This window comes from Rhyacophila brunnea, unplaced genomic scaffold (genome assembly GCF_057557595.1).
Source record: "Rhyacophila brunnea isolate RB1 unplaced genomic scaffold, BYU_Rbru_1.0 scaffold_3, whole genome shotgun sequence".
Lineage (NCBI taxonomy): Eukaryota > Metazoa > Arthropoda > Insecta > Trichoptera > Rhyacophilidae > Rhyacophila > Rhyacophila brunnea.
Genome location: NW_028232965.1, coordinates 54943728 through 55431314, shown reverse-complemented (window position 1 = coordinate 55431314; position 487587 = coordinate 54943728). Strand labels below are relative to the sequence as shown.

At 33.5% G+C, this 487587-nt stretch overlaps 9 protein-coding genes across 17 annotated transcripts; 5 read left to right on the top strand and 4 right to left on the bottom strand.

Annotated features, from left to right (window-relative positions):
• Positions 1-282: 282 nt before the first annotated feature.
• On the bottom strand, positions 283-16213 carry LOC147068579 (uncharacterized). Of its 2 annotated transcripts, none has more exons than XM_085952733.1 (9): positions 15955-16213; positions 15751-15828; positions 13847-13985; positions 13537-13672; positions 10232-10364; positions 10002-10052; positions 6902-7044; positions 3090-3296; positions 283-2405 (listed from the first exon to the last, which is right to left on the bottom strand). In XM_085952733.1, the coding sequence occupies exons 1-9, from the start codon at positions 16067-16069 to the stop codon at positions 2307-2309; spliced, it is 1101 nt and encodes a 366-aa protein (XP_085808859.1). In that variant the 5' UTR covers positions 16070-16213; the 3' UTR covers positions 283-2306. The 2 variants fall into 2 exon arrangements, with proteins under 2 accessions (XP_085808859.1, XP_085808860.1); XM_085952734.1 differs by having other exon boundaries at positions 3090-3293.
• A 378-nt stretch (positions 16214-16591) lies between these two features.
• On the top strand, positions 16592-94253 carry Papss (3'-phosphoadenosine 5'-phosphosulfate synthase). 2 transcript variants are annotated; one of them, XM_085952548.1, is made up of 14 exons: positions 16592-16761; positions 64820-64997; positions 74311-74483; positions 77178-77315; positions 78209-78328; positions 82977-83117; positions 84262-84324; positions 85830-86069; positions 86725-86880; positions 88590-88695; positions 89045-89187; positions 90336-90497; positions 91101-91209; positions 92498-94253. In XM_085952548.1, exons 1-14 carry the CDS (start codon positions 16726-16728, stop codon positions 92599-92601), a joined length of 1869 nt encoding a protein of 622 aa, XP_085808674.1. In that variant the 5' UTR covers positions 16592-16725; the 3' UTR covers positions 92602-94253. The 2 variants fall into 2 exon arrangements, with proteins under 2 accessions (XP_085808674.1, XP_085808673.1); XM_085952547.1 differs by lacking the exon at positions 16592-16761 and adding an exon at positions 36788-37146.
• Positions 94254-100529: 6276 nt separating this feature from the next.
• Positions 100530-121637, top strand: LOC147068577 (isovaleryl-CoA dehydrogenase, mitochondrial). Its single transcript, XM_085952544.1, has 9 exons — positions 100530-100672; positions 102159-102285; positions 104286-104364; positions 105632-105737; positions 106491-106652; positions 115426-115584; positions 118551-118742; positions 119671-119839; positions 121420-121637. The coding sequence occupies exons 1-9, from the start codon at positions 100556-100558 to the stop codon at positions 121551-121553; spliced, it is 1245 nt and encodes a 414-aa protein (XP_085808670.1). The 5' UTR covers positions 100530-100555; the 3' UTR covers positions 121554-121637.
• Positions 121638-125836: 4199 nt separating this feature from the next.
• Positions 125837-149337, top strand: LOC147068576 (folliculin-interacting protein 1). The gene is made up of 14 exons (XM_085952541.1): positions 125837-126087; positions 131895-132150; positions 136665-136777; positions 138539-138846; positions 138933-139055; positions 139239-139387; positions 139539-139666; positions 139774-139917; positions 140617-140772; positions 141008-142843; positions 146401-146504; positions 146885-146996; positions 147304-147418; positions 148778-149337. The coding sequence occupies exons 1-14, from the start codon at positions 126011-126013 to the stop codon at positions 148982-148984; spliced, it is 3828 nt and encodes a 1275-aa protein (XP_085808667.1). The 5' UTR covers positions 125837-126010; the 3' UTR covers positions 148985-149337.
• A 4029-nt stretch (positions 149338-153366) lies between these two features.
• LOC147068575 (uncharacterized) lies at positions 153367-165152 on the bottom strand. Of its 2 annotated transcripts, XM_085952542.1 has the most exons (5): positions 164805-165152; positions 164222-164414; positions 163949-164078; positions 162715-162862; positions 159983-161159 (listed from the first exon to the last, which is right to left on the bottom strand). In XM_085952542.1, the coding sequence occupies exons 1-5, from the start codon at positions 165034-165036 to the stop codon at positions 161110-161112; spliced, it is 753 nt and encodes a 250-aa protein (XP_085808668.1). In that variant the 5' UTR covers positions 165037-165152; the 3' UTR covers positions 159983-161109. The 2 variants fall into 2 exon arrangements, with proteins under 2 accessions (XP_085808669.1, XP_085808668.1); XM_085952543.1 differs by lacking the exons at positions 159983-161159; positions 162715-162862 and adding an exon at positions 153367-153876.
• A 2094-nt stretch (positions 165153-167246) lies between these two features.
• On the bottom strand, positions 167247-420954 carry LOC147068573 (cytochrome b5 reductase 4). 4 transcript variants are annotated; one of them, XM_085952536.1, is made up of 9 exons: positions 420780-420954; positions 367335-367531; positions 188723-188869; positions 185491-185559; positions 182440-183462; positions 179246-179442; positions 177912-178012; positions 176780-176869; positions 167247-175062 (listed from the first exon to the last, which is right to left on the bottom strand). In XM_085952536.1, exons 2-9 carry the CDS (start codon positions 367519-367521, stop codon positions 174756-174758), a joined length of 2121 nt encoding a protein of 706 aa, XP_085808662.1. In that variant the 5' UTR covers positions 367522-367531; positions 420780-420954; the 3' UTR covers positions 167247-174755. The 4 variants fall into 4 exon arrangements, with proteins under 4 accessions (XP_085808662.1, XP_085808661.1, XP_085808663.1 ...); XM_085952535.1 differs by lacking the exon at positions 420780-420954 and having other exon boundaries at positions 367335-367957; XM_085952537.1 differs by lacking the exons at positions 367335-367531; positions 420780-420954 and adding an exon at positions 199111-199458.
• Positions 369609-412115, top strand: LOC147068574 (fatty-acid amide hydrolase 2-A). The gene is made up of 6 exons (XM_085952540.1): positions 369609-370238; positions 383110-383329; positions 403267-403399; positions 404743-404867; positions 409586-409720; positions 410028-412115. The coding sequence occupies exons 1-6, from the start codon at positions 370029-370031 to the stop codon at positions 410822-410824; spliced, it is 1620 nt and encodes a 539-aa protein (XP_085808666.1). The 5' UTR covers positions 369609-370028; the 3' UTR covers positions 410825-412115.
• Positions 420955-426108: 5154 nt separating the features above from the next.
• LOC147068572 (cytochrome c-2) lies at positions 426109-434401 on the top strand. 3 transcript variants are annotated; one of them, XM_085952739.1, is made up of 4 exons: positions 426109-426150; positions 428075-428176; positions 429021-429129; positions 433741-434401. In XM_085952739.1, exons 2-4 carry the CDS (start codon positions 428105-428107, stop codon positions 433884-433886), a joined length of 327 nt encoding a protein of 108 aa, XP_085808865.1. In that variant the 5' UTR covers positions 426109-426150; positions 428075-428104; the 3' UTR covers positions 433887-434401. The 3 variants fall into 3 exon arrangements, with proteins under 3 accessions (XP_085808865.1, XP_085808866.1, XP_085808867.1); XM_085952740.1 differs by having other exon boundaries at positions 426109-426649; XM_085952741.1 differs by having other exon boundaries at positions 426109-427526; positions 427905-428176.
• Positions 434402-440022: 5621 nt separating this feature from the next.
• Positions 440023-467271, bottom strand: Polr1B (RNA polymerase I subunit Rpl135). Its single transcript, XM_085952738.1, has 18 exons — positions 467103-467271; positions 464917-465249; positions 460315-460554; positions 458725-458897; positions 457238-457487; positions 455949-456104; positions 454139-454308; positions 452306-452514; positions 451325-451524; positions 449324-449477; positions 449052-449142; positions 448417-448612; positions 446506-446720; positions 445981-446119; positions 445627-445833; positions 441572-441775; positions 440499-440663; positions 440023-440257 (listed from the first exon to the last, which is right to left on the bottom strand). Exons 1-18 carry the CDS (start codon positions 467178-467180, stop codon positions 440057-440059), a joined length of 3381 nt encoding a protein of 1126 aa, XP_085808864.1. The 5' UTR covers positions 467181-467271; the 3' UTR covers positions 440023-440056.
• Positions 467272-487587: the final 20316 nt, after the last annotated feature.

Genomic DNA, 487587 nt, shown 5'->3' with positions numbered 1-487587 from the left:
TGTTTTCTTTATCATAAGTTCTTGACTAAAATGGGCTAACATTTAAGAGTGATGACTCTGAAAATCATGATGAGAAGGAATGAAGAGTGTTGGGAGACCCAAATTGTGGTGATGGTGATGACGTGGCCCAGGATGCGTAGAGCGATCGGAATCCTGGATTAGAGGAGGATTACGGGGAACAGACCTGGGGATGACAGAGGCCAGGCCTGGTTGTCGCGCCGTGAGTGATGTGATGTGGTATTTTCTTTCACGACTACATAACCAAATAAGACAGCAAACTTTGTATAAGTAATATATATTTTCAAATTAAACCAAATACATAACAATTTAGCGTAATTCATGCCATCATAATATTATTATCTAAATAAAAATCAGAATGGAGATCACAGGCAATTATTTCACTTTATTTAGCAGTGCACAGTTTAAGATACAAAATTTCAACTTCTAACTACTTAATCCGAAGATAAATAATACAAAAAACAATGATCGCGTATCACTATAAAGAATTGATTATAATATTATGTATAAGGATTTTAATATCAGCAAGACACTGTCTGGAAAATCAACTAAGAAAATTATAATAGGTAAAAGAATATTATAAACCATTTACATATTGTTCTGATATTAAATAATTACAAGATAAAAAGAACTTTTTATATACAACGTTTTTAAATTTTCTGTTGAATTATTATATGCTCAAACCTGTATTTGATACGAAGTAAATAAAAAACAAAGAAACAAATATAGAATACTGAAATGTCATTTTGACATTTCATTTTGATTTCCATAGTAACGCACGTATATATTAATAATTTAGTTGCTAGGACCACCCCCTTACCGACCAATAATAGTCTTTTACTTTTTACGGATTTTTCTGAAATAACTTTCCATACAGAACAGAATTAACTGTAAATGAATTCAATTCTGCTTAAAGATGGCTAAAAGTAAGAATGCATTGGCATCGTGTTTTGATATATTCTAAAAGTTTCAAATGTCTAGCTAGTCGGGAAGTTAGTTAAAAATCGATTGCAAGATTTGTACTGGACAAACGACCACCGACAAACAAGAATACGAGCTAATAAAAACATTGTAAAAAAGGGCTCCACACTTCACTTTATACAAAAACATTGAAATTACAAAACAAGTTATAATAAATAAGGGTACCATTTTCTACTATTTTTTCTATATGTTATGTACAGTTTATAAATAATATATTTTTACCAGCTTACTATACATACAAAGCCGAGAATGATGTAGCAGTATTCGTAAAATAATGTTAACAAACCTTTACCAAATTATATAAGAAAATAAATTTTATAATCATCATTAAACATTGTTCTGAAATCTGGAGATAAATAAACAAGTCTATTACGTATTTGCTAAAATATTCCTTCTATGTAGTTAGTTATGTTACACATGATTATTTGAAATTACTTTTGATGTTGTGGAAGTAAAATAAAATACAAATGCCTCTATGAATCTTCATGAAAAGTTATCGAAATTCAACAATCTGTTTTATCATATTTATCAATCTAAAAAGCATAATGTAAAACATTCATTATTTTTATAAAACAATAGATTAAATTAAAAAATATTGGAAAAATCTAAACATACAATTACATACACCAGAAATATATTAAAATTTTTGCTGGTGAAATAATTTGTGTAACATCTGCAATAAAACAGGAAGGATAATATGACCATAGAGGTATTAAATAATATGAGATACAAAAATGTAAGTAGGATAATGTAATTTCTTCAAGAAACTTTGACCATTTATACAGACGTTTTAGTTGAAAACTCCCGATCTTTGTATTGATGAAGTCGAATATATTTTGCTGTGTTATATATTATATGCAAAACTTGTTCATTCTAAGGTTTTAACTTGTGTACATATTAACTTATCATAATATGATTAACTTACATCAATCATCTTTCAGTATGTTTCAATTTAACATTGTTGGCAAATTCGATAATAAATAATGAACATTAAGACATTAATTACCGTTGAATGACATACAAAATTTGAAAACATTTTTCGCTGCAAAAAATATCAATTGAAAAAATATGTCACACTATGCAAACTGTCGATCAATAATTTATTTTAATGAAACTGTTACAAAAGAATATGGGCAACACTTGAGAACCGCATGATGAAATCCAATCAGATACATATTATATAGTAGGCTCCAAATATCTGCAGTAGTTTTGATCCAGTATTTATTCAAACAAATTATATCATGATGATTTTATTCGAGTGTGACGATAACGATAGGTCGCGAAGGCTTTTCGCTGGAGGGTTGCGGTCAATAGCGATGTCTGTTCGGGTAGAGATTGGGGTTTTGTACCGACGGGTTTTGCTGCCGCACCGGATAACCTGATGTGATTCCTCCTTGCTTAGCATTCTAAAACAAAAACACAGTCAATTAATACATTTTAAATTTAAAATACACTTGTATACATTGTACTGTTAAGATTTTAAAAAATAATTGTTAAAATGATAATACAAAAGATCATCCAAATGACATTTTTACTAAGTACAGACCTACTGTCCGACAAGATCTTCTTGGCTATGTGTTAAAACAGTGAACTAACAAGCTCTTCCCATTTTTAACGGCACTTCGATTAAAGCGCCTTCCGGTTAGCGACGAGTTGTCCCCATATTAAAACTGTGAACTAACAAGCTCCTCCTACTTTTAACCTAGGGACTTCCGGTTATTGCCTAGATCTTCTTGTCGGACAGTACAAACTTATCTAAAGAATGGATGGGGGAGCCACTATCGAAAACTACCCAATCAAGACTCGCAACTGGACAGAATCTGACGTTTTCAAAATGGTGTCCATATGGTAGTTTTTAGATCCATTTTTGACCGTTCTTTAGATAAGTTTGTAGGATTGTACGTAAGATTTTATGAAATTGTTTAATTAGATTTATTGAAATTGTGTTGGCCGTGAGGGTAACGTGTCAGTCTGTAATGTCATCAATCCATGTGGGAGACCCATAACGGACAGGTAAAAAAAAAATATCCTGGTAAGGTTAGTGTTCATTTGTGATTTTTAGTCTAAAAGGAGAATGATAATCATTGTACCTGTACATTATTGTGTTGCATTGCTACAGCCTGATGCATCTGCTGAGACATGAGCTGCTGCGGATGTCTCACGGAATTAACTGACGACAGTGAAAGAGAGAGAGAAGAGCCCGAAGGGAGAGAAGAAGAAGAGGCGGGTGATGCAGGATTGTATCCCCCTCCACCACCCCTTTCCTGGTGAGAGTCCCCAACACTCATCACCACCTGCTGAACAATGTAAAATATTAAGAGATATTCCCAACATTGTCAATAAATATTAATTTTTGTAAATTATTACCATCTGACATAAATCAAAACATTTTAAACTACAAGGATGCAAGTTTAAAACCTATGCAGTAAAAAAAAGCACACAGATAATTAACATCAACTTAATCTGAACTGAGTGATTTTACCTAATAAAAAGTAGGCGATCAATTAATAATATATTGCTGTACTATGGATTTATTGTCGGAAAAATATTTCTCGAACTCAACTATGAAAAATCTACGACAAAATCTTTGACAGCTGACAGAAATTGCAGTTGACTCTAACTGTTGGAAGTACCATATACATCACAATGTTGAGTCGACTGTATGCATCAGTGCAATAAGTAACACGTATTTTATAAATATCAACTAAATTATTATGTATGCACATAAAGATAATAAGATGCCTTCCTAATTCCAAAGTTGCCTAATACTTACTGTAATGAAAGACAATGATTGCTGAATGAGTAAGGATTGAACAAAGACTAGAATCATTACAGTCCAATAATTTATCAGAAATGAAATGATTATCTAAATCAGTTATTCCCAACTGGGTCCACAGAACCCCAGGGCTCAACGAGAATTCATAAAATCTTGTGAAAAAAGTACAACTTCAAACCTTTTTGGTAGTAGGGTAATCATAAGGTTTAACATTGCCTATTCTAAAACATAACAGTATTTTGAGATTTTGGGTTATATATTAATTACCCCATTGTTATTAGAGTTTTAGGTGGGAGGAATATTTTTGTAGCAAAATGTAAATAAATAAAAAATGAGGTATCAGTTGTCATATAATGATAATAAAATGAATTTCCTGGCTCGTTTTCTTCTGGGTATGCTATCAATGCAATCCCTGTCCACCCGAAGAGTGATTGCTCTTTTAAAGCATTTCTTTTTACTTCTTTATGGGTTCATTTACAATCCGTTTATACTGACAAATATTAATTTTCATGTTCCCACCAATATCACTCGTAACTCTACGGTCTTCAAGATACCTCGTCGCAGGACAGATGTTATGCTTCATGATGCTGTGTGTCGTGCGATTAACTTATTTGATGGCACCATAAAGGTTGATTTATTTTTTATTAACTATATTATGTTTGTGGACGTGTTAAATAGGTTAAATTTATAATTGAATATATTATCATGTTTCTTTAATATTTACATAAACACATGCTGTCTTTTCTACTTTCTTGTTATATTAGTTGTTATTTGTAATTCAGATATTTTTATAATTTTGTATTTATTATGTATTATGGCGCATTGGCCAATCGCTGTAATGCCGTAATACTATTTTTCTAAATAAATAAATTATTGAATAGTAGGCACTGATGATTTTGTTTGCATCAAAGCTTTTCAAGTTCGCACTTTAAGAGCCTAATGCAGAAACATTTGTCTTAACTAAGATTTCCTCAGGACAAAACACTATGCACAAACATCGTCCTTAGCTAAGATCATGTTGTCTATGGTTTAAAGCTTCAGTCGTTTTTTCTATTGAAAATAATACCATATTGAAAAATTCTCTTTCCTATAGTTTAGGTAAATTATTTTATAATTGTTAAACGATGACAAAAATATGACAACTGCACTTTATAAATGCAATAACTATAAATACATATTAATATTTAATTATAATATTCTTATGTTTCCGTTGTAAGTCATTATACGTGATTCTACAGGCACCGCAAGATATTTTTTAACATGGTAACACTCTTGTTTTTTGCGCGGTATCCGCCGAACATAAGATGAGAGGGGGAGCAAAAAAAAAAAAATAGGCCTGTCTATCCATTGAAAAAGTATCGATACATGGAATGGGTATCGTATCGAAAGAAAGTATCGTCCTTTAAGGAAAGGATGGCCCACACAACCTGAACCGGGCCCCCACTCCCCAGGCCAGGATTTTTATGTTTACTTAGGGTTAAAAGCAATGTGACGCTCAATATTAGCGTTTTCAAAATGAATGCTGTATTTTGAAAACGTTACAAGTCACTATTGTGTTTTAGTCAAAATAGTGAAAACAATCCTATAGATATAAAAATAAATAGGTAGGTAGATGTAAAATATATTATTTTATAGCAAATGTTAACCGTTGTCTTTAAAAAAAACTACTAACATTTGTGTATTTAGGTAAAATATGAAGATTTTTGCAACTTATGTCACTGTTTTTTAAAATGTGTCAAGCAACGTTTTCGAAATACAGCATTCAAACGGTGTTCGAGGTAAAATGAAGGATAATTACTGTATTTTTAGTGATTTTGTATATTTTTTTTTAATATATCTATATTAAAAGGTCAGCAGTCTCCATTCACTGCGGACCATTTAATTAATATTTAATTATCACATTTAAATAACATGCTAATTATATCTAATGTCCACCTAATGGGCAACGCACCAGTTGCGTTGGACGCAGTGAATGGGTCATGATACGACCCGGGTCGGTGTGTCAATTGTATTTACTATTGGTGAGTGTGCATAGTGCCCGAAGATGCCGAAAGGCGATACCCGCGTCGCAAAAAACGATTCAAATGGAATAGTACAAAACTTAAGAATTTATATCTATTTGAATTGCGGAGTTGTCAAGTATCGCGACATACGATAATAAAAAAATGCATCGTACTATTATTGTTAAAATGTTAAAATCGTTGAAATAAATAGTGCGCAGGCGACTTTTTTAGTATTAGAGCAAATTTGTGATGTGTGTTTATCTCACTGATCTGATTGACCCCCAGGCTAGAGCCCTGTTAGCCCCCCCGCCTTGCGGGGGACATGTTTGTAAATATCGTTGTTAAATTATGGTTGTTTGCGAAGGATTATTTATAATTTTATTATATATCCATCGTTATCGAAAGAAATTATCAATAGCAAAATATCGATGTATCTTTCATAAAGTATTGATACTTCAAAATATCGATATATTTTTGTTACAGTCCTGCACTCATGCGTAATACGGAAGGGGGCGTGTTCATAACAAAAGTAGTCTATGGTTAAGGATTCCTTAACTCTATACTCAGGATTGTCTATATTTAAGTCATCCTTTTCGGCGACTTATCCTTAGGAACGATTTCTTAGATTCTGCATTCGGCTCTGACATTACAAATACAGTAAAACATTGATGTGCTTATTGTTGTTTTTTATTAATCCCATTAGGTTTGGAAAATGTGAAAATATAATTGTTTAGGTATCCGAAGTTTAGGCAATAAATAATGTAATAAACTTTTAATATTATATTTTGAAAATTGATACATAGTTTCCTGCCTAATAATTAATACAAACAGTAAAATTCTCCATGTGTTCCTTCAGGGGGGCAGAATTTAATAGGGCACAAAATTAAGGGAGAAATGCAACTCATATAACTTTTTGCATACCATGCTAGGTATCTGTTGCTTTATTATTTTGCATACAAATTGTGAATAAATATAGTAAAAGGTAACATTTTGAGAGTATTTTGTAATTTTACTTTCTGCACAAGTCAGGAAGATTCGTGAGATGTTAGAAAATGCTCTCAAGTAAACTTTTTAAGTCAACAAAAGCATTATGTACTGCTTATTAAATATATAATACTCTAACCTGCTTTGGTGAAGTGTGATGCTGAACGTGATGTGGATGATATAGAGGTGTTCCATACATGACGGGCTGCACTCGTTGTTCAGGCTGAGGAGGTAGCGCATACAGGGATCCCCCACCACCCCCAGTACTGTACTGAGATGGCTCTGCATAAAACATAATTACATTTGTAGAAAGCTGCTATGTATCAATAATAGTGCATACATTTCTCATTACGTGTTGGTAAATCACAGTCGATCCAAGAGAGGAGTATGCAACTGATGACTGAATGGATCCGAGTGCAAAATATGTAGATAAAATATGTGTGTGTCGTGAATATATTGATAAATCTACAAACATTATTTCTCAGGGCAGCTATTTGTACGTTTGGCTTTATGTGGTAATACAGATTACATAATATATATTATGTTTTAGGATGTTTTTAAATTTCAGTAAAATGTTTCTAAATTCTCAACAAACTAAAATTTAAAAACATTCGTGATTTACCACAGAAAACCAACATTACAATTAGCTGCCCTGAGAGTTGATGTTTTTAGACTTATCAACATATTCACGCCATACACAAGTATATATTGACAGTTTCGTAAAATAATGGAGAATATTTTGCAATGCATGAAAAAATTTTTTTGGAAGTCTTATTTGGAAGACATTCTAGCCGTTCATACATTATTAATTGTGGAAATAAATTCTCAACAAACTGTTTTTAGACTTATTAACATATTCACGACATACACGAAAATATTGACTTCAAAGTTAAATAACCAATTATAAGTCCTACATAACTGTTTTCAACATTCTGTAATTATTGAGATCTGGTTTTCAAAATTTATTGTTTATTTATAAGCGACACATGCACCGTAAAATAATAATTTATAAGTATATAAATACAGTCGAACTTGGTTATTACGATCACAGAAATAGTAATGAGGAAACATTCGTTGACATTTTAGTTTTTGATTTACTCCATAAATTTATTCACATTTATTCACTTTTGTAACGAGCTACATCTCGGGTATACCGAGCAAAACTGTTAATGTGTCGATCGTTTAAAAACAACATTTTCGACCTAAGCAATAAAATCCGACCGGACAGTTAACTAGACCGATGCCGCCGGGATTGGACTACGTTTATGACACTAGTTAAGTGCCTAAGTACCTAATTGGTGTTTTCACTGATAACATTGAAAAAGTATCCACACATATGGTTGAAATTGCATGTAAAAAATCCAAGCTTTGTGAAGCCAGTCGGTACCTACTAGCGCCGGCAGATCAGCACTTCATTACAAAAAACAACTTCTTTTGTAGTTTGTGAATGCCAAGCTTGTTTCGGGGATTTTTATGGTTTTCAGATTTTTTATGTTCTATGGTTAAATAGAACGTGGCGTGCAAAATGTTATATAACGAGTAATGCTTATAACAAGCAAATTCAGTCGGTCCCATATTCCTCATAATAACTAAGTTCGACTGAATATATTTTCAGTTGTAAATGATAACGACACACATAAAGTCATAATATTAAAATGGTTAAAAAAAAGAATACAGTAATAAACTAGCAATATATTATTATCACAATTAGATAAAATAGATAATATATGTAAATAAACAAAATAAAATAAGCTATCACTTGAAATAAAATAAAATAGTAAAATAAAATAACCATTTCATTTTATTCAAAATTAAAAGATGACTTGAGTATTCGACCATTGTTGTCTTTTTTCTTTAATTTTGAAAGATCTTGCTGTCGGATAGTAATGAAGGTAAGTAAGTATCTATTATTGGTATGATGATTCAAACCACAAAAGCTGATTGCCAATATTGATGCAATTTGCGAAGTTCTTCAGTTCTTTTTGTTCAACCTAATTGCGACGAAATTAGGTAGGATGCAAGTGGGTTGATTGGTAATGCAAATTGGTGTGTATCCAATGGATGCGGGTTTGAGTTCCGCCTGGCGTTATGCTTTTTTCTAGTGAGGTGTTTTCAAATGATGTATGTACAATAAAGAATTTTACATTCCCAAATCTGAATAAAAAATATAGTTTATTTGAGGCTTCACACTTTCAATGAGATTGTTAAATATTGGTTGGTAGGACTAATTATCTATTTGCTACAGAAACGTAACTACAATCGAACTCGGTTATTACGATCACGGATATAGCGAGATCTCAGATGTAAAGAGGAAACATTCGTTGGCATTTTGGTTTATGATTTTCTCCATACATGTATTCACTTTTATAAGGAGCTACTTATCGGGTATACCAAACTAAAATATCGTCAAAAATTTTCTTAAAACTGTTAAATGTGTCGATCGTTTAAAAACATTTCGACCCTAAGCAATAAAATCCGACCGGATAGGATGCCGCCGGGATCGGATTACGTTTATGACGTACATACCTAATTGGTGTTTTCGCCGACAATATTGAAAAAGTATCCACGCGTACGGTTGAAATCGCATGTAAAAAATCCAAGGTTTGTGAAGTCAGTAGGTACCTACCTACCAGCGTTCATTACAATAAACAACTTCTTTTGTAGTTTATGAATGGCATGCTTGTTTCGGGGAAAAATTCTAATTGTGTATTTTTGTTTGAATTGCGACTTTTTGTGTTATGTGACCCGCTCATTTAAAAATACCTATTCTCTGATATAACGAGTAAAAATATTAATTTTTTAAATTATAAATTACCATTATTAGACTAGATAATTTTACTATAGCAATTAATCTTTGGGATATTTCTAACACTAAAATTATTATTTACATATTATCGGCAACAAAATCTTTTTGATATTGCCGATTCAGATCAGAGATGAAGTCTTCCTTCAGCCTCTTGAGACACATTCTATACTGTATATACTGTATACTCCTAAATTTGTTAATTTCCAACAACGGAGCATGTGGCATGTCTCCCAATGGCAGTCGGTTCCATTTATTCGTAATAACCAAGTTCGACTGTATATAACCACATAATGCACCGTAACAATAAATGCATGCGTGGTTGGTGTCAATATGATCCACCTAAGGAGCTGACATGGATAAAGAAGAGGAAAAAAGAAGAAGAAAAAGTAACGATAATATTTCTAGTTAAATAAACAAATGTTTGAATCCTTACTGTTCCAAAGAACTGCTCTTGACATTTCTCTACATCGTCCATCTTCAATTTCTGAAAAAAATTAAATTTCACATGTATTCACGATTCGCGTGTATTATGTGAGAATTTTTGGACATGAATTATATCATTCAATAACATGGTCAATATAATAATATTATGTGAGAGTTGATAAAGAAATAGCCTTTCAAACTCAATTCAACGAATGCACAATCAAAAAAAGGTTAACTTACTATGTTGGTAAGGAGTTGTGTGCTGCTGTTTGTGATGAGAGTGATGGAGATAAGGAGCAGAGTGAGGGCCAGCCACCATGGTAAGATAGCTCGGCGAAGGACTTCGACCTCGTTTGTGGCCAGCTCCACCAGACTAAAAAGAACACCATCACAGTTAAAGAAAAGGACTATTTGATACTCATACCATAATGTTTGAGACTTTCACGATTGTGTATAAAATATTATATTTTTGGGATGTCACCAGATTTTTATTCTCAAGAGATAATGTATTAAAGTGTATTGTCAGTGTACTAACATAACCATGGCCCAACACTGTGAACCGGGCCCCCCTACCTATCTCTAAAGTTAAAGGCAGTGTGACTATCTACAATTGTGTATTCAAAATAGTGTTTGAGGTAAAAATTAAGGTATTTTTTAGTGTTTTTTTTTGTATTTGTAATCCACCCACTTGAAATATGGGTTTATTGAATATTGACAAACAATAATCAAAAATTGCATCACACAACCACATAATTAAAATTTTTAATTATGGTTTAAGTTAAATAGCGCCGCGCCAAATAGCAGGTGACATTTTTTTACTATTACTGCAATTTTGTGATGTGCGTTTATCTCACTTGGCTGGTCAATTCGCCAGGCCGTGCCCTCCTTAAACCAGGGCCCCCAGACTAGAACCCTGTCAGCCTCCCCATTGTGGGGGCCATGAACATAACAGTATACTATAATACATTATCTCTTGAGAATGGCCTCTTCAATGAGCTTGAAACGTTGAGGAAGAAAGGAAGATGCGGTGAGAACCGAAAAATCTATTACTTAAACCATTAAATGATTGCAATTAATAAAAGTCTTCTATTCTAGAAAGAGGTTAGAGTGGACATATAAATTATTAAACCATTTCCAGATAAATCATAGGCAACCGCAATAGACTCAAGGCCCACCCACATTGAGGTGCATGTCACAGTGCTTGTCGCCTGCTGTCACGGGCAGCCTCTACGGGAAAAAAAGTGTGTAATGTCGTTGTTCTTGGTATTTAAAATCTTATCAGACTGATGCTCTCATCCCGTAGCACATTTTGAGCCTTTAAACGAATATTTTCAGTTGGCAAAATCTGCCGTAATCATTAAAACAAGAATGAACGCACTTCACTTTGAACTTCACTGCATCGGCACCTGCATGATTCAATGAACGACAATTGAACGTTTTAACCTTTCTAACGCGGCAACTGACTTTAGTCAGCCTATACGCGCGAGTCATCCGCGCGTCAGCTGACTAAAGTCATTTCGATTTTCGTTTGCCTAGTACTGCTTTCCGCCAGGCGCGAATAATTCGAATATTGATTTAATTTATTCAAAAATCATCCTTCTCTTGACATCTGTCAATGGATAGCCTAAACTTTTGTTCTATCTAATTTAAATAAATATTTTTCGGGAGCGTGTCTTGAATAAAAATATATCAGTCATCGGGCCAATTCAAATTTGCCGCGTATATAGTGTCTTATCGCTTCTTAGTGCATGTGCGCCGAAGACATTTGACTGACGTGTTTGTAACGATACGAGTTTGCGATATAATAAGTTATATTGTTTTTTAGTGATTGAAAAACTATTTGGTGCGTAAACTGTTAAATAGAATATTCGAAAGTTACATTGATCAAAGTGAATTTACAAAATATTTTTACAAAAGGAATGCTTTTGGAGATTGCATTCATTCGCCTATCTGCCAGTATATTATCCGCGAGTTTATAGTTTCGGAAAATAATTTGAACCAGGTGTCATTTAAATATACCTAGAAGTCCGCGATTTAATATGTCTCTTTGTTTATCATTGATTAACATTTTTAAATACTATTTTCTGGTTATAGTATTAGGTGAAACAGACAAAAATTATTTATTTACCCTAGTTATCAGCCATTTATAAAGAAAAGACACGAACACTCAGACGCCCGTTCCCGCATAAATGCGGAAATTGTCGTATTACGCAAACACCAGGTCCCGCGCTACTGAATTTTTATACACTGCGCGGCAAATCATCGTCTGCTGGTGTGAGACAGACACTTGAGAATTATTTTTTTCGTAATACTATTCAAAAGGGTTTGATTCATGACTACTATTTTTTTTATGTAGAATTCTTCTTATATTTATAGTCGAAAATAACTCGAGTTACTTACTATCACGTCATTATAATAAAATAAGAGATTACCTATTCTAGTACCAGGTTATTGAAGTAATATAATAAAAAAAAAAACAAATGAACTTGAAAATAAAATTGTGGTGACTATAAAGCATTTAGAAGTGCAAAAAGTGTTTGAAATTTAATATTTTACGAATTGTAATAGGTATTCGAAAAATAAACCATTTTGTTATATAAACTATGTGTCATTCGATTCCATTCAGTTCGGGGTCAATGGTAGGTACAAACCAGGCACTGGTGGTAAGTACATCACTCTCAAATAGCCAGTAGTTCTCAAGGATGATTTATTTATACTCGGCCTGCAGTGCTGCAATGTGTATGCGAGTTCAAACAAAAGTTACACAGTTTGAGATGTCCTGGATGCTATAAAAATGAGTTATTTATGACTGATATTTTTTCAACACACTCAACAAAAATGCTCATAAAAGTCATAAACCATATTATTATTCATTATGTGTATGACATATTTGTCGAAATGGTAGCCGGTAGACTATAAGAATACTGAACTGTTCTTACACTTGTTAATCTGTCATCGACGCATTAGTCCAGCACCATTTCGTAACTATTTGTGTATGTTTGACTGACATTTATTACGATTTATTGATGCTTGAAATCACAACGCGCACTGTTGTACTAAGTCGGGATTCGTAACGCTTAGAAAGGCTTAATCATATTCCACATGCCAACACTTTTGTCTGTCACGTCAAACTGTCAAACTGACGTTCTTTTTTGTTTTTAGCAGTTGGTACTATGTATTTTCGATGAGAATGTTGTCTATTATCTATGGTCTGCAGGCTGTGTTCTATTATCTATGAATGTCATGCCGCATGTATTTTAACGTACGCACATGTAGAAACTGTTAAAATTAATTGAAATTAGCATGAATAATTAATAATAATTCAAATTACTAATTCATTATAGTAGGCACTCTCAGTATCATTATTCAGTGAATTTACGAGATGGTGCATGTTCAAAATACTCTGTAAAATGACGAAATCAGACATTTTTATCGCCGCGAGTTTATGTAATAGTCCGCGACATGCACCTCAATGTGGATGGGCCTTTATTCAAGAAAAAGTGGACAATAAACAAACTAATAATTTGTTAATCACTGTAGCTAACCTTATTTAAGACGTGCGCTGATAATGGAGGTCTTCCCATATTTGGGTTTCCTTGAGAAACAGTTGGCGGCAGAAACAAGTGAGACTGGACCATATTATTCCCACCAGATACCATGCCATTCATAGCAAGCATTTCACTGAAAATAAAACAAAACAATTATTAACATTATAGAAAGGTATCCTCATGAAAACTATTAACCTGATTAATAAAATTGTCTTATAATAATATTAATACTATCGATCGAAGGTACTTGATGAAATTTGAATTTAAATCCATTAGAATGTCTTATAATAATTGAGCGGTGGCATACTTTGAGTCTTTGTTCTGTTGCCTTTTCCTATTGTCGTCTTCATTTAGCACTTTTTTGAGCTGCAGAAATAGTTGGTGTTTTTCATCTTTCAATTGAGTAAGTTTTTGATCCAACTGTTGTATCTGTTCCCTTGTTTCACCTAAAAAAATCATTTATTCAAATTATTATTTTGTTAAAATGACTAGGTACTAACTTACTGCTGTGAAACACAGACATACCATAATTGAGTTGCTGAGGATTGAACGAATATAAATGTACAGATGACCAAGTTGAGTATATATAATATGCACAGCAAAACATTTCAATTAAATATTACTATAAAACAACAGCCATATTTTACATCCATGGGATAAAATCCAATGTTAGGAATAAACTGCCTATAACTTAAACAGTTACATGCTGAATCCTATTTTAGACGTCATATCATCATCATTGCCCCTACAACTCTTGACGGGTGTTGGCCTCTTTCAAAAACTTCCTCCATCCTGGACGATCCAGCACCGACACTCTCCAGTTGCTTTGACCGAGCATTTTCTCTCTTAAGTCTCCCGTGATACAGTCCAGCTATCTCAATTTCGGCCATCCAGGTCTTCGGGGGTATATCCTCCGGCATTCTATGCATGTGGCCGATCCATCTTTTTGAAATTGAGTACAGCTCCTCATTATACTTTGACCTTCAAATGCCACTTTCTTGAACAGCTCCAAAGATTTTTCTCAAAGCTCTCCTCTCAAAGATATCTATATTTCTCTCATCCTGTTTGCTGAGTGCCCTGCATTCTGATCTATATGTTAGTATCGGGCGCGGGAGAGTTGTATATAAGGTTGTTTTAGTTTTCCCTGTAAGTGCCTTGTTTTTTAGAAGCTTTTGGAGATCAAAATAGCACCTGTCGGTGAGGATGATCCGGTGTTTTACATTGTCACTCGTGTTATTGGTGTTACACATCATATGGTAATGTGAAAACAAGCACCAACTCAATTTTTAACTATGTCACTTGTACTCGTTTAATCCTCAATAGTGTATTTATATATTATATATTTTTAGTGTATAAAATTTAGCATTAATTTTTTCAATCACAACAAAGTGAAATTTTGTGCGGCCACCAGACATTTCCATAGAACTGTCAATGTCAATTGTGTGGCCACAGTTAAATTTCACGTGAGAACCACTGATCTAGGCTCAACCAAATTAATAATATAACTCAAACTAAAAATCCTGCATTCACACCTGAAGTGTCGGGAAGTGCCTCATTTGACGCTTCCAGCATAATTCAATGGATGCTTCTTATGTGTTATAAATATAGCATGATAAATGTCCATAACAGTATGGAAAATACCTCCGCAGTAGACCTGCGCGTGAGTACCACTCTAAAAAAAAGTGTTAACGCTACTCAAAAACGATGCACTAATTCCTCCCAATCGGCCGCCTAACACGTCATTAAATGTGTATAAATATTACATTTTTTTGGGCTGGCACCGTGTATTCCTCCTTATTCTTAGTTCCTTGAAGTTTCAGATACTTTACAGATGCTATTTTCAAGATTTTTTACAACATTTCACTCATTACCCGAAACTTTAGTGTTACCATATTAAAAAAAACTGCAATAAAATATGACAGAGATATTACATCACACAATAATAAGATATCCATACTTTCATGACAAATATAATACTTCAACAGTACAATTATGCAAAAAAATGTGATGTGGTTGGTAAAAAGATATTGAATATAACGAATGCTTTGATAGACTTGATTAACACTGGCATGACTATTACTATTTGTATGTTGGTTTAATGGTTATCTTACAATCATTCCCAATATGGGCATAACATGTTTATAACCTGTTAATGCAATCCTATGACTAAACAAACTGGTTCAAAGGTAGAAACCAAGAATATGAAATTACCAAGTGTCATGACATCTTGCCTTTCTCTTGCTTCTCTTTCTTTCCTTAGCCTTTCTTCTTCCACTTCAGCTTCATGTTCTATAAAAATAACATCAATTAGAGATTATTTGTTAAATGTTATAGGTGAATCTTTTAACATACAAAAAACAAGGTGCTTGATTTATTCACCGATTATACTATTCTCCAATAATAATGTATACAAACCTTCTTTTTTTCTTTGGCGTTCTCTTATTATGTGTTTCTTTAGTGCAGCCCACATTTGCTGGCGCGCTATCTCAGCTTTACTCTCCTCATCAGCCGCTGATGTGACGGCAGGCATGGTTAGCCAAATCAAAGTTCACCTTGATTATCCCTATGAAAATAATATAACCCCTGAAACAGAACGAAAAAGAGATTCTTCGCCGAAAATTTCATACACAAGCATAAAATGTCACAACTTGACACGGCAAACAGAATAGACAATATTTTTCAACATTCACCAGAAACAATGATAGAACACAAAACGGTTAAAAAAGGCCTGATAAAATCCACAAAATTAAAACTAAACAGCTGTAGATGATATTATTATTGAAACACACTATTTTTAATTAAAAAACTCTATTATATAATCGCAGGGATAGAATTCCTTCTAGCTGTAGGTATAATAATTAATAGCAAGTACCTATATTGTACCTACACCGCTATATAAAGAGATATAATACGGTCATAAAAATTCCTTTTGAACAATATATTTTTATGTTTTCTTTCATATAACCAAATAACAATTTCAAATTTAATAATGCTAACTCTTTTATTGTGGGTGATCGCTAATATTTATCTATGGTAGATTTCACGCAGCTGCAGATCACAGACAAACACTTCTGCAGATTTTCTGCTGTCAAAAAGTGACAGGCTGACACCGTTCGGGAAGGTGGATCTTTCTGTCGTGATTTGATATATTTTATGAAATAAATCCTTTTGAATACGTGGTAAATCATGGACTTCAAAGAAATGTCAAAAAAACTGAAGACGGTGAGTTATTTTTGTTATTTGGAACATTAAATTCGATTAAATAAACCAAAGCAACTTTATTTTTCTAATATTTCTTGTAAAATTGTACCTACTGTTATTTTTTAAAGAACGTAGTTATATTTATTTACTTTTGTGAACTGCGAACGTTACATGACATCATTTCAATCGTATCTTCTTAAAATTATCCCATATATTTATTCCGATCTACATAGGTATTTAAAATTACCAGTTACGATATTAATTAACAGGAATATGATATGTTTATAAATATATAATAATATGTATATAAGACTATATTGACTACCTACCTATGATATATTAGTAGTACCATCGTCCTTGTTATGTGATAAATGGGTTTTTATTTGCCATAACATGTTTACTAAAATCAATTTAAAATAAGGTTAGATATTCATCAAACGACAGGCAATTCGGCGTCAACACCTTTATTTACTTTATTAAGTATTACTATAACTATAACTATTTTTTCTTTATTAAAAGCTGCGAAGTTCAGTTAAAATCCATAAATAAAATACTCGTAAGTAGGCTGCCACCTCGGGGTTATGCCATTATTTTTAACTTAAATATGTAGGACTCCAAGTTCCATCTCCAAGTTGAAGATATTACTAGTATGTTGTTTCTTTGCTTACTAATGTATATCTGTATCTAAGGCATGGGTATTTGTGATGTTGTCAACTTCATACGATATGTTACCAACCCCCCTGGAAAATTCACAACTAAACTAGCAACCAATTTTTCTTACAAATCGAAAATTGTTAAAACCCATATGCTACGTACAGGGTCGAATTTAACCTAGATATATATCGGATTGGGATTTGTCGACTTTTTCATTTTTCATGATTAAAAAATTCTCGAAATTAAGAATACATACTTACTTACTTGTTTTCTCGAGAATTCGAGATTGCTTTTTTCCAGAATTCTCGAGATTCTCGAGAAATTTAACAAATTCCATTCGCAATGAATGTGTAGCCCATTTTTTTTAACCCGAGAATTTGGAAAATGCCGTTCAGAATCAAAGTCGACAGCTTTTTTTTAAGCTCGTTTAGCAAATATAACCAAGATATCAAATTTCATGGCATTCGAGACTTGAGAGTCCTCGAAATTTAGGAAAGAGATTCGAGATTAATCTTCTCTGATTAATTCTCGAGGAATCTCGAGACGATATTTCTCGATGACAACCTCTAATTGGAACCCCAGGCTAACCACTTACCAGCTTACCAATTAATTGATCCAAAATATATAAAAATATATATAAAAAATATCATTCTTTCTTTCTTTATATTCCATGGCTCGTGTAGGTAGATACTGATAACTCTGTGCCTTTAGTCCTCTGGGCGATTTGTCAAAGCTTTTATTAACTAGGATTGGTGAATTACCATTCATTCAAAATTTCTTTGTGACCAGAAGAAAGAGAAAATAGTTATTTCGATTTAGGTCTCCACATTTTTTAAATATCTATTGACATATTTCATAGGTATAACTGTATTTAGATATTATAATTGTGTATTACAACAATGAACTAGCATAGCTAAAACAAACTCAATCATTAAATTAGTTGGTACCATGAAAAATTAAATTGAATGTATGAATATTGATTATGATCATCTTGGCATGACCGAGTCAGAAAATGAATGTATGATTCGTACCAATAAAACGTCGAGTCAGTATATTTTCATTCAATGTTAACATACCTACTCAAGTCAATTATCGCCTTTGATTATTTATAGGTCGTTTAGCGTAGTGACAGCTAAAAGTACAGTTACATTAGAATAGTTTTAAATGGTTAGCTTATAATATTTTATCTATCATACAAGAGGTTGTGATTTCATGAATTTTTTCGATTCTCAAAATTTGAGAAATTTTTTACAGAATATTTGGTTATTGAGAGTTGGAATAAGAATTTATTTATTTTGTTTTCTTAAGATTCCATCTTTCGATGTATCAAATTCATATTTTCATCTCTGAATCAAATTTGTGAAAAAATTATGTAAAACAAACGTTTTATATCCGAAATCTCGAATAAAATTTCTCCTCTCAGACTCGAGGTCTGTTTTTTACTTTTTTAAGATCCAAATTCAACACTTTAGTATGGCCACGTCATGGGTTTTAAATTTACCCATAAGCCCAAGACTTATTTGTAATTACGAATATGTCATGCCAGGTGCGATTTTTTTCTAAATTTCATAATAAAATATTCTCGAAAAATTAATATCACAATAATTCGTTATTCTCGAGAATTCTTGATCATAACCACCACCATAACCACTCAGAGTACATATAAATACAACACTGCACTTTCAACTTTTTGAAGTTTTTTTAGTATTTTTAGGCCTTTAGTTAGTCGGTCTAAGCCAATCCATATTTACTAACACCGCTAGTTTAAAATTCTATTTTCAACAGCAGTTCAATAATATCAATCGATTACAATTCTAGAAATTCTACAAAAGATGTATCGTACGTATAACTTTTTGTAGAATTGTAATACATATATTAATAATGGATTGACTATACTTACATAGATAATACTTAATCCGAGATTATGCGTGTTATAGACATAATATGCAGAAAAAATAATTTTCTAGAGTAAGCGTATGAATACCTAGTAAAATAATAACAGAATGCTATTTTTTTAAATACATTTTTCAGTGTTATGGGTTCCGTTTATTTGTAAGCAAACAGCTCAGATTAGGAAAAACGGGTCCAGGACGATTTGGCACCGGACAACTGGACGCCACGGAATAATAGACGTTAGGTACTTATCGGTACTTTTAAAAAAATATTCAATATTATTATTTATATTTCAATAATTATATAATGATTTAATAGTTGGTGAGAATGTAAATGTGCAGACGTAAACACTGATTTAATCGCGCATATGTTTAAGTTCCAACGAAAAAAGGGTTTTTTTATTTTATATAAAGCCTTAGGCATGGTAATTCTCAATCCGCGATAAAGAATACATTATGTTAAGACTGTTAAGAGTAAAATGAATTCAAAATACTAAGTAGTAGATAGAAACTGATTAAAATACTTCGTCTACACGTGTCTACGACAGTGCGGCGTCCAATTGTCACGAGGCCAGTCGTCCCATTCCCGGAAAAACTAACAGGTAATCATAATATATGTTATCAATATTCACACGTCAGGTGTTGGAAAAAGATTTTCGGCGTATATATTTCCCATACAACACTTTTTGCGAGGAATGGATAGATCTAGATCTAAACAGGCATGAAAACACACGTGAATTAAATTCATCCTGATGCAATATTCGAATACGCGAATTACATACTTAGAAACGGGCATTCTGTCTTTTGAGCAACAACTAACTTGTAGGCGTAGCTTACCGATATGTAATGTAATATTGAGATTAAAGATTAAACTATAATACATGTCGATTATAGGACGTATTGAAATAATATCTTTTCTATACATAATTTTGAAAACACTACTGAGAAAATAAATATATTATAACCAATAGAAAAAATCTTTTTTGAAAAAAGTAAGACATCCAGCAGGATCGAACCTGCATCTCTCGGGTTTCGCGCCCTGCTATAGGCGCCATACTTAATTGCGACAAATTTTAACTATTGGCTCTTAATACTCTCTGAAGCGCTTTCCAAATTGAGTTACTATTGGCGATCGGCTTTTGTATTTTAAATCAAAGTAGGTACTTATTACCGTAATTACTAACCGACGTCACGGATCACTCCAAGATTTTTTTGTTGTAACTCGAACTCGCTAATGATTCAGTCCGTGTTATATATTAGTATAATAATTTTGATCATATTATCCTCCCCTTATATGCGTAATTTTTTCGTAGTTGGAGTCCGTAGTTTTTCAAACTTTTTCAGTCTACTGACCCCTTTTAGAGCACTTATTTCCTCACCACCCACAAACAAAAAATGACACAAATGAATGTACCTGCACAAAAATTAAATGTATTAAAAAACCGTTTAAGATGTTATATTTGTTTTTATAATACAAGCAGAAATACTTAGGTGCCTATCTATGTTTTAAGAGAATTGAAAATATGCAAAATTTCACTATAGTACTTGTGAATAGCCATTTAAATTCAATGATTTTTCATATACAAGTTATAAATACCACATAAAATGACACACCCGTGAAAATTTATTTAACTGCTCTGTTTGATATTATTTTTTTCCGACCATGTCTGATCCTAATAGGATCATATGGGCCTCCACAGAGTAGAGCTTTGTATTAACAGATTTTGTTTTTTACGAGAAATGGATGTCAGCCACTTGCTCAACCTATTAGGTCCATACCCTGACTCACGCACAAATTGAAAAACAATATGTGTACTTGCCAGACCCAGGATTCGAACCTGAAACCCACGGCGTGATAGTCCAACGCTTAGGCCGCGCGGCCGCCGTGGGGGTTTGTTATTTAACATGCACGAAGCCTAGTGAATTGAAACCAATGATGTTATAGGTATACTTAAAACACATAATAATCACGTAAAACGATTCATAAGTGAAAAACTCAAGCTGCGATTTGCATTCTTTGTCCCTTTTGTATAGCCTAATTCTAATACATACTCACTTCGGGAATATTGTCTAGTCAACGACAGGTACCTAGTAGAGCAGGGGAGGGCAAACTGCGACCCGCGGGCCGCATGTGGCCCGCCGGATATTTTTTTGCGGCCCGCCATCATTATTAATTGTACTTCTAATTACGAATAACTTTTTTATATTTTTTTAAAAAATATTGACAATGGACTAAAATTTGTTTAGCAATAGTACGCGATCAATGTTCAATAGATATTGATAGTGTACCGACAGAGCTACAACTTGAGATTATTGATCTGCAGTGTGACACTGATTTAAGAGAATTGCATCGTCGTGAAGAAATCTCCAAATTTTACAATGCCCCTTAATTCAGACAGATTCGACCAACTTAAAGATTATGCAAGAAAAATGTTCGTTATTTTTGGATCAACCTATAGGTATATGTGAGAAAACATTTTCGATCATGAACCTCAATAAAAATTCTTTTTGATCAAATATCTCCGATGCCCATTTACAAGCAGTTTTGAGAATATCGACTACAAAATTAACACCTAAATTTAAAAAAAAAAAAAACAGTTTCATTCTTCCCATTAATTTTTTTGTAATGTATTTTTTTCGTGATAATAAATAGTGTATATCTAAAAATGGTATTTTATTTGCGGTCCGCCGCTCATTTTTAATTCTTGAATTTGGCCCTCCATCCAAAAAGTTTGCCCCCCTCTGTAGTAGAGTTTCCGTGAATACTTAAAATAAGTATAAGCTTAACATTTTTATTGTAAAAAATAAGCTTTTTGTAAAACTGAAAAACCACATCCGCAGTCGCCGGGACATGCACGATTGGACAGACCTTGGCGATATATTTTGCCTATCGCAGCCTTGTTTACACCTCGGCACGGTCAAGCGTGAAAAATTGAGCTTTTTTGTTGTTTCACTACTTATAAAATTACGCCTAAGGGAAAAATGGACACCACGTAATAAATAATAACAATCCAATCGATAAGTTTCCTCGGTTCGGAAGCTTACTTGTGGTGGATTTTACCAGTGACGTCCAATACAATATGCTCGCTCGCACATAGAAAATCTCGACTGGGATATATATATCTTCATCATGGCCCCCATAAGGGGGTGGGGCTGACAGGGCTCTAGCCTGGGGGCCCGGCGTGGCAAGTCGGCCAAATAAGTGAGATAAACACACGTCACAAATATATTAATTTTATCGCGTACACCATTTGGAAAACGCCACTGTAGAGAGCCACACTGCCTTTATCCTCAGCGATAAGTAGGGGGGCCCGCGAAAGATCCTAGCCTAGGGCCCCGCTTCAGGATGTGGGGGCCATGATGTCCATACATTGAAATGACCGGCAATGTTGAAATTCTCTCCCGCGCGCACATGCGAGACTAGGCCGTGAGAGTGATATCACACGGCTAGCCAAAACGAATGAAAAGGCATCAGTAGTGAGGCCTGCGAGACTGATCACAGAACAGCAGTGTTCCCTGAGACTGATCAATACAATATTATGCAGATATTTTTGTGATGTGTAATGTTTTTTTATTACCTATTTAAATTTTATTTTATTGTTTATTATTTCTCATATTTTTCTCTGTATTTATAATAATAAATACATATTCAGTATTCTTACTGTTACCTGGACAAAAATACAATGTGTAGAAATGATAAATCATAGTTCTTTTTCATCATTTTCAATTCATCTTCCTAATGCCATGTTACGAACATCTCGATTTGTGTCTTTATATTTTGCGATAGTGCACTTAAACAATAAATCGCACACACAATATACTTATAAGTTATAGCATAATACCCCGTTTACACGTGCATGGACTCACTGCTGACAGATACGTATTGTTGCGGCTATAACAAGAAAATGCACGTGTAAACACGTATTATCGTGCAAGTTGCAAGATTGCATGCATGTATCAAAAAAGTTCAGAAGCTTCCGAATTTTCAAGTAATAATCATTGGTACTTGCATGGCGGTGCGCATGCGCAGTAGAATGGTAGTGGCGAACCTGCCGGAACAAATACGAATGACACCGCACGAAATATTTTGACGTCTACCGACTATCTACGAACTTGTCCGAACCTGTCTAAATCTGTCAAATAGATCCAATAAGATGACAACATCGCGTCTCGCTTACGCTTGAAGAATGAGATTAGAGAGACAGCAGCACTTTTACGTGTAAATAGTTATTATTGCGATAGTTTAAAATACATACTATTGGTGCAAGTAAATTAATGCAGTGTACAGACGCTATTAGAATAACAATCGAAGATTAGGAACCAAATTGTAGTACATCTCCCTATCTGGGCCAGTCGTATCATATCACCATCGCCTTGAACATTGAGCTACTTACGGAGGTTGCATGGCCAAGAAAATTTCTTACGTACGCCCAGTGACGTCCCGAGACAAAATGCCGCCCCATTTTTATACAGTATTTTTCATTATCCTTTCATGACTAAAATTTCTAAGCGTCAATTACATTGAGCTTTTTTACGAGCTGATTATTGGCAAATTTATAATCTGCCTGTAAATTCGCCCAGTGTAATCATCGAACAAGCTAATAAGCAGGTTGTAAACACTCCACCGAGAAAAGTTGAAAGCCGGTCAACTTTATAAGCTACACGCCGGCTTGTGGGCGTATCGCGTCTGCGCAGTAGAGCGTGGTGGTGGAAAAACGAACTACTCATTTTGAAATTTACCTTTTTGACGTTTAATGGAAACATTATTATGGAGCGTAGCGACCTCCCGGCAAAAAAACGAACTACGTTCCGTCAAAATCGCTCGCTGGCTTGTGGCTTTATCAGCGAATGGAAAATTTTGTGTGTAATCATGAAATCGCAGTAGCTGAACCGCCCGCTTTTAAATTTGCCAATAATCAGCTCATAAAAAAGCTCAATGTAATTGACGCTTAAGATAATACATTGTACTAAATTTAAATGCTATCTCTGCTTCAATAGAAATATTGTGAGTCCACGGTTTCAGATACATTTAAAAATAAACCTGGCAACTTCCAAAATTCGCGAGTGACTGGCAAAAATATTTGGATGAATTTTAAATTAGACAAGTATGTAAGTACCTACCTACCTATAATTAAAAAAATGTGTACGTGTCATTGCTGGTCATCAAGAACGTGATCTCTAACGACAACGGAAGTAAACTAGACATCGCGAACCCAACAAAAAATACACTCCTGTTAAACCTTGTAGGTATGTTAATTAATACATTTTGTTCCCGACCAGTGAGATGATTTTTCAATGGAAAGATATATCCGTTATTACTAAGTTTAGGTAGCTATTTCTATACGTGCCTAATGATTCTCCTCGATTTGCCGCCCTTCGAGTAACTGCCGCCCCCAAGCGACGCTCAATCTGCCTACCCACACGGGACGTCACTGCGTACGCCTCTGCTACCATCCACTGTCTCTTGTATTATGAACTAGAGTAAATCACACTTATCATTGCGGAAACTATGGTAAAGGGTTGATGGTAGGTCGTCTTTAAACCCCTTCATAGATAATGTGATCAGACCACGGACCAGGATTCCTCATGTTACGCCGAGAATACTACATCTAGTTAGATAGAGGCTCATAATCACCGCACTTAGTACTGTATCACACCTAATAATCGCCATAATACTTTTATTTTTCTATGTATGGGATTGTCCCTAGGTTTTGCAATTCCGGTATCCCGCACGATTTCTTGATCCCGAATATGCGTGGTTGAAAATGTATTGAAATTTCGGAAAAATACCATTAGTATCCCGTTGATTCGTAGATTGGAAAGTGTATATAAGTAACTATATTACCACATTATCAAACTAGAATGTGCTAATAACTATTCTGAAAATTGTTGTTATGAATTAAAATAGGTATCAGACACAATTTTTATTTTTTGTATAATTCCTGAATTGAAAATTCTCTCACGTACTATAATCCCCGAATCAAATTATATTCCAATTTGTACTGCAATGTCATGATAATTTTTCCTGTTTACAAAATGGATCTTTTTTATCTTTCTTTTGTCATAGTAATAAAAGATGTTCTCTAGTAACCTCATAAGTAGAATTTATTATTCTAACAAAAACTCGCTATTTTGTTGTGGTTGATAGCCACTGATTTCTGCTTCAACCAGGATCTGTTTTTTCTTTCTGAAAACGTTTTTCTCTGTACCGCTTTGTATGTTGTTACTCAAGAGGTACTCAACCTTTTTTTTTTGCGAAAATGACAATGTCTTGTCATTATACTGTAAGGTGATCGTCCACCATGAAATCGTCATTCAATGCCGAGCCAAATCGGTTTCATAAAGCCTATACTTTTATGACTGTAATGATAAGTTATGTTTGTGGATTAGATAACGTTTACAATCAGTTTTTATTGTTTTTTCTTCTATTAGATATGCTTTTGAGGTTGTTCCAAATTATGTATGTTCTATAAAAGAAATCTTGAATACGGTTTTGGTCAACTTATAATCGAAAATAAACAATTAGATCGATAACAATGTCGCACTATCTAATGTTGTCAAACGTAAAAATGTTTTTGAAATGTCATAGTTACGTTAAACCCTATCTTTTCTATACAATAATAAACAAGAAATAATAAAATTTCAATAAAAATACCTGATGATTAGGTAGGTGTGTCCATTAGTTTAACCATGTATTACAGCTTACTACCTAGGTACCTAGTCATTTTCTGTGATAGGTAGAGTACCTATACGCTTCATAACTTTTCACTCCGGCTCTAGTAGGTTGAAAATGATGTAATATATTCTAAAAATATTTTTTTTACATATGTAGGTATATTATCTATTTATTTTCTTATTACTACATATATTAATACAAGATACCTATATCATTTGATTGTATTGATTGAATTGTATGCGAGGTAATCAGGGAAGAGGCGTATCAGTGTATTAAAAAGTGCAATGTTATAAAACGTATAAGTACTCTACTAATGATTATTATGCTAGGTACAGAAAAGATCTACAATAAACAGGCCTTAATTTTAACTTAGTGAATTCGTTGGCCGAATGTCGTGGGTCACAGGTTAGAATCCTGGGTCTGGAAAATAAACATATTGTTTTTCAATTTGTGGACCTAATAGGTTGAGCAAGTGGCTAACATCGATTTCTCGTAAAATAAAAATCTGTTTAATACAAACCTCCAGCCCGCGGAGGCTCATATCCTATTAGGATCGGACATGATTAAAAAAGAAGAAGAATTAGATACATTTTAATATTCTTTAATGATTTTTTTTATAAAATGGATGAGGTTGCGTAAATTTAATAATTTATAATATGTCAGGTCGTATGACTAAAGATCCCGGATGATTTTACCGTTAAGAAAGAGCCAACCCAGCGGCTTGGCTTCATCCCTCTCAGCATTTAACGGCACACAGAATCTGTGTCAGCAAAAACCTCGTGATATAGCGGAAGCTCTTTACCATCCCCAAGTTGACCCAGTATCAAGAGCTTTTTTCTGATTATCATCATCCCTACGCGCTATGAAACCATACAATTGGAGTCTTACGCATGGCCTCCACAAGGGGGGTCTGACAGTTAAGATTCGACCAGTTAAGTGTGGTAAACACACCACAAATTTATTATAATAGTTTTTAAAAGTTTTTACTTCAAGTGTAAAATTTTATTTTATAATTATTTTTAGTGTATTTCCTGACTAATAAAAATGGCAATTTATCCAATATGACGAAGGGTCGCATATTGCTTGACTACCGCAAAATGGGACCTTCATAATATGATGCCAAGTTGCGACAACTCAATAATACAAGATTTATTTAAAAATACAACGCTAAAAATACACGAAATACCCCCTAATTTTACCTCGCGGAACTGTAGAGTTCCACGGAATACCAGTGGAGAAGACTACTGTTGAACATTACACTACCCTTAATCTTAGCGATAGGTAACCGCCCAACATCTTGTCCTGGGGGCCTGGTTCAGGGTGTGGGGCCCATGGTCTTACGCCCGAAAGGTGAGGAGACTGTCTCGAATGTCAAGCTCGCTGACGGGAATCAGCGTTCGTTTACAGCACCACATTTCAAATCCGTCTAGTTTCTGTCTTTTCTTGTCCTTGCTATCCAAGACTACGAGATATATATTATACGAAATAGGAAGGTTATCGGTTTTACCAGACGCATTTTAGTGGGTATAATAATGTTTTTGCTATTCCAAATCGGTTCCGGCGTCAACATAGCGCTTTTTGCTATTTGTATTCTCCTTTTGATGTCGGTTTCGCATCCACCTTTATCAGAGATACAGGATCCGAAATAAATATACACGCTAATGATATTTATATTGTTTTTCAATTTCAGCAAAATAAACTGGGCTATTGCCAGGGCTCGAAATGGACCGGAGCGCACCGGAGCGCACCGGAGCGCCGTTCCGGTTCGAGGAATCTGTAAAGTTATCGCTCCGTCTCGTGGTTAAAATATTTTGACCGTCTGAGCTAGATATGCCATATAACAAAAAATCTAGTACATTTATGTTTATAAAATACTCATAAAATTTGATAACCATGTTAATATCCTCAGAAAATTTTCGAGCGCTCCGGTTCGTAAACTTTTCTATTTCGAGCGCTGGGCCTATTGCATAGTATTTTTACAATCACAGAACAGATTGATAAGTAACCGTAAACCAAGACTTTGAAGCCAGTTTTAGTTTAGGACTCAATGACGGTCAGACCATTAAACGCAATAAATACAAAGCTCGATGAATGTCCTCAAATATTACTGTTATTGAATACGCATTTCGTTTACGTAATGCATACTATGATGCAGACGTAACTATTGAAAATAACATATTAATTAACACGTGTTTGACTTTCTCCCATATTTCTCCATACTCGAGAATTTTATTTTCTTACAGCCACACCCAAAAGGCGTATAGAACAGTTCCCTTATTTTTACGTATCCGGAAATTTGTACGTGAACAGTTCACCGCAGGACACTTATTCGTGCGTCGCAGTATGTGAAACATGAGTTCGTGTAACATTTAATCAAATGACGAGTTCTTCGTTGAACATTTCACCGTGGAGTATATTTGTACGTATGCTACAACATGTGGCGAATTTTATGAGATGTCTTTACTAGGTTTGGTTAGGTTAGGTTTAATCTAATTGGAACAGTACTATTTGCATACTATCGCCGCATTTTGTAAGATACGTACAAATGTATTCCACGGTGAAATGTTCAATGAAGAACTCATCATTTGATAAAATGTTATACGATCTCATGTTGCACGTACTGCGGCGCACGAATACGTGTCCCACGATGAACTGCATACGTACAACTTACATGTAACCTATTTTTATGTTCCCTTGGATTTTCCATCTTCAATAATTCACAAATTGGCTTCAAACTGCCGATTACCACTTATGCACTATATATTCTTCTCTTCAAATAATATTAGCTATATTGTAATAAAATCCATAATATAAATTTGGCGCGAGAACATTTTTTATTAATAAAATCATTTTTACATAATCTGAGAGACATCTTTATTGTTTAACTTCATTTCTTGAGTACCTCTGAGTCTCGCCATGTTTTTAACTATTTTATCTTGTGACCAGCGCTCGAAATGGACCGGAACGCACCGGAGCGCCGTTCCTGTTCGTGAAATCGGTAAAATTATAGCTCCGTCTCGTGGAATAAATAATTTGACCATATGAGCTGGATAGGCCACATAATATAAAATCTAACACACTTATTTTTATGAAAATACTCGTAACATAAACTTTGATAACTTTACTATGTAAAATTCTTCAAAAAACTGTCGAGCGCTCCGGTTCGTAAATTTTTCCATTTCGAGCGCTGCTTGTGACAGTCATCGTGATAAAATTGTCATGCTCAAAATAGTTACAGTTACACTGACTGTACATATTTAAAAAAAAAAAACCTTGATTATCTAAATGTATTTTCTTTTATTTCTCGAACTTGGTTATTACGAGGAAGATGGGACCGACTGAATTTGCTCGTTATAAGCATTACTCGTTATATCGTTATATAACATTTTTCGCGCCACGTTCTATTTGAGCATTGAACATAAAAAATCTGAAAACCATCGTAAAAATCCCCGAAAAAAGCATGACATTGAAAAACTACAAACGAAGTTGTTTATTGTAATGGTAATGAAGTGCTGAGCCGCCGGCGCTGGTAGGTACATACTGACTTAGCTTGAATTTTTTACATGCAATTTCAAACATATGCGTGGATACTTTTTCAATGTTGTCGGCGAGATCACCAATTAGGTATTTAGACACTTAACTAGCTGCCCAGTCGGATTTTATTGCTTAGGGTGAAAAATGTTGTTTTTAATTTAAACGATCGATACATTAACAGTTTTGCTCGGTATACCCGAAAAGTAGCTCGTTATAAAAATGAATATATGTATGGGGAAAATCATAAACTTAAATGTCAACGAATGTTTCCTCATTAGTATGAGATATCGCTATTTCCGTGATCGTAATAACCAAGTTCGACTGTATTATATAATAAATGTCTATAAGTTTTATAATGAACCTACTTATAAAAAATATTTGCTATAAATGTACATTTATCCTTAGTAAGTTTTTCCCTTTTGTCGAGTGTCAGACGTCCGCCCTTGAGACATACGTACCTATTTAGATTGGTCTTATTTATGTGAAAAATGTATTTTTTATTGTTTTATTTTTCCGCTTTGATTTTATCTGTGTGTATAAAAAAACATACTCACAATAATTCATTTATGTTGGTTTACACGCCATACTATTACCTGATGAAGTAATTTACACAATAAAGATAATAGGTAGATATGCGTTGATATTATTTACTTTACTATTGTTTACCGTTTTGTAAATGCACCTACAGGGAAATCAGAAATAAGCTGTTCTGTTTGCACCTAGGTGCACTAAGCAATATTATGAAATCGGTCTATGTAAACGTTGAAAATGAAGAATAATAATTGAGGCGTCTAATTACAAAAAGCGACAAGTCCACAATTCAATATTTTCGGGAAACAACGTTTCTATGTTTCAAGCTTCAATTATTTGTTTTAACGTGAGATTATTCTTTCCGTTGTATTCTATGTCGAAATTAGAACCAAATGGCAATTTGTTTCAGCCGATAAACTCTTAAATGTAATAAATATAGGCAAAATAAAATTGGACGTAGCGCTATTTGTACTTCACTTTTTAATTTACTCCGCATAAGGCGCATATTTCCGTGGCACTGTCATGAGTTTACCAGATGCTACAGCATGGGAGACGCCCTTTTCAATATTGAACGTTCCCTTATTGGTTGACTTAAACACGCGCGAAATCAACCAAGCTTTAAATAATATGAAACACGGACTTGGCGCGTTTTGTAATGAATCGAGTAGGGTTATGTCGCGTTTTGGAATTTATAGATCAATACATATTGTGTAAAATTATACAAAAAATACGTGCGTATTTTTTTCTCGATTTTGACCAAATGTGGACTTATCGCTTTTTGGAATTAGACGCCTCAATTGTAAATATCCACTGGAGTTTAGTCAGAGTAATATGTCTTCTTTTTCTTCTTTTGTCATATCCGCCTCTTAACTGTAGCATATGGACACCACGCGGCGCCTCCAAGAATCCCTGTCGCTCGCCAGTCTTCGTGCTTCGTTCCAGGTCAAACCAGCATCCCGTAGCTCCGCCGTATACACTCTGTAGATTGTATTTAGCGGCCTTCCAGGACGCCGGAATCCGGTCGGCTTGAAGAACAGGCAAGCCAGGTTGAAATTCTCTTCTGGCATCCGCAGCACGTGGCCGAGCCAGGTCCAACGTCGCCTCTTCACTTTCGGCGTGATGAGAGGCTGCTTGGTGCGTTCTCTTATCTCCTCGTTGCTCCTAAAGTCATACCCCACCGCACACCCAGTATTCGTCGCAAACATCTGTTTTCGAAGCTCAGTATACGGTTGCTCTGAGCCTTCGTAAGGTGCCATGATTCGCTACCATAAAGCAGCACCGTCAGAATGCAAGCGTCGAATAGGCGGCATTTGGTTTTGACGAAGTACAATGGTGAGTCCCAGACATTCCGCATCGAGTTGAATGTTGCTCCAGCCATTCCCATTCGGATAGCGAGCTCTTTCTGCAAATCTCCCGTGATGTGTACCTCCAGGTACTTGAAGCTGTCGACGCTCTCGATGTTTTGTCCGTCGCTAATCAGAGGGAAATCTGGATCAGGATAGGTGCTATTACACAAGACGTTGGTTTTCTTCGCGTTGATTTTCAAACCAACGCGAGAGGAGTTGTCATGCAACCTGTCGATTGTCTCTTGAATGCCCTGGATTGAGTTGTCGAATAGGACAGCGTCATCGGCGTATTCCAGGTCGCATAGCTTCACCGTGGGGGTAACAGGTATGCCTCACAAAGCAGCAAGCCATCGGACTGTTCAACTCATGGCTCTGCTGGAGATGACATCGAAGGTTGTGGATTTGGTCTCCACACGCTCGACCAGGTAGAAACCCGGCTTGGTTTTTCCTGAGGACGTGCACTATTGGGTCCCTTATTCTCATCAAGAGGATGTTTGCCAAGATATTAATATCATTACCAGATGCTATTTGTTTCAAACTGGAGAATTATCCTAAACACAAAATATAATATGTACATCAGGGGTAGTCAACCATTTTATACATACCGCCCACTTTTGTATCTCTGTTAGTAGTAAAATTTTCTAACCGCCCACCGGTTCCACAGTAATGGTGATTTATAAAGTAGGGAAGTAACTTTGCTTTATAAAATTTATAAAGCAAAATTACAGCAAGTTAAAGCATATAATAATAATTACTAGGTATCAATAAACAGAATATTATTTTCCCCATATTTGGATACAAGAAAGGCATTTTTTTTATTTTGCCATGGGTTTTCATATCCACCACTATTGAATGTATGTTTACTTTCTTCGTCATATCTAATTTCTAACAGTTCTTCTTGACAAGTTGTATCAGCCTCTTCAATATTTGCGGTAAAAAGATTTTTCATCCAGTTATACCTTCAATTTCAAAATATCTTCAAATCGTTTTTCCATGTCCAATTTAAGTTCGTTGAGGTGGCTACTGAATCTGCCAATATCCTCTGGAGTTACATCATCTTTTATAGATGACAATTCAGGAAAGTGATGAAATTCTCTCTTCAATAGATTATAATTTCTTAAGATTCAAATAAGAGATTGTGGACGGAAATGCGTGAGCTAAGACGAGACTCTTTTGTTTGCGGTTGCACTATATCACCATTTAGTTTCCCTAACGTAACGTGAACGAAACTTATAGGCCATCCATGGATTGAAACCGTATGCGGTTTCGAATCGTGTGCCATACTAAGCTTATCTTTTCTGTTCACGGAAATATATTTTCACAAAGTATTTATTATAAGTATCTGATCGTATCCGTTTATACCATGCACTTACACTTGCAAATTTAGTGAAAATATATTTTAAAGAACAAAAATCATAAGTTTAGTACGGCACACGGATCTAAACCGCATACGGTTTCAGCCCATGGATGGCCTCTTATGCGAGGGCGATACAAATAGTATATATTCTGAATTTTAAATTGTCACGGGGAATTTTATGAAAACATAATGAAAATGTTTTTAAAACCCCTACCGCCCACCATGAAAGCATGAACCCCCACTAGTGGACGGTAGGGACAGGTTGACTACCCCTGAATTGTACATTATCAATTTATTTATTTATTTTCCGCCAACTGGCAAATGGTATATGAATAATAAATTATAATAAGATAAAAAAGGGATATTAACGTCTATTGTGTGCTCGATTTTTATGTATGTAGAGAATTGCATAAGATTAGCATAAGTACATGCTATTATTTATTTATTTTCCCATTTTCCAGTCGTATTGTAGGCTATATTATTATAAAATGAACTAATCTACATTATACTTATATAATTAGATTTTGACGTTCATGGTTTCATCTTTCGCCATCTTCAGGCTATATATTATATTTGTTTCAATAGTATGCATTAAAGTACCAAAAGGCGAAACCCAGGCGTATATAATACTTATGCAACGCTGTATTCATTAAGGATGCTTGAGTATGTACCAAAGATTTACCAAACTAATTTATTATTCCCCATCTGAAATAATAAATAGAAAATTAAAAAACAATAACAAATAATTTAATTTGTTTCGTTTTCAACAGCCTCAGAGACTTATATAAGTAAAACTATCTAGTTAGAGGACATAATATTCTAATATATGTCTTATGTTTCAGCAGGTTCAATAGTTTATAACAGGGGTGACGAACCTTTTCCTGTCCAAGGCCGCATTCATTTATCTTAAATCAAATATGGCCGCATTTAAGAAACATACATAAAAATCATGTACATTCATCCCTCAATCTACGCGGCAGATAGGTTCCAAAGATTTTTTTATGAAAAATATTTTTTTGTTTTTTCTCGACCGCGTAAAAGTGAACCGCGTAAATCGAGGAATTAGTGTACATTATTTTGTAAATGAAGGAAAACAATGAAATTTTTATTATTTACGGGTTTACCCTTTAAAATGTATAAGTACATACATTATACACGGGTATAGTAAATATTTATAATTATTGAAAACTATTTATTAATTTGACAGCTTTTAACGACTTGGTTGTGTTTGGTTTTTCTTGGAAAGCATTGGAATATTTGGTTGCAACGTAGAGTTCCGCAGTTTCACTTGATCCTCTCTAAATGGGTATCTGTCAATTGTGACCTTAATTGTGTCTTGATTGGGTAGATATAAGAATGCAGATTCACAGCAAAGCAATATAAAGTTGAAAGGCAGGAAAGCATTTTACGAGCATGTTGCCGAAAACGTGGGTATTCTACGGCATTTTTCCATATTTCAATTAGATCTTTCTTAGCATCAAATAATGACTTGAAAATATCATCTACTGAGAGCTCAATCAATTCCATATGTAGATCTTTAGGTGCCTTGATGACATCACTAGGTGAGGCTAAAATGCTAATTTCAGTGCGATTTCATGAGTCTCAAAATCGGTAAACCTTTTATTGTATTCTGCAATTAATACGTCAATAACGGCTGCGTATTCTTCAAATGACTTGAATATATAATTATTATTCTTCTCATCAATGATCTTCGCTATCTGGGGGAATTTTTCATCCGAAATTTCTCTTTGAAGTAGTGTTTTTAAAAAAGATAGCGTTAAAAAGAATATAAACGATTTATTTTGTAAAATTTGGATTCAGTTAAAAAGCCGCACTTGAGACCCTAAAAGGCCGCATGGTTCGTCACCCCTGGTCTATACTCTATCTATAGCTATACATACATACAATACATACTTGATATCCAACCAATCAGTAATAACACTAATAATACAAATATATAATCGTTAGTAACATGATCTTGAATAATTTGATAATTTTTAGCATTAAATAGGATGTCAGTTAGACTAATTATTATGTATTTACCTAATAAATAAAACAAAAATAATGTAAGTAGATACCTGTATAAATTAAATTAACAAACCATATAAGTAGGTACCTAGATAATATTTCTCACATTATTTATTTATTTATTTATTCTTATACCTTCTAGGGATTGCAATCCCGGACAGAATTTTCAATTCCGGGATTTTGTATTAATATTATTAAAAAGTCACATTTTTGTTTAAAAAATGTATATTTTTCATGATTCCTACCAAAATATACTGGAATCATTCCACAGTGGCATTAATGGTAGGTATAGTAATAACGATACGTTTTAGCATTGAAATAGGCATTGTAGAAAACAATAGACGAGAGAATCACTTTTGGTGCCATTATTAAATTATTCCAGTATACATAATATATCTATGTTATATTATTTTGATTTTTTTAAATCATGTCCGATCCTAAGATGATATTATGGACCTCCACAGAGTGGAGGTTGTATTAACAGATTTTTATTGTTTTTAAGACAGATGAATATTAGCTACATGCTCAATCTATTAGGTCTATAATCTGGATCCAAATACACATTGAAAAACAACATTTGATTTGCCAGACCCGTGATTTGAACCCAAGATCCACGATATCATCACGACTCGGCCGTCGTCAGTTTGAAATTATTATGATTACGGCGTCCATATTTACTTGGTGGAAATAGTGGATATTTTGACGATTTTTCAAAATTTTCCTGTATTTTCCGACTATCATGTTAAAAAAATCATAGTCGAAATCATTTTGTAACTCTCCTTTTCTAAAGAGCGATCCGACCTGTCTTCGTATTTGAAAAATCCATTCAGAAGCAATGTGGACAACCTTTTTTACCTCTACATTATTTTTTTTTGAAAAATATTAATTTCCTTCCGTGAACCAGTTTAGTATCTTTTTAGATTTTCTGTACCGACAGCTTTTCCTGCAAAAAAATCAAGAATACGGGTGCTTCATCATTTCTCTACAATCATGTTCGCATGTATGCAGGCCAAAGATGCCAATCTTAAGGCGATGTCTTTAACTACCAGAGGCACCTAGAGGAAAAATACGAAGCTTGCAATTTGAAACATTTTTTTGATAATTTACAATTTAACTGTGCTTCGTATTTTTCCGCTAGGTGATTCTGGTAGGTAAAGACATCGCCTTCTCGGGATCGGCAAAAATAAAGTACGATTTATAAAATAAAAGAAAGCATTGATTTTTAGAAAAAAATAAATCTAACGGACACCTGATGGATGATCATTGGTCATCATTATTATGATGTAAGGTTGTAAAATATTAATCTCTAAAACAATAATAGCTAAAAATGGCGTAAAATCTTAAAATATAATAAAGTCGCAATATATATAAATAATAAATAGGTATTTGATGCACGTAAATACGATTTAATTCACAAATATAATATAATATGACAAATAATCCCGATAACATTTTTCATAATTATTTTCAATTCCGGTACTACAAACCCTAACACTAACTGCATTGTGCTCAACAATCTGTTTTTTATGAGTCGTTCAATTATTGAAATCAGAAATAGGTACAATAGAATGATTATTTTTACTTTTTTTGAAACATGATTTAAATACATTAATTATTGAGGTTTTCTATAAAATTCTGTCGATATCTATACATATCCGCAATTTTATGGACAAAATGCCTTTTGCGAATTTATATTATATTATTTACTATTTTTTAATACAAATGACTGGCGTGTCATGTAATGATACCACTAGCAAATCCCTATTAGGTATACCTACACTTGACATTGAAAATTATAAATATTTTTTTTTTATTATGTTATTATCAGCTTTTTGTGTTTATTTTCGATACGGTCGAAGAGTTTTCGTTAGTTAATCGGGTTTTTGTCGCATTTTCATTCAAAACGGACGCTTTTTGTAATATTTTAATGATCGAGATTCAAACGTGTCCGCGATCCCCCACCATTTTGAATTTGACAGTCATATGGTGTGGGAAAGTTTAAATAAGAGTGTTGCCAGTTTCGCGGCTCACTTCACAACTGTTTACGTTTGCAGTCTCGCCGCCGTTGTGTCCGCAGTCGCAGCAAACGCTTCACTTCCGCAACGTAACAATTTACTTTCTTCTTTCTCCTTGTGGTGTCAGACTCGAGGAAGAGCTGGTAATTATGCATACGCGTGAAAACTGTCGTCCGTGTAGTAGAAAGTGAATGTTTAACTTGTCAATTGTATAAGCCAATAAGTCACTTCGAATTAATAACATCATAACAGTGTATTTGTTTGGTAAAAGTTTTCCTTGTAGTTTGTAAAAATGAGTCTTTTAAAGAGACAGCAGAAGTTAATGGAAACGATTGAACAAATTAAACAGCAAGAATGGGGACCAAAATTTAATGTAAGTACATACAGCAAAATATTCTACAATAACAAAATAATACAGATTTCTTTTATATTTTTTTCATGTCATTATTTGTGTAAACACATTCAAAAATATAGATATTACTAATATAATTTCATGACTATACTATGTAGGTTTTTAATATTTTTTTTAAATATGCAGTTTTGAATTTAGTCATCGGCTTCAACCCTGAGGTCCGTTTACCTTGATTCAATTCGTATAAAATTAGATGATGTGTTTATTTACTTGGTTGAATACATACGAGTACTATGCTGTCATAAATATCACTAGAATTCTAAACATATGTTATACCTATATTAAATTGATCACTTCACTTTTATAAACGTTATATTAAATATTCTGCAACATGTACCTAATACAGTACGTACTCTGTTTAACAATATATATTATTAATATTATTATAAACTATTGATATATATATATATATTAAGAATAGTGAAATATATTCAAAATCAAAAAGGTTGTAGAACCGGTCACCTTTTGTCTTGAATGAAATGCTTGGGGATGCATTCGTAACAATTTTGTAAATCTTGACTCTCGGTATCGCGATTGTATACAGTGCTAATACTTGATTAAATGAGACATTTAATTATTGTGGTATTGATTAATTGATGATGATAACCTATTGATTAATGAAAATGTGTTGGGAGAAGTTTTCCAATCACCACAGGTCAATTATTTATGGGTGAAACAGGTTTCAAACTTATAACTGATTTGTATGAAAAGTTCTTGTGCATTTTATTTCAATTTTTTGTTGACGCCCCATAAGATTTTGTGTATAAAATAGTGTTAATATTTTCGTACAACTTACACAATAATATTCTTTTGTCGTAATATTGGCATAACATATCCGTCTTTAAACGATAAAAATATAAATAAATATCATCTTTTATTATATAACTTTAATAAAATACAATATGTACTACTTAATCTACAGTTAACACAATTAAATAAATTAATAATTAATATTCCATTCTTTACAAACAGAATGTTGGAAACAGTTATGTTAAATTTGCAATCGGATATTTAACTGTAAAGTCCATTTACTCAATTTCATCACTAGTTCATGCATGGTGCATCTATTATTCTTTAAATTCTCAGCTCCTAATAATTAACACTTGTACTGTTGAAAAAACAAATGATAGTTCTTCGTAAACGCTTCAATTAAACTAGTCAAAGTAAAATATAGAAACACCTATACATCGCTCACTTTTAAATAATCCGCTATTCACTATTTTCATTTCAAACTTCCGTTTGTAAACAGTTTGCACGAATTTTGAAATATTTTCATTTACGAAGGCCAATAAAATAAAACACATACTAACTGTGATTGTTTATATCCAGTTTCAGCCAAACACGTGGAGGTTATATAATAGATTATCGAGCACAATTTTGATTAACTAATCATTACTCTGACATAGATTTATTTTATGTAAAAACACAATAAAAAAATATTACCTTTTATGTAAAATGGATTTTTTGTAGATTCGTGAAGTAAGTATGTAACTTGTTATTATTCAATTGATAAATTAAAAATACGTAACTAGGTATATGTTTACATTTATTTGTATAGTAATTACTTAACTAATTGCATAAGTAAAGACTTTTTAATGCATAAGAAATTTTCCTTGTGGTTAGTTACTTTGATAGTAACTAGACGCATAGATTTTAAACCAATACTAAATAATCATTCCATTATTCATATCTCTAATAATTTACAAAAAGACTGCAATTCACTTAGCAACTAGCTGTGTCCACAGATTAGTTTAAATATGTAATCGACATATTTAGAAGTAGGTACTACAAAATCGTCTGTACGAGAATTTAATTCACGTATTATGTTTGGTTTTCCTAAGGGACGAATAATGCCAAAACCGTACAGACATCATGATAAAAGTTACAACGTTTTTAATAATTAAATAATGATATGGGAGTAATCAAATATTGACAGACGAACACATTGTTAATTGTTTTTTTTAGTTAAGTACATATAATGATTAGGGAATCCAATCCCGAGCCAAAATTCTGATCCCGGGATTTCGGTATTACAATTTGACAATCCCGGGATCCCGGGACTGGTCCCGTGATTGGGATTTTTTTCCATTGTTAATATAAAATTTTTATATTTACAAATAACATTGATAAAATCGGTCAAAAATAAATCTAGTATAATTTATACTATTTAAGACATTTATTGTTAATATTGTATACGTTAAATCTTGGAAATACACAAGTTTAATGGAGTAAATAATATTGTAATATAAATAATAATGTGAATTTAATATGAGATTGCTATTTCTGATAGTAAAGACATAATGAATAGATCAGCGAGATTTAAAATAGTAAAGCAAATAATCATGGCGTACTTATGGCCTTTCCGTTTCATAAATCTAATTAGTCAGCCAAATATGAAACTGCCGTAAAACGTATGATATCATGGTGGAATTACTTTGTTAAAAGTGCGAAGCATTGTTTTTTACCAATCTTTCTCATTTTTAATAATCTATGTGAAAAAATAAAATGAATCGGCAACCTACACATCAAACTTCATTCAAACTCAGTTTATTTCTAATGTAGCTATTTTGTATTAAAAGTATTTTTTCTGTTATATTTTCCATAAAAATTGATAAAAAAATCAATCCCGAAATCCCGGGATTATGTTTATTAATCCCGGGATTCATAGGTATCGAAAATAGCTCGGGATTCGGGATCCCGGGATTGGATTCCCTAATAATGATACGTATAACCAGACAACATGAACATGACGTTTTTTAAGTTCGGGTGGGTTTCCAAGTTTTCGGTCAGTTACGAAAACGGCAGCCCATATTACACGTAGCAAATCGTTAAAATTACTTTCAAAATGTATTATTAAATTACGTAGGTATATTATAAATCGCGCATTACTATGACATCTCATCCGATTCACTGTTCTGTTCTGAAAATAATGATCATCAAGATCATCCGACTCCGCACCAATATTTATTATTAAGTTTTCCATATGTGTATCACTTGCCATTTAAGAATCTTCGATTTTTATATTGTGCTCAAAGTTTTTTTCCATTTATTTAGAGTGTAATTAAGGAATAGCCGATCAAAATATTGATATTATGTCATACCTATAGATTTTTTGGTTTCCCGCATTATTCTCTGAATGGTGCTAATAGTACGCCAGTTGCTTCGTTTGCCGATTTAACAAATATTTAAAATCATACTGTTTTTCATCACTTTTAAATATTCGATCACATTAAAAACAATAATTTCTCGTGCTTGCTAAAGGTTTTTTGTAATACCCCGATCGAGATAGGCTAATAGGGTATTCATTGCAAAACTGTAAATTTACTATTGTATCGTGTAAAACAGACTTTTCACACATAGGCGCAGCGTTTACACATACAGACGTAGCGTATACACACCTACTCTATGCGCACGAAAGTAAGTGTGGTTCTGCGCAGGTCCGTGGTTAAGTTTTTTCGCTGTAGCATATTTTTTCGTGATATTAAAATCAGCTTGAAGAGTGGAAAAATCCGTTTTGTATCGCGTCTATCGAATATACGTGTTATTTTCAGTGGTTTGTGTTTGGTTTTAGGTCTCAATAGACCATGGCCATAAAACACGATTTGGTGTAGGGTAGGGTGGTACAAGAGCGCGCAGTGTGCAAGAGTACGCATTCGATTTAAACTTACCGCATTTGACGTTAGCTGATAAATTCAGTCACTATATGCTAGCGTGAAGTTGTAATGTGTCACCGTCGCGAGCCGTGTGTAACTAGGCGATTATTTACGATTCCAGGTAACAAAATCGTTTTTTTGCTTGTTCGTTATAATATTTAACTGTTCTGGAAACTCTCTCACATGGAGGTTCATTGCAATAGAGTGTTCTTGTATTATTATTTATATTACAAATCTACTTAATTAGCAGTTACACGACAAAAGTTTGACAGTTTGCCCTAGATGGCGATAGTAGTATGTTTTTGACGAAATGTTCGCCTGCTGTGCATGAGTGCGCTGGGACGAAATGTGCAGGAGTACGCGCGCACTCTTGCACGATACGTTAATTGCTACTGTTATTATTGTTTACAGTTGAGGACTGGATTTAGTGCAAAATATGCCAAGAATAGTGGCACGAGAGATGCACTGGTTATTTGGGACTTGGAGATTATATTTGTGATCTTTGCCTCTGATTATCCCATCATATAGTGTCTGCGCACTGGTGTACACCCTCCTGCGCACTCTTGGGCTGCAGGGTGCACACGAGTGCGCACATTAAGTTTTTTTTACTTTTTTTATTATGTGTTGTAATAGGTGAGAGTTAGACGATTCATATTTTTTCTTGTAACAGATAGATAACCAAGAGTTGAAATAAACTTATTTTTGTTTTCCTAAAATGTATAGTTTTATTTGCACGAATTCTGAAACCCAAAACTGCGCGCTCTTGTACCACCCTACCCTACTGTGTCTTTACCAAAAGATATCTCTGGTGGCAGTTAATTACTATATAAGTACTGAATTGTATAGACATTAATGCTGATTAAAATTTCCATACTAATGCGATTAATAATTATTTAAATCGTGTTATGTTTTATAACAGTACAATTTATTAAGTTATTGAAATGCACCAAGGATTTTCTACAGTAAGCAAATAAATTTGATTTGCCTTATCTTACGTTTTAGGTTCTATTGATTTAGCATTTGCAATTTGCATTGTAGAATTCATTATAACTAGAGAAAATATTTTGTTGTTCTCCTTTATAAATTCTAATAAATAACTATTATCACCAGATTGCATTATCAGGCCCATATTAAATTAGCATTAAGTGGAATAAATTACACTTTATTAAAGTCTACAAAATCTATCTACATAACATGAGGTTGTTATATCGGCATTCTAAAATTGAGTACCAAGTGAAAAATAAGTTTAATGAGATTCAACTCCGTCGGTACGTGAAATATATTGTAATTTAAATCACGTATTTGCATCACTGTTATTAAATAATACTCTTGGATTAAGTTCGCTAATACCGCTAATACAGTAACTTGTCGACTCGTGTACATAACATGGCCAACATTTATGACTATTATATAATAAAATAGTAAACAAAAATCCAAGTATCAGGGCACTGTGAGTTGCTGGTATTTTCAAGATGGATGAAATCATGTGATTGGGAAGTCGAGGATTACAGGTATTAATGGAGTATTTAAGGAAGAGATACATTATGATTTTATTGATGTAATGTTTGAAATCCTACGAATCTGGCTTGCGTACTTAAAAGTCCGTAGATTTGAAGTGCGCATTTGTCTGACTTGCGTCCCAAATAGAGCAGAGGCATAGGGCACGTAAATCTTTAAACTAGGCAAAACTGACAATTACTATATGCAGTGCATTAATTAAGATACCATTTGCCTAGTAGGATTGCATTTTTCAACACTATGATCACAGACTAAATAAAAACGTATTGCGAATTATATAGAGAATTAATAAATTATATAGAAAAACAACAATAATAATAAAAAGGTAAAATAAAATAAGTGACAAAAGGTGCAAAATTAAACGATGTAAGTACATATATGTATATAAACCAAAAATTAGTAAGTATATTATAATTAGTTACTTATGTCAAACTCCATAATTTAGTCAAAACAAAAAAAAAATATTTTCGCAAAGATAATTTGGGTGTCATACCATTACCAATTTGAATTAACGATATAAATAAACGGTTAGTCCTTACTTGGACTAGGGAATTTTAGGAACATTATTTGGACAATAAACGAAAATCTGGTAGTGCATACATCGACCTTTTTAAAAATACCCGTTTGAAATGTACGCCAATGATTAAAATATTGTCGAAGCTTAATAATTTTGATTCTGACGAATTGGTATTATTTTGAACAATTTACCAACAAAAATAAATTTCTTAGTGCATAAAAACTCATCTCTGATAAACAATACAAAATCTATAATTAATGGTAAAGTTAATTATTTTAGACTGTGGCAGGAGTATTTTTGCATTCATTGTTTAAATAATAATGAAATAAAGAAGAATATCTCATCACTTTTTGCAAGTACCTAAAATAGGGACACGTCATTTTATTTGTACAGTCTTGACAATGGTGTGGCAGCCAAAATAGCTATGAAGAAAAAAACCAATTCGTGGAATTTAATATTACTATCAATATCCTGTTGGTATATTCGCACATCTAACTAGTACCTACACAGAAGAGAAATTATGTCATTATTGACTATCTATCTAAATTGGCGTTATGTATTTCATTCTATAATACTATCCGTATGAACTATGTAAACCAGAAGTGCATAACCTATTTGAAAGAAGGGCCAATTTCACGGGCCGCAGTCAATGACATTATTAATGGACAACGCACTCAGTACAGTAGCTAGCAAGTGAATTCGTACATGTATAGGTAGACGTCACGCAATTTCTATTATGCGATATCACGCATCGGGAATTTATAGCAATATCACCTTTATTGTAATGGCGTTAGAACAGTGTTTCTAGTGTCAATGTTCATTTTAGCGAACCCGTTCGAATCGAACCATTCAGCAGACCCGACAAAAAGCATCGGGAATTTATAACAATATCACCTTTATTGTAAATGGCGTTAGAACAGATTATGCCATTCGGCAGACCCAACATAAAAGTGAGTGTCATTTTTTTCCAGATGCTTCGTCCATATTATTGTCATTGGCCGCAGTAGATAAACGTGTTGAAAAGTAATGATATATAGGTACTAGACGAGACCATAAATTTTATTATTTGAAATTGAATACTTACATAATATCAGCTACTCCAATCACTCTCCACTCTGCATTACGGACATCTATATATTTGGACAATAGAACTTAGTATAATAGGAAATTAGAATTTTGTTGTATTCAATGAAAACATTGGCAATGAAGTGTTTGTCATTTTGGGCCGCGGCTTGTGGATCACTGATGTAAAGCATGGTAATACGTCAATTTTACATTTATATTCCTTCGCACGTTTTATCAGGTTTGCGCAACGATCTTGAGCAATTACGCTATTATTCATTATTTCCGTTTTGTTATTATTTTCATTCTTGTAACACTCGGAATCGGTGATTCGTAACCTTTTTTGTTTGGCGAAACTTGTTCAAAATCTTGAGAAAACTCCTACTCGATTGACTGATATCAATATATATATATATACTGTATAAACTCTGTAGCGACTCAAATTACTGCCCCATACTATTTTTTGTCTTAAATATTATCTATCATCGTGGGTCCTAGGTTCGAATCCTGGGTCTGGCAAGTACACAATATATTGTTTTTCAATTTGTGTGTGAGTCAGAGTATGGACCTAATAGATTGAGCAAGTGGCTGACATCCATTTCTCGTAAAAACAAAATCTGTCAATACAAACCTCCACTCTGTGGAGGTCCATACGATCTTATTAGGATCGGACATGGTCGGAAAAAAATATCTAAATTTAGTACGTTTGAAGGTATGTGCCTTCGTAGTCTAGTCAGTCTAGTGTAAGGCACTGACTTCTAACCCGATTGAGGTATCAATATATTTATGTAATGTTAGCAAAACCTGGATATTTGTGTAATCGTTTAATTTCTACTTACTACACTACTGTCATTAGACCACATAGCTTTTTATAGTCATAAATGAAAAAAAGATCTACGAATATTTTGCATGTTCTGATATAGGTACCTAGGTACAGGTTGTTACCTCAGCGGAATTTTATTTCCATTTCCGCAAAATCTACTCTCATTTTTTTTTTCATTTTGCTGCTACAAAATAATCCCTCCTAAGTTAAACTCTTGTTATTAAAATAATATCAGTGACGCAATATCTAACAAGACAAACTTTAAAAATACACGATTGTTTAAAAAAAATGTATTGTTTAACTTTTTATACTTGTTGGAACCGCTGACACGTCTCGCGGAACACAGGTTGGTATTCACTGATCGGAATAGATAAAAAGGTTTTCTATACTAGGATAATATCGTTTAGTTGCCAACTGCAATAAATCTTACCATGCAATATACAGAGTATCAGACGACGTGTCGAGGTTCTAGAAGAAGATCACGTTGCCATGTTTTGATCTGCGAAGATTTTCTATTGAGATCTCGCACGATTTTATACGATAAAATGTTGTGTATAAATTTGGTTTCGATTTCAATCCGATAATGAGTCATTACTTTTTATGTTCAGAATTTTGTTGAGATTTTTTATTGAGCAGTTTTGATCGTACCTAATAATTGTGAAAATTTTCTTGATTTTTTTAACTCTACTAACACTAATAATTATTATTGATGAGAGTTGAATCTTCGCTGTTTTATTTTTTCGTGGAATTTCATTTAAGCATCTAAACTACCATATGTTCACATCACTAGATCTAGTTTTAAAAAACCATGTAACGACATTATCAAAACAAAACAACAATACAAATCACGAGAAAAATTTACTTGTCTACTGTAGTGAGGAGACTACCTAGCAGGCAGCACCGTTATCGAAATAGCATTTTTTTGTTAGATCGAATATTTTCAACAACTCTTCTTGCTTGTAAAAACCGTATCACGTATATGGCGTTAAATCTAACTTTTTTTATCTCGATAAACATACTTATAATTTTTCATGAAATGCTCATTTTTGATAAATAACTTTATCGGTCATGCGTTTAAACGTGAAACGATTTTTTTGAAACCATAATTATTTTCTTTCTATTTGTTTCATTTCAACGTCAATATATTTTTTCCAAGTTCCCAAAGGGTTTTTTGAATCGTTGACGAACGATAACTGCGACATTTTTTTTAGAAAATCTACCATTTTCTCTTAACACATTTTCCGACAATAAATTTCAACTATATCGAGTGAGTTAAATATGCAATATTTTAAGTAATCCAAAAAAAAATATATACTCTAAATTGTCACTAACGTAAGTGGAATATATCGATAACTGAACCATTTTTTAACACAGCTTTTGCTCTCCAAATTTATTATGATCACCGAAGCGCGTAAATTCTAACAAGCAACTTACTAAAACTTCCGATTTCTCAGCTATCTATGATATACTTACCTATAAAAAACTAGTATATTATTTATTAATTATTCCACATTGGCTAAAGAAAGTTGTTTGATTCCTCACAATTTTCTTTTAGGTTCGAACTACATAATATGGCTGAATGTATCTTAATAATAGTATAACGAATACTCTGTTTAACTTCATAGATCCTCGCCACAGTGATATATTGTCTTACAATGCGCTAGTGGTCAATTCATAATAATTATTATCATCTTGTTTTAGCGTCAAAAATGTCAACTTACATTAAAATATTATTGACAATAATCATGAAATGAATTTGGTATTTGACAATATCTCGTTATTTTGTTGTGTGGAAGATAAAAGAGTATTTTATTTATTATTGTGGTAATCAGGTAAGTATTAATTATTTATGTTAGTATTTTATTGATTTCTAAAGTGTCTTACTTAAAAAAAAAAACTGTGTGTGCTATGCACCTGAATATATTGGCATACTTACTAAATACACGGAATACTAAATAAGATGTTATATTGCTTGCGAACAGAATCGTCGGAATCCCCATCGTCAATACATACGATTGTGTTACTTCATGTCGTCAGGGTCGGATTAAGGCATGGGCTACAGTCCAAGGGCCTCCGCCAGCTGGAGTACATCCATCATATTATGTATGAATGCCTTTGTTGCAGAATAATCGTGGTTGTTTGAGAACATAAATAACATAAGTATTATAATAGATGTAGGTATCCAAGAGTCATCAATATTTTAATGTTTAAAGTTAAAATTAGCTTTATATCATCGCGGCCATAACAATAAAATGCACGTGTAAACACGTATTATCGTGAAAGTTGGATTAATAGATCAAAACAGTTCAGAAGCTTTTTAATTTTCACACGATAGTGGCGAACCTGCCGGGAAAAGAAGAACTATACCTAGTTCCGTGCAGAGTAATTTTGACGTTTACCAATTTTCACAACCAGTCAAATAGTATCATACAATGACAACGCGTCTCGCTTAGGTACGCTTCAAGAATGAGATTGGCGAGACATTCAATCACTATCACGTGTAAACAGTAAGTTATTATCGCGATAGTTTAATTTACACACTATTAGCGCTATTGGCTTAAATTAATTCTTTGGCGCAAGAATTTGGTCAGAAACAAAACAAAATGGCGGAATATTGGTAATATTCATAAAAACATATTTGAACGTTGTTCCATTTTTTGTTTAGGATTTAACACAATAAGAAATCTGATTTTTGCGGGAATCAAATGTGTTCAGAATTTCTGGTGGTCGTGCTAATTTTAATAATGATGTTTTAAAATCACTGCTTGAGTCGGATCTGCGATTAAACGTGCAATAAATGACTGACACACTCGGGGTCAGTTGGTCGACAGTGCAAAGACATGTTCGTGAAATCAGAAAGGTATCTAGTCAACTCAGCAGATAACGCGTCGTACTAAAGAGGAAATTAAGCAGCTTTTGAACGAATTGAAATCAAATTTGATCTTAGGTATTCGTAAATTCACTCCTCAAAATTTATTATAACGTGAGACGTTCGGAAGTTAAGATCAGACATTTCCACTATGGACTGATACTGTAATATTAATGTACAAATTGACAATTCCACAAGAACTGCTAAACAGGCTTTCGTATAGTAATCGGTTTCCAAGAATTTCATTAATGTTTGAACTTTAACTATTGTTACTTACATTGGGGCCTCTTAGCAGAGTAGAGTCTTAATCCATCCCTGTTTTCGGTAATTATTATTTGCCGCCATTTTTTTTTCGAAAAGGAGCATTAATCAGGTTTCATTACAACTTTTTAAATCGAACCGTGTCCACGCTGTCTGGCAGGTTATATCGGAAACCAGTCATCTAAAAAGTATTACGCGGTGGCTGTTGCATCAGCCATAATCTCCTTCGACATCTCACTGTGACATGAGTAGCTGGTGCAACCAAATAATTTGGACCACAAGTAGAGTGATTCAAACTATTTGTAATACCGCCCTCGATTTTGATAGTTATGATGTTTTACACCTGTACATTGAATAATGGCGACTATGAACTCTTGTTTATAGCTGCCATATTATGACGTTTTATTTTAATGCACGTATGATTTTTTTGTGATTGTTCGTCTATTTTTTTTAAATGATAATAATGAAAATAATGGTTCATTGTATATTAAAAAAACGTATTTAAGGAAAATCAATGTCTACCATTTCTCTTTGTTGCTTTCTCCCATGAGAATTTTTCAGAATTAAATTCGATGAGTTCTTCAATTCTTGAGTGAGTGCTCTCAAGACATTGTCAGGACTAAAAAAAACTCTAAACGCCTCACATTAACTATGATACGTCATCGATACCGATTGTGGACTGTGGTACGAAATGAATTTGGTAGTGAGTTATAATTAAGTCCATTGCCAAAAAAAAAGTCATATATAAAATTGCAAATTATCCATGTCAAATAAATATCAGCACAAGCTTGTAATATTTGCTACAAATGAATCAGCAATGAGAAATTACTTGCAGCTTAACTTTGCTCTGTAGCTTATGGCCATGACTGTACCTTGATTTGGAGTGGCTTTGTGCTGGCCGGATTGCTTCAATCCGCTCGTGATATTTGATTCATATAGGTACCTACTTAAACTAAAAATTATTATTTTGAAATTTATTATATTTTAAACTTAATCAAAACGATATAGATATACAATATATTCCGTTTCCCTCGAACAGATTTTACAACTACAGCACTGGATATTTTTTTATTTATATTTATTGATTAATGATTACATATTATCGTATCATTATTAATTGTTTTTTTTAAATATCGATTTAATAGCCATATGAAACACATTAGTCAGTACAAAGGTCTCGAATCACGGCCATAAAAATTAATCTAACGTTGCATCAGTCGAAAACACTTTTTAAATACAACGTTGTATGCATTAATTGGCTTTCGAAGTCCTTGAAAATAACTCTTCCGAGTGTTTTATCTATAAAGAATTTACTTCTTTTTAACTTTCACCTCGACAAACAAAACTGTAAAGTTATCTCCCGAAGAAAAATAATGAGGTTAAACATTTCGAAAATTCGATGCTGCACAAGCGAGAAAGACTCGCGAAGAAGAAATTTAAATTTAATATACACAGACCCGCGATTCGAGTAAAGTAAACAATAAATTTGAATTGCTTCACTGGCCAGAGTGCAGAATACTAAAATTTCAGTTTTTTTTTTGTTGGTAAATCTTCTAAGAAAAAACTTGCATCACAGAACTTTACTAGAAGTATTTTTGTTGATTACCTACCTACCTACTGATTATGTCGGACGTAGAGCTTGTGGTTTTTCGACTTTTTTCATCTGAATTCCAATATATTTATTTTGTTTTCTCGAGAATTCGAGATTAGTTTATTGATTTCTCAAGAATCTCGAAAATTCTCTAGATATCTCGAATCGAATATATGGATTATAACGGTATACAATTTATTACTTTTTGAAATGTAAGTTTTATGTAAATTGAGAAATAATAAGTACGGTAACCATATTTTACATAAAAAAAGAGAATATTATTGACGATATTTATTATATAATATGAACGGTGCATAAACTCTCTTATATAATCATCGATTATAAAATGTATAATAATATGTAAATTGAAAAATATAGAGCGTTAAATATTCTCGATATTATGACTTTAAAAATAAACTATAAAGCGCCGACTAGACGCGCATGCTTAACCAAAAGCTTACCTGCGCAAACCGGTTTGTATTGGGAAGCCCGTGTGTATGGACGGGAAAACTGTAGCTCGCGCAAACCGAAAAGCGCTGTAAAAGTGTTCCTTATCGTTTGCACAAACTATACCGCGCATACTATAATTATTAACATTTTTTTCTATAGAAAACCAACCTGCAGGGATATCATATGTCAAAATTCTACCGATCCATAGTCACAGAAACTCTTAATTTTCTATTGCAAGGTTTGGTATTTATATTGTTAATAATTAATGCCGTAAGTATTTTGTACCCCATCGCTTATGGTGAAATTACACACAATGACGGGATCGTCAAATGCCGAAAAACCCGTTTCTTATGTTGGCGTCCTGTGTCACAGAGTGTAAATACGATGTCATAGCTTTCATATAATATGTATATATAGGCATAGATATTATGATCATATACACTAAAACGCTCTTAGCATATATGTGCCAGATCGTCATAGTGTGTAATTTCACCATTACTTTCCTCCAACAGGCACTCTTTGCCACTGACGTATCGTACATACAGTGACGCCCCTAGGCAGCGTCAAAATGTCACCCCATTATACAGTATTTTTTATTATACTTTCATGACTTCAATATCTAAGAAATACATTATTAACAAAATATATAAGTACCACAAAATTTAATTTAAATGTCATCTCTATTTCAATATACAATATTGCGAGTCCACGGTTTCAGATACAGTTAAAAATACACCTGACAACTTTCAAAACTCGCGAATGACTGGCAAAAATATTTGGATAAATTAATTAGGTACTTACCTAAGTATGTACCTACCTATAATTCAAATATAATTCGCAAATTTGCACGTGTTATTGCTGGCCATCAAGGAGTGATGTCCAAAGACAACGGAAGTAAACTAGACATCGGGAACCCGACGTAAAAAAAAAAGTACAGTCCTGTTAAACCGTTTATGCTAATTGATAGGTACATTTTGTTTCCTACCAGTGAGCTGATGTTTTTAATGGAAAGATATTTCCGTTATTACTAAGTTTAGGTACCTATTCATATATATATATATGTATTGATTCTCCTCGATATGCCGCTCTTCGAGTAACTGCCGCCCCCAAGCGACGCTCAATCTGCCTACCCCCACGGGACGTCACTGCGTACATATGATTATTATTTCACCGTTTTTTTTGGTAAAGCGCTAAAGTGAGGTATCATTATATATAAGTAGGACCATCGTGCGATTTTAAAATTGCGAAATTGAGCAATGCAGCAAAATTGCGAGTGCTCTCAGACGAATAATCTCCTTTTAATCGGGTCATTTTTTTACATATAATATGAGTATAGTGTTATGTTTATTTCTATTATTTTGTTGCGTCACATCGGGCGTTGTAATTCGCGTGTGCGAAATTAATATCATTACCATTACACAATGCGGTAGTGCGGGAAAGTGAAATGTCCACGTCCACCGTAATAATATTTCTTGTAAATAACATTATTATGTAAAACGCACAATCCACGCAATGGCTTGTTGGCCATTTTCCTTATAACATCGTCAGAAGTGTCAATCTATGGAACTTGCATGTTGTCATAATATAATATCGCGAGGTCTTCATTACGTACCAATATGGGGTTTTTATTTTATTACCACGTTTTTCTTAGCTCGTATTCTTGTTTTTCCGGTGGTTGTTTATCCAGTACAAATCTTGCAATCGATTTTTAACTAACTTCCCGACTAGCTAGACATTTGAAACTTTTAGAATATATCAGAACACGATGCCAATGCATTCTTTTAATACTTTTAGCCATCTTTAAGTAGAATTGAATTCATTTTCATTTGTATGAAAAGTTATTTCGGAAGAAATTCGTAATCCAATCCACTATTATTGGCTGCTAAGAAGGTGGTCCTAGCAACTAAATTATTAATATGTACGTGCGTTACTATGGAAATTAAAATAACATTTCAGTATTCTATATTTGTTTGTTGCAAAATAGCAAAAAAATAATTTGTTGACAATTGCCTTATTTGTCCTAAATTATTAATACATAGAATTGTCAAGTTTATATGATTCAACAGAAAATTTAAAAACGTGGTATATAAAAGTTAATTTTATCTTGTAATTATTTATAAATACTTACTAAATAATTAGTGTAGGTACCTGCTTATTACACTTTCACCCATGATAGCGTATTCGGAGAAAGTGAAGTACAGTGGATCTCTTTTGCTCGGTAGGTAAGTTCAATAATAATAGGTACCTTTTATAGAGTCAATCCACTGAGATTAGGGATTGCAATACCGGTAGGTATTAAAAATCAGACAATACCGATATATTCGGTATTAAAAGTTTAAACAAAATGTATTAATTAACATAAAAGGTCAAACAAGACTGTATTTTTTGTGGGCTTACGCGATGTCTAGTTTACTTCCGTTGCCCTTCGATATCTTTGGTGAACAGCTATGACACGTGCAAATTTGCGAAATACATTTGCGTTTTGGGTATGTTTCTAATGTTATAATGTTTCGCCAGTCGCTCGCGGGTTTTAGAGGTTGTCAGGTGTATTTTTAGACTTAAGTATCTGAAATCGCGGTAAAATATTATTTGTTTGTATAATCTTTCTTTTCGACCATGTCCGATCCTAATAGGATCATATGGCCCCCCACAGAGTGGAGGTTTGTATTAACAGATTTTATTTTTACGAGAAATGGATGTCAGTCACTTGCTCAACCTATTAGGTCCATACTCTGACTCATACATAAATTGAAAAACAATATGTGTACTTGCCAGACCCAGGATTCGAACCTGAGACCCTCGATACTATAGACCGGCGCTTAAGCCACGCGGCTATCGTGGTATAATCACAGCCCCAGTGGCGAAAATTTCTAGGCATCTGTAAACACCAAAATTTCCATCATATCTTACCTTATATTTAATATATTAATATTTTAAAGATATTTATATATATATATATATTGGTAGATACTGTTTTTTTCATATAGTTCACTTTTCCCGGTATTGGTATTTTCATTCGGTATTGCAATCCCTAACTGTGATTATAGGGATTTATGGTTAAACTGAAAGTTTGTCCTCGAGTGAAAAATCCTATAGGTATATCGTGTCTTTATAGTCTTTACCTCATTACTGGGGTTAGTGATCTCTAAAATTACAGGCGTTGCCAACAATCTCCTTCCATCTGTAGCGATCCTGCGCTGATCGCATTGCGTCAGTTATTGTTAATTCACGTGTCATGTCATGTGTATCTTAATATTATTATCTAGACAACGATTAGTTGACGACACTGTTTTAATATGACCTATATAAATTAACTTTGTCAAATTTATCAAAATTCAACACATTGTCAAGGAACATGGAAACACCTTATTTTCGGCGGATGTAGAACAGAAAAGTCTCGACAATACTGAATAATGGAGACTCCGTGAGGCGTCCAAGGGTCCAATGGGATCGGCTTACCCACAGAATAAGATGAGTTAAAACATATATCTTGTAAATTCATAAAAATAAACATGGATATTACAGCCGATTTGTGACAATTTATGAAATTAAGTTATATACACAATACCTATAATACGGGACACCTATTTAATATTCGCACTGAATAGGACTTGAACCCACAACAATCATTACAATTTGGGCGCCATGCTTTACCGTTTAAGAATCTATTGAGGCAATCATTAATCACGTTGAAAATTACTAACACTACGTAACTGAAATATTCTTTCAAATTCCGCTAAAATGTTAAAGACGTTGTTAAAGTAACAATCTTTTGTTACTTTAAATCACTACAATTTAAATAGTCCTGATTGTTAAAACATCATGTAGATAATGTACGCATTATGATATAAGTACAGTAAAAACAAAACAATGATTCGGTTGGTCGATGGTGTGCGTGCGGATGTTTACCCCTACTAGTGCTACTAATTACCTGGCAGTCGATGTACTCGCAGCGCTGACGACGGTATACGTATTCGTACGCATACAATCCACGAACCGAATCATTGTTTTGTTTTTACTGTACTTTGTTTTACTTTATAATATATTATGTACAAATAATAATTATAATAATTATTGGCGGTTCTCAACTAGGTATATATTATCAAAAATGAAGTTTCACGCGACCGAGATTGGCGATGCCCGATCATAAGTAGATGGGTACTTACGGATCTTTCTCGATGACGTCATCTCTGTATAATTTCGCCTGCATCGTTGCGTTTTATCTACCATCAACTTCCTGTCCACTTAATGAAAATAATAAATGCTTTCTAGTAAAGTAAACTCGCTTCAAGACACCTACGTACTTCATTTACCCGCACAGTAGGTATTGCAGAAATTTATTTTTATTTTCATTTGTTTTTTTAGATACACATTGATATTAATCAACTTATTATGTATTGTATTTTGGGATATTTTTAATCGACCGTTGATAGTTATGTATTTTTTTAATCGACAAATGTTTGATTATTTGAATTAAAATTCATTTTCCATCAACTATATTTTTTTAATACTATTACTATTGTAAAAAATAATGATAAGTATACTACGTAAAAAAAACTGATATAGGCATCAAAAATTAAATCAATAGGCACACATATGACGTCAATGTCGACTTAAAATCGATTTACCTTGTACACACTAGTTTTATACATTTCGATTGTCATATTGTGAACAATGGCAATATAAATAAGCCGTTGGACTTATGTTCTTAGGATCCTGGACTGCGACAAAATTGAAACACATAGTGTGCTGACTTATCAGGGGCGAAGGGTGGAGGTAGGCTGTTAAGATTCGACGTAAATAATGTGTACTAAACTTTGTCGGTCAAACGTATTTGTTTTCATTGACAATATTGTGCAGATACTATGTACATAGAGCGGAATGCACAATCTAAGATTTCGTTCCTAAGGATAAGTCGCCGAAAAGCATGACTTAACTATAGACAATCCAGAGTATAGAGTTAAGGAATCCTTAACCATAGACTACTTTTGTTATGAACACGCCCCCTTCTGTATTACCATTTACCACTGACAGCTGCTGTCAAAATAAATTCGCATGTCTATAACACAGTCCATACACTCAAATTCATTTAACAATGTATCTCAATATGGATATTGATAGTGTTAATTCGTTTGGCATGCACTTGCAGAGTATTATTTTATTTTTATACGCCAGCCCGCAGAAATACAAAATACCAGATGAAGAATGACACTTGATGCTAGTGTTACCATGTTTAAAAAAAATCTTGTGGTGCCTGTGGAATCACGTATAATGACTTATAACGGAAACATAAGAGTATTATAATTAAATATTATTATGTATTTATAGTTATTGCATTTATAAAATGCAGTTGTCATATTTTTGTCATCGTTTAACAATTATAAAATAATTTACCTAATTTACCTTACGAGAATTTTTAAATATGGTATTATTTTCAATAAAAATGATCTTAACTAAGGACAGTGTTTCTGCATAGTGTTTTCTGCTAAGGAAATTTTAGTTATGACAAATGTTTCTGCATTCCGCTCATAGTGTTTTGTTAATGACAATTAAACCCTGCATAATCCAAGCCATACTCGATAATAGACAAATAATATTCGTCTATCTATGAAATATTTAAAAATATGCCATTATTCCATGCATATTTTTTTATATTTTATTGATATAAGAATATGTTTTATCGATTATGGTTTGGTTTACATACTGAATGAATTTTAAAAAAACTAACCAACACCATAATAATATGTAATATGTATTCAAATAAACTATTTCTTTTATTCAACGAATAATTCACAAGATTTAAGAATGTACCATTCCAATTATTGAACATACATATTTTTCAAAAACACTTCTGAGAAAATATATTATAACCAATAGAAAAAATCTTTTTGAAAAAAGTAAGACACCCGGCAGGAATCGAACCTGCATCTCTTGGGTTTACGCCCCGTTCATGGCCTTTTAACACCTGCTCATCAGCGCTCCTCTAAATCAAGCTACTATGTGCAATCGGTGTTTGCCAATAGTAGCTTGATTTAGAGGAGCGCTGATGAGCAGGTATTAAAAGGCCAATAGTTAAAATTTGTTGTAATTAGTATGTCACCTCGTAGCATAGTGGATAATGCGCGGACGGGGCGTAAACCCAAGAGATGCAGGTTCGATTCCTGCCGGGTGTCTTACATTTTTCAAAAAGATTTTTTCTATTGGTTATAATATATTTTCTCAGAAGTGTTTTTCAATATTATGTATGTTCAAAAACAAATAAGTATGACTGTAAAAGTGTGCACTATTTTGTTATTATTTATTATTATTATATAAACGTACTGGGGAAATTATATTTTTCAATTTTTCTTAAGGCTATACCTCAGCTGAGGCATGGTCTAAAAAGATCGTGACTAGGCGATGCACGGATTGTGCAAATGACGCGAGCCGAACGAAATATAATTTGTTATATTACTAATAATAATAGTATATTCATTGATATGTTTTCTTTTTCAAGTACATGCGGAACGTTTTTTTAGTCATCTTTACACGATTTAAGAATACATTTCTCCGACGCCATCACAAAACAAATTGACGTGCTCACAAGTCGACTATCGCTCTCATTAAATATTTCTGAAGACCCACGAATTGCCGACCGCAGATCTACTTGTTATTTTTCATCATTTTCCACCGTTTAAATTAACTTTTATAAAACGACATTCATAAGATTAGTTTATTTTGTATTCACAACGCTTCGAATAACAACACCTTTCGCGTTCACTTTGCCTTATAAATTCTGTCAATTTTAAATGCCTTTTGCGAATACTCAAGTAGGGGCAGTTTTTCTTTTTACACCGCGGCATTGTGTTTTCCGATTTTCTAAATTGACACTTTTTGCTTTCAATATTATTTATGGACATATTTTTTGGGGGCGATAAAAGGTTTTTGATTTACGTCCTGGCCTTTTGCCCTAAATATCTAGGTAAGTATCAACCTACCTACATAGGTACACAACTCGGAAGCCAAGAGGTATTTGAAAAAAATAATATTTTCAATCGGAACAGACAATGATATTATCTCATTGCATTACGAAATACGCACAATTTTAATTGAAATGATAATATGCAGTGGGAAAAGCTCTACATTTACTATACGATTATTATACTAAATACAATTAACACGAATAGTGTTTGGTGGCGCTTTTAGCAGTGGACTGTAGGGGAGGGGTTTACACAGGATGCCAGACACTGACCTTTACGGACGATACACTTTGATGGATGATATATTATGAAGTTGATGAATGATGGTGATAAGTTCAGAGTGAATGATATAGACGCGACGGTAACTCAAACCGTAACAGACTTAGTGCAACGAAGGTCGAACAGATATGTATTGTATGAATCACTCTAGTTAACACGGCCTTGTTCGTATCGTATCAGATATAGCTCGATAGCTTTAGCAAGCCTACGTGCTCGGCTGTCTTGGAGTAACTTTTTAATCACTCTGTATAACGCGGTGCGGCAACACGCACCCGTTCACTGTATTTGGCCCAACCAGTGTTCATTTATTCGTTGCAGGTACCCGAATTTGCTCGGGTGTGATTTTTATGGTTAATACCACGAAATTTAATAATATTTGACTTATTGTGTTTTTTCAGATAACGATAATCAAGAGTTTATTCTGAAATATCGAATAATTAAAAGCTTAAACGCAATTATCTCGAAAAGTAAATTGACGACGCCCACGTTTTTGCATTCCTATTTAGAAACCGAACATGCGGAATCTATCGGTGAAGGTTTCAGACTGATAGCATCTTAATATAAAGTTAGTTTTTTTGGGAAAACAAGTTGAATGAGAATCCATGTGCCTAATACTAAAAGATGATGTCCTAAATTACTTTTACCAACGAAGTATTCTATAAGGTGTGCAAACTTCGTCAATATCGGTCTAGTAGTTTTTGAGTTATACCATTTCCAAACGGAAATGGAATCTATACTTTATGAATTCAAAATGTGATAAACCAGCCACATCTTGACTCCGTAAATTATATACTCGGGAAAGCCCGTAGAAGCTAGGAGGGAAGTATTCGAGCATTCCTCGGTTACGGCTAGGTGTCGGCTTTTTGAACTCCGTAGCGACTGGCACAGACTATGTGGCATACGCAAGTGTTCCATACAAATAGAATTGTGGATGCAGTCCGCAGCGTGTGGTTACCAATAAAGTATGTGGTTAGCGTTGTGTCTGCGAACAGCGAATATGATATGTGACATAATTTTTGATTTGATAGTTTATTTGCACGTGAAGACTGAATCTCTAAACCAGCGAAGCTATTCTATACAGAAGGCGGCTATCAACGGTAGTTTAACATATTTATCTATTGAGCCAGTTAATTGTTACAATAAGTGCTATGTTTTAACAGCACTTCTTGGCTATGTTAAGGTGATTCATCAGTGAAACGGCAAATAATTTTCAACCATAGGCGCGACGAAATTTTGCACTCGCTCCCATTCGGAGAGAGAATGTATAGCTGGAAACACGTCATTTTGCTTCGTGATGGCGACGGCCGTAATAATTCTTAAATCGTGTAAAGATGACTTAAAACGTTACCCATTTACTTTAAAAAGAAGACATGTCAATGAATATATTATTATTGTTACTGATAAAACAATAAACAGAACATTAAATGGACACATGTTGGATTTATAAGACAAATTATATTTGGTTTGACATGCCTCATTTGCACCCGCGACCCGCAATCCGCGCATCGCCTAGCAACGATCTTTTTACACCGTGTCTCAACTAAGGTATGGCCTTAACTTTTAAAGCGAGACAGTGTAGACGATGAACTTATTGTAACAGTTAACCGCCTCGATACATAAATATGATAAAGTGATAATACTGATAATATTTATCACTTTTAGCCGTCGATAGTCGCCTTGTGTATAAAATAGACCCACTGGCCAGATTAAAATAATATTTCGCGAATAAATTTTTACATTAACGTACCAATATGCACACCGTAAACAAATAAATAAGTAAATAAAACTTGAATTGGAAAAATCGTAAAAATTATCTAATCTTACAATTTTGTAGATAAATATTTTACCGCGATCGTTTTTCGGATATTGCCACTACACACATTTTTCGTTATAATAAATTCTAACACCAGCTATAATTCGACACCTGTTAACAGGTTTACGCAGTGACGTGCCGTGGGGGTAGGCAGATTGAGCGTCGCTTGGGGGCGGCAGTTACTCGAAGGGCGGCAAATGAAGAGATTCATTAATTTGGTATAGGCATATAGAAATAGCTACCTAAATTTAGTAATAACGAAAATATCTTAAATTAAAAATTTAGTTCACTAGTTGGAAACAGAATGTATTAATTAACATAAAAACATACAAGTCTGTATTTTTTGTCGCGATGTCTAGTTTACTTCCGTTGCCTTTCGACGTCCTTGGTGACCAGAAACGGCACGTGCAGATTTGCAGTTTAGTGCAGGTTTTGTGAAGAAAAAGCGACATGGATTGTCCTCAATTCATCAAGATAGAGCAAATTATATGTAAGAAACCACTGTATTACCAACGTCAAAAAATTCCCACTTTTGGGGGGAAAATATTTATAAATTAAATTTTGTATACTCAAGTATATGTACATACAACACATTTTTTAGATATTGGAGCCATGAAAGAAAGGGTGATAAAAAATACTGTATAAAAATGGGGCGGCATTTTGTCTAGAGACGTCGCTGGGTTTACGTACGAATAATTTCGTATCGAAAGTGTATGTAATTGTTAATCAATTTTATGTCCGTAATCCTAATCATTTGATGAAAGGGTATGATAACCAATAACAGTGATAGCTACACGATAAACGAAACATCTAGATCAGTCATTCTCAAAGTGGGCGATAACGCCCTCTTGTGGGCGCTGGGGGCTTTCAGGGGGGCAGTAGAAGGCTCGAAGAAAATTAGGGGGCGTTAAGGAAATCTAGAGGAGCCACGGTAGACAAATTATATCTATAAAAATCCGATAATCTAGAGAAATCGAACGTTGCTTACGGCTGTTTTAAAGTGAATTCGAGAGTGATATTAACAAACTCGTCGAAATACATCAGATTCATCCTTCACATTATATAAGTATTAAATTCAAAGCCTTCTTTTAATGTTAATAAAAATACTTCTAAATATGATTAAGTATGAGTTTTATTTCCTCTCATTGAAACATTATTTGATCTTAGAAATGGGATATGGGTCACACCCTATCTATCTTATCCATATAATAATGCATGTTTAAAAATTATATTTGCAATAACTGTTTTTAAGATACGCAACCGATGTTAATAATGTAAAAAGGTAAGTTAAAAAATATGGGGGGCACTAGATTTTTTTTAAATCTCAAAGTGGGCGGTGGTCGAAATAAGTTTTAGGACCTGTGATCTAGATAGACTTATCATTTACTTTATGTATGTATTGCATTACTGCTACTGCGAATTTTGAAGAAATAAGTTAACGTAAACATTCTCGGTTGACGTATATTGTATACTGGCACAACAACCACATGTGGTTTCTGCTTCCACCGAGGTCTGTCCACAGCGGCCTTTGACTCATCATTATATTTAATTTTATACTCGACTCTCTCACTATATTCTGTACGAAGTCGATGAGATCCTCGTTTGCCTTCTGCTGGCACCCCGAATGTCAGTTTCTTTGTCATGCGTAACTCGTCCATACTGCATATATGGCCGAACAATCTAAGGCAGTGGTTCTCAAGTGAAATTTAATTGTGGCCGCACAATTGAAATTGACAGTTCTATGGAAACGTCTGGTGGCCGCACCAAATTTCACTTTTGTTGTGATTGAAAAAATTAAAGCTAAATTTTATTTACTGAAAAATGGATCAATTTATTTATACACAAGTCCATTTAATAAAAGACATTTGAACATTTTAGTACATATGTATCAATTTATTTAAAAATAATGCAAATGGAAATTCCTCAATACTCCTTTTTTCCAATGGCTGCTTCCAAGTTCACATCTGTCAACTGGCTTCGATATTTTTTTTATGAAGTGCGTTAGACTGAATGATTTTTCACAGTATACAGTAATAGGAAAAATCGACAATATTAATAAAGCAATTATTGTTGTCAATTCTTTGAATTGTCTTGATTCTTGGTCAACGTATAACTTCGACCAAAATTTTTCAACCGTGGTAATTTTAAAATGGTTTTTAAGTACTTGGTCATAACGCATATTTAACGTTAGCCTAGTTAATTAAATTAAATACTGAAAATGATGTTGGTGGGCGCATGCGGCCACCAGGGCCGCACATGAGAACCACTGATCTTAAGTGACCCAATTTGGTGGACTGCAGATTTGATGTACAGATTCTTGTACAAGGTGTACAGCACGTTATTTTATCTCTGTATCCCAATGACATTAATATGGACGAAGTATCTGGGGAAAAAGATGACACTCACTTTTTTGTCGGGTCTGCCGAATGGCATAATCTGTTCTAACGCCATTACAATAAAGGTGATATTGCTATAAATTCCCGATGCTTTTTGTCGGTCTGCCGAATGGTTCGGTTCGAACGGGTTCGCTCAAATGAATATTGACACTAGAAACACTGTTCTAACGCCATTACAATAAAGGTGATATTGCCATAAATTCCCGATGCGTGATATCGCATAATGGAAATTGCATGACGTCTACCTATACATGTGCGAATGTCGCTATGCGCGAATTTACTTACCAGCTACTGTATTGAGTGCGTTGTCCATTAACAATGTCATTGCTGTATCCATACTAACTCTGTGTCATCGATAAGTCCAAAATTACCACACAGCATGCTCCGCTCAAATGATCCCAGTATTCTTTTCATGTTTTTAGCGTTTTTCAACGCATATAGCTTGCAAATAACGCATCTAGCATATGGCGTTTTTTATGCTACAAAAATGTATCATGTTGCATATATGCATATTAAATTTATCCGATATTTCTGTCGACTATGACTCTAAACAAAATTATAAAAATTGCCGGTAACAAATATTTCCGGTTGAGAAAGGATAAAAATGTGGAAATGGAATTTCTTAAATTTGTCGGTTATACATTTTTGACCGGAAGAAACTTGTCAGTAAGTTAATAATATTTTGACCGGAAGATCTAAAAAAATAAAAAAAATGGCAAACAGAGGTAATTTAATAATAATGTCGATTTCTCGAAAAAACCAACCTCGAATCCCCAAGAAAACATACCTACATATTTTTAATTATGAAAATTTTTGAATCTCGATAAATTAAAAAAAAACGATTAATCACAAGCTGTATGTTAGACCGAAGCGACATTATTAAAATTGTTCCTTTGCATAATTTCATTCTTTTAATTTCGATTTCTGGATTTTTCAGGTATAATACGATGTTGTGTCTCCTGGCAGTGTTTTTCTCTTCAATAAATAGCTAGTCTCAGTGTGCTGACGGTTTTCTCGAGATGCACATAATTTTAAATACCATATTAAAAATAAGGCTCGATAGTTTTGAGCGAAAGAGCTATTAGCTTAGAAAAAGCAAAACATAGGCATTATTAGGACTAAGCTATTGTGATTATTTAAAAAAAAAACAATATCGCTATTACGGATATAACTTACATTTCATTAAAAATATATTTCATTCATAAAAATAATATGATAAAAAAAACAATAATATTTAAACGACGCTACGGTTCAACGAACGCCAATTTTAAACAGGTTTGTTAAAAATTGGAAGTTTATAATGGGGTTACAAAGATCTCTTTTTTCTTATTGTATTATTAGTTGAAACACTGTCACGATGATTTTCTTCATTAAATTGTATTTAATAAATTGCATGCTTCGTAATGTCGTCAGAAGATACCTATCCATTATTTTACACTTTCCAGCAAGTAAAACTATGCCGTAATCATTTCAAGGGGTGTTTATAAACGAACTATAAATAATAACATTTTTGGATGTGGCGATATGCTTGTACTGCACCGTAAGCATCTTTCAAAGTATTATTATGAAAATTTCATATCATTTGTTTTCTTTCACGACCCGATTAAAATAAATGATTCCTTTATCGGAATGAATGAAAATGAAAATGAATGAAGTAATAACAAAATTTAATGTTCATATTTATTGCGTATATATTTCTTCGGTGTGACACGATTTTCTAATCCTAAAACAATTTTTCTTTTATCTTATAATTGATTGATTTTATTACACACGGGCTGAGGTACCTGGCTTCGCATGAGGTCGCTTCATCGATCGATATACCTACATTAATAATAATTATCGTACTTAAAAAACAATAAACAACATGCCAAAATGAAAATAATTCTGACAGACATGTCAAATAAAAGGTATTAAAATTGAAACCAAAATATGCAAAGTATATCTTGATCTGTGGTGAAAATTCAAAATCGGAATCGGCAGAAAAGGTAATTTGTATTTTTATGTATTATGTCAGTTAAGGCCAAGTAGGAAAAAGAAATCAAACAAACATAATATTTTGACTTCGTATAATATTTTTCTTTTTCTTTCGACCATGTCCGATCCTAATAGGATCGGGAATGGGACGACTGGCCTCCGGACAATTGGACGCCGCACTGTCGTAGACACGTATACAGAACGTAGACGAGGTATTTTAATCAGTTTCTATCTACTACTTAGTAGTTTGAATTCATTTTACTCTTCACATAATGTATTCTTTATCGCGGATTGAGAATTACCATGCCTAAGGCTTTATATAAAATAAAAAAACTCTTTTTTCGTTGGAACTTAAACATATGCACGAATAAATCATTGTTTACGTCTGCATATTTACATTCTCACCAACTATTAAATCATAATATAACCATTTAAATAATATTGAATATTTTACCTATAAGTACCTAACGTCTATTTATTTTCGAATTCCGTGGCGTCCAGTTGTCCGGTGCCAAATCGTCCTAGACCCATAGGATCATATTATGGGCCTCCATAGAGTGGAGGTTTGTATTAACAGATTTTATTTTTACGAGAAATGGATGTCTCAACCTATTAGGTCCATACTCTGACTCATACACAAATTGAAAAACAATATACTTGCCAGACCCAGGATTCGAACCTGGGACCCTCGACACTATAGACCGGCGTTTAAGCCACGCGGCCATCGTGGGTGCAATCTCTCGTATAATATACCTACCTATATAAAAAAATGATTTTCTTTCTCTTCATACTTAAATGGTTAATTTGTATTTTAATGATCATTGTTTTACTTCTGGCGCGTATCGAGTCGACACATTACTTTTTCGTTTATAGATATTTATACATAAGATTGTTTTTTTTAATGTTTTGAATGATTTCTTGTTTCAAAAATAATATTCTAGGCTAAAACTTCCCTTTAAAGCACCGGCTAGACGCTCATGCTTTACCACAAGCTTACCTGCGCGAACCAGTTTGCATCGGGAAGCCCGTGTGTATTGACGGGAAAACTGAAGCTCGCGCAAAACCGAAAAGCGATGTAAAGTGATACCGCGCAGGCAAGTCGCTGCCGTCTAGCCAACGCATTACATTTTAGTTTTTTTTGTAAACCTTGAACCCATACAACTAAAAGGGACCTGGGCCGCCACACGAGGATTCGTAACAGACTTGCTATTCGGCCCATGCTCTGGATCAAAACAACATGTGAATTTTGCCAGACCCGGGATTCGAACCCGAGGTTCACGACGCTATAAGTCTACACATTACCGTTCGACCATCGCAAACACAGCTTCCCAAATCGCCCAACGAAATGTCAAAAACTATGTACGCGTCAAAATTATGCGAATTTCTATAAAAGCCTATCCTGTATGCGTATATATGGTAAATGAAAGATTAATGCATTATTTCAACTCTTTGTTTTATTCCCGTTTCAGTGCGCACAAGTGGCGACGAACGTGCGCGAGCAAAAGCACACAGTGTCTCGGGCCAAGCGAGGCATCGCCCTCGGCTCCACGCGCGGCTTCCGAGGATCCACCGTCTGGTTCACTGGACTCAGCGGAGCCGGGAAGACCAGCATCGCCTTCGCCCTCGAGGCTTACCTGGTCTCCAAAGGTACATACATACTCACACATTTAGTTAATAAATATATGCTTGTATCTTTTTCGCCTGTAGTTTTATAAAATCGTTTTCTTTAATCTGGAACCCGAGAGGTACTAAACTAGGTCATTATTCTAAAAATACTGTTTATCATTATAAAAGCTAAAAACTGAGTTCCGTTGTTCTTTACGTCCACTTTATCTATTTAGCAACCTATTAATATTGGTATGCACGTAACTTGTTACGGTATAATCATAATGTGATACACATTACAATTCACATCGCATGTGTTTTAGATAAGATAATTTTGAACTGAAAAACTTGTGTTTTATGAATAACCCACATTACCTCTCGGATCCAGATATAAACATAAATGTTTTTTTTTCATTTGGCTCTACAATCCAGTATAGATCTTGGCCACCTCACGAAGAGGTTTTGTAACAGATTTTGTTTAGGTACGATAACTGGATGTTAGTCACTTGCCCAACCTTTTTGGTCCAAACACACATTGAAAAACAATATGTGAATTTTGCCAGATTTGGTATTCGAATCCGAGACCGTCGACTTACTAAGCGAATACTTTACCACTTGACCATAGTATTGGCACGGTTCATATTATTTATTGGTAGAAAAGCATTAAATCAATTAAAACGATATTATATAATATATATATATTTAACCATGTCCGATCCTAATAGGATCATTTGGGCCTCCACTGAGTGGAGGTTTGTATTAACAGATTTTTGTATTTACGAGAAATGGATGTCAGCCACTTGTTCAACCTATTAGGTCCATACTCTTACCAAATTGAAAAACGATATGTGTAATTGCCAGACCCAGGATTCGAACCTGGGACCCACGACACTATAGGCCAACGTTTAAGCCGCGCGGTCACCTTGGCATAATATATATTAATACATATTACGTAATCTACATAACAAATGATCAGGACCGGTTTCGTCTGTTATTCGGTTGAATATGTCCCTTTCAGCTGATGAAACTGATCCTAAACTTTTTTGAACCGTACAGATTACGTACCTACCTACCTATTGTGCATTTTGTTCAATAAGTACTTAGTTAATTATTCTTATTTGCCCATGTTTCAATACATTGATTTGAAATAACTTATCAAAGTGCATTATTCTAATCTTCCAAATAGTTCACGCAAAATTTACATGTAAAAACTCATATTTGTAAAAGCTGTTGAAGTCTATAATATGACAATTTCAACCATCTGTTCAATGAAAGTAGTTTACCAATCGGATGACATATCATGCACTTTTGTTTACTCTTTGATTTATATTTGTCGAATGTGCATTGAAGTAATCAGCTGTGCAAACCTAATTGAATTTTTTATTATTATACCTAGTGTTTATTGTTTCTTTCGTTGTGCTAAATTGCATTTATCGTGCAAATTCATTTTTACTGCGAATTATTCAATTATACTCGCATAAAGAAAAATCATATTAGGTATTAATAATTTGACTATTACCTACAAATTATATTAATTCCATAATTCATTATTTTTTAACTACTTAGGTATATTTTTTTTAACTTAACACCATAAATCAATCAATAAACAACTTGGACATTCCACTAAAATGCAGTGGCGAACACTTGTTACTATTTGATTATTTAATATTTAAGTACCTGAAAAATAATTGAATTACAAGTGTACAACATGTTATCCATGTGGTGTGCGCAATTAATACTGATTAAATTAGTTTTTCTATTATATATGATTAACTATAAATCGTTGCAAATAACTGAGACGTCTATAAATTGTAATATCATCGAATAAATGTCGCTTATCAAACAATTTTTGGTGAAATCTATTCATTAATCTTCTTTCTTTCGACCATGTCCGATCCTAATAGGATCATATGGGCCTCTACAAGGTGGAGATTTGTATTAACAGATTTTGTTTTTACGAGAAATGGATGTCAGCCACTTGCTCAACCTATTAGGTCCATACTCTGACTCATACACTAATTGAAAAACAATATGTGTACTTGTCAGACCCAGGATTCGAACCTGGGACCCACGACGCTATAGTCCGACGCTTAAGCCGCGCAGCCATCGTGGGAGTACATTGTGCCATTCGTTAATACTATTGTTCAATTTAATAATTAATAACTCATGCCAAAATAACATTTTTCGCGCCACGTTCTATTTAAGCATAGAACATAAAAAATCTTAAAACCATCGTAAAAATCCCCGAAACAAGCATGGCATTCATAAACTACAAAATAAGTTGTTTATTGTAATGAAGTGCTGAGCCGCCGGCGCTGGTAGGTACCAACTGACTTCACATAGCTTGGATTTTTTACATGCAATTTCAATCATATGCTTACTGAATGCTTATATGGATACTTTTTCAATGTTGTCGGCGAAAACACCAATTAGGTATACTGAGACACTTAATTGGTGTGATAAACGTAATCCGATCCCGGCGGCATCGGTCTAGTTAACTACCCGGTCGGATTTTATTGCTTAGGGTCAAAAATGTTGTTTTTAAACGATCGATCGACACATTAACAGTTTTGCTCGGTAGGTATACCCGAGAAGTAGCTCGTTATAAAAGTGAATAAATGTATGGAGTAAATCATAAACTAAAATGTCAACGAATGTTTCCTCATTAGTCATTACATCCGAGATCTCGCTGTTTCTGTGATTGTAATAACCAAGTTCGACTGTACGTGGATCATCATCATCTGCCAGTGTTGATCCACTGCTAGATAAATGCCTCCTAGCTCTCTCCACTATTCTCGATTCTAGTAAACTAGTTCTTTGCTGCCACGTACATCTATCGAACTTTTGAGTTCGTCGATCCAGCGGATTTTAGGGTGCTCCTGTGGGCTTATAGTGCCGCTTGGATTCCACTGTATGCGTATGACGGCATTTTTGTCCAGTGACTTTCCACTCCCATTGCCATTTCGTCACTCTTGTCTGCTTCCGTATTCATTGGTTTCTTATGTGATCTTTGTGCATTATGGCCAACATGCACCTTTCCATACCATGTTTTGTATTTTTTGGATTTCTCTTACATTAAAAGTGTACACATTCCACATGCATACGTGAGCGTTAGTAGCACACATTAGTTGAACATTTTACACTTTTTAAGATACTATCCAGGCGTCCAAATGCACTCCATGCCAGCTTGGTTCTGCAAGCAATCTCGTCATACATACCATCTGTATGTAGGAGTATAAATATGATGACGTAGGTTTTTACTTGTCATACAAAATAATAATATAATGCTGATATTGTCACACTATTATAAAAATATAGGTAGCTTTATAGAGTCTGTAAAAAATGTTCTATGGCAATTTTTGTTACATGCTACTTACATTAATTATATTTGGTTTTGTCTATGTTCATTGAAATGTACCCTTTTTTAGATGCGTCTATCGAGACAAGTGCATTGTTTAATAATATAATGAAGCACTGTGTGACGAGCATCTCATCAATAAGACGAAATTATTTTTCTCGTATGCTTAATAAATGAGCATACTTAAATCTCATTTCAGAAGTGTACATTCAAGAGTTCGGAAAAATTCTTAATCAATCTTGTATGTATTGTCATCAGTATGTATTCATCAATAGTAATATTATATTAGTATTGTAACACAGTGATGAGTGATGATTGTCCTAATGTGCACTACTACTTTCAGTAACTCATCGTTCAAACCTTAGACTATAGATACATGACTTTATGTTTAACACAAAAAATATCAATTTTAGCAACACGCGCTCGCAAGTTATCGACACTTAGCTATGCAACAAACTAAGATTTCGTGGCGACACCATAGCAAACCATCTCACACATCTGTAAACCTTTTATCGTACTCTAGCGCGTGTCGCAGAGATTATAAGGGTGCCGAATATTTTCTCATTCGCACTTATGCATCATTTTATTCAGGTTACTTGGTTTAAACCCCTCTCTCTAACAATAGTCTTCGCCACTGCTTTCATATTTACTTTATTTTATATATTATGTAGATTTTTGAATCTGTCAATGTCTAACCTTGATTGTTATTGACTTAACTGAAATAATCAAATATGTAATATGAAAATCGATTGGTCTGTTATATAAATGTTAAATGTGTTTTTGAATGTCATCAGCTGTCAGAGAAACCTCCATTAAATTAGAGAAATTGAAATAAATAAGTGACTTTGGGAATGATTTTAAGTGAGTGTGATTCAGTGACGTCCCTAGACAAAATGCTGCCCCTAGGCAGCGTCAAAATGCCGCCCCATTTTTTTATATCTAAGAAATGTGTTGTATCGATGCATTAATAACAAAATATATACCACTAAAACATACAAAATTAAATTTAGATATTAAAAGCGAATAAACATAATATTAGTTAGACACTTACCCAAATCACCAGAGTCTGAGATTCTATTTGTTGATATGTCTGACAAATTTGGTTTGCAGAGTACCATTTAGTAATAATACACAGATGTATTATTTTCACACTATTTTTCTATGCTATTATTGTACAACATGTAAACAAAATCATTTTCGTTATCATTCATTTAATATGAACATACTTTTAATCACAAATACACTATTGATTAATTGTCTCAACACTCAACCGTTACAATAAACAAACTTTCCTGGCCTGTTTTGTAGCAAAGTCCGTAACTATGTCATCCAAATCTAATTTATATGCCATTTCTGCTTCAATAGACAATATTGCAAGTCCATTTAGCCTTTCTTCGGTCATCCTAGATCGGAGATAATTTTTAATAATTTTCAGTTTTGAAAAACTCCTCTCTGCGCTAGCCACCGTTATTGGCATTGTCAATATTATCCTAATTGAAGTGACCGTATTTGGATAGATTTCTTTCAAATTATTATCATAAATAAATTTTAGTACGTCATGTGGCGAAGACTTTTCAGTCACAAGTCTACACAGTAATTTTAACTCCTCACAAAGCTCCACTGCATCGACATCAGATGTGCCGTTTGCAGTGAGTTTAATTTCTAAATTTTGACAATCTTCCAATAAATTTTCAGGAGTCATGTTTCTTAAGAGGCTAATATTATACATAAATTTGAAAAATCTTCCATGATATTTTAATTCCTCAAATCGATCTTCAATTGAATTTATAGCCTTATCTACTACTTGATTGAAAAACTCGACTTCAAATTTTTTTCAGGGTTATGTAGAGGCGTTTCATCACAACTCTCATACTCGAAATGTTTCGGTACTCTTCGTCGTCTGCAATCTGTTTCTTTGGGCAATTCTGCAGGTATTTCGAGGCCTTCTGCTAATTGGTGTGCGATTATTTTCATTTGTACTAAGCCATTTTTTCTATAATTACGCAAAAAATTTAAAACAGCTTCAATGGAATCAAGCGCGCTGGTTATATTAAATTCTATCATTTGCAACTGTTTACTGACTGGATTTATAGAACTCAAAATATCATACCAAACTATGAGACAATTTATAAATTTAAAGTTGCATATATTTTTTGATAATGCGATGGCATCATTTTTGGTCTGCAAACTATTTTCAGTGTGTGAATTGGCATGTTTCTCTTCAATATATAATAAGGCATCGTAAATTTCTACCAATTGGTATCTAATAGGCCTGATTGCTTCGATTCGGGACTCCCATCGCGTATCAGAAACTGCCTGTAAAAATTTTAAAAGTATATTCCATCTATCAGTAGATGGCCCAGTGGCGAAGGGCGGAGGTAAGCTGTTAAAATCCACCATAAATAGCTCAGATTAAACTTTGTCAGTTATACGAATTTGTTTTTATTGAACTAAGACTACGATTTACAGATGGTGATGTTTAGTTTTTAAAAATCAATTAAACCCTGCCTAACCACACCATAAAAGTTTTGGTATATTTTGGGCGATATGACAAAATTGTGCACTAATTTTCATTCATATTTATTTGTTTTCGTATACATATTACAAATATTGTTGGTATTTTTTAAAAATCATTAAGCCCTGCCTAAAACTAACTACAATAGATAAAGAATATTATTCTATCTATAAAATATCTATTGTTATGTATGACTTAATTGCATAATTTTCGATATTTCACAGATCGACAAGTATTTTTGGACTATTATCTATTAAGGCTTGGTTTTCGCAGGGTTTAATTGGATTTTAAAAACTAACCAACACCATCTGTAAAGTGTAGTCTCATTTCAATGAAAACAAATACAAATGACTGACAAAGTTTAGTGTCCAATATTTATGGTGGATCTAAACAGCCTACCTCCACCCTTCGCCACTGGTAGATGCCGAGAAAAAAACATAAATCTTTTGGATTAACCCAAAAAATGATATCGCATCTAAGTTGCATTTTGCAGCATCATTTACCACTAAATTTAGCGTATGTGAGTTACAAGGTACATAAAATGCACGAGGATTCATGTCTCTAATATGCTTTTGGACACCATTCTTTTTTCCCCGCATATTCGCACCATTATCATAACTTTGACCTCTCATGTTTTGTATATTTATGTTTAAATTTTCTAGTTCTTCAACAATGCGTTTTGCTATTCCTGCTCCAGTTTTATCGTCAATTTCTATAAAACCTAAAAAATGCTCACGTACTTCCTCTGAGTGTTTTCGAACAAATCGTACTATAATCGACATCTGTTCTATATGTCCTATGTCAGGTGTACAATCTAATATAAGAGAAAAATATTTTGCCTCATTTAACATATTAATAATTTCTGATTTGATTTTTTGCGACACTATGGCAATTAATTCATTTTGAATTCTTGGTCCAAGATAATGAGTAGTGCGGGGCTTACAGCTTATGGTTTTCAAATGTTCCTTAATAACATTATCAAACAGTCCAAAACATTCAATTAATTTTAAGAAATTTCCATTGTGCAGTGTGTTGATTGTGGACTTAGGTCCGCGTAAAGCCATATTCTGCACCGCCATGACTCGCAAAACTGCACATAATCGAGTTAAAATTGACCGCCACCGTATAATTTCTTCATTGAAAAGTTTTTGTTGACAACAATCAATTGTTTTATTTAGCTTTAATCTGATTAGAATATCTTGCCAGATTGAAAAGTTTTCGTGGTGATTTTTTGACTTTTCGTGGGTTTGTATAGTTTGCGACAAGTTTTTCCAATTATCATAGCCAACTGATGATCCCATTCCAGTCTCACATTTTTTTTTATTAAATATTATACAGCAAAATAAATAAATTTTACAAAATACACTAACCAAGTTCTTTCATATGTTTCGCCATTTTTCAACGTACGTTCATAATATGCATTGGAAAACTTTCTATTACACGTATTGATAGGATAATCAGCAAGTTTTTTTCTGTATAGGTCCTTTTTTTAATATCATTATCCTTGTACTCTCATCAAGAAAACTTGGCCAAAAATGTGGATCATCAAAATTATTGTCTTCTTCTTTGTCTAAATAATCAAAATTATCGTCGTCTGAATTATTATCGTTGGCATCGTAATTTACATTCTCTTCTAGCGTTGTAGCATCTGATTTTTGAATTATTATTGGTTCTTTAGTTTTAGACGATAGGTATTCTGCGCTGACTTTCTGATTTTGCTTTTCACTTTTGATAAAATAATTGTTAAGTGTACCTGTATTATTTGTAGCATTTGCCTCCTTTCATTCTCTTATCTTTTTATACGCTGCTCCTGAAAGTCGTTGTCTTGCACTCATGTTGATGATTTAAATAAACCACAAATCCACACTATTATCAGCAAAAGATATGTTTACAAAAAACAAATTAAAATAAGGTATTGTTATTCACAGCACAATAATTACTAACAAATAGTAGTAAACAGATGATATTATGATGATAGATGAGGTAGGTATCTACTAGTGTAAATTTTTATTACAATTAGCTGGTACTTAACGTAAACGTATATGCACGAATACTAGATTATGTCAAATATCAATTTTACAATAGATACATCCAGCAACTTTTAAATCTCGCGGGTGACTGGCAAAAATGTTTGGATAAATTAAAAAATACGGATGTATATACCTATAAATCTCCACCATAATTTTTATTGTTTCGTTACCTACGTTGACATATTGGTATAAAATATTATTTTGTTTCAAAAACTTCTTGGCTCATTGGCGCCATATAATTGGCTTTTGCGCAGCCACTGTTATGAAAGGAACTCTTTAATCTGAGTAAATGACATTACATTATATTATGCATAATGTATCTAGGTGGCAAAAGACTCGTAAAAATATTTTTTATTGGCATTTGTATTACGAACCCGAGCAGTTAAAAATAATAGAAAAAATCACTGGCTGAGAGTGGTGACATCATACTAAAATCGCCGCGAATACCTACTCACTACTGGGTAATAAATAATATAATTAAAAAACATCCGGAGCCGTGAAGTACTACAAATATTCGGTGCTCCGGCGCCGTTCCTGCTCCGGGTAAAACCCCATTACTGCTCTGCTCCTGCTCCGAGCTCCGCTCCAACGCTCTGGTTATAATGTAACTAAGATTAGGCACCTAGCTATTTCTATATAATACCAAATGATCCTCTTCGGTTTGCCGCCCTTCGAGTATCTGCCGCCCCCAAGCGACGCTCAATCTGCCTACCCCCACGGGACGTCACTGGTGTGATTGCATGACATATTTATGAAAATACAAAACTTTAAAGTCAATTCACAGTTTTACAAGCATGTTGATTGGTCTATCTATAAATGCATATTGCGTTCCAATTAAATTTACCCTTAAATAATTTTAGATTTATCATATGATACCATTACCGTGTTTCCATGTCGCATTATATATCTGGAATCATGCATTACCCCTGAAAGCAACATCAACCAAGAAGTTCTCCCCTACCGTGATTTGCAAAGACATGATCGAAACTCCTCTTAAAAATTAAAATAAAGTTATGTCAGGCTCATACTGACCTACAGGTTGAAGTGTTGGGCCTTATCAAAAAAGATATCTTTGAAAGGATGATACAGAGAAGAATCTTATGCGAAGAAGATATTAACCACAAACTAGACGTGTTGTACGATGATGCCCCTGTCGTCTCACACGTGAAAGTGATATGACTTCGTTGGTCAGGCCATATCTTATGAATAGAAGACACCCAACCACCAAAGAGGCTCTTCTTCAACAGGTGTAGAAAGAGACTTAGACGGTGAAGCGTAATTTTGGCAGACAGAAGGGAGCAGAAACATTTCTTAAAGGTGGCCAAGACCCACATTGGGTTGTAGTACAAATGATGATGATGAAATCATCAAGAATAAGTCTTTCCATAACTGATAGTTCACACCATCAAAAATGATTAATTTATATATTAATCGTTATATTTCTTCTGCTAGGTATCCCAGCTTATGGTCTGGATGGCGACAACATCCGCACGGGTCTCAACAAGAACCTCGGCTTCACCAAAGAGGACCGGGAAGAGAACATTCGAAGAGTGGCCGAAGTGGCCAAGCTATTCGCCGACAGCGGAGTCTTGGCACTCTGCAGCTTTGTTTCACCTTTCGCAGAGGTATGTTAAACAAGAAAAGAGGTTTGAATTCTGTTCCCACATCGTACCCTCGCAACTAAACCGCCACAAGTCCAAATTTACGTGTTTTGAGTTAATTACTTTTTTTCATTGTCTATCGTTCATAGTATATGTACCGAAAATTTCATATCTCTAAGTCATCAAATTCAAGTCAAAACTTCATTCAATATCTAAACATATTTCAAAAACACAGTACAAAAATGCGAAAGGTAAAAACTTCAAAGCTGATTTTCTCTGTTTGACGTTTTTTGGATTGTAGCAGTTTAGTTGCGATAGTGCGACATGTCAGTGATTTGACCATACCAAATTTATTTTAAAAATTCGTAGATCGGCTCATGTATGTAGGCCTATTCAGACAGTTAACTTATTGTAACAATTAACTGCCTTAATACATAAATATGATAAACTACCCTCGATAGCCGCCGATAGCAGGCTTGTGTATTGAATAGATGCGCAGAGCCAGAGAGAGTTTAGGACTTAGGCAATAACTGGAGGGGAGGGTATAATTTTTGTATACAATCGTAAAAGTTAATAATATTCTGTATAAATATGCACTTTGAAAGATGGCCACTATAAACTCTTGTTTATAAACCTCATCTTTGTCGACTTATTTTGATGTTATGTTATAATACTTAATGTAAAAATGAAATACTGTTTATTGTGATTTTTTGAGATAGTTCAATCAACACAAAACTCAGCATACACATCGGCAGTCATAGAATAACCAGTGTTGCCAAATAAGTTTTATAGAATAATATTATAGTACTTAATAAGTATATAAAAGATTTTTTTTTGACCATGTCCGATTCTAATAGGATCATATATGGGTCTCGGTTTGTGTTAACAGATTTTTTTATTTTTACGAGAAATGGATGTCAGCCACTTGCTCAACCTATTGGGTCCATACTCTGACTCTTACACAGATTGAAAAACAATATGTGTACTTGCCAGACCCAGGATTCGAACCAAAAGAAGAAATTCGAACGAAAATGTGCCAAACTACTGATAAACAATATTCTTTAAAAAGTATATTAACACCAAACTGAATAGCGAAGCAGGTGCCTTTTTTTACTTTTCTTTCTCCTATAGCACACATCAATCAGTATGCTGCGGCACACTGGTTGGAAATCACTGTACTAGAACTTACTTTTAATAAACTAGGCCAGTGCAATATTATAATATGTTGTTTGTTGATTTCGTTTGCACATTTTACTGTTATCCAAAATGATAAACATGATAACAAAAACGAAAACAACCTTTTTTTGCATAGATAATTTATTTTAAAAAAATCTTAGGATATAGGTACCTACTAGAAAATGTTTTTGAAAATTCTTTATTGGTAAAAAAAATAATCGGTAGATGCGGATTCCAGTCACAGGCCAGGCTTTTTTCTAGGTGTATTCAAAGTATGTACAATGTTCAATAATTAATAATGTTACATGTCACAAAAAATGATTATTTTGTTTGAATTGATTAGTAATTATTGATTCACTGGTGGTTTTGTGTTACATTACTTTTATCTTACTGTAATATAAAATATATTATTACATTAATTACATATGTGGGTACTTCAATAATATATTTAATCACATTGATTCTATCTAAATCAATGATTTTTTTAAATATTTGAAAGATAATCTGCTTGTGTCAAATTACGATTATATATTCTTTGATATAAACTGATATTATATTTTGTTGATTCAACATTTTTATATGAATGGAACTGTGAATTATTAGTTACTTTTTCATTCATTGTATGAATCCATATATTTACTATTATGCTGCAATCAACAATTTATCAATGATAAAAGAAGCAATGTGCTGAAAACACACAAAATGACATCAGTCAAACTTGATATAACTGTCTCATCATCAGAGTTGGAAATGAAACCAGAATCCTTCCCTGAGATCCCTTTAATTAGGTATTTTAGAACTGCACCCCTCACAAATGTCCGCATTCCATTGTTTTTAATGATCAATCACTCACGCTGGAGCAAAACAAGAATATATTAATTCCGTGTATTGCGTAAATATATTGATAACATTCGTCATTTACCACAGAAAACCGACCTTACAAATAGCTGTCCTGAGAATAATTGATGTTTATAGACTTATCAACATATTCACGCCATACACGGAATAATTAATATATTATAGAACCTGACATAATGTTTTACCAAAGTATCTTTACTAAAGTTATTGATTGGTCATAAATTGTGGTATCCATATGCTCCTAGTAAGGATATTAAACGCATACTTTTTGAGTTTTGAAATTCAAATAGATTACCCAAAATATGAGTATGTAAGTATTTTTGTTTTTTAAAGGATCGTAACTGGATCACATTTGATTTTTTCCACTGGACACGAAACTTTAGAAAATTTATTGGTTTTCATCATATTGTCACTTTATTTAATATTTATGCTCTGTTTTCTTGTTTACAATGGCAAAACTGGTAGATTTAATAATATTCAGTCCAATTAATTAGCAGTATTTGCGGTGGAGTTCTATGCTTAATTAATTTGGTAGCTACTATCAAATCCACAAAACACGCTGCCTTATCTCAGATAATATTCTTGAAAAGGTAACCATAATGCAGAATACTGTCAGACATGTCCGTGTAAAAGGACAGTGACTTAAAAACTGTTTTTACATTGTTGCTTTTTATAATTTTTCAGGATCGTGACATGGCGAGACGCGCCCACAAAGATTGCGATCTGCCATTCTTCGAAGTGTTTGTTGACACCCCACTTTCTGTCTGTGAATCAAGAGACGTCAAAGGTCTCTATAAGAAAGCACGCGACGGACAGATCAAGGTAAGATGAAGAATAAAACAATGATTTCATCTTTTTAAATAACCCCCTCAAAGTAAAATGGATTTTTGCTTTGAAAAGTGACTAACTATTTGACCACCTTAAATAATTGACTCATTCTATTTTGTTTCATTGTTTTTTCTAATTTCATGATAGTGTTCGATAATATTATAAAACAAAATGTCTATGGATCAAATATGGTAGAGATTTTATTTAAAAACACACTACTTATCTGAAAAAACGAATAATAAAAGTAGGTACTTCATTTAGTGCATTATGTTTCATGGTTTTTGAAACAAAGTTTTTTTTTGTTCATTCTACTAAGTATCTACCTACTTTATATTTGAGTTGTTTATATTAACAGCTATAACTGCTATAGTTGACTTTTCTGTAGATGGGTTCATGGTCAGAAATAACTATCAACATAAATAACTCCGATATAGTAGACAATATTTTTGAAATGCTTTCTGCAGTATTTTGGACATATTGTGTGCGGACTAGATAACTTGGAGAGACTGGTGATTTTGGATAACCTCCAAGGAAGGCGAAGGCTTGTGCGACCAAGTGGAAAAGGAAGCTTACTGGGAGAAGCCTTCACTCTGCCCTGGTTACGAGGGAACGACCAAGAAGAGAACAACAAAAAAAACTTTGCTTTAAAACCATTATAATGGAGTTCTTTCGCGGAAACACCAATTTAATTAATACATTATGTTTCAAATTGAAGTAAACATAGATATGACTCCAATTAAAATTGGTGATAAAAAAGAAATGTTGTGAGAAAAACACTTGGAGTAGTGAGTCAATTTGTATTTATAGATTATTTTGGATAATAACATAAATTTTTATGCGGTTGGCGTTTGCCTGGATTAAGTTATCTGACCTTGGTTATTTTTCAGGGCTTCACCGGAATCACTCAAGAATATGAGAGACCCGAAAATCCTGACCTGATTGTGAAAACTGAATATGAAACAATTGAACAATCAACTCTTCGTGTCGTCCAATTGCTTGAAGAAAAAGTAAGAGTAATGTTTTTGCTTTAAGGGACGTTCTACAGAATTGGCCTTGAGAATTGAAAATATGATTTTTTAACGTGTGGTCCATAATATCTGGTCTACTAGTTAATATAAAAAGGTCGCGTCTAAGTTGTTTGTGTCATCAAACTTGCTCGACGACTCGATCCACTCATATTTCATATTTATTTCATCAGGGCTGTCGTCATAATTTAAAATTTTTATTTATATTATATGTTATTTAAGTTTTGTGCATCTAATGCCGGGTCCACACTGGCAACATGTTGCTGGCAACCTCGTTAGATTTTATGATAATTATGATAATTATTGTAAAATTTCTTAAGCAATTATGGTAAGTATCGTAAAATTTAATGAGGTTGCCAGTGTGGAAATAGCTTAATGTCCACTGTGGTTCACGTAGTGGCATGGACCTGGGGTTAACTAATTCAGGAAGTCAACACACATGATAGAATTTTTTCCAGTTTTGGTTGCATTATATTCCAAAACTCTTCTGTAAAAATCGTTTCCGATTTTATAAATGGAAATTTCTCGGTGTACACAGTAAACAAACCTACGAATAAAAAAAGACAAGAAGGAACATACTGATTCATCGCAGTAAAATCTGGCAATCAAATTCGCCATTTTGAAAAGCGACGATTTTGCGTAAACAAATATCACGTGGTCTGTACGTGTGCGGCAAACTTCGAATGTGTATTTTATGTTTGTGTACACGCATTGTCGGCCATATTTTCCGGCCTTTCTGATTGCCGTGATTTGTACACATCTTCCTTCCTGTCTTTTTTTATTCGTAGAAACAAACAGTATTTTTTATTAGTTATATGAAGTTGGCCTTGAATCTGTAATAAAATAATACACAATTAAAAGATTTTGAAATAGAAAAAAACACATTTCCAAGCATTCAGCCGTGCTCACTCATGAATGTCATTCGTCATTTAGATAAGTATATACACATTTTGATGTTATCTTGCAAAGTGCGAATGTAATGTTTTCAAATAATTGATATGGATTAATTATACCATCATCTTATTTTCTTGAAATCATAAACATACTATAATAGTATTTGAGTATCAACCTATGTTCAATTTGAATTCGGTTATAATAATAATATACCCGTATATATATCAATAGTATGTTTGCTACAAAATCCACCCAAGTTATCAGTACGTACTTGCACAGGTTTGATTAAAAACTATGATGAAATTAACATTTTAAAAATATTATATTACATAATATTATTTTGACAGCCCTGTTTTCTGATCGGCGTATATCTTGCAGGTGTTTACTTTCCTTTGCAATTGAAAGCTTCGAGTTTCTAAGTCATGTTTTTGTAATTTTACTATTATACTCACAATCTATCAAACGTGTAAAAAAAATTTTATGTGGAGTCGACGTCCTGCTTCTGTGCTAGACATAGCACCACTGACGAATTTGATAGGCTTCTGATAGTCTTGGCAAATTGCAATAATTTAAGTAACAGATATCTAATTTTGAAGTGAATCAAAAAACAAAATTTCCGATACGTCTACCAGCCTATCGAGATGCGAGTTTTAAATTCTGCCTTGTTTCGTTAAAAAATTTTAATGAAAATTGATTTGAGTCGCCAAACCCGCTCTAGGATAAATAACCGGTTACTAAATCCGCTCTACATAGCCGACCAATCAGTCGTCGCGATTCAAACCATGATTTTTAGCATACGTTAAATCGCCGTACAAACGTTACCACCACTAACATCAACATTATCGTAAATGCACAAAACAGCTTTTCGTGATTTACTTGAAACTCAAAAAAACCTCCAGAGCGGATTTAGCAACTGAACGACACAATTCTAGTTTTTATTTCTTGGATTTTTCGATGTAGCCTTTCGATTATTTAGTTACTATTCATGGAAATATAATATGTACCTATCTTTCAAAGAACCATAATATTGTTTTGTTTAGGTTATTAATCATTTGTTATAAAAGTAGTGTGACAAACTCTGCCATTTTTTAATTTGTGAAGTTTCCTCGTAATGTTTATTGCCCATTTAAAATAATAATATAAATATGATAAAGAATGTCACACATTCTTAATTTTTTATGCAAATTGTATTAATATCTTTTTAGTGATAACCTATATTTTACTCATGTAACAATTTATTGCATAGAATTATTATTCAACTGATATTCATCCATTGAAGCGTTTATTTTGTTTTTATTGCGTTTTCTTTAGTTGTAGGTTCTGTTAAAGATACTCTGCACGTGTTATACAATTTATTTTGTCTAAAGAAAACATGAATAATATAAAGTAAGCCACGCTGGATATGTAATAGAATTTTTTATATTATGCCAGAAAAGTGTAATAAATAAACAAAATTATTACTGCAATTTGTTATATCAGTACTGTAAAGTTAGAGGAACTATTAAAATATTTAAAAAAAAATTCTGGGAACCCCTATCTGAATTATATTCATGTTCGTTAAGTCCTTCAATAATAATCATGCCATAATGTATGATCGCTAGAATGTTGAATACTGATGCCGTAGTTGCAGGTTTGGATCTCGCATCTGGCAAATTCACATTTTTTTTAAATGTATGTTTTAATTGGTTACGTGTAAATTATACGCAAAACACTTCACCGTAGCACAGTTTGCTGTGAGCTTTCTTATCGGAAAGAGATGAACATATCGTCTCTGTTCTGGCAGAACACACTAACTGGAGAATACTAGTTTTCAGTAATTTGACTTTGAATTTGTTAAAATGTTTGAAATGGTCTATCATGTGAGTTTATTAAGTAATCGTAAAAAGGATGACTTTAAAATAAAGACTGTTTATTTATTAAGAAGGTTTCCAGACGGTTAAGTTTGAAATAAGGAACATTTTGGTATAACTAACTCAATATCTCATTTTTTCGAATTAGTGTCTTCTGCCAGAACAGTGATGATATACTATACGTTCTCCAATTTTATTAGACTCAATATGAACATTAATTCAATTTTCATAGCTGATTTTGGAAAAATTCATAAATAACCTAACCTAAGAAATAATCCAGTATATCGGCTATTTTCAAAATTTGTTTGCTGCTGGCTTCCTGTAAACCAACAAGAACCGTGTTTTATTTAGACATGAATTTTATGTCTACTATCCGACCCAAAGAGGTTGGACGGTCTTTAATATACGGCCATATTTTACTGATACAACATTTCACAGTGAAGTGTGATACGGCGAACTGCATACGTTCAAGCTTCCGGACACGGTTCGGTTGCTTGTTCCGGTGCATGAACCGTAACGGCTCTCCGGTGCGTTCTGATCCATTTCGACCCCTGGTATTACATGATAGATAGGTATTCGTCGTAATATAAAACGTCGTGTAAAACATAATGCATTAATTACTATTTTTTGGGAACAACTAGCTGCCGCAAGTTTCCGGACACGGTTTTGATTCATAGCATGGGACCTAATAAAGTAGCTTACAAAAATTTCTCATAGCAAATTTTTCTTAAGAAACCTCTTCGGGAGGTGGCCAAAAGATTGTAGAATCAATAAAAGAAATTAAAAAAATTACCGTTGCAGAAATATGTAAACTGCTTCATTGTTTTATTAACAGAACATGAGAAAATTTGTTTTACAAAAATGGGACAGGTAGTACTTTTTTCCAAACTTTCACAAATTCTCATGGAACCTCAGGATTCCACTAAACTTTGGTTAAGAATCGCTGTGTTAAGATTATCATAATATTGTTCCATGCATGACTAATGCCACTTCACTATAATAACATTGGTATGTTTATTATACTATGTTGGAATTGACCTTTCAGTGAAATACCCACATATGCTTGTAATGACCTATAGTACAAGTAATATATAAGATAACCCTTCCAATAGATACTGCATACATCAGTAGCGAAGGGTGGAGGTAGGCTGTTAGGATACGCCATAAATAGTGCACATTAAACTATGTTAATCATTTGTATTTGTTTTTATTGAACTAATACTACAATTTACAGATGCTATCGGTTAGTTTTTAAAAATCAATTAAACCCTGCCTAAACCAAACCATAATACTTTTGGTATATTTTAGGCGATAAGACAAACTTGTGCATTTTCATTGGATTAAGAATACATATTACACATATTATTGGTTCTTTTTTTTAAAATTCATTCAGCCCTGCCTAACCAAACTGTAATAGATAAAAAATATTATTCTATCTTTAAATTATCCAAAGTTATGTATGATTTAATTGCATAATTTTAGATATTTTATAGATAGATGAGTATTTTTTGATTATTATCTATTATGGCTTAGTTTTCGCAGGGTTTAATTGAATTTTAAAAACTAACCAACACCATCTGTAAATTGTAGTCTTATTTCAATGAAAACAAATACATGTGACTGACAAAGTTTAGTGTGCAATATTTATGGTGAATCTTAACAGCCTACCTCCATCCTTCGCCACTGACATACATACAATACTCTCTTCTACATTATTAGAACACATTCACTCTGAATAACCGACATTGAAAAAACTGCATGTGAATTTGTCAGATAGAGAATTCCAATTTATGACCAAGCTTTACTTTAGACGCAGATACCCTGTTGCAGCTGTACCGCGGGGTGCTATAATAATTATCTAATTAAAATATGGTGATTTTTTTAAGGGAATCATTCCGAGACAGGCACAGACGTCCGACCTAATACCAGAGTTGTTCCTCACGGGAAACCGACTCAGTCATGCTTTAGAGGAAGCAGCCAGTCTACCCAAGTTACCTATCACTCATGTGGACCTCCAGTGGCTACAGGTAACTATATTCTTCACAAATATGTTAAGAATACCTGCTTCTGATTAGAAAAGGGTTACTAAGCCAAATTAGCTGCAAGTAATTTCGTATTGCAGATTTATTTATAGCACTTGAGCTCTGAGCGCGGGGAGAGTTTTAATAGCTTAGGCTGCCTTGCATTAGTTTAACAAGCCTAAAAGAAGTTTTTTTGATTGATGAATGAAAAATCATATAATATCACAAATAACATTATAAGCATATCATCAAAACGGTTACTAAGCCAAATTAGCTGCAAATCATTTCATATTGCAGATTTATTTCTAGCAAGCTTAACAACTGTACTCGTGAGATTTACTAACCAAAGCTGGTTCCCATTAGTTTTCTTCTTTTTTTTTAAAATTGGTAGCTAAATTTAGATAATAAATCGCCATTTGCAGCTTACATCCTTTGGACACAACGTGTATTTAGTTGTGTACAATGTTATTATGCAATAAAACATATTTTGAAAAAACTGAGGGTTATGCCCTTTTTCCTTTCTATAGTCGATATAATATCACAGATAACAATATGTATAGGTCTGTTACTGACAGTTGAGGCGACCAGAATACTCACACAGACGCATTGTTTACAAACAGGATGTTTCAAATTTTTAAATCGACTTTTAATTCTTTGTTTTGATATAGGAAAAAAAAATGAACTAATCAAGAAAGGGACAGCCTGTAAAAGAATACTGTATTCTCCAAAAATACACACAATCCTTCGTATCTGTGATCGCCTCAACTTTCGGTAATAGACCTATAAGCATATCGCCAAAGCAAGATGTCACCAGTTGGCCACCATTTTCTTTTTTTTATTTACAAACAGTGCATTCCAATACTGCCAATGCAATGTTAATTTTTCTTAGCTATGGAGCTTTGTAAAATGTGCTCCAAGGTTGTGTTCATATGAAACTTTGTTCTTAAAATCCCCAGCTACATATTATATTCGCCCCAAATACCCCATACATAGTAGTTAAATCTATCTGATTCTAAAATTCTTTTGCGAATAAATTCGGGGATTCTTAATACATATTATATGGACCAGAAAAATAAATGCTATAATAATGTCATAGATGTGTAGAATTTCGTGAACGGTTAACATAATGACATATTATTTTCTTATTCAGATCTTGGCAGAAGGATGGGCTGCTCCTTTAAAAGGCTTCATGAAGGAAAATGAGTATCTTCAGGTAAATATTAATGTCTTTAATCTTTAAATTATTGTACCGTATCTGAACACTTGTGTTAAAGGGTGATCTACTGAGACCTTGCGTTTGCCAAATGCTCTAAGCCTGGAACATGATTTGGTATAAGAAGTTAGTAAATATTGTACCACATAATTTTCCTCCACCTTGTCACCACATCCTTCCAGGTATAATACCATGACATAACAAATGAAATGCACCCTTAAAATTTTTGCTGTGAGAGTTTTCCATGACCCTGATTGAGAATAGTGTTTAAGATTGTTAGTTTGACTTCTATTATTATTACTTAGGAGACCTTCCCTATTGCCTAATGATGGTGCAAATTTCTATGGTCGGAATGTAAAAGCACCTAACTCAAAAAATCAAATTTTTCAGTAAAAGTATGTTTTGCGAACAAATCGAAAATAGCGTAAACGCCAGAATGAAACCAATGTTCTTCCAGTGACTAATAATATAATTCATCCAGTATTGCTACATTCCAACGATGTTTTTTAAATAATCACAGAGTCTAGCTTTTTTAATGTCTTTTTTCACCCTTCCTTTTAGAGGTAGATAGATAACTTACGTAATTAGGTTTGTTTGTAATATAACATTTTCCAAACAATATTTGACGTGTGTGCTTATACACAAATTGTGTTAAATCTTATTGGTTTATTGAACCTGTAATAAAACAATAAATGCAATTTAATCAGGTTATACACCTCGGCTATAGAATTATTAAAAGCTTAATAATTTCCCCTTGAAGGAACTAAATAGGTCGCAATAGCTAATCAGCCAAACTGACAATTGAACAATCTTGAATATCTTTTCCCTTTCAACCGACATATGGCGGGTCTAGGACGATTCGATGTCGGGACAACTGGGCGTAGTAGCTAAGTAGACGTTCGTGAATTATAGCTACCTTTAAAATATATATTTAATATTATTATTTATATTTATATTATTATTTAATACTTGGTGAAATACGTGGGTCCCAGGTTCGAATCCTGGGTCTGGCAAGTACACATATTGTTTTTCAATTTGTATCTGTCAGCGTATGGACCAAATAGGTTGAGCAAGTGGCTGACATCCATTTCTCGTAAAAAACAAAATCTGTTAATACAAACCTCTACTCTGTGGAGGCCCATATGACCCTATTAGGATCGGACATGGTTGAAAGAAGAAAGAAGAAAATTTAAATATGCACATGTAAATAATGATTTAATTGTGCATATGTTGCTACGAGAAGAGAGTTCTTTTATTTTTATATAAAGCTTCAGGCATGATAATTTTCAATCCGCAATAACAAACATTATGTTAAGAGCAAAATGAATTAATGCTACTAAGCAGTAGATAGAAACTGATTAAAATCCCTCATTTACTTTCTGTATAAAATCGTAATGAACGTCTATTTATTTCATTTGACAGTGCGGCGCCCAATTGTCCTGGCGCCCAACTTCCATAGGATAATAGTAAATATTGACACGTAATATTTCTTTTTATTATTGCAGACTCTTCATTTCAACAGCATCACCCTCCTGGATGGCACAGTTGTGAATCAGTCAGTGCCGATAGTATTAGCGCTTAATGCCAACAACAAAAGTAGACTGGAAAGTTGCAGCGCCATAACTCTGGAGAGAGCAGGACGAGCCGTGGCCATCTTGAGGGCACCAGAGTTCTTCCCGCACAGGAAAGAAGAGAGATGCAGCCGGCAATTCGGAATCAACAACCCTGCACATCCTTATATCAAAGTTCGTGGTTTTTTTTTTTAAATTTTGATTCACTTCATATTAATCATTGTACATGTTCGCGCTTTTTTATAGTAGACTGTAATTATAAATTTTGATGGAATGATTATGATGCTGGATGTGGATGCTGGGGGGGGGCTATTTTAGGATGCCAGGCACTGATCTTTTTATGCTGTTGATGATCTTGCTCTGTGGTCGTAGTGCTCGCGTAGTGTGCGGCATTTGATATTTAAAGGTGATTTAGGTTGTGAGTGCTTGTAAGCGCATGGTCGATGAATGACTGTAGTTTTTATATTACTAATCGGTCGACTACTGACTAACACCTGCGTTGCGCATGGCCTTGCAACAGTACTGAGGATTTGAGGTAGGAGGGAAATAACCAGTACACAAATATATATTTTTTAATATTGAATTTCATTTGAAAAATATGTCAGTAAGAAGCCTCATAGATAAAAATAAATATATTTATATCACTCTTTTTATGCTGATTGTGAAAATTTGTTTTAAACCAAATTTGTTTTTGGGAAACATCACTCAACTCACGTAAGTAAGTTTCAAGTGGGAATTCTTTCAAATTTCCTTATTAAATTGAAATGATGTCTTTTCTTTTCACATAGACTTAAAGGTTGTAATCGTGATTTCGTTTATTTTTCCTCAGATGATTGACGAAAGTGGCGATTGGCTTGTGGGCGGAACAGTGGAAGTTCTTGGACCAATCAAATGGGACGATGGCCTTGACGAGTACCGACTCACTCCCAATCAACTAAAAGAAGCCTTCCGAGAAATGGGAGCTGATGCTGTTTTTGCATTCCAGGTAACTACAACTATTGATTGCGCATCGATTCCCAATTACATATTAATGAGAATGATTCTGTGCAGAGTTTTTGATGAATTATATTCTTGTTACTTTCCTATTAAGGTTGGATATAGTTTCAGCTATCTCAGTCATAGTAGTTGTCCTCAAGAGTGGTATTATATCACAACCATTAGTATAATAAGTATCAGTGGCGGCCGGCGGTTCCTAAAAATGCTTTCAGTAGGGATACACAAAAAACTTACTTTATTCAAAAAATGATCTATATAGCGTTGTTTCTGCTTAGCGAACATCTCTACAACTTTCTTAAAAGTATAGTAAAAAAACCCTTCAATTTCCACAGATATTGGAATCATACAATTATCTTTAAATATTTGCTACACTGTGTAAACAATTACCGTATTAATTAAAACAGTTATAAAATAACTAAAGCACCATCCACGTTTTAAAAGTCACCCCTATTGCAAATTTCGTTATCCAAAAAATCATATACCGCATACATTTCTTTTATAAATCCTTATTTTCAACTAGTGCGTTAGGTCCTCAGTAAAGTGGTGTGCAATTGAATGAACAACGCTAGCTAAAGTAGTCATATAATAAAAGTTAGAGCACAGTGAAAGTTCCTCATATATTTTTATTTTGTATGTCCATCGTATTTTAACATTTTCTATGCCTCACGATATTACTATGGCAGTATCTGATAGGCAGCGGATTTTTAACGATGTACGTTGAATGTAGAGCGAAGCTCCTACTGCAATCGCTGCAATACCGATAATTTGTGTCTTAGTATTTCATAATTATTATTTAAACAGATGTCACTGTGTGTTTAATTTTTTAGATTATGCAAATCAATCGACAGTGGCTAGTAATTTGTGTTGAGATATCACGCGAAATTTGTATGTGCGGCCTGTCGATCACAGAGCGAGAATACTCGCTAAAGACCGGTTAATAGCGTTTGGTTAATCTTATGTCAACTAAAAATGTGATCCGTGCTACATTGGGTTGCGGATGTTTTCAGTGACTGGTGAATGATGATGTGTGATGTACATACTGTTCATTCAAATGTGTATGGGCAGTATATGGCAAAAATTTCAAAAGTCAATGATAACTTATGAATAATGATTACACACATTGAGTGATGTTTTAAAAATTACAAGGGGGTGCTGTGCACTTGCATGACGTTAGAGCAGCCGCCACTGATAAGGATATGATAATAATTATATCAGTATATCAGGTTTATCTATCTTCAAGTACACTATGATCTACTATTCAGCAGTATCGGTACTGGCAGTGATCTACCACACTCTTCCATTGCCATTCTTTAACTTGAACAGATGCATTATATTTGGCTGATGACATATATAGATTGATAAGGAAGAGTGACGTATCCTTCTTGCCACACAAGACAATAAAAATTCCACAGGATTACATTTTTGTCAAGTGTGACACGGGAGAGAGATTGCGCGACTCACTGAAAAAGGATCAAATACCTACTAATGACTGAAAGATGCGTCACGGGTTTCAAACTAAAATTAAATGAGTCTTGATTAGATCATGTTCACCAATTTATGGATTTATAAGCCTCTTCTATGCATTATACCTAATGATGGTGACAATAAAGATTATTACCCTTCTACAAATCTACATAAAGAGTTTCTTACCTGTGTTTTAATTTAGCTAAATCCTGACATATATCTATTTATTTCTAGTTGAGGAATCCAATTCATAATGGCCATGCTCTACTCATGACCGACACTCACAAGCAGCTTCTTCAAAGAGGTTTCAAGAAACCAGTTTTGCTGCTTCATCCTTTAGGTATAAATTTGCCTGAGAATCGATGTTTTAGACTTAACAAAATATTCACACCATACATGGATATAATATGCACGTATAATTCACCAACGCTGTTTTCATTTGTTTCTTTCATCCGCCATTGACTTCAAAATAATGTTTCTAAAATTTGAATTGCGCATAAGACGCATACTCATTTCAAGCTTCAAAATTTAAAAAATGTAAAATAATGTATAATAGTCTACAGGTTGGTTTATTGGTTGACTATCTTACTCTTGATAATCGTATAGCAACCAAAATACTTATCAATTAATAAACCAACATAACGAATTTATATTAACATTTTGTTCATGCATATTGTTACATTTTACAGGTGGTTGGACCAAGGATGATGATGTCCCTCTACCTGTGAGAATCAATCAACACTTGGCCGTATTGAAAGAAGGAATATTGCAATCTCACAACACTGTTTTGGCAATTTTCCCTTCGCCCATGATGTATGCAGGACCTACTGAGGTATGGTTGTTTAGATAATACTTTTGTACCCATAGATATATTGTGTTTAAGTCAATCCATTTACTCCCAACCATTTCTATGTAAAATTATACGGTAAAACCTCTTAGTACGAAAACGGTTAATTTGAAATTTGCCATAAAGCGAAATTTTCGAAAATTCATAAAATCTGTTTCTAAAGGGGCCCGCAAACGAGCATCAAAAATTGCAGATTGCCGATACAATTGCCAAAAAAATGCCCAGTTTCTGGGCAATAAATTACCCGACATCAGTATCGGGCAAGTGAGGCCGATGTATTTTGTGCGTACATGTGACTTGAGATAAAACAACAACGGCCGACAATGAAATTTCTGCACCATATAAATAATCACATAAACAAATCCAAAATGAAAGAAGGATTTGGATTGGGTTCTACTTAAACAAATGTGAAACAACAAGTAATATAAACCAGGAATTAGTTATTGAATACACATAGTGTGAATTGACGATTAGTAATAACACCATAATAATATTAATAATGACACGGCAAAAAATTATAACAATGTATTGTCGAATCGGCTGTCATTAATGTTTTTATTGTTGCTAGGGATGAGGTCAAACAAAGACGCACATATGGAGCAGAGCGAGAATGAAATAGATTTATCTAACAATTATTGCCGTATTTTCGATTGCGTTCGATATTCGATATATCGACCAACCATGCTGCCTGAAAGCTAAGACAATGGAAAGTTTCGGCAATGTAGACTGCTATTTTCGTATTTTAGGGAACTATTAACGGCAACACAATTGCTGTAAAAAGTTGCTCGTTTTGAACTGAATCTGAATTTTATAAAATTGGAACAAAAAAACTTTTTTTTCAAGTTTTACTGTTTTATGCAACACATTTTCAATTTTTTTCAATTTCTGTCTTGTCGATTTTAAATTAACAGGGTGTTACTGTACCAATCTTAATTATATTGCCATGCCACCACCAGTAGCATTATTATATCATATAAACAGAATATGTGACAGTTCTGTGCCTACAATTATCCATAACACAGTGAACATAAAAAAAAATGGACTAATATTTAGCTTTACATTTTATGGTTTAACGATTTTATCATACACATAATAACTTTTGTAATATGTAAATATTGATAATTTTTTTTCAGGTACAATGGCATGCCAAAGCTCGTATGAACGCAGGCGCCAATCTTTATATCGTGGGTCGTGATCCAGCTGGTATGCCGCATCCCGTTACCGGTGGAGACCTCTATGATCCTTTACATGGAGCTCAAGTTCTCAAAATGGCACCCGGCCTTGCAGATTTAGAAGTGAGAAACATAAAATTGTATATACCTATGCAATGGATTATATCGCCATTAAATTTTTTATCTCATATTACTTTTAGTAGCAATATTTTAGTTCAGTAAATTTATTAAAAGCCTCAAATGGAAATGGGCTGGATACATAGCTCGAAGAAGAGACAATCGTTGGACAAATTTAGTCAGCCAGTGGTATCTGAGAGGTACAAAACGTCCGCAAGATAGACCTAGAAGCCGCTGGTTCGATGAAATGATAAAGTTCTGCGGAGGTACGTGGCAGCGCAACGCACAAGACCAAGATAAGTGGAAGCAGCTTGAAGAGGCCTTCATCCAGCAGTGGATAGATTCAGGCTGATTTTTATGAAGAAGGATTTGGAGACTGCAGTTATAATATAGTTTAAGTTTGGAAATCATTGATTGTTTGTGTTTTTATAAAACTTTATATGTATGTACAACAGAATACAAAAATGTTGATTTCCTTTTGCGTTAGCAGAGCCCAGAATATCTGCCGTATTCATCTGTGATATTATTATCTCAATTCTATGTTATATAATTTTTTTATTCTTTTTTATCTTTTTTATTCTTTTTTAATTGTAATATTTCTCTTTTCAGATTGTACCTTTTAGGGTAGCGGCATATGACACAGCCAGTGCAAAAATGGATTTCTTCGACCCTACGAGAAAAGAAGATTTTGATTTCATATCTGGTACGCGGATGAGAGGTAATAAATTGCATTATCTATATTATTGTCTATGATATATTGAAGAGGAAAGAAAATACAATATTTGAAATTTGTTTTTTTTAACAAGACATTTTTAATCAAATTCAAATTGACATTGAAATGGAACCTTGGTTCTTTATTTAAGTTTTCAATATAGTCATAGATGATGTGCATAGTATAATACCTATTGCTTGTTTTGTTTTATATGCATTTCATAATGGCCTCAAATGATTTGAATGATCTATGTGTCTATTAATTAAGGGGGGACATGCTCAGCGTAGGTCAAAATGGAACTTTTATTGCATTTTCAAACCATGATCCTGGACATTCCTTAAACGTTGTAGATAATCTATTTATATAATTTTGAAGCCTTGTTATCCTTTATATTTATTTTAAACATTTGATGACTGAAAAAAGTATTTTTATTACATAAAATAGTGTTCTTTTAAACCTCTCGCTCTAATGTTTTAGAATATAGTCATATTTCAGTACATGAATGTGCAGCGGTGTTAAGATTTTTTACTTTTATTAATTTTTAAACGCATTTATAAAACCATTAGTATAATTTATGACGAGATAATTTTTGTAAAATATTTACGATAAAAAATTATATTGATAATCTCTGTGATCCCAAATTTGACAAGAATTAGGCATTGTATTATTCAAAAAATTGGCAAGATTAACACATTTGAAGATAATTCTAAAGATATTAATTATAAGCTATGTTTTTGACCATTCAAGTGTAATAAACATTCTACGAATAATGATTGCTTTATAATAATTATTGACCTAAGTATAAGGTAGTGTTTTTTTTAAATACGCCATTTCTTTTGTCATTCCCCAGTGGTTAAGCTACAACATACGGCCGTATCCATAAATTGACAAACTAAAATTGAAGTAGGGAGTAAGATCATGTTAATGCGTGTGTTTGAACATGTACCGTTTAAAAAAAATGTCTGTTAGGTACATGTTCAAATATGAAGTTAAATATGATAGTTAGGTACATGTAAGGGTATGATTTCCCTTGCATAATAACTCCAATGTACTCAAAATAACACTTCAGAATAGCAGTCATACCCGTACATACTCAAATATTATGTTTGAACCTAGCTTGCTCAAAAATAACCAGAATGGACTTGGTTCACTATGCTTGTGAACCACTCATATAATAATACCAATAACAAATCTGTCTAATCTAAGATTCACATCGGATTGTAGAGTCAATTAGAAAAAAAATAATTAGTTAAGTAATTGAATTTTTACATATTTTTTTTGTTTATTCAACTAGGTCTCGCGCGTATTGGAAAAGAGCCTCCCAATGGATTCATGGCCCCGTCGGCGTGGAGAGTTCTATCTGAATACTACCAGTCCTTAAAAGCTGGTGAAAACTGACAAACCGTTCATTAACTCTTCAAAATTAAATACTTTATATATTTACTACAAATTTAATGTCGCCAATGAATCTCAATATCTACTGCATTTGCATTCACTCCAATATACTGAACTGCTTTTACACGGTTTCATTAATGTGTGTTTAAAAACTGTTCCTCTTTTACTCGTGGTTCCACTGACGCCATACACTTTAATTATTTAGTACACGATTGGAAAAAATATTTAATCTATGCTTATATTTTTCCGACTACTTCTAACTAACTTTATAAAAAATATGAAAAGATTGTTTTGTAAATAATTTTATGTACATACTAATATTCAGTACAATATTACTGCAAGTAAATTAAATTAAATAAACAATTTTATTGTTTAATGATGTTATTTGTTTGGAGCAAATTTAAGGTTTGCCGAATCCATACTATACATTGACTTTAATAGTATGTCAATTGATGCGTACTATGTTACATAATACCTACTTCTGTATCTTTCCGTACATTTGTGTTAATTATCTGTTTTTTTCTGCGTATAAATTCTTGATGAAATGCTTTAAGGCAATGTTTCCTCTAACATTATGTGAGATGTGATACAAAATATTCTTGATGTGCACTAGAGGTGAGTTAGAAATACTGTCACCAGTTTGCGTACTCAAGTCTCGGCATGTACTACCCATACTCAGTACGTGTGGCCCAATAAACTTGTTCCAAGAAACTTGTTCGAAGTTTGAACGCATGCCGATGAGATCATCGCCGCAATTTGCTAGTTGGTACTGTTGGTAGACTTTTAATACTAGTGACATTAAATGCGCGCGAGGGAGATAACATAATACACGTATGTCTAGCCGTGATATACTCAACTGTCATTGCTCTCCCTTTCTCCCCAGTTGTAAAGTTGGTATAGTGATGGACAGAAATGGTGACATGTTCGTTTTATAGTAATAATATGGAGTTAATTTTAGTTCCAGTTGAGTATGAGACTTATATCGAGTTGACGTCAGTCTCAAGTCCCGGAATAGGTACTGGTGTTCGGTATCGAGTTCTGATAAGTATTTACGTGTTTATCTGGTTTCGTCACGTCGAGATTCTCGATTTTTTAGTGTTATAATTGGTACTTATAAACTGAATTCAAATTTTATGCGTGATTGTGTAAATGGATAATAATTATATAAACAATTTGTGTTAAAATGGCTTCTAAAAATTAAGTACGCCAAACGCTCTATATAATATCCCAAATACTAATAAGTATTTTGGAACAAGTTTCGATACTAAGTATTTTTTTATACTGGTGTAAGTATACTTCAAAATCGACCAGTTTTCCCACCTCTAATGTGCACTATAAAAAAAATTATGTGGTAATTTAGACAGACATAAAAAAGCCTAACTTGAGATAGTATTGTTAGATACACAAAAAGTTTCTAGAGGAGGTCTTAGATGGGACGCTGCTTAAAGGTTTTACACATGTTGACAAACAATACATATTGTACATAGTTGTGTTTTCTTTCTATGTTAATGAATTTTATTTTATACTTTTATGCAATTTTTATATTTGAGTAAATATTTAATTATTTGATTATCTAGATGTAGATGTAATGGAAGATCTCTTGTGTATTATTTAGCCGAGAGATGGTGCTTTGTAGATCAATTTTATTTCGTAGTAAAAATGTGTTAATAAATTTATATTATAAATAATTAATATTAGTCACTGAATTGTATTTTAAATAAAAAAAATGTATTTTTGTATTTCGTTGAACTTGTATTTTTAAGTTTTATCAGTGCAGTGCAATAGCGTTTGATTGATTTGCATGCTAACTTAAAACGATGGCTTTAAATTTGATTAAAAATTAGAATTGTAACTATCCTCGGTAAATTTCGACTATGGTGTCAAATTATTTTATATGGCGGTAATTTTGTCAAGGTATACTATCGGAAGGCTTTAGAAACATGAGTATTAATATTGCGATAGTTTGCTAAGATCATAATATACTGCCTCTTAAAATAATTTGACCAGACTATTAATATTTTGTATATTGAAATCATTTTTTTTCATGTTACTATGGCATCACTATAGATCTACCATCATAAATTGGCGTTTCAGGGAGGGCGCTAGTATGACATTGAGAATATTACCATAACTAACAAAAAAATGGTAATTTATAATTTTTTATTGGTAGTAGATTTCTGTACAAATATTATGCAATCCAAACATGTTGTAAAATTAAATGGCATTTGTAACAAATTTATCCTCGATAAACAATTTTAGTTTCAAATTCGACCGGCCGCCAACTTACGATGGTAGATCTATAGTATGTACCACTTTAAACCCAACTAAGAACTGTATGAATAAATGTGTTTTGGACTTACTTAAGTACATATTTAAAAAACAATGTTACTTATGCTTCAAATACATTATCATCACATTATGTGCTGTCACAGTAAGATGCCGTTACGAGAAAAAGGTGTGTAATGTCATTTTTCTTGGTATTTAAAATGTTATCAGACTGATGCTCCCATCCTGTAGCACATTTTGAACCTTTAAACAAACATTGTCAGTTAGCAAAATCTGCCGAAATCGCCAGAACAACAATGAGCTCACCTCACGCGTACCGCACTACATCATGAACCACACTAGCCTGTGAATTTTTTTTTTTTTTTTTCTGCTGTCCTATACATTTTCGACTCACATCAAAATCGCGTGATCTTTTTACGTCTATTATCTATGGTCTGCTGGTTGGGTTCTGTTCAAAATATTATCTATGGATGCAATACCGCAAGTAATTTTAACGTACGTAGAAACAATTAAAATTAATTGAAATTACCATGAATAATGAATAATAATTCAAAATACTAATAAATTTGAGTTGGCACTTTCCATAATTGAATTTATAGAGATAGTGCTCATTCAAAATATTCTGTGGAATGACGAAACCATAGACTAAATTTATCTTCGTGCCAACATGTGACAGTATGTGACGTGATCATAATGTAATCGCAGCAATATTGTGTGCTCATTTTCCCCCACTTCTTTCATTCCAAAATAACACAATCATTCCTTTTAAATAACTTTCATTCCAATCTATAATCGAATCCATACTCCACCAAAAATTATTTTATATTGTATTACATTTTGCAAATCATCATGCCAAATTATTTAATGTACTTTCAAATATTCATATAATATATTTGTCAAATTACTATTGAACCTTTTTTGTTATTTTTTGCTTTGGAAGGCTTTGATAAAAATATTTATAAGTTGTTTAAATGTATATTTTTAGTCATTGCAATATTTTGTGATATTAATAAATGGCTTTCCATCCAATTATTTTTGAATGCTAAATTTTTTTAGATTTTTCGGTGCTACATAATATTATGTAACTGTTATCATTGGTTTATTTACTATTGTATATTTCACTCATGTGGAGAAATAATTTCTAATTTATTCAAAAATATTCCACTTTCCCATCCTTTTACAATTTGAGTTTGTTTAATTACAAAAAAACTAAATATAATACATACATCTTGCCCAGTATTTTCATTAATACTTTTTCAGTGCAACACATCTCAGTGTTGCTGCATTTTTTAGTTTTATTATTGTAAAAATGCGCTACACTTTTTATAATAGTTATAAATTATTTAAATATGATTTTATTTTTTATTAAATTTAAGAAATGGATCAGCCATACGTATATAAATCAATTTAAATAATTTTATAAATAAATCTGAAAACGTATGATTATTATTATTATTATTATTGTTAATGTTTCATAGTAGATAGTATTAGAATATATTTTTAATATAATTTTGTCTTAAAGACTCAATATTATAGATTATATTATTGTTATAAGAATATTAAGAAAGCGTTATTACTTGAAGGGTTTTCAATTTATTTCACAATAATAATTGGTCTTATTCTTTGCAGTCTAGATACATAATTTGAGTTGCAAAATATTGTTATCCTTGCGTTAACTCCAAATGTAGCTAATCAAATAGGAGGATGAGAAAATTATACAATGTTCGTAATCTAGTTATTGTAATTTAGTGAGTGTTTATATATATACAATATATATAAATATAATATATATTTCATATTTGATAAATACGTATTATTTTTAAAAGTATAATATGTATAGAGTAATATCTTCTGGCCACTTGGCTTCATAGTATTATTTGTACATATTCAGTTGATCTGAGAGCACATTTTTAAATGTGTGAATATTACAAAAATCCACCGTGTCCGCTTATCAAAATATTTTTTCAATTTTAGACCTTAAAAATAATTTGGATTCCCTTTTTAAACCCCAATGTAAATAAGTACATAATTGAAAATGAATAAAATGTTGTATAAAACACATATCTTTTATTATGTCGTCAAATGGAGACATATTTATTTATAATGATATTATTATGCTTGTTAATCTATTTGATAGATTATAATCATAAATGACCGCTATGAATTATGCCTGCATGTATGTATAATATTATTATTTGTAGTGAGATATATAAAGATATTCTATGGACACAAATCGATAGCATTGTTTTATTAAAAGACTATCAGAAGCGAATTTTATCTACAAGCATTATTATTAAGTTGTATGTATTGTGACAAATGATGTTAATACTCTAAATAAAATATTATTTTTGATTATAATTAATCAAAGGTACATATTTATATTAATCACTTTGTTTGCATCCATTCCAATTACACTTAATTGACTACATACTAATATTATCTACTGCTTCTATTGTGTAAAGCGATACCTCTACCTACCAGAGGCACCTAGCAGAAAAATAGGAAACTTGAAATTTGAGACATTTTATTGATAATTTACAATTTTCCACTGTAAACTGTTAATTAATAAATATATATAAATATAAAAAATATTTTTATTTTTAATGTTTTCAGATACATATTTATTAATTAATACAGTTTAAATTGCAAATTATCAAACAAATGTCTCAAAATGAAAGCTTCGTATTTTTCCGCTAGGTACCTCTGGTAGGTAAAGACTTTACCTTGAATCCATATTTTATACTAATATTTCTTTATATCAATTAAAGGGGTTGTCCATAAATGACATGATTTTCAGTATTTTTGACATCCCCATTATTAAATCATGTCACAAAATCCATTGAATTGAGTATTTCTCATATCCGTGTATGGCAAAAAACATCAATTCTCAGGGCTGCTATTTGTAAAGTTAGTATTTTGTGGTAAATCAGGAATGTTTTTAAATTTTAGTTTGTTGAGAATTTACAAGCATTTTATTTACTAAATTTCAAAATGATCCAATAACAAATAATAACTAAGATTTGATGTTTTTAGACTAATACTTATACACGGATTTTATTCTCAGAAAAAGTGAGTTTATATTTTAATGGTTTTGTGATGTCACACTTTCTACAACACGTGCTATCCCCTTTGTCATAAATCATGACATTATATCACACCCCCTCCCCCCATTTAGGTTGTAACTTTGTATATGAACTTTAATTGAGTCATTATATTCTGAAATAATATACATTTTATTGAATTTGCAGTGACCCTGACGCTTTATAACAATACATCCTCCAGAATACAATGAAAACTAAACTTTTAATAGGTGTCCATAATATAGAATTGTGAAAGCCTAAAATTCTTTATGGCGAAAATTCTATTTGAATATAAATGTATTTTATAACACTAATTAATTATCAGAAGGTCTGGGTGCACAGTTTTTTTAAGTGATTTTATTCTTGTATCTGTCAGCATAGTCACTATAAATAGAGCCAATTCGTAATTTGGTTCAAATTATCACGAAGCAATGTAAAATTGAAAATATTCAAAATAGTACTTATTTTGTTTTTAAATTGTGCTATTCACTCATTTATTTAGAAATATATAATTTCCAAAAATAAAAGTTTTTAATTTTTCCAATCACATTAGAAATGTTTCCCAAATATATCCTACCTAGTGTTACCGACTGCCGTTGATAGAAAATGCCAGATAGGTATGGTAAGAAAATATAATAATAGGCTAAATAATGCTAGATTTTTTCAAAATTAAAACATTGTGTGGAAACTAACATCAAAAAGTCATACCTAACTACGAAGATTGTTTTCACGAGAACAAATATCACAAAATGATAATGTATTGTTTTGCAAATAAGTCATGTAACTAAAAAAAAAAAAAAAAAGAAGTTATACTTCTTTGGCGTAACAAAACAAAAACAAAACTTGTGATAAACTAGATTCTTCGACTAGCTCTTAATTATCTTGTTAAATTACACACTCAAGAAAAAGGACCGCTTATTGGAACGCCGTTGGTTTATTTCTATACACTTTAACTTATATTACTAAATTATATAATGGTTTCTCATTGTTTTTATTTTTAAAGTTCCAACTGTCACTTTGACGTTTCATTGTTTGTTTACATAAGGAATTGCACATGGCCGACAATAATAAATTCGCTGCCTAGGCAACGGAACAATTCTAAACTATAATATTACACTGTATAATCGTCACGATTGCAGTATCATACTGTGGCGTAAAGGTAGTGTGTTCGGCTGATAACCGAACAATCAGTGGTTCGAATCCAATCAAGTGCATTTTTTTTCATGTGAAAAAATAAATTATGTGTTACATGTCACACGCCAAAAATACACTCTGATCTGATTTCCCAAACGCGCCAAAAGAAGTATAACTTCAAAAATAATTTAGAGACGACATTTGTTCAAATGTTACATTTATTTTTTTGCTAAGATATAAGGTAAAACTTGGTTTTCAGATTGTATGAAAATCAAATCACGACCTTGTAAGAAAGATGAGTTTAGGGTACACAGCTTAGGTGTTTCTGTGATTGTTTCACTACAACCTATTCTACTGTTTCACTACCTACACTATTATAATAGGGCCTCGTGTCAGATATAGACAAAAAAAATATACCTGAGTTGTATGTGATTAGCATATTATACAGTTTTAATTGCGAATATACAACCTACTGATTTGTATTCATTCTACAATATACACAATGGAAGGTCATACATTAAGTTTTCAGTAATGTTGAACCTTTCAAATGGCATTTTAGATATTATTTTATCATTAAAAACATTTAATAAGATATTTATAATTTTTTTAGAAAACATGACTTGTAACAATAATATACTGAATAACTTTACTGTATTTTGATATTATCTTGTATCATAATTCTATTGCAATTTGACCCAGAATTGTTTACTCATTCAAGTACATTTGAATTTATTTTCCAAACATTAGAAAATATTGCGGCAGTGTTTGTGTTATAGTTATAGTATGATCGCTTTCGTATTTATTATTGGCAAGTGAGTTAAGTATTTGTTACGTTAAAATAATGTTAATAAATAATAATTATTGCGTTTTGCATTCACTACCGCCAATTATAGGGATACAAACAATTACTTCTAATCTTCTGGACAAAGTGGATACATAATATTTAATACATCGTATGTCATTAAAACATTTTATCTTTCGCACCGTAGTATTAGTGAAGAAATTAAAAAAAAATTATAACTTTCAATCCAAAGTTTTGTCACGTAATTTTCTTAAATTAAAGAGAAAAAATCACAGGCAATCATGGCCTGGATTCAAACAGTGTTTTGAATTATTGAAAATATCTAATTTTTGTTTAGGAGAGATGAAGTGGCAGCGATACGGTCTCATGTGCCGGTCATTGACAACCACTGTTATATTTTTAAATAAGCATTTAGTGACTTATGACACAAAAATACTTCATAGAACAAAATTCAGACTGTAAATATTGTAATAGTGTGTGTAGTCAGATGAATTTATTAATAGACACACTATATCATGCATACATACAAACACACAGCACATTCAATTTAAAATTCAATTCAGAGAGGTTGTGTTATCAACTTGTTTACAGACTGGTTTATCAAAAGATAAGTCAGCATTGGTGAAAACACTTTTTAATTCAACACACTACAGAGATGGCTGTCAAATTATTGCTTAAAGAAAGTTTTAAGAACCTCAGAGGAACAAGATGTTTATCACAATATTACCCTATTGATGAAAACATATTTGGCCTTTCTAGTGAACAAATTCAGGTAAAGTTTAATTATTTTAATGACAAATTTAATATCATAATAATATGATATCAGTTTTTTTTTGTTATAATCAAATACCTACGTAACTCAATACAAAATCCATTTACATTGGTAGTAGGAATATATTTTAAACCTTGTAAAATGTTGGCCCTATTATTGGAATTGTTCAAATTGTGTTATTAAAAAAATAATAAATTCTTTAATATTTAAAATAGATGTAGTATTCTATAATCAAATCATGATTTGACATAATTTGAATACTTACTTACAATATTGTATTGCAAGTCTACAGTTATATAGGTACCTATAGTGAACTTTGTAAATTATAAATTCAAGACATTCACAACATTACCTACATTGAAAAACATGAAAATAGTATTTATTAAACATTATAAAGAACAAAGGAATATAAAATGCAGTATTCGAAAAACTGTATAAATTATTACATTTATTAATAAGTTATTTTATTACATTACATACTATCAAAATATAAGTTGTGAAGTAGTTTGTAAAAAAACAAGACAGCTCAAGGACATTTTTACTTGCTTGTGCAGTTAAAACTACACAAAGTTGCCATCAACAATTTTTATTATTGATGGCAGAACAACTTATTCAAAGATTTTTTCTTTGATAAAGAAGCAACTGATTAAGTACAATTTAGGTCTGATTTAACAAGTATGTATAGGTGCCTATATACCCAGGGCCTTTCAGCAGTGTCGTCCCTAGGCAAAGTGCTGTCTCTAGGCAGACTTAGGGCGCTGTCCCGTTTCATTTTTAACTGTTCAAATTTATGACAAAACCTGCTAGCAAACAGTGATGGTATTGGGTGCGTGGAAGTTTATGGCACTGACAGGTTTGAAAGCACCCTTTTGAAAAAAATCTTGTCCTTTCAGAGAAAACTGAAGTCTGGGGCAACTGGTAACCCCCCCCCATTGTCCCATAATCTTTTACCATAATGTCTATTATGTCGTATTTTTAACCCCCCCCTAATTACCCTCGACGATATTGTGTTTTCAGATTCTTTTATATTTTCTGTTTACTTTTTGACATCACATTTTCACTGACCCCCTCCCCCCCCCCTTCATCATAAATCATCACATTATATCAGACCCCCTCCACCCTAGAGCGTGACGTCATATATGGACGACCCCTAAGTAGGTACCTACACTAAATGCTATTTCTCCTTCTACTCTCATAGATATTGGAAGCACACTAAGTAATTAATAATATTTGTAAAACAATGAGATTTTTATATGCATTGCATTTTTACAATTGAGGCCCCTAAAATCATGAAGCCTTGGCCAAGGTGCCCCCCTCTCAAATAGCCTGTGTATTCTTATATATTTTGTGATAAGTTAAAGATAATAACAAAGCCCATGTCTATGATTGATTAGCATCTGAACTTAAAGTAAGATAATTTTATTGTCAGTGGATAAACAGTAAATGCATTGTATCAATAATAATCTGTTTGTCAATTTCATTCCAGTTAAGAAAATCTGTTTTCGACTTTGCACAAAAAGAGCTTGCACCAAAGGCACAAGAAATCGATAGAACAAATGAATTCAAGGATATAAGATCGTTTTGGAAAAAGCTTGGTGATCTAGGTGCACTAGGTAAAAAAAAAACACTTTACTTACATATTTAACACATTCGCAGACACGTATTAGCTAATACATGTTACTGATATGACGCATTGAAATTATTATATTATGTTTTACTTTTTTTTTTTAACTTTTCGATTTAGATACCTACATATATAGAAATGAAGTCTTATGATACAACATTAATTTCTACTGGAAATATGTTTGCACTGTGACATAGGTAGACAGAGAACACACTGTCTTAATCCAAAATACGACTTCTATAAATGTCGTGTCGTATTCCGTTCCACAGTAGAGGACGCAATCAAATGGATGTACTGTCATATCACATTATCACTGGCCTTCTTCGCGCTTAGGTGGAGATGGCAGACTGTGATAATTTCATGGCCAAAGAAGCGGGGGTGGGAGACAGAAACGCACGGTGTATGCTGTTGAGGCTGGTTTATTTTATCGTAGTTAGTTATTTGCAGGGTATTTTAATATTTGGTCATGGGTAATGTCGATTTGGTGGGCTGCAGACGTGGCGTCGCTGGCTGGAAATGCTGGCTGTTCCACGTCCGAGGCAAGAGAGTCAGGGCTTGCGGCTTGGCGTGCTGCCGATGTGGTCTTTTGTTTGCTGGAGATGCTTGATGCTTGAGATGCTGCTGGCTAGTCGGCGTCCGAGGCGAGAGAGACCTTTTTCGCGCGCATCCAACTGACAGATCGGCGGCGTCCTCGCGCTGTCGGTCGCGAACCTCTGTTTTACCGATGGATTGACTAGTGGCGGCGCGAGCAGCCGTTTTCGAAAGACCGCGTCTGTGTTTTGGCGGGAGCGTGGACGAATTCGAATTTCGGATTTTGAGGAGGCGGGCTCCGCTCGGCCGAGGGTTGCGAGAACCGCGAAGAGTGGACGTAGGCTGTGGTGTTTTGGGAAAAATGATGGTTCGGTCCGTCCTTTGAGGTGGTCTCCTGTGGGAAACCTTTATACGGTATCAACATCTCACAGAAGACGACATTTATAGACGTCGTGTCCGCGAACGCTAAGGACAATAGGCCATACGCAATCACAACCGATAACTACATTCACCAATAATCGGCACTCACTAGTACTTGTATAGGAACATGTTTAACACAATCAACATCCCATACAACCAGATGATGCCTAGTCCAGACCAAAATTCACCTGTTCATGAACATATACACAGGCACACATTTGTTTTTCCCTAATGTACAATGGCGATTAGAGATAACCAAATTGACTCCTGAGCACTACACCAATAAGTTTTTGACTGGCCATGGTGGATTCGGTATCAAGCTCAAAGGAGTTTGGAATTTCCACCTGATCAACATGTCCATGTGGCGGGAAGTACAGGATGCAATCGACATCCTCTGGGAATGTCCGAGAATGTGCTTCGTGGGGAAGAGATGCTTAAGTCAGTCCAACCAGCTGTTGGGCCCATCGGGTCGTCCGACCTGGTCGCCACAAAGGCCAACTTTATAACTTTTCAAAAAATTGCGGCGTCTTATTGCGGACGTGAAAATCTCTCACATAGTTTTTGTTTTATATTTATAATTAAATTTTATGTTATGTTAGTTCTGTATGTTTTTCTCTCCCATGGCACTTTTATTAACTTAAGTCAACTCAGTCAAAGCTCAAAGTCAAAGGTGGCCGAAGACTTGGGTATCTACTCTTGAGACATTACCAGGCGTAAAAAACTGCTGATGCTTCACATCCAAACATAGGGCCTCGTGATACGCTTGATTAAGACTGAGTGTGGTGCAGGTCGGGTTGCTTTGGAGGGGTCATTGTTTGTGTTGTTCATGAACAAATGAACATTTAATAAAAACCAATTTTATTAAAAGTTGTATAAATATTTGTATAAGAGAACATGTAAAATGTTTTGATACAAATTTCAATGTTTTTGTATTCCGTTTATGTGAAATAATACTGAGAAATAAGTATGTCCGTGTATGGTGGATAATTTTGAGTGTGAGCACTGTATTTTTATTCGTTTTATTAAAAATTATTTAAGGAATAACTGCTGATCCCGATTTTGGAGGGTCCGGTGGGAAGTACTTAGACCATGTTGTCATTATGGAAGAATTATCAAGGTATGTAAAAATTGTATAGAATTACAATCATCAATTATTGAGGATATTGGTTGCAAAGTCAGTTACCTTTAGTTTTTTTTTCCATTTTTGTCAATAAATTCATTCTTCAAGTTTTTTTTCCCATGTGTTAATCCATTCAATATAAATGTAAACTATGGTGTTGTAATAATTTCATTATTGTCTATTTTAGATCATTGTATTTTGCTTTTTGCAATTTTAATTATTTAACAATATTCATGTGAAAAACAAGTAGGTATTATCCCATTTGCAATCATTATGCTTAGTTCAGACCAAAGAGATTGGAAGACTAGTCAAATCTCTTTGGTTCAGACCAAGAACTTAAGTATGTAAAAATTGTTTTCCACCTGCAGCAGAATACAAAACAACATGGACGTTTCCATTAAAAATTTTGGGTGTTCATAAATGTTAGCATAAAAATGTTCATAAATAATTTTTGTACAACTTCAAAACGGTTTTTACAAAATCTTTATATTTCCGCATAATATAATATAATTTAAATTGGTCTGAACTAGACTTCCAACTATAAGGGCTAGTATTTTTTTTTTTTTTGTAATTGACTTTGACCCTTAAGTTTCAAATCTTACTGTCTTTTTATTTGGGTGTTATAATATACTCTACTGAACAACTGTAATAATTGCAATAGAGGGCCATTCATCGCACGCAACCTTTCAAGCTTAAACCTCGTATAATAGAGCATGCTCAAGGTCATGGCATTTCTCTCGGTCGAGTGACAAATTCTACACGTCTCTCCATGTTAATCTTACAGCATGTAGATCGATCTTGTATCACCGTTGCAAGGCGTCACGAATGATTGTTCACAATGCCGAATTCTGTGCATTTTAGCTATAAGCAATTGGATTCCCCACTCTTGGCGTCATTCTAAGAACATATCAATTTTAGCTTCCAATCACTTTATATTAAATGTTATCTCTAGATTTAATTATATATACAGTGGAGCCCGATTTTAAGGAAGGTAAACATAGTCACTTCAAAGGAAAAGGAACATTCTCGAAAAGGTGAAAGAACACGCTGTTATGTGCACGAAATCAATTCATTTAATTTTTTTAATAAAAAATTTATCATTTACCAATTTACGTTTTTTCTCTATTTACATTTTTTTTGTTGTCCTTTCAAAAATGTAAAACCGGAGTTTCACTGTAGGTACATAAATTATAATATTCATTAGTGTTTTGTTTTATTTGAAAGTGTATTTTTCGAAAGAAACAATGCTGAACTTGTGTTTCAGGGCGAGTGCAGGTATTGCATTGTCCTATGGAGCCCATTCTAACTTGTGCGTAAATCAAATTAATCGAAATGGAAATGCTGAACAGAAGTCTAAATATCTTCCTAAGGTAAGTCGTAATTAACTTTATGGTAATCATTATCATCACCATCATCATCGTAATACATACAATGCGGAGTATTTGTGGTTACCTGTGCACCATCCTCACCACATGCGATCTTCCTCGCGTACGATTCTGAAAACCCTTTCCGGTCAAAAATGTCCACTCTGATCTTTTAAATTTTTCCCTTAAATTATTTTAGTAATATTTTGATCCATAGGTGGTCAATATGTGACTGATGAGGGTATTGTTTAATTTTATTTTGGTTTTCTTTGAGAGGAATCTGATCTGTCATCGTACAACATAGTAGGATTTGTTTGCCAGAGTAATTCTTCTAATTTCTTGGGAGATGTCATTTTGAGGTATAATGTGTGATCTACATATTAATTGTATTATTATTATATCAAACTATTTAAAAATATATTGTTTTTCCTATTAATAAGATGATTATGTAAAACAGTAATATTATCATAATTCTATTACTACAATATGTAATTATATAATGTCCTTAAAACTGTAAATGCAGTTGCAAATCCTGTATCTGGTATAAAATCACATGTAATTTGATCCAGAGACAGTAGGTATTGCCATTTATTAAAATATACTATATTACTATTATATTACTATTTATAAAAAAGTCCCTCACTATGCTATTATATTATTATGATATGCTGAGTAGCAAAAATGATAATTTACTTTTCACGCTCATTGGCAATAAATTATATGACCAGCGTTATTCATAAGAATATACTTTGTTTCCAGCTTTGCAGCGGAGAATATATGGGTGCCCTAGCTATGTCAGAAGCCGGATCCGGTAGTGATGTGGTTTCAATGAAATTAAGAGCAGATAAAAAGGGAGATTATTACGTACTCAATGGTAATAAATTCTGGATTACAAACGGACCGGATGCTGATGTTTTAGTGGTATGTAAACTAATAACATATTTAGCCATGTACTCACGAAAGTAATAGGTTTGGATAACCGGTTAAAGCAATTCATTGAAATGCTAGAATAGGTAACTGTACTCACAAAAATGCTGCAATAATAATATACTGTTAAAATTTTACTCTATCTCAGATTTGGTGACCAGATCATTAGCAATGTGATATTCATTAAAATGAAAATATCAGGGAACACAAAATTAATGGGAACTGGCTTACCCTACTGTGTGTGGTACAACAGGCAACGGATCTCGAGTGTGGAAAAATATGGCATAATATTAAACACGTGTTAGAATTATGTTATTTTCAATAGTTATGATAATAATATGCATAAAAATTTGTTATGTATTCCAATATTGAGTGCCGTCGGCATGCATTGTTATATTTGGGTTTTACGGTTTGCACGCCTTAAAATACCCTGTTTCAAAATATTGGTCCACGGCATTTATTAATCTGTTCTGTGGAGTATATTAAAAAAATACGAAATGAAAGAATGGTGATTTAAATAATTTATGACATGTGAAAGACTGTTAAATACAAATACAAATACAATACAAATGTCTGGTGATTTTGAAACATTAATTAATACATTTAATAATTGGAGCATCAGGAATAAATCAAATTATAGCAATCTAATATCTGTAGCAACAAGAATTGAGTATTTCAGAGGCGTTGAATCGGTTCATCCTTTTTTTATTATGATTCATTTGGAATACTAAACTCATTTTTTCAATTTTTAAGACTTACTGCCTTATTCATTACGCATCAGAATATCTTTGATGCTTAATGCATGATGTACTTAATTTAAGTGTCAACGAGCGATTTCTAATTTGTTATTGTTGAAAATTCCATAAGCACGTTAGTATCGAGTGACATGGTTGACTGGCTGATTCGAAATCAAAGCAATCCATTCTATCCACCTTATCATGTAGGTGTGTACAAAGTGTTCTTTAAAGTATTTAGAAACGCAATGACCTCCATTGACACCCAGCCACAAGAAATTCTCATCTTAGAAAAGGTACTTGGTAATGTTTTTTGTACACCGTATTAGGGCATCTGTTGAAAAATTATTATATTAAATATGTTTAGAAAGAAGTTCTCTACAGGGTTAATATAATAAATAGCGTAATAAGTACTTTATTTTAAATATTTTTTTTAATATTCAGTTTGTGACATCTGTTGATTGAATCGTTAAGTAGTCAAATATTTATTAAAACAGTTCACTGCATAGAAAATAATTAAATATTCATGTTTCCAATCAAATTTAAAATGGAATGCATATCTATGGTCACCAAGAAGATTGACCCTTTTTTTATCGGTGATGAGAATAAACACTTTGTTAAAATATTTACGAATCTTTGAAGCGATTTTAGATGCAGGATAATACAGGGAACAGTTTTATTACAAATTATCATTAATTGTATTTTGACATATCGTCGCTATAGGATTTGTTTCCCGAATATCCATTTTTGTCGAAATCGACATTTTAATGCAGTTCAATTTCTTTTATCGAACTCTACCGAAATCATTTATAAAAACAATATATTTTTATCTAGGAACAGAGATATTTTTTTAAAAAACCCGAATACACCATGTTAAGTTACAATTACTCCGTGGTGTTCTCCCGAATGTCCAACTATTCGTACCTGAATATCCAAGTTAATTTCGGTTGAAATATATCTCTCGCTGAGTGTTTATTTCCCGAATATGACTTAAGCCAATCAAACCGCGCTCACGCCGTGCATCTCGCTCCCACATTCACGCTGTCTAGCTCTAAAACAATCACGCCCACTTTTATATTTTTTGGCCGTCCGGAGACTTCTTTCAAATTTCGTCTTATTGATATTGTTTTTAACGTTACTATTGTTTTAATAGTGAATTCATCAAATTTGAAGAGATCATTTATAGCTGATACATCACCAGTTCGCCCTGAACTTAGAGTAGAGTTGTGGAAGTGAGTATTTTAACCTAAATAACTGCATTTTGTTTTGATAAATGACACAAAATCCCAACGGTTATATGAATTCTACAGTATGACCGGCAACTACTATGACGTAAAAAATAATTATTATTTCAAATTATTATTAATCAAACATTGTTTGTCTTTATTTTACTTTTAATCTAGGTAAGGCGATGCTATTATTTATTTTTGAATGCGCTGATAGTTAATTTAATTTAATATGTATGTTAGTAACTATTTATTTGGTGGATATTATATACTTAGGATATTGGTACCTACCTTATATTAGCAGCCAATGGTAATTAATTTATACATGCTATTATTTTGTGTTGTTATTCCTTACAATGGTAAATATATAATATTTATTTGGTGGTTTGTAATAAGTTTAATTGTCAATTATAGAAATATATAGATATAATAATGTACAGATATATATAAATAGTTTTTTTTTTTTTTTTTTGGAAAAAGTATTAATATAAAATTGTTAGCAAGTACGAGTCAGTACCATCATAAAATATTGGAGAAATGACCGTGACGTCGGTTAGTAATTGAAGTAGTAGATACCTTATAATATAATTATTTTCTCAGAAGTGATTTTAAAAAATTATGTAAGTATGTTCAATTATTAGAATGGTACATTCTTAAATCTTGTGAATTATTCGTTCAATAAAAAAATAGTTAATTACTTAAAAACTATTTTATTACTTAATCCGAAAAAAACCGAAAAAGTGGTTGCCGCATGTTATTATTACATACGAACTTGGTGAGATCCCCGGGGTTCCAGCGGCTAGCTCAGGTGTCCATCGAACCCCGGATTCACAAAAAAAAGTACGATATATTTGAGGGTGGAATTAAATAAAACCACGTCTGTCTCGTGTAACTTGGTATTCCTTATATTTTACACTTTCTTTACATGTTTAGGTTTTTACAATTAGTTACGCAGGTCCGTATATGTCGGAAAGGGGACGCTTACTAACTTTCTTTTTTTTTTAAATTTCGCGTACCGACGCCGTCCAGCAAAAACGACTCTCTTGATTGGCCAAATTTTATCGCATGATCTTTGATTCGGCGAATCACGAGCCTGACCCTGGCGCCGGCGCGCGAAGATTTCACGCACAATGCGCGGCAAAATTTATTATATTTAAATACTTATATTTAGTCTTAAAATTATCGCTTTCATCCATCATCATTTATACTTTTTAAATTAAATTAAATTTATCTTAATTACACCTCCGCCCAATATGCGATTTTCACACACCGGACGAAGGCCTTTACTTATGATTAAAAAATACTTACGTGGTTGAGCAAGGAATCAGATTAGATGTTTTATGAAGCCGTTTCTAGAGGTCAGGGTTACGTTTCGACTTGAGCTACTAAATGATTATTTTACACCGGGAGAAGCCCGCCTGTAACAGGGGTGTATCAATTCGCCCCATCTGGATTAAAGTCGAAAGGTACGCCCTGATCTCATCGGCCACCCATCCAATTCCTTGTTCATCCGTTAAGTACATGGCATGATAACAGTTTATAAAAAAATTCAACTACAATCTAACTATTCTAACAAAAAAAAAAAAAAAAAAACTCTACACAACTAACTTTACGTATTGTTTCTATATTTATTTTAATTACTATTTTCCTGCTCAAAGCAATGCTCCTGAATAAGTCAGAGTTTGATTTATTTTCCTTTCTTATTATCATTTGTCATAATTTATTATTATTTTATTTTTCTCCTGTAATGTCGTGCGTTTATTTTGTTTTCGTAATGTTTTTGTTATTCTTCTCGTTCTTTTATACTAGTCAGCGGAGGGGTCGTGGAGCTGCAGTCTTCGACTCTTGGGCTGTCGAGTTTTTTTGTATTCCGAGAGGCTACATTTGTAGACGTTTGGCCCTCGTTCGGAATTATTATTTCGTGTTATGTTTTTCTTCTTCTGGTGCAATAGGAGCGTACCTCGTTTGGCGTCGTCTGCCTTTGCAACCAGAGCGTGGTAGTGGCGTTACTATTGAGCCAGGCTCGTTCCGAGCAGCGGATATCTTCCTGTGGAAAGTTTTCCACTGATCTGCTGGTCTCTGGAGTATCACCTCATAGATGGACAGGTACTGTGTCTCCATCTGTTCCTATTACTGCGGGCAAGGCATCGTATAGCGGTACAACGGCCAGGCTCGTTGACGGCGGCACGGCTTTCCCACAGGTACTAGGATGGATTTTCACAATAAGTATCCTTTTCCCTTTCTTTTTTTTTTTATAGATGGTTACACTTCGGAGGTACCTCTTGATGTTTCACGATATCTTTCAGGCGTCACGTCCCTAGTCTCTCCATGAACCTGCGCGAGAAAGGAGAGTGCGCACTCTCCACACCATCAAGCTTTGGTATCATGAATTTTCGGCTACGCTGCCTTTGGATGCGCTTACTTCGAGAGGTGGCTCCCTTTGTGCTTCCAAATTGTCTTCATCTGTATTTATTCTTTCTCTTTCTTTAGTAATTTATTCGTTCATTAGACTTCCTGTACTTTAAATTTATTCGAGTTTACTTTATTAATTACTCCTACCCCATACATTAAATAGCTACTAATTTTATATAAAATCTTCCCATTGTACTTATGGTACTTACTATCACTTTTAATATTTTACCCTAATACCCATAATTATTTTGCAACATTGTATTGACTGTATAAATCACATTGATATTAAAAATTGAAATATTCCACCCTCTCATTATATTTATTTCTGAATCAGTACACTTAAAACTGTGTAATTAACTTTATTTTTAGTGAAACCCATTTTCTTTAAAAAAAAAATTGTTGTTTCGTTTTACGCGCCCGACATCCTATTCCAAAAGCGCGCCGCGCCGATTTGCGGTGCCTCTCACGTTTTATTATTATTATTTTTTTTTTCATTATTGAAACCCCGTTGAGAAATTTACGGCTTATTGACTCATTTTTTTTTTTTTTTTTTTTTATCACAAGCATACAATCTCTACTTTCATCCTCTAATACCTAATTTTAACGTATTATTAAAATTTCACTTATCAACTATAATATACACTTCGTCGAGTGATGCCGTATTATTCCCGTTCCGTTTTCGCTGTGTTAAATTTACGATTGGTAATTTGTAAAGAAATAATAGTGACGGTCGTATACTATTTTCTTCGTTTCTCTTTGGATTCAAATTATTAACACGGCGTAACTTTGAAACAGGTTTCGCGCTACTGTAGAATATCCTCTTTCCCGTTTATAAAATTGTTTGCGATTTTCAATGTTAATGTTTTCGAATTCATTCATATTTACTTTATTTGAACGGAAAGAATTGGCGTCACTCTGCGAAGCGTTATTTTTAAAACTAGAATGTACATTTTTCTTACTAATGAACTTAAGTTTACAAGGCTCAGAAAGTGGGTCCTTAATTAACTTTGTATCCGTAATTAGAAGAATTTCCGGATGTTTTATTCATATAATCTACACATTTCACTTCCAACAGGAACTCGGCGTTCACCCTTGACTCGAGGGTTGGCGACTGGTCCTGCTTCATCTCCTCGTGGTCGAGCCTGCGCCCGCACAGCTTCTTTGATTCCTCTCAGCTTGCGCGCCTTCTCAGCCCTCTTTTGAGGCTCCCTGGCCTCCCGTTTCCTTTTTTTCTCCTCACCGAATATACCGTGGTCGAATAGGGTACACAACATGTTAGTGATACCCTAGGAAAATCGGCATTTTGCTCGCCGTTTTTCGTCGCGAGTGGGCCGTGGCCTCTACGAGCCCTCCTCGCTGGATACCGTCGATGATGTGTCTGGTCTCCATAGGTGGGATTTGTGCAGCCATTCGTCGTACTGGAGACGCGCTGGTGCTACGGTCTCCAGCACGACGCTAGGCGCGGTCAGCTCCGTATGTGGACTGTCTTCGAACACCAGAGGGCTCTCCCGGTTTGATGTTGGAGACAGCACTTCTTCTTTGATAAGGGTCACGTCGGAGTCCACTTTTTAGTTAACCATTTCTTGGTTGTTCCGGCTCCTGGATCATAAACTTTTATTTAGCGTTCGCGGGCGTAAATTTTATTTCGCGGGTTCGGAAGAATTAATGCGATTCTTCACGCCCCATGTTGCCAGGCGCCATTGACATCCCCGGGGTTCCAGCGGCTAGCTCAGGTGTCCATCGAACCCCGGATTCACAAAAAAAAGTACGATATATTTGAGGGTGGAATTAAATAAAACCACGTCTGTCTCGTGTAACTTGGTATTCCTTATATTTTACACTTTCTTTACATGTTTAGGTTTTTACAATTAGTTACGCAGGTCCGTATATGTCGGAAAAGGGACGCTTACTAACTTTCTTTTTTTTTTAAATTTCGCGTACCGACGCCGTCCAGCAAAAACGACTCTCGTGATTGGCCAAATTTTATCGCATGATCTTTGATTCGGCGAATCACGAGCCTGACCCTGGCGCCGGCGCGCGAGGATTTCACGCACAATGCGCGGCAAAATTTATTATATTTAAATACTTATATTTAGTCTTAAAATTATCGCTTTCATCCATCATCATTTATACTTTTTAAATTAAATTAAATTTATCTTAATTACACCTCCGCCCAATATGCGATTTTCACACACCGGACGAAGGCCTTTACTTATGATTAAAAAATACTTACGTGGTTGAGCAAGGAATCAGATTAGATGTTTTATGAAGCCGTTTCTAGAGGTCAGGGTTACGTTTCGACTTGAGCTACTAAATGATTATTTTACACCGGGAGAAGCCCGCCTGTAACAGGGGTGTATCATTGGGTAATTACGATCATTAAGTATTTAAATAGTAGAGGTAATTATTAACAATTATCGTGTAAATAAATATAACATTTGAGGCGCGTACTTTTTGACCACTCAGTAATCTGTGGGCCGTGCAGCAATACGTTACGTTCTTAAATCCCGAACGTCCATGTTTTGTCCCGAATATCCATTATTCTGAGAGAGCGCTAAAAAATTCCCGAATATCCACAGTGTGTACTTGTAAATAAAACGCATTTTCTGTGCATTTAATGATTTATACCAGTATTATTCTTGGAATCTATTCTTAGATAATGTTGCAATCATACAGTATAGAAAGAATGATTGATACATCTACTGATATTAAAATATACGACAATGAAATTTGTTTTTCGTCTCCTGTAAAATTGACATTTGGTCTATTCGGGAAACAAATCCTATAGCGACGATATAAGAATAAGAAATCATAACTTCTCAAACATAGAAATAATTTCGTGGAGTTACACTTATTGCTCGAAATGTGAAAAGTACGGCATTTGTCAATCATTTTATCAGTTATCATACAAAAAAAGATTACACTTTATAATCAGCGGCGGCTCCTCTAATACCATCCAAGTGCTACGCACCGCCTGCATCTTTGAAGACATCGCTCAACTTTTCATTGTTATTCATATGTGTATCACTCACTTCACGAACTATGAACAATACTCCGTTCGTGCGCAAAGCGATTATGATCCAAACAGATTTTCAGTTTACACAGGGTTACAATGAGGTCATTATATACTTCTTAAACCGTGGTCGAATGTTCCCGTAATGACGTTTGTGTAGAATTTTTTACACACTTTTAGATCGGCGCACGAAATTAGGACTCTAGAAACAAAAACGCCAGTTTCTGTTTTATAACAATGTTGGCGAGTTAATTTTTAACAATTTCACATTTAAGATTTAATGAATCGCCAAACTTTTACGAAAATACAAACTACCGCATTTATTTCTAAACCACTCAAATACATTCAATAAACAAAAAAACACATCAGCGGTTATTTATTTGGCTGAAGCATTGTTTGCCCAGAGCGTAAAGTCATAAACCGTGACATTTATTTTTCTTTATTGATATTAAATCGTTTACACTGTTTAAAAACTCGTTTTAAGAAATATAATAAATAAACAATGACATATTTAATTTACCTTCTGAGAAGTTCAACGTTTCGGTCTTTTTACACTAAGATATTATCTTAGCTTATTGACACGGCAGCCTTCGGTGATTAAGGTAATCATGGAGAGACACTTTACGACCTTTACGTGGCTAGGAAATGTGTTCCTGATGCCACCAAAGAGTGTGACACTGCGTACCCTTATGGCACAGCCTCAAGGGTTCCGTTGCCATGGCCGGCCCTCCCTCACCCTGCAGCGGTGCTACAAAAGCGACCTACGTGCTGCAGGTCTGACATGGCGGGAGGCGCAAGAGTTGGCGTTGAACCGAGGGAAGTGGCGTGAACTTGTGTTTGCCCTATGCTCCAATGCTGGGTATAGAAGGTAAACCATTGCGCACTACCAGAAAATGCTATTCTGAAGACCACCGGCCGCCACTGATACAAGCAATTTTTTTTTAATCTTTAGGACGTAATTGGTTTTTTATTTAGCATTAAACTTAAAATTCTCTAGAAAAAAAGTTTGTTAACTCTTTTTATTTATTTTATTTTGAACCTCCCTATCTCAATTTAAATATTTTTTTTTTTGTCTTTTAGATCAGATTAATCATATCATTTTCTATTTAAGCGTTGGACTATAATGCCGTGGGTCCCAGATTCGAATCCTGGGTCTGGCAAGTACACATATTGTTTTTCAATTTGTGTGTGTCAGGGTATGGACCTAATAGGTTGAGCAAGTGGCTGACATCCATTTCTCGTAAAAAACAAAATCTGTCAATACAAACCTCCACTCTGTGGAGGCCCATATTGATCCTATCAGGATAGAATAATAATTATTAGTTACGCATGTTTGAATCATCTATGTTCAATCTAAATATTAGCATGTTTTATTTTTATAGGTATACGCAAAAACTGACATCGCAACCGATAAACCGCAGCACGGCATTACAGCTTTCCTTGTTGAAAAAGGATTTGATGGATTTTCTGTTGCCCAAAAGTTAGACAAGCTCGGAATGAGAGGATCGAATACATGCGAATTAGTATTCGAAGACTGCAAAGTAAGATGCTTAAAAGACTTCTTTTTATTAATCTTGGGGTTTGGCTCAACATGGCATTTTTTTTCATTGGCTCTACAATCCAATGTGAATCATGGTTGACTCACGAAGAGGTATGGATGTTAGTCACTCGCTCAATCTATTAGATCCATGCTCTGGGTCCAAATAGACATTGAAAAATATGTGAATTTGTTCAAGCCTGGATTCAAACCTGAGACCAACGACTTGTGGATTCTTCCTGTCCATCGCGAGCATAAAATGCATGTCAATCTTAATTTAACTTACTTGGAGATTGTAATTTATTGTAAGTACCTGTAGATTTCATAAACAAAGGTTCGTCTTAACTTAATAACTCTATACTTATCATAATGTTTGTTACTTTAATTGTTTTCAAACAAAGTTTTTGTTAATCATCCTACAATAATTTTGAGCTGATAGTTATTTCAGGCTATAAACCTTTATAATGGAGTTCTACCAAGTAAACAGAAATTGAATTTAGCTTGTTAGCATGTAAACATGCTCATACAAATTGAGTTTATGTTGCGATGGGCAATTAAAATTAAAATTTGCCACAGTTAATAATATAATAGATTAAAAAGTAATTGCCACATCAAAAAGTATTAATATCGTAAGCAAGCCAATTTTTCCTTTTTCTACCATCCATGAAAAAAAAATTTGGATATAATATACCTATTAAAAAGCTCAGAAGTTACACCTTCCACCAAGTTTTCGAAGGCAACATTGAATCTTATGGAGCAGAGAAGGAAAACCAAGAGCGATAGACAGGCACAAAACGATATGGAGTTTTCATCGCTTTGCAAAACCCTCCGAAGGAAGATTAGAGAAGACCTTCGTAAATTCAATGTAAACCTCATACAAGCAATTGTGAAAGCAGGCAGAAGTTTAAACAAAAACAAGCAATGCTTGTCGATAGGAAAACGTCAAATCACAGCACTAAAAGCAAAAGATGGTTCTATCGTCAGAAATTGGGAACACTTGTTAAGCCGAGTTGAACAGTTCTACAGCGATCTCTACAGTGATGACACTGACAATACGACTATAGACTTAGATCTTCAGAGAAATGGAAATTCGGAAGACCATACTCCCGAAATTACATCCTGGGAAGTAACCCATGCTTTAAATTACATGAAAAGTGGGAAAGCCCCCGGGGAAGACGGTTTAACGATAGATATCCTCAAAAAAGCAGGAAAGGATGCAAATGAAGTACTTGCACAATTGTTCACAGCCTGCATATGCAAAGAGGATGTCCCAGAGGTATGGAAAAATGCCAGCATTGTCATTCTTCACAAAAAAGGTGACAGAGAAGACCTAGCAAATTATCGTCCAATAAGTCTACTCCCTATTCTCTACAAGACGTTCACAAAAATTCTCTCAAACCGTCTGCAAAATGTACTAGACGAGAACCAACCGAGAGAACAAGCCGGATTTAGAGGAGGATACAGCACTATGGACCATATCCAAGTCGTCAGAGAAATCATAGAGCGGTACCAGGAATACAAACTGCCACTATGCATGGGTTTTATAGACTATGAGAAGGCGTTTGATTCGATAAAGAAATGTTCAATACTCGACGCACTCAGAAAACAAGGAATCCCTGGACGCTATATAAATATTTTCAATAATATATACAGTAGCGCAACAGCATCTGTAAATCTCCATAAACCATCGCGCAGATTTCCTATCAGCAAAGGAGTCCGACAAGGTGATACAATCTCACCTAAACTATTTACAGCTACCCTTGAAGACTTATTCAGGCAACTTGACTGGAATGACAAAGGGATCCCCATAAATGGAGAATACCTGAGTCATCTGCGCTTTGCCGATGACATAGTAATTTTCTCGCAAGACTCAGAAGACCTCCAAAGCAGAATGCAGGAACTCGCTGAAGTAAGCAACAAAGTAGGTTTGAAAATAAATGTAACAAAGACGAAAGTCATGTTCAACTGCTTTGCAGGCCAAAAAGAGATCCTCATCAATGGCACTCAGCTCGAACAGGTGAAAAGCTACATCTATCTGGGACAACAAGTATCTATAGATGGATGTATATTTGATGAAATTGTTCGCAGAGTAAAGCTTGGCTGGAGTGCTTTTGGCCGCCTGAATAATGTCTTCAAAAGTGACCTTCCACTGTGCCTAAAGCGCAAAGTGTTCAACCAGTGTGTGCTTCCCGTGATGACATATGCGTGTGAAACATGGACCCTAAGTAAAAGAGAGATCCAGAAACTTAGAGTAGCACAACGTGGTATGGAGAGGTGCATGCTGGGCATAACGCGAAAGGACAAAAAGAGGAATGAGTGGATAAGGAAGCAGACAATGGTTTGCGATGTAATAGAGTTTATTAAAAGCCTTAAATGGAGATGGGCTGGTCACATAGCTCGAAGAAGAGACAATCGTTGGACAAATCTAGTCATCCAGTGGTATCCAAGAAGTACAAAACGTCCACAAGGTAGACCTAGAGGCCGCTGGATCGATGAAATGATAAAGTTCTGCGGAAGTACGTGGCAACGCAATGCATAGGACCGAGAGAAGTGGAAGCAACTTGAAGAGGCCTTCATCCAGCAGTGGATAGATTCAGGCTGATGATGATGATGATACCTATTATGTGATGTTGAAACCAATAGTACCTTATGAATATAAGACCTGGAGCCTGACGGGAGAGTAGTAATAATCAATACAAGTATTTTACAATAAAATTTGTCAAAGAATACTTGGACCGGTTAAAAACGATGTGTGGTGCATCTCTACTAATGCTAACCTCTTCAAACAATTTATGCCCATGCATATATTGAGGGCATGAAGACTCATAGACGAATGGGCAGAGATGTAATAGATCAAGAGCTCTCCATAGCAATGGACAAATGATGCAGGTAGACTGGGGCAAGAATGAACTGAAGCACCAGTCAAATAACATTTCAAGATCACCACTAATTTGTATTATTTTTTGTTAGGTTCCTGCTAAGAATATTCTGGGTGCAGAGGGAAAGGGTGTTTACATTTTAATGTCCGGTCTTGATCTGGAACGCCTTGTTTTGGCTGGGGGTCCACTCGGCATTATGCAAGCGTGTGTTGATATTTCATTCGAGTACGCTCATACAAGAAAACAGTTTGGGAAAAGAATTGGCGAGTTTCAACTATTACAGGTTAATATTTTTACTTTTATTTGTATTATTAAATACAGTCATCATAGAACAAAAAAATTATAAAGTATGAAAATGCAACTATTATGACAATTCATTTCGATAATTCAATTCAATTCGATATTGTGTGGATCCTAAATAAGTTGTCAAACATTCTTCTGAATTCTGAGTTGAGTAATCTACGCAGTTTGGAAATTGATCCTTATTACAATGCAAGCAGTGTTCATTTTTCTGTCACTTTCATCTGCATTTATCTGTTTATTAAGAAATAATAAAAAAATATGAAATGATTCTGGTAGACGAGACAAACTAAAATTAAATTTTGCAGTAACTTGATTTTTCACATACTTTATGAATAATATTCAATACCTACATCAATGGTTCTACAAATAATTCATGATACTAATGCTCCATTAAATTAATATAGAATACACAGCAATAAAATGAATGTTTCCATTATAGAAATATAGAATTACAAGAATATTATTTTGATTGTATAAATAGCGAATAATAATTCATCGGAAATGTTACTCGAATATAAGTTCCCGGTCTGTTAGAATCTCAATCTTATTGTACCGAGATTCGGACCTCGGAAGATTATCATAAGTATTGTACCATAACTACTGAAACATACTATTGTACTGACCATTTCGCCGCAAATAAAACTCGCTCCTGCATCCATCTTCGACTTCTTCATCATCATCCTCAACACCAAGACCTATGACACGTCGACGACTCCCACAGTGGTAACACGCATCGAACCCCATACTATTTTAAAAAAAATAATCAGAAAATGGATAAATTTTGACCAATACTAAATTACCTAGGCCTGCACACATTTTATTGTTTTTTGTAGACCGTCAGTGCTAGCTACTATATTTTATATTCGAGCTTCAAAAATTTTTTTACAATAGATTTATTTTTATTACAGGGCAAGATGGCCGACATGTATACAACACTCAGTGCATGCAGAAGCTATCTGTATAGTGTAGCCAGAGCTTGCGATATGGGACATGCCAACAGCAAAGACTGCGCTGGTGTTGTTTTGTATTGTGCTGAGAAATCTACTCTAATGGCATTGGATGCAATTCAAATTTTAGGTAAAACTATTCAATGTATAAAAAACTAAAAAATGATACTAATGCTGAAAAAATAAAATAAAGGCACAAACAGATGCATAGAATGTCGACATTATGTTAAACTAACTAATTATGATCCCTGTGTATAGTGACATGTTATCAAAACAATTAATAACAAAGCAATATTGCTTTTCTCGATCAAAATATTTTCCATTTTTAAAATGATAATTTTACACAAATTATTTAAATATTAATTCAGATACAATCGTTAAAGTATTAAAGCCACAGAATTTTAGGTTTTCCTAGTATTTGGAGAATATTTCTTGAATTATAAGTATTGCAACACTATGTCAGCAGAGTACAATTGATAGATGTCAAGTTGGTTTCAATCATTTTAATAATATAATAAGACATGTTTAATACTATTAGTTGTATATGCGTTGATAATAAAATGGTACTTGAACCCAATGACGTTAATATGGACGAAGCATCTGGGAATAAAAATGACACTCACTTTTTGGTCGGGTCTGCCGAATGGCATAATCTGTTCGAACGCCATTATAATAAAGGTGATATTGCTATAAATTCCCGATGCTTTTTGTCGGGTCTGCCGAACGGTTCGGTTCGAACGGGTTCGCTCAAATGAACACTGACACTAGAAACACTGTTTTAACGCAATTACAATAAAGGTGATATTGCTATAAATTCCCGATGCGTGATATCGCATAATGGAAATTGCGTGACGTCTACTTATGCATGTGCAAATGTCGCTGTGCGTGAATTTACTTGCTAGCTACTGTATTGAGTGTGTTGTCCATTAATAATGTCATTGCTAGAACCAATTATTATGTAACTACTTACTATATTAAAATTTTGTTGCCATGGTCACTTTTTTCAAATTTCACCGCCAATGGAGTCTCACGATATCATTGTGAGTTATTTATTTTCCATCCAAAATCGACTGAATAACGCACAACCCGACTAATATAAATAAATATAAGGAAATTAAATTATCTAAATTAAATTTAAATAAAATATAAGTACATTCCCTATTAATATACTATATTTTTATTCATCAAATAATTCACAAGATTTGGGAATGTAACATACTTTTATTGAACATATAATTTTAAAATACGTCAAATTTATACCTACCTACTAGAAAAATATTACAACTTAAATTATAACTAAAATTTGGAGATATCATGACGTCGGTGAGTAATTAATGTAATTGATTGCCGATTATTAATCCAATTTGTTGATCACTTCAAGATGTAAAAGTTGCTAGTTAATTTCATCGTATTTAGGTAGAATGCACATGGCTAAATTGATAAAGCGTAAATCCAGCGAATCCGGTTGGGTGTCATATGTTTTCAAAAAGATTTTTTCACATGTAGGTATGTACCCAGGAATTAATATCCCTTTGTCTTTTTAGGGTACTTACACTAATTACAACACACCAAATTATAAGCTAATTATGGTGGGGTAATAAAATTTGTTAGAGTAAGTATGTAAAGTACCTACTTGTCGAGGAACATAATTTTTTTTATCATGGATATCAACAGTTTTTATGGTCTATCTCAAAAATTTTCTTCTTACAGGCGGAAATGGATACATTAATGATTACGCTACCGGAAGATTTCTACGAGATGCAAAGTTGTATGAAATCGGAGCTGGCACATCTGAGGTTCGGCGAATGCTTATCGGCCGAGCTATAAACAGTGAATTCCAATAATAATTTGTTTATTAAATAAAATCATTTTTTATATATTTATTATTGTACCTGCATTGTTATGTAAATAAATATTTAATATTTCCACTAATCTATTATTTTCTACTTCACCTTACCAATTATATTTATTAGGCATTATTTTTCCACCAAATACGAACCATTGATAATAAAAAATTTATTACAATAAGTACTTACTTAATCATACGGTTTTAATGATATTATCTATACATAAATGTTAAATTGTTTTTTATTACCTACTGAATAATTGTATCCAACGGAATGGGGTTCGATAAACACATCTACTTATCAATATTCACATGAGTGCATTTAACCAGAAAATGAAAGATGTGTGTTCAACTCCAAGGTCAGATTAATTCTATAAAAGACTTTGGTGACACAATAAAAGAACACAAAAAAAATAAAAAATAAATTAGTACAGTTTAGATAATTTAAGAAAGTTATGATTTTATTATATATTATTATGTTTGATATTCACCCAATACTTGTTATTATTATTAATTATTATAATATAACTATAATTATTAATTTTAAATATAAATATTATAATATTGAATATTAACATAATATTAATACTATCGACCAAGGGTAGGTACTTGATGGAATTTGAATTTAAATTGTAATGGATTTAAGTTTTGTAATATTTCGTTTGAGTAACTCAACTCACATGGAATAGTACAAAACTTAAATCTATTAGAATTAACGTAATATATTTTTGAGAATGGTCTCTAGAATGAGTCCAAAATATCGAGGAAAGAAAGAGGATGAACATAATATTGTGATAAATGTTAAGATTAAATAAGCATCATAATAACCACTCCATTTCAAGATCTGATAATCCTGTAATTTTCTGATATCCCAGAATATCAATGTTAAGTTGCTGAATATTCTTTCCATATCCACATAAATCTTTTACAGTGTAAATGTAACATTGCCAAAATATGTAAAATGCTGAACATATTTAAAAACACAAATAAACACCTAAGTATATAGTTCATCTGCACAATTTCCAGGTTTACACTATAAATAATAATATACCTAGTCCATGAAAAATCTGTCAATTTTTTGTGGTGCCCCTCTGATACCTACAACTGATACTGATCACATAGTAAATATTAATAAATTAGTAGCCATGAGGTTCATCATTATACGTAATTTTTTGTTTTAATAATGTTTTATTTATCTGATACTGTTGTTGACTTAAAAAATATTTTTATAGTAATCTAAGCATCGGGCCATCTTATTTACATCTTTCTCTATATCGACGGTCCCTACGTAAACTCGGACATCTACCAAAAAAGCATTTTTTACTTTTTTCTGCCAAAACACTTAAAATAAATTCCCCTTTGATATACAATTAAGGGGGGACATGCTCGTCGAAGGTCAAAATTGAGTTTTTATTGTATTTTTAAACCATGATCCTGGACACTCCTTAAACGTTGTAGATAATCTATTTATATAATTTAGAAGCCTAATTATCCTTTATATTTATTTCAAACATTTGATGACTGCATAAAGTATTTTTGTTTCATAAAATAGTATTCTTTTAAACCTCTCGCTCTAATGTTTTAGAATATAGTCATATTTCGGTACATAACTGTGCAGTGGTGTTAAAATTTTTTACATTTATTAATTTTTAAACGCATTTATAAAACCATTAGTATAATTTATTACGAGATAATTTTAGTAAAATAATTACGATAAAAAATATATTGATAATCTCTATGATCCCAAATTTGACAAGAATTAGGCATTTTATTATTCAAAAAATCGGCAAGATTAACACATTTGAAGATGATTCTAAAGATACTTGTTATAAGCTATGTCTTTGACCATTCAAGTGTGATAAACATCTTATGAATAATGATTGCTTTATAATAATTATTGACCTAAGAATAAGGTAGTGTTTTTTTGAAATACGCCATTTCTTTTGGCATTCCCCAGTGGTTAAGCTACAACATACAGCCGTAGCCATAAATTGACAAACTATAATTAAAGTAGGGAGTAAAATTATGTTAACGCGCGTGTTTGAACATGTACCTAACCAAATTTTTTTTAATTTTTTTTTAAACTGTACATGTTCAAATACGCGCGTCAATATCATTTTACTTCCTACTTCAATTATAGTTTGTCAATTTATGGCTACGCCCGTATGTTGTAGCTTAACTACTGGGGAATGACAAAAGAAATGGCGTATTTCAAAAAAACACTACCTTATTCTTAGGTCAATAATTATTATAAAGCAATCATTATTCATAAGATGTTTATCACATTTGAATGGTCAAAGACATAGCTTATAACAAGTATCTTTAGAATCATCTTCAAATGTGTTAATCTTGCCGATTTTTTGAATAATAAAATGGCTAATTCTTGTCAAATTTGGGATCACAGATATTATCAATATAATTTTTTATCGTGAATATTTTACAAAAATTATCTCTTAATAAATTATAATAATGGTTTTATAAATGCGTTTAAAAATTAATAAATGTAAAAAATCTTAACACCATTGCACAGTTATGTACCGAAATATGACTATATTCTAAAACATTAGAGCGAGAGGTTTAAAAGAATACTATTTTATGAAACAAAAATACTTTATGCAGTCATCAAATGTTTAAAATAACTATAAAGGATAATAAGGCTTCAAAATTATATAAATAGATTATCTACAACGTTTAAGGAGTGTCCAGGATCATGGTTTGAAAATAAAATAAAAACTCAATTTTGACCTACGACGAGCACGTGGGCCGTTAAGAGAGAAAAAAATCTCACTTATTAATTTCGGAAAAAAATGTACGTAAAAACGGACAAATACTGTAATTTTATTAAATGAACCGCGTAAACACGGATATGTTAATATGTCCGTATTTACATCGGACACCAGACAATCACTTCCGGTCACATAAACAGATATAATATGCCAGTTGTCTTTATGTACGTCGTGCAGGTGGTCAGTTGTCTTTATATACTCCGTGCTGGTGGCCGTTAACAAAGTACGTTAGAAAAGCATGTGTATTATTTTGACTGTTTTCGTTCGTTATATCAGAGAATAGGTATATTTAAATTGTAAAAATCCCCGAAACAAGTATGGCCTTCATAAACTACAAAAGTTGTTGTTCATTGTAATGAACACTGGTAGGTGTCTACGGACTTCACAATCCTTGGATTGTCCACGCATATGCGTGGATACTTTTTCATTATTGTCGGTGAAAACAACAATTAGGTAGATACTTAGTGTCATAAACGTAATCCGTCCCCGGTGGCATCCTGTTCGATCGGATTTTATTGCTTAGGGTCGTAATGTTGATAAAGCAGATGCACATCTACATTATTATTGATAAAAGAAGATTTTTTAAATAAAATGTTAGCTAATAGGAAGATAATATTCTTCTAAATAGTTAAAATTATGAGGATTTCAATAGTAATAAGTAAAGTTGCTAATAATTGATATGAATTCTTTCCCACATAAAGTGAGACATGTGGGAGTTGTCTCATTAACGGATGTTTTTAAGTCAGCGTAAAGTCGGACAACTACAGTTCTATCAAAAGTATATAATTTAGAAAGAATGTAATACTGAGTAAATAAACTGTGTATATTATTTATAATACTCCCTGAATTTCAGGTGCCTAGTAATAAAAACATAGAAGTTCAGTAGAAAACAAACTATTTTTACTTCAAATAGCTCTCCTGTAAAATTACGTTTTTGTAGATGTCCGAGTTTACGTAGGGACCGTCGAATTATGTTCCATAGTAAAATTAATTATAGAGAAGTAAGTATAGAAAAAGAATGAAAATTTGTCACTTCAACTTTCTGTTTGTTTCTAAAGTAAAGTTTGTTTTTTTTTTTAATAAAAACGGGGCCGTGTGTAAAATATATTTGGGAATCTCTGTGTTAGACAAACTCCCTTTTAGCCCCGCCCCGCTACTTGGTAATAATATTATAATTATTATACATTTTTTAATTTTCGCGCCAGAAAAAATATTTGTATGAAAGAGGTTTTTATAGACAATAATAATTCTAGGTTAATTTATTTATTGAAAAAAAAATATTCTAATTACAAGAATAGTTCGGATACTTACTTACTAGATAAACGAGATTATTTTCTGTCAGTGAAATCTTGGCAATCGAAAATCGAGGGCAACAGACACATTTTTGTTTTTAGTTGAAAGATTAGCCGCTCAGCCGAGTGGAGTGAGTGGAGTCACGTAGTCCCCGCCGAAAGTCGGACGACCCGTTCTGTTTTTGTTATGACCCCCTATCTATGGCGCTGTCATATGACTTTTGACGCACGTGATCATTTTATTTACAGGTTTACGTATTTTTTCCAATGGCTCGAAACATCAGCAAGCCACAATACATTCGCGCACGGATACGATCGTATGTTAAATATTTGTGAAAAATGAAGTGAAGTGACCGTGTTTTTAGGGTTTTTAAGTAATGGCCTTGTTTGAAAAATTTTTCCCGACAAGGAAGAAGGTTGACAAGAAAGAACGCAATACAAGAGAACATGCAAAGTACGTACCTACATAACGACATTACGAGATTTGTATCAATAGTAAATTCTATTTATAATATTAGAATAAGCGGACGTGCGCTTTTGCTGTGGCATACATGTCTCGAATCTCATTGGTCCCCGATGCGAAGGTGTTCCCCAATACTCTGAATGAAATTCATCCACGACAACGAATGACGCATGTTATGACAGCACTCTACGAATGTTTGGTGCAATTTTTGGCATATGACTCGGATCACGTGAAAGTGGTCTGTCTTTAATGACCCTATTGTTTATGTTGGGTTCCGACTCCCGACGTTAACCACCGTCCGCTGCCTACACTAAATCACAGACGTATTTATGAATTTCCGTGGGTTCAAGCAAACAATTATTATTGACGTATCTATGTGTTGACACATTTACGATTTCCCTTAAATACTTTTTCTCTTGTAAACAAACCTGTGAAGAATTTCTTTCAAAAGTTTCAGAATGAAGGAATGACAAGATTTTCAATATTACGATACAATCATTTTTCAGGCGGCTGAATTTTTTATACAAATAAAATAATGACACCATACATTTGAATTCTGTAAAAAACAATAGGGTAAATGTGCCGCAGATGCCATCATGAGATTTTATAACTTTCTTTTTCCAAACCAAACCTAACCTAAGAAACCCCAACCTAATATTACCCAATATAATCTTAGTTTGTGATAATGATGCATCAAATTGTATGAAAATTTCAAATTTTAAATTAACAATTATTGGATCGAATAGCCCATGCCCCGACCGAAAAATGTATTTATTATAATTGTCTAAATGGAATAAATATTGTTTTCGAAAAAAAAATATATAAAAGCTTATGACGGCATCTGCGGCACAATTACCGACAAAAGTTTGTACTCATGAAATAGCTATATTCAGAAAAAATGTTACCTATTTGTGTACGGCACCATTATTGATAGTCTAGTCCAGTGATTCCTTACCATAATTTTTATCAGAGGAAACCTTGAACAGGAAACCCCTTACACAACTGATACATAGTTATTTATTTATTTAATAACAAAACATTGTGGACATAACAAATTTACGACGTTCACGACATGAGACTCTAATCTAATACCCCGTTTACACGTGCATGGATTTACTGCTGACAGTATGTCTTATCGCGGCCATAACAAGAAAATGCACGTGTAAATATCTATTATTAAGTTACAATATTGCATGCATGGATCAAAAAAGTTCGGCAGCTTCTGAATTTTCACGTGACAGCTGGAGCTTGTGAGATATCTGTGCCTGCGCAGTTAGACGATGGTGGTTAACCTGCCGGAAAAAAATTATCTAAGTACACCGTGCAGAGCATTTTTGACGTTTACCAATATTCTATTGATCCAGATCTTGTGAGTTTGAATCCCACTAACTGGTTGAAAATCACTCACATTTTTTAGAAGTCAAAATATAGACATATTATGTTTTCTATTTATTTCCCTTCATGACCACATGGTCTACGATTAAGCCACATTGTTCCATTGTAATATAATCATAATAACTTAATATAATTATTCATCAGTAATATTACTTACGCAGTATTAAAACTTCAATCATTATCACTGTGTTTGTTTTCAAATGAATTATTTGAGCTATGAGATAAATCTTCCTTTGAACATTAAGTACTTAATTTGTCACATCTGAGAATCAGTATTTATGATTAGCACCCATTACAGCATTACACTGAGAATGCTAATTATAGCCTTACTACTGTAAGTACTAATTACTTGTACAGGTCAAATTAGATAACTAAGAACAGTTTAATCCACGTCATGTGCTTATGTAAACGCATTGGTAGGCATTTGTATTGTGCCCAGTGACCAAAGTGGTACATATCTAAGTACTTTTAGAAATATTATTATTTTCATCAATTTATCATTATGATGATGACCAAAACTCAGCGTGAAAACTAGCTCTGATAGTCAAGAATCAACCTCAACTCAATATTTGGTGAATGAGAATGTATTGTTAAAACAATATCACTGCTAGCTAACCTTTTAATTACCACATTTAAATAACACGTTAATTATATCTAATGGCCAACGACTCCAAACGCGCCAGTCACAGTGTTAGCACTAAATGAGTTAAGCAGCAAAATCGGTTAAGATCTTTATCAAACTGTTGAATAAAATAATATTGTTTTATTTTAATTGATACAATATTGTTCAATAATATTGACAGCTTAATATCATTTACCCAAGTGATTTTTGGCCATTTCAGAAAATAAATATTATATTCAACATTACTTAGTGATGTTGTAATTTTTATTAACATCATTTATTTATTAACTCGGCTACACACTAATAATTTTTTATAAGGGTATTTATTATATAAAATATATTATACAAATAATTAATATTTATTTATTATACAAATAATTAATATTCAGCAATCACAAAATATTTTGTATTTAATAATAAACGGAAAGGCAATAAAAATATTTAAATGCGAAAGATTTGTTTATCATGCCCTCATTTTCTTGTTTGGGTACACAGACACACTTTATGTTTATTTTTGTATTTTTTTCAAAACAACTTTTTATCTTAAATAAAAAATTATACAACTCCCTTTTAATCAACTTTTTCCGTAAGCCTTTTGTCATGTGATTTTTATTTTAAAAAAATCCAATTTTTAATAAATTTTGATAAATTGCCAATTTGAGCAATCACATTCTATGGGTGAATGTTACTTATCTAAAATAATATTCTGTATTATATATTACCCGAGTTCGTATGGTTATTCAATATACTTAGGTTTCCTAAAAGTACCACCTTCAGAATATGTACTAACAGTATAGCTCACCCTTGGTTTAAAAATGTTGTGTCTTCGTGATCCTATTCTCACTTCTGAGGGCTGTGACTTGTCTGAACTGTGTCACGTTAGCATGCAAAGAACTTAAGGTAACTATTCTGCCAATGTGTTTTGGCTTATTGGCTACCTATGTCGTGGGTCCCGGGTTTGAATCCCGGTTATGGCAAATTCACATGTTGTTTTTCAATGTGTGTCAGAGGATTACCATTTCTTGTAAAAACAAAAATCTGTTAATACAACCTCCACTCTGTGGAAGCCCTTATTACCAAACATGGTATTACAAAAAAATATGGTCAGATTTCAGAGTAATAATATAAAGAGAGTGGCTATTGTTCGACAAAATGAAGCCGCGTTTCTTGCGTATTACGCACAGTAGAACTTCAATTTTATTATTATTAACTTAATTATGAAACGTTATAATATCATCTGGTACTTCTCAGTATGGTTACTAATTTTAAACACAACATAGTTAACCATTTTTTCTACTAAATTAACTAAAAACTATCAAGTACATACCGCAAACTTTATATTTAACACAAAAACTTTGTGTTAAATTTTTAAATGAGTGTACTTCATCATTCAAATCAATATTTACTGGCGACGTTTACAAAAAATAAAAAAGAAATTCTATCTTACTCTAACGCATACTGTTGAGATATAAGCGTGCCGAATGCTTTCTCACTCGCACTTATCGTTTTTGAAAATACATAATTTTGAAAACCACTTTCTGAGAGAGTATATTATAACCAGTAGAAAAATCTTTTTTGAAAAAAGTCAACCACCCCGACGGGGAATCGAACCCCGTATCTCCCGGGTTTACGCCCCATCCGTCGCATTTAACCAATATGCTACGGCGTGACATACTAATTGCGACAAATTTTAACTATTGGTCAATTTTAATACTTTTTAATTGTTCTTCCAAATCCAATTTAGCCTTGGGTCAGACCATCATGCTGCATCATTTTGAGATAAAATGTAGGTCTTTCTGCATAATGCCATTCTAATGATTTGATTGATCTTATAATAGAAGTACATAGCAACAAACAGTTCTGTTATTATTGTTAAATAAACATGTTTTCTGCTTATCACCTTTTTTCATTGCTATAGTAAATAGCTTATCACTTATCAGTTAACCAGCTATAAAATTTGTGTTAGAATAAACTATTGTAAACTATTATAAAATGTTTTAATATACTCATCTAAATAGGATGCAACCATTATTCATTATGTGATAGATAGGTAACTACTTAATCGGAGTGTTTCCTGTTTTTTCTTTACATGTAATTAATAGTATAATAGAAAGGCAACATTTAAAGCAGTTGATGAAGTACTCCAAGTTTTAGTATAATATTATGCCTATATAATTAAATAAGTAGTTAGGTCTTATAACATTCATTATTTTTTAATTACTAAACTGGTTTTTTTATTCAACAAATAATTCACAAGATTTAAGAATGTAACATTCTAATTATTGGACATACATAGTTTTGAAAACACTTGAGAAAATAGAAAATCTTTTTTGAAAAAAGTAAAATGGCGCCTATAGCATAGTGGTATATGTGCATGAGCGCGAAACCCGAGAGATGCAGGTTCGATTCCTGCTGGATGTCTTACTTTTTTCAAAAAAGATATTTTATATTGGTTATAATATATTTTCTAAGTGTTTTCAAAATTATGTATGTTCATTATTTTTGTTGAATTAAGTATGTATCAATAATACTTATCTAGGTTGTGTACATCACATGGTTATCCTTAAATTTGTGTATTTAGCATGCTATACTCGATTTTTTTTATATTACCGATACAACTAAGATGTCACCTTTTCAATAAACGTATTTTATTGAAAGTCAACTCAGCACTGACTAAATCAGCGTTTCTTAAGCTATGGGTCGTAACCAAAAATTGGGTTGATTGTTATATTTAATGGGTTGCGAAATATTCTCAACAAAACAATATTCTTGCCAGCATTTATTTCTATGCAAGGCCATAACCACACTCTCATTGAATTGGCTGAAGAGATAACATGTTTCAAAGCAAAGCTAAAATTAATTATGGAGAAAAAAGGTGGAAAATATGAAACATGCCTATTTCCCAACCCTTAATCGACTTATTTGTAGACAAAAATATTAATTTCGCTGACGTTGATTTACAAAATTTTATCATCAGTCATTTAAATAAATAAATGGTAGAATTTGACCGATATGTTATATTCCCGAAGGAGATTATTTAATATACACGGGTAATGAAATCTAATTTCGAAATCGACTGCAGCCAGAAGAGAACCTAAGATGCAGCGTGTCTAATATAACACCAAACTTTGATGAGCTCTCAAAGCTTATCCAAAGCCAAGGTTCACTCTAATAGGATCAAGTGTTGTTTACCAAAACTGTATTTAGTATTATTAAAATAAAATAAATTTTTGTCAGTACGTGCCATTTTATTTTATCTTAGATCGCGAACCAAAATTATTACCCCAAATTGGGTCGCAGATCAAAAAGGTTAAGAAACGCTGGACTTAGTTAACCTTATTTCAATGAATTTTTTAGTGTATCGTGTATTTGATGGTCGTTCCTAGCCATTTCCGGTAGCAATTGCTTTTTGGATATCATCTTCATCATCATCAGCTTGTATCTATCCACTGCTGGATGAAGGCCTCTCCAAGCTTATTCCACTTCTTTTGGTCCTGTGCGTTGCCACGTACTTCCGCAGAACTTTATCATTTCATCGATCCAGCTGCCTCTAGGTCTACCTTGCGGACGTTTTGTACCTCTTGGGTACCACTGGATGACTAAATTTGTCCAACAATTGTCCCTTCTTCGAGCTATGTGTCTAGCCCATTTCCATTTGAGGCCTTTAGCGAACTCTAGAACTTCTTAGACATAACTTACCATAAATATGAAATAATGTAAAATTCTAGAATGGTGCAGATGTTTTTGTCAGTCGTATCAGTATGAGTGTTTCTGTTTTCAGATCATTCAGATTCTCCGAAGAGCAGGTGCGCGTGTTGCTGTACCGCGAGTGTGAGTGGCGAGGGCGGCGGCTGCTGTACGATTCGGCGGCCGTGGAGAAGGTGGCGGTGGCCCTCGACGACACCTTCAAAGCCCCTCCGCACGGCTCCTTTAAAAGATTTTACCACCAGAAGAAAGAGAACAAAAATGAAAAAAGGCAGGAGCAGAAGACCTGCAAAGATAAAATCGTTGAAGTTTCAGAAGGATATGGCTTTCAGGTATGTCATTTTTTATTTACCACAGTGCATATATTTTTAAGCAGTTAGGTTATTAGCTTATAGCCCTTCTAATCACAATTATTTTGTGTTTGATAAGCAAATGGCTCAAATGTATCTTATTAAAGTGAGCAACCTCCAACAACTCTCTCCACCTGTCTCCATTCTAAGTTGCTGAATTCAAGGATATACAGGAATCGTCAGTAGTTTCATAAATCCAATTTCCGAATCGGATTGATTAAGATATACCAACCCCGTTCCTGCTGCCAACTTGCAGACGTATCCCACAGAATGACTATTATGCAATAGAATACCTCAGGTTTAGTTATCCCAGTTTTTACACTAGAGTCCGTAAACTGTGAGTTAATATTTACCCGCCCTTCGTTTGATGCCGAAAAGTTTTTAAATGTATACAATGTAACTGGTCTTCATAATTGCCAACTCAGCGTACCCGAACCGTTCCAATTGACTGATGAACCGGTGTTAAGTATAAATATATAAGATACGTCTATATTTTATAAATGGATTATAGTGGATATAGCTGAAAATAATAAACGGCGTCAATAGCTATATTGACACATGAACGGAACCAATGTAATAGAGTTTACATCGGTCGTGTGAATGAATTTTTTACAACTGATGACTGATTAAAACATCATGGCTATAGAGACATAGTCCTGCACATAGCGTAATAGACAGAAGCGGTGGCCAGGATAGATATGTACGTAAAATAGTCAGAGAATTTTTAGTTTTGTATATGGCTGCTATGATGTCACAGCCACCATCTTGCGGCCCGTCCAGTCACTTACAACATCAAGCCCAGTGCATAATATATTCAGTCACATATCTCGATACATCAGTTGAGCTGCCAAAATTGACTGATTTCCTTAAAAATAACTTGACAAAAAATTAGCAATTTGATTATATTATACACTAGATAGGAATCTTTATTCGTTAATAATTAGAAAATTTCCATTTGCTTTGGATGACTTCATCTCTCTTATAAAATATGCAAAGTTATTTTGTAATTTTAAAGATATCTTCAAAATACTGAGTTGAATTTCAAATGGAGAAAATGCAGCGTCTTATGATATCATAATATATACCTAACTAAATAAAATTCTTCAACTCAGTCGTTTCATTAATATTTAAATAGAAATTTGCGTCTATCTATACATCATAGTTTTCTAAATGAATTAACAATAATAATAGATTCTCTTTATTATATAAGATGATTTTAAAACATCATTTTGAAAGCTTATTTTCTGGATTGATCTGGCTTGGTAGTAGAAACCAATTATAATGGTGAATAACCTTATTTCTTCTTCTATGATGGCACTACAACTCTTGCATCCTTCCAACTGGGCTCCCTGCAAGAACTAGTTTTGGTACCAGCCTCTGGCATGTGTTGCCCAGATTACCCGTAGCAGTTTAAGGAAGGTAGTTGGTTTCAAATATCTGTATAAGTGGTTTAACTCATTATAATATTATGACTACTCCATGGTTTAATCAAAACCAAGAATCAGAAAATAATAATTATCTTTTATTGAAAACGTTTTCAAACCTAATTTAAAAAAAACTTAAAATACCTAAAAGACAAAAGATAGGTAGTGCCCTGCTAAATAAGAACACTGTCATTTTATGTAGCAGGGCAGTATAGATATAATATCACTGCTACTCTGGAAGATCTATTTAGATAATTTGACTGGGAGAACAGACAGGAATCGTATAACGCAAATACCTTAGTCACCCGCGCTTTGCAAATTGTACGTATGACGAGATCACTCATAGAACCAAATTGTAGATAGTAGCTTCCTATTGTGCCTAAAGCATAAAGATACCACCAGAGCTAACAAATACATGTGAAACACGGACCCATAATGTTAGAGAAATCCAAAAACTACGAGTAACGTGACATGCAATGGATCATGTTGGGCATAACTTCGTAAGACCACAAAACAAGCCAACAAATAAAGAGGCAGATAAGAGTATGCGATATGATAGAGATCGCAAAGCAGATGAAATTGCAATGGGTCGAACATGTCACTCGGTGTGTAGACAATACAGTCATACGGTAGTATTCAAAGGGTACTAAACGACCGATGGCCGCGCGGTTTAAGCGGCGGCCTATAGCGCCGTGGGTCCCAGGTTCGAATCCTAGGTCTGGCAAGTACACATATTGTTTTTCAATTTGTGTATGAGTCAGAGTATGGACCTAATAGGTTGAGCAAGTGGCTGATAACCATTTCTCGTAAAAACAAAATCTGTTCGTGGATGCCCATATAAGATCTTATTATGATTGGACATGGTCGAAAAAGAAAACGACCACAAGTATGTCCTAAAACCCCACACGATCGATACACATCAAATTCAGCAGATGTATGTGTCAGTGAAGAATTACGGACTGATAAGAATGGAGGTAGATAGGAGAGGCTTTCATCCAGCAGTGGTTCAACGCCGGCTGACGATGAAAGATATACTTATACTTTTTGTGTCCCTATCTATGAGTAGGTAAATAATAAATTATTGCTTGTGGACGCTTGTAGAATAGAATATTTTGACAATACTATACAAAAGATATTTATTTATTATATTATGTAGTTAGTAATATTATTGAATTGAAAAGTTAGAGCAAAAAATAGATTAATAATAACACCGAAATAGTTGATATTTATTTTGGTACCTACTCAGGTAATTCAAGCAAGCACAATCATTCCAAACTCCAAAGTGGATAATAAATGCTACATAGGTATATCTAAAACAAATATTGTTTCATTCTTCAGTGTGATACACTGATATCCCTCATGAGAAGTGACTGATGATGATGACTCACTGTTTGTGTTGATATTATCCAGTGTCACATGATTTCAGAGTCACATGTAAATGTGATTTGCGAAATGGGTGTAGGAAAAAAAACGAGATAAACAATAATTCGAGTCATGTGATTTTGGCTGAGTAGAAGGCTATCAGGATCAATGTATTGTGTATGCTGTATGATGGTAGTAGGTGTCTCGTGCCTACCTATTATTTATAAATAATTACATTCAGGTTTTGTTTACAACTGGTTTTTATTTTTATAGAGGCATTATTGTTTAGATATGTATATCATTATCAGTGATATGAATAAAATAAGAATATAAACAATACAATGTTGTAAGTATTGTTGTTTGTTTTGGCAGTATTATTTCTATTTATTTTAATTAATTTTAATTACATTCAAAATAAATTATTATCACTACCAAACCATATTTTATTGAAATGGGGAAAGTGCTGCTCTGCTTTTGAATAGTTCTAGTCATAAATATGGACCCGATATGATTATTTATTGTAACTAAATCAGGGGTTCCCAACTGGTTTTGTTCAAGAGCACATTTACAAACAAGGGGGAGTAGCGGGCACAATTTTTTGTAATGACTTTTTATTAATTTTATGTGGGTGGTAATAATATTGATTACCCACAACTTTACGAATTAATCTTTTAATAAGATGCAAGTAATATTGCACTTCAAGCCACTTATTATCAGTATTTAGGAGATTTGGGAGAGAAATGGGCTGACTTTCTATGGAGGTTATTTTTCGGCCATTTATGGATGATATTATGTTTAATCCACTTTTGCACTCTTGTACCCATCGAAGATAAAACTTACTTAATATTGTGTTATCAAAATTGTACAGTTGAGTACAAAATTAAAATTTCTATTGTAAAAAAAGTCTTTTCGTTCATCAACATCCCAGCCTGTCTGGAAAATTATATGTATTCAGTTGACCGAGTCACAATTCACTGCGAGATGTTGTATTGGAAACTGATGCCCGTATAGCATTGAAATCAAATTTATGTCTGAATAAAATACTCAAAGATTGTGTAAAAAAAAACCTCCAGAATACAAGGGAAAGACGGAAGAAATAGAAATACAAAAATATCATATTATATATTTATATAAAATGCTGAATGATTCAAAAGTGCTCGTACCTATTAAATTAATGTTCTTATTGAATATAATAAAATCGGAACATTACTGTTTGCAATGCTCCACAAACGCGTCATTTTTTGATCTCAATGCTATACTGCCGTCTCTTTCTGATACGACAGGTCACGGTGAACTGTGATACGGTGAAATGTAATATGTACAATTAATGCTGTAAATAACCATTTTGCTGTGGGTGCACTCAATAGGGTTGGAGGCACACCTTGGAAAATCCTGTCCTACATTGAAATTAGAATTAGTTACAAAAATCCTTTATCATCATAAATAAATTCATTTAAATATGAGAAAAAATAGTCCTGTTTTTTTTTAGATTTATATGTAGGTATTAAAAATTCAATGTGAATGTTGGTTTCAGCAATTACTTAACTATGAATCTGGTAAAATATTTAATTTTTATGGAAAACATTCAAGAAATGGATTGTGATTTTTATTGGTGAAACAGTAACATCATTTAAACTCTGCTTTATTATTTGGTTTTGAATTCTATGACATTATTTGGAATCTCCTTTATTTGTTGGTATTTCTTTTCAGTGCAATACACCCAATGCAGACTCGAATATAATAGGCGAGATGATTTTCGGTTCTGTCGCTATGAACTACAAAGGAATGTCACTGAAGGTCCACATTCTCAATGCTCCACAGAGGTATGTATAATTGCTATTTAATTGAATAAAATTTTAATAGTCAGCTAATGATGTATAATATGTGATATTTGCGTCCAATTTTGATGTACGAATCGTCATCGTCTCTTTGGCGCACAAAATTATAAATAATTATTGTGTCCACTTTCGTTTCATGCTAATCTAATTTAAATTTCATTTCTACATAAATTGTGAATGAATAGTATAATTGTTATAATATAATATTGAAAACATCGTGCAAACATGTCCTTCCGTAGTAATTCTATTGAAGTTATTTTCCAACTGATGTTTTGAATACAGTCGAACTTGGTTATTACGAGCAAGATGGGACCGACTGAATTTGCTCGTTATAAGCATTACTCGTTATATAGCATTTTTTGCGCCACGTTCTATTTAAGCATAGAACATAAAAAAATCTGAAAACCATCATAAAAATCCCCGAAACAAGTATGGCATTCATAAACTACAAAAGAAGTTGTTTATTGTAATGAACGCTGGTAGGTACCTACTGACTCAACCATATGCGTGGATACTTTTTCAATGTTGTCGGCGAAAACACCAATTAGGTATACTTAGACACTTAATTGGTGTCATAAACGTAATCTGATCCCGGCGGAATCGGTCTTATTAACTGCCCCGGTCAGATTTTATTGCTTAGAGTCGAAAATGTTGTTTTTAAACGATCGACACATTGCTTCTTTTCTTGCTAGTTTTGCTCGGTATACCCGAGAAGTAGCTCGTTATAAAAGTGAATAAATGTATGGAGAAAATCATAAACAACGAATCAACGAATGTTTCCTCATTACATCCGAGATTTCGCTATTTCTGTGATCGTAACAACCGAGTTCGACTGTATATCTGAGTCCGAAAAGTAAAGTGGGTTAATTGTTGCTTTTTCAGTTAGAGCAAAAAATTCAGTGATGGTTTTTTTCTGCAATTCCTTTATTTAGTATTGCTTTTTATGGCACAACATATTGTGTTTTAAATTAGGTAATTTTTTTTTTTCTTAACTTAAAAACTTGCTTACTACGATTAAACCAGTTTACGTCTCTGATCTAGATAATATCTAATATTATTATAAATATTATTTTAACCTTTTTGCTTGTAAAGAATAACATAAATATTGTAGATTTATCACAAAAATACATTTTTATGATGTAGAAAACTACCTAGTTACTGTCGCGTTATGTAAATGTATACGCAGGGTACACAAAATTATGGGGAACTGGTTTACAAGTGCGACGACTGTAATAAAATATTGAATGCGCATTATGCTTACGTGACTAACTTTAATGCATATTATGACAAACATTACTATTGAAAATATCATATTCTTTAACACGTGTTTCAGTTTATCCCTTATTTTTCCACACTCGATATCCGTACCCCTGTTATACCACATTCGGTAGGGTAATTCCCATTAATTTTGTCTTCACCGTGTATATATCATGTTTTTGGGCATGTTGAAATAGTTTTTAGACTTTGAGATGATGTTTCATTGGTCTTTAAAAAATTACCTTGAACACTCAAACGTCATACTTGAGAAGAAAATTTTTACTATGTCGTTTTTTCGTAATAGTTCAAGTATTATTTGCGTCATGCCACAAAAAATATGACGTATTGATGTGAAATCGAATGAGTAAACAAGCATTTATTATCTTAACGCCTTGACCAAAGTCAATGTCTAATTAGTTTTCTCGATTGACATGTGACGATAGTCAGAGTTGCAATGATAACGGATGGTGGTTATTCTGAATGTTCCAGGCTCATGTACACTAAGGTGTTCTGCGTGCCGCGCCACGGGAGGTGCGGGGCTCGCGGGGGCGGACAGTCATCGGCTCGCACGAGCATCTCGAGCGGGACCAACCCCGCAGACATCGCCCCCGTCTCTCACGACCACTTGGTTAGCCTGCCGAATATGACCACTAATGTGTCGTCGTGCAACACATTCAATGAGTCCACCGCTTCTAGCTGCTGCAGTAAACTCGGAGGGACATCCCCGTCTGACAACCCTGCTTTTAATATAGACGATCACTTGTCCGCCAATTGGTCCATGAATAAAGAAGACTCAGGTACTTTCCAAAAACTGAAGTTCCGCTACTGCATACCAGTTTTTGCTAAATATACTTTATTCAACCGCATATATTATTGTTTTTAGGGTTTTATGGAGACCTCTCGTCGCATAGCAGTGTTAGCTCTAGTTGCAACTATGATTCAATTTCTTCCCTTTGGGACAGAGATGATGCACTGGATAACACAGATGATGTGTATTTTTTTGGCAGTAAGTATTTCATGATTCTGTCTTTAGTATTCTGCATTTTTTTACTACTTATTTATTGACTATGGATGTACAGTAAGATAATAATGCAATTAACGATTTATTTTCTTAAGATAAACAGTATTAATTTTATTACTTTTCATCAGTTGGAGGGTCATAATTATAATCATGACTTTCGTTTTTCAGACCCCTCTGATTTGCGTCAATCGAGTGCCAGCAGTTTGCAGTGGCGATTGAACCGACATCTGTCAACTTCTTTGGAGAAATCGTTGACCTCATCGTCCGCTAATATGTGTGCAAATTCTTCAGCCCATCCCTGCACTTCTGATTCTCAAGTAATTAATGCTTCGATAGATTATTTTAGTTTAGTTATCTTTTTGCTTGAGAATGGAAAATTTGTTGTATCGAGTTAACAGTATGAATCTGTGAAAATTACACAATTTAGGAAGTCGATATTTGATGTCAATCCCTATGCATGTTTTACAGTTTAGCAGCGGCAGTGTGGCAAGCGGGGTGTCGGAGAGCCTAACCAGCAGTGCCGGTGCATCATCAAACTTGCGGAAGACGAAAATGGGGCTCGCCATTATCATCACTCTCACTGAAAGCGTTGAATCGTATGTGCTATTTTACCCACTTTAATTCATTTATCGTATTCTACTAAATTGTTTGTGTTTAAAAAATATTATAATTTATAACATATCTATGATAAATTTTTTTTCAGGCACATGTTACGATTCCTCATGGAGCATGCTCTGTTTGTCGAAGGAGCTTTGAGTAGATTACATCTTGCGGTACGATCGGCTTGCAGAGACCCTCATTCTTTTTATAACAGTATGGCAGTCGCAACTCAGGATGCCGCAAATTGGTATTTTGTTATTTTAAATAATTTTTTTTTTAAACTTTAACCATCTTTGCAATCAGAGAAAAAGTTGTCACATGTGCGATTATTTATAATAGTTCAAGTAGATTGGTATATTTGGTTAGATGATGCAACACTTCTGATCAAAGATGTAGTAATGCTATGAATATTAATGACTGAGTTATTTATATTATACATTTAGTAAAACCGATAAAGTAATATGTAATACGCCAAATATGTTATAGACCGATAAATAGACAAGAGAGACAAGACAAAAGCGTTAGGCTGCTCGAAAGAGGCAAAGAATACAAATCGATACCTTTGAACTTCTCGTGCACGTAGCATTTTATGGTTATGGTTTTTCTCTTATGTGTTTTAAGTGATTTGTCCCACTTGTTTGTGAAGTTCCTTTTATCAAAATTAAATTTTCCATGTGTCATTTATGGCTAACCTTCAATGCGAAAGGCGAGCGCTGATGCAATATATGCTCCAAAAGTGAGCGTTAGCCATAAATAGTTCAGGAAACTCTAAATTATTGACCCATGTTCTTTTAATAGTGTTATAAATCACACTGAATTGTCCCGATTGCATACATGTTTACATTCACAAAATCAATGCCATTATAGGTTTGCGCCAAGAGAATCTTATTGCGTTTTGAATACATCAGGATTTCAGATTAATTTAGTTTATTGTGTTTGTTTGTAGGTTGGTGGACTTGTTGACCGCGCCCCGTCTCGGAGCACCTCTGTGGTTGACTTTAACTGGATCGCAAAAACACAATGCCGATAATAACATGGCCGAGTTATTTCTTCAAGATTTCTGCTCACTTCTAAAATCCATGGACACCAAAGATACATACTTGTAAGTTTACGATTACTACAACTTATGGCTGGAAATCATTATCGATTGATTCATTCCAAGGTTATATTCTCTACTTTAATTTATAGCACTCGGTGACATGATGCATAATACATAACTCGAAGATTACTTTGCCACATTTAAAAGTAGATGACTATAGAATTCGAATTTAACATTCAGAAATCTTTTAATATCATTGATATTTGCAAGTTTTGTACAACAAGGTTTTTATTTGCAGTTTCATGAGCACTTTGATCACCAGCGTGCTGACTCATCACCTCGGCTGGGTAAGCTGCGTCAGCCCCTATACCAAGCTTTCGCCGTTTCACCAGAAAGAATTGGACACATTGAACCGGAGTCACCCTTACAATCCATTGTGGGCGCAGTTGGGAGAACTGTACGGTGCCATCGGAACGCCGGCGAAAATATCAAGGACAATCATCTTCGGCCGACAGAATTCCGCTCTCGTAAAGAGAATCCTGAGGGTTCTGTCTTATTTTATAAGGTGCAGTGAAGTGAAGAGGTTCCGCACGGATCGCAACCCTCTCACTTTCGAGTCGATGGAGACGTGGATGAGAGACCGCAAGACCGAGGGCGGTTCGCCTGCGCCCGCTTCCGATAGAGTCGAATGTTCCTCCCCAGAGGGCGGCGATTATATTGAAATGAGTACTTTTTCAATCAAGCAAAAGAGCGATTCGGAGTATCTGTTTCCTTTAAAAAATCAAACAAAAAATATAGAAAAGAACCTTCAGGCGAATGTCGACATCGACAAATCTAATACTCAGTTCAGACGGACTACAAGTTGTGCTTTTAACTTGCACGATGTGACAAATAATCGTTTCGAATTCGTTTTAAATTCGAGCGAATCCAGTCTCGGTTCTGCTTCCACGTTGAGACCTGCGGAAACGGAAAACGATTCTACGGATACCTTAGTGTTTAATAATAAATTGAATGCCAGCGTCGGCAGTATTTCTAACGATTCCATCCATTATAGCGAGCCCCACACGAAGGTCAGTCGACTGTGTAGAGTGCCTACCGCCGCTCTCCTGTATCAGGCGGAAAGCGACATGGACGACCCAAATATTTCTGAAACCATCATTTCGAGGGATGACAGTGGTGGTATTTTGAAATTTGAAATCGATCCACCGTCGAATTCTAAAGTGGAATGTGAAAAACAGTATAAATCCTCCGATACGTTTTCGACAGCCTTTAATGTGGGAAATTCATCATTCGCTAACGGTGGTTTCAGGAGTAAATCTCAATCTAAAAGTGTGATCTTCGTCCTTGGTGAAGACGAGGCTCTAGTCGGACTTAAAACTAAATATTCCAACAGGCACTTACCGAAGCCGATCGAAATAATACAAGAAGAATCATCACTCTCGACCTCGCCTCCCCTGGCTGCTGATTCAATCGACTCGTCATTTACAGCAGATCCAAAGACTTCTCCCTTGGAAACTGGGGCCGACGCTTCCCCAGACAGTCCTTCCGATAATCCCCTCCAACCTCTGTGCTGCATCGAGAAACCTCAGTGTAAACATTCCAAATTTAAGAAACATTCCGGAGTTAAATTCGAGTTTGACAAATATCCTCAGATCGTCACTAACTACATGAAAAGCAAGAACTTGGAGATTCTCGACAGGCACGTCATAGGAAAGCCTGGCAATCTCAAAATTGATGGATTCGAATTCGAGCCAGGCACCAGTATAGTAGCCGTCAAGGATGACTGCGACGCTTGCCTCAGCTGCACCTTCAATGCGCAGAGCTTGCAGACTCCGTCCAACGCCTCCGAGTTGGAGTATACCAGTGACATGCCGGGACAATGTGAGATTCAATATGCAAAAGAAAAATTGGTGCCGCCTTCCATTGTTGAACCGACTCAGTCCATCAATCCATCCCCCAAAATCTATGTTCGCAGAAAGCTTCCCAAAACTTTGATTATAAATAATAGTGTTGAAAAACCTCCTAGATTATTAGAACAAGGTGATAGCTTTCGGCGAATCTCAGTGGACAGTTCAATACCTGAGTCCAGTAAGATATCCATTGATACGGAAGAAATTGAACTACCCATGGCAAAGTAAGTAAGATTTATATTTTGCTATTTCTTCTTAGTGTATGTTTTAGGTCAAAATAATAGATGTAAGCCATTTACAGACTTTGATATAAGTACTTTGGGAATATAAAAAGCATTGTTTTATTTATTTTGTTTAATTCAATGTCATAGCTAAAATATTTTAAAGTTTATCTGCCTGTTTAACTGAGTGAAAGTGAACAAAAAAGTGAAACTTCCATGCAGTGGATTTTGTACGTCGGTGTGTTGTGGTTTGTCATTTATTATTTTTTAATATATAAAAAATAATATTTGTTTGTGGGTTTGTTTGTTTGTTTGTTCGTTTTAAATGCACTGCCATACCGTTCATCCGATTGCGATAAAACTTTGTCAACTTATTGCTTGCACTTTCGCGAAGAGTATAGGCTATACTAATATATAAAAATGAATGTCTGTCTGTCTGTATGTCTGTCTGTCTGTGTGTCTGTCCCGTATGCGTTCCTATACCATTCATCCGATTGCGATGAAATTTTGGTAAGTGGTTGTATGCATACCCATGATGGTTTCTGAATTAGAAAAATCATCATCTTCTTCTTCTTCTTCATTCTATTTTCTTTTATTCGTATGGTTCCTATACCATTCATCCGATTGCAATGAAATTTTGGTAAGTGGTTGTATGCACACCCATGAAGGTTTCTAAATTAGAAAAATCATTATTTTCTTCTTCTTCTTCATTCTATCTTCTTTTATTTGTATTGTTCCTATACCATTCATTCGATTGCGATGAAACTTTCATCGGTTGTTGTGGTAACACCCGTAAAGGTTTCTGAATTAGTACAACCATCTTCTTCTTTTTCTTCATTCTATCTTCTTTTATTCGTATGGTTCCTATATCATTCATCCGATTGCTATGAAACCTTCATAAGTTGTTGTGGTAACACCCGTAAAGGTTTCTGAATTAGTACAACCATCTTCTTCTTCTTCTTCATTATATCTTCTTTTATTCGTATGTTCCCTATATCATTCATCCGATTCCGATCGTCAGTGGTTGTGCCAACACCCGCGAAGGTTTCTGAATTTGTACAACCATCTTCTTCTTCTTCTTTATTATATATGTATTCTTTTATTCGTATGGTTCCTATATCATTCATCCGATTGCGATGAAACCTTCATCAGTTTTTGTGGTAACACCCGTAAAGGTTTCTGAATTAGTACAACCATCTTCTTCTTCTTCTTCTTCTTCTTCATTATTTCTTCTTTTATTCGTATGGTCCCTATATCATTCATCCGATTGCGATGAAACTTTCGTCAGTGGTTGTGCCAACACCCGCAAAGGTTTATGAATTTGTACAAACATTTTCTTCGTCTTCTTCATTATATCTTCTTTTATTCGTATGGTTCCTATACCATTCATCCGATTGCGATGAAACCTTCGTCAGTTGTTGTGATAACACCCGCAAAGGTTTCTGAATTAGTACGACTATCTTCTTCTTCTATTCTATATTCTTCTATTTGTATGAGTTCCTATTCCATTCATCCGATTGCGATGAAACCTTTATCAGTTTTTGTGGTAACACCCGTAAAGGTTTCTGAATTAGTACAACCATATTCTTCTTCTTCTTCTTCTTCTTCATTATTTCTTCTTTTATTCGTATGGTCCCTATATCATTCATCCGATTGCGATGAAACTTTCGTCAGTAATTGTGCCAACACCCGCGAAGGTTTCTGAATTAGTACAACCATCTTCTTCTTATATTCTATCTTCTTCTATTCGTATGCGTTCCTATACCATTCATCTGATTGCAATGAAATTTTGATCAAGTGTTGTGCTCACGCCCGCAAAGGTTAATGAATTGATAAAACTATTTTCTTCATCTTTTTCTTCAATTCTATCTTCTTCTATTCGTGTGCGTTCTTATACTATTCATCCGATTGCGATGACATTTTGACCAGTTGTTGTGCGCACGCCCGTAAAGGTTTTTGAATTAGTACAACCATCTTCTTCTTCTTCTATTCGTATGCGTTCCTATACCATTCATCCGATTGCAATGAAATTTTGATCAAGTATTGTGCTCACGCCCGCCAAGGTTTCTGAATTGAGGCAACCATTTCTTCTTCTTTTTCATCTATTCTATCTTCTTCTATTCGTATGCGTTCTTATACCATTCATCTGATTGCGATGAAATTTTTGTAAGTTGTTGTGCGCACACCTGCAAAGGTTTCTAAATTAGTATTATATAAAATACAAAGTTCGTTTAATCCAATTTTGGTTTGTTAGTGCATATTAATAACATTAATAACGTTTGCGTATTTTGGATTTGATTTTAATTTAGTGTTCTTTTGTTTGACCTTTACTCCTATTAGAATTATTTTCATATTGATATATTGTATTACACAGATATTTTAATATTAAAAAAATAATCACCTCTTATTATTTTTTAAATATCTAAGATAAATATAACCACGAAGCGACCCTGTGCGAAGCCGGGTACTTCAGCTAGTACAATATAAAAATGATTAAACCTTTTTATACACTTAATATAAGTGTACCTATAGAAAATGATAATCAAATCAGAGAAAATGTGATTTTATGGTGACCATTTTATGGGCTTCCAATTACAAAATGTCAAGATTAAAACATGTCACCATAATAATGTCTATTGAAAAAAAACAACATGTTAATTGTTGCTTCTGGATATGTGTTGTTAATTGTGGATTCAAACCTAGGACCCACGAAATTATAAGCCGACACGCTACCGCTCGCTCGGTCATCATGGGCGTTTATTATAGTGATATATCTTACTTTAAATAATCTGTTTAATGATAAATAATCATTTTGATGGGTTTAAAAAGTTATAGATCATTTATGAATATTAGTGAAAAATTGCACATAGAATAATAGCACCTGTATACGTGCATGGATTTAGTGGCATCAATAGTGTGTATTTTAAACTATCGTGACAATAACTGTTTACACGTAAAAGTGCTGACTGTCTCTCTAATCTCATTCTTCAAGAGTAAGCGAGACGCGATGTTGTCATTTTATGGTACTATTTGACAGGTCGTAAAACTCGGTTAACCTCAAAATGAGTCTCTGCGCGTGCAGTTTTTTTTTCACAGGCAGGTTCACCACATCATTTGACTGCGCAGGCGCAGATCGAAAAAATCCCAACTGTCGCATGAAACTTCAGAAGCTTCCAAACTTTTTTAATTCATGCATGCAATCTTGCAACTTGGATGATAATACGTGTTTACACATGCATTTTCTTGTTATGGCCGCGATAATACGTACTGTCAGCAGTAAATCCATACACGTGCAAACGGGGTATTAGTATGTACACACATATTTTTGTTAGAAATTGACCATAAAATGTTTGATTTCTTGGTTATTGTTATTAGATGTCTCATATGACAATTTTTTACAATACTTACCTACCCACTTTCAAATTTTCATAATAACTTTATTATATATTTTGTAAATGTGTTAATCGTTCTTGATTACTTTCTGATCGATCTGGGATGCATAATATTATAATAATATGTGTAATTATATTTCATACATCTTATAAGACGTACTTTTTCAGCACTACATTGATGTCGGAAGATGACAATGTGCCGCCTCCAGGATACTGCAGTAGTTTGCTAGGTGATGTCAACGATCACTATATTCCAGATTTGGTGCTACAAGGTAAGCCGTTTAATTTACTTCTAAACTAATTCAATATTCTAATAATGTGTATGTACCTATGCACAAAGCCGGCATGCACTTTTATAGAACAGATTTATTATAGATAAGATTTATAGAACAGCCTCAACGAGAATGCTGCAAAACATCTGAGGATTGTAAAAGACATTGACGTACGACTGGTAAAAGTGGGAAATCAGAATTTGGATTCATTTATTTATTTTCGGTGAAAAACCTGATGTATTATGATTTTTTTTGGGGATAATCACTTGGATATAAAAAGAGTTTTAGGGAAGGAAGGAAAATAAAAAGGTTTTTTCCTAAGTTTTAGACAATGCTTCAATATTTTAAATAATATATTAAATAACTCTCACTTTTATTAGGTACTGTCTGTTCGAATCGTGATTGGGAATGGAAAGTGAAGAGAGATATCGTTTTGCAAGGAAGAAATGCTCCTGGCGGTGCTGCCTGCTTACTAGCTGATATTGACGACTGGTAAATTTTTTAATTCAACTTATTACACTAATTATGTCAACGACAAATCATGCACACTGCAATAAATATGCAGAATCTTTTGGATAGGCAAACCAACATGAATAAGATCAAAGATATTAAAAAAACAAAATGAACTGCCAAAACAAAAAATATCATTTCAAAAGAATGTTGCCAATCCAAAAACTAGTTTTGAATTTGGAATTGTGGTTAAAGTATAAGTAATAATATTAAAAATGAATTTATTGTGAACGTTTTTCAAATAGATGGAAACAAGGTGTGTGCTAATTTGTGATTATTTTGAATATAGGAGTGTTGGAATTTGGAGTTCAGGCGGAGGCAGCGTATGTGGAATGTCTGCTCTAGTGGCGTCCATGTTGGAATCTCTCCCTCACATGTGGAACGCCAAGCTTCCTGCGTCAGAGGTAATTAATATATCTATTGTTATTTTGCGCATCTGACACTTTGTTTTAATTTATTGTCACTATGCACTGTTTTTTTGTTAATTCTTAAATATTTGAGTTATATAATATTATTATGTTGATAGCTCTTCGTGCTTACGAGCTTTAACGTTTACATCTTTCAATTATCTAGTCATGAAAGAAGAGAGAGTGAGTTAATTTAACTTTTTGCATAACAGTAGCATAGTTTTATTTACTTTATTTATTTCAAGATTTATTTTTACAGACTTAAAATATTTTTGAGCGTTAAAACAGTTTTAAGAAAAGACTTTTAAGCCACAATAATTAAGTTATCTCTGACCTTTTTTACGGTGTGTATATTTATGTCATTGCACCTTGAGGTTAAGTTGATCACCTTTGTCACATAAATGCACAGGTATAGGACCGTGAGTTGGATTCATAATATGGCTGCTCTCTGGTACTTGGTGAATTTCTTTCCAACAAAATATCGTCGCCGTAGATGTCAAGGGAGCCAGTCCACAAAATTATAATGCTGAGAAACAGGCACTCAAAGATTTTGTGTGACAAAAAAAGTAACATTTTTTTATTGAACTTTTTGGTTTTTAAAGATATAACGGTGAAACTTTCAACATATAATATACTTTGTGGTGTTATCTGTTTATTATTTTATGCAAATAACTAAAAAAAATCAGTATCTTAGAAGTTATGTGTGTTATATCTCTTGACCACTGAATATTAAAATGTACAAAAAATGTAGTCAAAAGAGTTTTGTGGCTTAAATCCATTGACCACTGCATCTTTAATGATTTTAAAATGCTTTTGTGTACTTTACTCATTTTCGCCAAATTTGTGGCTTGGCTCCCTTGACATCTACGGCGACGATATGTGTTCTTTATACCTTGTATTAAAACTTCTGCCTGACTGAGAAACTGCTGAACAAGTACCACATTTCAGTTAACAGATATCACTTCTCTGAAGTGTATTTATATGATTTTTACTGAGAGTTCATAGGTCGCTTTTTACTTCGAATTCAACATTTTAATGATCCATCAGTTGGATTCTGTTAAAAAATGGCGTAATTCAGTGATTTTTTTTATTAAAAAAATAAATAAACAATTTCCTTTATTTTTTATATACTTGAATGAAGATTTTATGATAACGCTGTTATTCCTGCAGGGGTTCAATAATTGATTTGTAATATATTGCTATGCTTCTAATGGTTTTAAATTTTGTACTATTCCATTTCCACTCAAATGGAATAGTACAAAACTTAAACCCATTAGAATTTAAATTCAAATTCCATCAAGTACCTTTGGTCGATAATATTAATATTATTAATATATTCTTATGCCTTTGTTTTAGTGCTTGGCGTTCATTGAATCTAAACTGAGAGAGTTGTGCATCAGATCGAAAACCCTCTCGGAACTTCTTCTGGAGACGGATTTCTGCGATATGGAGTATCTCACTAAAACCCTTCACTTGGATCCCAACGATGTTCCTCTATTACTTGCCATCGCCTCCACTCACTCGCCCCAAGTTGCACTAAAATACGGTGTAAGCTTTAGGTAGCATATACAGTAAAACCTCGTTAATAAGAACACGGATAATTCGAAATTCGCTGTAATTTGAAAATTCGAAATTTGAAATTTTCGCTAAAAAAAGTCCCTTGAACATTATTTTCATATAAAACCATAGCTTTAATTCGAATTTCGTGATTTGAAATGATTTCAGAGTCCTGGCATATATTCAATAAATCGTAATGAAGTACACTATTTCATGAGTCAGTCATTGAAAATTGTGACAGACTTTTCTTAAAACATCATAAATTACTTATTTTTAATATTATTGTAATAAACATTATCTTGACATTTTATGACCCATTAACACACACAGAGGTGTCATCAGAGGCACAACTGCACTCCATTCAAAGGAAAAACAATAACTCACATGTTTCAGGGCTGTAGGTATTTAATTGTTGATTGTTTATTGGATTTTCACATAGTTTTACTAGAGAAGCAATGCCAAACAATTGTGACGACAAATTGGAAAAATACAAAATATTTCGTATTTTTTTTATAATTCTAGCTCAACACAATATGGTGGTAAATACCAACATACATTACTTGGTAACTTCAATTAATGCATTAATGACACATGTATTTGCACAGATTTTAATTTGAAAGAATTGTATCCGAAATTTGGTTGGCACATCTATGATCGTAAACAAAATTAACGAAAATCATTTTTTTTTTAAAAATTTAAAATTTTTTTCCCCCATAAAGCGTCAATTACATTGAGCTACTTTACGAGCTGTTTGTTGGCGAATTTAAAAGCGGGCGATTCAGCTACTGCAATTGTGATGATGACCCACAAAACTTTCCATTCGCTGAGAAGCCACAAGCCAGCGACTATTTTGACAGAATGTAGTTGGTTTTTTTACCGGGAGGTTGCTACTGCGCAGACGCAGTAGGCTCACGGCTTTCAACTTTTCTCTGTAGATTGTTTACAATCTGCTTGTTAGCTTGTTCAATGATTACACTGGGCGACTTTACAGGCAGATTGTAAATTCGCTAACAAACAGCTTGTAAAGTAGCTCAATGTAATTGACGCATTAGTACATTTCGTAATTCGAATTTTTTTTCGATTTTCGGTCCCGTGGAATTCATGTTAACAAGGTTATACTGTAGCGACTTGTCAATTAGTAAATATACCTGTGCAAAAATTCTTATCTTAAAGGTTCCATTCGTAGCTGTGCATGAAATATTTCAATATGATGACTGATTAGTCAAAGCTGCTGTCATGCAATAGAAGAATATTTGTGACATAATTATAATTAGTCAGAATTTTTTTTCAATCGTATTTGATTAACAATAACTAAAATATAGAAATCGTAATACTATATTGAATGATAATTATATGATATCATAAATAATTGCCTTTTAATAAGTTTGATAGACTATTTTTAAAAAAATTGAGAAAACTGTTTAATTTAGCACAACGATAACCGCTCTAGTGGATTGAAAAATAAATAAGTGGGTGATTTGGTTCCAGCCTATTTTGATTATTATAACAGACAGTAGTCTTCTAATTGCATCTCACTCTTAGCGCTATCGATTGCCTCAGCACGAGTCCTATTGCCGGCTTTCCGAATAAAGCTTTGCTTATTGAAATTGTTCCTATCTCTAATTTGTAAAATCTCAATAATAATTAATCGTTAAAAGCATTTTTCCTTTCGATCGGTGGAACGATTTGAGATTTTTAATACTCGATGATGAAACCTATCAATAATTTGATGCTTGTTTAATGATTAATCTTTAAAACTATAAGTCAATTAACGATAAATAATTGTATATTGTAATAACTTAGTGATTAATTAATTAATCAGGACTTGGAGCTTTCAATATTGTACATATTATTTACAAACGACTGTGATTACAAAATAAGGATCGCTATAATTATGAATCCATTCTTCACGAGAATTAAATTGTTATATTAATAAATTAATCGATAAGTAATTTTTTAAAGTGATATTATTGTTTATATTTAAACAATACTAGTCAAGGGGGCAGCTCATTTTTCATTATTATCAAATAATACATTTTATGTGCGTATAACATGACATAATCGTTATCAAAACTATAGATCACAAAAATACAGTTAATTGTAGTTTAAAACACATTGACTGATATGATATTATATTAAATTAAATATCGACTGCTTAATCTACAAACCAGTCAACTGCACTTTTGTCTAAAAATGAGATCTTGATGGCATTTTATTATAAAACATGTTTTCTATGCTAAAATTTCAAACTCCCAAACCTATAAAAAAATGCGTTATCCTTCTTCAAACAAAACAGCTAACTGCAGGTGTCCAATTTCCAATATCGTAAATGGAACAACTCCGCTCTTTACATATAAAAGGGAAGCTAAAAAGTAATTGAGGCGCCGAGCGCCAAAGGAGCTCAAGCACCATTTAACAAAAGTGCTACAAAATGGCCGACAAGTTTTCAGTGAATTTATTTTTTTAATTTTAAACTTGTATGTTGAAATGGACAATTATTTTCTAAGCAAAGCAAATTTAAAGAAATCAAAGTATTATTTGAAATAATATTTAATGAAAAATATCTATTAGATTCCAAAAAAAATGGTGTTTGAGCCTCTTTGGCATATAGAAAAATGAAAAAAGGTGGCACTTGATACTTTTTTTTGTTGCATAAGCTTCTGTGGCATTAACATTTTCAAACTCAAATAATGGCATTAATTTAAAAAAATAAATCATTTAACAAAAATGTTTTAATGTAAGGGTTTGGATAGCAATAAAAAAACATTTTGATATAAACAAATTTTATTATGCCAAATAAACACTGAAAAAATGGTCAAATTTGTTATGATTGTTACATGAGTTTGTTTGGCATAAAATTTGCCTTATAATATTAAATACGTTTTTGCCATTACAGCAATGATTTCAAAGCCTTTGGATTGTTTTTTTTTTTGTAATAACCGTCTATATACCCAATATTATTAATAATACTAAATCAAATCGTTACTCCAAACTGGCCAAAATAACAAAATCATTATTCAAATTTAACACCATCATTTTTTCTCAAGGATTCGGGTGATTTTTTAAATACTTTTTTTAGTGTATATCAATCGTAATTGGATATAAAACAAGTTGAAATTAGAAATAAGATTATTTTCCTTCATGGAAGTAAAAGTTTAGTGGACATAATTACTAAAATGATGTTAATAACCATATTTCAAAAGTAATCTAAAATATTTTAAACAACAGCGTATGTGAAAGAAAAACGGATAAAACATGTTAAACTTACCGCGATTTTCCTCGTTTACAGGTTTAACATACATCGAAACTATTTTTCTAATCCTTCTTGAGCTCATTTTTAGTTTTTTTCACTGTTGAGAACGTATATTCAATAAGACAAATCTGACAGCTGTTTTGGTCTCGCGCTCTCCATAGTATAATGGCGGATAAGCTTCTGTGGCGTGCCGACATAACGACAAAACAATTATGCCACAGAAAATAAATGTCTATTGTAAAATATCTATAATTATTTGAGCGATAAGACTTTGTGGCATGAGACATATCGATTTATAGAAATAACCTACATTCAAATGTCAAAAATCGTAAAAATGGCGCTTGAGCTCCTTTGGCACTCAGCGCCTCGTATGTGTGGTGTATTAATTCATAGTGCAGCTTATTTGTAAAAAAAAATATTTTCCAGGTCTACTTTTTTGAATTGTTAAATTCCACTCAACAGTAAAATTATAAAGTTTTTTTTCCTTCCTGAACAATTTGTCCAAATGCAGTTGGTTTGCACATTAAGCAGTCGATATGTCATCTATGATCTAGAAATGACGCTTTCAATTTAAATTTTTCATCAAATAATTGCTTGAATTAAAAAAATAATAATAATCAAAGTAGCATTTAAATGATTTTTAGTAAATGATTGTTAATTCTATGTGCGAAAGGAATAGGGTGATTAGTCTAAAAGCACTGTTTTCAGGAGAGCGAAAAGAGTAAGTTGTGGATTAATTTGTATGTATTACAAATTCAGAAACATTGATTCGACTTGTACCTTTTCTCATTTATGATACATTATAGTTAATTTAGCATATTCAAACAATTTTTATTTTTTCAAAATGTTTCACCTTATTTCTTTTGCACACACAATTTTTTGGTATAAAATGTTGAACGTACTTGTATTTTGGAGATTGTTTTTATCTGAAATAGGCATAAGAAACAACCTGAATTAAAAATTCCTTAGAAAAGCAGCACATTTATATTTACTTTAGTACCTACTGAGATATTTATTTCATAAACACATACTGATCAGTGTTTGGTTGTATATTTAAAATGATGTATGATAATAGTAGGGTTTTAGCACACTTTCTGCAGATTTCAAAGACTGTCATAAGAATAATAATAAATGTATGTATGTAATTGTTTATTACTTATTAAGATGACAACCCAAACCTAATATGATAGGAACACACGGTTACTTTTGATGTACAATATTTTATACTGCGAGACTTCTGAAGTTATACTTAGCTATAAGACTTACATTTTTGTACTTTTTTATTTTTTGATTAAAATATAATAAAGTTCTAAGTAATATGTATCATTCCTTCCCTTTGTAAGAAATATTTTAAGTTTGATTACGCTATTTACCAATATTGTAAATAAATAAAATAGTAGTTATTTTTATTTGAGATGTCCACCATTTATTGTTTATTTAAATAAAGTTTATAATCCTGAAATAAATGATTTTTAATTTAATCTACCCAAAATACTTGTTTCATTTCTAAACAAATTTCATAGAAAATATCACCACTTAGTCAAAAAGACACCATCAGCAGAAATGGCGATGAATGGGACCAAATAGAGCAGTGCTCCGCAACCGGTGTGCCGTGAGACGATGCTAAGTGTGCCGCGGTGCATTGCTCAAAAAAAAAAAACATATTTTTGTATATACTTATTTGTTAGCCAAATTTGCATACATACATGTCTGGTAATATATTTGAGCACCTGATGAAGTCAATAAAACAACGCAAGATCAGAATGAAAATAATATATTGACATGCTCTGATAAATTAGAAAGAGTTAAGGCAAGGATCTCTACAAATGTACCAAAGGACCTACCAGACCACCATTGAAAACAAACAATTAATTTTGGATGCGTTTCAAAAATATTTAACTTTGCTGCAAAAGAAATTTCATCATTACTTTCATACAATCAATACGACTGGTTCGAAACCCTTTTGCAACCAGAATGCCGAAAATTCTATATTACTGTATTATAGTGGAAATAGTAATATAAGTACAATGGAAATATGTCCATTTAGTTCTTCGTGGTGTGTGATGTTTGTATATTTAATTATTTATCAAATAAAACCAAACTAATGTAATTTTTTTGGTGCATAGCCCCTACAAGGGGGGAGCTGACAGGGAGCCCAGGCTCAGTGGAGGCCGGCGTGGCAGGTCAACCAGATAAGTGAGATAAACACAAATTACAAATTTGCTCTAATAGTAAAAAAGCACTATTTTACTGCACTGGTTTTGATAATTTAAAACATGCGATTTTAGGATACAATGTATTATTATGTCAATACTCGACAAATAATGAAATTATTCTTAAGCGGACAACTAACCATAATTCAGGTGGATGTATTAATAAATACAAAAAATCGCTAAACATACAATCAATACCATTATTTTTCATCGAACACCATTTGAAAAACGCTATTTAAGAGTATCACTCCCTCTTTAACCTTAGCGATAGGTAGGGGAGCCAGCCAAAGATCCTGGCCTCGGGTCCCCCATCAGGATGTGGGGTTCATGTTTTGGTGTATAAATTTTTTTACGTGTGCTGTGCCGTGGAATTCTGGGAAGACCTTTGGTGTGCCGTGGGTGAGAAAAGGTTGCGGAGCACTAAAATAGAGGATCGTCCCAACACTAGGGTTCTTGTTTATAGTGACTTGCCCGAATGGCAATGAAATATTATTTTTCAAGCTTTCAGCCAATGTTCCCTCTAAGGTGTGCGCGCGCACACCTACCAAAATATGTCCGCACACATGTTTTCATCCCCCGCACAGTCCTCACACGAAATTATTGTAAAAGTTTCAAGAAGGGATCACCATATCCGTCTTGTTCTATAGCATGCCAAAGTATACGAAAAAAAGATACGTATTTTAGTGTGTAGCCGATGACTACCTATGTGTCGGGTCCTCTACATTTCTTAGTCTTTGACATGTTTCAACTTGCAAGAAATATTGCCAGTACAGTCTCACAGTAGTCCTTATTGTGAAAACATCACAGTTCTTACAATATTTTTTTAAACGGTAAAAGTGTTAGTGCCAAAAAGCAGTGTTTTTAACTTAAAATGTTTATAATACAAAACTAATAATCAATTTTTGTAATAAATTGCTTGCACAGTTACATAATATATAGTACAATACTTATTAATTATAGAAAACTTCTCCCCTAAAAATGTCAAAAAGGAGTGCATGTGATATTTCAAATGCGATCATTAAGAAAAAATCCTGCGATAAATTTAAATTGGAATTGCTCTCTGAAATCGTCGAAATAGAAATGCTATCTTTAATGCATTCGCAAAGTCGAAATTGGTGACATTATATTTGTTTATTCGGAAACAGATAATTGTGTCAAACGCATCATATGCTCCGCAGCAAATATGCTTCAGAATTAACAATTCACGTCTGGAAAGAAGTGGATTGAATGCAGTGACGTCCCCTGGGGATAGGCAGATTGGGCGTCACTTGGGGGCGGCAGTTACCGAAAGGGCGGCAAATCGAGGAGAATCATTAGGTATATAGGTATAGAAAGCTACCTAAACTTAAAAAATAAAAGTGGTTGGAAACAAAATATACCTATTAATTAGGTACTATAAAAGTTTTAACAGGACTTGATGTTTTTGTTGGGTTTGCGATGTATAGTTTACTTCCGTTGTCATTGGATGTCACGTTCTTGGTGAACAGCAGTGACACGTGCATACCTAATTTAAAATTTATCCAAATATATTAGCCAGTCATAGTTTTGGAAGTTGTGAGGTGTATTTTTAAATGTACATATCTGAAACTGAAACCGTAGACTCGCAATATTGTCTATAGAAGCAGAGATGGCATTTAAATAAGATTTAGTGGTAAGTATATCTATATCTCGTTAGTAATGTATCCATACAACACATTTCTTAGATATTGAAGTCATAAAGGTGATAAAAAGTACTGTATAAAAAAAATGTGGCGGCATTTTGTCTTGGGACGTCACTGATTGAATGGAGGTTGTATATCAAACTTAAAGGCATTTACCTAAGTCAAAAAGTACACCGGGATGTTGTTACGAAATTGAAAAATTTGAAAAGAGGTGGATTTTTGAAGGACGAAAGAATAGGATTGAGATGGCTAAGCACAAAAAATCTGGTAGCGATTTAGTCAAAGTGTTAATCGATAATGTACTAAAAATAAAAGCTTCTATGCTTTTTGTACAATATATTCATAATCATGTGTCTAAATACACAGATATTCCCGAATATTATGCATTAAAAAAGAAATTGTGTGTGTTTATGGGGGGGGGGGGGGGGTGTAAATTTACCGCACCGGATGAGACCAACCCTGCACAGATGTGTTGATGATAAATTATTATAAATTGAATAACTCCATATTCCACCTATCCACTACGCAAAACATGAAATAAACAATAGACTGTCTACATAAGAAAAATTTCTATGAAACAATAATTTTGATGGGTATGGGATGGGGGCGAATGAAAGATCAAATACATGAACAACGCTTTATTCGTTCAAATTTGTGAAATAACATGAAAACATTATTTCAATAATGTCACAATGATTAAAACATTGATACAATCATGACATCGATTACATTTATAATAGTAATGAGTAACACGAAAATATTTCCAACGTCAACAAATAGAAGCTTGCAAACATGTTTAGCTAAATAGTTGAAAATATACTAAACATTCAGATGAAACGAAGTAAGATATAATCAAAAGATGCATTTTATTTTAACACTTACAAATACAATTTGGATGAAATGCCTTAATCCAGATAAAATTACTCAATCAAAATTGACTGGCCATAAAATCTTTAAAATATATTTTGGACAGCGTACAAATCAATAAATACTTTTAAAATGCAATATAGTCCCTAATGACTTTTACGTTTCAATTATTTTCTTACATATTCTTAAGAATAGACCCTGTAAAGTAATAATACATTTGAGACAGAAAAATCTGCCAATTACAAGTAGCTCACTGCCAGTAAAAATTAATACCCGATTGTAAAGAATAATTAGAATTCGAAACACTCATTCAATCGTAGACATTCAAAAATATCACCTTTCTCATTCTATTACATTAAAGATACATTTTAAAAATAGATACATATATTTATTGGTAGTTCAAAATATACAAAAATGAATAGAATTGGGTGATTGCGTGCTCACACGCGGGTGCGATAATTAGAATTGGCAAGTACTTTACTTATTTACTAAACTTAGATGTTTAACGGAAGGAAATGTACTTTATGTGAGTGGAAGGTCATATACTCAAATATAGAAATACATAATGAGTTTAATTTAACATTTTTTTGTTCCCCTCCCCCGACATTAAAAATATGCAATTGTAAATTCTACATAACTGTTTTTAACATTTTGTAAATGAGGCCATGTTCTCAAATGACCCATTATTACTATGTATTCCAAGGAAAAAAATGGTATTTCTTTGTTTCCTGGTGGTTTTTGGTAAAAACATTTAAATTTTGATAGGATGCTATGAAAATAAAAAATAATCTTTGATATTCTTGTGGGGTTGTTTTTCTAATGTTTTTTTTTTTTTGACCAAGAAGGATCGGAATACGCATGTTTTGATTGCCAATTGAGTACTCTAACCACTGAGTTATGAAGTAAGTGCAGTTGTCACCTGACAAATGAAATATGTGTTAGAAACCCGTTTAGCTCATGATTTTTTCCAAGATTTGTCGATTAGTATGCTTTTGAGGATTTCCAAATATCAGAGTATCCATTGACTCAAGAGACTATTGCACTTAAGTAATAAGTTTTATCTCTGATATTATTACAGGGTTGATAATTTATTAAAGAACCCATTTTTGTGCTGAGGCAACCGAAAAATTAGAAATGAAGATATAAAATCAATATTAATATAATATTTATTATAATAAAATCAATATTACTTTGCAGTTGTTTTTTGTTGACACCTGATTGTACTGATAACTATTTCAGGAAAGGTGGAATTTTTTAATAAATATTGAATAAATACAATTGACACATATAGATAAAAAGTGGAAAAGACATCATTATGTACCTATTATAATATTAAATAAGTGATAGTCTAAAATGATTTTTCTACATAGAAATTTTTCAAAAATTTAGGAATAAAAAAATAATTAGAATGAATAAGTCATAAATGCGCGCATACATATTTCTACTGGCAGGGCGAGATATTCTTTCAACTTAGCATTAATATTTTTCTTATTTTTAGCACAAAATAAATTTTATTGAGGCAAGCTATTCCGTCAAAAAAGGGGTTGACCTACACAATAGTAAAAATATTCACTTTGCATTTTATAAGGTATAATAATGAGAATGTGTGTCCAAATTATAACTTTGCCGAAGCGTACAATTACTGTACCAAGTGTGCTCTCAATCCTGCAAGCATTTCTCCCAACAAATTTTTCTGATAAATTTGTTTACATATTATGATGTACTCATTTCATTACAAAAAGTCAATGACCGGTAATTTTAAAAATAAAAACAATTTGCTATCTCTCTTTTGATAAGTTTATCATAACATATATTTTTACATCTGGTTTTCAAATGGGCCCAAGAGAAGTGGAGTATGCTACGTTTATCAATATTAATATTTCATTCACCCTCTTCCTTTGTCTATTATGTTATTTTCAATTTATTATATAAAATATTATTATAAAATTATTTAAAAATTGCACATCAAATCAATTGATTATTCAAAAAAGGCTAAGGTTCTGAGCACACTGCGGTGCAGATCGGAATATAATTATTGAATGACAGAAACGCTAATGTTTCATCATTAATAACACAAAATCATAAGTGAGTTTACATCTTAGAAGTTCTATCCCAGAGTAGTTTGGCGCCGTCCATACCAATAGACAATGTATGCTCATACGATTTTTTTTAAATACAGTCCAAAATCTTTCATAACAAACTTCATACAGTAATTTAAACGGCATTTATATATTTTTGATGATGCCGGATAGCTTATCTCACCTCTCAAAAATCCAAATGATTGATAAACCGCTTAAACTTCAAAAAGAGATATTGAGAAAAGTTTTAAAAAAAAGAGACATTTTAGAATAAACATTATTTTAAAAACCATTTCACTAAGAAACAAAACGAGTTGCACACCGTGCTGTTTTCATTGTGAATCCTAAATATCTCAATGTTTAACGATAATATTATTTAAACTTTCTTAGAAAAAAAACTTAACCAACATTAAGCAACTTATAAACTAGCCCTTTTGACATTTAAACAAAGTCAAAATATTAACAACGTAAAAGAGTGACTTTTTCACATGAAGCATTACTACACATATAGAAATATTTTAGATGTATTTATTTGGCACAAGAAATTTTTCACATACAAGAGTAAAGATCTACGGAAATTAAATCACATTAAATTTACAAAGATTCTGGTCTTGATCAGTGAGTAATATGATTCTACATACAGTATAACCTCGTTTTTACGTGCCCGGAATTCACGTTTTCCCGGCAATTGCGTGTAATTTTTTCAGTCCCGATGGATTTCAGTACATTTAATACCCGCATTTACGTTTTTCTTTCCCGCGATTTACGTCGGAAATATTCAAAATATGCGAGTTACGTGCGCTTGACAATGATTGGGTCGTGACATTCGAACGGCGTAAGGTGTTTGGAGGGAAAACTCCGTGTCTTTAGAACGGCGCACGGTGATTGGTCTTTACATAACAAATATACATGATTTTTTAAAATTTTTAATTGAATGTTGTTTTTTAATAAAACATTATTTTTTTAGAAACATGTTCTTTTTTTCAATACCCCCCTTTTACATTTTCCCTCCAATTAGGTTTTTTTTCTTCAGTCCCTTAAAAAACGTAAAATAGGGGTTATACTGTATTTTTTTAAACTTATAATTTTGTTCATAAACTAATTGAAACATCGCTATTAGAAATCATATTAAATTGATAAATTAAAGTATCGTTGAAGTAGACATTATATTAGTAGTATTCTTTTTAATGATTGCAATGAAATACAAACTATTTATTTATTTATTCAAATATGGTATGGTCCAGTTGCATAAAATATTATAATTTTGAATCAACATTTTTAATTTTAATACGAAATAGACCCTGATCAACAAAAGAATCATAATTGCTGATAATTTTCTCCTCGAAACAACATCATTTTGTCATACATAATTACGCAGTAATTTAAACAACATCAAATATATTGGGACACATCAACGCTTTTATGACTAAACCTGGCACTTTACATGTGCGTACTGTATTTTTAATGAAATCGGAAATCGTGATATCCTCCTATCAAAATCACAGATAAATTGAGAAAACCACTTAGTGGTTTGAAAGCAGGTTCAATCAACAGAATATGTAGCATTAATATGTACAAATTACACATCCAAGATAAGTAAGTCAATGACATAGATATTCATTAGTTTGTCAGATAATACAATATAATAACATTACATATTTTTATTTATCAACAACAATAATTATTTTTTATATTCACAACTGAAACTCACTAGACTTACCATCAGTACCAATTAAAAAAAAATCTTTGACAAAAAAACATATTTAAAAATACATATTTAGCAATTAAATTTCTTATAGATTTCATCTTGTGCGTATAGGTCCCGATATAGCAATAATAAATTTGAATTTAATAAATCAGAATAAATAATTTACACACTGTGAAAATAATATTGTAATCCTGGATTAGTAAGAATATTTTTGGCTGCATAATCATTGCATAACCAAACCCATGGTAAGTCTATGTTGAAGGGAGATAGTAGTTGTGAAGTACACACAAACACACATCCAAGCAATAACATTGACACACCTATTATCACCAAAATTCGATTCTTCGCTGCTCACATTTTCAACAGGTTCGATACTAAATAATTTTCGATGACGATTTGGGCTGAAACAAAAGAAGGACACGTTGAAATTATTTATCACGGCAGCCCTCGTGGATAAGTGCATAAGGCATCGGACTCTCAACCGGGTGTTTTTGTGATAGTTTCACTTCTGCACTACTATTTCACTACACTACTGTCACTAGAACTCATGGCATGTTGTAGTTTTAAAAATAATTATATTATCATGGCAGGTATAGCCGTATTAAGTAGTAGTTTTGGTACTGTTCGGTTATACGGAATACAGCGGAAAATGCATTTTGAAAATAGCCGATAAACTGGATTATTTGTTAGTTTGGGTTAGTTTAGGTTAGGTTGGGTTAGGTTAGGTTTGGTTAAGTTAACCTAACAAATAATCCAGTTTATCGGCTATTTTCAAAATGCGTTTTCCGCTGTATTCTGTCCGTATAACTGAACAGTACCGTAGTTTTTTTTCTACTACCAACATCTGATGTTAACAAAGTCAACCTGATGTTTTGAAACCTGCATCAGGACTCATTCTCAAGGGTGATATGTATGTATTGATATCCCACTACCGACATTTCTAAAAGAGTCTTCCGTTACGCTATTGGAATCCCTCTTTAGCCAGAAGGGTTTGACACAATGAAAGATGGAGAATTAAAAAAAAAATCAGAATTATACAGAAATTAGAATAAATATGTTACTTTTTATATGGCGATATTTTAAGATTAAATCGATAACATAAATATGTTTAGCTTTATGGTGAGACAGGAATGTCACTCACCACAGTTAGAGAAGGAACCCGAGTAACAGTAATTAATAAAAACCAAATACATACATGGCAATTACTAGCAAAGACAAGAATGACTTGCTGTCATGATGAGACAGTTCTAAGTATAAGTTTTGTATGATATAAACATTCCAATGGCTACAAAACATTCTATAAATTCGTAAAAGCTTGATTGTCTGATGGACGGTCGACCCCACAGTGCGGCACTGGCGATATTCTTTTGCATGTAATTGAATGGAATGTAACGCATAACACTCAGCTCGGCTTAACTCGAGCCACTATAGGAATGGAACAGCCCAAAATTTTACCCGAAAAAAAATTCGTTCGGCTTGAACGACCTGTCCATATTTCTTTAAATCAAGAAAAGAAATCTGGAAGAAGGTAGTGAAATTTACCAAATTAAATATCTCGTATCCTAAAATCTATACTTCTGCCAGTATCATCACCTCTCTTTCTACTCAGCACAAATTGAAGCCATTATAACAAGCTCCTCTTCAAATGAACTTTTCATTGCAACCGATACTTTGGATATTTCAAACGTCTGCTAGTTTTGGCTGTTTAAGTGCTGGGTTTACTACAAGCTGAGCTGCCATGCCATACGGTGCCGGACTTCATAATAGATATTATCCTGCTTTAAAACCGATTCACTGCTGACCTGATAATTACTAATTAATTACCACATTTAAATATCATGTTATTTATATCTAATGGCCAACTAATGCAAACGCGCCAGTCGCGTTGTTAGCACTAAATGAGTTAAAAGACATAGGTGATAGCCAAAACATTCATAACTTATATTTTCTTCTTACCCATTTTACTCCCATTGGATATTGCGATGCCATATGCATCTTGATCGCATTCATTACTCAGAGTTAGGTCTGCTCCTTTTACTAACAATTCGTAGCACGAATATGGATAGTCACCACCAGAAGAATACATAAGAGCTGTGTTGCCCACCTAAAATCAATATGTTTCCTCTATTATGCAAACCAAATTTATTGTTGTATTCAAATTTCGTTTAACAGAGCCAATCTATGTTATCTTTCCACCTGTATATTGGTTGAAATTGTCATGCGTAATGAATGCTAACAAACACCAAGAATAGAATATAGTAATCGACTGTTGATCATTTTTTGTTGTATAAGTACTGTAACATGATCATGGACCCCACATCCTGAAGCGGGCCCCCAGGCCAGGATCTTTGGCGGGCCCCCCTACCCATTGCTAGGTTTAAAAGCAGTGGGACGCTCTACAAAAATGTTTTCTAAAACGTGTTTCAGGTAAAATTAAGCGTATTAGGTTTATTTTTCGAGAATTTTTTGTATTGTTGAATAAATCTACATGAATTATGGAGTCCAATAGTCATAAATTGCATCACACAATTAGATATTTTTAAATGTAAATACTCTTCAAGTAAAATAGCGTCGCAGGTGACTTTTCTCCCAATTAGAGCAAATTTGTGATGTGTGTTTATCTCACTTATCAGGTTGTCCCGCCATGCCGGGCCCCCAGGCTAGAGCCCTGTCAGCCTCCCCCTTGTGGGGGCCATAATCACATCTGTATTAATGGCAACCAAATCCTATATCATTCAATGTACCATGATAGAGTCATAAGAGCCTATTTCTTAAAGTGAGGATTCAAATTCGAATCTAGTCTTTTAAAAAAAAATATATTTTTTATTCAAAGCAATGATCCAATGGATTGAGCGAATAGGTAATAATCATACCTCGTAAAACGTCTGTTAATATAACCTCAACTCCATGGAGGCCCCTATATGCTTGAAATGAGCTGGAGCAAAAATGATTTATATTAGAGAAGCGTGTTGTCTGTTACAGGTTCAAATACAGGCAACTAGCTGATGGAAAAAACAATTTTTTATTCAACAAAGAATTCATAGGATTTGACAATGTAACATTCTTTTATTGAACATACACATTGTTGGATTAAATATTGTTTAACTACCTAAACTAGATGTAAACCTTTTAACCGAATGCAAAAGAAGATGAATTATTATCAAACATAAAAATGAATGTTATTCGTTACATTGTCCTGATGATTGACATCAGCGCCTTCTTTTAAGAGAATTCTAAGAACATCATGGTGCCCGCCAGCGGCTGCCAGTAAAAGTGGCGTCTCACCCTCAAGCCCTATGCAATTAACGTTTGCACCACACCTGCAATCAAAATAAATGCATTATTAGGAAGATTTAAAATGTATGTCATGACTTTATTCAGTTAGTTTGAAATATAACGTTGAATCTAAAACGAGTCTTATGATTATTGTGAAAACGAATTAATAAAAAATGAAGTTATCCACCTGACAAGATTATTAGTGGCGGCAACTTGTCCATAAGATGCCGCCCAATGTAAACCTGTCAGGCCATTCTCATCCAAACTATCAACATCCTTTTCTAACATTATTTCGTCCTTAGTTATTTCGCCGCGACCAGCTCTGTTGTGAAAACTTGTATCCGGTAACTGCAAGTCAGGAGTTTTTGCATGTGTATTACCTAAAAATAAATATATAGTTAATTAAAAATACATTAACAATGTTTCCTTTGTCTAATTTTTTTCGCCAAGGTAACATTTAAAAAATAGGATTTATAGAAACAGGTTTGGGAATTATTTGATGTATACGTAAATGCATTAATTCTAAATAAGAGTAATAGAAAACAGATATCTCATTCATAGACATTGTTCTATTTTACTTAAAACTGTTAAGTAAACAAATAAATACATGGGTGTATTTAAAATATAAAATAAAATCGAACTTTTATAATTTAATTCGTACTGAGTGTACAATATTAGCTAGAAATACACGATAACAATGAAAATACGTCAGATTGAAGGCTTCCAAGGTTTAACAGATGTAAAGTTGGAACACAATGGAATTTACAAACCTCGTTGAAGATTAGTCAAGACCGTGCATTGAATGGGTTTATATGGCGTAAAAGCACTCTTTCTCATGCCATCATCTAAGTTTGGTGCCCATTTAGGATAGTTGTTCCCACTATTTCTGCTAGCGATACTATCTTGACTGCTCGAGTCCACTTCATTCTTTATTTGATCGACGATTTCTTGCTTTATCTCGGAATCTTTATGCTGCGAAGAATTGCTCATAAAATCATCCATTCTTCTATATTCTCATTCCATATGCGATTCTTCAACTTTTCCCTTTACAAACACATAGAATATAGTTTTTACATAGCTTTCCCTAGCACGTCACTGGCGTATCAAATTCAATACTCAAAACAAAAGATGTCAAACACAGCTGGTTATAATGTTGCAAGTAAGCACTGTACGAATGAAAATATAATATTTTTGATGTGGTAATACTAAAAAAAAGCTGTTGTGCTTACTTCATCCATATTATTTTGATATTTTTTTTATAGTTGAGAAAAATTTTATAAATGATTTTTCAAGAAAGTTTCCGAGAACTTTTTTAAAAAAATATGGCAAAATTGGTAGGTAGGCTAAACATAATATGATCATAACATGGCATACCTACAACACGATTGATATAATAAATAAATCAATGTTTTTTTATAAATCTGAAAATGATCTGATATCTTTTCTCATCAAAATGTTTCCTGGGGGTCCATTCATTCTTGACATTTGACACACAAATAGGTACCTGCTTACTTGGTCTTTTTATTATAACGACCATATTGTTATCTAGGATAGAATTAAAAAGTAGACATAGTAACAAATAGGTAACCCATTTACATTCATACTTTATAAAATTTAGTACTTAAATTTAGTACCAATAATACTTTTTAAATAAAAATCACCGTTTTCGACCATCATTCCGGTGTTTAAATTGTTCACTTCCAAGTCCCAAATGACAGACGATGTCCAACAACCAGCATACTGAGCGAGGAGAGGAATGCATCTTCTCGCTCTCGACTTGATGGGAGATGGCAGTACCTACCTATTTACTTATGTACCTACATTGCAACTTCTCTATACTACTACTCTCATTGCATACCATACAGAATATCTGCATGCAGCGCTCAAATGGCAAATGTGATAGTCAGCATCAATTCGAGGACTAACTAGGTACATATCAATTCTGTCCAGATATAGAATGTCGCTGCCATATAACCTGATTTTCTTCTGATATCTGAACTTCTCAATTTCAAAATCACAGAAAATAGTATTTTTAATAGACAGGTACCAAATTAAGTTCTCCCACCTCAAACCCTCTCTGCATTGTCCATTTGGTGATTTAAATAAAGGTTGGAATCAATTGTGCATGAAGATTTTGTTTTTTTTTCAGGTAAAAATTTCTGAAACTTCAAAAAGTTTGTGTCAGGGTCTGGAGAAAGTGTTTACCTACCTGACTTTCTATTTAAAATTTGTAATAATACAGAATACAGATCAATTAGATAATACTTTAATGTTCCTATACCATAATGTTATTTCTGTAGTAGGTAGGTGTTATTATTTTTTGGATATTATATATTCTGTGCCGTGCCGGGATATATCCTGATCTGTGCCAGGAGGATTTCTATGGCGGCAAGTTAAGAGGCCACGAATTTTTTAGCAAAAATAAAACTTATAATTTTTTTTTTTAAATATTGAAAGTTTATCATAAACACTTACCAATCATATATATGCTAAATATCTCATTATTGAATTTCTTTTATTTTTTTAACTGTCAATTAAGTAATGGTGGAACTGCATTGTATTGTTGTTTTAATTTAATAAAACACATTTTTTTTTGTAGTACTTATTCCACTTTTAATCAATAAATTATTACCAGTTTCGTCCGCCTCAGAGGGATTAGATTCAGTTGAAAATGTCCCTCTGAGGCGGACGAAACCGGTCCTAATTTATTGATAAAAAGTGAAATAAGTACTACAAAAAAAATTGCGTTTTATTAAATTAAAACAAGTCTCATTATTGGACCAGTATTCTTCCAAATTTTAAATTATTCAAAACAAACGCCAGAGACTGGCATTCTGTCTTTAAAGACAGGCGAATAAGTCCGCGTTTTTGTATGACCGGCGCTGTACGCCCGGCCATATCCGCGAACATGTTCGCTTTGACACAGAACCGGTTAATAGGTTTTGTGTAGGTAGGTATATAATATGTGTATTTAAGTGCATCATCGAGGATGCGTTATATTCTCTGGGGTGATATCCATCAACCCTATGAAAATAAAAAAAGTGAAAGTGGCCACGATTCAACAATAATAATAAATTAATGTAATCATCCATACTTTTTCTAAAATGATGATAGTATGATTTGCTAGTAGCAGAACAAGCAATCCTATAGTAAAGATGTCACTGTGTTAGATAATGTAAGGGAACTGTAAATAAAACTACGCAAATAGATAGAAAATTATATATTTCAATGTAATACACTCATTACATCAAATTTAATTTACTTTCATGGCAGATTTATGTTCACAACTAGAGCTAGATTGTTCACCATTTTAAATGTTTCCATTTTCTGTATAGTAATTACATTTTTATTTCTATTCTTTTTTCAACCAAACACCGACTATAATTTTAATAATAATAAAATAACAATTTAATAAGGAGAGTTTGTTCCAAACGCTAAAATAAATAAACACAATACCTACGTCTTATTATATTAACGGAGTGCTGATGTGATCTTCTATGATGAAATACAATTTTATTCAAAACTATTTAATACATTTAATTAGATAGACATTAGAAGTCAAAAATATAGCATATAATTATAGAGAAAACAAAATTCCCAATACACAAAATATGTGTACTACAAAGTAAAAAATTGTTGACCTTTTTAAGTCTTGGTGTTTATTCAGAATCATTTTTATTTACAAGGCAAATCCTTGTATCGATGTCCTTTTTAGACACAGACTATGATTTAGCAAATTCGAGTGACCTTAAAATAACTTTCACGCAATCCAGGGGAGTATCTAAAAGCCTTAAAATATTCTTCGATCATGTCCGATCATAATAAGATCATATTATAGGTCTCCACAGAGTGGATGTTTGTATTAAAAGATTTTGTTTTTACGATAAATGGATGTCAGCCACTTGCTCAACGTATTAGGTCCATACCCTGACTCAAACACAAATTGAAAACAATATGTGTGTTTGCCAGACCCAGGATTCGAGCCTGGGACCTATAACGCTATAGGTGGACGCTTCAGCCGCACGGCCATCGTGGGTGTAAATCCACATGACATATAATTATCTTTGTAAGTAATTAATGGTGTTTGTCTGTATTCCGTTTCCATTAAACTATATTGTGAGTGTAGTTTGATTGCTCAAGTAAAGAAAATTCTACTAATTTAAACAATGGCAACTGGATTCAACTGAATACATACTAAATCATTCTGTTTATTTAATTTAAATCACTTGTTGTGTCTAAATAGGACATCACACTTCATATCAGCATAATATCATAGCATTTTTTCTAAAAAAATATACATATGCCTATATAATCTTCAAATAGTTTCTGCTACTAAGCAAGAACTTTCACTCAGGCGCGCACATAAGGGAGGATTCTTGGGTGTGAACTTCCCCTCACCTTCAGGAAAGAACAAAAAAAATCACAAATAATATATGTGAATGGAATATTACTTATTACAGTTTTGAAACGTTTGCTTCAAATATTGCGACAAAGCGATGGAACAGCACGACATAGATGACAAAATGGTTCTAAGTTGGCTCTCACATCTAAACTCGCCTCGGGTGCCGCACAGCTATAAATTAAACCTTCTGAGAACGGCAATCCAGTGTTGCTTGTGAAGACCGCGCACATCTACCTAGCGACAGTCGCACGTAGCCTTCGAAACGTATAGATATTTGAATGCGGCGATCGGCGAGTTGGTATAGGAATGCCCAATTCGTATGCGACTTCGATTTTTCGACTCGGAGCCCGAGAAGCATGCAACTTGTAGATTGCAACAGCAGATGGTTTTTTCAAACAAAACAGTCGCATTCGACCAATCTCCATTTGGCAACGTGTGTTTTATGAATAACAATGACGGCACATTGACGTATTCGATACGTTGTAGGCGAGACGAGTTTTGATGTGAGAGCTGGCTAATAATCAGGAACAGGTCGCAACAGTTTATAGGTGAGCCAGTATCCAACAAGTGGTTATAGTTGTAGACATGGCAAGGTGTCTGACGCAACTCCACCGCCCCTGAAAATCAACAGGAAATTATTAGTTTTTTTCTTTCTTCGAAATGCACCTCCCTTTACCATATTTCTGTGTCGCGCGCGCCTGGTCACACTTATATCTTAAATATCCATTTAATAGACGATATGATATAACCATTTTTTATGAATCGATTACTTTAAAATAAAAAATATACTTAGATTGAAAATAAAATAATGATTTCTTTCATTATAATTTCCAATTTAGAATGTATATACCCTAATGATTGTAGTATCAAATAAAACATACTTTATTACCGAGGGTGCTAAGCCAAAAGAGTGTCATTGCAAAAATTAGTTATCTATAGAGTTAAGACTATTTAGAACGGCACCTTCAATATCCCAAAAGTGCATCAACACGATTTATTCCGTGACAAAGTTACAACTATTTTTTGGCAGGGTAATTATATCCACCAGTATAAGTTGTCCGCTAAGTGAGGGCGCCACATGTTAACATTTGACATATCATTCAATACTTTTTATACTGTGATGAGCTTAGTTCTAAATTCCAACACCAGCATCCTTTGGCTAAGCACTTTACATACAGGTACCTACTTTCAACATCAATATGAATAAAAATTGTGTATTGTTTTTACAAAAATAACTTCACTAGTAAACACTATGGACTAACACATTGGTGCTGTTTATAATTAAAAATATTGTTCTCACAAATTTACTTCTACAGTTTATAATTAATATTAGTTCTATCATAGCGCATACAGTTTCTGAAGAATAAATCAGAGCACATTTTGTAATATTGAGTTAGATTAGGTTATTGCAATGTAGAAAGTTTCACTTAATTAAAAACATAAGAGAATAAAATGTAGGCAAGACCACTACACTAAAGACAAGAAAACATATTTAAATCAAATGAAATAATTAATTACATACGTGTCGCTAGATTTCAAAATCAGCCAAGTCCACTTTAGGTATTTTTTACTATTTTGTGAATTGTTGAAGAAATACTGCTTTCTAACATTTCTGCATTATAAAAATGTGGAACTTATTAATTTTAAATATTCTATAATCGAAATAATATAAACTTTCACCCTTGTGACTATGTACTTGAGAAAACAAAAAGCTGTTTTTCTACTATTCATTCATTATGGACTTTTGAAATCTAGAGACACATTACTGTAAAATAACAATATATTTTAGTTACCATTGTATTTTTGTAATGTAATGTAATTATTATTTATTTAATACTGAATATATACTAGATATAATAGATACAGTAGCATTTTTCTAATTGAAAATACATAACTTGTAACATCCTCAAAAATATACTTATTAGAAATATTCTAGAAAAAATGTGGGACCGTGGAATGAAAACAAAAAACTTCATTTATCGGATTAGTGCTTTATCTATTAAGCTGTTAGTATTAAATAAATAAAAAAATCAATTTAATATAGAAATTAAACGAAAGAACATCAACAAGAAATCAGAAATACTGATAATACCTCAACACCTCCTACATAAAAGTCCGTAACTGCGTTTTTGGCTATTTGGACTTGATTGCCTCTTAATAAATAATTTTAAAGATAATAACACAATGAATATCGAAAAACAAAAACAAAAATTCAATCAATATATCAATCAACTAAAAAATTAATATTTCAGCATTAAAAATTAACGTTGTGGTGTCAATAAAATTTATTAAAATCGTACTACTGAAAAGTACCATTTTGCAGTTACGGCTTTATACGTAGAAGGTGTCGATCCACGGTTTTAAATTTTGTAATGTTTATTACCTTCATTAAAATGACGGCAATAATATTGAGTAAATTTTAAAACATGTAGGTATATTTATGTGCAAGGAAAAGGGAGATGGGTATAACATCACCAATTTTCAAGAAAGCGAAAAGATGGTTGAGGGTACTCTCTTTAACTCTTACTTACCCTGTGTAAAATGTAGTAATTCAATAACATTAATATTATGACATTTATTTGAGATTCGATAATTTTGACAGAAAACATGATAGTAAGCGGTGTACCGAGTGAAAGAATGCAATGCAATATTGTAGAGACGACGATTGCGACCGTAATAATAAACACACCAGCTTTGTCTAATTTCTACGTACTAGAAGAAATCGCATCTGCACATATACACGGTTAAATTGTTTCACTACGTTCAATTATTTTTTTTGATATATCAGATGTAACCAACTATTCTTTTCGCACAAAGATATATCATATTTACAATAGGTATATTTCTGAGACTGTCACAAGTCATGTACCAATAACCGTTGTATTGCTTAATTTCTAATACATGATACCTGACATGTTATATAATATTGTAAAACAAAATAAAATAATTTTCAACGCTACACAGTAGGTATAGTTATTTATTAGGAAAGTGAATTAAAGTACCTCTAGTATAATTTACTACAAAATAAGTAACAGCTTTTTCAAGAGACACATGGAAAAGTCAGAGAACCTTGAAAGATATTTAGATACATTTATTAATTAAATATTTTAATTAAACTGAGAATATATAGAATATTTAGTAGCACTCATCTCAGAATTAATTTATCATGAAAATTTGCAGCAATCTACAGAATGTATTGCATACGAAGGCTCAATTAGATTTGTATACATACTTACATACATAATTATTACAATGCGTAGGTACATATTGACACATACATATTTACAAAAATATCTACTGTGTACAAGTATTAATGAAAATATTATGTAACACTAAACCTATACATCTATAGGAAAATTACTTTATTAAAAATAGATGCGAAGAGTCTAACGAATAAACATGATAATCCATAGAAGAGCCCAGCATATTAATATGAGGCTAACGGTTTCAACGTCAGTTACCTCTATGAATTGCCATTTTGAGATAATTACGCATATGTATTCGCCAAGAACATGACGCAGGACTGCAAACGAATATCTTTTTACAAACATATTAGGTACGATAAGAAAAAGCACACGGCAAAATAAAATGACCTAAAACACTTTGATATTATTAGAAAACCATATTCAAATTTGGTCGAACAATATAAAAAATGGCGTCTGATGAATATAACTGAAATTGAAACTTACTAAATTAACTTGCAAAAGAGGATGTAATTTAGTCAATGAATGAACACACAATGAAAAAGTACGAAGTCTCACATCCATGGTAATGGGTTGGATGCATAGTTCAAAGAAGAGACAATCACAGGATATATCTAGTCATCCAGTTGTACCCGAGAGATAGAAAACATCCAAAAGGTAGACCTAGGTTCTAGACGCTGCTGGAGCATTGAAATAGTTAAATTTCTGCGGAAGTACATGGCAATGAAATGCACAGAACTGAGAGGAATGGAATCAGACTGGAGAGACCTTCATCCAATAATGGATAGATTCAGGTTGATGATGATACAGATGCCGGAGTGCTTTCTGTTATTAATTTTATTTAGATGTTATTTTTTGGTAAAGGTGGGATTTCTTTCAACAAGCTGGATAAACATACAAACCTGATAATTACAAACTATTACAATGCGGAATTAAGGATAATAAATTTTGACTGCACGCAAAATAACTTTGGACTGACCTGTGCGGGTTAACTTGTGAAATGTCAATATCAACAGCGTTCGAATAAATATGACTGGCAAGCATTTCTTTTCTTTATTGCAAATCAGCATTTGACAGTGCAACGTCTCATTTAATTTTGTGCCAGTGAAATTTATAGTACGGCATTACACAAAAATGTAATCAGTTGCGAAATTCTGCATTTGGGATGCAGGACAGACACTAAAAGTTAAGGTACTGTTTGGTTTGTTAATAACTATGTGAAATTTAAAATTTGTTACACGTTAAATAAATCTTATGTCTTTCTATCCACGCAAAGTTAGCTTTACATTTAAATCGAGGCACCATTCATGGTTTTCTAATATGTAATACTTGTTGTAATCTTACAATAACTGGTGCAATATCATTCTGTAAAACTTTTATTATTAATCTGATATAACTCAATTAAATCAATAATCCGCATTCCTACTAATGAGACGGTTGGCGTCGCAAGGTTTTATTTAGAATGAGTTTCCACACATACACAAGAAAGAATTTAAACAAATGAGGGTGGTATACGATCCCTTAACTGGGCTAAGTATTTTTATTATGACATACATGTCTCATGCTCTGGAAAATGGTAATGTTAATTTGCACACTTGTGTGTAGATTAAATCCTACACTTGCTATTTTATTATAACATATTGGTTTCTACCAGTTTTACATTACGTAGCATCAAGCCATCATTATGCAAATAATGATTTTATATTTGCAGTAACAAATTAAAGTTCATTGAACGATTCGGCATTAGTAGATACATACTATATTGTGCGAAGTCTATTGAAATACCTACGCACTTTGGAGATCTATGTGCTTCAAAATAAGTGAAGAGAATGGTAATTTACCTTTTACTATCGTGTTTATATAATATATATGGTTTTAAGCACTGTCTTTTCTTTTTTAATTCATTTGCTCAACGTGCTTAATGTCATTGCACATTAAGAGTTGCTTAATCTGGTATGTTCAATGGTCTACATCGAAAATGGAGTACCTACTAGAAGAACACGACTTAAGATATGCGGGGAGTGAATGACTGGAGAAGAAGAGAGAAGGAATGGGCAGAATGGAGGAGTCTGCTTGAAGTGACCAAGGTCTACTCCAAGGCTGTGGTGCCAGAGAAGAAGAAGAATAGTTGCTTTACAAAAATATGATAGCATTCGTATTTCAGTGAACGCTTTAATGAAATATTTTCTACACGCTTCTAATATATCAGGAATACCCATAAGTAATCAATGATAAACATACATATAAGTCGAATTATTTTCTATTGTGTGAAATCCTGATAAAAATGAAACAACAAGCAATGACGTATAACACATATGTCATTGCTTGTTGTTTCATTTTGGTTCACTGAAGGTTGGTGGACCGCCATTTTGTTTTGGGATAATAGAAAACTTTTTTATTCAAAACAATAAATCCACAATCTGGTTTATAGTATGACTGAAAAATATGTCTTCATAATATGAATACGTGTATTAAATAAGGCTCTAAGTACCAAAAAGTAGTATTGCCTGTAGTTAAAAAATACCGAGTTATTGCAGTAAGATTTCATGAAGCAGACCTTTTGAAAAATGTAGTTTTACAGTGTGAAGCAATCACGACAGCTTCTATAATTTTAGTTATTAAGAACTCGCAAGTGTCAACACACCATAGTCAGCTATTTTATATTGAATGCCGTTGACCACTGCAGTGCTACTTACACCATTATAAATAAAACACGCCAACGGACTTACAACGTCGACAGGTTTAATTATTTTGCTGTATTTTTTTGACTTGCTTGAGGCACTTAGACTATAGTTGAAGTTATTGGCGTTGGTATGTAGAACATTTTTCTATAAAAATGTCAGTTTTTATGTTTTTGGTACTTAGCGCCTTAATTAATATATGTCATATGACATCTTATACTATTAATTTTAATTTAAGCTAATGCATCTACATATTTACTTGTTAAAAGAGATTGACGATTTATGGATACCCTATTATCTATACAAAAATACTATAATTCTATTGCGCATAGAAGAGAACATAATACTTACATAAAATTATTTAGATTGACAAATTATTAACTTGAATGAACATCACAGCTGATAAAAACATGAAAAATATTTTTTTTATAAAGATTATCCAAAAAAGCAGTGCATCTGAGTTTCTTTACATCCTAATCCGGAGAGTAATGTTTTGGTCAGTTGAGTGAATGAAGTAGGTCCACAGATGAATGCAAACACTTCCTTCTCATGATCTCTGAAGACGTTTTCCACGTTCCTTTTCTTCATAGGGCTTGACATTTCTGTATCGTCATTTTCTGGCGCATTGATATCATCTTGAAAGACTTGGGATAAGTGATTAATCAGAAGGGCTTGGTTTACGTGACCTCTTGTTCCCAGCCACGTAAAAGAGGGCTCCGATAAAATGTTGGTCAGCTGGAATCTGAAAGTACCATAAAAAATTAATTTTAGGAACATTGAGTAAGAAAGATCTCAAATGGACTAGTATGCTACTATTAAAATGATGTACTTAGGTTATTTATTTAAGAATACAAAACATTGTGGACATAACAAATCTAAATACAAGACGTACACAACATGAGATTTACATTATAAGTCAAACATTACCCTCACAAGAGAGAAGAGAATATAGAAAAAAAAATGGTACAGTTCGGTTATGAGGAATACAGCGGCAAATACATTTTGAATATAGCCGATATACTGGATTATTTGTTAGGTTAACTTAACCAAACCTAACCTAACCTAACCCAACCTAACCTAACCTAAACTAACCCAAACTAACAAATAATCCAGTATATCGGGTATTTTCAAAATGTGTTTTCCGCTGTATTCCTCATAACCGAACAGTACCAAAAAAAATATAATAACAATAATAATAATAACAAAAAAAATCAAAACATACTTAGGTAAGTACAATTTAATACAGAAAAATATAATTTTTGAAAACAAAAAACATACAATTTTATACAGAAAATACAGTTTCAAAAACAAAATGCAAAGTACATCATTGAAAATGTCTATGTCTTTAGGGAGCGCATTTACTAATCTTGCACCCCTCGCTAATTGTGCCTGATAGGCTTGACACGAGGAAACAGTACCAATCCAGAATAAAACATGGCTGCGACCACGTAGGTAATTGACAGGCGCATGTAAATTCAAATTCATTAGGATACCAGGATTGGAAACCATCCCTCGCGATAACAGGCAAAAGTGTTTCAAGAGCAGAAGAGACTGACGAGATTCAAGAGAGTGAAAAGTAAGCATGCCTTGTAGAAAGGCAGTCGGAAAATAATTTGACGAATTATCGAAAGGAAAATAGTTAAATGTCTTAAAATACAGACATAGAAGAGATTTCTTCTGGACGCGTTCTAAAATAAGCTTATAGGAATGGTTCGATATTAATAAAATAATTAATTACGGTTTTATCTCTCTTCCATCTGCCTTCTGTCTTCAACTATTGTATTTATATGATTATTATGTTAGGAATTAAGATTTATTTTGCATGACCTCAGGTCATGTGACCTCAGGTCTACCGAAATGTATGCAATACGGTAGGCTCGAAAGGCGAAGCCTAAAACCTTTCCACATAATATTATTGTCTATGAATGCAGCTTTGACCAAAATAATTAATAAGATAATTTAAAAAAAATATTTCTATGGCATTCAATTGGTACCATATAAATATAGATTGTTTTTAAAACTAAAAATTAATTTTATCTAATGATTTTTGATGTGTATAAATGTTTAGGTAAATAGATAATTATTTAAACTCATGGCTCAATTATATTACGTCATTGTCACTAGTATGTACCTATCCATTAGTAATAATATCGTATTATTTTCCTATTTCCTGTAAGTAAACCTGACAAGTGTGCTCTTTTTATCTGATCTCCACAGACTACTTCTTTCCAGAAGTCATCCTTCGCCACTGCTTTACAGACAGATACTCTACCACAACTACACAACTGGTATGTCCTTAATAATATGTATTGGGAAAATATTTTTTTTTTGATCATGTGAAATTATACTTGCTATGTACCGAATCTACATTTCACATGATTTAAGAATACTGACTGATCATTTTTATATTAAGCAGAATTAATCATTTGCATAAATTTATTAGTAAAACAAATTCAAACCTTTCATCATTAGAGCTCAGTGCAGCGAGTTGTTCATGCCATAAGATGTCTTTTTCAGAACGATTGAAAAACAGTAAATCCACCTTTTTGCTGAAAGAATATAATTACATAAGTCGGTATTTTTATTATTGATGTGTGTACAATAATGGATACAGAAAATATATACATATTGAAATGATAACAAGGGATAAATAATGTTCAATTATTTTATATTGTTTAGGTGAAAGTATTGACAAGTAGAATAGTATTCAAAGTGTACAGCAGAGAGCACTGGGGAGAGATGATCATCTTCTTCATCACAATCTTCATTCAATGTACTGATACACAATCACAATGATACGATTTGTATGCTTTCATGACTGTTTGCTTTAAGCAATAAATAACACAGTGTTGAATTATTTTTATTTCAAAAACTCATAAATTGTCCCACTCGTATTTCGAAATTATTGTTTCATTTTTATTGAAATTTTACAAAATGTAAAAATTATAAGTTATAATTTTTATGAGAAATGGATGTTAGCCACCAAAGAGAGTCCAAACACACATTGAAAAACAACGTGTGAATTTTGCAGATACATGATTTGAAGCTGGGACCCACGACATAATAAGCTGACACTGTACTACTCAGCCATCGTCGGTTATAATTTATAAGTACCGAAATAATACTACGCATTGATTGACACAAATAAATCATCTTATGTCATGATTCTGATAGGAAAAAGATAAAGAAAAAAGGTTTCGATTTCAACAGGAAAATTTTCTAATTTCCAACACAAAAAATATTTTTTTAGGGTGGCATAATTTTTTTTATACATCCAGGGCACCGTCAAATGATAAAATTTGAAAACCACTGGACTAGCATTATGTTAAATAACTACTAGATATAAAATTCCGTGGCGTTTCGTCAATTTATAATCGGGGCAAAACTGATATTTTTATTTTTAGTTTAATTTCTCTCTGTAAACCGAGAAAAGAAATATAATGTGAAACTAACCATTAAATAATATAATCATTATTTTAGTAGATTCGATTGATCAAACTAAAAAACTCACAAAATAAAACTGTATACGTGTCTCAAAATGTGTAATTATCACAAATTGATCAAAGACCACAAAATTATTGTAATACATACCATCTAGGATTTCTTCTTTGAAGTGCGAATTGAATAATTGGCAACATTGGTGTAAGGCCAGTGCCAGCCGATATCAGGCACATCTGAGAGACATCTTGTAACTAAAAATAAAACATAAAATGTCATATTATTTTTTTCACTGTTATACTACATAAGAAACCTTTCAAAATGTAGTTGTATTTTAGTAAATAAATAAAAAAAACTATCATATTATTTTAATAAACAATTTTTTTTTATTTAACGAATAATTTACAAGATTTGAGAATGTAACATTCTTTATTGAACACACATAATTTTGAAATACTCTAAGTAATATATTATAATTATATATATAAATATATTAAGTTGTTACGATTATTATAATTATTATTAAGTTTAGATATAAATAAAAAAGGATTTCAAGTTATACACATTTATATTTTTATAAAAATCGATGTTTTTTAAAATAAATATAAAAAATATTGAAGCGATGAATTAGTCAAAAATCTACACGATGAAAAATTGAAAACTTAATAAACTAAAATTTACTAATAAATATGACCATAAAATATAATGTAATAATAAAATGTGACCCTGCAACGAATTCACATTTTCTTTCTTTTCTTTATCTTTGAATTAAAAAAAAAAAAAAATATTTTTAATGTTTTCAGATACATATTTTTTAATTAATATTTAGTTGAAATTGTAAATTATAAAAAAAAATTCTCAAATTGCAAGCTTCGTATTTTTCCGCTAGGTTTTCTGCTGGCATGCCTCTCCCCCTTAATTTGAACATAATCAGTAAACCACAGTGGCTGAAATCTGAAGATGCAGGTTCGAGTCCGGACTGGCGCCATTTTTTTTGTAGGTAATTGGTATGTTTGTGAGGTGTTTCCAAATTAATTTTCACTAACATATTATTGAGAAAAAAAATCTAAAAAGCTGTTATGGTTTGTTACTTTTTGTCTTTGGACCATGTCCGATCCTAAAAAGATTATATGGCCATCTACAGAGTGGAGGTTTGTATTACCAGATTTTTGTTTTTATGAGAAATGGATGTTAGCCACTTGCTCAACCTATTAGGTCCATACTCTGACTCAAACACACATTGAAAAATAATTTGCTAGACCCAGGATTCAAACCTGGGACCCACAACATTATAAGCTGACACGTAAGCTGCTTTAGGCATCAGACAATAAAACTAATATTAATTGGAACTAGTATAACTGAATACATGCTTTGTAATAATTAATAAAATATGTATTGCTTGAAATAAGAAATTGACTTGGGCTGAGGTGAATTAAGAAATTAATGTGCTATATAAAACCTTCAAGATGAGCATATAGGGTAATTACCGTTCGTAACGAAAAGCTGCCAAGAGGTCTGGTGATGGTAACTTCCGCTCCGCATTCCCTTGAAGTCAGCCAAGTGCTGACGGCACCCTGATCATACTTCTTTATAATGAAACAAAGGCAATGGGTTCCTTGGTTGATGGGTTTGTATTCTGGACTCATAAACATTGGCACTGGGGTATACGGCCGTGATAAAGAATCTGAAACCATTAAAAAATAAAATATAAAATTAAGCCATGAATTTCTATTATAGAATAATATTGTTTGATAATGGAAACATGATATTTTTACATGTCTAAAAATATTCGATTGCAGTCAGACCTGCCGATGAAAAAACATGCGCTATTATAAAATCGTCGGTCCCTATTAAAAAAAGTCGGATCTGAAATTTTGTCGTTTTTGGATTATTACGTAAAAGTTATTTAAACACTTTAAACATTTATACCACAATCACAGTTTTTTTTGTTTGTTTGAAAAATTTCGAGATACTCAAGTTAAAAATGACGGATCTACCGAGAGTGTCCGAATAATAATGTCGGTTCTTACCAACCGACATTGTTGGCTGGGCGTGGGTGAGCAAGATGCGTCGGATCTGACAGTTGCTGCTATGTTCACCGGACAGACAGATGTTTTTATAAACGTTTAGAAAAGTTTCTATAGCCCGTATTTTTATTCATTATGGCAAGCAATAGGTCACAAAGGATATTTGATGAAACATCTTTGATTGCTCGTACTGAAAAATAGCATTTTGCAGATCTGACTTTTTTAATAGGGACCGACGAAATGATATTTTGGAATAAAATATAATTTAGCATTTTTTGAATGAGAAAGAATAGAAGAATGAATGAGAAAAACTGTCATAAAGTATAATATTTATATTTAGGCAAATATGGAATGGAAAAAGTTGCAATTTCTCCAAAATTACGAGTCAATCACAAACTTAATTGAATAATTTACTGAACATATTTGACTATAATTTGTAACATCTAATGAAATTTGAAGAATAAATGATGCGTATGTTGACAAAATAATAATTTGAATTAGTGCTATAACCACGAACATCTATTGTAGAGTATATGCTAATCTATTTATTTATTTATTACTACATATTATATTAATAAAAGTGAATATATTTGATCTAATTTTATGCAAAGTGATCAGGCAAAGAGGCGTATCAGTGTAGTAAAAAGTGCAAAGTTATGAAGCGTCTACTCTACCAAATATAGCACATTATTCTCAATTTTCACATGATGACATTTACAACAATATGTACTATTTTATGGTATGTATTAATATATTTTATGTGGTCGTTAACTGTTAATTTCTACAATTGGAGGTAGGCTGTTAAGATCCACCATAAATAGCGCACGCTAAACTTTGTTAGTCATACATATTTGTTTTCATTGAAATAAGACTACAATTTACAGATGGTGTTGATTAGTTTTTAAAATTCAATGAAACCCTGCGAAACCAAGCCATCATGGGCGGCTGGCTGCTTGGGTCAAATAGTCAATGACCTCCCAAAAATAAATATCTTACAATCTATATACATTATACAATGTCAATTATCTCCTATATATTATTATCCTACGCCTCTTTCCGTTTTGGCGAGCGATTGTAACGTGACGCACGCTAATTTATATGTACATGTATCTAACCACCATACACACACACGTATCTCAACTCTCACAAGCGTTTCTCCGTCAATTTCATGAACGCCAAGATTCATATTTCTTAATAACATTTCTTTCTCTCTCATTTCCCATATGTGATACGGAAAGAAAGCACAAAACACGCCTTTTTTTTCATATTGTTTTATCGCTTGCATACACTAAATTTTGGTCATTGCTGAAAACGAAACAGCTATACTATTTTCAATATGTAAAATGAAACAGAATGATATAAATTTTTCCTTAAATGTTTCAAGAGTTTTGTTCTGTGGTTTCAAGGTCTCATTTGTGCAGCAAACCTTTTTATTCTTATTTGTTGTCGCTTATTATTTCAAACTGACCATTGTTGTCTGAAAGTTTCATATGTTATTAATTGTAGTTCAGTTTAAATCCAACCTTTGAGTAAAACCCATCAACTGCATTTTCTGTATTAAACCATTGTATATAAGTTACCGATTAAAATGTAATCTGCTATATTAATCATAAAGTTACCTTCTAATAAGATCAGTGGAAATATAAAAAGTGTTTATATATAAATGATCCCGCCATTCCATAACACTAGGTATTATAACGGAGTTTTTATTAAATGTGTTTGATTGTTTTAATCTTATGTTCTTAAGTAGTATTAAGTACAACAGTTATTAGGTGTATAAATAGACACACAAAGTTTGGTTTTTGACCTAATTTACAAAAAATTATAACGTGTTGGGTGCAATTTCGGTTAACGATGAGTTGACAACGTGAAAAATGGAATTTTTTTTAAGGGTAAGTAACCTATAGATATATAAAAATTTCTAGTACTTCTTCTATAATGTATAAAAAGCTAATTTGCAATACGTCTTTTAGGTATACAACGAAAAGGCAAATTAAAATAATATATTCAAAATTGACCTACCCCGTTGTCAGGCTTAAGGCCGCTATTGCAAGCCATAATAGATAATAGTCAAAAAATACTCATCTACCTACAAAATATTTTTTTTCTATTATAGTTTGGTGAGGCAGGGCTTAATGAATTAAAAAAAATGAACTAACAATATGTGTAATATATATTCTTAATCCAACAAAAACGACTGAAAAAGTGTGCACAATTTTGTCATATCGCCCAAAGTATACGAAAGCCATTATGGTTTGGTTTAAGCAGGGTTTAATTGATTTTTCAAAACTAACCAACACCATCTGTAAATTGTAGTCTTGGTTCAATAAAAACAAATACGTATGACTAACAAAGTTTAATGTGCACTATTTAAGGCGGATCTTAACAGCCTACCTCCACCCTTCGGTACTGCACTCTGGTCCTTTAGGTATAGGCATACTTGGCAGTGCTTAGGGACGAATTATTTTAGCTATTCATTATCATTTAAAAATCATGCTTGCTATGTGTAATTTTAATTTTTCGATTAATTTTTATCGATTTTTCGTCTGGGTAATTATTTTTATGTTGAGAAGTCACTGTTTTTGTCTATGGGTCTTGATCTATATTGAGACGGCCCTAAATTCGTCATACTCGTATTAAAAAAAAATACTAACCATCGAAGCTGCTGAATATTCTCGAATGAAAGCCAACAGGAAAAGAAATGAATTCGTGGTTGCTACACTTTAGTAACAAAACACTGGTATTATGATTGATCTCCCGTTTTTCTACAAGTGTACACACTAAACAATTATCTTCAATTTTCACAGATTGTTCCACGGCGTCACTTTTGTCTATGTCACCGAACGACTTCCACAGTCCCGGAGTCTCCTTCAAAACCATAATTTCAATTTTACCGGTCTCGTGATTGATGACGAGTGTGCACGGCCATTGTACCGCGTCTTCTAACGTTAATTTAAATTTATAAGTATAAAAGTCATAAGTGATAGTCACAAACAGTTCATGTTGGATATCTTTTGATATACTTATACTACACTGCGGGTTGCACAAGGATTTAGTGTAAAAAATAAACGTTATGGTGTCTGTTTTTTGTATCCAATCAAATTTAGGCGGCGCCGGTTTAATTTCTTCGACTTTACTTACAGCATCAAATGCTGTATCTGAATTTCCTGACTTGACAGAGTCCGCTTTTGTAAGTGTTACAGTTGGGTATTTAAAATTTGTGAACAATTGAGTGTTTGTCTGCTCGGAATCATCGTAGCAATCTTCACTAACAACAATACTGACGTTTACAGCTTTTAACGTACACGTATCAGCAGAAGAATTTTCACTATTTTTGGATTCATTTACGTTAAGACTACTTTCACTGGAGCTCTTATTTACAGACAAATCTCCTTCGGAAACGGAATTGCAGTTATTCAAGTCACTCGATTGAATCATAGTTGTATTTTTTAGATTCTCCATTGACTTTCTCAGGACTTCTGGAATCTTTGCCTTTGGCGTGCTTTCTTTCCTGTCGTTGAACAGAATCTGCTGCAGCTCTTCGTTCGTGATCTCTGCCGTCTTGAGGGGACCTATGAGGCACTTGGAGAGTAGTGATTCGTAGTTGACCCACGCGTGGACACTGTCGAATAATTTAGTGGCATCTTTTCCAGCTCCTCTCATCAGTTCATCAGGGCCTGGAAAATATTCATTGTGTCATTTTATCATGTGGTAGATAACTAGTAAATATTTTAACTACTGTCCAACAAGAAGATTTAGGCACAAGCCGGAAGTCGCTGTCGTCGACTAAATAGGAGGAGTCTTAGTAGTTCACAGTTGTAACACGTGGACAACTCGTCGCTAACCGGAAGGCGCTTCAATCGGAGTGCGGTTAAAAATGGTAGGAGCTTGTTAGTTCACAGTTTTAACACGTAGCCAAGAAGATCTTGTTGGACAGTAAGATATAGCTACACCATTAGACATATGCGGTGCCAGAGGATATCCAATATTTTTTAGTATTATGAATATTTTTTTGTAACAACGGAAGACTACATAAATATTTTTTATATTATTTTAAGAGAAAAATCGATTCAAATTTGATCAATTTACGCTAAAATTCAATTGGATTAAATATCTGTATTTTTTCTAAAATTGAAACAATGCATGATTTTATTGGGAAAACGCAACATTTTTCATAAATGTCATTCATAAAAATAATTTAATATAAAAACAATATATTATATAGGTAAGTATACATATATATATATATATTATTTTAATATTACAATAGACCATCTTAAGACCGGCTTAAGCGTCGGCCTATAACGTCGTGGGTCCCAGGTTCGAATCCTAGGTCTGGCATGTACATAATATATTGTTTTTTAATTTGTGTATGAGTCAGAGTATGGACTTAATAGGTTGAGCAAGTGGCTGACATCCATTTCTCGTAATAACAAAATCTGTTAATACAAACCTCCACCATGTGGAGGCCCATATTATGATCCTATTAGGATTGGACGTGGTCAAAAAAAACAAAAAATAAACAATAGACCATGAGGCCTATTGATAGTAGTGTATTTAGTAATAGAAGTAAAACAATCACAAACAGCCAGGCTTTGAGAAAATCACATATATTGTGACTTCACCAGGAATCGAACCCAGAGTCACCGGATGAAAGGCCAGCGCCTTACGCACTGGACTACGAGGGCCCAACACCGATATTCATTCCACTAACATTTGAAATAACTGTGACTGTTGACCGTCTATTGGAAAAGTTATATGCCTTATAAATTTTAATATTAAAAACACATACTACCAATTATAAGGTATTGGAAAAATAAAATAGGTAGTAAGTAGGGATTCCAATCCCGAGATCCCGAGCTATTTTCGATACCTATGAATCCTGGGATTGATTTTTTTATCAACTTTTATGGAAAATAAAATAAAAACGAAAATATAACAGAAAAAAATACTTTTAATAACGAATAACTACATTAGAAATAAACTGAGTTTGAATGAAGTTTGATTTATACCCATGTGTAAGTTGCCGATTCATTTTATTTTTTCAAATATATTAATAAAAATGAGAAAGATTGGAAAAAAACAATGCTTCGCACTATTAACAAAGTAATTCCACCATGATCTCATACGTTTTACGGCAGTTTCAGATTTGGCCGACTAATTAGATTAAATTTATGAAGCGGAAAGGCCATAAGTACACCATGATTTGCTTTACTATTTTAAATCTCGATAACCCATTCATTAAGTCTTTACTATCAGAAACAGCAATCATATTAAATTCACAATATTATTTATATTACAATATATATTATTTACTCCATTAAACTTATGTATTTCACAATATTATTTATATTACAATATATATTATTTACTCCATTAAACTTATGTATTTCACAAGATTGGACGTATACATGTACATACAATAAATGTCTTAAATAGTATAAATTATACTACATTTATTTTTGACCGATTTTATCAATGTTATTTGTAAATATAAAAATTTATATTAACAATGGAAAAAATGCTAATCCCGGGACCAGTCCCGGGATCCCGGGATCGTCAAATTGTAATCCCGTAATCCCGGGATCAGCATTTTGGCTCGGGATTGGATTCCCTAGTAGTAAGTATATTAGAAAATATTTAAAGAATGGATTGGTCAATGTTAATGATTGATATCCTTCAATTTAAGAAGTATAATACTTTACCTCCAGGATGGTATTGTAAATAATCTGTGATATTGTACACTCGACCCCGAATTGCAATCCAGGCGTTTTCTGAAAAAAAAAAATAGAAAAAATCATTTAGTTAGATCTTATTTACTAGACGTAAGGTTTCAAATACAGGTAAGATTTGAGTTACCCCATCTCCACCCGTCATATATTTAATGCAGCCGAGATTTGTGCAAGGCCGCCTTCCATGACGCTATAAACGTGTCAGAATGAAAAGATATTAGTGCGTGTCCCGAAACGAAGCTGCATGGGATTGATGTAGTAACCATGCACCTTGGTGCTTAAAGAAAGAGTTTATAAAATAAAATAAAGAATCTTGACTTGTTCTGTCGTCATTTATCTTTCGTGACATGAAGTGTCCTCTGTACCCGTGTACTGAAACTCTGCCGAAACATGAGTCAGGAGTTGAAAGTGATGAATCTAAGGAGGGATCGGAATTATTCCGTCCTCCATAATATAACGTAGAAAACTTTTCAAAAGCTTAAAAGTTGGCCTCGGTTGATATCAAGTCGGCGCGACCAATTGCAAATACGGGTAGTATGTTTGGGTACCATAATATTATAATGCGGTGGTTCAAAGCTGTAAGAGTAAGCTGTAATATGGCAAAACACGATATGTCCGTTTTTTTGACAAATTGGTTGAACAAACTTATAGATTGGGAGAAATAAGCTGTGTCAATATGTGATATGTTCATTGTTTGAATATCTGTCAAGTTTAACATTGCTATCCTGAACAATTTAGAAAAACGGACATATCGTGTTTTGCCATTTTATTACATAAATGCTAGAATGCTCGCATCTTCTCACATGGGTCCTGAGGGTTTAATAACATTAGAGATAGGTAGGGGGCCGCCAAAGATCCTAGCCTGAGGGCCCGGTTCAGGATGCGGGGGCCATGATTGTTTTACTTCCGTTTTCTACTACCTATTTATCCGAAGCGGGATTTTCTATTTATGCTGCAACGAAGTGCAGGAACAGGGTCACCCTACACCAGATATTATAATGCAACTTACCAATATTGTGCCTGATATCAAGAAGATATGCAATTCAAGGACTCAAAATTATCAAAGTCATATAATATATAAGTGCTTTATTTATTCATATTTTTATGTTTATATTATATTATAGTTGTATATTTAAAAATATGTAATTACTAAATAAATAATGTGTTTTAATAACATTTTTTTAAAAAATTTAACTAGTAGGAATCAATCTAAAAAATAAGCTAGTATTCCGTTAAAATTTCCGGGTTTGCGAAGTGTTCGTTGCAGAAAAAGTTTGGGAAACCCTGAGAATTCTGCCATTCTGGGCAGTGTTGACCTTTGTGTCCCTGATAACTATCTTAGAATAGGGAGCTTCAGTTCTTTATTCTCCCAAGGTGCAGAACCAACCTGCCACTGGCAATGCCAATTGGGAGGGCGATAACTATGTTCAATGAAATTGCTTCCGGTGTTGATATATTCCACCTACGTGAGAATGAGTTTAGGTGGACGCTGTTTTATAAATTCTTAAAATAGGGTCTCCTTAGCAACCTTGGTGTACTTCTTTGAGCTACTATAGATGTATAATCGTATTTTCACTGCGTTTGTTTGTTTATATTGTGTTCTCTTTTTTATATTTTCATTTATATTTCTTTTGTTACTTTTCTTTTTCTTTCTTCTTTATAATAATGTGTCATGTTATGTTGTGAACGTCTTAAACTTATAATTTGTAATGTCCACAATATTTAAGATACTGAATTAATTATTTTCTTGGCCATTTGAATGCACAATTCATTAAAAAAATATATTTATTTGAGTACCAATCTAACCAACTACCTCTACATATAATATTATTTAATTAAAACTGCCGTTTGACTTCTTTTAGTAAAGTTGTTTCTTTAGTGAAATTAAATTACGTTATAAAATTATGTAGGTCAGGACGCTTCAACATTGAATATATTATTTGATGGCAAAACTGTTGGTCGTAAGTCGAAAAGTTTTAAGGAAAATTTGCAAGTACAGAGTTTCGCTTCCCATAACTTCATACACGTGTTTTCCTTTTAAAGTCAAATTAAATAGACGGGGGGAAGGCAGTATGTTATTATGATGTACCTAGTAAATATGTACTAGATGCGATAGATCATAAGATATAAAATATTCTTATATCCATATATTTTACGTTAAAATCCTGTTAATTCAACATGTATTTAAATTCTAACGGATTTAAATTATGTACTATTCCATTTGAGTAATTTTTTGCGACCCGGGTTTCGCCTTTCGGCATCTTCAGGCACTATGTGCACTCACCAAAAAACCCCTACCTTATCACTAAACACTTCAACTATTCACATTTGTTTGTTATATTTTTTGTGATCCTTGACTTTAGGGGGGACATGCTCAGCGTAGGTCAAAATGGAGCTTTTGTTCTATTTTCAAAGCATGATCCTGGACATACCTTAAACGTTGTAGATAATCTATTTAAATAATTTTGAAGCCTTATTATTCTTTATATTTATTTTAAACATTTGATGACTGCATAAAGTATTTTTATTACATAAAATAGTATTCTTTTAAACCTCTCGCTCTAATGTTTTAGAATATAGTCATATTTCAGTACATAAATGTGCAGTGGTGTTAAGATTTTTGACATTTATTAATTTTTAAACGCATTTACAAAACCATCAGTATAATTTATATCGACATTATTATAGTGAAATATTTACGATAAAAAAATATATTGATAATCTCTGTGATCCCAAATTTTACAAGAATTAGGCATTTTTTGACCTAAGAATAAGGTAGTGTTTTTTTGAAATACGCCATTTTTTTTGGCATTCCCCAGTGGTTAAGCTACAACATACGGCCGTAGCCATAAACTGACAAACTATAATTGAAGTAGGGAGTAAAATGATGTTAACGCGCGTGTTTGAACATGTACCTAACGGATTTTTTTTAAACGGTTGACCCACGCTGAGCACGTCCGCCCTTAAGACTAATAAAGGTAGCATTTTATACATCCTGAACCTAAAGGAATGAATTAAATGACATAAAGAGTCGGCCAAAGGGTGAACTTATTGGTTCAAACATATCTGTAACTAAATTTTAGCTAGTTGTAGACTTGAAAGTAGCTCAATATAACACAATCGAGAAGTAATTATTGTCAACATTTCGGGACCCATAAGGGACTCGGAATAGTCGTAATGAATAGAAGGTAAATTAAGTTTTTACCAAGCTGGTTATGGGTCGCCAGTTCTTTGGGCGACACGGGACGGAAGCGGCCTCCAAATCCTGAAAGATCCTTGCCGGAATTCCCGAAGCGGATCCAGTCCATGAGACTGTGGCCTGGCTGGAGAGCGCATTTGTTCCGAGGATTGCCTGTAGACAAAGAAGAAAAAATCAGTTATTATATGAAAGTTATTTCAAAATGACATTTAGTTTTAAAATTTTAACATTATATCAAGACATCCTTTGTACATGTTAAGTAAAAATGAGTCTGTGGTTTCTTTCGATGGTTTCGATTTTAGTAGTAGCGTATTTGAATAAGAATATGCCGCAGAATTTAAAGTTAAATCTCCTAACTAAATCAATTAATCGAGAAGAATTCAACTAAGAATTTGTGGTTAATTTTCTTAAAGGATTGAAGTTAATGAATCGAAGTAGGGATTTGTACCTAATAAAAATGAAACAAAATTATGTTGCAAAAACAACGTAGTACAATTAATTTTAATTAGTTTATATAATATAACTAATAGGTTGCAGTGGCGAAGGGTGGAGGTAGGCTGTTAATATCTGCCATAAATAGTGCACACTAAACTTTGTCAATCATATCTATATGTTTTCATTCAAATAAGACTATACTTTACAGACGGAATTGGTTAGTTTTTAAAAATCAATGAAACCCTGCGAAACCAAGCCATAATAGATAATAGTCAAAAATACTCATTTTCTATAAAATCTATAAAATTATGCAATTAAATCATACATAACGTTGGGTATTGTATAGATAGAATAATATCTTTATCTAATATAGTTTGGTTTAGGCAGAGCTCACTGAATTGAAAAAAAATAAACCAACAATATGTGTAATATCAAAACCAATAATTATAAAAAAATATGCACAATTTTGTCGTATCGCCCAAAGTATACCAAAACTATTACGGTTTGATTTAGACAGCGATTAATAGATTTTTAAAAATCAACTCCATCTGTAAATTGTAGTCTTAGTTCAATAAAAACAAATACGTATGACTAACAAGGTTTAATGTGCACTTTTTATGTCGGATCTTAAGAGCCTACCTCCACCCTTCGCTACTGATAGGTTGTCACCACAGTGAAATGTTTAAAATGTTCATTATGTTAAGTAATTAAATCTAGAAAAATATAAAATTTGTGCGCAGTAAGGGGAGCAAATTTTTCTAAAATGTATTTTTAGGTTTCCCATTTGCAAACATAACAAAACGAATTTACCAACTATGTCTTCCACGCTGTCTGTAACCGGATGTTAAGTTCCCCTGGGGCGGGTTCATCTTGGTAGGGTGGAGAAACTTGATTAACTAGGACATTTTTATAATTTGAATTTTTATAATTGAAATTGTATAAAAACTCAATAATAATAAAAAACATTAAAATTAAACCGTTAAAAAACATTGGATGACCACTTTATTATATACAATTATTGATAATTATCATAAAAAAATAATCCATTTATTAAGGGTAAGAAATTATTTTATTATGAAATAACAAACACTTTATTTTTACAATTATATTTTAATATACCTACTCTCTCAGTAATCCGCCACCCCAAAAACCAGACGTGTCCAATTAGTGAAAGTGGCGGATTATAGTGCATACAATCATGGCCCCCACATCCTGAAGCGGGCCCCCCTACCTATCGCTAGGGGTAAAGTCAGTGTGACGCGTTGCAGTAGCGTTATCCAAATGGTGTATTTTAAGCGATTTTTATGACGAAAACGATTTTTTAATATGTACCTACATCCATTTGAATTATGGAGTTGTGGAGTATCGGCACAGAGTAAAAAATTGCATCGTACAGCCAAATAGTTTTATTTATATCATTAAAGTACGTTACGTGATCTGTGTTTATCTCACTTATCTGGTCGACTCGTCACAGCGGGTCCTTCCTGAGCCCGGGCCCCCAGGCAGAGCCCTGTCAGCCCTCCCTTACAATACAATACATACAATACAAAATATGGTAAAAATTAAAACAGGTATTATGTAAAAATAGTTTTTTTTAGAAATTTCCACTAGCAAATTACGGTTTTATTTATAATCAAAATCAAGTATTTACTTGATCACTTGACACAACCAGTTGTTCAGAGAGGCAGATATTCTTGAATGACTTAGGATTCCTGGCTTTCCCGATAATCAAAAGCTTTATTTTGTGTGCCCCGGTTGCATTGGGGCAGGGCATAATTATTGTGATATGCCGAGGGCACTTTTCTCCCTGGTACATTACTTTCTTCGCGATGAACGTACGTTTTACGAAGAAGTTTCCAAAATAAACCCGTCTCGTCTGCGTTGTATAATACTTGTACGCGGCGGACTACTGAATTTGACAATCGAATACCGGCGAATTATAGAGCTTAATTTTGTGCTTAGTACTAGTAAAAATAACGGCAGATTATAGTAGTTGTCGGATAATCGAGCGGCGGATTACTGAAAGTGTACTAGTTCCAAAATTCGTCGCAAATTAAGTATATACTTAAATATAAAATAATTAAATATAAGCAGTGACCCGTACTCAATCAAGACTTGTCTAATATTAATTATTATTGTGTTATTAATATTGTGGGTACAATATAGGTACCTAATATGAGAAGGAAAATATTTGGGTCCACGGGAAAATTGTGATCAAATATCACATGTTAGAGGGGTTCTCAAACCAAAATGAACCCAATAACCACTTGATAACGAACAAATTAGTTTCCGGAAATACTATTGGATATTTACTATGTTCTTTAAGTGCCGCCCCCTCTTCGAAGGTTTGCAATAAATAATCAAATAAATATTCATTTTTGACCACAGCCTGGAACTCTTTTTTCAGGAGTTCTCTCTCATATATTAAATTGGAGTAGGTAGTATTTTTCAGCACGAACCACGTGTCTATAATACTCGACGTGCGCTTTATGGTGTACAATACAATAACTCTAACTGCTTTTAAATTTGTTTAATTTACATTACTATGTGAATCTTGGCCGCCCCATGGAGAGGTTTCTTAACAGATTTGTTTTAACGAGAAGTGGATTTTAATTTTATTTATTTACTGCGAACTGTCCTTACTTTTTCGTACAAGGTGGGTCATAGAGATAATTACATATTCACATTTGGGAGAGGTTAAAATATTAAAAAAAAATGTTAGATTAGATAGAGGTTTAAGAAAAGTTTTATTGACCAGATTTAGATAGGTACTTTGTGTAGTGTTCTTGTGTAATTTTGTTGTTTAGTATTTCGTGTGGTGTTGTTAGCTAAACGCTAGAAATATTAGTCCCGCGCTCTGGGTGCAAACAATCAATAGGAAACTACAGGCGACTTCTCACAAGATACGGGGTTCCAACCCGAGACTCAAGACACGTTGCCACTCGGCCATCGCGGGAGCCATATTATTCTACAATAGCATGTAATTTCTTAATTGGTCTTTTCACTATATATTAAGCATACGTCAAAATTAATATATAGAATTCATCAGATACACAGTAATGTATATCTAACAGCCTGCGGTAAGCCTTGGTCTACTCAAGAATTCTTCAGTATTCCATTATAGATATTATATCCACTAATCTACTTATAATGGCATACATATTTAAAAACATACAAAAATTCAAATCAAATTATATCAATTGTGTGAAAACGTAACTTGATTTATAATTGAATAATGCGGTACAATTATGTGTCTTTGTTCTCTGATGCACTATAGTTTTAGAACAATATAATATTTCAACAAAAAATTACTCCAATAATATTATGAAAATTAGTTCAAAAATATATATATGTTAATGACAGAATATAGGTACATATATAATATGCATTACAAATCAACTTACTGGTTAGTAGGTGCTAGACGTACAATTTGTGTGTACCAATTTGAAAAGTATTTTAAATTATTTTAATGAGCTGCGTGACATTTGTGTAATTCAGTTAATCTCATGACGCTGGATAGATATTGTGTAGGGATTGCAATACCGGTATCCCAGTATTTTTCAATTCCGAAATACCGGTTTTGAAAATCAGACAATTCCGATATTTTCGGTATTGAAAGTGGAAACAAAATGTGTTAATTAACAAAAAAGGTTTAACAGGACTGTATTTTTTTGTCTGGTTACGCGATGTCTGGTTTACTTCCGTTCCCCTTTGACGTCCTTGGTGACCCAATCACACGTGCAGATTTGCGAAATACATTTTGCATTATAGGTATGTATCTACATCCCAAATTTTAAATTTAACCAAATATTTCCGCCAGTCACTCGCGGGTTTTAGAAGTTGGCAGATGTATTTTTAGATGTACATAAATATGAATTCGCAGTTAAGTACTGTTGTATAATGTTGTATAACTATTTCTTTTATTCAACGAATAATTCACAAGATTTAAGAATGTACCATTCTAATTATTGAACATACATAATTTTGAAAAACACTTACTTACATTATAACCAATAGAAAAAAATCTTTTTGAAAAGTTCGAGTTCAAGTAAGTTACATTATAAAATATTGGAGAGAACCGTGACGTCGGTTATTAATTAAAGTAGTAGGTACCTACTTTGATTTAATAAACAAAAACTGATTGCCAATACTAGCTTGTTTTGGAAGAGCGCTGATGAGCAGGTAAAAGGCCAATTGTTAAAATTTGTCGTAATTAGTATGTCACCTAGTAGCATAGTGGACAATGCGCGGACGGAGCGTAAGCCCAAGAGATGCAGATTCGATTACTGCCGGGTGTTTTTCAAAATTATATATGTATTTTTTTGTCAAAAATCATACCAAACTATGCCAGAATTTTTGTGATTCTAGTATTTAGTATTCTTAAATATTTGGCATTGGGGACTGTAAAACGTAATCCTGAAAGCAGAAGCAGATATTCACGAATATTTCTTATATTTCTTTTCTATTTTTTGAACTACTCATGTAATATTTAAATCAATCGACGGTATATGCAATATCAACAATCCTCGTTAAGTTTGAATAAAATAATAATAAATATAATACAAACTAAACAGAGGTCCTCAGTTGAGAATCAATGGTCTTAAGTGGCCGTCGGTTTATGGGGTTGTGAATCGTTCACCTGTAAATCCTCTTACATATTACACAATAAGGATCTGCAGATAAACACAAAGGCTCTGAAGGTACGACCACTTTGAGATTTCCTCACAGACAGCCTTTTAGTGCGCCCGTCCGCCTTGTTCTTTTGCCCAACGTTGCGCTATGACAGGGTTACCAGACGTAGCGTGTAATATATGGGATTGTCCTTTTACCAGGACATTAAATTATCCCGTACTTAAACCCGTAAGCACTATTGGTCAACCGGGGTAGATCGAAACAGGAAAGGGAATATAACTATTTTTTGCAAAAAAACTTTTTGAATGCCAAACTAAGTATAAACATAACTAGGTATTGGCTACTACACCGGGTAGAGGAAGAGAGTCGCAAATACGGCCTCTTTATTAATAGGAATAAGACCAAGTTAATGGTTGTTGATCGGGCCAACCTTCTACCAACACCAAGTACACTCCAAAACCTCGAAACAGTCGACGAGTTTGTATATCTTGGATCGACCAGCAGTGGAAAGGGCGGATGCGAAGCGGAAATAAGAAGGCGCACACAGATTGCAAAAAGTGCGATGACACGCCTTACCACTATATGGAAGGATCGGGGAATTTCGATTGCCACAAAAATGATGCTTGTGCAAACGTTAGTGTTCTCGATATTTCTATACGGAGTCGAGGCGTGGACCCTGAAGGCAAGAGAACAGAAGGCAATTGATGCCTTTGAGATGTGGTGTTGGCGCCGAATGCTTCGCATTTCTTGGACGGAGCACAGGACGAACCAGTCAATCATCCAGAGGATGAAGACTGAAGATAAAGGAACGGCTCTCGACGATATGTCTGAGAAGAATTCTGCAGTTTTTTGGACATATTGTCAGGCGCGGACCGGACAATCTGGAGAGACTGGTAGTTTTGGGTAGCCTCCAGGGAAGGCGAAGCAGAGGAAGAGCGTCTGCGCGATGGAGCGACCAAGTGAAAGAGCTGACTGGGGGCACCATCCATTCTGCCCTGAGAGAAGCGGAAGATCGAGAAGGATGGAAAGTCTTGGTCGCTCAAAGGATGGCGAAATTTAAATGTGGTCACGATCCTCAGCCATGAGTGGACGACCAAGAAGAGAGAGGTATTGACTTAGGCCGAGTAAGTTGTATTATTTTGCACACATATTTATTGTATGTATACATTGGAAGTGATAGCAATTAACACATTAAAATGCCGCTTGTCAAAAGTCTGAAGACAACACATATTTGTATTATAATTGTATTTTTTTACGCAAAGCGTAAACAAGAAACTTATTAGTGTAATTAATACCTATTTTGATTTAAACTACAAAAGCCGATTTCCAATAGTAACTTAGTTTAGAAAGCGCTTCAGAGTATTGTAAGAGCCATTAGTTAAAATTTGTCGCAATTAGATAAGATTCCTATGGTATTGTGGTCAGTGTGCGTGGGCGCAAATCCCGAGAGACGCAGGTTCAATTCCTGCTGCGTGACGTATTTAAAAAAAAAAAAGATTTTTTTCTATTGGTTACTTATATATTTTCTCAGAAGTGTTTTCAAATTATGTATGTTTAATAAAAATAGTTTTACATTCTTAAATCTTGTGAATTATTCGTTGAATAAGAAAATAGTTAATTCCAGTAAGTAATTATTATTAATTTTTTGTATATTCGTATATAAAGCTACTGTTTCAAAAATTCTACAGTGGAAAATTTTCTTTAAACCACAACCTGTCACTATTTCTTACAACAGTATGATAGATTTTTGCAAGGTAGGTACACTAGTTACTCAGTTGCAATCTTTTTATAAACTCTATGCTGGATGAAGATGCCTACTTCTCCAGAAGGTCAAGTATCCAGGATTTGGAAGATATTCCATTTTCAGTACAGATCTCCTACTATGTGTAGCTCCAACAAATACCTACACAGTGCACTTCAAATGTAAACTAACTAAATGGATGTTTACAAGGTATAATTAATTCCAACCGCAGGCATAAACTTTTGTCAAGTTTGTCAAAGGATGTCAACTTTCACGACTTTATCAACTATCACAACATTACATATTAGCAAAAGCTATGTGGAAATTTTGTAAACATTCTATAATGAAACCAGTGATTAAAATTATTAATTCTGTCAGACCAAAAGCTTTATTAAGTTTACAGATGAAATCGAGTGTCACCAGAGAGAATTACTTATACACACATATACGATGGTTAAGGCGTTTGAAAAAAAACTATTTTGGTAAGATCATGTGAGAATAATATTTCATTAACACATATGATATTATATGAACAAACTGTTGAGCCAATTAAAAAAAATGCAGTGAAGGATATTCATTATTAATTACCTATATTTTTGAAAAGACTGACACTATGATATTCAATGCCACCCTTTGCATTAAATTTATTTTTAGAAAATAAACATTTTTATGATTATAAAATTTTCTTCATAAATAAAAGATAAAAATTTAAAGCGGTCGATCACGAGGACTTAAAATAGTTCGTATGTCTGAAATGTTTGCCGACCCCTGATTATCTATTGATATATGTGTGGTTTACAATAATTATGGATCAAGTCTATCAAAATAGATCCTGAGATATTTGGACCTAAGGTTAAAACTCATTTGTAAAATTCAGGACTGTTATCACTGCAATATACTTACCATATATTTTGATAGTACGTGGATCAATTTAAAGAAATAGTCGAAACATAAAGTATATTCAGGCTTTATTAATATTAGCAAATTAATGTTAGCAAATACATCTTTATAATGCTGAAGGAACTGTCAAAATGGACATGATTCACATTCAATTTGATGTCTTGTCAATACTAGTATTGTCATATATGCGGAAAATTGTAGAGCTACGATTGTGATATTAACACACAATATAGATATCTGTTTTATCTAGCCACTGAAACAAAACAAATGGATTTTTATGAAAATTGGACTTGATCCATTATTATTGTGAACCATCCATAACATCAATAGCGGCTTAGCAGAGTTACATGGATATGCCATACTCTTCATTGCTCACACCAGATGCCATGGACATATAACTAGACCTGCCCTACTTGGCAATTCGGGAATAGAACTAGTATAAATTTGATTTTTATCAAGGCGGGACGAATCATGAACTACAATAACTGCCTGATGATCATGTATGACGTCATATCCGAGGGGAGAGGGGATCAAATGAGATTTGATGAATTTTGACGGGGGGTATAAGGGGGAGGGGTTGAAGATAATGTGAAGTTACAAAAACAACAAATTAAGGAATATAAAGTATTCCGTCAAAACATTATAGGTACTGAGTTAAATTTTTTTACGAATAGGGCGGGGGGAGGTTCAAATGTGACGTTAGACAGGGGTAGACGTAAATTTGTGTAACGATGAGGCGAGGGGTCAAAAATACTGAAAAAAAACGTGATGTAATTTCTGAATAACCCCGATCAAATTATTATTTACTTAAATTCGTCACCGTTCTGGCAGAAGACACTAATTCGAAAAAATTACATATTGAGTTAGTTATACCAAAATGTTCCTTATTTCAAACTTTACCGTCTGGACACCTTCTTAATAAATAAACAGTCTTTATTTTAAAGTCATCCTTTTTACGATTACTTAATACTCTCACATGATAGACCATTTCAAACATTTTAACAACTTCAAAGTCAAATTACTCAAAACTAGTATTCTCCAGTTAGTGTGTTCTGCCAGAACAGAGACGAAATATTATAGATTATAAAAATAAGTTTGGTCACCCTACACTGCAGTCAGAGAGCAAAAGGACGGTCTCTATTATCATATATTTTTTAAGAAAAAAGCCTACCATTATTATGAATTATCATTGTTCGTATGTAGGTACCACTGACAAAGAAAAGGCGGGTATTTTTTTCAAATCGTCTGTACAACTTTTTTTCTTAAAATAATCTTTCAACCGAATTTTATATTAAGAAGAATGAAATATATCATTTCAAATAATTGGAAAAGTTAGATAACCCATAAAAGAATTTTCATTCTCTTCTTTTTAAAGAAATCGACGCTATCTCTTTTATTCAACGAAGAAGACACAAGATGTGGGAATGTAACATTCTATAATTATATTGAACATACATAATTTGAAAACATCTTAGAAAAAAATCTTTTTAGAAAAAAATACGATACCCGACGGGACTTGAACCTATAACAGCTGGATTTGCGCAAATGTGCTTTTCCAATTAAGCTACGGGCATCCTACTTTATTACTACGATTTTAACTAATAGTTGTTACATGAAATGCTTGACAAATCTAAAAAGATTTTTTCTAGTGGATATATGCATGAGATGTTTTCAAATTATGTATGTTAAATATAAAATACATTAAAACTATAAATTATTCGAATTTATTTGTTTGTGTAGAAAATTTTTGTGTAATTTGTTTGCGGGTTTATGTATTTTAATCTGGACTACCACGAATGCAGCATGCTTAACGTGACCATTTATTATTTTCCTCAAAACGGGACATTTGCTAATTTTTAGGTAATACGTAGTACCTATGTGTATTCAAGAATAATTTTAATACAAATAATATATACCTACATAAATAAATAATTAATAAAAACAACAGGAATGAACAAGTAAAAATTAATAATTTGTGTAGTCTTATATTTTTCTGAAGAACAAAGATTTTAAATAAGAATGAAGTTCTTGGCAAAACTTTTTAAAATTTACTTAGGTAATTCTCATTGCTTTAAGAACTGCGACTTGCAACTGTGTTTTTTTCGCTCGTCTACAACTTGTTCATAAGAGAAAATACCCGCTTGCTTTTCTATCGATTTTCTTTTATTTTTAGCGCCATTTTATGAAATTGTTACCGTGGGTTGCTCTTTTTCCTGAAAACGGGACATTTTGGCGTCCCAAAGCTGTGTTTGGGGATAACGGAATAGGCTACCTACCTAAAAACGGGACGGTCCCGTTCACAGACGTATGGTCACTTTAAGTATGCTGGATAAACTTCGATAAGAATAATTATTCATAAAAGACAACCATAATAAAAAAAACACAAATAATGTTCACATTAAATGGAAAATTGTTAAAAGCTTATTATGTGTCTAATACATTTAAGACCATCCAACATTTAACATGGATTATCTGATATAAAATCTTCCTCGAGTCAACTGAAAAAAATACATGTCCATGGCACCTTAATCACAATTTTCGTTGATATTTCGAATCCGACGTTATTGTCCTAGTAATAAATTACACTTATACGGAAAAGTAAAAATCGTGTAGGGTCAATTGCCACAGGACGGCGATAAATCAATCCGAATGTAAAACCCTGCATTCAAATATCGAACAACAGTACCATTTCCGTAGTCCGGCGGTTCCGAAACTTTGATTTCCGGCGGCTTGGTCCCCTTTTCCGGCGACTGCGGAAGGCTCTCCTTATCAGCGCTTCCCAAAGAGTAGGAGCGGCGGGCCTTCCACGGCCAGCAGCACAGCGACATCGCAGCTAAAGGCACTCGCGCACTCGCTCCGAGCGATTCGCACTGACGTCATTAACACAGTCACTTTATTTATAGTTTGGTTCATTACAAATTAAAAAATACCCTTTGACTTACACTATAGTAATTAATATAATATACATTTAAATGTAGATAATAAAAAAAATCGTATTGCAGTGCTTATTTCATTCTTCCCTGTAATGAGAGTTATTTTAGTTATTAGTAGATTTATTATAGTTATCACTGTTATCAGCGCAACTATTCTATATACAAGACTGCTTTTGGCCTTTACGACAGCTAACTAGGGTAGAAAAATATCGAAATATTAACACTTATTGTAACAATTACAATAAGTTAGCCATCTGAACTGTCAAAACTGTCTATCTCACTCTAAAACTTATCACAGCCAAGAGAGGTGCAGTTAAAACATAGCACTTGTTGTAACAATTACAACTAACTTATTGTAATTGTTACAATAAGTGCTAATACTTGGATTCTTTCCTACCCTAGATAGCGGCCGAAAGCAGTCTTGTGTGTAGAATAGATGCGCAGGTATTAATTGTGTCATCATTTGCTTGGTAGAAGTCCATTTTATAAAATGATAATATAAATTACGTATATTAAATTCTACAGGATTTTTTAAAGTCGATAGCTATTTCGCTTGTAACACCTTTTTTAAGACTATAAAAATAAACGACTTGTCTACTCTTAAGTAGGTATTTATAAACCTCAGAATAAAGGCATGACCTCTCTCTCTCTCTCTCTCACCTTGCGACTATTCGTTATGTTATTAGGGTTTGCAATGCAGGGACACATGCCAGGATCCCACGCAATTTTTTTGATTCCGATATTCAGTGATTAAAAATAATGGAATTTCGGGATTAATTCCTATTGATAAAAAGACGTGTTCCCATGAAGTTAATAAGTGTGTAATGTAAAAAAAACGGTTGGTATATAACTAAAAGATATTTTTTTGGAACATACTTTTAATCTCGTATGATTATGATATTTTGATATTTATTTTATTTTATACGACACCTGGTTAGTTTATATTCTATTACTCAAGAATTAGCAAGTTTAGTTTGCAAATGACGGACGTAGCATGTAACATTAAAAAAAATGACAAAACGTTAAAAAAAACTACCACCAAATTGATAATAATCCAAAGAACAGCTGATGCTGTTTAAGTATCAGCAATACTACGTATGTAATTTCCAGACAATATTGTATGAACACGTTTTTTACATTCTTACACTAACGGCGTAGATCGTAGAATCTGCGTAGACCGTAGGTGTTTCACTTATAGTACATGAATGAAATACAAGTGCTACGGGGTATATGATCATATTATTAGTAACAGTAGTAGTACGTATGTAATTTCTAGAATTTTTGTAAGAATCACGTTTCTTACATTCTTACACTAACGGCGTAGGTCGTAGAAAAAGCGTAGACCGTAGGTGTTTCACTTATAGCACATCGATGAGATATAATCGCTACGGGATGTATACCACGGCCATGGCTCCCACATCCTGAAGTAGATCCCTACCTATAGCAAGGGTTAAGGGCAGTGTGATGCTCTACAGCAGCGTTTACCAAATGGTACTCCTCGGGCCCCTTCTCTGGAACGTACTCTTCGACGATCTCCTTAGAATTCCGCTTCCAACCGACTGTACTGTCATTGCCTACGCAGACGATGCGCTGCTGCTGGTCGAGGCCGACAGCAGGGCGAAGATTGAGAGCACCGTTGGCGAAGCTTTAGCATCAATTGAGGCTTGGGGTAGATTAACTAGACTATCATTCGCACCTTCCAAGACAGAAGCCATTGTCCTCAAAGGACCGAGACGACTTAGCTGTTCGAGACTACCCACAGTCCGATTCGGTGACACGAGAGTGAAAGTGTCGTGGATCGTCACCTATCTAGGCGTCAAAATGGACACAATGTTAAATTTCCTACACCATGCCGAAACCCAAGTCCACAAGGCTGGGGTGGCCTTCCAGAGGATCGGCCGCATGGCTGGTGAAGGATGGGGCTTAAAAGTAAGGGCGCTCAAGATCGCCTACGGCGCCATTTTTATGGGAATCGCGGCTTATGCCGCCAGTGCTTGGTGCCTGCGCATTCCCAAAAGTGTCAAACTTAGAATCTCTCTTTTAAGAGGACATCGCATCGCGCTTCTGTCCATTACCAAGGCCTACCGTACTACCTCAACTGACGCGCTCCCGGTCCTGGCCGGCATTCTCCCACTTGACCTGCATATTCAGGTCAGCGGCGCTTCAATATTGCTCCTCAAGGGCGAGGAGGCCGACGTTGGTGATTTTCACCTCGTCCCCCCCCTCGGCTAGCTGGCGAAGGAGTAGCATTATTGAGGCGCAGAATTAGACTCATGTCGCTCAACGCGGCCATTAAGACCTGGCAGCGAAAGTGGGACGAATCGACCAAGGGCCGGCACACATATACGTTTTTTCCAGACATACAGTGGCGAATGGAGATAACCAAATATCTGACTCCAGACCATTACACCAGTCAATTTGTGACTGGTCATGGTGGATTCGCTGGCAAGCTCTTCGAGCTTGGACTTGTAAGCCGTCCGACATGTCCATGCGGAGGGGAAATACAGGATGCCAACCACATCCTATGGGAGCGTCTGAGTATGTGCTCCGAACGGGAGGAAATGCTCAGGTCGGTCCAACCAGCTGTTGGACCCATCGGCCTGTCCGACCTGGTTGCTACTAAGGCCAATTATCTTGCTTTCAAAAAAATTGCGGCGTCTTACTACGGGCGTGAAGATCTCTTCACATAAATGTTGCTGCCTGTATGATTAGCTTCGTTCTTTAATTTAATAAACAAGTAAGTTCATTTTCTTTTTAGTAATTTCCATGTGCTTTTTCTCTCCCTGGCACTTTGCATTAGAGTAAACTCAGTAAACTCAGTCAGAGCTCACTTTGAGCGTAGCAATCTAAGTCTTGGGCATCTTCTCCCAGGACACTCCCAGGCCAATTCTTAGCAATAGCGCTCATAGAACGCGTCGAGCGGGCGAAGTCGGCGAATGCAGTGTTTATTCATAACCATAATCACACGTCTCTTCCCGCGCATTACCCTTCACCTATGTAATAAGCGGCCCAAGCAGCACAAAATAATTATTTTTACAGTGTCTCTCATAACAAAGCAATAAAAATATTATATTATTTCGGGGCTTGTCATTAATATTTACGACAACATTATTCAACCAGCGATAAACTGAACACGCAATAAAATTAAACAATGACTTCTCTGTAATTAAATAATTGCTTTTCGCCCGTCGATCGACGACGCTTCGCGCAGCGTGAGTTTGGTAGCCGTGTTCAATGAATGGACTTCTTTGTATTTTCATTAAATCGTATCGCCGAGAAGCGAAAAACGGTGACTCATGCGGCACGCGGGGCGCAAGGCATCGTGAAGTCCAGTGGGCGCTGGCGTATTTGATTACGTTGTATTTTTGATGATTTACGCGCCACTTGTAGAAATTTTGCGCGAGCACCGCACTCGCTGCGTCAATGGGCTTTATGCCTTAGATGCTTCACATCACCAATTAATGGGTCCCGTGATACTCTCGATTAAGACCGAGGGTGGTACGGGGCGGATTTGGTGGAGGGACTTTAACTTCAATGGTACTCGGCGGGACCCAACGGTTCCGCCAGGTAATATTAAAGGTATTCCTTGTATTTTTAGTGATTTTTTGTATTTTTAAATAAATCCACTTGAATTATTTAGTTGTCGGCACTCGGCATCATATGGAGCACTGATTGTGACACTTTTTTGTGGTAGCCAAGTAATATCCGACCCCTCACCACATTGGATAAATAGTTATTTTTATTATAATCAAGAAATACACTGCAAATAATTATAAAATAAAATTATACACGTGAATTATCTTTTAGGTATGTATATCACATCAAATTGCAGTGCACAGCCATATATTTTCAAATGTTAAGGGGGGACATGCTCGTCGAAGGTCAAAATTGAGTTTTTATTGTATTTTCAAACCATGACTCTGGACACTCCTTAAACGTTGTAGATAATCTATTTATATAATTTTGAAGCCTTATCATCCTTTATAGTTATTTTGAACATTTGATGACTGCATAAAGTATTTTTGTTACATAAAATAGTATTCTTTTAAACCTCTCGCTCTAATGTTTTGGAATATAGTTATATTTCGGTACATAACTGTGCAGCGGTGTTAAAATTTTTTACATTTATTAATTTTTAAACGCATTTATAAAACCATTAGTATAATTTATTACGAGATAATTTTTGTAAAATATTCACGATAAAAAATTATATTGATAATCTCTGTGATCCCAAATTTGACAAGAATTAGGCATTTTATTATTCAAAAAATCGGCAAGATTAACACATTTGAAGATAATTTTAAAGATACTTATTATAAGCTATGTCTTTGACCATTCAAGTGTGATAAAAATCTTATGAATAATGATTGCTTTATAATAATTATTGACCTAAGAATAAGGTAGTGTTTTTTTGAAATACGCCATTTCTTTTGTCATTCCCCAGTGGTTAAGCTACAATATACGGCCGTAGCCATAAATTGACAAACTATAATTGAAGTAGGGAGTAAAATGATATTGACGCGCGTGTTTGAACATGTAACATTTAAAAAAAATAAAAATAAATTCAGTTAGGTACATGTTCAAACACGCGCGTTTACATAATTTTACTCCCTATTTTAATGATAGTTTGTCAATTTATGACTACGGCCGTATGTTGTAGCTTAACCACTGGGGAATGACAAAAGAAATGGCGTATTTCAAAAAAACACTACCTTATTCTTAGGTCAATAATTATTATAAAGCAATCATTATTCATAAGATGTTTATCACACTTGAATGGTCAAAAACATAGCTTATAATAAATATCTTTAAAATCATCTTCAAATGTGTTAATCTTGCCGATTTTTTGAATAATATAATGCCTAATTCTTGTCAAATTTGGGATCACAGAGATTATCAATATAATTTTTTATCGTGAATATTTTACAAAAATTATCTCGTAATAAATGATACTAATGGTTTCATAAATGCGTTTAAAAATTAATAAACGTAAAAAATCTTAACACCACTGCACAGTTAAGTACCGAAATATGACTATATTCTAAAACATTAGAGCGAGAGGTTTAAAAGAATACTATTTTATGTAACAAAAATACTTTATGCAGTCATCAAATGTTCAAAATAACTATAAAGGATAATAAGGCTTCAAAATTATATAAATAGATTATCTACAACGTTTAAGGAGTGTCCAGAATCATGGTTTGAAAATACAATAAAAACTCAATTTTGACATTCGACGAGCATGTCCCCCCTTAATATATTTGAAGTAAAATAGAGCCACAGGTGACTTTTTTAAAAACTATAAGAACAAATTTCGTCACTGTTCTGGCAGAAGACACTAATTCGAAAAAATGACATATTGAGTTAGTTATACCAAAATGTTCCTTATTTCAAACTTTACCGTCTGGAAACCTTTTAAATAAATAAACAGTCTTTATTTTAAAGTCATCCTTTTTACGATTACTTAATAAACTCACATGATAGACCATTTCAAACATTTTAACAACTTCAAAGTCAAATTACTCAAAACTAGTATTCTCCAGTTAGTGTGTTCTGCCAGAACAGAGACGATTTGTGATATGCGTTTATCTCACTTAGCTAGTTGACTCACCACAACGGGCTCACAGACTAAGACCATGTCAGCCCTCCCCTTGTGCGGATCATCACCACGGTAGTATATATTTTACATACGGTGATAATTTAATGGATATCATTGTGATCGCGTAGATGCAAGATATCTTTAAAAAGCTGACTCTGGACGATTCATCAATTCGTACGAATAACATAGGAAGTGTCGCAAGAGACATATTATAAACATAATATAAACCGTCGATTTAAATTAGTACAAATAAACGCATGCGCACTGGAGCCGGCTGTTTGTGGCATATGTCATTCAGGCAATTGTAATTATTTACCTAAAGTGTCACGGAACTATGTACCATAGGTTTGCAAAATTATATTAAAGGATTTAGAGAATGACATAAGACAGTCCAACTAATTGGAGTGAATTATACGCTATAGGAAAAAAACAAATGTCTAAAACAATTTCAGAAATCACGGAACACCATCTTATTCAATTAACGAGAGTCAGCTTTGCATCACAAATCCCAGCTGAAAATCTTTTTAGGTTAATATTATTATATATGTTACGCCGAATGTGCGATATTAACAATTACATGAAATGGGCAACATTTTGCCTAAATCATGAAAAATGCAAGCCCGTTGCCTTATTCATGAATTAGGCAAAATATCTGCTGAGTGCGTGAATTCGGCAGTAAGTTTTCTGCCTAGTTCATGCATTGGGCAAATTAGATAGTAGCGCTACGGTGGTGTTTTTTGCAACTAAACCAAATGTGTCAAATCCTCATGCATTGGTCAAAATAGATGGTCGCGCTACGGTGGTGTTTTTTGCAACTAAACAAACTATCCAAATGTGTCCAATGTCATTGATTATATAAAAATATACCAATCAATAACTACAATGACGTTCATATCCATTTACTATGCCCAAAAAAAATCTAGAACTTTTATATGATAACGGAAGAATTTTATTAAAAGGTATTTTCGCGATTTGGTTCGTGCTTGGGTATCAATCGTGCAATGGTCGATTGTTTGTTTGTGATAGTATGATTTGATAGTTTGTTGACACTTGTTAGCTAACCTCAAAATGGACATTCAGTTGAATTCAGAATTACAAAACCTAACCTAATGTCACGAACACGATTAGTGTGCTCCTGAGAGGACACTCCCATAAGGAGTGGTACCATCCAATCGCTCGATCTGATCAAAATAGTAAATGTACCACCGGTTATAAAGTAATAGGCTTACGACCCCCGACAAGGCCAAGCCATATATGATGTATGAGGAAGTCCTACAGTTGCCCCAGCAGGTCCCACTGCTCCCCAGGGTGAACTGTAGATGAGATAAGTCGGTCACAAGGACCATGAGGAGTGATGGTAAGAATGTAAATAACGACGGAGTAATAATAAAGTAGTAATTAAAATCCAATTAATAAGATAACTACGCTCGTAGTACAAAGATTATGTGTCCTAATTAAGATGGTAGTAATAGGTATTTCATGTTAGTAATAGATATTTTGCCATGTAAATAAATAGTTGATAGGTATATAAATGTTAAAATAGCATACTACTGTATTGGACTTCGAGTAAATGTAATAACGTAATTAAAATGAAAATGAATCTTGTATTGTATAACTGCGATGATTAGGTATTGTCAGCGTGTGTAATTGTAAACCGACATTAGTATATAAATCTGTAGCCATAATTAGAGTACGAGGGTGGGTCAATAAGTCCTTAGAAAAGCCGACAGGTGGCGCGACTAGTACTGTAAGCGGTTTGTTTTCATGCAGCGGCACTACCGATTCAGTATGCTGCGAAGTTTCAATCAGATTGGTCGGGTTGTTGTGTGTTTCTCGTACATTTAAAAAAAAAATTTGCTTGTGGAAAATGGAAAAATGGAAAATGGAGAAAATTGAGTTTAGAGCTGTTATTAAACATTTTAATATAAAAGGGTTAACAGCAAAGGAAATAAAAAATGAGTTGGATTTAGTTCACGGCATATCTGCTCCTTCACTTGCAACTATTTATAACTGGTTAAATGAATTTAAACGTGGTCGTACATCAACAAAGGATGAACCACGCTCAGGACGTCCTGTAGAGGTGACTACACCAGAAATGATCAATAAAATCCACGATATGGTGTTAAGTGACCGAAGATTAAAGTTGAGTGATATAATTGAGGTTACAGGGATCTCAAAAGGTAGCGTCATTTCTATTTTACATGACAAATTGGGCATGAAAAATATTTCTGCAAGATGGGTGCCGCGTTTGCTCACAGTCGACAATAAACGCAATAGGTTGGTGGCCTCTAAAGCCCTGTTGTCGCTCATGCAACGCAATCCGGATGAATTTTTTCGTCGCTTTGTGACTGTAGATGAAACATGGATACACCACTATACTCCCGAGACGAAAGAACAGTCAAAGCAGTGGATTGCGAAGGCAAACCATGACCAAAGAAGGCGAAAACCGTAAAATCAGCTGGTAAGGTTATGGCTACTGTATTTTGGGATGCACGTGAAATTATTTTCGTTGACTATTTGGAAAAAGGAAAAACAATAACAAGGGATTATTATGCATCTTTATTGGACCAGCTAAAAAACAAAATTGAAGAAAAACGGCCTCATTTAAACAGGAAAAAAAATCTTCTTTCATCAGGACAATGCCCGTGTTCACACATGTTTACGATCAATGGCTAAAATTGAAGAATTGAAGTTCGAATTGGTCGACCACCCACCGTATTCGCCAGATTTAGCCCCCAGTGACTTTTTCCTTTTCCCAAACTTAAAAAAATGGCTAAGTGGACAACGTTTTTTTTCAAATGAAGAAGTCATCGATCGGACAAATGCTTATTTTGAGGACCTTCCGAAAACTTATTTTTCTGACGGTTTAAAAAAAATTGAGAAACGTCTTACCAAGTGTATTGAGCTCCAAGAAGATTATGTTGAGAAATAAAAAAAAATACAAAAATAAAAACTGTTTTAATGCTTTTTTCTAAGGAATTATTGACCCACCCTCGTATAATGTTAACATAATTAGACCCGCGAAAATAAGCTAGATAATAATTAATCAATATTTTAATTAAGTTAATTAAACGAGAATCGATCTAGACCTGGGCTCCATACATAGCATCTACATAGCATCTAAAACATTCACGAGGTACTGAATACCTCTGACTTCTAATTTTCATCACTTCCATATTAATATCATACGCGTAATCCACGCATCTCGCGCGCGATTGCCCCGCGGTTTTTATCGCGGGTCGTATGTAACATATGACCGGCTCTTGGAGCTGCGTTCGCCAGTCGGTAACCGGACAGTTGTCTCCCTCGCACAACTGGATCAATTCCCTATCCCGACCATGACTGCAGCCTCCTCGCTCATGTGTGGAGCACCGTCCCTGTTACGCAATCTGTGACAGCCGCGAGACCTCCATACAAACACATTATTAATGATAGCTAGAGCTGCGCGTGTCCGATCAACGTAAAATTTGAAATGACGTACGCGTCTACAGACCGCGGAGATTTCAGTTATTCCCTAGTACGCGTAACCATAAAGGTTCGCGAGATATAGAGCTCAGGACAAGATTAATTTTACCGCCTTAATTATAAGCTGATTAGATATAACATTTATATGTATGCATAGAGAATAAGGCCTAGTATTTTAATAATTTTAATTTTTGTCATTAATGTTTATGTAGCGCGTGGGCGGCCCACTTATGGGTCCGAACTTGTGGCTCCCGCCGCTCAGCCAGGGAGAGACTTACGTCGCAGGGTGTATACTTATATGCTAGCTTGAACGGTGACGAGCAGATTGACGTATCACACTCTTCGATGCGTTGAGTTTTCGCTTGGTCAATTAAAATCTAAAAATACAATACAAGCTAAAAAACGCACTCATTGTATGAAGAGCTAAGTGAAATCTCGCGCTCGGCGGGATACCGCGACGACGAATTTATACCAGCAGCCCGCGCCCACCGAATACAGTTGATTTCAGCTCTCTCGCGACTTGCGGTTTCGCGGGGCAATCGATTAAGTCCAAATCTCATAGTGAAAATGATATGTGGATTTTTGACCCGTGGAACGCTCGTCCTAGGGGATGAAATCTCCCGATTCAAATAAAAACCCAGGATTTTTGAATCCTGTATCCAGTTTTTCACTGCCTCCGGGACCGAGTCCACGCAGGACGTCGGCCTAACATTTCCATACAAATTCATATATTTATGCAAGTCGCACAGGAGTTTGGGACCACCCAACTCCCCCTTTCCTCCTGCGGGTAAAATACCTAAAGTTGGACTCTGTCGTTTCGGCGCGAGAAATCATTTATAAATACCTAACCCCGACTTAGAAAAATTTCACGAATAATTTTCGAATATAAATACCTATCTGGTACTTTAGTATTTTCGAACGAGAAGTATAGTTTCGTACAGTGGTTCCTCAACGGAGGCCCTAAATCTTTTCGACTTTTAACTGCTGCTCATCGGGTCGCATGAACCTGACTGTCCATCTAAGTTTTATATATGAAACTTTTCTCCGGATTAATATTTCTTTGTTACGAGTGTTAATGTACTTTATCATTTGACGGATGACCGTATACTGTGCTTCGAACATTTATGTGAATAATATTAACTTTTTGAACACTAATAATTATAATATGATGAACCATTGTGAACTTTTGTGAACTTTTGTGAACTTGAACAATATATGGAACATCTACCGACTATGAGTTTTATTCCGATTACCAACCATCTGAAGACCTTGGCCTGTGACTCCTCTTGGCATTGACAACCTCTGCTTCCAAACCCTTGGAACTAGCCGTGGCAGTAGAGGGCCCCGTCACTAACCTAATAATAATAATATTATATTATGTCCAATTATGGTAACTAATAAAACCATCCGTATTAAATTTACTTTTTCTACTGTCATGTTGACAGTTTAAGAATTCCATACCCTGGCGAATTCACGAACTCGGCAGATAATTTACCTAATTCATGAATAAGACAACGGGCTTGACTATTACATGAATTAGGCAAAATTTTGCCCATTTCATGTAATAGTCAATCTCGCACATTTGGCGTAACATATATAACATAAAACTAACAATAAATAAATACACGTGGCAGGCACGTGGGATCGTAAATTATTTTAATTGGCCAATACGATGAAATACTTTCCAATAACTGATGATAAGTGTTAACAAAAACGTTTTGTCGTACCTAACCCATATCTGGGTGATTTATTTTTATTATCATAGGAGATTTGCCAAAAACGAACAGAGCGCACGGAGAGACTTAAAACGAGATAGAAAACGCTGAGTAAAATTTGAAAAAAAAACCCAATATTTTCTAATTGATATCAACAATGGCTAGAAAACACTTCGGATTCGATAAGTTTGATTGAATTTATATTTAAGTTTGAAGCTATAAGCCGATATAATATAATTACTTAGCATTTCGTTAAGTAACTAAATATTACGAATTCTATGGGATTGAATAAAACCGAAAATGGTCGTTTTACTGACATATCACAGGTAACTTATAGATTTTAAGATAAGTAGTATTTTGCGATTACAAAATATAATAATATAATAAAACTTGAGTGGTACTAGTGTAGATGCGCTACAAAAAAATATAAATGTAGAATTAGGTACAATAAAAATTAATAAAGTAATTTTTAACATGGTTTTTGTTCTCTCAATATTGTTTTTTCATTACATTATGGTAAATCTTCCATCTTGGAAACCTTTCGAATCCCGCATCTGGCAAAATGTCATACTGTTCAATGCTTTGTATCAATCAATATTTGTTTGATACAAAGCCAAGGAAAGCCCAATGAGTTTAACGAAAGTATAATAATTATACCTCGTAGAAAAATATCTCTGTCTTGACTCTTCCTCAGTGAAGACCTATATACTTAGCTCAGAAGCGAAAATGTTAATTTACTTACTTTAGTTTTACTGTATAATTGAAATTAATTTTGATTTATCAATACTAACAATCATCGCTGATGATGAAAGAGAACTCACTGAGCTGCTACACCGGGTAGAGGAAGAGAGTCGCAAATACGGCCTCTTTATTAATAGGAATAAGACCAAGTTAATGGTTGTTCATCGGGCTAACCTTCTACAAACAGCAAGTACACTCCAAAACCTCGAAACAGTCGACGAGTTTGTATACCTGGGATCGAACATCAGTAGAAAGGGCGGATGCGAAGCGGAAATAAAAAGGCGCACACAAATTGCAAAAAATTCGATGACACGCCTTACCACTAAATGGAAGGATCGGGGAATTTCGATTGCTACAAAAATGATGCTTGTGCAAACATTAGTGTTATCGATATTTCTATACGGAGTCGAGTCGTGGACCCTGAAGGCAAGGGAACGGAAGGCAATTGATGCCTTTGATATGTGATGTTGACGCCGAATACTTCGTATTTCTTGGACGGAGCACAGGACGAACCAGTCAATCATCCAGAGACTGAAGATAAAGGAACGGCTCTCGACAATATGGCTGAGAAGAATTCTGCAGTTTTTTGGACATATTCTCAGCCGGGACCGGACAACTTGGAGAGACTGGTAGTTTTGGGTGGCCTCCAGGGAAGGCGAAGCAGAGGAAGAACGTCTGCGCGCTGGAGCGACCAAGTAAAAGAGCTGACTGGGGGCACCATCCATTCTGCCCTGAGAGAAGCGGAAGATCGAGAAGGATGGAAAGTTTTGGTCGCTCAAAGGATGGCAAAATTCGAATGTGGTCAAGATCCTCAGCCATGAGTACACGACCAAGAAGATACCAACAAGAACAAGTCATTCCATCATAGAATTCACAACGACAGCCTTAACAGTATAAGTCAGCAGTTAGTGAAACAGGTTAAGTGAATATGTATTAGAACTGCACAGTTAATCTGCTAATATCAAACAAGACATCTCGAATCCATATAAAACGTGTCAAACACACAAACACACGTCACAACAGAAGAATACCTATATCAAGACGTGTACGACATCTTTTGGACGTATAATATATAATTAAAAAATTTATTTACTTAGTTTTTAGGGTCTCCTAAAAATCAAACATAATATTACAATAATTAGAGTAGGTATACGTTTTGTAACTTTGCACTTTTTACTACATTGATACGCCTCTTTGCCTGATTACCTCACATAAAATTAGAACAAATGATATTCACTTGTATTGATATATCTAGTAATATATAAAAATACAGATGATATATCTAAAATATATATTTTTAGAATATATTAGATCATTTTAATCATAGGAATCGAGATTCTATTAACAGATTTTTGTTTTCACGAGAAATGGATTTCAACAACCTACCATACATGGGTAAAAATACACACTGAAAAAAACTGCGTATAATTTTTTTTCCAAATCCGGGATCCATTACATTCTAAGCCAGCGCGTTACGCCTCGGCCATAATGTATAAATAAATAGACGTTTTAATTTGTATTTTATCATATTTTTTACGACCTTTACATATCATTATGGGCCGTTTCGCTTATTAGAATTAGAGATGAAAGGAGTCCTTTTAAATGGTCAAATTAAATATGGCGGAAAGCAGCTCAGTTTGCCCTTATCATTAAAGAAGAAATCTAAAAAATATTCTCTGGATTATTGTCAAAAAATACTTCCTTTGAAATATAAGTAGGATGGATGTATTTATTTTCGGAGGAGAACTTATTTCCAGAGGAAGAAAAACCCAACAGATTTCTATGCTAGTAAATAAATATATAGTACATTATGGTGCCTCAAAGAGCTTTCACTGAGGCTGTCTGTTTTCAAAACAAGAAGATGTCAAGCGAGGTCACAGAAGCGCGCTGGAATTACGCATCCGGCGAAACCACAAAAGTCTCTGAGCAGTGATAACACTGAGGGTCATAGTGTCGGAAAAGGGAATACCGGTTTTTCAGTTTAATCTCGTATATAATCGGTTAATCGCAATAATACCGGTTTTTAAAAATGACAAAGTAAAATAAAAATATAATGATACGTATGATAATTATAAATGAATAAACCTATGGAACTCTATTAGGCATTAAATTGTAAAAACTTGCTTTTTTAAAGTATTATTTTAAAGTATTTTAAAGTATTATTTTTTAAATTCATTACAATGGCAATATTGTATTGTCAAAATTAACTCACAGGTGAGAGATTTTCTATAGTTTTACATTACTGCATACCAGAAATTCCAGGACTATTAAAATTATACACGAGTGCAGTATTAAAAAAAAATATATTTACATATATAAATGGTGTTACTAGACGAAGAAAGAGATGAGCGTGCAATCGCTGTACAATTTGAATGTTATTTAATTTCAAAGTACCGAACTAAAAATGGTGTTTGATAGAATTTCACTGTGTACGAAGGGTACCTGATAACCACACCTGTCTCTCCAGAGACCAATATATATATATATATTAGACCATGTTCGATCCTAATAAGATCATAATATGGGCCTCCGGTGAGTGGAGGTTTGTGTTAACAGATTTTTGTTTTTACGAGAAATGAATGTCAGCCACTTGCTCAACCTATAAGGTTCATGCTCTGACTCATACACGATTTGAAAAACATGTGTATTTTCCAGACCCAGGATTCGAACCTGGGACCCACGACGCTATAGACTGACGCTTAAGCCGCAAGGCCATCGTGGGTGCCAATATATTTAGCTTGTAATTTGTGTACTGAAATTTTCAGCACTCTAACAAATTCTTTATAACGTGACACTTTGTCAAGGCTGCATTGCACTATGATTGTAATAGCCATAATCTTGATTTATATATATATAAATTTAGAAATTGCGTTTACGACTATCTATTCTTTCTCGTTAGCCCTACGTTTTCTCCCTGTGTCGCTCTCTCCTACACATTTATTATTTATAAGGTGAAGTGATTTGACTATTACTAGGTATATATATTGTCTTTTATTTTAATTAAAAAGATATATTCAGAAACTGCACATCGTTTAACTGTTCTGCGAGTACTATATCAACTCATTTCGTCATATTATTATTGTATTTGCAAAAATATGAGAACTTAAAAAATGTATGTAATTTCATAACAGTGAATCCAATACGTATCAGATTTATTATCATCTTCTCAAAAACTAAACTATCTGACTGACACGATATAATATAATTTATTAGGAATCGTATATTCATCTAAATGGCGACATACCAATGTGTTATTTGACGCAAGCCCGAATTAATGGTACTATGATATTATTAAGAAAATATTCGGTATTTCGATACCGGGGCCCTGTATCCCTAATAATAACGTAGTGCCAAAACTCTACTCCCTTTGAGGAAATAATGTGTTAGGAATATGATATTGGCTTGTATAAAATTAGCATTTGATTTGGCAAATCATTATATTGCAAGGTAAGTAGAATGAAAAGCGAAGTTTCCCATCTTCTCGCTTTTCAGGAGTTTTAGTTGCTTCGACACCCTTTACGGTACGAACTTCAGTCCTATTATATTTAAATACATATGCCATTATTTAATAATACATATTATGTTATGATATTAGAATATTAATGATTCAGTTTTTAATTCAATGAGGGGAGGGAGTTTTGGACATTACATGGATTTCACTTCTACATAAGCTAATGTCTAAATATTAAAACAAAAACCGGTGTGTGTACTTATGTACGCGCGTTAGAAGTTATTAAAACAAAAACAAAACATGTGATAACCTAGATTCTTCGACTAGCTCTTAATTATCTTGTTAAATTATACACTCAAGAAAAAGGGCCGCTTATTGGAGCGCCGTAGGTTTATTTCTATACACTTTAACTTATATTACTAAGTTATATAATTATTTCTCGTTGTTTTTATTTTTAAAGTAACAACTGTCACTCTGACGTTTAATCGTTTGTTTACGTAACGAATTGGAAATGGCCGACAATAATAAATTCGGAACAATTCTACTATTAAACTAGAGTTTGTATACAGCTGACTGATTCGCAAGCTAACTTCATACTGTCGAATACTTTCGTAACGGTGTGCGCGCGCAGCTCTCAAATTCACTCTCTACCAAAGGCCCCAAAAGAAGTATAACTTTAAAAATTCAGCAGTAAACCGATTATTAAACCACAATTATAATTTAATTTATGTAATCATATTATGTATGGACACGGCGGGTTCTGAGTTTAATCGATTCGAAGACGCATACAGGTCGCTGATGTATTCTGTGATAAACCAAATAAATGCCAGTCAATCAACGCGTGCGTGCCACATATTATTATACTTGAGTATATCTATGAGATGTGTCATCTGATTAAAAAGGTCTTGAGGTTTGTGAACCGATATCTTCATCAAATCCTAGGGGTAAATTGGTACAACTACGTCATAGCACTCGGGGTCGACAACAGATACGCTACAGTCCATGGCATCCCATGGTTATATGGAGAACTTGCGATTCGTGTGTGGACCGACTGTAAAAGTCACCTCACGTGGATCAAGTATATTTTCCAGGTATCGCTTGAGAGTTCGTCTAATCCTAACTCACTCTTCAGCGATGTTAAAATAACAATCTACAGTCTACACCAGGGGTAGTCAACCTTTTAATACATACCGCCCACTTTTGTATTTTTGTTAGTAGTAAAGTTTTCTAACCGCCCACCGGTTCCACAGTAATGGTGATTTATAAAGTAGGGAAGTTCGAATACTGGGTTTGGCAAGTACACATATTGTTTTTTAATTTGTGCATGAGTCAGAGTATGGACCTAATACGCTGAGCTGACGTCCATTTCTCGTAAAAACAAAATCTGTCAATACAAACCTCCACTCTGTGCAGGCCCTTATGATCCTATTAGGATCGGACATGGTCAAAAAAAAAAACTTTACTTTATGTTATGTGGCTACTGAATCTGTCAATATCCTCTGGAGTTACATATCATACATACATACAATAGATAACGAAGCAGTTCAAGTTTGTCAATAAATAATGACACAATAGTTTGGCAACCTATAAGAGTTTTATTAGGTCCTTGAAGCTGCAAATTACCATTATTCAATTTCTTAATATCTACCAAATAAAAGGCATCATTCTTTATATATTTTTTTATTATAAAATTGTCACGAGGAATTTTATGAAAACATAATGAAAATGTTTTTAAAACACCTACCGCCCACCATGAAAGCTGGACACCCACTAGTGGGCGGTAGGGACCAGGTTGACTACCCCTGGTCTACACGATGCAGAGTTAACATGGAAAGATTGGCAAGGGGTAGGGCTAAAGCGAGGGAAATATTTGGGCATTTGCCCAATCCTCCGAGTCTGGGTATAATTAGGAAAAGTATGTACGTGTTTAAGTATTTTTTTAATCGATAATGATCAAGATATTAGCAATATTTTGCAGTGAATTGTATCTACTTGTATGACTTGTGAAATTATTACAATTTTGACGGCCGTTTCGTGATACAAATCCATCATCAGGACGTTCCATTATTAATATGGGTTTATAGCTAGAAACAGCTTCACCATTGATTGAATAACACATGTACAATTAATAGAAGCATTGATTCAACACTATCGTTATGGAGTTCTGTTACGTAAACGTCAGTTTAATAATTGATACCCGTCTTTGCCACATCTATTTCCATTTGACGCGCTGTGCAGCAAATTCGTTTGATGATACCTATAGATAATCTTTGTGACTAGTTAGTTACATATTGTGCTGAGTATAACATGCAGGTTATAAAATGCTTCTCAAGCGAATTGGTAATAATGACGTGTAATCAGAATTTTCCAAACCAGTGTCCTGGGAATAATTACCGCTTTCATACTTCAGTAGGCTTGCTTTTAATAGATAGTGAAAATGCGAGATTTTTTTTTGCTCGTCGTCTGAACAGATATTTGCTTATAACGTGTTTATTTAAACATCAACAATTTTAGTTTTATTATTAACTGAACCGAATTATTTGAAAGTTAAGCCGAAATAAATATAACTAGGATTAATGATTAAATTGGTTACAAAATGTTTCTTAAGACGGTACTTAAGTGAAACGGCAAATAATTTTCAACTATAGGTTGCGACGAAATTTCGGACTGGCTGGCAATCGGAGAGCGAAAGTCGAGCTGTGAACACGTCAATTTGCTTTGTTATGGCGACGGGGGAATTAATTCTTAAATCGTGTAAAGATGACTAAAAAACGTTACCCATTTACTTGAAAAAGAAAACATGTCAATGAATAGGAATAGTAGTAATAATAAGTAATTGTCATTAATAATAAATAGTAGTAGTAATAATTAGTAATAGAACAATAAACATAACATTAAATGGACGCATGTTGACTTTTTATGACAAATTATGTTTTGTTCTGCATGCGTCATTTGCACAATCTTCGCGTCGCGTAGTCACGATCGTTTTAGACCGTGCCCCAGCTGAAGTATAGCCTTAATGCAGATTTATTTGTTGTGAATATCACAATTTTAAGCCATAAAAATTACGCTGAGATAAAACTTCTAGTGCTACCATAGTAAAATAAATATTTAACACAATGAACAGTCTATACCTATTCAGAATATTTGAATTAACAATCACAAAAAACATCAATAAAAAAATTGGGATCCCACATATTGTATGTACGGAAGATTCATTAACTGTCATCACAGTAGACATACTAACAACAAATTTTACTCAGAAATTTTCTGAGTAAAACAGACCGAATGTTTTATAGTAAGAAGGGAAATTATAACCATATGGAGTTGGTTATTCAATAGCTTACTCATTTTAATTGAGGTGGTATTTCTATAATATGAATTATAGTCATGGATGAAATCGATATGTTAAGTTTGTAGCAGAATTTTATCGTTAGTATGTATAAAAATACCGAAATATTCAAATATTTTTGATTTCGAACGTATATTATTTGAAAATGCGTAGGAATGACTATACCATTCTTACGTTTGGATTTATTTGAACCATTCCTTTCTTTGATTGTTCTTCAATATACATTACTTCCTTCAGAATACTCAAAGCTGAAATATTGATTAAAAACACACGACGTGAATGAAGAAAAAAATGCTTACAATGAAGACTTACGGATAAAAGGAGTAAATGAAGCCGCGCAACGAAAGAACAGAATTCAATAGAAAATCCAGAGATACAAACACGTCGCTCGGGAATTATTATTTTATCAATGGAATTCTTATTGACTTGTCGCGTATAACCTTTAGAATAAAGGTAAAATGAATGCCGTTTGCTACGTTTTGTTGAACATGTCGCGATGAAATCAATAAATTCTTCTTCCCGGCCTCTCCAACATTTTACAGATCTTGGATACTCCATAATTACGTTCATAATCTCCTTTCTCTAAACGTTTTAGTTTCATCTTTCTCTAGTCAGGCAGTCATTTTTGTGTGATTATATCCTTCCATGTTTGCATCCTTTCCACGTGGGATTTAAATCCTTTTATTTGTGAAAGAAGTTACAAGCTCCAATATGTCATGATTCACTCTAATACAGTAAATCCATTGGCATTTTTGACAGCATAACAATAATATAAAATATGTTTAATAAATGTTATGTAAATTTCTTTTGATGCACTTAAGAATAATTATATTGTCAATACAACCTATTGCATATTATTATCTTTTTTGTAATAACAAATCAATACTTAAACATATTTAAATTGCTAAACAAAAAGGTCGTAAAAGACATTTTAGTGAACATTAGTGGTTAGATTTTTTAGAATATTATAATCAGTGCTTAATTTCGTGATGAAGTAATTACAGTATTTTTAGTATGGTATTAAATGAACAATATAATTATGACGAAACCAATAATATTCTAATTTAAAGTTGCTTATTGTTGAAAATTTTTACTTTACGCAATTTTAGTAAGTATAGTAATTTCAAAATCTATTTCGTATAGATAATATCCATAACTAGATTAAGCGACCCCATAAACCATGGATCGTTGTGAATTCCATCTACTATGGATGATAAAAAACGCCAATTTAAACAAGGAACGTTTAATTATTAATATATTGAGCATTTTACTTCAGGAAGTTTAAAATAAATGCCATGCCATCTATTGCATATACCAGTGATGCAAACCTTTTTTTAGTTGGAGAAACTGTTGTAATATTTTGTAAAATCTAGCAGACCCCTTATCCGATTGACATATTTTTTTTACTTTTGACTAACACAGGTAATAAAGACCAACATATTTTACAACGTTTTATTAGCTCGTATTCTTGTTTGTCCGGTGGTTGTTTGTCCAGTACAAATCTTGCAATCGATTTTTAACTAGCTTCCCGACTAGCTAGACATTTGAAACTTTTAGAATATATCAGAACACGATGCCAATGCATTCTTTTAATACTTTTAGCCATCTTTAAGCAGAATTGAATTCATTTTCAGTTTAATTCTGTTTTGTATGGAAAGTTAAACAGTAGAAGACTATTATTGGTTGCTAAGGGGGTGGTCCTAGCAACTAAATTATTAATATATACGTGCGTTAATATGGAAATCAAAATGAAATGTCTAAATGACATTTCAGTATTCTATATTTGTTTGTTTGTGTGTTTTTTTATTTATTTACTTCATATCAAGTACAAATTTGAGCATATTGAGCATAATAATTCAACAGAAAATTTAAAAACCTTTTATATAAAAAAGTTATTTTTATCTAGTAATTATTTTACTTCACGCCTGGCTTAATGGTTACCACGTACCTATATATTTTGTAACGATTTTGTTTTAATATAAATGTTTTTTTTTTAAATAAAAAATGTTAAAAATATCCATCACGCGTATACTAATTCGGGAAAAATATCGTTGCTTTGTTAATAAACCATTTTTTTCTTAATTAAAAAAAGGTGATAAGCTGTATAATACCTACTCTCCCCCGGACTTAAAACGACGGATACTACGACATTATCTTGCTGGTTATTTTTTTTCAAAAAACATTTTTTCTATTGGTTATATATTTCTCAGAAGTGTTTTCAAATTATGTATGTTTAATAATATATTATATTTTAGAATTAAATATATTTATTAAGTACATAATCATAAATCCCACTCATATTTAATCATTTTGTAATGACACTTTGAGCAAAGTGAACGCCCTCGTCTATAACGATTATGTATTTTCGATGTGTAGGTATATAATTGTTTTAGATTTGAAATGTATCTTAATGTTGATTTAGCTTATTTTAATATCATAACCAATAGGTAAAGGTAAGATTATAATATAAGAATATGTTTCCATATTAAGTACGTAGGTATTTTTTTAAATTTATTTTTATTTTGTTTATTATCTAACGAAAATGATTTTGAATAGCAAATCGTTTGTTACTGTTCAACACAATAAATTTGCTTACATTTAATTTTCACAATCAATGCCATTGACAGCTATATCCTTGGTACTAAGTAACGAAATCTAGTGACGGAATTACCATATCGATGGCATTTACATAGCCGTATAATAAATAATATGTAACAGTTGAACCTTTAGGGGAGTGAAAGAAACTGAAATAAGACATGAATTTGTATTATAATTAAGAAGACGTTAAAATTAATTTTGCTTACTATCAATAATTTTATTTAATTGCCTTTACAATCCACGTGGATCTGGACTACATCACGAAAAGGTTTCTTAACAGATTTTTGTTTTACGGGAAATGGATGTTAGTCACTTGCTCAACCTATTAAGTCCATATTCTGGGTCCAAATACACATTGAAAGACAACATGTGATTTTTTGTCCGAGTGATTCGAACCGGGGACATTATAATTCTGATGCGAAACCGCTCGGCCATCATGGTACCCAATCAATAGAAACCATTATAAGAATAAAATATATAAGAACGGCAACTATTTTTTATGCTAGGTATTTTAATTTTGAAATACATTATTTCTACTACGTACTAAAACAAATGAATGCCGTGTTGCTGTTATTCGCATTACGCATTAGAAATTAGTTCCTATTTAAGAGCATACATAAGTGAAACGGCAAATAATTTTCAACAATAGGTGGGATGAAATTGCGCATTCGTTACCAATCGCTGAGCGGCATTCGAGGTGAGAACACGTCGATTTTTTTTGTGACGGCGTCGTAAGAATATATTCTTGTATCGTGGAAAGATGACTAAAAAACGTTATGCCTGTACTCCAAAAAGAAAACATGTCAATGAATATATTATTATTATTACTAATATAACAATAAACATAACACTAAATTGACGCATGTTGAATTTTTATGACAAATAATGTTCCGTTCGGCACGCGTCATTAGCACAATCCGCGCGTCGCATAGTTACGATCTTTTTAGACTACGCCTCAGCTGAGGTATAGCCTTAAGTATATGTATATTAGTCAAGGGCATTTTCTTAAAATAATGGGGAACTGTTTGTAAAGCTTACGAAACACCAATTTTATTTTTTTATTACTCCCACACCATGCCATATTGGTCCCACAGGAATCAGAACCGGGCAGTCAGTATATTATTAAGAAAGGTTTTTTTTGTAACAGGCGTAATTTTTCCGATGATTGCGTAACTGCGGCCGAAACAGGTACGCTTGTAATAAAACCGCACAAAAATAGCGATAAATCTTAGGGTGTTTTTTTTCTCTCTCGCCGCTCGACACTTTAATTTCGAAATTCCGAAATCTAAACTGCGCTTTATGGCGAGATAAACGTGTGAAATATTTTTATCGGAGAGAGTAATGATATATTCGGCAGCGGGAGAAGTGTCAGAGCGCAATCCTGCCTGCTTATGATTCTACACAATCGCGCGGGAAAGCTTGAAAAATTGACGCTGGCATACGAAAAGGAATGTAGAGGGCGGCCAGGAGGTTGCGGTCTGCGGAAGTCAACTCTCGGTACGCGAACGACCCGCACTGCCTTTGAAGTATCTCGCAGAACGGCACATGTCGCAGTGGTGATTTTGATTAATCGGATAAAAATTAAATGGAAAGGAACAGACAGGGAAGCAAACACCTTTTTAGGAGGAATATTTTGCTTATATAAATTTTTATTGGTATCGTCCCATCTGAAGCTGCCGTCCCTCAATATAAAAAATCAGTGTGTGTAGGTACTTAATTCTGTACGCGCGGTAGAAGTTATACTTCCATGGCGTAACAAACTAAAATAAAACTTGCGACAGCCTAGTTCTTCGACTAGCTCTCAATTATCTTGTTAAATTACACACTCTAGATTTGCCTTGAGCTTATTGGAGCGCCGCTGATATATTTCTATACACTTTAACTTTTATGACTAAATTATATAATTATTTCTAGCTGTTTTTATTTTTAAAGTAACAACTGTCACTCTGACGTTTAATCGTTTCTTTACGTAAGGAATTGCAAATGGCCGACAATAATAAATTCAACGGAACAATTCTACTATCAAACTTGCGTTTGTATACAGCTGACTGATTCGCAGCTAACTTCATACTGTCGCGAACTTTCGTAACTCTCAATTTCACTCTCTACCAAACTCCCGAAAAAAAGTATAACATCAAAAAAAATGAAAGAGATCTAAGCAATATAGGAATTAATTTATGAACATGACTGTTGTTTACGTGGTAGAACTCCGTTATAATAAATTGACTCAGGATAGTTTTAAAGCTGTGTTCATTTATACCCCCGAAACAGCTAGCCACGCAAAATTACCAAAAACTTTGTTTTAAAACCATTTCAATGTAGCTATACAATAATGTAATATAAAAAAATAATTACCATTTTACAACCCTGTGTTGACAATTTAAGCTTCTCACAAAGTATAGGATCTATTTACTTACTTACTGAGTTTTCTACGAAGAAATTTTGTTAACCGTTAGCTCAACGCATTGGGTTCTTGGTCTGAATTAAACACACATTGACACACTCTATATTTTATTTCTTCTCAAATGCGGGATTCAAACCGGCAGCTATAAAAGTTTTTTGTTGGCAAGAAGATGATATCAAGATTTTTAAACAATAGGGCGTAAATAACAATTTTCAACTTTATAAGAGAGCAATTTAATTAAGAAAAAAGAATTTTATTGGTATTACCATTTATTTTTCGTAAACTACCTTACGAAAAAAGTTGTAGCTTCATCACGGAATAACTCTTTCTAACGCACTTTTGAGACGCTTAATATTGGATTGTAGAGAATAACCCCATAAATTCGTAATTTTCGCAGAACTGTCCTTACGCCCTTTTATATAGTTAAACCTTGATTCAATAAACATTATAAGTTAATTGAACATACATCATTTGAAAACACCTCAGATATATATACCCACTAGAAAAAATCATATTTGAAAATAATACGATGCTCGACGGATACCAAATTTCAAGATTTCAAATATGATATTTTCCAGTGGGTATCTGAGGTATTTTCAATTTATGTATGTTCAATATATAGAAAGTTACATTCTCAAAATCTTGTGAATCATTCGATAAATATAAGAAATGGTTTATATAAGTAAATATAATTTACATATTATATTTTATTCATGTGTCGGGAGACACTCACATAAATAAATGTTAAATTTTACGTAGAAAAGATTTCTCTATAATATAGTTTTTTACTTTCATCTGTTGCTTGTGTGGCATAAATAAAGTACAAAACGCAATATACGGATCAATTCTTTTGGCAGTAATGGCAATGTATTAGCTATGTACCGAAAGGTCAAAAATTATAAATTAATATTCCCTCCAAAAATTCAGCTAAAAAGTAATATTAGCAAACATTCCAGCGCATCTATTCTATACACAAGACTGCTATCGGCCGTTATCAGCGGTTATCGAGGGTAGCTTATCATATGTTTGTATTGAAGTATTATAATTGTTACAATAAGTTAGCCGTCTAAACAGTCAAAACTGTCTATCTCGCTCTAAAAGTTAGCACAACCAGGAGAGGTGCTGTTAAAACATAGCACTTATTGTAACAATTATAACAAACTTATTATAAAAATTATAATACATCAATACAAAAATATGAAAAACTACCCTCGATAGCGATCGATAGCAGTCTTGTGTATAGAATAGATTCGCGGGTATTCATTGTCACCATTCGAAGTTATCCAAAAGATACTATAATATTGCTCAAGTGCATGCGAAGAATGAAGAAGAAGACGTGGTCAGCTAAAAAGTGATATTGGTGTAAAAATTTGATAATGCTGAAAAATATTTTTAAATATTATAAGAATGAAATTTTAATATGATTTGAGACCATTACTACTTTTTGAATTATTTATTGTGTATTATCCCTACATTTTAAAATGTTGACTATCGCAGCTTCCTTTTCTTAATACCTCCAGGAATTTAATTTATCTGTAGATTTCGAAGAATAAACGATGATCGCTCGTACTATAAAATGATATATGGTACAGTTCTAAGAATTCCTTGTCACCAGTATTTGAACTAAATTAAAAAAAATAAGACGTAGGATCATTTGGAACAGTTGGATGTAACTGGACAAAAATCTTTTAAAAAGGATTTCATTGTTTCATGTGAGAGGATAATATATTGAAACTCAAAGTGGTGCGGTGCTCGTAAAATCCGATCGCACACACGCGGAAAGGTTACGGACCTCTATTATGGGGATGATAATATACATACGTATTTGTTGAAAGAATGTAGAAATAAAATAAGAAATTCTGCGAGATTGATTGCGCGACAATAAATGACGCCCTCATCTTACCGACTATCGCGGTAAGATTTTTATTTTCGCGTTTTTTACCCCTAACCAAAACGCGACATCAAATAAACCTGTTTTTTCGGTAAAAATACACGATGCGTCGTTACAGCACAAGGTTTGGGGGATGAAACCCGATGAAATGGTTAGATAATAATATAGTAACAGTCGTGAATTAGAATATTGCTAGGAGGCAATTGTGAGTAATACATGTACATATTTAAATAAAATGACATACATGTCATAATATTTAAAATTGGTCGAGAAATATAAAAATTGGCGGCTGATGAATATAACTGACTACAAATCACGTTCAGTTTGATACTTTTTGTATTTTACCACAAATGCTGGCTTTTTATACATACATACACAGATAACTTGAAAACACCTCAGATATATACCCACTAGAAAAAATTGCATTTGAAAAAAATACGAAACTCGACGAGATTTGAACCCGTATAACCATTGGTGTCGCGCCAATCTGTGCATTAATCAATAATTATGCTACGAGCCTCGTATCTAATTACATGAATTTAGACTAGTAGGTCATACATGAAATGCTTATCAAATTGCGTTATTATTGACTATCGGTTTTTGTGTATTAAATATATATATGAATATGTATTAATTACCTTAATTACTAACCGACGCTCGGCTCTCGCCAAATATGTTAATTATAACGTCTTTTTGAACTTCCTAACTTAAAGAATTATTACGAATTGAATAAAAGAAATGGTTTATACATACATACGATGGAAAAGTGCTCAGAGAACCAGAAGTAGCTTCAATAAGTGTGGTAATATAGTTTTTAAATTATATTTTTTATAACACAAGAAGCTAACAAGTTCTTTGTTGAGATATCCTTTCTCTGAAAAACCAAACGCAAACTTTGTATGTAGTTTAAAATTTTCAGCGATAAAGCCGGATTTGATGAAATATTTTTGCAAAAATGGGACAACTCCAAAGAATGTTTACAAAATTGCTTTCGCTATACAGGCAGCTTGCGAATATTGAAGAAAATGTGTAGTTTTGTAATCACTGCATTATGATGTCAGAGGAAAGTCTTATCGCATTGTGGCGAAACCATATGTCCTGGATCATCCTCAGTGAGATGAAGACTATCCTGAATGCCAGGAAACAATATGGAAGAATTATTCTATGCATTTTGATCTTCAGTGCTACCCGAATATTTGACAATTTAGGGTTATTATTTTTAAGACTTATAGTAAAACCGACAAGGTACATAGCCCAATAATAGTTTATAATTAACTATTTCTTTTATTCAACGAATAATTCACACGATTTAAGAATGTATCATTCTAATTATTGAACATGCATAATTTTGATTTGGAAGAGCGCTGATGAGTAGGTGTTAAAATTGACCAACAATTAAAATTTGTCGCAATAAGTATGTCACTGCGTAGCATATTGGTAAGTGCGACGGATGGGGCGTAAACCCGGGAGATACAAGGTTCGATTCCCCGTCGGGGTGGCTTACTTTTTTCAAAAAAGATTTTTTCTATTGGTTATAATATACTCTCTAAGAAAGTGTTTTTCAAAATTATGTATGTCCAATAATAGTAGTTGAAAACCACCACTTTATTTAGACAATTCGATAAAAATTATAATAAAAGATTTAGCTATTCAAATGCTCAATAACGTTATCCAAATTGTAAATGTAAATCATAATAATATAGTTAAGTAATCAACAGCGGGTCAGTACCTAACGGGTAAATTCTTAAACACAGTACTGACTTTATGGCTAATTTCAAATAAACGTACCATAGCCTCCCAAAGTATCTCAAATTAGCTCTAAGAAAATCAAATTTAAATTCATTGGATATGTTGATATTCTTAACGGTACCGTAATTTACTTCGTTTCGGGTGGGCGGCGGTCATCCAGCGCTGTTTTTTGCGTACGTACGAATTATTCCGCTGGCATAACCCACCCCCCACAATATGCGAAGTATCTCCAAACATTAAACCGCCCCTCTGAAAGACCCCCCAGCGAACACACGACCCTTTATCAAAGGTTACAGAAATAATTCTCGGTAATAAAATAAACGAATCATCAACTAATCCAATCCTGCCTGACCCAATTTAACTCGGAGCCTGGCGGTTTATTGCTAAAATGTGTGAAACTTCCGAATGCGTCGTAATTTTGTAATAGTATTACTTGTTTATGTGAGAAATGTAAAATTACATCCTTACAAATAAATTTGTGTAAAGAGTTTTCAAATATTTTGATAAATTACCGTCATAGAATAGCAAGAGCAAGACAATAGAAGATGAACACAAAAGAGATGGTAATAAAGTATGAGGTGTTAATCTTCAGCAGTCGCACACAGAAAATTGTAGCGTCTGAACTCAGAAAAACAACGAACATTGCTTTACCGATCTCGTATATACATAGACGTCATTTATTCCATATTATATCTACTTATTCAAAACGTCAATTCTCAAACAATCACACGTCAAAAAACTTGTTATTTTATGATAAATCCACAGAGCAGATTTCCCTGGATAAATCAAATTAGGCGGAAATATTGAACAAATCAATATCGACGGACAGATTTAGTGTTGAAATAATATTAAAATATGATAAGATTTTCTCAAATTAAACAAAACGTCTGGTAACTAGCATTTAAGAAAATAAATCAAATTTACAAAATAATATTTTACGAGAACAAAGATTGAAGATGAATGTATCTATTGTTTTATACAACAACAAAAATAAGTTATACAACTAAAAATGAATGCGAGCACAAATTTTAGTCAACGCTTAATTAATATCATATCTATGAGAAATTATTTAAATTATTGTTTAGGTATAATATTGTAGCAAACAGGCCTGCATGATGATTAAGAGAAATTTAGATAAAATAATGCTATTTTATGATAAATTTTATGCTGTTTGCGGAGACGAAAAATGCTAGATTTAACGCTATACTATGCTAGATGTATATTTTACAAGCTATAGGCCTATCTATATTATGTTATTATTAGATACAAAAAATATTAATACGATATTAATATTAAATCTAGTCGCTATGGACCAAGGCTTTGAAGCAAGGATACTTTATTACTTTATGCCACAAAACTCAAGAAAGAAACAGAAAGCGCGCCGAATATCTTCAAACATTGAATGCGTGTTTCGTTTACAAGACAAACTTTAAGAGCTTGTCCATATGCCGCGAGCGCATGTGGACAGCCGAATGAGGTCACCTGTACCTCGACAGCGCGCGAGAAGTGACACGCGGCGATTACATGTGGACGGCTCAATGAGGTCACATGTACCTGGAATGCGCGCGAGTTTTTAGGCACGAGTTAAATCGCGCCATCTGGACAAGGCGTAATGCATATCATCATCATCATCAGCCTGAATCTATCCACTGCTGGATGAAGGGCTCTCGAAGCTGTTTCCACTTATATCGGTCCTTTGCGTTGCGTTGCCACGTACTTCCACAGAACTTAACCATTCCATCGATCCAGCGGCCTCTAGTTCTACCTTACGGACGTTTTTTACCTCTTGGGTACTACTGGAGGACTAGATTTGTCCAACGATAGTCCCTTCTTCTATGTGTCTAGCCCATTTCCATTTGAGGTTTTTAGCGAACTCTATTACATTGCAAACCTTTGTCTGTTTCCATATCCACTCATTCTTCTTTTTGTCATTCGCGTTATGCTCAGCATAGACCTCTCCACACCAGGTGCTACTCTAAGTTTCTGGATCTCTTTTTTACTTCGGGTCCATATACAGTCGTAACTGTTGAATATAACATATTCTTTAACACGTGTTTAAGTTTATCCTATTTTACTACACACTTTAGATCCGAACCCTATTATATCACACCCAGTAGGGTGAGCCAGTTTCTATTAATTTTAATGTTCCGTGATTATTATAGTGACTGGTTTGAGTTTGTGAACTGGTGACGAAAAGTATGCCGGTACAGCCATTTTTACAATCAAACAACAATATTGAAATAAACCCGTGTACGGCAATGCATTAAGTTTGCGAATGTCAACCGGGCAACTAAAGTTAACGAGTAACAGTTACGCCAAATTTCAATATGTGAGGCTACTAAATGAATACAGTAGCATTATTTAGGAGTCTCTCAATCTTTAAAGATCTCGTCAAGTTTTCATGACATAATATACTGTCCGACAACACAAACATAAACTCCTCCAAACCATCCCGCCCCGCACTATACTCGGTCTTAATCGAGCGTATCACGAGGCCCAACGTTTTAATTGAAGCATCAGCAGTTTATTACGTCTGGGAATGTTTCATGAGCAGATGCCCAAGATGCAGACGCCACGCTCTCAAGTGAGCTTTGACTGAGTTTACTGAAAGACGTAATTTGATAATTAAAAGTGCCATGGTAGAGAAAGGCACGAGACTTAAGAGAAATAAATAAATTTAACGATAGGTATATAAGATACAAAAACAAAGCTGAAACAACACGGACCCACAAAATTATCTTCGCTTCTAAAGGGATCTTCGCGTACGCAATAAGACGCCTCAAAAATTTTAAATGCAATTTAATTGGCCTTTGTTGGCGATCAAATCGGACGGCCCAATGGGCCCAACAGCTGGTTGGACCGACAAACATCTCTTCCCTCTCGGAGCACATTATCGGACATTCCCAAAGGATATTGTTTGCATCCTGTAGTTCTCCGCCATACTGTCCAACAACAAGAAATCGGCGATAACAAGAAGTCTTCTCAGTGACTTACCTGTCATGGCCGCAACTAGACTTGGGTATTTCCCGAGAAAATCTCAATCTCGAGATTCGGGATTTCCCGAAATGATGAAATTTTGAATTCTCGAGATTCGGGAATTCCAGAAAAAAATTTTCGAGAATTCTGGAAATATCGGGAAATTAAAAAAAAAAACCTGTGAAAATCCTAAAATCAGAGTAAAAATAGACAAATTCCAAAAAAATATGAGTGTTGGTTAGTTTTTAAAATTAAATTAAACCTTGCGAAAGCCAACCCATAATAGATAATAGTCGAAAAATACTCGCCTATCTATAAAATATCTAAAACTATACGTACATAACTTATTTATAGATAGAATAATATTATATTTATGATATTTTATAGATAGAATAATATTTTTTATCTATTATAGTTTGGTATAGGCATGGCTTAATGAATTTAAAAAATGAACGAACAATATGTGTAATATGTATTTTTAATCCAACTAAAACAAATAAGTACCTATGAATGAAAAAGTGTGCACAATTTTATCGTATCGCCCAAAGTATACCGAAACTATTATGGTTTGGTTTAGGCAGGGTTTTATTTGATTTTCAAATACTAACCAACACCATCTGTAAATTGTAGCTTAGTTCAATAAAAACAAATACGTATGACTAACAAAGTTTAGTACCTATATTTATGGCGGATCTTAAGGGGCGGCTGAAGAGCTCGGTATTCAAATATAATTTAGTATGAAATCGACCTCGGCGTCTTACGCACGTTAATTTAAATCGATCTTTTGGCAAAAATCACTAATCATCAGAGATTTTATTTAAAAAAAAACATTATTATTAGTTTTATTACTATTGTCGAACTTCTACATTATTATTATTGTGGACAATCTTACATTATTATTTGATAAACACCACCTGCACGTGTCCGCTGATCAGAAAACAGGGCTGTCAAAATAATATAATATTTGTAAAATGTTAATTTCATCATAGTTTTTAATCAAACCTGTGCAAGTACATACTGATAACTTGGGTGGATATCGTGGCAAACATACTATTGATATATCTACGGGTATATTATTATTATAACCCAATTCAAATTGAACATAGGTTGATACTCAAATACTATTATAGTATCTTTATGATTTCGAGAAAATAATACGATGGAATATATTATATAATCCATTTTGGTTGCCAGTTTTTACTGCGATGAATCACTGTGTTCCTTACTGTCTTTTTTTATTCGTAGGTTTGTTTACATTAAGAAATTTCCATTAATAATATCGGAAATGAGTTGGAATATAATGCAACCAAAACTGGAAAAATTCTATTATGGGTGTTTACTTTTTGAATTAGTTGACCCCAGAAAAACAGGTACATGCCACTACGTGAACCACAGTGGATATTATGCCGGGTCCAAATTGGCAACATGTTGCCGGCAACCTCGTTAAATTTTACGATAAGTATGATAATTATCGTAAAAATTTTTAAGCCATTATGATAATTATCGTAAAATTTATCGAGGTTGTCGCGCGACATTGTTTTGCGCCAGTGTGGACCCGGCATTAGATGCACAAAACTTAAATAAAATATATTATAAATTAAATTTAAAAAGTACAATATAATTAATTGCGTCGGCAGCCCTGTCAGACACTTTTTCTAGCGACAGTCATTTTTTATAGTCATTTTTTATATGCCCGCCAGTCCGATGGATTAATAAAAAAATAATGTGTCTAGTGACTGTATGTTAATAATTATTTTTAGGCACTCTTAATATACTATATAATTTCGCCCATTGGCTTTACCTACCACTTGTTTCACTAGTCTAAAAGTGAAGTTGCGCAGGCAATAAAAAGTCACTTTCTTTTTATAGGCAGACAGTAAATTCTACGTTTTAAAAAATATGCATTAGAATTAAACAATACCTATTATTTTTAATATGTAGGTCCTAAACATTACAAATAAAGCACTATTCTTTAGTAATGTTTTTTGGATAGCACATGAAATAAAAATGTAGGTTGATATGTATGTCAACATCCTTCGTATGTTTAGTTCTCGGACAATTTCAGGTTAAAAAGTTATTAATATATTATTAAGTTTATATCGTGGCCAACACATAATCAAAAAAGTTATCATATCCATCATATCAGTTGCAATACTTCCCACCAAAGAACTGATAAACATATTGAATTTAGTAACATTAAATGTTATTAGTAAATTTATTAGAAAATAAATTTTATTAGAAAGTACTATTTTTTGGTCACCCCATAGCTTCACTTCACAAGCTTCACTTGTAGGGAGTTTATTGAGACAAACATTGGCGGCAACCTTTTTATATTAACTAGTAGACCAGTTATTATGGACCACATGTAAAAAAATCATATTTTCAATTCTCAAGGCCGATTCTGTAGAGCGTCCTCTTAACAGCCTACCTCCATTTTTCGCTACTGGATATATAATAGCAATTATCGATGATAACTATATTTTTAAAGGAGATATAGCTGTAAATTACAGAATTAAAGAGATAGCTATAACGATGTATAATGCAGTAGGGATGTACCAACGAACTCTACGGAGATCGCCATTATGTTATCACTCGACTCAAGATTAAGAAGACAATTAGATTATTATAACGATAGAATAAAAAATAAATTATTTCCCCCTGGACGTACTAAACAGAATAAAACGCGATGCTACATTATTTAAATTTTTCTTTGCGGATATTTTAGCATGGTATTGTGTTTTGAAATCCATTGTTTTTGTGAAATATGGAAATTTGTGGTGTAAAATGGGAAATCTTAGGTATAGTTAAGGGGGGGCATGCTCAGCGTAGGTCAAAATGGAGCTTTTATTGCATTTTCAAAGCATGATCCTGGCTATTCCTTAAACGTTGTAGATAATCTATTTATATAATTTTGAAGCCTTATTATCCTTTATATTTATTTTAAATATTTGATGACTGCATGAAGTATTTTTATTACATAAAATAGTATTCTTTTAAACCTCTCGTTAAAAAGTTAAAATAGTCATATTTCAGTACATGCATGTGCAGTGGTGTTAAGATTTTTTACATTTATTAATTTTTAAACGCATTTATAAAACCATCAGTATAATTTATATCGACATTATTATAGTGAAATATTTACGATAAAAAAATATATTGATAATCTCTGTGATCCCAAGTTTGACAAGAATTAGGCATTTTATTATTCTTTGACCATTCAAGTGTGATAAAAATCCTACGAATAATGATTGCTTTATATTAATTATTTGCCTAAGAATAAGTTAGTGTTTTTTTGAAATACGCAATTTCTTTTGGCATTTGGGGAATGCCAAAAGAAATTTTATGTAATAAAAATACTTTATGCAGTCATCAAATGTTTAAAATAAATATAACGGATAATAAGGCTTCAAAATTATATAAATAGATTATCTACAACGTTTAAGGTATGTCCAGGATCATGCTTTGAAAATAAAACAAAAGCTCCATTTTGACCTACGCTGAGCATGTACCCCCTTAAGGTGATGTCTCTATGTAAAGTTGTTATCGAAAAATAGCTAGAAAAGTTTATTAATCGGTAAATATATATTCAAAAGTAATGAGAAAAATAAAATAAAAAATTAAGATGTATCGTGGAGTTCTATATACCAAAAATACGTGTCAAATTCGGTACATTTCTATCGGGTGGTAAGAATGAATGACATAAGATTTATTATCAAAATTACGATAAAAATGTACGTAAATCTATTACCTAGGGAAACGCTAAACGTTAATTGGAATTTATTATATCCTTATATCTTTTTTTTCAAATTTAAAAAACATCGATTTAGAGGTTAGAAAGCATGCAATTAAAATCGAAACATCTCGGTTCAGACATAATTTATCGCAAAAAACGGTTAGCGTTTCTATTAAAAATATTATTTATTAATTTTTAGGCTAGTTATTTAAATTTAATCTTGTATTTTTGTATATTAACGAATCGATTGTAAATAAAATGAATATTTGACAAGACTTTATCGACATATGCTGCTAACGCGGAAATAAATCGAACTATTTTTGAAACAGTACTTGCATAGATTAAAAAATACATACACACACACATACATTGAAAATAAAGGTTCGCCAGGTACGAAGACAAAAACTGTGTTAATTCTGCTGTCAATAATTTTTGTTTGCGATATTGGAGCATATGTCAATGGACTACATATATCAACCTCCACTTTCTGAAATAGTGTTGTGTAATTATTTCAGATATTTATTACTGTTTTGACGTACCTACCTTTTATAAAGCGATTTTAAAATAAATATAGTTTCATAATAATATAAAGAAAGCATACGAGCGAAAATGCCTAAGATACTTCTGACACACATCAAATTTAATCTTTGTCTAGTAACTGTACAATTTATCCATATTTATGTTAAGTGTTTAAAATGTTATAAGTAAAAAAAAAATCGTCTATTCACGTGGTAGTCGCGAAAATTATGAACAATATACAATGTTAAAAATAATAAGAATTGTTAAAATTTCTAGTCACAATATTATTCAAAGACAAATTAACCCGATCAAAACAGCCTCGACAAACTTCCACTTCACTAACTTTTGTTCTATATGTTTATCCTGGATACAGCGGCAAACACATTTTGAAAATAGCCGATATACTGGATTATTTGTTAGTTTGGGTTAGTTTAAGTTAGATTAGGTAATCCTAACAAATAATCCAGTATATAGGCTATTTTCAAAATGTCTTTGCCGCTGTATCCAGGATAACCGACTTGTACCCTAACTTTAATTACATACATACTATTATACTATATTTGGGCCATCAAACGTTCATTCCTGTCTACGGCCTTAAAATTATTATCTACGTGCCTATATAACTGTATGCCGTCCTGTCAAAAAGTGGAGGTTGATAATTTAGTATGTAGAAAATAGAAGTTATTATTATTCTCCATAAAATATAGGGTAAACAATTCAGTGAATGAACACATAAGAGGTGAATTTGAAAATAAATTAAATTAAAAACGATTAAATGAACTAAGAAAATTATAACAATAGGTAGGTACAATAAATTGTGTATAACCGTGGTATTACTAATTTTATGCCGTGATGCTTTGATAGTTGAACTTTTCATAATATTTGGATCACTATTTAGTTGCTCATATATCTGCTACATCATAAAGTCGTAAATATTGTTTTTTTATGAAGCAATCATAAATACAAAAAATTAAGATCTACTTTTCAATCATAGTAGATACCTAGGAATATGGTATAGGTGTTGATAATTTTTAATTATTTATTCGAGATCTTCAGGGAATTACCTAGAAATCACTGGGCCAATAAGGTTTCTTTTTATATCTCCAAATCCATTTCACTTACACATTTATAGGTAAAATAAATAAAACTATCTTTTATTTTATCTTGCACTGTTCTTTAAAATCGACATTAGATTTTTTCAAAGAAATAACGTTCTGTCTTTTTCTTAGAATATTATGTAATCAGTGGTGCACTTACTTCAAATTCTAAATTTTTTTCTTACGTTTTACAATTTTTTTTTTAATTTGTCACTTATTTTGTCCTTGGGTTTGCTTATCAAGATTTGTTCGCATGTTTATTTACGTTTTTTCTTACCTCCAACTTCTTTTTTATTCAATTCGTTGCGTGTCTTACTTTATTCTTATCTCAGATATAGTTAGTTAGTTAATACAAACCGTCCACTCTGTGGAGGCCCATATGAACCCATTAGGATCGGACATGGTTGAAACGAAATGAATTGGGATGTCTATATAATATCGACATTGTCATAATTATAACTACAGTCGAACTCGGTTATTACAATCTCGGACATAGCGAGATCTCGGATGTAATGAGGAAACAGTCGTTGACATTTGGTATATGATTTTCTCCATACATTTTTATTCACTGTTATAACGAGATACTTATCGGATATACCGAGCTAAAATAGTGGTAATGTGTTGATCGTTTAAAGACATTTCGACCCTAAGCAATAAAATCCGATCGGACAGGATGCCGCCGGGGACAGATTACGTTTATGACACTAGTTAAGTGTCTAATTGTTGTTTTCGCCGACAATAAAAATACCTATTCTCTGATATAACGAGTACCGCTTATAACGAGCAAATTCAGCCGGTCCAACCTTCCTAGTAATAACCAAGTACAACTGTATATTCCTTATTTTGTTTAATAATAATTCGAATGGCATTTGTTTTGCTATTCATTTCATATCATTCTTTTATTCCACCTCTAGTAGAAATTCGATGTAATTGTCAATTGTACAAGATTAAACTCAATCTTATAAACATTTGTACTTAAATGTTCATTTACTACTATAAATGAATTTTACTGTAGAAAAATATTTATATTAATTCGTATTGACAACGTAAAAAAATCTGGTTCATTGACTGGACAGGATACCCTTGTATTGCCACTGTAAAAATAACTACGGTAAACAAAATGTAAAAATCATAAACACTTTAAATCAAATCGACATGTTAGAATTGTAAATATTTTATGTGGAAATATTAATTGTAAATATTTTTACATAGGTAAATAAATATATAATAAATTTAAATGCATTTTTATCAAGCTTATAATTTTTAATATGTGGCGACACACAGTATTTTATTTTATATTTTATTGCCATCTGGTTGTGATCGACGAAAGTTTTTAGTAACACATTTTTAGAAATTTATGGTAGATGCCTGTAGATGCCTTTAGATGGCGTTGAAGTCACATTTGATCGTAAATTGAGGCAAAGAATTCGCCTTAAGGTAAAATCTGTATCTGTGAACACTGCGTACGTTGCATATTTGATGACGAAATGTATACAATGATTTTTATGCTAACTAAATTCGACTTGAAAATTATAAAACGAATAATATTACAACTTAAACGATCATAATGTGTAAATGTTATTTTATTTTAACTAAATATGCAGATAACGGTATTGTTTAGGCTGTATCGAAATGAGGAGAACAAAGCGAATGACGTCTCTGAAAGGAAGATATTGAGAAGGGTTTTCGGCTACATAGGTATATCAAGATCACGTAGTAGTGAGTAAGGTGCAACATATGTATTTTTAGTAACCATCATTTATTAACTACGCTTTGAGTCTATATGTATATTATATTTACATAATCTATTCGAGACACACATCTCAATAGATTCTATGGTACAGTTCGGTTATACGGAATACAGCGGCAAACACATTTTTAAAATACCCGATATACTGGATTATTTGTTAGGTTAACCTAACCAAACCAAACCTAACCTAACCCAAACTAACAAATAATCCAGGATATCGGGTATTTTCAAAATGTGTTTGCCGCTGTATTCCGTATAACCGAACAGTACCTATTAAATTAATGTTGGAAACCGATAGAAAACATTATAAAGCAATTCGATAAGCATTTCATGTAACAATTACTAGTTAAAATCGTCGTAATTAAGTAGGATGCCCGTAGCTTAATTGTAAAAGCACACTGGCGCGAACTCAGCGGATATATGTTCAAGTCCCATCGGGTGTCGTATTTTTTCTAGTGTGTATATGCAGTATATGCATTAGATGTTTTCAAATTATGTATGTTCAGATTTTATTAACATTTGGGGACGGTCTAGCATGCTCCAAACACGGGTTCGCATAAAACGTTGTAATTATATATTTTTGTTAGTGATGCTGTCGATCTGAAACCATCACATGGTCTTTAATGCAATCAGAATCTAATATAAATGCCATAACCTGTATCAAATTTAATCTAGACCAACACAATGAACAAAGAAAAATCGTATTTCAAATCAAATCAAATCAAATTTATTTATTTTACATATAATGAACATAACAAATTATAAATTCAAAGCGTGACATAAAATAAGTGTAAATAATTTTTAAAAATAAAAATACAGAGATTAAGTAATAAAATAAGAAATAAAATAAGAAAATAAATAAAATAAGTAACAAAATAAAAGTAGATGGAAGCACACAGAGTGAACTTTGATAGACCCTATCTTAAAAACCCATAAAACAACGTCCACCTAAATTCACCCTCACGTAAGTGGAATATATCAATATCCGAAGCGATTTCATTAAACATGGTTACTGCCCTCCCAATTGGCATTACTAATGGCAGGTTAGTTCTGCACCGTGGGAGAACGAACAAGGGATGCCCTCGATTCCTAAGGTAATTATCAGAGACACACAAGCCAACACCACCAAGAATGGCAGAGTTCACATTTACGCCGCGTATTCTATGATTGAAACTTATTTTGAGATTATATCGATTCAATGAGCAAAGTTTTCCTTCAGATTAGATTTATTTTTCTGAATTCTAAGTCCCTATAAATTATTTTTTTTGAAAGCATATTTTATTCTTCTAAATATAGTAAAATGACTCAAATACGGTGTGGTGTGAAGCTTGGTATTTGGCAGCAAAAAATAGATTTAGTACAATAGAGATTTAAAATTTTGGTTTTAATGTTACATACAAGTGAATAATATTATTAGATATCACATCTTTATTAATTTAGAAATAATTAAATAAAATTTATGTCGCTCAATCTAAGCCAGTGCGTGAATGGCAGTAAATGCAATATTTATTAATCATATAGTATACGTGGGAAAACTGGTCGATTTTGAAGACTAAGTATACTTACTACCAGTATAAAAAATACTTAGTATCAAAACTTGTTCCAAAATACTTACTAGATTTGGAATACTATGTAGAGCGGTTGGCGTGCGTATGCGACATGAGTCTCATACTAAACTGGAATTAAAACTTAACTCCATATTAGTATTTGAAATATCGGCTTCAATAGAATCGCTAAAAATACACTGAGCTGGGGTTTTCGACATGTTCCATTTTTTATAAAAAAATTTAACACATTTTAAATTTATGAGTTGTTTTTATGTTTTTATATTCTTGTTAACATAAAATGAATAACAATGATTTTTTTATTGTAAACTGCGTCACCTCAGTCACCTCGCCACATTTCCGAGCTATTTGTTCATAGATAAGATGATGTCATTCGCATGCATAGACTAATAAATTAAAATATAATTGTATTCAAGTGCTATTTCGCTCGCGCGCATTTTTAAATAATGTCAATAGTATTGAAAGTCTACCAACTAGCCAGCGACTTGCGATGATATCATCATACGTTTTTTGGAACAAGTTTGTTGGGCCACACGTATTGAGTATGGGTTGTTTCATCCGATACTTGAGTACACAAACTAGTGACAGTATTTCCAACTCACCTCTATCTTATAGTCACTGTATAACATTATTATCGCCGTAACATAATGTATTATAATTTTATAATTAATATCTGATGTGATACAAGAATATCCGAAATTTGTACGAGTGCAGCTCCATTGAACTGTTGCGGATATAATACGACAAAGCAACGATAAGGAATGACACAAATAGAAAAAGATATAAGTAGGTACATCTGAAATACCTCATCTGATTTATAAATATATGATTTAATGAAACCAAAATGGGGTTTCGATTAATATTCATATTTTTTTTCAGTAAAACTTATACGCAATCTACAACTCCCAAAAGTACCAACACTTAGTGAAGATGGATGACGTCATGGTACAATAGTCTAAACACGTTTTTCTCATACTATCTGACAGGTTATTCAAACTCTTTGTTATTTAGTATATCCCTTTGAGCAGACTTTTATCAGTTAAACATATTCATTTTTTCATTGTGAGAGAAATATATTATTCTTTCTACGTATAATCTTATTTTCAACATTATATTTTCTCTTGAGTTATTAGATTTATTATGTAAGTGCTTTAGAACATCATAAAATTCTAAGTATTAATCGCAGAATAAGAGAAAATAAAATCTCAAAACCCTACTAAGATAATTATACCAAAGACTCGGACAGAAAGTATACTGGCACATCAAAATTAAAGTTTAAAGCTAATTTTCTTGGAAGTTATCAATTATTAATGTTAATTCCTGAGCGGTTATGATAATATTTACAAGACAAGTAATGTTATCTTTACGACGTGTTGGTGTTTGGTACATGGAAACAGTAAGCATTTAATGCAAAAAAATTCCAATACCTGTGTTAATTCTTCATTTAGAAGTAATGTATTGTCACGATCTTTTCGTATGTTTATTTAGCATCTATAATCTATATTAACAGTAAGAGCGGCTTTACATAGTGAATGCACGTATCCGGCATTGAGTTTACTAACATGTCTTCACACGAGGATATACGTATGGGATCCGTAAGGTGACAATAAGAATAAATACACCAGTGGGTCTATTCTATTCTTATCGACCGCTAAAGTGATAAATATTATCAAACTTAGGGTAGGTTTGTATCAAAGTATTAGTACTTATTGTAACAATTACAATAAGTTCGTTGTAATTGTTGCAATAAGTGCTATATTTTAACAGCATCTCTCTTGGCTGTGATAAAATTTAGAGCGAGATAGACAGTTTTGATTGTTTAGACGGCTAAGTTATTGTAACAATTATAATAAATACTATCACTTTATCACTTTAGCGGTCGATAGTCGCCTTGTGTATAGAATATACCCGATTTTAAGATGAGAAAAGGCAGGAAATCATAGTGACATATCCAACCTTCATTTATAAAGTCAATAGATTTTTCATATTGTCCAAAATATTCCCAAAATTCTTATTTTACCATCTTCAGATGACACCTGCACCCCTACAGCGGATGTTTTTATTTGAATATTTTTATTAACCTCACATCCCTTTTTATATCGAAATAAAATGTAATATTTTCCCTTTGGTATTCAAATGATTTCGAAAATAATTTTCACGCATTTGAAGTTATGTAAAAAAAAAATCCATCAGCCCTGAACTTCTCAACGATTTCTGACAGTTCTCCTCTGAAGAATAATTTTACACTCCAGGGGTACACCTACCATTAAAAAAACGATTCCCGAGGGTAACAGGCCAATTTTCCTGCACGAGTTTTGTTGCTGGCAAGCAGATACGATTTGTACCAGTTTCTGAGCGAAATTTATAGCCAAGCGTTTATATTATCGATATTGTAAGGATTGTGGAAATTTAACTGTTTACTCTGTGCCGTTTGAGTTGAAAATGGCTATTTTCATAAAAAAAAAAATATTCATTGCTATTGCCTAGTATTTAAAAAAATCTTTATCCCATTTTACCGTAATGCAATATGGCCTGCACGTTAAATTAAAAGTTTATTACCTTGCAGTGTTTCCCAAATTTTCGACATCTGTGTACCCCTCTGTACTCTATATACCCGTCTATAATTTTTGTGACACTGAGTACCCGTCGTCGAGTAACAATCAAAATATATTTATTTTTTCCTCTTTTAGCACATAAACTAAATAATAATAAACGAAAAATTAAATTCATTTATAATCTGATATATAAAAAGCAATATTTGTTTGTTTGTTTGTTCGTATTTTATGCGCTGCCATACCGTTCATCCGATTGCGATAAAACTTTGTCAACTTATTGCTTGCACTTGCACGAAGGTTATAGGGTATATCTTATATATAAAAATGAATGTCTGTCGGTCTGTCTGTCTGTCTCGTATGCGTTCCTATACCATTCATCCGATTGCGATGAAACTTTGGTGAGTTGTTGTGTGCACACCCGCGAAGATTTCTAAATTAGAAAAACCATCTTCTTCTTCTTCTTCTTCTTTCTCATTATATCTTCTTTTATTCGTATGGTTCCTATACCATTCATCCGATTGCAATGAAACTTTCGTCAGTTGTTGTGCCAACACCAGCGAAGGAACCATCCGACCCTGTGCGAAGCCGGGTACTTCTGCTTGTAAAATATAAATGAAAAAAAAAGACGAATAATTTTTTTTATGTTGAGACAGATCATCATAATTTGGTTCCCTGGTTGTTAATTTTATTCTGAGATGCGGGTCTACATCCAAAAGCCTGTTCCTTTTTTTGACTTAATGTCTACAAATAATGCTGAAAAAGCTACTTCACATAGATATGAAGTTGGAAAAGGCAAGATGTATTTCAGGACTTTCTCTGTTAAAACTGGATACACATATTGTTTCATTTGCAACCAGAATGATGTTAAAGTACACTCCTTATATTTATTTGTCAAGAATCCGTCTGAAGTTAATTCAAACAATTGCTCTTCTTCCGCATGCGATAAACCTTCTAGCATGGGTGTTGTATTGATATCGTATTAATGCTTGTTGCACCAGGCGCAGCTCTTCCCGTACCCCAAGAGGTACGCGTACCACACTTTGGGAAACACTGCCTTACGGTATACTGACATATTACAAGCGTAAAGGTATTGGAAGGGACCATAACAAAAAAAATAATAAAATATTTATTGCACTACTTTTAACATTCTCCATGAGTGCAACAAAGGTTGGAAGCCACTGTCAGATACAACGTAATCTATATAAACAGGTGCTATTTTTTGTTTCAATTAAATATTTTAATTTATGACGTCTAGATTATACAAAAAACTTTTTCGTGAATCTGGCTAAAATAATAATCAAAAGGTTTCGAGATGAATAATTTATAATAATAATAATAATATGAAAGAAAGTTTTCAAAATAAAACCAGCCAGCTCTGAAAGTAAACTTTTAGTCTGCAATCGATAATATCAACTAATTTTCTTTGTTCTCTCGAAGAGATAAAGCTTTACGGCCACTTGTTATTATCATATAATAAAAATAAATGGGTAAAGATCTTCTCGGAAACTTCTTAGGACTATTTGTACTAAGTCACGTTATCAAAATATCACACTTAATTATTTTCGGTCTAAATTTATATACTCAAAGGAAAAGTTGATAAAAGTAGATATTATAATGATATCATGTGATAATTAATTAGTATTATAAACCACCCGGTCGTAAAAAGCTCTATTAAAAAGAGTTTTGTTACTTGGGTTTTCTATTTTATGATTTACAATTTTTCATCTTGGTTGATACCATTATAATTGCAAAACGGCTTACACATACGCTGGTAATGTTTTTAAACCTTTTCAAAACAGTTTGAAAATTCTGTGCAGCGTAATTTGAAAGTGAAATTTTCCGACGAATTTTTGATTTTCCACAAGAATTTAAAAATGAAAAAAATATATAACATAACCGCGTATTACCAGTGTGTAAAGGGTTGCGTTAAATTTACTGGATTTTTTTTAATATTCGTTTCCCTCGTTTGCGTAAGCTCAAATCGAAATATGTAATATAATATTTTTCGGCCTTTATCTGCATTTAACAGGCTTTTCTGTATATCCCAGGCTAACCAAAGTGACCGGGTTGGTAAAGCGGCTGTATGCGAAGCCGTGGGTAGCAGGTTCGATCTCGCCGCTGAGCAAAAGAATACGTATTGTTTTAAACGGTGCAAGTATCCAATGGGTTGGATGACGCGTTAATAGCGATCGATACTCATAAACGGCCACAAGGCCACAAGGCGACATTCATAATGGAATATTTATTAAATCACAATGTGACACGGAAATGTGAATGTTGGGCGTAACGCGGAAAGACCACAAAAGCACAAATGGAAAAACTTCACAATGTGATAGAATTCGCCGGGCTAATGAGATATAAATCACTCGGCAAGTGGATAATCCTAGCCAAGGAGTACTAAACTACAACAGGACCGCCCTACAACTATCTGGATAGACGAACTTATGAAATTCATGCCACGTGTGGAAGTATGGAGCAGCGAAAAACTAGGGATGGTGAAGAACGGAAGTACTCGTAACTAAGGGAGACTTTCATCCAGCAGTGAATCAAACCCAGATAATAAGTATATTTTATATTATGAGAAAAAAAAACTAATATCCATAGATTCATATAAGTAGGTACATTTTATAATTTCCCTAACCTCCAAATTAGGCCCAACGTAGATCCCACAAAATTGTTGGTAAGTACCTACTTTTAATGTGAAATGTTCTGCCTGAATATACGAAGTCTTGATGTTCATTAAATTTTGTGAATTAATTTACGGTTAATCTTATTTATATAAGTATTGACTTTCTACTAAGAATCAGCAGCAAACAGAATTAATGATAACCATCTGTCACCCCTATTAAATAATTAGTACCTATTTAATTTATTCAGCAAACTTTTCAGAAGCTTTAAGTAGCTACGTACCACCATTAAAGATGTTGAAGTAATATCTTCTTATTACAAAGATGGAGACTAAACTTAAGCTGAAAATAGATTTGTAAAGCTGATTAAATAAGTACCTAATTAGGCATTGTTTGTTACATTAGTTTATTTCAGATAAAATATGCATAAAATAATGTTACAATTTTAAAACATAAGATTCTTAGGTATGCTTACATACTGCAGTCTGAAATTTAGAAGAGATCTTTATTTAGCTACGTATTTTTTTCGACTCATACGAGGTAAAAAATATGAGAACTCTGCAATTCTGGGCAGTGTAGACCTGTGTGTCCCTGATAACTATCCTATAAATAGAGAGCATCAGTTGTTTATTCTCCTAAGGTGCAGATCCAACCTGCCACTGGTAATGCCAATTGGGAGGGCGATAACTATTTTCAACCAAATTTCTTCGGGTGTTGATATATTCCACTTGCGTGAGGGTGAGTTTAGGTGGACGCTATTTTATAAATTCTTAAAATAGGGTCTCCTTATGTTAAAAAATAAATTGAATTGAATTAAGTGAAAAATCTCGAAAATCTAAAATAACAGTAGCTACTCACATATTGCATTCAATGCTGCCGAATCAGAGAATATAATTTTTTGTTAACAATTCCTCCAGAGTCCAGACTAAACACGTTATGGTACCGTTAGCTATGAAATGGGTTAACAGTTCGCATTTATATTAGGGTAGTCTGTTTAACCAACATCCAGAAATTTAAATATAATCGGAATTATATTGTAGAATAGATTGGTACGGTACGTAATATACATCGCTAAACTACTGAAGTGATGATGAATCAGACAGGTCACTCGGTGAGTGGAGATCCATTGAATAAATTCCAACATATAGTGGTTGGAGTTCGATAAATCCAAAAATCTAATGGAACGATGAATTGAACAATTTTGGCAGAAATAAGTGGAAGCGAAAAAATAATGTCCGATCGTAGTGGGGTGAGTTGAAGGAGGCCTTTTTGACCTGTGGATCTATTAGCATGGTGTCAATGAAGCTACGTTAGCAAATAACTGTATAACTAGTATAGTGTGTCAGTCTAATATTATAGAAACAGTAGATCGCAACATGCTGAGTGTAAAAATAAACTGACATTATAAAACTTGTAAGGTGAAATAAATATGTAATCTATTAGATAGTTCAGTTTGCGGAAGTACCTACGTGGCAAAACAATACGGAGGAGTAAAACCAGTTTGGAGAGGTCTTCGTCCAGCAGTGGATATAATCAGGTTGACGTTTGTAAGTAACATGGGTGAAATAATTTCAAGTATTTGATACGACTTGACCAAATCGATAAAAAAAAACATAATATACTCTACCTATTAGAAAGAAAAAAAAATACAATGCTGGGTGGAGGTTGACCCCGCATCTATCGGATTCGCGACAATGTGTTTAACCGGTTGGGCCACCTACCTCCTACCTAATTACGAATATCTAGTGTTCACACATAACGTTATTTTGACGCATTTAAAAAAAATCTTCCAAAAAATTCCAAATTATGTTACATTCTCAAATTTTTTGAATTACTCGATGAACAAAAAAGATAGCATTTTCTTGGCAGAATTTAGTAATAATAACCTACATAGTTATTATCAATAATTCAAAAGATTCCTAGACGGATTGATAGCTCTATGGATAAGAACACTCACCCGCCCAGTAAATGCCTTCGAATACCATTCGGTTATTTTTTTTTGTAGTATGTAAGTTTCTGGGATTTTTTAAAATGATATTTGTGTTTTGTTTGTATTGTCTAATATTGAAATTTTTATTCTCATTGTTTTTATAGTAGATAATGTTATCTGAGGTGTTTCCAAATTATGTTACATTCTCAAATCTTGTGAATTACTCGATGAACAAAAAAAACTTATCAAATCATACAAAAAAATATTAAATCGATGTTATAATTATTAGTGGTGAAATAAAAACAATCCAACAAATTGAAAAGAAAAGTATACGTAGGTACTTAGCAATCTTCTGCTTTCAGCTCATGTACCGACATGAAATTACACTAATTGGTATCCTTATACTTCTTATATTATCAAACAATATGCTTTCTGGGAAATTTTCAGTGCTGCATACCATTTCCTGGAATATTATTCTTCAGAGCGTGGGTAGCTAGAACTCCCACATAGCATATCGACTTTAGAAAGGAAAAAGGGCGTAACCCATAGTTTTTTCAAAATAGGTTTTATTGCATAATAACGTTGTACTTACATGACTAAATACACGTTGTGTCCAAAGTAGGGAATCCAATCCCGAGCCAAATTTTTGATCCCGGGATTTCGGCATTACAATTTGACGATCCCGGGATTGACATTTTTTCGATAGTTAATATATATTTATATACCTATCCAAAAAAACATTGATAAAATCGGTTAAAAATAAATCTAGAATAATTAAATTTATAATAGTACTTATATTTAAAATAGTAAAGTACCTAAATCATGGTTTATGGCCTTTCTGCTTCATAAATCTAATTAGTCAGCCAAATATTAAACTGTCTTAAAAAGTATGAGATCATGACGGAATCACTTTGTTAAAGTGCGAAGCATTGTTTTTTTTCAATCTTTCTCATTTTTATTAATTTAAGTGAAAAAATAAAAAGAATTGGCAACACATGTATAATAAATCAAACTTCATTTAAACCCAGTTTATTTCTAATGTACGAGTAGTTATATGTTATTAAAAGTATTTTTTCTGTTATATTTTCGTTTTTATTTTATTTTCATAAAAATTGATAAAAAAATCAATCCCGAAAGTTTCGGGATTATGTTTACCAATCCCGGGATTCATAGGTATCAAAAAAAGTTCGGGATCCCAGGATTGGAATCCCTAGTCCAAAAGATGTAAGCTGCAAAATCCTGATTTATTATCTAAATTTAGCTAATAATTTTCAAAAAAAGAAGTGTCGTGGGAAAAACGACTTAACCATCATTTTGTTGGTTTTTTTTAAATTAACTAAATAATTAAATATCAGATTAGTGATAATCAAATTATGAATTATCATGCACTTGTCTATTTTGTATTTCAACAATGACCGAAAACCATAACAAACACGTTTTTGTGCTCCTGTAAAATTTTATTTGTATTGATTACGCCCTTTTTTCTTTCCAGAGTCGATAATATGAAGATATTATAAGGAAAATGACGATGATTGATTGTGTTCAGAATAAAACCTATTCAACAAAGGGTTATAAATGAACTTCCAATTACATATTCATTCAAACAATAGAATTTGGTGAACTTTGTACACGAGGTTAAAATATAACGTTGGCTAATAGATATATATGTATGTCTGTGTAAAGATCATCTATATCGGTAGGTATTAAGTAACACTTATATACGGTTATAATTATTGTACAGACAATAAACCTAAGGGCTATATAATTTTGTAAGTGGTATACATAGCGATAAAGATGCCATATTTTCAAAAAAAAAAAGCGCGAAAAATGGCCGATGTATAATAAATTATTTTTAATATATTTAATAAACATCATACTTTTCTTGCGAACCATTGAAAAATGTTTCCCGACGGCTATTTCAGTTTTTATACGCCTGTTTATCAAGTCTCTAATGGAGTTCATTTCGTGAGTTTTCAGATTTAAAATTTACTCAACTATATAAACATTTTTTTTGTTCATTACTGAGTATACACAAGATTTAAGGCGATGTCCCTATCAGAGGGACCTAGCGGAAAAATACGAAGCTTGCAATTTGAGATATCTTTTTTTGATAATTTACAATTTAAACTGTATTAATTAATACAAATATGTACTTATCTGAAAACATTAAAAAGAAAAATATTTGTTATTTTAAGTCAAAGATAAACTTTCAATTGTAAAAAAATGTTATAAAATGTGAATTTGTCAAAGTACTCCATATTATGATTACATATATTTTATGGTCATGTTTATTATTAAAATATAGTTTATTAAGTCTTTTATGTTTTGTCGTAGAGATTTTTGTCTAATTCATAGTTTTAATATATTTTATATTTATTTTAAAAAAACATCGATTTTTATGAAAATATAAATGTGTATAACTTGAAATCATTTTTATTTATATGCAATCTTATTTAGGTATAGTCCTAATATTGAAGTTCGATTACCATAAAAAATATGTAAGTAATAATAAGATGGCGTCCTTTGAAAAATTCACATTTTATAATATTTTTTTTACAATTGTAACTTCGACTTAAAATAAAAAATACTTATCTTTTTAATGTTTTCATATTCCTTTCGACCATGTCCGATCATAATAGGACCATATGGGCCCCCACAGAGAGGAGGTTTGTATTAACAGATTTTATTTTTACGAGAAATGGATGTCAGCCACTTGCTCAACCTATTAGGTCCATACTCTGACTCATACACAAATTGAAAAACAATATGTGTACTTGCCAGACCCAGGGTTCGAATCTCGGACCCTCGACACTATAGACCGGTGCTTAAGCCACGCGGCTATATATATTATATACATTATATTTATCAATCAATTAATACAGTTGAAATTGTAAATTATCAAAAAAAATCCTCAAATTGTGCCAAAGGCAGTTAGATTCTCATTATTGAAAATGTATAATTTTTGTAAACCCTGAGAACCAAACATGCTGTAGGTTTTCAGAAACATCTATTTTCAATAACGAGATTCTAACATTCTTAAATCTTGCGTATATTCAGAATTGAATAACAAATAATATCTAAGCAAGCGAAAAGCCGTCATAACTAAAATAACTCTTGATGCCAGTTATAAATCATGTTTGTAATATTATAAATCATTACAATGATGTAAACTACGAAGTTAGTAGAATTTTCTCGGCGGAATTTTGCTTTTTGCTCTGTATGCCGTGGTTCACCGGTTGTGAACACCCAGTCTGATGGCATCTCAATTCATGCAGTTAAAATTGGTTTTGTAATTTCTCTTTTCCTTCCAATTTATGCATCAGTGTTTTTTTTTGGCAACTGTATTATCTTTATATTATTTCCCTCCATTATTCTACCAAAATGTGCCGTATACACACTATGACAGTGCTTTGAATTGTAACCCGTTAGTACGATGCCATTTTCTTGAATGACTGCAACAATTCCACAGTATTTCCCATTCGAATATATAAAGAATTATTTCAATTTTAGAATGGGTCTGATAAGGGTCTTGTATATAATACGACATTTCATTTTTCTTCTGAGATTTGGTCTTTCGTCAGATAAGCCTGTGTAAAAAGCAAATACAAACAACTTTTACATTCAACAACTACTAAGTATACATTTTATTTCTATGTTTAAAATGATGTTTAGTGTGCGTACCTACATAAAATCAGTCGGAGGCGTCGTCAGATTAAATATAAAAGATATAAAAGGTACTATTCAAATACCCGCGAGGGTTTTAAATAATTAATGATGATACAGCCGAACAAATCAATTCAGTGTACGTATTTTAAAAACACGTTCATTTATAAGCAAAGGTCTTACACCCACACTAGAGCTGTTTCAATGTGGAGGCGTAACTCTGCGGTAGTTCCATATTGTAGAAAGAAAAAAATATTATTGTTTTCCATTGCCAATTAAAATAAATTAGAATTGTAAACTTTCACAGAGCTAAACTTAATAGAGATTAATTATATAAGAAGTGGTAAAATAACGGAAATCCTACAAATTTATGTATGCGTAGAGATTTGAACAAAATCTTAGTATAAGTGTGAGTGAAAAAGCATTCAGCGTGCGCTTAATCTGCGTGATATGTGTTAGAGTAAAATGGAATACATTTGACTGATTATTATAGTTGCAGGGTTGTGAAGCCACTATTTATATTCTATCGTAGGTACAGTTTAACCCACCAAAATCAAACGGCCTTTTATCCAGAAACAGAACAGATTAATAAATATAATTCCGATAGGCTATATTCAATACATTACATTTTGACGAAGAATCTTAAATGTGTGAGTGTCCTACGGAAATGAACCACGCATTATGGAGGGCAATAATGTGTGTAATACACCAATATTAAATGAGCGTCAATGCATAAAAAGAGAGCAGTTGTCAGTATTCGACATATGACGTATTCTTGATTATTCCTTACTCGAGATCGGTTGTCTGCTACTCCTTACCCGTTAGGTATTTCAGTTACCATTATTTTTTAGTGTATCCATATCATCTTTACGACACGCGCTTCTACACATATTGAAGAAGAGCTCATAGCCCTTGGGCGTGGGTCTAGGGCGAGGGGCGTAAATGAAAAAAAAAACACTAAATGAGCGTCTGCTATAACATAATAGTAAATGCGCTCCCTAAAGACATAGACATTTTCAGTGATGTACCTACTTGGATTTTTTTTTTGAAACTTTATTTTTTTGTGTAAAATTGTATGTTTTTTGTTTTCAAAATTTTATTTTTCTGTATTAAACTGTACTTAAGTGTGTTTTGATTTAATTTGTTTTTCTGTTGTTATTATTATTATTATATTTTATATTGTAATATTTGTTAAGTATAATGTAAAGCTCATGTTGTGTACGTCTTGAATTTAGATTTGTTATGTCCTCAATGTTTTGTATTCTTAAATAACTAAATAACTCATTATATAGGTGATTAAGTAAACAGTGATTTGAGTACAACTGTTAATTTTTTCTCGATTTATAAACACGGTTAGATGTGCTGTATTGAAATTAAGTAAACAGAAAGACGTTATAATATTATAATGGTTTATATTATGATCCTCGAATGTGTATACATCAGGTGCTCGATTATACGGTTTTCACTATTATCATTAGTTTCATAATATGCATGGGTTAAAAAAATAATAAAGATGATGTGACTATCTGAATTCATCATTCAGTCGAGATACTTTTCCAGTGTAAGTCGCGGCTTCCTCCAGAATCTACCTGCAAGACTCCTTATCCTAACCTTCATCTAATTTTCTACCATTGACTTGAAGTCATTAGCGGATCCAGATTAGCGGTCATGGGGCTATAGTCATTTAATTTTAAAACTCAATACTATTGTCATTAGTAGATCACCTGTAATACTGTGATTTAATAATAATATGGTGTATTGCACAATTATATATTGTATATAATGATAATCCGAAGAAAATTGCAGGAAATGTCATGCAATTTAGGAAAAAAAGGTTTTTTAAATTATCCAAAGCAGGTTTTGCAAAATTTTCGGAGCGTTTTTGAAGCTCAACAGCTCAAATATAATTTAGTAATAATTCAATCGTTTTAATACGCACAGAAATCAGCTGTACCTATATAGACTGACAATGTGTACGTTTTTGTTTACTTGTTTTCTTTTAATTTAATTTTCTGGCGTTATTAAAATAAATACATAATATAAGGATTGTGGAACACAGTCGAAAATAAGATACGTCCAAAAATATCCTAACGGGAGTCGGAATTGAGATGCCATGCTGCCAGCTAAGCGTGGCTATATTCCTCGGATAAAAGAAAATGGCTGACATTATGCTAGGTGAGTGGTATTTGTCAAGTCAAATTTTAAGCAGGTGAAAAAGAGGTATCCGGAGTAAAAAAAAAACCCCTAACATATATGGATCGGTGACCCAAAATATACATATTCTAAACACGACGAAAAATCGTTGGGTTTAGAAGGAAGACATATCTGTCAGATGAAAACGACCCTTATACTATAGACGGTGCTGAGCCAAAGGAGTGTTTAAGAAAATTCTTAACCTTACAAGAGAGCAAAATAAAAATATATTTTTATCGGTTTTGTAGACAATATATTTTTCACTATCACTCTACCAAAAAAAGTTGTTAACTTACTTAAGAATAAGTTGGTGGGTCTGTTGGGACGTTGAAAATTAACTTCTAATCAATCTAACTTCATAAGTAACCCATATTTACCAAAATGTTCCTTACAGTGACGCCCCGTGGGGGTAGGCAGATTGAGCGTCGGTTGGGGGGTCGAGAAGGAAATCGAGAAGAATCATTATATATACATAGAAATAGGTACCTAAACTTAGTAATAACGGAAATATCTTTCCATTAAAAGAATCAGCTCACTGGTTGGAAACAAAATGTATTAATTAACATAAAAGGTTTAACAGGACTGAGTTTTTTTTGTCGGGTTTGCGATGTCTAGTTTACTACCATTTTCCTTGGACGTCGCATCCTTGAAGACCAAAAATGACACTTACAGATTTGCGAATCATATTTTGAATTATAGGTAGGTACATACTTTTTACAAAATTAATTTATCCAAATATTTTTGTCAGTCACTCGCGAGTTTCGAAAGTTGTCAGGTGTATAATTTAAATGTATCTGAAACCGTGGACTCGCAATACTGTCTGCTGAAGTAGAGATGGCATTTAAACTAGATTTAATGGTATATATTTTGTTAATAATGAGTATACATCAGCACATTTCTTAAATATTGGAGTCATGAAAGGACGATAAAAAATACTGTATAAAAATGGAGTGGCATTTTGGCGCTGCCTAAGTGCGGCATTTTGTCCAAGGACGTCACTAGTTCCTTACTTCTTTTTCTTTTTTATATTATGCAAGCAATTTGAGTAGTGACTATGAGATCTCCATTGTATTGTCTCAGAGAAGAATAAATCCTAATTGAGGATTTTATATTATAAAAACAATTGTTACAAGCAGATTTAAAGTAAATCTAGTACCTATATTTTATAAATGTGTACAAGAATTTCATTGCGTTCTTTTTTATTGACAGACAGAAGCTATTTGGCTTATCAGAAGTCCTGTAAAATCTTGATTAATTAAAATACGACAGATTTATTGGTACTTCAGTACGAGAAGATACTGGCAACACAGATAATCACGTATAGCTGTCAATTATTGACTGTTATTAATCTTATACTGTTAAAAGCATGATAACGTCATGAAGTAGTAGTAGTTAAGACTATTTATATAAATAAACCAATATTTTTTTAAAGTTAATACTTACTAAACATAGTTTAAACTATTAATTTTCTTTTGCTATTATGTCAACTATGCGATAAATTTATTGAAAATAATGATACAGGATTTTATCAATCCAAGGATTCCAGAATTAGCAACTAGAAAGCGTTGGTGCTGGAAGACCCGTCATGGGCTGTAGTGTAGTGCCATAAATTATGATCAGTGGCGCGTTTAGTGACGTAGAGGCCCGATGACTGATTTCGAGGCCCCTACGATAAAAAACAAGTAAAGTTTATTTTATCTTAAATTATTTTTTTTGTATAAATTAGCAACCTTTAATATAAGTATATAATATCGAAGTAGATCGCAGCATAAGCGCCACAAGCGAAAAAATCATGTCCAAGGAATCTACTATCAAAGATTTATAATTTAATCTGCCTTAATTTTCTGTCCCTAAGCAGCGCATGGTATTTATTCTATGTTGTAGACCCCCTTTTAAATCGTATGACGAATTTATTGCGTCATTTGCGTTAAGTATATAAAATCCGCCACTAATTAACGATATTTAACGTTCAATAATAACAGTGTTGGCATGTTATGAAAATATTTTCTGATTTATTAAAAAAAGTAAACGTATTTTTGATGAACATAGATATCATCAATAATGTTTCAATAAAAATCAACATTCCGTGTAATAAATTTGATATTTTGTGCGGATAATTTATAAATAACGAAAAAAACATGAGTATTTTTCTTATTATTAAATTAAATAAATACAAAAAAGATCGGAATAAGTATAACATGTTTTTATTGTATAATTAATCATGTGTATTTTGTTGTCTCCACGATAAATATCTCTTCAATGTGTGTATGTAATCAATTACTTAAAGGCTTCAAGATAATATTGAAAGGAGGCGTTCCAAAGTAGGTCACTTTAACATTTTTTCCAGGATATCCGAAAAAGTTTATCGAAAAAGCTTTTTTCGGCGAAGCCTGAAAAGGCTCAGAGCTTTTATCTTGTCGTAGATAAAAATGTTATGTAAGGTTTCGCACATGTTCCCGAAGATGTGTTTATGTACACAGAGAAGTAACAAGAAACTGTTCCATTATTTTGCAAATAAATTTGAAACAATATAGCTATAAATACAAGACTGTCGTCTGTTGTCTTTTATTATAACGTCTCACCAGAATTTTTGACAGGGTGGTTTACCCACTGCTGGGTAAATCGATTTTATTATTAAATTTTATCAAATATATGGTGGTTGTTTGGAAAAAAAATATAGTTCAATCAATAATTTGCATTCTTCGTTCATCATTCACATTCGAATGCATTCAATTGTGCTTTGAAGATAATTGCATTGTTTGTACAAAACCTGATAACTGCAAATTTGTGTTTACGACTGAGCGTTGCACTTTTTGCACTTTTTAATACACTGATATGCCTCTGCCTGATTACCTAGCATAAAATGATATTCGCTTGTATTAATATAATATACTGTAATAAATAAATAAACGGATATATGCAAAAAAATATTTTTCGAATGAATCCGGAGTGCAAAGTTATGAAGTGGCAACTCTACTATGATTTTTTTCACAAAATATAACATTATTACTACATTAATATTCATCGTGATTTATCTGTGGGTGTAATGCATATTTTGTTACTCTCTGATACACGCAAATTTGCATGCGAAAAAGCTTGCGTATTTGTTGCGCGATCGCATTATTAGAACACACCTCACATCCTTCTCACGCGCGCTGCAATTAATTACTTAGTCACGTATATGCATTACGATCACACGTTTTTAACAAATTACCAATGAAACTCACGTGAAAAACACCGGCTTTATCGAAATTAATATTGGTAAGTATTCAAATCGTTACGAATATTGTTACCCTATATTGCTTTGTTTATGATATAAAAATAGTAGATATTATTGACAGCATTGACAAGAATGTAGACAGGTGGCACTGCCACCTAGTATTTTTCTTGTAATTCTATAATAATATAATATTAATAACTTCTCATATTTCCTTTTTTAGCGACCAAATATCGAAAAACAAAATTTGCAAAATGAAAGTATTGGGTTATGTGAATTTAACACACAGATATGAGGTTACGAGTAAAGAACATTCATACTAATAATTATTGTCAATTAATTATGAATAGGTAGATAAAATGAGCAAATTTTCAACGTGTTTTGGCTAATATTTTTCCGACCATATCCGATCCTAATAGGATCATATAGGCCTCCACAGAGTAGAGGCTTGTATTAATAGATTTTGTTTTTTAAAAGAAATGGATGTCAGCCACTTGCTCAACCTATTAAGTCCACACCCTGGCTCACACACAAATTGAAAAACACAATATATGTACTTGCTAGACCCAGGATTCAAACCTGGGACCCACGGCGTTATACTGAATAGTCCAACGCTTAAGCCGCGCGGCCACCGTGGGCATAATATACGTATATGAAAATCTCTTAAATTATTTTGTGCTTCAAAATATACGTCTATTAAATCGTCTAAGAGCTAAGACAAACTACATTGTAATATCTATGTTTTTTTCGTTATGTGGGTTACTCACAATGAGTGGGGGGGGGGGTTATAATAACCGGCGCAGGGGGCGCCCACTTCAAAATGTGGCAGATGGGGTCTCAAGAGCGCATGCAAAGTTCAAGTGACTATATTTTTTTGCGATTAAAGATTCTACATACATGTGAAAGTTTCTTTTACTTTGACACTGAACTGTCAATAATATATTGTATTTAAGTAGTCAGTCGTGAAGACAACTCCAGATGGTGTTAACTAGATGTGAGTTGGAAATACTGTCACATGTTTGTGTACTCAAGAATCGGATGAAACTACCCATACTCAGTACGTGTGGCCTAATAAACTTGTTCCAAAATACTTGTGATGATATCATCGCGAGTTGCTGGATAGTTGGTAGACTTTCAATAATATTGACATTAAACTCGAATACAATTATTATATTTTAATATTAATATACTTTAATATATTTAATATTATATTTTAATACTTATATTTATTTATTTTATTATATTTACTTTAATATATTTTAATATTTAATATTATAATACCAAAATAAATTGTATTTAATATTAAATATGAATTCAGAACTATTCTAACTCACATTTGAAATATTTTACAAGTTTGTTATTTAAAACAGCCTAGTTAGGTTATTTATTACTTATATAAACAAATTTATAAATATATTTTTTCATCAATAGTTCAACAAATTATATAAATAATAAATTATTAATGTGGGTTGTTTCAAAGGACTCCCTTTTAATAATTATTGTTATATTTATTTTATTAATATGAACGTATTCGAACACGCACCCACGACTTCGAAGAAGTCTACTCCAGAATGGAGGGTATAATATTATATATATATATTTTTAATACACATTCATAATAACAACTTGTCATTTTTGCCAGACGTGAGGCATGCACTATGCTACACTACCGTAGGGCACTTACTATAGAGCCACCAGCATAAGTTGTCCGCTGAGTGAGGGCGCCACAATATGCTAACACTAATTATTGACACATTACTTTTCATATTTATGACGGTATATACATAATTTTTCTGTAGCAGCATATTATTCCCTCGGAAATGTGGCAAGGTGACAGAGGTGACGCAGTTTACAATAAAAAAATCATTGTTATTCATTTTATATTAACAAGAATATTATAACATAACATAAAAACAACTCATATATTTAAAATGTGTTTAAAATTTTATAATAAATGGGATATTTCGAAAAGACCAGCTCAGTGTATTTTTAGCGATTCTATTGAAGCCGATATTTCAAATACTAATATGCAGTTAAGTTTTAGTTCCAGTTTAGTATGATACTTATGTCGCATACGCACGCCAAACTCTCTATATAGTATTCCAAATACTTGTAAGTATTTTGGAACAAGTTTTGATACTAAGTATTTTTTATACTGGTAGTAAGTATACTTAGTCTTCAAAATCGACCAGTTTTCCCACCTCTAGTGTTAACCAAGCCGGTAGATGAGGCAAGATAGATAATCGCGGTGTTGTTATAATGCCTACATTTAACATTTTAAAGTAAATCATATACAAAAATATGCGTAATGCTTTGCCAATGCTAATGTAAGTTTGTACAAAATATGGAAATTGTATATAATAATAGTGCCTAGTATACTAAAACCAAACGAATCGTATACCTATATCTATATTTTCGTGCTTCAGTAAATATTGATTGGAATACGTTTTTTTTTGTGTGCAACCGGAGTTTTTGTAATTTTATTATTCCACTTCGCAGTGGAAAAAACTGAGCTGAAACCTGGACGCATAATAATTGACCTCTATAAATCTCCAAAACCAATTAGAAAATAGTTCAGTAAGCTAAGCGAACGACAAACCTTTATTAATAGTTAATTATTATGATTCATCATTGTGAGAACACCATGATAGAGGATCACAAGTTCATGACCCTGATGACTAGGTTCTCCAACAGCCTCTTCTACAGCTTGCCTCCACCCGTCAAGGAATTCAGTGGCACATAACGAATATGAGACATTGTCCCTGATATGATCATATGGGCCTCCACAATGCGGAGGTTTGTGTCAACAGATTTTTGTTTTTACGAGAAATGAATGGATGTTATCCAGTTGCACAACCTATCATATGAGTTCCATACTCTGACTCTAAACACAAATTAAAAACAATATAGATAGGCATTGTGTACTACTGTATGCCATTGCATATCAGACCATATCCAGTCCAGTCAGATATCCTTGACCCGAGATAAAAAAAATATTCACCGACCACCTCTATCTTTCAATATCAGAATGGGTTATAGCACAGCATTGTTACGATCTATGCCCATCACTTTTGATTTTTAGACCCATCGAATCACCATATTTTTCAACACGGCGAAGCAAGATAGCCATCTCTTCGGGTGATATTGCATCGATATATCTGCGTAGGTATCTCTAATTGGAGAGATGTTTAGCTCCAACAGCGAAGTCATTTTCCCAACTTTAAGTTAATCTTCCAATAAACTCTTCACTCTATGAGAAATGAGGGAGTATAAGATAAATCCTTGGCGAACTGCCGTTTGCATTTTTTAATAATAATATGTTACATCATTAACCTTATTCAGGCAGAGAATTTATTATAAAAGACTTGCCAAGAAGGATAAACAGTGTGCCAGAATTTCCATATCTACATTCATAGGATACAGTCAGTAAAAAACATACTATTGCCAATTATTTATTTTTCAATATTTCGACAAAACCCTTAAATATTATGCGTGAAATGAATTTTAAAAACCTTTAAACATTCCATAAATAATTCTTAATTTATTTAGCTACTCTTTGTGGAATTATATATATCTAATTTTAAAACACTTCTGAGAAAATATATAACGAATAGAAAAAAATCTTTTTTTTAATACGACACCCGGCAAGATTCTCTCGGGATTCGCGCCCACGCACATTAACTACAGTGCTATAGGCATCGTATCTAACTGCGATAAATTTTAACTAATGGCTATTACAATACCCTCTGAAACGCTCTCTAAATTGAGTTACTATTGGCAATCGGCTTTTGTATTTTAAATTGTGAGTGTGAAAAAGTGAGTATTAATTACCTTAATTACCTACTAACCGATGTCGCGGATCACACTAAGACTTTGTATTGCAAATTACTTGAACTTACTAAAAATTTAATTAACTATTTTTTATTCAACGAATAATTCACAAGATTTAAGAATGTAACACTCTTTTTATTGAACATACATAATATAAGTTACATATTTTCTCAGAAGTGTTTTCAAAATTGTGTATGTTCAATAAAAATAATGTTACATGCTTAAATCTTGTGAATTACTCGTTGAATAAAAAAAATAGTTAAGTAATTAAATTATATTATATTATCATTAAAAGTAAACATAATATTTTGTTTGCTACACAAAAAAGTTCTCGTAATAATGAAGTTTCTTGAATTTTACACAGATATTAAAATTTATCTATAAATTAAGAACGATATATAATATAACAATATTATATTCAATTGTTTTGGTAAAAATCGATGTACGCCGAAAAACAAAAGCTCGTATTTATGAAAAAAATATGCTAATATTCCATAACAAAAACAGCAAAGCTTGTATCCCATTTACGATGTTTGTTGAAAATTACCACAGCAAAATGTGATCAATTATTTTGTGTAATTCCATTCTTTGAAGATATCTCTGCTAAGACTTTATTAGAAAATCAGGCTTCGGCTGTAATATGATATTATAACATGGAGCAGGCACCTTAACTGTGTGAGTGCCCTATGCGGATAAGTTCGCTCAGAAACTATTTAGGATTTAATTTAGTACCTACTAGGTACTTACAAGTGTTTAAGATTACGGAAACGAAATTTACAAGGACGAATTAATTACCTGTAGTATCACGACATATAAATAAATAATTAGAATCAATACTAATTGAATTGACGCTTAGATATATTTTATTAAGCAAAATTGGTTTTATGGCTATATCGTTGGCTGAATAGAAAACGTAGATAAATATTTTATACACATGTAGGGTGCATACCCTACCATCCAGCATGACTTGGCAGGAAACCATTAATTTATAACTACAATGTATTTTGCAACATAATATTGTTAAAATTGAAAAACAAGCGATTTATGTGAATCAATCAAATTTCAACAGAAAGCTAATTTAGCAAAATAATATTACAATTCAATTAATCAACAATATCGCAAATTAAGAAATAATGCTATATTAGTTTACCATGATATGCACAAAACATGTTTGTATGAAAATCAATCTTGCTCAATTATTAAAACTGCATAATTGTTCAAGTTAAAATCAATTGTTTATAATTTGCGAAACGAATCATGCATTGCACAATAAACCTCATAAGCATGATTATCAAAAATATTCAAATAGTTGATAGCAGCATTTTCTATTGTATCGAATCTATATAAAACACTCAGTAGAAGAAAGCAACATCGTCATTCAGTTATCAAAGAATCAACCGCACGGTTATCGTTCCGCCTCGCCCGGTCGAGTTCGTAATCCATCAAAACGCATACTCCTGATTTCTCACATCTAAATTACTAACGGTAAAAAAATTGTCTGCAAATTATATCAATCTTTATCGTTCGGGTATTCTTGCACAATCGTAAATTTGGGCTATTTACGAACATGCCTTGCCATGCATTTATATATTTTACCAAATGCTGGAATTCATAGTAGAATAATAAATCATAGTGTAGAATATTTTCATTTACTGGTTAAGGTTTATCCCGATAGATGTCAACAATTAACCATGGCACCCCACAAGGGGGTTGACAGAGGCTCTGGGTTGGCCCTGCGTGGCGCGTCTACCTTATGAGTCTTACACACATCATAACTTTACTCTAATGGTAAAAAAAGTCGGCTACGGCGCTATTTTCCTCCAAGAGTATTAAGATTTTAAAATATGAGGTTGTGTGATATAATTTTTAATTATTGTGTGTCCATATTAGACAAATCCATCATTTAAATGTGTGTACATAACTTGAAAACACCTCAGATATACCTACTACAAAAAAAAACACATTTGAAAAAATACGACAGCGATGGAATTTTACAAACGTCATTTTTTCTAGTAGGTATATCTGAGATGTTTTTAAGTTATGTATGTTCAATATGTAGAATGTTACATTCTCAAGTCTTGTGAATTATTCGTTGAATAAAAAAAAATGTTCATAAATTAATTTATATTAAAATTGAATTGATATTACGGTTATACTTGGAAAAACATGTTGGCAATTAACTATTATAAATGTATGTATTTTAGACCTTGTGAATTATTATTAAATGCGTTTTGGCAATCTTTCGACTTTATCAAGTGAGGTAATTAATAAAACAATTTATTACTTAACACGATTATTAATTATTCTCCCGCTGGGTATGGGTTAAAAGGGGAAGTGAACAACCGTTGATATTTTAGTACACACTAGATGCATTTTTATGGTTGGTTTCCATTAGTCCAAACTACCTAAAATTACATACGATATAGTAGACGGTCACAGGTCAACTGACAGTACCAAATTCGGTGATTGGATAGCGCCAATAAAGAAACTAGGGCGGCTGGTGTTGACACCCGGAGTACACTTACGCAGGATAGGGGGAGATAGCTACCCTTGAGTTATCAATGGTAATAAATATATAATATACAAAATTATGTCTCCAAATCACTGTGAAAAACATGTTACGCACTTTATTTTTTATGAAGTAGAGTTGCAGAGTGTGATGATTAGGGAGTGCAATACCGAATGAAAATATCAATACCGGTTTTTCGGTATTTCTTAATGAATACCGGTATTTGTTGAAACATAAAAAGTACTTATCAGTAAATATAGCTATTAAAATTTCTTTCAAACATTATTTTATAGCAAAAACCTACCTACCTATATTTTATTATGTTGACATTTAAAAGATGTATTGATAATAATATTGTACAATTGGTGATTTTTACAAATAATCTGAATAAATTGATAATCTTAACTAACACCCTCAAAAAAACTAGTTCAGTATGACGTGCAAATAAGTGTGTTTGCAGGAAATGCTTCTTCAATTGAACTCTTGTACAGTCATCAATAATTTTATTATAGAATAATAAAATTGGACATTTGTCACGGATGTTTTCTATTTCGAAATAATGTTATGTTAATTTATCGCGACAATTTTATAAATAGGTATATTTGATGGATTTTGTTTTATTACTATTTCAACTTTGTTGGGTTCAGTAAATATATTTGCATTTTAGCAGCACATAACTTATACACTAAATTTAATAGGCAATACAGTATAAAGTAATGTAAGAAATAAAATTCAATTCATTTTCAAAAACGTAAACGAGTGTGGTTTTTATATTCCGGTATTTTTCATTTTAAAACCGGTGTTTCGGTATTCATGAAATAGCGGTTTTGAAATACCGGTATTGCAATCCCTAGTGATGATTGATGTTAATAACTGATCATTTTCAGAATACTGCAGAACCGATATTACAGAGAGTATTGATTTTGGCATACATATTTGGACTATTTTCGTCTACAATTTTCCTACAGAATGTGATGCTAAATTCGTTACATTGGGTGCCTAATCATAGATTCAATCGTCTGATAAGAAAATTCTTTCGCTTCGATCCGCACTTTGAGAAAATATTATGGTTTTCCATAAAAAATAAAGCGCATTTCATTTGAGACGGAAAATAGAATTTTAGATAAAATTGAATATGAACAATGAAAACAATGTAGGTACTTGTATAAAATTAAACTGGTAGTTGCAAAATAAGTTACCTATGGGAAATTTTATTCCAAGATAATTATAAAAAACCTGCATGTTTAAACATAACATAATAGTTTCTTTGAAAAACGTGTTATCAACTAAATGCGATTGGCGAAGTACATAATAATGACATAAAACACATTTCGAATATTAGAAAACGTTGTTTTGCTATTAGTTGAATAACCTATTAATATCACCTGATGGATATTACCGACTTTGTAACTCAATTCCGATTTTAAACCAACTTTACCAGCGAAAGAAGATGGATTTGATAGTTAATGAAATAAAAACGATAGAAAACTAGATAATATGTGCTTAGAGAGAATTTTTTAATAAATGTCAAGTGAAATGGAGGTACCTATTTGCCTTTTAAACTGATATGTGCCATCAAAATTAACATCGAAATATAAACTTATCAAAACTTTACTGTACAAAGTTTTTGGACAATTAATAATCAATTTAATTATGCCAAAACAATGTGGGTTAATTTAATAATTATTGATATTTAAAATGTATTTTAATATAACTTATTTTGCGTTTCTAATCATGATGCATTGACAAAATATGTAGCTTAGATTAGACTCTATTATTATTGTGATTTTGATTTCTTAATATGATTCAGAAGCAGTATTGCCAACTGTCGTTGACAAAAACATACCAGGCGGGGGATGAAAACAAGCTATTCGGCAAGAAAAAACGCTAGATTTTGTGAAAATAAATTGCATGTAAATTTACTTATTCTACCAAGAAGGAAGTCAATACTTTTCCTTTCTCATATCGAAAAAAAGTGCAAAAATCTAAAAAATGTCTATACGTGTAAAAACCACACATTTTAAAAGAAATATATTTCAAAATTTTCAGCAAAAATGCCTATATTGTGTTAACAGCATTTAAGTTTTGTTTCATGTCATCCCGATAATCGTCAAACTGATGTCACATACCTAAGCACACATTAAATTAATTATATGATACCATTTCACTATAAGGCCATGAACGGCTATATTATATTTCTCACTCTACTAAAATAGGTACCGACCTAATTGCATTGAGTAGGTATCTGATAGTCAGATATTTGATGCGCATGAAAATAAATAAACTAAATATCTAGCGTATTTTCAGCACATTCAAAGCTGTTGCAGGCATCAAAAAATGCTAGTAAAAACGCCACAAGCCAGAAAAACGCTAAATTGGCAACGACGTTCAGAAGTCAATGATCAATTCCTAGTTCTAAATTCAAATAAACACAAGTCAAATTCGCCGTACGTTACTGGTAGGTACCTAACGCAAGGCTAACCTTTGTCATAAATTGTAGAATAACAATAATCTATTTTTATCGAAAACTCCTAAGAAAATAGATACTCTCGATGGAAACACAAAGTAAATACCGTTAGCATTAAATACTGCCCGGTAAGGTCAGCTGAAACAGATACAGGTTATACAATAATAACATAGAAGCAGTTTGAAAGCATAGAAGTATCAGACTGTCCAGGATATCACTTAAGTCCAAAGAATATTATTATTTCTATCATTGTTTCCATAAGCTTAATTTTATCGAACATTCTACTATTTGTTGAGTATACAAGCGTACTTAAGTATCAAGAAGTGAAGCATAGTATAGTGTATTCTCTTGACGAAGGGATGGGTAACTATTGCTAACTTCAGTGTATGAATCAAAGAGAATTATTATTACTAATTTTAGAGTGACAAAATTAATAAAATTAGAAAATTAATACTATCCTCGTACATACGAGTACTTGATGGAATTTAAATATTAATTATAAATTGTATTGGATTTAGTACTTATATCATTCTCACTCCGGCTATAGGATGAAAATTATATAATATGTTCTAAAAATATTTTTTTTACATTTATTATCTATTTATTTTCTTATTACTACAAATATATTAATGCAAGTGAATATAATTTGATCTAATTTAAGGCGAGGTGATCAGGGAAAGAGGCGTATCAGTGTAGTAAAAGGTGCAAAAACGGCAATGTTATAAAACGTATACTCTACCTGTATTCTAAATAATCCAATATCCGGACAATTTCAGTACTTACGAATAACGTTAATTTTAAAATTTAAAATGTTTATTTAGTACATAAACAGGAAATGTTTCAAATATAAATAAAATCCACGAAAGTTTATACACTGCTCTGGAAATTCAATAAACTCATTTTCCCGATATTTCAATTTATGTTGATTTAGTATATAAGCTGTACGTGAATGTGAATGAGCATAGTATTCGAAGAAACCGTGAAACCTGGGTCACTAAAAATGATTCAAAATACTACATAATATTAATAAATTTATTCATAACTAACTACACAGGCCAATCAGACTACCGTCTGTACGACGATGCCAAGGCGCGGCGTTTCAATCAAGCATGATTGAAAGACTGCATCGGCGAAGAGATACGTCTTTTAAGAACTCAGTAGGGCGTATAATAGGCAGGTCCAAATACGCTGACTAGAATGACTGCCGATGGTTACCGAGTACAGAATTGGATAGCATCCACCTTGAGTAAGGATATTTGGTCAGAGTTATTGAGAGAAGCTTAATTATTGGTCTGCTAATGTTATTAAATAGAAAAAACAGTGTTACCAATTGCCGTTGACAAAAACATGCCAGACTGTGTTCGAAAATATGCTTTTTGGCAGGAAAAAAACGCTAGATTTTGTAATTATAAAATTTCAATAACTTTTTTTTGCCTGTCAAAAAAAAGTGCAAAAAAATCACAACACATTTTCCCAGAAACTCATTTTAAAATTGAGAAAAAATAATTAAATAATCTACCAACCTACGATAAGTAATAATTAGGTAAACCTAGAGAGTGAAATCTCCGATAATTGTTAATCCGATGCCACATGCTTAAGCACACATTAAATTATAATATCTGACACCATTATATCAATATAGCGCCAAGAATGGTCATATTGTTTCATTGTCTTGTTTTATTTCTCAAATACCGACCTACTATCTTCATTAAATATCTGAATAAATAAAATAAATATCAAGCTTTTTTTCAACACATATAAAAATACCGACCTACTATCTTCATTAAATATCTGAATAAATACAATAAATATCAAGCTTTTTTTCAACACATATAAGGCTGTCGAAGGCATCAAAAAACGCTAATAAAAACGCCATATGCTAAGTATAAAAAGGCTAAGTTGGATAAGCCGATAAATAAGGTTGTATTTGTGATCGGTGTGATCTAATCGAGTTTGCTAAAAACGTTAAATGAAATTGGGTAAGATATTCAAATAAATCAGAAAACACGACCGTTGAAAATTAAGTTATGTAGTGGTATCTGCAGAAATACAATATATATACAACGTACGAAATGTAACCCTAGAAGTCGCTGGAATGGCGGAATAGTTAGTTTAGTTTAGTACGTGGCAACGCAAGCCACAGTAGCAAGATGATTGCAATCAATTTGGAGAGTGCTTACCAAATTTACCTGCATCATTGTATTAAGTTACGTGTGTTTTGTAAATGTCAACAAAATTACATACGGAGTAGATAAAGTTGCATTCTATTTATATATTCAAACCCCTTCGTATACATACACTATACAGCACAAAGAAATACGTATTGATTATCAATTCTGAGCGACTTTGAAATCTTATACTTGTGACATAATGTTTGTTTGTAGTTTCATCTATCTCTGTCCTTAATAAAAATACAGTTCACGAGTGAAGTACCAACATTTGAATAAAAGACTATCTGTGATCTCCGGTAGCATGTGAAAATAAAAACAAGGACATTTACTTCTTATTATTGCGTATGTTTTCACAATAAAATACTCCAATGAATATGTAATTCTAGTATATACTATATCTTTTCACAGTCTAGTATTTGCAATGATGAATAGACCGATCGCGTGTCATGAAAGAATAGATAAAACACAACGGAAGTATATTAGAACACTTCCATTTCCTAATAGTATTTATTCGTTTATATTACATTATTACAAGCAAACTGTAAAACGAAATTTTAAGCAATAAGTGTTTGATGTTTCCTATCGATTATTTATATACATACTATTCACTTAATCCATACGAGTTAAGGCTATACCTCAGTTGAGGCATGGTCTAAAAAGATTGTGGCTAGGCGATGTGCGGATTGCGGGTGCAAATGACGCATGCCGAACGAAATATAATTTGTCATATAAATCCAACATTCGTCCATTTAATGTTCTATTTATTATTCTATTACTAACAATAATAATATATTCATTGACATGTTTTCGTTTTCAAGTAAATGGGTAATGTTTTTAGTCATCTTACACGATTTAAGAATTAATACGCCCGTCGCCATCACGAAACAAAGTGACGTGTTTCCAGCTCGACGTTCTCTCTCCGAATGCCAGCGAGTCCAAAATTTCGTCGCGCCTATAGTTGGAAATTATTTGCCGCTTCACTGATGTATCGTCTTAATAACGATCACGATTGATTTCGTATATTTAAAATTAACGATTTCTTACTAAACTTTACTACCAATAAATATCTGTAAAATTGATATGAATAAAAAATCTATTATGTATTCACCAGTTTACAATACCTATCGCTCTAATGGCCAAGCTAGACGATCAATCTCGCTGGCTTACAAGGCTCATCTGCTTAGAAGACGATTTAGCCGACCGTCTTTGAGCTTGTTACGCGTTAGCCGGTCGCATCTCTAAACTCGTCCGTGTGCATCATGTCGAATACGTCGATGTGACGTCATCGTTATTCACAAAACGAAGGTTACTAAATTGAGCTCCGCACATTGGTGGAATGCGAGTTTTTAGTACTTTTAGTTCGAGTAGCCGCATCCCATACATATCCACGTTTCGAGAGGTTACGCACGACTGTTGCTAGGCGTATATATGCGCGGTCTTCTTATGCAACATTGGTGCGACGTTTCTAGAAGGTTTGATTTATGGCTATGCGCGCCGGCTTACGACTATTAATAGTATTCATATTGCACTCATTCGTAGCAGTCTTAAGCCGCATTTAGACGAAGCGAGAGAATGTTTGTTATTCTCCCACTCCAGCGAAATTCTTATGCTCGCTCAACAAAAAGCCTTTACGTCAAGAGAATTTCGCTGGAGTGGGGGACGAACAAACATTAGCTCACTTGGTCTAAATGCGGCTTTATAATATGAATCTAACGAATGTCCCCTATATAGTCATGCCGCAACGCAAGATTGCGAGTTCTGATCATAGTACCTATAGTTATTGCCAATATTTAGAATATAAATCGTTTAGCAGTTTTCGGTAAATGAAAATATTTGATTAAATATTTCATTCGTATTAATTTAGATGTTAGAGTTTTTTATTTACCACAAACAGTTTACTGCGTTGCATTCGAATAATAATTACTTACAATGGATGCTCGCAATTTTTCGTCGTGTCGTGAAGGTAGCTAGCACATTATAAATTATCATATGGACAATGATTTGAGTTACCCCATCTCCACCCGTCATGTATATGCAGCCGCGATTTGTGCACGGTCGCCTACAATTATGCTATAAACGTGTCAGAATGAAAATATGTTAGTGCCACACTTCCTAGTCCCGAAACGAAGCTGCACGGGACTGATGTAACATCAAGGATAGCTTCGGTTTGTGAAATTTTAGCATTTGAAGAATTCGGATACGATCGTTATGAAATTATGTAATTTTTAATATAATGTTTAAGTTTACGGTTGTAACTATTTTTGGTGTAGGTGTACGTGGTTTGCTAGTGGGGTAGAAAGAGGTGATATAATAATTAACTAATTAAATTGAAATAATAGTCGGTTAATGAATTAAGTAAATTGTCATATCGCCTGTTTTCCTGTCAAACTCTGACCCTACATGAAATATGATAATTATGTGTGTTTTCGGTTAATTTGAATTCATTGTGACAACACTAGTTATGTATTTATATGTATACATTGTTCATTTAGGTCCAGGGTGCAATAGAAGTCGAGTTAATATCTAAATTCATACTAGGTGCGTGTTCGAATCCAGGGTCTGACAAAAAACGCATTTTATTATTATTTATTTCAAAGTGCATATTATGGTCGAGAGCAAGGGTCCAAGGCAAACAACAATTCAGTATAAAATATCTGTTACTATAACCCAGTGGCGAAAAGTGACTATTGGAACGAGGTAGGCTGTGGAGATCAGAGAAAAAGAACACACTTATCAGGTATATTTACCAGTGGCGAAGACCCCATACTAGGCGATTATTTAAAGCCTACCTTCTTAAGAAAAATATTTTTTAATTGCATATTAACATATTTACATACTTGTCTACAACGTTTAAGGTATGTCCAGGACCATGCTTTGAAAATAGAAAAAAAGCTCAATTTTGACCCACGCCGAGCATGTCCGCCCTTAGCGATGGTGCCCAGAGAACGCGTAGAGCGGGCGAAGTCGGCGTATTGAGTGTTTATTCATAACCATAATCACACGTCTCTCGCCGCGCATTACCCTTCACCTATGTAATAAGCGGCCCAAGCAGCACAAAATAATTATTTTTACAGCGTCTCTCATAACAAAGCAATAAAAATATTATATTATTTCGGGGCTTGTAATAAATATTTACGACGACATTATTCAACCAGCGAAATATAGGACACGGAACAAAGAGTTCCCTGTTATTAAATAATTGCTTTTCGCCCGTCGATCGACGACGCCTCGAGCAGCGTAATTTTGGTAGCTGTGTTCAATGAATGGACTTCTTTGTATTTTCATTAAATCGTATCGCCGAGAAGCGAAAACGGTGACTCATGCGGCAAGCGGGGCGCAAGGCATCGTCAAGTCCAGTGGGCGCTGGCGTATTTGATTACGTTGTATTTTTGATGATTTACGCGCCACTTGTAGAAATTTTGCGCGAGCGCCGCACTCGCTGCGTCAATGGGCTTTATGCCTTAAGCATATCTGACAAGTGTGATTTTTTTATCAGATCTCCACAGCCTACCTCTTTCCAAAAGTCACCCTTCGCCACTGATATTTACGGGAAATAATAAGATAATACGATATTACTGCTGATGAATAGGTATACACTAATTTGATGAAATTTCAATTACTCACTGATGACATAAAATTGAGCGATGAGTTTAAATTATGTATTTTTCTAAATATTTATACACATCAAAAACACTAGACTAATCAAAATTATTTTTTTATTTTTAAAACAATCCACTTATATTTATTTATATGTGATTGTTACAATTTTTTTAAATTATCTAAATATTGATTATTTTAATAATATATTATACGGAAAGATTTTAGGCTCACGCGTTAGCGCCTATCGTTTTGTATAGACTGCTGCAGGCATCCTGAGGTCACGTGACATAAAGTTCATACAAAAAACATCACTATTTACGGCAAATAATTATGTAGACAACTTTTTTAAAGACAGATGTCGCGCAATTGCATATTTTTTAAAAGCTTTCTTTATAATACAGTCCTACTTTCCTACATATAAGCCAGATGTCGTTGACAAATTAAATTATTTTTATAAAATAAAGTGATTATATAGGTCAATATTCATTTTTTCTTCTTAAAAGAGTAGGCTTTAAATAATCGCCTAGTATGGAGTCGTCGCCACTGCTGTAACCTATACTTGGCTGAGGTACATTTGCTTCACTTAGGATCGAAAATAGTAATTTACTTTTCTTAATATTCATTAATGGTGTGGTGACATTGGGAGTATTAAAGGGGAAATGTCACTGAATCTGGTGTACTCACTGGTACTATACCTATAATGTTAATATCCCATATTTTGTATATAATTGACTGATACAGTTTTAATCATATTCAATAATAATATAGACTTCCTATTTAACGTCAATTTTACTAAGGCGATTATATTTGAATAAATATTGATTTTGACTTATTACTAATAGATGATTGCAGAGTGTGTCGTTTTTAAATTGACATGCAATTTCTTTTTGGGAAAAAATAAGGCTTAGTTCAGTAGAGGACCATTTTTATGCTTGAGTTAATGGCTTAAAATAATTCTAGCGAAATAATCACCATATTTGCAAAATCCTGGCCTCTTCTTAGGTCTTCGTTTTAGATTACTACGTAATGTAGAATTAGTTAATATATATTTATATAATATACACTTTATATAATATTTTGATGCGGCCTTTGGACTGTAGATTTAAATTCTACTAAACCATTTATTTTATTCAACGAATAATAATTCACAAGCTTAGAGAATGTAATATTCCGTATATTGAACATACATAATTAAATATAGTCATGATAGTCAATAATAACGCAATTTTATAAGCATTTCATGTACGACCTATTAGTTAAAATTTCGCGGTTAGGTATTGGCGCAATACCAGTGGATATACGGGTTCAAATCCCGTCGAGCATCGTATTTTTTTAAATGTCATTTTTTCTAGTTGGTATATATCTGAGGTTCTTCAAGTTATTTATGGGCACCTGCGCATTATGTTTAATAAATACAATATGTTTATCAAGGTGAACGTTAAAAAATCATTTACATCGATAGATAACTCACTGAACGCCTTGGGTGTGAATCAGAATGGGTACCTACTTACATAACAGATGAACCTGCGGAGTCAAGCAGTATAATAAATACGTGTGTATTTATTTACATCAAGAACCCACTGGAATCTAATTCTCGAGCACGACCTTTCGCTGGGATTACTTCAAACCCCTTCTGATGGTAGAAGTACAAATGTATTACGGACAATGCGTGAAATCAGACATTGTAAAGAAGTTCACAGAAAATTTAGTTTTTCATCTACAGTTTTTGTGATGGAATGATAAAAGATAAAGATATAGAGCAGGTCACGCAATTCAAATGTCTGACAGCAGATCGGCTCGGTTAACAAGATCTCTATATTTATATTAAATCGAAATTTAATAAAGCTTTAGCTATCGTCCATCAGGTATCTATAAAACATTGTTTGAAAAACATAAAAATACACGGTAAAACGCGAATTAACAACATATGTATTTATTTATTTAAGAAAACAAAATATTTTGGACATAACAAATCTAAATTCAAGACGTACACAACATGAGATTTACATTATAACAAATATTACCCTCACAAGAGAAAATATAAAATAATAATAAAAAACATACTTCAGTAGGTACAATTTTATAAGTACAGAAAAATAAAATTTCGAATACAAAATACATAGCACGTCTCCGTGGGGAGCGCATTGACTAGTCTCGCACCCCTCGCTAATGGTACCTGATAGGCTTGAGACGAGGAAACGGTTCCGATCCAGAATAAATCATGGCTGCGAATACGTCGGTAATTGACAGGCGCATGTAAATTCAAATTCATTAGGACACCTAGATTGGAAACAATCCCTAGCGATAATAGGCAAGAGTGTTTCAAGAACAGAAGAGACCTCCGAGATTCAAGCTAGTGAAAAGTAAGCATGCCTTGTAGAAAGGCAGTCGGAAAATAATTATTTGACGAATTATCGAAAGGAAAATAGTTACATGTCTTAAAATGAAGATATCGGAATGACAGATGGGATTTAGGCAAGAGTACATACCCATATGAGGACACTCAGGAGCATTGAGGACTTAGTCAAACGGGAAACAAAACGAAGAAAATTTTGGAATATGTACATTCGAGGTAAAACTAGAAAACCACACATCGTGTTGCACGTAAGACCCGACCCGCTGGTCGTTATCTTCCCGACGAATCTCAAAAAATTTAGAGAAAAAGCTGGGAATAAATTTTATAAAAATCTGAAGAATCCAAATAAAAAACAGAACATCTAAGAGTATAATAAATTGTGTAATAAAAAATCGATCTACAACAAGTAGGTATAACAACAAGAAGGCGAAGAAGATAAAAGAATGATGATTGTCCATATATATTAAACTGTTGGTGGTTATATTGACAGGATATGTTCACATATTGTATGCCAAAGACACGGGTTCGAACAATACATGTTCAAATAGATTATGATCACGTTATGTGTTGTCACGTGCTCTCACAGTAAGTTGCCGCTACGGGAAATAGTATATAATATCGTTTTTCTTGGTATTTAAAATGTTATCCGACTGATGCTCCCATCTCGTAGCACATTTTGAACCTTTAAACTAATATTCTCACTTAGCAACATCTGCCGAAATCACCAGAACAACAGTGAGGTCACCTCACGTTTTTTATCATTTTCTACATGCCTACACACTTTCGGGTCACGTGTTTTTTTTTTAGTGGTTGGCACTATGTATTTTCTATAAGAATATTGTCTATCAGGTTAGGTTATGTACAAAATGTTATCTATGGATGCAATATCGCAAATAATTTTAATGTACGCACACGTAGAAACTGTTAAGCTTAATCAAAATTAGCATGAATAATAATTCAAAATACTAATACATTAGAGTTGGCACTCTCCATCATTGAATTTACAGAGATAGTGATGACGAAACCATAGACTAAATTTGTCACCGTACCAGCATGTGACAGTACGTGACGTGATCATAATGTATTTGAACCTTAATCCTAACCGAACGCCTTGGTGGGAAGGCTCCGCTTGACCGATCGAGTGAGGTAGGACGCATTGAAGCTACATAATATCCATTCTGTGTGCATGACTGGTTAGAGACTAAAATTGTGTAGGACAATGTGCGATTAAAGACTGTGGCGTCAGTGTACGAAAAAGATGATGATGGCAACGGATGTGAATGTAGCAAAAAAGTATTGCACTACAAGTTATCGAAGCTTTTCGTACATGATATTTCATTATTTATATTAATGTTGGAAAGAGGAGAACATGTCAGGTAAAAAAAATAATAATTAGGTATCTTGTTATAAAAATAATAACATGGTTTACAGTATACGCCATGTCTATAGATATAACACAATGTTAGGAATAAAATGCTTGTAACTTTTCATATAAATTAGTTATTTATTTAACTATTTTTTATTCAATGAATAATTAACAATATTTGAGAATGTAATATTTTTTATTGAATAAACATATCTTAAAAACACCTTAGAAACCTTTCTATTGGAAAAATACATTCCCGGTGGGATTCGAATCCGATCGATGCGTTTGATGAAATAAGTTTTTTTCTAATAAGTAGGTATGTATATATGGTGGCTGCCATTACTTATTTCCCCACCTACCTCACGTCCCTATTTATTATTGTCACACGACCAGGCAACCAGCAATTGCGGGTCATGATACGACCGTGATTGCGAATAACATTGAGTTAGCTCGAGTGACACCAAGAAAGCGGTCATATGCGGGGTTGTTATAGCTTAGCCGTCGTTAACCACAGAGTGACTCGAAACGCATATGTTTGACCTTCGTTGCGCTAAATCTGATACGGTTTAAGCGAACGTCGCGTCTATCATCCATTCTGAACTTTTCATCATCATTCATCTCAAAACCAAAAGTGAAACCGCGAGAGTGACATTCCGAACCGTCTGTTTACTAGTGAGTGCGTGAACACCGAACCGGCTTCAGCGCGCGATAGCCCTCTCAACATAAAAAGGTCTGTGTCTGGCATCCTGGTTAAGCCTCCCCCCCCTAGATCCGTCATCCACCAACCAGCATCTTCAAATTACATTCCACTGCAAAAGCACCACCAATATATCTGGGGTGTTTTTCATGGTTAAATATGTGTGTGGCTATATGAAAGTGCTCCTAACTCATTTTTTACAACGTTTTTATTAGCTCGTATTCTTGCTTGTCCGGTGGTTGTTTGTTCAGTACAAATCTTGCAATCGATTTTTAACTAACTTCCTGACTAGCTAGACATTTGAAACTTTTAGAATATATCAGAACACGATGCCAATGCATTCTTTTAATACTTTTAGCCATCTTTAAGCAGAATTGAATTCATTTTCAGTTAATTCTGTATTGTATGGAAAGTTATTTCAGAAAAATCCGTAAAAAGTAAAAGACTATTATTGGTTGCTAAGGGGGAGGTCCTAGCAACTAAATTATTAATAGATACGTGCGTTACTATGGAAACCAAAATGAAATGTCAAAATGACATTTCAGTATTCAATATTTGTTTGTGTTTGTTTTTTATTTACTTCATATCAAGTACAAGTTTGAACATATTGAGCATAATAATTCAACAGAAAATTTAAAAACGTTGTATATGTTACGCCGAATGTGCGAAATTGAATATTACATGAAACGGGCAAAATTTTGCCTAAATCATGAAAAATGCAAGCCCGTTGTCTTATTCATGAATTAGACCAAATATCTAGAGTGCGTGAAATCGGCAGTAATTTTTCTGCCTACTTCATGTCTTGGACAAATTAGATAGTAGCGCTACGGTGGTATTTTTTGCAACTAAACTAAATGTGTGAAATGCTCGTGGATTGGTCAAAATATACGTATATTATCTATGGTCGAAGTAACCTAACCAAGTTCTAACCAAATTTGTGTCAAATGTCATTGATTCTAATATAAAAATATACCAACCAATAACTAAAATGACGTTCATGTCCATTTACTATGCGCAAAAAAACTAGAACTATAATATGATAACGGATGAATTTTATTAAAAGGTATTTTCGCGATTTGATTCGTGCTTGGGTATCGTACACGCAATGGTCGATTGTATTGTTGACACTTGTTAGCTAACCTCAAAATGGACATTCAGTTGAATAATTCAGAATTTCAAAACCTAACCTAACCTAACCTAACCTAACCTAACCTAACCTAACCTAACCCAACCTAACCTAATAATATTATATTATGTCCAATTATAACTAATAAAATCATCCGTATTAAATTTACTTTTTCTGCTGTCATGTTGACAGTTTAAGAATTCCATGCCCTGGCGACTTCATGTACTCGGCAGAAAATTTACCTTATTCATGAATAAGGCAACAGGCTTGACTATTACATGAATTAGCCAAAATTTAGGCCATTTCATGTAATAGTCGATTTCGCACATTTGGCGTAACATATATAAAAAGTTCGTTTTATTTTTTATTTAAATTACATGTCGCACTTAACCTACTCGTTTAATCCTCAGCACTCAATTTATTCATATTGGGATTAGGATTATACGCCACTTAAGTTTTAGTATGGGTGCTTCGGCTGGGTTACGGTCTATAATTGCATAAGGTTATATAAAGGATTATGCGCATGTATACTTTAATGGGTACATGGGCAAACAAAAGACTATAACACTGATTAAAGAAATCGGTGACGCCCCTAGATAAAATGCCGCCCCTCGGCAGCCCCAAAATGCCGCCCCATTTTTTATCATCCTTTCATGACTCCAATATCTTACTTTTAACCATAAATACGCTATTTTAATATTCCCAACTCTCAACCATTAAAATAAAAATTAAACTTTCCTGGCCTTTTTTATTGCAAAGTCAGTAGATTTATCATCCAAATCTAATCTAAATGCCATCTCTGCTTCAATAGACAATATTGCGAGTTCACGGTTTCAGATACATTTAAAAATACACCTGATTACTTCTAAAACTCACTGGCAAAAATATTTGGATAAACTTTAAGTTAGGTAAGTATGTACCTACATATAATTCACAAATCTGCACGTGTCATATTTGGTCACCGGTTAAACGGATGTAAACTAGACATTGCGAATCCAACAAAATTTACAGTCCCGTTAAACCTTTTATGTAAATTTAAGAATACATTTTCATTCCAACCAGTGAGCTGTTTTTTTTTTGGAAAGATATTTCCGTTATTACTAAGTTTAGGTAGCCATTTCTACATCGTCACTGTTCTGGCAGAAGACACCAATTCGAAAAAATGACATATTGAGTTAGTTATACCAAAATGTTCCTTATTTCAAACTTTACCGTCTGGAAACCTTCTTAATAAATAAAGAGTCTTTATTTTAAAGTCATCCTTTTTATTATTACTTAATAAACTCACATGATAGACCATTTTAAACATTTTAACAACTTCAAAGTCAAATTATTCAAAACTAGTATTCTCCAGTTAGTGTGTTCTGCCAGAACAGAGACGATATATACCTAATGATTCTCCTCGATTTGCCGCCCTCAAGCGACGCTCAATCTGCCTACCTCCACGGGACGTCACTGACAGAAATGGGAATAAATGCTAATTTGCCACAAGAAAAAAGTGCATCTCCGAAAACGTTATTCCAAAATAAGTGCTTGAGTAAAATTCAAAATTTAAAAGAATAATATTATGAGTTAACCAAAAATGTATCCATTATACAAATTGCCTGCAACGTATTCGTATATATACGGTAAAAAGGGTTGTTTTCGTGAATAGAATTTACAAAGGATTATTTTTTAATGTGGCCTACACGCCCACGATTCGTTTTTTTTTTTATTTCAGTTCAATAATAACAATAAAAATTCTTTTCGGAAAAAACTTACAAAGGGAATGATCGTTATAAATTCAAACGTCGTCATTGGATTAACAAGCGGCGGCTCTGGCCTCTAGGCGGTTTTTTATTTCAAATATTAAAAGCAATAAAAATAAAATAAAATCAGGGTAATGGAAAAAGAGCAGATTAAACAATATTTCGGTTATCAAAAAAATAAAACATTATCATAAATGGGCTGGACATACAGCTAGGAGAAAGTACAATCGTCGGACAAATCTAGTCATCCAGTGGTGCATAAGAGGTACAAAACGTCGATCGATGAAATGATTGAGGTCTGCGGAAATACGTGGCAATGCAACGCACAGGACCGAGAGAAGTAGATTCAGCTTGGAGAGACCTTTATCCAGCAGTGCGTAGGCTCAAGTTGATGATGAGGATGATGGTAATAGTATTTGCCGCGGTAAAGGAGTGGGTTCGAAGCAGTGGCGAAGGGTGGAGGTAAGCTGTTAAGATCCGCCATAGATGGTGCACATTACACTATGTAAGTGATACGTATTTATTTTCATTGAAATAATAGTACAATTTTCATATTATTATGGTGTTGGGTTATATAATAGTCAAAAAAACTCGTCTATCTATAAAATATCTAAAATATTGCAATTAAATCATACATAACTTTGGATGTTTTATAGATATAATAATACTTTTTATCTATTATAGTTTGGTTTAAACAGGGCTTAATGAATTTAAAAAAATGAACGAACAATATATGTATCTAATATGTATTTTTAATACAACGAAAACCAATAAGTAAAGAAGTGTGCACAATTTTGTGAAAAAACTATTATGGTTTGGTTTAGGCAGGATATTGATTTTTAAAAACTGACCAATACCATCTGCAAATTGTAGTCTTAGTTCAATAAAAACAAATGCGTATGACTAACAAAGTTTAATGTGCACTATTTATGACGGATCTTAACAGCCTGCCTCCACCCTTAGCTACTGGTTCGGAGACCAGCGTTGTACTACGGTTCATGGAGAATATTAACTATCAGCGATTCCATGAAGGTATGCGTGTTTGAGGATAGAATTTTGCGAAATATCTTTGTCATTTGAAAGCTTGGCACTGTCGACCGCGACGTTGCTATAATCACGAGGTCCAAAAGCTCGTTGATAAGCCTGACTTTGTCAGATTTATCGATACCCTACAAGAACGATAAGTTTTCCACGTAAATGTATGAATGCACTGACAAACAGCGTTGCACACATAGTGTTGTTTTTATGACATCTAGCATTTATAAATATGAATATAGCTAGCAAAATATGCATATTATGGGTTTAAATCTAGCTTTATCAAAGTTCATATGGAAAAGTTAGAATATTGCAAAGATTTGCATGAAAAACAACGTACTGTCATTTTTTTTTACATAATATCTTACCAATAATGTAACATAGGTACAATATTTAAATGAAATTCCGTATTTGCGCAAGACTTTTTTGTTGGTATCGAAACAATATTTTAATTTCAAATCATCGGTTTTGTGAAAATAATCATGACTTGTTGTTTTGAAAGTTAATGGTTATTTCACGTATTTTTATTTTGACAAAATCTAGCATTTTTATTGTAATCTAACTTATTTTATAATCGTATCTGGAAATATTTTTGTGAATAGCGGCAACACTGCCGATAAAAATGTAATTTTCCAGGGGTGTTATTCCAAATGAAGATCACTGAATGCTAATAGAGCTCCCGGATCTATCTTCTTTCTTTGGATTTCTACCTACTAATATTGGTTAGTTACAGGGGTGGATTGGTAAACTGAGACCGCCTCAGGTTCAAATTTTAAAAAAATCAATAATGTGACATACACTTAATAACAATATCTACATAATTCTAAGTCACTTTAATAATGTAAAATGTTAATTTTTGGTGAAAGCTCAGTTAAGAATGTCCATCGAAGTGGATGAAACCGGACAAGATCGTTAGTAAATAAAATTAATTTATAGTGTTAACTGTTAATTCATGGTGTAACTGCATTGTATTATTTGATTATATATTTGTTTAATTAAAGAAAACACAATTTTATAGTACTTATTCCACTTTATTGATAACATTTTGGACTGATTTCGTACTCCTCAAAGGGACATTATCAACTATGATATCTTATATTATGTTGATAATGTCCCTTTGAGGAGGACGAAGCCGATCCAAAATTTAATTAATAAAGTGGAATAAGTACTATAGAATTGTGTTTTATTTAATTAAACAAATAATTATTGAAATATAATAATAGCTAGTAAATTAATTATGTAAAACAAGTTGTGTTACATATTTTGTTTTTATTTCAATTACAGTAATACAATATTTAATATAAATAACACGTCTGAGGAAATTGTTTGCATTTATGTTATATTATACTACTCGTGGTTGTAAATAAAGGTTAAACTTCAAAACAGATCGAAATCGTAGCTTAATATGCTGATAATGCATTGAATATTAATTGTTGCGGTATACTGAAATTAGGGATTAGAAAACACTAAAATAGGGATTGTATTTATTTTGTATGAATACAATGAAAATGTTGATGTAGTTAATGTGTTCGTCAGACTACTAAAATTTCTCCCACTGTCCTGCCTGGCCGATTCGCTCTTGGCCAGTAGATAGTAGGTACTGCCATGCTCCCCACATACCTATCGTTAAGTTTAATGACATTTTGTGACGCACAACAGAAGCGTTTTCAAAATTATGTTAGAGGTAAAATAAGAGCTTACGGTTTATTTTTAACGGTTTTCTGTACTTTTAATAAATCTAGGTACTTACCTACTTGAATTATGGAGTTGTCGAGTATTAACACAAAACAATCAAATTGAATCTAACAACCTCATTTTTAAATATAAATATCCCTCTCGCGAAATAGCGCCACAGGCGACTTTTTATCTATTATTAGAGCAAATTTGTGATGTGTGTGTTTATCTTAAATATCTGATCGACCCGCCACGCCGGGCCCCTCTGAGTCCGGACCCCTAGGCTAGAGCCCTGTCAGCCCCCCTATTGTGGGGGCCATGGGTACTGCTATAACTGTAAAACACACATATATATATATAATATAAACCACCCAATCAACATAACATAGAGAGTAATATGCTGTTCGAGGGAATCAGAATGTCAGAATATATGGGATAAGTAATGAAATTAAGTAATTACAAAATATAAGACAGTCTAATAGCTCCACGTGGAGTCGTGGTGAAAGTTATGGCGCACTTACTAGTAGCTCGATTGGCTAAGTGCGGGGCCACAATGTTCTGCTAAATAATAAAGAGCAAAATGTGTCTTTTGTGGTCTGGACGCTTTTAAGGCTGTACCAAGAGTCTACTTTTGGCTAATATAAAGGAACCTTTTGCATAATTATTCGAAACAGAAGTTGTCAAAGCCTTCATAGAATATTAAATGAATTATCATATAGGTAGGCTTCTTTATAAATAAAAAGACAAACTTTATATGTCGGTTAAAGGCAAGAAAAAAAGTTTCTGGCGTAGGAGAAAAATATGCTGCAAGGGTCAAATAAAGGGCCTGGCAGAGGAGTTAAACGGTATTAATAAAGATAATAATTAATTAAATAGGAATTAATTATTATTGTCCGTTTATAATTAATTATTATTTCATTAATATTATTATTTAATACCGTCCAATGTCTCTACCGGGCCCTGTATATAACATAGAATAAATTATGTAATAATTAAGATTAATTAAGTGAAAACCAATTGCAAATACATAATTAGCATACGAGAGGTAAATTTTTTGCGCACTTGGCCAGTGATAACTCTCACATGCGTTCAAATTCTGCAGAGGATTTATGTGGTTTTATCAAAGCCTATGTGTTTATGTGATCATTTCACTTCCGCTACTGCACTACTATTCACTACACCCCTATCATTGTGTTACGAAGAATATACATTATGTACATAATATTATAAGTATATTTTTCTATAATAATTAAGTAAATAAATAAAATAACACCAGCTTATGACATTTTTATTTAACTACGAATTTAACTTAAAATTTACACGCGTCACACTCTCGTTATTAAAGGTGAGATGAATATGAAGTGATATGGACGAGATTAAATGTGACAGAAACGTTGCTCTATGAGATTTCATAAATATGTCTTTGTAGATTGTAGAATAATGTCACTTTTGAGAAAGCAAAGAAAATATAACATGTGATATTGCATTATATTCAAAGTGATGTGTTGTCTCACTAAATTGTTTTCATTTGAAAACATATGGAAACAAAATATTATATTGTTATTTAGTAGGTGATATTTTTTTAAAAGTTATTTTATCAAATTAATGAAAACGACACTTACGAAATACCTATGTGAATGCGCTGATTTATAGTGAGAGTTCTATATTGTGCCCTACATGTTAAAGCGTTGTGTGCATGGTGAAGGAGTGGTGGCGGACGGCGGTCTAGAGATGTACGTACATATGTACAGATCGCCTGACGTGTCTACCGTAATATATAAATCGCACTGTTTGCTGGTTAGATAGAAATGCCAATGACTGTCGTATACTTATAATAGTACTGAACTGAAAAAGGTTCTGATGCAATTAAGTTTCAATCATTAAACAAGGTTCGAAAGGCTTAATTACATTGGCAGACGCGCAGATCCAAACAGATCCAACGATCCATGCCGACCGTCGTGACTAACGTATTTACACTATAAAAAATTACACGCAACGATTCGATCGCGTTGGTCCTTGCTTTTGATTGGTTTAAAATAGACATAGTGTTGCTATTATTAAAAATGTAGGTCGACTGAAAACCATTTCTGCGTTAGATTGGTGGCTACACTGAACACCCTCGCAATTTTACGTCAAAACTTAGCTGTCAAAACTTAGCTGTCAAACCTAACCTCGCAAGGGGGCGGTAGCTTCGAATATTTTCGTGCGTTCTCGGCAATCTTCTGTTGAATCGTGGCAGACAGAAATAGGATTAGTTTCAATTTACTCACAATCGTTCACGATCGCCGAAAACCATAGATAATAAAATAAAATAAACCATAGATTTTGCTAATCGTGGCACGACGATCGGGCCAGACGCAATCTGCCAATGTAATTTGAGCATAAGTCTGAAGAAACGACCCGTTTTTGCTTCACAATGCCTTCAGTCAGATAAGTATGTGACAATCAATCCTTTTGGAGACTATTGTGAATTTATTACTCCATATTTTCTGACATTCTCAGACAAATATTTGTCAACCCTACATACAATAGATTTATAATAGAAACATAGCCGTGATTAAATATTTTATAACACACAAAAAACACAATATTGTAATAAACTTAATTTTTTATTTTCCGCGATGTATCTCCGTATACAAAAAAAGGAGAATTAAACATGATAATAATATGTAATATGAAAATTATATTGTAATTGAATAAAGATCATTTAATGTGTTATTAAATATTATATTGCTTGAGGTGTGATTTTAAATCTACAGGGTTTCTTGTAATCTGTTAGGGTAGTCCGGAATTATAAGCCCCTATTACAATACACATGTAATCAATGTACATACATGTTATAATATTTATATAACGTAAGTCATCTCAACTCCGTCCAACTATTATTTCCTAGAATATTTTCTTAATTTAAAAACATCATTTTAAATACGTACTCCAACAAGAAAACTTTTCGAAGCGGCCTTTCTGCCGGAATAATGAACGTAAAGGCTGTTATAACTTAAAATAGATTAAACCAAAATTACGTAAATTTTGTAACAATATTAATCTAACAATAAAATCTTTAACAGCTCGCTCAATTGTTCCGCATAATAAGTTATATAATTAAATTCGGCATCATACTTTGGTTAGGCGCGGCGGACGGGTTCCCTATTCTTGGAACCCCTTTAATTATTTAGCTTTCTCGTCAACCACTTTCATCCCCACACGCTTGCATAGTACACCACGTAATATAGTGGAGAGAGAGGTCAGTTCATAATATACGTCATGTGCACTGCATACTCTTTTTGCATAATGCAAATATGAAAACGCCGGTTTTAGCTGTACCTCCCATTCCACAGTTACCTTCCACTTCAACAGTAATAGCGGCTCCGGATGAAATTTCAATTAAATGTTGGTCGTATTTACTAACAACAAAAATCCATATGGTCAGCCAGCCCGGAAAAAATTAAGTAGGTACATCCCATATAAAAGTATTTGTGTCTCTAGATTTCAAAATCAGCAAAGTCCATAACAGATGAATAGGAGAAAACCAGCTTTTTGTTTTCTCAAATACACAGTCACAAGGGTGAAAGTTTATATTATTTCGAGTATAAAATATTTAAAATTAATAAATTCCATATTTTGATAATGCAGAAATGTTAGAAAGCAGTAGTTCTTCAGCAATTCACAAAAAAGTAAAAAAATACCTAAAGGTGGAGTTGGCTGATTTTGAAATATAGCGACACATATATACTTATAATAAGATCTCAGGGAAATGGTGTTCATTTCATGTCCTAGCGCATCTATTCTATACACAAGACTGCTATCGGCAACATATTAATATTATGCTCTATCCTCAAAGCTATCGATCGGTCTATGATTCATGCGAACTACTTTTAAAGGGATACGTTTTATATGAAAAGGTTGTTAAAAATCCTGCCAATCGAAAGGCGATCGGCTTAATAATCGATTAAGGTAAATAATATTTAATCAATCGTAACCAACGTCCGGCGCTAGCCAAGTTGATGCCTGGCTTTCGTGCACGTACATGCAAATCATGAAATTATAATTTTTTTATCACTAAACAATAATGATAAGGATAACACAACATTAGATTTTTAACGGATAGTTATTTGAGTTTATATATTTAACTGCAGAAAGAAAGGTAGCATTTACTTGGCGGTTAGTAGGAGGCAAAGGCGTCCATTTTTCAACAATATACTATAATGCTAAATATTAAATATTTTTTACGTAATTAACTATTTTTTATTCAACGAATAATTCACAAGATTTAAGAATGTAGGTAACATTTTAATCATTTAACATACATAATTTTTAAAACACTTATGAGAAAATATATTATAACCAATAGAAAAAAATCTTTTTGAAAAAAGTAAGACACCCAGAGGAATCGAACCTACATCTCTCGGGTATAGCGCACAAGCACATTGACTACAATGCTAAAGGCGTCATACTTAATTACGAAAATTTTTCACTATTGGCCTCTTAATACTCACTGAAGCACTTCCCAAATTGAGCTACTATTTGGCGATCGGTTTTAGTAGGTATTAATTACTTTCCCCTCCAAGATTTTTTGTTTGTACAAATACAAATACAGAAGCTGATTTGGTAAGCGCTTCAGTGAGTACTAAAAGGCCAATAGTTAAAATTTGTCGTATTTAAGTATGACACCGTTAGCATTGTTGTCAATGTGCGTGGGCGCGATAGCCGAGAGATGCAGGTTCGATTCCTGGGGTGTCTTATTTATTTCAAAAAGATTTTTTCTACTGGTTATTATACATTTTCTCAGAAGTGTTTTCAAAATTATGCATTTTTAAGACACTTTAACACACATTTATTATTACGTAGCTTAATGTATTGAATATAGACACCGCATTATATCGTCGCCCCAAAAGTAAAAGGGCACATGTGCAATTTTGACGGTTTTGAGTTATGAATGCAGTTTTCTTCGTAATTTTTTTCTCTACATTATGGGCAAAACGGCAATTGTGAAGCAAAATCCATGAATTCATAATTGAGCAAAGAAAATAAAGGTTACTTGTGTATTTGTAAACTTTCTTCATTTAATGTATAGGGAAAAGGTAACATGTACACGATTTTAGGAACTATGTGCAATGTTTACATAAATAATATAGGAAAAAGGTATCAACTGCAATTATTTAAAACCGAGTAAGGGCCTTTGTACAAAAAATAATAATTTCGTTCCAGAAAAAGGGCACTTTTTAAATTTGTGAAAATTTTAAAAACATGTTGGCAGCGGACAAAGAGGCCCAAATAAATATTTTGGAAGATCACAATAAACATAAAGTGGACGCTCGCAAATCAAAAGATGAAAATAAAGCTATTCATAAATGCATATAGGAAAAAGGTAACATGTGACTTAAAACCTCTTAAAAAACAAAAATTGACCAATTATAAAAACAATAAAAATTGCATGTCAATCTTGAGTAATTAGGTCACATGTGTTCCAAATTTCATTTCAAAATAGTAATAATCTCTCCACGATATTTTTTCACTCCAAAAACACTTAAAATGCGTTTTTCTCAAAACTCAATTTATGCACAAGTGCCCTTTTGCTTTTGGGGCGACGATATTATAATGCAAATAATTATTACAGAATAGAAGATAAGAGTTAATACTCGCGGAAGTTAATTCTGTTTCTCTTACCAAGTAAATCCCCGGATGTTTAAAAATGGGGAAATAATTTATTTGCCCAAAGTCGCTCAGCAAAGTTCCACTAAGGCGATTGTTAGTCGCTGTCTATGTTCGCTATACGTCGCATTACGGCATTTTAACGTTTTCGAAAGGCAAAGTTTTACTGCCATCGTAAGAACAGAGGCAAGGGTCCCTATCTAGATTCTACAGTCCCAAAGGGACACCCGAGATATTGTACCTATTCGCCCACTGTGTGTTGATGTTGAAATAACTGAGTTCTTATCCACTTATTATTACAACGGAAGTAAAGTATTTTCCGAGGGAAAGACTGTATTAAAAACTTTCGGGTATTTTCACCGCGAGGAAGATATAAAAGGTGGCGTTTCGGGATCCATTATTTACAAAAATTTTCTTCTTTATGTGTGTTTCTCTTCTCGCTCCTGGGGAATGGGACGTGTTATGGGATAAAAATTGTCATCTTTTCGTGACCATTTCACAGAAAGTGGGTCGTTTTTACTCTAGATTTACCTTCGCTGTGTACGAAGTAGGCATTGGTGTATCCCAGTGGTTGACAACCCGCCAAATCATTTATTGCTGCTCACCGATATTTTTTTTTTAAGAAAGTCTACAAAACGCAGATTGGTGAGGCACAGAGTTCACAGTGGTTTGCGAGCATGGCTCCCATATCCTGAAGCGGGCCCCCAGGCTAATATGTTTGGCGGTCCTCCAACATATCCTTAAGGTAAAGGGCAGTGTGATGTTTTGCAGTAGTGTTCCGCGAGGTAAAATTAAAGGTATTCCATGTATTTTCAGCGATTTTTTTGTATTGTAAAATAAATCCGATTGAATTATTGAGTTATCGGTACTCGTCATCATATTATGGAGTACTGATCGCGACCCCCTTTTGCGGTAGCTAACTAACATGCAACCCTTCGCCATATTGGATAAATAGCCATTTTATATTAGTTAGGAAACACACAAAAGACAATTATAAAATATAATTCTACACATGCATTACCATTAAATAAAAAATATATATAATCATATCACATCAAATTGCATCGTATAGCACCATATTTTGAAATGTTAATAGTAGTCAAGTATAATAGTACCGCAGGCGACTTTTTTAATTATTAGACCAAATTTATAGTGTCTGTTTATCTCACTTAACTGCTCGACCCGCCACACCGGTCCCCTTATAAGCCAAGGCCCCCAGGCTAGAGCCCTGTCAGCCCCCCTTTGTAGGGGTTATATTTACGAGACAATGATTAGCGCACACCGCACTACCCATGTTGTCGCGGAGTTATAAAATGTTTTCATTTCGTTATCTCGGAAAGCAAATCAACGATATATTTTTTACATTTCTATCAGGAAATCGAAGAAGCAATATGAAGAATCTATTAACGAAAGTTTCAGATCGATAGAACCAATATCAACAAAAGATAGACTGGTGGCATAAAGAGCGACGTCGCTTATTTATACTTATAGCGACGTAAATTGTGCGACCCACAAATCCCTTCCGTCCAGTAATAGGACTATGTAGGTATAATATATTTATTTGATTACGTTTGTGTCTAACTAACTGGGTGCGCCGCCCACCCCACTGTCTATTGTGGACTTTGTACATATCACTTCAAACCTGAATATTGAAGAATAATCTTTTTCTCTAAGAATTGACAATTAAATGAATAAACTCTTTTAAATATTGGGGTGATAATATGGTCGGTGAATTTCTCTAAAACTCCGAGACATTTAGTGTCCCAGATAAGATCCAACTGGTATATTGGATAGAGACCTATATTCTGGGATATATACAATAAATAAAATTGATCCAACTGTCAAAAAGATTGTTCATTACTGATGTGGGAAGGGCGGTTGGTACATGTTACCCCTGCTGTTTTTCGTAGGATATTTCCACCAATTATTTTATAACGATATACATGCAAAATAATATGTTTCGTTCAAAGAGACTAAAGAGGTATAATAAAAGGTAAATTAGAGCTTTGTATATTATTACAACACTTGATAGCTATTCCGGGTGTAGTTACTGCTAAGTGTGGTCTATAAAAAAATAAAATTATCTAAAAAAAATGTTAAATGTAAGTATTTGAATCTTGTAAACGAAAAAAAAATGTGACATTGTCTTGCTTTGGTTATTATTATCTGTGATTTTTAAATGTGATAGTTAAACTTCTTTTAGTCTTACCTAACCGATTTTTTTTAAACGGTACATGTTCAAACACGCACGTTAACATCATTTTACTCCCTACTTCAATTATAGTTTGTCAATTTATGGCTACGGCCGTATGTTGTAGCTTAACCACTGGGGAATGCCAAAAGAAATGGCGTATTTAAAAAAAAATACTACCTTATTCTTAGGTCAATAATTATTATAAAGCAATCATTATTCGTAGGATGTCTGTGGATCACACTTGAATGGTCAAAGACGGGAATGGGACGATTTGGCACCGCGAACTGGCCTCCGCCGATCGGCCTCCGGTAATTGGCCGCCGGTACAATCGGACGCCGGCCCAATTGGACGCCGACCCAATTCGACGCCGACCCAATTGGCCTCCAGGAGGATTGGACGCCGCACAGTTGAATTAAATGCGCAAAGGAATAGACGTACGTTACGATTTGTTGGAGTAAATAAGCAAGTCAGTTTAATATGCTTCTATCTTTTCAGTAGTTGTACCTTATACATTTAGCGCTTGACACATTTTTAATATAGATTGAGAATAATTATTTAAAATGATAAAATGAATGATTATTTTTTTTATGATTTTTTATGATAATGATTATTTTTTAATTATTTAAAATGATAAAATGAATCGATAAAATATAATATATTAAAAATGGGTTTTTGTGTCTCTTGCAAAAATTGCGCAATTATTGATGTTTGTATTTTTTTTATTTTTCGGGATTTCGGCCTTCGGGATTTCGTCTGGGACCCAGTACCTAAGTAGTTTATCAATCAAACTACTGAAACATTTATACTTAGCAAATAACTTACTTAATATTTTGTTTGTAATTTCATACCATCTTAAAATACGCATTTATGCATAAAAATATACATGTTTAAGGTTTATTATAATATTAAGTCGATAAAACGCTGAAATATAATGTTATTTTCATTCTAACATCTAACATTATTTTTAATATTTATCGTAAATATAAATAAGTACCCATGTATAGACAATAAATTAATTGATTATGCACATCCTTAAGTTTTAACGAGGGAAGAACTATTTTCTTTTAATAAACATCATAAGGCATAATAATTATTCTCAATCTATATTAAAAATGTGTTAAGCGCGAAATGTATAAGGTACGACTACTGAGAAGATAGAAGCATATTAAACTGACTTGCTTATTTACTCCAACAAATCGTAACGTACGTCTATTCCTTTGCGCATTTAATTCAACTGTGCGGCGTCCAATCCTCCCGGAGGCCAATTGGGTCGGCGTCGAATTGGGTCGGCGTCCAATTGGGCCGGCGTCCGATTGTACCGGCGGCCAATTATCGGAGGCCAATCGCCGGAGGCCAGTTCGCGGTGCCAAATCGTCCTAGACCCGTTAAAGACATAGCTTATAATGGGTAGCTTTAGAATTATCTTCAAATGTGTTAATCTTGCCCATTTTTTGAATAATAAAATGCCCAATTCTTGTCAAATTTGGGATCACAGAGATTATCAATATAATTTTTTATCGTAAATATTTCACTTTAATAATGTCGATATAAATTATACTGATGGTTTTATAAATGCGTTTAAAAATTAATAAATGTAAAAAATCTTAACACCACTGCACATTTATGTACTGAAATATAACTATATTCTATAACATTAGAGCGAGAGGTTTAAAAGAATATTATGTTACGCCCACGGTGGCCGCGCGGCATAAGCGTTGGACTATAAAGCCGTGGGTCCCAGGTTCGAATCCTGGGTCTGGCAAGTACACATATTGTTTTTCAATTTGTGTGTGTCAGGGTATGGGCCTAATAGGTTGAGCAAGTGGCTGACATCCATTTCTCGTAAAAAACAAAATCTGCCAATACAAACCTCCACTCTGTGGAAGCCCATATGATCCTATCAGGTTCGGACATGGTTAAAAAAAAAAAAAAATGTTATGTAATAAAAATACTTTATGCAGTCATCAAATGTTTAAAATAAATATAATGGATAATAAGGCTTCGAAATTATATGAATAGATTCTCTACAACGTTTAAGGTATGTCCAGGATCATGCTTTGAAAATAGAAAAAAAGCTCCATTTTGACCCACGCTGAGCACGTCTGCCCTTAATACAGATAAATCTGAAAACTACTTGCAGCTGATTTACTCGAAACATTTGTTTTCTGTTTCGCTTACTTACATGTATTATAAAAGCTTCATCTTCTGTATGGTTCAAAATATTTTCGTTTATGGTCGTAATCTCTAATACGTTATCAGTTAACAATGAAGAAAATCTTAATTTAATCGCATAAACTGTCAAATTAAATTTTGCGAGGTAATAAAACGCCGCAAAAGTGCGCAAATACGCCATGTTCTTTGAGGGAATACTGATATCCTTTATGTCATTGTTATGGCTTTATTACAGAAATGAGAGAGGGGGTTTAAATATTTTTGAAAAAAAAATATCTTTCCAATTAGCTAGTCCAGCTATGTGATACCTATATTTAATTCTCATTGTACAATTACTCTACATCAACTTAATCGGTGGAATTTTTATTTACAACAGAACAAGAAGATAAGCTGATTAGTTGAATTAAATTCCAGAACATAGATTTCAGTGACGTCCCTAGACAAAACGCCGCCCCTAGGCAGGGCCAAAATGCCGCCGCATTTTTTTTATACAGTACTTTATATCATCCTTTCATGACTCCAATACCTAAGAAATGTGTTGTATGGATACATTACTAACAATATTTATATATTATACTTACCACTAAATCTAATTTAAATGCCATATCTGCTTCAATAGACAATATTGCGAGTCTACGGTTTCAGATATGTATATTTAAAAATACACTTGACAACTTCCAAAACTCGCGTGTGACTGGCAAGCATATTTTGGATTAGGTATGCACGTGTCATTGCTGTTCACCAAGTACGTGACATCCAAGAACAATGGAAGTAAACAAGACATCACAAATCCGACAAAAAATACCTGTTAGCCCCTAATTAATACATTTTGTTTCCAACCAGTCAGCTGATTTTTTTAATGGAAAGATATTTATGTTATTACTAAGTTTGTGCATGAGTCAGAGTATGGTCCTAATAGGTTAAGCAAAAGGCTGACATCCATTTCTCGTAAAAATAAAATCTGTTAATACAAACCTCCACACTGTGGAGGCCCATATGATCCTATAAGGATCGGACATGGTCAAAAAAAAAAAAAGAAGTTTAGGTAGCTTTTTCTATATATACCTAGTGATTCTCCTCGATTTGCCGCCCTTTGGGTAACTGCCGCCCCCAAGCGACGCTCAATCTGCCTACCCCCATCACGTCACTGATAGATTTTAAGTCAATAGTCCATAGCTTAGAGATTGTAGTCCGTAGTAATCGAAATAGTTATCGGATTTTGTAAAAATACAATCGTTCTGAGGATAGATTTTATAAACAGCTTACAACATAATTAACTCAAATGTAAAATTAACATAGAATTACGACATCTTTACAATCGCGTACTCTTACTCTAATTCTCTCCGTATCCATCGGTTTCCTTTGTGTCTTTCCGCGTTATGACCAAATGCACATTTCCATGGTGCGTTTCATGTCTCTGATATGTTCACGACAGTTTGGTTGTAGGAGCAATATCGTCATACAAACATGCCTCATCAATACATCAATAGATAAAGCACGTGTCTATTGATGGATGTAATTAATATGACACTATTTATAACAGTGTGCAGGTAAGTATATAATAATGCTAACGGGGCGTTTACGTGGGCGAAGTCGCGCGAAGCGTTGAAAGGCACGCGCAACTCGAACGTATAACCGTGTGTGAAAATGTTCGTAAACAGTCTCTTTTTGGTTGTACGTTTATACGGTTACACGTTTGAGTTGCGCGCGCCGCTCATCGCTTCGCCGACGTCGCTCACGTAAGACGAGCCGTAACGATGGCCGAGCGATGACGCTTCGGCTTATAACGTCGTCGTGGCCCGTGGGACTGGCTTATTCACAACTTGTTTATCAATGTGTGTTTGAGTCAGAGTATGGATCTATTAGGTTGAGCAAGTGGCTAACATCCATTTCTCGTTTAAACAAAAATCTGTTAATACAACCTCCACTCTGCAAACTCCCATCTACTCCGCTTAGAATCGAATATTTTTTTCATTAAAATCAAACTCGAAAAAATTATAACAAACATAAAAAGCAAAGAATAATCTTAATAATAATACAATAAACTATTTTTTTTTTATTCAACAAAGATTTAAGAATTTAAATGAAAATACATAATTTGAAAACACTTCTGAGAAATACATAACCAAAAAATACGACACATTTTCAAAAAAGATTTTTTCTAGTGGTAATATATTTCTCAGAAGTGTTTTCAAATTATGTATGCTTAGTAATAAAATGGTAGGTACTATGATGTAATATTATGTACAGTTATTGCTATAAAGTTATGATATGTAGGTGTATTCATAATACATTATAAATTATGTTTGATGGAAATTATAAGCGTTAAAAAATAGCGTACTACTGGATATAAACAAAATAAGTACATTACTTTTTGACAATTTTATATTAAATTTCAATTAGATCGAGGGTTCGTTCTGATTTTTTCTGCTTGTTTGTGTATCTGTTTCGTTACGGAGTCTGTCCTCACGAAGTCACGTGACACCAATTCGCCCATAAAATCACTCCCCCAGGAACGCCGTTGATTTTATACAGACGCGTAAAAACAAAATTTAATCAAATCACAAGATCGCGCTTTTTTAATATCGGTCGCTCAATTTAAAAACAAATAAAAAAGAAACAAATTCGTCTGCCATATTCCCAACAGAAATTGAATTTTCAACGTCAATACACACAGCTTGGGTATATTGTCTTCTACGCATTTAATTTGATCAAAGTTTTTAGTACATAGATAGGTACTGCAAGAGATTTATCTCAACATTTTATTTTTCGCAATATAATGTGAAAAATCAATCAACCATAGATAATAATATTATAATAAGCAAATTTAAAAAAAAGTTTATAGGTTAATACTATTCTTGATTTTATGCCATTTTGTTATCGCTATATTGACAAGCGCATGTGGTTTTCATAAAATATTACATATTTTTAAAGACATAGTCTTAAAGCTGTCAACCCCGATCCATGTAAAAATATATATATGGCTCTTGAAACAAATATTTAAAAAGTTATGCTACTCATATTAATTTAGTTTCCTGATTCGTGGCCTAGGAGATTTATAAACAGCCAAACATATCACAATGTCGTAAGTTGAAACCGGTCTTGAAGTTATTATAAGTACCTAACTAATAACCTGATAATACGTCATGGAAAAGGGAGGTTAAAATAAATAAAAGCGTAATTGAATAATTAATGTCTAAAAATCAGTTTTATTTGAATGCTAAAAAATCATTTTGAAGCCGCTTACGAACCTACATCTTATTGATAGGTACCTCATATTTACAACGTATTTTCTATATTTCTGACAATCTTTTACCTATAAAATATGTTATAAGTTATAAGTACCTACCTACATAAAAGAAAAATATATTTTTTAAATTTAATTGTTTGTATAACGATTAAATCAAACGAATAAATTTGTGAAACAATAGTTTATGTCAAATAATTAATTAGGAAACATTTTCAAATATGGATAATAAAGTTTATAAAGTAATAGTATAGTTTTATGTTTAACATGGCTTAAAGTTTTATGCCGCACGATAGCCGAGCGGTATAATGTTGTGGATTCCAGGTCCGAATCCTGGGTATGACAAATACACACATACTGTTATTCAAACTGTGTTTTGAGTCAGATTATGCACCTAATAAATGGCTAACATCCATTTCCTGTAGAAACAAAAATCTATGAATACAAACCTCAACTCTGTAGAGGCCCGTATGATCTTCTTAGGGTCGGACATGGTCAAAAAATATAATATGTAATGTTACACTACATTATATTTTAAAATGTCTGATTTTCGCAGTGTATTCTTCTAGCTAAAGCGCTAAATGTAATCTTATAATCTCTACAATATATTTTTGATTCCCGTAATTTGCAAATCTTCTTCACGAAGCTCTTCAATATCTACTTATTAAAGTATTTTCTAAGTATTATTATTACAACAGTATGCGTTTTGATATACGTACATTGTATTTTAATTTACTTTTATGAAAACCCCCCTTATAGCTCTGTATAGGGGAGGCCCGCCGCAGTGGCGAAGGGTGGAGGTAGGCTGTTAAGATTCGCTATAAATAGTGCACACTAAACTTTTTTAGTCATATGTATTTGTTTTTATTGAACTAAGACTACAATTTACAGATGGTGTTAGTTGGTTTTTAAAAATCAATTAAACCATGCCTAAACGAAACCATAATAGTTTTGGTCTAATTTGGGCAATACGACAAAATTGTACACACTTTTTCATTCATAGTTATTTGTTTTTGTTGGATTAAAAATACATATTACACATATTTTTGGTTAATTTTTTTTAATTCATTAAGCCCTGAGTATACCAAACTATAATAAATAAAAAATATTATTCTATTTATAAAATATTCAAAGTTATGTATGATTTAATTGCATAATTTTAGATATTTTATAGATAGACATGTATTTTTTGACTATTATCTATTATGGCTTGGTTTCTCAGGGTTTAATTGAATTTTAAAAAACTAACCAACGCTATCTTTAAATTGTAGTCTTATTTCAATGAAAACAAATATGTATGTCTGAAAAAATTTAATGTGGACTGTTTATGGCAGATCTTAACAGCCTACCTCCACCCTTCGCCACTGGGGGAGGGGGTAGGTATATGTAGCAGAAATGCCTGCGATTTCGTCATAAAGTACGAGTACGTTTATAAATATTTGAATACATATTGAATTTTACATTCAAATTTGGAGCGTTTCGAACGACATAATAAATTACGTATAATAATTTTAAAATGTTTTAAAATTTCAATCGTAACTGAATGTAATATTATTTGCATTTTTTAATAGTTTAAGGGCGGACGTGCTCACCGAAACGTGTCACGTGCTACCTAACCGATTTTTTTTTATTTTTTTTTAAACGGTACATGTTCAAACACGCGCGTTATCATGATCTTACTCCCTACTTCAATTTTAGTTTGTCAATTTATGGTTACGGCCGTATGTAGTAGCTTAACCACTGGGGAATGACAAAAGAAATGGCGTATTTCAAAAAAACACTACCTTATACTTAGGTCAATAATTATTATAAAACAATCATTATTCGTAGAATGTTTATTACACTTGAATGGTCAAAAACATAGCTTATAATTAGTATCTTTAGAATTATCTTCAAATGTGTTAATCTTGACCATTTTTTGAATAATAAAATGCCTAATTCTTGTCAAATTCGGGATCACAGAGATTATCAATATAATTTTTTATCGTAAATATTTTACAAAAATTATCTTGTCATAAATTATACTAATGGTTTTATAAATGCGTTTAAAAATTAATAAACGTAAAAAATCTTAACACCGCTGCACATTCATGTACTGAAATATGAATATATTCTAAAACATTAGGCTTCAAAATTATATAAATAGATTATCTACAACGTTTAAGGAATGTCCAGGATCATGGTTTGAAAATGCAATAAAAGTTCCATTTTGACCTACGCTGAGCATAATATCCCCCCTTAATAAACTAAAAAATATGCAAATAAAATACAGCTTAGCAAAGTCAAACTTAAAAATATATAATCCAATTAATAGATCATTGATGAAATGGTAGTCAGGCAAGTATAAAAACATTGCAGTGTCAAGAGGTTTAAAACGAAAACCTTTGACGTCATATATTTAATACTTTTATTTTACACATACATTACGTATATATCTACCTACATATCGAGTGGGAGCGTAGCCTGATAACGATTTTCTTTGGTTTTGTTTGTTTCATATGATTTTAGTATGAGCTGCCAGCCAGCCAGTCGCCTTGATGTTTTATTAGATTTACTAAGTATTTCTTCAGTCAAATAATATTATTAGTTTATTGATTCAGTTGCCAATGCTTACAAACACTGTTAAATAAATAATCACCAGTTAAGTCAAGTTTGTCAAATGTCAATCTTAAAAATTCGATATTCTACGATTCAAAAGAAAGGTTTCCAACACACAATATGCCCACATTATTATAAATTATTATGCTCGTCAACTAAAGTAATAGAATAACTGATTATATCCTGACAACTCTATGACAGACTAAAATAGACTATTATTTCTTTAGTAAAGGTTATAATATTTTTTTATACGTCCTTGTTTTGAATTAAAAATACATTTGAAAAAACAATAGGTATACACCGACGGTTTGATAGTGGTTGAAATATATTACAAAAAATAAACTACATATATATTATGTAGTACCAGGACCATGGACCCCACAAGGGGTGGGGGCTGCCTGGGGGCCCGGCGATGCGAGTCGACCAGATAAGTGAAATAAACACACATCACAAATTTGCTTCACTAGTAAAAAAAGTCGCTTGCGGCGCCATTTTCCTTCTATAGTATTATGATTTAAAATTATATGGTTGTACGATACAATTTCAAATTGTGTATCAATACTCGACAGCTCCATAATTCAAATGGAAGTATAATAATATACAAAAAAACATTAATTTTACCGCGTACACCATTTGGAAAACGCTACTGTAGAGCATCACACTGCCTTTATCCTAAGCGATAGGTAGAGGAGACCGCCAAAGATCCTAGCCTGGGGGCAAACTTCAGGATGTGGAGGCCATGACCAGGACTACCAGGGAACTAAATAATGGAAAATAGGGAGAAAGGGAAATAATGGGAACTGAAATACCCAACGGGTGTGGATAAGCAGGCAACCGATCTCGAGCGTGGAATAATACGGAATAAACTTAAACACGTGTCAAGAATAAGTCATACGTCAAATACTTATTAATATTCGTGGATTGAAGGTTGCAATACACACCGACGCACGTATATAATATGTGTGTCATTTTTGTAGGACACTCAACATTCAAAACTCTGCGTCAAAATGTAGTGTATTGGAATATAGCCTATCGGAATTCTATTTATTAAACTGTTCCGTGTGTAGTACGTTAAACACATATAGATTAATATCATGACTGTTTAAACACGTGTAAATATTACAAATACTAAAAGGGTACCGAACTTGAGTTATTTAAGTTATATGATGACACTAAAAAATGTTCATTTTATATAAAAACATAGTAATCGAACAGGTGTTTGGTCTATTTTTCTTCTCTTTTTCTACTAACTGTCTTATGTAATCCCTACGCGTAGAGTTTGTGATTTCTCGACTTTTTTCATTTCTCGAGATCGAAATTTTTTTCTGGAAATTTCGAGATTGGTTTATTGATTTCTCTAGAATCTCGAGAATCCTCGAGAAATATCTACACGATAGTCCTTGGTGGCGGATGTGTTCAAGAAGAGACGCTTCATATGGTATGAAGATGGCGCATGAGTTTGCGACACTCTGTCGCCGTCCTTTACAATAATTATTACAAAAGCAATCTACACGCTACTTGTTTCACATGGCGATGGACCGAGGGAAATTGAACGATCTCGTGATTGCATTATGCTACAATATAACCGTTGTCTAGATCAAAATAATACACGAACACTGTTTTCCATCCGCGTCAAAAAACACAAAAACAGTTCGTATTAAATGTTTGAAAACAGCTTCGATAACTTTCGAACAGTATGTATACAATATTAGGTTTAACTTATTCTCGTTAGTTTTGGACGTAAAAATGCTATATGATATGGATTGAGGCCAAAAGTTTCGAGAGGGCTTTAAAACGGGAAAGTTTTAAATCAAAACCTATCAAGGAAGTTTCACTGCAGGCGTCGCACGTTTTATGTCTCTCCGTATACATTTTCGCGATTTCATTGTGTCAACAAAAATCTTCAAAAAAAGTCAATATGTACACGGTTAACTTGATGTAAGGCTGTACATTTCCAAAATAGGTTGATTTCGTCATATTGATCTCACTTCCCGTATTTACCTAGCTCTCTATCTCACAAAGTAATCTCGAGTATTAATAACAAATTTTACTATCTAAACCAGTGATCGGAAAATTGTCGATCGCGTAGAATAGCGGTCAACAATGTAAGGCTCGCGAGTCACAGATATCTTTTTGGTAAACGACAAATCGGTGAAAATAAAACTACCATAGTTCCAAAATCACATTGGAGACATTTATTATCAATTTCAAGTTTTATATAACAACTGTTTTAAGGATGAGAGAACCTTTTCTGTGATGGTTTCTAGAATTCATATTACAGTAAGGTAATAATAGATTTTATTAAAAATTCTCTCATTGTCAAAACAATATCGACTACTAATTAATAGAAATTCTTTATCATAGGTATTGACATGGCTACTATTTAAATGCAATTGTTTGAACGTAACAACTCACGCGTTATACTCCGTTTACATGTGCATGGATTCACTGCTGACAGTGTGTATTATCGCGGCCATAACAAAAAAATGCACGTGCAAACACCTATTATCATGTAAGTTGGAAGATTACATTTACATTTCATGCGACAGTTGGACTTTTTTCGATCTATCAGAACGATAGTGGCGAACCTGCCAACAAAAAAAACGAACTACACCGCGGAGAGACTCATTTTGAGGTTAACCGATTTTTACGATTTATCAAATAGTACCATAAAAAGACAACATCGTGTCTCTTGTTACTGTTGAAGAATTAGAAAGGAGAGACAGTCAGCACTTTTACGTGTAAACAGTTACACGATAGTTTAAAATATACACTATCCATGCACGTGTACAGGCGCTATTACATTGAATTGATTTTATATTTGTAATGTTGTATAATTAATTTAATTTAAAATACTATAAGTAATACATACCTAATGTTATTTTACATGTTTTAAATGTTTAAAGATGTTTTAAAATGTATCTAGCGCTAATACCTAAAAAGTTTTTCGACCACTAATCTAATCCAATGATTTCCGAAGTACGCTTTGGAGACGCTATAAGGCTCAAGGGGGTTGCTGAAAAGTATAAGTCGATATAAGGGCGTTAGAAGACAAAGACTGTTTAAAAGGGACACATAATACAAATCCATATCTTTCGCTTTCACCTGTATGAATAATTTTATATGTTTTGGAGTAATGAGACTTTATGGATGTAAAAGAACAAATATCGCATTTAAATGTATGTATCGTTTTATATGTAGTAATTATTGCGGTCTAAATATACAACATACCTATACATCAGTGGCAAAGGGTGGAGGTAGGCTTTTAAGATCCGCCATAAATAATGCACGCCAAACTTTGTCAGTCATACGTATTTGTTTTCATAGATATAAGACTACAATTTGCAGAAGGTATTGGTTAGTTTTTAAAATTTAATTAAGCCCTGCGAAAACCAAGCCATATTTTATACCTAATAGTCAACAAATACTCGTCTATCTACAAACTAGCTAAAATTATGCAATTAAATCATACATACATTTGTTTATTTTATATATAGAATAAAATTTATTATTATTTTAGTTTGGTGACAGGGATTAATGAATTTAAAAAAATGAACCAACAATATGTGTAATATGTATTCTTAATCCAAGGAAAATAAATAAGTATGAATGAAAAACTGTGCAGAATTTTGTGTTATCGCCCAAAATATACGAAAACTATTATGGTTTGGTTTAGGTAGGGTATAATTGTTTTTTTTTAAACTAACCAATACCATCTGTAAATTGTAGTCTTAGTTCACTAAAAACAAACACGTATGACTAACAAAGTTTAATGTCCACTAGGTATTTATGGCAGATCTTAACAGCCTACCTCCACCCTTCGTTACTGCTATACATATATATTTTAATTAACTTTTATTTATGTTTATGGGTGGCGCTGATAAAAATGTAAGTTCGAAAATGGAGCAGTAAAGTTTATATTACAGACTTATGAGTATTATATATAAGATTAAAGTACGAAACAATTTCCTACTATCTATATAATTAAATACTCCTGGAAGACAATAAGAAAACAATTAATCATTCTATAGTAAAGTACAAAAGTACCCAGGTTTTATTAAAACAAAAGTATTTTATCTAATAATGTACAGCAAGAAATTTAGTTGTTATATAGATTCAATCGAATGTAAACAGACAGTCGGTTAATTTTATTAAAAAATATTTTCTATTTTTAGTAATTATTTTTATAGTAATTACTAATAATTATATTCGGCTCCACTGTGGAGCAGATGCTACAATGGTCGTTTATTGTTCCAAAGGGTAGCGAGATCGAATTTCGTGCCTGAATAATGATAATATGCCTGAAAGAATATTAATATATCTTAAAAATATAATAGAAACAGAGAAAATATAGAAACCCCTTGTATCATATTATTCATTAATTCAATTGGCAGTCTGGGTTTAGGTACCAGGGCCCGTAAAATTGTTATCATTTGAATCAATTTTCGCCAACATACTTGCAACTAATTGCCAAGGCGAATAGTCATTTTACAAATCATTACGAATTAAAAATTATTTACGCAACACTGATGCCCAAAATCGATTAAATTCACTTGTTGTAATGTCAAAAGAATCTGGGGGGACATGCTCAGCGTAGGTCAAAATGGAGCTTTTGTTCTATTTTCAAAGCATGATCCTGGACATACCTTAAACGTTGTAGATAATCTATTTATATAATTTTGAAGCCTTATTATCCTTTATATTTATTTTAAACATTTGATGACTGCATAAAGTATTTTTATTACATAAAATAGTATTCTTTTAAACCTCTCGCTCTAATGTTTTAGAATATAGTCATATTTCGGTACCTAACCTAACCGAAAAAAAAATCGTTTTTTTTAAACGGTACATGTTCAAACAAAACAAAACAAAACAAAAAACGAACAAAACGTGAGTAACATTTAAAAAAAAACATTGATGTGTAGTTGGCTCACCAGGATGATTCAGCTCAGGTCACCACTAAGAGTAATTTCTTAGCTACAAGAAATATCTACTTTGTTTAATCATACAGAAACGATAGACGGTTTAATTTTTAACAATAAAAAATAATCAGGCAAACGTATTGTATCATAATGTTGTATCGGAAATTATTTAAGAAAGGTGACATTATTGAAATTTGATATGGATAATAGTACAATGTTGCCAACTTAAATATCTAACTAAAATAACAAACGTGTAGAAGCGGTGTTTACAGCATTAGGTACTAAAACGAAGACATATTCAGTGCATGGACTCATTTTTCAGAATAGCAATTAGGGGTGGTGTAATGCCTCTAGCGAAATAATACTAAAGCTGCAATGTAATATATTTTCAACTATGTTAAATAATCAATAGGTAGGTTAGGTATCTTAAAAAAAATAAAATAAACTAACCATTTTAAAAAAAATATTAGAAAATATGTATTTTTTGAATAAATTTATAATATTATTACATACGTATAATTTTAACATACATCACTTAAAAACACCTCAGATATACCTCGAGAAAAAATTACATTTGAAAAAAATACGATGCTCGACGGGATTTGAACCCATATATCCAATGGTATCGCGCCAATGTGCTTTAACCAATTAAGCTACGAGCCTCCTGCCTAATTGCGATAATTTTAATGGTTAACGCATATTGGCGCGATACCAGTTGATATACGTATAACATCGTATTTTTTTCAAATGTGATTTCTTCTAGTGGGTTTGGAGGTGTTTTCAAGTTATGTTTGTTCAATAGAGCGGAAGGCGCACACAGATTGCAAAAAATGCGATAACACGCCTTACCACTATATGGAAGGATCGGGGAATTTCGATTGCCACAAAAATGATGCTTGTGCAAACATTAGTGTTCTCGATATTTCTATAGGGAGCCGAGTCGTGGACCCTGAAGGCAAGAGAACGGAAGGCAATTGATGCCTTTGAGATGTGGTGTTGGCGCCGAATGCTTCGCATTTCTTGGACGGAGCACAGGACGATACAGTCAATCATCCAGAGACTGAAGATAAAGAAACGGCTCTCGACGATATGTCTGAGAAGAATTCTGCAATTTTTTGGACATGTTGTCAGGCGCGGACCGGACAACCTGGAGAGACTGGTAGTTTTGGGTAGCCTCCAGGGAAGGTGAAGCAGAGGAAGAGCGTCTGCGCGATGGAGTGACCAAGTGAAAGAGCTGACTAGGGGCACCATCCATTCTGCCCTGAGAGAAGCTGAAGATCGAGAAGGATGGAAAGTCTTGGTCGCTCAAAGGATGGCGAAATTTAAATATGGTCACGATCCTCAGCCATGAGTGCACGACCAAGAAGAGAGAGATGTTCAATATATATATATATAATGTTACATTCTCAAATCTTGTGAATTATTCGTTGAAGAAAATAAATGGTTTATTTTAATAATTTTAAGGTTATTTTTATTAATAAAATCTCCATTGATATATTATTATCTCCGAATCTCCATTGATATTTTAGTTGCAATTATATTGAATTATATTACGTTTAACAAATTCTTGCCAAATAAAAAATATTTTTTGCCTGGCGTAAGAAAAACGTTCAATAATCGTTAAGTGTCATATCTTCGCTACTGAGTAATATAATATATCGTCAATTGAATCTGCCAATATCCATTATTATCAGGTTTAGTCTGACATATTATCTACGGGATGAATAATTCATACATTCTTTAAAAAACCTGGTTGGGTCTGTAGAGAATTCGCTCGTTTGGCAAGGTAACGTTGCTGGACTCAAGTAGAGGATAGCGTGTGATAAGCGATAACAAAACAGAAGGCCGGTCGCGAGAGATGTCTACATCAGAACTGATGTCGCTTTTCATTTGTTACGGAAAACCTTTGTTATATCCATGAATGACAGATCACGAGGAGCATTTGGTGTTGTACTGTGACAGTCATGGCGAATCATTGGCACTAACTACGTCCATCGATAACGATAATTTTATTTTAAAAGTTAAAAATTTAATTTTATTTATACTTTAGGTTTAGGTTTATATATTAATATATTATATTGTCGCCATCGTATTGATATATCGCTGATACGTATAAACCGATGTATTATTTATAAACAAATTATAAACAATGTGTATTAAAAAATACCATTAATAATTTTATCTCGCAACCCTGGGGTTCCGATAAACACGATTTGGAAAACTCTGCGGTAGAGCATCATACTGCCTTTAGCCTTACGAATATAGGGGGGCGCTTCAGAACACGGAGTCATGATTATTAAATAAAGAGCCAGTTTGATTTTTGTTTGAAATTCGCGTCATTTTATTAAGATGCGCTGTACTCCGGCGAAAGCAGCTAACATCTTTATACCTGAAAGGATGTCAGTAAAGTTGGCCTTAGCCGATTCAGAAATCGACTGCTTAATCTGCAAACCAGCTAACTGCACTTTTGACCAAAAATAAGATTTTGATGGCATTTTTTTATAAAGTACGTTTTCTATGCTCACACAAAATTTCAAATTCCTAAATCTATAATATATAAATGCGTTCTCGTTCTTCACTCAAAACGGCCAACTGCAGGTGCCAAATCTCCAATATCGTAAATGGAACAACTCCGCTCTGTATATTAATTTTCTTTATATATAAAAGGAAAGCTAAAATGATGTATTAATTCCAGTGGCGAAGGGTGGAGGTAGGCTGTTAATATCCGTCATAAATAGTGCACCCTAAACTATATTAGACATACGTATTTGTTTTCATTGAACTAACACTACAATTTACAGATGGTGTCGGTTAGTTTTTAAAAAATCAATTAAACCCTGTCTCAACCCAACCATAATAGTTTTGGTATACTTTGGGTGATACGACAATATTGTACACACTTTTTCATTCAAACTTATTTGTTTTCGTTGGATTAAGAATACATATTACACGTATTGTTGGTTCATTTATTTAACTTCATTAAGCCCTGCCTAAGCCAAACTATAATATGTAGAAAATATTATTCTATCTATAAATATACAAAAATATGTACGATTTTATTGCATAATTATAGATATTTTATAGATAGACGAGTATTTTTTTGACTGTTATCTATTATGGCTTGGTTTCGCTAAAAAATAACCAACACCATCTGTAAATTGTAGTCTTATTTCAATGAAAACAAATACGTATGACTGACAATGTTTAATGTGCACTATTTATGGCGGATCTTAGCAGCCTACCTCCACCCTTCGCCACTGATTAATTCATAGTGCAACTTATTTATAAAAAAATCCGAGTATATGTTTGTAATTCCGCTCGATAGTTAAATTATTATGAAGTTTTTTCTCCTTTCTGTAAAATTTGCCCAAATGGAGTTAGTCGGTTTGCAGATTAAACAATCGAAATGTAACTCCCCCATGCTCGTTTTCTTTTCGACCGAGCAAATGTGTTGCAATGACGACTCCCGCTAATATGTTAAATATCAATTCCATGACGGTGTATAGTGTTATAATATTACATAAACCCACCCATTGCATCGAAATCCTATCGAGTTTTCTGGTAAAGTACCATAACTCCCCCTCTCACAGTACTCTTTCGGGCTACAGCTAATAAACGTGTGTTAAATATTGTACACGTACAATTCCACGTGAATAAACTCGTAAGCTTATTTTTAAAAAAATCGGAGATATTGCAAAAAAATAATTATTAACATACCTACCATTACATAACAGTAATTAGATTTAGACAGTTTGGTTTACTAAATAAAAAAGTTTATTGCGATTTGGAACCATTGTAATTTTGAATAATTCGAGTTTACAGTCAATTAAATGAGTTGCTTTACTGTATTTTTCTTTTTATTTGTTCCTGAATAATACAAGAAACATAATGTAAACAAATACTTACATAGTATTTAATAAACCATTTCTTTTAATCTATGAATAATTCACAAGATTTGAGAATGTAACATTCTTGTAACACATTTAAAAACACCTCAGATATATACTTATTAGAAAAAATCACATTTGAATGTGGTGTTTTCAAGTTATGTATGTTCAATATGTGGAATGTTAAATTCTCAAATCTAGTGAATTATTCGTTGAATAAAAGAAATGGTTTATTAAAAATTGTTAGCAAGTCCAAGTAGACGTTATAACTAAATATTTGGCGAAAACCAGACGTCAATTTGATAACCATTTCATGTAGGACCTACTAGTTTAAATTATCGTAATTAAGTAGGAGACCTGTAGATTGGTTGAAGCATATTGGAGTGATACCAGTGGATATACAAGTTCAAATCCCGTCAGGCGTCGTATTTTTTTCAAATGTGATTTTTTCTAGTAGGTACCTCTATGTATCTGAGGTGTGTTATGTTTATGTATGTTCAAATAAATAGTAAACAAACTGGATAGAACGGTAAATATTACATGATGTAGGTATTCCATTATAATGATTTTAAAATAAAGTTTTTTGTTACTAACAAAAAAACATTGTTTGATTTCAATTAATAATTAATACATTGTGATATATATTTTTTTTATAACTTTTATATAGAGGTGAAATTTTTTTAAAACTTATTGTGAAAATATGATGATAACCCAAAATCAGGCCATTAGCGAAGGGTGCAAGATTAGTAAATGCGCTCCCTAAAGACCTAGACATTTTCAATCATGTACTTTGCATTTTGTTGTTGAAACTTTATTTTTCTGTATTAAATTGTACTCAAGTATGTTTTGACACCCACGATGACCGCGTGGCTTAAGCGCCGGTCTATAGTGTCGAGGATCCCGGGTTCGAATCCTGGGTCTGGCAAGTACACAAATTGTTTTTCAATTTGTGTATGAGTCAGAGTATGGACCTAATAGGTTGAGCAAGTGGCTGACATCCATTTCTCGTAAAAACAAAATCTGTCAATACAAACCTCCACTCTGTGGAGGCCCATATGATCCTATTAGGATCGGACATGGTCGAAAGAAAAAAGAAAAGAAATGTTTTGATTTTATTTTATTTTTTGTTATTATTGTTATTATATATTTTTTTCTATATTCTCTTCGTCTCTCTTGTGAGGGTAATATTTGACGTATAATGTAAATCTCATGTTGTGTACGTCTTGAATTTAGATTTGTTATGTCCACAATGTTTTGTATTCTTAAATAAATAAAAATAAATAAATAATATAAAATATGTTATTGACCAAATCCGACTATTGTGAGCAATTAAACGACGGCTGATTTTTTAATAACAATAATTTACCGTACTACTACAATCAAAATCTGTATTACTCAAAAAAAAATTTCAACAGTAATAAAAAAAAATGATACGGCTACGAAGCAAATAGTTAGGCAAGTTACAATTAAACTAACTGCATCCATCATCTAGTGAGCGGGCAATGTCAACATTTAGTGAAAAATGTTCAACATCACTGCTTTAACAATTGTGTAAATGTAGGACAACTAAGTACCTTCCATACAAGTACACGTTATAAAGAATGCTACAAAGACATATTATATCACAATCACGAGACACTCTACCTTATACAAATGAAAATATTTAAAAAAAATCGACCAATTCGTAGAAAAGTCAGTACCTATACTCATTTCAAAAATTTATTCTTAAGGGTACACGTGTTATAGTTTTAAAATTAATAACTTTTAGGAGTTACTCCGAAAAAAATCTTTATATATAATATTTTTATGATAAACATAATATTATGATATAGGTAGGTTTTATTTTTTACCATAAAATACCATAAATTCTTTAATTAATTTAATCGGTAATATTTTTTATTTTAGTTTTCAATTGATTTGTAATTTGAAAGAAATTAAATTATGTTGCCATCTATAATATTCACCACTATTATTATCATTGAACATACATAATTTTGAGAACACTTCTGAGAAAATATATTATAACCAATAGAATAAAGTATAAAAAGCCATTAGTTAAAATTTGTCGCAATTAAGTATGACGCCTTTAGCATAATGGTCTATGTGCATGGGCGCGATACCCGAGAGACGCGGTTTCAATTTTTAATATTATTAATTTTATATTTTATAATGGCACGTGGTTTTCCATGGCTGCCTTGAAATAAATTTACCCATTTGTCGACAGATCGCCGATGGGTCGCATCAAGAATCATCTATTTATCATACTTAAATTTAATAGCTAGATTTTAATTAACGTTAACAAGCCTCCAATGCGTCTTAATGGCTTTATTATCTATTCCCAGTAATCGTATGACATATCGCTTAGCTCAGACAAATCTGGCAAATTATACAGACTAAGTGTTAATCAATATGTGACAGACAGGTATAGAATTTCACTATACCTAAGTATACAACATAGTACGGACTAAGAAGGTAAATACTTTCATTTCTCTTTACGGATTTTTCTATAATTGGAATCTTTCCACATTCTAGCTTGTTCAATGATTTAGGAGAAAATCTTCATCTACGAAAATGGAGCTTTGATCTAATGAACTTGGTCTGAAAGGAGTAATTAGATTAATAATTCAATGAAATGCATGTTTTTATGTTTCCGATTCGATCGTTAAAAGTTTTACATTTCTACTCAGATGTAATTTTCTAATGTCGTACTGAGATAAAAAGCCTGATAAATCTAAAAGAAGTTTACAACATAATATAATCCAACATAAGCCGTACTATACTTGCGCATCTAGTCTATACAAAAGACTGCTTTCGGTCACTACGGCAGTTATCTAGGGTAAGTTCGTATCGAAGTATTAGCACTCATTGTAACGATTACAATAAGTTAGAATTGTTACTATTACAGCACCTCTTTTGGCTGTGGTAAATTTTAGAGCGAGATAGACAGTTTTGACTGTTTAGACGGCTAACTTATTATAATAATTGTTACATACAATTCGATATAGAAGTCCGGAATACAAGTTAGATACAAACCTACCCCTAGATAGCTGCCGTAGCGGCCGAAAGTAGTATTGTCTATAGAATAGATGCGCTGAAGTAAATAGGTGACCTGAGGTGTCTGCAGTTTTTTTACGACTGGGAATATTTCAGGAATAGTCATTCAAGACTGGGGTCGCTGATACATAACTAATCAACCAAATCAAAAGCGTCAACGGTAAGCCACCGTTTTATTTTTTATTTACAAGCAGTGTAGGTATTCAATGCTGTCAACGTACAGAATATTTAATTTACAATAGTCACCAATACCTTGAATCGCAGTCAAGTGTAATAAAAAAGTGTCGTAAAAAACGACTCAAATGGAATTGTACAAAACTTAAATCAATTAGAATTACCATTAGTATTAATTTGTTGTTAGCTTTTACAACTTTGTCATTTTTATGTTTGAAACCCAATAAACACATTTTCCGGCAATACATAGTTTGTTTCATCATCATCATCATCAGCCTGAATCCATCCACTGCTGGATGAAGGCCTCTTCAAGTTGCTTCCACTTCTCTCGGTCCTGTGCATTGCGTTGCCACGTACTTCCGCAGAACTTTATCATTTCATCGATCCAGCGGCCTCTAGGTCTACCTTGTGGACGTTTTGTACTTCTTGGATACCACTGGATGACTAGATTTGTCCAACGATTGTCTCTCCTTCGAGCTATGTGTCCAGCCCATCTCCATTTAAGGCTTTTAATAAACTTTATTACATCGCAAACCCTTGTCTGCTTCCTTATCCACTCATTCCTCTTTTTGTCCTTTCGCGTTATGCCCAGCATGCACCTCTCCATACCACGTTGTGCTACTCTAAGTTTCTGGATCTCTCTTTTACTTAGGGCCCATGTTTCACACGCATATGTCATCACGGGAAGCACACACTGGTTGAACACTTTGCGCTTTAGGCACAGTGGAAGGTCACTTTTGAAGACATTATTCAGGCGGCCAAAAGCACTCCAGCCTAGCTTTACTCTGCGAACAATTTCATCAAATATACATCCATCTATAGATACTTGTTGTACTTGTAGCTTTTCACCTGTTCGAGCTGAGTGCCATTGATGAGGATCTCTTTTTGGCCTGCAAAGCAGTTGAACATGACTTTCGTCTTTGTTACATTTATTTTCAAACCTACTTTGTTGCTTACTTCAGCGAGTTCCTGCATTCTGCTTTGGAGGTCTTCTGAGTCTTGCGAGAAAATTACTATGTCATCGGCAAAGCGCAGATGACTCAGGTATTCTCCATTTATGGGGATCCCTTTGTCATTCCAGTCAAGTTGCCTGAATAAGTCTTCAAGGGTAGCTGTAAATAGTTTAGGTGAGATTGTATCACCTTGTCGGACTCCTTTGCTGATAGGAAATCTGCGCGATGGTTTATGGAGATTTACAGATGCTGTTGCGCTACTGTATATATTATTGAAAATATTTATATAGCGTCCAGGGATTCCTTGTTTTCTGAGTGCGTCGAGTATTGAACATTTCTTTATCGAATCAAACGCCTTCTCATAGTCTATAAAACCCATGCATAGTGGCAGTTTGTATTCCTGGTACCGCTCTATGATTTCTCTGACGACTTGGATATGGTCCATAGTGCTGTATCCTCCTCTAAATCCGGCTTGTTCTCTCGGTTGGTTCTCGTCTAGTACATTTTGCAGACGGTTTGAGAGAATTTTTGTGAACGTCTTGTAGAGAATAGGGAGTAGACTTATTGGACGATAATTTGCTAGGTCTTCTCTGTCACCTTTTTTGTGAAGAATGACAATGCTGGCATTTTTCCATACCTCTGGGACATCCTCTTTGCATATGCAGGCTGTGAACAATTGTGCAAGTACTTCATTTGCATCCTTTCCTGCTTTTTTGAGGATATCTATCGTTAAACCGTCTTCCCCGGGGGCTTTCCCACTTTTCATGTAATTTAAAGCATGGGTTACTTCCCAGGATGTAATTTCGGGAGTATGGTCTTCCGAATTTCCATTTCTCTGAAGATCTAAGTCTATAGTCGTATTGTCAGTGTCATCACTGTAGAGATCGCTGTAGAACTCTTCAACTCGGCTTAACAAGTGTTCCCAATTTCTGACGATAGAACCATCTTTTGCTTTTAGTGCTGTGATTTGACGTTTTCCTATCGACAAGCATTGCTTGTTTTTGTTTAGACTTCTGCCTGCTTTCACAATTGCTTTATTGTATAATGTTAACACCTATTTACCTATATAAACTGCATGGCAACATGCATATTTTTGAAGCCAATAATCGCCTTATTTAGCTACTTTGGATTCTCCAGTTGTATGATGCATACCATGCAGAGAGAATAAAAACTTGAAAAAACCAGTGATATTTGATCAGGAGAAAGTTAAAGAGGACAAATAAGAGCCAGGCAACATAATATGAAGGTTCCCACGGGTTTTAAACTAAAACAGACTCTGGGTGCCTCTGGATGCCGATAGGGGTAGAGTTGAGTTGTAGAGAAGGCTTTTGAGCGACGGCTAAATCATTCGGGTCACAAACCCCAGGCTTCAGTCTCCGACGAAGAATAATAATAATGATGCTAATAAAAAAATAATAAGTGTAAAATAATAATCATTATAATATAATGCATACAAAATTGAGGCGCACACGCGTAGCCCTTAAAATACGAAGTTAGGAGGCGAGGAGTAGGATCCATGACCATTTCCGTAAATGGCATCATGACTTTTCGTGTATACTATACTCTCAGGTAGACGATTCCGAGATACACGCCAGTCCAATATAAGGAGTGGAAGCCACGATTAAGGATATCATATCGAAAAAAAGTAGATATTAAAACTTTTTCGAGGAATGGGACAATTGGGCGCACGGACAATTGGGCGCCGCACTGACGAATGAAATAAATATACGTTTTATACAGAAAGTAGACGATTGATTGTATACAGTTTACATCTATAGGTACTTAGTAGTTTAATATTTTTGTGGTTGACATAATTTTTTTTATTGCGAATTGAGAATTATAACGCCTGAGGCTTTATATACAAATAAAATAATTCTCTTATCGTTGGAACTTAAACATATGCACAATTAAATCATTATTTACGTGTACATATTTGAATAATTATATAATTTAAATAATAATATTAAAAATATAGTTTTAAAGTAGATACATATAATTCAAGAACGTCTATTTATTTTCGAATATCATTTGATTGCGTGGCGCCCAGTTGTCCCAGCGCTGAATCGTCCTAGACCTTTTTTTTGACGTCCCTAGCCACGACCACTTCCATAACTGGCACATCGACTTTTCGTGTATACTATCATCTCAGGTAGACGAATCACAGAAGAAACTACGTCTTACATAATATCGTCACTGTTCTGGCAGAAGACACTAATTCGAAAAAATGACATATTGAGTTAGTTATACCAAAATGTTCCTTATTTCAAACTTTACCGTCTGGAAACCTTCTTAATAAATAAACAGTCTTTATTTTAAAGTCATCCTTTTTACGATTACTTAATAAACTCACATGGTAGACAATTTAAGACATTTTGACAACTTCAAAGTCAAATTACTCAAAACTAGTATTCTCCAGTTAGTGTGTTCTGCCAGAACAGAGACGATATTACGTATACGAAAAGTATCTCAGTGCGCGGTAAATATAGGTACAACAGGTTCTAAATATGCGCTGAAATTCAAAAGAGAGAGAAGGAGTAAAACAAACTTATTTCAGAGATGTCAGTCAGCTACGTTATATTTTATCTTTACACTGATGTCATGTTACGGAATCATTCCGGCATTATCACAAATTGCTGCTACAAATTACGTAGGAAATTAGAAGTAAATATTGTAATTAGTAATTACATTGTTAAACAATAACACAATAGAATATCAGCAAGTCTAGATGTTATCATTGGTATGTATGGCTGGCTCGTTTATATTTTCGTTTCCACGCAATCTAAATTAAAATAAAATATGTATTCTAGTCACGAATGATACCCCGTGCATCACATATTCATGCGATTCACATAGGTATACCACAATATTATTAACCCCAAGAGCCAGACAGTCAGACTCAGTTAATCGTTATTATTATCTCTGGCATTTTAAAATCTACATCTGGGAATTATAAAACATAATTAACGTTTTATAAATTAAAAATTCTAATGTAAACGAGTTTTGTGATATTTAAAAAGAATCAGTTTCAACGAGCCAGACTTGATATTTCAGCATTTTCGGGCTTTATGTTATCTACGATATGGTACATATTACAAAGATTATTAATTCGATTATAACACATTTTATGTTTGAGGTTTCAAACCAAATAGATTTTTAAACACGTCATCTTTAGGACTTGATTGTATACACCAGTGGCGAAGGGTGGAGGTAGGCTGTTAAGATCCGCCATAAATAGTGCAAATTAAACATTGTCACGGATGGGTTAGGAAGCAGACAGGAGTACGCGATGTCATAGACGTTTCCAAATAGCTGATGGGCGGGGCACATTGCTCGCCGAAAGGACGGCCGCTGGACAAATGCCGTCATCCAGTGGTACCCAAGGGGCATGAAACGGCCACAGGGCCGCCCTCAAAGCCGCTGGATTGACGAACTCGTAAAGTTCGGGGGAAATACGTGACAGCTAACGACACAGGACCGAGAGAGTTGGAGGAAGCTTGGGGAGGCCTTCATCCAGCAGTGGATTGACCCCGGCTGATGATGAAACATTGTCAGTCATACGTATTTGTTATCATTGAAATAATAATACAATTTACAGGTGGTGTTGGTTAGTTTTTAAAATTCAATTAACCCTGCGAAAACAAAGCCTTAATAGATAATAGTAAAAAAATACTCGTATAGGTATCTATAAAATATCTAAAATCATAACAATAATTATTTTAGACATTTTATAGATAGAAAACTATTATACCTATATAGACTTAATGAATTTAAAAAAAACTAACCAACACCATTAATTGTAATATGTATTCTTAATTCAACAAAACAAATAAGCATGACTGAATAAGTGTGCACTATTTTTGTCAAATCGCCCATAGCATATTTAAACTATTATAGTTTGGTTTGGGCATTGTTTAATTGAATTTAAAAAAATAACTATCACCATCTGCAAATTGTATTTTTTAATTTCAATGATTTTTTCATTCATTTTCAATGAAATTTCTTATTTCCATGAAAACAAATAAGTTTGATTGTCAAAGTTTAGTGTTCACTATTTATGTCGGATATTAACAGCCTACCTCCACCCTTCGTCACTGGTATACAACGAAATAAACGGTTATGTTGACTATATACCGAGCGTGAAATAATATTAGAGAGTTTATCCTTCTGATTGATAAAACCATCGCAAAATAAGAAAATCATTAATATCTATTATACTTTCTATCTATCACCCACGGTGGCCACGCGACTTAAGCATTGGACTATAACGCCGTGGGTCCCAGGTTCGAATCCTGGGTCTGGCAAGTACACATATTGTTTTTCAATTTGTGTGAGTCGGGGTATGGACCTAATAGGTTGAGCAAGTGGCTGACATCCATTTCTCGTAAAAAAAAACTGTTAATACAAACCTTTACTCTGTGGAGGCTCATATGATCTTATTAGGATTGGACATGGTCGGAAAAAAAATACCTTCTATGTCATAGGAAAAATAGACCAAAGAGACTTTACGAGTAATACGTACCTATTATTGCTCGTGGCCACGAGATGGTCGGACCGCATTTAGTAAGGGTGGCTAAGTGACTAAGTGGCTAAGGTGACTGAGACTGGCTGGGGAAATATGCTGTCATGGATTTAATTTAACAGTTTTTGACAGAAAAGTGCATCTGGTTGACATTTGTTGCGCTAAATCTGATACGGGTTAAGCGAACGTCGCGTTATCATCCATCCTGAACTTGTCATCATCATTCATCCCAAAACCCGAGTGAAAACGCGAGAGTGACATTCCGAACCGGCTCCAGCGTGCACCAGCCCTCTCAACATAAAAGGTCAGTGTCTGGCATCCTGTTTAACAACCCCCTCCCCTAGATCCGTAATCAACCAGCACCTTCCAATTAGAATCCACTGCAAATAGGGCTAAAAACTACATTTTATAAGTTGTGTAGCGGCAGGATGTAGCATACAGCCTAGATATAAAACACAACATCACGTAGTTATTAGTAGTAGATTACTTTGTACTCACAAAGGAATCGGAGTTAATCCTCAACCCACATGCATGTTGTATTATGCGGTTGAGCAACACAATGTATTTGTGAGGCAGTGGACGCATCACTGAGCGAAACAGACGTCCATACATAATTCAGCAATGCTTACCACAAACGTGAGAATGTATTGAACATTGATACGGGGGTGTAGAAAGGATTCGACGAGCGTCTAACCAATAATATACCCAATAAATACCACCACCAACAACGGGACACAATGTACTCAAACCTCCCGGTCCTGGCATGGTTGATCGGACATTAATAATAAAGATAAATATACAATAAAATTGCGAACAATGACTACCACAATTGGTTATTTACAAACATGGATATTTTTGCGGTAAATAATGAATTCTGGGCAAATAAATTTTAACTCAATTATCATATTATTATCAATTATCATAAATATGAAACAGTGGATCGCGAGCCCGAACTCACGGGTGGTCAAAAAATGCATGTAGTTTTTGGTAATTGTGCCGCAGAGGTGGACACGAGCTTTTATAAATTTTTTTTTACGAAAACAGTTTATTCCATGTAGACAATTATAATAAATAGCTTTTTCTGTCGGCGCATCGGCTTTTCGATCCAATAATCGTTAATTGAAAATTTGAAATTTTGATACACCATTATCACAGACTAAGATTATATGAGGTAATATTAGGTTGGGGTAGGTTAGATTAGGTTAGGTTAGGTTAGGTTAGAATGGTCAAAATGGGTAATTATGCCATAGATGCCTGCATGAGCTTTTATATTTTTTTTACGAAAACAGTTTATTCCATGTAGACAATTATAATAAATAGCTTTTTCTGTCGGCGCATCGGCTTTTCGATCCAATAATCGTTAATTGAAAATTTGAAATCTTCATACATTTTGATGCAACATTATCACAAACTAAGATTATATGAGGTAATATTAGGTTGGGGTAGGTTAGGTTAGGTTTGGTTTGGTCTAAGAAGAAAGTTGTAAAATCTCATGTCCACATCTGCGGCACATCTACCTAGTTTTTTTTAATTTGTATTTGATCAAGTGCAATGACCAAATGGAGACAAATATAATATATAGATAGGATAACGATGGCTTAATTAACCTGAATAGAAAATTGTATAATGCTATTTGAACTGAATTAAAGAAAATAGGAAGCTACTGGGATTTTATATCTTTATAGGTGCATATCTAAATAAAAGGTATTCAAAATTACTGACATGGATTCAGTGATATATTTCTAAAATGCATGATTACAATTACCTACATAGTCATAGTATCTGACGAGAAAATTCATTTCACTTGTTTAGAATGTTCTATACTTACTAAAAAATGCCTTTATTTGTTTTAGGTTCGTTTAACTCAGAATCGAATACCTCTTCGAATATCATGCTTCTCTAATACTTCGTGATGCATTTTGGTTTCACATTTCTTTCCTTTAAGTGATTTTATTATTATTATTATTATACAACCATGTCCGGTCCTAATAGGATCATATGGGCCTCTACAGAGTGGAGGTTTGTATTAACAGATTTTATTTTTACGAGAAATGGATGTCAGCCACTTGCTCAACCTATTAGATCCATACTCTGATTCATACATAAATTGAAAAACAATAATATGTGTACTTACCAGACCTATGATTCGAACCTGGGATCCTCGACACTATAGACCGGCGCTTAAGCCACGCGGTCATCGTGGGTGTCAAAACATACTTGAGTACAATTTGAGAAAAATAAAGTTTCAACAACAAAATGCAAAGTGCCTCGACACTATAGAGGGGACTATTTTATGACACCGAAACTGGAAAACTTTCATTTTAAATTTCCAGAATCAATGACAAGATGTAACACGATTTTTCATTCAATAATAGACAGACAATCTGCAGTGAGGATAGTTGAGTCAGTTGTTTAGTGGTTAAGACTCTTGCATGGCAAGCGAAAGGGTACGAGTATGCTTCCGACGCTTTTCCAATGTATGTATTTCCACTAAAGAACTCTACATTCTTAAATTTAATATTGTGTAAGTATATTCAGCCTTAAATAAACAATAATTAAATTGAAAAATAAATAAACATGTTTGGCTGTTAATGAGTAGGTTTTTATCTATAGAGTTGACTGTGCAGTGTAGTTACATACTAAAGATTAACAAAATAACTATTGGTACCATTAATATTAACGTGATAAAGACTTAGATACCAAAGGCATTAAAATATGAAATGTCTGAGAATACATTTAACGACTCATGAAGTATTATGCAAAAAGGTTTTAACGATAAGACAATGAGCTCATACTAAAAGGGTTAAAATGTATATTAAGCGACTATTTTATTGGGTTGAATGCTACGTAGTTTAAAACGCTATTACCCAGACTACTTCATTTTATGAGGAAAATGCAATAAAGCAAAGCAATAAGATTTTTATTCGATCTTATTTGGGATAACTATATATTTGGCACTGTCTTATCTAGAGAAAAATAAATTAATGGGCCAGCACTCATCTTTATTATTTATTTTACGTGGAAAATGTTTTATTGAATAATTGATATTTGGATACTCGCATTAATGTATTGGAAAGTTTTGAAAAATTAATACGTAAAGGCATATAATATTTGATAATTTCATATACCTAATGCTAATGCTAATTGTACATTGTTGAAAACAGACTAATACGATGATATTTAGTGATATCGAAGTATCAGTACTGGTAACTAGGGATTGCAATACCGAATGAAAATACCAATACCGGTTTTTCGGTATTTCCTATTTAATATCGGTATTAATACCGGTATTCGTGGAATATATGGAAAAATAGAATTATCTACAAATAAATATACTTACATAAATAAAAATCTCTTTAAAATATTGATATTTTATAGCAAACATATCTAAATAAGTACATATGTGGCATCATTAGAAAAGTGGAAATGGAGTAAGTCTATTCTACCATCACCACGAGAGGTGCCCTGGTTTGTAGAGTCTTCTTTGACGAGGAATGAGCTTAAGTTAATACTGAGGCTAAGGAACAAGGCACACAATGGTCAAAAGATTTGATGTTCTCATGGGAAGAAGCGAATCGCAGCTCTGCGATGAATGTCATGTTTTAGAGGATATTGTATATATAGCACTATTATGCCCTAAATATGAACTTCACAGAGTACAGCTCTGAATTGCGGATATTTGTGAGAATGTCGACGAATTGAAGGGTGTCCTGGCGGTGGGTAAGACGGAAGAGCTAGGCAAAATTGTAAAGTTCTTTAACAGAATAGGAGTGAGGACCTGATCGACGGATCCCCTTCTAGAAGAGAAGAGGCGATATGACAGCGAGTCGCAGTCAAAGCCTCGGTAAAATCACAAAAAAAGTACATATGTAAACCTTTAAAAATAATTAAAGGTTAGATGTGGTAGAGATGCTGATGTTTATCCTATTAAACCTTTTATGTTGATTAAAACATTTTGTTACCACTTTCAATAAAGAATATATCGGTATTATCTGATTTTTAAGACCGGTATTTCGGTATCGAAAAATACTGGGATACCGGTTTTGAAATACCAGTATTGCAATCCCTACTGAAAACGTATCGGAAGACAAATTTAATATTGATACTGGTATTGGATGGGTAAAAAAGTATCGATTGTTTCAAGTAACATAATATGTCCGACAGACAATAAAACTGAGAGGGTAATATTTTTTTTTATAACCTAACCCAAATTCGATATACGATATCTGGATTATATCGAAAGGCGCGTGATGGTAGTAATTAATAATTTATTTATATGTAGGTTTTTTTAATAATCCTTTATATACTAATATATTATAATAGTTAAGTTTTCAATTGAATGATAGACTACAGCCGAAAGGTAATAAAAGATAAATTTGGGATATATATAGGAGCCGGAATAATTTGTAAACTTTGTACGGAAGCCATATATTATGTCATTATGATGATCTGTATTTTCTCATTCTAGAAATTAAATAAACTATATTAATAGTATAACACAATATTTCTTTAAACGTAGTAGTTCTAAATTAGAGAACAAAGCGTTTCGTTTCATAAGATTTCCTTTAATTATAGCACTTTTTTAAATTATTCCTTTGTCAACACGATCATTATACGTTTAACTTGTTTACTTAACATTATATAGTAAAATATATTGCGTTCAACTTTTCATTAGAGTTTGCAACAACATTTTATACTTGTTACAATATATGTATTTATTAATACTTTTTATCTCAAAGTTCATTCTCTTCCATTTAATAAATGGCGAAAAAGAAATTGCACTACATAACTAGTTCAAAATGGTTATTTTTTATCAGATACCTGTTGGTTAAAAACCACAAGAAGGGTACCAACCTAATATTATTTGTGATGAGTTTTAAGAGACGTGTTAATGGCAGGTGTCCAACACCTCAATTATTGAAACTGGGAGATCAATAATAATAATGTCAGCCATGATTTATTCTGGATCGGACCCGTTTCCTCGTGTCAAGCCTATCAGGCACCATTAGCGAGGGGTGCAAGATTAGTAAATGCGCTCCCTAAATACATAGACATTTTCAATGATGTACTTTTCATTTTGTTTTTGAAACTTTATTTTTCTGTATACAATTGTATGTTTTTGTTACTATTATTAAAATAATTATTATTTTCTATATTCTCTTCTTCTCTCTTGTGAGGGTAATACTTGTTATAATGTAAATCTTATGTTGTGTACGTCTTGAATTTAGATTTGTTATGTCCACAATGTTATGTTTTCGTAAATAATTAAATAAATTAATAGATCATGCTACGTTTTGGATAATATGGATAATTTTCATTAATGATTTCTCTATTATTAAATATTATAGTGAATCGGACTAAAACTCTCTCAAGCAAGCATGGATATATATTTTTAAGTGATTCAATTAAATTTGTTTGACATGAAAATATAAGTTGTTATTATTTTTTCTGCTATATATAACTCATTTTTGCTATTATGTTAAAATTGCTTTAATATTATGTCAAAAAATATACATAACGCTGTCCAACTCTGACGCCAACTGGTGAACTTTAACTGATGCTATCGTCGCTTCTAAACTCGGACAGAGTAGATGAAAGTTAAACATGGATATAATACCCCGATTCTGTAAATAAAACCGTTAGCGAAACATGAGATTTATTAAGAAGATGCTTTTTTATAAGCCGGAAGAAAAAATGAGGGGCGGAATGTCACAGTACCCTGAGGATATTGAGGCAGCGACATGAATTTGCAGCAGACAGATGGGAGGGGAGACGTTCACCAGATGCGGTTGAGACCCCGTTTGGTTGTACACAGTGCCAATGGTGATAATATTTCCAGCAGTTATTCAGTTCGAAGCAGGCTTGAGAGTGGGTATATTGTTTGGGCACCGCATCAAGTATGGCCTTATGGTCGAGAGGGTTCAGAAGAAATTCTTGAGAATCCTTTACTTGAGGTTGTATGGATACTATCCGTGGCATTATCCAACTGACTTTCTCTTAGGTATGCTTACATACTGCAGTCTGCAATTTAGAAGAGATTTTATTTAGCTACGTATTTTTTTCGAATACGAGGTATACATGAGAACTCTGCCATTCTGGGCAGTGTAGACCTGTGTGTCCCTGATAACTGTCTTAGAAATAGGGAGCATCAGTTGTTTATTCTCCCAAGGTGCAGAACCAACCTGCCACTGCTAATGCCAATTGAGAGGGCGATAACTATGTTCAACCAAATTGCTTCGGGTGTTGATATATTCCACTTGCGTGAGGGTGAGTTTGGGTGGACGCTATTTTATAAATTCTTAAAATAGGGTCTCCTTAGCACACTTAGTGTACTTCTTTGAACTTGTAATTATATATAATTGTATTTTCACTGGTTTTGTATGTTTATATTATATTCTCCTTTAATATTTTCATTTTTATCCCTTTTATTACTTTTGTGTTTCTTTCTTCTTCATGATAATATTTCATGTCATGTTGTGAACGTCTTAAAGTTATAATTTGTAATGTCCACAATATATAAAAATAAATAAAATGAAAATTGAAATTAAAATATATAACCTTGTAAAACGTTTTCCAGTATAAGTCGATTTGAAATAAGACATTGTGCAACCTAAAGCACTATCTGTAAGCTGTTGTTGATTTTATAAACAAAGAAGGTAGCATTTTATGAAATATTTTTTATGTAAGGCGAAGCTTGGATTCGACGATACGACGTAGTTGGGCTAAAACGATCTAAATTGAAATTGTTCTTAGCAAATTGACCTAATTCATTTTTAATGGTTAGTTAGATCAATAAAGATGCAATATCTAACGTTTTTATTGCAAAAGTACGTACGTAAAATAAAATTACCGTTTTTAGTTAGACGTGAATGATTTTCCTGTAGTGAAATCTGGAGGGGTAAAGATTTTTTTCACCGTAACATTTTTTTTATAACAGGTAATTTCCTTCATTATATATGATGACTAGCGAATGCAATGGCAAAGGGTGGAGGTAAGCTGTTAAGATTTGACATAAATAGTCCACAATAAACTTTGTCAGTCATACGTATTTGTTTTCATTTAACTAAGTCTACAATTCACAGATGGTGTTGGTAAGTTTTTAAAAATAAATTAAACCCTGCCTAAACCAAACCATAATAGTTTTGATACATTTTGGGCGATATGACAAAATTGTGCACACTTTTTCATCCATACTTATTTGTTTTCGTTGGATTAAGAATACATAAATTACACGTAGTGTTGGTTAATTTTTTTAAATTCATTAAGCCATGCCTAAACCAAATTATAATAGATAAAAAATATTATTCTAAATATAAAATATCCAAAGTTATGTATGATTTAATATTTAATTGCATAATTTTATAGATAGATGAGTATTTTTTTTACTATTATCTATTATGTCTTGGTTTTCGTAAGGTTTAATTGAATTGTAAAAACTAACCAACAACATCTGTAAATTGAAGTCTTATTTCAATGAAAACAAATACGTATGACTGACAAAGTTTAGTGTGCACTATTTATGACGGATCTTAATAGCCTACCTCCACCCTTCGCCACTGAGCAATAGCTACTCATTTAATACAAATATTAGTTAATTTACTATTTCAAATATTTAAATTACGCCCACTGTAAAATGCGATGAAACGTAGGTGTCTGTAAAATACATAAGTTGACAAGAAAATACAAAACTAGAGCATGAAAATAATGGGTTGAAAGTGGAGCAAATGTATTTAACGAAACCTCTCTAGTATGCGGTTAAGATTCTCATCGGATTTCAGAGCCAATTTTCTTTACTTAAATAAATACATACGACATTTAAGTACGAATTGACATAAAGATATTACTGTAGATTTTCATATATATCGAGTTATAATCCTGGATAATATGAAAATCTTGTGAATGTATTTTTTGGTACCTGTTCAATTCAAGGTAACTTTTAATACTTTTGCAGATTTTATATAATACAGTCGAACTTGGTTATTGCGAGGAAGATGGGACAGACTGAATTTGCTCGTTATAAGTATTACTCGTTATATCGTGAAAACATTTTTCGCGCCACATTCTATTTAAGCATAGAACATAAAAAATATGAAAACCATCGTAAAAATCCCCGAAACAAGCATGGCATTCATAAACTACAAAAGAAGTTGTATATTGTAATGAAGTGTTGAGTCGCCGGCGCTGGTAGGTACCTACTGACTTCAAAAAGTTTGGATTTTTTACATGCAATTTCAACCACATGCGTGGATACTTTTTCAATGTTGTCGGCGAAAACACCAATTAGGTACTTAGACACTTAACTAGTGTCATAAACGTAATCCGATTTCGGCGGCATCTATTTAGTTAACTTCCCGGTCGGATTATATTGCTTAGGGACGAAAATGTTGTTTTTAAACAATCGACACGTTAACAGTTTTGCTCGTTATACCCGAGAAGTAGCTCGTTTTAAAAGTGAATAAATGTATGGAGAAAATCATAAACTAAAATGTCAACGAATGTTTCCTCATTACATCCGAGAACTCGCTACTTCCGTGATCGTAATAACCAAGTTGGACTGTAGATTATTATGGGCTAAATATAATATCCGATGGTTGGCCAGTGCTGTAAGAAACATTTCTGTGCTCGGACGGCAAAATATAACTGCTGTCAGGGTACAATATTAATGAAATGTTTTATTTATAACGCAACGAAGCAAAAATGCTGGCCACTCCTTACTTCTCTTAATAAACAATGAACCCAAGAAGGGTATTTAATCATTTTTCAAAAATCTTTCTCTTTCATTATCTTTCGACAAGGCAAAAAGTAGATAAAATGAGATGCCTTTCTTTTGATGAAAGATTTTTTTATTAATTTTCTTGGAAAGTCAAAATTATTTGTCAATAATGTCCTATTGCCATGCGATGATTTTGGGCCGAATAGTCAATGTTTTTTCGCGAGGAAATAAATATACTTATTTAAATGTTAGGACTGACATTCAAATATCACTCATATATTATAATATTATGAGGGTAGATTAATTTGTTTTTTTAATTAATTTTATGTAATAACAGTTTATTATTCAAGTATATAAGTATACCGAAGGGTGGAGGTAGGCTGTTAAGATCCGACATAAATAGCGCACGTTAAACTTTGTCAGTCATTCGTATTTGTTTTTATTGAACTAAGCTACAATTTACAGATGGTGTTGGGTAGTTTTTAATAATCAATTAAACCTTTTCTAAACTAAACCATAATCGTTTTGGTATGTTATGGGCCATCCGACAAAAATAGTGCACACTTTTTCAGTCATACTTGTTAGTTGTTCTTGAATTAACAATGCATATTACTGATGGTGTTGGTTAGTTTTTTTAAATTCATTAAAACCTGCCAAACCAAGCCATAATCGAAATTTTTTTTTCTTATATCTATAAAATATTTTAAATTATGTATGTTTTTATGGCATAATTTTAGATATTGTATAGATAAACGAATATTTTTTGACTATTATCTACTATGCCTTGGATTTGGCAGGTTTTATTTGAAATGTAAAAACTAACAAACACTATCTACACCTTGTCGTCTTAGATCAATGAAAACAAATACGTTTGACTGACAAAGTTTAGTGTACACTATTTATGTTGAATCTTAACAGCCTACCTCCACCCTTCGCCATTACTATATATACCTATATAAGTACAAATTTATGATGTTAGTGTTCATTAATTATTATAGCTTTCAATAATACCTGAACAGTGAATACACTATGGAGGACTGAAACATACGCACTGAAATCAAGATTTGGAAAATGTGAAGTTGGAGAAAGATGCTCCGTATTCTATAGACGGCTGTCCTGAAGAAGCTATACATTTACGATTGGCTTCGATGGTATATTCTATACTCGGTATCTTATATATAATGTATGGCTATGTATCATTCTGATTAGATATATGTAGAATTATCTTAACCGATGGTCCTTGATTGGTGTAGTGCAGAAGGGAATGGCAGAGGATGGTAGAGGGTATCAGAAGTTGTAATCCTCAGTAGTGATTAGTTATCATTTATTTTTATTATATATAAACAACCTTGTATAAATTTTAGGCCAATATATTGGGATATATAACAGTATATGTGGAGTGAAAGGCGTACATTTCTTATCATTATCATTGTCCGTTAGTTATTATTACACGTTTGTGACTGAATAAAGGCCTTCCAATTCTTATTCACTTAGGAATGTTAACACTTTTCATATATGCGTATATTCCATGCTAATGTTTATGAGTGAGTGGAAAACAATTTTGACACATGTTGTGTCCCAATAATTGCCTGTCGATCAAAATTGAAGGTATTGAACGATGCGTGGGTAGTTTGAAGGGAAAATATAATTATATTTTAAAGAAAATGTTTATTACTACGTAGGCATATTACTGATTTTTGAAGAAAAGAGATCTTCACTGATTTTGCGTAAATAATAAATACCGTTACTATTATTACAAGAGAATCATACCATACAATGCGCAATAATACTAGATAGGTCTATTTAGGTATATTTAAGTCATTTATACTATTATAAAGCATGTGTTTAGACTCGAAGCCTCTGTGAAATGAAAGGGGTCTAAACATTTTTGAAATCAAAATTATCCGTCGCATCTACGGGACAATCAGGAACGGCAATAGTTAAGGAGATCAATGCTAAGCTCTAGGGGCGGCAGGTTATATGAAAGTATGGTGAAGCAGGCAAGTATGGTGAGGCAGGCTGGTAAACAATTTGCGGCAAAATTTCCACGTTAACATTATATTATATGGGTACGTTATAATGACCAAAGTAAATGCCCAATGATGCCCTGCATTTTTTTTTATCGCGTCGCTATTTCTCGTAAGTTGTTGGCTATTGTTGGCCTGCTTCATGCAGTTGTATGAGAAAGCCGATTCCTTGCCCCTCTTTCTATTTAATACCTCTATGGCTAAGCTATACGGTTTGTAGCGCAGTTCAATCAATTAAGATTGAGAAACTGCGATGGCTAAGTTATGTACCTACACCGTATGAACGACAACAAAGTTGTGATCAAATTGAAGTGCATGTTGCCTACATATCGCTAACTGTCACGTTTCGTCATTTTGCAGACTATTTTGAACGATTACCATCTCTGTAAATTCACTGAAGAATAACACTGATGAAGAGTGCCAACTATAATGTATCAGTAATTTGAATTATTATTAATTATTCATGCTAATTTCAATTAATTTTAACCGTTTCTACGTGTGCGTACGTTTAAATTACTTGCGACATGACATCCATAGATAATATTTTGAACAGAACTTAACCTGCAGACCATATTTAAAAGACAACATTCTTATAGAAAATACATAGTGCTAACTGCTTAAAAAAACTGATTTTGACATGAGTTTAGGGATGTAGAAGATACGTTCATTGAGTCATGCAGGTATCGATGCAGTGCGTGACGTGACCGTTCTGGTGATTTCGGCAGATTTTGATTAACTGACAATATTCGTTTAAAGGTTCAGAATGTGCTACGGGATGGGAGCATCAGTCTGATAACATATTAAACACCAAGAAAAACGACATTACACCATTTCCCGTAGCGGCAGCTTACTGTAACGTCACGTGATAGTAGACGACATGCGCCATAATATTATAGTTGAAGCTTAAAATGTCAAACTAATGTAAAGCAATCGTAGACTGGCTAAAAATCGTTGGTTAAATAAAGCTAACAATGGTAGGGATAATGACATGGAAAACGTCCATTTTGGATAGGCTCACATGGAATTGTGTAGGAAGTTAGGATCCATCCCAGGTTGTTGGAGTCCTGATGATGATGAATGTGTATATTATGTCCTACAAAGAATATCTTTGAGTATTACGTTGTTATTGACACTTGATTTTAAGTTGAAAAAGTTATTTATCAATGTGACATTTGTGACAGTGAAATATTTCGGTATTTTAGACAATGGTAGATTATTTAAGTTTTTATGATGTTGAGGAAATGATTGAGTGGGTCGAATCAGTGAAAATGGCAGTACTTTGAGTCCATGTTCCGTAAAACACATGTGTACGGAATAAAAACATTTTATAATATTTATTAGTTTTATTAGTTTTATGATATGTTTTCATTATAAATGACTAAAATATACCTTTACTAAACCTTCTATCAAAGAGTCTATCAAAAATATGTATCTAGATTTGAGGCTGTATTTAAAAAAAATAATGTAGTAACCGGTTACTATTTTTGCATCTACAATATCCACATCTAATAATATTGTGAACTAAAAGACACCTACCTACCTATATATTTTTTAATACGTCACATTATGATACAGCCTCAGATACATAACCATGTATTATAACATATTAGGAAAAATTAGAAAATACTTTGGTCCGAATGAGCTTTGAACACACAACTTAGGTACGTCGGGCGAGTGTTTAATCAATTAAGCTACCAAGCCAGCGGGACTATTCTATACACAAGCCTGCTTTCGGTCCGCTACGGCAGCTAAATAGGGTAGAAAAGTATCGAATTATTAACACTTATTGTAACAATTACAATAAGTTAACCGTCAAAACTGTCTATCTCGGTCTAAAATTTATCACAGCCAAGAGAGGTGCTGTTAAAACATAGCACTTATTGTAACAATTATAACTAAATTATTGTAATTGTTACAATAAGTGTTAATAATTCGATACTTTCCTACCCTATTTAGCTGCCGTAGCGGACCGAAAGCAGCCTTGTGTATAGAATAGACCCGCGGTGTCTTTATTGCGAAAAATTTATAATACATACGTAAATGAGAATGATTTCAATCTCCGTCAATTACCGTCAATTGTAGTATATGTCAAAATAATAAAATAATAAAATTGGATTCATATATGAAGCCAGGATTCATTTAAATATTTGGTTTGAAAAAACTTGCACTTGCTAATAATTTTTAAATTTAATTGTTATTGTCATTTTATACAGTAGTTAGTTATTTATTTTTTTAACATATTGTGGACATTACAAATTATAAGTTTAAGACGTTCACAGCATGACATTTAGAAACAAAGATATATAAATATAACAGTAGTCCATAAAAAAAGAGATATATCAGTAGATAAATTAGATAGGTACAAGGAAGTACACCGGATGAGTTAAGCAGACCCTATTTCAAGAATTTATAAAACAACATCCACCATTCTCACGTAGGTGGAATATATCAACACCCGAAGCAATTTCATTGAACATAGTTATCGCTCTCCCAATTGGCATTACCAGTGGCAGGTTGGTTCTGCACCTTGGGAAAATAAACAACTGATGGTCTCTATTTCTAAGATAGTTATCAGGGACACACAGGTCAACACTGCCCAGAATGGCAGAGTTCTCATTTATACCTCGTATAAGTCGAAAAAAATACGTAGCTAAATAAAGATTTCTTCTAAATTGCAGACTGCAGTATGTAAGCATGTCTAAGAGAAAGTCAGTTGGATAAAGCCACGGATAGTATCCATACAACCTCAAGTAAAGGAGTCTCAAGAATTTCTTCTGTACCCTCTCCACCATACGGCCATACTTCAACTGATGCGGTGCCCAAACAATAGACCCACTCTCAAGTCTGCTTCGAAATAAAGAATTAAATAAAAGTTTTAATACCGTAACAAATATAAAAATATCATCTATTCACTCTTAAAGATCTACAATTTAGGTACATAGTGAAGAGTTTGTATGCTGTTTCTAGATTTTAATAATTAAACAATGGAGTTTGTTACTACTTAATTAAAATATGTAATAAAACGGAAACGACAAAAGATACGAATTTTATATACTTACATTTAACCAAATTATTATTTGGGATCAGGTACAAACTAAGTGTATACGAGTCGATATTAATTGTGGAATCCGAGTTGATTGCTAAACCCTTACGCCATGAAAACGTGTAGTAAAAGGTGTAATAAAATGAAATATTATCTAATTCTGGGAAACACTGCCACATAGCCGATGAAAATTGCAAAATGTATTATAATCTGGCAGTCAATATTGATTTTGTTCTTGTTACCTCTTGGTAATTATTATTAAATTATGGTATATTCCAGTTTTATCTTAGGGACTAATCTAATTCTGATTTTTAAAAAACAGCGAAGAGTTTTAAACAATATGTCTCTATTCTGGCAGAACACACTAACTGGAGAATACTAATTTTGAGTAATTTGAATTTGAAGTTGTTAAAATGTTTGAAATGGTCTATCATGTGAAAGTGATTGTAAAAAGGATGACTTTAAAATAAAGACTGTTTATGTAGGTACTGTTCTTGTTAAAGCGGATACAGCGGAAAACGCATTTTGAAAATAGCCGATAAACTGGATTATTTGTTAGTTTGGGTTAGTTTAGGTTGGGTTAGGTTAGGTTGGGTTAGGTTAGGTTTGGTTAGGTTAACCTATCAAATAATCCAGTTTATCGGTTATTTTCAAAATGCGTTTTCCGCTGTATCCGCTTTAACCGAAAAGTACCTTTATTTATTAAGAAGGTTTCCAGACGGTAAAGTTTGAAATAAGGAACATTTTGGTATAACTAACTCAATATGTAATTTTTTCGAATTAGTGTCTTCTGCCAGAACAGTGACGAATATTCTAAGTTAACGATCTCGTATAAATATTTTATTATAATAATTTGAATTAAACGATATTTAAAAGTCTGTCAATTAAATATGCATTAGAAATAAACACAACAAAGATTGTCAGACTAAATCAATATTTTACCAATATGTAGGTACTAATATGTAGGTAAGTTTTTTTAAACGATCAATTCAAACGACAATATTAGGTATTCAATCAAAAAATGGAGCCCTAAGATTTTTTTTTTATTATACCAGATTGAAGTTAGGCGCCCTCCACTGAAACCCGCCCCGCACTACACTCGGTCTTAACCCTACCATTGGTGATGTGAAGCATCTGAAACAATTAGACTGGGAGTGTCCTGGGAGAAGATGCCCAAGACTTAGGTTGCTACGCTTAAAGTGAGCTCTGACTGAGTATAATGAGTGTATTTTAATGCAAAGTGCCAGGAAGAGAGAAGCACGTGGAATTAGTTTTAGGAATGGATAGAGCAACATTCAACTCGATGCGGAGTGTTTGGGACTCACGATTGTACTCGGTCGAAACCAAAAGCCGCCTATTCGACGCTTGCATTCTGACGGTGCTGTTTTACGGTAGCGAATCATGGCACCTTACGAAGGCTCAGAGCAACCGTAGGTATACCGAGCTTTGAACAGATGTTTGCGACGAATACTGGATGTGCGGGACTTTAGAAGCAACGAGGAGATAAGAGAACGCACCAAGCAGCCTCTCATCACCCTGAGAGTGAAGAGGCGACGTTGGACCTGGCTCGGCCACGTGCTGCGGATTGCAGAAGATAACCTCAATCTGGCTTGTCTGTTCTTCAAGCCGATCGGATTCCGCCGTCCTGGAAGGCCGCTAAATAATATCTATATAGTGTATACGGCGGAGCAACGGGATGGTTTGACCTGGAACGAAGCAAGAAGACTGTCGAGTGACAGGGATTCTTGGAGGCGCCGCGTAGTGTCTATATGCTCTAACTAAGAGGCGGATATGGCCGAAGAAGAAGAAGAAATTTGTTTTAGCGGCCCGGGGTTCAACTTTCGATATTCTTAGACCTATATTTAAACAATTGTAAAAATTACAAAAAAAAAATGCCGTTGTATTGGAAAGTTTTAAATGTTGGATTTTTATGAGTTCACTAATAATTAAAGTGGATACAATGATAGCTATGATATTACTATACCTACTAATAATAATACAACTATGTTTGCTCCTAAGTGGTGCATATAAGCCTTCACAGAGTAAAGGTGATACTAATATATATTTTTTTACGAATAATAGTTTGAGTTATTCACCTAATCCTTGTCTTTGCACTGCATCAAACACACATTGAAAAAAATAATATAATGCACCGACGGCTTCATAGACGAAGATCTATTAAGTATAATAAAAATGATTTAATATGTGTAAATAGTAATAGAACCGATTCTTATGGAATAAGTACTTAGTACTGACACAACTTTTATTAATTCAAAGTAAAATAAATACTACCAAGTAACAGTAGCGAAGGGTGGAGGTACGCTGTTCAGATCCGCCATTAACAGTGTACACTAAACTTTGTCAGTGATACGTATTTGTTTTCATTGAACTAAGACTACAATTTACAGATGATTTTGGTCAGTTTTTTAAAATCAATTAAACCCTGCCTAAACCAAAACATAGTAGTTTTGACTTTGGGCGATACGACGAAATTGTGAGCACATTTTTTAAATTCATTAAGCCCTATCTAAACTGAGCTATAATAGATAAAAATATTATTCTATCTATAAAATATCCAAAATTATGTATGGTTTAATTTATTATACATAATTTTAATAGTTTATGGATAAACGAGTATTTTTTTTACTATCTGGCTATATCTAGTATGGCTTGGCTTTCACAGGGTTTAATTGAATTTTAATAACTAACCAACACCATCTGTAAATTGTATCTAGTATTATTCCAATGAAAACAAATACGTATGACTGATAAAGTTTAGTGTCTAAAGTGTAGTGTCCAAAGAAATTTATGGCGGATCGTAACAGTCTACTTCCACCCTTCGCCACTGCCAAGTAGGTATCCTCAGTCAAAACTATGAAATTAAAATTTGAGAATTCAATATAACATATTGTATTCTAAGTATATTTTTTTTGTACAACTAATCAAGCTTAATAAAAAATATGATTCAACAAAAAAAAATGTTTGATTTCATTAAAATAGTGTAGAACTTTTCAAAAGTATTTCATGAAGTCAAATGGACGTTATTAAAAACACTTGACAGCTCCGCTTTTCAAATCATGTTGAAGGCTTAATAATTCACTGCAATCTATAATCAGTAATCGCACTTGTTTTATCAACAATCGATAGTTAAATATGTTTATGAATGTTTTAATGAAAACATAAAAAACCACACTGATTAAAATATTATATTTAATCTGAAAATACGCTATTTAAAAATGTGTAAATACATATTATAAAGCGTAAAACTTGTTGATGTACAAAAATTTTTAGCAACAAAAATAATACGCGACCGTACTTTTAACTATTTGTATGCACAATCCGAACGGTTCAATTTGGTTCGCGAGAGGCGGTGCGAACTTTCCCTAACGAAGTCCCGCAGGCAACTGGAATGCTTTTCATTTTGCCAGCATCTGAGAACCATTCCAGTTTGTTTGGTTCATTTATGCCGCTGCTCCTCAAACATAAATTTGTGATTAAAAACTGCACAAAAAATAGATGTACGAAAGATATACATGTCCAAAACCAAACACGACCGAAAAAAATCACTATCTTATTATTTCATCGTAATAGTACGGTTTATTAATTTGACGTTAAGGATGGTGAAAAGATTTTTTAAGATTCACATATTATACGGTTTTAATATTATATATTACAAATAGTTTTACGTCTACTATACTTATATTGGCTACAACAGGCTAGACACAAGATATTGTCACCTCAGTTGTAATTTGTGCAATTTATAAGCTTTCGGTAAATTGAGTTGGTACTATGGGGAGGTGAAGGTGTATATTGTGGTGATAGGATAACGACTTAATCTGAAAGGTTTATCTATTATGTCATTGAAAGTTGTATGACAGTGAGAGTGAAAATTTAAATTTCGTTAATGAATTATATTTTCCCTGCAGGTTACACTCTTATATCAGCAAAAGGTTGTATTTATTTATTTTAAGGAAAATACACACGGAAGCTCTGGGGAGTCGAAATTATTTTTTGTTAGAGAGATGTCGACGTTCGCTGGCTGCGTCAAACACGAAAGTTTTTATAGTAATCGTATGGTGCATACAGTGTTACCTACGTTTTTCGTTTGTAACCCGCTTCTACGCTATATTACAGAATATAATTGCATGTGGCAAAGATATAAGCTGATTGATAAAATATGACAATGCCTTATTATATAGTGACTAAAACTACACAAGGTTGTGATCAGCGTTGCCGACTTTTTTTGCCAGATCTAGCATCTAGCTTATGGCATTTTTATTAGCATTTTTTGATGTCTTCAACAGCTTTAAATGTGCTGAAAACAAGCGAGATTTTTAGTATATTTATTCAGAACAGGTAGGTTGGTTGTTCGATTAATTAATTATTTTTTGTCAATTTTGAAAAAGGTTTCTAAGAAAATGTAGGGTGATTTTTACACGTACAGGTATCCATTTTTTTTAAAAAAAAATTTTCACCTTTTTTCGATTACTAAAAAAAGGTATTGAGATTTTATTTTCTCAAAATCTAGCGTTTTTTCCTGCCAAATAGCTTGTTTTCGTACCCTGTCTGGCATGTTTTTGTCAACGACAGTTGACAACACCAGTTGTGATAACTAATGGCAGTGAACATATCCTGATTCATTCACAACTGAAATATGATAATGGATTTAATTATTTTATTCTCGGTGATAATTCATGACATATATATATCGATATATCACTCAGTATTCAATCATATTTACAATTTATATGGTACACATCTTGCATGATACTAACTATTTACTACGTAAAAAAAACACAATAATAATGTCTTATATAAAATCGTACGAAACTCATTCATTAGACGTTCTATTTTTTTAAAGTTAAATTTCAATACTATCACCGATTAAATTAATATAAAAATGTTAATTATTAACTCGTTTATTTTAAGGTGTTGCTATTACTTATTATTATTTTATCTACAGTAGCTTGGCTGGTTGCAACATTTTAACTATACTCTACATTAGGTATATATAGTATTTATAATCAATAGAATTGTTCGTTTACCTTAATAAAATAATATTTAAAAAAAAAATGCTTCAAATACCTAGTGATATATTATTATTATATATATATTAAAACATACATGATTATGAATTAATTATAAATACGCCAAAAATTGAAACAAAAAAGTGCTGTAAACTATGTGATATAGAAAAAAATAACTTGTGACGATTCTGAAAGCACTCCTGGCAGATTGCCAACACGTGACGATGTATCTATAAAAATCTTTACTGAAATGATAAAAAAAATACTAAAATGGTTGTGACGTTGCCAAACTTTTTACAAGGAGAGAAGATATAATACGACGGTACAGTAAATAGTTTAGACGGTGTTGTGAATTTAGTCTTTTGTTTTATACAATTAGAACTTTTCTCATAAATGTATTGCTAATTAAAAGTTTTTACGGCCCGAAGTTTCAGAACATTCGTTTAATACAGAGTAAAATTCAGAACGCCCTGACTTCAATGGAAAACACCTCGGCGAGAAAATCTCCGTGGTGCGAGCGGGACAGCGCTAGAGCGGAGAGGCGTCGCGTGATATACGCGCGTCTCTGTCTACGGATCGGAAAATGTACTGCAGCCTATCGCCGTCTCGCTCGGCACCGGACGGGCTCGCCGGATGCATTTTAGTAAATGTACCAAATGCTAATATTTTAACAAAGCGCGGATAATGGAATTAATGAGACACGAAGCGGCGATGAATATGAATCGAAACTCCATTGTGGCTTCATTAAATCCTGTTATTATATTTACAAAAAGAGACGGCGTGTCTCTTTTGGTGTCGCATATTGCGGTTTGGAATTATAGGAGTACTTTTATTGATGCAACTGCTATAATCTCAGCACGTACGGAGACTGTTCCAAATTGTAAATTTGGTACTTGTCAATTGAGCCAGCACCGATTGACGCAAATAAATTTGGACATTTAAAAAAATACCAAAACCTAAACGAGTTTTGATGTTTTAAGCTTTCACATGTACATAATGTGCAACGACAAATAGATTTTCGTTGAATGGCGGCGGTCTAATTAACAAGTACCGACAATTATTTGTTGGTAAAATATCGCACCCTCGCAACTAAACCGCCACAAGTCCAAATTTACGTGTTTTGAGTTAATTACTACGTTTCATTGGCTATCGTTCATAGTATATGTATCGAAAATTTCATATCTCTAAGTCATCAAATTCAAGTCAAAACTTCATCCAATATCTAAATATATTTCAAAAACACAGTACAAAAATGCGAAAGGTAAAAACTTCAAAGCTGATTTTCTCTGTTTGACGTTTTTTAGATTGTGGCAGTTTAGTTGCGATGGTACGATATATTCTTTGCCATTAGGTTTTCTTTAGTCACTTTGGTTGTTGTCTCCGTGCCCTTTTCTCCCATGGCACTTGTCATAAAATTATGTCTTTCAATAAACTCAGTCAAAGCTCACTCTAGAGCGTAGCATTCTTAGTATTTGGTATCTGCTCCTAAGATATTGTAAGGTGTAAACAATTGCTGATGCTTCACACCAAACGTAGAGCCTCATAATACGCTCGATTAAGACCGAGTGTGGTGCGGGGCGGGTTGGTTTGGAGGATCCACGTTTGTCTTGTTTATGTGATTGATGTATTGGTTACATTAACATTTTACATTACAGATTGTGTAGTTGCACAGTAAATAAAAGATGGAATGAAACACAGAACAGATATTAATATAATACCGATAGGCTATGTTGATGCATTGTTTTGAATGTGTGAGTGTCCTACGAAAATGAAACACGCATTATGCACGTGCAATAGTGTGTGTAATACACCAATATTAAATGAGCGTAAATGCATAAACCGAGAGCAGTTTTCAGTATTCGACGTATAACGTATTCTGGAAACGTGTTTAAATTTATTCCGTATTCTTCCTTACTCGAGATCGGTTGCCTGCTTCTGCTTACCCGTGAGGTATATCAGTTCCCATTATTTCCGAGTTCCCTGGAATGAAGTATATAATAATATATCTATCGAATATAAACCCATGATAAATACAGTATAATTATAGGAGAAACACTGGTAACACACATAAAATATCGGATAAAATCATCCAATTAGGTTATTTATATTTCACATATAGGCAAGAAGCACATTCGGGTGTCTAGATAATATATTTAAAGATAATCTCCCATTGTGCTTGAAAAGTAATAGGTATGCGCTATCAGTGACGTCCCGTGGGGGAGGCAGATTAAGCGTCGCTTGTGGGCGGCAGTTACTTGAAGGGCGGCAAATCATGATGAATCATTTGGTAATTATATAGAAATAGCTACCTAAACTGAGTATTTAATAACGAAGATATCTTTCCTTTAAAAAAATCAGCTTACTGGTTGGAAACAAAATGTATTAATTAGCATAAAAGGCTTAACAAGACCGTTTTCTTGTCAGGTTCGCGATGTTTAGTTTACTTCCGTTGCCCTTTGGTGTCCTTGGTGACCAGAAGCGACACGAGCACGGATGATAAAAATATTGTATTACAAAATAGGGCAGCATTATGGCCCTGCCCAGGAGCGGCATTTTGTCTAGGGATGTCACTGTGCGATATCAACCTTAATATATGCTTAAAATAGGTTTATCATTGATTTACGTTAAATATCTATAGTTACTACAAATCCCGTGATTTATAGTAAATTACACACCCATTACCCTCTTAAAAATGCCTACATTTTGGGAGACTTTATTGTTAGAATAATAGCAAACGATGCTGAATATTATCGAACATTTGTGTTTAATATTTGTTCGTATAATTGGATATCGATGTGCAAACATTTATAGTTTCTACAATAGTTCGTGACCCTTCGCGCAGGCTGGTGGTTTGAAACTTCAATATGAATAATAAATACTAAATCAGGCTTTCCCCTGTCAAACAACTACACAAAAATACATTACAAAGCAGAGCGACATCGGTTACACGAGGCAAAAATTCTTTAACATACAGATTAATGTACTACCTACCTATAGTTCACACCCCTTCAAAGTTATTTTGATTGTCTTCATTTATGTACTTATTATATTTTTTCAACAGAAAAATAATCCTAAAAATTATATGTAATATTATTATTTGTATCTAACTATTAACTATTTACAGCTACCATTGAAGACTTATTGAGGCAACTTGACTGGAATGACAAAGGGATCCCCATAAATGGAGAATACCTGAGTCATCTGCGCTTTGCCGATGACATAGTAATTTTCTCGCAAGACTCAGAAGACCTCCAAATCAGAATGCATGAACTCGCTGAATTAAGCAACTAAGTAGGTTTGAAAATACATGTAACAAAGACGAAAGTCATGTTAAACTGCTTTGCGGGCCAAAAAGAGACCCTCATCAATTGCACTCAGCTCGAACAGGTGAAAAGCTACTTCTATCTGGGACAACAAATGTGTATAGATGGATGAATATTTGGTGAAACTGTTCGCAGAGTAAAGCTAGGCTGGAGTGCTTTGGGCCGCCTGAATAATGTCTTCAAAAGTGACCTTCCACTGTGCCTAAAGCGCAAAGTGTTCAACCAGTGTGTGCTTCCCGTAATCACATATGCGTGTTAAACATGGACCCTAAGTAAAAGAGAGATCCAGAAACTTAGAGTAGCACAACGTGGTATGGAGAGATGCATGTTGGGCATAACGCGAAAGGACAAAAAGAGGAATGAGTAGATAAGGAAGCAGATAAGGGTTTGCGATGTAACAGAATTCATAAAAAGCCTCAAATGGAGATGGGCTGGACATATAGCTCAAAGAAGAGACAATCGTTGGACAAATTTAGTCATCCAGTGGTATTCCAAGAGGTACAAAACGTCCGCAAGGTAGATCTAGAGGCCGCTGGATCGACGGAAGTACGTAGCAGCGCAACGAACAGGACCGAGTGAAGTAGAAGCAGCTTGAAGAGGTCTTCATCCAGCAATGGGTAGATTCAGGCTGATGATGATGATGATAATTATTATTTAACAGTCTTAACGAAACATTAAGGGTTTTTTTGTATCTAACAAATTATTACAAAAAAAGGTTGCATCTTCTTGTCATGTCATCCCCTAGCGAAGGTCAGCCACCATCAAGGCGATCTTTACCCTATAATCTGCTACCCGGAACCGTTCAGTGGAGCTAGACTCGTCCTAATTACGGAGGCTCATTAGCCGCAAAATTCGTCCAGCGTCGTCGTCTGGTTCGTATACTGTTTATCTTTCCTTCGATAACAAGTTGGGGAATGTTGTACTGTTGTCGTCTTATAATGTGGCCGAGTTACTGTAGTTTTTTTAGTTTTGATACTACGCAGAACTTCTAGGTTTTTTCCCACACGGTTGAGAAATTCAACATTTGTCACTCGGTCAGTCCAAGGAAAGCCTCAACTCTCTGTGACATCTCTTGATTTAGCGTTCATACCATAGAAAAGAATTGAGAGAACATAATAACTAACTCAGACTTAGGTTAAGATCTCGATTACTAAGGGTACGTCTCATTTTGAGAAAGGGACTCCTTGCAATCTCAATCCTAGTTTTTATTACATGAGACTGTTGAAGGTTGTTGAGAAGGTTTCATGCTGAATGATAGATAACTGGCTCCATACGATTGAACTGAAATATCAAATCGAGAAAATTGGGGCAGCTTTTACATGATTCAGAAAAATATTATGTACCTAGCCGTGATCCTACGATACGGAGGTTAGGCGTGGACATTCGCAGAAACAATGCCCAGAAAATTTGAAGTTTTCGAAATGTGGATATATATATATATATGCAAATCACACACCAGCTGGAAAACCATGGTTACGAATGTTGAGGCGATGTCTAGGAATAAAAAGACCTGATAAATAAGTAAAAACTAAAAAATTAGCACAATTTGATTATATCATTCCGAGAAATATCATCTTCTCGTTCTGGTAACTGACTCACTTTAAGAAGGAGAACGTCCTGCTTCAAGAATCTTAGAAGCTGGTTTAATCTCAGCACTCCATTCCTATTTAGAGCAGCATATAATATATGGAAAAGATGGGGAAAATCATCGTCGATACATACACAATTAGAAGAGAAGTATTTATTATCTTGCGATCGACATTGTGTGCGACGGATTCTAAATTTATTCCAGAATATCTGGGTTATGTTAGGTTAGGTAAGGTAATCATAGTTAAGGTTCACGTAGTACCATAAAGGCGAATTTAACGTCCGCATAAAATATATGTAACAGCAGATTCCATTATTGTCGGGAAAATCATGTAAATCCGAGGCCTAAATACGAGTACTAAGTAATGTATTCAAATTAATTGGTAACATTTGTGAGAATGGTTTCTGTTGACGACCATACAGTCATGAGATCTTTAAATGATCAGTGAATCCTAACGAAGGACATGTGAGATAAGTCATACTTTCTAGTCTGACTTTCTCTTAGGTATGCTGCAGTCTGGAATTTAGAAGAGATTTTATTTAGCTACGTATTTTTTTTTCGAATACGAGGTATACATGAGAACGCTGCCATTCTGGGCAGTGTTGACCTGTGTGTCCCTGATAACTTCAGTTCGAAGTTTCGTTCGTTTTTCAGTTCGAAGCAGGCTTGAGAGTGTGTCTATTATTTGGGCACCGCATCAGTTGAAGTACGGCCTTATGGTCGAGAGGGTTCCGAAGAAATTCTTGAGACTCCTTTACTTGAGGTTGTATGGATACTATCCGTGTATTTATCCAACTGACTTTCTCTTAGGTATGCTTACATACTGCAGTCTACAATTTTTAGAAGAGATTTTTATTTAGCTACGTATTTTTATCGACTTATACGAGGTATAAATAAGAACTCTGCCATTCTGGCTAATGTTGACCTGTGTATCCCTGATAACTATCTTAGAAATAGGGAGCATCAGTTGTTTATTTGTCCAAGGTGCATAACCAACCTGCCACTGGTAATGCCAATTGGGAGGGCGATAACTATGTTCAACCAAATTACTTCGGGTGTTGATATCGTCTCTCTTCTGGCAGAACACACTAACTGGAGAATACTAGTTTTGAGTAAATTGACTTTGAAGTTGTTAAAATGTTTGAAATAATGGTATATCATGTGAGTTTATTAAGTAATCGTAGAAAAGATGACTTTAAAATAAAGACTGTTTATTTATTAAGAAGGTTTCCAGACGGTAGAGTTTGAAATAAGGAACATTTTGGTACTAACTCAATATGTCATTTTTTCGAATTAGTGTCTTCTGCCAGAACAGTGACGATATATTCCACTTGCGTGAGGATGAGTTTAGGTGGCCGCTATTTTATAAATTCTTAAAATAGGGTCTTATTAGCACACTCGGTGCTACTTCTTTGAATTATATATATGTATAATTGTATTTTCACTGCTTTTGTATGTTTATACTATTATGTTCACTTTTTATATTTAAATTTTTATCCCTTTTATTACTTTTGTGTTTCTTTCTTCTTTATAATAATGTTTCATGTCATATTGTGAACATCTTAAACTTATAATTTGTAATGTCCACAATATGTAAAAAATAAATAAATTGAATTGAATTAAATTGAATAATGTTGAATTAATCATAATAAATATGTGCGTAAGTAAGAAAACTAGTGGGTACATTTCATATCATAGAAACATTGAAATTCCCATTTAAAGTAGTACAAAACTTAATATTCTTTTAACTCTCCTGAAAAGTAGTAGTTTTTGACATCCGCGCACGGAAATTTAATAAGGTTATAGATATGACTGTTATTCTAGTACGAGGACACATTCATTTCATTCGAGCAAGTGAATTTAATATAATACTAGATTTATGACATGTTTTTATCAACATACTCAATGACATCCTACGCTGTTTTTATTTGAAAACAATTTTATTGAAACGAACATTTCTCAAAATAAATGTGATATTTGTCGCGGTTCACTGCCTCTTTCTGTTATAAGGGTGCAAATCAAAAAAATATGTCATATATCGTTTTTCCACTTCAAATGCCATGCGGATTTTCATCGCAACATGTATCTATGACACAATAGCGAGAATAATAGTATAATGTATTCAAATTTGGCTGTAGGGATGTCAAAATAACTATAGATACAATAGGTATTTTTTTTATGGGATGAGATAAAATCTTTTGATAAATTAAACCACATTTTTATTCTGCTATAGATACGGTACGACACGAAGTATTGAAGAAAAAAATCGGCATGCTGTCCCTAGATATAGGTTTTGAAGATCGTGTGGTGACTGTCATTTTAAATATCCTAGTTAAGTATATCTCTTCAGCATTCCTTACATCCCGAAGTTTTCATTTTTGAAGGTATTGAGAAACCCGTAATCACTTGGTCAGACTATTGAATAACTACTTTCCTCTTTAAAGTCGAACCTCGATGTTTCTTCCGGCGATGAGCCTTACTAAAGTATCATTATCGTTTCTAGTTATATGGCTAAACAACTGCATAACACTCTGGAGATATAATTTAGTGGGCATGTCCCTCACACATTATTTAATATTCAAACATATTTTCTCAAAGTAGGTGCATAAAATAATACAAACCGATGAAAAAATATATCAATGCACTGTTTGTTCATTTAATTGCTCTCATCTCATTAATTAAAAAAAAAAATCAGTGAATAGCACTTTGGTACTATTGAAAAACCATGTCAATCCATTATTTGCTCATTTATAATATTTAGTTATTATGTTATAGAAAAGTCGACCACAACAACATGCAAGTTGGCCACATCTGTTATAAATTAAAATATATAGTCTTACAATCAGTGACAATATTGAATATTTAGATACAGGGGTTTTTTTTTTTAATAAAACAAAGGTGCCGGAACTCACTTCTTGCCAAACTTCTTACCTACTAAAGAAAATTATATTCAAATATCATTTAAAGCAACTGTTCCTATGCCATGAGGCACATAAAAAAATTAAACAAACAAACAAATAGATAACTACACCAAATAAAACAAATAAACAACTAAAGTTGTAAGAAATAAAATTGTAAAAACATCATATCAAAGCATTGATATACTACTAGATGAGCAGTTCCCATACAAGTGTCATTTTAAAAATGTACCACAAAAGATATAACGAATATCGTATTATAATATTTCCTTGTAGGTATAATGCGTGAAGACCGTTAACATGGATTCCCGAATTTCACCCGTATTGCCCTGGCTGTAAAACTAAATTTGCGTTCTTGGAATAGTGAACCTAAGGCCATCCTCCCACGGCGCAACTGAAGTCCGACGGTACTGAAACTAAAATTCCAGCCAGTATCTAGCTAATGTATTTCAATGGCGGCTCGCTGACGGCGAGACTGGAATATCTCAGCTTCAAAACGGTCGCGAAGAGACGCAACATGCTAGTCGCGCGGTCTCTGAAGTTTCCAGTCACCGTAAAACAGTGGTACCAACATCATTAGATTTCGGTGAAAAATCATATTTTTTTACCAAAATTGGTTAAATATTAATCGGAAAATTAAAATAACCTTATGTAAACGCTGCAGCGCGCGTGTTGTCAGTTTTTGTACAACACAACTGATAGTCCAGTTTGACAGTTTGAGGTTATGTGATTATTATTTCAAGTGGTTTTCAGTAGCGCCGTGTGCGAAGCATCACATTGGTCAGTTTATGAGTTCCTTCACAAACCAGTTCCATCATATTTCAGTTGCGCCGTGGGAGGATGGCCTAAGGGTGGCTGCAACGCAAAACAGACAGAGCAAGTCGTCATGCGCTGACTATTAGTTAGAGTAAGATGCAAGCTAGACCGGGCTTACTCAGTAAGTTTTAACAAAGGCCGACTCGCTGAAAATCGGGCGTCATTTTAAGAAGCATATGATTCATCCAGTAGTATATCAATGTATCAAAGTATATAGTGATTTCCATGGCCCCCATATCCTGAAGCGGGCCTACCGTCTAGGATCTTTGGCGGGCCCCCTACCTCTCACTAAGGTTAAAGGCAGTGTGACCCCGCTATAGCAGCATTTTTCAAATGGTGTTAGAGGTAACATTAAGGGTATTCAGTAATCAGTAGGTATATCAATAAACATTAACGAAAAAAAATACAATTACACAACCACATATTTTAAAATGTTAATACGCTTGAAAAAAAATAGAGCAAATTTTGTGATGTATCTATGTTTATCTCACTTATCTGGTCGATTCCCCAGGATAGAGCCCTGTCACCCCCCCCCCCCTTGTTACATCCCCGATACAACGCGACAGCTAGCGGAACCTCACGTTAAACTAGTCGGTCTCTAGAATTCAATGCATATATCAAACGCGACAGTTTTTCAGGATATGTCTTTTCGTTTATGATGATTCCGGAAAATTAACTTGTACTATGTAAGCGCGAACATTGTTTCGTCTAATTGCTTTTGAAACATTAAAAATACCGTGAAAAAGGGTGCCGGAACGCCGTTCTACCGCGTCACATAACAAAAAAGCCCTGTTTAGATATATATGTAGATACACATTGACATACTTATAGAAAACCTTAAAAATCGTAAACTTAATAACGATAAAGTAGCCCTTTGAATTTAATAATTGGACATTATTTTTAAATTAAAATTCGAAGAAAATCTGAAAGAAAATATCAATAAAATTATTATCGATAAAACTGTTACAAAAAGAAAACTTTCGTAATATAATTATGGTTCTACATTGATAATTTTTGAAATTTCAAACAGGCGGAAAGAATAAAAGTTTTTTTTTTTTTGAGAAAATCCAATTATTAAGCAGGTGTTTTCAGGTGGAAAATATTAATGAAAGAAACTGTTTCAAATATCAATGATTATAATTAAGGAATATTTGCATTTTGCATTAATTTATTGTGAGTATAAAAGTTTTTACATTTAAATATTTTAAGAGAATTCGACAGGTAGGAGGGTAAGTGTAATAAAAAATTAAGAAGCTTTCGATGTTCCGAGGTTATAAATCATATTATCGTGGAAAGTGGTCGACGACTGAATACATTTTTAAGGGATTAGGTTTATTACTGCGCTATAAAAATGAAATATTGGAAAACTGGTAAGCACCTATTTGGCCCCTTTGAACATAGGAATTGTATGCACGAACGAAATGTGTTTGGCGATAATATTAAATTTTCATTTTTGGTGAATAAAAATAGTAAAACGACGTCACCATTTGGTATCAAATATATTAATACTAGGGTTGCAGACCCTTGATCAAACTCGATTTCTTGGTTTGGAATTCGGGATTATTTTTACGTTAGGTTAGATTTTCATCAACTTAAGAATTATCATCAAACTCAAGTTTCTCTTCTCGGTTTGCCTGAGACGAAATCTTCACTTATTTTGTTAGGTCATATAGGCTGCAGTGAAGGTAACAACCTAGAGAAATTTGTTGTATTTTGTCAGGTCGAAGGTCTGAGTAGACAGGGATAGAGTTGGGTATTTCCCGAGAAAATCTCAATCTCGAGATTCGGTATTTCCCGAAATGATGAAATTTTAAATTCTCGAGATTCGGGATTTACAGAAAAGAGTTCTCGAGAATTCTCGAGAAATCGGGAAATTTCAAAAAATCCTAAAATCTGTGTAAAAACAAATTCCAAAAAAATATGATTTTTTTTATTTATGTAAGAAGACAAACAAAATAGAAGCAGGAAAACAAAAATAATTGAAAACATTACTTATTAAAATAGAATTTCAAAAAACACAGACTGCCAATCGCTGCGTCTGACAATCGCGTACGCTTTTGAGACACAAAATTCCCTGATGTTGCAAAAATTCCTCTCATTTTGATTCGACGTTGGCTTAATTGTGTTAAATGCCCCGATCAGTCCTTGAATTTTGTGCTTTCTGTCTACTTTTCCATATAGAACATCGTTTTTTCAATTAATATTTGATAATAAAGAAATCCCGAATCCCGAGAAAAAATTTTCGAGATTCGGGATTTCCCGAAATGTTAAAAATTTCCATTCTCGATATTCGGGATGGAAAATCCCGAAAATTTCTCGAGAATTCCTGTAGGGAAATTCCCGAAACCCAACTCTAGACAGGGAAGAGTTCCATCCAGATGATCGAACCAAATCAAGAGTGCCATGGTGGGTCTCTCATGAGGATAAAGACTGAAATATAACTTAAACGTCTAATTTAAAAAAAAAAGATATTTAAAATGTAACGTATTTAAATAGTTCAATATTTTTATCAAAACGTGTCGAATGTATGATGTTTAAAAAAATACAAGTCTGTTTTTCAAATAAAAAACTTAATTTTTTCTCTTGATGTACCATTTTGTAGATATTATATATTAATATTATAATAATAGAGTTTGTAGTAATGTCTTTTAACATAATCCAATAAAACATTTTGAATAAAGCATAGAACGGAAAATACTATATAAAACTACTTTCCGGATCAATTACAGTGAAGAAAATATCTTCACACGTGATCTTTTTTCGTTGGCATCATAGCAATCAAATAAGATTGTGGAGCAGATTTCATTTCTTACAATCCCAGAATCTTCGAATTAGAAATTTACTTCTCTATATTTTTCTATATATATCAGGTTTAAAACAAAGTTATCTGTACCAGTCCAGTTGTATTGATATAAATCCAGTTATTGGCCGATACGAGGTTTAAATGAAAATTCGCGATCTATCTGGAGTATCAGATGCTTATTCTCACAGAGTGCAAAACTAACCTGCCAATGGTGATGCTAATTCGGAGAACAATGCGTATTGCTTCAGACATTTATATATCCTACTTACGCGATAGTAAGATTAAATAGATATTCTTATATAGGTAATTAAAACAGCGACGTTTTTAATGGTCACCATTTCTTTAATAAACGAGTAATTTGTTAGCTCCATAACATATTAAAAATAAATAAAATGAACGATCTAAAACATGAAAACTTAACAACCCACTGATAGATCTCAGGGCAAAAAAAAATACTTATAAAAATGAGTGACGAAAAACAGAACGGATACTACCTACAACCGAATGGATCTTAATAATTCATTGATGTTTTTTGGTGCGTGACAACTAAATAAATTTCAATATTTTCCTATTCACCTAAATAAATAATATATGTGTATATTACACTGTAGCAGCATTGTTTTTTGGTTCAGACTCTTTTATATATGTATATGGTATAGTGTGTACCATTATATAGGCAAAAAAGAACACAAGAGCGAGAGTTGAATAAGCTGTTAAACCTTAAACTCAAGGAAAGGAAGGAAATACTTAATTTTGAACGTATGTTTCTAAGAACAGACCTTATCAAAAATAAGGATGCTTATAAATACTGGAAATGAAAAAATTGGGTGGGTACTTGATAATCTGGCCAACGCGACGTTTGTGTTTCATCAATAGCTTGGTTTTTGGTCTATGATTTTTGTTGTATTACTACAACATTCAGTGTCGATTTCAAAAAGATTTTCGTGTATAGATCTACCATCATAAATTGATAGACATACTTACATACAGACGATAGACAATTTTAGTTTCAAATTCGACCGGCTGACGACTTACGATGGTAGATCTATAGTTGAATTGGTTGTCATAGAAAAATTTATATTCTCTATTTCTCATATAAAACGATCTGCAAACTTTGGTAATACTGTGATTACGCTATTCTGTGATTGCGTATCTAAATATTCACATAAAAGTTCACAAAATGTTTTTATAAATCAGTGGATTTCTTGTAAATAAATTTGAAGCTTTTGCATTGTTATATTATTATGTATAGTTCTTGCGATGTTACATGATTGTTTATCGAAATAGCGAATGCTCATCATTTATTCACAAGAAATTCAAATTACAGATGTTTTTTGGAAATATTTGTAATTTTTATAATTCATATAATAATTATCTGATTACGCGAATCTAAAATTTTGCTAAAATTATTGAGTTTTTTGACAGATGTGCGCGATGACGGTGTAAACGTTGATACAAATTTAATATGCAATGTGAAATGATTCACAGCGAACAAAATAGTTATCCTTTTTCGGTTGCACTATCATACATAGATCTATTTGGGTTCCGTCTATACATATATATTTAATAAGTATGTACAGAAAACCCCAACTAAATGTAGATTACCTACCAGAAAAATAACAAGTTTATTTGTTATTATGATAATAAATTCGGTCAAAATATTTGTGAACCAAACGATGAATTTTCAGTCACCGCAAATGAAAATATGAATACGCGGTTTTAAGATAATATCTTAGAATTCAGTATCAAAATAAAATGGATATCTAAAATCAGTGGCTGTAATATAACTTCTCACGTTATCGCCAAAGTCACTAGTAATTCTTCGACTTTTAAAATATATAATCGCAGGAGAAACGTGTGTTGTATGATGCATTATATAGCGCGGTTAACACAGTTGATACCACGATGAATTTATCGTATTTAATGTCATTTGGTTATGCCAATTATGGCGGCCCTAATACAATATATATGTCTTACCCACCTGACCTAGCAAGACCTACTATTAACAGGCAGTCATTCTGCAATTGTGTGGTTGTAAACACCTATAAAACATTAAAACGTCATTTACGTGCACTGGTTTTAACCGTCAAGTACAGGGTAACTCAATAATCAGTAAGATTAGATCTCGCGCGAGAGTGGTAGTACGAGTGAGTGACAGCCAGACCACGGAGCCAGCCTCATCATCATAAAAGGTCAGTGCATGGAATCCTTGACATAACCCCCAACATCTGAATCATTCCGTCTAATACAGTCTACTGAAAAGCGCCGCCATCTGTTTTATTATAATATTGACCACCTACTTTTATCTTTACTAAACCCTTATTAAATACAATTTTATGTATTCTGAATTAAATTAAATATAATACCTCATATTATTTATTTATGTCGACACTGGTACTATGTACTTTTGAATGATGGTTAATAATACAAATATAAAAATAAAACGAAGTCTTTCCACCAAAAGTTGACAGTTAACAACCTACCTACTTTGATTTAAAATAAAGAAAGCCAATAGTAGCTCAATTTGGAAAGCGCTTCGTATAGTATTAAAAAAGCCATCAGTTAAAATTTGTCGCAATTAAGTATGACGCCTTTAGCATAGTGGTATATGTGCATGGGCGCGATACCTGAGAGATGCAGGCGCAAATCCTGGGGGGTGTCTTACTTTTTTCAAAAAGATTTTTTCTATTGGTTATAATATATTTTCTCCGAAGTCTTTTCAAAATTATGTATGTTCAACGTTAAAGAAATTAAAATGTACTTATCTAAATCTTTATTCAACATGATATCATGTGATCACAATTATTACACCATCATCCCATTTTACGCATTGGTTCCTTCACAAAGCTAGTGTTTTAAAAACTTGTTCGTATAATATTTTATTCGCCATTTACTTGCATGCAAATATCAGATGTTTTTATAGTAAGAACGTAGTATGAATCCAGTGTATAAAATTTGGCGCAGTAGCCAAAAACTATAATGCCACATTTATGTTGCAGAATAAATAAATAAATTAAGTTTTAGCATAGTTTCGAGCCAGAGACCCCAATCTATACGAACTGCGGAATATACTTTGTTAGTAAGCGTGAACTTTGAAAGCTACCATATTAGACTTTCACAGGATGACTTGACGTAGGTGTGTAGGAAAATGTTGAAATTCATCACACCAAAGTTATTTCTGTTTGATCCTTATTCATAACATTTCTTCCCTTGGGAATGTTGAAAGTTACATTATCATAACGCTGGGAAATATCTAAAAATATAGAATATCGCGAGGACGTATGCGCCAGTAAAATCATAGTCTATACTCTATGCCACTATTCTATTCTTGGCAGATTATAAAAAATATATAAATACAGCTTTTATGAAAATATCATACATAAAATGGGTCATTTTGTTTTTTATTAATAAAATGAGACAAACATACAAATGAAAAAATTTGTAAGTATGGAATTCAAATATATAAAAAAAATAATAATAAACCATTTCTTTTATTCAACGAATAATTCACAAGATTTTATCAATGTAACATTCCATATATTGAACATACCAAAACCGATAGTCAATAATAACGCGATTATAAATTGTCGTAATTAGATAGGAGGCTCGTAGCATAATTGGATAATGCACAGTTGGCGCGATACCATTGGTTATTCGGTTGCAAATCCCGTCGAGCATCGTATTTTTTTTCAAATAAGATTTTTTCTAGTGGGTATATAGGTATATCTGAGATGTTTTCAAATCATGTATGTTCAATATAAAAATAGTAGGTAAATCTTATTGTCTACCTATATTATGTATGAGAAAAATTATGTCGATAATTCTAATTATTCTTTGAGGGTCGATGGGGATATTCAATAATATAATGGCAGTATGGTCAAATTTAAGATTATTATTTTAATTCGTTTATAAAATATTAAAACTACACATCATAATATTAAACGTTATAATTCTCGGTAAAACAGTGTAAAGCAGTGGCGTTTTAGTGGCATATGCGACTGGTAATATTTACACCACATCTGCATGCCGAGAATTTTTATTTCGTTTGTAAAAATGTGACGCTACCTCGTTACGATTTCTTGAGGTAGGTCCTACAAATAAATGTATATGTAAATTAAATTACAAAATCCATCTAATTATTCTACTCCAAAGTTGACATAAACAGTATATCAATATTTTTTTCTATTTGGCATTCGTAACGAGAAATACACATGAGCAAAAATTCGGAAAATGAAAAAACCTTACTTACCATGACTTTCAATCCGTGGTGTCTCCTAAAATGTTTCTTTAGCCAATATAGAATAGTTTACCATAAAGTACGATCCACCAATGATTAGTGAAATGGACACGATACTTGTATTGGCAATAACCATGTTTAATCAAATCGCTTCGGATATTGATATATTCCACTTACGTGAGGTGAATTTAGGTGGACGTTGTGTTATAAGTTTTTAAGATAGGGTCTATCAAATTTCACTATATGCTTCCATCTACTTTTATTTTTGTTATTTTATTTTATTTCTTATTTTATTAGATACTTATTGTATTATTAACTCACATTTCCCTGTATTTTTATTTAAAAAATTGTTATTTTAAACACTTATTTTATGTCATGTCGTGTATGCTTTAAATTTATAATTTGTTATGTTCATTATATGTAAAATAAATAAATTTAAATTTGAAAAAAATTGTATTTAAATCCGCTGTGCACCTAAACATACCTACATGTTTTTTTTCTTCTGAGGACTTAATGTGTGAAGTCTGTTTGTATAATTTTACAAAGGCTTTGACCGTGATCTGCTGTCCTACTGTCTATTTCCAGAGTGACGACCCATTGTTCCATTTCTGTTGAAGAACTTTAAGCCGCGTATCCACTATGTTCGCGCACCAGTAGCGCTCCGCGATCGTTCCTAGTGTATACCTTCCCGTGCTCCGAGCGTGTTGAGTTCGCGAACCACAGAATGTGTGCCGATCGCTATCGGTGTTTTCGGTAATACAAAGAAGAGCGGAGTGCGTTCGTGGACGCCTGTGAAACACGACATGTAATATGTACGCAGTGATGCCAACCGTACTATAATTATAGTACAATACTATAATTTTAATTCCCCGAAAAATGTAAAATACTATAATTTTACACCAAATATACCAAAATACTATAATTTTAAAGGATTCAAGACGAAAAATGTTCCCGTACTATATATTTTTCAGAAATACTATAACTTTTACGCCTTTGTACTATAATCAGTATAGAAAAAGATGGCAACACTGTATGTACGTCATGTTCGTGTAACAGACAATAACGATTCGTAATGGAGTGGTCTTCAAGAATAAATTTGCTGTTTTCTTGCATCGAAATTTTAAACAAATATTGTAGACTTGTAAAACTATCACCGGTAGCTAAAAATTTTAAGGTTAAAGCCAACTTATCTTGAGGCGATTACGGTTCTTCGGAATTTAGTACGTATATGTTCTTTGGATTTATGGTGCTACCAAACTAAGCAGACGTTCAAAATTTGACGTAGACAATCATATTATAAATTATCTGTAATGCACACTTAATTCTTGAGATTTGAGGTCCAATAGTAGAACATCTTTATTAGTGTTTTTACAGAAATCGATTGGCCAAAAGGTTTTTATAATCTTCTATCAAATAATGAAAGAATATGAAAGAAGAATATTGCCACTTATTCAGACGATATATTCACTTAACGTTCAGATAAACATTACGGAGCACTTGCGGAGTGACCGTGTTCGCAAAGCACTTCTCCTTTTGAGCAGTTACAGGTTCGCGAACATAGTGGATACGTGGCTTTACGTTGGTACAGATATATTCGGTTCTCCCAAAAGCCATGCCACATTTCAGTTCGTCGATGGTCTTCTAGTATGTGCAAGTCGCAGGGGTGTGCTTCGTTTTGCTAAAATTGTATGTATTAATCCATTGAGGTTACATAAGAAGAAGATGCATTGGTACAACCCAATTATTTGCTTCACTGAATATAGTCAGTTTCTCCGACGAAGTACCGATAGAATAAATACTTGGAACTGCGGAACGACTCCTGGTAAGTAATTTGTTTTTGAAAACCTTCTTTAATGACTATGTGCTATTGTGCATTGTATCAGTAATCTTCAAGTAAGTTGAAAGTTGATTTTAAAACACAAGACCGCATTTTTAAGCTATTTGCTCAAATGCATAAATATAAACTTATTCGCATTAAACGTTGTTATACTTATGTTTTGGAAAATCTATTTTGAATGTGTTTCCTTCATCACATTAAAAATATCTTTTTATGCTAATGTAGCTGGGGATCGCAGATTACTTGGCTATTATAGAAAGGGGAAGCCATTTGAAAAAGAACCTGTTAAAATCTCCCCATCATAATATGAATTCCAGTCATTTCACTCTTCATTTTGTATCTACGGTAACCATGCCGTGAAAAACATGTGGCGAAAAAAAGCTGTTACATTCAAAGATAAAAAAATTTCAACGTGCATTTTCTATTTTTCAACATTTTTACAAAAAGAAACATTAATTTACTGTAATGTCTAATATAACACAAAGAAAAGGTGTATATGAGAAAGAATACCACCAAATACCATGCAGATGTCACTATAAATATTATAATAGTGAAGCTGACAAAAAAGATACCAATAATTATAATAATCAAATAAGCTCTTGACCATTTTGCATAGCAGATTCACACTTATATCAGATTAAAACCTTGCATTAGTGATATAAGCGTAATTTACATTCTTTATCAATTGTCCATCATCAGTGACGTCCCGTGGGGATAGGCAGGTTATGCGTTACATAGGAGCAACACAATATAAAGGGCGGCAAATGAAGGAACGTAATTATATAAATAGTATTACAACCTTAGGGTATATCCTGGCAACATTACTATTATTGTATTGTAATACACATTAAAATGGCGGTTTATTGCACAGCCTAAATTTTCACAAGGGTGCGTCCAAACCTGTCAGCGCCACAGACCTCCGCAGACCTCCACGTACCTAAAACCACCACTGTTTGAGAATAGGTTTCGTAGAAATGCTCTAATTTTCAATATATGGTGTGTATATCAATTTTAAAAAAATGTGTACATAACATTTGTGTGTTTAAGATAGCTAAAAATATATAATACAATATGTATGTAGGTACCTAATGAATTTGAAACTAAAAATGAAAAGAGATGGCATATTAAGTCTGCTTAGTGGTGGCATTTTGCCTTTGGACTATCCTTTCTTGAATAAGACGAACAATCACATAAAGTAAGTAGGTAGGTACTTAAGCAAAATGTTAAAACAGTTTGACATTTTATAATTTTTAAACAATACTGTCTGCACAGAGAATATTATTATTTTTTAACTTAATAGGCTTTACAATCCGATGCAGATTTTTGCCTCCTGATGAAAAGGTTTCACGAGAAGTGGATGTTAGTGACCTGCTCAACCGTTTAGGACGTTTTTGTCAATGCTATGACTCTACACATATATTGAATAACAGCAGATGAATTTTCCAGCCCGGGATTCGGGATAAACATGTACCTATTTGAAATGCATAATTTTGAAAAATCGTAATAGATTTTTGGGTTGTCATCGAGAGTTCTTCCTCTTTATTCCTTCGACGTTCCGGGCTCGTTGCAGAGCCCATTATCAAGAGATATTGTATAGAAGTGTACTGTAATGATTGAAAAACCTTAAAGCATACACCTCATAATAATTAGGATATATCAGGAGTTATGAATGGAATTCAAACTTATATTTTTTCGTTTTCTTACCTACCGCTACCGATCCAACTGTGCTTGCGAATAAATTGCTGATAGTTGCACTATCGGAGTTGTTTCAAATTCTGTCAAGAGATGGCAACCAATTATGTTTTTTTAATCAAGGCAATAATATTACTTATATACGAGTATTATGATTTATGGATAGCGTTAGCTGGAATAGTACTCATTTATTTATTATTTGTTTACATTTATGTTATTGAGAAAAAAATATAAAAAATAATTCTGAAATTCAGGGATTCCAACAATTTTTATTGAATCGAGCTATCAAGTGAGATCCCGGGATTACAGACCCTAGTTTCGACACGATTCAGTAAACATATCTTGTAATATGAAGCAATATTGGCTTCGATTTAGACAAAACGTTCACAATCCCAGCAGCGTTTCAAATTCTCCTATGTACACGAATAGCAAAAAAAAAAAACAATACCATCAACATTCTTTCAGGCGTTTGAACATCCCTTATTGATTTTTTTATCACACATCCCGTTCTTATTGTGGGGGATGAAATAGAATGGCCCGGGGGTTATTTGCGAAGCCTACCACGGAAGGGGTTTTATTGTAGGTCGTTACACGTCGCGTTGGGCTGCGTTATGTATCTGATCTGATCAGCTGATTGCCAATTCAATTCGCAGGGGAGACATACATGCGAGAATAACAAAAGGAACAATTTATACAAGTACCCATCGTGAAAACGAATGGTTTTTTGTACACCACTGGAATGACCTAGTTTTTAGACATTATGTACAATCTTTGCTTCTGCGCTTCTTAGTTTTTATCGTAGATTTTAATCTGAAAGACACAACTAAACTTCTCGCATAACTAAAGATACAAATAAACTTTTATTTCGATTAATATTCTAACAAAATACGACAAAATAGCCTGCATGAACATTATCCCATTCGATTCTAATAAAATATCAGAAAACAATAAAACTATTATATTGTTTGAGACTTTCATGGTTGTTTGATATTGTAACATATTTTTGGGATGTTACTGGGTGTACTACTCCCTTCCAACGTTAGCTTTCAGTTAAACAGGCCTATTCGACACACTTAGAGCAGCGTTCGTATTCATACACCTAACAGTACGTACGTACACTTCAATGTAGTATCTCTAGATAATTGTCCATGCAAAAACGTCGAGGAAAGAAAGAGGAAGAATATGCGGTGACACCCCGAATACTCAAAATATTTGTAATGGATCCTTGAAAACTTGCAGTGTGTCGATTTATAATCTAACAACCTGAATTATGTAATAAAATGATACAACATCGCTTTGATAATGATGTTGGTCCAGACCAACATACACCGGTTCATTGTATACAAACTGTTCGAAAATTGTATAAAAATTGGTTATGATAATTTCTTTCGGAACGTTAATTTGATTCTCTGATATAGATATTCTAGTCTGAACTAAGCTCACAATGGTTGAGTAGCAACGTGTTCGTTTATGAAGTCGTAAGACTCGGATTCAAATCCCGGGTTTGGTGAATTCACAGGTTATTTTTAATTGTGTGCTTGGATATGATGATTTGAGTTGCCCCATCTCCACCCGCCATCTATATGCAGCCGCGGTTAGTGCACGCCCGCCTTCCATGACACTATAAAAGTGTCAGAATGAAAAGATTTTACTGCCACACTTCCTTGTCCCGAAGCGATGCTGCATGGGACTGATGTAGCAACCATGCGCCTTAGTGCTTAAAGAAAGAGTTCATTTATCTTTTATGACATGAAGTGTCCTCTGTACCCGTGTACTGAAATTCTGCCGAAACAGAGGAGTCAGGAGTTGAAAGTGATTATGCCGTCCTCCATATGACTCAGGAAACTTTTCAAATGAATCAAAGGTGGCCTTGGTGGCGTTCTTATCAAGCCGGCGTGGCCAATCGGGCCCGTATGTGGACGGACCCTGGCAAACAGCTCCGCTTGGTCGGATCCCATCAATGGGCTGTCCCAGGGGACGTGTTCAGCGTCTTGATGGTCGTGCCGGTCAGGAACTGGCTTACCCAGTGTGTTGATCTTAGTTGTCTCATCTGAAGCCTGCAGCTGTAGGATGGACAGAATTGGGTGGCTATCATAGATGCATTTTTCATTAAAAAAATATTACAAACTTTTTCCCAACGTGGCCAAGATCCACGACGAATTTTAGAGAGCACGGAAATTTACAATAAACCTTTCTGTAAAAATATATTTTTCTTTGAATTTTATTTATTTAACATGCGACTTTTTTTAAGAATTGGGCACCAACTTTGACAATCATCTTAAAAATGGTTCGCCATTCCTGGTACATAAGCTATAAATATAGCAACATGTACAAATATAATACAACCATGATAAAACGATCCAATATAGTATTAATAATATAACTATCAGCCGACAAAAGTTGGCCAATAATATGTCAAGGTATAATATGTCACCCCTCATATTAAATTTATGAAAGACTGTATTTTACAATGCGGTTAAGTCAATACAGCTCCTTTGTATTGTGTAGCTTGAAACAATAAGATACGATACCCGTAATATAACCCCGTGAGCTATAGAGGCTTGCCTAGGAGGAAAATTGGGTGTCTATTATTGTAATAAATCATAACCCAGTAATGAAAAGTTAGTCCTAACTATGTCATTTTAGGAATAATCAGAACAGTTGAAAATGTCGTCACGGGTGAAATTGGTATTGTTTCAAAAATTGAAGATACAAAGACACAATATAATATTTGTTTAATTAATATGGCCTTTTACTGTCGGACAGTAAAGAGTTTAATACTTATAATAATCAAAATGATTCAAAATTTAAATATAGACAAATGAAGAACGCCGAACTTAGAAGCAAATCATAAACAAAAGAGATAAGAATAAGAAGTAAGATACCCCCCAGGAATCGAACCTGCATCTCTCGGGTATCGCGCCCATGCACATAGACCACTATGCTAAAGGCGTCATACTCAATTGCAAAAAAATTTAACTAATGGATTTTACCGCGCTTGTTTTTACCGCGATTTGGCCGCGATACCCGAGAGATGCAGGTTCGATTCCTGTGGAGTGTCTTACTTTTTTCAAAAAGATTTTTTCTTTTGGTTATAATATATTTTCTCAGAAGTGTTTTCAAAATTATGTAGGTATGTTCAACAATTAGAATGTTACATTCTTAAATCTTGTGAATTATTCGTTGAATAAAAAAAATAGTTAATTAAAAATGATTGATATCATGAAATGAGATTGATTGTTTATTCATTATTTCTCGTCTCGAGATATCTCGATCACAGCCTTCATTCGTGACGAATTTTGGTCTCACACTGTTTTTCTTCTGGCGGGTTTACGCTAATGTGTCTAAAGACGGTTTATTTAAAAAAAAAACATCTTGATTAAACAGGTATAACCGTATCCATAGGTTTCTCTATTCTAGTAATTGACGATTTATCGGGCACGTTTCACGTAAAATCGTTCAATCAACTTAAGCCCTAAGCAAAAAGAGGTCCAATAGGAAAAGAGAGAAAAAAAACAGCCGGTAACACAATGTTGAATAGAAAGGTGAGTGTTATGTTGGAAACAACGTGAGAGATGGGTAAATGAGCCAATGGGCAGAAGAACAAAGAAGAATATGCGATTTAATCAAATGCAGAAAATTCCAATGGAAATTGGGTTTTGTTTGGTCCCTTGGACTACAAATATATATATATATATATACATATACAAATATAAATTTGACATACGTTTTAGTTTATTGAAAAAAGTATTAGATACAAATATTGGTATTCTAGAGACCTTCAAAGAGCCGATTCATGTCGGACAATTTGTTATCTAAATATTTAATAGTGTACAAAATGCCATTGAAAATAAATGTGATAATTTGGTTTTCAACTAGTCGTCATAGGTCACAGACATGCGTTATATTATGCCCTGTGATGTTTAACTTTGAAAGGTTAATTTTAAGTTTTTTTATTTTTGTGTTGATTTAAATTTACAATATCTGTTATGTTTGGTTAGAACATCGATATGTTTTATTACAGTATATTAATGTGGTCAACGGCTGGTCGGCCCCAAGTGGACACATTGACGCCAGTAGATGTGTTCATAGCAAAAGTTGGGAAATGCCAAACTGCCAGCAAGTCCCATCTGCTGGCCTCCCCGTGGCGACCTCCGGGCAATGCAGCGTATGCTGTAGCTAACAGCAGGGGGCGAAGGGCGAGTGACCGGCGCCATAAAACTGGCCTTCTGGCTAAGGGAAGGAAATCCCCGACAGAAAAACCTGGTCGAGCCGACCTTCAGGGCCCTCGTGGCTCAGGCCTCGGGAGCGCTGGGCTAATCACCTTGCCTCCTTAAACGAAACAGATTAACATAACACCTACACAGCAGCCTCGGACGACAACCGGCTCTGTAAAACGACGACCTTGCATGGAAATGGACAATGAAACAGGTAGAGTAATCCTCTCTAACAACTCGAGTATGCGCATTGGGACATATAATGTTCGCACCCTGCGTACCCCCGGAAAGGACCTGCACGCCACACGCATCATGCACACCTATGGTGTGGACATCCTAGGGCTGAGCGAAGTGCGCTGGAAAGGAGCCGGGAGAAAGTTGATTGAGGGTTACTCTATTGTCTACTCAGGTCAGGAGCAATACCATCGCCAGGGAGTGGCAGTGTTGATGTCAAAGAGAGCGGCCCGTTGCCTCGTGAAATGGGAACCAATCTCGGAGAGACTGATACGTGCCTCCTTCAAGACGCCTGGTAGCTCATTGACCGTCTTTCAGTGCTACGCCCCCACTGAGGATGCCGACGCGCAGACAAAGAATGCTTTTTACGATTCTCTCCACGCGGCAGTCTCCGCCATCCCCCGTAGAGACCGCGTGATTGTAATGGGGGATTATAATGCGAGAGTAGGAGCAGACCCGGTGCTTGGCCCCACGGTGATGGGACGACACGGCCTCGGTGACCCCAACGATAATGGTGAGCGGCTCGTAGAATTCGCCACTCTGAACGAGCTTGCAATCGGAGGCACTGTTTTTCCCCACAAAGACATTCACAAATATACGTGGACGTCTCCTGATGGACGCACGAGGACGCAGATTGACCACTTCTTATACAGCTTGAAGCACCGAAAGGAACTTCTCGACGTGCGTACTTACAGAGGCGCCGATATCCATAGCGATCATGAGTTACTTATTGGAAACATCCGAGTAAAACTCAGTCGCCAGGCGAGGCCTCCAAAGTGCGAACGAATTGACGTTGAGAAGCTCCGACGCCGAAGAATTCGGACCGACTTCGAAACTGCTGTACGAGATAGTGTAGATTGTATCTACGAGCGGCACAAATCTGAATCCGACCTCATTGAGGCGGACTGGAGCCTCATAAAGAGTGCGATTGTGTCGTCGGCTCGTACCGTCCTTGGTACCAGAAGGAGTGAGCAGCCAAAGTGGATGTCTGACGAAACGTGGGTTGAAATTGGTGAACGAGCCAGGCTGAAAGCCCTGAGAGACGAGGAGAGAGACCCCGACCAAACCGAGGACCGCCGGACTGACTACCAGACCCAAGACAGGGTAGTCAAACGATCCGTGCGGTTGGACAAGCGCAATTTTATGAACCGGCAAATTGAAGCGGCAGAGGAGGCAGCAAGCAGAAATGACACCAGGAAACTCTTCCGAATCACCCGTGAAGTCTGCGGCAGGCGACCACCGACTCCCGGAGCCATTCGTGGTCCCAGTGGAGCAATAGAGTCTGACGCAGAATGCGTCAAGAAGATTTGGAAGAATCATTTCTGCGGAGTGCTGAACCGCCCACCCCCCTTGGATCCCTTTGACATATCTGCGGAAGCTTTACTTTTGGACATTCCCCGAGCGACCGACATTTCCGATTGCCCGCCCACGCACACCGAGATAAAATCGGCTGTGAAAAGGCTCAAGAACGGAAAGGCACCGGGGGGAGACGGGATTCATCCTGAATTCCTCAAGTACAGCTTGAGCGCAATCCTGCACCCTATGTTTCATCTGATGACAAAGGTGTGGGAAGAAGAGCGCTGCCCAAGGGACTGGGTGAACGGTGAAATCATCACACTTCTTAAAAAAGGTGACCCTCTAAGCTGCGACAATTACCGAGGCATTACGCTACTCAGTGTTCCGGGAAAGATTTTGGCAAACATCATTTTGATGAGAATAAGGGACCCAATAATGCACGTCCTCAGGAAAAACCAAGCCGGGTTTCTACCTGGTCGAGCGTGTGCAGACCAAATCCACAACCTTCGATGTCTTCTCCAGCAGAGCCATGAGTTGAACAGTCCGATGGCCTGCTGTTTTGTGGATTATGAGAAGGCTTTCGACAGTCCGCACCGCCCCTCCCTCTGGATGATACTGGGAGCATACGGGATCCCTCCCAAGATCATTGCCATAATCAAAAGCCTGCACGAGAATAGCGAATGCTGTGTCAGAATTGGAGACACTGTCACGGAATGGTTCGGGGTCACGACCGGAGTCAGACAGGGTTGTGTCCTTGCACCGTTTCTCTTTATCATTCTCTTTGACTTCATACTACGGAAGTCAATACCACCCGACCGAGGCATACCTGTTACCCCCATGGTGAAGCTATGCGACCTGGAATACGCCGATGATGCTGTCCTATTCGACAACTCAATCGAGGGCATTCAAGAGACAATCGACAGGTTGCATAACAACTCCTCTCGCGTTGGTTTGAAAATCAACGCGAAGAAAACCAACGTCTTGTGCAATAGCACCTGTCCTGATCCAGATTTCCCTCTGATTAGCGATGGACAGAGCATCGAGAGCGTCGACAGCTTCAAGTACCTGGGGGTACACATCACGGGAGATGGCATTTTGCAGAAAGAGCTCGCTATCCGAATGGGAATGGCTGGAGCAACATTCAACTCGATGCGAAATGTCTGGGACTCACGATTGTACTCGGTCAAAACCAAATGCCGCCTATTCGACGCTTGCATTCTGACGGTGCTGCTTTACGGTAGCGAATCATGGCACCTTACGAAGGCTCAGAGCAACCGTATACTGAGCTTCGAAAATAGATGTTTGCGACGAATACTGGGTGTGCGGTGGTATGACTTTAGGAGCAACGAGGAGATAAGAGAACGTACCAAGCAGCCTCTCATCACGCTGAAAGTGAAGAGGCGACGTTGGACCTGGCTCGGCCACGTGCTGCGGATGCCAGAAGAGAACTTTAACCTGGCTTGCCTGTTCTTCAAGCCGACCGGATTCCGGCGTCCTGGAAGGCCGCTAAATACAATCTACAGAGTGTATACGGCGGAGCTACGGGATGCTGGTTTGACCTGGAACGAAGCAAGAAGACTGGCGAGCGACAGGGATTCTTGGAGGCGCCGCGTGGTGTCCATATGCTCCAGTTAAGGGGCGGATATGGGCAAAGAAGAAGAAGATATTAATATGTTCTTGCCTAAAAACCGATTTAAAAACACTAAGAAACATTTTATAAAGTAATAGGTACCAATATTTTATTTTGGAATATTAATTGAGAGCGTTAACCTCGTTTACACGTGCATGGATTTACTGCTGACAGTGTACTTGTACTATTATCGCGGCCGTAACAAGATAATGCACGTGTAAACATGTATTATCCTGCAGTTGCATGATTGCATGCAGGAATCAAAAAAGTTCGGAAGCTTCTGAATTTTCATGCGACAGTCAGGATTTTTTTTGATCTGCGCCTGTGCAGTAGAATGATAGTGGCGAAGTTGCCGTCAAAAAAAAAACGGACTACACCGCGGCCGATTTTTACGACCTGTCAAATACTATAATAAAATGACAACATCGCGTCTTGCTTATTCTTGAAGAATGATATTGGAGAGACAGAGGAGTAAACAGTTATTGTCACGATAGTTTAAAAATAAATACACACTACTGCTGCCAGTAAATCCATGCACGTGTACAGGCGCTATTATTATATCCCGTTTACACGTGCATGGATTTACTGTTGACAGTAAGAAAATGTATGGGTAAACATGTATTATCCTGCAGTTGAAACGTTTCATGCATGAATCAAACAAGTTTGGAAGCTTCTGAATTTTCATGTGACAGTAAGATTTTTTCGATCTGCGCCTGCGCAGTAGAACGATGTTGGCGAACCTGCCGGTAAAAAACGAATTTTCAGGCTAACCGATTTACACTAGCTGTCAAATAGTACGAAATAGTACCATAAAATGACAACATCGCGTCTCGCTCATTCTTAAAGAATGAATTGGAGAGACAGTCGGGACTTTTAAAGTGGGGCCACACCGAAAACAAGTCGCGCGACAACTCGTTAAATTTTACGATAAGCATGATAATTATCGTAAAATTTAACGAGTTGTCGCGCGACTTGTTGCCGGTGTGGCCCCACTTTAACGTGTAAACAGTTATTGTCATGATGATAGTTTAAAATTAGCACTATTGCCGCCAGTAAATCCATGCACGTGTACAGGCGCTATTATGCCATGAAAATTATAACATTTTTTGGTACTGTTCGGTTATACGGAATACAGCGGAAAACGCATTTTGAAAATATCCGATGAACTGGATTATTTGTTAGTTTGGGTTAGTTTAGGTTAGGTTAGGTTGGGTTAGGTTAGGTTAGGTTAGGTTAGGTTTGGTTAACCTAACAAATAATCCAGTTTATCAACTATTTTCAAAATGCGTTTTCCGCTGTATTCCGTATAACCGAACAGTACCCATTTTTTTATGCAAGGCAGTTGCATATTTGAATACTGTTTCACGCATAAATATTTAAGTGTGGATGTGAAACCTGTTCCTAATTTATGTTTTACTTATAAGTCAGTCATACACATTAAATTCTCAATTATTGTCCTACTTATCATACGTTTATATATAAGTACCCTTCTCCCTTAGCCATAATATTTGAACTAAAGTGTTTCGGTTTATTGTGTCATTAGCAAACTGTCGCCGTATCCAGGGGCGGCTCTACCTTATGGGACCATGGGGACGATCCCCCCATCGTTATATAATCAATATTCATATATTCATGTTACACGTGCCTGCCACAATACATTGATTTTTTTAAGTATAAATTAATTATATATTATATTTGTACCATTTGCCCATCCTTGATTCTTGTTTCTTGGCGCAACCCAGTTAATGCTACCACACTACAACAGTCTACCTACATAGCAGGCATGTATACCTATACAACGATACTGGCGGATCACAGAACTTCTGAGAACAGATTTCTGAGTACATTGTTCCCTGTGGCGGGGACTTGGGTGATGGACCCTTTCATATCAAAGCAATGTTTATATTATGAGATGCTATATGCGAATGTCAGTTATGATTCTCAAAATTCTGTATCGCGTCACTGTGTAGAACATTAAGCACGTCATATGCACGTTTAGCCCTACATGTATTGGTGCTGGTTCGGGGATGCGATTCAAAATACCCAGTCCTGCATAAATGTGAGTACCTAGGTAAGAGTTGACGTAGGTACATATTATTATTATATTATCTTGTCGGTCGGGGCATGTCCTGTCACACACCGCTTTAGTTTGCCAGTCAGACAACAGTGGTCAACAATCATCTATATATTAAATAAGTTTTAAATTATATTATTTGTTAATACCATTGTTCAATGGTTAATACATACTCTTTATTAGTATTGTAAAGTACTATTTGTAGATAGTTTTCATCTCACGTTACTAAACTAAATTTGATAAATAATATTAGGTACTAGGTATGATGAATGAGGTGGTTTATTTATTGAAATATAAGTTTAGTACATTGACATAGAATCTAAAGCAACAGCCACTATACAAAATAAATGAATTACATACAAGTAATGTCATAATTCAAATTATTAATAAAAATATAATATTCGTTTTGACGGACTCTCCACCATGATGTTCAACCTGGTTCTCGAGGCCATAGCCCGTAAGGTTGACATAAGGGGTTGTGTTAACTCTAACACATCCCAGATGTGCGCCTATGCTGACGACATAGTCATAATCAGCCGATCCAAACAAAGACTGATCGACCATGCCACAACATTGAAAAAGGAAGCGGAAAAGCTTGGATTAGAAATAAACGCCTGCAAAACAAAATACATGGTATCCACGCGAGAGCAGGGTCCACCTCGAAATATCTGTGTGGAGCAGCAGGTATGGGAAGAGGTTCAGAGCTTCACGTACCTGGGCTCTAACCTAAACAAACTCAATAAAACAACAGAAGAGGTGAACATACGACTCATAGCTGCTAATAAGTGCTTCTACGCCTGTAAGGGTCTACTGAGTTCGAAAATCCTAAGCAAGAATAGCAAACTGCTTATCTACAAAACAGTTATTCGACCAGTAGCTACCTATGGCTGTGAGACATGGTGCCTCATTCAAAGGGAAGAACATAAACTGGCCATATTCGAAAGAAAGATCCTCAGGAGAATTTTTGGGCCCACATTGAAAAATGGAAGTTACAGGATAAAAATGAACCATGAGTTAGAAGAGTTAATAAAACATGAAACGGTGGTGAAATTCTGTCGATCCCAAAGACTAAGGTGGGCTGGACACGTTGAGAGAATGCCTGAGCACAGGACGCCAAAAATCATGACCAAGTGGATCCCACAGTGGAAAAGGTCTAGGGGCAGACCAAAGAAGAGGTGGGCTGACTGTATCGAAGAGGACTGGAGAAAGATGGGGAGGGCTGGAGACTGGAGAAGAGCAGCCAGAGAAAGGAGCGTGTGGAGGACAATTGTAGAGGAGGCCAAATCCCGACCCGGGATGTAGTGCCGAGAAAGAAGAAGATAATATTCGTTTTGATTGATATTAATATGTATTAGATATTTCACGCCATCTGACCCCACTTACTAAAATATGCTAGAGCCGCCACTGGCCGTATGAATACAGACATACATTGATGACATGCTTGAATTCTGATGACATACGCAACCGCTATAGTATATTAAATAGGAAATGAGAGAATTTTACCCGAGTAACAATAATTTACACACAGTGACAGCGCAGGGGCGTTTTATCGATTCATTGTATTTACCAACACCAACCCTATATTTATTTTGTGCAGGTTTCAGGTGTATTTTCACGCGGTTCCATTCGAATTAAGACGTCGAGTGTACCGTAAACACGTAGCGTTTTATATGCGAGTCGTGCGATCTCAGCGGTTTGCCAATTGGAATGTTGGGCTTGCTTTTTGAAAATGGGACGAAAACAAGGCGGCCTAATGACTAAAATCTAACTACTTACTGTGGGGGCATTATGGTCTCCATTAATGAAGAATTCAGCTAAGCATTTCCACCCTAAAATTTTGTAATGTTCTATTAGTAATGACTATAAATTATTCAACGCTTTGTAGATTTTAGTTTCTTTTAGAATTTTTCAAATCACCTTTGTTATAAACCTGCAATTCGTAGGTCAACATTTGTGACATTTCCAGTGAAGTCCCATGGGGGTAGGCAGGTCATACGTTGCACGGGGGCGGCACATATAAAAAGCGTCGAATGAAGGAACGAAAATAAATATTTCAAATTTTGAGAGCAGTGATGGTTTTCCAAGAAACAGGCGAATTGCTGTATTCACATCTCAGTGAAAATAATCTAAGCATGAAAAATCCTGACAACATAACTAGTTTTGCATTGTAATACCCTCTGTGATACATGTTTTAACGTCGGTTTATCATACGGGCAATTTTTACGGGTGCTTCTAAAACCGTTAGCGTCACGAACCTCCATGTACATAAAACTAAGGCGCTATTACGTTTAGAAAATTTATGTATGTGTTTTAATTATTTTACGAGTTACAGTTGACGTTCAATGATATCGAGCTAACTCGCTCAATATGTATTTATAGCTTGTTTCATATAGGTACGTATTTAATTTAAAAAAATCTAAATGTCACATTGAGAACATTTTGAATTAATGCACTGTTTTATAAATTAAATAAATAATATGATGATATTTAATATTAAAATATTTTGTCTATCTACATTGATAAACAACATTGTAATTGAAGTTATAGGGAAAGTTGTTGGCACTCTGAAATTAAAATTAAGGAAAAAAAACTAAAAATATACAGTGTTATTTTCAGTGGACTCTTTTTATAAAAACATATGAAAAATGTCATTGTGTATGAAAAAGATGATAATAAAATATAGTTGAAAGAACCAGAGGTATTGGTAATAACCAGTGCAGCAATAAAGTATGCACAGAATAATGGAAAAGTATACAATATCCCTCACAGGCTGTAAATGCAAATTGAATCGTTTATTATTAAAAAGGGATTTGTTCGTATGTTGGTACTTATAATATTTAAAATTTTGGGGCAGATTTTTTTATACTTAGGTCAACATATATTTTGTTAAATAACGGGGAAATTTTCCACCATACACAGTGATAATATTATGTAGATTGGCTGTAGTAAATAAAGAAAATGAACATGTCGCGGACAAATGCTGTTTTAATACATGAAGAAGAATTATTGGTCATCGGGATTAAATGTAGGTAGGTACCTAATCACTAAAATAAAGATATCACAACCGAGAAAATGGTGGATCAGCGGAGAACTAAATGAAATATCTACAATTAATTAATGTAAAACAATTGTATATTGAACACAGCGATCTTCATGGTATTAGATAAGCAGAATCTTCAGGTATCTTACATTCTACCAAGATTTTATTTTTAATCTCAGGCACCTGTTGGTGTCTTTGGTATTCAAAGTCTAAATACTAGGAAGAGCAGTGACGTCCCGTGGGGGTAGGCATATTGAGCGTCGCTTGGGGTGGCAGTTACTCGAAGGGCGGCAAATCGAGATTTGGTATACTTATAGAAATACTTAAACATATGTTGTTTACATGTTGTACCTATCTACAATAATAGCTTTGTAAAAATGGTATGGAAATAACAAATCTGTGTATTGCTAAAGGGTACAAACCAAATGTGTCAGAAATATCAACCAAATACGACATCAGATTTTGATGATTTGGGTAAGTTAATTATAGGTAAGGTAAGGTAAGGTAACTTACTACTATTTACTACTAGGTACTATTTATTCGCTTTTTATATCTAAATTTAATTGTGTATTCTTTATTGGTGTATATTTTGTTAGTAATGTATCAATACAACACATTCCTTAGATACTGGAGTCATGAGACGGTGATAAAAATACTGTATAAAAAATGGGGCGGCTTTTTGGCGCTGCCTAGGGGCGGCATTTTTCCTAGGGACATCACTGAGGAAGAGTGACTTTTACGAATAACATGAAGGTTTTGCAAAAAGGGACATTTGCAATTTGCTCATTGCTGAAAGAGTATTTAGGTTTATTGACAATACAACATCGAGGTACACGAATTATTTACTGATGGATATGGTAGTCAAAATATAAACCACACTGTTAGAATTATCATAATTTTGTAGAATTCCAGAAAATTAAAAAAATGACGGTAATTTCCAATACGGGGACATTCATTCTTTCATAGGCGATTTTTGAAAACTTTTGGTACATTCGAAAGTTACATAGAATTTTTACGTCTGGAGAATATGGTAACGCTATAGTGTAGTCGTCTCCGATGATTACTTCCATGTAATGGGGTAGTACACGAAATGAAAAGATTAGTTACGGGTATTAGTCCCAGAGCTCAATGTTTGAGTAGTTGCCTACCATTGTGTCATTTCGGGATGCATTGTTTCATATAAATGTTAATTAGTGATAAAAGAATACTTCCAAGCATTGACAGATATGTGCAATAGGTACTTCAAACAAATTTGTCGACCGATAACCTACATAGTACGGCGGCTCTCGTCGTGCAGTGCGTATGGCGCTGGAATTCCACCCGAGAGTTCTGAGTTCGATCCGGTGAGGACACAATATTTATGTGATTTTCTCAAAGCCTGGGTGTTTGTGATTGTTCAAAATAATTACTAACAACCACCTTGTACGAAAAAGCAAGGACATGGTTATTAATAATTTAAAAAAAACCTACATAGTACATACATTCAGGGGGGAATTAAATAATGTGAAATAATATGCTATAAAATGATGCAATACCTATATTGACCTAGAACACAAAGCTCTCTATCAATTCTTCATTATTTTGCGAACAATAAGTCAAAATGAACCCAGCAATGTATTTTTTATATTTTTATTATATACTTACATATTTAAATTATAATATTTTAATGACAACGTTGTTGTACTCGTATTAACAAACCAAAAGCATAAAATCGTCAATTGAATTAATTAATGAAGTAGTTTTAAGCAGAGCGTTGGAGCGGACCCTTTTTTGAGTTGCTCCGCTCCGGGTCCTTATACTTGCTCTAGCTCCGCTCCATGGTCTGCTCCGCTCAGGGTAAAAAGTTTTACGTATTATTTGTTTACAAATGTTAAAAAAATAAGTAAGTACCTAAGTAGTTTTAAAATATTCTTCATTTTCATTATTAATTATTTTAAACAAAATTCCGAGAACAAATCGTCTCTCATTATTTGCCTCTTCAGTCAAAAAAGTGAGGTTATTTATCACTCGGCAGAGTTGCCATATTTCAAATAATTCCAGTGTTGCAGTCAAAATATATCTACTATTTTCATTAGATTTTAGGACGAAAATTTCATAATAAAAAAAACCACTGGAGCAGTGGAGCACTACAAATTTTCGGTGCTCCGGCTCCGCTCCTGCTCCGGGCAAAATCTCATTGCTCCAGTGCTCCGTGTTCCTGCTCCGACGCAAACAGTTTGCTAATATGGACATATTTCCTTTTAAAAACAATCGATTCAATTAGGTTACGTAAACAGCTGGTAGGCATGTGTGAGATTTTTTTTATTTATTCTTGGACCGGCAAAGATAATTATGGAAATCGCTAAAAGGTTTAATGAAATATCAACTAATAATAAATTATTGTCAAATTAGCGTGCGCCAACTTTTAAATTAAATATTAGGACAACGCCAAAACAAACATTGCTCAACTAAACAAAAGACCTTCCCGCGACATATTTGCTTAATATTTATTATATTACAAAGGAATATTTATGTAGCAATATATTGCTTGCAAAGATATTATATTGTAAGTACCTATTATGTATCAGTATAATTAGCGTATAAAATAATATGTACATACATATTCAAACCTTCGACTTGGAAGATGGTCAATGATTCAAACATACTTCCATATATGTATGCAAGTTCGCCCATCTAAAGGCGAATTCTCTACCTACCAGAGACACATAGCGGAAAAATACGAAGCTTGCAATTTTATATTTTTTTTGATAATTTACTATTTAAACTGTATTAAGGCGAAGTCTTGACCTACCAGCGCATCTATTCTATACACCAGACTGCTTTCGGCCGCTACGGCAGCTATCTAGGACAGGTTTGTATCGAAGTATTAACACTTATTGTAACAATTACAATAAGTTAGCCGTCTAAATAGTCAAAACTGTCTATCTAGCTCTAAAATTTACCACAGCCGAAAGAGGTGCTGTTAAAACATAGCACTTATTTGTAACAATTACAACTTTGCATCACACAATTAAATATTTTAAAATCTTAATACTCTCCAAGCAAAATAGTTTCGCAGGCGACTTTTTTCCCATTAGAGCAAATTTGTGACGTGTGTTTGTCTCACTGATCAGGTAGACCCGCCACGCCGGGCCCCCAGACTAGAGCCTTGTCAGGCTCCTTGTGGATGCCGTGCCACATATTTCATCGTCCGCCTGTCTATATTAAAATAAGCTCCGATCTCTTTGTTAACAATCCCTTAGTAGAAAATGTTATGTAGCATTCCTACAATTTAAAGTTACCGTACACAAGTGGTACCTACCTAGGTATCTATATTTTAGTAGGTATAATAATTAATAATCATTATTTCCATAGAGGTATGGAGATAGCAAACCTTCGCTAGGAAGGCACTCGAAGCCTTTAATTCTTGTACTGACTAAATTATTCCATTACTTTTCACCTAACTTGAATTTCGAACGGAAAGAATTTCACTTCAGTTATCCATAGAAATGATTTGATAGACGTCACTGCACGTGATTGACATAGGACGACATAAAGCACAAAGGTTGGTTTCATAGTAATTTTACGAACGGGTCACCATTTAATCTCAAATAGAAAATAAACTACTTTCTGAGTTACCAATACTTACATAGGTACTTAATAATATACATACCTACTAGATATATTTATTGTAATTATTGAGAAAACCCCTATGATGCCCTGTTTTCGCAATCATTTCGTATCGATAGAGATATTAGCGGCAAATATCGGGAAATATTAATTTACTGCTCGGTAAATACCCAGCATTATAAATGTAATTGCCACCTATTTCTATTTTCAGTTTCAAGATGTACCTATTCTGTGAATTCATTACTCACTCTATTTTACTAGATATTTATCATCTCGTAAATAATTATCTTAGATAAATAAATTTAATGCGAAACAATGCTATAAACTTACTCTAGGTAGGTATCTGCTGACGTTTACAGTAGACATTCTTAGCCAGCTCGCAAGCGAACATTCTCCTTTCCACAAACTCCACTATCAACAGTGTTGTTTTAATATGATTCTTTCTTTTATTAACCAACCTTAAGCAGTGTATGGCATGCCTACCCCTGCGCGACTTGACGAATGAACCTTTAATGTACCTACATGTATGTATTTACTTAGCGCTTATTAATTCACACGCAATCATTTTTTTTTATATGTTGTATTCTTAAAGTATAAATTATGTATTATAATTATTAAGACATAACTTTCTCCGAATTCCGCGGACATTGTCATATAATTTTTATTGAATGCACTTGGTTATAAATTTTTTCAGTTTTTATGTCTATGGTTGCATTACTATGGTCACATCATTTTGAACGAACATTTTGACACACAATATAAATGTACAATGGTCTCATAATTATTTATCATTACTTATATCGATACTTTATTACATATAACTTGACGAATTACTCAGAATTATGTATATATATTGAAAACGAGTTTGAAAAAAGTTTTCCTAAATCCAGCCAAAAAATACATAACATATTTTAGGAACTTTATAATAATCATATTATGTATTTTTCGTGCTGCAATTATTGGGAACATGATAGTAATTTGTTTGTATTATTTGAAATATTAAATTAAGATAACATTAATTTTTAATTAGCAATTTAAAAATGATAGTAAGACCAGTAGAAAGCTTCTGATGTGATATTAAAAAAAACTACTCAATAGCATAGAAACTTACCAGTTGCAGATCCAACACTAACGGCGCCAGGGCCAGGCTGTAGCTTTCCCGGGTCGCCGCTAGGTGCGCTCACTTCCATATTCTGCGACGGAGACGGAGACGGAGACGGAGACTTGCTTCTTGTTTTGTAGCGCGCCGGACTCAGACTGCGCGGAAGGTGTAGATTAATTTTCGGAGTGTTCTTCATTTCGTGTGAACTGAAACAAAGTCGTTCATTTAATGAAATATTCATACACCATGAATTAATTACACACGCACTAACAATAACACACTGGCAAGGCGGAAATGTTATTTCAAAGTGAACATGTATTCAGTAGCAAATGCGGAGAAATGAATGGAATTGACATTTTGTATAATATTGTAATCTGTAATTAGAGAGGTGTTTCCCTATATTTAGTTTTAGACAAAAGTTTTGAGGAAATGTATAAGGAATGTCAACTTGACGAAACTTGAAGGGAGGAATAAAAGGAGTTTTAAGAAAATAAAAGTGTTTTATATATGAACAGACAATAAGGTTGGTTAAAACAAAATGAATAGGTGCCTACAATAGTATGATTATTGATTACATTTGTAAGTACCTACTGTAGTATTATTACGGGAATCATTTTCATACATTGCCTTCTTTTTTGACATACCTATTTCCTATATACATGTTATTTAAATGAAAGTGTACGAGTTTTAAAATAATATACCTAAAATAAATAATATAAAATATATACATAAATTAATTTGATTATGTACGCGCGGTTATTTATTATTGCCAACATCAAAATATCTCATTTTTATCTGTGTTGGCATAACATGTGGAATTTCCATACGATTATTCTGGGTTGTATTCTTTCACGTATGACCTTGTGCGCGGAACAGAGATAGATAGAAAGAATAATCTCAGCTACTAAATCAGTGGTCCGCTTTATTATTTCTTAAAGTCAAAAATAATTATATATTTTTTCATTGTCGATAATGTCGAAATCACAGAATATTTTTTTATGTTCCCTATGTCGCAGTATTAATTTGGTTTATTCCAAACGATACTTGAATAATAATTCAATAATCAGGAGAACATTACTTATTCAAATATGACATGAGTATGAGGCGTTTTATTTATATATTATATTATATTGTACAAAGACGACATTAAAGTCAGAAAACTAAGAAACCCTTTGAAAACATGTAATGCTATGTATACACGCTGTTTTCTTCATTAACAATATAATATTGGTCTCGAAGAAAAGAGAAGACGGAGCCTACTAAGAAAAGCTGAGATAAGTGCTCGTGGTGGACCTACTGTTTAAAGTGGCTATAATTTAATATCTTAAAAAGATTCGGCCTTTACTTGGTGTTCAAATTATTTGTGATAATTTACAAAAAGTGTTATCACTAAACTTGGTATGCACCACATATTACGTACTATTTCTACGACACGTTTTTTGCTCGTTTATTAACTTTTTCAAGAATAATTTGTTTCCCATTGAGGATTCATTTATTATATATCAAAATTTTCGCTCACATGTGTCAAAAACCAAAATCATTTTAACCAAAATACAATCCTGAATTCAGTGCAATAGTCTGTTTTACAAATTATGATTATTAAATATTGTTATGTCCAATTTATAAACTTGATGAATCCAGAGCCACGAAGAGAGAATATGAGACATAGGTTATCTTGAAATGATTGAATGATCTATAAATAGGCAAATGACTTCCCAATATAAAATTGAAAAACAATTATTGACGTATTTTGAAAATCAATTGTGCAAAACATTTACACAAACAATCACAAATATACGAAATTCGTACGTCATTCGTCATCTTTCAATTTCAATTCACCAAGTGATTATTATTTTGTACTGGCTATCTAATCGAATAAGTTCAAACCTTTCAAAAAAAACTCGTTATTTTAATACTAAATACTAAACTTTCGTATATACTTTTCTTGTTATAGGGAAACACTGGATCTAAACTTAAAACGAGAATTAGCAAAGCGAGTAAAAATCATATTGTGGTTAATGAATATCTAAATTACCTTTCATTTAGGTGGATGAAATTCATCAATAAAAAAATACAATGTATGTAATATTATTTCACATAATTTAATAAACATGAAGCGCTGTCACTCGCTTCAATAGAAAATTCTAACTGGATATAAAATAATCATCAATAATGTAAAATTGTACAGTATACAAAAATAAAATATTTTAGTGTAAGTATATCAGAAATTGAGAGCGCCTGGCATATCCGGTAATTATTATTGTATGTGTCTCACATTCTCACATTCTATCTCAGTCGCACCGCGTTTGACGTTTAGGGAGTCGTGAGCATCAATGCTCGTTCGAAGCAGTGAACTTTTGTAGCGTGAAATAATAATTTAGCAACTTGTCAAAACTTTACTAAAATACTTCGCTTATAATTAAATTGTTGCTATTTATCATACAAGTACTCGCCTGAGATAACCTGTGCTTCAAGAAGGAAATTGTAGTATCGTGAACCGGCAACATATTGAGTTTTAAATTTGTTATTTTTGTAGAACGAATAAAACAGTTTATACACAACAAAGGTGACGGATTACGGATTACGCGCTTCGTACAAATTTGCGAGTTTCTTTACAATAAAAATATTAATTGTATTGAATAGTGAATTAAATCTAATCTTAGTGCTTTATTTAGTCCACGTTTGAATAATATTGAAATTACGATGTCCGAGAAGCGAATAAAACGAGAAGAAAAGGTGGTGAACATGCGATGTGGAGTGTTATTTATACATTATTTACATAAATTAATAGTTATCGTGGCACGGGTGATTTTTTCCTTCATTTATACCGAGAAAAAAATGATCCCGCCTGTTACAAATCCACTTTTATTGGAATCTGCCATGAGCCTCGCTGAGAAAATTAGAACAAAAAAGGTAAATAATAATATTGGTAAATGTGCCGCAGAGGTGGCCATGAGATTTTACAACTTTCTTTTTAGACCCAACCTAACCTAACCTACCCCAACCTAATATTAACTCATATAATCTTAGTTTGTGATAAAGGTGCATCAAAATGTTTGAAAATTTCAAATTTTTAATTAACGATTATTGGATCGAAAAGCCGATGCGCCGACAGAAAAAGGTATTTATTATAATTGTCTACATGGAATAAACTGTTTTCGTAAAAAAATAAATATAGAAGCTCATGACAGCATCTGCGGCACAATTACCAAATCAATTAATGTATCTAACAATAATATACCTGTTAATTGTTCATGAAAAGACACCGCATAAAACACAACATAATATTGTAATATGTAGGTACTTATTTCCTTTGGAAGCTTACCTAGCATCTGTCCTACATTAGTTCATATTATTATGATTTTTTTCACACCCTTGGATACAGTAGGGGGATTGTCTGTTGTTCGCCCTTTTCAATATGTAAATATTCTAGTGTGTAATTTTCTAGACCTATTAAAATATTTCCAAATGACAGCGACAGGTATTATAACAAAATATTGACAATACAATAAAATTCATGGCAATAAAATATAGCTAATTAATAATTATTGCAGTATGTGGTAGCGCAGTGGCGCACCCAGGGGGGGAGCCAAGGGGCCCTGGCAACCCCCAAAAATGAAAATAATCAGAATGATTTTAAACATTGAAATTGCAATATATTTTTTGATTATTATGTGTCGATACTCGACAGCTCCATTATTAAAGTAGATGTATTAAAAATCGCCAATAATTCACTGTATAAGTACCTACCCTTAATTTGAACTAAAACACAATAAGAAAAACGTTAATGTAGTGTTTCACACTGCCTTTAATCTTAGCGGTAGGTAGGGGGGCCCCAAATATCCTAGCCTGAGGGCCCGTTTCAGGATGTGGGGACCATGTTGTAGGTACACCGAGTGCAATAGACAAAAGACCGATAAACGAGAAATTAGGCTGTGAAGAAGAAAAGAGCCTAAGTATAGGACTAATTTACATTCTCTTCCTTGGGCCCCCCCCAATATTAAATCCTGGGTGCGCCACTGTGGTAGCGACTTGACTGCATGATAAAAAGGTAACTTTGCTGTTTTATAGTTTGCAAGTAGATATCATTTTGGGATCATTGAATAATTAAACGATAATTGGTGTGAGTGTACTATCAGTTTTAGCCCTTCTTCATCTTCTATAACTTTATTATACAACTGGCAAAACCCGGAATACTAAATCGTCTCAATAAAACAGTACTTACAAATTTCTGATCAATTAGGATTTAAATTCAATCTTAGTCGATACCTAGTATTAATTCCTAAACGCATTATACCTACTTGATAATACTTCGATTCTGGATATCAAAATCCATCTATTTTCGATACACAAATATTTTTCAAATCCACAAAAATTATAATCCATTTCTACGTATTACACAAATGTTACATCACTGTGAAACAAATAATGAATACAAAAACATCGCGTTTATCGATTTTACGAATAGGCAAATAAAAACGGATTATTGTAACCTACTTCACATTCAGCACTAGGATAATTAATGTCAAAATAAACAAGTAAAATAGATTAAAACATGTCGGCGTAAACAGAGAATTCCATTCTAAGTGATTACATCAGTTTGACCACTTGAGGGGGGTGTAAATTAAACAAGGGGGTAGCAGTAGTGAATACGTTGTTATGTCGACCGCGATGTATAAATTCTGGCAACAGGTAGGTATTAGGGATGGAATTCCCGGATCGAATTATCATTTCCGGGATTAGTCTCGATCCCGGGATTGTTGAAAATATTCATATCATAGGTATTGCCAGCGTTTAGTTAGTTTTAGTTGGTACTTCATATACTTACTATGTGAAAAAAAATGTGTGTGAGTCAGAGTATGGACCTAATAGGTCGAGCAAGTGGCTGACATCCATTTCTTGTGAAAAAAATCTGTTGATACAAATAGGCCCATAATATGATCTTATTAGGATCGGACATGGTCAAAAATATACATATAAGTACCTATGATATTATGACATTGTTTTATTTTTTAAATGTTTAGTTCAGATCGATATAGGTACCTACCTCCGTCAACTTCAAAAACTCAACTCAAAAAATAAACTTTAAATATATTTTTTTTAAGTTATAAATTTAACATCTGTAAGTGTAGATACATTAATTTACAGCGATTAGTGTGGGCATGTGTATTGGTCTGGAGCATAAAAATAATGAATGAACTGTCTCATGTTTGCTAGCAAGTTTTTTTATTGATTCGCCATTTAGCAGGTAAAAAGTTACGTATGCATCTAGGTATATTGTATATTGTTTTCTATTTGATATTCAGAATGATTCACACCAGACTAAAATAATGTCAAGATTTAGTATCCGTATCAATGACATGGGGTAAAATTTTAAATGAAGCAAAGCAGTTGATACTACATATTTAGATACAATAAATTATGAAATATGTATAAGAAAAAGTGCATGTCATCTTATATAAGTAAGTACTTATTTATTTAAAAAAAAAAAAACCATTTTCACGCATTTCATTATTTCGAAAAATACGTTATTTCAGGTAAACAAAATTTCGAAAGTCAATTCCGGTAATCAAGCGGGATCCCGGGATTGTAAACTGTAGTAGGCACCCCTTCTACTGATTGTAATGGATATCTATTTTTACATAGTCGAAAATATCTCCATAAAAATATTGATATAAAACCTGTTTAAGCTTCATTACGTAATCTAAATTGTAGTGAGGTATTGTAAGTAGGTATGTTTCTTAGTGCTATGATTTTTATTTTATAGAGGCAGCTAAGGAGTCAAATAAATAACTTTATAAAAATGATTTTAATATGAATGCATTGTTGTATCTTTTCGCGATAAATATTAAATTTAGGCGGTAAATAGAGGATGTGGTTAAAGCAGATTAAAAAAAACTGGGGTGGATAACGATATCGTCGTAATACCTATGTATATGATGAATATATATATATTATGTTACAATTTTAAAAATAATAACATACATTGCTGTTAAAATAGTATACTCTGTGTATAGTATATAATATTATCAATTATCATACTTAATTCCAAAAGATCGATTGAAAATGCCCGTATGTATTTGTTTAGGTTTAGTTAGACAAATCATATAGTACGTACCAGTAGCGAAGGGTGGAGGTAGACTGTTAAGATCCGACATAAATAGTGCACATTAAACTTTTTTAGTCATACTTATTTGTTTTTATTGAACTAGGACTACAATTTACAAATGGTAGGTATTTGTTAGTTTTTAAAAATCAAATAAACCCGGCATAAACCAAACCATAATAGTGTTGGGCGATACGACAAAATTGTGCACATTTTTTCATTCGTAGATACTTACTACTTATTTGTTTTCGTTAAGAATAGATACATATTACACATTTTGTTGGTTTATTTTTTTTTAATTCATTAAGCTCTGCCTAAACCAAAATATAATAGATAATACATATTCTATCTATAAAATATTCAAAGTTACGTATGATTTAATGGCATAATTTTAGATATTTTATAGATATACGAGTATTTTTTTTTACTATTATCTATTATGGCTTAGTTTTTGCAGGGTTTAATTGAATTTTAAAAAACTAACCAACACCATCTTTAAATAATTGTAGTCTTATTTCAATGAAAACAAATGCGTGTGATTGACAAAGTTCAGTGTGCACTATTTATGGCGGATCTTAACAGCCTAACGCCACCCTTCGCCACTGGTGTATGTATATAATATGATCATACTTGATTCCAAAAGATCGATTAAAAATGCCCGTATATATTTGTTTAGGATTAGTTAGACAAATATATTAGGTACCTATAATAATATTATAATAGTATGTACTACTAACACCGCTACCAATGTAGGTACGTCCATAACATACGTAAGATACCAGATTGAACAGTCAAGAAATGAGTTTACCAAGTTGAACAAGATTCTGTGCACCCGTGATTTAAATCTACATATTATTTTGAGGTTACGTCAATCTGTATTATGTGCAAACCTCGCTTCAAAGAATGATAGTACAGCACATTCGGAAAACCGAGAAACTCCAAACAATATTACATACGTATCTATATAAGTATTGCAATAAAACTAACCACGACTAACTTATAAAAAAAATCGTAATATCTCATTCGATTTCGCTAAAACGGTCAAAATTTCTTACACTTTTCTTATAGATTCAAAGATCACAACAAAACAAAGTAACGGAAGCGATTGTCAGCATTTCCTCAATCATAACCTAGATCAACAGTGTCTATTATGATTTATTTAATTGCGAAAATGTCTCTTGTAATGTATGGACTACACTTGTATAAATAGCAAGGACGATCCATAACTCACTACTCATCTCGAGTTCGTCACTCGGCTCCCTACTCATCACGAGTGTCCGGTCACTCGACACCGTCAAGCCTCATTCACTGGAGTCCAGTCTCGCGGTCCAATTAATCTCTCGATAACATCAGTCTCATCAGTACATCCGTACCCGCGGTTATAAAATTACTCTGTCATCTTTTATCCTTGTATCGATAAATAAACTCTCTCCTTGAAATTTCCAAACGACTACGACTTTATCTACACACACCCTCATCATCCCCACAGTGATGACCCCGACGTGAGTAAGCAAAGTCGACGTGATCATCTCACATATTACATTTAAAAAATGCAACCATCCTTCGTTTATAAAACGGCACATAAAGAAGAGGCAGGATTTTTGAAGTTATACTTCTTTTGGGATGTTTGGTAGAGAGTGAAATTGAGAGCTGCGCGCTCACACCGTTACGAAAGTGCGCGACAGTATGAAGTTAGCTGCGAATCAGTCAGCTGTATATAAACGCAACGAATTTATTATTGTCGGCCATTTGCAATTCCTTACGTAAACAAACGATTAAACGTCAGAGTGACAGTTGTTATTTAAAAATAAAAACAACGAAAAATAATAATTTAGTCATATAAGTTAAAGTGTATAGAAATAAACCAACGGCGCTCCAATAAGCGACCCTTTTTCTCGAGTGTGTAATTTAACAAGATAATTAAGAGCTAGTCGAATAATCTAGGTTATCACAAGTTTTATCTTTGTTTTGTTACGCCGAAGAAGTATAACTTCTAACGCGCGTACATAAGTACACACGCCGATTTTTTTTAAAATCTAGGTTTTATTTATATGTAAGTACTGTAAGTACCTACTGACAGCACCATTAAAAAGAACATAGACGATATTTATTATTTTTTGTTAGGGGTGTACTTGTGGCTAACCTAATTACCCCATATTGTTTTTATAATGAAATTGTGCCAAAGAGGTTGGCTCTTTCCGACAATGGATCAATAATGTCACGCGAAGCTATATTGTGTCTATTCTGGTGGGTAAGCGAATAGAAGTAATAATATTATTAATAATTGCTGAATTGAGTACAAAAGAGATTGCTGAATACGGATCAGAGATGGATAATTAAATTGCAGTATGAAAATAATTTGAATCTGTTCGTCATTAACGATCGCCATTTATATTTATTAAAAATAATTAATCTGTCAAAGCGTCGGGGCATCTGTTGCGTAGAGAGATATTCGCTCGCTGGAAAAGGAAGAGTGTTGCTATGCTGCAAAGGCGCAAGTTGTGGTTTCGTATTATAGAGTATTATGCTTCTACTCTTCTTATTGCTTACACAAAAATCGTTTATAAATAGATGTTATTGGTTCAACTATTTGATGTATTACAAACATTCCTATCAAATCTTCAGCTTTTACTGTTGAGTAATGCTTGAAGAATTCGATTAGAAATTATTTTGGACAAATTCGCCACAATGTCTATAAAGTAAATATTTATTTACCTATATTGGCTTAACAATCGAAACGATGCTCGTAAACGGTTGTTTAGAACAGTTTTTACACAATGTTCATTTTTACCACGTTTTTCTTAGTTCGTATTCTTGTTTGTAATTTATTGAATTGTATTAATTTTCAGTTAATTCTATTTTGTATGAAAAGTTATTTCGGAATAAATCCGTAATCCAATCCACTATTATTGGTTGTTAAGGGCGTGGTTCTAGCAACTAAATTATTAATATATAGGTGCGTTACTATGGAAATCAAAATTACATTTCAGTATTCTATATTTGTTTGTTTGTTGCAAAATAGCAAAAAAATGATTTGTTGACAATTACCTTATTTGTCCTAAATTATTAATACATAGAATTGTCAAGTTTATATGATTCAACAGAAAATTTAAAAACGTGGTATATAAAAAGTTCTTTTTATCTTGTAATTATTCATATTGATCTTGATCAGCGTAGTAAATTTAGCGTTTCTCTTGCTAGATCCATCATTTTTCGATAGGCATCTAGCTTCAAACAACGTCTATGTTGTGGCGTTTTTACTAGCATTCATGGCCATTTATAGTGAAAAGGTATCATATAATTGAATGTGCGTCTGTGGTATCTGACATAAGTTTGACGATTATCGGAATGACATGCAACACAACTTGAACGCGATTGACACAATATAGGCATTTTGTTGTCGATTTTGAAAGATATTTCTGTTAAAATGTGTCGTTTTTACACGCATAGACATTTTTCGATTTTTGCACTTTTTTACGTGCAATTTTATTTTCACAAAATCTAGCGTTTTGTCCTACTAAATAGCTTGTTTTCATACACGGCGGTTTTATGTACATGGTTGCTCGTGGCGTTGACAGTTTTGGAGGTTCCCTTACGAATATTCTAAAGCCCGTCAGCCCCACCCCCGCCTTGTGGGGGTCATGCATATAGGACACGGATTATTCCTTATTTGCGCATGCATCGGGTACCCTATGTCGCAAATGCGGTTGAGGGCGACAAAGTATTTCTGGGAGCTGTACCATAGGGTATCATCAGAGGGGACTTAACTTACTCGTTTCAATTTAAACGTCTCAAAGCTTTTTCATGTTTAATTTAAGATTTAGATAGCTACGTGATAAAAAGTTAGATACGTAAGAGAACGACAATAATATAATTTCATGAAACGAGAGAGAGACGGTGTAATTACATATTGCATGTTTGTTCATCATCAATCATCATCATCAGACGGGGTCGATCCACTACTGAATGAAAGCCTCCCCTAGCTCCTTGCACCCTTTTTGGTCCCTAGTTCTTCGCTGCGACGTACATCCACCGAACTTTATGAGTAAGTCTATCCAGCGGGATTTAGGGCATATGTGTGGTCGTTTAGTGTCCCTTGGGTACCACTGTATGATGACATTTGTCCAGCGGTTGTCCACTAGGTAGTCAAGAGACATGTTCACATGCTTCTATCACATCGTGAACTTGTTTGCCTCCTTAAGACGATACATCAGTGAAACGGCAAATAATTTTCAACTATAGGCGCGACGAAATTTTGGACTCGCTAGCATTCGGAGAACGAATGTCGAGGTGTGAATACGTCAATTTGTTTCGTGACGGCGACGAGGGTATTAATTCTTAATTCGTGTAAAGATGACTAAAAACGTTACCCATTTACTTGAAAAAGAAAACATGTCAATGAATATACTATTATTGTTACTAATAGAACAATAAACAGAACATTAAATGGACGCATGTTGGATTTATATGACAAATTATATTTCGGTCGGCATGCGTCATTTGCACCCGCGACCCGCAATCCGCGCATCGCCTAGACACGATCTTTTTAGACCATGCCTCAACTGAGGTATAGCCTTAACCCTTAAGTTTTTGTGTAATTTCCGCATTATGTCCAATATGCACATTTCCATAACACGTTGCGTTACTCGTATTTTTTTGGATTTCTTTAACATTCAGCCGGCTCTCACATCTAAACTCGTCCGACAACAACACGTCGAATAAGTTGGTGTAATTTTGTTGGCCTTCACAACACACGTGTAACTAAATCTACCGCCGCATACCGCATGATTGCAACCCTTTAGTTTGAAAAAAAAACAGCTGGAGTCCTCGCACGGTCTTGCCTATACGCACATAAGAAAATTGCATGTTGCGCTCAGTTTTGATTTATGACTAATATCCCAGTCGAGACGATTTTCAATGTGCGACTGGGCTATGGGTCCATGTACCTCCATGTTAATTACAATTAGATAATATTATGATTTTTACCAACTACTTATATAGTTCTTACATTGCATAGTTTTCAAGACCCACTGAAGTCAGGCCGTCACACGCAACTGTAAACTTGAATAGTAGTGCTAGTTATTGCTCATACTTCGAATGCAATATGGTAAACTGTTTGCAGAAAATTATGATTATTGCATATTGAAATAAATGGTAATAATCTTCACTTATTTTGAATAGATTACCGCATTGCATTCAAAGATAATAAATAACTATCACTAAAAACGTAATTCTCAATTCAGTGTATTCATATTGGATAAATCTCACCACATTTAGTAAAGCAATTTTTATAATACACGGTGTAAACGTAAATCAGGTAAAGATGGAGCCTTCTGTGGTTTCCTTATCAAAGTTGGAGTTTATGCCATTTTACTATTCAACATCAACTACTGCTCTCTTCACAATCAATATGAAACTTAGTAGACCAGACCTCTTTGTTTATTTTTTAATTCCGCTTTCATATATTTTGTCTCCATCTCTATAGTATATTTATATACTTACGAATGTTTTCTTCAACATATTTGTGATAAACTCATTTTATTTATAAATTATTATGAATTACCATAAAAAGACGTTGAATCTCTTGAGAAAAAAACAAATTGATAGATAAATTATTAGTTTCCCAATATACCTAGACGGTCATAAGAGAGAAAGTAGATAAGTAATACCTACATACCATAGAGCAGGGGTGTCAACTAATTTTTACATATTATAAGATCTACTTTGGAGAAGAAAAATCCTCCGCGATCTACTTAAACTAATATAAGTATAGTATTTATAATATATGTATTTTTAAACTATAATAGAATCTTACTAAGAAAATTAAATAAAGCGTTGTACATAGTTTTTTTTACATAACTGTAGTTATTTTATTTTGAATATGTAAATAAATTTTATTTTGAGCTTCCGGTTGCTACAGTGCTTGAATTACCTTACCTACATTTTAAGATGTCCACAATTTTTGTATAATCAGATACAGGGCTCGAAATGGACCGAAACGTACCGGAGCGCCGTTCCGGTTCGTAAAATCCCCAAAATTATCGCTCTGTCTCGTGGATATATTATTTGACCGTCTCAGCTAGATTTCCCATATAATGTAAAAATCTAACACACTTATTTTTATAAAATACACATGCAATTATATACTTAACTACATTATGTTAATATTTTCGTAAAATTATTGAACGCTCCGGTTCGTTAAATATTCCATTTCGAGTGCTGATTTGATAGCATTACTGCCATTTGTTTTATGGTGTTAGAATTAGATACTTAATTCAAAATTTGTATACTAGAAAAAATATGTATAGTAAATTAAATATTTTTGACGATCGACCTTATTGACACCCCTGCTATAGAGTTTGTATTAGATTTATATTTTTAGCACATACCTACTGATGGCAGAACCGCAGATGGTTAATACATTTTTAATATGAAAAAAATTGTTGCACCAGTGTAGTTTAGAAATTCGCTTTTAAAAATTGTTAGGAGCATGATGATATTGATAAGATAACGAATGTGCAGCTTGCGACTCAATATATTATTATTATTAACTTTATATTACATCACGTGATGAACTTCGTGAAATATTTTTTTGATTGTTCATATTGTACCACATATTATATTATAACGTTCTTCCACGTAATCAAATACAGATGTTAGATCGACCATCATGACAAATTATCGTATTGTCTGTAATTTTAACAGAAAGTTGCGATTTCAAAATCTTGCGCAATGTCGTAGATGCGAATAGTTTTTTTAGATTAGTGAAATGGCAACATCGCAAAAGTAAATGGCTAAGCTCATCCCAATCACAATGATATGACGCAATCGAAACATACAATGATGACTTACAATCAGTCATGAAAGTATACAGATGAACACGAGAAACTTTTAATCTAGTAAATAAAAAAATGTCATCTCTGCTGCAGTTGATAGGTAATCTCGGGGAACACCAACCTCGCTAATGCATATTATTGAGAATTGAGATACAGAGTGGTAAATAAAAAATATACTGAACATATATAATTTGAAAACACCACAGAGAATAATTTATATACAACTACTTATATACTGCTAAAATCTAATTACGAAAAAAATAACTAGTAGTTTTTACATTTCTGAAGCGCTTCAGAAATTGCGTTAATTTTATAATTAATCAATAAAGAATGTTACATTCTCAAATCTTGTGATTTATTCATTGAATAAGAAAAAAGCTTAAAAAGTATACGTTTAAAACGCTTTGACAATCATACTATGAATAGTGCGTAGTAGGTGGCAACTTTCGTTACTTACTAATAGCGCCTGACACGTGCATGGATTTCCTTGCAACAAGTGTGTATTTTTAACTATTACGATAATAACTGTTCACACATAAAAGTGCTGACTGTATCTCCAATCTCATTCTTCAAGAGTAAGCGAGACGCGATGTTGTCATTTTATGGAAGTGTTTGGCAGGTGGTGAAAATCGGTTAATCTCAAAATGAGTATAGTTCGTTTTTTTGCCGGCAGATTCACCACTATCGTTCTACTGCGCAGGCGCAGATCGAAAAAATCCCTACTGTCGCATGAAAATTCAGAAGTTTCCAATTTTTTTTGATTGCATGCAAGCTTGCAACTGCAGGATAATAGATACATGTTTAATCATACATTTTGTTATGGCCGCGATAATACTGTAAACAGTAAATCTATGCACGTGAAAACGGGGTATAATGCCATCTACGAAATTCCTCTTCTAAGTAAAATTGTCTATATTTTAATAATAACTAAGTATGTGTGACACGAGTAAGTATGTAATCAAGCTAAACTTTCAAATAACTTTATTATTTAAATTTGAATTTGAAAATACCTCGTCAGCATAGTGTTGAATGCGGTGGTTGTAGGTTCCCAGTAGTAGTCCCACTAGGTGCAAATACTTTTATTTTTTTTCTGTTTAATGTTGGTTGTTTAAAATTACGTACGAATACGATGGATTGTAATTTTAAATCTGGCAAAAATAAAATTATCTCATTATTTGAAGAGAGATGCATGCATGCATGTCAGTGATGAGTGAATACAGATAATATGAGGTAAAACTGAACATTATTTCTAAAAACACTATGGTAATTTGTATGGAATGCCGATTTCACTTATCGGTGGGTCCAACTAGAATCGGAACTCTGAAAATCAATGAGTATTATAATTAATAATAAGTATTATTTTTTTAAATAAAAAAAGACAGTTACAAATAAGTCGGCAGGTAACTTATTGAATTTAAATTTGGAACTGAGAATAAATTAAAATTGAGTGTCTTTAGTTAGAGTATATTTTCAGAGATGGAAATTCATTTCCCTGGATAATAAAATCCTTGTGAAATCCGAAAATTAAAATTAATGAGAAAAAGGGATCTGTAAAATAGGTAGTCTCTGATCAAATTTAAAAAATATATTAATCAATTCCACTTCTGTTTTTTTTTTTTAATTATACTGACTTACTAATCCGCGATATTCCTTTAATTTAATCAATTCTCTAAAAATAATTACTGAGATATAAACCTTAAATTAAGCTGGATTAATTAGTTTTAAGCCTAGCCGCAGGTTAAACAAAGTTTTGTGACAGAAAATCGCCCTTAACCCAACCCCTTTTTGCGATTTAGCGATTCTATTGATTAAATTATTTAAATTTCTAAGTTAACAGTGTATAGGTGTCAATTCTTAGCGGAAGGAAATTATATTATTAATTAAAATAAATCTACCTAAATATTATATTAGGTGTAGTAAGTTAATCTAAATAATTTTAATGAAGATCGTGGTCGGTTTTATTTTTTGCTTGGTGTTGTTCTGCGAGATGAAACTAGTGTTTTTAAAAAAATGTAAAACTTACAACATGTTTGTAATACAGTAAAAACAAGCGTTTGAAGTTTACCAAAAAAACAATGAAACATTTTGATAGTTAAACTTAATTAGATATATTTAAGACGCAGATTTCAAGTGAAAATGTTAGTCATTTTTTCGCCTGTCGAAATTTTATTAACAGTGTGTCAGTCGGGTGGGCAATTATAAAATATTTCTCAAGGTTCGACTAAAAAAAGTTATTATCGTATCTATACGAGCTAGTTTGTATGTAAAATTTTGCAGAAGATCAGTTATGTACAGATTTTGTATAGAAGGCATCATATCTGTCAGAACGAATTTTTCTTTCGAGTCTATTCATAAAAAGAAATTCTTAAAACCAAAAAGTCGAAAATCCATAGACATCAAGCGGTTGAAAAATTCTAAATCGCGCTCTCCCGAAAGTGTACACCTATATACCGGTTTTAGATATAATATAACATAATAGGTATAAAAATGATACAAAATTATCAATGTCGGTCCAGTTGGTTGGCATCAACTCATACATTGAAATACATAATATGTACAATATTATTCAAACCATTATAATATACCTACATAAAATGACATATCTCGAATTGTGTGGATAATGATAATATAATATTACTTATATGACCCGGATGCATACATACAATAATATAAATAGTTTTGTTTAATATTAGGCAATGTACGTGTTGAAAGAAATTTATTGGCTTCTGTTGAGAATTGTGCAAACTGTGGTAGTGAAAAGATAGCATATCAATGAACACATTATAAAAAGTTTCTATTGAAATAATCAATAATGTAGAAATTGTATTTTTTTATGTTGCAGATCACGAGTGTGGAGTTGATTAACGCCTACATCGAAAGGATAAAGGAAATCAATCCTGTAGTTAACTGTTTTGTGGAAGATAGATTCACTGACGCGTTAGAGGAAGCGAGGAATGCTGATGATCTTGTGGCCAGCGGCAAAAAGACCACCGAACAGCTAGCTAAAGAAAAACCTCTTCTCGGAGTCCCTTTCACCACCAAAGATTGCATTATGGTCAAAGGTTTGTAATGTGGCTTATTTATTTATTTACTTAGTTAAATATTAAGTTATTATAAAACCTTTATATTATTAATATGAGATCTGATGGATGATTAGTATTCACATAATTTTATTAGTAGGACAGACTTTCTCCGAATTTAAAAATAGAATAATTCAGTCAATACGCAACAGTGAAAATACGCTCTTTTTCATTTACGTTTAATATACAGTACAGTAGAACCTCGATATAACGGACTTCGGATATAACGCACAAAATATCTGGTCAAATGTGAAACTTGTTAAAAATAATCTTGTTAATATTATACATGTTTAAATCCAAGTTTCGTCGCTTGTAAACAGTGTTCTGCGCATGATAATCTAATAACATAAATAATAACGAAATTCATCTAACCTAATTCGTAATTTTAGAGAGTTTATAAAAAAACAGCCTTCAAAAGTACAAACAAAACTTGATTCTTTTTTCAAAGCAGGATTACCAAAATCAAGCGCGTCGACATCGAACATTAACATCACTTCTCAACAGATGTGTCTGGATATTATCATCCAAAGGTGATAATACAAAATGATTTTGTTTGTGTTTTTATATAACGGACTTTCGGTTTTAACGGACACTCCCTCACCCGTATTCCGTTATATCGAGGTTCTACTGTAGGTACTGTGAAGCACTCCAGTATGCTTTTTATTGTTTTCAATATCTGTCATTAATTTAAAACATCATTGTTAAAATAAATGTACAATATACATGACAAAGATTTTTTTATGAATAGATTTCATCAATTCATGAAAGACCGTACTTAAGATTTTATGGGGATTTTGAGGCGTTAGGTAGGCACCTCTTGCACCTGTGCCTACGATAAGTTCATAATAATGTTCAGTAATAGCGCCTGTACGCGTGCATGGATTTACTTGAAGCAATAGTGTGTATTTTAAACTATCGCGATAATAACTGCCCACACGTAAAAGTGCTGACTGTCTCACCAATCTCATTCGTCAAGAGTAAGCTAGACGCGATGTTGTAATTTCATGGTAGATACTATTTGCCAGGTCGTCAAAATCGGTTAACCTCACGATGAGTCTCTGCGCAGTGTAGTACTTTTTTTACCGACAGGTTCGCCACTAACGTTCTACTGCGTAGGCGCAGATATCGATCAAATCCAACTGTTGCGTTAAAATTCAGAATCTTCCAAACTTTTTTGATTCATGCATGCAATCTTGCAACATGCATGATAATACATGTTTACACGTGCATTTTATTGTTACGGCCGAGATACGTCTCTGTACTGGCAGAACACACCAACTGGAGAATACTAGTTTTGAGTAATTTGACTTTGAAGTTGTTAAAATGTTTGAAACGGTCTATCATGTGAGTTTATGTAATCGTAAAAAGGACGACTTTAAAATAAAGACTGTTTATTTATTAAGAAGGTTTCCAGACGGTAAAGTTTTAAATAAGGAACATTTTGGTATAACTAACTCAATATGTAATTTTTTCGAATTAGTGTCTTCTGCCAGAACAGTGACGAATGTAGGTTCTGTCAGCAGTAAATCCATGCACGTGTAAACGTATTATAAAGGTGAATTATGGAATGGAGATTTGTAATAATAATAGACCTAATTATTATATAACCCATATATGTAAATTGTATGATTTGTATTATTTTTTGCCGCACATTTTTTTCTGTAATTAACGCGATAGTTTTTATTGCGACTGTCGCGTATTAATATTCTACTAGCTGAGCCAGTTGGCTCTCGCCAGTCTGTCTCGCTAGGTCTTGCAGACGGCTTGGCGGTGTTGGATTTTAATATAATTGTGAAGTATGCATAGATGGCGCCATAGTTTTCCCTTCGGGATGGGTTTTTTATTCACGTCAGACAGTTTGACATTTCGCTGATTTGTCATTTTTACGATTTGCAAATCGTCACTGCCAATATAAATTTGGACTCATATCCGTAGTCTATTCAGGAGTCTGGCCTTAACAATATTGTCTAACACCGCCTTAGGCTGCTATGCCTAGCAGAACAGTTGGCAATCGCCGATTGCTACCACTGAAATTTTAATTTTAATACAATATATGTGTAGGTATGTGCAGTTAAATATGATAAATAATTATACATCTCAATAATTCGAATATAAAGCAATATATTATGTGATTATCATAAATAGCGATCCAATATAACGGGATATTAATCTCCTTCGGGTTCCATTGAGATAATAGAAGGTTAGCAATGTAAAAAATAAGTTTAAACATTATTTTGTTTCATTGTCTATAAAAAATAAATGCTTGCAGCCATAGAATAATATTTAAAAAATCAAAATTTGAATTAAAAATTAACCTTAAACAATACAGTTTCCCGGTGCGGGATATTCATATCGAGACAAATAATGAAGCAATACATATTACATCTGAGAGGAATAGAACAATTCTGATAAGAATATGAATTTATAAGACCTAAAGATGTGGAATCAGCTTAAAGAGGCCTTCATACAGCAGTGGATTGATACAGGTTGATGACGATAATGACGATATAAATGGGTAGGTATATAAAATCACAAATTTAAAAAAATATTGCAGTTTATATGACCAAGAAGAGTAGAATTAGGTTGTGATAACCTTCATCCAGCAGTGGATTAATCTTGGTTGATGATGATAATGACGATATTATGAATGGGTAAATATAATATCAGCAATTTTGATAAATATAGCAATTCATATGACCGACAGAAATTCAAACAACTTAGAGAGGCCTTCATCCACCGGTGGATTGATTCAGGCTCATAATGATAATGGAAATATAAATAGATATAATATAATATCACCGATTTTGATAAATACAGCAATTCAAATGACAGAAAGGAGTAGAATCAGGCTTGGGAGGCCATTATCCAGCAGTAGATGGGTTCAGGTCAATGATGATAAGGACGATAGAAATAGGTATAATATAGTAGTAGAATCAGGTTGCGGAACCTTTCATCCAGCAGTGGATTGATCCTGGTTGATGATGATGATGATATGAATATGTAGATAAATGTAATATCACCGATTTTGATAAATACAGAAATTCATATCACAGAAAGGAGTAGAATCAGACTAAGGAGGTCTTTATTAAGCAGTGGATTGGTTCAGGTCGATGATGATGATGATGACGATATGAATATGTAAATAAATATAATATCACCGATTTTGATAAATACAGAAATTCATATGACAAAAAGGAGTAGAATCTGGCTAGCGAGGTCTTTATTAAGCAGTGGATTGGTTCAGGTCGATGATGATGATGATGATAATGATAATGATGACGATATGAATATGTAGATAAATATAATATCACCGATTTTGATAAATACAGAAATTCATATGACAGAAAGGAGTAGAATCAGGCTAGGGAGGTCTTTATTAAGCAGTGGATTAATCCTGGTTGATGATGATGATGATGATGATGATGATAATGAATATGCAGATAAAATATATAATATCACCGATTTTTATAAATACAGGCATTCATATGACATAACGGAGTAAAATCAGGCTAGGGAGGTCTTTATTAAGCAGTGTATTGGTTCAGGTCGATGTGATGATGATGATGACGATATGAATATGTAGATAAATATAATATAACCGATTTTGATAAATACAGAAATTCATATGACAAAAAGGAGTAGAATCAGTCTATTGAGGTCTTTATTAAGCAGAGGATTGATCCTGGTTGATGATGATGATGATGAAAATATGAATATGTAAATAAATATAGTATCACCGATTTTGATAAATACAGCAATTCATATTACAGAAAGGAGTAGATTCGGGCTAGGGAGGCCATTATCCAGCAGTGGATTGGTTCAAGCCGATGATGATAAGATGGATAGAAATATGTATAATATCACAAATTCGTTAAACCAATAGTAGTAGAATCAGGTTGCGGAACTCTTCATCCAGCAGTGGATTGATCCTGGTTGACGATGATGATTATGATAACGATATGAATATGTAGATAAATAACATTAGAAATTCAATACTGTCAATAATACAATCAACGTAGAGAGGCCTTCATCCAGCAGTGGATTTATTGAGGCTCGTGATAATAATGGCATTATATATAGATAGGTAGATAATAATATAATATCACTGATTTTGATAAATATAACAATTCATGTGTAAAGTGAGGAGTCGAATAAGGCTGAGGAGGCCTTCATCCAGCAGTGGATAGGTCAAGATTGATGATGATAGGGACGATAAAAATAGGTAGATATTATACAATATGATTCATTTTGATAACTATAACAATTCGTATTAATTTTTTTCATTGTTTGCAATGGCAACTTTGTTAGCTTAATATGACTATATTGTGATCTATGGAAATTAGTAGCCTAGGTCAATTCAATAAAAAAAATAGTGTGTGAACAGCCACAAATAAGTATTTAAAAAAATCAAATTTGGAATATCACGTTATCTATGAAATGGCGGACAGAGGCGGGTGCGCCTGTCATAATTTTATTTACGTAGTGAATTGTACCTATATTATGGTTTTTTCACCGGAAAAAAGTGCGCCAATGCCTACATTACAATATTTGAATAAAAATAATCGAATTTGTTTGTCAAATGAAGGATTAGAAGGTCTTAAGCGACGAAGACGTCATTCTGCTGTACGTTACATGAAATATGGCGTATCGTATACGGTATGTAAGAAAATATCGGATATAAACGTCACGAACCTGTAAAATCATTGCAAATTTCTGAAATGTGGTCAATTCAAACGGTAGATGAATCGATAGCGCACATTTTGAAGTTAAGATGTAAAAATAACAATAAAATGTCGCTTAAATGAGCTGTTAGTGAATTTTCCAAAATCTCTTAGGATAATAATATATAAAAGATTATGGAAATATTAATAATGTTATGCAGATATTTCGGTATAGTACGGAAATAGTTAATATTCATAAGAATAATTTTAAGAAAGATAATATATTATTACCTACATGGTGTTTATTTGGTGAGCTATTTCTAAAATATGTTAAATTATTCGTGTACTGGTAGCCGGCGTCCGCAGATTTCTTGCAACGAGTGGGTACTTGAACTCACATTGTGTTTTTGGTACCTATAGCTATTTTTTAGGAACTAGATAGGTAATAATATGGGATGATATAGGATAGGTAATAATATAGGATGTTGTGCTGTTTTCCCCATTCTTAGTCCTCTAAAATCTTAAATTTAACGGTTTTTTCTCCATTGGCTATACAATCTATCGGACCACTCGGCCACCTTTCAAATAAGTACATGTATTTTATGGTAATAAATAGTACTAATTTAAAGTTAAACTTCATATTTTGCAAAGCCTATAAAATACCAAAATTTTATAAAATATATATAAATACATAAATAATTATAAAATATAAATATTTAAGCCTATAAAATACCAAACCCCGTAAAATTTTAACACTCAGGTTTATTAACAGTTAATAAAAAAATGAAATGCATTCACAGAACCTATGATTTGAATTCTAACGCATATTGAAAAAAAATGTTTTAGGCTTGATTCTAATGTGGGATGTATTTAGAATCAAGAAAGTCGTGTAAACTGTGCTAACAATAATTATAGTAGCCGCATTGTTTATGGAATTGCTCTGAGTGCTAACCGTGTTATTTTGGAGCAATAAAAATAACAAAAACGTGTTACCATGTTAAAAATTATAGAATAGCCCTGCAGAAGCGGACATATTGTTGTCTTTCATCGATCGCGGGCGTCACGTCTTGATGGAAAATAATTATTTTAGGAAAAATCCTTTCAGCAGGTATTGTATTATAATGAAGATGACATATTATTATGTATAGATTCTTTGACAGTCTCCGGAGGACTGACCTGTTTGCAGTGTCGAATGGACTCACAAAACAACTTATCAATCAAAAAAATATCTCAGTCCTTAGTTCGATATGAAAATACGTACGGATTTAATAACTTAGATTTCAAAATAGTAAATTAATATACACTTAAGTACATATTTGAGTGACGTTTTTAAGATACATTGATTTCCTATGTTCTGAATCATTTCGAGCCCCCATACAATATAGGTAATTAATTATTTCATTGAATTAACTTACGTAAACAGATTGATGTACATACGTATCTGTTTTATATCTTATTTGTTTTTTTTATGGCAGCTTTGTAGCCTTGGAGAGTTAGCCTTTGCGTTACGCACCAGTTGATTGTTAAACCCAATGACAACGGTAATAGAGTTGTACCTATTACCAATAGTTTTTTACATTTAAAAACATTGTTGTGTAAAATAATATTATGCATCTCTTTAAGATTTCGAAGCTTAGTAAGGATTTATAAAAAAATAATGCTGTTTTCGTCTCTTATCATTTTTATGCACTCATATTTTGTTTTAAGGTGAAGTCTTTACTGAGCCTTTTTTAAAGAGGCACCTAGCGGAAAAATACGAAGCTTGCAATTTGAGACAATTTTTGATTATATACAATTTCAACTGTATTAATGAATAAATGTGTATCTGGAACCATTAAAAAGAAAAATATTTTTTATTTTAATAAGTCAAAGTTATACACATTTATATTTTTTATAAAAATCAATGTTTTTTTAAAATAGATATAAAAATATTAAAACTATGTATTAGTCAAAAACCTCTTAGGTGATGCTTAGAAAACTTAATAAACTAAATTTTAATAATAAATATGACCATAAAATATATGTAATAATAGGGTGTGGTCCGATTCAACAAATTCACATTTTATTACATTTTTTACAATTGTAAGTTTATCTTTGACTTTTAATGCATTCAGATACATATTTATTAATTAATACAGTTTAAATTGTAAATTATCAAAAAAAATCTCAAATTGCAAGCTTCGTATTTTTCCGCTAGGTGCCTCTTTAAAAACGGCTCAGTAAAGGCTTCACCTTTTAAATATAAATCCTTATTTTTTTCGTGTAGGGCCGACTGGTTAAATGCGCCAATGCCTGTCTGTCTTATTCTCTTTCAATTTCATATGCATGAGTTTCGCTGATCATTCAACAATAGGCGGATAATTATGTAGGAAATGCATACACACACGGGTGGGTACAGAGCACAGTAATATCTTCAACAATCAACGGTATAAATTTAATCATCAGGCATGTCAAACGCGTAGGGCTGTCAATATCGAAAGAAAATGTATTGATACTCGCAAGTATCTGTATAAAATGATGCTTGTCCGCGAGGGATTATATTTCTAATAAAAATCGCAAGATCAGTATATTGGCATCGAAAGAAAAGTATCCCGAAACCAAAGCGTCGAAGTATTAACCAGAAAGTGTCGATAGTTTTTGGACGGCCGTAAGAGTTGAGCCGCAAAAATTTAAAAAGCGTGTACATTCATTTGTAGTAAAATATGATTTTATCGATAATTATTTTCTTAATATCTTATTTTTATTTTCTTAACCAGCTTAATATATGGAAGTCGTTATCAAATCAACTACGAGGAAGTCCGCGTGACTTCGACGTATCATTTGATTCATATTGCATTATCCATGACCTGAGTGAGAGAAAGATAATATGTGAATTCCTGCGCTTTAAACTGACGCATAGTTTCTTTTTGTGGATTGTTTCTTGCAGAGTAGTAGAATAACAGGGTTTTAACCGTTATTTTATTTCGTTTCGGTTCCAGTGAAAAAATATATAAGTACCTACTTATCGGCTCGGTTCCGGTCGTCGTTCTAAAAAAAATAATGGTTTTTTCGGTTTATGTTTTTATTTCCTGTCATGCTCCGAAACCAATGGTTGTGCTGCACCGTAGCCATTTTTTTTAATTATGGCTATTATAAATTATGAGAATTTTGTCTAGATGCGTCATGACAACTGAACGACGACTGAAGTGGGTAGTAAGATCATGTTAACGCACGTGTTTGAACATGTACCGTATCTAAAAAATGTATATTTTTTCCGGTTCGGTTCCGGTTTTCGTTCCGACAAAAATAACGGTTTTTCCGGTTTTCCTATTGGAAGCCTTGGATAATAGCTTGACGATTTGTGCAATGAGTGCTCCAAAGATGACCAAAACTTATAATTTTTACGACGAATGGGACATTGAATAATATTTTGTGTTTGTACTGTTTAATTTGTAACGCTCAGTGTCAATTTTAATTGTTTATGTATAAGAATGACAATGCGGTAGATTACTGCCAGTATTGATAGGTATAGGACAGTAGTTGGATCACAGCCTACAGATATGAGAAAAAATATAGTGAAACAATATATGAAATTACCAACTGAATAATGGACTTATGAGGAACATGTCATATATCAGTGGTTTCCAAACTTTATGTTACTACGCCTCCCTTTAAAAAAAAACAATCTTGGCGCGCCTCCACCCCCCCCTTTATTTCATTAAATAATACAGACACCTTTTTAAATAGTCAACACATAGCACAATCAATTTCAATAGTAGTCAATCCAAATTTATCATCGTTCATTGACAAATGGATTCTATCATGGGCCCCACATCCTGAAGCGGGCCCCCAGGCCAGGATCTTTGGCGGGCCCACCTACCTATCGCTGAGGTTAAGGGCAGTGTGGTACTCTAATGTAGTGTTCCCTAAATTATACACGTTATTATATCAATCATCATATAGGTATCACATCAAAATGTAACGCACAACTATATATTTAAAATAATTAATAGCCCTGAAACAAAGCAGCACCGCAGGCGACTTTTTTTACTATTAATAAAATAATGTGAAAAATGTATTAGCAAACTAACCAAGAACTCAGTAAATAGATTTTTGTTTGCTTCAATATATCTGGCGCAGAAATCATTTATAAGTGGACACATGGCGAACTTATTTTTTGTAATTTTCATTTCCAAAGCTCCAATTTTTTATGAATGCCTTCACTTCGTCTTTTTAAATCAGTGAATGCATTAGTGGTCCTTGCATTGATTTATTCACTCTTTTTTTTAAATTTCAACAAAATAGACAAGTTTAACAAAATTATCGTTCCTAAACAAATTTGCCTCAAATTTAAACTTTATGATTTGACCCTTTTATTTCATTTTTTCACGAGATAGCCAGCGCGCTTCACAATAGTAGGTATCTATTGAAGTGAGGTATTATAAAATTACTCTCCATATTTTCAGACAGGTTTGCAAACAACCTTTTATATGACTGTTTTTTATGTAGTCTATAACTAGCGGCCGTTTTATTAACTATGCATTTGAAAACTGCAAACCTGTGGCTACATTAATTATGTTAAACTTTTCGCGCCTCCCTTTGCAACACTCCACGCCTCCCAGTTTGGAAATCGCTGTCATAAATGATGTATGTACAAATAGATTTATTGTACGTCTAGTTTTGTTGAGTTGTATGGCTGTCAGCTTATATTTATTTTAAAATTTGAATTAGAAGCCATAAACGTGTTAAGCCCGTCAAATGATTGAAACGAAAGTGATCAAATTTCACGTGAGAAGATTGCTTTAATGTACAACTTTGTTTTAGTTTGAGGCTTCTTAGGATAATACTAAAATTATTTTAATACTGACATCACTGCAAAATTAGTTATAAAATACCCCAAGTTATGAATGTCCACAAAATTTACTTTCGTATATTATTTTTATAATGTCATGATAGGATTATTTTTTAAAAATGTAAAAAAAAAAATCAAATTTAGAATGTTATTGCTGCATGTATAATTAATTAGGTATGTATCCATTATCCATTGTATTCAATAGATGGATAAATCGATACAAGTTTAGTAGATAGATACCTACCTAGGTAGTATGTGAAATTTCCTGTAGAAATATGAACAGGTGGCTAATGTCGAAAAATTTGTAAGAAGTGTTTCTGTAAGTAGTTGTCTTATTTCCACATGACCGTTTAATTAAATTACCATACTAATATGTTTTACAATTTTACAACTAAAAGCAGATTATATTTTATGAAGACTATAACACACCAATAAAAAATACGCTGGTAATCGAGTATGTACCTACGTCTTTAAAACGAGTTTTTCTTTCCTATTGAGCACACGTTTATTATTATTATTATAGATTTATAATCGTAACATCACCTGCTTCGAAGTATCGTAAACCAAAGGTCAGTTTTATAATAATTATGTTCAATGGAAACAGCGGGATACCTAATGAATGACGTACAAATTATTGGTAGACATCAGTGTTGCCAACCGTACTATAATTATAGTATTTGTACTATAATTTTGGTTCGCGTACTATGTATGATATTAAAAAGGTATAGTACGCCCAAAATACTACAATTTTGAATATCGGAAACGTGTATTTTTGTCTTAAAGATTTAATTTAAACATGAAAAAAGTACCAAGGCAAAAACTACTCAAATTTCGACATTTCCGTACTAATTGGTGCACAGTACAGTGTTGCCATATTTTTATATGCTGATTAAGGCGTAAAAAATATAGTATTTCGGAAAAATATATAGTACAGGAACATTTTTCGTCTTGAATCCTTTAAAACTTTAGATTTCAAATGGAATTCATTGAATTCGCTGGTAAGTATTTTTGATCGGAACATAAATAAAAAAGGGTGTCGAAATTTCTAAAATTCTGTTATTTTTTTGTGAGAAACAAAAATATTTTCAACAGATGATAATGCGTACTATAATTTTTACCGAAATACTATAATTTCTTCGACCACGTACTATAATTCGGTGACCAAAAGATGGCAACACTGGAGGCAATCAAAAATCAAAACAAAGGACAATCTTATTAATAAATTGATAATGATCAAAATAAGACTGCAAATAATGTTTTCAAATAGATAATAGATATTAATTTTAGGTGACTTTGGGGGAATCCATTGTTAGAAATAACAATCTCTAAATTATTGTTATACGCCCACGATGGCCGAGCTGCTTACGCGTCGGGGTTCCAGTTTCGAATCCTGGGTCTGGCAAATACACATACCGTTTTTCATTGTGTTTGGACTTAATGGGTTAAAATAAAAATCTGTTGATACAAACCTCCACTCTGGAGACTTATTGTATTATTTTATTGTAAAATCTGCTTGTTTGCTATAAAATTGACAGGGTAATTGATTCATAACAATGACACTTCCATTTATTATATACAGCTTAGCCTGATCTGTGCTTTATCACATAATTTAATAACAATTCGGAACCGTTTTGTCCACGATGATCCCAATAATTGATGTCACAAATAAAACGGACAAAACTGGTCCTGATCTTTATTAACAATTAATGTGAGAGACATATTATATTGTGTGGTTTATTTTAATTAACATTGACTACCATATACCTACATGTGGTCAATTTTGAACATTTATCTACAATTTTAATATCCATGGCGTGGATATATTATAAGACAGTATGTACCTACTAGTTCTAATTTCCGACAATTATTAGTATGAATTTAGAAATGCAGACAATTTTTGATATGATCTACAATAATTTGCAGTATGTATACAACGCTCTTCTTTCTATACAATTAATACATATTTTGTACTAACCTAATTAAGAAAAATCAAATTTACGACAAATTCGGTAATAATTATTAATAAATGATGTACAATAGCTGCATAATAATATATAAAAAAGAAAATATTGGAGGGATATTTCTCTGAATAAGTGATCAACTTGATGTAGGTAGGTGTAGGTAATAGGTACTAGATACATATCTCCTAGAAATACCTACATATATATAATAATTTTATTGTGAAATTTATTAAGTATATACAATTGTATTTGTATTTTGTATTTTTTAGCAAGTTGAGATTGTAAACAGCGGTCGAAAGAGAAAATTTTATTATTTTCGATAATTTTCCCATACACTACTTAGAAATATTAACATAGTTATATAATTTTATGTACATTTTATAAAAATACGTGTGTTAGATTTGTTCATGACATATTTAGCTCAGACGGTCAAAAGAGACAGAGCGATAATTTTGGGGATGTCATGAATCGGAACGGCGCTCCGGTGCGCTCTGATCGTTTCGAGCCCTTATTGTAAATGAATATTAAGCCGTTTAAAACAAAAAACAAAACTGCAAAAAGCGTATTGAGATATTATAATATATTTTTTTATTTTATTACATCGATAGTAAACCACTCCGACGCACTCCTAAGTGAGTTCGATATTAGTAACTTGTAACAACTAGTTAGCGATGTAATCTACCTACAGTACATTTTTACCTGAATGAGGTACAAGTATAACTATTTAATTAGATACACCTGTTTCAAAGTAATTAACAGTAGTCGTGACATTGTTCCAAGTACAGACGTTATCTTTTCACAATGTAGAATTCTTATCAGTTACAGAGAACATGAAAAACGAAATCAAATAATTATTTAATAAATATATGACGCGGTTACAATGGTAATGATTAATTTTCAATGATATTATTTATTATACAGGAATAAAACAAAGTGAAGTAGGAAGGTATAGGTAAATCATCGTTTCCAAATTAACTTTAGTCACGGAACTCTTTAGCAAAAAACACCAGGCGAATAAAATTTGTTTCGTTGCAAATTTCCTAACAAGTTCAATGTCTGATTCTTTCACGGAAAATATTTGCTATGCAAACTATGTTGCTCCACATTCGAGATTCAAAATTGCAACTTAACGACATAGTGAAAATATTTTTAGTATTTGCATTAGTTATGTTCTTTGGATAGATAAACATACTTTTTTTACATACATAATTTTGAAAACACTTATGAGAACATATATTATAACCGATAGAAAAAATCTTTTTGAAAAAAGTAAGACCCCGTCTCGGATATCGCGCCCACGCACACATGCCACTATGAAAAAGGAGTCGTACTTAATTGCAACAAATTTTAGCTAATGGCTTTTATTACTCTCTGAATCGTTTTCCAAATTGAGCTACTATTGGCGATCGGCTTTTGTATTTTAAATCAAAGTATTACTAACCGACGTCACGGATCACTCCAAGATTTTTGTTGTAACTTGAAATTGCTAATAATTTTTAATTAACTATTTTTTTATTCAACGAATACTTCACAATATTTAAGAATGTAACATTCTAATTATTCAACATACATAATTGGGTAATGGCAGTGATTCCCAATGTATTTGTAGGGGGAGGAATCATTGAAATTGTTCTGAACCCCGTATCTGGCATAAAAAAAATCCAAACGTCATTTTACGTCTGGCCCAAACCAAACTAACAAACAAAAACTATGTATAGTTTCTTATCTACCTATTGTCTATTTTTTTTTTTTTTTTAGAATTATTAATAACCATGTCCTTGCTTTTTCGTACAAGGTGGTTGTTAGTAATTTTGAACAATCACAAACACCCAGGCTTTGAGAAAAACACATAAATGTTTTTGTCATGACCGGGAATCGAACCCAGGAACTCTCGGGTGGAAGGCGAGCGCCTTACCAACTGCACCACGAGAGCCGTCTATTACCTATTTTTATAAGCTGCTTCTATAGTAAGCGGGAATATTTAAATTTTAATTAAACTTTCAAAATTTTATGAATTGATAGGTATATTTTGCTTGATTATAAAAAGTGGATTTTCGCTGCTTTTAAATTTTAATTTAATTTAATTTCACGGAATCCTGGCCCGGAATCACTGGGTTAGGCAAATGACCAACAGCCATTTCTTATATAAAACCCAATGTTCACTCAATAGATCCCGTGGCATAATGTTAGATAATTTATATTACTTGGGTACAGATTAGTATACATTTTATTTTATTCTATCACCGGCTGTTATTCACCGTTAGACCTTGTCCAGATGGCGCGATTAGATTCCCGCGTAAAAATACTCGCGCACATTCCAGGTACATGTGACCTCATTGAGCCGTCCACATGCACTCGCGACGAGAGACGCGTCATCTGGTCAAGCTCTTAGGGTAGTTACGTTAGAAGCACAAGATAAACATGGTGTGATGATTATCACTTAAATTTAATGTTTGTTCTGTAGCTGTTGCCATATAAATTAATCTAATATTATCCGAAAATCACAAGGGAACGAGGGACTTTTGCCCAGTACTGTATTTGTGTTTATAGTGTTAATATTATTTTTTGTACCTACGACAAAGGTATGTCTAGTGATTCGTTAACCATTTTATCGAATAATTGACATGTCTGTTGATAACAGAAACATTAAATCGGTTTTCTATGATAAAATGACAGCTGGAGATAAGCGATGCAATCGTTATTTACATTGTTTTATTGCAAATACTTAATATTATTATTGGGAATACCTTTTCATGTAGGTCAGGCATGTCCAACACATCGGTCGTGGCAGTGTTACCAACTGTCGTTGACAAAAACATGCCAGACGGGGTTCGAAAACAAGCTATTTGACAGGAGAAAACGCTAGATTTTGTGAAAATAAAATTTCAATACCTTTTGCATATCGAAAAAAAAGTGCAATGATGGGTATGTATGTAAAAATCACCACATTTTCCCAGAAACTCATTTCAAAATTATTGACAAAGAATAAATAATTAATCTAACTACCTAAGATAATGTAATAATTAGGTAATTCTAGAGAGTGGAATCCCCGATAATCGTCAATCCGATCCCACATATACTTCAGCAGACATTGTAATATATATTATTTGATACCATTATATCACTAATAACGCCAAGAATGCTCCTATTGTTTCATTGTGTTGTTTTATTTCTCAAGTACCTACCGGTCTACCTTCATTAAATAAATTACATATCTAGCTTATTTTCAGCACATTTAAGGCATCAAAAAACGCTAATAAAAACGCCATAAGCTAGATGCATTTTTTGCAAGCTATATGCCTATCGAAAAATGCTAGATCTGGCAAGAAAACCCCTAAGTTAGAAAAACTGGGTCATGGGTTGGATTTTGGTAGATCGCACAAATAGTCCATATGCCTATCGAAAAATGCTAGATCTGGCAAGAAAACCGCATAGTTGGCAAAACTGGGTCATGGGTTGGATTTTGGTAGATCGTACAAGTAGTCCATAAGAATTGAGTCGTGAAAATGTAAAAAGCGTGTAGGTTCAGTATGATTTAATTGAGATTTTGAAGGAAAAATATTAGCTATTCCTACTTTTATTTCTTTAACCAGCTTACGTGAAAGTAGTTTTCAAATTAACCATGAGAAAGTCTGCGTGACTTCATATTATTACTTGCTTTATATATTGCATTACTCACCGCAGGAGTCAGGGAAAGAGAAGATGTGAATCCCATTGCTTTAAGACGAGACGCAGTCTACTCTTACAATCACGCAGTAGATTGATTGAACAAAACTTATCATTTTCACAACGAACGGGAAATTGAGTATTTCTCTGTGATAATGAAAGGCAATTGCCGTTATATACCTAATTTGTAACGCCTCAGTGTACTAAGTCAAATATAATATGCGTGTTTAAGTTGAAGAATGACAATGGGAGAGTGTGGTAGATCACTGACAGTTTTGATACTTGATCTACTTACTGATCACGGTTTACTTGAAGTTGGACATGCCAGATGTAGATAGTAATAATTTTATTCAAGTTTCACTCTCAAAGGTCAGGGTTTAGAATGTGAGGATCTTATTTCTGGTTGTGTATTTTTTCGTCATAGAATATAGAATTATTATTGTTATGCCATTACTACGTGAAACTTTTACGTAAGTACATTTTTTGTTTTTGTTTAAATACCGTGTATGTATTACTTATTTATAATACGTACGTCTAGGTACTTTCGTTAGATTTATAATATTATGTAGACGTACATGATTTTATAATGAATTATTTTAACAAAAACAACATGGACGCATTTCGAGTTAATTATAAATATTACCTACGTCGGCAGCACGTCTTAACAATGTCCGTTTTTTTTAGCAAGCTTAACCGATTAATTCTTTAATAACTTGGTTTAGAGATGTACTTGATTATGACCTCATTGTAATTACCGCATCACCAAGTTTAAGTTGAAGGTCATCTAATCTGAGACCATTTAATTGTTATTCCGGCATGCTGCGTGCAAGAATTTTCTCAAATGATAATGAGTAATGACGTATCATTAAAAAATAAAGAACATTAATTATTTTAATGAATATTATAGCGGTTCCGTGAAGGATTTATATGTGTTTATTACGTAACTACGTCATACCATTATCGGATATGCGAGTAAAACCATTGCATGTACATAATTTGTCCATTAAGTAACAACAATACATAATATTGATATTATGTACTTATTGTTCGATATGCATTTGGATGTTTGGTGCTATCACACCACTGATGCCAACTGTACTATAATTATAGTACAATACTATAATTTTAATTCCGCGAAAAATGTTAAATACTATAATTTTACGCCAAATATACCAAAATACTATAATTATTTTAAAGGATTCAAGACGAAAAATGTTCCTGTACTATATATTTTTCATAGCATAGAAATCATATTGCATATCAGCATAGAAAAAGATGGCAAAACTGTATCACACATAATTGGGTGTGTATAAAGCACATAAATCATCATCTTCATCACTGTTGAATGGAGACATTTCCAAATGAATTCCACTACTCTTGGTCTTATTGCATTGCCACGTATTTACGCAAAATGTTTTTGTTATTGCACAGTTCCTAATTATTCCAATAAGGTTAGTCTTGATGTGAAACGAAATCAATTATGTCACTTAATTAATATGATTATATATTTGGGTATTATATTATTATTTTATTACATAATAAAGTTACACAGTGACAGCAATCAGGGCACGAATTTCAGGTGGTCATCCGGCATAAGGTGCCGGTTCACCAACCCAGCGTATTTTAAAAAAATAACACTAGTAAAAACGCCACAAGCCAGATGCGTTTTTTGCAAGCTTGGTGCCTATCGAAAAATGCTAGATCTGGCAAGAAAAACGCTGAATAGGAACCCATTTTAATTTAAACGACCGAGAAAACATCCCAAATTAGGGAATGGGACAACTGGACGCCAGGACAATTGGACGCCGCACTGTCATAGACACGTAAGCAGAACGTAGACGAGGAATTTCAATCAGTTTCTATCTAGTACGTAGTACTTTTAATCCATTTTACTCTTAACATAATGTTTTTTTATTGGGGATTGAGAATTACCATGCCTAAGGCGGCTTTACATAAACTCTTTTTTCGTTGGAACTTAAACGTATGCTAGATTAAATCATTATTTACGTGTGCTGTGCATATTTAATTTCTCACCAACTATTAAATCATAATATAATAATTTAAATATACATAATAATATTAAATATTTTTTTAAAGTACCTATAAGTAAGTACCTAACGTCTATTTATTTTCGAATTGCGTGGCGTCCAGTTGTCCCGGCGCCAAATCGTCCTAGACCCCCAAATTACACCTTTAGAACAGTTCACATGAAGTGGTTTAATTTAAAAAAAAAATATCGATAAAAATGCTACTAGGTATAATATAATAATTAATAATACATACTGTTCTAGCTAGCACGTATTGTTTGATGACCAAACTGAATAATATTAGATATAGGTACACGCTAATGGCATATTGTTGCCATGTTTACAATTTAATATTTTCATTCTTAACATGAACATGGGATCGGACCACAGAGTATATTAATAAGATAGAAATGTTAAGTCAGACGCCATAGACCAAGATTTTGAACTAGAATTTTGTTTATGACGGTCAGGCTATAAACTGATTTAAATACAAGGTCTCCGGAATGTCTTTAAATATTACCAATATTGAATTGAATGCTCGTTTCGGTTACGTGACAAACTAATGCATACAGACGTAACTACAATTGAAAATAACATTATTCTTTAACACGTGTTTAAGTATCCCATATTTCTCCATACTCGTTGGTTAAACCTTGTTACTAACATACAACGCATTTCCATTATTTCTGTATTCCCTGGATTGGACTATTAATACTTGCTGTAAAAGATGCGTGATAAAATCTATTATATTTATGAACGTGCTTAGAATCAATAAAACGTGCCTGAATAACTAAAAATATGTCCAATTAATTCATTAGCGAAGAAGTGTCTTTAATTGAAATATCAGTTTCGATTAGACCTTGTGATTTCTCAAATGTTTTCAATTTTCGAGAAAATTTAACTGTTCTACTTAATTAGTAAATTTCCTTCAATTTTTTCCGTCTGGATTTGAAGCGGAGATCTTTTTTTAGGGTTTTCCGGTAAAAAAATCAACGGTGAAGAAGTAATTCCGACCTCTTTTATAGTTCACTCAGTCATTTTCACCTGCAATTTTATTGCGATTCGGTCTAGAATCAAAGTCAAGGCTTTTTACGTGTTTCCACGAAAAATTATCGGTTCTTCCGAGAAACGCAAGATGTCTATGTCAACACTGCTTTCAAATCTTATATTATGTATTCCTGGTAAGAATTTCTCGAGAAATGAGAATATCGAAATTTATGAAAATAAATCTCGAGAAACGACATCAACTTTTTTCAATATTTCTCGGGACGAGAAATCTCGATCACCTGGTCTAGTTAGTTTCGATGTATTCCATTTGATTAATAAGGCAGGAGTCAATAATTTATGGCTGATACCAAAGAAATATCTATTGAACCTTGTGTCTTGTGTTTAACACAATACCGATGCTCGGTTATAATTATATACAACTTATACAAGGATTTCAATTTTAATGTATTTTTAATTTCTAGGAATATCAGCATTTTTTAAAACGAATAAGAAATACATAAACTATTAATTATACAATATTCTCCACCACATAAAAAATGCATGTTTTTCAAAGTGTGCTTGATCCAACACAAGAGCCCTATGGGTTGGGGGAATGTCTAACAACCATTCCCTGTAAAAAGATATTTTAATAATATAACCTCCACCCCGTGGAGGCCTCCATATTATGCTTCGCATAGGAACGAATATGGTGATTTACTCTTTTTACAACGTTTTTATTAGGTCGTATTCTTATTTGTCCGGTGGTTGTTTATCCAGTACAAATCTTGCAATCGATTTTTAACTAAATTCCCGACTAGCTAGACATTTGAAACTTTTAGAATATATCAGAACACGATGCCAATGCATTTTTTTAATACTTTTAAGTAGAATTGAATTAATTTTCAGTTGATTCTGTTTTGTATGAAAAGCTATTTCGGAAGAAATCCGTAATCCAATCCACTTTATTGGTTGCTAGAGGTCTGGGGTCCTAGCAACTAAATTATTAATATATACGTGCGTTACTACGGAAATCAAAATGACATTTCAGTATTATTTCTATCAAGTACACATTTTTTTGATCGTTTAAGCTAGCAAGTCAAGTTTATATGATTCAACAGAAAATTTAAAAACGTTGTATATAAAAAGTTCTTTTTATCTTGTAATTATTTACTAATTAATTGAAATTGAAACACCCACGATGGCCGCGCGGCTTAAGCGTTGGACTATAGCGTCGTAGGTCCCAGGTTCGAATTCTGGATCTGGCATGTACACATATTGTTTTTCAATTTGTGTTTGAGTCAGAGTACGGACCTAATAAGTTGAGTAAGTGGCTGACATCCATTTCTCGTAAAAAAACAAAATCTGTCAATACAAACCTCCACTCTGGAGGCCCATACGATCTTATTAGGATCGGACATGGTTAAAAAAAATTGAAACTGTTTAATCAACACTCATATTACCTATCCTAACAGTTTCATTTAAATTATCGTACATTTATCTTTGAATAGTTACTATAAATTTTTTTATAAATATGTACGTATTGAATAAAAACCATTATTGCAAATTATCAGTAAAATAGATATATTTAATTGCATGTTTCATAATTCCGTCACTAGATATCACTAGTAGCACTACACTTCATATCAGGAAGAAGCCCATAGTACAAGATCCATAATTTTTGTAGAGCCATTAAGGATTCTTATTTTATAACATCCCAAGGTGCCAATGACGATTGAAAATTTAGTAAATGTTATTTTTTAAAACTCCCTACCATTTTTCTTTCCAGATCTGCATCATACTTCAGGGTTGGTCATGCGAAAGGAAGAGGTCGCTAAGGAAGATGCACTGAGTCTTTCATTATTGAGGAAGGCTGGCGCTATTCCTATCGGACTCACCAATGTGTCGGAGTTGTGCATGTGGTAGGATATTTTTTTTATTTAAGTACCTATATTAATAATTTATTATATAATATTTTTATGATGGGTGGTCGATAACTATTCACTTGGTGCATTTTTAAGGGGGGCAAGAAGAAGGCACAAACTAAAAAAAAAGTAAATGTATTATTTTTGTCAGTTATTTCAGCAATAATAATGTAATCAGCAACACCTTTTTTCGCTGCTAAAATCTATATATTACAGATTTGACTATTTTTCTGATGATGTTATGGTTCTTAAACATGTTATATTATTGTTGTCTTGATGATGAAGTGGCATAATCAACACGAATTTAAAAAGTGGTTTTATTAGACAAAACTACATTAAAAATACCAAATATGTAGTGAAGCAATCTAAGTCATATTTTTATATAGACACTTAATATTATATTAAAGAGCAAAATTAATAAGCAGAGCTTATGGGCCTCCACAGAGCGAAGGTTGTATTGGCAGAAATGGATGTTAGAACCACTTGCTCAACTCATTAGGTCCAAACACATATTGAAAAACAATATGTGAATTTTTGCGGGATTCAAACCCAACCCATGAAATTACAAGCCTGGTGCGCAACCACTCGGTCATCGTGGTCTTCTTCAAGAATTATTGATATTTATTTGCCTAAATTATTATTTATAGAATTTATTGTGTAAAATACTGTAAAATAGTAATGAGATATCACATTTGAAGGATAAGCGGAAAGATCATTTTCACATTAATTCAGTTTTGAGATAAAGTGAAAAAACTTAATAACCTCCTTGTTGTTATATATTATTATTCATTAAAAGTTATCTTACATGTCAATTTAATATTAATTACAATCACAATTCACTCTAGCTAAAAATATAGTTTCGGAAAGCAAAAAAAATATAGAAATACTTATATTCTTTGTCGTTTGTGATAATGATTTTTCTTTTGAATTTCAATGTTTTCTTTCTGAGGTCAGTGTTTGGATAATGATTATTTTTCTTAGTTATTTAATTATTTAATAGCTTACAAGATTCTCCACGAGATGGCATCATTAACTCATTTTGCGATCTTTGTGGACAATGATCTTTTTTTGCGCCTATCCTTTTTAAACGCCTGAAATCTACAATATTGTGGAATACATTAGTTCACCACCAAGGTGATGTTGTATCGATAAGTTAATCAAATAGGCGCAGTGTATAAAATGAAACAAGAATGTGCATCACTATTAGTACTGTCATCATTATTAAAAAAAAAAATTGATTAAGAATTGACAATCAAACAAATAGTTGCCTCGAATATGATTAGATATATTTTGTATATATGATTTTATATGAATCAATAATATGTTCTTTATTGTTTTAGGTGGGAAAGTCATAATAGGGTGCATGGCAGGACAAGCAATCCTTATAATACAAGCCGTGTAGTAGGTGGTTCATCCGGGGGTGAAGGATGTATGCAAGCCTCCGCAGGAAGTGCATTTGGCGTCGGTAATTATTTTTAACAATTATCACTATTATTTTACCAATTGAAAGCAATATAGTAGTATGTTTATAGTTGTTGTCTATCTCTCCTTGGATTGTATTTACCTACATAATATTTATTCAATCAAATGGTGTCACTAAGTCAATTCCTTCTTCCAAAGTCTGTAATCAATAACATTTTTAATCTAATTTTGACATTGTTCATTGCAATATGTTAAACACTTAAGGGGGGACGTGCTCAGCGTGGGTCAAAATGGAGCTTTTTTTCTATTTTCAAAGCATGATCCTGGACATTCATTAAACATTGTAGATAATCTATTTATATAATTTGAAGCCTTATTATCCTTTATATTTATTTTAAACATTTGATGACTGCATGAAGTATTTTTATTACATACAATAGTATTCTTTTAAACCTCTCGCTCTAATGTTTTAGAATAAGTCATATTTCAGTACATGCATGTGCAGTGGTGTTAAGATTTTTTACATTTATTAATTTTTAAACGCATTTATAAAACATTAGTATAATTTATGTCGACATAATTATGGTGAAATATTTGCGATAAAAAATTCTATTGATAATCTCTGTGATCCCAAATTTGACAAGAATTAGACATTTTATTATTCAAAAAATGGGCAAGATTAACACATTTGAAGATAATTCTAAAGATACTGATTATAAGCTATGTCTTTGACCATTCAAGTGTGATAAGCATCCTATGAATAATGATTGCTTTATAATAATTATTGACCTAAGAATAAAGTAGTGTTTTTTTGAAATTCGCCATTTCTTTTGGCATTCCTCAGTAGTTAAGCTATAACATACGGCCGTAGCCATAAATTGACAAACTATAATTGAAGTAGGGAGTAAAATGATGTTAACGTGCGTGTTTGAACATGTACCTAACCGAAATTTTTTTTTTTTTTAAACGTTATTTTTTAAATTCGCCATTTCTTTTGGCATTCCTCAGTAGTTAAGCTATAACATACGGCTGTAGCCATAAATTGACAAACTATAATTGAAGTAGGGAGTAAAATGATGTTAACGTGCGTGTTTGAACATGTACCTAACCGAAAAAAAAAATTTTAAACGGTACATGTTCAAACACGCGCGTTAACATCATTTTACTCCCTACTTCAATTATAGTTTGTCAATTTATGGCTATGGCCGTTTGTTGTAGCTTAACCACTGGGGAATGTCAAAAGAAATGGCGTATTTCAAAAAAACAATACCTTATTCTTTGGTCAATAATTATTATAAAGCAATCATTATTCGTAGGATGTTTATCACACTTGAATGGTCAAAGACATAGCTTATAATAAGTATCTTTAGAATTATCTTCAAATGTGTTAATCTTGCCTATTTTTTGAATAATAAAATGCCTAATTCTTGTCAAATTTGGGATCACTGAGATTATCAATATAATTTTTTATCGTAAATGTTTCACTATAATAATGTCGACATAAATTATACTGATGGTTTTATAAATACGTTTAAAAATTAATAAATGTAAAAAATCTTAACACCACTGCACATTTATGTACTGAAATATGACTATATTCTAAAACATTAGAGCGAGAGGTTTAAAAGAATACTATTTTATGTAATAAAAATACTTTATGCAGTCATCAAATGTTTAAAATAAATATAAAGGATAATATGGCTTCAAAATTATATAAATAGATTATCTACAACGTTTAAGGAATGTCCAGGATCATGCTTTGAAAATAGAACAAAAGCTGCATTTTGACCTACGCTGAGCATGTGCCCCCTTAAGGCAAAATCAGTATTTTGTAATATATTTTGTAGAATTTAATAATAAATTTTAGTTTACTAAAAAGGAAAAAAAACCCAAACCCATAGAAAATATATTTTTTTAAAGATATGGAGTATTGCAATTTTTCAATTTTATTTTATTTAAAATATTTCATATATGCATGTAGGTATCATAATGTATGTGTGTAAAAACTTCATTTTCCACTTCATGGTTGACATATCGTCAGTATACTGGCAGAAAACTTAAGTCAAAATTTAGCTGTTTTGACCTAATAATGCAACTTGATAGATTTTAACACGCTCTATCGTCTGGAAAAACAAGCTCATTCATATTCCATTTATTGTTTTCGTAATATAAAGATGTCAATACGAATTAAGTTAATTATGTTCGCATTTCTTACTGGAAAATAACTATAAGTACACTTAAAGTTTTATGACTGTAGAGATTTAATATTTCTATAGCTGCACAAAAACGTCAACGTGACTTATATCTTTTTGGCTGTACACATTTATGCCACTGCTCGGCTATTTGTATCAACTTAAGTAAATTGCATACGTCACCCGCGCATTCTACTCATCGATTGACAGTTGATTTTATATGCATCAGGCAGTTTTGAGCGCAAATAAGATTTTATTTTGGGAAATATTGACAGCAATGCACCAAAGATACGGAGGCTTCGAATTGCTGAAGGTAGAGCGCGTGTCATTCGTAATTATGTATTTCTAAGAAGAAATAAAGATTTGTTGGCCATGTGTCATAGTACCTAACATTATACCTCCAGAACTACATCCGTGGTGTGAAAATTTGCCTACTTCAACTTCATTGGATAGGACGTCATTACCTGAGCCATCGGAATTTGATTCTGATGTGGAAGAGGAATAATTCTTATGTAATTTATCTCAATTTGTGTAAAATTAAATGTGGCCAACATAATTAACTATTACTTATATGTTTTTTTTATAAAATAGATCATAGGTAGGTAGGTACTTAACTCTGGTTTCAATATTTTTGGAAACAAAATACTATGTAATTCGCATTTTTATTTTTATCCTCTCCTCTAAATACACGTTATTGACATAATTAATTAGGTATTGATTGTATGAAAAAAATTATAAAGACTATTTTAATTTGAAATTAAAATACCAATGATACACAAAAAAGTCATCAAAGTAGATATTTTTTCATAATAATGTCAAACAGAAGTACCTCTATTTCTGTGTAAATTTCTAATTTATATAAAATTGCAAGTAAAAAAATCTATTTCTATAATAATTAGGGGCCGTATGTATGAGATTCCCAAATTCTTTATAAGCTATTTAACCGATTTTCCATCGAATAGCTAATAACACTCTTTGTGACGTAAGCGATCTGACGTCACGCGCCATTAAAAATGGCTGCCTCAGCTAGCTGTCACTTTCAAATGTCATTTTAATTTTGCATTCATTGCAAAAAACATTTGGTTGAGGCCCTTATTCGTTTTGTAGATTCTGTAAAACATTTGCGAACTTTAAAAACAGTTCCTAGTCGTGCTGTTTACAAAATACGTATAATTTTGATCCCTAGTCTATAATCTAGATAGTAGGTAACTGATAAAATGCCTCGCTTATTTCGCCTATTTCGCTTGCAATATTTCTCATGGAGACATAAGATGGACTTACGTAAGATTACGATAAAATATCTCCGCTAAACCACCGCAAAAATATGTATCTACTGCTGTATCTGGCATTAAAATATACAATTGTAAGCATTCTGTGTTCTTCAAAATATTACGGTACCACCTACCTACCTAGTTAATTATTGTAAGATAACTGTAATAAACAAGGCACAACTCTCAAATACACTGGAAACATCAATAGTATCATACGGTGATTGGTATAAATGATAATATTATACAGAGATCATTACATATTATTGTCTTAAATCATTTGCATTTTCTGTCATTTACTCTTATTCTCTTTTGAGATCTCAATAATTGAAGTGAAGTTAGTCATAATAATATTCAGTATTGCCACCAAATGGAAAAGTTTACTGGCAATACAACCTTTCGTACAGTAGAATAATTATAAAATACATGTGATAAAATAGCTGATAAATTATTTAAATTTCATAATAATTATTCATGTATAATTATCAAATTTATATGGTACCGTTCGCACACTTTCAGACACATTTACAATTTCAAAATTTTGAATTATTTATCGGGGAATGAAATTTTATAATACGAACACCATGACACATGATATGTCACATTCGTGACGTCACTTAACAGCTAATTACGTTTTTACTCATGCATACAAACGTGCAGTATATAGCCTATAAGGTTTTTGGGAATCTCATGCATACGACAGTAGGAGTCCTGTATATTACTAGCCAACTACCTATAACATTTAGCCTATTGCCACTCCATTAACTCCAAAAGTGTACTGGTAGAAAACGATAAGTCACCATTTTATTTACAAATTCAAAAAATCAACAATAATTATTACAAAAAATACTTGCTTATACTTGAATTGAATTCTTACATGATTAATGCATTTCATAGAGTGGTTGGTTTAATAAATAATGATTTAGGTGAAAAAATAGAGAGCTCCAAACTTCTTGATTTTAGAAAAAGTCGATTTTCTCAAAACAAGGATTTTTGACTTATAGCTTTCTGCCAGTATACCGACGATATAAAATATTCTTTTTTTCATTCCCATACTTTTCCACAACCTTTCAGTTGAAAGGTCAAAATGTAAACAGTAGGGTTTCAGATAGTCAACAATTTTCAAAATTGTTCATTTTTATACAAAACCTAATCTAGTTTTCAATTTGAATATTTATGTAGTTGTAAAATTATAATTATTTTATATATTTAGTGTCTTCAATTAATACCTTCAAATTTTTTCATACATTCCAGTTGTAGAACTTCTAAGCCTTGTGTAATGTAAATTAAATTTATTTTAGGTTCTGATATTGGTGGTTCTATAAGAATGCCAGCATTCTTCAATGGAGTTTTTGGCCACAAACCATCCAAATTCATTGTCTCTATCCATGGCCAATTTCCTGTTCCAGCGTCCGACTTCCAAGCATCATTCTTAGGTGGGTAATTCGACAGTTTTTTTTGTTCATAAACAATCATTCAATTTGCAAAATGGACTGTCAAAAGGGCAACGATTACGTTTGATCGTAGAATAAGAAATTCAATATCTTAACTGTTAAAAGTATGAAACGCCAAAGCTAATGTGGGATATATTCCAGTCATCATGCATGTTAATATTGAGTAAATTTTTATAACAAAATTTTCTTCATAAAATAAATAATATATAATTGATACAAAAATATTTTACATTACAAAGTACCCAGTACAATTAGTCAAAACATTAAATGAGTGCTTTCATTTTTACAGGCATTGGTCCAATGACGAGGAAAGCTACAGATCTTTTGCCGCTCCTTGAAATTATGGCTGGCGATAATGCTTCAAAACTGAAGTTGAATGAAGAAGTGGATATAAAAAATATTAAAGTTTTCTACCAAAGAAACAATCTGAAATCACCTCTAGTCTGCAAAGTCGAACCTGCCATCCGAAGCGCTCTTATGAAAGCCGTACAACATATGAACACTGTCTGCGATGCACAAGGGAAAGAAATGACAATTCAAAAATTGGCAAAATCAAGCCCGATATGGTTGGCCAATATGAAGATTAAAGACTCGATTTCTTTCGCCGAACGAATCACCGGCAGGGACGGCTGTCTACACATCGTAATTGAATTAGTCAAAGGTATTTTCGGCCAGTCCAATAATACACTTATTGGATTAGTGACAGCTCTATTTGAAAAAGGGGGCGTACAACCAGGCACGAAAAAACACGAACATTTTCTTGAATTGCGGCAAGAATTGGAAGAAGAGTTTACCGAATTCCTGGGAACAGATGGAGTATTTTTATATCCTACTCATCCGACGGCAGCTCCTTATCACAATGAGCCTTTAATCAGGGCGGTAAACTTTAGTTACACTGCCATAATTAACGTACTAGGACTGCCGGCGACGCACATACCCATGGGTCTCGACGATGACGGCCTACCTATCGGCATACAAGTCGTATCAAACTTTAATAACGATAGATATTGCTTAGCCGTTGCACGGGAATTGGAAAAAACCTTCGGAGGTTGGGTGGAGCCTCCTACCGCCAAAAAGCAAACATAATAAATATATAGTCGTATTTAAAATGCCGCAGATATTATGTCTATAAGATGGTTTAAATCTATGAAAATCTCCAATCTATATTACATGAATGTCTTAAATCTTATTAATCACATTTTAAATAATTAGGTATTTTTCTTTTGCTTTAATTAAGTTACAATTTTACAAAATTTGTTCATTTATAAATTACGCATTCCTTATTAGTTCAATGCAACTTCATTAGTACTTTTATTTTATACATTCAAATATTGAGAAAACGAGGTATATGCAAAATATGATTCCACTTTGAAAAATTTTTAAATAATAATTGAATAATGTGTAAAAACAGAACATAAATTCAAAGATTTGTGAAGAGACATTATATCATTAATCTGTATTTTTTAATTAGTTGGGAATATAATTGACAATGAAGATTTCTATGCCACCATAAAGTAAAATCAATACAGAGGTACAGTAAATAATCAATTACCTATGTGCATTTATAACTGCATCTTACAATGTTCTACTGTGATGACTTTTTACCTTTTATTATTATGTAATGATTATATCAGTAGGTATCTAATAGTTTTTTTTTTTCAAATTACAAATATAACTAGATCTGTAAGGTTGTTGTGAAGGTATTGCAAGTACATAATTGAAAAAATCCGATATTACTGGTAAACTATAACTATTTATTTACATATTATGTTAGATAGATATTTTTCTAATGAATGCTTGGGTAAGTATAAAAATTATATTTTTGGATCATTTTATACAGATAAAATCAAGAAAGAGACAACATTGATTTTTCTCAATGTTTATTTCGCTTGAATAAATTATATTATGATTTCTCTATGTATAACTACAAAATCAGATGAAGACTAAACGCATGGTGTGGTAAAATCTAACAATTTATTATATTAACTAATTGTAGAAAAATAGTATATTATTACCATTTTAACACATGAAACACTTTATTAGAACAAAAATATATTTCTTATGAAAACAGTCTTATTATTGAATTTTTTACATGGCCGAAGAGTGCATCGAATACGCGTACAATAGCAAAGTACTGGTTTTAAGAGCTGATTTTTTTATAAAAATATTTGGTACCCTTTCATGTATTATACTGAATATGTCATAGATTTCTTATAGGTACTATGAGTATAATATTATCAAAAGAAGTTAGGTTTATGATATTTTTTCACCTATAAGAAATCTTCTTGGATGTTTACTGTTTAATATTAATGGCTACTTATTTGCCTCTACTCAATATTGCATAATATTAAATACTTAAGAAACTGAGAATATATTTTTTATTTTATAATAAAATAATATGTAGAAAGTACCTCCTCAGATTGCACTGCAGAATGGACGATAATTAATATATTATGGTATTTATGGGTAGGTTGCTTTTTTGACTTGAGTACCCCTAAGGCAGGAATAAGAAATAGTGTATACCCTCAACATAACCTATGCATATATCAGTGGCGAAGGGTGGAGGTAGGCTGTTAAGGTCCGCCATAAATAGTCCACCCTGGACTTTGTCAGTCATCCGTATTTGTTTTAATTGAAATAAGACAGCAATTTACAGATGGTGTTGGTTAGTTTTTAAAATTAAATTAAACCCTGCGAAAGCCAAGTTATAACAAATAACATAAAAAAAAATACTCGACTATCTATAAAATATCTAAAATTATGCAATTAAATCATATATAACTGGATATTTTATAGATAGAATAATATTTTCTATCTATTATAGTTTGGTTTAGGTTCTTAATGAATTTAAAAAATTAACCAACAATATGTGTAATATGTATTCCTAATATAACAAAAACAAATAATTATGAATGAAAAAGTGTGCACAATTTTGTCATATCACCCAAAATATACCAAAACTATTATGGTATGGTTAGGCAGGGTTTGATTGATTTTTAAAAACTAACTAACACCATCTGTAAATTGTAGTCTTAGTTCAATAAAAACAAATACGTATGACTAACAAAGTTTAATGTGCACTATTTATGGCAGATCTTAACAATCTACCTCCACCCTTCGCTACTGGCATATATAGACATAAATATTTGCGATGTAATTGAGCAGAAATCTACAATGAAAAGTATTGTTAAGAGAGGAAACAGTCGTATAATAAAAAAGAAACTATTATCACATATTATTTATTTTACAAATAGCTTACAAACATATTTATTTCTCTCATTACAATTTATTTGATGTTAACAAAAGGACTGCATTTGTTTGATAGTATCAGATATCTGCTTTGATGGACTCTCAAACTGCAATAGGAAGGTTTGGTTTCATGTTTAATTTATTTTAAGACTCAACGTCACAGAAAATCACACCTCATAGTTACAGAACCAAAAGGCAGGAGTGCATAGGTCGCTGTGCTTTATTATACAAGGTAATTAATAATTCACAGGTCATCAAAAGCGGACCATAGTCTATAATCAATGAAGGTGTCCGTCGAAAAGACAGATTTAAATCAGGGCTTTGAACCAGAACTGAACCTAAAACAGGTACATGTTCAAACACGCGCGTTAACATGATCTTACTCCCCACTTCAGTTGTCATAAATATACTGTTGTTTTTCATTTCAAATATCTGTGTCAAATTCAAGGTGCAAAGAAATCATTCACGAACGATCGTGTGATGCATCTCGACATAATTCTCATAATTTATAATATATTATTATAAGCGGCGCGGCATAACCATTGGTTTCGGAGCGTGGCGCCGAGCTATCATACAAGTATCATAGAATGTTCTAAGTTATGGTAGAAAATAAATTTTAAATATAAATAAAAACATTTAAAAATTAATCAATCTGAGCTAGACCGGAAAAATCATTATTTTTATCTTAACAAAAACCGGAACCGACCCGACACATCGCACCGTGAGTGTAAAACCAAGGCATCTGCAAATTTTTAAATTTCGAGATTAAATGCAAAACAACTGCAAAAGTCGTGAACTTAATAATGTAAAAGTGAAGTAACTGAAAGAACATGCAATATAATGTAGATATAAACCAAATATTATGGTTTTTTTTTTAGAAACTATTTCTCCTAACAAAACGAAGCCTTCAAACCCTAATATATCCGAAATATGTCTTTTGCAGATGCCTTGGTTTTACACTCACAGTGCGAATGTATATTTTTTACTTAAACCGAAACAAAAACCGAAAAAAATAATAATAATAAAAAAATAACGGTTCAAAGCCCTGATTTAAATTCTTATAGTATATCATAAAAACATAACAAAGTAAAAATATCAGCAATGTTAGGTATTTTAGTTTAATATGTTAAGTTATTTTTAGTTTAATATGTTTTGATTATAAATCGATTTGAGTCCAGTCGGTGACATTTCACAGCTCTCAATAAATCGGCAAATAATATTAAATGCAATAAATACACTAATTTATCTATATTCCAATATAGAGATATCTTTGCAATAATAAATCTATTTTTGAGCACAATGTATGATTTAAATCCATTAGGCCTGCCATCAACACAACCATCAGATATTGCGATTTGACCCTGCGTACGCGGATGTTAACCTATGCACACACCTCACGTGCAGAAAGTAGGGGAGACAGTCGGAGTATTGTGTCACCTCTGAGGAGACGAAAAGTACACTATTTTCTTTTGAAAACGATACCTTATCAAGATACATAAAATACAAAGAGATAATTGTGTCGTTGAGCCAATACGGCCCAGTGAGTAAATCAACATTGGAATCGTGCAATAGGTTGTCGCAAAAGTTAAGGATAATTTTATTCCCTACCTTGCTGGTCCAAAAAAGGGTTAGCTCTTTACACACTTTTATACTTATTGTAATAAAATATTGCGATTTGACCCTGCGTAACAGAGATGGGAAAACTGGTCGATTTTGAAGACTAGTATACTTACTACCAGTATAAAAAAATACTTAGTATAGAAACTTGTTACAAAATACTTACTCGTATTTGGAATACTATATAGAATGTTTGGCGTGCATATGCGACAAAAGTTTCATACTCAACTGAAACTAAAACTTAACTCCATATTAGTATTTTAAATATCGGCTTCAATAGAATCGCTAAAAATACACTGAGCTGGGCTTTTCGAAATGTCACATTTATTATAAAATTTTAAACACATTTAAAATTTATGAGTTGTTTTTCTGTTAGCTTACAATATTCTTGTTAACAAAAATGAATAAGTGATTTATTTTAAACATGTTTTGAGCAGTCATATAACAAGCCTAAGCCTGTGCGTCATCTCACCACTGTGCTGCGACACAAAATTTTTGACCTATTATTTATACATTCGAACGCAATAGACTAATAAATTAAAATATACCTATATTCAAGTGCTATCTCGTTCACGCACATTTAATGCCAATAGTGTTGAAAGTCTACCGACTGGCGAGTGCATAGAACAGCGACTCGCGATGATATCATAAGTTTATTGGGCCACACATACTAAGTATGGGTAGTTTCATCCGAAACTTGAGTACACAAACTGGTGACAGTATTTCTAACTCACCTCTACTGCGTAAGCGGGTGTAAACCTGCACACACCACATGCAGAAAGTAGGGGAGACAGTCGGAGTATGAAGTGTGTGCAGATATAAGTGGGGGTCAATTTGCAATGTGTGCTGGCCTTGTTGGCAGTGTGCCTTATTGAGGGACACCTTCAAATATTAAATCATAGTAAATCAGTCATGTAGTATCGTGACATTTTTATTATAAGTTAAGAGGTAAGAAAAAACATGTTGGGTATTCAATTAAAATGTTAAAATTATTATCATATCTCAAGAAATATGAATTCAAAGGGTGATAAAAATATTATTTAATATTATTCAATGAATAATATGCAAGATTCAATACATAATTATTGTAAATGACAATTTGTGGAGTTGGGAAACTAAAAATGTAATATTAATGACAAATGAAGAATGGAAGGAGTTTTATATTACCAAGACCCAAATTACGAGTTAGTGTTTAGAATTAATACAGTATACATGTGAAAAGAATTATAACCGATAATTGTATATGGATGTATGGCACATCGTTTTTCTGATAACGAAATCAACAGAGAGATGGCGGTTAGTATACAGGATTATTTTTCTCGCTACCAATTTTTCGGAGATTCTGATCCAGAGGAGAGGTCACAAATGATGTTGAGGATATCGTGCCGTTTTTTTTCAATATTTTGTATATCTGCGAGACCGCAATTGTCTATATGGCCGTTCTTCAACACATACTGGACAACTAGTTCAACGTTACACAACACATGTATGCCACAATCATAATTATTTATTTGGGAAAGAGATTTCACTTTGGTCACGGTACATTCACCTAAAACAGACATGAAATATAAGAAAAAATATTGGTGCAATTAATACTGGCGTTATAATACTACTCATTAGGCTATTCAATATTAAATACCTAATGCTATGCCAGTAGCGAAGGGTGGAGGAAGGCTGTTAAGATCCGCCATAAATAGTGCACATTACAGTTTGTTAGTCATACGTATTTGTTTTTATTGAACCAAGACTACAATTTAAAGATAATATTGGTTAGTTTATAAAAATCAATTAAAACCTGCCTAAACCAAACCATAATAGATTTGGTAAATTTTGGGCGATACGACAAAATTGTGCACACTTTCTCATTCATACTTATTTGTTTTCGTTGGATTAAGAATACATAATTATATTATCACACATATTGTTAGTTAATTTTTTTAAATTCATTAAGCCCTGTCTAAACCAAACTAAAATAGATAAAAAATATTATTCTATCTATAAAATATTCAAAGTTATGTATGATTTCATTGCATAATTTTAGATATTTTATAGATAGATGAGTATTTTTGACTACTATCTATGGTTTTCGCAGGATTTAATTGAATATTAAAAACTAACCAACACCATTTATACATTGTAGTCTTATTTCAATGAAAACAAATACGATGACTGACAAAGTTTAATGTGCACTATTTATAGCACATCCTAACCTTATCACTGCCAGCTAATTTTTACTAGGTGGACACTATTTTCGGAATAAAAAAAATCCTTTAAAAAATATGAAATAGGAACGGAATGATAAATATTTGTGAAAACTTACCAACACAACATGTTTATCGAGTTTATCGTGAATATTTTCACACTAAAATGATAAATATTTTTTAGAAAATATACACAGAATGTTTATTCAGAAGTTATGATGTTTACAAGAACCCGCGAGTTAATTCGTCCGTGGCACGGATCAGGTTTTAACATCCTACCTTTACCCTTCGCTACTGTGCTACGCTATCTATTTTTGCCTTCTTATCACTTTAATATTGTTTACTGTCAGTTCTCGTTGGAAAGACATTTTTTTAAATACAAAAAAACAGGTTTTCCAAATAATTATGTATATGTAATTATATAGAGTGAAAACCGACGGAGTGGTTGTCGTCGAGTCGTCAACAGCTGTTGACTCAGCATACTATCCTATGTAAACCATTAGCTATCTCCACACTTGCGCACTTTCATCGTCAACTTTCAATTTCGCTGTTTACATTAGGTATTTTGTGGCATGCCTTAGCCTTAGATTGAATGTGTTAAATGCATTCCTTTAACTGTCTTCATCTGGGTATCAATTAATTTTTAATTATTCACGGTATTGATGTGAAACAGTAGTCATCTTTTTCGATTACTTAGTATTTCTGAACAAACTAAAGATACCAACACACAGAACATTTTTGTTTTGAATTCATAATTACAGTATCTTTAGCATATTTGGTGAACTGACGGGATGTTGAACAGAAACATGCTGAAAACAGTGAACTCCAATTGATTTTAGGTAAGCGTATCAGTATGAACATAGATATTATGAACAAAACATACGACTGTGGCTCGGCTTGGTGGTCAACTAGACACGTGGTTTCATGTAACAGGCGGCGGGCTTTGTCGAATCGACACTTTTACACGAGTTTACTGGCAAATGTGGGTGGTCAGACGTGAAATGAACATTGTACCGACGTTAGTAGTGGTAAGACAAGACTTATCTTGTGCTAATAAAAAGTCTTTTTCTGGAAAAACGCTGTTTTTCATAAGTGTTTTCTTTGGCTTGTAAAAACTTGCTTGAAACATTCTCATGAAATTTAAAAAGAAGCATGGTCAGCATTTATTGGGGCTATAATGCATGGAAAAAACCTTTTCTATACGATAAATGATTAGACGAATCCACAAACATCTATATTTTTATTATGTTTCCGTCATCATATCACCAACAACACATGTTCATCAAGATCCATTTTAAATACCAGCCATTCGCTGGCTCTCACAAGTGGAACTAGATGTCATCGAATCAATGTTCGCCTCAGCTCATTGTCTAGTTGAACGCTGTGGACAGTTACTTATTTGCCAACTCGACAAAAACCACTCTGTCTGTTCTTGCCCAAATACAACATTTTGTGATTTATTTCAATTAATAAGTATTTTCCTATATTAGGGTTTTTGATATTAAGAATTAGAACATTTTTTTTTGAAATAAAGGTCTTTTTGATTTATAATCGTAGCACATGAGATATAATAGGTAAGTAGATCATTAGAGATAATTACAGTAATGTAAATACAGTCGAACTTGGTTATTACGAGGAAGATGGGACCGACTGAATTTGCTCGTTATAAGCATTAGGTACTCATTATATCGATATATAACATTTTTCGCGCCACATTCTATTTAAGCATAGAACATAAAAAATCTGAAAACCATTGTAAAAATCCCCGACACAAGCATGGCATTCATAAACTACAAAAGAAGTTGTTTATTGTAATGAATGAAGTGCTGAGCCGTCGGCGCTGGTAGGTACCTACTGACTTGATAAAGCTTGGATTTTTTACATGCAATTTCAACCATATGCGTGGATACTTTTTCAATGTTGTCGGAAAAAACACCAATTAGGTACTTAGACACTTTGTCATAAACGTAATCCGATCCCGGCGGCATCGGTCTAGTTAACTGCCCGGTCGGATTTTATTGCTTAGGGTCGAAAATGTTGTTTTTAAACGATTGACACATTAACAGTTTTGCTCTGTATACCCGACAAGTAACTTGTTAGAAAAGTGAATAAATGTATGGAGAAAATCATTAACTAAAATGTCAACGAATGTTTCCTCATTACATCCAAGATCTCGCTATTTCCGTGATCGTAATAACCAAGTTCGACTGTATTATGAATATTCTGTTTCAATTAAAATACTTTCAGTACTGTTATTAAATATCATTGTAGTATTCCTTGGCCACTTCTACTTTGCTCTCTATAATTAATAGCAGTGGCGAAAGGTTGAGGTAGGCTGTGGAGATCTGACGAAAATAGTGTACAATAAACTTTGTCAGTTACACTAATTCTCTGTCTTATTTGTTTTCATTGAACTAAGAATACAAACTGCAGATGATGTAGGTTACTTTTTAAAGTAAAATAAATTATGCCAGATATAATTTTAGATATTTTATAGATAGAAGAATATTTTTAATGTTTTATCTATTATGGTTTATTTAGGCAGGATTTAACTGAATTTTAAAAACTAACCAATACCATCTGCAATTTGTTTTCTTAGTTCAATTAAAACAAATGAGTATGACTGACAAAGTTTAGTGTGGACTATTTTTGCCGGAACTCGACAGCCTAACTCCCCGGCCTTCGCCACTGCTCTATAGTCATAATAATTTATGAATTTGGGTTAAGTATCACTTGGTATTCACCACATTTAAATAGTAATTAATAAAATAAAATAGTTATTTCTATTACACGCATTTTGCTCATATGGTGAGTTTTTCAAGTACTTGGGTACCAAGTGATACTCCATTTTTGCAAATTACTACTAAGTACATGCTGAATCTCTTGAAAAGATTAAGTGTAAAAACAAATAATGGTTTTTCTGATGCAAAGAGAGAAGAATTGAGACTATTGTGTTCAAATAATAAGGAGAGTCTGACCGCGGAGAATTTGTTTGAATGGAAAAGACTTCAGAAGAAGTCACCCGACGACATGACGTAATTGTGACGTATGCTCAATACGCGCATCGAGGCAAGCCACCCAATGCACACTGCTCACCATAGATATTATTATGCTGAAACACCTATTTGTGTATGGGGACAATGAATAACGCCAGTATTAGAGTAGCGTTAATTTCTCGAAGACTATTGACTCACTCCGGTAGTACGTCACAATGATGTCATATGAAGTCATGTCGCCGGGCGACTTCAACTCACAAGTTACAACATAAGGGCCCTTGTGAATGAATTTTTAATATTATTATGATAAGTATAAAAGTGTGTAAAGAGCTAACCCTTTTTTGGTCCAGCAAGGTAGGGAGTCAAATGTTGGGCTAACGTGCACGCAGAGTCAATGTTTCCATTACTTACAGAATCAAAGTGGAAAAATCCTTTTTCCGGTTTTGAGTACACGAGCAGACTCCAATGAGTACCGCCTGCCTCGTCAGGAGATTCATTGTCATTTAAAGCGAAAAATACAAACTCCTTCGACTGCCCTTCGAGCGGATCCAAAAACACACCGACCTCTGAGGATTCAGTGAGCTTCAAGCATTGCGTCACCTCTGAGGAGACGAAAAGTATATTATTTTCGTTTGAAAACAATACCTTATGAAGATACGTAAAATAAAAAGACATAATTGTGTCATTGAGCCAATATGGCCCAGTGAGTAAATCAACATCGGAATCGTGCAATAAACTGTCGTGAAAGTTAAGGATAATTTTATTTTTGGGTGTCATTCTTTATTTATCTTCTGTGATAAAATTATCGATAGACGTCTGTCACTTCGATCCTTCTTGACATCCAACAGTTGAACGTCAAATATCTACGATAAAAAAAAATAAACATAAACCACACAACAGTTAAACAACGAAAACATGAATATTACATTATTTTTAGCATACCTACACTATAATAATTACAAAAACTACATTGCTTACCGATATTAACAGAAGGACACGAGCATAACACTGCGCAATTTGAATCACAGAGTTATTAAAATGTACTTATACAGAAAAATAGTAAACATACCGTCGAGGAAATTTGATAACAAACCGATTTGGAAATTACAAAAATGAAAATTAACTGACAGCCAACAAAATTAGACCAGAGACTAGAGAAAATATGTCAAATTAAGGAATGTGAAAATTTCAAGGTTAACGTAATTTTGTGAATTATTGTCTATGGACAACTAACTGCTTTTCCGTTTACTTCGCGAAAAACTATTACCTACATAATATTATGGACGTATCTAGAAAAGTTTATTTTTAGCTTTAGTTGTGTATTTTACCAGTTCTATCGTCCTATTGTTACCACGTTTTTATTAGCTCGCATTCTTGTTTGTCCAGTACAAATTTTTTCTTGTTAGTCCAAGATTTGTATTGGACGATTGAAGATTTTTAACTAACTTCCCGACTAGATAGACCTTTAAAACTTTTAGAATATATCAGAACACGACGACAATGCATTCTTTTAATTCTTTTAGACATCTTTATGCAGAATATAATTCATTTTCAGTTAATTCTGTTTTGTATGGAAAGTTATTTACGAAAAAAATCGTGAAAAGTAAAATACTATTATTGGTTGCTAAGAGGTCCTAGCAACTAAATTATTATTATTCGAGTTTGACTTTGAAGTCCTTGAGATAGGGTTTGCTCTTTCTTCTTCGCGTGAGGTTATATTCTACTAATTTATTTTCCTTTTTCTTGTCGTTGGTCATTCCTCCCTTTTTATTTACTGATCATACCCGCGCGTCTATTTTTTATGTAGGGAGTTTGGGACCCCTTTGTCTTCATTATGGATTTGGCTTTCTTTTTGATTACATGTTGCGTTTGACAGTTCATTCTAACTATCAAAAAAAATATCTTGGATGAACGTTAAGTGATAGTTAAGTGAACGTTAAGTGATCAGTGATTATGGCGCAACATCTGAATGACCGTGAGGAGGATATTCTAAAGGCAACGGACACCAAACGGCGAAGTAGAACTGCTACAGGAAGAAAAGTTCAACGTACGAGCATCGATTAAGATGCTGATGTTTGAGGTATCCTCGTTACGTACCACATTTCAGCAGGGGGACCGGCAAGGAGTGGCACAACGCCCAAAAAACAATTCTTGGCGGCCCCTACGGTCGTAGAGTTGGGTCTAAATGACAAGTTCGTCGATGCGACCACTCGTCGTCAGTTAACCATCTGACGGAGAGGACCATCGCGGCCCTCCAGAATGCGATGTTTTCCCAACAGGACAGCTTCTGGAAGGGTATGCAATGGTTAGTGGATTGGGCAACCAATCCTCAAAACATCATAACAGCGATGGGCCTGTACTAAAAAATCGAAGAGTGTTTTGGGGACAACGCATAATAAAATTTGCGAGAACATGACTCAGATCCTTACCGGAAGGATACCTTCACTCGGGAGGCACTATCAAGGATTCCTCCGAGCTCAGAGTCCCGGAAGGCCCTCGAACTCACCGGCCGGGGTACTCCCAAGGGGCGACGTCCTGTGGGAAGGGAGTTCTCCTTCGGAGGTACGGGCTCCACCAGGGATCCGTACTCTAAGCGGAGGTGACCGCATTTGGACGACCAACAACATTGGGGGCCGCCTAAGAGACTTTCGGGGAGTCTGGATGGCGTAGTGTACCACCCCCAACATTGGTAAAAATAATAGCCATAGCCCGCATACCTTTTGTGCGGACACCACCATTGGCAAGTCCTTCTTTACATTTACGGAAAGAATTTCAAACGCAACAATCAGCAGAGGTCACTCTCGAGATCGAGGACTTAAAGAACTCAGGGGTTTTAGAAGAAGCGGGTCCAACCCCCAGTTTTCTCTCAACCCTGTTTCTGATCAAGAAACAAGACGGGACCCTATACAAGCGTTTGAATGCGTTCATACAGCCAAAGCCATTCAAACTAATTCACCATTACAAGGTTCCAGCCGTCTTACAAACAGAAGACTGGCTAGTAATCATACTAATTAGATCTAAGCCAGGCGTACCTCCAGGTACCCATGACTTCTCAACATCGTCGATTCGTTCGACTAACCTACCAAGGGGAGCTCCTACAATTCACGTGTCTCTCGTTCGTGCTGTCAGCCGCTCCGATTATGTTTGCATCCGTGACCAATTGGGTCGCCGAACGCCTACGAAAGAATGGCTGAGAATATTCACTTACCAGACGACTTCTTAGTAGCCAACCAATCCGAGAAACAGTCTTGGTTCAGGTGGAATACAGGATAACCTTCTTACAGTCTTTAGGGTGGTTAATAAATATTAAAAGATCCTGTCTGAACCCAAGCCAACAATGAGGGTTCCTGGACATCATGTGGGACACACACAACAAGCGGAGGTTTCTGGTGCCGGAGAAGTGTGTAGCACTCCGTCACCATCTGCTAATGCAGGTACAAAAAGGCAGTTGGTCCCTCAGACAGGCACATATCCAATCCCTTCTAGGGCGACTCAACTTCACATCCTACCTCCACGAGGAAGGTTGTATTGCCGATGGCTACAGCGCTCCAGTCATCAATATGGCCGAGGTCCCATCCTCGCCAATTGATGACAATCCCACCACAGGTCTAACAGGACGTCATGTGGTGGCTCCAGGTGATAGGCTCCTCAGAGTTCAATCACTTCCTGACGACAGACGCAGCCGACACAGGCTAGGGAGCCCAACTGAATGAACACCTCCTATCAGGTACGTGGGAACAAGACCAGTTAGCATGGCATGGTATTCCAACAGGAAGGAAATGTTTGCAATTCAATCTCGGGTACAATCAATCATAGAATCAGATCTGCTTCTGCAGACAGACACCAAAACAGTGGTGGCATACATCAACAACGAGGGCGGCACAAAATCTGTCACCCTCCTAAACCTATGCCGACAGATACTATTATTTATCAGTCGAGCCAACATCACGTTTACTGCACAATTCTTCCGCAGAAAGTACAACTGCGTGGCAGATCATCTCTCCCGCAGATAACTCATTCCCGAATGGCACCTCATCAACACCGCAACCACCCCCCTGTTTCAAAGATGGGGTGTTCCCGAGGTGGATTTATTCGCTAGCAAAACAGCACAATATGTCGTTGCAACGTATGTGTCACGAGACGTTACAGACATTCACGACGCCTTCAGCCAAGTATGGAACTTCAGACTGGCGTGGATATTTCCCCCACCAAACTTACTTTCACGAGTCCTAGCGCACCTGAACTCAGCAAAAGTGAAGTACTTACTAGTGGCACCGAGCTGGAAACAATGCTTTTGGGGAGTGGACTTACGAAAAAGGGTGATAGTACCTCCTTACACAATGCCTCACCTACGTAAGCCGTAATAAGCGTAATGCCAACCGTCCACCTCCAAGGACCCAGGACCTGTCCCTTTAAGTATGGATTATTTCGGGTGGGGTGAAATAACATCAACTTGAATGGTGGAAGAAAGGGCACTCCTTACTTCCAGATGGCGGCTTTCGACTCTAAAAACTTACAAACCAGCTTGGAACAAATGGAAGACAATGACATGGTGTAACATGAACCTAATGGATCATAATAGCCCTCAACCAATGGAATTGGCCAGATACCTAGTCTACTTGCACATGGAGGGTTTGTCGTACAACACCATCCTGGTGTATAGGTCAGCCATAGCCACATTTTGCAAACCGATTATCGTTGTTGATATCAGCATCAACGTGGTAGTACAACACAATATGTTACAGGCAGTTTCGGTACATAAAACGAAACCTGTCAAACCACTAGTTTGGGATCCAGGGCGAGTGGTAGATCATCTTAGGAAAACAACACCGGTGGAGTACAACCTATTCGAAACGTCTCGCAGGACAGCTACCTACTCGGCTGCTTCTCGCATCTGGACGAAGGGTTCATGACCGCACACTACTCAGTAATAGACAATAGATTAGTGGATAAAGGTGACCACATAAATGTATGGCCAATGTTTGGCGCAAAGGCAGATACCGCCAAACATCGTCAATCGGAATGGAAGCTAAGCGCTTCCGCGTCTCAAAACATCGACCCAGTATTCTGGTTACGGAAACTCGTCTGCATATCAAACCCAAGGAGAGAGGAAGGTGGGAATATTTCGGAATTATTTATATCTTCAAGAGGACCACCAAAACCAGCCACAAGGACAGTTATAGGGAATTGGATAAGGTCAGTACTGTTGGAAGCAGGGGTACAAGAACCACCAGACAGTGTCCGCTCAGTGATGGCTTCCTTAAACTGTAAATATATCCAATAGATGATATATTAAAGAGAGGTAACTGACGTAGTGAGTCAACATTTCACGACAACTACCAGAGAACGATGGATACACCACCATCAAAAGGGGAAAAGAACCCATTAACTTCTCTATTCAACCATATAGATTGAAAGTCACGATGGTCTATACCTCGTCACATTGTCACATACAGGAATTTGGCATACCCAACACCAGGTGATAGCAAATAGATATCTCAAGGACTTCAAAGTCAAATTCGAATAATGAAAGGAGTTTTACCTTGTTGACTATGAAGTCCAGGTAACTTCTACCTGGTTCCTTGAACCAAATCATAATGAAGACAAAGGGGTCCCAAACTCCCTACATAAAAAAATAGACGCGCGGGTATGACCAGTAAATAAAAAGGGAGGAATGACCAACGACAAAAAAAAGGAAAATAAATTAGTAGAATATAACGCCACGCGAAGAAGAAATAGCAAATCCTATCTCAAGTACTTCAAAGTCAACATGAATAATAAGAGTTTTATTGGTAGGTAAAACTCCTTTCAATATACGTGCGTTACTATGGATTAATATGAAATGTCAAAATGACATTTCAGTATTCTATATTTATTCAGTATTTCTATCAAGTGCAAAAAAAGTATTTATTAATACATAGAATTGTCAAGTTTATATGATTCAACAGAAACTTTAAAAACGTGGTATATAAAAAGCTCTTTTTATCTTGATAATATTATTATAATTATATTCAGCTGACTGAATAAACTCACTCTGCAGACCTACAAAGTTATCTGGAGAATGAGATAAGGGAGCCACTGTCGAAAACTACCCAATCACAACTCGATACTGGCACAATCTGACGTTTGAATGACGTTTTTCTATATGGCGTCCCATGGTAGTTCTTAGTTCCATTTTTGACCATTCTCCAGATAAGTTTGTAGTCTGTAATCGCGGATTTGTTCAAAAAATGTACTCTGGTGGTGAATAGCGAAAGTACGTCCCACGTGCGCGCGCAGTTGGTGAGCAACGTACTTCCTTCGACGTGAAGTCATTATTTTACTATTGTTCGTCAAGGGCGCGTTTCAGGTTAGTCAGCGTTTCATTGAATTATCTAATGTTTTTTCTTATTTTATTCTAGAAAACACTATTTGCTAAAGTAAAATTTTATCATAGTTATTGAATTGCATTTTAATATATACATCTTCCTGTCATATAATTGGATTAGGTATTGAAAATTACTGATGTTCGAAATTTTATCACAGATTTTGAATGAATATTTCTGTCTAATCCGTGACTGTCACATGAAATAATACAAGAAGCTGACATTTGTCATTTTATCTTTTTATTATACTATGTAATCTCATTCACTCGTCGATTGGTACTGATGAAACCAATTACGTAACATTTTGGCCGTGGTCCACTAACACAGTTTCAAAATGATCTTGGGACGAACCGTATTCCATAAGGGCAAACATATTATATAAGAAATTCGCACCTGCCCGATTGCAGTTCTATAATCACCACATATTTTTCTCACTCAACCGACGGATTAATTCGTGAAAGTAAAATTAATAAGTAAAATATTGTAAGTTACCTACTCGAATTTTTTTCCCACATTAATGATAAATGTCACTCCTTCAAATTTAATAGCTATAATATAACTGCATTCATTTATTAGATCTCATAATTAAATTACCCTTTGCTATTTAAATACCTTCTTATCGGCCCTCAATGATAAATTTTAATTAAATCAGGTAGGTACCTACTAAACACACTGTAGGTATACTTAATCAAAACATTGGTAATTATGCCGCAGATGCCCGCATGAGCTTTTATAACTTTCTTTTTAGACCAAACCCAACCCAACCTAACCTAACCTAATATAAACTTAGTTTGTGATGATGATGCATTGAAATGTATGAAATTTTTGAATCAACGATTATTGGATCGAAAAGCATCTGTGCCGACAAAAAAAAGGGTAAATGTGCCGCAGAAGTGGCAATGAGATTTTACAACTTTCTTTTTAGACCAAACCAAACCTAATCTAATCTAACCTACCCCAACCTAATATTACCTCATATAATCTTAGTTTGTGATAATGTTGCATCAAAATGTATGAAGATTTAAAATTTTCAATTAACGATTATTGGATCGAAAAGCCGATGCGCCGACAGAAAAAGCTATTTATTATAATAGTCTACATGGAATAAACTGTTTTCGTAAGAAAAAAAATTATAAAAGCTCATGGCCACCTCTGCTGCACAATTACCGAAAAAAGTTAAATGGAATAAGCTGTTTTCGTAAAAAAAAAATTATACTCATGCAGGCATCTATGGCATAATTACCCATTTTTTTAAAATTATTACCTACTGAATGTAGGTATAGTAAATTGAATAGGTAGGTATTCAACATTGTTACAAAACATAAAATTTAAATTGTATTCTCAATTATTTCACGTTAAGGTGACGCATCAGTGAAACGCGAAATAATTTCCAACTGTAGGCGCGACGAAATTTTGGACTCGCTGCCATTCACTGAGAGAATCTCGAGCCAGAAGCACGTCACTTTGCTGCGTGATGGCGACGGGTCAATTAATTCTAAAATCGTGTAAAGATGACTAAAAACGTTACCCATTTACTTTAAAAAGAAAACATGTCAATGAATATATTATTATTGTTACTAATAGAACAATAAACAGAACATAAAATGAACGTATGTTGGATTTATATGAAAAATAATATTTCGTTTGACAGGTGTCATTTGCACCCGCGACCCGCAGTCCGCGCATCGCCTAGCAACGATCTTTTTAGACCGTGCCTCAACTAATGCATGGCCTTAAGGTTTTGTGGGTGGCTGTGACAGCATGATATTTAAATTTTATGACAGCATATCTATTAATATAGAAGTGCAAAGTTTTTATTTGTTATAATTATGTGGCCATTAACGATCACTCACAACCACTGATTTGGACATGTTTATTAAGTACTATTTTGTTTTTAATATGTTCCAGATATAAAATCTTCCACACATTAAATTGACAATGGGTGTCCCGGCTGGTAATAGTGAAAACGGAAAGAAATTGTTTGTGCAGAGATGTGCTCAATGTCACACTGTAAGTTGACACTCTTTGTCATCCGACTCACTCGCAAGCATTACTTACATATTTTGCATGTTTAATCAAATTTTGACGAATGAAATTAATAGTAAGCATTATTTTTTGCACAAAACAATCATAATTACTGATTATCCATCAAATTACCTCATACTATACAAAACACTTGTACTAATAATAATAATATATTAAGCTGTAATGCTACCCTTCACAATGGGTCAAGCAAGGTGAATGTCACTGCCCTTTGATGCGTGTTAAACACTGACACTGCGTCAAAGTATATCAAAAATTTGCTGGCCATGGACCACACAATGTGTATGTCGCTTTCTACGCAATGGTACGCTTGTGAGTGTTAGGTACATATTTTGTTTATATTTTAATTAATATAATGTCGCCATTAACAGTTAATACTATTAATATATAGTGACAGATTTTTTGTTAAGGCAACATTATTCACAAGTAAATTCATTTAATAATAGTGTATTTTTAAAAATTAGCAGTGTGTCCTGTCATCCATTTTAAAATGAATTTAATCATGCAACAAGCCTTCCCGCGGATGCCAAAGTGCATTATGATATAATATTTTTTTTAAAGAGAATAACTTGGATACCTAGTATAGATAAACACTTTTCACTTTATCTATCTCTTATCTTTTTAATTTAATAGATAATAATGGAATTTTTTAATGAGAAAAGAATTGATTTTGCAAGTTCCATTATTTTTAATATTACAATACCAGAATTTGATATTAAAAACCACCTATTAACAAATTGTACAGTGGTTTGTATACACTCTAAATAGGTACCAAAGTGACTTATTATAATCCCTCGTCTCCTATTTGCAGGTTGAGGCTGGTGGTAAGCATAAGGTGGGCCCCAACCTACATGGACTCGTAGGCCGCAAAACCGGACAGGCAGCCGGATTCTCTTACACCGATGCCAACAAGGCCAAGGGTAAGTTGTCTAATTATTGAGTTGGTATTCACTTGGTGGGATTCATTACAATACTATTCAATTTTTACAAAATATATCGTCTATTGAACTTTTTAAGGTAAACTTCCGTACTTTGTTTTTAAATGTTCACGGAAGTGGAAAGTTGTCCCAATTGTTTTTTAAATTTATTAACAGTAAAACGTCACTGACAAAACACATATCTTCTTTTCATAACTATAAACATAACAAAGACGCACTGGAGTTTTCGAACAAAAAAAAATCGAATTACGAAATACAAAATAAGTAGGTACCTACTTATATGGTAAAAAAACTTTCAATTTTCTAAAATTTTCCAAATTGCTATAGTTTTTTATGAATATCTTATATTTCGATGTTTTTTAAAATAGATATAAAAAATATTAAAACTATGAATTAGTCAAAAATCTCTTAGGTGATGCTTAGAAAACTTAATAAACTAAATTTTAATAATAAATATGACCATAAAATATATGTAATAATAGGGTGCGGTCCGATTCACCAAATTCACATTTTATTACATTTTTTACAATTGTAAGTTTATCTTTGACTTAAAATAAAAAATATTTTTCATTTTAATGTTTTCAGATACATATTTATTCATTAATACTGTTGAAATTGTAAATTATCACAAAAAATGTCTCAAATTGCAAGCTTCGTATTTTTCCGCTAGGTGCCTCTTTAAAAAAGGCTCAGTGAAGACTTTGCCTTAATGGGGTTTTACTGTATTAATATTTTTTTAGAGATTTCATGTTTAGAATATGTTGACAATAATAATTTAAACGAAAATCGCTCATGGAATTTATTTTGTGTTGCAAATTTGCACGTTGTGTCTTTTAATTTGGCGTATGCAGTTTGTAAAGCTTGGCTAATTCAGCAGAAAAGTGTTGAGAAAGCTATCTAATCAGATTGATTATATTGTGTATATCAGGTATAATAATATACTTAATTTGCTAACATGCATTTTTAAATTGTCATATTATTTATTATGGTTTTCAATTAAGAAATTAAAAAATAAATGCATTATTTAAGTATATAATATGTGTAAAAGATTAGATAACACAGATCAATATTGTATGGTTGGTACCATAGGTGTTTGTTCAATATTATTGGTTGTCCGTAAAAATTATGTTAGATCATTGAGAAGACTCGATTTAGGCTGTAGCGCCATTGGAACTTCATTTGGAATCATGCATTTAAAACCAACCTTCGATATTGATATTCTGGCCGTATATTATAACATATCGCGAGCCTAATATTACAAGGTTCTAAGTGTTCATTCTTGACAAAACATTGTTACTTTTGTTTCGCAAAAAATAAACTCTTAGAACCTTGTAGTTCTCCGCTTGCGATATATGTAAGGCCAGAATACTTGTATTGATATGTCAAAAATCATCAATGTTTAGAGTAGACATCGCCTGTAGATCATGTTTATTGGTGTTTGTGGAATAAGTTAAAATAAATTGATATGCCTAACTTATTATTATGCTAAAATCACAGTGGAGATTGAAGCAAAGGAGAATTTCAGTGCCTTGTTTTTTAAAAATAAAGACCTCCAGTTATTAACACATCGCTACCATAATATGTAGATATATATTAATTATTGTGTAGTGAAATTATCCAATTAAAAGTGATTTCAAGTAAATGCCTCATTGTGTTTTTTTCCACAACTATAAAGGTTCTGCAATTCTGGGAATACCAGCAACACAATCATTATGTGGAAATACATATATATCCATGGTTACAGAATAAAATAATAATTTAATTGTTGACAATGTTTAATACAATATAATGTTATAATATACGAAAGAAATCAATACGAGTACCTATACTATGTATCAGTGGCGAAGGGTGGAGGTAGGCTGTTAAGATCCACCATAAATAGTGCACATTATACTCTATCAGTCATACGTATTTGTTTTTATTGAATTAAGATTACAATTTACAGATGGTATTAGTTAGTTTTTAAAAATCAATTAAACCCTGTCTTAACCAAACCATAATAGTTTTGGTATACTTTGGACCATATGACAAAATTGTGCATACTTTTTCATTCATACTTATTTGTTTTCGTTGGATTAATAATATATATTACACATACTGTTGTTTCATTTTTTTAAATTCGTTAAGCCCTGCCTAAACCAAACTATAATAGAGAAAAAATATTATTCTATCCATAAAATATCCAAAGTTATGTATGATTTAATTGCATAATTTTAGATATCTTATGGATAGACGAGTATTTTTCTACTATTATCCTATTATGGCTTGGTTTTCGCAGGGTTTAATTGAATTTTTAAAACTAACTATGTAACACCATCTGTAAATTGTAGTCTTATTTCAATGAAAACAAATACGTATGACTGACAAAATTTAGTGTACACTATTGATGGAAGATTTTAACAGCCTACCTCCACACTTCGCCACTGTTATACTATGTATAGTAATTACATGCAGTATGCAGGTTTGAGGATATTATTATCATAAAAAGATCCATGAATATTTTCCTTATACATTTAATATTTGAATGATGCAATTGTGGTGCAACAAAATAGATTGCATCATTCATTTTGAAATATGTAAGTACTCAATTATTGTGCAGTTATCTGATATATTATGGTATGAGTACAATGGTCACTGTTGGATGGAGATAATATTTCATTAGGTACCTATATTTTTTAAATTTGATTTTGTTGTAATATTATGTTGCAAGGAATTGTAACTGAAACCTTGCTTATCTTGTGTTCCTCTTTCACAATACATCAGATTGTATACAAATCTATCATGCCAATTAATTTCAAGGTTGTCACTTTAAATAGTATTCTGTATGTGTTGACATTTTGATGTACATATGTACCAGTGGCGAAGTGTGGAGGTAGGCTGTTAAGATCCGCCATAAAGAGTGCACATTAAACTTTTTCAGACATGGATATTTGTTTTCGTTGAAATAAGACTACAATTTACAGATAATGTTGGTTAGTTTTTAAAATTCAATTAAACCCTGAGAAACCAAGCCATAATAGATAATAGTCAAAAAATACATGTATATCTATAAAATATCTAAAATTATGCAATTAAATCATACATAACTTTGAATATTTTATAAATAGAATAATATTTTATATATATTATAGTTTGGTTTAGGCAGGGCTTAATGAATTTAAAAAAAATAACCAAGAATATGTGCAATATGTATTTTTAATCCAACGAAAACAAATAACTATGAATGAAAAAGTGTGCACAATTTTGTCGTATTGCCCAAATTAGACTAAAACTATTATGGTTTCGTTTAGGCAGGGTTTAGTTGATTTTTAAAAACTAACTAACACCATCTGTAAATTGTAGTCTTAGTTCAATAAAAACATATACATATGACTAAAAAAGTTTAGTGTGCACTATTTATAGCGAATCTTAACAGCCTACCTCCACCCTTCGCCACTGATATGTACCTACTACAATATTGGGTATATACATACTGTTTTGATATATTACAAAAAAATGATTTTGAATATTAACTTGTTGACCACAGAGCATTTAATTACTACTTAATTACCGCATTTAAATAATATGCCAATTATATCGAATGTCCAATTAATTAGTGGACAACAGGTGTACCGTCCGTGTGGAAAGGATTAAAATGGCACCCACCCACACAGGCCTAGTTGGGAGGGTGCCTGTCTGCAGCAGTAGGTTTTATCTCGCAGGTGTTTGAAAAATCCATGTTGTTTTCCAATCCAGTGCAAGGATTCAATGGGTTGGACGAATGGCTTAAAAACCATTCATTCTAAAAATAAGTCTGTTAATATAGCTTTCATTGGGTTCCATATCTTTGGTCTATTTTGTAAAACTTGTATATCCCATTTTGATTAATTATGCTAGTACAGTAGCAACCTCAAATCAACATCCTGACTAATTGGGGATGACGGTAATTCGGATACAAATCAAAAGAAAACAAAAAATCTGGATAATCAAAAAAATAATAGAAAATCTATCTTCAAAAATCTTCCAAAATAAACCTTTTTAATAGCAATTTTTGAAAATAATAATTATAAGTACCTAGATTAATTTTTACAAAAACAAAAATTCATCATTTTTCCTAAAAAGGTATTTGTATTAACAGATTTTTGTTTTTACGAGAAATGGATTTTAGCCACTTGCTCAATCTATTAGCTTCATACTCTGGGTACAAACAACATGTGATTTTTTTGCCAGAACCGGGACCCAGAACATTATAGACTGACACGTTACTGCTCAGCAATCATGGGCACATAAATCTGGATAATCAAGGTTTTACCTATCATGCACCCATAACACATCCATTCATTTAAAAATCAATCCACAGGAACCTTGTGATTTGTGTCCATGCAATGGAAAAATTTGCAAACCTCATAAATATCAGTAGTTTTTAAAGCTTGATCTTTTTGTAATTTTTAAATGTTATTTAATGAAAATTAAACAGTTTTTATTGTCTCCTGAAAAAAGTTATTCTGGATTTACTAGGTTTACAATATAAAGATAGACAGATGATATGCTCCGATTAGCTTTCATGAGTTGATATGGTAATATACTTATTCAATACGTTTGTTCATTTGGCAGGAATCACTTGGAATGAGGATACTCTTTTCGAATACCTAGAAAACCCAAAGAAATACATCCCCGGAACCAAAATGGTGTTCGCTGGACTCAAGAAGCCTAATGAGCGAGCTGATCTTATCGCTTACCTCAAGGAAGCCACCAAGTGAAAATAACAAATCTAGACGCCCAATTCACACAAGTTTAAAAATTATTTTTATGTTAATTTAAAAAAAGACCATAGTGAAGAATTTTGTTACGTTACGTTCAGTTTTATTTATTTTCTTTATTTATTGTGTAAAATTGAACCGTATGTATAAAGATTCTTAAATGTATTTTTATCGTAATACATACATTACTTATTTGTTTTGTAAAATATAAAAATTTAGTTTTACATTTCATTTTGTAGTCTTATTTACTGATAATTAAATTATTATAAATTTACCACACAGTGATTAATAAATTATTGATTAAATTACACCTGGTTACCATTTCTCATGACAATTTATTGTTCCGGTGATTCTAGTGGAATATTATGTGATTGATTTTTGGAAGTGTTGCTATCATGTCATTAATAGCTCAAATGGTTTAACCATGTGATGGAATAGTGTGTTAAGTTACGAGATTGAAATTCTATTTGAATAATATTTATCGCATTGTCAATAAATTGATCTTGTGAAATAAATTTTTGTTTTAATTACCTATCCTTGTTTACTCCAATAAGCCTTCTGAAATACCTAGAATATGATTCAAATAATGGAGGTTGTGTGTAGTGATTATACATGATATTATGCCTAGTTAGACGAAGATGAACATTCTATACAAACTGTCCGAAGTTGAGTCAAAATTATTTCTGAACATTTAATTATGTTCCAATACAAATGACCTTGGTGCAAATGGGAAACATTGAACATATACAGATGGTTTTGGTATTGACTAGGCATTGTTATCTGCAATATTCATACACATTTCCTAAATACATTGTACATAATATGAATACGTGTATTAAATAAGGCTCTAAGTACCAAAAAGTAGTATTGCCTTTAGTTACAATATACTGAGTCATTGCAGTAAAATTTCATGAAGCAGACCTTTTGAAAAATTTAGTTTTACAGTGTGAAGCAATCACGGCAGCTTCTATAATTTTAGGTATTAAGAACTCGCAAGCGTCAACACACCATCGTCAGCTATTTTATATTGAATTCCGTTGACCACTACAGTGCTACTTACACCATTATAAATAAAACACGCCAACGGACTTACAACGTCGACAGGTTTAATTATTTTGCTGTATTTTTTTGGCTTGCTTGAGGCACTTAGACTATAGTTGAAGTTATTGGCGTTGGTATGTAGAACATTTTTCTATAAAAATGTCAGTTTTTATTATTTTGGTACTTAGCGCCTTAATTGATGCACGTATTCATATTATGTGAATGTCAGAAAATCTGCAATCATTTATTTATTTTTACAGTTTGAAATACAATATTTTTGGTGAAATCAGAATCGATGAAACTTGAAGCTCAGAGCAATACTGCTAAAGAGAAAGCGTATTGTCCGGCTATACGAAACAGTTTTTGTGTATAATGCACAGTTTAGAATCTTAATTTTATTATTATTAACTAACCTACAAAACGTTACACAATCATCTTGCTTCTCAGTACGGCTACCAAATTTAAACCCAACACTGTTAACCATCTTTGACCAGTAACTTTATAGTTCGTATAAAAAACTATATATTTCAGCATGACATACTCCTGGTTTTGCCTTAAGCACATAAGTCAAACCAATATTCACCGGCGTCATTTCTAGCTTCACTTAGTACTTAGTCGATTCATATGTTTTCTATCTTACTCTTAACTCATTGTGGAGATTATATGTGTGCCAAATGCTTTTTCACCCGCATTTACAGTTAGTTTTCGTTCAGGCCTTGACCCATTGGAAATAATCATTATAATATTATTGATACACATTTCTTAAATACATTATGTAAATATCTGTAGCAAAGAGATATCTGCAGTAATTTATTTGTTATCACATGTAGATATAAACAGGAATCAGTTAAACTTGAATACATAATTTAAACGGCCTTCTTTTGGTCTCACCTTGTAGAACTAGGAAAATTTACTGTTAACACAAGTTCAATGTGACGCGAGGTGACCTTGTGAATTATTGTTGCTGGCTAGTTGTATGAGGTGAGTATGTTCATTTGTTATCAGCTCTAATATTATTGATAATGACGTCAATTACTTATATTATTATATAAAGATTAATTTTTATTGATCCATCTGCAATGAAATAAATCTTTGCATAAAATGCATTTTTACAAAAAATATCTTTTTTTTTTAATCTATGAAACATGCATACGTCATATTGTTATTACTGTAAAACTATGAGAAAATGTAATATTGTTTCCAATTCATTTTTTACTAAGTAATGTACTGATAAAAGGAAGTTTTTTGTAGTAGGTTAGAATCAGCGGTGGCTGTTCAAACACTATATAAATGCACTGCACTAAAAATTAAATTGTTTAAAAGAAAACATTACTCAATGTAGGACATTTATTCATAACAATTATTTCATTAATCTTAGTATGTACGCTTATAATTGGGCATATTCCAGTATAATTACAAGATAAAAATAACTTTTTTTATAAGTTTTTAAATTTTCTGTTGAATCATATAAACTTGACTTGACTAGCTTAAACGATCAAAAAAAATTGTACTTGATAGAAATACTGAATAATGAAATGTCATTTCATATTGATTTCCATAGTAACGCACGTATATATTAATAATTTAGTTGCTAGGACCCCCTAGCAACCAATAATGGTATCGAAATATCTTTTTATACAAAACAGAATTAACTGAAAATGAATTAAATTCTACTTAAAGATGGCTAAAAGTATTAAAAGAATGCATTGGCATCGTGTTCTGATATATTCTAAAAGTTTCAAATGTCTAGCTAGTCAGTTAAAAATCGATTGCAAGATTTGTACCGGACAAATAAGAATATGAGCTAAGAAAAACGTTGTAAAAAATAAAATTAATGAACCCTTGTCACCATGTCTGACTTTCTGTTCAGTGCATGGAGTTTCTAGAATGTGTATTATATTGTATTAAGCGTCAATTACATTGAGCTTTTTTACGAGCTGATTATTGGCAAATTTATAATCTGCCTGTAAATTCGCCCAGTGTAATCATCGAACAAGCTAATAAGCAGGTTGTAAACACTCCACCGAGAAAAGTTGAAAGCCGGTCAACTTTATAAGCTACACGCCGGCTTGTGGGCGTATCGCGTCTGCGCAGTAGAGCGTGGTGGTGGAAAAACGAACTACTCATTTTGAAATTTACCTTTTTGACGTTTAATGGAAACATTATTATGGAGCGTAGCGACCTCCCGGCAAAAAAACGAACTACGTTCCGTCAAAATCGCTCGCTGGCTTGTGGCTTATCAGCGAATGGAAAATTTTGTGTGTAATCATGAAATCGCAGTAGCTGAACCGCCCGCTTTTAAATTTGCCAATAATCAGCTCATAAAAAAGCTCAATGTAATTGACGCTTTAGTAATTACTTATTGCACAACTTTTACTCATCCAAATAACATTACCTATTAATTATCTGAACTTGACAGTTGTGCAATAAATTACAATTAATTATTCATTGCTTCTAATATTATAATTATTGCTTTATGGTGTATATTTTGTAAAAGTGCACTCAGTTGGACAATATGAACACCAAATGGTGCATAATGCATTTGTCAAATAAATTGTGTTTTTGCTAATTGATTTTCAAATGCAATAGTTACAAAATTAATTAAATGGGCCTGTAAGCATTGAATTAATTACCTGTGGATGATTATAAATGTCTAACAAGTTTATAATAAAGCTTAGAAAGAATACTGTCCTTGTAATAAGCATTATAATATAATATTTTAAAAGGCCTATATGTCACATTCGCTTTTTATTTGTAATACCAAGTGGATATTCTCTCTTGCGATTGTCATTTTTAAGTACTTTCCTGTGGAGATATAAATTCGCCGTTTTTACACAACATATAGCTAGTGAGGTACATATTTTTTTTCCGTTAAAATCTCGATTTCGCCAAAATGGTTGATTCACTCTTTTTGCAAGATACCGATGACATGTTCTCGAAGCTCAGTATATGGTTGCTTTGAGCCTACGTAGGGCGCCATAACTCTATTGTAAAGTAGAAATAAACAAGACGAGTCATTGAATGTTACTCCAGTCATTTGAATAGTGAGGTCTCTGAAGTCAAATAGGATGACGAAAAGAAATATTTTACTAATGTATTATATATGTATTTTTTATGTGTAAAAAAATGTTTACCAGGATAATCATTCATATGGGGCAGCGTTTACTACATATCGTCGGTGTTTTGTAAAAAGGGCGAATTCACCAAAATGCTACTTTACAGGAGGATTTTTAACTTTTGACATTTATTTGTTTTTTACCTGTAGATTATAAATATCTAACAAGTTTATAATAAAGCTTAGAAAGAATACTGTCATTATAATGGGTATTATTATATAATATTTTAAAGGCCTAATATGTCACATTTGCTTTTTATTTCGTAATTTTAATTAATTTAATTTTAGTCGATTATCGTTTTTAAGTACTTTCTTGTGGAGATAAAAATTCGCCGTTTGTACACAACAAAGCTAGTGGGGTACATATTGTATTTTCATTAAAATCTCGATTTCGCCAAAATGGTTGATTCGCCCTTTTTACAAAACACCGACGATATATGTAATAGTTGGCTCTAAGCCCCACAAGTTCTAAGTGCAATAGTTTTATTATTTTTTAATCTTGCACTGCTTGGATCTACCTATGTTTAACGTAGAGGTGTGTAATGATAATAATAAAACACTCATTCTTGTGATTAAACAAAGAGAACTGACTTATTAGAAAAACAAATTAAAATACACTTTTCATTCAAATACGTTTGTAGGTTTTTAAGTGCTTCTTTCTTCTTCTTTGCCCATATCCGCCCTTTAACTGGAGCATATGGACACCACTCGGCGCCTCCAAGAATCCCTGTCGCTCGCCAGTCTTCTTGCTTCGTTCCAGGTCAAACCAGCATCCCGTAGCTCCGCCGTATACACTCTGTAGATTGTATTTAGCGGCCTTCCAGGACGCCGGAATCCGGTCGGCTTGAAGAACAGGCAAGCCAGGTTAAAGTTCTTTTCTGGCATTCGCAGCACGTGGCCGAGCCAGGTCCAACGTCGCCTCTTCACTTTCAGCGTGATGAGAGGCTGCGTGGTACGTTCTCTTATCTCCTCGTTACTCCTAAAGTCATACCACCGCACACCCAGTATTCGTCGCAAACATCTGTTTTCGAAGCTCAGTATACGGTTGCTCTGAGCCTTCGTAAGGTGCCATGATTCGCTACCGTAAAGCAGCACAGTCAGAATGCAAGCGTCGAATAGGTGGCATTTGGTTTTGACCGAGTACAATCGTGAGTCCCAGACATTTCGCATCGAGTTGAATGTTGCTCCAGCCATTCCCATTCGGATAGCGAGCTCTTTCTGCAAAATGCCATCTCCCGTGATGTGTACCCCCAGGTACTTGAAGCTGTCGACGCTCTCGATGTTTTGTCCATCGCTAATCAGAGGGAAATCTGGATCAGGACAGGTACTATTGCACAAGACGTTGGTTTTCAAACCAATGCGAGAGGAGTTGTTATGCAACCTGTCGATTGTCTCTTGAATGCCCTCGATTGAGTTGTCGAATAGGACAGCATCATCGGCGTATTCCAGGTCGCATAGCTTCACCGTGGGGGTAACAGGTATGCCTCAGTCGGGTGGTATTGACTTCCGTAGTATAAAGTCAAAGAGAATGATAAAGAGAAACGGTGCAAGGACACAACCCTGTCTTACTCCGGTCGTGACCCCGAACCATTCCGTGACAGTGTCTCCAATTCTGACACAGCATTCGCTATTCTCGTGCAGGCTTTTGATTATGGCAATGATCTTGGGAGGGATCCCGTATGCTCCCAGTATCATCCAGAGAGAGGGGCGGTGCGGACTGTCGAAAGCCTTCTCATAATCCACAAAGCAGCAAGCCATCGGACTGTTCAAATCATGGCTCTGCTGGAGAAGACATCGAAGGTTGTGGATTTGGTCTGCACACGCTCGACCAGGTAGAAACCCGGCTTGGTTTTTCCTGAGGACGTGCATTATTGGGTCCCTTATTCTCATTAATCATCAGTGCACTCCCAATTTAAAGAAAGTTGTAAACCACCGCCCGCGACTGGCTAGGATATAGGTTTGAAAATAATAACAGGAGTATAATTTGGTTCAATATTTGTTTTAATAACATCTCTCAGAAATTCATTCTAACATTAATATTAACAGATGAAAGTTGAGTGGCAAAATATTTGAAAATGTACGGAATTTCTATTTCAGTGATTTTGCTTTCCTTCCGACACAATCTGCAAAAGTCTCGCTTTTCTGATTGAGTTCCCTGCTTATGGACTATGGTCATAGGACCGAGAAGAGTGCCGCATTCGATGCACACCAAACACTGCAAAACAAAATTAAAACCATATAATATTCTAACAATAAAATTATTAATAGACTTGTAAGTATTAGCACATGCAACATGCTTTATTCTTAGTGGGAATGCTGACCTACATTCTGCGAATATTCACTGACAGTAATGAGATCAAATATGCACTCTCATATGTTGCAAGCTTGCAAATCTAAATTCAGTCGGCCGAGTTAAAACTAAATCGGGTGAAGGACTGAAAAGAAAGGATACTCACCCTTGTTTTGTCGGAACAGTGGAACAGTCTGTCTTGCAACATAAAGGAAGCTCCGTGAGAGATGAGACTGTCTCTTTCCATTTCTCCGAAACGTACACCACCACCTCTTCTTCTTCCTTTAACCGGTTGACGAGTCAAAGCATCTAAAGGACCCGTGGAGCGCACCTGTAATTGGGAATTTGGAGTCAAACGAAATTATTTTTAGTTTCTAATACAAAATTGTTAATTACATTTCTTCTTTTTTTCAATAAAATAATATACTTTGTAATATAGTTAGCATATTAGCGTCTGTACATGTGGATGGATTTCCCGCCAGCAATAGCGTGTAAAACTGTTTTCACGCAAAAGTGCTGACTGTCTCGCCAACATCAAAAATTGGTAAACGTCAAAATGCACTGTGCAGTGTGGTTTCTATTTTTTTCTGCAGGTTCGCCACCATTGATCTACTTACTGCGCATGCGCATACATCATGCACGCTAAACTTTTTTGATCCATGCATGCAGTCTTGCAACTTGCACGATAATACATGAAACCATTGGCAGATATGTTAATTTCTAGGTTGGAAGATTTAATGCCACCTCCAACTAGATTATCGGCATTAAGCGTCAAAACTAAGGTGAGTGGTGACAGAAGTATTTGTTCAAATATAACACTTTTCGCGGTAAATCCAGCTGTCACGTGAGCATAGACAAAAATATAATGCAAACTCTTACGCGATCATAAATGTACACCCGACAATTTCGTTGCATTATTGGACACCATTCGAAGCGCTATACTTCCTTTGAAGCTAGGTACTAGGTTTTCTACTCCGTGTGATAGCGCTTCGTTCAAAAATTGGAGCCCTGTCAGCCCCCACCCCCTCCCTTGTCGTGACTTCTGATGTGGTGCTTCCAAGCTGGGCGGTGCGCATTTGGACATGGTCAAAAGAGAAAAAAAAACCTTCAACTTACACAGACTTTCCTCATCGTGTGTTGCGGCCAGAGATCTGCCGCCCTTCTTGGGACTCTCGTGGGGGCCATGATATATTATATACACGGAAAACCGATAAAGACATAAGCGTATCATGAACCAACCTGCCATTTGTCGGACACCATATGTCGCAGTCTTTGATAGTGAACGACTCCAAAGAAAATGTCAGCCTTCAGTTCGCGACCGTCAACTCCGCTGTACATTCGCTCTGTTCCAAAATAATTGTATCCTCCAGCTTCTAATAAACGGCCAAAGTAATCTATCGCTGTGTCGTCCTCATTGAACTTGAAAGGAGTTGCATCATGCACCTGCAGAATAATTATGAACAAAGAAATGTAATAAAGTAATAATAATTCAACATTAATATAGTTATGATATTAAACTAATTCATCTTAAACAGTTTTCAATCATCCACTTGAAAACAATGCAAAGAATCAAAACCACAGGGTTTAACACATTCTCAGAAATATTGCTCACTATAGAGGCAACGGTAGAGCCTCAATCCAAATCAGCATATTTTCACCAGCTTGTTGGATGGCAGAAAGTTCTCACGGAACAACATATTATATGACACAAGTCTCAACGATATTCTTCTTCGATGGCGCTACAGCTCAAGTCAAGCCCTGGCCGCCTCCACCGCCATCCTCCAGCCGGAACGGTCCTCCGCACGTCTTTTCCAGTTCGTGATTTTTAGCAGCTGGTTGGCATCTTTTGTAATGTTGTCACCCCATCGTGTCCGTGGCTTTTCCACTGGCCTTTTCCCCCCTGGGTTTCCTTCGAGGATCTTCTTCGGTATCCGTGACTCAGGCATGCGCTGGACATGGCCTGCCCAGTTTAGCCTCTGGAGTTTTATGAAGGTGGAGAGTTTTGAATCTTGGTATAAGCGGTATAGTTCCGTGTTGTACCTAATTCTCCATTCCCCACCATCTCTCAAATCATTAAACTAAGCACAACAATATGCTTAGTTTAATGATTTCATCGTTTATCCTATGCTATATGGACATCCGGTATATGAAGCGCCTAGTTTCAAATCCCCTAAAATAATTTTTCAAAATTTTTGAGTTAGATGGGTATGTATTTGGATGGATATTTATGTTACCATATGATGGCCAAAGATTGAACCTTAAAAAATGCCAAAAACCATCCAATTTGTATGATCAAAAATTAGGGTAAATTTCAAAACCCTCTAAAATGGTTGGGTGTGCATTTCAAATACCCCTAAAATGCAAAGCCAAAATACTCTTTAGAATGTAACGAATTAAAAAATAAATACATGAAGTGCACAGATTTAATAGATACAGTCGAACTTGGTTATTAAGATCACGGAAATAGCGAGATCTCGGATGTAATGATGAAACATTCGTTGACATTTTATTTTATGATTTTCTCCATACATTTATTCACTTTTATAACGAGCTACTTCTCAGGTATACAGAGCAAAACTGTTAATGTGTCGATCGTTTAAAAACAACATTTTCGACCCTAAGCAATAAAATCCGACCAGGCGATGCCGCCGGGATCGGATCACGTTTATGACACTAGCTAAGTGTCTAAGTACATAATTGGTGTTTTCGCCGACAACATCGAAAAAGTATCCACGCATATGGTTGAAATTGCATGTAAAAAATCCAAACTTTGTGAAGTCAGTAGGTACCGACCAGCGTTCATTACAATAAACAACTTCTTTTGTAGTTTATGAATACCATGCTTGTTTTGGGGATTTTTACGATGGTTTTCAGATTTTTTATTTTCTATGCTTAACCCTTTCGCTGCGAGCCATTTTCGCGGGAATTTATTTTCAGTCAACTGATCTGTTAAAACGGTCACTACAGCTAAAACAGATCGATTCCAAAATTAAAAAATAGATTACTAGATGAACTATATATCAGTTATTCCAAATGCACCAAGAAATAAACTATATTCGTTACATTCTCACTAAAATAAATCGAAGAAAGTGAAGACGCTAAAAATTATCCAAGCTTTGACCGCGCGTTCAAAATGGCGGCCGTCCAGTCTTCACATACATGGTTTCTACACATACTACCGAGCAATTCGACGCGTTTGTATTTGTTATACACAGGGCTGTGTTGAATACATGCTGCCGTGTAGTTGGTTACGGTCTATGACAGATATATTACTAAATCACTTGTGGAATAATCAGTGGGTTATCGCTTATCGCATTTAGTAAGTCGTAAACTTAAATTTTATTACCGTTTCAAATTCTGAACCTATATTTATTTTCGTCAACATAAAACAATGTTGTCATCCACTTATTCATTAGGATGTTTTGGAGAATAAAACACTAAAAATAATTAACGCACTGCTAAAATACTATTATAATATAATTTATGAGGCGCCATCGGCTTTTTAATTGTACAAAGGGCCTGTCGAATAATCGCCAGGCATGTGAACAGAGCTAACACAGTTTCGTGGCACATAAAAAATATAAATTATTACCCATTATAATAATGTAAATATCAAACATGGAACAATGAACAAAGCCAAACAACTGGAGAGCTGTGCATCGATAAAATATTTTCCAGCATTATTTCTTCGATAATATTATGTGGTAGTGACATTTTGGCGGGTGAAATAATTATTTCACATATATTTATAATGACAAAAAATACTAAAAACAAATCTTCAATATGTTTCTTTCGAGATCACAAATCACTAAGAAAAAATACATAACACTAACGTAATCATAATAATTAATTAAAAGGTAAATAAAAATATTATCGATGCACACTTTTCGATGCATGACCAATGTTTTGTTTTGATAACCCTACCCTGGTGACGCATCTAGTACACCCGTCTTCGCAATGGCGCGCGATTCAAACAACTGAATAACGAGTGTTCTTTTCAAAAATATATTTCCTTGTGTTTTACTTGACATTTTTATGATCTGTTGCCTGATATGTCTACCTAAAGGTTTGAACTAATTTTTAAAGCATATTATCCACAAGTGTCTCTTCTAGTTTGGTCAAAAATACGAGATAAAGTCTATGGCATGTTTACATGCCATACGCAGTCTAAGGGTTAAATAGAATGTGGCGGAAAAAATGTTATATAATGAGTAATGCTTATTACGAGCAAATTCAGTTGGTCCCATTTTCCTCGTTCACCAAGTTCATCGAACTTTTGAGTTTTTCTCATTTTTCTCAAAACTACCTAAAATCGATTTCTCATTTTTCTCAGAACTACCTAAAATCGTTTTAGGGGCTTTTCAAACTAGGCGCTTCATATCTACAATATAATCCGGTTGAGGCACAGTGTATTAGCCAGGGAGTTGGGTGTCTGGGAGTTCTACCATTGACCATAATACCAGTGTGCAGTTCCTCAGTGTTGGACGTTTCCAAGCTTATCGGTCTTTTGAACCGGTTTTCGAAGTTTTTTTTTTTATTTTAACGGCAGTTTCATATGCAGTAGGAAAAGCGGGAGTTTGTCTCTTCGAGTTACTGTGTCATTGTGGAATAAGGGTGGAAGGATACATGCTAATACTGGCAACCATGGTAGTGGTGTAGACGAGATACTCATGGTCGCACTTAAAATATGCTGAATGTAATACATATTGGCTTAAATTGATAACTAAAAATAACACCTTGATTTTCTTTACATGATACAGTAAAACCTCGTTAATACGAATTCCACGGGACCGAAAATCGAAAAAAAATTCGAATTACGAATTGTATGGGGAAAAATATAAAAATTTTTAATTTTTTTTTTTTTGATTTTCATTAATTTCGCTTCCAATCATAGATATGCCTACCGAATTGGGTCATAAAATGTCAGGATTATTTTTATTACCTTCATAAAATAAGTAATTATTGATGTTTTAAGAAAAGTCTGTCACAATTTTCAATGATTGGCTAATGAAATAGTGTACTTTATTAGGATTTATTGAATATTTTTATATGCCAGGACTCTGAAATCATTTCGAATTACGAAATTTGAATTAAAGGTATGGTTTTATATGAAAATAATGTTCAAGGGACTTTTTTTCGGGAAAATTTCGAATTACGGCGAATTTCGAATTATCAGTGTTCATACTAATGGGGATTTACTGCATTGTTTTATGTAATGAAATGCCGGTTTGGTCTCACTTCGGTAACTCAAATATTTATTTAGTAGGCATGGTATAGAAATTCTACTATCTTACCAGGCCATGAACGGCAGCTGATTTTCCAGCCATGGTTTCGATCATCATAGCTATGGTCATACGAGAAGGGAACCCGTGCGGATTGAAAACAATGTCAGGGATAAGTCCAGACTCGGTGAAAGGCAAGTCTTCTGCGGGCCATTTTTGTGAACAGATGCCTTTTTGTCCCGCTCGCGATGCAAATTTGTCTCCTACCGATGGGTTTCTCTGTAAAGAATAATATAAATCAATTAGACAAAACTCTAAACCATAAGCAATTTCCTAGTATAGATTGAATCAGTACGTTTTTTTTATTTGAATCAGAGAATGAAGAATGCCAGAATTGGATTGTTGATACAGCAATTGTATACTCACAGGTATTCGGACTGTGATGCAAATTTTTTTCGGAGAGTTTGGAGTAAATGTTCCGCACACTCTGACGTTATCAACGTAGGACTCTTCCTTGCTGAGGCATTTAATTATTTTATAACTTCCAGTTATGATATCATAGTAACTGTAAACAAAATAGGACAACAATACTGATAAATGGGAAATACAAGAATTAGGAATAATTTAATAAAATGGACCAATTATTATTACTTGGCTAACCCAGAAAAATTCCTTGAAACACATGTTTATTCTATTTCGAATATTAATTTCATACTGAAATTTCTGAATCTTATTTCTTCACACTGCGGCAATAATTGTTTCCATAATTTTTTTAGCTGGAATTATTGAATAAATAAATTCATACAATCGACTTATAACAACGTTAGCATCATGTGCTGACCAGATGTAGAAGAATACATGTGCTCTACAAGATGGAAGAAGAAGAGTTTAGCATTCTTATACCTAATTAAAAATCAGTAGTTTTTATAAAAATAATTATAATTGACATACCTATATAACGGATCATGGAGGTTCATTTTAGCACCAATATATGGTAAACCATCTGCATCCAGGCGATTGGATAATTTTTCATCATTGGGATCCCGACTGAAATATGACCCGGCCGACTTTAGTTCGATAAATTCAGATTTGTAAATCGAACCATGGGCAAAACCTCTCTCATACGATGATTTGTTGATGATCATAGCGTCTTCCATGTCGTAGCCCTGCATAAAACCAATTAGTTGATTAATGCTATACTTTTGATTACTGTTAATTCTTGGAGGAAGGTCATCATAATATGTACAGGTAACACATTTTATGGGGTGCCGGACGAAATCCCGAAAGCTGAAATCCCGAATGCTAAAATCCTGAATGGCCGAAATCCTAAATCCCAATGGCCATTCGGGATTTAGGCCTTCGGGATTTACGCTTTCGGGAGTTCAGCATTCGGGATTTCGGCTCAAACCCCATTTTATGCACCTATCTTTGTACTTCTTCCCACAGCTTTATTTTTAGAAGTCAGAAAAAGTTTTGTCAATTAAGACGTTATGATCAGGTTGATCCATTTCATGGAATATATTATATTCATATGTAATAATTTAATTAAAAATAATATTTCTCCACTCGGGAGAGAATATCGTCACTGTTCTGGCAGAAGACACCAATTCGAAAAAATGACATATTGAGTTAGTACCAAAATGTTCTTTATTTCAAACTTTACCGTCTGGAAACCTTCTTAATAAATAAACAGTCTTTATTTTAAAGTCATCCTTTTTACGATTTCTTAATAAACTCACATGATAGACCATTATTTCAAACATTTTAACAACTTCAAAGTCTAATTACTCCAAACTAGTATTCTCCAGTTAGTGTGTTCTGCCAGAACAGAGACAATATATTGTTATGACACTGTCCTGTTACCTGTGAACAATTAGAGAATTGATAAATTGGCCCTATTAATAAAAAAGGTTGTACATGACTTGAATTAACCTCTTGGTATTTAAACACATACATACAGTAAAACCTTGTTAATACGAATTCCACGGGACCGAAAATCGAAAAAAAAAATCGAATTACGAGTTATGAAATGTATGGGGGAAAAATATTAAAAATTAAATTTTTTTTTTTTTTTGATTTTCATCAATATCGTTTACGATCATAGATGTGCCTACCAAATTGCCGGTGCCATGTTTGGTAATGCGTCATAAAATGTCGGGATTATTTTTATTACCTTCTTAATCTGATCCATGCCACGAACGAATTAACTCGCCAAAGCACATGCTTGCCAGGCCACGGACGAATATATTCGCGGGTTCTTGTAAACATCATAACTTCTGAATAAACAATCTGTGTATATTTTCTAAACAATATTTATCATTTTAGTGTGAAAATATTCACGATTAACTTGATAAACATGTTGTGTTGGTAAGTTTTCACAAATATTTATCATTCCGTTCCTATTTCATATTTTTTAAAGGATTTATTTTATTCCGAAAATAGCTGGCCTACAAGTGTCCACCTATGTAGTAAAAATTGGCTGGCAGTGATAAGGATAAAATAAGTAATTTATGATGTTTTACGAAAAGTCTGTCACAATTTTCAATACCTGGCTCATGAAATAGTGTACTTTATTACGATTTATTGAATATTTTTATATGCCAGGACTCTGAAATAATTTCGAATTACGAAATTCGAATTAAAGGTGTGGTTTTATATGAAAATAATGTTCAAGGGACTTTTTTTTCGTGATAATTTCGAATTACGGCGAATTTCGAATTATCCGTATTCTTATTAACGAGGTTCTACTGTATAAAGTTAATAAAGACAATGATAATCTTTCTAATAACTACATATTTAGAAATCAAACTTAGAAAGTACATAATTATTATTAATGCAAAGAAGATAATACTTAATCCATACCGTATATGAAATCACTGCGACAATTGCGTTGGTTCCCATTGGAAATTCATCCAATCCTATTCTATCATGATGAACTGGTCTAAAGAGTGGTGTAGCAGGAGTCTGAAGTCGGTAGAGCTTGGTCTCCGCTTGAATATTCCAAATGTGAGTGGGGGTACCCATCGTCTGTTTACCCATCTGACACTGATACATGTTCCTGTTAAATAACATGAAGTAAATAAAAGCATACAAAATTAGGAAATGAAATACATATAGATAAATAACATCGACATGCGTATGTAGATAGCATTATTTCAGAGAAAAAAAGTAGTTTGGATGGTTCAAGTATACAAAATAAGCAACTACAACACGAATAAATTGTGTTTTTTTTCATAATTTCCATTCTTGATGAGCATATAAATCCCTACAATGTGAAAGGGATACATATTTGTATTCAATTTTAATGTTGGCTAGGTAGATATACTCAATAATTCAACAAATATAATATGTATCATTCTATTAGCCATGGATCTTATTGTAGTAATATTTCGCCTTTCTTTTCTTTATTCGTACTGCTCCAAGTAAATGGTTAATAGTCAAGCTTCGTACGTCAGTTATATTATGTTTTACGAGATAGCAGCGTAAAAAATTCTTACCTGGGAGACTGATTACAATCAGGCATTGGAATAAGCTGAGCAAGATTACTTAAAAATGAGGTTTTCGATAGCTCCATGTGTGTTGTAATACCTAGAAAAAAAAATAAAAGACAGATAATGAAAATACAGTTAGAATAAATAATAATATACACGATGAAATAAATCAAGCATAATTTGTAACAAATCTGAATAAATTGTTTACATAATGAAAATTCTGGCAAAAGTTTAACTTAGAAATTCGATTGGATGTGTAGATATTATAAGATATCAACCTTGGTAAATTTCACTTCCAGTAATGGCGATATCCATATAAACTTGCTCAAATGTTCCAATAAGTTCTATTTTGTTTAGGGCTAAGTTCGTAACTGGGCGCATCATTCTTGCTGCTCCAGTGAAAAGGAACATGCCTGGGTACTGTGCTGACACCTGCAATAAGGAGTAGGTACCGTTTATTTTCACATTACAGTATAACCTCGATAATTCGAAATCCAAGGGACCCTGAAAATTTGATTTCGAATTAGCGAAAATCGCTATAAATCGAATTTTCCGAAAAAAAAAAAAAAAAATTTTCGTCAATTTGTATGGAGACGATACAGTATTGAAAAATAGTGTTACGTGGTATTTACCAGTGAAAAAAGTAATTCAATGGTGAACTAGTTCGAAATATGTGTTTTTTACACTTTGTAATTAAGCACTAATTACTGAGTAATCAGACATCCAGTTAGATAGGTACCTACCAAGAATACAAATTTTTAAATAAGAATGTTCCTTTCGAAAATCTAATCTAGATTCATACAAATTCACAGTAAAAACGGGTACCTATGTAGGTGTGTATTGTATTTAAAATAAAATTCTTTACTATTCTATAAACAATAATAAAAATGTCAAGTGAATTCATTAAGTCAATTAGTGAACTAGTCCTGTCAAACAAAGGGTCACTGTGTATTCATTATTGCCAGTTTAATCTAAACATTCAGTTGTTATCAACTTCAATTTTAAAAGATAAGAAACTCATTGTTTATTAAAATACATATTAAAAACGTAATTCTGTCAGTTATAAAAAATGACACAAGTTATTTACTTAATAATTACGAAATTTCGTAAATAAATGTTTTTTTTTCACTGAAAACCATTTAGTGGCTATGTGCTAAGATTACCTTGTAAAACAACATTATTTTCACATTAATAAAATAATGGATTCTGAATTTACATGAATGACAAGTAAATGTACCTTGATTGACATCCCCTGCAATAATAATATTGATGCTTGGATAAGTAATTTGTGTCATAGTATATTAGGGGTTTATGGGTTTTTCCACAACTTTAACTTTGGGTTTTGCCTCCCATCAGTAAATTTGCAGGTGTTTGCCTACTTAATTGCACTCATAAAATTTATTACTTTCCAAGAAAATAAGTATTTTACTATTATTTATTTCGATTTATATGGATAAAAATGGCCTTTGGGACCAAATTCCATTTCGAATTACGAAATAACGAAAATTTCGATTTATAACAAACTTTTTGTATGAAAAATGATTTTTGGGGGTTAAAATTGACGAAAAATTCGAAAAACGGCGAAATTCGAATTATCGTTTTTCGAATTATCGAGGTTCTACTGTATATACCAAAGTGTTTGGATTATAACCAGAGACCAATCTGGAATGGCATCTGCGACGAGGCGGAAACATTGATGAAAAAAGGAGGAAGAACACTCTGAAGAGGTAGCAATCCAAAAGTCTATTACAACATACATACATAAGTGTGAAGGTGTCAAACATTAATATAACACAATATAACCTGCGTGTACAGCGTTCGGCGGGGCATGCGCAACTCAAACGTATAACCAAAAAAAGACATTGTCTACGAACATTTCATACACGGTTATACGTTTGAGTTGCGCACGCTTTGCCAAACGCTGTCCACTAAGACCGTACACTGAGAGTTTTATAAACTTATCTATTACAACTTCAGTGTAGTTGAATTGGCAGCCATAGCAATAATAATATTCTGTATGTTGACTAACTGAAAACATAAGAATGTACACCCGTGGTGCAATGTGTAAGGCGCTGGCCTTCCATCCGGGAACTCTGGGTTGACAGATTATTATGTAGTGTGAAATTCACTTTAAACGATAGTTAATTTTTTCAGCTAAATTTTCATTCATTCGTGCTTCATCTTTTAGAGTAGTATTTCTTGAACATCTTTACTATCTACTACTAAATTGTAAACTGATACTGGTTCTGTAATATTCAGAGAATTGAAAAGAATCTTACCGGACGCTTTAGGACGAGAGCGATTTCAAGTGTGTTCGGAATATCTTCGCCTTCAATTTTGTATTTTCTCAATTTATCTCGAACCTTATTTGCAATATTAATTGGAAGATATCCAATTAGTTTTCCATCGAGAAGAACTGGATACATGTAAGAGTCATTGATCGAGTCTGAATCTACCGACGAATGTAATGTAATCATTCCTAAAATTAAAAATTGCCATGGAGAATACGTATGTAAATGCAATATATGAGGGGTCTAATTCCAAAAAGCGATAAGTCCACATTTGGTCAAAATCGAGAAAAAAATAAGCACGTATTCTTTGTATAATTAATTTGTATTGATCTATAAATTCCAACACGCGACATAACCCTACGAAAAAAATTATTTTAAGTCTCGATTTATTACAAAAAGCGCCAAGTCCGTGTTTCATATTATTTAAAGCTTGGTTGATTTTGCGTGTTTAAGTCACCCAATAAGAGATCGTTCAATATTGAAAAGGGCGTCTCCCATGCTGTAGTGTCTGGTAAACTCATGACAGTGCCACGGAAATATGTGCCTTATGCGGAGTAAATTAAAAAGTGAGCTACAAATAGCGCTACGTCCAATTTTATTTTGCCTATATTTATTACATTTAAGGGTTTATCGGCTGAAACAAATTGCCATTTGGTTCTAATTTCGACATAGAATACAACGGAAAAAATAATCTCACGTTAAAACAAATAATTGAAGCTTGAAACATAAAAACGTTCTTTCCCGAAAATATTGAATTGTGGACTTGTCGCTTTTTGTAATTAGACGCCTCATATAGAGAATGAAGCGGTTTGTTTTAGAGAAGTAGAAGGCAGAAGGCGTGGATTTCAAGACCAAATTATTCGCAAATCAGATCATCCGCACCCGGATAATTGAGAGTTTATTCTAAATCAATATATTATTTCATGTAGTAATCTTTTGAGATATAGAAAAAATAAAAATACAACTTACCTAAGCTGGCGAGGATAATGGGTATATTTTTAACTTTGGCTGGATCCGGGGAGGGTGTTATTTGACATTGCATTGTCAGATGGTTAAGAAGGCCACAAGGCGACCCATCGGGCGTATGTACAGGGCATATAAAGCCCCAAGCATCGGGGAGCAATTGCCTTCCTTCTGTGGTTCGCATTTCCAAAAAGAACGATCCACGGTGAATAGACCTAAAATCAATTATAATACTTTCTGTTTCTAAATTTGTAATTTGATACATACTGTTATCAACACAAAAATGCATCACTGTAATAAGAATTTGACTAGATGACTAGAAGTAATTTGACCAAAATTAACTATTTTCAAATTCTAAGTGCATTTATTCTAATCGCCAAGCTAATCTTTTAAAAACAGCGTTCCAGTGGTCGAAATGAGTGGGCGGCTTGTTCTTTTTCTACATGGCAGCACCTGAATGATGAGCATAGAAGTTGTATTTTGCAAAATGTGTCATTTTGAAATATGACCTGCCATTTTGTTTGTTTTGTAGGATGCGAGAAATATGTAACCATCCTTCCGGAATTAAGTTCCTGTTTAATGGGACTGAAATAAAAAAAACACATCCAGTGATATCATCATCGTATATTAATTCGTTATTGTTATCATTCACCACTCCACCACATGTGAAATGGAATCACATATCTTCACCCCAAAAACACAAGAAAAAAAAAGTGTGGAGATTATTTCTTAATATTTTCAAATGAAATTAAGAGCACAGGTGACTTACATATTACTCAAAGATTGAAATGTAATTTTTTATTTTTTTTATTTTTCATATCTTGTGAAGATTCTCATCACAAGAGCCCATTTGTCTGCAACAAAATCTTTTTTTTTGTACAAAGGCAAAAATAGGCATTTAAAAATAATTACACATATATAGTACCTTTTCTTATATTATTTTGTAATCACTGCACATAGACTGGCAAAATCATTTACATGTTACGTTTATGTTATACGTTAATTAAAGGTTAGTTTACAAATACACAAGTTTAGTGACCTTTATTATCTTTCGTGAATTGTGAATTTATGAATTTAGCTCCACAAATTCTATTTTGCCTATAATGCAGAGAAAAAATTACGAACAAAACTATATTCATAACTCAAAACCGTCGAAATGTTCCAAGTAGGTACCCTTTTACTTTTGGGGCGACGATATTTTCATAAGGCCTTTCGCTCATGGAGAAACTAAAATCTGACACACTGGTTGCTGATAAAACTCATAAATTGACCAATGACTGATGCTTCGCACACGGCGCTACTGCAACCCACTTGCAATAATAATCTCATAACCTCAAACTGTCAAACCCATTGTCTTTCCTACTTCATTCTAAGCTTTTTCCGTAATATTTTTACGGGAATATTCTGGCAGCCTGTATTTGCACTTTCAGGAGTATTTCTCAAGTTCTGCCACAAATAATAAATTAAAAATCGGTTCGCCCATCTTTAACTTTTGACGTCTTGACATGTTATTGCTTGTTCAGTTCAGTTCAGTGCTACGAATTTTGGTAAGAAAATATGATTTTTCATAGAATCTACTGATATTGGCACCATTGTTTTATGGGAGACTGGGAGACTAGCATGTCGTGTCTTTTCAGTTTTGAAACTGAGAGGTTCTAGTCTTGCCGTGAACGAGCCGCCATTGAAATACATTAGCAAGATATGTACCTACTGGCTGGAATGTTAGTTTCTTTTCAGAGTATTCTCGTGAGCAGAGGACCTCACTCTCTGTTGACCATTGGAAGGTAAACATAAGTCGAAAGGTAGCAATACATATAAGACTGGAAAAATTTGGCTTACTTGAAATGAGACATGTATCTCATACGATTGATATTTTCAGGGACAATTGTGAGACCGGTGTCTTGCATAAGTCCAAGTCCAGATGTTGATCTGAGATTTCCAGTTGCCAAGAATGATTCCATAACATGTTCAAATGAGCCTGTATGTTTAATCGCATTTTGAATATCTTTCTAAAAATCAACATAAGCATATTTGTAATACTTATATAATTTAATCCACACTATTGACTGACATGTACGAGGTGTTGGTGTATAAAAGAAGAAATAGGTATAACGCAGAGTTTTTTATATCTAAAACATTTGTCTGTGAAAAGCATTCATATTGTATTTGAGCTCCAAGGAGAGCCAGGAATATTGACTTTTCAATTACTGGTTTTGGATGTAGGTACATATTATCCACACCCCCTACGTACAAGTCCGTATCTGCTAATTGGTACTTTTCAGTAGTAGGATTTTAATAAATTTTAATGACACAATAATGTTAATTTTTAATGCTGGAATCGTAATTTTTTAGTTGATTGATTGATTTTTGTTTTTTTTCGGATTATTATTGTTGTATTATCTTTAAAATCATTTAATAAAGGGCAATCAAGTCAAAATATCCAAAAATGCAGTTACGGGCTTATTATACGTAGGACTTGTTGTTAGTTATTATGTAGTCAATAGTAAACCATTTATGGAGTACAGCAATTTTATTAACATTAACTTAACTCATAACTGGAAATCATCCATTGGTAGTGAAACATGAATTGAAAAAGGATTTAAGAAATGTAACATAGCTTATGTTAAGAGAAAAATAACATTAATGGTATGTCAAAATTGATTCAAGTGACACAAATCAGACCTGGGCAAACATTTTGGATGGGGGGCCACATTAGGAATATAAAATGGACGGCGGGCCACAAGTACAACACTATTTTTAGACATACATTATTTATCATGAAAAAGAAATTTCAAGATAAAAAAATTAATGATTCACTAATAGCCAACAATTTAATAAGAAGAATGAAAATGTTTTACATTTTTTTTAATTTCAGGTGTTAATTTTGTAGTCGAGATCTTAAAACTGTTTGTAAATGTTCATCGGTGATGCGTGATTGATATTCATGATTGAAAATGTTTGTTAACATATCGACCGTGTTTAGGAAAAAGGGCGTAACCCTCACAGAACAAATTTTACAGGAGGGGCAAAAAACGTTTTTTGAATGATTTTAGTTTAATATTATTTAAAAAATTGGGTGCATGATGATTGATGATTTAGTGTAATATATTTTCGATCTAATAATAATAAGTTACTACAGAAAAATCATTAAAATTGAGGGTAAATGCTTTTTTCCTTAAATTAAAACTAAATTAATCTCAATTAAAACCTGAATTTAGATAATAATTCGGCATTTGCGGCATACTTTCTTTTTATAGATTATGTATTTAGTTGTATACATTAATAATATCTAATAAAAGCACTTTTCGAAAAATCGAGGGTTACGCCCTTTTTCCTAAACAGTCGATATGTTGGTTGATCCAAAAATAACCCGGGCAGAATCTTTACGTTGTTCGAATTTGTTCAAATTAAGAGTGTTGTAAAATTTGCAGATTTCTTCTCCGTGGTGCAATTCATGTATATTCAAATTTTATTTTTAAAAAGGCATCAAAAAGTAGAAAAAAAATAAACTTTTTCAGAAATACAATTAAAGCTTGCTGCCCAGTCCTGACATAGTGGTAATTCAAGTGTGTTCGAGTGAATGATTTCCTTTACTAACATTGTAATATTAAATATCCTTTATAATGTGTACACATGTGAATTTATTTACCTGTGTTAATTCATAGTTTTTATTATTATTCGCTTTTTTCAATACACTAAACTTTATACTGAGAAGCGTATTTTGTAATTTTTCTTTTATAACTTGTAAAAAAAGATGGCCCCCAAGTAATGTTTCTTGCGTCATTACAGCATCAGTGCCTTCAACCTATTGAACAAAATACAGTTTTATAAATACATACGGTCTTCTTTATTTTATGAACATTAATATTATTATTCTAGAGGGGCCCGTAAACGAGCATCAAAAATTGCAGATTGCCGATACAATTGCCAAAAAAATGGTGCAAGTATTGCCCAGTTGCTGGGCAATGTATGATCCGACATCAGTGTCGGGCAAGTGAGGCCGATGTATTGTGTGCGTACACGTGACTTGAGATAAAGCAACAACGGCCAACAATTTCAAAAGTTTCTGCACCATATTTCGTCCTAAATAATCACATAAACAAATCCAAAATAAAAGAAGAATTTAGATCGGGTCCTACTTAAACAAATGTGAAACAATAATTAATATAAACCAGGAATTATTTATTTAAAAACTTAACAAGAATGTCAAAAATTGACTTCTAGTAGATAGGTATTTGTTAAATATAATTAGTGCAAAGAAAAAGAAAGTAGATACAGTTATGAAGAAAGCAACGGCGATTACTACATATGTACTGCCAATCACTCTTCGATTTTTACAACTGTAGACTCATACAGGAGTAAAATGTATTTATTCAGTGTTCAACTCTTCAATTGCTCACATTGTTCCAGATCCAGACGTTTGTGCACCTTTGACAGTTGGCTTTTTCATATTTATATCATTATATAGTTTGTCTTCCACGTTCCATAGCTTAGCACGTAAATAAACATCATCAATAAGCTCCAAAACCCTGTCGTTTGTCCATTTATTCATTGTACATAGTGTGAAATGACGATTAGTAATAACACCATAATAATGACAGAGCAAAAAATTATAATAATGTTTTGTTGAATCGGCTGTCACTACAATGTTTTTGTTGTTGTTACGGGTAAGGTAGGTCAAACAGAGATGCACATATGGAGCAGAGCGAGAATGAAATAGATTTATCTAGCAATTATTGCCGTATTTTCGATTGCGTTCGATATTCGATATATCGACCAACCATGCTGCCAGAAAACATGGGCAATAGATGGAAAGTTTCGGCAATATAGACTACTATTTTCATGTTTTGGGGAACTATTAACGGTAACACAATTGCCGTATCATATTGCCATAAAAAGTTGAAATAATTGATAATAATATGTATAATTAATATTTACCTTGCATTTGTCTTGAACCAAGTCAAATAGTTTTCTAGTCATAAATGAGAGCAGATTGAACTTGTCTTCGTGATTATTCAAGTGGATGAGGATAGTATTATCGAAAAGATAATCAGCAATTTCAGAGTCGGTTACCCATGCCGGCAATTCAAAAATTTTGCTTCTGAAATTTTTACCAAGATATTCTTTACACTGCTTACTGGTGTGCAAGTTTTCGTCGTGTAGTTCCCGGAGCATATTTTGGATACAGCTAAAAATGAAACAAGACAAATAATGGTAAGAAAAACCAGTAACTTGGTTATTACAATCACGGAAATAGCGAGATCTCGGATGTAATGAGGAAACATTCGTTGACATGATTTTCTCCATACGTTTGTTTATTCACTTTTATAACGAGCTACTTCTCGGGTATACCGAAAAAAACTATGTGTCAATCGTTTAAAAACAACATTTTCGACCCTAAGCAATAAAATCCGACGGGGCAGTTAACTAGACCGATGCTGCCAGGATCGGATTATGTTTATGACACTAGTTAAGTGTCTTCTAAGTACCTAATTGGTGTTTCCGCCGACAACATTGAAAAAGTATCCACGCATATGGTTGAAATTGCATATAAAAAATCTAAGCTTTGTGAAGTCAGTAGGTCCCTACCAGCGTTCAATACAATAGACAACTTCTTTTGTAGTTTATGAATGCCATGCTTGTTTCGGGGATTTTTACGATGGTTTTCAGATTTTTTATGTTCTATGTTTAAATAGAACGTGGCGCGAAAAATGTTATGTAATGATATAAAGAGTAATGCCTATAATGAGCAAATTCAGTCGGTCCCATCTTCCTTGTAATAACTAAGTTCAACTGTAATATTAAAACTATAGCATGTACTTCAATGACAGAAGTAGCGCATTCATCAGCTCAGTATTCAAGGAAAGATAAACTATATTTGGCAAAGAAAGATGTCGCATTTCGTGGTTTATGAATCTCTATAGTTCGTATGAGTGTAGCTCCTTCAAAGGATCCCAGACATGGGCCCCACACCCTAAAGCGGGCCCCCAAGGCATGATCTTTAAGATTAAAGGCAGTATGGCGCTCTACAGTCTACACCGAGGTAAAATTAAGAGTATTTAGTATATTTTAATACATCCATTTGAATTATTGAATTGTCGAATATCGACAAACATCAAAAATTGCATCACATAACTACATGTTTTAAAAACATAATCAACATTAACATTTGAAGTTAATTAGAGCCGCAGGCGACTTTTTTACTATCAGGGTCTATTTGTGATGTGGGTTTATCTCACTTATCTGGTTGACCCACCACGATGGGCCCTTCCTGAGCCTGGGCTTTCAAGCTAGAGCCCTGTCAGCACCCTCCCTTGTGGGGGCCATGATCCAGGTAGCAATCAATAGACTAAAAGTTGCTCTTATGTCGGACGGATTTCGATAGTAGACTAACAATTTAAGATAAAACATATTGAAATTCTTACTTGAGATAATAAAGGTCACCTTTCATGCCCTTACTTAGCTGCTGGAATATAAACTCATCTGAATAATCGCCTAAACTCTTCATTATCAATATTAAAGGTGCGTAATATAGTGCTTTGCGGTTGGTGAACATCAGTTTCACAGTTCCATTGGTTACAAAATGAAGTGAGTTATTCTGCAAAAACAGAAGATAACTATTATAATAAATGGAAACAGCAATAATTGTTCAAACCACCATAATAGGTAAACAGTAAAAAGTATATATGCAATAATTATAAATAGTAACAACCACAAGAGGAGAAAGTTTATTGAACATTTGGAAACAATTGGAAAACCTCAGAAACACACATATTCCATTTCCGAATTATGTATATGTCCCCAAACAATAAATAATTTATATAAAATAGATCAACTTAGTAGTGTTATCAGATAGGTTCACCGCATAATACACAACATCATGAAACATTACATCCGTCATGCGGCGGGGTAACATGAAGGTCGCAGAGTCCCAAGTAATACAGGTGACCCCCCTTTCATTGCGACCCCGGCGAGTGCGGTTTTGTTATATCGCGATCTTTTTTTAAAAATGGAAATTGTAGAAAGGGGAAATTATCCACCAAATTCAATTTTTAATGTGTACATGTGTACACGTAAGTTTATTTCCATAGAGAAGACTTCTGCTTCTGGATTTAAAGCATCCAAGGATCGTCAAACCCTTCTTCTCTCAACTCATTGAGGAAACCGATGGAGGTGATAGAGATACCATGCGGGTTTGGTGGAAACAGTTTAATATCATGAAAGCTATCAGAAACATCGAGAAAGCGTGGAATGAAGTCACCCAGTCGTGTATGAAGGGTGTTTGGAAAAGGTAATTCAGTGAAATTGTTGAAGTTCACTGCAATAATTATGAAAATGATATTCAAAATATCATCGAAAAGATTAGTCTTATAGCCATATCCGAAGGCATCGAAGATGTTGATGTAGATGATATTCAGACTTTGTTAAAATCACACGGTGAACCCTTTGATAATGAAGAGCTGCAGGAAATGGACTGCCATACGTCCCTAGAAAATGACATCTCTGAACCTGTTTCAGTGCGAAAGTTAAGTGTTAAAACCATTGAAAAGGCCCTTTCTCTTCACAATTAATGCATGGAGTTGTTAGAAGAGAACGACGAAGATTACGAGCGAGTGAGAGCTGTAATGCATTACTTGACAGTATAGAGAGTATGACAGTATATAAACGTATAGAGGCCAAACAAGGGAATTCCCCGTCGACCGCAAAATTTCGCTTATCGCGACCATGTCCAGAACGTATCCCAAGCGATGAACGGGAGTTACCTGTATTAGTAGAAACATGAAAACTAATAGTTGCCGGTATAGAAAGATTGTAAATGAACCTTCAAAGAGGTAAAGTCTAAAAGAGTCATTCTTCGGGTCAACGCGGATTGTATTGACAGCATACCCAGATGGGAAATTTCTTTTGTTTGTCAATATTACAAGGAAAGAATCCAGGTAGGTACGTCATGATATTATATAAGATCTTTACAACATATTAAATAATATTGTAAAGGCATCATATTTTATACTTACAGAGGCGGTTTGATCAGGTTTCACACATCTGATGATTAAGCCCAAATCTGAAAACAAATTTCCTCTTGATTTCCAAGTTGACCGACAGACGGCCGTTGGGTAATTTCTTCTCGTCATAACTAACATCCTCACGAGTCTTTCGTGTCCTTTGACGAGGAAGTAGCCACCCCATTCTTCTCCATGTTCTTTAGCATCAATCAGTTGACTAGGATTCATTCCATTTAAATGGCATAATTTTGACTGAAAAGAAAATGAATAAAAATTCTATCGTATCGTAACGTTGTTGAAAATTATCGATTTTCAATAACGTATATCTCGGAAACCGTTGGGAATTCGACAAATATATACACATATATATATATATATAGACAATTCTATAGATAATTTAATTAGCTTTCATTTTTATTTGAAACATTTTTTTTCTACATGCACCGTTTCCGAGATATAAGCGAAAAACCAAAAAATGGGACTTTTCGACCCCCCTCCCAGTTACGGGGACTTTTAGTATGTTTACCTACTAACTACTCCTAACAAAGTCCTGAAGTCAAAAATTGTGGCATATTCCATGCACTTTACAATATATTCATTGACTGGACTAATAGTAAAATAACCCTTTATATTTAATGATTTCACGAGGAGAGATCACTCGAAGCGGGAGATAATTGAAGAGCAGTGATTAATGGCTTCCAAAGCATTGGCATGTTGGTCATCTCATTATGATGTTGACTATATGGTATGAATTGCATCTACAGTAAGCTCTCGATTATCCATGCATGACTTTGGGGTTTAACCAAATGAGTGATGCAGATATTGTTTCCATTGTCAGTCAACCAGAAGCGGAAGAAATCATTATACGCATTGGTACAACCAGGGAATCCAATCCCGGGATCCCGGACAATTTTTGATACCTATGAATCCCGGGATTAGTAAACATAATCCCGAAACCTAATCAATTAGTATGTGTACAAAACTATGTCAGTGAAGTATATGTACCTGCACATGTCTCATGTCACAGGGGGAATCGCAGGATGCTCACGGATAATAAATAACCATTTTTTGTTGCTATATGCAATCATAAGAACATCAGAAAAATAATAAATTCATTAATTTAACCAGCTAGACGCCACTAACGTTCTGGCACGCAAACGGTGTCTAACCGCCAGTGCCAAGGACATGCAGGCAGACACTTGTTTCTACGCTTAATTTTATGAATGTTATCTTTTCTTAAATAAATAAAAAAAAAACTGTTTTACTTTCACATTATTATCAATATTACAATATTATTTACTCCAGGTATTACAGGTTGGTAACCCATACGTTACATTGGGTATTGGTCAAATTGTAATCCCGAAATCCTGGGATCAAAATTTAAGTTCGGGATTGGATTACCTAGCCACAACACAGCACTGACTTCTATCTAATCTTTTATCAGAGTACATAGGTACATGGACCAATGGGGATTCGAATATAACGATATAATAGCGCTTAGGAAAATTGTTACTCAGCCGTTAGGAGATTCTCAAAAATAAAACAAAAATTATTTTTTTAGCAATATCTCATCGATTAAAACATAATAAAAATTGATAGTTTATGTTTTTCGAACACCTGTGCCCTCTCTTATCATTAGGGCAGATAGTCAAGAGTTTACTGCACATACAAAATTGATATAATGGCATGTAAGCAGTATAGGTGAGTTGGAAATACTGTGACCAGTTTGTGTACTCAAGTATCGGATGAAACTACCCATACTCAGTACGTGTGGCCCAATAAACTTGTGATGATATCATCGCGAGTCGCTGGCTAGTTGGTAGACTTTCAATACTATTGACGTTAAATGCGCGCGAGCGAGGTGAATACAATTATATTTTAATTTATTAGTCTATGGATGCGAATGACATCATCTTATGTATGAACAAATAGGTCATAAATTTTCTGTAGCAGCATATTATTCCCTCGAAAATGTGGTGAGGTGACGAGGTGACGCAGTTTACAAAAAAAAAATCATTGTTATTCATTTTATGTTAACAAGAATATTATAACATAACATAAAAAAAACTCATAAATTTAAAATCTGTTTAAAATTTTATAATAAATGGGACATTTCGAAAAGCCCAGCTCAGTGTATTTTTAGCGATTCTATTGAAGCCGATATTTCAAATACTAATATGGAGTTAAGTTGTAGTTCCAGTTTAATATGAGACTTATGTCGCATACGCATGCCAACCGCTCTATATAGTATTCCAAATACTAGTAAGTATTTTGGAACAAGTATTTTTTTATACTGGTAGTAAGTATACTTAGTCTTCAAAATCGACCAGTTTTCCCACCTCTAGTAAGCAGTTAAAATAGTTATGATTATATGTGTGACTGATCACTTGTTTTATATTCGATTCTAAACATAACTAATACTTTGTACTATGTTTTTCAGCAAAAATATAATGTTCCAATTTATATGAGTTTTGTACTATTCCATTTGAGTAATTTTTTGCAGCCCGGGTTTCATCTTTAGGTAAAGGCTGGTGCACATTAAACTTTGTCAGTCATACGCAATTGTATTCATTGAAATAAGACTACAATTTACAGATGATGTTGGTTAGTTTTTAAATTTCAATTATTCCCTGTGAAAACCAAACCATAATAGATAATAGTCAAAAAATACTTAAAAAATGCAATTAAATCATACATATTTTAATTGTTAATATACGAGGGTGGGTCAATAATTCCTTAGAAAAAAGCATTAAAACATTGTATTAACAATTGTATTTTTTTTCATTTCTCAACATAATCTCCTTGGAGCTCAATACACTTGGTTAGACGTTTCTCAATTTTTTTTAAACCGTCAGAAAAATAAGTTTTCGGAAGGTCCTCAAAATAAGCATTTGTCCGATCGATGACTTCTTCATTTGAAAAAAAACGTTGTCCACTTAGCCATTTTTTTAAGTTTGGGAAAAGGAAAAAGTCACTGGGGGCTAAATCTGGCGAATACGGTGGGTGGTCGACCAATTCGAACTTCAATTCTTCAATTTTAGCCATTGATCGTAAACATGTGTGAACACGGGCATTGTCCTGATGAAAGAGGATTTTTTTCCTGTTTAAATGAGGCCGTTTTTCTTCAATTTTGTTTTTTAGCTGGTCCAATAAAGATGCATAATAATCCCCTGTTATTGTTTTTCCTTTTTCCAAATAGTCAACGAAAATAATTCCACGTGCATCCCAAAATACAGTAGCCATAACCTTACCAGCTGATTTTACGGTTTTCGCCTTCTTTGGACATGGTTCGCCTTTCGCAATCCACTGCTTTGACTGTTCTTTCGTCTCGGGAGTATAGTGGTGTATCCATGTTTCATCTACAGTCACAAAGCGACGAAAAAATTCATCCGGATTGCGTTGCATGAGCGACAACAGGGCTTTAGAGGCCACCACCCTATTGCGTTTATTGTCGACTGTGAGCAAACGCGGCACCCATCTTGCAGAAATTTTTTTCATGCCCAATTTGTCATGTAAAATAGAAATGACGCTACCTTTTGAGATCCCTGTAACCTCAATTATATCACTCAACTTTAATCTTCGGTCACTTAACACCATATCGTGGATTTTATTGATCATTTCTGGTGTAGTCACCTCTACAGGACGTCCTGAGCGTGGTTCATCCTTTGTTGATGTACGACCACGTTTAAATTCATTTAACCAGTTATAAATAGTTGCAAGTGAAGGAGCAGATATGCCGTGAACTAAATCCAACTCATTTTTTATTTCCTTTGCTGTTAACCCTTTTATATTAAAATGTTTAATAACAGCTCTAAACTCAATTTTCTCCATTTTTGTAAACAAGCAAATTTTTTTTTTAAATGTACGAGAAACACACAACAACCCGACCAATCTGATTGAAACTTCGCAGCATACTGAATCGGTAGTGCCGCTGCATGAAAACAAACCGCTTACAGTACTAGTCGCGCCACCTGTCGGCTTTTCTAAGGACTTATTGACCCACCCTCGTACAATATTTTATAGATAGAATAATATTTTTTATCTATTAGTATAGTTTGGTTGGGCAGGGTTTAATGAATTTTGAAAATGAACCAAGAATATGTGTACTATGTATTCTTAAGGTGACGCATCAGTGAAACGCCAAATAATTTTCAACTGTGGGCGCGACGAAATTTTGGACTCGCTGCCATTCAGTGAGAGAATGTCGAGCCAGAAGTACGTCACTTTGCTGCGTGATGGCGACGGGTCAATTAATTCTAAAATCGTGTAAAGATGACTAAAAACGTTACCCATTTACTTTAAAAAGAAAACATGTCAATGAATATATTATTATTGTTACTAATAGAACAATAAACAGAACATTAAATGAATGCATGTTGGATTTATATGACAAATTATATTTCGTTTGGCATGCGTCATTTGCACCCGCGACCCGCAATCTACGCATCGCTTAGCCACGATCTTTTTAGACCGTGCCTCAACTGAGGTATAGTATTAAATATTGAAACAGTAAGGTTAAAGAAATAACACTTTTTAAATTAAGGAAACACATAATTAAAATTCATAATAAAATATGGACAGATAATATTATGACAATATCAATTAGTTGATTACCCTTAGCATGACTGGCACATCACCCATTTCTTTCACGATAGATGGCAATTGTTTTCCATCAACAGTCAATTTAAATCTCACAGCAAATCTGCCTTTGTATGTTGTAGCCCGCTGTCTACATTCTGTTGGTAGAATTTTTCGATTTTTTATTCCTATTGTGGCTTGAGGAGCTGCCGGACTCTCGAATGAGACATCATCTATGCCAAGGGAAATTCTCTGTGAGTTGGGAAGTTCAAATGCTATCGGGCGGATATCTTTGATGGCAAGGTCTAGCCCTTCCGTCAACATATAGTTGAATGACTCTATATGAGGTTCTCCTAAGCATTGTAATAGCTGCAAATAAAAATAAAAATGATTATTCGTCATCATCAGCTGGAGTTGATACACTTCTGGATGAAGGTCTCCTCCAGTTCCTTCCACTCTTCTCCGTCCCAAATTCTTCGCTGCCATGCACATCTGCCAATCAGCGGGTTTTAGGGATAGTTTACTATCGATTATTAAACAATTGAATTCAATACTACTGAACACTCAAAAGCCAGTGTTATAACGCCTAAAGTTACCGTTTAAATTGAGGAATGACAATTGAAATCAATGACAATTTTGATACTGGATATGCCTGGTTTATACGATACTTTATGTTGTAAGTGTTAAAAAGGTGCTTTTTACTGGTTCTCCGTCGTTTTTATCTGTCAGTCGCCATATTGGAATTCAGATATCTTTTTGTCATCAAATTATAGTACGCGGTCCAAGACATTATAGTATTTCGGCAAAAATTATAGGACGTGTTGAAAATGTTTTTTTTTTGTCACATAAACATAACGGAGAATTCGAAAAATTTCAATGCTCTGGTTTATTAAAACACCTCTTACGACCGAAAATAACACTGGCCGCCGTCATTAACTGTCACGTTAGTTTTTTAGAGTATACCTAATATCGCACACTGAGACTTATATTATTTATATTAAATAGATTATACTTACTACGTCCCTCGCTTCACGTTATTACGATTTGCTGTGATTGAAGTACCAACATTTTACGGAACTTTAAACATCGACAATATAGACAACTTTTAAACGCAATAAAATAAGCAATGGGGAATATTCGCACAACCGGCGAATTCGCTTAATTAATTCCATTTTTCAAAATTGTGGTATTTTTGACGTACTATACTTTTTAAAATGTACTATAATTATAGTTCGGTTGGCAACACTGTGCTCACTGACAGATGACAGCGAGCGGTGGCGGAGAACCAGTAAAAAGACCCGTTAAAAATTATAAGTAAACCAAAATATTTAGGCCAATTTGGTGGCTACACTAACAATCTTTCCTCACAATCAATATCACAGCAATCTGTTGAATATTGTATTAAAATAAATGACAAATAGCTAATTGTATTTACTAACATTTCATTTGTGTCTGTAAAACTATGAATTGAGTCAGGCGACGATCATTATTAAAGTATAGATTAAAATGACAGGGCATTGCGAGAGGCCATAGGTGGCTGACGTCTTCGAGGCGATCTTTCACCCCGATCGTTGAATTGGATCGGCCAAAAAATATAAATATTTATATTGGTACTGTTCGGTTAAAGCGGATACAGCGGAAAACGCATTTTGAAAATAGCCGATAAACTGGATTATTTGTTAGTTTGGGTTAGTTTAGGTTTGGTTAGGTTAACCTAACAAATAATCCAGTTTATCGGCTATTTTCAAAATGCGTTTTCCGCTGTATCCGCTTTAACCGAACAGTACCTTTATATTTTGGGCACGAAAATACTATAAGAGTACAGAAAGGAGTAAGGGAGGCATGTATCCAACAGTGGATCAACCTCACTCATTATGATGGGTAGTCTGACTAACTCAATAGAGGTCATATTTTTAATGAAAATTAAGCACTGTCACATATCTACCATAAATACTGTAACGCGAATAATAATAGACATGGGTTTTTGTTGGTGTATATTGTGTAAAGGTAACAGGCAATTAATGTTGTTAGCATTCCATGTCAATGTCAATCATGTAACTACTTTGATCAATGTGTTTATGACTTGTTTTTATGTCAGAAAAAGTATTATTAAATACAGAAAGTACTCTGTCAATGTTTTTAAGTCGCACGTGATATTCTAACCTAGCTTTTCTCTATACGATATAAACATAACATTTAATGCACAATGCAAAATGGCTTACAGGATTAGATTTTTTCGGAGGCTTTCCAAAGTCCGGGTTTGTAATATTTGCTAGTGTGGGTATATCCATTAATTCCATTGTGAACACTTAAATACGTAAAGTGACGCAAAGCGTGGTAGACAAATTTGAAATTTGTATGTTTTCGCTACAGTCTTGACACTTTGATAATAGCATAGACTAATATACTTTTATAGATAATAGATTGCCAGGATGCCAGGATTATGTAAGATGGAATATTTTTTCCCGATTACATGATATCAAATTTTCTCTGAGTGAATTTAAATAGGTACCTAGCCACATGAATAAAAAAATGATCGCTGAAATCATAAAACATTAAAATTATCTGTCCACTGTCCAGTGATTGACAATAAATAAAATTGAGGTTCCCGGTTCAAAAAACCGTTATTTACATTTTTTTTTGAAAAATTACCTACGTTATGAACTAAATCTAATATTTAGCTTCAGAAGAATCGATCCATAAATTTACTCTGTTTCTAAATTTGCTATTTACTAGGTACAATTTTTACTGTTAAAAAACGTTTCCAGTTTCAAAATCGGTTATAATTATTATGCATGACCATAATGGTTCCGAAAACCGTTATCTGATCGTCATGTTCCCAAAACCGTTTTATTTCATATAAGTTGTGAAGCAAGAAGCTATTATAGTTCCAGAATCCGCCATAAATCAACCTTGCTCGAGACAACATAACATAACTTAACGATAACGAAACAAGACTTACTTAACTACCTGTAATAACAAATTTATATTTATTTATTTATTTGAAAAAGACACGTTGAGTACATAACAAATTATTAATTCAGGACGTTCACAACATGACATTTAGAATAAAAATTACAAGTAATCAGTTAGGAAAATCGGAAAAAACAAAGTGGAGGAAAAAAAGAAAGCAAAAATAGTTTTATACAAAAGAAATAAAATTTAAGAAAACAACAATGATTCAAAAAATACAAATTAAACAATAAAATAGAATTTAAAAAACAGAATATATAATGGATCGCCAAAAATATCTACATCTCTAGGGAGTGCATTGACCAACCGCACAGCCCTCGCTATTGGTGCCTGGTGAGCCTGACATGAGGAAACAGCTTTCACCCAAAATAGGTCATGGCTGCGACCACGCATGTAATTGACGGGTGTGTAAAAATTTAAATTTTCTAGAATATCGGGATTGAAAATGATACCACGTGAGAGCAGGGAAAAATGCTTTAAGAGCAGAAGTGACCTACGAGCTTCAAGAGAATGAAAGGCGAGCATGCCTTGAAGAAAGTTAGTCGGAAAATACTCGTTTGAGAAGGTGTCAAAAGGAAAATAATTATAAACTTTAAAATAGAGATGACGAAGAATTTTTTTCTGAACACGCTCTAAAACTATTGTCTATCTCTATACGATTGTATTCCTACATGCAAATTCTGATTACTTTATTAGGTAGTGTTATATCCCGGGACCTGTGGCTAGCTCAGGATGCTGGTGGGACCCGGGATTCACAAAAATTAAAAACTAAATTGTTATTTTTCTCGAATTTTATTTCTGTCACCCCGAGTCGTGAGAGTCAGATGTCAACCCTTCGGCTCGCTACCATAGACTGACTAGCAGTCATAGACTAATATACTTTCTAGCAGTGTTGCCATCAGTGTTGCCATATGTTGAAAGTGGAATTATAGTACGGTGCCTTCAAAATTATAGTATTTCGGCCAAAAATATAGTACACGTTGAGTGACCAATAATTTTCTACATTTTCAAAAAATTAAACGTGGGGTAATTAACGTCTTGTTTTTTTAGATAAAATATCCATGAGGGGTAATTAACGTCTCGTTTTTTTAGACAAAATTCAAATGTTAAGTCAGTGGTTTCCAAACTTTATGTTACTACGCCTCCCTTTTAAAAAAAATCTAATCTAGGCGCCTCTCCCCCCCCCCTTATTTCGTTAAATAATACACACACCTTTTTAAATAGTCAACAATGTACATACTTATGAATACAAAAATGAAAAAGAATAAACAAGGTTTTACTACTTATATTACATTAATTTTTGACGAATGTGCTTGTTTATTAGCACAATCAATTTCAATAGTACTAGTCAATCCAAATTCATATTCGTTCATTGACAAATGGATTCTATCATGGACCCCACATTCTGAAGCGGATCCTCCGAGTCAGGATTTTTCAACCATATATTAAATTTTGTTTTATAAACAATGCATTTGCAAACTGCAAACCTGTGGCTACATTAACTGTGTTAAACTTTTCGCGCCTCCCATTGCAACACTCCGCGCTTCCCAGTTTGGAAATCGCTGTTAATTAACGTCACCTTTTTTTAGACATGTGGATTTTTTTTTTGCTACTCACGGATTATTTTGGCGTTGTTTTTCTTCTTTTGGCAACTTTTTTTCCGATTTCTCAAAATTATAGTATTTTGTGCGTACTATACATGTTTTATATCGTACATAGTACGCAGAAGAAAATTATAGTACAAATACTATAATTATAGTACGGTTGGCAACACTGGTTGCCATCCTCCCCTCACATACTCCTTATTATTAATTAAATACAATAATTCTTACGTGCTAAGTACAAGTTGAATATTTTGACAGTTAATCAAGGAATAATGGACGTACGTACGCCCATTGTTGACTAGGAGGTCAGGTGACATGGTTATACCTAATAATTATTTTTATCTATCGGGAGAGGCCCAATGATCATGGATATGACAGTAGGTACACTACCTTTATGGTTCATGTTAAATAAACTAACACAGTCTAACCGCTGCAATGATACACGAAGTGAACTCGTACTGCGATCTCGCGCATGCGCACTGCAACAAAACGATCTGCCATCTATCAAGGCCGGTTTAGATTCGCGTACTTTAGTCGAGTGACGAATGCTTTAGTTGCCACTAAATGATTTAGTAAAAGTGTAAAAACAGAGCACAACGTAACAAAGCAAAAATAAATATGTTATTAACTTCAGTTATAATGCTATATCAGAAGAAATGGAGGAAAAAAATGCAACAAAAGCACTCATGGTTTAAATATTCCGAAACGAATTTATGGGTAGTATCTTACGATATTATATTTCTACGACAACTAATGAACTTGACTAAAGATAATAATGTTCAGACTAGTCTCGTAGTTTGTTTGGTATTAGTGAGAGGTGATGGGGGTGCTACTCGACCGAAAAATTAGAACAAAATGGATTGACTTGACTAAATGATTATACTAAATTGCTCGACTAAATTTGTCTGTTCATACATGTTTAGTTAATAAATTACTCGCCACTCGACTAAATTACCCAACTAATCCGAACCGGCCTTCAGCGCCATCTTTGTGCTGCCAACGGTACTATCATCGTACTCAGGGAACTCGGATCTGTTCAATATGTTCTGTGATCGTACTATTATTGTACATAATAATATTATTACACATTATTTAACTAAACTACCTATGTATTTTATATAGTACGGTATTCATTTTATTATAGTAGCAAATTATTAATAAAAATAACAACTAGGAGACCCAGAGAAACCCATGGAGACAATTATTACAACTAGGAGTCTATATTTTTCTTTTATCAAATTTTCAAAAGAATCAAACTAAAATTACCTACAATTTTTTTCATTAGACATTGTTTAACTGCTAAACCCGTGAAAAACAAGTTCGCTGAAGGCCAACATTAAAATAAATAGAACATCATTGTTACAATATAACCCAATGCTAAATTATTGCGTGTAGATAGAGGAGTTTAAGACATTTTGTTATAAACACTATTTTTTACCATACCTACGCCACCCGACAACTTCCGTGTTAAACTTTAAGTCTTTTCTTAATAATTCATTAACTTTCTAATTTTTCTACGAACTGGAACTGTGCGTGATCCGGTACACTTCGAGCACTGAATTAAAAACATATACAGATCAATAATGATAATTTACGAACTATATTATAGACTTCCTTTCTTAGCAAACAAAAACAATGTTTTCTAAAACCTTAAATTTACCATTAGATTATAATTTACATTAAATTAATGTTCATATTATGTATTTGAAAAAAAAATTTTCTGACAAATTTGGAAAGAAAATATTATATTATTGTTACTTTTAATTTGAAAAGAGAGTCCCTTCCCCACCGGTCACAGTACCTACATATAGCGGCTCTAAAGGAAATGGAAAGTGGTTGGATAAAGTAGCAACATGTTTTTAATTGTACCTATTAATTATTATATTATTGCTTACGATCCTACGGTTATATTTCATCATAACCCGGGTTCGATCTACTGCTGGATGACGGCCTGCCCTAGCTCTCTCCACTCTTCTCGGTCCTTATTATGATATTCAATATGTTGGCATGTCATTCTGTTTCACAAAAAAAAAAATAACAAAATATGTGTTTTTTTATAATTTCGATCGCAAAGGTGTACTTGATGTTTATTAGTATTTTGCCATGTTCTGAATCTCGTTAGCTATACGTATTCTAACTCCTAAGCCCTACTGCTACGGGCGAAGGCGATCACACTTTCATTAAAAATTTAGAGCCGGCAAAATTTAAACAAGAAAACAAACTTTAGATTATTAAAAAACTTTTATTCATACAATAACAAAATAACTCATGGGTATTATGTTTTCCAAAGTTTAGTTTCCATGTTTAATTACATAATATTATATATATAATATACCGAATCAAAAACTGGTATCTTATAATATATCGTATTCTTATTCTGGCATAGATGTGCGGGAGATGCGCCCAGACTGTTATCAATCATGGCTTGGCCACCGGTAAAACCGAGTCATTGGCTTCAAAAATATTATCATCGATGGTGCAGCCGGTTGCAACAAGCAGACAGACAATCATATTATGCACCGCAGTTTCCTCGGCGCCACATTCGCAGTTTGAAGGATCATCCGAGTATCCCGACTTCTTCATATTGTTTTTGGTTCTAGTTACTCCGGTTCGTATCCGATCAGTTACAATTACCGACAATATGGTGCGCCAAAACAATTATTTGTGTCTACATATTACTAAATAACATAACAAGAAAAATGTTCAAATTAATAAATAATGACGTTCTCTTAAACAAGTTAAATTTGTCTCTCAGTAACTCAACTTCACTATAAATATTACTAGGCACCTCCTCTAGTATTATTAGGTAGGTAGGCTGACGAGGCGTTTACGATGTTGGGGTTTCCCGGGTCTTTTCGGATGTTACGGTATTAAAACTTTTGTTTAATTCTTTAGTTCGAAGCAGGCTTGAGAATGGGTCTATTGTTTGGGCACCGCATCAGTTGAAGTATGGCCCTATGGTGGAGAGGGTTCAGAAGAATTAATTCTTGAGACTCCTTTACTTGAGGTTGTATGGATACTATCCGTGTCTTTATCCAACTGACTTTCTCTTAGGTATGCTTACATACTGTAGTCTGCAATATAGAAGAGATCTTTATTTAGCATTTTTTTTGACTTATGAGGTATAAATGAGAACTCTGCCACTCTGGGCAGTGTTGACCTGTGTCTCCCTGATAACTATCTTAGAATAATATAATATAGAATCAGTTGTTTATTCTACCAAGGTGTAGAACCAACCTGGCACTGGTAATGCCAATAGGGAGGGCGATAACTATGTTCAACCAAATTGCTTCTGGTGTTGATATATTCCACTTGCGCGAACGTGAGTTTAGAAGGACGCTATTTTATAAAATTTTAAAATAGGGTCTCCTTAGCAAACTCGGTGTATGTACTTCTTTGAACATCTATAGATGTAGGTATAATTGCATTTTCACTGCTTTTGTATGTTTATATTATGTTCTGTTATTATATTTTCATCTTTATCGTTTTTATTACTTACTTGTTTCTTTATAATAATGTTTCATTTCATGTTGTGAACATCTTAAACTTATAATTTGTAATGTCCACAATATGTTAAAAAATAAATTGTAATGAAAATTGAATCATGTACCTATAAAAGCCTAGCCGATTGTGTGATTGACCGATTCTTTCCAATACTACATTAATTAGATATGTGGGATACAGGGTGGGTTAGATGTACCTTAACTTAAGTATCATTACAAAAGAAAGATGCTAATTTAAGAATACATACATTATTTAGTATACTTTTAGTTTTAAAGCTTTTTGTATGATCTCCAAGCGAAGTCAAATATTGCTTTACTTACAAAGCGATCACTTATCGCCCCATTTCGTTAGCATAATGTAGTTCGCATATTTCCGCCATCAGGCAAAAGAGGTTCCGGAAAAATGGCGTGCTTACAGACAGCCCGCAAGTTTTCATAATATTAATGGCGGTGATTAATGCAAATGAAGGAGAAAATTATAGGCTCTTAAGGGACATTAAATAGCTAGATGGCCATTATTTTATTTCCGAGATAAAAGCCAAGTAAATTATTTTCCAGAATATAGTCTTAAATAATATGTCAATAAATAAGAATACATTCACGAATATGTTGACCCGTGCCGTTCTCATTTTCGTGCTCAAAAAGTGGTAGACATTAGATTCTGATATAAAACTTGGGAACTCAGAAATAGTGGAAACTGAAATACATAACGGGTAAGGAGAGGCAGGTAACCGATCTCGAGTAAGGAAGAATCCGGGATAAGCTTCAACAAGTGTCAAGAATACATCATTCATCGAATACTGACAACTTCTCTTGGTTTATGCATTGACGCTTATTTAATATTGCTGTATTATACACACTATTGCACGTCTATAATGCGTGTTTCATTTTCGTAGGACACTCACACATTCAAAACCATGCATCAAAATGTAGCGTATTGAATATAGCATATCGGGATTCCATTTTATTATCTATTCTGTGTGTAAAACATTTAGAAGCAGGGAACTCAGAAATAATGGGAACTGAAATACATAACGGGTAAGGCGATAGCAGGTAAACCGACTCGAGTAAGGAAGAATCCGAGTTAAACTTACACACGTGTCAAGAATACGTTTTACATCGAATACTGAAAACTGCTCTCGGTTTATGCATTTACGCTCATTTTTAATGTTGGTGTATTACACACACTATTGCACGTCTATAATGCGTGCTTCATTTTTGTAGGACACTCACACATTCAAAGCCAGATGCAGCAAAGATGCGGCGTATTGAATTATAACCTATCGGTATTCTATTTATTATCTGTTCTGTGGTTAGAAGATTAGAATATTAACACGTGTTAAAAGGTATCGAAACAGAATTGCGTGTATTTCCATATATATTATAGCAGTGATTTTCAAGCATTTTCACTCTATGATAATATAGGTATTATGACCGTAGAATTTGTTATTATTAAATTGTTTGAATCAGTGTAAGCGTAGATAGGTAAGAACCACCATAATTTACGAAGAAAATAGTCCCTATGTTTTCATATCTCTTCAATACATGGCAGTGAAGTCACTTAAATTAATACATGTAGTGATCAATAAAATAATGTAATATAATTACACAATACACAGTGATCCCCGTTTCATACGCAGCGAATATTATCGCGCGACTATCGCTCGCCGACATTCAGGCCTTGTCCACACGACGCGTATCTCTCTGAGATTCGCCGTGAGTGCATGTGGACACCTCAATGAGGTCACCTGTACCTCGACCGCGCGCGACAGTCGTCACGGCGCGAGTGTATGTTGACGGCTCAATGAGGTCACATGTACCTGGAATACGCGCGAGTCAAAACGTGCCACATGAGCAAGGCCTTAGTCGAGTGTGAAATGGTAAGTGGCGCCCGCAATGGACGCTTAGCAAAATGTTTGTTTATGAAGTAGTGGGTCTCAGGTTCAATGATGGTTTTCTACGAAGCAAATGAGACGGTCCCTTCGCCAGAAAGTAGACATCTCTTAATCTAGAAAACAGCGTATTTTTTATCCTTAATTAAATTTGATGATGTATTTTAAACACTCGTGGGGGGTTTATCACAAAGGGACATTTTTTGCGACTGGGCCTCGAAACCTGTCAGTGCCTCGAGCCTCTACGTAACGCCCATTGATCGGGGTAGAAGGCGGTCAATGTCCATGAATATTGAATTGTAGAGCTAATTTAAAAGAGTCTACAGTACTTTTATTTTACGAAATAATGAATTTCTTCCTCATTTGATGCCATTTTTGGCGACCAAATTGCAGTGGGTACACCTACTAATCCTCTAACAGTCGTATCAGATCCTTAGCACACATCAAAACTCGTCCGTCTGCAACGTGTTGAATACGTCGATGTGACATTATCGTTATTCACAAAACATACGTTGCCCAAAATGAAGCTCCGCAGATTGGTTGAATGCGACTTTTTAGTTTGAAAAAACATATAGTGCTGCTATCAACAAATCGCATGCATTTCGGGCTGCGAGTCGAAGACGCCAGACACCTACACACACCTACGAATTGGTCATTCCTATACCGGCTCGCCAGTCGCCGCATCCAAATATAATATGTACGTTTAGAGAGGTTACGCGTGACTGTCGCTGATGTGTGCGGTCTTCATATGCAACACCGGAGCGACGTTCCTAGAAGATTTGATTTATGGCTGTGCGGCAGACGGGCGAATTTAGATGCGAGAGACGGCTTAAAGTCTTAGATCCACTTACGGAGGGTGTGTGGTAAAGAGAATCTGCTTCTATATACCTGCCCTCTGGCTTTTCCAGCAGTATGGGTTAAAGTAAATCATAGGTACCTACTTCTCATTACGAAAACATGGTTGAAGTATGCACCATTTCTGCGTTTGATAGTAGCTATAAAGTATAACTTCTCTTGGCGTATTGGGTCATCTGAAAACCTCCATTTCTTCTTTTTTCTTCTTTGGCCATATCCGCCCCTTAATTGGAGGATATGGATCCCACGCGGCACCTGTCTTTTTGCTTCGTTCCAGGTCAAACCAGCATCCCGTAGCTCCGCTTAGTAATGTAATAATTAATCCAGTATTCAGGAAATCTGCATGTTAAAATAATTAATTGTCTAAATGAATAAATAGATGGGGGAAAATAGTTTGAGATCTTCCTTGCAAGTACCTAAGTATTTTCAGGGCTTGAAATGGACCGGAGCGCACCGGAGCGCCGTGAAATCGGTAAAATTATAGCTCCACCTCATGGAAAAAATAATTTGACCGTCTGAGCTAGATAGGCTAAATTCCAAAAAATCTAACACACTTATTTTTATAAAATACACATAAAATTCGATATCTTTTATTGTGTTAACTGTAAATTCGTGGCGGAACTGCATTGTATTATTGATTAATTTAATAAAACGCAATGTTTCGCATTATTTAGTTGAAAATGTCCCTCTGAGGCGGACGAAACCGGTCCAGATTTATTAAATAATAAAAGTGGAATAAGTAAGTATCTACTAAAAAAATTGCGTTTTATTAAATTAACCAATAATAAAATTTGATAACTACTGTGTCTTCAGAAAATTGTCGAGGGCTCCGGTTCGTTAACTTTTCCATTTCGAGCGGTGGTACTTACTTAATTAAAGTTTTATGAATACTATTTAAATTTAACTACGAGTATGCTCGTGGTGGGTAGAGATGGGTAATTAGTATTCTAAATTGAAATCAAAAACTAAAGATCCCTAAAAAATAACGGTTTATATACAAAAATAGGTAGGTATACTGTACGAGATATCCAAACATAGGTAATATTCTTGCGAACACAAATAAGGAACCGTTTGCAAGTGAACAAATTATTCAGCTTTGCAAGCAAAACCTTCCCTTTACGGTCAGCTTTTTATGTTTATTCTTCCTGTGTCATTTGTGTCGTGGCTCTTTTTTGGGAATAAAAAGTTTCTTTTTATGCTGCAGATAGGGCACTACCTTTGCTTTAGTGGACTCACTGATGTCCCTATTCGCATCCCAGCGGTAGTTTAAACTTGGAAAAAGTACATAAACGAATCCGCAGAATTTCATCTGGCATAAAGTCATAATTTTAAAAGCTTCCCTCCCAAAGAATTCACGTTTGTTTTTTTAGGTTACATCCAAATGAGCAGGTGCGGATTGGTGACTTGAAATAGACCCGGGAAATTTCTAGTTAACCCATTCAATATTATATATATCATCTACGGTGGCCGCGCGGCTTAAGCGTTGGACTATCACGCCGTGGATCCCAGGTTCGAATCCTGGGTCTGGCAAGTACACATATTGTTTTTCAAATTGTGTGTGAGTCAGGGTATGGACCTAATAGGTTGAGCAAGTGGCTGACATCCATTTCTCGTAAAAAAAAACCAAATCTGTTAATACAAACCTCTACTCTGTGGAGGCCCATATGATCCTATTAGGATCGGACATGGTCGGATATATTATACATTTGCATATTATTGTTCACATCTCAATAATACAATGCTTGTAATCCTATGTAGTATTATTATTGAGATTTATTTTAAGCACATAATATCATGAGGTTACTGCCAAATGTTGGTAAGTCTCAAAATCATGTTGTGGAGTAATTGCAATTTGCAACTAAAAATATCAGTCATAATGTTAATTTACTTATGCTTTATGTGCATGTTCTATATATCGGATGACCTTAAATTTATTTTTTAGCATACATATTTTTATATAGACACATGATCCATTGTTAACTCTAAATATCTAAATTACCAAAATACACACTTTTAGCAGCAACCCCACGAATATCAATTAAATTACATACTTACATAATAAAATGTCCGTATAAAAAGCTTTTTTAAATTCGCATTGGTGTCGATAGTCCCGTTTTTATTTAAAACATCAAAATGGCGGCAATCCAAAAATGTTATCTTCGCTATTCGTCACCAGACCGAGCAAGTGTATTGTAGGAGAGTATAACAACGTGCTTATTGAGAACAGAATGTAAATTCTCCTCGTGCATACGAGCGAACATAGCTTAAATGAGCTGCCTATTTTGTTTTTTATAATATTGCAACCAACGGTGTAAAATCTTAATTTTTTTAAAATGTAATTCCCTGATTAAATAAATTAATAACCACGTGGTAATTTTATCGTTTTATACTCATTTGAAATGATATCCTGTCTCATCGCCTTCTGCCTGTCGAAGATTATAGTAATACGCATCTAAACAAGGATATTTGATTTTATTTCGATGTTGATGGATACGTCCTTATGATCAAAAATCGTACAATGTCCTGCTTCAGTCTTGCCATATAATATGTACCTCTATACAAGGCTTCATTGACTGCAAATCGCTTCGATCTTCCTATATTTCATTGCACCCAATTCTCATATCATACGTCTACCCCTATATTTTGTATCCCTTTGATCTAGTCAGTTTGAGTCTTTGTTGAAAACGTGGCATCCCTCTCACGCGCGCTGTACTTAATCGCATAGTTACGTAAATGCATTTCGCTCACACGATTCTTAACCCATTCACTGTATTGTATTGAAGTTTCGTTATTTTTTATTAATAAAACAAAAAACTATTTTAAGAAAATACCAACGAAACACACGTGAAATACAACGGCTTTATCGAAATAAATATATACCAATCTTAGCTATGGACATTGTTACGCTACATTGCTTTGATTATGATATTATAAAAATGGTATTATTGAGCGCAGTGGCAGTGCCACCTGATATATTTTATAGTCTATAATAAGTACCTACCTACATGATTTTCAATAAAAATACTTAGTAATACATTTGCATTTAGGACGTGTCAGTCTACAGTCTATCGGGAGATATCCAGCTATCCAATTCGTACCTGCAAATGCGTAGGTATTGTTTTTTTTTCATTCGCATGTGAACATTGAGGAACATATTATTATGTAATCTTCTCAAAAGTAATGTAATGAATATTATTATTGTAGGTGCTACTATTATCTAGGCTAGTGCAGTGGTTCGCAACATTTTAAACAGTTTTAAGTAAGATAATTAGCTTCCAAAAAGTAAGAAATAATTATTTCTAGTCAATGTTGAAGTTTTAAAAAAAATTGAAAAGCTTTCTGTATGCTATCTTATTTAAATTCTCTGTCGTTCATCATGTTAATCCGGAGACCCTGACTTCTTTATAAAATGAGTTTATCACTTAGTTATTTAGCCATATACAGCGCTCGAAATGAAATATTTTACGAACCGGAGCGCTCATTTTTTACAAAAATAATAACATAGTTATCTAATTGCATGTGTATTTTATAATAATAAGTGTGTTAGATTTTTACATTATATGGCAAATCTACGTCAGACGATCAAAATAATATATCCACGTGACAGAGCGATAATTTTGGGGATTTTACGAACCGGAACGGCGATCCGGTGCGTTCCGGTCCATTTCGAGCTCTGGCCATATATAAATTACTTTATGCTAGTTATTAGTTAATGACAAATGTAATACCCCGCTTACACGTGCATGGATTTACTGCTGACAGTACGTATTATCGCGGTCATAACAAGAAAATGCACGTGTAAACACATATTGTCATGCGAGTTGCAAGATTACATGCATGAATCAAAAAAGTTCGGAAGCTTCTGAATTATCATGTGATAGTTAAGATTTTGTCAGTCTGCGCCTGCGCAGTCGAACGATAGTAGCAAGCCTGCCGGCAAAACAACGAACTATACCGCGGAGAGACTCATTTTGAGGTTAACCGGTTTTTACGACCTGTCAAATAGTACCATAAAATGACAAAATCGCGTCACCCTTACTTTTGAAGAATGAGATTGGAGAGATAGACAGCACTTTTATGTATAAACAGTAATCGCACCCCCAGACCTATACTGACGTAAGTCTGAATCTCTATTTTGCTGTTTAGCGTTATGAATGCGGTTACATTACATTTATTACATTTATTTTTCTCTATGTCAGGAGAACACTGCTGTATCTCTAAAAAAATATTTAACGAGATCAGTGTTGTTTTAAATAAATTGAGTCAAATATCCAGAAGAACACACCAGTAACTCATAAATGAATGCCACTAGAAAGATATTTTTGTGCATTGTGCAAAATGGACATTGTAAAGCCATTATACATTAAATGAAGTACCATAAACATGGTTCAAAAAGTTTGTATCGACTCTCCTGGAAAATGGCTGATTTTGACTTACGTCAGTGTAGGTCTGGGGGTGCGAATTATTGTGACAATCCATGCACGTGTACAGGCGCTATAATGTTTTAATAATAATTATTGTCAATAATGTAATGTTGGTTGTAGAAAATGACAGTTGTAATAGATATAATGTGAGACAAGGAGAATTGGAAAATATCTAATTAATATTGGTTGAGTGGAAGGGGTAAATTTTTGAAATTTGAAAATCGAATGGAAAGGGGTACCAATTAGGGCTTAGAGTGTAGGTTTCGTAATAAATTGTTATCGAACTAACAAATAGTTTTAGTGAATAATAATATGTTGTTAATAATAATAAACTTGTCAATTTTGTCGATAAAACATTAAAAGTATGTAGATTATATTGTTAGTAATTTTAAATAATTAAATTTGTTATTTGCTGCCACTTACATCCACCAAACTTCATAAGTTCGTCTATCCAGCAAGTTTTAAGGCATCTATGTGGACGTTTATAAGTGTCCATTGGGTACCACTGTATGACGGCATTTGCTATTTTCTCTGCTTAGCGACCTCTATTACATCGCGAACTCTTGTCTGCTTTCTTATCCATTGGTTTGTTTTGTGATCTTTACGAGTTATGCCCGACATGAACTTTTATATGCCACGTTGGCTTCTCGTAATTTTTGGATTTCTCTTACATTAAGAGTCTATGTTTCACATGCATAGGTGAGCGCTGATAGCACACATATTATATAACACTTTATGCTTAAGACACAATAATGGGAGGTCACTTTTGAAGATACTATTCAGGCGGCCATAATATTATATTTAAGATACCTAATACATATTATAATTGAACTGATCACTTCGAAAGCTCCATAACTGACACAAAATGCGTTTATTGCGGATTATTGTTTATTGAGGGTAAACCTACCATTCTCTTCGAAAAAACTAAATTGTGAATATGCAACATGATTTTATTAAAGCAAGAATCCTTATTTCAAGATCTTTCGAGGAGTTTTTTTAATGTATGTAACTAAACAAAAAAAAAATACAGTTTTTATCTCTCTTGGAAAATTTGCGTTCTGTCAGTTATGGGGTTTTCGAAATGACCAGTTCAATTAAATTTTATTGATTACGTAGGTACATGTTGACGATTATGAAAATGAAGAGCAAGAAAAAAGGTTTCATTACGGTCGCGTGTGCTGTCTTTAGATACGTATTGTTTATTTAACATGGGTAGGTACTTATTTAAAATGAAAATTGTTAAAGAATTTTATACTATTTCATCTTTAGTATTCTGTTGCTAGATGCAACTAATAGCATTGCACTCTCCGTTAATGAAGTCCCACTTTCCCACACTTTCCCCTAAGTTACGCAAAACAAAAACTAAACGAAGACACAACAGAGCTATGGAACTACAGATACACAACATCCGCCACAGGATCAATAACGCAGAAATTTATTCCAAACATAAACCCTGCCATCAGTCTTGCCAGGAACATAAAAATATCACACGAACGCACACAGTCCACGGAGCAGTGCGAGCCTATCTAAAAAGATTTAAATTGAGGGTCGATGACTGTTTTCCACTGCTACACATCTTAAACTGTGTGGAATGTCATCAACGACTGCCTTATATTAGAAAGGGAGTAACAGACTCTCAGGACTCTATGTAGACAGCATAACCATGAAATTGACCTCTAAAAACCTTACGAAATACTAAACAATAAAACAACACAAGAACATTACACAAAATATTTAATTCTGGCCATAAAGAAAATTAAAGATATAAATGGAGGAATATAATTAACTAATCAATGCAACTAACCCTCCCAGGCCTCAATTATATCTATCAGTCAAAGTGGCCATATTTTAAAACACTACAATTTTTAACAAATAGTTCATTATGCCGATCTATATTTAAAGTTAATTTTAGTGGGTAGGTATGTAACCAACTTATACAAAAAAGCAAGGGCATGGTTATTTATATATTTAAATATCGTTTGTCACGAATTTAGAAATTTTCGTGGGCTCTGAGTTTCGGATAACTGAATTCTGGTTGGTAAAGCATTGCGTATTTTCGTTATACTTACCTCAAAATACGGATAGAGTCATTTTCATAATAATTCTTGGCAAATTGGTACTATTTCGAAAATAATGGGTAAACTGAATTCGTAAAATGGTCACGAAATTGAAACACGCCATGGCTGCAAACTGTTATTACAAAATAAATGTTAAAGAATACAAATAACTCTCCGATAAAAAATACCCTCAGATTTTGTTTCACAGAAGTAGGAAAAGAATAAAATATTCTAGGTTTTTTTTTCTAAATTATTTACATTCGTTCGTAATTGCGTAGGCGTAGCTTATGCTAAACCAAAATTTAGCATTTTTCAATTAAAGGATTACAAGAAGATTTAAGGCAGAATTTAGGCAGATACATTATTCTATTTTATCCTCATGGATTCTCTATCAGTGGCGAGGGGTGAAAGTTAAGATTCGGCATAAGTAGTGCACACTAAACTTTATGAGTCGTACGTATTCGTTTTCATTGAAATAAGACTAAAATTTACAGATGGTATTGATTAGTTTTTAAAATTTAATTAAACCCTGTGAAAACCAAGACATAATAGATAATCATCAAAAATACTCGTCTATCTATAAAATATATAAAATTATGCAATTAAAGCATACATAACTTTGAATATTTTATTGATAGAATAATATTTTTATCTATTAAGTATGGTTTAGGAAGGGCTTCATGAAAATAACCAATAATATGCGTAGTATGTATTCTTAATCCAACAAAAACAAATAAGTATGAACAGTGGCGCACCCAGGAATTATTATTGGGGGGGGGACCCAAGAAGGAGAATGTAAATTAGTCCCATAGGCTCTTTTTCTTCTTCATATAAATATTTTTACATATTTTCACAATACATGGCGATATACATAGGGACATTTTCAACTAGTTGAAAATGTCCCTCTGAGGCGGACGAAACCGGTCCTAATCTATTTAATAAAAGTGGAATAAGTACTAAAAAAAAATTACGTTTTATTAAATTAAAACAACAATACAATATTTATTCCGAATTCCACCGAAAAAAATGTTCTTTTGATTTACACCACCACCGTAGTGGGTGTAGTCGTTCTTTTCGCAGAATGTTGCAGATTTTTGGTATTTTAATATTTAGGTTCCAACATATTAATTGAAAATGGACAAAAAAAGTATTATTGCCTTTAAATTATACACAACCTACTCAATACAACACAGCCTTATATCTCGTTTATCGGTCTTTTGTCTATTGCACTCGGTGTACCTACACCATGGCCCCCACATCCTGAAACGGGCCCTCAGGCTAAGGCAGTGGTCGGCAAACTGCGGCTCTTTGGCCCTTTGAGTGCGGCAAGAAGCAAAGAAAATGGAAGAGGATAACCGTAAATGTAATGTTGAGTAGACCGAGACTTCGCGTTTATTCAAAACTTAAATGGCTTCCCGACCTGTATTTATGTGTAGGGAAAAATTGACGCATTCAAATTTAGAGAGATACTACAACTAAAAACTAGTAATTTTGCGCTAAATATTCTGTCGATGATGCAAGGAAGAAAGCAGCTGAGGAGAAGAGTCAAGAAAAATAAAGTTCTGTATTTAATTAGGTACTGAATAAAATCTTTCAACAATGTTAATATTGCAAGTTTTGTGGTTAGTAAAAAGATTTCCAAGAGAGGAAATCAAGAGTAAATTGAGAAATCGATTTATTGATGAGAACCTGGAATCGTGCTTAAAATTAAATCAACAACATACGAACCTGACTTACCCAAACTTTACAAGGAGATGCAAGGCCATTATTCACATTGAAATTGTCAGTCATTGTCATGATTCAATTATATGGATACCTTACTTACAATTTAATTTTTATTAATAAATAAGATCATTATTACGTATGATATTCAGTTTTATTCAGTGTACCTACCTATAATTTAATTAGGACTTTAACTAAACTACCTACGTACTTATATAATTTAAGTTTAAGAAATTTGGCTCTCAAAAGAAATCTCAATCGTTGTACTGTTGATATTTGGCTCTATTGACTAATGAGTTTGCCGACCACTGGGCTAGGGTATTTGACGGGCCCCCTATCCACCGCTTAGATTAAAGGCAGTGTGAAACACTACATTAACGTTTTTCAAATTGTGTTTTAGTTCAAATTGAGGGTACTTATACAGTGAATTATTGGCGATTTTCAGTACGTCATCTACTTTAATAATGGAGCTGTCGACACATAATAATCAGAAAATATATTGGACATTTATGTAAATTAAAATCTTCATAGCCATGAAGTATGCAGGCGACTTTTTTTACTATTAAAGCTAATTTATGATATGTGTTTATCTCACTTATCTGGTCAACCCGACACGCCGGGCCCCCCACAGCCCGGGCCCCCAGGCTAGACCTGTCAACCTTCCCCAGCCATGACCTATACCACTCCGGAATTCGGGTGGACACTGAGTCCGAAATTTTGTATTAGAAATTAAAATCTAAGAAATATTACTAAAAAGGGTGCTGGAGAATTACAAAACATTTTTTGCCGTGTTGTTTGTCTAAGCCCAAGGTATGGTTTATTGGCTTTCGATTTCAATATGTAAAATCATTCTGATGATTTTCATATTTTGGGGGGGGCCAAGGCCCCCTGCCCCCCCCCTGGGTGCGCTACTGAGTATGAATGAAACAGTGTGCACAATTTTGTCGTATCGCCCAAAATATACCAATACTAGTACGGTTCGGTTTAGAGAGGTTTAATTTATTTTAAAAAACTAACTAATATCGTATATAAATTGTAGTATTGGTGCAATAAAAACAAATACGTATGACTAACAATTTTAATGTGCACTTTTTATGGTGGATCTTAACAGCCTACCTCCACCCTTCGCTACTGCTATATAGTATATTATATAATTTATAAGAACTTATACCTATAGAATAATCAATGTTGCAGACATATGCGCAGCCGATATAAATATTAATTACAATATTATAACAATATCTGTACCTACTACAGACCCAGCGTGTCTAACGGTCGATGTTTGCCGAAAATGTTATACCTAAATTATATTCGGTGCCAATTTATTTTTTGAAAACGGAAACCCGAGAATTTTAAAACCAAAATTCGTAAGGACATAAATCTTTAATTGCGTTTTTCCGAATGTATTCTTTTTGTACTCGCTGACTTTCAGGTACAGATATCAGTGACGAGGGATGAAGGTAGGCTGTTAAGATTCGACATAAATAGTGCACACTAAACTTTGCCAGTCATATTTATTTGTTTCCACTGAACTAAGAATACAGTTTTCAGATAGTGGCGGTTCGTTTTTCAAATTCAATTAAACCCTGCCTAAACCAGACCATAATAGTGGACGATCCGACAAAATATTGCACATTTTTTAAGTCATACGTAATTGTTTTCGTTGAACTAAGAATACAATATTGTATAAATAAAATACAATAAAAACAAAATATACTTTTGACTAATAAAGTTAAGTATGCACTATTTATGTCGGATCTTAACAGCCTATCTCTACCCTTCGTCATTGACAGATGCACTGCTATAATTAATTACAATAGGAATAGTTTTTTTGATTCCCATAAACAACAAAAAAATCATAAAAGTAATATTATTATCATTGTGAATAATATCAGATAAATCTTGGCTGCATTTTTGGTATAACAACACGATGTTTATATTATATTTCCGTAAATGTTGTTTTCTAAAATGCAGAAAACACACTACTAATATAAAGAGAGATCATACAAATACACATTAATTCAGTTTTAATCACAAAAATGCTTTTTATTGGCAATATTTTTAATTAAAAAAGATACAATTAAAAATAAAACTGTTTAATATTACAATTAAGTATTCTTGATATAAGAACATTGGATTTATAAAAAAACTTTTTACTAAGTAAGTACCTACTTAATTTATATTGTTTATATAATCCCAATGTTGTCTCGTCGGGGTTGGTTGATCTGTTTCTGAGTTGAATTTTGTTAATGTTATAATGTAATATGTAGAAACATATCCATACCTAATTACATAATAATATATGTAGAATCTTTAAGCAAAAGCCACAGGCACTGCCATAACCTTGTCTGATATGATTATCAGCAAAAGTTTCTTTAAATTTTGTTTAATTATTACCTTAAATACACGTCAACAACATTATTATTCACTTTTGGACATTTCCGGAAGAAGTCTTACTATAAAGCTTCTTCGAATTAAGAACATAAAATATTCAATTTAATTTATAATTTTGGCCAGCTTTGTGAGTAGCTTAAAATATACACAAATTAATGTAATAAATAATACTACATATTATTTTAATATTACGATATTTAGGTTTAAAGCAATAATATCACATTATTTGATATTTTAATAATCATATAAAATCCAAGAACATCGTCCAAATATTTATTTAAACGTACGGCTGAATTTTACTCAATAAGTATTTCATATTCTTTAATAATTATTAGTGCCCTACGTTACGTAGAGCCCATGGGGGGGGGGGGGGGGGCTAACAGGGCTCTAGCCTGGGGGCTCGGCGTGGCGGGTTGACACGATAAGTGAAATAAACACACATCACAAATTTGCTTTACTTAATAGTAAAAAAGTATTATGATTGTTTAACAATTAAAATTATATGATTGTGGAATGTAATTTTTGATTATCTTTGATAATTGATTGATTTGATATCGAAAACTCTGTGATTAAAGTAGATCAATTAAAATAGAAAAAAAATCACTTATAATACAATGAATAGGTAGGGCAGAGCGGGGTCATTTGAGCCACGGTGTCACTTGCGCCACCCTTAGTATCACTCTTACGCTGTATTACAGATGCAAGCGGTAGATTCCGAACAAAGCGGGAGGGGTAGGCAGCCAATCCGCAAATGCATCTGTCACCGTCCGGTGTTCGATGTGACTGTGAACGTGCGATGTTAGTATTTTCACACCAAAATTAAAGAAAGCAGTTCCTCATACTTTTTGGTCTCAAGACTCTCAAGCACATGTCTGTGGTGTTACGGCAATCAAACAAATGTATTTTGATTTAAAAATAGTGTGTTTATGCGATGACAGTATCGAAAATAATCTATTTTCAATAGTATTTGGGTGGCTCAATCCAATTAGTAGTAATTTGGGGAAGGGGTAATTTGAGCCATAACGAACGTACACCTGAGAGTAACAGATACACCTGAGAAGGACCAGCTTGCTGCAGAACAGAGTAATCGGAAAAGTGAGGGTAGCGAGAAGATAGTAAAGTCGAAGAAACTGACAGTGAAGAAAGCTATTTTGAAGAGTCCTCTGAATCTGATGAAGAGACACGACCTGTTAAGAAAACTAAAAATCTCCGAAAGAAGAAAAAAGTACAGACAAGTATAACTATATGTTCCTATTGTTTTCTAATAACTTGGATTAAAGATT

Excerpts from the sequence above, each read along its gene's own strand:
- LOC147068579 (XM_085952733.1), bottom strand. The coding sequence starts at position 16,069 with ATGCCTGCCGTCACATCAGCGGCTGATGAGGAGAGTAAAGCTGAGATA. Across the intron at positions 15,829-15,954 it reads ACGCCAAAGAAAAAAAGAAG|AACATGAAGCTGAAGTGGAA; the intron begins GTTTGTATACAT and ends TTATTTTTATAG. Across the intron at positions 10,053-10,231 it reads CACAACTCCTTACCAACATA|AAATTGAAGATGGACGATGT; the intron begins GTAAGTTAACCT and ends AATTTTTTTCAG.
- Papss (XM_085952547.1), top strand. The coding sequence starts at position 37,066 with ATGAGTCTTTTAAAGAGACAGCAGAAGTTAATGGAAACGATTGAACAA. Across the intron at positions 78,329-82,976 it reads TCCAATTGCTTGAAGAAAAA|GGAATCATTCCGAGACAGGC; the intron begins GTAAGAGTAATG and ends GATTTTTTTAAG. Across the intron at positions 91,210-92,497 it reads ATCTGGTACGCGGATGAGAG|GTCTCGCGCGTATTGGAAAA; the intron begins GTAATAAATTGC and ends TTATTCAACTAG.
- LOC147068577 (XM_085952544.1), top strand. The coding sequence starts at position 100,556 with ATGGCTGTCAAATTATTGCTTAAAGAAAGTTTTAAGAACCTCAGAGGA. Across the intron at positions 102,286-104,285 it reads TGGTGATCTAGGTGCACTAG|GAATAACTGCTGATCCCGAT; the intron begins GTAAAAAAAAAA and ends AAATTATTTAAG. Across the intron at positions 119,840-121,419 it reads GGATGCAATTCAAATTTTAG|GCGGAAATGGATACATTAAT; the intron begins GTAAAACTATTC and ends TTCTTCTTACAG.
- LOC147068576 (XM_085952541.1), top strand. The coding sequence starts at position 126,011 with ATGGCCTTGTTTGAAAAATTTTTCCCGACAAGGAAGAAGGTTGACAAG. Across the intron at positions 139,056-139,238 it reads TGATGTGTATTTTTTTGGCA|ACCCCTCTGATTTGCGTCAA; the intron begins GTAAGTATTTCA and ends TTCGTTTTTCAG. Across the intron at positions 139,388-139,538 it reads CCTGCACTTCTGATTCTCAA|TTTAGCAGCGGCAGTGTGGC; the intron begins GTAATTAATGCT and ends CATGTTTTACAG.
- LOC147068575 (XM_085952542.1), bottom strand. The coding sequence starts at position 165,036 with ATGGATGATTTTATGAGCAATTCTTCGCAGCATAAAGATTCCGAGATA. Across the intron at positions 162,863-163,948 it reads ATGTCAATCATCAGGACAAT|GTGGGCAACACAGCTCTTAT; the intron begins GTAACGAATAAC and ends TATTGATTTTAG. Across the intron at positions 161,160-162,714 it reads ATCCAATGGGAGTAAAATGG|CCCAAATCGTCATCGAAAAT; the intron begins GTAAGAAGAAAA and ends CTTTTGTTTCAG.
- LOC147068573 (XM_085952535.1), bottom strand. The coding sequence starts at position 367,566 with ATGAATATTTCATTAAATGAACGACTTTGTTTCAGTTCACACGAAATG. Across the intron at positions 188,870-367,334 it reads TAGTGTTGGATCTGCAACTG|GCAATCCTCGGAACAAATGC; the intron begins GTAAGTTTCTAT and ends CTTTGTCTACAG. Across the intron at positions 176,870-177,911 it reads CAAAGAAGAAATCCTAGATG|CAAAAAGGTGGATTTACTGT; the intron begins GTATGTATTACA and ends ATATTCTTTCAG.
- LOC147068574 (XM_085952540.1), top strand. The coding sequence starts at position 370,029 with ATGTCCGAGAAGCGAATAAAACGAGAAGAAAAGGTGGTGAACATGCGA. Across the intron at positions 370,239-383,109 it reads AGAAAATTAGAACAAAAAAG|ATCACGAGTGTGGAGTTGAT; the intron begins GTAAATAATAAT and ends TTTATGTTGCAG. Across the intron at positions 383,330-403,266 it reads AGATTGCATTATGGTCAAAG|ATCTGCATCATACTTCAGGG; the intron begins GTTTGTAATGTG and ends TTTTCTTTCCAG.
- LOC147068572 (XM_085952739.1), top strand. The coding sequence starts at position 428,105 with ATGGGTGTCCCGGCTGGTAATAGTGAAAACGGAAAGAAATTGTTTGTG. Across the intron at positions 428,177-429,020 it reads GATGTGCTCAATGTCACACT|GTTGAGGCTGGTGGTAAGCA; the intron begins GTAAGTTGACAC and ends TCCTATTTGCAG. Across the intron at positions 429,130-433,740 it reads CGATGCCAACAAGGCCAAGG|GAATCACTTGGAATGAGGAT; the intron begins GTAAGTTGTCTA and ends TTCATTTGGCAG.
- Polr1B (XM_085952738.1), bottom strand. The coding sequence starts at position 467,180 with ATGGAATTAATGGATATACCCACACTAGCAAATATTACAAACCCGGAC. Across the intron at positions 460,555-464,916 it reads ATGTGCCAGTCATGCTAAGG|TCAAAATTATGCCATTTAAA; the intron begins GTAATCAACTAA and ends TTTTCTTTTCAG. Across the intron at positions 449,478-451,324 it reads CTCTCGTCCTAAAGCGTCCG|GTGTCAGCACAGTACCCAGG; the intron begins GTAAGATTCTTT and ends TCCTTATTGCAG.